The sequence below is a fragment of the Drosophila takahashii genome, chromosome 2L, assembly GCF_030179915.1.
Source record: "Drosophila takahashii strain IR98-3 E-12201 chromosome 2L, DtakHiC1v2, whole genome shotgun sequence".
Taxonomy (NCBI): domain Eukaryota; kingdom Metazoa; phylum Arthropoda; class Insecta; order Diptera; family Drosophilidae; genus Drosophila; species Drosophila takahashii.
Genome location: NC_091678.1, coordinates 29,905,217 through 30,365,607, shown reverse-complemented (window position 1 = coordinate 30,365,607; position 460,391 = coordinate 29,905,217). Strand labels below are relative to the sequence as shown.

Here is a 460,391-nt window from a genome sequence, read left to right as displayed (position 1 = left end):
ATATAAATTTTAATAAAAACAATAAAGAACGGTACAGTCGGGTGCCCCGACTATCAGAGTATTGTTACTCAGCTAAAGGGAGTGCGAGGGGGATGGAGTTAGAACACTTTGATCGGGCATATCTTCTTAACGAATGGTCCGATTTGAAAAATTTCGATAGGTATAAATATACACAACAAAAATGCATTTATACTTCTCCGAAATCTTTAAAGGTGTGGGCGTAAGACACATTTTAAAATCATTAGTGGGTATTATAGGGGGCGTGCGCTCGCTTGAAATAAACTTGCGCTGCATAGGAAGCCAAAGAATATCTGCAAGTAATCCCAACCTTCTAGCTTTTGTATTTTCCGAGATCCTAGCGTTCATACGGAGGGACAGACGGACATACAGACAGACCGCCATACAGACAGGCGGACATGGCTAGATCGGCTTGGCTAGTCGGAAACGCTTCCGTCTAGCTGTTACATACTTTTGCACGAATACAATATCAGGGGTTCAAAACTGTGAGCTGAGAAGCACTTATTTTTATGCTTTACTGTTACTGTGAGATTAACAGACTTTTTACAGGAAAGCAAGCATAGGCAAAAATATGAAATGTCAAAATACATTTATACATTTTAAGCCCAGTATAGAAAATGGTACACACCATCTGAATAGCCTTTTGTTCTTAAGAATTCGCGGTTATTCAAGATTTTTTTTTGTATAGCTTCTATAAATTGTGTGGATCATACTTATCATAACTGAATATATCAACAGGCACTGACACTTTTTATATCCTTGCAGAGAGTATTATAATTTCAGTCAGATGTTTGCAACGCAGTAAAGGGGACGTTTCCGACCACATAAAGTATATATATTCTTGATCAGCACCAATAGCCGAGTCCATATAGCCATGTCCGGCTGTCCTTCTGTCCGTCTGTCCGTTTCTATGCGAACTTGTCTGTCAGTTCTAAAGCTATCGCCAAGAAACTTTCCCAAAAGTCTTATTTCTACTGCGGGTAGTACATATGTCGGAATGAGCCGGATCGGACCACTTTATCATATGGCTCTCATAGGAATATTCGAACATTATACTTTTTGTTATGAAGTAGGCATTTTGACTTCTGACATTTTCAAACCCAAATCTAAAAAAATTGCCAATATACATCTGATATACCTAAACGGGAGCCGTTGATACAAACTTCGGCCTGCCGAAATTAACTTCCTTTCTTGTTTAAAATAAAAATTACGGTCCCTGAATAAATTTATAAATTTTAAACATGAAAAATGTTCATTTACATTTATATATCAAGACCGATTTATTGCTTTTAAATCTAAAATGCTGCTATAACATTGCTTCCGACGAAATTTTAACAGTCAATTTTGGCTATCGTTAATTTTGCTTCGGCTTTGCTTTCCACTTCCAAAATCTTTCGTAGCAGTAGCACAGTAAAAGCAAAACATAGGAAGCATTTACAGCATTTTCAAACCCTGTACAATATACCCTTTTACTCTACGAGTAAAATTTATTTTTGTCATAAAAAAATGTTTTTCTTTAAAAGGCGTGAGCATGCCCATTTAAAAAAAAAAAAAAAAAAATGTAGATTCAATTGAAAAAAAAACTTTTAAAGGTTGTTTCGTTTTTGGACAAAAAAGTGGTTATTCAGCCTACAGTGGGGTCTACATTTAAATTTTAATGTAGGACAGTAAACGCGAAAAAGTCGATTAAAAATAATAATAACCATAGATTATGATGAGACTGCAACAAACTGCATTTTCAGGGGATATCTTAGCAGCATTACATATCAGATTACTATATATCCACGTATTAGGTGGAATTTAATTTCTTTTGATCAAGACAAATTGCGTATCGCCAAACTGAAAGACCTCGGTCCCCTCTACAGCCCCCATCCCGTACGCAGTCCGCTTCCTGTCTCCTGCAAAACGTTGTGATTTAACTGTTCTATCTGATGCAGTAGCTTAAGGGTTCTATTGTCAAGATTGTCGTCCCCCAGCCGAAGCTGCCGTTGCTGTCCCTGTTCTTCATCAGCGTCCCATTCAAGCGACTCCGGGGTAGATATGTGGGACCAAGAAATATGCGCGGATGAGCAGCATGAGTTCCGCGGGAGTGAGCCCTCGTGGCGGTGGCAGCTGAACCTTGCTTGCCGAGCCGCAAGTCGTCCTTAAATTTTAGCCATCGCGGTAGATACTGGCAGTTGATCTAGCGACGCGCAGAGTGGCTTTTGCGGCGTAGGGCGCAACTGATACTGTCTCAGCTGCGGTACTCATGCTCCCACTCAAGATCCAAAGAATAACTAGTGGGCGAGCTAGCCAAGGGCTGGTAAGTTCCAAGTCCCACCTCTGTCTTCATGCTCGACGTATCGTGGACGTTAATCAACTTGCAGGCGTCAAGGTTTTGCATCTAAGTGTCGGCCATGGGTATGCAAGGATTCAGTCGGTATCCAACGTTACTAAAGGACATATTAAGGGGCTGCATCCGATTAAACCGTAATATACGATAGATAAATCCATTCCGCTGACTGCGATGTCTGCTTCTGCTGGTACTCGTTATAGGTTCTGCGTCCGGACCTTGTCTCACATTCTTTTGGGCTCTACATACGGTTCTGCGGAGTCGCCTGCAACGAGTGCAATTACGCAGAATCTCAGAAAAAAAATTGTATTTTGAAATCAAATTGCTTTATAATTTATATCAATAAATGGGATGTTCCAACAATAATTTTAAAATAACACAGGCCGACAAAATGTGACATGGGTCGATGTCCAGGCCTGCCATCATTTTATTTCGATAAATTAGGCTTTTCTAAGCATAAGTTGCCACTACGCCTATAGTCCATCAGCTCTGGTATTTGCGGTATCTTTAATTTAAGAAAATCACAAATTTTCTTCGTATTTTGGGATATATCTTCAAGAGTGGTCAACCAATTTCGATAATCTTTTCGGAATTAAATAGTTACATGTCTCTTTTATACGGTCGTTTTGGAAAATTCAATCTAACTCAACCACAAGAGGAGGTGGGCGCATTCAAAATTCAAAAGTCACAGCAAAGTTTAAAAATCTTCATTTGTGAACAGCGTTTAAAAATTAAATAAAAATATTTTCTTCTACGATGCATTTTTGATCCAAAGACACCTTATGTCCTTAATTTTTAGGACACTCATCAGGTTTTTGTGAATTGTTTTGGAATTTTTAAAATTGATTTTCTTACTTCCTTCACAGTGACGATTCACAAACAGTGCCCAAACCTGTCACTATTTTACGTAACGCATAACTATTTTTGAGCACAAGTGACCCTTGCTTTAAAAATATTTATACATGGGCGTAAGTTAAAAGCTGGAGGGGGATTACACTTCAGGCATTTCAGCCCCCAAAGATTAGTAGGCTACGCTCATGTGCTTATATTCAAAGCAAAACTACTTAGATCGTTTAGAAATATGTTATTTAAAATTGTGACAGGTTTGGGCACTGTTTGTGAATCGTCACTGTGAAGGAAGTAAGAAAAACAATTTTAAAAATTCCAAAACAATTCACAAATACCTGATGAGTGTCCTAAACAGTAAGGACACAAGGTGTCTTTGGATCAAAAATGCATTGTTGAAGAAAATATTTTTATTTAATTTTTAAACGCTGTTCACAAATGAAGATTTTTAAACTTTGCTGTGACTTTAAAATTTTGAATGCGCCCACCTCCTCTTGTGGTTGAGTTAAATTGAATTTTCCAAAACGACCGTATAAAAGAGACATGTAACTATTTAATTCCGAAAAGATTATCGAAATTGGTTGACCACTCTTGAAGATATATCCCAAAAGACGAAGAAAATTTTCTTAAATTAAAGATACCGCAAATACCAGAGCTGATGGACTATAGGCGTAGTGGCAACTTATGCTTAGAAAAGCCTAATTTATCGAAATAAAATGGTGGCAGGCCTGGACATCGACCCATGTCACATTTTGTCGGCCTGTGTAATTTATTCAATATAAAAGTATTCTTTAAAACCAAGAGAGAATACTATAGCCGAGTTCCTCGGCTATCAAATGCCCGTTACTAAACTAAATGAATGGAGCCAACTACACTCATAGAAATTTGTAGTTAAAATATACCCTTTAGTCGTAGAGTAAAAGGGTATATTGTATTCGTGCAAAAGTATGTAACAGGGAGAAGGAAGCGTTTCCGACCCTTTAAAGTATATATATTCTTGATCTGGGTCACTAGCCGAGTCGATATAGCCATATCCGTCTGTCCGTCCGTCTGTCCGTCCGTCTGTCCGTCCGTCTGTCCGTCCGTACACTCAAAAATTATTTTTTCCTCAACAAAAAAAAAATTGTTCTGTGCTTTAAAAAAATATTCTATAAAGAGAAAAAATTTTCTAATCTTCAGAAAAAATTCTCTATTGAACGAGTTTTTATACCCTTTCCAGTCAGAAGTTTGCAACGCAGTGAAGGAGACGTTTCCGACCCCATAAAGTATATATATTCTTGATCAGCATCACTAGACGAGTCGATCTAGCCATGTCCGTCCGGCTGTCCGTCTGTCCGTCCGTCTGTCCGTCCGTTTCTACGCAAACTAGTCTCTCAGTTTTCAAGCTATCGGGATAAAACTTTCCCAAAAGTCTTCTTTCTATTGCAGGTAGTATATAAGTCGGAACGAGCCGGATCGGACAACTATATCATATAGCTCTCATAGGAACAATCGGGAAAAGAAATGTAAAAAAATTATATCTTGGGTGTTTTTGAACCTATAACATCCTACTTTTTATCTAATTCTGAATTTCGAATAACATTTTTTTAAAATCGGACGACTATATCATATAGCTGCCATAGGAACGATCGGAAAATTAATGGGAATATAATAGGAAAAAAATTATTGCTTCGTTGGTTTTTATTGAATTCTCTTCTACTCTAGGATATAACTCTTTTCAAATATTTTCGAATTTCGATTTTGATTTTATCAAAATCAACAAACTTTTAAAAACACAGGGCGGCAACACTACTTCTATTTTGACCGCAGCAATATGTTTTAAAGTTTTTTGACTATGTTTTCTGGAATTTATTTCTGTCTTAAAAAAATCCTAAAATTATTCTAAGTATGGGGCTTGAAAGATAAAGAGTGTATCTTTTAAAAAACGTTAACATCGAATCAATCCATGAATCCGTTTGCCTCTGAGAGCTCCGGAAAGTTGGACAATTTCTGCATTTTTCGAACTATGAGGTCCTTTTGCTAAGAATCCTTGCGTCGGGGAACTTTTTGGAAAACGCAGTTTAACTTGGGAATTCGTAACGAATACAAAAATATAGCATCCATCGAGGTAAATTTAAAAAGCACTAAAAATGCTGCACAGTGTAATCGAAACTCAGTTCAAGGGCGTGCGAGGGAGATAGATATAGAAATTTTGATTGCGTATAACTTTTTAATGAATGGTACGATTTGAAAAAGTCTTCTACATTTCGATAGGTATATTTATACACAAAAAAATTCAATTATACTTCTCGGAAATGTTTAAAGATGTGGGCGCAGGACACATTTTAAAATCGATAGTGGGCGATTGTGGACGTTAGAGGGGGCGTGGCGATCGGCTGAAATAACCTTGCCCAAGAATATGTGTGAAAAATCTCAACCTTCTAGCTTTTGTAGTTTCCGAGATCTCAGCGTTCATCCGGAAGGACAGACGGGCGGCCAGACGGACAGACGGATGGCTAGATCGACTCGGCTAGTGACCCTGATCAAGAAAATATATACTTTATATGGTCAGAAACGCTTCCTTCCAGATGTTACATATTTTTGGAAAGCAAAAATCAACGCCGCACACTGGGGTGAGCGAAACAAAAAGTGACGATTAATTTAAAAAACAAATTTTGGATTTGCTTATTGAGGGTCATATGTGGCGAAAATAGATAAAATTCTGTGTATTTGCAGTGAAAGAATTATGGTCCTAGGTCTAACAGAAACCTAACAATGCGTACCCAAAGTTGAAACATTGTTTTTTCGTTTTTAACAAGAAAAAAAGTTAGCTTCGGCCAGCCGAAGCTTATATACCCTTGCAGATCGTTCCTATTAACTTACAAATCGCAAAAATTTTAAATTTCGTATTATTTTAATATTATTTTTTTTATCCTTCCCTATTGCAGCTATATAATATAGTCGTCCGATTTTTGTTAAATTTAATTCAAAAGTATAAGAGAATACAATAAAAACCAACGGAGCTATAGTTTCTTTCCAATTAAATTCCCATTAATTTTTCGATCGTTCCTATGGCAGCTATATGATATAGTCGTACGATTTTGATAAAATGAAAATTGAAATTCGGAAATATTTAAAAAGAGTCATGTTCTAAAGTAGAAGAGAATACAATAAAAACCAAAAAAGCTAAAATTTATTTCTGTGTAACTTTTCCATTAATTTTCCGATCGTTCCTATGGCAGCTATATGATATAGTCGTCCGATTTTTAAAATATTTTATTCGAAATTCTGAAATATTTAAAAAATAATATTTGCAAGAGTAGAAGGTTTTATTTCAAAAAACACCGAAGCTAGAATTTTTTTAACGTTTCCTTCCTATGGGAGCTATAAGATATAGTTATCCGATCCGGTTGGTTCCGACATATATACTACCTGCAATAGAAAGAAGACTTTTGGGAAAGTTTCATCACGATAGCTTCAAAACTGAGAGACTAGTTTGCGTAGAAACGGACGGACAGACGGACAGACGGACAGACGGACGGACAGACGGACATGGCTAGATCGATTCGTCTAGTGATGCTGATCAAGAATATATATACTTTATGGGGTCGGAAACGTCTCCGTCACTGCGTTGCAAACTTCTGACTGAAATCATAATACCCTCTGCAAGGGTATAAAAATACGAAAAATTTATATAACATGTTCAAATTTTTTGTCGGCTGATTGGATCGTCACTATCGGTTTTACCCCAGTGTGCGCCGGGACAGGATGTTAATGAAATCGACGATAACAATTTGTACCTGAATTCAGTACCTGAACATGTATGTGATAATAATTTTAGATTTGTTAGTGTTAATCAGTATGAATTTTTCGTGAATAATCTTATAATTAAATCAGACGCAATCGGACTTAGCGAAATAAATACTAGATTAATTAAAATAATACTTCCTAAATTATAACATACATAACTCACATTCAGCATCCTTAACCAAGTCCCCAATATTTTCAAATTGGCTAACCTGATGTGACGTCACGCGTCCCCATATGTTTGTATGTATGTTCTGCTGGCGCATGTATGTATGTACATATGTATGTCCTGCTGTCGCAATTTAAGTGTGACCGCGCAAGGGGAAAATGAAAATACCACAGCCAAAAAAAATCGATTATATCGCAAATCTTAAGTAAACGTTAAATTTTAAAATATCGGTAGACCTTACAGAAATCCCATTAAGCTAAATTTTACAGTCGAAATTTTCCTTAAAATTGCTTTTGTTTTTTAAAATGCAAAAGCCCGATAAGCAAATTATTTATTAGTTTTCAAATGTTGAGTTATCGACAAACTTTGGATTTGTATAAAACAAAAACAAACAATGATTTGCTCTGCTATGTACACTAGGGCGGTCCAAAAAATGAAATTCTTTTCTCACCCTTAACATGGTATATTAAAGTATGCAAAAAATGTATGTGAAAACAAAACAATTTTTTTTCCGAATTTAGACCTTGCGAAACGTCTTTAAAGTTTGCTTTAAAATTACTCATACGACATGTATAACAGTTCGAATTTGGTCGAAAAAAATCGGTCTCCCATTTCTTGTCTTGTCAAATTATGAATTTCGTTGGAATACTTGGTCAAAAAAGAAGAGCAAAACATCAACTGAATTGTTGATATCTATGCCACCTTGATCAGAAAAACTTTTTAATCGAAGGCAACAGTGCGTATGGGTGATAAACTTTGAAACCAATTCGCACACCCTAAAACACGATTTTTTTAAAAATTGTCTTTTAATATACCCTGAATACCACAATGCGCACCGTATAAGCGGGAGAGAGTAGGACCTTAAAATTTTCCATACAAATGTGGACCGCCCTAATGTACACACACACGCACAACATAAATATATCCAAAAAATGCGTATTTTACACACACAGCCATTAGATAAATATGTATATGCGTGTGTACGTTTGTGTGTGTGCATTGCAGCTGACTAAGGAATTGAGATTCGATCAAATTCAAATTCAAGATATACTGATATCCCTTTGCTAAAAGAATATTTAATTTACATTTCCACAACATACTTACATAAGACATTTTGTAACCGATTTTTGTGAACTAAAATTCAAATCGCATTGATAATATTAAAAGAACATTAAATATTCAAACCAATTGATTCTCTTGCTCTTTATTACACGTGCCTCATATTGTTTAAACAAATTCAAATGTTTAAACAATTTGATTCATGGCTTCCCCGCCCACCTGCCTTCTTTATTATTAATATAATTCTAATCAAGGTGAAAAATTAATGTGAAAACAAAAATACTGAAACAAACTATCAATTGGAATTGCCTTTCATGATGTCTTTTCTTAAATTAGTCGAATATATAAAGCAAAACATTGCTTCGCATAAATATTGGTTTCCCTTATAAGAGTTGTCAACAGTGGATGTCTTCTAGAAACCCCCATATTAGCTACAGTGGCTCCATCGCATAATTGGACACCTACTTTCATAAAATAAACATGCAAAAAAAATGAATAAAATGGGTTAAATTTGTCGTTTTTTTTGCTTGACATATTTTCAACGAAAACGCTTAGTTTTCCAACAAAAACAACAAAAAATCCAATTTTTAAGGTTCAACGAATAATCGGACACTCGCTGAATACGGTTATTTTTTATGGAACTTGCTGCAAACTTAAGGTTTTTGGCATTGAGACTACTTTGTAGTAGAGATTAAAAGAAGAAACCATCACTACACTGCAAAAAAAAGTTTAAATGGCTCCAAGGAAAGCCATTTTCTGTGAAACTTCGTCAGTTGATTGGAAAACTCTATTTCGAACTGAAAACTGTTCGGAAATTCACTGGATTGGTCGGAGAAGTCAAGTCTATTGTCCTGGACATTATAATGAGTTTCCGGGATACATTTTAAGATGACAATAGAGGCGGGAAAGGCCAATTCAAGATGTTAATGACGGCATAATTCCAAAGTACCTTAAGATTTTAAAGGATAAAAAATATTTAAAAAATTATTTTTTAATGTTTCTTTCGTTGGTCTGAAAGTGCATTAAACAACCGACAAAATGATGTATCGTTTTAGGTAAGTTGTGAACCGATTTTTATAAACGATACCTCATTTTGTTGGTTGTTTAATACACTTTCAGACCAACGAAAGAAAACTTTAAAAATAATTTTTTAAATATTTTTTATCCTTTAAAATCTTAAGGTACTTTGGAATTATGCCGTCATTAACATCTTGAATTCGCCTTTCCCGACTCTATTGTCATCTTAAAATGTATCCCGGAACCTTATTATAATGTCCAGGACAATAGACTTGACTTCTCCGACCAATCCAGTGAATTTCCGAACAGTTTTCAGTTCGAAATTGAGTTTTTCAAGCAACTGACGAAGTTTCACAGAAAATGGCTTTCCTTGGAGCCATTTAAACTTTTTTTTTAATCTCTACTACAAAGTAGTCTCAATGCCAAAAACCCCAAGTTTGCAGCAAGTTCCATAAAAAATAACCGTATTCAGCGAGTGTCCGATTATTCGTTGAACCTTAAAAATCGGATTTTTTGTTGTTTTTGTTGGAAAACTAAGTGTTTTTGTTGAAAATATGTAATTTTTGTTTATGTTTTTGGAAGATATTGGCATTATGTATAAGTAAAAGCAAGAAAAACGACGAATTTAACCCATTTTATAAATTTTATTTGCATGTTATTTTTATGAAAGTAGGTGTCCGAATATGCGATGGAGCCACTGTAAATCGCAAAGTGTATTTGGTTTTTATTTACCTTTTTGTTACCTAAACAAAAATATTTCCTCTAACTTCATAAATCTTAACCAAAATAATCATATTGGTTTTTGGAGAGTATCTTTTAGAGAAAGAGGTATGTTTAAGCAATGTTTTGGTGTATTTTTTTAAGAAAACAAGCTTATTTTCAAGACGTACACGCTTATCGATTTGAAATTTAATTACATGCTCAATCCAGTATGACATTATATATTTAAACAATATGTTTTGGACAAAGTACTAATGTTGTGAAGAAAATTAGTGTAAGGATTTGTGTCGAAAAATTAATTTGTTTCTGTTCTGTGCAGCTGATAACTAACGCAAGCAATAAGAATTTTAGAAATTTTTTCGCAAGTTTTTTTATATATTTTAAGTAGCCTGCATAGGACAATATACTGTTGTTTTTGCGGAAAATAAGAAAAAAGTTATGATAAAATCTTTTCTCGGCTATAGGCTAAAAATAAGGAATTTGTAAATTTAAAATAAGTAGCAAATATAAAGGTATGCATAATTTTCAGTTTTAATTTCCGCAGGCGAAGCTGCGGGCTACAGACCCTGCTAGTATGAAATAAGTCCCCAATTTAAAAAACGAAATAACTCCCCAATCCCAAAAAGTCGGCAATACAAAAAAAAATGAAATAAGGCCCCAAAATATTTGCGGATGCAATAAGGGCACTTGTAATGCTCTAAGTTACTTCTGCTTATAGTTTTAGATGACATTCAGAGCAAGTTTTTAAATGTTTGCATGGAAAAAATAAAATATTTGGAACCAAGTCCAAACAAACCACACATTTACGATCGTCAGTTGTTGGTATCGGATTATTAGCAACTTTCTCCTCATCTGAATTTTCGTCTGCCGAATCGTCATCTACATCATCAAAAATTTTCTCTTTTTCCATTATGTTGGCACAAATGTCATAATCCTTATACACCATCCGAGAAAGAAAGGAAGCTGCATTTAGCTTTCCTTCCTCCAATAGCAATGTTGCTTCCTTAATCTTTTTATCTTTATTAATATTCTCCTTTCGTCTTTTATGTGTCTAAGAACCTCCACTCTCAGTTAGTTGTATAAATTGGCGACTTTTAAAGAATACCCAATAAAGTATATATATTCTTGATCAGGGTCACTAGCCAAGTCGATCTAGCCATGTCCGTCTGTCCGTCTGTCTGTCTGTCTGTCTGTCTGTCTGTCTGTCTGTCTGTCCGTATGTACGCTGAGATCTCGGAAACTACAAAAGCTAGAAGGTTGAGATTTTCCACACATATTCTTGGGCTTCCTACGCAGCGCAAGTTTATTTCAGCCGAGCGCCACTCCCCCTCTAACGCCCACAACCGCCCACTAACGATTTTAAAATGTGTCCTGCGCCCACATCTTTAAACATTTCCGAGAAGTATAATTGAATTTTTTTGTGTATAAATATACCTATCGAAATGTAGAAGACTTTTTCAAATCGTACCATTCATTAAAAAGTTATACGCAATCAAAATTTATATATCTATCTCCCTCGCACTCCCTTTAACTGAGGTTCGAATATTAGATAGTCGGGACACCAACCCGAGTACAGCGTTCGCACTCCCTTTAGCTGAGTGACGGGTATTAGATAGTCGGGACACCAACCCGACTATAGCGTTCTCTCTTGTTAACACTGCAATTACAACATCCGCATTTCCTGACTGTTGGAAAATCGCAAAAATTGTCCCAATTATGAAAGCTAACAAGGATTATAGAGCTATATCAATTCTACCGTTCTTATCGAAAGCCTTTGAAAACATTATGTCAGCCCAAATAAAGGCCCATATAGGTGACAATGCTTTACTTAACAACAACCAATCGGGATTCAGAATAAAACGTAGCTGCACCTCAGCAATCCTAAAAATATCGGACAATATACGTAAACATGCTGACAAATCCAATGTGACGCTTTACTTCTTGGCTATAGTAAAGCTTTTGACTCTGTCAATCATGAAGTTTTGTGTTCAAAATTGAAAACTCAGTTCAATTTTTCAACAACTTTGGTCAAACTTATGACCTCGTACCTAAAAAATCGTCGGCAGTCTGTAGTAATATCAAATGTGTCGTCTTCTCTTGCAGTCCTTAAACGTGGTGTGCCTCAGGCTCAGTTCTTGGACCTTTACTGTTTACTCTGAATGTCAATGACCTTCACCCCTTCCTCAAACGTAAGTATTTAATAATAATAATAGTGAAAATAAGCTATATAATAAATAAATACTTCGAATTTGTATGTTTGTGAAAAAAAGTGACGCCACTCTAAATGCATCTATGTATGTATACATATAATACACTTTAACTATTTTTAGGCGCTGGAGTGTCTTCATGGACAAAGAGAGATCAATGAGGCGATTCCGCCAATTGGTTTACGTATTGTGTTCCGGGAGAAGCTGTTCGCAAAACTCGAAAGTATGTATATATATAAATAATATACAATTTGTATTATTTATTGTTATTTAAACAATATATAAATCTTGCAGTTTGTGGGACGTAAGCAGGAAAAAATTCAAGAATTTTTCTTCTTGAAACCAAGAATACGTTCTTCTTGGTAAGAGAGAAATTATTAAACCCGAGAACGATTTACTCTTGGAACCAAGAACGCCTATTCTTGAAACTAAGAACGCCTATGCTTGAATCCAAGAATTTTTCTTCTTGAATCCAAGAAGACTCATACTGAAATCAAGAATACTTATTTTCAAAAAAGTAGTCTCAAATCAAGAACACTCGTTCTTGATTTTAGTAAAACCGTTCTTGGCTCACTTTTGAGCACGGAAATACTGAAATCAAGAACGTTGAGAACGGTTTTTTTCTCGGTGTATAAGCAATAATATATGTATTTATTTTTATATTTTCAAGAAAATGTTTCTTAATTTTAATTTAATTTTTTTGCCGTAAAGTAAAGAAAAATTGGTAATGATTTTTTATATAGCGAAACCGTATAAAACTTTACATTTTGTTTTTTTTTTGCCATACTGTAATCATTTGGTAATTACTAAATGTATGGACAGCCCCAAGTTTGATGATTTGGCTTCAATGTATTTTTAGGAAAAGTGTCCCTAAAAGGAAAATAATATGCAATTAAAGACGCTCTAAATTGCACCATTTTACAAAGAACAAATACAAACACAAACAAAAAACAATAATCACTAAAAATTTATTTAGGATAAATCTTAAATGTTTCCCCATATGAGATGTTAGCTTAGTAAGAGAGTGCGCCGTACACATAATATTTTAATAATTTTTATCTAATTAAAAAGTTTAAAAATGATTTTATGTGTCGCTTAGACACATGTACTTAACAGTGTCTGATGGTGTGACTGGTAAGGTGTCTGCCCCTGAAGCGAGAGGACCCCGGTTCGAATCCCACTGGTGCAAATGAGTAGGAAGTTTTTTTCAGTTGTAAAATTCATTTACTAATAACAATAAAAAATAAAAACAATAATAAAATTAAAAAATAAACGTAAAAAAAAAAATAAAACATGTCTTGTACTGGACTCGAGCCCGGTTCAAAATAACCGGGAGCTGGCATAGTTTCCTCTGGGCTACGCCCTTATTAAATTTTCGAGTGGCTAACTGCTTTTGTAAGTTTAGATCAGCGGTCGGCAGCGTCCTATTAAGTGAGCATAGGGTTCTGTTCTGCCCAGCCGCTGCTCGCTAACGTATACTGTAGAACAGCGGTCTGCACACACACTCTGATGATCTGCCCAGTGCAATTTACTCACACAAATATTAAGCAAAATGTCAACGTATGTGTGTGCCGACCGCTGGTTTAGATGGATATCTAAATGCTTAAATTTTTGGGTAATATGGTCTTTTTTAAGACCATCATGGCCTTAAAACAAGTCAGTGTGTTAAGTCCAACAATAGACTTAAATCAAGTCTAAGACCTAAGGAATCCAAAATTAGTCTATATAACCTTAGTTTAAGTCCATTTTTTAAGTTTTAAGTCCATATTTTTTTCTGGGTGTAATCCCATCACTTTTTTATGCGATAGAAATTTTTTCAATTGCGAGGCAGCCAGCCATCAAAAAATAAAAGTTGCAAATAATAACACTGGTCGACAAAAAAAAGCCCAAGAATAAAAGCTACCAAACCTGAAAGGATTTTAGCTGTAGAGAACTACCTCATACTTGGAAACTTTCCAACACGTCGAAGTTTTGAGAAATCCGTGGTGAAAGTTCAAAAATTTTCGATTTTTAGGCACTTTTTGCGGCTTAATAGCAAGAAAACCCTCCGTAGCCCTACAATGGATTTTACTGAAGTACTTTTTGTCATGTGTACGGGTCTCAGTTCAACAAGGAAAATATCAGGCTACTATAGATGAAAAAAAGTGACAAAAAGTACTTCTGTAAAATCCATTATAGCTAAAGCAATAGAGGTCGTCCAGCTTTGTGATTGGATACTCTTGAAGTTAAAGGTTCAAGGTACCAGTTCCTCTAAATTGTGGCACTGGGCTACGAAAGGTTTTCTTACTATTAAGCCGCAAAAAGTGCCTAAAAATCGAAAATTTGGAACTTTGACCACGGATTTCTAAAAACTTCAACGTGTTGGAAAGTTTCCAAGTATGATGTAGTAATCTACAGCTATAATTCTTTCAGGTTTTGTAGCGTTTATTCTTGGGCCAAGAAACAGTCTTGATTTTGTCGACCTGTGTAATATAGCAAGATTTTTATTCAATCTACATCGATTTGGCCATGTGACAAGCTTTGCATATAGAATATTTGAACTTAATTTGACCGATTGGATGAAACTAAGAGTTTTAATATATCTGCACAAAATAATTTACACGAGGGAACCAACTTATCTCTTTGAAGCATTGAGATTCACTTCCTCAAGAAGAGCAAATAACCTTATTCAAATAGGACACAGATCTTTACTTTCTGAAAGGCAGTTTTTTGTACACGCAATAAGGCTATGGAACCAGCTCCCAAACCCTTGAAAAATATTAGTAGCGCCACGCAGTTTAAGTCAAAACTCACATTACACCTACAAGATACTAGCACAATATAAAAGAAAATAAAAAACAACAAAGCGACCCTTTTCTTTAACCCATGCGCGGATCCACGGGGGGTGATATGGGTGATATATCACCCCCCCCACTCGGGTGAAAAATGAAAGAAATTTTGGTATTCAAAAAGTATGCAAAAAAAAAATTGTTCTGATATCACCCCCCACAAAAAAAACCTGGATCCGCCACTGATTTAACCATTAATGTTTAAGTGTAATTTTAAGAATTTCATTTAAACCTCCAAAGAACTATGTCAAATCTGTATTTATGAGTAAATTGTCCTACGTGACTATCGCACAAATTATAAGTTATCAACTTGTAGCGTTAGGAAAGCATTTTTAAAAATAAATTGAAATCGAAATTATCCGAAAATGTGCTTTATTCAAGAACATAATTCAAAAAACACGACAAAACAAGAACGTTTTATCCTAAACCCAAGTATAATTTATTCTAAAAATTCTATTCTAATGTGATCACTAAAAGTACTTAATTTCAGAAAATTAGGTTTTAATATTCTGTAAATAGGAATGAATTATTCTCATCAGTAGTATTAAAATTGAAAAATAAATAGCATTTTGACAAGTACAATTTGTGCTTAAGCCAATGTTAAAATGTACTAATAATGTACTTAACGAGAACCAATATTGATTAAAATAAAATAGAATTGGCGCTAGACTAAAAAAGACAATATTAGTTCACAAAAATGTTATAATGTAGGTACATATGTTTATAAAACACAAGTAGTTCAATATTATTAAAAATTAAGAATTAGATCCTCAAAACAAGCAAATTTGGATAAATCGGAGAAAAATTTTGAAATTAATAATTGTTATTAAATACTGTAAAAAACGTGCCAAAATACGATTCGATTTTAAAAATATTTAAATTTATAGCTAAGAATTACATTCTCAAAACAAGCCGATTTTAGGTTTAAATCGGGGAGAGAATGGGACATTACGGAAAGACGCTTTGATTTTTAAAATATTTACATAAAATCACAAGGAGATAACTCACTGTGGACGGTAGTCCACGTAGTGACGAAGTGCACCAGGACAGTGTGCAAAGGCGACTACTATTATATAACCGCAGAATACAAATACCAAGACTTAATCAATTTCATTGGTTTGGGGGAGAGGGCGTTGAAAGTGTAAAAGCAGGGACCGTAAATAATCATTAGTTGAGATTTTTATTTTAAAAAGACTACTGTGATATTTTGTTTTAAACGTCAAAAATAACGTTCTTTTTACTCTTGTCCACAAAGTATATTCATTTCAACAAATCTGGAAAGCAAATTAACTGTTATTTTTTCATGTCTATACAGTGCATTAAAACCAGTTAAGTTGTTAATTAAAACTTGTAAAAACCTCAGTAGGCCTTTTTAAATTAAAATCTCAAATAATGATTACACAGGCCGACAAAATGTGACATGGGTCGGTGCCCAGGCCTGCCACCATTTTATTTCGATAAATGAGGCTTTATGCATAAGTTGCCACTACACCTATAGTCCATCAGCTCTGGTATTTGCGGAATCTTTAAGATAAGAAAATCACAAATTTTCTTCGTCTTTTGGGATATATCTTCAAGAGTGGTCAACCAATTTTGGTAATCTTTTCGGAAATAAATAGTTACATGTCTCTTTTCTACGGTCGTTTTGGAAAATTCAATCTAACTCAACCACACGAGGAGGTGTGCGCATTCAAAATTTTAAAGTCTCAGCAAAGTTTAAAAATCTTCATTTGTGAACAGCGTTTAAAAATTAAATAAAAATATTCTCTTCAACAATGCATTTTTGATGCAAAGACACCTTATGTCCTTAATTTCTAGGACACTCATCAGGCTTTTGTGAATTGTATTGGAATTTTTAAAATTGTTTTTCTTACTTCCTTCACAGTGACGATTCACAAACAGTGCCCTAACCTGTCACAATTTTACGTAACTCATAACTATTTTTGAGCACAAGTTACCCTTGCTTTAAACAGGGGGATTACAGTTTAGGCATTTCAGACTCCAAAGATTAGTAGGCTACGCTCATGTGCTTATACTCAAAGCAAAACTACTTAGATCGTTTAGAATTATGATATTTAAAATTATGACAGGTTTGGGCACTGTTTGTGAATCGTCACTGTGAAGGAAGTAAGAAAAACAATTTTAAAAATTCCAAAACAATTCACAAATACCTGATGAGTGTCCTAAACAGTAAGGACACAAGGTGTCTTTGGATCAAAAATGCATTGTTGAAGAAAATATTTTTATTTAATTTTTAAACGCTGTTCACAAATGAAGATTTTTAAACTTTGCTGTGACTTTAAAATTTGGAATGCGCCCACCTCCTCTTGTGGTTGAGTTAGATTGAATTTTCCAAAACGACCGTATAAAAGAGACATGTAACTATTTAATTCCGAAAAGATTATCGAAATTGGTTGACCACTCTTGAAGATATATCCCAAAAGACGAAGAAAATTTGTGATTTTCTTAATTTATAGATACCGCAAATACCAGAGCTGATGGACTATAGGTGTAGTGGCAACTTATGCTTAGAAAAGCCTCATTTATCGAAATAAAATGGTGGCAGGCCTGGACACCGACCCATGTCACATTTTGTCGGCCTGTGTTATTTACGGTCCCTGTGTAAAAGTTAAAATGTAGAAAATTGAAGCTGTTGGGGCCGGTAGGGATAAATGTCCCTTTCTATTAGCCGACTTGTATTCTTACTTATAATAGGCGTCGAATGATATGGTCTTTAAAAGCGTATTCTATTGCAGCGTACCGAATGAGATTATTTTATAAAGTATATTTATTTAGTCGAGTATACAAGCATTCGTGCGATCGTCACTCCTTCTAACCTTGTTAAGAGGTGTTTTTGTTTTATATTATTTAAAACTAAGAATTAAATTCTCAAAACAAGTACACGTTGTACTTAAGTTAAGTATGCAAATAAAAGTACTTATGTACGTTTTTTGGTCATCGCCGCATAAGAACGAGCGTGGCCGAACTGTTAGGACGTCCGACTGTGGTGCGTGAAGTTGCGGTACCGTATCTTAGGAGCGGTATGTGATTTTAACAAAAATGTTTCGTAAGTATAAAACACATTTTTATCTACAAATCTTTATACATTTATCAGTAATTTAGTTTAAGATTATAAAAAAAAATGTATTGTTAACTAATAAAACAACACAATGATTTATACTATTAGTTTAAGAATATTTCATACTTTATTTGAGCATAACTTATACCTCATTTACAAGTAAATCGGAATAAATTTGTACAAATAATAATATTATAGCCCTCCACTCCAAAGCAATTTTCATTAAATTTTTAAAATTGTCAAATGTTTTTTTTATAATTTTTACATTGTTTCAGTAGAATTTATACTTAATTTAAGTATAATTAATTCTGGGTTCAAGAACATTTCATACTTAATAACGCCCGAAAACGTTCTTAAATTAGGAATGCCGGTTTAAGAATAAATCGTTCTTGAAATTAAAAAAAAGGCCCATTTCGTACCGGTTCTTGTTTTAAGAAATATTTTTTTTCTTGTTTAGAAGTTGCCATTCTTAAAAAACTATTTCTTGGTTTAAGAAATTAATATTCTTGTTTTCAGAAATTTAATATCTTGAAACAAGAAAGAAGCCACCTTTAAACAAGATTCGCTTTTCTCGTTTCAAGAAATATTTTTTCTTGTTTTAATGGTTGCTTTCTAAAAATCCATTTTTTGCTTTAAGAAATTTAATTTCTTGTTTTAATGGTGCCTTTCAAAACAACCATTTCTTGAAACAAAGGTGAGGTCGCCTTTGGCAAAAATTCAAGAAAGAATTTTCTAGATTTTAAGGAAATTCTTCGATTTTTTTTATGAGTGTACCCTCTGCAAGGGTATAAAAATTGGATCGTTGTTTGGTGGTAACCAGCGGAAGTTGCATAGCATTTAGGCCGTTAACCCTTCCGAATAACAGTGAGCGGAGGTCGATTGTGCTAGTGGAACGCCCAAAGCCAACCAGCCAATTCGTATTGATTCACCAGCTAGCAAACTGCTAAGAGGTATTGCGCGCAACCAATGTCAATAAAATTAAGTTTTTTTAACTAGTCTTGCTCACCAAAGCCATCTGTTGGTCACCCAGGACGTGGAGGAAGACGACGGCGAGGACTTCAAGTGGGTGGCGCAGTAAGCCATTGAAGTGCTGGCAGATTGAGCGTGTGCGGAGTGAGCTGTAGCACAGCTGCCAAGACATGAACCCATGCACTATGGTCCAAAAGTCGATTTTTTTGGCATAAACTCTAAAAATTGAGTCACAGACTTAAAACTTTACACATTCTGTTTTTTTACAAAGAATAGTATGCAAACAAATTTTTGAGTCTGTGCGACCACGCCCTCTTTTGCCTCCCATACAAGCAAATTCATAATACTACACTGTGTTATTAAATTTAACCTTTTTTTAAATACCTCGATGAAATCTTAAAAGTCCTATTTGCTTTAAATAATCGGCGCTCTAAATGTGCTCTCGAAAAAATTTTCACACCCAAGGATTCTAAAAAAAAGGACACTAAAGTTGGAAAAATTCTGTTTTTGGCAAACTTTGAACCTATTTTGCAGACGAACGGATTCTTCGTATGTAATGTAACTCAAAACATTTAAAAAGTGCAACTCTGTATCTTTCAAACCCCACACTCACAATAATTTTTGTAATTTTTTTAACGGAATTATAAGCAAAGGAAGACATTTCCTTTTCTTTCTCTTACGAATGCTTAACAAGGAAGGATTCAAAATAACTACTTTTTTAAATTTATTTTTGATGTTTTATCATCTTTTAAGTGGTAATTGATAATTTTTACAGAAATGCAATCCGAAAAAATTAAATTTTCGATTGTTGCTGCGCCAAATATCCTAGAGATCGCTACGAAGAAACTTTAAGGTCCCTGAATAGTGTGGAATTGCGTGAAAAGGGGGACGAACGGGGAAAAGGTGTTAATTAGCGCTGAAAAACGACATGTATATGTACAAACTGGCGTACTTAGTTTTTGTGGGCAGACGTCGGGTCGTTAGTTTTATCTCACTAAATACAGGGAACAAATATTAATTTTCTATAAAAATACACATAAATTGGAAATTAAACACAGGTCGAACACTAAGATTACACATTAATGTACTATACACACTAAATATTACATACCTTGATCTTTCATTTCCATAATTTACTTAATTTAGTCGGGACAAAGAAGTTTTATTTTTTTGCACAAACGTAAAGAAAATATTATGGCGCCAATTTCTTAGTCCTAAGCAGCTGATCGATTGTGTACTTTTGAAAGCTCATAAAAAGCGTTAGTGTAGCTTTTAAAGTTTTTTTTTTAAGTTTGTATATGTATGATCTATTAACTTTAAGAATTTAAAATAAAAAATACAAAACATTAACATAAAAATTTCGACTTTATGCCAAAAAATCGGCCGCTCGGACCATAGTGCCATGGAAAGAACACTTTGTGGTTTCGGTGTGTCTGCACTTCACGGCATTTCACCTTACATTATCGCCTTCATGGAGCCTTGCTCTTTCCGCTCGTATTTATGCCCTGCTGGTCAGGGCTCGTGCTCTGCTTTCCCCGGAGTTTTCCAATTAGTGTTTAGACTCTGGAGCCCTTGCCAGCGCAACTACACTCACTCACTGGCACTGCCCGTAACTGTTTTGCATGTTGCCGTGTGTCTACGTCAGTAACTGACGACCCCGCTAAGAACGCTTGGGAAGCCTAGTGACGGTGCTTTTTTTGACCAGCTGGGTGGGTGAGAAATGGGGCACCGACTTTTGAAAATCAAATCAGAAAAAGCTATGCGCGTTAGCTTTCACTTTTTGCACTTCTGTTAAAGTCGAAAAAACGGGTAATTTGATTTGAGCTTGGAAAGCGCATAAAAGCTTTTTGGGACCTGTAAGCTACTGCTTTTGAAATCCAGGACTTAATTATGCCGTAAACTTTATCAGGGGTAATAAGGGGAAATGTTAGTGGATAAAAAACATGTTTCAGAACGGTGGAGAAAAGAGAAATTGACTTTAACAGTTAAAAGAGAGTAAATGTATGTTTGGATTTTTAAATTGAAATGTGTTTTTAACACCTAAACAATTTTAGCTTGCAAAAACGTTTTTATTTTTTATTGGATTACGCCTACAAAAAAAAACAAATTGGAAAATATCCGACTTATTTAATACTCAAATACAAAACAAAGCTTTAATATGTTATAAATTTGGTACGCTCCACTTCATTGAATTTATAAAGCACCACTATATTTTCTCGTTTTTGTCATACGTACATTTAGGCTTCATACTGACGAAATGCATTTCTGTGACCCTAAACTTGTCCCACATTTTCCTCTCACAAGATAAACATAAAGTGTAGCTTGCCGCATTAGTTGAAGAACGAGAAGTACATTAAAAGGGTAGTATCGTTGTTTTTGGGGCTGGCAAATGCTGTTATCCCTCAGCAAGAGCATTAAGCATCTGTTAGCTTACATAAATCACGGCCAACCGCAACATTTGTTTATGTTTTTAACATGCCGCAGCCGAAACGACTTTCACGACGGCATGCTGATGCCAGTCACAAATCGGCTGTCTTTCTGTTCGGAGGATGTTCGGTCTGCGGTATCGCATCCGCATCCTAATTCGCAACCGCTTAAAGTGTCGTGCTTGGTTTTGAGATCTCGTGTGTTCTTCTCTGTCAAATAGTGAATAATAATATTTTCCCTTAGTGGGGAATTCTTGTTTTTCATAAATTAATAAATAATTTTGTGAGTCGTTATTATCCATGCACGTGCACTACCCACCGGCGTTGCTAGTTCTGCGAAGGCGTCTGTGTGTCTGCCGCGTGGTCCCTTAATTTAGTTATGTTGCTAAAATGGAGAAGGGCAGGAAAAAACATGAAACATGTTGTTATGTTGTCCCTTGCTCTATTTGTAAATTGATTTGCTGATTCCTGCCGACAACTGAGGCTCCATCCATTGGTGAGTTATTAGTTTAAGGAAAGAGACATCAGATAAAGAACAAGGCAAATATAGGGGAGTGATCTGTAAGTTGGTAACATCCGACTTTCTCAAAACTTTTCCACTACAAAGAATTTTTCTATTTTTTTGTAGTCTCTTTCAGTGACAAAACTTTTAGGATAAACATTATAAGCTGTGACAGTCAAGTATCATTTTTCACCAAAAAAGTTGTGGTCCACTTTTTTCAAAATTCTATAAAAAAACAAGAGAGAACGCTATAGTCGGGTTCCCCGACTATCAGATACCCGTTACTCAGCTAAAGGGAGTGCGAAGGAGATGGAGATAAAAACTTTGATCCGCCGTAACTTTTTAACGAATGGTCCGATTTAAAAAATTTCTTCTACATTTCGATAGGTATTAATAAACACAATAAAACTGCATTTTTACTTTTCCGAAATATTGAAATTTTTAAAATCGTATTTAAGCGATTGTGGGCGTTAGAGGGGGCGTGGCATCCCTTTGAAACAAACTTGCGCCTACGCAGCGCTTCTAGAATCTGCATGCAGAATGTCAGTCCTCAAGCTTTTATAGTTTCCGAGATCTCAGCGTTCATACGGACGGACAGACAGACAGACAGACAGACAGACAGACAGACAGACAGACAGACAGACAGACAGACAGACAGACAGACAGACAGACAGACAGACAGACAGACAGACAGACAGACAGACAGACAGACAGACAGACAGACAGGCAGACAGACAGACAGACAGACAGACAGACAGACAGACAGACAGACAGACAGACAGACAGACAGACAGACAGACAGACAGACAGACAGACAGACAGATAGACAGACAGACAGACAGACGGACAGACAGACAGACAGACGGACAGACGGTTAGACGGACAGACGGACATGGCTATATCGACTCAGCTAGTGACCCTGAACCAAATATTTTTGGTAAAATGCTTAAAACATAAAAAATAAGTTTACTTTGGACAGCCGAAGTTTATACCCTTGCAAGTAAAATAAATACCGGATCGGACCACCATAAGCTCATTCCACGTGAAACGTGAAAGGCCAATTTGGGTCAAATCTCAGAATCAATCGAAATTTTTTTTGATAGAGGATTGAAATATAAGGATAGGTTTTTTTTTTTACTCCTACCGTTTATTTAAAAAAAATCTGTTTGTTTTGATTTTTCACATTGTAAAAACAATATTTTAAGTAGGCATACCTGCAAGGGTAAGCTTCGGCTGGCCGAAGTTAACTTCCTTTCTTGTTTTTTTTTTTAAACAAAGTTGTTCTGCTAAGTTGATATGAGCCCACACTAAAGTTTAAAATTTCCGAAATCTTTTTTATATTCAGTTGCTCTTGTTTTAACAATTTTTTTAAAACGTAGTTGTTCTGCTAACATATGTAGAACGCGGACGGTAGCAGAGCTCTGCTAAAGTCGACGTCAAATGTGTAAAATTCCCGCGAATTCTGCTTCTGTGAGAAACAACATCCATTACACAGGTCAACAAAATTGACTTTATTAAAAGGTTCAGGCCTATTGGCATTAAAATATGTTAATACAGACGTATATACGCATATCTGCATACTTAGTTTTCGCGTTTAACGGGTGATTGCACAAGTAACCGCGGTTTGAAAAAAATAGCAACATTTAATGTTTTGATTTAAGATATCTTCGAGGGTCTGTGCTCAATTGTATTAAAACCTATTCCAAAAAATGGCATAGATGCCCTTCTATATAATTGCATTTAACGTTCCATCATAATTTGAGTCAATCAAAGCCTATAAGCCATTGAAGTAATTTGTTCACCTCTATTCCCAACCAACTTGATGCGGTGAACAGGCATAAAAAAATACAAGGAAAAATATGTGCCCTAAAATATTTTACATGCATCTAGAGGCGTCTTTCACCGATTTTTTAAGACAAATAAGACCATTGTACGTCGAAGGATAGAATTTACAGAATTTTTTCCGTAAGAACGTTAAAAGTAACAAGTATTTTTAAATCCCCATTTTACAAAAATATCTGACACATTCATAAAAATTTGCCTTTTAATTTGGTTAGCAGTAGGCGCCGAACATCGAAAAATTGTATTTTCAAGGGGTTAGTATGCCTGTAAAAACCCCCCCCCCCCCCCACAATTTTAAGGCTACGCCACTGTTTTCTTTAAAAAACCTACTGTGTGAAGTCACGACCAATTCGTGTACCTGTGTAATTTACGGATAAATAAGGGCAAATTCCCATTAAAAAAGATTTTGGAAATTTTGCACTTCGGTGTGGGTGTTCTGCTAAGTTAATATCAACTTAGCAAAACAACTATGTTTTTGTTTTTTTTAATGTTAAAACAAGAGCAACTACATTTTTTCTTTCACAAATAATTTACGGATAAATAACGGCAAATAGCAGAACAAATGTTAAAAAAAATGAAAATGTTAAAACAAGAGCAACTAAATGTTTTCTTTCACGAATGATTTACGGCAAATTAACGGAAAATTCCCATTAAAAAAGATTTTGGAAATTTTGAACTTAGCTCAACTGAGTACCGAGGTGGGATAAAGTCCCCGGCTAAAGGCTTTAGCTACCTATTTGCCTCTCCCTTACTTCTATGCTTAGCTAGCAGTTTTCGACGTATTGAGTACTAGGCTTTAAGAAATAAAGTAGAAACTGTCTGAACCTAACTTAAAAAGAATATTAAAAAAACTATGGGTGTGGCACTCTTTCTAAGGAAAAAATCAATTTTTCATATTTTCTTAGTAGGTTTTTTTTTTAAGTAGGGTTAAAACTCTGATTTCCCATTGGATTTCAACGTTTTAACCCTACTTGAAATTTAACAAACGGATGAGAAAACGGCCCTTATAGGGTCTTCCCACAGAGCTCCATCCACTATCTACCATCCGTTGAACGGATGGTCCGTAAGGTTTTGTCGTTCCGAAAATTTCCCAGTTAGTCCGCCATCCAATTTTGACGTACTTTGACGGGCTCTTTTATGCGATAGTTTGGCGATGTTTTCTGGGTGCAACTCTGAATTCTTCCTCTTGACTGTGAAAATTGGAACGATGACTGCGAGAACAAATCAAATCGATGGCGGGAAAAAATTAAATAATGCTTCAGCTCATTGTTTTTTGGGTTTTTTTTCTTTAATTATTTGTGGTTTTTTATGGGCGGAAAAGCGTTCGCAAGCAGGTTGCTATGTGTGGGCCAAAATGTAAGCTGTTGTGCGTACGAAAACATCAATGTTTGCAGCAAAGTGTCAAAATATGTTCTGCACTTAGTAAATATAACTAATATTAATTAAAAGTGTACTTTGTACTCCTATAAAGTTCCAAAGTTGCTATAACTTACCAAAAACAGCATAAATTTGGTTTTGTTTACCAATTTTTTATATTAATATTGGCTAGGCAGAGGCGTAGTAAAAGCGGAGTGTGGGGTACGGGAGGTTAGGCTCCCCCCTAGTCAGCAATATGTATGCAAATTAATAAGTCGCTTAGCGAATTTAAGAAAAAAATATATTTTTTTTTTCACTTATCTTATTCACTAGTTTATACCATTTCTATTAGTACCGAACTTATTTAATAATAATACTCTATTGACCGATCAATTCGGATGCAAAAACGGACTGCCCGATCAAGGCCCGATTATCTGATAAGCAAACCTCGGTTTAGGAGAGTCTAGGAACTTGTCAAGAATTGAATAAGAGATGGACTCAAGAGGGTCGGAATAAATTGGGTGATGCAATTATTGGTTTGATTGTGGAAATCGATTAAACAGATTACTCTGGAAATTTTGGGCCTCGCTGGGAGCTGACCGGATGATAATGTTTACATTTGGGAGACCAGGCTTAGTTTACAGTAGAAGGCCTGCGGCGCAAATGTTTATATCAGAAGAACCGCGGCGCAAGCGCAATTGTTTACAGTAAAAGGACCGCGACGCATTTGGAACTTAATAATGAATTCTTATTGGAGTGGGGAAGATAAATAAGAGCTCTGGTTTTCGTGGGAAAGCTTAGTAAGAAGTTCCCAGCTAGAAGTTGTTTACAAACTGGGTAAGGAGCCTGGGATCTTGGGTTGGATAACTTGCATACTCGTTGTATGTTATAAACGTTCAGATAGGTTTTTAAACTATTTTCTTAATCTATTTATTGTATTATCACTAAAGATTATAAAATGAAAGACCGATTTTTAGGGGGATACGACCACAGCCTAAACCATAAGAGCTAGAGCAGCCAAATTTTTTCACAGTATTCCATTGGGGGCGTAGGCGCCCACTAAGGTCCGACATGTCCCCCCAGTGGCCCCAAACAGCTCCAATATCCATATTTAGAGCAAAAAATCATTAGATTTACTTAAGCTTAGCTTCTAAAGTGGTTGGAATTTCGAAATTTTGATTTTGCAGAATTTTAGGTCTTGAAAGGGCCTAATTAGAAATCTAAAAGAAATTTCGATATCCATAATATCCATAATTTGGGGGCTACATTTAAAATTAACTTTTCGATTTAAAAAATCTAAACCGCTGCTCCGATCGAGATTATTTTTTGGTAAATGGTTATTCTATGGCCCAAGTGCTTAAGCTTAGTTTTTTAAATTTTTAACATTTTTTTTAAAGTATTTTTAACGAATTTATTTTGATTTCCTAAGTTATTGCGTTGCATTTTGTGGGGGCCCGCCGAGAGAGCGAAACCCAGAGAGCGGATGGCAAGAGAGCGACGGCCGAGAGAGCAACAGCCAAGAAATGGGGTGGGGTAGTGCTGCAAGGAAAGGGGAGGGGAAAGAGGCAATTTAAGTTAAATTTGTTTTGGATTTTAAAAACTTAAACTCCGATCAAAATGATTTTCGATCAATAGTCAGTCCTGTGGATCAAATGCTTCGGTTTTATTTTTCATTTTGTAGCAGAAGTAAGAACCTTTTTTAATTTCCACCATGGAAGAAAATAGAAAGTTACTACAAATTCTGTAAGCAAAGCCAAAATGTTTCCAAGTTAAATATTAATCTTAAGATTCGAACTTTTGACCAAATACGTATGTATATTTGGATATGTTTTGATTTGTACAATACATGTACAATACAATACATACACACAATGTGTGTTTATGTTTCTACTTGAAAGTCGATAATTTGCTCAAGTACAAATAAAATTATTCATTTCCTTTCAGCTAATGCAAAATTCGACGAGTTTAATTTTAATAATTACACTGTGCAGCATTTTTAGTGCTTTTAAAATTTACCTCGATGGATGCTATATTTTTGGATTCGTTACGAATTCCCAAGTTAAACTGAGTTTTCCAAAAAGTTCCCCGACGCAAGGATTCTTAGCAAAAGGACCTCAAAGTTCGAAAAATGCTGAAATTGGCCAACTTTGCGGAGCTCTCAGAGGCAAATGGATGCATGGTTTGATTCGATGTTAAAGTTTTTTAAAAGATACACCCTTTATCTTTTAAACCCCACACTTAAAAAATTTTTAAGATTTTTTTTAAGGCAGAAACAAATTCTAGAAAACATAGTCAAAAAACATAAAAGTATACAGCTGCGGTCAAAATGGTAGTAGTGTTGCCGCCCTGTGTATTTAAAAGTTTGTTGTTGTAATTGATCTTTTCCTGGTAATATTGTATTGATTATAATTTTACTATTAGACTAATTGGATAAGAAAAAATTACAACATGAAATTTTTAAAAACACAAGGCGGCAATACTGCTACTATTTTGACCGCAGCTGTATGTTTTTCAGTTGTTTTTTGGAATTTATTTCTGCCTTAAAAAAAATCCTAAAATTATTTTATGTATGGGGTTTGAAAGATAAAGGGTGTATCTTTTAAAAAACTTTAACTTCGAACCAAGCCATGCATCCATTTGCCTCTGAGAGCTCCGCAAAGTTGGTCAATTTCAGCATTTTTCGAACTTTGAGGTCCTTTTGCTAAGAATCCTTGCGTCGGGGAACTCTTTGGAAAACGCAGTTTAACTTGGGAATTCGTAACGAATCCAAAAATATAGCATTCATCAAGGTTAATTTTTGATGCTGCATAGTGTTATCAATCAAATGTGGAATCGGAAAATAATAAGTTAGTTCGTATACATATTTGTGCGCAAATTAAAATTGCATTGATAACATTGTAACTGATAAAAAAATATACAAGTTCATTACTTTTACTTGGATCACATTCATTTATTATATCTTCTAAAAATGTTGTTTACACAGAGGTTTTAAAGTAATCTACTCAAAACTAATTTTAAGCGAACGAAGTCGCGCCGGGTACAGCTAGTTAATTACTAAAATAATTAGGAGCCGCGTACGAGGTACAAATTAGAACAAAAAGGCAACCCGAAAGTGCCCCAAAATTCGATTTTTTTTTAGTTCTTTCTTTTGCCATTTCTCTGTTATTAATGTTTAAAATTTGCTCTATAATTTGTATGCCCAGGCCTTATGGTGGTGAAAACAGTAGACAATTCTTCACGATATGCTTAGGATCATTATCCTGTTGGTGGATCGAGATGGTTCCCAGGCATTATTTGTCCACAGATGCCTTTAAATTACGTTCAAATATGGTCCTATACTGAGAACGAACCATAATACCCTGGTTGATGACCAAATTTCCTACTCCCGAGGCTTCCACTTTATATTTTATATAAATATTTTTTATACACCTTAATTTTAACCTGAATCTGAGAGAACTTTAGAGATTTCTCGGAAGATCTCGGAAGAGGCGGGTTTCGCCGATTTCATATTTCACTGAAAATTTATGTGATAAATAAACTTTCAAATGTAAAAAAATAGAGGTGCTGTTTTGTGCTTTTTTTGAAAAAAGTTAATAACAGTAACATAACCTCAAAAAATATAAATTTTCCAGAAACGGTTTAATTAGTATGTTTGCATTTCTTGGGCATATTTTAAGAAAGTAAAATACAACATACACTTTTAGTAAACTTTTGGCAGCAGAGTTGGAATCTTTTGTTTCTTAACCTCTATTGTTTGTAGTTATGGAGATATTTTTACATTTGTAGGCCAAAAAGGTGCACTTACTTTACTAAAACAATTGGATAAAATAGAAAAAGACCTTTAAGGCTAACAATCAGCCCAAATCGTAAGAATTGTTATTCGATTTTCAATGAAATTGTTCGATAAAAAAGATATGGCGCTGCAGTGTATCGATAAACACACAGCTTGTTTGCGTTATCTTCTTCTTTACAATTTCGTGTACATCTTGTAATTATACATTTGTTTCGATTGATTCACAAGTAAAAGTTATGTTATTTGTGTCAGTTGTGTAAATATCGATCTTAATATTAATCGAAAATGGTTGGACAACATAAGAAATGTTTTTATTTAATATTTAAGATTTATTAACAATTACCTAAAATAATATTATAAACCAAATTTACTACAAACGCATTGAGACACACGAAATTAACAGAACAAAATAGTTTTCGTCTATTTTACTAAAATTAAAAATTAATTTTAAATACTGCAAAAAATATTTTTTTAGTAAATCCGGTTTTTTGTTTATAAGTGATTTAAACTTGTTTAAACAACATTTTTTTGGGAATCGTATCATGCTTGGTTGATTTGATTCGCACTTTTGGCCGCTGTTACCCCACTGTGCGATGCCCGCGGTGTTTTTTGCTGACGGTACATGTCTCCATTCGATATCTGCGCTGTGCTGCTGCAGCTCGGACACTCTGTTTGCTACAAATTCATCCATTGAAGAACTATTTTTGAGTCCGTCCAGAAGAAAATCTTTTTGACATATGGAGAGAGCTTCTTCTGGAATTTTTCGAAATGTTGCATTTAGCAGGACAGCTGCACATAATTGTAGCTTTTGTAGGGAAACAACGGTAATAGGAGCTACTTTGGATTTTTCGATAAGTATACTTATCTTAAACTTATAAGTTTGTGTGAACTGTATTTCCTATTTTTACTCGAATGTATATACAGCAGTTATAAGCGCGCTCGGATGCGTCCGCGAATCCATAAACTTTGCACGGCTCTGACGGAGACGTGCGCATTTGTATAAAAATTTTTAAGGTCCTACTCTCACCCTACTGTCATAATACCATGTGCATTTAAGGTATACCAAAAGAAAATTTTTAAAAAATCGTATTTTAGGGTCTACGAATTGGTTTCAAAGTTTATTACCCATACGCACTGTTGCCTTCGGTCAAAAAGTTTTTCTAATCAAAATGGCATAGATATCAACAATTCAGTTGATGTTTTGCTCCCCTGTTTTACCAACTATTCCAAAGAAATTTATAATTTGACAAGACAAGAAATGGGAGAACGATTTTTTTGGACCAAATTCGAACTGTTATACATGTCGTATGGGTAATTTTTAAGACGTTAAAACTTTGAAGACGTTTCTAAATCTCGAAAAAAAAATGTTTTCTTTATACATACATTTTTTGCTTTTTTTTTTCAATTTTTTGACCGCGCTAGTGTGCATGTATCGATGAAATTTCGGTTTGGGTGTATTTTTCAAATCGTTTCTTAAATAGTAGTAGTAGAGTAGCTCGTCCCATCTAAGTTTGAGAATGTGTAGGTCTTGCAACAGGATTTTACATCGTATGCTTACGGAAGTGAGTATTCCTAGCGCGTCAAAGAGACTTGCGGTAGACAAAACAATTCGCTTACTAAACGTGTTGTCAGACGATAAGTTGTATCGGTATACGCAGTAGTCCTTTTGAGGCTGCCACGACAATCCAAGGGCCTTGGTGACTTCTTCTTTTCAAACTTAATTGCGACTTTCGTTGCTGATAAGCCTTCGATGATGTGCGAGTTGCTGTTGAATGTTGACATGCTCAAGTTTTCCTTCCTCAATATTTGTACGACTTGTCTTTTCTTTTCCAGTAATTCTTCTACCGTATCTGCACCTGTTCAGAGGTCGTCCACGTAAAGATCGTTGCACAAAACTGAAGCTCCTGCAGGAAATTCTGACTTTGATACGCTTGCTAAATATTGTAAACTTCGGATGGCTAAAAACGGAGCTGATGATAGGACGTTTGTCACGGTGTTTAATGGGTAGACTTTTATAGGATCTGTTGGGTTTTCCCTCCAAAGGATCAGCTAAAATAATCGGTCACGGGGATCACTCATGAATTGGCGATACATTTTAGTGATATCACCGGTGAGAACGAACCGGTGTAGCCTAAAAGCTAAAAATGTGGTGATAAGATCCTGCTGAATTGTCGGCCGCAGAGTAAAAGATCGTTTAGTGATTTGTCCGATTTTTATTTAGCTCATCCATCGAAGACAACGCGGAGTTTGGTCGATAGGCTTTGAGGTCTATGTACGCAATGATGCGGAATAAAAAAGTGTCGTGCACGTTGGAGTCAAATGAATGAAAAGGGGACATGTGCCCCAAATCCTCATACTCTTTCATAAAGCTTACGAAGCCTTCCTTTAATTCAGGATAGCGGTTAAGTCTTCGCTCAAACATTGAGAAACGACTTTGATCCATGTTAAATTAATTGCCTACGCCTGCACTTGAGATGCTGAACGGAAAGCACACTTGAATCCGTCCGTCGGATAAAATGCATACGTTTTTTGTGAAATGGTCTTCACACTCTTTCTCTTCATCCGTAAATGTAGGAGGAGAGGTACAATACTCTTCGATTTTGCAAAAACGATCTAAAATTGTGTTAGTGTCAGCATGATTTTCGTGAAGTGTGCAATGAAAGGCTTTAAACACTGTTGGAGCTGATGTGATGTTCCCTCCTACTACCCATCAATGCCAAACCCAAGAAAAACTCTTCGGTGCTAATAAGCATTTGAACCTTGGTCAACTCGAAAAAGTGTGGGTCGGCTGAATTCCAATGGTGCTGTTGATGCGTTCATATTGAATTTATTACAGCAAGTTAATTCAAATTCAGAAAAGCGTGATTTAAGTGTATCTGAAATTCCGCAAACTTCTTGAGATACCTTGAATTTTTCCAAATTTTAAAGCTTGGCTGTTTATTCAGTGATCAGATTGTCTTCTGAACAGGAGTCAAGCATGACTCATATCGTGCGATGGACTTGATCGCTGGATTGTGTTGAAACTCCAGGGGAAAAGTCGTGAAGCAGTGAATGATAAGCGGATCGACAAATCTTATAGAGCGATTTTGGCTGACACTGCCTTTTGTTGTGTTTACGATGCAAGCAGCTTAAATAAAGTCCCCGTTTTCTGACCCAATCTCTTCGCAGGTCCAAAAGAAGAACGATAAACGCTTGTCAATTTTCTCGACTCGTGCGAATCTGCTAGTTCCTTCCCTTTGGAACCGCTCTCCAAGAATTGGCACCTATGAGTTACCAGTTTGCAGCAGTTATTCCATGATGGCAGAGCCTCAAAAGTCTGTTTTTCATTGTAATACAGTTTGGTATTAGAATCGACTTTGGAGAGAAGAATGTGAACGAAAATTGCGTTGACCCTAACGATAGTAGAGAACCTCTTATAGCTGCTAATGAATATAAGTCTTTAAAGCTGTGATACATCTGCTAGTCCAAAACAAGAGAGTACGCTACAGTCGGGTTGGTGTCCCGACTATCTAATACCCGTCACTCAGCTAAAGGGATATACTATACTTATCGGAAATCTTTAAAGGTGTGGGCGCCAGACACATTTTAAAATCGTAAGTGGGCGATTGTGGGCGTTAGATGGGGCGTGGCGCTCTCAACCGTCTAGCTTTTGTAGTTTCCGAGATCTCAGCGTTCATACAGACGGACAGACGGACATGGCTAGATCGACTCGGCTAGGGACCCTGATCAAGAATATAGAAATTTTATGGGGTCGGAAACGCTTCCTTCTAGCTGTTACATAATTTTGCACGGATATAAAAATGAATACATCATTGTCATATCGTGGCTTCAACTGGTCTAGTGCTTGAGTAGTTTTATTTAATTTTAATTTATTTATTTAATATCCCAGCGCTACAATTGCACACTTATAATTATCGCGCTAGTCACATTGAGTCAGTGCTGCCATCCCTCAGCTTAAAAAACAGGCCGATCAGCCGAAAAAAACCGGGAAAAAAGGACAACAAAAATTAAAAAGGACAAAAAAGAGGACAAAAGTTCCTTCTTCAATATTTTTGTGTTTTTGTTAACCGGTTGTTACGTAGGCGTATTAGTGCCCTGTCCTGAGGACATGGGCCGAGGGAGATGAGTCCGATAGGATGGGGTGGGTTCTTGGTAAGCATCTCACCTCTCCCGCATAACCAGAAAGAATTATTAAAAGTGCCTGGGAAAAATAATATAGATCGTCTGTTTCGTCTGTCATCTGTCTTAGCTGCCCGTAAGTTCCCGAGTAGCTAACTCGAGCACTTAATCGAAATACGATTACCTTTCACAAATCGTTTGCCGTTGGATCAGTGTTCGGTTTGTGCGCTGCTTATATTTGAACATGCAAATATAAGTGCGCATACCTCCCGCTGAAAAACAAATTTTTATTTAATAGAAAAACGGAATACAGAGTTTACAATATTATCGAAATATTACCTATACATATGATTAACATGGATAATAAAAGTAGTTAAAATTAATTGAAAGGTAATAGAGTAAATTAAAAAAATAGTGCTTAATAATATAAAATGTATGCTAATAATTAGAACTCATTAATTGTAGTTAGCTTACTCAGTTAAATTTAATTTTTTTTTTTAACATGCACCAGTGCCCAAACCTGTCACAATTTTAAATCACATATTTCTAAACGATCTAAGTAGTTTTGCTTTGAATATAAGCATATGAGCGTAGCCTACTAATCTTTGGGGGCTGAAATGCCTGAAGTGTTATCCCCCTCCAGCTTTTAACTTACGCCCATGTATAAATATTTTTAAAGCAAGGGTCACTTGTGCTCAAAAATAGTTATGAGTTACGTAAAATAGTGACAGGTTTGGGCACTGTTTGTGAATCGTCACTGTGAAGGAAGTAAGAAAAACAATTTTAAAAATTCCAAAACAATTCACAAAAACCTGATGAGTGTCCTAAACAGTAAGGACACAAGGTGTCTTTGGATCAAAAATGCATTGTTGAAGAAAATATTTTTATTTAATTTTTAAACGCTGTTCACAAATGAAGATTTTTAAACTTTGCTGTGACTTTAAAATTTTGAATGCGCCCACCTCCTCTTGTGGTTGAGTTAAATTGAATTTTCCAAAACGACCGTATAAAACAGACATGTAACTATTTAATTCCGAAAAGATTTCCAAAATTGGTTGACCACTCTTGAAGATATATCCCAAAAGACGAAGAAAATTTGTGATTTTCTTAAATTAAAGATACCGCAAATACCAGAGCTGATGGACTATAGGCGTAGTGGCAACTTATGCTTAGAAAAGCCTAATTTATCGAAATAAAATGGTGGCAGGCCTGGACACCGACCCATGTCACATTTTGTCGGTCTGTGTTATATAAATGCTTAATATTATTACAAATATAGGTTAATTAGAGGTACTTAATATTTTTAGTATAATTTAAAAGTATAAGTAGGGGAGTGTAGGGTAAGGTGACGAACGATTCGTTTTTTGAATGTAACTTTTGTAAAAATCAATATTTTTCAAAAGTGTAAACGCAGAAAGTTGCTTACATCTACTGAGCATATCCCCGTAAAATTCGGATTCGAAATTCCAATGCAGCCAAGTCCCACAGCGTTTCTTTTCTTTTCTTTTCTCTTCTTTTTTTGCACTTTCAAAAGTTGTAGGGTAATGTGACGAACGATTTGTTCTTTAATGTAACTTCTCCAAAAATCAATATTTTTTAAAAGTGTAAAAGCAGAAAGTTACCTTCATTTACTGAGCATATTTCTGAAAAATTTGTATTCTAAATTTCAACGTAGCCAAATCCCACAGCGTTTGGTGTAAATCATCCTTTTCACAAACAAAAAAAAAAAATTTTTTATATATAATTTACGGAAAAGTTATTTTCGATACGGAAAAGAAAGAAGTGACCTCACTATTAAAAACAACAATAAAACTGCAGCAGTAAATGTTATCTGGTATTATTAAATTTTTTTTACAAATAATCAACGATAACAATTAAAATTCTTGAATAAAAAAAGTTCGTCACAATACCCTACAAAAAGTTCGTCACGATACCCTACAAGGTAGACTTGGAGGAAAAACGGTGTCACTCTCAAACGGCGCAAAAGAAAAAAACGCGAGGTACCAAAAACTGTTGATAAAGATCTCATGTATACGTGCATATATTTGCCTGATTTTATTTTCCACTCATCTTTGCTCTGGCACTGCTGAAACACAAGTGCGCACCACATTTTTAGCGAAAATTACCTCACGAACAAATAACGGGACTTCTTATTAATATTACTGTAAATACATTGTCGACACGATAAGGGGAGACGACTACATTTATTTGGAATTTTTGTCGTGACGTTATATATGAGATTCGACGAGTTCGTCACATTACCCTACTCGTCAAATTACCCTACACTCCCCTATTTAAAAGTACTTAATAATAAAATTTAAAAATGATATTATATCCCGTAGTACGGTTTTTACTACTTATTAAGATAATATTCTTTAAAATAGTAAATATCTGATAGTTAGTGCAATGGTTAAGTAAAATCTAGATTGTATAAATCCATATATTTTTGTTCGAATTCATTAGCAGATATTGGAAGTAAAAATTTCATTAGCACACACTCAAAAATTATTTTTTCTTAAATATAGAAAAAAAAAGTTTTTCTGTGCTGTAAAAAAATATTCTATAAAGAGGAAAAATTTTCTAATCTTCAAAAAAATTTTAAGTTGAACGAGTTTTTTTAGAAAAATTTTTTTGATATCCAGTATAAACAATTTTTTTTCTAAATTATAAGGTTTATTTTTCTAATCTTCCTTTCTTTTTTTGAGGGTTAAAATCGCCATTGATTTTAGAAAAAAAAAAGACTGAACTTTTCTAAAACTAAAAAAAATTGCCATTAAAATAATAAATATTTCTACATAATAGAAATATTGTTTTTCTAATAACAGAAAAAATGTTTAAAGATTGTTCTAACATTTAGAAAAAAATGTGTGATATTAAGAAATATTTTTCTAGAAAATAAAAAATTTAACCGTAGTTGATCGTTTTCCCTTCCTATACACTTTTTAGAAATTTTTTTTTTAGCCTAAGAAAACGTCGCTATTAATTGAAGAAAATTTCCGGGATTGGTAGCCTAGGGGTCTAACGCGTGCGTGCATGCATATGTTATTCAAGCTTGCGGCTGCAAGAGTGAGTTCAAACCCACGTCGAGACGAAAAACTCATGGTGTCTTTTTGTTTTTTTTTTTACATTAATAGTTACATATTAATAAAAAAAAATGTATTGCATTTTTTTTAGCTCATGAATAATTATATTTTGATAAATATGATGTTTAAGTTTTTCAAACTTGAAACATTCAATTACTGTTACTATTGAACCATAATAAATATATAAATATTAATATTAATCAATAAATATTTAAGAGCAAAATTAAATGATCAACTAAAAGGAATAACCAGAAGAAAGCCAGATCAATTTGAGTAAAAATAGGAGAACAAAATGTGAATAGACTTTGTACAGCGCCTCACGTGATGCTTCCGTGGCGTAGCTAGTATAGTGCTTGACTGCAAACTGTGAGGCGAGCGGTTAGCGGTTCGATTCCCGCGCGCGGCGACCAAGATGTTTTTCTCAAATTAGTAAGTTATTGGGTTTTTATATTTATAACTTGTAATTTGTATACTCATTTCAGTTATTATTACAGTTCCAATTTGAAACCACACAAAACCAATTAAAGGAAATTCAAATAAGGTGACAAACAAGAACGAAAAAAAAAACAACACAAAGGCCGTGGCGTCACTGAAACAACCGGGTATAATTCCGAAGCCCGAAAATAGATTTTTGTATTTTCTGAATTTAAAAAATTTTTTTTATTTCTTAAAAAATATTTGTCTATATTTAAAAAAAACCGTATTTCTATTTTTTAGAAAACCTTTTTTTCTAAATTCTAAGAAATAATTTTTTACTTTCTAGCAAAATATTTCTAAATTGCAGTCTATTTTTTTTTGATTTTTAGAAAAATCGTCTTTGATTTTAAAAACCTACTTTCTTTAATATAGACAAAATCGCCAGTAAAGCAAATTCATAGGCGATTTTCTAAAACCAAGGGCGATTTCAGTCGATTTTTTTTTGAAATCTGAATCCTTCTCATAGTTTTAGCAATAACTTTCGTAGTTAACATTATGTATTCTTTATATGCACAAATATATATAAATAAGAAATAATATATAGAGAGTGGAACTTGGGTTCCGTAAAACTCACCTTACTCCTTACTGTTGTATGGGCTGTAACCTTAAAGAATTGTTAAATATATATTTGCGCACGTCTACACTCTTTTGGGGTACCAATATGTGGTTATACTTCACTTATTACACTAAGTTATACATATGGTTGAGATCAAGTTCGCACAACAAAAATAGTAATATATAATTTCGCCGATCGAGCGTTTTTCGTGGCACACGACTGTCGCGGGTACGGGTCTTCACCCCACTCCGATTTCGTTGTGTCAATGGGATTATACTTTGGCGCCGTTGGCGGTTTACCGTTTCATGCAATTACCTTCTCGGCACACTTATACTGTAAACGGATGATTGTGTTGTACTTTTCGCAATGCTTGGATGTTCATGGCGATTCGGATTAAATGGAGCACAGCTATAAAAAGGAGAATATAGAACACATCCGCGATTTGTTGATTGTGGTCTATTATTTGTATTTGGCAATTATGTCCTTGGAGTTCTTTCCTCCCATGGTTTTGTTAATGTTATGGTATAATTGTTTCGTTTTTGATTTCACCTTATTGCTGCGAAATGGTATTTAAGCCCAGAGCGCGTTCGATATCACTATTGTTCACTGGGTATTTCTTCCTCAAATTACTTATGCATTCATAGCCACATTAAGGAGCAAAAGGACAGCAATAATGATCAGGACGTTTATAGTTTATCAATCTGTTCTGTGTGATCAACTACTTGAACATTGTTGACAACGTTAGCTGAGTCGTTGTCGGCCTTAAAGGACTTTCCTCCCATATTGCATATGTTTAGCCAGGACCAACTATATATTGTTTTGCAACGCCGGTGCATCCACCTGCAAAGTGTCCAATTTCCGTATGTCAGCGGTATTTAAATCAGGCCACGCAATTGCATCCACCTGTTCACCATAGGTGTCATCTTCTTGTTTCTGCATTCGGCGCGTGCCGACGGCCACGTGGAACTTTTCTGCATGCTAAGCGTCTTCCACGGCAATTATGTAACTTAGCAGGTGGGGTTAGATATTCTTACGTAATTGACAACAGTGGTTGACACGTGACCTTATTGTTTTTGCACCTGCTGTCTGCATGATCAATTACATAATTGATTGTTGTCTTCATCGGATGAGGCTGTCACAAGGTTATTATTAATTGGTTTTTAAAGTCCGTGTTAATCGGCATTTGTTTATGGCTCAACCGATCGTTTTTAAACTTATCGGCGATAAGTAATCGCACATTTTTGTGTATAAAAAACCGGGCCCCTAAAATGAGACTTTTTTTTTATTTTTTAACATTAAAAAATGTTATTTTAAAGAAAATTAAATTTTTGTTTAGCAAAAAACTTAAAATTTAAGGTTTAAATTAATTACATTTAATCAGTTTTAAAGGGGAGATACCTATAAAAATGTAATTATTGTAAGTTTTACGTGATTTTTTTAACAAATAAGGAATTTTGTAACTTGGCATATTGATTATATTGTTCTTATAAATTTTAAACGATTTTTATTTTGTTTTTATCCTTAAAAATGGCAGCCGTGGGACTTTTTTTGTCAGGCTACATTAAAAAAGTAGGCCAGCTGCGGATAGTTATAATGTAGAAACTGTCTAAGCCTAACTTACATAGAGTACCTCAAAAACAATGTTTGTGGCACTATTTCAAAGTCTAAAATCTATTTTTTTCATAATTTTGTTTTTGGCTAACAAAAAATACTTACGGTACAAATTTCTACATTAAGTAGGTAGGGTAGATAGTGGGCAATTTTATTACAAACATTTCTGTTAAAGCAGCTGACGAAAACGTGGTTTCGAGAAAAAGGTATTGAAAGTAATAAAATATATATACTGCATAAGAACGGTGGGTGCCGTCATCCTGGTATAAGTTCCAAAATAGGTCAAATTTCTTCGTAAAACTTTCACGACACATTTTTACTTTTCTATATGTATCTCCCCCATTAAAAATATCGAAAATGTTTTTGATTTTTTGCTGATAAAAACCCAATACTTTTTTAAATACACAATCCGCAGCTGACGAAAACGTGGTTTCGAGAAAAAGGTATTGAAAGTAATAAAATATATATACTGCATAAGAACGGTGGGTGCCGTCATCCTGGTATAAGTTCCAAAACAGGTCAAATTTCTTCGTGAAACTTTCACGACACATTTTTACTTTTCTATATGTATCTCCCCCATTAAAAATATCGAAAATGTTTTTGATTTTTTGCTGATAAAAACCCAACCAAAACCAAAGCGCTTTAATTTAAAAGTATTTTTATACCCGTTACTCGTAGAGTAAAAGGGTATATTAGATTCGTGCAAAAGTATGTAACAGGTATAAGGAAGCGTTTCCGACCCAATAAACTATATATATTCTTGATCAGGATCACTAGCCGAGTCGATCTAGCCATGTCCGTCTGTCTGTCTGTCTGTCCGTATGAACGCTGAGATCTCGGAAACTATAAAAGCTAGAAGATTGACATTTTCCACGCAGATTCTAGGAGTTCCTACGCAGCGCAAGTTTGTTTCAAAAGGGTGCCACGCCACCTCTAACGCCCACAATCGCTTATACACGATTTTAAAAATTTCAATATTTCGGAAAAGTAAACATGCAGTTTTATTGTGTTTATGAATACCTATCGAAATGTAGAAGAAATTTTTTAAATCGGGCCATTCGTTAAAAAGTTACGACGGATCAAAGTTTTTATCTCCATCTCCTTTGCACTCCCTTTAGCTGAGTAACGGGTATCTGATAGTCGGGGCATCCGACTATAGCGTTCTCTCTTGTTATACCCTTGCAGAGGGTATTATGATTTCAGTCAGAAGTTTGCAACGCAGTGAAGGAGACGTTTCCGACCCCATAAAGTATATATATTCTTGATTAGCATCACTAGACGAGTCGATCTAGACATGTCCGTCTGTCCGTCCGCCTGTCCGTCTGTTCGTCTGTTCGTCTGTCCGTCTGACCGTCTGTCCGTCTGTTTGTTTCTACGCAACCTAGTCTCTCAGTTCTTGAGCTATTGGGATGAAACTTTCTATTGCAGGTAGTATATATGTCGGAACCGACCGGATCGGACAACTATATCTTATAGCTCCCATAGAAAGGAAACGTTAAAAAAATTCTAGCTGTGTTTTCTCAAATATTATCTTCTACTCTTGGGAATATTATTTTTTATATGTTTCTGAATTTCGAATTAAATATTTAAAAAATCGGATCACTATATTATATAGCTGCAATAGGAACGGTCGAAAAATTAAATGTAAATTAATAGGAAAAAAATGATATCTTTGTTGATTTTTATTACATTCTCTTCTACTCTGGGATATGATTATTTTTAAATATTTCCGAATTTCGATTTTAATTTTAAAAAGATTGAACTACTATATCATATAGCTCCCATAGAAACGATTGAAAAATTAATGTGAAATAATAGGAATTTTAACATTTTTGCGATTTGTAAATTAATAGAATGATCTGGAAGGGTATATAAGCTTCGGCTTGCCGAAGCTAGCTTCCTTTCTTGTTTTTTTTTGTCCTTGTAGCGTTGGGAAAAAAATAAAACCAAATTCAATTAAAACCAACGACTAGCAAAACTAACATTAAAATCCTTGTTTTTTAATTATAATTTTTTTTTTAATACTTACATAGTTATACCAGTTACTCGTAGAGTAAAAGGGTATATTGTATTGGTGCAAAAGTATGTAACAGGTAGAAGGAAGCGGTTCCGACCCAATAAAGTATATATATTCTTGTTCAGGATCACTAGCCGAGTCGATCTAGCCATGTCCGTCTGTCCGTCTGTCTGTCCGTCTGTCTGTCCGTCTGTCTGTCCGTCTGTCTGTCCGTCTGTCTGTCCGTCTGTCCGTATGAACGCTGAGATCTCGGAAACTACAAAAGCTAGAAGGTTGATATTTTCCACACAAATTCTTACGCAGCGCAATTTTAATTTAGCCGAGTGCCACGCCCACTATAACGCCCACAATCACCCACTAGCGATTTTAAAATTTGTCTGGCGCCCACACCTTTAAAGATTTCCGAGAAGTATAAATGCAATTTTGTTTTGTAGTTTATACCTATCAAAATGTAGAAGACATTTTTCGAATCGGATCATTAATTAAAAAGTTATGCGCAATCAAAAACAGGTTATATATCCATCTCCCTCGCACTCCCTTTAGCCGAGTAACGGGTCATAGATAGTCGGGACACGAACCCGACTATAGCGTTCTTTCTTGCTTAAAATCTTAATTTGTCTTAATTTTTAAGAAATTACAAAATTGTTAAAAAACATTTTTTTTTTTAAGAAGAGGTTTTAAGAGGAAATAATGCAAAAGAAAGTCAATCGAATTACTACAACCGGGGATAAAGATTTTCATTGAGAGGGTACTTTTTCAAAATTCACGTTACTTGGCAAACTAAATGCTAATTTTTTTGACCAAATCGTGATACACGTGTTAACTTATTTTCCGAATAGAACACGTAAAAAATTTCGCGCAAATCAAAATTGTAAAAAAATAGTTTTGGCCAAATCTGTTCGATTTGTAAAAGAGCCGCCCATATAGGTATTGACAACTGTAGGAGAGAGGTCTTTTGTTTTTTATCTCCCATTTCGACCATCGCTTATGAAGCTTCACGCATTATGTACCAATCGGAAGGTTTGTATTTTAACTAGAGCCGTGCATGAATGGATTTAATGAATTATTTTGAATTTTTTGTTTTATATGAATGAATTAATTCGAATTTTGAGTTTGAAAGAATTGAAGAATTGAATCAAACGACAATTTCTTGTGAAGAAGAAAGGCCCAACATTTTGTGATTAAATCTGCCTGAATTTTAGTTACTACACTCAAAAAAAAACATCCCGAAATCGCCATTAAATCAAGAAATTCGCCATGAATTTCAGTCGATAGCGATTTACCGTATTTTTTAGAAAGGAATTTTCTAAAATTTTGAAAAAATATCTGAAAAGCAGAAATGCTTTTCTAAAGTCAAGAAAAATTGCCATAGAATTAAAAAAATTTTCTAAAATCCAGAAAGTACTTTTCTTGAACCCAGAATTTTTTTTTTAATAAAAAATGCCTTTTTTTATTTTTAAAAATTTTTATTTATTTAAATAAAATGCATACATATTTATTTTACTATTTTATTTCCTAAACAAGAAGGAGAAAAGAAAATAAAAAAGATGAAACGAAACTTATTAATTTTTCCTAAACAAAAAAGGGAAAAGAAAACAAAATAGAAAAAAAAAACATTTTAAATATTTCCTAAAAACAAGAGAAAAGAAAACAAAAAAGATAAAAATAACATTATAAATATTTCCTAAACAAAAAAGAGGAAAAAAAACAAATTAGATAAAAATATAATTATTAATATTGATATTAAGCATTTAATATATTATTATTACAATTTACTTTCTTACTGACAAATTATCAACAATACCTGAAATTTAAATTATTGCTGCAATCAAAAATAAAAATTAATATTAGAGAAGGATGTTATTTGCGGCCTGCAATATTATTAATAGCCAAATCTATTATGCCCTTTAAATATGCCCTTATGGTGATTTTCTAATTCTACTTTTCTGTTTTCAGGAAAATTTTTTTTAATTCAGAAAAATTTAAACAAATTTACCGTATTTTATATGAAATATAAATATATGAGGAAGGCCTGAAGTACATTTTTTCTTAATTTAATGCGAAATCGCCATTATTTCGGAGAGCAAACTAGAGAAAAACACCATTGATTTAAGAAAAAAAATTATTTTCCTAAATTTAAGAAAAGTTTTTCATAAAATTCTGTTTCTATGGTCTTTTTTCCTAGATTCAAGAAAACAGTTTCTAAAATTCAGAAAATTTTATAAAATTAAGAAAATTTTCATTTTGTTGCGATTTACTAAAATTTAGGAAAAAAAAATGTTACAGTGTAGTGACGAACATCCATCTCCCTCGCACTCCCTTTAGCTGAGGGTGGGGTATCTGATAGTCGGGGCACCCGACTACAGCGTTCTCATGTGCTTTACATTTGTTAACAGTTAAATTACTAATGCTTTAAACCTCTTACCAATTTAATTTAATCACTTTATTTTTTAAAAAAGTAAAAAAAAAACATTTAAAATTAAGAAAGGAAGTTAGCTTCGGCCAGCCGAAGTTTATATACCCTTGCAGGTATGCCTACTTAAAATGTTGTTTTTACATTGTCAAAAATCAAAACGCCTACTTTCTACTAAGTAACAATGATGGACTCGGCTATTTATGCTGATTAAGAATATATATATTCTTTATGTGGTCGGAAACGTCTCCCCCCTGCAAGGGTATAAAAAAATTTGTTTGTAGACAAGTTTTGAGAAAATATATATATACTTTGTAGTATGTATGTACATAAGAATTACTGTCCAAATCAGCGCTATGCGAAATTCGTGCACCCGTAACCAATTTAGTTATTAATGATGGCATTCATATATTTCAGAGGCAGATACCATAACAACAATTACAAAGGTGCGCGCAGCGTTTTAGAAAGCTAGAAAAAGCTAAATTCAACGATTACAATGTATAATTTATAAAAACCACTAAATAACTATTATGTAATGTTACAAAATGTTTGGGTGGGATAGTTAATCACCTTATTCCAATAAAAAACCAAGGAACGGGTAAACACAGTAATATCTATCCACCAGCAAAATGATAAACCATATCAAAGCAATATCTTCTATTCTGTATGTGGGTCTGTTGGCCACAACTGTGTCTTTAAGCACCGATACTGGAAGTGATGGAAACGCTGGCACAGTCGGCGGCTCAACCCTTAACAATGGTGAGTTAAAAGAAATAATATTTTATAATTTAATATTTAAATTTAATCATTATCAATATCAAACAATAACACCTCTTGAACAGGTAAAATACTAGTGACAACGCATTTTTAACACTTCAGCTGATACACTAGTCGGCATAATTATTTTGACAGATTTGAATGTTAACTGTAGTCACATTTTGAAATTTTAATATAAACTTTTGGCACCTATAGAAAGAGCACTTCAATTCCGTTTAAATTACACAAAAAATACAAGGAAAAATATTTTGAAATTTTTATTTTTGCAGTTATTATTAATTTTTATTGGGGAAAAACTTTGCATAAAAACATTTTTGTTTTAAGCCCCAGGAAAAAAGTTGAAAATTTGACCCTCACAATAAATTTTCTAATTTTCTAACTTTTCAAAGGGTGCTTAAAGGGTTAAGAACATTGTTGTGTCATTTAAACGGAATTGAAGTGCTCTTTCTATAGGTGCCAAAATGTTTCTATTATAAGTTCAAAATATAAGAAGATTTAACTTTAAAATTTGTCAAAATAATTATGCCGACTAGTGTATGTGTGTTAGGAGCCCTGCATGAATCATTCAATTTTTGTTTTATCATAGTATGCCATGAAATTTCTGATTTGTTTAATTCAATTCTATGTGAACTAAATTGAATGTTGTTCTAATATATTTCGAATTGAATGAATCGAATGAATTATTTTATGAATTTTTTGAATTTTCCAGATTTTTTTTGTGTTTTCTTTTGAGAACAAAAAGTGGAAAATTTTTAACAAATCAATGTTAACTGCATAGTAAATAAAATTCAGGCAGATTTAATCACAAAATTATGGCCCTTTCTTCATCAAAATAAATTGTCGTTTGAATTATTTCGGAATTTATGCCATTCATTCATTTAATTCTATTAAACTCAAAATTGAAATTCATTGAATTTTATTAAACTTAAAATTCTAATTAATTCATTCATATAAAATAAAAAATTCAAAATAATTCATTGAATCCATTCATGCAGGGCTCTAATGTGTGTTGTGACAAAAAATCATTACACATTCGACTAAAAAACTTTTTTTTTAATTACACCAGTTTACAAAAAAAAATCGATGAAATATACCATGAATGAAACCTTTGTTTTTCGGTAAAGTACGTCTTCCTGATTAAGAAAATGGCACTTAAAATTGTTTTATGGATAAAATTTTTTTTAAAGTGTAAAAAAAGTTTTTGACCCTTTTTTAATTTCTAACTTGAGTTGTGGTTAACCGATTTCAACCATAATTCACTCATTTTACAGGTAATAGAATACCCTCCAACTTTCTTATACATTGCATTGAGTTCAATTCATTAGTTTGGAAGCTACATTTCGTCAAAGTTGAAAAAGTTAGAAAAAATGCAAAAATGCTGGCATAAATGGCTTCGTTAAAAATACACGCCTAATTTCGGCTTTTAGGCGTGTATTTTTAACGAAGCCATTTTTTCTAACTTTTTCAACTTTGACGAAATGTAGCTTCCAAACTAATGAATTGAACTCAATGCAATGTATAAGAAAGTTGGAGGGCATTCTATTACCTGTAAAATGAGTGAATTATGGTTGAAATCGGTTAACCACAACTCAAGTTAGAAATTAAAAGAAGGTCAAAAACGTTTTTTACACTTTAAAAAAATTTTATCCATAAAAAAAATTTTAAGTGCCATTTTCTTAATCAGGAAGACGTACTTTACCGAAAAACAAAGGTTTCATTCATGGTATATTTCATCGATTTTTTTTTGTAAACTGGTGTTATCTTATTCGGCCAGCTTCAGCCAAATAGGTAAGCTTCTCGGCTACCCAGACACTTTCTATTGCGAATAAGAATTTTAACTTTGTTAATACCTTTTTACCGACAAAAACGAACTTGTTCCCCAATAAATCCATGGCGCATACTTTTCTGCGCATTCTTACTAACGGAAAGTACTATTTGCTCTTCGTCAGATTCATTTCAGATTCTTTATAAATCGCAAACGCGAGTTTTCCCAGGATCAATTTTGGAAAAATTCCAAAATATCCAATTCTTAGCAATTCTGTTTAGTCAACACAATTAGCATTTTAAATACCTTTGAATACCATACAGCACGTGTCAGTCGTTTAGAAACGGTGACCGTGGAAAATATATCTTGTTTTATTTTTTTTCCGCCAAACTAGCAGGTTATTTAAAAAGTGGTAGAACCAATGTGTTCCATGCCTTTTACAGAGAGTGTTTGAAAACGTAAAATAAAATTCTTTGTTTTCATGGCAATCCTTGATAATTTAGATCAGAAAAACTTGATCGCAATTGCCTAAGAATTGACATATAACTCTTATTCTCCAATTTTTATTATAAAAGTTGACAAATAACTCTTATTTGTCGATTTTTATAATAAAAATTGAAAATAAAGATTGAATTGAAATAACTCTTGAACTGGTATTGGTTTAAAATTTATATGTATGTAATCTACGATTGAATACCTTTCTTTTGATATGCCATATGTCTCTAGAATATTTTTTATAATTTTATAAAACTAATGTTGTTTATTTAACAGGAGTGTTCCAAACTGAAAGAAGAGGATAATTCGAATCCGACTTAATCTCAAAATTCATCTGAAAGTGGTTTTTTAAGCGACTTTTTAAATCCATTTGATGTAGCAAGCAATGAAGAATCCGACAGCGAGCTTGATCCTCAGCTTAAATTGACGATTACGGAAACAAACAATCACCTTACCTTTAAGCCGAATTAAAATCGGACACAATGGAGTATTGGGAAGGAAAGAAGTTTACCTATCCACACTTACACCGACTGGCGAAAATTGTACATTGCGTTCCTGCTACTCAGGTCTCCGTAGAACGCTCTTTTTCGGCCCTGAAATTAGTGCTGTCGGATTTAAGATGCAAGCTCTCGTCGGAATCAATCAAATAACTATTGTTTCTGAAATTAAACAAATAGATCTCGGATTATATGTGATTTGGAATGCAATTAACTTAACCCGTTTTTGTAATTATATGTCATCTGTTATGCACCCTTGCTTAACTTTTATTATACCCTTGTAGAGGGTATTATAATTTCAGTCAGATGTTTGCAACGCAGTGAAGGAGACGTTTCCGACCACATAAAGTATATATATTCTTGATCAGCACCAATAGCCGAGACTATTTAGCCATGTCCGTCTGTCCGTTTCTATACGAACTAGTCTCTCAGTTTAAAAGCTATCGCCATGAAACTTTCCCGAAAGTATCCTTTCTATTGCAGGTAGTACATATGTCGGAGCGAGCCGGATCGGACCACTATATCTTAAGGCTCCCATAGGAATATTCAAACAAATATAAGAAAATTAATTGTTACTTTGTAGGAAGTAGGCGTTTTGATTTTTGACAACTTAAAAACAAAACAAGAGGGAACGTTATAGTCGGATGCCCCGACTATCAGATACCCGTTACTCAGGTAAAGGGAGTGCGAGGGAGATGGAGATAGAGATAGAAAACGTTGATCACGCATAACTTTTTAACGAATGGTCCGATTTGAAAAATTTCTTCTACATTTCGATAGGTATTGATAAACACAATAAAACTGCATTTTTACTTTTCCAAAATATTAAAATTTTTAAAATCGTATATAAGCGATGGTGGGCGTTAGAGGGGGCGTGGCACCATTTTGAAACAAACTTGCGCTGCGTAGGAATTCCTAGAATCTGCATGCAAAATGCCAATCTTCTAGCTTCTATAGTTTCCGAGATCTCAGCGTTCATACGGACAGACGGACAGACAGACAGACAGACAGACGGACAGACGGACAGACGGACATGGCTAGATCGACTCGGCTAGTGATCCTGATCAAGAATATATATACTTTATGGGGTCGGAAACGCTTCCTTCTACCTGTTACATACTTTTGCACGAATACAATATACCCTTTTACTCTACGAGTAACGGGTATAATTATCCCTCGAACCGAACTGAGTGAGCATTAAACTATAGGTGTTTGCTTTATCTGCAAGGCTATATAAGCTTCGGCAGGCCGAAGCTAGCTTCCTTTCTTGTTTTTCTTATCCCATTTGGTACATTATAAAAAATATTCTAGAGACATATGGCATATCAACAGAAAGGTATTCAATCGTAGATTACATACATATAAATTTTAAACCAATGCACGCCTCAGTTCAAGAGGTATTTCAATTCAATCTTTAATTTCAATTTTTATTATAAAAATCAACAAATAAGAGTTATCTGTCAACTTTTATAATAAAAATTGGAGAATAAGAGTTATATGTCAATTTTTTTTAATAGGTTAACTCTTGTTTACGATCCCTGCTAAAAATGTTAAAAAATTGTTACTTTTGAATGACTAGTCCGACGGGGAAGATATCAATTTATGTACTTTCTATCAAATCAAATATTTAAGCTTGTTTATAAATTTAGTGGAATGTAGGAGAATTTTTTGATATAATAATTTTATAATAACAATATTGTAATAACATTTATATCAATATATATACTTTTACTTTAACCTTTACTAAATTAAAAAACAATTTTTGTAGGAATTTATTTAAAGAATGCGCAGTTAGAAATCGAAAAAGTTTTCGGGCCTTTAACACTTAAATTATTAGAACAACTTTTTATTTGATGGTAAACTTTTTACTACCAAAAAAATATTTAATGTGTTTTGCATAAAATGTTCATCATTCCGATTGGTACCTAATGCATGAAGCTTAGTAAGCGATAGTCAAAATGGGAGATAAAAAACAAAAGACCTTTCTCCTACAATTGTCAATACCTATATGGGCGGCTCTTTTACAAACCGAACAGATTTGGCCAAAACTATTTTTTTACATTTTTGATTTGCGCGAAATTTTTTACGTGTTCTATTCGGAAAATAAGTTAACACGTGTATCACGATTTGGTCAAAAAAAATTAGAATTTAGTTTGCCAAGCAACGTGAATTTTGAAAAAGTACCCTCTCATTGAAAATCTTTATCCCCGGTTGTAGTAATTCGATTGACCTCATGTCTTTTGCATTATTTTCTCTTAAAACCTCTTCTTTAAAAAAAAAATATTTTTAAACGATTTTGTAATTTCTTAAAAATAAAGACAAATTAATTTTAAGCAAGAAAGAACGCTATAGTCGGGTTGGTGTCCCTACTATCTAAGACCCGTCACTCGGCTAAAGGGAGTGCGAGGGAGATAGATATATAACCTTTTTTTGATTGCGCATAACTTTTTAATTAATGATCCGATTCGAAAAATGTCTTCTACATTTTGATAGGTATAAACCTAAACAACAAAATTGCATTTATACTTCTCGGAAATCTTTAAAGGTGTGGGCGCCAGACAAATTTTAAAATCGCTAGTGGGTGATTGTAGGCGTTATAAGGGGCGTGGCACTCGGCTAAATTAAACTTGCGCTGCGTAAGAAGCCCAAGAATATGTGTGGAAAATCTCAACCTTCTACCTTTTGTAGTTTCCGAGATCTCAGCGTTCATACGGACAGACGGACAGACAGACGGACAGACAGACGGACAGACAGACGGACAGGCAGACGGACAGACAGACGGACAGACAGACGGACAGACAGACGGACAGCCGGACAGCCGGACAGACAGACGGCCAGACAGACGGACAGACAGACGGACAGACAGACGGACAGACAGACAGACGTACAGACAGACGGACAGACGGACAGACAGACGGACAGACGGACATGGCTATATCGACTCGGCTAGTGATCCTGAACAAGAATATTTATACTTTATAGGGTCGGAAACGCTTCCTTCTACCTGTTACATACTTTTGCACGAATACAATATACCCTTTTACTCTACAAGTAACGGGTAGAACTATGTAAGAATAAAAAAAAAAATAATTAAAAAACAAGGTTTTTAATGTTAGTTTTGCTACTCGTTGGTTTTAATTGAATTTGGTTTTATTTTTTTCCCAACGCTACAAGAACAAAAAAAACAAGAGAGAACGCTATAGTCGGGTGCCCCGACTATCAGATACCCGTTACTCAGCTAAAGAAAGTGCGAAGGAGATGGGGATTTAAAAAATTTCTTCTACATTTCGATAGGTATTGATAAACACAATAAAACTTGCGCTGCGTAGGAACTCCTAGAATCTGCATGGAAAATGTCAATCTTCTAGCTTTTATAGTTTCCGAGATCTCAGCGTTCATACGGACAGACAGACAGACAGACAGACGGACATGGCTAGATCGACTCAGCTAGTGATCCTGATCAAGAATATATATAGTTTATTGGGTCGGAAATGCTTCCTTCTATCTGTTACATACTTTTGCACGAATACAATATACCCTTGCGCTTTGGTTTTGGTTGGGTTTTTATCATCAAAAAATAAGAAACATTTTCGATTTCTTCTTTTAAGGGGTGAGAAACATTTAGAAAAAGTAAAAATTCAATTTTTTTTAATACTTAAATTGGTAGAATAACTCTTTAAAAATGTGTCATGAAAGTTTCACGAAGAAATTGGACCTATTTTGGAACTTATACCAGGATGACGGCACCCACCGTTCTTATGCAGTATATATATTTTATTAGTTTCAATACCATTTTCTCGAAACCACGTTTTCGTCAGCTCTATTCTGAACTGAAACGGGGGAATACTCTAGTTTACGGTCCCCACCACCATGGTGGTGCACCATAAGAATTTATGGTGTGTTTCAAAACTATACGACACCAAAATACTTTTTTATTGAAAATTTGTAGAGTTGTTGTTTTTATAAAAAGTAAAACATTTAAGTGCAGATCGAAAGAACAATGTATGATATGTACGAAAAAAAATACCAGCGTGCACGAAACAGACCTACAAAATTTTTTTATGAACTGCCCTTTTGGAACAAAACTTTTTTATTCCAAAAATATTTGATTTTAGGCGATACTTTCTGTCGAAATGCAAACAATTGTTGTTCAAAACCTTAATAAACCTTAAACCAAATTTCACGATTGGAACATTTAAAACGCGATACTTACACACAAAAAAATTTGCTCGGTAAAATTGACCAACAAAGATAGTTACGTAACTATTAAAATAGTTACGTGTATTTTGTTTTTGCTTTGGGTTTGTGTCTTTGCTAATTGTGTGTATTTTGTTGTTGTAGAATGACTATTTACTTAAAAGAATTGACAATTTTGCTGGTTGGGGCCTGTTTGACAATTATTACAGTTGATTTTACCAAGTTTTTTATTGTGTGTACATCAAGTAATTTAAAAAAAAGAAAACTAAAAATTCGTAAACGTAAAAATTAATAAAATTAAAAACCATTATTGAATTTTGTAAACAAAAGAAAAACTGAAATTTTGGCGCAGACAATCAAAATGTAAAAAAAAAGCGCGATTACGTCTATGGCTGAGATGTATGAAATATTCGTAATGGGCTTGTGTGACGGCCAAGACCACAAAATAGGTGAACGGAAATGATCCTCGTTGGACCGCAATTTCTTCAGATTTGCCTTAAAAAATTATATATTGATCCTTCATGGTCAAATAAATTTTTAAGAAATCGCTGTTTACCGAGGATATTTAGTTCGCGGCTGTAGGGTCTCGCCCCCTACAACAATTACACAGGCCGACAAAATGTGACATGGGTCGGTGTCCAGGCCTGCCACCATTTTATTTCGATAAATTAGGCTTTTCTAAGCATAAGTTGCCACTACGCCTATAGTCCATCAGCTCTGGTATTTGCGGTATCTTTAATTTAAGAAAATCACAAATTTTCTTCGTCTTTTGGGATATATCTTCAAGAGTGGTCAACCAATTTTGGTAATCTTTTCGGAATTAAATAGTTACATGTCTCTTTTATACGGTCGTTTTGGAAAATTCAATCTAACTCAACCACAAGAGGAAGTGGGCGCATTCAAAATTTAAAAGTCACAGCAAAGTTTAAAAATCTTCATTTGTGAACAGCGTTTAAAAATTAAATAAAAATATTTTCTTCTACGATGCATTTTTGATCCAAAGACACCTTATGTCCTTAATTTTTAGGACACTCATCAGGTTTTTGTGAATTGTTTTGGAATTTTTAAAATTGGAATTTTTAAAATAAATTTGGAATTTAAAAATAAAAAAAAAAACAATTAAAGTATAATGATACACTTAATTTATCTCAGAAGCAACTTGTATGACTGAATATTGTTTTTGAAATTAATTTCTTATTATTGAGAATGTAATGAAATAAATAAATTAATTTATATTCTTAAATATAGTTTTTTTTAATCTTAAAAGAAGATCACTTCTTCATTTACCATACTCTTAAATTCAGAATATTTAGTCTTAATTCTATACCATTGATATATTAAATTAATAAAATATGTTCTTAGGTGTTCTTTGGTCTACAATAAGTGTTCTTCATTTAATAACATTCTGTCTTAATATTTGAGCAATCGGTCTTGACCCATTCCTATGAAAAAAGGTTCTTTATTTAAAAATATTTCTCTTAATTTTAGACTGTTTTTTTTCTCAGTGTAAGCTTGGGCCTGGGCCAACAATGAAATTAAGTATGCCTCACGTTTCACACTGGTATGTCGCCGGCTAGAATCCCAAACATCCAGCTTTCCGACCACAAAAGCTTAGCCAACTATAAATCTATCATGTTTACAAAGACTTGACGAGCTTGAGGGAAGCCCCACTCTGATTTTCCCTACACTTGAGCAACATTTAGGTGGAAGTTGAGTGAGGCTGCTAGCAGAAAAACGTTTCTTGAATTATGGCTTTGTTTATCACAAGTTTCAAAAGGAAGAAAACAAAACTTCTGCTTCCGAAAAAGGGTTTAAAGTTTTCGCCAATGCAGAGAAAACAAAATGCAGAGGAAAACTCCCACAAGCACTGCATCACGAGATGACTCGGTCGTTATCTGACCCGATGGGGAAGTGATATACAATTTTGTGACAATTAGTGCTTTATTTTACCTATAGGTAAGGTACAAGGTATTTTCAAAAATTAATTACCTAATTTCTTAACTCTTGTAATTACAATAAGGAACTATCGTTCTTTAAAAAATAACTAAAATTCTTAAACTTTCGAACTACAGTGTGGAATTTGTGGAATCACGCTCACTTAATGCTCGTCAAAACCATAGGGGTCACAGCATGCGCGGATTCACGGGGGTGATATGGGTGATATCACCCCTTACAACAAAATCCTGGGTCACAGAAATAATAAAAAATAAACCGCCAATCTACATACGGCAGCCCTGAACGGCTGCTTGCGGCTGACGCCGCACACGATCCAAGTAAATCCTTTGGCAATGTGGACATTGTCGAGGACTTGGCGGTCGGCCGTGGTTCTCTTGTAATTGAATTTCAAAGTTCCCGGGTTTGCTATAAAAAACAAGGGTGCTTTTCTCATATTTTCAATCAAAGTAATTACTTTTTAATGAGTTCCTATAAAATTAATATATTGTTTAAATGAGTTCCTATAAAATTATTTAATTGTTTAAATAACTTTCTATAAAAAATGTAGAGTTTTTTTAATTTAAATAGTTTTAATGAACACCATTGAGGTAAAGTTCCAGGTTTTTTCTTTAATAACCTTTTATGGACTAGAAATCTCTCTGCTAAAGTATTCCCGAATAGGAAGTATTTGAAAGTAGTGCATTTAAAAAGGAAAGTATAAGAAAGACTGCGCGATTTTTTCTTAAAAAAAACAAATTCAATCTTTATGTTTGGTTTTGGGTGGAAAAGACTAAAAGAAAGGTTAATATATATAATCCTCCTTGGACCGCGATTTTTTCTCATGATCATAATTAAAATACACGGGTCGTCATCCATGGTTATGAGAGTTCTTAAGAAATCGCTGTCCATCGAGGATCATTTTTACGCGGTTGTGAGGACTAGTTCCCTATAATACCAATTACTCAGATGTTTGCAATTTTAAATTAGTCCTATTTTGACAAAAAAGGAAAAGGGTACATATATACATATATGATTTTTATAGCAAACGTTAGAAAAGCATACTTGTTTTTTATAGCAAGCCCGGGAACTTTGAAATTCAATTACAAGAGAACCATAGCCGACCGCCAAGTTCTTTTTGCACGTAAATTCTTAAGAAATCGCGGTCCATCGAGAATAATTTTTTCGCGAATTTCGGGGGGAGTCCGCTAATATACAGTATTACCAAAAAAACATATGAGATTTTTATTTTTATAATTTCAAGAAAAATTCTTTCTTGAATTTTCTTTATCTAGAAAGGTTTCCTATATTCAAAGGCAAATTTTCTAATAACAAGAAATGTTTTTTTCTATTTTCAAAGGTAGGCCGATTCAATGTCGAAATTTCTAAAATTTAGAAATTAATTTTTATGAGTGTTCGTTTAACATAAAGGAGAACTCATAAAACATATCTTCCAAGCTAGATCCGAGACTTTACCTCTAAGTGGCAGGCCATACAGCAGCAACCTATCACTGGAATGCAGCTTATGCAACATGCGAGAAATCGAGGATGTACAGCACTTCATTGCAGTCTGCTCTATTCTGAGAGAGATTCGTTTTACATGTTTTACGAAAACCACCCTTTGCGAATCGGATCTCCACAGTCTTCTAAATGGGGAAAACTGAGAGAATCTGGCATTCTTCATTAAAAAAGCCAGTTGTTACAGAAAAAAAATTATTTTAATAAAATTTTAGAATCTAACTTAACTAAATTAACTGACTGACGGCATACAAGCCATGGTTTATTTGTTTGGTAATACTCTAGTTCACGGAATGGAATTTCCAAGTTACGTGTTTTGCTATAAATATAAAGTAGCCTTTTCTGTGATTTTGAGTGCTTTGCTATAAGAAACATAAGGGCTTTACATCCATTGTCAAAATAATCTGCGCTCAGAAAAATTCGACCAAAATGTGAAATTGTTTTGGGGGCCAGACGCGGTTGTTGACTGACAGGAGCCAACATAGTAGTCCATGGACCAACGACCTATAAAAAAGTGATTGCAGACAAATGTAATGTACCAACTTTAAGACCTTTAGCTAAAAAAACTGATAATAAAATGAGCTCTCGTTACTTATCCGAGTTATCTACCGATAACGTAGTACGTAACCACCCGTAAGCCCAATTGCCTAAATTAGGACGGAAAGTGATCCAAAAGGGGAACGTCAAAAATTAGCTTTTGCCGGATGTTAAGGTTCCCAGCGTTTGAATTTTGAACAACTCAGTCTTTCTGTTTCGAGAACTCTAAGTGAAAGGTTGGCTTATAAAACTGAGTCCCACTTAAATTCTGGCTACACCACGTGGATTACCAAATCCTCTTAAATCCTGGCCATCAGTGATCATCCGACTCGTGTTTACCCAAATCACTATTAAGCAATCAATTAGTTCAACGTCTAAAACCGAAACAGAAAGAAACCAGCACTTAAATTCAAGACACGACAAACTGGACGTAAGTTAAATCAAATAGGATCCAGACAAATCGAAATTAACCCTCCCCAATTGTGTAGGAACCCATCGTACGCAATCAGAATATCACGCCATGATAACCTATACAGCACCCGGCGGCGCGTGGGGTTTAGTCGGCTAGGCTAGTGGGCGTCACCAAAAGAAAATCATCACCTGGAAAAGAAAGAGATCCGTTCCATTTGGGACAGGCAAAGGGACCCCGAAGGCTTCTCGACGACTTCCCCAACGGAATCTCAAGCCAAATGAAAACAACCATAAAAACTCCTAAACAAAATTATTAAAATCACCTAAATTTACGTAACCCAAAGTGCAATTGATCGTGTTACGTGTATTTGCAATACCAACGCAGCCAAGTCGGTACAAGCGTTGCCTAACTCTCTTCTTTCGCCTGTAACTGTCTGCACGAGAATCAACCGTAATCTTGGGTATCGACGGCTGTTGCGACGAAATAATTAAAATTTGTCTCTCCAAGGAATTTCAACAAGTATACCCCTGGAACCATGGAGCGCTTCATCGGAATTTTCAGAGGGTAAGAGTTTGCATGCTTTTTTTAATTTTGATTGTTTCGGACAAGCCGCCGATTGAAAGAATTTACCCCAAAAGCGAACGAGTGAGCGAAAACTCTCCTAACACGAATAACCTGCTACTCTCCAGAAAAAAACTGAACCTCGGGTCTGGGCTACTTGCATAACACTAAATCCCGCCGAGATAAAAATGTTAGACAGTTTGTTGTGATCGGCTTATTCGTCTTGGGAGAATTTTGGCTGCCCTCAGCGGAGTTCGTTTCTTTAATTGCGTTTAAATAAGGTTTGACTTGCATAAGTAAACCAGAGAAAAAAAAAAATAAAAATATAAACAGACAAATACGGTGAATGAAAACGCAGAAATAAAAAGGGAATATAATGAAGTAAAACAGTTTAAAACCTACACAGAAACAAATCAATTGCACTTAACAGTCATAAAACCTATGTATAGAATTAAAATTTAGACGACAAGTTATGGGGAGCAGTACAAGTTAAGAAATTCATTCCCCAATAATCCCCGAAATTGTAAAATAGACCAAGACCGAAAAAAATCATGAAGTTAATTATCTGAAGTGTATATCAATGTATATCAATTATACGAAACAAATTTTGTGACTCTGAATTATAAATTCCAATATGCAAGGCTAAGTCCCTTTAAGATTTCCGAGGACATGGGGCTCTGAAATAAAGAAATAATTAACTAATAAATTTGGGGTTCTTATTTAATATTCAACAGAAAGAACCAAGGTTGGGAGGGTATAGAAGGGTCGGACGAACAACATCTTAGTCCCATCCGCTTCTTTTTATCTGTTCAACTTATGTGCATACTACCAGTTTAGTTTATCCGCCATTCATTGTTTTGATTATTAATTTGAGGTTTCAGTGCGGACTTTCGATTAGTTAGTTTCAGTAGGGATCTTTAAATATTTCGACGTAATCGCGATCTACAACAACCGCAACAACCCACCCAATTCCTCCCGCTGAAGCTAGGGTATTCAAAAGGTCCCAATCGCGTGTTAGTTGTGGATTCATGTGCCAGTAGGGTATCTCTAGTAAGAGAGACAGAAAAGACTTTTCCTACAAGGCGTGCGTTACAAGATTTTGGCGCCCAAGAACGTGGGGCATGGCTATGATAATACAGCAATGTAAATTTGCTATACCATAGTTGAGGTACCAATGAAGTTGAGGATTACATTGTATATAAATAAAATGTATGGGGTTTCTTGGAATTCGAACTAAATTGCACATGCGAAAAGTATCGACCGGAAATACGCATACTTTATTAAAAGAAAGGAATGACCGATAAAAACAGCAGGGTTGTAGAATATCATTAGGATAATTTTACAACAAAAGGTCAAGTACAATTAAAGATTCAATAAATAGCTCAATTCTTTTCGATGATATTCATGAGTTTAATGTAGGGTAGATGGACACTTAATTCTTTAATTTTGGAAATCGAGTATTTGAGCATTTGAATATTTCGACCAAATTGGAATAGGTTTAGACAACTATCTTGAAAATTTAGTCACAGGATATCATTATTTGGATGCCACCAATACCACCATAGGGAGTTTTGTATACATGTTCTACTGGAAAACAGAGGTAAATTCACATGAGTTTCCCTGTCCGAGATCGGATGGTATAGAATATTCATTTTGGTTGAGTGGACATCTTTAGTGCAATAGCCCAGAATAACAGAAATAAAACCAGAGTTGAATAGATTTAGTTAATATTTATTTCGGAGCTTCCGAAATTTGTCCAAGGAAATATTTAGAAAGAAAATAAATAATCAAAAAAAAAAAATATATATAATCATGCCAGTGGAGCATACACCAGATGAATTTAGAAATCCACCACCAGCATCACAAGATGTCTGCATAGTTTGTGGAGAGCGTATGGAAGATACGCAACCGTGTGCAATAACCAAATGCCAACACATATTCCATAAATCCTGTTTAGAAAAACGTGTTTCGGAGACCAAAGAATGTCCCAGTTGTATGGCTTTAGTAAGCCTCAAAGATGTAAAATACATTGTTGGAAATCATTCTCCTAAACCAAAAGATAACCAAAAAGCACAGCAAAGTAAGAAATTACCGGCAGGTACTCGGCCATGCACTCGCTCTTTAACGAAGGAATTAGAACTTGTAGGTAGAGAGGAGGAAGGCGCTGTATTACCGTTACTAGACGATGACGAAGAAAGATTAAGACAACAACGGGAAAGTACTCCGGCAGGTCATGTCGATCGCCAACGGCAACGACGAGGGCCTCGAGGAGGACTTGCCAGAAGGCCACCCGGAAGACCGCGTACTCGAGCTAGGCAACCCGAAAATTGTGTGGATAATATGGAGTCCATAGTCAGAGAAACCGTATCACAGGTTTTAGCATCGTTAAATAGTTCAAACACAGGAACAAGCCATGAGCGATCCGCAGCCTCAGGTCAAATCAGTCAGAGAAGTTCGAGAAATCATGGTAGGGAGGCCATTAGTTCGCATAAAATCGCAGACATTCTTCAAAAATGGGGGGTACGCTTTGATGGATCCTCGGAAGGATTGTCTGTGGAAGAGTTTTTGTACCGTTTAAACATATTAACTCGAGAAAACTTGGATAGTGATTTTGAACTGCTAAACAAGAACATTCATCAGTTGCTAATTGGGAAAGCCAGTAGTTGGTATTGGAGGTTTCACAAACGAGTTCAAACTTTTACATGGTCTGAATTTTGTGAAGCATTGCGAGAGCAATATAGGGAAAGTCGATCCACAACTGAATTACGGGAGCATATAAGAGCCCGTAAACAAAAGCCCGGGGAATCTTTCGATTCATTCTATGAAGCCGTTTGCAAACTTATAGATAAATTGTCCGTAACCTTTGGCGAAGATGAACTGGTCGAAATGATTCAGGGAAACTTGCTCACTGAGATGAAAGACAGATTATTGTTTGAAAAGGTTTCGTCGATCTCCGAATTGCGTCGATTAGTGCAGAAACGTGAGAACTTTCTTAAGGATCTTGGTAAACCGCGACTGGTACCCCAAAAAGGTAAAGACTCAGGTAACTTTCGTGTTTACGCACTAGACGAAGAGCCCGATGAGGAAATAGAGAATAGTGAGTCGGATCTTTCGATCGCCGCAGTTAATCACACAGGGACAGCGAAAATTACATGCTGGAATTGTGAGATGCCTGGACACGTGTGGGAAGACTGTTTGGCCGAAAAGCGAGTATTTTGCTATGGTTGCGGAGCACCACAAATACATAGACCCAATTGTGCAAATTGTAAGCGCAAGTCGGAAAACCGCCTGGCGGGGACATTCAATCAAAATCGAGTGTCCCACAAATAAGAAGTATTCTAGATAACATAAATAATCCCATTATAAATGGAAGTCAACCATTTATAGTTAAAAGTCAGCAAAATAACGTGAAGTTTATACCGTACCATGAAAGATTGAAGAACTATAATGAAGTTAGAGAACGCATTTTTTCTGGATTAAATACCCAGAGTCATCGCAATACCGTACGAATGCGTCAATATTTTGAAGAGCGAAAGGCTAAAAACCGTTTAGTCCTCTCAACAATATTTGAAAGTAATATAGATAATCGTAGTTATGCTAAGGTTTCATTTATGAATTATTCTGAGTTAGGCTTGCTCGATACAGGGGCAAATGTAAGTTGTATTGGGTCAACATTGGCGAAAGAATCTTTTACGAACCTGTCGAATTATAAGCCAATAAGGTCGCATGTACGTACCGCTGATGCGAAATTGCATCCTGTGTCTGGAATACTGAAGGTACTCATGCGCTATAAGGACAAAGAAAAAGAGCTTGATTTGTACGTGATTCCTTCCATTTCTCAGAGGTTGATATTGGGTATCGATTTTTGGAGAATATTCTCTCTAGCTCCCGAAATTTTGGGATCCATAAATTGCTTAGACACCGAAACGGAAGAATTGAGAGATCAGTATCCATTATCCGAATTCCAGCGTAGACAACTTGAAACCGTCAAGGAAATGTTTCCAAATTTCGAACGTCAAGGGCTTGGCCGTACTGATTGGATAAAGCATGATATAGACATAGGAACAGCAAAAGCGGTGAAGCAAAGATATTACCCCGTTAGCCCGGCAGTCGAGAAACTTCTCTATACCGAAATTGATCGTATGCTTAGCTTGGGGGTAATAGAGCCGTCACAAAGTGCGTGGAGTTCACCTGTTCGATTAGTTGTCAAGCCAAATAAGGTAAGGCTCTGTTTAGATGCTAGAAAATTAAATGAAGCAACCAGGAAAGATGCCTACCCTTTGCAAAGCATCATGGGAATTTTTGCTCGACTTCCGAAGGCAAACATTATTTCAAAGCTAGACCTAAAAGATGCCTATTGGCAGATCGGATTGTCCGAAGAAGCAAAGCCGCTAACAGCATTTACAGTCCCTGGTAGAGCTCTCTTCCAATTCACAGTCATGCCTTTCGGGTTATGTAATGCCCCGTCAACTATGTGTCGACTGATGGATACATTAATTCCCCCTGACTTAAGATACTGTGTATTTGGCTATTTAGATGATCTGTGTATTGTATCAGAAGACTTTTCATCTCACTTAGCAGTACTAGTGCGTATAGCGGATCAATTCAAGAAGGCTAATCTCACTCTTAACATAGCAAAGAGTCACTTTTGTGTAACGAAGGTCAGCTACTTGGGTTATGTAATAGGAAGTGGAGGGATAACAACCGACCCTAGTAAAGTCTTTTGCATAGTAAATTGGCCAACCCCGAAGAATCTTAAACAAGTTCGTGGTTTCCTTGGTGTTTGTGGGTGGTATCGCCGATTTATTAAAAATTATTCAGACATTACGTTCCCAATTACCGAGGTGTTGTCCTGTAAGAAAACATTTAAGTGGACCGAGGCCGCCCAATCAGCAATGAATACTTTAAAGAATCTTTTAACCTCAGCTCCGGTTCTGCAGAATCCCGACTTCGATAGAAAATTCTATTTACATTGCGACGCAAGCGATTTTGGCATTGGCGCGGTACTCGTGCAATTATCGGAAGAGGGAGAAGAGATGCCAATTGCTTTTATGTCCCGGAAATTGTCGAAGTCCCAAAGGAATTATAGCGTGACCGAACGCGAATGTCTGGCGGTCATATTAGCTATAGAGAAATTTCGCTGCTATTTAGAAATGAAACCGTTCGAAGTAGTTACGGATCATAGTAGCTTACAGTGGCTAATGAGACAACAAGAGGTAACAGGGAGATTGGCTCGTTGGGTTTTCCGCTTACAGTCCTTTTCATTCTCAGTTACACATAGAAAGGGAAAGGATCACATTGTACCCGACGCGTTGTCCAGAATTAGCACAGATGAGATTGCTAGCTATGAGTTGATTACCCCAGAAATTGACTTAGAGTCCACTTCGTTTCTTGATCCCGACTATTTACAACTGAAGGAGAGAATAAAAGAAAATACAGAACAATTCCCAGATTTGCAGGTTGTAGATCGATTTGTTTATATTCGCACCGAACATGTTTCAGGAAATGAGGAACTGGATTCAGCTAAATGGAAATTATGGATACCAGAACCGTTACGTGCTCCTGCAATTCGTCAAGCTCATGATAGCATTGTCAATGCTCATGGTGGGATGCAAAAGACAATAGAAAGACTGCGAAGGAATTTTTATTGGCCAGGACTATCTAAAGAGGTGCGAGAGTACATACGCAATTGTGATGTTTGTAAGGAAACAAAAGCTCCCAATATGACTTTGCGCCCTCCGATGGGTCAGCAGAGCATATCAGTTAGACCTTTTCAAAAACTTTACATAGATATTTTAGGTCCTTATCCAAGGAGTAAGAAGGGTAACATTGGATTGTTAATAGTATTAGATCATTTCTCCCGATATCATTGGTTGTGTCCATTAAGAAAATTCACAACAAGTCTGATCAATGAATTTTTAAGCCAGCGAATATTTCCAGAATTTGGAATTCCTGAGGTAATTGTGAGCGATAACGGTGTGCAATTCAAAGCAAATGAATTTGAAGCTTTGTTAAGTAAACTAGGAATTCGACATGTATTTACTGCTTTGTATTCTCCGCAAAGTAATGCGGCAGAGCGGGTAAATCGTTCCTTACTGTCGGCTATACGATCCTATATCAGCAAGGACCAAACCGAATGGGATTTACATTTACCGAGCATTTCGTCTGCTTTAAGGTCAGCCTTACATCAGTCAATAGGGTGCTCACCTTATAAGGCCTTATTCGGGATGAATATGATCAATCACGGTGACGACTATAAACTATTAAAGGAAATGTCTCTATTGGAAGAGTCACCTAGGTTAGAGCGCGAGGATCACCTTCAGTTATTAAGACAAGAAATAAAGAAAGCCAGTCTGAAGGCATATGAAAAAAAACGTAAAGCAGTATAACTTGCGTTCGAAACCAGTATCATACCGAGTAGGACAAGAAGTCTTTAAAAGGAATTTTTATTTAAGTAAATTTAGCAACAATTTCAATAAAAAGTTAGCTCCTCAGTTCTCCAAGTGTAGAGTCAAACAAAAGCGAGGAAATTCCTTCTACTTACTGGAAACTCTACAGGGGAAGGAAATCGGAATATTTCATGCGAAAGACATTCGTATTTAATTCCAGCTAATCATTCCTCGCAAGGTTCGTCAGATTATCTGGTGGGTGTAATGTACCAACTTTAAGACCTTTAGCTAAAAAAACTGATAATAAAATGAGCTCTCGTTACTTATCCGAGTTATCTACCGATAACGTAGTACGTAACCACCCGTAAGCCCAATTGCCTAAATTAGGACGGAAAGTGATCCAAAAGGGGAACGTCAAAAATTAGCTTTTGCCGGATGTTAAGGTTCCCAGCGTTTGAATTTTGAACAACTCAGTCTTTCTGTTTCGAGAACTCTAAGTGAAAGGTTGGCTTATAAAACTGAGTCCCACTTAAATTCTGGCTACACCACGTGGATTACCAAATCCTCTTAAATCCTGGCCATCAGTGATCATCCGACTCGTGTTTACCCAAATCACTATTAAGCAATCAATTAGTTCAACGTCTAAAACCGAAACAGAAAGAAACCAGCACTTAAATTCAAGACACGACAAACTGGACGTAAGTTAAATCAAATAGGATCCAGACAAATCGAAATTAACCCTCCCCAATTGTGTAGGAACCCATCGTACGCAATCAGAATATCACGCCATGATAACCTATACAGCACCCGGCGGCGCGTGGGGTTTAGTCGGCTAGGCTAGTGGGCGTCACCAAAAGAAAATCATCACCTGGAAAAGAAAGAGATCCGTTCCATTTGGGACAGGCAAAGGGACCCCGAAGGCTTCTCGACGACTTCCCCAACGGAATCTCAAGCCAAATGAAAACAACCATAAAAACTCCTAAACAAAATTATTAAAATCACCTAAATTTACGTAACCCAAAGTGCAATTGATCGTGTTACGTGTATTTGCAATACCAACGCAGCCAAGTCGGTACAAGCGTTGCCTAACTCTCTTCTTTCGCCTGTAACTGTCTGCACGAGAATCAACCGTAATCTTGGGTATCGACGGCTGTTGCGACGAAATAATTAAAATTTGTCTCTCCAAGGAATTTCAACAAGTATACCCCTGGAACCATGGAGCGCTTCATCGGAATTTTCAGAGGGTAAGAGTTTGCATGCTTTTTTTAATTTTGATTGTTTCGGACAAGCCGCCGATTGAAAGAATTTACCCCAAAAGCGAACGAGTGAGCGAAAACTCTCCTAACACGAATAACCTGCTACTCTCCAGAAAAAAACTGAACCTCGGGTCTGGGCTACTTGCATAACACTAAATCCCGCCGAGATAAAAATGTTAGACAGTTTGTTGTGATCGGCTTATTCGTCTTGGGAGAATTTTGGCTGCCCTCAGCGGAGTTCGTTTCTTTAATTGCGTTTAAATAAGGTTTGACTTGCATAAGTAAACCAGAGAAAAAAAAAAATAAAAATATAAACAGACAAATACGGTGAATGAAAACGCAGAAATAAAAAGGGAATATAATGAAGTAAAACAGTTTAAAACCTACACAGAAACAAATCAATTGCACTTAACAGTCATAAAACCTATGTATAGAATTAAAATTTAGACGACAAGTTATGGGGAGCAGTACAAGTTAAGAAATTCATTCCCCAATAATCCCCGAAATTGTAAAATAGACCAAGACCGAAAAAAATCATGAAGTTAATTATCTGAAGTGTATATCAATGTATATCAATTATACGAAACAAATTTTGTGACTCTGAATTATAAATTCCAATATGCAAGGCTAAGTCCCTTTAAGATTTCCGAGGACATGGGGCTCTGAAATAAAGAAATAATTAACTAATAAATTTGGGGTTCTTATTTAATATTCAACAGAAAGAACCAAGGTTGGGAGGGTATAGAAGGGTCGGACGAACAACATCTTAGTCCCATCCGCTTCTTTTTATCTGTTCAACTTATGTGCATACTACCAGTTTAGTTTATCCGCCATTCATTGTTTTGATTATTAATTTGAGGTTTCAGTGCGGACTTTCGATTAGTTAGTTTCAGTAGGGATCTTTAAATATTTCGACGTAATCGCGATCTACAACAACCGCAACAACCCACCCAATTCCTCCCGCTGAAGCTAGGGTATTCAAAAGGTCCCAATCGCGTGTTAGTTGTGGATTCATGTGCCAGTAGGGTATCTCTAGTAAGAGAGACAGAAAAGACTTTTCCTACAAGGCGTGCGTTACACAAATTTGATCCAACTCTGTAAAGCATTAAATATTACACAATCTGTTTTTTTTATTTAATCATGAACATTACTCCGCGCACCTCCATATTCTATCGGGAATCAAACAATTAAACCAATTACCTTAAACGTCTGCATCTGCTGGATCCTAAATAAATAAATATTTATGAGATTATATTTGATGTAAGTTAAAAAAAAGAAAACTAAAAATTCGTAAAGGTAAATTTATTTTCCTTATACTGAAAAGCATTATGGCATTTTTTAAGCATTAAACAAAAGAAAAAGAAAAATAAAAAAATTGCGCCGCAGGCCAGCAAAATGTAAAAAAAATCGCTCGATTTTTTTTATTTCAGTTTTTTCTTTTGTTTACTGCTTACATTGCGTTCAAAATTATAAATAACGTCAATGGCTGAGATTTTTGAAATATTCGTAAATGTGTAAAACAATTACACATTTTGGTTGAACTTTTCAGAAGGGCTATTATTTTGACAACTTATAAAACTCCAATATGTTTTTTATAGCAAGTCGTAGAAAATCCAACTGTATTTTTATAGCAAAACATGCAACTTTGAAATTCGATTAAAAGTGAACCATGGCAGTCCGCGCCTATATTTCTTCTTGTAAATTCTTAAAAATTCGCGGTCCGTCGAGGATAATTTTTAAATCTTTAAAGGTGTGGGCGCCAGACACATTTTAAAATCGTTAGTGGTCGATTGTGGGCGTTAGAGGAGGGGGGACTGAAATAAACTTGCGCTGAGTAGAAAGCCCAAGAATATGTGTGGGAGATCTCAACCTTCTAGCTGTTGTAGTTTCCGAGAGCTGAGCGTTCATACAGACAGACAGACGGACATGCCTAGATGGACTCGGCTATTGGTACTGATCAAGAATATATATACTTTATGTGGTTGGAAACGTCTCCTTCACTGCGTAGCAAACATCTGACTGAAATTATAATAATCTCTGCAAGGGTATAATTACTAAAAAGTGCCCAAATTTACTTAAAATTTCAGGAAACATGACCAGTTGTGCCTTTTTAATCTTATAAAATTGTCTCGCTTTGGTTAATTGACACGTCTCTTAATCATGGTATTAATGGCATCCTTCATCATGGACCCAAGTTAAAAGATTGTTTTTTGCTGTTGCTCATTTGAAGGTCGCGAGATGAAATTTTTTCTCGGAAAGTGTGCCAAAACGCCTGCCATGCACAGGAGTAGCCTTGTCAAGACCTTCCGCCACCTAGCCTACGAATTTAATTAAATTAACAGCACAAATTGTCAAACGCAGCCAGAACAGTAGCAAGCAATGAAATCCGAAGTTGGGAAAAACAAACCTTATTAAAAACGTGTCAGAAACATTTTTATAAATATTTCAGTTGAAACTTTTTTCCGACGCGGCTTGTCAAAGTGCCAAAACCAAAGTGTCAAACTGTTTACGGACAGACTACAAAATCAATAAGGTGCTGAAGCTTGTTTTGTGCAGTCGGGCTAGAGGTTCCATAGCCAATAGACCTTCCAAAAGATGCAACAAGTGAACAAAAGAGTAAAAAAACTTTACAACCCCAAATATTAACTACACTCAAAATAAATTTTACCCTAAATTTTAGAAAATCGCCCTAAAAATTTCTTTTTTCTAAATACAAGAAAGTTATTTCTAAATCTAAAGAAATTTTTCTTAAGTCAAGAAAGTTTTTCTCAAATCTAGGAAGTTTTTCTTAAATGTAGAAAATGGTTACCATGAACTAAAATCACCCTAAAATCTAGAAAAAATTACCTTAAAATTAGAAATTATTTTCTAAAAAATAGAAAGGCAAACGAAAATAATAAAATATTTTGGCAACACCTTTTCTAAAAATTAGAGCCCTCACCCTAAAATGAAACCAACCCTAAATAATAGAAACATTTTCTAAAAAGTAGAAATGTTTTCTAAAAAATAGAAATATTTGTTTTCCATGCTCTGGCACACCAAAATGTTTAATGCCAGAACTTGTCAGCTGCCGGCCGGCTGTACTCGTGGCTCAAACGGTTAAAGCACTTGGTTAGCAATCGAATCGACGCGGCACAGTGGTTGATTTCATAGGCCAAAAATAAAAAAACAAAAATCTGAAATTGGGGATTTTTTTTCTTAAAAATATTTCTTAACAGAGCAATAAATCGAACGGTAATTTCATTTTTGGTCTCTCTAATTCGTACGCGCTACGAATAGCGAGAGAAGTGAGGCAAAAAAAAACGTGCACTTTACAGCGAACGCAGCTTAAAAATTAGCTTCCACTAAAAAATTAATTTCTAATACTAAATCGAGTCCAATCGTCGGCATTTAAAATGAATATTGAAAATAAAGGTATATACTATAAAACTGAGTAATTTTTATGTCATTATGTTATGTGTTATTGTTTTAAAATTAGTGTTTTATCAGTGACCTGTCGAGTGGTGTATTTTTGTGTATACATAGATTTCAGATAAAGAAAAAGTTGTGAATCCCGTCTTACCCTTTAATGAAATAAATTTATAAATAATAGTGAATGTTTTCTTAGCCTATTTCATAAATTTGAGCTGCAACTTTTTGCAACTTTATGACTTATACGCTCTTTTGTGTTCGTGCATATTTTGTGTTTTGTTGTGTTCGTCATATTCGTTTGTGCTTTGAAATCTCAATTGGTCCATAGAGATGCAGAAAATATCGATATTAAATCGAAAAACATCGCTATTGCTCAATTGTGAATTTTTTAATTGATTTCTTTAAATTTCTTTAAACTGTTTTTTTTAATATATAGGCAATTCATATCAGTGCACACTATCACGCTTAAATATTTTTGAAATGTGGTGCTCAGTAACAGGTTCAGTTGCTGAAAAAGCTAAAAAAGTATATGACGACCTAAAACATAGATTTCAATCTGATGGTTACGAAATTATTGAAAATGTTTCTAAGAAACTACTTGACTACTTATTCAAAAAATTTGCTGAAATGTGGAATAAATGCCATAGAATACAAGCAAAGGTTATTCAACTAAATTCTGACTGGTTAGCACAATTTGAATCTTTATCTTTAAGTCGATACAGTAAATCATCTGATCGAGGACGTCCAAAATTAAGTCTAGCAGAGTGCTCAGAAAGAACGAAGCGACGACGGATAGCACAATTAGCAGAGCTCGATGCGTCCGCTGCGGATGACATACGTTGGGCTTGCAGGCAAGCGTAGTCTTCTATTGTTCCAGCAAAGGAATGCGAAGTAGTAGCTCTTATAACTGAAGCAAATTTAACAAAACATCAATATGAACTTATCAAATGCTTCGTTAACAGTAAAATTGATGCACACTTTTTTCCCTGCTATAATAATATTTTAAAGGAAAAACAGAAAAGCTATCCTGAGCCAATTAGCGTTACAGAATCTGACATTGAAGTTTCTTTACAAAGTTTATTGGACCACACTGCGTCGCGCATTTTAATGTTACAAAGCGATGTAACAGATAAACTCGATGAGGGTTATAGTAACCTTACATTAATAGGGAAATGGGGCTTCGATGGCAGCTCTGGACATAGCCAATACAAGCAAAAATTTGAAAATAATAATTTGGACGACAATTGCTTATTTGTCACGTCATATGTTCCGCTTCAATTAATAGTAAAATCTGAAAATGATAAGGAACAGAAAATTGTTTGGAAAAACCCACGTCCATCGTCGACTCGTTATTGCCGCCCGATTCGAATTCAATTTCGAAAGGAATCAGTAGATTTAATTAAAAATAAAGAACTATATTTTAAAAACAAAATTAAACAATTGACTCCCACGGAATTTAAAACCGTCACCAACAGGATATTTCAAATCGATCATTTTCTTCAACTCACTATGGTGGATGGAAAAGTTTGCAATGCCTTAAGTAAAACACCATCTTCAAAGTGCTACATATGTCAAGCGAAACCTACGGAAATGAACGACATTAAGAAATGCCTACAAAAAGAAGCCAGAACCGATCGATACGAATTTGGATTGTCTCCATTACATGCATATATTCGTTTTTTTGAATATTTTCTTCACGTTTCCTATAAACTCGAAATTAGGCAGTGGCAAGTAAGAGGTGAAGAAAATAGAAAGCTATTTCAGAAAAGGAAACAAAATATTCAATCCGAATTTCGAGATAAGTTGGGTCTTATTGTCTATAAGCCAAAATCAGGTGGTAGTGGAAATTCGAATGATGGCAACACTGCCAGAAAATTTTTCAACAATTCCCACTTATCTGCAGAAATAACTGGCATTGAACAACATTTGATAGAAAATTGTGCAACATTACTGCAAGCCTTGTCCTCCGGATATAAAATTAACTTGGAAAAATTTCGAAAATTAGCTCTAGATACAGCAAAAGAACTGACCTCAAAATATTCCTGGTATTATTTGCCTTCCTCAGTTCATAAAATATTAATACATGCTCCAGATGTTATTCAATCTGCATTAGTTTCAATTGGAGAGCTGTCAGAAGAAGCTGCGGAGTCAAGGAACAAGGACGTTAAGATGTATCGACTCAATCACACACGTAAAACCTCACGTCTTGCCACTAATAAAGACCTTATAAATCGGTTGTTATTAACTTCAGATCCTTTCATAACTGGGCAACGTAACTTACCCAACAAGTGTAAAACGATTCTCTCGAAACGTGTTTTTGATTTGTTAGAATAAAAATATATATTGAATATATATTTAGAAAAATATAGTTTTTTGCATTGTTTTATTTAATTTAAATACAAAGAGCTACTATATATTGGAACCTGTTTTTATTTTATTTTGTATAGATACAATAAAATATATATTGAGATTTTCTTACCCTAAAAGTATGCAATGGAATTTAAGTCTTAAAATGTTGTTTTTTAATATTTTCGGGCTTTAACTTATGGTTTTTTATTATTATTTTTTTATTTTATTTATCTTATCGGGTCTATAAAGCAATATACAAATTTTCAGCTCAATAATCCAACTGGAAGTATTTTTGGCCGCCTCTGCCATACTAGATCAACCACTGCGCGCGGGTTCGAGTCCCAGAACAAAATTTTTAACCTTTTTTTTTATTCTTTTTTTATGTTATTTTATTTATTTTTATTTATTTTATTTTCTTTTTATTTATTTTTTACTTTTTTTAATTTCTTTTTTTATTGATGGCAAGCGGTAAACTGAAAATAATTAGGTTTATATTCAGCTACAGACTCTATACAGACTCTATAGAGTCCTGCATGAGTACACTTGAAATGACAAACAAGTCAATTTTTTAAAAATAGAGAGTGATACAATTACTAAGCAAATTATTTCGGTGATTTTAAATTAGTCGGGCTGGTGTCCCGACTATCTAATACCCGTCACTCGGCTAAAGGGAGTACGAAGGAGATGGATATATAACATTTTTTTGATTGCGTATAACTTTTTATTGAATGGCCCGATTTGAAAAATGTCTTCCAAAATTATTTATACTTCTCGGAAATCTTTAAAGGTGTGGGCGCCAGACACATTTAAAAATTCTTAGTGGGCGATTGTGGACGTTAGAGGGGGCGTGGCGCTCGGCTGAAATAAACTTGCGCTGCGTAGGAAACCCAAGAATATGTGTGGGAAATCTCAACCTTCTAGCTTTTGTAGTTTTTGAGATCTCAGCGTTCATCCGGACGGACAGACAGACATGGCTATATCGACTCGGCTAGTGACTCTGATCAAGAATGTATATACAGAATAGGGTCGGAAACGCTTTACACGAATACAATATACCCTTTTACTCTACTAGTAACGGGTATAACAAGAGAGAACGCTATAGTTGGGTGCCCCGACCATTAGATACCCGTTACTCAGTTAAAGGGAGTGCGAGAGAGATGGATATATGCACTCGTCAAAGCTACTAGCGCCAGCTAGTGACCGTTTCATTTTTTGCTCATAAATTTTTATGGGTTGTCCGATTTTAAAAATTTATTTGATTGGTATTAATAAACACAACAAAACACTTTACACTTTTATAAAATCTGTAAAGATGTCAGTGCCAGGCTTCTTTACTTTCAAGCTTTTGTAGTTTTTTCATGTATTTTTATACCCTGGCAGAGGGTATTATAATTTTGGACAGAAGTTTGTAACGCAGTGAAGGAGACGTTTCCGACCGTATTCTTGATCAGGATCAATAGGGGAGTCGACATAGTCATGTCCGTCTGTCCGTCGGTCCGTCTGTTTCAATACTATTTGCAAGCTCAGTTAAAACTTTCACAGTCGTCCTAAAACATGTGTACGCAGATCAAGTTTGAAAGCCGACCTGATCGGACGTCTATATCCTATAGCTCCCATAGGAACAATCAGATATAGCTTTCAAAAAATGAAGATATTTCGCTCAGTGTAAGAGCTTTTGACATGAATCTTTCTAAATCGTATTCTTTTACGCATACCTTGATCAGGGTAAAAGCGCGTGCCGATCGGACGACTATATCTTAGGGGCTGTCCATATATTACGTAATCACCTAGGGGGGGGAGGGGGTCATTGAAATGATTATGTTTGATTACATGGGGAGGGGGGGGGGCTTGTACAATGATTACGTAATCATTTTATATTAATTTTTTTATTTAAAGAATTTATTTAAAAACTTTTTTCCTTTAAATTTATCTACAAACCAGGGACCAAAAATAAGTGTTATTGTAAATTTTTCATACAAAAAAATCACGCATTGTAGTTTACAAATCCGTAATGATTTTTATTTTTTGATTTTTATAATAAAACTCAAAAAATAACTGTTATTTTTTGATTTTTATGAATAACAGTTATTCCCTTGACATTTTTGAAAAAATGAAATAATTAAAAAAAACATGATTCCCGTGTTTTATATAACTTACTAAAAATTTGTTAAAAAAGGCAACCGTGCATATTTTATACCTATATTTTTTTTAAATTTATTTTACCCACAAAATCGCCATAAATCAAGTTTGAGTTTTATTTTTGATCACGACGAATAACTGTTATTTGCCAACTTTTATTATAAAACTCAAAAAATAACAGTTATTCCTTGAGTTTTACTTTACAAATCAGAAAATAACTGTTAAAGTGTGATTTTTAAAATAAAACTTATAACAGTTACGGTCCCTGCTACAAACTTAAATAGGAAAGCAGAGAAAAAATTTTTGTAGTGGCTGGGCGGCGAAAAAAAGAATGTTTAGTGGTTCAATCACACGAAGGACGCGAAGACCTGGAATGGCTTGACGAAGAGTATGTTGGGGATAATATCAGCGTAGACGAACCGAATGTGTCATACCAAACTTCATTTATAAACAATATTAAAGATTGGGTTGCATCTCCGTTTGAATCCACAGATTAAAACAAAAAAAAATTTATTCTGGGGATTACGTAATCATTGGGGGGGGGGGGGTTTGTTTATTGAATGATTACGTTTGATCACCAGGGGGGGGAGGGGGTCAAAAATCACCAAAAACTTGATTACGTAATATATGGACAGCCCCTTATGGCTCCCATAGGAACAATAGGGTGAACAATTTTAAATTTTTATTTTTTTCAATTATAGCATATTTTGTTGTTTATTAATTTAATTTGCTATTCTAGTCAAGTTTTCATTCGTAAAATCTGCAAGGGTATTAAAACTTGGGTAATTATTTAAAAAAAGGGCATTTTCTACAGTTTCCTAGTTTTCACGTTTTTTTATGTAGATCTGGCACCAGGTATTATGTTGCCAAAAATAACATATATCCAATCCTTGTTTAATTGAGCAAAAAACTTAATAAAAAGGCCCAAAAAGACTAATTTTGATCTTAAAAGATCAGCCTCCGCTGTAGCCAGCTTGCTCAGCTCATCATACATACAATGGCGGACAAAAGTCTACATACAACCCCCTTTTTGGCAGTTTTCACACCTCCTTTATCTTTTACAGAAAAAGTAATGATGCCATCTTGTTTTAAATGTTATTATTACTCAAAAAACAAAATTTCATTCTTATACAACAAAAACTTTAAAAGTTTTAAACAAAACAGCTAAAAATGGCACTGACAAAAGTCTTCATACGATTTTTTACCAGGGAACAAAAATAACTGTTATTGTAAATTTTTCATACAAAAAAATCACGCACTTAGAAGGGTCCTAAAAATTTTTTAAATACACCACAATATAACTTTCTTGTTTTTCTTTATTTTCAAATTTATTATTTTGTATTTTTTGTTCATTTTCTTTCTTATTATTATTTTTTATTATTTTGCGTTTTATCTTATTCTTTCATTTATTGTTATACAAATTTTTTTTCTGTGAATCCAATATTCAAGTGAAAGATGGTGGATGGAAAGCCAATTTTTTTTTAATGTGTAAAATAACAGCTGAAATAAATAAAGTTCAGCTTAACCAAAAGCAATGAACTAGCAATAACAACAACAATAGCCCCAGAGATGTGAACAAGTGAAAATAAAACCAAACAAAACCAATGCAATCACAATCAATGCAAACACAATAAATATGATATATATATATAACACTGAATAAAGGTGCAAAGAAATTTACACACAAAAAAAAACTGGGTAAAATCAACTGTAATAATTGTCAAACAGGGCCCAACCAGCAATTTAACGGTTATACTCTGATTTTTATTTTAACAAGAAAGGAAGCTAGCTTTGGCCTGCCGAAGCTTATATACCCTTGCAGATAATTCCTATTAATTTACAAATCGCAAAAATGTTAATTTTCCTTTTATTTCTCATTAATTTTGCGTTCGTTTCAATGGCAGCTATATGATATAGTAGTTCGATTTTGATAAAATTAAAATCGAAATTCGAAAATATTTGAAAAGAGTTATATCATAGAGTAGAAGAGAATTCAATAAAAACCAACGAAGCAATAATTTATTTCCTATTATATTCCCATTAATTTTCCGATCGTTCCTATGGCAGCTATATGATATAGTCGCCCGATTTTGAAAAAATTTTATTCGAAATTCAGAATTAGATAAAAAATGACATTTCCAAAAGTAGGATGTTATAGGTTCAAAAACACCCAAGATAACATTTTTTTACATTTTTTTTCCCGATTGTTCCTATGAGAGCTATATGATATAGTTGTCCGATCCGGCTGGATCCGACTTATATACTACCTGCAATAGAAAGAAGACTTTTGGGAAAGTTTTATCCCGATAGCTTGAAAACTGAGAGACTAGTTTGCGTAGAAACGGACGGACAGACGGACATGGCTAGATCGACTCGTCTAGTGATGCTGATCAAGAATATATATACTTTATGGGGTCGGAAACGTCTCCTTCACTGCGTTGCAAACTTCTGACTGAAATCATAATACCCTAGCAAAGGTTATAAAAATCAAAACATAACAGTTATTCTTAATTTTTATTAAATAAATCAAATGTTACTTTGATTTTTATTAGAGCCCTGCATGGGTATACAAAATGGGTTATTTGGGTACCCAAACGAAATTTCAGGTCAAGTAGGTCAGGCTTTCTTTTAAAAATGTACCTACCCAACCCGACCCCAAAATTTTCGGGTCGTTTGGGTTTGGGTAAAATTTTACCCATTTACCCAAATACCCAAACCCAAACGACCCAAGTCAAATGGGTTTCAAGTAGATCAGTTCAGGTTTAAGGTTACCCAAAGAAAAAAAATTGATTTTTAAATAAGACGATGATGACAATTTTCACAGCTCATCGACCCGTCGCGAATTCTAAAGGTTAAGATTTGTTTCCACTTCTTTTGCCCATGCGAATTCTTTGATCTTCAAATATTACAGATGTATGATCCACAGAAACATATTCTTTTGCTCTAAAGAATTCGCGGTTTTAGAAAAATAAATATGGAATATACATATGGGTTTCTTAGTTAAGTTATGTATGATCCAAACAAATAAATCCTCTTGTTCCTAAGAATTCGCGGTTTTTGAAAAATCGATATAGAATATACCATTAGATTTCTTAGTTAAGTTATGTATAATCCACACAAATATATCCTCTTAATCCTAAGAATTCGCGGTTTTTGAAAAAATCGATTAATTTAAGAACTTCCATAGATTTTATATTAATTCTTCCAACCCGCGAATTCTTAAGAACAGGAGGATCTTCAGATTGGTTGGACCGTGTTCTTCTATGCTAAGGCACTAATGCTTATACTTGGCTCTATAATTATTAATTCTTCACAAACCGCGAATTCTTAGGAACAAGAGGATTTATTTGTGTGGATCATACATAACTTACCTAAGAAACCTAATAATATGTTCTATATTGATTTTTCAAAAACCGCGAATTCTTTAGAGCAAGAGAATTTGTTTTTGTGGATCATACATCTGTAATATTTGAAGACCAAAAGAATTCGCATGGGCGGAGAATGTGGAAACAAATGTCGATATATCGTATCCTTTAATTTTAAATATTATACACAGAGAACCATCTTGACCTTAAGAATTCGCGACGGGTCGATGAACTGTGAAAATTGTGATCATCGCCTTATTTAAAAATCAATTTTTTTTCTTTGGGTAACCTTAAACCTGAACTGTTCTACTTGAAACCCATTTGACTTGGGTCGTTTGGGTTTGGGTCGTTTGGGTTTGGGTAAAAATTGACTCACTTACCCAAATACCCAAACCCAAACGACCCAAGTCAAATGGGTTTCAAGTAGGTCGGTTGGGTTTAAGGTTTGACAAACAAGTCAGGTTACTTGTGCATGGCTCTAATTTTTATTTAAAAGTCAAGGCATAACAGTTATTCTGTGATTTTTATTTTGGCATAACAGTTATTCAATGATTTTTATCAGGGACCGTAAATAATCATTACTTGAGATTTTTATTTTAAAAAGCCTACTGAGGTTTTTACATATTTTAATCAACAATTTAACTGGTTTTTATGCACTTTACAGACATAAACAAATAACAGTTAATTTGCTTTTCATATTGGTTGAAATGCATATACTTTGTGGACAAAAGTAAAAAGAACGTTATTTTTGACGTTTGAAACAAAATATCACAGTAGTCTTTTTAAAATAAAAATCTCAAATAATGATTATTTATGGTCCCTGATTTTTATTTTAAAAATCAAAAATAAAAATCAAAACCAAATATCTTTTAAACCACGGAGAGTACAAAAAAACGGAAAACGCACTTTTATTTTTCGGATTAATACCTTTCTTATGATATATCACACGTCCATTAGGATTCTAAAATTAATATTATTTATAGCCATATATTATATATATGGAAACTTTTCTTGCAGATAATATTAAAGTCAAAAATCCATTAAATGATATTAAATATTATTAAAAAACATAGTGAGTTCTTCAATACAAACTGGAACAACATTTAACAAAGTAGCACTACTTTTGGATATCCTTAGTTAGTCCAAATAATCTAAAGACGCTTTTCCTCTTCTTCTTAAAAATTGAAGAACTGATTTAAGTATCCAAGCAAGTATAAGTACACCCAGAAAAAAATCCGTTCGAAACGTTAGAAAATCAAGCCCAAACGGGGTCAAAAAGTGCGTAAGCCCGTTTGTTGTCAGTTCATGAACGCTTTTTTTCGTTCTTTTTTTTCTGGGTGTATAAGTATACATTTAAATCTGTATTAAAAACCATTCCAAAAATAAATTAAAAATTTTTGGGCTCTCAAGAAAAAAATAGCACAAATCGACATTAAAAACAAGAGAGAACGCTATAGTCGGGTGCCCCGACTATCAGATACCCGTTACTCAGCTAAAGGGAGTGCGAAGGAGATGGAGAAAAACTTTGATCCGCCGTAACTTTTTAACGAATGGTCCGATTTAAAAAATTTCTTCTACATTTCGATAGGTATTGATAAACACAAAAAAACTGCATTTTTACTTTTCCAAAATATTGAAATTTTTAAAATCGTATACAAGCGATTGTGGGCGTTAGAGGGGGCGTGGCACCCTTTTGAAACAAACTTGCGCTGCGTAGGAACTCCTATAATCTGCATGCAAAATGTCAATCTTCTAGCTTTTATAGTTTCCGAGATCTCAGCGTTCATACAGACAGACAGACGGACAGACAGACGGACAGACGGACATGGCTAGATCGACTCGGCTAGTGATCCTGATCAAGAATATATATACTTTATGGGGTCGGAAACGCTTCCTTCTAGCTGTTACATACTTTTGCACGAATCTAATATACCCTTTTACTCTACGAGTAACGGGTATAATTAAACACTAGTGAGTGCCAGTGTGTTTAAATGCTAAAAATGTGTTATTTATAACCAACTGTAACCTAGAGTTCGCAAAAATCCTTCTATTTATGTTAACAGGTCGACCAATACACTAATATAAACTTTTAAATATTTTAATATTTATTTATTATTAATTAAAACCTATAACAATTTTGAGTAATTATAAATGAAGTATAAGATGTTTTTTAGGTGAACAATTTATTTTATTATTTAGATTCAAAAAAAGCATATTCTTGATGGATTTTTTGTTTATTATTATTATTGGGTTTTTTTATTTTTCAAGTAATTTACAGGTAATAATCAAAACTAACGGATTAATATTTGTGGACGGATAAGAACCCGAAGGCATGGTTTCTTATCCGCTTAAATATGATTTAAATGCAATAATACTTTAATAAAAAAAAATTTGAAACTGAAAATAGCTACGTGTTTCAAATTTGGTCCGATATTTTGTATGGAAGCTATAGGACATAGTCGGGGATATGTCCAATTTTTGTTGCTATAATTAAAATATTTTTATAGAATTTTGGGAAAAATTTCGTAACGATATAACAACTAGAAGTATTTTTGGCCGCGGCTCCCATACAAGCGAAACCACTGTGCACTGTGATATGTCGGAGCGAGCCGGATCGGACCACTATATCTTAAGGCTCCCATAGGAATATTCAAACAAATATAAGAAAATTCATTGTAACTTTGTAGGAAGTAGGTGTTTTGATTCTTGACTACTTATGTAGTTTCTTGTTTTTTTGTTGTTTTAAACATTTTCATAGACGGAACACGGAACTGCAATTAAATAAAATAATACAACACCATTTCCTACAAGCTAATGTGCTTACATGCCGCAATGCTTTTGTAACTATTAGGGTGTTCAATTGCGTTGCAAACTTTGTAAAGTGTAAAAGTATATATCAATTCCAACAACAATTTCTATACAAAATAGTTTTAAAGGCCTACATTTGAAAATTTTGTTGTATAGAAATTGTTTTTGGAACTGCCTTACACTTTTACACTTTACAACGTTTGCAACGCAATTGAACACCCTATATATATATTTCAATAAATGTGTTGAAAGAATAAACATGAAAAATGAGCACAAACAAGAAAGGAAGCTACCTTCGGCCAGCCGAAGCTTATATACCCTTGCAGATAAAAGAATGCTCAATGAATTTTCTTATATTTGTCTGAATATTCCTATGGGAGCCTTAAGATATAGTGGTCCGATCCGGCTCGCTCCGACATATGTACTACCTGCAATTGAAAGAAGACTTTCGGGAAAGTTTTTTCGCGATAGCTTTAAAACTGAGAGACTAGTTCGCATAGAAACGGACAGACGGACAGACAGACAGACGGACAGACGGACATGGCTTGATAGACTCGGCTATTGGTGCTGATCAAGAATATATATACTTTATGTGGTCGGAAACGTCTCCTTCACTGCGTTGCAAACATCTGACTGAAATTATAATACCCTCTACAAGGGTATAAAAACATATTTTCCTGTTAACCATTTTGCAATTGTGAAAGGGTCTTCTAGGTATCTTCTACAAGTGTCTTCTGAGTAACTTCCAGAAGTGACTTCGGCAACACTTCTACAAGTGACTTTCACGATATCGCATTCGGATCGCCGAAGTCACCCCCGTCGGGAAGAAATGTTCCACTACGGCGGCACTTCTAGAAGTGTCGCCTAAGTCACTTCTGGAAGTGACTTCCGCGATATCGCATTCGAATCGCCGAAGTCACCCCCGTCGGAAAGAACTGTTCCACTACGGAGGCACTTCTAGAAGGGTCGCCGAAGTCACTTCTGGAATCTAGGTCTTGTCAAGCAAAAAACTGCTCAGCCCGTGCACCTCCGAAGCTCCAGCTAATAATTTTACTCATGTTGAAGAGTTAGACAGTAATGATCTTAGAGCTCTTTTAGATACACAGAATGGGCTTTTAAAAAAAGTAATCCGCATGTTCCCTTCCTTCACTGAAAAAGGACTAGATAAAACCCATCTTCTATCCCATAAAATCGATGTTGGCAATGCCACACTGAGTCGAGTCTCGAGTCTCTGAAAGACGCATACTGACAAATACGATTGTGCCCTGTGCCCGCGACAAGACGGCCTTTACCGTGTGTATGATTTCGACTAAGCAGAAATTCGTTCGTTGCTGATAGCTACTTTGACCTAAATAAATAGGTAGCTGATATCTTGGTCTGCGCACATCTGCATGTGATAAAGGGGCATAAACCATATGTATCCAGCCGACGGACGTGTCTTCACACCATCTGTCATAACCCTTGAGAAATTTTAACCCGACCATTTGGTAAATGGAATATGCGCTTGGAGTATTCGTAGATATATTCGGAGCATTCAACAATGTCAAGACGGATGCTATAATGGATCGCCTAGAAGCAACCAACACGCACCCCGCAATAGGCCTCTGGATAAGAAACCTGCTTAGCTGCAGGCGGGTACATTCAGAGTGGGGCACCGCTTCCATGGTAAAGGGGGCACACAGAGGCACACCACAAGGTGGGGTCCTCTCGCCCCTCCTAGGGAATTTGGTGGTCGACGATCTAATCATGAGATTCGAGAGGAGAGCCCCAAAAATAACAGCCTATACGGACGACATAGGCATAATTATTACGGAAGTTTGTCCATCGACCCTCAGCTCTATAATGGAATCAACACTCAGGGAGATATGTGAGTGGGCGGAACAGGTGCACTCATAGAAATTTTCCGGTAAAATCGCCCTAAAAACAAGGAAAATCGCCCTAAAACGGGGGTCAATGGCGACTAGGCAACAAAATTAGGGCAAATTGCCCTAAAAATACGGGTGAATTTGTCATACATTTAGGGCGATTTTTCTACTTTCAAAGGTAATTGCCCTAAAAATAAGAAATGAGACCCTTAAACTAAAGGCAGTTTCCTTTAAATCCAGGGCGATTTTTTTGGACTTATAGGCTAATTGCCCTGGAAATCGGAAAAAATACCTTTAAACTAAAGGCAGTTTTTTATAAATCCAGGGTGTTTTTCTGGATTTTAAGGCGAATTGCCGTAGAAATAAGGAAAAATATCCTAAAACTAAAGGCAGATTTTCATAAATCTAGGGCATTTTCTCTGGATTTATAGGCGAATTGCCCTAAAGCATGCAAAATGCTCCCCAAAATTTCACGGCCATTTTTCATAAAGAAAAATACAATTTCAATATTTTTTGTTTTTATATTTTTGTTTGTTCTTATTTACATTAACTACAAATATATTTACACAATTTATAGTTATACAAATTTACATATTCTCCCTTTCTTATTGCTAAATTGATTATATCGGGTTTAAAAATAATAAATAATAAATAAGTTTAAAAGAAACGGCTTCCCGAGTCCGCAATGGTGTGCTTCGCGTTCTTGCTCCCGGCGTCCTTTTTTGTTCTTGCTGTCGGCACCAACACTCAATGAATTGCAAGCCAAATTAGAGTTGATTGTATCTCTATAAAATGAAAACAGTCTAATTATTATATGATAATAGAAAAAAAGAGAAGCACCTACCTTCAGAGTGGCTTTCCAAAGATTTAAGCAGGTTTATTTCCTGTTGCTTCCTTACTCCTTTTAATAAGTCCGAAAAGTGGTTTGCGAGAGCTGGATCTGAAAAACGTTCTCAATCTAAAAAAAAAAGGAAAAATTGTTAGAAATTAATATAAAAATGCACAACCCACACACAATTTTCATTTAGCCGGCGATTGCGTTTGCTGCTACTCCTAGAAAAAAAAGAAGCAGCAAACGCCAATTTCGAGCACTGGCGAAATGTCGCAATAAAAATTTGGGGGTTGTTTTGGTATATGCACTTGTGAATGCGGTTGGTCCGGTGCATACCCTGTAGTTCTCAAGGGGGCCGGTGGCACTTTCGGGGTAGAAAAGGGATCGACCACCCAGTGGTCCCTTAAGGGTCAATAGGTGGCGTGTGTATTTTTTACAAGAGCAAAAGAGTTATCGGAGAGTGAACACTTCTATGTGAACACTTCTATATGAGTTAAAAAAATTGTAAAATGAAATTGAAACTTAATAATGAGATAAAATAAAATAATAAATGATAGAATTTTATTTCTTTTTATATTATTTATATTTAATAATGAGCAATTTAGCTGCAGCAATATTTTTAACAATAGCGGTAGTTCAGTAGCAAAACGTTTTCTTTCCTTCCATAACAAGCGGATTTTATTGGTGCTTAGATATATAAAATAAATATATAAGTACCTAATTTTATATACATAGAACTAAACAAAAATAATATTAGCGAATGTTTTTATTGCCACCATATCGGTAGTCGCAATATTAATCGTAACGGATTGCCATAACTACCCAACCCCGCTACCATCACTAACCCAACGTTTGCGCCAAATTTTGTAAACATTGTATTTAATTTGTCTTATTGTACATTTAAAGTGTTATATTTTGTTGTGATCTGAGGTGTCGTCAACAGGTGAGTAACACCACGAGTTGTGCAAGTGAAATACCTAATAATGTGTGATATTTAGCCATGAACAGCAACAGGCACATTCGTCGATTTGTTAAAGAGGAGAAGGAGAAATAGTGGTGCAAAGGACTCCTACGTAAGTCTTTTTTCTTTGATATAAATATTTTAGTGAAATTTTCTTCCTTTTTAGATTAAAGCCATGAGATCGTTGTTGCTGCCAGAAGGGGGTTTAAAAAACTTGCGGAGGGTTCTCACGGATGAGTTGTGGGATTTAATGTTAAAGGCCTTTCTGGAAAAAAAAGCCGTAAACTCCTTTACACATTTCTATGGTGCACTTCACGGTAGGTTATTTTTATAACTGTATTTTTTATAATACACTTAGTTTCTTGATTCAATTTCAATCTATTTACTTAGAATGCCATCTGTCTTTAATCCTATTTCTTTCTGTCTTTTTCTGCTTTTCACTTTTAAAACATGGTTTGATGTAAACAGGCTTGTATAACAAAATCTAAAAATATATATTTAAACCCATGCAGAGGGAATTATAATTTAGTCCAGAAGTTTGTTACGCAGTAAAGGAGACCTTTTCAAACCTATAAAGTAAATCCATTTAACCATGTCCGTCTGTCTGTCGGTTCAAGTTTCAAAAGCGTGAAATAAGTCTACATTTAACTGTTGGTTATTCTTATTTTATATTTATACTTTTCTAGTCACAATTTTATTCCTGAAAGCTGCAAGGGTATTAAAACTTTGGCTTGCCGAAGTTAGTTTCTGTTCTCATTTTATTTTAAAACACTAAAATCTTATTTCTTTTTAGATATTGTTTCAGAATCTGGTAATGCAGAAATATTGATTCCCAAGGCAATTCAATTGCAAAAGAAACGATTTTTTAAAAATAAATCCAAATCAAATAATAACAACAATGAGGAACTCAACAAAAACGTGTCAGCAGAGGAATTTGTTCAATAAATATAAATTAAAAAAATAGAAAAATTGTCTACTTATAATACAATAAATTAATTTAACAAAAAGTATTTTTTCTTGGGAAGTTTCATAGCATTCAGCTTTTTTGGTATTGAAAACACCAACCCCATTTCATACCCCTTTTCGCCACAAAAGGGACCGATAGGTGGTCCCATTTAATATCCCTTTTCGCCACAAAAGGGACCGATAGGTGGTCCGATAGATGGTCCGATAGGTGGCCCCTTTTGTGGCGAAAAGGGGTATAATATGGGACCACTTGCACAACTCGTGGTGTTACTCACCTGTTGACGACACCTCAGATCACAACAAAATATAGAGTCAAAATCTGCCAAGTGGGCCACCCCTGTTCCGAAGGTCCGATTTTCATCGAACTTTTTTACTTTTCCGGTTCACAACGAAAATATAAGAACTTCATTTGAACGGTTTTGCGAAATTTTGAGTTTTACCGGAGTTATAGGGGTCAAAACATGGCATTTTTGACACTTTTTCGAAAAAGTTGCTCTCAGTCATTTTTTCATAACTTCCGAACGGTTAGAGATATCTTTATGATGTTTTCACTAATCGCTCAAGAATTATTATGGCTTTCCATAAAAAAATGTAAAAAAAAATTAAAAATTTTTTTTCTTAAAAATAAATCAACATTTTTTTTTAGTTTTTATTTTTTTCAGTGTTCTTCACCAGCTATAGAGTTTAAAACCATTTGAAAATGAAGTTTGATTCATTACGAAAAAGATCAAAAAAAAAAAAGAGTGGCCCGGCCAAAGGTTTTTCGCAATATCGATTTGAAGAAGGGCGCACAGCGGTTTCCCATACAAAAACGGCTTGCTCGTGAAAACTGGCTGGTCAACACATGCCGTAGCGAGCGTAGCGTCAGCTGTCAATGGGGGACTTTTTGCCGTTTTGTATGGGAAACCGCTGTGCGCCCTTCTTCAAATCGATATTGCGAAAAACCTTTGGCCGGGCCACTCTTTTTTTTTTTGATCTTTTTCGTAATGAATCAAACTTCATTTTCAAATGGTTTTAAACTCTATAGCTGGTGAAGAACACTGAAAAAAATAAAAACTAAAAAAAAATGTTGATTTATTTTTAAGAAAAAAAATTTTTAATTTTTTTTTACATTTTTTTATGGAAAGCCATAATAATTCTTGAGCGATTAGTGAAAACATCATAAAGATATCTCTAACCGTTCGGAAGTTATGAAAAAATGACTGAGAGCAACTTTTTCGAAAAAGTGTCAAAAATGCCATGTTTTGACCCCTATAACTCCGGTAAAACTCAAAATTTCGCAAAACCGTTCAAATGAAGTTCTTATATTTTCGTTGTGAACCGGAAAAGTAAAAAAGTTCGATGAAAATCGGACCTTCGGAACAGGGGTGGCCCACTTGGCAGATTTTGACTCATAACACTTTAAATGTACAATAAGACAAATTAAATACAATGTTTACAAAATTTGGCGCAAACGTTGGGTTAGTGATGGTTGCGGGGTTGGGTAGTTATGGCAATCCGTTACGATTAATATTGCGACTACCGATATCGTATAATCGATGGCAATAAAAACATTCGCTAATATTATTTTTGTTTAGTTCTATGTATATAAAATTAGGTACTTATATATTTATTTTATATATCTAAGCACCAATAAAATCCGCTTGTTATGGAAGGAAAGAAAACGTTTTACTACTGAACCACCGCTATTGTTAAAAATATTGCTGAAGCTAAATTGCTCATTATTAAATATAAATAATATAAAAAGAAATAAAATTCTATCATTTATTATTTTATTTTATCTCATTATTAAGTTTTTATTTTATTATTTTAACTTTTTTTAAATTTGTTTTTTATATAAGCAAAATAAAGTTGTATTCGTTATTAAAATCATTATAAACTTGTCAAAAATTTCATTTTACAATTTTTTTAACTCATATAGAAGTGTTCACATAGAAGTGTTCACTCTCCGATAACTCTTTTGCTCTTGTAAAAAATACACACGCCACCTATTGACCCTTAAGGGACCACTGGGTGGTCGATCCCTTTTCTACCCCGAAAGTGCCACCGGCCCCCTTGAGAACTACAGGGTAACTCAAGCATTATTTACATATACACATACATATATGTATACTCTTATTAATGATCTTACTTTGTTCTGCCACACTTCCAAAACTTCCGCTTCTGGACCGACTAGTTGAACAGGAATTTCTCGTCGTAGCTGCTTCCAGTCAATTTTTTTAAAGTTTCAGCTGCATTTTCCTTTGTTACAGATATGTAAATTCAATTAGTTATTAATATCCAAATTGCACAATTATATATGTATGTATGTACTCACCAGAAAACAGAGAAAGAATCGCCTCCCAAGTCCTTTAATAGCGTTTACATTTTTCACTTTTTTACAAACAAAAGGTTTCACAAACACGTCTTTCGCTGCCAAGCGCCCGAAAAATTATGACAAAGTCTAGACAATGCAACTCTTTCTACCCCCACCCTTGCCACTGCAATGGATGAAAAGTAGCAAAGAAGAAGAAAAAGGGTGGACTTCTCTAAAGTCAAATGCGCTCAGCATCAAAATTCATAGAAAAAGGTCCGCCCTAATATACACACACATTCACTTGTTTTGACTTGTCAACCACACACACATACACACATGTATTACATATGTATCCATTAATTGCGTCTTAAAATTTCGTTTGACTCTTCCTTGTTTTTAGGGCAATTTCAGAACATTTTTTTTGCTATTTTGTTATACGTTTTAGGGCGATTTCGCCCTAAAAAGAAGGAATTACTTTTGGAGTCGACTCATAAAAATTCGCCATAAAAAACAGGGCAAATTTGCCTTTTTGAAAAAACTAACCCTAAAAAATATTTTCCATGGCGATTTTTCGTATATTTAGGGCTAATAAGCGTATAATAAGAAAATGTTTCATAGTTTTAGGGCGACCTCGGTTTTAGGGCGACTTTTCTAGTATTTAGGTAAAAATTTCTATGAGTGTGGGACTCAGTATCAATGAGGACAAAACGGACCTCATTCTCGTTACAAAGAGATACAAGGTACCAAAAAGGACCCCCCGAAAATCATCGTAACCAGGCTGATCCCAAAAACACAGGTCAAGTACCTAGGCACAGTACTGTACTGCAAGCTGGCATGGAGACCCAATGTAGTGGAAATGGTGAAAAAGGCCACCATTGCGCTATATTCATCCAAGAAGATGCTTAGCAGCACATGGGGCTTGTCACCCTGCTGTAGATCCAGATCCGAGATGTAGATCTTGGTGGTGCGTCCGACTCTGCTGTATGGAGCCTTAGTGTGGTGGCAAGCCACTGAAAAGACGACGTACACCGAGCTTATGGAGAGAATTCAGCGGCAGGCATTGGTCTGCATAACGGGGGCGCTGAAGTCAACCCCAACTAAAGCTCTATCTCGGAGTCGACCCCATAGACATCCACGCACAACTGACTGCAGGAAAGGCAGCACAACGTTTAGTTGCATCAGGTAACATGACGGCGCAAAGCTTCGGGCTTAGTTCAATCGGCCGAAGCATGATCAACAAAACGGACCATATGACCCCCAGAACGTGCCCGGAGGTTAAAACAACCTCGTTCATGGGCATAGATGACTGGAAAACGGGGCGGGACCAGACTCAACACCTCAATATATACACGGACGGCTCCAAGATGGAAGGAGGAGTAGGAGCGGGCTTATACTGTACGGACCCTGAAATAAGGCTGTCCTTTAAGCTACCCAACGACTGCAGCATATTCCAGGCGGAAGTCTTCGCCATAAGGAAAGCTGCTGAAGTGGCTCAAAATATAAACCGACCCCACGATTTGGTCAACTTGTTTGTGGACAGCCAAGCGGCGATAAGATCCATGCAGTCGTCAACAGTCAGTTCCAAAGTCAGGGAGGCATTAGACAACCTTAGCATGACAAAGTCAGTGCGGATCTATTGGGTTCCCAGTCACCAGTGCATCGATGGCAACGAGACAGCTGACGCACAGTGGGGCGAAAAAGCCAAAAGTCTGCCTTAAATCAGCGGAGCCCTATAGCGAATATCTTTTGATGGGGCATTCTTAAAGGCAATTAAAGATGTAAAAAAAACATCATAAGGTACATTTTTTTGTAAAATTTTTGTGTTGTAAAAAATTTTTAAGAAAAAAAATTGTTTTTTTAAGAAAAAAAAATTGTTTTTTTTAAGAAAAAAAAATTGTTTTTTTAAGAAAAAAAAATTTTTTTTTTAAGAAAAAAAAATATAAATTAATTAGTTATAGGCTTCTAAGTTTCCCAAAATTTTTTTTTTTAATTTAACTTGATTTTTGAAAAAAAAAATTATTCAAATCGGTTAACTATAACTTATAGCTGCCATATAAACGCTTATTAAAAAGGGGAATGTCTCGGTTCTATTTCAATATTGGTTCATATAAATTGGGATTAAGGCATTATTTATCATTTTAGCTCTATGCTTACCTTTTTTTTTAATTGGTCAATGATATCTTATAGATGTCATAGAATCAATCAAGGAAATATATCTTATTTTCAAAAAAAACTGGTAGAAACCGGTATTTATTTCATATCTGTACTTTCAGTAAAATAACATAATTTAAAATTTTAAACCCAAATTTGTTTATTAATTTATCATTATCTTCATTAATACCTTCACATAAGTAAAATATCTTTATGATGTTAGGGCGCGCGGATAACCAGGGCTGACGATATTTCAAATTATGAACATTTCTTGCTAACTTAAACTGCGGTTTTCTCAGAAGAGGCACAAAAGGGCAGGCTAATTTTTTCAGAAAATGTAGTTAAATATCTAAACTTAAAAAAAAAAACAAGAGAGAACGCTATAGTCGGGTTGTTGTCCCGACTATCTAATACCCGTCACTCAGCTAAAGGGAGTGCGAACGCTGTGTCGGGTTGGTGTCCCGACTAATAATCGTTACTCAGCTAAAGGGAGTGCAAGGGAGATATATATATAATTTTTGATTGCGTATAACTTTTTAATGAATGGTCCGATTTGAAAAATGTCTTCTACATTTCGATAGGTATAAATATACACAACAAAATTGCATTTATACTTCTCGGAAATCTTTAAAGATGTGGGCGCAGGACCCATTTTAAAATCGTTAGTGGGCGATTGTGGGCGTTAGAGGGGGCGTGGCGCTCGGCTAAAATAAACTTGCGCTGCGTAGGAAGCCAAAGAATATGTGTGGGAAATCTCAACCTTCTAGCTTTTGTAGTTTCTGAGATCTCAGCGTTCATACAGACGGACAGACGGACAGACGGACAGACGGACAGACGGACAGACGGACAGACGGACAGACGGACAGACGGACATGGCTAGATCGACTCGGCTAGTGACCCTGATCAAGAATATATATACTTTATGGGGTCGGAAACGCTTCCTTCTAGCTGTTACATACTTTTGCACGAATCTAGTATACCCTTTTACTCTACGAGTAACGGGTATAAAAATTAAACAAGGATCTAGGGTGTAACACTACTTTACGTCCAGAAATAACCAAAAAATCCCAATTTTTTTGGACCCCTTTTGAAAAATTAAAAAAAATAGTAATTATGTATCTAAAATTTTTATTGTTTTTTTTTAATATTTTAAGAATTGAATGCTCCTAAAATTTTAATCGTTACATATACAACTTAGGCCCTTGGGCGCTTTCAGAAAAATTTCAAAGATGTGGAAAAATACCTTTTTTTCTTATTGGCTAAAATTATGTTTCGAAAAATCCACTTTATAAATCTGTAGTGGGAGAACCATTCATCACTCTTTCCTTTTGATTTGTATAGAGAATTCAATTGTTTTTAAAGTTGCATTTCAACATTTTGGAAAATCTTTAAAAAAAAAAAAACATTTTGGCAGGCTTTTTGTTCTAGGCGCCCCACAGTGTGACGTTCTTGCAAAGGAGGGCGTTGAGCTGGCGAACGACAGAACGGAGAACGTGCCTGTTTCCTTCCGAACGCTCCAAAGCGCCCTGGAGACACAGGCGGACACGCGAGCAAAAAGCAGGTGGAGGAATACCAAGACCTGCCGAATCTCAAGAACTATGTGCAAAGAACTATGGCTCTCTCAAGAGCAAGAAGAAGATACCTCGGTGCCCCAGTACTGGCATCACTAGGAGACGCCTCCAGCAGGGAACCAGGAGAACTACTTGCCTTCGCAAAAACACCTCGATCCTTATGGACATAAAAACCTCTTAACTTATCTCAAGGTTCATGCGCATCAATCGGACAACTAAGGACCATATTGGCCTATGCGTGGCCCCGTGAGGTCCGTCCGGGTTAACCTAACCTAACCTATTTGGTAGATGTAATTGCTTATTTAGGTTATTTTCTTGTAAACTGATAATAAACCATGTTGTCCATTTGTATATAAACTAGACCTAAGTAAATATCCTTGTAACCCCAAATCATGTATATAATCCCGGATTAATGCCCAATAAAAGTAGTACGAAAAGAAATCTTGACGTATTCACTTCTCCGCAGCCCAATTTGTTCTGTACTTATTGCGGCGACTTTTGCCACTGGTTCTGTACTTGTGGTCGCAAAAAAATCCTTTTCAGCAAACTCGATTTCGGTAGAAATCATACATTTGGTGACCCCCGACTTGGAGCCGCAACAATTGTTCAAATTGGGACTCCAATTTGAACCAGCATCATCGATCATAGTTTGATCAACCAAAGGTAATTTTGTTAAAAATTTGAACCGCATTTATCGGTCAAATATAATATTCATTTGATCCGACTTCACGACGCACAGTGGGGCGAAAAAGCCAAAAGTCTGCCTTAAATCAGCGGAGCCCTATATCAAATATCTTTTGATGGGGCATTGTTGAAGGCAATTAAATATGTAAAAAAACATCATAATGTGAATTTTTTTAGTAAAATTTTTTTGTTGTAGAAAATTTTTAAGAAAAAATAAATTGTTTTTTTAAGAAAAAAAATATAAATAAATTACTTATAGGGTTTTAAGTTTCCCAATATTTTTTTTTAATTTAACTTGATTTTTGAAAAAAAAAATTATTCCATATAAACGCTTATTACTAAGGGGAATGTCTCGGTTCTATTTCAATATTGGTTCATATAAATTGGGATTAAGTCATTATTTATCATTTTAGCTCTATGCTTACATTTTTTTTAATTGGTCAATGATATCTTATAGATGTCATAGAATCAATCAAGGAAATATAGCATATTTTCAAAAAAAAACTGGTAGAAACCGGAATTTACTTCATATATGTATTTTTAGTAAAATAACATAATTTAAAATTTTAAACCCAAATTTGTTTATTAATTTATCATTATCTTCATCAATACCTTCACATAAGTAAAATATCTTCATGATGTTAGGGCGCGCGAATGAACCAGGGCTGACGATATTTCAAATTATGAACATTTCTTGCTAACTTAAACTGCGGTTTTCTCAGAAGAGGCACAAAAGGGCAGGCTAATTTTTTCAGAATATGTAGTTAAATATCTAAACTTTTTTTTAAAAAAAGAATTAAACGGGGATCTAGGGTGTAACACTACTTTACGTCCAAGGATATCCAAAAAATCCCTTTTTTTTTGGACCACTTTTAAAAAATTAAAAAAAAATAGTAATTATGTATCTAAAATTTTTGTTTTTTTTTTAATATTTTAAGAATTGGTTGCTCTTAAAATTTCAATCGTTACATATACAACTTAGGCCCTTGGGCGCTTTCAGAAAAATTTCAAAGATGTGTAAAAATACCTTTTTTTCTTATTGGCTAAAATTATATTTCGAAAAATCCACTTTATAAATCTGTAGTGGGAGAACCATTCAACACAGATCACTCTTTCCTTTTGATGTGTATAGAGAATTCAATTGTTTTTAAAGTTGCATTGCAACATTTTGGAAAATCTTAAAAAAAAAAAAACCATTTTGGCAGGCTTTTTGTTCTAGGCGCCCCACTGTGCGACGTCAATAACAGTCTTCAACTGTCAACAAGGCGACCAATAGACGGTAAATTCAACTACTTCAGGAGTGCGATCAACTTGGCGATCAAACACTGAAAGAATTTACGTTGAAACAAGAAAGAAAGCTAGCTTCGGCCAGCTTATATACCCTTGCAGACCATTCCTATTAACTTACAAATCGCAAAAATTTTTAATTTCGAATTATTTTAATATTATTTTCTTTATCCTGCCTATTGCAGCTATATAATATAGTCGTCCGATTTTTGTTAAATTTAATTCAAAACTCTGAAATATTAAAAAAAAATCATATCCTAGAGTATAAGAGAATACAATCAAATAAAAACACCTCTTAACGAGGTAAAAAACTAGTGACGACCGCACCTTCAACATACAAAAGTTCTGATATCAACATTTGTGACGAAAAATTATTACACTTGTCATTAAATAGACTTTCTAATATTTTCTCATCCGGCCCGCCCTAGCAAACTATTCCAGCCTTTTTCCCTTTACAGGCATTTTCTATTGCAGCGTGCCGAATGAGAAAATATTAGAAAGTCTATTTAATGACAAGTGTAATAATTTTTCGTCACAAATGTTGATATCAGAACTTTTGTATGTTGAAGGTGCGGTCGTCACTAGTTTTTTACCTCGTTAAGAGGTGTTTTTATTTGATATCAGAAGTTTTTGTTTGTTTACATTTGCTCTCATAGGAGCTAATATATACATTTAAATTTAAATTCATCAATCAAAATACCTTTTAATCGAGGTATAGCACATGTCTGTACCTTTAGTAGTGTAGAACTTACAAACTAACGAAATTTAGCTATTTTTAGCTTTTTCCCGCTAAAGTAGCGGCTTTTTCCAAAAGTCGTAGAACAAAAGACTCCTATATGGAACTCTTAAGTGCAAATTTACTGATTCCATGACCCTAAAATACAGTTCGTATACCCTCACACAAAATTCAATACTCAGGGAGCGTTAATTGTTCGAGCTGGCAACAGTGGCTATTTTCGTATAAAAATAACTTTTAAACGTGACTTTTTACAGTAATGTGTTATATACCAAAATTTAAGGAATCTCAAGGGCTATACAGTTTAAGGTTTTAAACAAAATCGTTAGAGCCGTTTTTGAGAAAAATAAAAAAAAGCTAAAAAAAAAGTTTTAAAAAATTGTCTTTTGTTCATATTTTTTTAACTATTACATTTACGCAAATTGCATATAGAAGGCATTTATAGCATTTAAGAAAACCTTTCAAACGAGATGCAGCACAAGTCTGTAGCTTTAGTAGTATAGAAGTTACGGCTTTCCGATTTTTAGCTATTTATAGCTGTTTTCCCGCTAAACTAGCGAGTTTTTCCAAAAGTGGTAGAACAAAAGTTTTTTATATCGATGTGATGAACGTCATATAAAATTTTCAAAACTTAAAAAACATGTTTTGGACAAACTGACAAACTGACAAACTGACAAACAGAATTAAATTTTCATTTTGGGAAGACGAAGAAAATCTTATTTTGGCTATAACTTTTGAACGGAGCGTCGGATTTTGACAAACGACCCCTCATTCGACGGGTATTTTCAAAAGGAATACAAGTAAAATATTGCGAGGGGGCAATTATCCCCACCGGCCCCAACAGCTCCAAATTTCGAAATTTTCACTTTTTCACTTTCACCGCTCTCTCTCCCAAGCCAATTGATTTTCTTAGAGTCTTGGTATGCAATCCTGTTAGTTTTTACAATACCTTTCGATAGGTGTATCATTCATTATGATCGGACCATCACAGTAGATTTTCATTTCTTCGTGTATATATAGTAGTCGCCTTCGCACACTCTCCTGGTGCGCTTCGTCACTACATGGACTGCCGTCCATAGTGATAAAAACCAACGGAGCTATAATTTGTTTCCAATTAATTTACCATTAATTTTTCGATCGTTCCTATGGCAGCTATATGATATAGTCGTCCGATTTTGATAAAATTAAAATTGATATTCGGAAATATTTAAAAAGAGTCATGTCCTAAAGTAAAAGAGAATACAATAAAAACCAAAAAAGCTAAAATTTATTTCTTATTACTTTCCCATTAATTTTTTTATGATATAGTCGTCCGATTTTTTAAATATTTTATTCGAAATTCGGAAATATTTAAAAAAAATAATATTTGCAAGAGTAGAAGGTTTTATTTCAAAAAACACCGAAGCTAGAATTTTTTTAACGTTTCCTTCCTATGGGAGCTATAAGATATAGCTGTCCGATCCGGTTGGTTCCGACTTTTATACTACCAGCAATAGAAAGAAAGTTTCATCGCGATAGCTTTAAAACTGAGAGACGTATCACTAATTTGTAACGAAGCGTTGGTCTAAGGAGTTTGATGACCCGTACACAACCAAGCTTTTATATGTATCTCTTGTTCGCCCATCGTTAGAGTATTGTTAATGTATATGGTCACCGTAGACGTTAACTTGCCAAAATATGTTAGAGTCCGTTCAAAAGCAGTTTTTGTTATTTGCTCTAAGAGGTTTTACCTGGGACGCTGGCCGTCGGTTGCCATCCTATAATGCCAGATTGCGTTTACTAGACATGCCCACCCTGATCAACCGTAGGATTTGTCACGGTGTTATGTTTATACACAAGTTAATAAATGGTGATGTCGACTCCTCCTTTCTCCTTAGTTCCCTAAACTGGAATGTGCCATGCAGGACAATTCGCCGGTATCGGCCTTTGTCTCTGCCATTTTGCAGGACAAATTTTGCCCTTAATGACCCTTGTGTTCTTTGTGAAAAATATAATGATCTCAGTTACGTCTTGTTGTATGGAGTCTCTTCAGTGTCTAATTATAATAAGTTATTGTTATTGTCCTCAAATATGTAATTCAACGTGCCTACCACTCGATGTGAGCAGGGGCATATCGCTAAAAAATTCCCCTTATGTGGTTGGGCGTTCTAGTTCTTAAATACAAAATATTATAAATGTTTTACAAGCAGTCCATTGCTTAATAAAATACAATACAATACAATACAATACAATACTAGTTTGCGTAGAAACGCACAGACAGACGGACGGACAGACGGACATGGCTAGATCGACTCGTCTAGTGATGCTGATCAAGAATATATACTTTATGGGGTCGGAAACGTCTCCTTCACTGCGTTGCAAACTTCTGACTGAAACCATAATACCCTCTGCAAGAATATAAAATGGTTATGGTCCGATCATAATGAATGATACACCTATCGAAAGGTATTGCAAAAACTAACAGGATTGCATACCAAGACTTTAAGAAAATCAATTGGCTTGGGAGAGAGAGCGGTGAAAGTGAAAAAGTGAAAATTTCGAAATTTGGAGCTGTTGGGGCCGGTGGGGATAAATGCTCCTATTGAAAATACCCGTCGAATGAGGGGTCATATGATAAATTCCGACGCTCCGTTCAAAAGTTATAGCCAAAATAAGATTTTCTTCTTCTTCCCAAAATGAAAATTTAATTCTGTTTGTCAGTTTGTCCACTTTTCCAAAATATGTTTTTTATATATGATGGACGTTGATGCACTACGAGAAGTACAAACAAGTGGCCCAACGACACCAAGCACGTGCTTGTTACGCGCGGGGCCCTTTTGTAAATTTGGGCAAAAATGCGAGTTCGCGAGGAAGAATACATAAAACCCATAAAGACGGGACCAATAATGAAAAAAAAAACATGCAGTTAGGAGTGAAGCAAATGAGTTAAAATGTTAGTTTTTAATACCGGGATTGAAGTTGATGTGCAAATTAAATGATAAAGAACATTATAGTTATTACATAGAACGCGAAAGGGCTCGTGCAGACCAAAATTTGATGTACATCGAGGTAAATTAAGAGGATGATAATTACGTGTTAGTCTAAAGGGAACATTAAAAGTTAGGCGGCTAACAAGCTCTACAGAATCAATATCACCTCTTATAAGATTATGCATAAAAATGGTACCAAGCATTTTTCTACGATTTGCAAGTGTCGGTAAATTAAGCAATAATAATCTACTCTGGTAGGAAGGTAGCCCTACGTTTTGATCCCAGTTCAAACTACGAAGGGCAAAAAGGAGAAATTTTTTTTGTACCGACTCTATACGGTCAATGTGGACTTGGTATTGTGGGCTCCAAACCGAAGAACAATATTCCAATATAGGACGGACAAGGGAGGTAAATAATAATTTGGTTATATAAGGGTCATCAAATTCTTTTGACCAACGCTTTATAAACCCAAGAACACTCATAGCTTTATTGACTGTCGACATTATGTGGCAGTCAAATTTAAGCTTCGGGTCCAGAAGAACGCCTAAATCATTTACTGAATATATACGGTCAAGTGGCAAATTCTGAAGCGAATAACTTATAAAGGTAGGGGTGACCCTATAAAAGGTCATTACGTTGCATTTTAGGCAGTTCAAATTTAAGAGGTTATACTCACACCATACTTGAAATTGATCAATGTCTGATTGTAAGCCAAAACCAGACTCTATATTATTATATGTCAAACAAAGCTTAACATCATCCGCATACATTAGTACACGAGAATGTGTTACAATAGAGGGAAGATCGTTAATAAACAAAGTAAACAGCAAAGGGCCCAAATGACTACCCTGAGGTACTCCAGATGTCACATGGATCGTTTTTGAAACAGCGTTCTTAAATATAACCCTCTGAGTCCTCCCATTCAAATAGCTTGAAATCCAAGTTAATAGATTACATGGAAACCCAAGCAAATCTAATTTGAATAAAAGAAGAGAGTGGTTAACAGAGTCAAAGGCTTTACTGAAATCTGTATATACAACGTCAGTCTGCATTTTATTGTTAAATCCATTTATTACAATTGATGACAATTCAAGTAGGTTGGTGGTAGTCGATCTTCGCTTAACAAAACCGTGCTGACACGGTGATATTAGCGAGGAACATAAATGTTGCAAATGAGAAGTGATAATACGTTCAAAGGCTTTTGGAATAGCCGACAATTTAGAAATACCTCTATAATTCTGGGCTTCCGCCTTCGCACCCTTTTTGTGAAGTGGAATAATAAAAGAATCCTTCCAGATAGTTGGAAAAACTGATGATGAAATAGACAATTGAAAAAGTTTAAGAATAGGTTTGCAGATGGTTGATGCACAAAACTTAAGCACACACCCAGGAAGTCCATCAGGACCGGGAGAATAAGTTGGCGTTGTTGATGTTAAATCTCTTAAGAGAGAACTTTCAGTAATTATAGGGGAAAAAATACAATTTGCCCTATTTAAGGAATTACGGTAATTTGATTCTGACCATGAAGAAGAGCTATAAGTAGTTTGGAAAAAGTCAGAGAATAAATCAGCAATTTCAGAGTCAGTCGATGCCTCCATTGAGTTAAATCGAACCGATGAAGGCAAAGCTGATGACTTACGCTTTGCGTTGACAAAGTTATAAAATTGCTTCGGATCATTTGTAAATTCAAATTTACAACGATTTAAATACATGGAATAGCAATGACTGTTAAGAACATTAAAATCAGATCGAGCCACCACATATTTCGAAAAATCAGATGGCTTACCCGATTTTTTATACTTTTTATAAGTGTTTGTTTTAAGATTTTTTAGTCTTTGAAGCGCATTTGTAAACCAGGGGGGCCTGTTCGGCTTGGGAGGAAGCCTATCAGGAACGCATTCATTAAAAAAAGTGTTTAGAACGCTATAGAAAAGTTCCGTTGCACTTTCGATGTCCACACAGTTATAAAGATCTGTCCAATCGTATTGCGAAATCATTAAATTAAGTTTATTATAGTCACATTTCCGAAAACATCTCATTTTAGTTGGAGAAACTAAAGGAGAGAGGGTATCAAGGTAGGGGAGGCAAATTGTCAATTCCATAGTTGGATGGTATCGGTCTTCTGGTACCACAAGAGCGTCAATTCTAGATACTGTGACTTCAGACGGCTCTGAAACAAACACAAGATCTAATTGTCTATTTAATGAATTTCGTATAAAGCTAACCTGCTGTAACGATAATTCTAAAAGGCCATCCACAAAATCATGGGTGGATAAAGGTAAAGCGACAAGTGAGTCAGAAGGGGGGGACCAAGATATATCAGGGAGATTAAAGTCACCCAAAACAATGAAAAGGTCTCTATTGGAAAAAAAGGGTAAAATTGATTTAATAGCAGATAGATGTTGCTCATAAATTATTAGGTCAGAGCCAGGCGGAATATACGAACATGTAATAAAAATAGACAAGGTTTGCAGGGAAACTTTCACACAAACAAATTCAATGTCATTAGAGGCATAAGAGTGAATTCTCTCAGAACTTATGGTGGAGGTGACGGCAATTAAAACGCCGCCCCCCCTACGGGAAAGGCGATCGGTTCTGTAGGTATTAAAATTGGTAGACAGAACTTCAGAGTCTGTTATCTCTGGTTTCAGCCAAGTTTCAGTAAAAGCTAAGATATCGTCCGTAAATGCCGAGGAGTCAGCATAAAGCTTTGGTAGCTTCATGTTAAGTCCTCTAACATTTTGGTAAGCCAATAATAAACTTTTCAGTTTTTTGGCACCGTGGAAGGCCTATTATTTGTTCTCGGTTTATTAGGAACAAATTCTTTTATAACCAGATCATCATTAAGCCAGAAGCTTTCAGAAAGCAGTTCTTTAAACACATCAGGCGGAGCAAAAATTTTGAAAGACGATATCCTACGGGCGTATGAAAATCTAAATTGTTCAACCGCAATATCCTCGGATGGGAATTTTTCACGAATGAATTCCAAAACATCCTCAGATGTGGTATCAGGCGTAAATCTTGAAACAAATAGTTGCTTCCTATGTGGAACAACTGAGAGTTTCTTACGCCCCCCAGCAGCAGTCTGAACCTCACTCAGCTGAGCGCCAGAAGCGGCACCTTCTGTACGTCTGGGTACAACTGAGAGATTTTTACGCCCCCCAGCAGCAGCCTGAACCTCATTCGGCCGAGCGACAGAAACGGTTCTTAAAGTTCTTTAAGTTCTGAAAATTTGATATGACGTTTATCACATCGATATAAAAAACTTTTGTTCTACCACTTTTGGAAAAACCCGCTAATTTAGCGGGAAAACAGCTATAAATAGCTAAAATTGGGAAAGCCGTAACTTCTATACTACTAAAGCTACAGACTTGTGCTGCATCTCGTTTGAAAGGTATTTTTAAATGAGAAAATATTAGAAAGTCTATTTAATGACGAGTGTAATCATTTTTCGTCACAAATGTTGATATCAGAACTTTTGTATGTTGAAGGTGCGATCGTCACTAGTATTTTACCTCGTTAAGAGGTGTTTTTATTTGATCCAATTTACATATATATATATATATATATATATCCATCGGTGTGAGTAAAGGCACATCATTACAAAATACCTCTAAAGCGGATTATATAAAAAAAGTAAAAATGGCACTAAACAGCATTCATCAGTTATCGATAGGAGAGCAAATTTAGAATGTCATTCGGAATTATAAAAAGGATTCCGTCGACAGGAAGACTAAGCCAGCCTACTACAGAGAACGTTTATAAACGTTAGAATCCCTGTGGGATAAATTCAACTCCGGAGATAACACCAGTTTACAAAAAAAAATTGATGAAATATACCATGAATGAAACCTTTGTTTTACGGTAAGGTACGTCTTTCTTATTAAGAAAATGGCACTTAAAATTTTTTGTATGGATACAAAATTTTTTAAAGTGTAAAAAACGTTTTTGACACTTTCTTAATTTCTAACTTGAGCTATGGATAACCGATTTCAACCAAAAATGACTCATTTTACAGGTAATAGAATGCCCTCCAACTTTCTTATACACTGCATTGAGTTCCATTCATTGTTGGAGGGCACTATGTTACCTGTAAAATAAGTCATTTTTGGTTGAAATCGGTTAAAAACGTTTTTACACTTTAAAAAAAATTTTATCCATACAAAAAATTTTAAGTGCCATTTTCTTAATCAGGAAGACGTACCTTACCGGAAAACAAAGGTTTCATTCATGGTATATTTCATCGATTTTTTTTTGTAAACTGGTGTAATCAAATAAATATTTTCCTCAAAGGAGTCACGTTAGAGCACGATTATTTTAACAATGAATTCTTTAAGAAAATTAAGCAACTGGTTGAGGACTATAAGACAGAATTCAACAATCAGTTGTCTCTCTTGGACGCGGATGCTACATCCATCGCATCCACAGCAGAGGATATCGAAATAGAATCGATGTTCAGAGAACAAAGGGTGTTGCAATAGAAAGAAGACTTTCGGGAAAGTTTCATCGCGATAGCTTTAAAACTGAGAGACTAGTTCGCATAGAAACGGACAGACGGACAGACGGACATGGCTAGATAGACTCGGCTATTGGTGCTGATCAAGAATATATATACTTTATGTGGTCGGAAACGTCTCCTTCACTGCGTTGCAAACATCTGACTGAAATTATAATACCCTCTACAAGGGTGTAATGACCGAAGAAACGAAACAGAATTTCTCGACCGTCATAACACAATGCTGGAATGAAATAAAAGATATTCATGTCCAAATTTATAAAAAATTTAAGGACCCGAAGGAACTTGGATATGACAAGAGCAGATATATGACAGCAGAAGATGCAATCATAAAAATACAAACAGAAATGTATGTAAAAAGGGAGACAACAAATAGTTCTCCAACAAATGATGTTCAAAATGCATTATATTTCCCAAAGGTAGCCATACCCAAATTTGATGGGAATTATTTAAAATGGAAACAGTTTCTTGATATTTTCTAAAAAATGATTCATGAATCAACGTTACTCACTATACAAAAAATGTGGTACTTGAAGACTAACGTTAATGGAGAGGCCGAGCGCCTAATTCGCCATTTATCACTAACTGAGGTAAATTATTTAACTGCATGGAAAACACTTGAAGAACGCTTTAACAATAAAAAAGTATTAAGTAATACTTTAATTCAAAATTTATTGAATCATTCAATAATTACAAATGATTCGAAGACAATTAAATTATTGCATGATAATGTAAAGGAAACATTATCTGCTCTCAATAACATAGGGATAGAGACAGACAAATGGGATCCACTTCTACTCTGTCTTCTAACGAAAAAGCTTAATTAAATGTCTAAGCCAAAATCACCCGTCAAAGACATGCACAAAGAGAGATTGCTTTAAATCAGGTTGGTGTTGGTTTTTTTTTGGTTTTGCCTCACATAGTCGCTGATCAACCAACGTATACAATTTCGACTGATAATTGGAAAATACCAAAAAATATAATGTTGGCCGACCCTGAATTTGGAAAGCCTGGAAAAATTGATATGCTTCTTGGAGCCGAGCATTACTACAATACAATGCAAGCCGAGTGCATGAGTTTAAAGAATGGACTGTCCAAGCTACAGAATATCAAACTTGGATGGATTGTAGCCGGGAAAATTTCGGAGAGAGCACCTACATCATCAGTATGTGCTGTACTTACGGAAGGAGAAAAATTGATGGGCAACTCGCTAAATTCTGGGAATTGGATAATTTTCAACCAGAGTCAAAATGCTATTCACCAATGGAGAAACAGTGTGAAGATCACTTCCTTCAGAACGTTCAGAAGGGTCAGGACCCGAGACTTATTGTTAAGTTACCCTTTTTGGAGCATACTTCAGCGCTGGGGGAGAGTCGTGACATTGCCACGAGACGGTTTCTATCGTTGGAGAAACGACTGCAAAAAGATCAGGAAATAACAAAAGGATACATAGAGCTCATGAAGGAGTATGAAGCTCTTGGGCACATGAAGGAGGTCCCCCATATACATCTTCCGAATCCCATTACTTTATACCGCATCATTGCGTTCTCAAACCCGACAGTCAGACAACCAAATTAAAAGTTGTATTTGACGCATCAGCAGTGACATCTTCCGGGAAATCATTGAACGATTTAATGCACAAAGGTCCTACAGTGCAAAACAGTTTAATGTCAATACTGCTTTGATTTAAAATGCATAACTATGTATTCACTGCTGACATTGAAAAATGTACAGGCAGATTTGGATAAATCCAAATGATCGAAAATATTAAATCAAATAAAAACACCTCTTAACGAGGTAAAAAACTAGTGACGACCGCACCTTCAACATACAAAAGTTCTGATATCAACATTTGTGACGAAAAATTATTACACTTGTCATTAAATAGACTTTCTAATATTTTCTCATCCGGCCCGCCCTAGCAAACTATTCCAGCCTTTTTCCCTTTACAGGCATTTTCTATTGCAGCGTGCCGAATGAGAAAATATTAGAAAGTCTATTTAATGACAAGTGTAATAATTTTTCGTCACAAATGTTGATATCAGAACTTTTGTATGTTGAAGGTGCGGTCGTCACTAGTTTTTTACCTCGTTAAGAGGTGTTTTTATTTGATATCAGAAGTTTTTGTTTGTTTACATTTGCTCTCATAGGAGCTAATATATACATTTAAATTTAAATTCATCAATCAAAATACCTTTTAATCGAGGTATAGCACATGTCTGTACCTTTAGTAGTGTAGAACTTACAAACTAACGAAATTTAGCTATTTTTAGCTTTTTCCCGCTAAAGTAGCGGCTTTTTCCAAAAGTCGTAGAACAAAAGACTCCTATATGGAACTCTTAAGTGCAAATTTACTGATTCCATGACCCTAAAATACAGTTCGTATACCCTCACACAAAATTCAATACTCAGGGAGCGTTAATTGTTCGAGCTGGCAACAGTGGCTATTTTCGTATAAAAATAACTTTTAAACGTGACTTTTTACAGTAATGTGTTATATACCAAAATTTAAGGAATCTCAAGGGCTATACAGTTTAAGGTTTTAAACAAAATCGTTAGAGCCGTTTTTGAGAAAAATAAAAAAAAGCTAAAAAAAAAGTTTTAAAAAATTGTCGTTTGTTCATATTTTTTTAACTATTACATTTACGCAAATTGCATATAGAAGGCATTTATAGCATTTAAGAAAACCTTTCAAACGAGATGCAGCACAAGTCTGTAGCTTTAGTAGTATAGAAGTTACGGCTTTCCGATTTTTAGCTATTTATAGCTGTTTTCCCGCTAAACTAGCGAGTTTTTCCAAAAGTGGTAGAACAAAAGTTTTTTATATCGATGTGATGAACGTCATATAAAATTTTCAAAACTTAAAAAACATGTTTTGGACAAACTGACAAACTGACAAACTGACAAACTGACAAACTGACAAACTGACAAACTGACAAACAGAATTAAATTTTCATTTTGGGAAGACGAAGAAAATCTTATTTTGGCTATAACTTTTGAACGGAGCGTCGGATTTTGACAAACGACCCCTCATTCGACGGGTATTTTCAAAAGGAATACAAGTAAAATATTGCGAGGGGGCAATTATCCCCACCGGCCCCAACAGCTCCAAATTTCGAAATTTTCACTTTTTCACTTTCACCGCTCTCTCTCCCAAGCCAATTGATTTTCTTAGAGTCTTGGTATGCAATCCTGTTAGTTTTTACAATACCTTTCGATAGGTGTATCATTCATTATGATCGGACCATCACAGTAGATTTTCATTTCTTCGTGTATATATAGTAGTCGCCTTCGCACACTCTCCTGGTGCGCTTCGTCACTACATGGACTGCCGTCCATAGTGATGATCGTCTGGAGAAATGATCCGTCAGAAAGGCTTAAGTTAGGTTAGGTTAGAAACGGCTGCCAGACTAACGTCTGACACACTTAGACCTCTGTGGGTCCATTGTGATACCGTGTGATCTCTTTCCCTTATTTGGGGTCCCCTGTCTATTTTTTAATTTTCCTCTCGTCCTAGAAAATTTGGATACTTAGCATGTCTTCCACCCGGAAGATTTAACGAAAGAGTTTATACTTTTAAGGTTGATCTTCGATATTTCGGTTAGATCGCTAATGAAGGGGTTTCCTAGATGTTTCAGCCTTAGTCTGCATAGGGCTGGGCAGAAACATAGGAGGTGCTCCACCGTTTCTTCCTCTTCCTCGTCTCTGCAGCTTCTGCAGAAGTCATTGTACGGGGCTTTTAGCCTGCCGGCGTGTGTGCCGACTAGCCAGTGGCCTGTAAGGACTCGAACTAGCATACCGCACTCTGTGCGACTAAATTTGAGCAATTTCGATGTTTTTTTACTGTTTATCCCAGGCCAGGTCTGGTGGGTGATACGACACTGCGGTGCATTTTGCCACCTAGTGTTGGCTAGTTTGATGAAGTGGTTTTTGATATTTAGCTTGCAAGTTGCCATGGGCATACCGACACTCTCCTTTTCTGGAAGGAGAGGCATGATGGTGCCTTGCCTGGCTAACTCGTCCGCTATGCAGTTGCCTACAATGTCCCGGTGACCCGGGACCCATATTAGGCTTATAGTAGACTGACTAGCTATCTCGTGGAGAGATATGCGACAGTCTGCTATTGTTCGGGAGTTGGTGCTTGTCGAATAGATTGATTTAATAGCCGCCTGACTATCACTATATATGTTTATGTGTCTGTCTTGGGTGTTTATGTCCCTTAAACAGATGAGTGCTTCTTTTATAGCATGCACTTCCGCTTGGAAGACGCTGCAGTGGTCAGGGAGTCTGAAAGACTGCCTGATCTCTAGTTCTTCGGAGTATATGCCTCCGCCGACGTGTCCGTCTAGTTTGGAGCCGTCTGTATATAAGCAGATAGCGTCTATTGTGCCCGGTCGGCCCCGATCCCATTCTTCCCTACCTGGGATCAGAGCCTCGAAGGGTGTGTGACTATATTCACGGGTTTTACATAGATCCGTTCTTGACGGTATCGATTTGTCATGCTGAAGAATTTTAGCGTGACCATAGAGCTGGGCTTTCCATTGCCCTGTATCCCTCAGTCGAATAGCTGCCGATTTGGCCCTTTCCATGCCTGCTAAGTCCAGGCTCTGGAGGTTCAAGATCGCATTCAGCGCTTCGTTCTAACCTAACCTAAGGCTTAAGTTTTATCGGTTGAAAACCGTCACTTATTGCACAAAGTCTGTACCATATCTGGCGACGAAATGCTTGGAGTATTTAGCAAGCAAGGAAATGCAGAAATATCCTATAGGATCGTCTGCTCTTAAAAATGATTTTTATGTCGACGATTGTATCACCGGAGCTGATACAATACCAGAGGCACTTCAAATTCAAAAGGAACTTAATCACATACTTTTAAGTTCCGGATCAGAGAGCTGCAACGAGTCAATCATTTTCGGGTACACCCGATCATTTACTTGTATCCGTTTTGATTAATCGCTTCGGGTGAGCGAAATGAAATGAGCGGTGAGCGAATGCGATCGTGCCATGAATGATCGTTTGTGATCGTTCAAGTGTGTGATCTGATCGTGTGTGAGCGTTCGGCTTGAAGATTTTACCCGTTTGTCGGTATCATTTAATAATATTTTTAAATATTATATTAATAATATTTAAAAATATTATTATCGGTATGACCGTGCAGTTCGTGTTATTGCTTAATATTTTGCACAACATATTTTTATATTTGCACAAAAGGACAACAAGTAATAGATTTTGAAAGCGTTTTAGAACTAATATCAAATGGATCCTACACGTTGTCAGGCCAACGGAAAGGAAAAAGTTCCGTATGGAATAAATATTTCTCAATAAACATATAATACATTGAAGTGCACTCTCCCCCTATTTTATTTCGTCGTCACAAGAAATCATATTAATCCGTTCACAATCGATTCATGTACAACTGACTCGAGGTCGCAATCATCGGGAACGATTGAGCGCTTCGGAATGATCATTTTGTTCACCTACACCCGAAGTTCAAAATCACATCATTGATCGTTACGAAGCGTGTCGGGTAGTTGATCAGATCGTACTTTGGCTTTCGGGTTTGTTCGTGATTATTCGTTGCCGAGTGAGTTTTCCGGATTAAACGAAAATGATCGCGCGATGATCGATCGTACTCGATCATACTCGTTGCAGCTCTCTGTTCCGGATTTAAATTAAGAAAATGGTGCGGACTGCAGCATTAAAACCTTGGGAATCACTTGGAATCCTTGGATTGACATTGGAAAAACACAAACTGTGACCACAGACAAAATAACAAGACGGGATGTGGTTTCAGAAATATTCAAAATATTTGATCCTCTCGGACTATTTTCTCCAGTAGTCATAAAAGCCAAAATATTCATACAAGGCTTAATGACTTTCGTAGAGGGAAATCTACAGACTTGAAATCAACATTTACCAAAAAAAAAAAAGGCAAAACATAATCTGCAAAAGCGGGATTTAAACTTACGACCCAGAGATTATGAGTCGGATACTCTAACCATCCTAAGTCTACAAAAATAGTTGACCTACAATTTAGAATTGTATTTAAAAAAAAAAAACAAAATACATCAAGGAAAGAAATAGTTGTGTTACGATATTAATTGTGGTGTCACTATTCAATAACCCAAAAAATAAAACAAAAAAATACACGCAAATAAATAAAATAGTTTTGCTACAATATTAATTGAGTCGTTTCTTTTAAATGAAAACAACAAAAAACATGAAAATTTCGTAAATAGGTTTTCTACTATTTTAATTTTTAAATACTATTCAACGACCCAAAAAATAAAACAACAAAATACGTGAAAAATTCAGAAAAAAGTAAACTACAATTTGCAAAAGTGTAAAATTTGTAAGTTTTGCCAGACAAATATTGTGAATGATCTTTTTTCAAAAATCTTTGCAAGATATTGACGTACAAGAAAAAGCTAACTTTTGTTTTTATATTGCTTGATGATTTTTGAGAAAAAAACAAGAGAGAACGTTATAGTCGGGTGCCCCGACTATCAGATACCCGTTACTCAGGTAAAGGGAGTGCGAGGGAGATGGAGATAGAGATAGAAAACGTTGATCACGCATAACTTTTTAACGAATGGTCCGATTTGAAAAATTTCTTCTACTTTTCGATAGGTATTGATAAACACAATAAAACTGCATTTTTACTTTTCCACAATATTAAAATTTTTAAAATCGTATATTGTGGGCGTTAGAGGGGGCGTGGCACCATTTTGAAACAAACTTGCGCTCCGTAGGAGCACCTAAAATCTGCATGCAAAATGCCAATCCTCTAGCTTTTATAGTTTCTGAGATCTCAGCGTTCATACAGACAGACAGACGGACAGACGGACATGGCTAGATCGACTCGGCTAGTGATCCTGATCAAGAATATATATACTTTATGGGGTCGGAAACGCTTCCATCTCCCTGTTACATACTTTTGCACGAATACAATATACCCTTTTACTCTACGAGTAACGGGTATAATAAATGCAAGGGAGGCTTTGCCTAAAGCCTAAAAAAAATCGATGAAATATACCATGAAGGAAATCTTTGTTTTGGGGTAAGGTACTTCTTCCTGATTAAGAAAATGACACTTACATTTTTTTATGGATCCAATTTTAAAGTGTAAAAAACGTTTTTGACACTTTTTTAGTTTCTAACTCGAGTTGTGGTTAACCGATTTCAACCATCAACCTGCTTACAACAACAAAAAAAGGTTTTTTACACTTAAAAAAATTGGTTCAATAAAAAAAATGTAAAGTCATTTTCTTAATCAGGAAGACGTACCTTACCGCAAAACAAAGTTTTCCTTCATGGTATATTTCATCGATTTTTTTTGTAAACTTGAGTAATTGGTCGTACCTTAATTATTTTTCCGGAAATGTGCTCTCAATACATTACGGCATTTCTAAAAAATAGTCTCCTTTGTCAATCATTGTCTATGTCTTTGGAATTCGACGCCAAAGTTGAAAATCCCAAAAGCTTCGAGATTTCTCTGATGGAAAAACAATTTTGAGAATAAAATTTTAAATATAATTAATTTTAATTATTCAGTGAATCTATTGTTCATTGTATGTTTTAATCAGGGACCGAAAATAATCCTTATTGAAAAATAAAAATCACCAAGAAGGAATTGAATGTGCTATATACCAAAACATTTGTTTTTTCCTCCATGTTCTAAAAATTAAATTAATTACACTATGCAGCATCAAAAATTAACCTCGATAAATGCTATATTTTTGGATTCGTTACGAATTCCCAAGTTAAACTGCGTTTTCCAAAGAGTTCCCCGACGCAAGGATTCTTAGCAAAAGGACCTCAAAGTTCGAAAAATGCTGAAATTGGCCAACTTTGCGGAGCTCTCAGAGGCAAATGGATGCATGGCTTGGTTTGAAGTTAAAGTTTTAAAAAAGATACACCCTTTATCTTTCAAACCCCATACATAAAATAATTTTAGGATTTTTTTTAAGGCAGAAATAAATTTCAAAAAACATAGTCAAAAAACTGAAAAACATACAGCTGCGGTCAAAATAGTAGTAGTGTCGCCGCCTTGTGTATTTTAAAAGTTTGATGTTGTAATTTTTTCTTATCCAATTAGTCTAATAGGAAAATTATAGTCAATACAATATTACCAGGAAAAGATCAATTACAACAACAAACTTTTAAATACACAGGGCGGCAACACTACTACCATTTTGACCGCAGCTGTATACTTTTATGTTTTTTGACTATGTTTTCTAGAACTTGTTTCTGCCTTAAAAAAATCTTAAAAATTTTGTAAGTATGGGGTTTAAAAGATAAAGAGTGTATCTTTTATAAAACTTTAGCATCTAACCAAACCATGAATCCGTTTGGCTCTGAGAGCTTTAGAAAGTTGGCCAATTTCTGAATTTTTCGAACTTTGAGGTCCTTTTGCTAAGAATCCTTGCGTCGGGGAACTTTTTGGAAAACGCAGTTTAACTTGGGAATTCGTAACGAATCCAAAAATATAGCATCCATCGAGGTAAATTTAAAAAGCACTAAAAATGCTGCACAGTGTTATTTTTATGATAAAAATCAAAAGTAATCGTTATTCGAGAGTTTTATTTTTTGAAATCTCAAATAATCGTTACATGAGATTTTTATTTTTTCAAATCCCAAATAATCGATACAAAAAATTTTTATTTTTCCCAATCTCAAATTACACTAGTTTACAGCAAAAAAAGATAAACATTGAGACCAATTTTTTTTATTAGTTTTAAGTTGCTAGTCACGCTGAACAAATTAAAAAAAATTTACAATGAACCGTTCTGAAGATATTTCCAAGAATCGAGATTTTCGGCACTTCTTTTATAAAACCTAACAGATCTCATAAACCATTAGACCAATAAACTTGTAACTTACACTACTTAAAAGGCAATAGATGAACCTTTCCGAAAAGCTATTACTCGTTTTGATGGGGTCGCAATTAATGGAGGTACAACCTGTAAAAGTTCAAAAAATGTTTCATTTCTGGCGTTTTTTTGTTATAGCTAGTTTATATTTACTTAAAAAAAATACAAATAAAAATGTAAACATTATTATTATCTTTCAGATCTAAATCCTCTTTTGTTGTTAACAAGTTAAGGCCATATATTTGCAAATGGAGTGCAAATTCTATGATATATGCATTTATTAGTGAAACAACCCATTTTTGAAAAATGCCATTCAAGCCAGGTAGCCTGTTTTTGTTAGTTTGGTTTTTGACATATAAAAAATCTAAATCTAAAAATCAATATTTTTTAAAAGTGTAAACGCAGAAAGTTGCTAACATCTACTGAGCATATCCCTGAAATTCGAAATTCCAATGCAGCTAAATCCCACAGTGTTTGGCGTGAACCTTTCTTTTTTTGCATTTTCAAAAGTTGTAGGGTAATGTGACGAACGATTTGTTCTTTAATGTAACTTCTCCAAAAATCAATATTTTTTAAAAGTGTAAAAGCAGAAAGTTACTTACATTTACTGGTCATATTTCTGAAAAATTTGGATTCAAAATTTCAACGTAGCCAAATCCCACAGCGTTTGGTGTAAATCATCCTTTTCACAAACAAAACAATACATTTTTTTATATATAATTTACGGAAGTTATTTTCGATACGAAAAAGGAGGAAGTAATAAGATAATACCCAAACTTACAAAAAAAAAAGGTCAATGTGCAATTTTTTTAAAATTAAATTAAACTGACGTCACTATTAAAAACAACAATAAAACTGCAGCAGTAAATATTATCTGGTATTATTATATTTTTATTACAAATAATCAACGATAACAAATTAAATTCTTGAATAAAAAAAATTCGTCACAATACCCTACAAAAAGTTCGTCACGATACCCTACAAGGTAGACTTGGAGCAAAAACGGTGTCACTCTCAAACGGCGCAAAAGAAAAAAACGCGAAGTACCAAAAACTGTTGATAAAGATCTCATGTATACGTGCATATATTTGCGTGATTTTATTATACCCGTTACTCGTAGAGTAAAAGGGTATACTAGATTCGTGCAAAAGTATGTAACAGCTAGAAGGAAGCGTTTCCGACCCCATAAAGTATATATATTCTTGATCAGGATCACTAGCCGAGTCGATCTAGCCATGTCCGTCTGTCCGTCTGTCCGTCTGTCTGTCTGTCCGTCTGTCCGTATGAACGCTGAGATCTCGGAAACTATAGAAGCTAGAAGATTGGCATTTTGCATGCAGATTCTAGGAATTCCTACGCAGCGCAAGTTTGTTTCAAAATGGTGCCACGCCCCCTCTAACGCCCACCATCGCTTATATACGATTTTAAAAATTTTAATATTTTGGAAAAGTAAAAATGCAGTTTTATTGTGTTTATCAATACCTATCGAAATGTAGAAGAAATTTTTCAAATCGGACCATTCGTTAAAAAGTTATGCGTGATCAACGTTTTCTATCTCTATCTCCATCTCCCTCGCACTCCCTTTACCTGAGTAACGGGTATCTGATAGTCGGGGCACCCGACTATAACGTTCCCTCTTGTTTTTCACTCATCTTTGCTCTGGCACTGCTGAAACACAAGTAAATTGAATAGGTATGCTAGTTTGCGCACTACATTTTTAGCGAAAATTACCTCACGAACAAATTACGGGACTTCTTATTAATATTACTGTAAATAAATTGTCGACACGATAAGGGGAGACGACTACATTTATTTGGAATTTTTTTCGTGACGTCATATATGAGATTCGACGAGTTCGTCACATTACCCTACTCGTCAAATTACCCTACACTCCCCTATTATTTAACTTATAATGATTACGGTCCCTGATTTAAAGTACTTAAGGGGTTATATACCTTTTTTGAGCGAAAAAATTGAGGGAACTTTGGATTTTTTTTTGGTGTGTAGCAATTATTTTATGACAGTGAAGTTATTATTTATTGATAGTACATGTTTTTATCGAAACAACAAACCTTTGTTCTTGAAAAAATATGAAAAATTTACGAAGTTATGGCAATTCTTTCGGAACCCTTTTTTTTTATAGCGGCTTGCGGTGACCACGATGGAAGTCCAGCAGGTCAACTTATATCAAAAAACCAAAAATTTTTAGTTAGTATAGTATTATATCCAGTTCGTGAACGATTATTTTTAAGAATATTTGCTTTTTTCTGCATACAGTAACAATTTTTCCAAAAAGTTGATTTTTCGAGTTCTAAAAATTTGATTAAAAAATTCTGATCTGCGAAATTAAAATTGGGGCATAAAAACTGAATCGTTCACGAACTCGGCACAATCATTACGAATAATTTAAAAAAAAAATGAAGAAGATCGATCGAATAATTCTTGCGCAATCGTGGTCACAGCGAAAGCACTTTTGGAAAAACACGACTTTGAGATAATCGCATTCAAAGTTTTACGTTGACGTTGCAACTATTGAAGTCGAGCGCGTCAAAACGCTGTTTTCCTATCGAATTATTATTCGGATCTGTATGAAAATTTGGGAAGATGTTCTCTAGGGGATATACTGTAGGATTCAGCAAAAAAAAAAATTTCGTTTTTTTGAAAAAAAAAAAGGTATATAACCCCTTAAAGTATAAAGTATACTTCTTAATGTACAATAAATACTCCTATTTGGTTTATATGTCAAAAACAAAACTAACAAAAGCAGGCTACCTGGCTTGAATAGCATTTTTCAGAAATGGGTTGTTTCACTAAAAAATGCATATATGCATATATATATATATATCCTAGAATTTGCACTCCATTTGCAAATATATGGCCTTAACTTGTTAACAACAAAAGGGCCTTTAAATGTGAAAGCTCATAATAATGTATACATTTCTATTTTTTTTAAGTAAATGAAAACTAGCTATAACAAAAAACGTGTAGTTACAAGTTTATTGGTCTAATGGTTTTTAAGATCTGTTAAATTTTATAAAAGAAGTGCCGAAAATCTGGATTTTTGCGAATATCTTCAGAACGGTTCTTTGGAATTTTTTTTTAATTTGTTCAGCGTGATCACTGATCAGCAACTCAAAACTTATCAAAAACAAGAAAGGAAGCTAGCTTCGGCCAGCCGAAGCTTATATACCCTTGCAGATAACTCCTATTAATTTACAAATCGCAAAAATGTTAATTTTCCTATTATTTCTCATTAATTTTGAGTTCGTTTCAATGGCAGCTATATGATATAGTAGTTCGATTTTGATAAAATTAAAATCGAAATTCGAAAATATTTGAAAAGAGTTATATCCTAGAGTAGAAGAGAATACAATAAAAACCAAGGAAGCAATAATTTATTTCCTATTATATTCCCATTAATTTTCCGCTCGTTCCTATCGTAGCTATATGATATAGTCGTCCGATTTTGAAAAAATTTTATTCGAAATTCAGAATTAGATAAAAAATTACATTTCCAAAAGTAGGATGTTATAGGTTCAGAAACACCCAAGATATATTTTTTTACATTTTTTTGTTCCTATGATTGTTTCTATGAGAGCTATATGATATAGTTGTCCGATCCGGCTCGTTCCGACTTATATACTACCTGCAATAGAAAGAAGACTTTTGGGAAAGTTTTATCCCGATAGATTAAAAACTGAGAGACTAGTTTGCGTAGAAACGGACGGACAGACGGACAGACGGACGTGGCTAGATCGACTCGTCTAGTGATGCTGATCAAGAATATATATACTTTATGGGGTCGGAAACGTCTCCTTCACTGCGTTGCAAACTTCTGACTGAAATCATAATACCCTCTGCAAGGGTATAAAAATTGGTCTCTGCGTTTATCTCGAATACAAATTTAAAGTTGGAAACGATTATAATCGTTATTTGGGATTTTTATTCATAAAACTCAAAAATAAAACTCTATTTGCTCGCGGATTGGACCATTTAATCAAACACTTTTCTTATAATCTAAAAAATCGTAAGTAAATGATGAAGCGACTGGAGTGAGAGTAGCTGTTATATGAAAACACGTAGGCACGGCCATGATCCTGTGAAGAATTCGCGGTTTTTTATTTCATTTCATTAAACGCCTTTAGTAATGCACTTATACAAGTACAATTGGCAAAACCGTCATCCTCTACTCCTAAATGTTGTCAAATTTTGAATAAATCAAGGCAACCTCTATAACTAAGAAATTTAATACATTAACTGAACATACACTCAAAAAATTATTTTTTCTTAAATATAGAAAACAAAATTTTTTCTGTGCTTTAAAAAAATATTCTATAAAAAGGAAAAATTTTCTAATCTTCAGAAAAATTTTCTAATCTTCAAAAAAATTCTGAATTGAACGAGTTTTTTTAGAATTTTTTTTCTGAAATACAGAAAAATCAATATTTTTTCTTAATTATAAGGTTTATTTTTCTAATCTTCCTTTCTTTTTTTGAGGGTTAAAATCGCCATTGATTTTAGAAAAAAAAAGACTAAACTTTTCTAAAACTAAAAAAAAAAAGCCATTAAAATTATAAATATTTCTACATAATAGAAATATTGTTTTTCTAAAAACAGAAAAAATGTTTGAAGATTTTTCTAACATATAGAAAAATATGTGTGATATTAAGAAATATTTTTCTAGAAAATAAAAAATTTAACCGTATTTGATCAAATTCCCTTTTTATACACTTTTTAGAAAAAATTTTTTTAGCCTAAGAAAAAATCGCTATTAATCAAAGAAAATTTCCGGGATTGGTAGCCTAGGGGTCTAACGCGTGCGTGCATGCATATGTTATTCAAGTTATTCAATACTAATAGTTACATATTAATAAAAAAAATGTATTGCATTTTTTTAGCTTATGATTTTGATTATTATTTCGATAAAAATGTTGTTAAAGTTTTTCAAACTTGAAACATTCAATTACTGTTACTATTGAACCATAATAAATATTAATATTAATCAATAAATATTTAAGAGCAAAATTAAATGAACAACTAAAAGGAATAACCAGAAGAGAGCCAGATCCATTTGAGTAAAAATAGGAGAACAAAATGTGAATAGACTTTGTACAGCGCGTCACGTGATGCTTCCGTGGCGCAGCTAGTAGAGTGCTTGACTGCAAACTGTGAGGCGAGCGGTTAGCGGTTCGATTCCCGCGTGCGGCGGGTTTTTATATTTATAACTTGTAATTTGTACACTCATTTCAGTTATTATTACAGTTCCAATTTGAAACCACCCATGTGCTCAATTAAAGGAAATTCAAATAAGGTGACAAGCAAGAACGAAAAAAAAACAACACAAAGGCCGTGGCGTCCACAGAAACAACCGGGTATAATTTCGAAGCCCGAAAATAAATTTTTGTATTTTCTGAATTTAAGAAATTTTGGATAAACTTCCGTTTAGCTCCTACCCCCAATTTTTTTCAAACTTTCCATATTGACGTGTTTTTGGGTCCTGATTACGGGAAAAATAGCCAAAGTTGGCGCAAATAACGGGATCTTGAAAAATAACGGTAAAAATCGTAAAATTTTCGGTTTTTTGCAGTTTTTTCGGAAAATAAAAGAAAAATCAAAAAATGTTTTAGACAAAAACAGAAGATATTTATAAAACGGATCTTTTAAGTATTAATCATTTTCTTCGTAAACATAAAGGTTTTCGTTGTATAATTTCTATTTTATTTTGTTTTCTAAATGTTATATTTAACTACGAGAACAGAAATGCTCTTCCAAAAAAATGTAATGCCATTCTCGTGCTTAGGTAGTATCATCGCTAACACATCGAGAGACATCGATATAAATTTTGACACACCGATACAACATGAAGCTTTCGTGCGATATATCGGGCAAAATGACGCAAGTGTGCTCCAACGGTTTTTTATTTTCAAACATTGTGAAAAAATATTCTTATTTAGCGTTTTTATTATTATTATTATTTATTAGTTTTACAGAAAAAATGTACAAAACATAAAATACTCATTTATTTAATAGCTTTCATTTCTCCTAGCTAGCTTTTTGATTAAGTTATTATATTCGAAGATATTTAAGAAAAACAGTTTTTACCGATATTTTCCATGATCCCGTTATTTGCGCCAACTTTGACTATTTTTCCAATAATCAGGACCCCAAGTAACGTGGATTTTGAAAGTTTGAACGAAATCGGGGGTTGGAGCTAAACGGAAGTTCACCCGAAATTTTTTTTGTTACTTAAAAAATATTTGTCTACATTTTAAAAAAAACAGTATTTATATTTTTTAGAAAACCTTTATTTCTAAATTCTAAGAAATATTTTTTTACTTTCTAGCAAAAATTTTCTATATTGCAGTCTATTTTTTTTTGATTTTTAGAAAAAAACGTCGTTGATTTTAAAAACCTACTTTCTTTAATATAGACAAAATCGCCAGTAAAGCAAATTCATAGGCGATTTTCTAAAACCAAGGGCGATTTCAGTCGATTTTTTTTTTTGGGTGTACATAGCGAAATATACATGTTTACTGGCATTCTATAGGGTGCCTTGACTTAAAAAAATATGGAAGTAAAACCCAAAAAATTGACTTAAACTAGGGTAATATGGACAAATTTTGGACTTAAGAAATCTCAGACTGGTTTTAAGTCCATTGTTGGACTTAACACACTGACTTGTTTTAAGGCCATGATGGTCTTAAAAAACCCTGCAGGAAACGGAATCAGTTTTGGACCAGTAAAATACTAGATGAGACAGGAAGGTTAACCAGTTCAAGTTATGTACATTCCCTTGTAACGAACTGGTCCATTTTTCATATGCTTGTCATCGGAAACAACTAGTTCATTTGTTGCCAGTTTTGCACTAGTTGGTGTTAACCAATTTACTGTTACAGCTGTTGAACCACACTAAAAACAAATTATTTTCACGAAAAAGCTAAAAATGTAACTATAAACCACCAACTTATTGGATTTCAAAACTTTTTTTTTCGATAGAGGATTGAAATAAAGGGTGCTTTCTTTTAGAGGTATAGAACTTTAAGTTGGCATCACTGTTCAAGATGGCGACCGATTTAACAGCTATCAAGTGATTTATTCTAAGTTTGGTTTAACAATTCATCATGAATAGACTCACGCCTGAACAAAGCTTGCAAATAGTGCTTTCTGTGGGGCTATGTAAAGTCATTGGTCTATGCGGATAAGCCACAAACGCTTGACCATTTGAAAGACAACATTCGCCGTGTTATTGCCGATATACGGCCGCAAATGTTGGGAAAAGTCATCGAAAATAGGACGTCCAGATTGGACTACATCCGAACCAGCCGTGGCGGTCATATGCCAGAAGTCATATATAAAATGTAATGCCACAAGATTATCTTTCGAATAAAAAACAAGAGAGAACGCTATAGTCGGGTGCCCCGACTATCAGAAACCCGTTACTCAGCTAAAGGGAGTGCGAAGGAGACTAACTTTTTACCGAATGGTCCGATTTAAAAAATTTCTTCTACATTTCGATTGGTATTGATAAACACAATAAAACTGAATTTTTACTTTTCCGAAATATTGAAATTTTTAAAATCGTGTATAAGCGATTGTGGGCGTTAGAGGGGCACGGCACCCTTTTGAAACCAACTTGCGCTGCGTAGGAACTCCATGAGTCTGCATGCAAAATGTCAATCTTCTAGCTTTTATAGTTTCCGAGATATCAGCGTTCATACGGACGGACAGACAGACGGACAGACGGACATGGCTATATCGACTCGCCTAGTGACCCTGATCAAGAATATATATACTTTATACACTCAGAAAAAAAAAATTCCTAGATTTAAGGAAACATGGACTACATTGCCTAAAATGGAGATTTAAGGCCATTGTGGACTTAAAAATAGTAAAAATTGCCATAAATGTTCAATTTTAGGCCATAGATTTTAAGGAATTAAAATCGTGAAATATAGTCCACTACCTAAAAAATAGCACATGCCCATAAACAACACAAAAAAACTTTTTTTTTAACAAAAAATAAAAACAAATAATTTTTTATTATTCGGAAGGAAATTACGATCTTGGTACTTATCAAAATTTTACCCATATATGAGTATATTTAAAAAAAATAGTCTATAAGCAATAATATATGTATTTGTTTTTATATTTTCAAGAAAATGATTAATTAATTTTATTGTGTTGATTTTTTATATAGCGAAAATGTATAAAACTATACATTTAGTTTTTTTTTGCCATACAGTAATCATTTGCTAATTACTTAATGTATGGACAGCCACAAGTTTGATGATTTGGCTTCAATGTATTTTTAGGAAAAGTAGACGCTCTAAATCCTTCGTTCAAGGACTAGCTATTGTTATAATAAATAAGTGGTCAATTTTGTGTCGATCGGATTAATAGTTTTATAGTAATCGTGTCCGCCGCAAAGGTAATTTCGAAAAAACAAGATTCTGAGATAATCGCGTTTAAAGTTTCAAGTTTGTAACGGCCGATGTGCAGGTAGTGGTAGTGCGCTATAAATAGCTACAACTTCGGTTCTAATGCTCCGATCGTTCTGAATTTTTGTAAGAGTATTCTCAACAGTATATATCAGTATATTTTCATCTATCACAACTGTATATAAAAAATAGTCATAAATATGTTAGCTATGCTGTTAAATTAACAATGTTTATCTTATCCATATGAGATGTTAGCTTAGTAAGAGAGTGCGGCGTACACATAATATTTTAATAATTTTTATCTAATAAAAAATTTTAAAAATGACTTTATGTGTCTCTTAGACACATGTACTTAACAGTGTCTGATGGTGTGACTGGTAAGGTGTCTGCCCCTGAAGCGAGAGGACCCCGGTTCGAATCCCACTGGTGCAAATGAGTTGAAAGTTTTTTTCAGTTGTAAAATTCATTTACTAATAACAATAAAAAATAAATACAACAATAAAATTAAAAAATAAATGTAAAAAAAAAATAAAACATGTCTTGTACTGGACTCGAACCCGGTTCAAAATAACCGGGAACTGGCATAGTTTCCTCTGGGCTACGCCCTTATTAAATTTTCGAGTGGCTAACTGCTTTTGTAAGTTTAGATGAATATCTAAATGCTTAAATTTTTGGGTAATATGGACTTTTTTTAAGACCATCATGGCCTTAAAACAAGTCAGTGTGTTAGGACTTAAAACAAGTCTAAGATTCCTTAGGTCCAAAATTAGTCCATATTACCTTAGTTTAAGTCAATTTTTTGGGTTTTAAGTCCATATTTTTTTCTGGGTGTAGGGTCGGAAATGCTTCCTTCTAGCTGTTCCATACTTTTGCACGAATACAATATACCCCTTTACTCTACGAGTAACGTCAATCGAATAATCCATCGTTGTTTTATTGCAACTTAAAGTTCTACATCTCTAAAAAAAACACATGTTATAAGGATCGGTTTTTTTTTTGTTTTTTTTTAACACTCACCGTTTATTTTTCAGTTACGCAGCACTTGAGACTCGCTTGAGTTATTTTAATATTTGGTAAGCAACTTTGTGGCACAGAAAGGGAAAGCAATATATAATAATATTAGAGATTATATTGGTCTTTGACCAAATATATATATATAATAATAGGGGAGTGTAGGGTAAAAGGTGACGAACGATTCGATTTTTGAATGTAATTTTTCCAAAAATCAATATTTTTCGAAAGTGTAAAAGCAAAAAGTTGCTTACATCCACTGAGCATATTTCTGTGAAAGTACGATTAGAAATTCCAACGCAGCTAGTTCCTACAGCGTTTGGCGTGAACCATTCTTTTTTTGCACTTTTAAAAATTGTAGGGTAATGCGTCGAACGATTTGTTTTTTAATGTAACTTTACCAAAAATCAATATTTTTATACCCGTTACTCGTAGAGTAAAAGGGTATATTGTATTCGTGCAAAAGTATGTAACAGGGAGAAGGAAGCGTTTCCGACCCCATAAAGTATGAACGCTGGGATCTCGGAAACTATAAAAGCTAGAAGATTGGCATTTTGCATGCAGATTTTAGGAGTTCCTACGCAGCGCAAGTTTGTTTCAAAATGGTGCCACGCCTTCTCTAACGCCCACAATCGCTTATATCCGATTTTAAAAATTTTAATATTTTTAAAAAGTAAAAATGCAGTTTTATTGTGTTTATCAATACCTATCGAAATGTAGAAGAAATTTTTCAAATCGGACCATTCGTTAAAAAGTTATGCGTGATCAAAGTTTTCTATCTCTATCTCCATCTCCCTCGCACTCCCTTTACCTGAGTAACGGGTATCTGATAGTCGTGGCACCCGACTATAACGTTCTCTCTTGTTTAAAAGTGTAAAAACAGAAAGTTGCTTACATCTACTGAGCATATTTTTGTAAAAGTACGATTCGAAAATCCATCGGAGTTAAATCCCACTGCTTTTGGCGTGAGCCATCCCATCCAACTGACGGCACAACTAAAATCAATACAAAACTACAATAAAACTGCAGCATTTAATGTTATCAGGTAATATTAGAGTTTTTTACACAAAATCAACAATAACAATTAAAATTTGTGAATAAAAAATATTTGTCACCATAAAATAAAAAGGTTCGTCACGATACCCTACAAGGTACACTTGGAGCAAAAACGGCGTCACTCTCAAACGGCGAGAACAAAAAAAACACCAAGTACCAAAAACTGATGATTAAGATCTCATTTGTACGAGCTTATATTTATCTGATTTTATTTTTCACTCATCTTCGCTCTGGCACTGCTGAAACACAAATAAATTGAATAGGTTTGCTAGTTTGTGCACCACCTTTTTAGAAAAAAATTACCACACGAACAAATTACGGGACTTCTTAATAATATTAAAAAACCATTACCAATTTTTCATTACTTTACGGCAAAAAACCTTAAAATTAAGAAAAAATGTTCTTGAAAATATAAAACAATAAAAGTATTTTTGTCTATAGACTAATTATACCCGTTACTCGTAGAGCAAAAGGGTATATTGTATTAACAGGGAGAAGGAAGCGTTTCCGACCCCATAAAGTATATATATTCTTGATCAGGGTCACTAGCCGAGTCGATCTAGCCATGTCCGTCTGTCTGTCTTTATGATCGCTGAGATCTCGGAAACTACAAAAGTTAGAAGGCTGAGATTTCCCACACATATTCTTGGGCTTCCTACGCAGCCGACCGCTATGCCCCCTCTAACCACCACTAACGATTTTAAAATGTGACTGGCGCCCACACCTTTAAAGATTTCCGAAAAATATAAATGTAATTTTATTGTGTACATTTATACCTATCGAAATGTAGAAGACATTTTTAAAATCGAACCATTCATTAATAGGTTATGCGCAATCAAAAAAAGTTTATATATCCATCTCCCTCGCACTCCCTTTAGCTGAGTGACGGGTATTAGATAGTCAGAACACCAACCCGACTATAGCGTTCTCTCTCGTTTTTTTTCGATATACCCATTTATGGGTCTTTTGATAAGTACCAAGATAGCAGTTTCCCTCGGAATATAAAATATTATTTGTTGTTAGTTTTTTTTATTTTTTGTTAAAAAAAAGTTTATTTAGTATTCTTTATGTGTTATTATGGGCATGTGTTATTTTTTAGGTAGTGGACTATTTTTCACACTATTGATTTCTGAAAATTTATGGCCTTACATTTAACATTTATGGCCATTTTTACTATTCTTAAGTCCACAATGGCCCTAAATCACCATTTTAGGCAATGTAGTCCAGTTTCCTTAAATCTAGGAATTTTTATACCCTTGTAGAGGGTATTATAATTTCAGTCAGAAGTTTGCAACGCGGTGAAGGAGACGTTTCCGACCACATAAAGTATATATATTCTTGATCAGCACCAATAGCCGAGTCTATCTAGCCATGTCCGTGTGTCCGTTTCTATGCGAACTAGTCTCTTCTATTGCAGAAAGTCTTCTTTCTATTGCAGGTAGTACATATGTATGTCGGAGCGAGCCGGATCGGACCACTATATCTTAAGGCTTTCATAGGAATATTCAAACAAATATAAGAAAATGTATTGTAACTTTGTAGGAAGTAGGCGTTTTGATTCTTGACTGCTTAAAAACAAAATTTAAATAGAAACGCTGAAACTGGAATTCCTGGAACTGCACCGAGTGAGCATTACTTTATCTGCAAGGGTATATAAGCTTCGGCTGGACGAAGGTAGCTTCCTTTCTTGTTTTTTCTGAGTGTAATAAAATCAAAAAAACGGTTTTACTAGAATAAGAAATACAATTTTATTTTCTTTAATTGGCTTTGCCAATTGTACTTGTTGATATACCCAACATTGGAGAGGTATCAAAAACTCAAAAAGCTTAAGAAAAAACAGCAAATTCTTCAAAAGATTATGTCTTTGTCAATTGTACTCGTGGATGTTCCCAATATTGGATAAGTATCCTGAAATTAAAAAGCTAAAAAAAACCACGAATTCTTTAGAGGATAATGGTTTTGCCAATTGTACTTGTATAAGTGCATTACTAAAGGCGTTTAATGAAATGAAATAAAAAACCGCGAATTCTTCAGAGGATCTTGGCCGTGCTTAAGTGTACTCATATAACAGCTACTGTCACTTCAGTCGCTTCATCATTTACTTATGACTTTTTAGAATATAAGCATTTGTTCCAAATATTGATGTTGGAGCTGTTTAGGACCATTGGAGGGACACGTCGGATTTTAGTGGGAGGGAATGCCCTCAATGGAATACTGTTCAAAAATTTGGCTGCTCCAGCTCTTACGCTTTGGACTGTAGTCGTATCCCCTTTGGAAATCGTTTTGCATATGTAGAAAAAAACTCGAAGTCAGCTACTGCATGCGAAGACAAGTACGCTGAGCTTGCGTATTTTTATCCGTTTACAAAAATAAAACTGTTAAATATAATAACATTTTGAAAAATTCCTACTGAGGTGTAAAGAGGCTTTTAAGGCATAACATTATTATGTTTCCTTAAAAATTCTTTTTCTGATTGGAACACTTAAAAAATTTCTAAATGCCAAATACCCCATGGTGCAATGGACAAAGTGGAATAGGACAAAATTGGGGACTTGGAGAAGCAGGCTAAATTTCAAGAAAAGAACTTGCAGTTTTTGGCGGGTATGCCTTAAGATAATAAATACTTTATTTTAAAAGCATTTTTACAAAAAGAAAAAAAATAATTCAAAAAATCGAATTTTGGGGTCGCTTATCGTTCCAATTTATTGTAAACAGGCTTCTCGGAATTATTTCCGAATTTATTTTTTTAAAGCCATTTTGGGTTTTTGTTCCTATTTCTATTTTTTTAAGTTTGGATTATATTGATATTGATAAACGGTGCAATTCAAGAATCAAGCTCCAAGTTTTAAATTATTTGTAGATGAGTAGGATTCTGCTTGGTATGCGGGTTCAGCTTTATGCGTAGTTTGTGCTACTTTTGAGGGTTTTTGTGCCATGTAACTGGGAGTACGCCCGGTTGCCGCTTAAAGGACTCGACTTGACTCGACGCCAAGGTCATTTATCAAAGCAAAAGTTGTTGCACAGTTGGCAGGGTTTATATACACAGGAACCCAACCTGAAAAAGAGATCCCCTTACTCGCTCGCGGGTCAATTATCGCGCTTTGCATATCACGAACAGTTGTCGTCCATCATCCATCCTTCTGTCCTCGTTCAGTGTCCCATCCTTTACTGTGCCCAACATACACAACGGTGGCTGGAGCAGTGAGAATAAACAAGATTCAAACCAAATTAGTAGCTTAAAGTTGGTCCATTAATTTGGCCTTGTGTCTATTTGCTGCCCTGTTTGTCTGCTTTTTTCTGTGGGCATAGCCCGCGGTTAGCCCTCGCAATAAAAACATTTTAGCATTAATTAGCATTACGCGGCGTGACGAGCATCTTCAAGTTTGCAAGGTAATTCGCAGTAATCATAGGCCGTTATGCTCCGGAGTATGGTTCTTTCAAGTGTCTGATGCCAATTAAATTATGTCATCCAGCAAAGAATTGTGGCAATGTGGACTCAGTTTCCTTTACTGGTGGCAAGTAACACCTACACATATGCACTTAAAAAATAACCGGTATAGACTTCCAAATCTTAAGTTCATTAATGACACTCATGCATTAGTTTTCCGGTTTCCCGTCCTGAACATCCTTATCACGCAACCTTATCTACACAAAAAAAATCGCTCAAAATCGCCAGCAGAAATACATTTTTAAAATCAAGAAAAATTACCTTAAAATGAAAAATGTTCCGAAAATCCAGAAAGTACTTTTCTGAAACATAGACATTTTTTTCTTAAAACGAGAAAGTACTTTTTTTGTTTTTAGAAAAATGTCTTTATTCAAATAAAATGCAAATATATTTATTTTACTATTTTATTTCCTAAACAAAAAATTGAAAGGAAAATTAAAAAGATAAGAATAAAATTATTCAAAATTCTTTAAAAAAAATGAAAAGAAAACAACAAAGAAGAAAATAAGATTATAAATATTTCCTAATCAAAAATGAGAAAAGAAAATAAAAAAAAGGTAAAAATAACAATATAAATATTTCCTAAACAGAAAAGTGAAAATAATACAAAAAAAGATAAAAATAAAATTATTTATATGGGCGGTTCTTTTACAAACCGAACACCTTTTCTTGAGTCACATTTTTGATTTGCCTGAAACTTTTTTTACTACTATAGTAAACACGTGTATCAGGATTTGGCCGAAAAATAATTTTGTTTTTAGAATTTTTTCAGTTTGCCAAAAAACGTGAATTTTGAAAAGGTACCCTCTCATTGATAATCTGAATTTCCGGTTGTAGTAATCCGATTAACTTCGTGTCTTTTGCAATAATTCCTCTAAAACCCCTTCTTTAAAAAAATGAGTTTTTAATTTCTTAAAAATAAAAACAAATTAAGATTTTAAAAAATGTTTTTAACGGGATCCCCACAAAAAATTTTTTTTTTAAATTTAACATATGAGATATATCGTTAGTTTCAATCGGTTTTTGTCAAAAAGGTGGAGCCATGTTTAGTTTTTAAAATATCGAATTTGTTTTAACAAGGTCTCGGCTGTTTTCTATGAAAAAACGTCGCAGCATGTAGGTCTGCTCTCTCACTCTTAGGCTCGATGACACATTCAATTTTTAGCGTCAATTTATTGTGACAAATTTTTAAAAGGGTATATTGTATTCGTGCAAAAGTGTGTAACAGCTAGAAGGAAGCGTTTCCGACCCCATAAAGTACATATTTATTCTTGATCAGGATCACTAGCCGAGTCGATCTAGCCATGTCCGTCTGTCTGTCTCTCTACGCAGCGCAAGTTTATTTCAGCCGAGCGCCACGCCCCCTCTAGCGCCCACAATCGCCCAAATCTTTAAAGATTTCCGAGAAGTATAAATAAAATTTTGTTGTGTATATTTATCAGGGAACGTAACTGTTATAAGTTTTATTTTAAAAATCACACTTTAACAGTTATTTTCTTATTTGTAAAGTAAAACTCAAAAAATAACTGTTATTTTTTGAGTTTTATAATAAAAGTTGACAAATAACAGTTATTCGTCGTGATCAAAAATAAAACTCAAACTTGATTTATGGCGATTTTGTGGGTAAACTAAATTTTAAAAAAATATAGGTATAAAATATGCGCGGTTGCCTTTTTTAACAAATTTTTAGTAAGGTTTAAAAAGCACGGGTATCATGTTTTTTTTAATTATTTCATTTTTTCAAAAATGTCAAAGGAATAACTGTTATTCATAAAAATCAAAAAAAACAGTTATTTTTTTTTTTAAGTTTTATTATAAAAATCAAAAAATAAAAATCATTACGGATTTGTAAACTACAATGGCTAATAAAAATTGTGGTGTATTTAAAAAATTTTTAGGACCCTTCTAAGTGCTTGATTTTTTTGTATGAAAAATTTACAATAACAGTTATTTTCGTTCCCTGATATTTATACCTATCGAAATGTAGAAGACATTTTTGAAATCGGACCATTCATTAAAAAGTTATACGCAAGAAAAATTGTTTATATATCTATCTCCCTCGCACTCCCTTTAGCTGAGTTACGATTATTAGATAGTCGGGACACCAACCCGAGTACAGCGTTCTCTCTTGTTTTTTTTTAAATTTTTAAAAAAATTTATTTAATAAAAAATTATAAGGGATTACTACAAACGGATATTCAGATTTTTAATGAGAGGGTACTTTTTCAAAATTCATGTTTTTTGGCAAACTAAAAAAATTCAAAAAAAAATTTTTTTTTTTTTTTGGCCAAATCTTGATACACGTGTTTACTAATTTTCAGAATAGTACACTTAAAAACAATTTTAGGCAAATCAAAAATGTGACTTTTTTTTTGGCCAAATCCGTTTGGTTTGTAAAAGAACCGCCCATATTTATATTAAGTAGGGGAGTGTAGAGTAAGGTGACAAACGATTCGTTTTTTGAATGTACACACAAAAAAATTTGCTTGGTAAAATTTACCAACAAAGATAGTTACGTAACTATTAAAATACTTACGTGTATTTTGTTTTTGGTTTGGGTTTGTGTCTTTGCTAATTGTGTGTATTTTGTTGTTGTGGAATGACTATTTACTTAGTAGAATTGACTATTTTGCTGTTTGGGGCCTGTTTGACAATTATTACAATGGATTTTTTTTTGTGTGTAACTTTTCTAAAAATCAATGTTTTTATTTTTTTTTGTGTGTAACTTTTCTAAAAATCAATATTTTTAAAAGTGTAAAAGCACAAAGTTGCTCACATATACTGAGCATATTTCTGTAAAATTTGGATTCGAAATTCCAACGAAGCTGATCCTACAGAGTTTGGCGTGAACCATACTTTGGTTGCACTTTCAAAAGTTGTAGGGTAATGTGACGAACGATTTGTTTTTTAATGTAACTTTCCCAAAAATCAATATTTTTATACCCGTTACTCGTAGAGTAAAAGGGTATTTTGTATTCGTGCAAAAGTATGTAACAGCTAGAAGGAAGCATTTCCGACCCTATAAAGTATATATATATATAGCCGAGTCGATATAGCCATGTCCGTCTGTCCTTCTGTCTGTCCGTCCGTATGAACGCTGAGATCTTGAAAACTATAAAAGCTAGAAGATTGACATTTTGCATGCAGACTTTAGGAGTTCCTACGCAGCAAAAGTTTGTTTCAAAAGGGTGCCACGCCCCCTCTAACGCCCACAATCGCTTATACACGATTTTAAAAATTTCAATATTTCGGAAAAGTAAAAATGCAGTTTTATTGTGTTTATCAATACCTATTGAAATAAATCGGACCATTCGTTAAAAAGTTACGGCGGATCAAAGTTTTTATCTCCATCTCTGAGTAACTGGTATCTGATAGTCGGGGCTGTAAAAGCTGAACGTTGTTTACATCTACTGGGCATATTTTTGTAAAAGTACGATTCGAAAATCCATCGGAGTTAAATCCCACAGCTTTTGGCGTGAGCCATCCTTTCCAACTGACGGCCCAACTAAAAACAATACAAAACTGCAGCATTTAATGTTAATTGGTTATATTATAGTTTTTTACACAAAACCAACGATAGCAATTAAAATTCTTGAATAAAATAAATTTGTCACCATACAATATAAAATGTTCGCCACAATACCCTACAAGGTACACTTGGAGCAAAAACGGTGTTACTCGCAAACGGCGCAAAATGAAAAAACGCCAACTACCAAAAACTGTTGATAAAGATCTCATTTATACGTGTATATATTTATTTGATTTTATTTTCAACACATCTTCACTCTGGCACTGCTGAAACACAAATAAATTAAATAGGTTTGCTAATTGCCGCACCACCTTTTTAGAAAAAAAAAACCCACGAAGAAATTACGGGACTTCTTATTAATATTACTGTGCATACATTGTCGACACGATAAGGGAACACGACTACGTTTATTTGGAATTTTTGTCGTGGCGTCATATGTGAGATTCGACATTACCCTACTCGTCACATTACCCTACACTCCTACACTAATATAATATTATTAATATTTACTTATTGCCGAAGCATCAAAAATACCTGAAATTTAAATTATTCCTGCAAACAAAATAAAAATTAATAATAGAAAAGGATGGTATTTGTGGCCTGCAATATTATTAATGCACTATGGGGAAGAAGTCAGTTTTTTTGGCATAAACTCTAGTTTTAAAGATAGAGCCTTAAAAATTCTAATATATACTCCTTATGCACAATAGAATATTAAACATATTTATTAAGAAAACAATTAAAAGATAGGATTAGGTAGTTATTGAATAAAAATTGTTATTATCCTCCACCTTAAGCCTCTAAAGAAAAAGCCAAAAAGTTAAAAATTTGGTGGTGTTTTTTTTTTAAAGGGGCAAAAAGCAATATTAACACTTGTTTCTGTATCATTTTGTTAATACACTTCTATAACAACCTTGCGGCGATCTGTGTAGATTTTTAACTAAAGCTTAACAGAACACAAACACTTTTGTTAGTTTTCGGCTAAACAGACATACACAAGACATTAAATAACTGGACAATGCAAACAGTTACAACACAATTCGATTTGAGAAGTATTTAAGCATACCTTGACGTAAATTTTCAATATTTTTTTATTTTAAAAAGTTTAACTATTTTAGTATTAAAAAAAATATTTGTTTCTTAAATTAGTAGGGGAGTGTAGGGTAAGGTGACGAACGATTCGTTTTTTGAATGTAACTTTTCTAAAAATCAATATTTTTCAAAAGTGTAAACGCAGAAAGTTGCTTACATCTACTGAGCATATCCCTGAAAATTCCAATGCAGCTAAATCCCACAGCGTTTGGCGTGAACCCTTCTTTTTTTGCACTTTCAAAAGTTGTAGGGTAATGTGACGAACGATTTGTTCTTTAATGTAACTTCTCCAAAAATCAATATTTTTTAAAAGTGTAAAAGCAGAAAGTTACCTACATTTACTGAGCATATTTCTAAAAAAAATTTGGATTCGAAATTTCAACGTAGCAAAATCCCACAGCGTTTGGTGTAAACCAGCGGTCGGCACACTCATACAATTACATTTTGTTTTATATTTGTGTGAGTAAATTGTACGGGGCGGCTTAACAGTGTGTGTGCGCAGACCGCTGTTCTACAGTATACGTGGAGGTAGCGCTCGAGCAGAACAATTTCCTATGCTCACTTAATAGGACGCTGCCGACCGCTGGTGTAAACCATCCTTTTTACAAACAAAACAAGAAAAAAAGTTAGCTTCGGCCAGCCGAAGCTTATATACCCTTGCAGATCGTTCCTATTAACTTACAAATCGCAAAAATTTTAAATTTCGTATTATTTTAATATTATTTTTTTTATCCTTCCCTATTGCAGCTATATAATATAGTCGTCCGATTTTTGTTAAATTTAATTCAAAAGTATAAGAGAATACAATAAAAACCAACGGAGCTATAATTTCTTTCCAATTAATTTCCCATTAATTTTTCGATCGTTCCTATGGCAGCTATATGATATAGTCGTCCGATTTTGATAAAATGAAAATTGAAATTCGGAAATATTTAAAAAGAGTCATGTTCTAAAGTAGAAGAGAATACAATAAAAACCAAAAAAGCTAAAATTTATTTCTGTGTAACTTTTCCATTAATTTTCCGATCGTTCCTATGGCAGCTATATGATATAGTCGTCCGATTTTTAAAATATTTTATTCGAAATTCTGAAATATTTAAAAAATAATATTTGCAAGAGTAGAAGGTTTTATTTCAAAAAACACCGAAGCTAGAATTTTTTTAACGTTTCCTTCCTATGGGAGCTATAAGATATAGTTATCCGATCCGGTTGGTTCCGACATATATACTACCTGCAATAGAAAGAAGACTTTTGGGAAAGTTTCATCACGATAGCTTCAAAACTGAGAGACTAGTTTGCGTAGAAACGGACGGACAGACGGACAGACGGACAGACGGACGGACAGACGGACATGGCTAGATCGATTCGTCTAGTGATGCTGATCAAGAATATATATACTTTATGGGGTCGGAAACGTATCCGTCACTGCGTTGCAAACTTCTGACTGAAATCATAATACCCTCTGCAAGGGTATAAAAATACATTTTTTTATATATTATTTACAGAAAGGTTATTTTCGATACGGAAAAGAAAGAAGTAATAAGATAATACCCAAACTTACAAAAAAAAAAAAATGGTCAAAGTGCAAATTTTTTAAAAATTAAATTAAACTGACGTCACTATTAAAACAACAATAAAACTGCAGCAGTAAATGTTATCTGGTATTATTATATTTTTTTTACAAGTAATCAACGATAACAGTTAAAATTCTTGAATAAAAAAAGTTCGTCACAATACCCTACAAAAAGTTCGTCACGATACCCTACAAGGTAGACTTGGAGCAAAAACGGTGTCACTCTCAAACGGCGCAAAAGAAAAAAAGCGAGGTACCAAAAACTGTTGATAAAGATCTCATGTATACGTGCATATATTTGCCTGATTTTATTTTCCACTCATCTTTGCTCTGGCACTGCTGAAACACAAGTGCGCACCACATTTTTAGCGAAAATTACCTCACGAACAAATAACGGGACTTTTTATTAATATTACTGTAAATACATTGTCGACACGATAAGGGGAGACGACTACAGACGACTAAGTCATATATGAGATTCGACGAGTTCGTCACATTACCCTACTCGTCAAATTACCCTACACTCCCCTAACTTTAATTTTTTTCGTTTATGCCAAAAAACGGACTTTTTCCTTATGGTGTAATGCAAGAACATAGTTATCAAAGGTTTGGACCATGTGCTAAATATAATATATGTATATATAAATATAAATGTGTTCAAATTGTGCGTGCTTATCACTATGGACGGCAGTCCATGCAGTGACGAAGCGCACCAGGAGAGTGTGCGAAGCCGCAGAATTGAAAATCTGCTGTGATGGTCCGATCATAATGAGTGATACACCAATTGAAAGGTATCGCAAAACTTAACAGGATTGCATACCAAGACTTTAAGAAAATCAATTGGCTTGGGATAGAGAGTGGAGAAAGTAAAAAAGTGAAAGTTTCAAATTTTGGAGCTGTTGGGGCCGGTGGGAATAAATGCCCCCACGCAATGTTTTAGTTGTTATACCCTTGTAGAGGGTATTATAATTTTAGTCAGATGTTTGCAACGCAGTGCCCGACCACATAAACTATATATATTCTTGATCAGCACCAATAGCCGAGTCCATCTAGCCATGTCCGTCTGTCCGTCTGTCCGTTTCTATGCGAACTAGTCTCTCAGTTTTAAAGCTATCGCGATGAAACTTTCCCGAAAGTCTTCTTTCTATTGCAGGTAGTACATATGTCGGAGCGAGCCGGATCGGACCACTATATCTTAAGGCTCCCATAGGAATATTCAAACAAATATAAGAAAATTCACTGTAACTTTGTAGGAAGTAGGCGTTTTGATTCTTGACTACTTAAAAACAAAATTTAAATAAATAGAAACGCTGAATCTGGAATCCCTGGAACTGCACCGAGTAAGCATTCTTTAATCTACAAGGGTATATAAGCTTCGGCTGGCCGAAGGTAGCTTCCCTTCTTGTTTTTCTATTTTATTTTCCGTTCAAAAGTTATAACCAAAAGAATATTTTCTTCTTCCTCCCAAATTGAGAATTTAATTCTGTTTGTCAGTTTGTGAGTTTGTGCGCTTGTCAGTCTGTTCCAAAACGTTGTTAATCAGTTCGATATAAGAAACTTTAGTTCTACCACTTTTGGAAAAACACGCTAGTTTAGCGTGAAAACAGCTATAAATGCTAAATTTCGTGAGCCCATAGCAAAAGCGAAATACTTAAGGTACAGACCTCGTGTTAAAAGTATTTTGAAGTACAATAAACGCCTTCTTACCACTATTTATGTATATGCAATAGTTAAAAACTTATGTCCGATTGACTTTGTGTCTTGTGCATTAATTCCCCTAAAACATCTTCTTAAAAAAAAAAGAATTTTAAGAAAAAATAAGTCTAAATTTTCTAAAAAATAAAAACAAATCAGGATTTAAAACATTTTTTTTTACCATTTTCCCCACTTAAAAAAATGGATTTTTGTAATTAAGCATATGCGACATATTGTTAGTTTAAATCGGTTTTTTATAAAAAGGTGGAGCCATTTTTAGTTTTTAAAATATCGAATTTTTTTAACAAGGCCTCGGCTTTTTATACCCGTTACTCGTAGAGTAAAAGGGTATATTAGATTCGTGCAAAAGCATGTAACAGGTAGAAGGAAGCGTTTCCGACCCTATAAACTATATATATTCTTGATCAGGATCACTAGCCGAGTCGATCTAGCCATGTCCGTCTGTCCGTCTGTCTGTCCGTCTGTCTGTCTGTCCGTCTGTCTGTCTGTATGAACGCTGAGATCTCGGAGACTGGTCCATTTTTCATATGCTTGTCATCGGAAACAACTAGTTCATTTGTTGCCAGTTTTGCACTAGTTGGTGTTAACCAATTTACTGTTACAGCTGTTGAACCACACTAAAAACAAATTATTTTCACGAAAAAGCTAAAAATGTAACTATAAACCACCAACTTATTGGATTTCAAAACTTTTTTTTTCGATAGAGGATTGAAATAAAGGGTGCTTTCTTTTAGAGGTATAGAACTTTAAGTTGGCATCACTGTTCAAGATGGCGACCGATTTAACAGCTATCAAGTGATTTATTCTAAGTTTGGTTTAACAATTCATCATGAATAGACTCACGCCTGAACAAAGCTTGCAAATAGTGCTTTCTGTGGGGCTATGTAAAGTCATTGGTCTATGCGGATAAGCCACAAACGCTTGACCATTTGAAAGACAACATTCGCCGTGTTATTGCCGATATACGGCCGCAAATGTTGGGAAAAGTCATCGAAAATAGGACGTCCAGATTGGACTACATCCGAACCAGCCGTGGCGGTCATATGCCAGAAGTCATATATAAAATGTAATGCCACAAGATTATCTTTCGAATAAAAAACAAGAGAGAACGCTATAGTCGGGTGCCCCGACTATCAGAAACCCGTTACTCAGCTAAAGGGAGTGCGAAGGAGACTAACTTTTTACCGAATGGTCCGATTTAAAAAATTTCTTCTACATTTCGATTGGTATTGATAAACACAATAAAACTGAATTTTTACTTTTCCGAAATATTGAAATTTTTAAAATCGTGTATAAGCGATTGTGGGCGTTAGAGGGGCACGGCACCCTTTTGAAACCAACTTGCGCTGCGTAGGAACTCCATGAGTCTGCATGCAAAATGTCAATCTTCTAGCTTTTATAGTTTCCGAGATATCAGCGTTCATACGGACGGACAGACAGACGGACAGACGGACATGGCTATATCGACTCGCCTAGTGACCCTGATCAAGAATATATATACTTTATACACTCAGAAAAAAAAAATTCCTAGATTTAAGGAAACATGGACTACATTGCCTAAAATGGAGATTTAAGGCCATTGTGGACTTAAAAATAGTAAAAATTGCCATAAATGTTCAATTTTAGGCCATAGATTTTAAGGAATTAAAATCGTGAAATATAGTCCACTACCTAAAAAATAGCACATGCCCATAAACAACACAAAAAAACTTTTTTTTTAACAAAAAATAAAAACAAATAATTTTTTATTATTCGGAAGGAAATTACGATCTTGGTACTTATCAAAATTTTACCCATATATGAGTATATTTAAAAAAAATAGTCTATAAGCAATAATATATGTATTTGTTTTTATATTTTCAAGAAAATGATTAATTAATTTTATTGTGTTGATTTTTTATATAGCGAAAATGTATAAAACTATACATTTAGTTTTTTTTTGCCATACAGTAATCATTTGCTAATTACTTAATGTATGGACAGCCACAAGTTTGATGATTTGGCTTCAATGTATTTTTAGGAAAAGTAGACGCTCTAAATCCTTCGTTCAAGGACTAGCTATTGTTATAATAAATAAGTGGTCAATTTTGTGTCGATCGGATTAATAGTTTTATAGTAATCGTGTCCGCCGCAAAGGTAATTTCGAAAAAACAAGATTCTGAGATAATCGCGTTTAAAGTTTCAAGTTTGTAACGGCCGATGTGCAGGTAGTGGTAGTGCGCTATAAATAGCTACAACTTCGGTTCTAATGCTCCGATCGTTCTGAATTTTTGTAAGAGTATTCTCAACAGTATATATCAGTATATTTTCATCTATCACAACTGTATATAAAAAATAGTCATAAATATGTTAGCTATGCTGTTAAATTAACAATGTTTATCTTATCCATATGAGATGTTAGCTTAGTAAGAGAGTGCGGCGTACACATAATATTTTAATAATTTTTATCTAATAAAAAATTTTAAAAATGACTTTATGTGTCTCTTAGACACATGTACTTAACAGTGTCTGATGGTGTGACTGGTAAGGTGTCTGCCCCTGAAGCGAGAGGACCCCGGTTCGAATCCCACTGGTGCAAATGAGTTGAAAGTTTTTTTCAGTTGTAAAATTCATTTACTAATAACAATAAAAAATAAATACAACAATAAAATTAAAAAATAAATGTAAAAAAAAAATAAAACATGTCTTGTACTGGACTCGAACCCGGTTCAAAATAACCGGGAACTGGCATAGTTTCCTCTGGGCTACGCCCTTATTAAATTTTCGAGTGGCTAACTGCTTTTGTAAGTTTAGATGAATATCTAAATGCTTAAATTTTTGGGTAATATGGACTTTTTTTAAGACCATCATGGCCTTAAAACAAGTCAGTGTGTTAGGACTTAAAACAAGTCTAAGATTCCTTAGGTCCAAAATTAGTCCATATTACCTTAGTTTAAGTCAATTTTTTGGGTTTTAAGTCCATATTTTTTTCTGGGTGTAGGGTCGGAAATGCTTCCTTCTAGCTGTTCCATACTTTTGCACGAATACAATATACCCCTTTACTCTACGAGTAACGTCAATCGAATAATCCATCGTTGTTTTATTGCAACTTAAAGTTCTACATCTCTAAAAAAAACACATGTTATAAGGATCGGTTTTTTTTTTGTTTTTTTTTAACACTCACCGTTTATTTTTCAGTTACGCAGCACTTGAGACTCGCTTGAGTTATTTTAATATTTGGTATGCAACTTTGTGGCACAGAAAGGGAAAGCAATATATAATAATATTAGAGATTATATTGGTCTTTGACCAAATATATATATATAATAATAGGGGAGTGTAGGGTAAAAGGTGACGAACGATTCGATTTTTGAATGTAATTTTTCCAAAAATCAATATTTTTCGAAAGTGTAAAAGCAAAAAGTTGCTTACATCCACTGAGCATATTTCTGTGAAAGTACGATTAGAAATTCCAACGCAGCTAGTTCCTACAGCGTTTGGCGTGAACCATTCTTTTTTTGCACTTTTAAAAATTGTAGGGTAATGCGTCGAACGATTTGTTTTTTAATGTAACTTTACCAAAAATCAATATTTTTATACCCGTTACTCGTAGAGTAAAAGGGTATATTGTATTCGTGCAAAAGTATGTAACAGGGAGAAGGAAGCGTTTCCGACCCCATAAAGTATGAACGCTGGGATCTCGGAAACTATAAAAGCTAGAAGATTGGCATTTTGCATGCAGATTTTAGGAGTTCCTACGCAGCGCAAGTTTGTTTCAAAATGGTGCCACGCCTTCTCTAACGCCCACAATCGCTTATATCCGATTTTAAAAATTTTAATATTTTTAAAAAGTAAAAATGCAGTTTTATTGTGTTTATCAATACCTATCGAAATGTAGAAGAAATTTTTCAAATCGGACCATTCGTTAAAAAGTTATGCGTGATCAAAGTTTTCTATCTCTATCTCCATCTCCCTCGCACTCCCTTTACCTGAGTAACGGGTATCTGATAGTCGTGGCACCCGACTATAACGTTCTCTCTTGTTTAAAAGTGTAAAAACAGAAAGTTGCTTACATCTACTGAGCATATTTTTGTAAAAGTACGATTCGAAAATCCATCGGAGTTAAATCCCACTGCTTTTGGCGTGAGCCATCCCATCCAACTGACGGCACAACTAAAATCAATACAAAACTACAATAAAACTGCAGCATTTAATGTTATCAGGTAATATTAGAGTTTTTTACACAAAATCAACAATAACAATTAAAATTTGTGAATAAAAAATATTTGTCACCATAAAATAAAAAGGTTCGTCACGATACCCTACAAGGTACACTTGGAGCAAAAACGGCGTCACTCTCAAACGGCGAGAACAAAAAAAACACCAAGTACCAAAAACTGATGATTAAGATCTCATTTGTACGAGCTTATATTTATCTGATTTTATTTTTCACTCATCTTCGCTCTGGCACTGCTGAAACACAAATAAATTGAATAGGTTTGCTAGTTTGTGCACCACCTTTTTAGAAAAAAATTACCACACGAACAAATTACGGGACTTCTTAATAATATTAAAAAACCATTACCAATTTTTCATTACTTTACGGCAAAAAACCTTAAAATTAAGAAAAAATGTTCTTGAAAATATAAAACAATAAAAGTATTTTTGTCTATAGACTAATTATACCCGTTACTCGTAGAGCAAAAGGGTATATTGTATTAACAGGGAGAAGGAAGCGTTTCCGACCCCATAAAGTATATATATTCTTGATCAGGGTCACTAGCCGAGTCGATCTAGCCATGTCCGTCTGTCTGTCTTTATGATCGCTGAGATCTCGGAAACTACAAAAGTTAGAAGGCTGAGATTTCCCACACATATTCTTGGGCTTCCTACGCAGCCGACCGCTATGCCCCCTCTAACCACCACTAACGATTTTAAAATGTGACTGGCGCCCACACCTTTAAAGATTTCCGAAAAATATAAATGTAATTTTATTGTGTACATTTATACCTATCGAAATGTAGAAGACATTTTTAAAATCGAACCATTCATTAATAGGTTATGCGCAATCAAAAAAAGTTTATATATCCATCTCCCTCGCACTCCCTTTAGCTCAGTGACGGGTATTAGATAGTCGGGACACCAACCCGACTATAGCGTTCTCTCTTGTTTTTTTCTGGGTGTAGCCTACTAATCTTTGGGGGCTGAAATGCTTGAAGTGTAATCCCCTTCAGCTTTTAGCTTACGCCCATGTATAAATATTTTTAAAGCAAGGGTCACTTGTGCTTAAAAATAGTTATGAGTTACGTAAAATAGTGACAGGTTTGGGCACTGTTTGTGAATTGTCACTGTGAAGGAAGTAAGAAAAACAATTTTAAAAAATTCCAAAACAATACACAAAAACCTGATGAGTGTCCTAAAAATTAGGGACGTAAGGTGTCTTTGGATAAAAAATGCATTGTAGAAGAAAATATTTTTATTTAATTTTTAAACGCTGTTCACAAATGAAGATTTTTAAACTTTGCTGTGACTTTTAAATTTTGAATGCGCCCACCTCCTCTTGTGGTTGAGTTAGATTGAATTTTCCAAAACGACCGTATAAAAGAGACATGTAACTATTTAATTCCGAAAAGATTACCAAAATTGGTTGACCACTCTTGAAGATATATCCCAAAAGACAAAGAAAATTTGTGATTTTCTTAAATTAAAGATACCGCAAATACCAGAGCTGATGGACTATAGGGGTATATGCTTAGAAAAGCCTCATTTATCGAAATAAAATGGTGGCAGGCCTGGACACCGACCCATGTCACATTTTGTCGGCCTGTGTTATAAGTTTTAAGTTTTAAGTGTTTTGACAATTTCTGAATGACAAAAAGTAAAAAGTCATTTTTTTATCTAATAAAAAATTACAATTATTTAATAAAACAATATTTAAAAATTTTTTTATTTTTTGGTATTATGTAATTTAGTGTTCATTTTTAAATATTTTTTTTTTTATTTTTTAAAAAAATGTATTTAAAAAAAATTAAAAATTTTATACATTTTTTTTAATTTGTATTTTATCTAACGAATTTAAATAATTATTTATTAATATTTCATTATATAATAGCCCTTCATTATAAATTATAAATTTATATTGTTAATATTGTGTTTTTTTTTATATTATAACTTATTGTAATTTTTGAACAGATTAAAAAATGACTTTTTAATTTTTTTTTTGTTACTTAATAGGAATGATCTGCAAGGGCATTTAAGCTTCGGCTGGCCGCTAGCTTCCTTTCCTGTTCGTTTTATGCTAATTATAATAAGGGTATTCAATTGCGTTGCAAAAGTGTAAAATTTGTAAGTATGCCAGACAAAAATTGTTGACGGCATTTTTTCAAAAATCAATGCAAGATATTGACGTACAAAAAAAAGTTAAAGCCTAGTACTCAGTACGACGAAAACTGCTAGCTAAGCATAGGACTAAACGAGAGGCAAATAGGTAGCTAAAGCCTTTAGCCGGGGACTTTATCCCACCTCGGTACTCAGTTGAGCTAAGTTCAAAATTTCCAAAATCTTTTTTAATGGGAATTTGCCGTTAATTAGCCGTAAATCATTCGTGAAAGAAAACATTTAGTTGCTATTGTTTTAACATTTTCATTTTTTTTTAAATTTGTTCTGCTATTTGCCGTTATTTATCCGTAAATTATTTGTAAACTTAACTTAACTTTTGAATATTAAATGGCCAAAACATCAAAAAAACTTGTAAAATTATTTAACAAATCACAGAATCTGTTGATTTACGACCTAGATTTTCAAAATATGTAAAAAAAAGCTTCATATGAGTAAATTGAGTGGTGTGAATGGTCCCAAAATGCATTCTTTATAACTCTAAGTGAAGTAGAGCCGAAGAAAATTAACCGAAAAGTTAACAAAATTAACATATACGGTATCCAAAATAGCTAGTCTTGATCAGAACAGAATGGGCTAACAATGTTATGTGGAAACCATTCGCGTCCTAAAGCGAGATCACACACTTATAGACCAATCAAGTTGAAATATGCTACGTCTTACATTTAAGACTATTCTAAGCTTATTAAAATAGGCTATAAAGCACGTCATTCGTCCCATTTTCATTTGGAATCATATTTTTTATTCATTAGAGTGCTCACTGACTAATTATACTTACTATTAATCGCATTTTATGTTATTTTAACGGAGTTCTGATTCTTACCACACCCACCTAAGGCTAAGCATAGTGTCAGTACTATATATAACGTTAATTAAAGAATAAAATTTGTAACGAACACACTCAATGAGCGTTGTCCACCCTAACACCTCTGTCTACGTTTCGACCGGCCTACTCAGGGAGCTGGGTGTGGGTTTGTGTTAAGATAGAACAAGAGTGTCACAGAACTAACAGTAGTAGACAGAGAAACGATAACGATAAGAACTTAAACCCAACGGCTAAGATTCTGACGAGAAAGTGTACCTATCGAAGATGGAGGCCCAGATGGTAATGGCCGCCTTCTATACCCACCCTACCTGTAAAGCCTCATCAGACTCTACCCTTAAACAACCGCTGCGCTACATTCTCTTAGGGGCCCACAAAAGATAACAATTTAATTCATATTAAACTTCATCTTTAATACTCCAAATGCGATAATACGGTTCATTCTTAATACTAATAATGCTAACACTAAGTCCTTAAGACTAAAACGTTGCTTACGTTAAGCGACTCTCTATACGGTCGTGATTGTATTTACGATTATCAAAAAGAAAAATGAAAGGAATTATTTACTTTACGTTAAATCGTGGCTGATTACATTATGTTATCGATATACGATATTCTTATTCAAACAAAAGGCACTAAGGCAGATCAAGTTAAGTTATTCTGATGCAAACGATTCTTATTTGATGTCCAATGTACGGTATATATTATATGATAGTAGTTAAGTAAATATATATATCAAATGTGTGGGCTTAGACAAGAATGAATATATAGTTAAATGTTTTGACGGCTTTGCCGCACTTACGAACTCTCCAACGAAGTCAGCAGGCCTGATGACGATCGATGTGTGCTGTAGAACTTTGAAGTGTTTATGTAATGGTTATATATGTCAATCTATATCATAAGCACACACGAAATAATGTTGGCTAAATAGGAATCGTAAAGTAAATTAGAATCGTATCTTAAATGTGTTGGGAAAGAAGCAAACTAAACTACTTTTACTTAATGCGATACAAAGAACAAGTTGGCAGCACCGGCCAACGTGAACTGGAACCAGAATTGGAACTGAAATTCCAATTGGGATGAGACTTCGTGTTTGCGCGTGCATGCGCGGATTTGACGAATCGGCGCCGGTGGGATTCGTCCGAATTTCGTCCGACTGGATCGGACCTGTCGATTTTGGTGAGGTAGAAACGGAGTTCCTTGATGCCGCTTGCGGTTGGACGCTGACAAACTAGGTCCGGTATTACGAACAGTACGGTAGTCCAGGCGTGGAAAGGAGAAAAGATCCACTTCACGCGGTGTGCGCCTTTACAGAAATCCTTTATGTAGATTCAGGCGTGTCGATGATGAAATACGACCCAGGCGTGGGCTCTGATGAAATGTTAAATCCAGGCGTAGAGCTGATGCAAATCCTGGGCGTCGCTCTCGCGTGGCACGGATGCAAAAAAAAATGTTACCGCTGTAGCGGCTCCAGCTCCTTGCTGTGCGCAGAGGGAGGGCTCGCAAAGTTTTGCAATTCTTGGAAATCGCACGTGGTCGGTGGTTTCTGTGTTCTGGGAAACTTCAGTCAGAAAACGACAACATTTCGGAGAAATTAACTCACCAACAAGAATAGGAACAGTAATAGGAGAAAATATGCACAGAATAGCAGGGAATTCACTCGCGGATGATTGGATGCGATCGAATTAAGTAATTTTTACGGAGCGAACGAACTGGTCACGAGAGACGCTGATACAAAAGAGGCGGAAATCATGGCTTCTAGTGTGAACGTCGTATGAGTGAAATCCCAAAATCCTTAAGTATGGTATTTTCGGGTGATTAGTGTGAGGATCGGATCCTCGCTAATAGCAAGGTCGCATTTCGGGTGAATAACTTAGCTGCTGTCTTCGCTAATACTTAGGCAAAAATATACTGACTCTCACAACCACAGTTTTGATATTTAGTCCCTGTGACTAACAATAAAAGCTGAAAAAGGAGTCAGGAGGGATTACCAAATGTCCTTGGCATGGAATTTACCAAGCTCTTTGCCATTCATGTCTTCCAGGACATATATTGATTGCCCAAGTTTCTCCTTAACTCGCGCTTTTGTTCCGACTGGGGCTAGTTTTGCGTTGAAATTGTTGGCTGCGTTGCTCAACGCAAAGTTCCGTTTTGTCACTTCTTGACCTACTTCAAACGATCGGGGTCTAGTACGTAGGTTATATGTACGCTGGTTCGTCTCATAAGCTTTGGTTAGATGTTTGTGGATGCTAGAGCGAATTCTCTGACACTCATCAGTCCTTGGGAGGTCGACATCTCCTTCGGCGAGTAGGCCTAACTTGCGCAACAACTTGTAGTCTTGGCCGTGTGAAATCATATGTTGGCCAAATACAACCTGGTAAGGTGATGGACTGATGGATGAAGTTACGAAGTGAGCAATTGATGCTGCTGAGGAAAATATCCCATTCGCGCTGGTCCGAGCGGATGTAAGCTCTCAAGGCCGCGTTGATTGAGCGGTTGACTCTCTCCGCTGCGTTGGACTGCGGAGCATAGGCACCAGTAAACATGTGCCGAACGCCATATTTCGAAAGGAAGTCGGAGAAGTCACGGCTTTTAAACTGAGTGCCGTTGTCACTCACGACTGTTTCAGGCACACCAAAGCAGGGGAAAATTTCCTCGCGAAGTATATTGACTATCACTTTTGTGGTGAACTTTTTCACTGGCTTTAGAAAAGTGAATTTGGAAAAGTGATCCAGGATAATCAATATGCCAATGTTGCCAGATTTGGAACGCGGAAACGGTCCAATAAAGTCCAGATAGAGACGTTGGAATATCCTTTCGCTGTGTACTTGTACGCCCATAGGTGGTTTCAAGGAACGTGTAGGATACTTTGTGGTCTGACACGTTTCGCAGTTGCGTATATAGTCCCTCACGTTAACTACCATGTTTGGCCAGTAAAAACGACGGCGAATGCGCTCAAGGCATTTAGCCATTCCACAATGAGCAGATGTTGGTTGGTCATGGGCAGCCCTGATGACGCTCTGGCGCAATGACTCGGGTACAAACAATTTCCAACAATCGTCTGGTACAGTGTCGATCGAATTGGGAAATGCAGCACGGTAATAGATGAAATCATCGACTACTTGAAAGTCAGGCAGTCCTGCGGATGAGAATTTTTGCCGGAGTGTCGAATATTCTTCCGATTGGAAAGCATCCGATGCGAGATCTATTTCAGGATGAACTTCCAGTGTTATCGCAGCCACTTCATCATCATCCTCAAACGAACGGGAAAGAGCATCCGCCACGACATTTTCAGTTCCTTTACGATGCTCGATTTCAAAGCAGAAACCCTGCAGTTTGATAGCCCATCTGGCCAGTCTACCGCTTAGATCGGATTGGTTCATAAGCCAACGCAAACTGGAGTGGTCAGTGACTACTTTGAAGGAATGTCCATCGATATACATCCTGAACTTTTTAATCGCCAAGACTACAGCCATGCATTCGAGCTCAGTAACCGTATAGTTGCGTTGGGCTTTGTTGAGCTTCTTGGACATGAACGCTATTGGTCGTTCGCAACCAGACTCGTCACATTGGGCTAGCACTGCACCAACACCATGTAGTGAGGCATCGCATTGCAAAATGAATGGTTTCTCGTAGTTCGGATGGACGAGACAGGGAGCAGAGCATAGCTTGGCCTTGATGTTCTCGAAGGCCTCTTGAGCGAGTTCATTCCATTGATAGGCCTTGCCACGTAGCAACTCTGTGAGGTGGAATATGACCGAGGAATAGTTTGAGATGAAGCGCTGGTACCAACCAGTCATACCAAGAAATCTTCTCAGCTGTTTCTGAGTTTTGGGAACCGGGAATTCGCTGACAGCGCTGATTTTGTTTGGATTCACTTTAAGTGTTCCTTCGCCCACCAGATAACCCAAGTAATCGACCTGTTTCAAACAGAACTGACTCTTCTGGACATTTATTGTTAATCCTGCTTTCCTCAGTTGTGTGGCTACCTCAGAAAGATGTAGGAGATGGTCTTCGAAACTGTTGGACAACACCAAAAGATCATCAAGGTAGACTAGGACATGCGATTTTAGCTGATACGGAATTACGAAGTCCATTAAACGGCACATGGTTTGTGGAGCGTTGGTTAAACCGAACGGCATCCTTTTGAATTGGTAGAGCGGACGATTCGGTACTGTAAACGCTGTCTTTGCACGGGATTCTTGATCTAGGCAGATTTGCCAAAATGCATCCTTAAGATCTATTTTGGAAATGCAATACACTGGCGGGAGACGACTAAGCAGACCATCCATTATAGGAATCGGATAAGCATCCTTAACGGTAACTGCATTGAGTTTCCTTGCGTCGAGACAAAACCGTACCTTGCCAGGTTTGACGTGCAAGGTGACTGGAGAAGACCAGGGTGATGATGGTGCTTCTTCTATGACGTCCATTTCAATCATGCGATCGATTTCGACACACAAAAGCTTTTCCTTAGCTGGTGATAAAGGATAAAACCTTTGCTTTATTGGTTTTGCGGTAGACGTGTCTATATTGTGCTCTATCAATCTGGTCAAACCTAAGCCCTCATTCTCGAATGATGGAAAGAAGTCGATCACCTTTTGCAACTTGGTTTTCTGTGCTTTGGACAAACAGATGTGAGAGGAGTCGTCCTCGGGTTGGCAAACGATTTCATTGACTGAAAACGAATGTTGAATGGTAAGGCCAAAGGTTTCCCAGAAATCCATACCGCATATCACGCTTTGTTGTATGGAAGGTACTATTAGGAACTCGAAGTCTGAAACTATATTCTTGTACGTCAAGGGGATCGAGATTGTGCCAGCCACGGATTGTATTTGACCGTCTGCGGTACGCACTACACTTTTGAGTTTGTTATAGGCCTTGTCGGATATTATTTGTTGGGCAAGCTGTCCACCGATGACGCTTTTGTTTAATATTGTAAAAGGCCGAATGTCATTCTTTTTATGAATGATAGATGAAATAATGCACCTGTTAAAAGCTCTTTTGCGCATCCAGAATTTGCGAATACGCATGGCAGAACGACGTTTGCAAGTGACAATGGAATTGACTTTAAAAAGTTGAAGCCTTCGTTTTAAATACTCTTGCAAACGAATGTGATATGGCTTGAAGATTGGAGTGGTTGTTACATCAGGTTTGGAAATAGACATATCAGGTAAATTGTCCTTTGCCGCAGCATCCGTAGTATTTTGCTTATCCGAGGCTAACGGCGGACATCCACTTTCTGGAACTTGCGAATGTCCTGCTTGGAGTTTTCCGATACCGGATTACATTTTTCGCAACTGGTCTTATATACGTCGAGTGTGCCACAACCGTAACAGAAAATACGATGAGGTTTAAGGCAATCGTGGTACCTGTGACCTTTTTCGTCACAGTTCCAGCATACGAATTTGTCTGCAGATCTAAGTGCGCAGACCTCGTCCTCGACATTGGCTTCTTCTTCAGACAGATCTTCCGAATCGTATTCATGAAGAATTGTGTTGACAAACCGTTTAGTTGGATTCGGGCGTTGAACTGGCTTTGAACGAGTGCTACGATAAAATTCTTCGTGGCGGTGACACGCCTTACGTAAAGTTTCCAAAGAAGGGGTGTCAACATGCAATAGCTCACGTTTCAGGTCTAGCTTCAGATTGTGACGGACTTCGCTGGTTAGCTCGTTATCATGCATGGGCTCGCGAAGAGAATTGGCTATGATGAGCATTGCGTCGAGGAATTCATCAAAACTTTCGTTTGACCCCTGTTTACGACGACGCATAACGCTTTTAATCTCGCGGTCTGATCTCTGATCCGAGTATCTTTCCTTTAAACGCCTACACAATATACGCCAACTCATCTCATCTACCGACCTATGTACACGCCAGTAAAAAGATAAAGCAGGACCTGCAAACAACAAATTTGCAAACCGCGATAGCAAATCGAAATTTCCGTTTAGGCTTTGTGTAGTAAGACAGTTTACACGGTATATAAAATCCTCAACTGCAATGTCGTTAGCTGACCCACTAAACTTGATTCGCCAATTTGAAATCACGCTTGAAATTCTGTCAGGACGATCCAATGAAAGATCGCTTCGCACGTCTAGACAGTTCCTGACTCGCTGAATGTTTTGACCCTGACTGTTCTGAAAATCGACTTGTCCTGAATTGTTGCGGAATTCTTGCTGTTGTTGAGTTGTACTGTTGTCAACAAATGTGGACCTATTCGATTGGCTAAACATCGTAGTCATTTTGTGCATAATGGTATCTGTTATGGCTACTACCAATGTTCGTATTTTATCCGCGATACTTTGCAGATCCATGTCTTCGGCCGTATTTGAAATATTGGCTTGTCTATTCTCTTGCTGGAGGTTGGGGTTTGGATTCTGCGTTATGGTCGCATTGTTCTGGTTATGCACGTTGCGAGACATAGATCTGGTCACCATACGATTTTCCATAACGGGATTGGGATTAGGTCCTGTCTGGGACTGAGAACATGGTTGAGAGCAAGTCGGACAAGTGTTGTTGTCCTGCAACCAGTTTTGTAGACAAGCCTTGAGAAAACAATGTTTGCAAGGGGTTTCAATCAAATCCAAATCAAAAACCACTCCATTACAAAGGGTGCACGTCACTGAACTATCATCCCCTAGAGAAACTAGGTTCTCGTTGCTGTGCCTAACCGACATCTTTAACCGATTAGCTAAACGAAACCACTTACTAACTTAAAGAAGAAAACCTTGGAGCGAATGATTCACAGGGATTCAAAATATAGACTGAATAAAGCTAACTATTAAATGTAAATATCAAAAGCGAAAAGGTTCGATAGAAATATACGGTAATCATTTAACAATGACAAAACGAGAGAAATCTTTGAGAAATGCGATAATATCATAAAAATATGAGGGGCTTATCCTGAGGAGTAATGCAGCAGCAGGTTGATTTTTGTTCGATAGGTACGAATTATAAACTGTAAGTGTTGGCGGAATTAATTATAACAAAATGATGTTTTGAAGCCTTTTCCAAATAAAAGAGGATCTAGCCAAATCTATCCAGCTAGAGCAAGTCTCGATTTTATTTTTAAAAGGAGGTATTGTTTGAAAACTGAAAACCTGGTATAGAACCGACTTTAAATCAGAGCTATAAATCCTAAGTATCAAATAATCAAATTGGAATGTTATTAACTATAATGTTCGACTATGACCGAACTGATAGAAAAACATATTACAAAAGTATAACATTTTTGCTGGTATGGCTCCGAATCTGTCCAGAGACCATCAAATCCAAGTCAAAAATGAAATACCGACTGAAACTACAATTTTACAAAAATGGATGGATTGGACTATTTTCGGGAAGCTCGGCTGTCAAACGACAGATGCCTAATCAGGCATCGGGCTGGCCCCACGTTGGGCGCCATTTAATTCTGTAACGAACACACTCAATGAGCGTTGTCCACCCTAACACCTCTGTCTACGTTTCGACCGGCCTACTCAGGGAGCTGGGTGTGGGTTTGTGTTAAGATAGAACAAGAGTGTCACAGAACTAACAGTAGTAGACAGAGAAACGATAACGATAAGAACTTAAACCCAACGGCTAAGATTCGGACGAAAAAGTGTACCTATCGAAGATGGAGGCCCAGATGGTAATGGCCGCCTTCTATACCCACCCTACCTGTAAAGCCTCATCAGACTCTACCCTTAAACAACCGCTGCGCTACATTCTCTTAGGGGCCCTCAAAAGATAACAATTTAATTCATATTAAACTTCATCTTTAATACTCCAAATGCGATAATACGGTTCATTCTTAATACTAATAATGCTAACACTAAGTCCTTAAGACTAAAACGTTGCTTACGTTAAGCGACTCTCTATACGGTCGTGATTGTATTTACGATTGTCAAAAAGAAAAATGAAAGGAATTATTTACTTTACGTTAAATCGTGGCTGATTACATTATGTTATCGATATACGATATTCTTATTCAAACAAAAGGCACTAAGGCAGATCAAGTTAAGTTATTCTGATGCAAACGATTCTTATTTGATGTCCAATGTACGGTATATATTATATGATAGTAGTTAAGTAAATATATATATCAAATGTGTGGGCTTAGACAAGAATGAATATATAGTTAAATGTTTTGACGGCTATGCCGTACTTACGAACTCTCCAACGAAGTCAGCAGGCCTGATGACGATCGATGTGTGCTGTAGAACTTTGAAGTGTTTATGTAATGGTTATATATGTCAATCTATATCATAAGCACACACGAAATAATGTTGGCTAAATAGGAATCGTAAAGTAAATTAGAATCGTATCTTAAATGTGTTGGGAAAGAAGCAAACTAAACTACTTTTACTTAATGCGATACAAAGAACAAGTTGGCAGCACCGGCCAACGTGAACTGGAACCAGAATTGGAACTGAAATTCCAATTGGGATGAGACTTCGTGTTTGCGCGTGCATGCGCGGATTTGACGAATCGGCGCCGGTGGGATTCGTCCGAATTTCGTCCGACTGGATCGGACCTGTCGATTTTGGTGAGGTAGAAACGGCGTTCCTTGATGCCGCTTGCGGTTGGACGCTGACAAACTAGGTCCGGTATTACGAACAGTACGGTAGTCCAGGCGTGGAAAGGAGAAAAGATCCACTTCACGCGGTGTGCGCCTTTACAGAAATCCTTTATGTAGATTCAGGCGTGTCGATGATGAAATACGACCCAGGCGTGGGCTCTGATGAAATGTTAAATCCAGGCGTAGAGCTGATGCAAATCCTGGGCGTCGCTCTCGCGTGGCACGGATGCAAAAAAAAATGTTACCGCTGTAGCGGCTCCAGCTCCTTGCTGTGCGCAGAGGGAGGGCTCGCAAAGTTTTGCAATTCTTGGAAATCGCACGTGGTCGGTGGTTTCTGTGTTCTGGGAAACTTCAGTCAGAAAACGACAACATTTCGGAGAAATTAACTCACCAACAAGAATAGGAACAGTAATAGGAGAAAATATGCACAGAATAGCAGGGAATTCACTCGCGGATGATTGGATGCGATCGAATTAAGTAATTTTTACGGAGCGAACGAACTGGTCACGAGAGACGCTGATACAAAAGAGGCGGAAATCATGGCTTCTAGTGTGAACGTCGTATGAGTGAAATCCCAAAATCCTTAAGTATGGTATTTTCGGGTGATTAGTGTGAGGATCGGATCCTCGCTAATAGCAAGGTCGCATTTCGGGTGAATAACTTAGCTGCTGTCTTCGCTAATACTTAGGCAAAAATATACTGACTCTCACAAATTGTTGACTTTCAAGAATAACCTGATTCTTATTTTATTTTTAAGGATTTTTTTTCAATAAAATACAATTTTAAGCACGTTAATTACGTAGTATACTAAATTATCCAAAGATATTAGCTTTTTCTTGTGATAATATGTTTTGAAGATATTACCAAACATAACAAAAGCCCCACTACATTTTTCATAAAAGTTTTAACATATATTTTAAGGATTTTGTTGCGTGCACGAAATAAGCTGCGACTTCTAAAAAGCAACTTTTATTGAAATTTGTTCGATTTAAGTATTACCTAACAGATTAAAAAAATAATAAAATGGTTTAATGTAAATTAGTATAACACTGAATAAAGCTGCAAAGAAATTTATTTGATATCTATTTTACTTTATGAGTAATACGACTTATAAGTTTTATTTTAGCTCTGCACACAAAAAAAAACTTGGTAAAATCAACTGTAATAATTGTCAAACAGGCCCCAACCAGCAAAATTGTCAATTCTACTAAGTAAATAATCATTCTACAACAACAAAATACACACAATTAGCAAAGACACAAACCCAAAGCAAAAACAAAATACACGTAACTATTTTAATAGTTACGTAACTATCTTTGTTGGTCAATTTTACCAAGCAAATTTTTTTGTGTGTACACGAAATAAGCTGCGAGCCACTGTAGCTAAAGCCTTTAGCCGGGGACTTTTTTCACCGCGGTACTCAGTTGAGCTAAGGAAATAGTAAGGAAATACCAAAATAATAGATTTAGCGGATGAATAAAAGGGTATATTGTATTCGTGCAAAAGTATGTAACAGCTAGAAGGAAGCATTTCCGACCCTATAAAGTATATATATTCTTGATCAGGGTCACTAGCCGAGTCGATATAGCCATGTCCGTCTGTCCGTCTGTCTGTCTGTTCGTCCGTATGAACGCTGAGATCTCGGAAACTATAAAAGCTAGAAGATTGACATTTTGCATGCAGATTCTAGGAGTTGCAGCGCAAGTTTGTTTCAAAAGGGTGCCACGCCCCCTCTAACGCCCACAATCGCTTATACACGATTTTAAAAATTTCAATATTTTGGAAATGTAAAAATGCAGTTTTATTGTGTTTATCAATACCTATCGAAATGTAGAATTTTTTAAATCGGACCATTCGTTAAAAAGTTGCGGCGGATCAACGTTCTTACCTCCATCTCCTTCGCACTCCCTTTAGCAGAGTAACGGGTATCTGATGGTCGGGGCACCCGATAGCGTTCTCTCTTTTTTTTTAATATGATCGATTCAAACATGAATTTTGGGCCCATGGTGAGATTTAAGGATTTTATATATCTGCACCGCTCTCACTCACTGTTTTGTTTTTTGTACGTGGACTCTCACTACTATTGCTGTTGCTTCGCACTTGTTGGATGCGGTGAGAAATCGACGTTCGCTTCGAACTTGTCCTTGAATTGGCTCTCAGCAGAGTTTGGGTAGAGATTCGGGCAGAGCAAATGGTGCCTCTATATCAGCGCACTATGGGGTAAAAGTCCCCTTTTACTGGCATTTAGGCATTTTTTAAAAGTGTTCAAATTGGAAAAAAAGTAATGGGAACGTATTAACAAAACATCAAACTGTTATGCCTTATACTTAAAATGTTAATTTTTAACAGTGTTATGTTAAAATAACAGCTGCAAAGTCAGCTGTTGTTTATGAAAGCGCACGTGCCAAGTTTGCACAGTTTTTGTGGTGAACTTTGATATCTTCTTATTCGCGTACAAAACAACAAATAAACAATCTAACTTTTGAAAATGGATTTCCCAGGTTTGGACTATATGTTAAATGTAACTAATTGTTCAAATTGTGCGTGTTTATACTAATATTTGTTAATTTTATAACTGCATCTTTAGCTGGATTCTGAAAAATATTTTCAACTTTGGAAAGGATTTTGGAAAAGAAGTTTAGATTAGTTTAAAGTGCGTCCAAGTGTATGTTGTAGTGTTGTCAATTCTGAATCCATAGGTGTTAGTCTTATTCTGCACTTTTCCGCACTATTGGTGCAAATCTAATTTTTCTCAGGTAACCTCACATTTGCCAACGTCGATTTGTTCGCTGTATGGAATAGCGAGAAGGGCCGGCGTGAGCAAGAGAAGGCTGTACATTGTTTTTTCGAAAGCCACTCAAACAACAATGTGGATAAAGAAACATTAAAAGTAAAAAGCTTGCAATTCTGCAAAACCTTGCATTACAAATGGCAAAAGTGTAATAGAAATTACAAGTTTTTCGAAAAAAAACATTCAAATTGGTTAAGCGATGTAACAATTTTGCCATTAAAAAAACCTTTTGGACGGCCACTAATTCCATTTGCGTCGAAAGGTGATAGGGCTCAAAGACTGGAAGCAGCTGAACTAGCAAACACGCAGAGCAATGAAGTCCTCTTGTTAGTTCAAGCAGCAAGCGCAGCCGCCTGGAGACAGGGACTACGTGATCTTGCTGCAGTTCTCAGAATACTTGCAAGTACCCCGGAGAAAGCCAAGGAAGTCAGGGAAAGCCTAACAAAGCCCAGTGAGCAACCCATACGTGCGTCCAAAGATGAAGCGCTGGCGTTAATATTGGATCAAGGCTATACCAAGGAGCAGTATTGTGCTTTCCGGGATGATGTAAGAAAAAGAAAAGTCGATATTTACCCCTTATACAAAGAAGTAGCAGAGCAAAAGAAAAAATGTAGACCGGTGAACATTGATGTTTCGGAGACTGTAGCTAAAGTCTCTCTGCAAGACCTTTTAGTCCATACGTCTTTTCGAATTGTGGCACTACAGGAGGATGTAATTCAAAATGTTTTAGCCAATCAACACACTGATTTTCTATCTGCTGAGCTCATCGTAAGCTATGGATTCGATGGAAGTACTGGGCAGGGGAATTATAACCAGGCTTACGCAGATAAAAAATCATGTGATACAGATTCTTGTCTTTTTGCCACTACTATTATGCCTCTTCGACTGATTGACGCATCCGGAAATGTGCTATGGAATAATCGCACCCCACAGTCAATAAGGTTCTGTCGTCCACTTAAATTGGAGCTTCTTAAAGAAACTAAAGATCTAATTTTTCAATTTTTTGAGGGCGAAAGGGGCGTGGCAAAAAACCTAGAATTCTAAAATCTTAGCACATATTGGAAGCAAAATTTAATAAATGCAGTTCTAAAGATGCCTGTAATATAAAAAAAAATTTTTTGTGGGGAGGGGGGGGGAGGCGGTTTTGACACGCCCACTTCTTAGGATAGTTTCCTTAGGTCTATAGTAACATATTACAAAAAACCGCAGTCAAAAATCTCTTTTGGTTCACTTGTAATATTAAATGCCAGTAAAAGGGGACTTTTACCCCATAGTGCAGCGGTCGGCACACACATACGTTGACATTTTGTTTTATATTTGTGTAAGTAATTTGCACTGAGCAGCTACGTTATACATGTGCGAGCAGCGCGCCGGCCGAACAAAACCCTATGCTCACTTAATAGGGCGCTGCCGACCGCTGCTCTATATACATACATATGTACATACATATGTAGTTTCTTACTCTATGCTTAAGCTTCCTGCTTTGATACCAAAAATGTTGTATTTTCGGATCTGACTGCCCGAACATTATAATTTTTGGGGTTAGTATTTCTTAATTTATATACTACAAGATAAAGGAATACAAAAAAACAATAGTCCCAAACATAGTTTATGTCATCAATTTACATTTTGTTTTGGTTTTTTAATTGCAGTCATCAGCGAAGATCCCGAGTTTACAGATGTCATCGAGAATATTACAGTGCCCGCAGGGCGTAACGTAAAATTAGCTTGTTCGGTCAAGAACCTTGGCTCTTATAAGGTAAGTAAAAGGAAATGTTAACGACGCAAGTTAAACGTAGATAAATTCATATAGGTCTAATTCGAAATTAATCGAGAACCAATAATATTCAATGGTTTGGGTCACTGTGGTTTGCTTGTCACTGTGAAGAAAGTAAGAAAAACAATTTTAAAAATTACAAATTACAATTGAATTCCGAAAAGAATACGAAAATTGGTTGACCACTCTTGAAGATATATTCAAAAAGACGAAGAAAATTTGTGATTTTTTTTAAATTAAAGATACCGCAAATACCAGAGCTGATGGTCTATTGGCCTCATTTATCGAAATAAAATGGTGGCAGGCCTGGACACCGACCCATGTCACATTTTGTCGGCCTGTGTTATTGATCTATTTTTGTAACCAAAAAATCAAGCACTTAGGATCGACTTACGCAAAAGAGGAAAACTCCATAGTGATCCTCTTTGGTTAATCTATCCATTTTTACCATGATTTTTATTTTTGTGATTAAAAAATAATCATTATATTTGAGTTTAAAAATAAAAATCAAAAATAATCATTATTTCTGATCGGAAAAATAAAACTCAAAACTAATGATTAGGGGAGAAGGAGCTCAAATAACACTGTGCAGAATTTTTAGTGCTTTTTAAATTTACCTCGATGGATGCTATATTTTTGGAATCGTTACGAATTTTCAAGTTAAACAGCGTTTTCCAAAAAGTTCCCCGACGCAAGGATTCTTAGCAAAGGGACCTCAGAGTTCGAAAAATGCAGAAATTGGCCAACTTTCCGGAGCTCTCAGACGCAAATGGATGCATGGTTTGATTCGGTGTTAAAGTTTTTTAAAAGATACACCCTTTATCTTTTAAACCCCATACTTAATTTTTAAGATTTTTTTTAAGGCAGAAACAAATTCTAGAAAACATAGTCAAAAAACATAAAAGTATACAGCTGCGGTCAAAATGCTAGTAGTGTTGCCGCCCTGTGTATTTGAAAGTTTGTTGTTGTAATTGATCTTTTCCTGGTAATATTGTATGATTATAATTTTACTATTAGACTAATTGGATAAGAAAAAATTACAACATGAAACTTTTAAAAACACAAGGCGGCAACACTGCTACTATTTTGACCGCAGCTGTATGTTTTTCAGTTGTTTTTTGGAATTTATTTCTGCCTTAAAAAAAATCCTAAAATTATTTTATGTATGGGGTTTGAAAGATAAAGGGTGTATCTTTTAAAAAACTTTAACTTCGAACCAAGCCATGCATCCATTTGCCTCTGAGAGCTCCGCAAAGTTGGTCAATTTCAGCATTTTTCGAACTTTGAGGTCCTTTTGCTAAGAATCCTTGCGTCGGGGAACTCTTTGGAAAACGCAGTTTAACTTGGGAATTCGTAACGAATCCAAAAATATAGCATTCATCGAGGTTAATTTTTGATGCTGCATAGTGTTATTAATCAAATGTGGAATCGGAAAATAATAAGTTAGTTCGTATACATATTTGTGCGCAAATTAAAATTGCATTGATAACATTGTAACTGATAAAAAAAATATACAAGTTCACCACTTTTACTTGGATCACATTCATCTCTAAAGATTATGAAATGAAAGACCGATATTTAGGGGGATACGACCACAGCCAAAACCATAAGAGCTAGAGCAGCCAAATTTTTTCACAGTATTCTATTGGGGGCGTAGGCGCCCACTAAGGTCCGACATGTCCCCCCAGTGGCCCCAAACAGCTCCAATATCCATATTTAGAGCAAAAAATCATTAGTTTTACTTAAGCTTAGCTTCTAAAGTGGTTGGAATTTCGAAATTTTGATTTTGCAGAATTTTAGGTCTTGAAAGGGCCTAATTAGAAATCTAAAAGAAATTTCGATATCCATAATATCCATAATTTGGGGGCTACATCACTATGGACGGCAGTCCATGTAGTGACGAAGCGCACCAGGAGAGTGTGCGAAGGCGACTACTATATATACACGAAGAAATGAAAATCTGCTGTGATAGTCAGATCGTAATGAGTAATACACCAATCGAAAGGTATTGCAAAAACTTAAAGGATTGCATACCAAGACTTAAAGAAAACCAATTGGATTGGGAGAGAGAGCGGTGACAGTGAAAAAGTGCAAATTTCGAAATTTGGAGCTGTTGGGGCCGGTGGTGATAAAATCCAACGCTCCGTTCAAAAGTTATAGCCAAAATAAGATTTTCTTCTTCTTCCCAAAATGAAAATTTAATTCTGTTTGTCAGTTTGTCCAAAATATGTTTTTTAAGTTCTGAAAATTTGATATGACGTTCATCACATCGATATAAAAAACTTTTGTTCTACCACTTTTGGAAAAACCCGCTAGTTTAGCGGGAAAACAGCTATAAATAGCTAAAATTCGGAAAGCCGTTACTTCTATACTACTAAAGCTACAGGCTTGTGCTGCATCTCGTTTGAAAGGTATTCTTAAATGCTATAAACGCCTTCTATATGCAATTTGTGTAAATGTAATAGGTTAAAAGATATGAACAAAAGACAATTTTTAAAAACTTTTTTTTTTTAGCTTTTTTTTATTTTTCTCAAAAACGGCTCTAACGATTTTCTTGAAAACTTTAAACTGTATAGCCCTTGAGATTCCTTAAATTTTGGTATATATCAAAACAACTTACGCAGCCAAAGCATTGAATTTAGTATGTGCGTATCCAAACTGTATTTAAGGGTCATGGAATCATTTCAATTGTTTTAAGGAGTTCCAAATAGGAAACTTTTGTTTTACGTCTTTTGGAAAAACCCACTGCTTTAGAGGGAAAAAAGCTAAATTTTGTTAGTTCGTAAGTTGTACACTACTGAAGCTACAGACATGTGCTATACCTCGTTTAAAAGGTATTTTGAAATACTTAAAGGCCTTTTTAACTTAATTTGTTTAAATACAATGGCTTACAAATTATGATTGACCAATTTAAATTTAAATGTATATTTAGCTCCTATGAGAGCAAATGTAAACAATTATTACACTCGTCATTAAAAAGACTTTCTAATATTTTTTCATTCGGCACGCTGCAATAGAAAATGCCTGTGAAGGGAAAAAGGCTGGAATAGTTTGCTAGGGCGGGCCGAATGAGAAAATATTAGAAAGTCTATTTAATGACGAGTGTAATAATTTTTCGTCACAAATGTTGATATCAGAACTTTTGTATGTTGAAGGTGCGATCGTCACTAGTTTTTTACCTCGTTAAGAGGTGTTTTTATTTGATTTAAAATTAACTTTTCGATTTAAAAAATCTAAACCGCTGCTCCGATCGAGATGATTTTTTAGTAAATGGTTATTCTATGGCCAAATGCTTAAGTTTAATTTTTTAAGTTTTTAACATTTTTTTAAAGTATTTTTACCGAATTTATTTAGATTTCCTAAGTTATTGCGTTGCATTTCGTGGGAGCCCGCCGAGAGAGCGAAACCCAGAGAGCGGATGGCAAGAGAGCGACGGCCGAGAGAGGAGCAGCCAAGAAAACTGTCGTGGGGGAGGGGTAGTGCTGTGGGGAAGGGGGAGGGCAAAAGGACAATTTTAGTTAAAATTTGTTTTGAATTTTAAAAACTTTAACTGCTGTTCCGATCAATATGACTTTCGATCAATAGTCAGTCCTGTGGATAAAATGCTTAGGTTTTATTTTAAAGAAAATATTTTTCATTTTGTAGCAGAAGTAAGAGCCTTATTTAATTTCCACCATGGAAGAAGATACAAAATTACTACAAATTCTGTAAACAAAGCCAAAATGTTTCCAAGTTAAATATCTTAAGATTCGAACTTTAGCCCAAAAACGTATGTATATTTGGATATGTTTTGATTTGTACAATACATGTAATATTCAATACATACACACAATGTGTGTTTATGTTTCTACTTGAAAGTCGATAATTTGCTCAAGTACAAATAAAATTATTCATTTCCTTTCAGCTAATGCAAAATTTGACGAGTTTAATTTTAATAATTACACTGTGCAGCATTTTTAGTGCTTTTAAAATTTACCTCGATGGATGCTATATTTTTGGATTCGTTACGAATTCCCAAGTTAAACTGAGTTTTCCAAAAAGTTCCCCGACGCAAGGATTCTGAGCAAAAGGTCCTCAAAGTTCGAAAAATGCTGAAATTGGCCAACTTTGCGGAGCTCTCAGAGGCAAATGGATGCATGGTTTGATTCGATGTTAAAGTTTTTTAAAAGATACACCCTTTATCTTTTAAACCCCATACTTAAAAAATTTTTAAGATTTTTTTTAAGGCAGAAACAAATTCTAGAAAACATAGTCAAAAAACATAAAAGTATACAGCTGCGGTCAAAATAGTAGTAGTGTGGTCGCCCAATGTTTTTAAAAGTTTGTTGTTGTAATTTATCTTCTCCTGGTAATATTTTATTGATTAAATTTGTACTATTAGACTAATTGGATAAGAAAAGTTAGAACAATTGAAGAAAAATATAAAAATTGAAATTTAATCATTACCGAGATTTTTTTTATTTTAAGGGGCTGTCCATATATTACGTAATCACCTAGGGGGGGGAGGGGGTCATTGAAATGATTATGTTTGATTACATGGGGAGGGGCGGGGGGGGGGGGGGGTCTTGTACAATGATTACGTAATCATTTTATATTAATTTTTTTATTTAAAGAATTTATTTAAAAACTTTTTTCCTTGAAATTTATCTACAAACCAGGGACCAAAAATAAGTGTTATTGTAAATTTTTCATACAAAAAAATCACGCATTGTAGTTTACAAATCCGTAATGATTTTTATTTTTTGATTTTTATAATAAAACTCAAAAAATAACTGTTATTTTTTGATTTTTATGAATAACAGTTATTCCCTTGACATTTTTGAAAAAATGAAATAATTAAAAAAAACATGATTCCCGTGTTTTATATAACTTACTAAAAATTTGTTAAAAAAGGCAACCGTGCATATTTTATACCTATATTTTTTTTAAATTTATTTTACCCACAAAATCGCCATAAATCAAGTTTGAGTTTTATTTTTGATCACGACGAATAACTGTTATTTGCCAACTTTTATTATAAAACTCAAAAAATAACAGTTATTCCTTGAGTTTTACTTTACAAATCAGAAAATAACTGTTAAAGTGTGATTTTTAAAATAAAACTTATAACAGTTACGGTCCCTGCTACAAACTTAAATAGGAAAGCAGAGAAAAAATTTTTGTAGTGGCTGGGCGGCGAAAAAAAGAATGTTTAGTGGTTCAATCACACGAAGGACGCGAAGACCTGGAATGGCTTGACGAAGAGTATGTTGGGGATAATATCAGCGTAGACGAACCGAATGTGTCATACCAAACTTCATTTATAAACAATATTAAAGATTGGGTTGCATCTCCGTTTGAATCCACAGATTAAAACAAAAAAAAATTTATTCTGGGGATTACGTAATCATTGGGGGGGGGGGGTTGTTTTTTGAATGATTACGTTTGATCACCAGGGGGGGGAGGGGGTCAAAAATCACCAAAAACTTGATTACGTAATATATGGACAGCCCCTTACTTATAATGATAAAAACATTTTGAAAAGGCGTATAGCAGCTTTTTTCCTCCCCAAAATGTTTCCTTGCTGCTGCTTTAAAGAAGAAGAAGCATATTGCTTCGACAGTCGGCAGCTCTCGTATTTTGCTTTTGCTTCGACAGCGACTGCCGACTTTTTCAGAAGCAGCAGAAGCAAAAGCAACTTCCAGAAATTTTTGCTAGCTGCTCCTTCTACTGTTGCTACCGACTGAAAGCCGCAGCACAGCAGCAGCTAAAAATCAGAAAGCAACGACTTGCTACTGCTTCGACAGTCGGCAGTTCTCAGATTTTGATTTTGCTTCGACTGCGACTGCCGACTTTTTCAGAAGCAGCAGCAAAAGCGAAAGCAGGCTAAATGAAAATTCAGACAGTTTTTTAAACACTGATCTAAATATGCAACAGATTCGACTACCGTTCATACCAATGCACTATGGGGCATTTGACCAGTTTTTTTGGCATAAATGTATATTTTACAAGTATTAACATTTTTGAAACATTATTGGAAACGTATTAAGAATAGATCAAAATGAAATGTTACATACCGCAAATGTTAAGTTAACAGTCCAATGTTAAAATAACAGCTGTTAAAGTCAGGCGCAGCAAGCGAACACAACGTGTTCATACACACAAAAAAAAAACTATGTAAAATTAACATAGAAAAATTCTATTTCACTATTTTCTGAATTTTTTATGTATTTTGTTGTTTTACTTTTTGGGTCATTGAATAGTAATAGTAGATAACCTTTTTACGAAATTTTCATGTATTTTGTTGTTTTATTCATTCGGCAAGTTAATAGTAACGTCTCAATTAATATAGTAGCAAAACTATTTTATTTGTTTGCGTGTATTTTGTTGTTTTATTTTTTGGGGCATTAAATAGTAACACCACAATTCATATCGTAACACAATTATTTTTTTCCTTCATATATTTTGTTGTTTTAAAAATACGATTTTAAACTGTATGTCAACTATTTTTCTGGACTTAGGGTGGTTAGAGTATCCGACTCATAACCTCTGGGTCGTGAGTTCAAATCCCGCTTTTGCAGATAATGTTTTTTTTTTTTTTTTTGCTAAATGTTGATTTTAAGTCTATAGATTTTCCTCTACAAAAATCATTCTTCTGTGGCCTAGTGGTAAGAGTGCTCGTCTCCGATGGTTGCGGCGCGGTTCGATTACCAGCGGAGGCAATAAACCTGATTTGCAAGTTTAAGTATCTGTGAAATGTAAGTGTATATAAATAACTTCCATATAAATTAATATAACAAACTAAATGAAGAATAAAAAAAAATTAAAAACATAAATTAAAAAAAACAACAATTTTTTTCGGGCTAAATACTATTTTGTAGGTCATCTACTATTTTATAGGTAATCTACTATTTTTTGGGGCATTTTTTTTTATGGGTTGGCGCAGTTTTTACTATTAAATAGTTTTTTTTGTGTTTACTTTGCTTGATTTTGCAGGGCATATATAAATTAATATCTCTTCAACGAAAAGACGTAGAACCATAAAATTTGAAATGGATATTCATTAAAACTGTCTTTACTTTATGTTAATACTACTGTGATGCTTATTTGTAGCAATACCTCATATACCAAGTAGTCTCTCTTAAAGGTTTGGAAAAAGAAAGTTCAACTTTGAATAGAGATTAGAAAAAATGTTGAAATTTGTTGAGCCTGTGGGTTGAATCATTCTAAAGGGGGGTCAATTCTCGATTCGGGACATCCAGTCTTAATGTGCACTTTTTGCGACTTTAAGAGAAATTAAATTTTTACGGCACTGCCAAAAATGGTAAAATTAACACTTTATTTGTCTTCTTCTTGTTTTGTAAGATGGAGTGCTAAATTAATTTAATGCAAAAGTATTTGCCATGACATTATATTTGATTTGAAAACATTCCGCGACTTATTTTCATGGAAAATATTTTTTTATACGGCATATCCAGTATTTCGCATACAAAAATGCCGAATTTTACAGGAAAAAGTCAATATCTCTTCAAAGAAAAAAGTTTCAAAAAAATTTTTGTGTTTGTCATTATTAGAAACATTAAAAAAAAAAAAAATTTTTCATTCGGCCCGCCCTAGCATACTATTTTAGCCTTTTTACCTTCATAGGCATTTTCTATTGCAGCGTGCCGAATAAGAACATCTTAGAAAGTGTATTTAATGACGAGTGTAATAATTTTTCGTCACAAATGTTGATATCAGAACTTTTGTATGTTGAAGGTGCGATCGTCACTAGTTTTTTACCTCGTTAAGAGGTGTTTTTATTTGATATCAGAAGTTTTTGTTTGTTTATATTTGCTCTCATAGGAGCTAGTATATACATTTAAATTTAAATTGGTCAATCATAATTTGTAAACCATTGTATTTAAACAAATTAAGTTAAAAAGGCGTTTAAGTATTTCAAAATACCTTTTAAACGAGGTATAGCACATGTCTGTACCTTTAGTAGTGTAGAACCTACAAACTAACGAAATTTAGCTATTTTTAGCTTTTTCCCGCTAAAGTAGCGGCCTTTTTCCAAAAGTCGTAGAACAAAAGATTCCTATATGAAACTCTTAAGTGCAAATTTACTGATTCCATGACCCTTAAATACAGTTCGGATACCCTCCCACAAAATTCAATACTCAGGGAGCGTTAGTTGTTCTGAGCTGGCAAAAGTGGCTATTTTCGTTTCTGAATAACTTTTAAACGCGATTTTTTACATAAACATGATATATACGAAAATTTAAGGAATCTCAAGGGCTATACAGTTTAAAGTTGTAAGGAAAATCGTTAGAGCCGTTTTTGAGAAAATTAAAAAAAAGCTAAAAAAAAAAGTTTAAACAAATTTTCTTTTGTTCATATCTTTTTAACTATTACATTTACACAAATTGCATATAGAAGGCGTTTATAGCATTATAGCATTTAAATACCTTTCAAACGAGATGCAGCACAAGTCTGTAGCTTTAGTAGTATAGAAGTTACGGCTTTCCGAATTTTAGCTATTTATAGCTGTTTTCCCGCTAAACTAGCTAGTTTTTCCAAAAGTGGTAGAACAAAAGTTTTTTATATCGATGTGATGAACGTCATATCAAATTTTCAGAATTAAAAAAACATATTTTGGACAAGTGGACAAACTGACAGAATTAAATTTTCATTTTGGGAAGAAGAAGAAAATCTTATTTTGGCTATAACTTTTGAACGGAGCGAGGGGGCATTTATCCCCACCGGCCCCAACAGCTCCAAAATTCGAAATTTTCACTATTTCACTTTCACCTCTCTCTCTCCCAAACCAATTGATTTTCTTGAGGTCTTGGTATGCAATCCTTTAAGTTTTTGCAATACCTTTCGATTGGTGTATTACTCATTACGATCGGACTATCACAGCAGATTTTCAATTTTGCGGCTATATAATAGTAGTCGCCTTCGCACACTCTCCTGGTGCGCTTCGTCACTACATGGACTGCCGTCCATAGTGATATGATGATTAAAGAGATTATATATTTAAAGATTTGTGGGAGTCAGAAAAAATAATTACAATTTATAATACCGTACAATCGTTGCGATCTGAAAACCGGACGACTCTGGGTCCACTCAAAACAAAAGCGGTAGTATTTCCTCTTAAATTCTATCTAAGAAAATTTTTTGAGCTTCCTAATGTTTATGACGACTATAAGCCACTTAAATTAGTTAGCAAAACAAACTACTTATAAAAATTTCATAAATGGACATCGATGGCAATCCAAATTTCAAAATAGATCGTCCAATGAGTTTCGCATGCCAATATTTCTATATTTTGACGACTTTGAAACCAACAACCCATTATGTTTACATACAAGCTCTTTGCTGGCTGCATATGTGTCTTTGCCTTCATCTCCACTAGGCTATAGAGAAATATTTTGTGCTGCCTTATTTCAGTCAACCACTGTTAAAACTTTTGGAAATGATAGATGTTTTTACAGTTTGATAGAAACCCTGAATGACTTGTCTCAGAATGGTATCAAACTCAAAACTGACCAAGGAATTAGAATTATTTATTTTACTGTGGGTCTCGTTATCGGAGATAATCTTGCTTTAAATTGCATTCTTGGATATAGCAGATCTTTTTCCAATACATACTTCTGAAAACTTGCAGAATGTCAAAGGAAGAAACTTATACTTCACCGTCAGAAAATGTAGAAGTGATTCGAAGTGAATATGATTACGTAGGAGACTGCAACAGCCAATCTTTTGGCCTAAGAGAAAATTCAATTTTTAATAGGCTCACTGACTTCTCCGTGATTGAAAACTATTCTTCCGACATTCTTCACGATGTATTTGAAGGAGTTTTAAAATACCACGTTTGCCACATTGTCACTTTGTAATTTCACTTTGGAATTTTTAAATATAAGAAAGCAAAATTTGAATTACGGTGAAACGGAAATTGACAATCAATCTCCACCTCTAAAGTCGTCACACTTGCAAAAGAATAGCATAAAGATGTCTGCGCGTGAAATGCTTTGTTTTATATTTCACTTTCCTTTTATGGTTGCAGACAAGATTTCTTCAGAAGATGCAGTTTGGAAATTTGTTATTAACTTATTAGAGCTCCTTTATTATCTTTTACAATTCGATTGCACTGATGATGATATTAAAAAAACAGAAGAACTGATAATATGTCATAGTACCAAATATACGAAACTTTTTAATGATACATTAAAGCCAAAACACCACTTCTTAAGTCATTACGGTAGAATTATAAAAAAATCTGGACCGCTTCGATATCTCTGGACATTCCAGTTCGAGTAAAAGCACCGTAATTTAAAATCTTAATTTAAAAATATCAATAATAGAAAAAATGCGTGTATTTCTTTAGCTTATAAAATTAACTTTAACTTTGCTGACAAGATTCTTAATTATAGAAAGCCAAATATTACTTACATTAAAACATCGTGTAAATTTGAAAATTCAGTTCACTACCAACAATTTCAAGAAGCCTATCCTGAATCAGATTTTTCATCGGAAAAATGCTTTACTTATGCCATTTCTTCACTGATGTACATACTGTAGTATTTTTTCGGTATTAAAAAAATGCAATTTCCTGTCCGCACGGGACAGCATTTAGCATTCAGCATTTATTATTTCGAAAACAGATATGCTTTGCTTTTAAATTCAAAATATTCAATGCTAACAAAAATGATCTTTTTTTTGTCATATGTTTTCTGTTGAAAATTCAGAAACAGCTAGAGAAAAAGCACAGGCACGGGATCATTTTATTGTTGATTTTGCAATCCTTCGGTGGTCTTATCGATATGGTGGTTTGTTGCCTCTCACTTCCTGTGACAAACCTGAGCGGCAAAAGGTTGGTCATGTTTTGTCATTGTTTTTTTCTGCAGAGAAATCATCTATAGTGGGCCTTGATTATTTTGAAAATTTTGCGATGACCGTTTTGTCGATAGTCAAAAAATACTCAGATATTTGGTATTTTAGGCACGAGAATATCGAAATATAGTAGCATTTATTGTCGAAGGCTATTTTCTCCCACCTCTAGAACCACTTGAAAATATATGGGATAAATGTAAAATACCAAAAAATGTCAAAATGCTACATTCAGCTCTGGTGAGGAAAGGGCATTATTGTAAGAACTTTAGTTTTCGTTATAAACAAAAATATGTTATATTTGAAAATATTAATAATTATTATGTTATAAAAGATGTTACATTACTTGAAGAAGAAACACACTTATTTGTTCAGGAGCTACTTACACAATTTATTCCAAATTATTATTGGTACGAGGTCATCGGAAATGGAACACATAAAATATTTAATCTTAAGAAAATAACTAACCCTCCTATTAATATACATGCTCTTAAAGATAAAAACTATGTTAGGCCAAACTATTTTAATTAGTTATAACTGAAAATTAATTATATTGAAATAAATAAAAGACAATAACACAAAATCTGTATTTATTTTTACAATAAGGTAGTTATTACCTTAGTTTTTAGGTGACATTCGTCCTAAAAATTAGGCTGTGGTCAAAATGAGAGCCTCAAATTAAAGGTCAATGCTGGGGTTGTTTATAGGCAGCCCATAACATAAAGTCAAGGCCACGAATTACTCCAATTTTAGGCCGTTAAATGCCTAAAGTTTTGGCTTGGGAGTTTTCTTAAATTTTTAGGCAGCCAATTACCTCAAATCTAGGTTAAAAATTACCCCATTTTGGCCATTAACGGCTAAAAATTTTAGGTCATGGAATCCTAAATTTAAGGCCATTTAAGGACTTAGCTCCAGTTTAAGGCCAATTTTACCTAAATTCTAGGCCATTTTTTGACATTTTAAGTATTTTAGATTCGTGCAAAAGTATGTAACAGCTAGAAGGAGGCGTTTCCGACCCCATAAAGTATATATATTCTTGATCAAGGGCACTAGCCGAGTCGATCTAGCCATGTCCGTCTGTCCATCTGTCCGTCTGTATCAACGCTGAGATCTCAGAAACTCCAAAAGCTAGAAGGTTGAGATTTCCCACACATATTCTTTGGCTTCCTACGCAGCGCAAGTTTACTTTAGCCGAGCGCCACGCCCCCTCTAACGCCCACAATCGCCCACTAACGATTTTAAAATGGGTCCTGCGCCCACATCTTTAAAGATTTCCGAGAACTATAAATGCAATTTTGTTGTGTATATTTATACCTATCGAAATGTAGAAGACAATTTTCAAATCGGACCATTCATTAAATAGTTATACGCAATCAAAATTTATATATGTATCTCCCTCGCACTCCCTTTAGCTGAGTTACGATTATTAGTCGGGACACCAACCCGAGTACAGCGTTCGCACTCCCTTTAGCTGAGTGACGGGTATTAGATAGTCGGGACACCAACCCGACTATAGCGTTCTCTCTTGTTTTTTTTTTCTGGGGGTGTGATCTTTGAGATAAGTATGATTTCATAAAACTAGCTGCTGAGGTTAAAAACATATAAAGACGACTTAGTTTAGTTAAAAATATTTCGTGGTTTACCGTGTCAAAAGCCTTACTGAAATCTAAAAGCGTCAATAAAGTAATATTGTTACTTTTCATTTGTAATCTAATATCTTCAGTGATTTTTATAACAGCTGTTGTGCAACTTCTGTTCTTCCGGAAACCGGACCCTTTTTCAGAAAGGATATTGTGTGCATCCATAAAACTCACGACTTGGTTAGCAACTAACCTCTCAAGAACTTTTGACAAAAAAGCAGGATAGCAATAGGTTGATATTCTGTAGCTGATTTGGGAATTGGTATTATTTTTGCTATTTTCCAAGATGTGGGAAACGTAGAAGTGGTGATGGAGCAGTTTAAAATGTGCGTTATTACTGGAAAAATTTTGGGATTTTTTTTTTAGCATTTTCTTCTTTTTATTTTTATTTTCTTTTTATTTATATTTAACTTTAAATATTTTATTTTTAAGCCGACAGTCAAATTTTTTAGGTGAAAAACGCAATTTTGACTTTGGACTTTCAAAAAAAATTGTCAAAAATAAAAAATTATAAAAAGGGCTTCCCAGGGGTCGGGTTTTTTTAATTCTTAAGCGAAATGTAAAAACAAAATGGAACTCCGATCATTTTTAGCTTAGGTACAGTGAACACCGCAAAACGCCTTTTTTTAATAGTGTTCCAGAAAACGCTTTGCCACCCATATATTAACCGATAGTATCGGCTATACAAATTAGTGGATGTTACTTAAATTACACTTAATAATATACAAAAGGTTTGAATTAAATCCATCCAACCAGTTTTTATAGAAAAAATAGCAAAGTTAGTCGATTTTTTGGTGCCAAAGACCCTAACCCCCCCTTAAATCTTGAATTTAAGAAAATTTTTTATGGTTTTTAGAAAATTAAGATTAATATTTCTACTTTCTAGTCAAAATTTTCTAAATAGCCTTTTTGTTTGCTTCTCAGAAAAGAAGGCAGTTGATTTTAAAAACCTACTTTTCTAAAAATAGGCAGCGCAAGTGTGTTTCAGCCGAGGGCCACGCCTCTAACGCACACAAACGCCTTAAACGATTTTAAAATGTGTAGGTGAGTAACGGGTATCTAATAGTCGGGGTACCCCACCATAGCGTTCTCTCTTGGTGTATACAATAATACTTAGATTCCATTCCACTATGGGGCATTTGACCTGTTTGTTTGCCTAAAGCAAATGAGTATTTAAAGCAACTTGTAGACACCGACAGAAATTAGCGTTTTAAATAATTAGACACACGATGTTCTCCTTTGCGCAGTTTTATTTCAAGTGCCGTATGAGCCAATTCGCCGTGGGGCGAAAAAGCTAACAGCGATCAGGGTTGCTTCGAGTGCAACTTAACATAGTAGGTTTTCAGGGTTGGTTAACATGATAATAAATTCAAAAGAAAGCCGTTACATGTCGAGCCGTTGGGGGTGTTTTAATTAGCGATTTCAGCAGGCTGTGCCCCGCCTCACAGCTATCTGTGGCGCAACATATATCAGCTGTACAAAATTCAGAATACTATAAAAATACGATAAGCATATGAAATGACTATACATCGCCCGCGTTGAAGAGCTCCAGATCTTCAATCCAATGGTAATGGGGCTAGATAGTGAATTGCTCGCTTGTAGGTTCCGCATTTGGTCTTGACAATTGCCACTCGCACCTTGCCGTCGGTCCCAGCGACCACTTCTGTGACGACGCCGAGTAACCACATCTGGGGTGGCAAATTATCCTCTTTGATAACGACGACGCTTCCAGTCTTGATGTTTGCTAGATCCTTTGTCCATTTGGCCCTTTGTTGCAAGCTTGTGAGGTAATCGCGAGACCAATCTCGCCAGAAACGTTGCTTGATTGCTGATACGAGTTGCCACCGCTTCAGGCAACTCAGATTATCCTTCATCTATGGAGGCAACTGTACTGGTGGCAATGTAGCGAGGGTGGTGCCAACGAGAAAGTGTGCAGGAGTGATAGCTTCCCCATCGTTAGGGCTGTTGCTATCTGCGACCAATGGACGTGAGTTTAGCACCGCTTCGACCTCGACGAGCACAGTCTGGACTTCGTCTTCCTTGAACAGAGCGTTTCCGACTGCTTTGATGAAGAGATGTTTGGCGGACTTCACAGCCGCTTCCCACAAGCCCCCAAAATGGGGCGCTCGAGGGGGTATGAAGACGAAATCGAAGTGGTGAGATCCGCCGAGAGGACTGTGCGTTTCCTTGTTATCTGCGAGATTGGCTTTGATCTCCTGAAGCATTCTTGCCGAACCCACGAAATTTGTTGCGTTGTCGCAGTACAATTTTTCGAGAGGTCCGCGGCGACCAATGAATCTGCTGAGACAAAGTTGAAAGGAGTTAGACGTAAGATCCTTTATGAGTTCCATATGAATCGCTTTTGTCGAGAAGCAGATAAAAACTGACACGTACATTTTGAGTGGGGTTTTGCCGCGGATTCCTAATTGGGCCGAAAAGATCTACTCCGCTAACTCTGAATGACCGATTGCTTAGAATGCGATCAGCCGGTAGATTGCCCATTATTTGAGAATACAACCTAGGCTTGTATCGAAAGCAGTGAGTGCATTGCCGTACAACAGCACTGCATTCTCGACGGGCGTTGATCAGCCAGATACTTTGGCGAAGCAAGCCGACGAGTGCGCGTGGCCCAACGTGGCAATTGGTGCGATGAAGATGCTGGATGTACAACCTTACGAAATAATTTCCCTTCGGCATTAATAAAGGAAATTTGGCATTATGTTCTAATGGAGCGTGCAACAAGCGGCCACCAACTCGCATTAATTGTAACGTACAATTACCAACTGTTTCTGTGCTAATGAATGGGTTAAGCTTTTGAAAGGAATTTTGTACGTATTGGTTCTTAGACAACTTTTCAAATTCGATTGCAAATGATTTACGTTGAACAGACTGAACGATCGTTAAAAACGAGAACGCTAATTCGGAAGCTGAGAGCGTAGTGCTAGTCCACAGAATCCAATTTCGGCCTCTTGTAAAGCGAGAAATATAGGCGACGATTCGTATTGTTTTTAGATACGAGGAGAAATTTTCAACGACGCGAAGAATTGGATTCGACTCAACCGTTGAGGTGGTGTGTGATGCAGCATTAGCTCGAATTTCAACCTGGGCGTCTGGTAAAGCCTTCGCCAAATGTTCATTGATTGGCCAAGTACTGGGCTCAAGCACTCCATCAAACCAGAAGGACGCGTCTAGCTCCTTGCTATCTGCAGGATTGCAACTAGTTGGCACATGTCTCCAAGTTGCAGTTGGGGCGAGTTCATGAATGGCTGAGACCCTGTTGGCTACGAAGGTTTTGAGGGTTGAGAGACTTGTGCGTAACCCAAAAAGAACTACTTCGGAATCTGACCACATTACTACTTTGTCTACACTAAAATTGATAAATTTCTGGACTTCACTCCAAAGTTTAGCAAGTAGATGGGCTGCGCAAAGTTCTAACCTCGGTATGCATAGGCGATTTATTGGCGAGACTTTCGACTTTGCTGTCAATAAAGTGGTTTTGATGCCCTCTGTAGTCACAGCACGGACGTAGATACAGCAACCATATGCATCTTCTGATGCGTCCGCGAATCCGTGTATTTGATAGCTGCCTGTTTGACTTGTGCCGACGTATCTGGGAATCTGAATGGACCCTATCTCTTGAAAGGAGGAAGCGACTGCATTCCAACGCTTATACATCTCTGGCGGAATTTCTTCAACCCAATCTATCTTCAGCGACCAAAGTTTCTGAATTAAGATTTTGGCAAGCGTGACGAGAGGACCAATCAATCCTAATGGTTCGAATAGGCGAGATGCGAATGAAAGGATCGAACGTTTTGTTGGTGGGGCGTTTCCATCCAGTTCGAGAGTATTACATTTAAACACATCCTGCGTTGGACTCCAAGTAAGCCCTAAAGTCTTAGTGTCTCCAGTGTCGCCACGAGGAATTTTTGCTTCTTGCAACGGACTTTCGCTAAGGTCGCAGTTCGCTGCCCATTTGGCCAGCACAAAGCCAGCAGATTCGAGGATCTGTGAAATTTCCTGTTTGATTGATTTAAGATCGTCCAGGGAATCTGCTCCTGATAGGAGATAGTCGACATAAAAGTCGTCGACTATTGCCTGCGATCCTTTCGGATGCGATTTGGCAAATATTTTGCTTAACTGGTTTAAGCAACGTAGTGCGAGAAACGGAGCGCTAGCGGTGCCATATGTAACTGTGTTAAGTCGATACAGTTGTAATGGCTCTTCTCGGCTGCGCCGCCAGACAATCATTTGAAAATCTCGATGATTCTCCTCTACTAACACTTGTCGGTACATCTTGGTGATGTCGGCGGTCATGGCAAATGGCCGTAAGCGAAATCTCAGCAAGGTTGCATACACGCAAGGCTGGATTGTTGGACCCACCATAAGGAGGTCGTTTAGTGATAGTTGTGAGGTTGTTTTTAAAGAAGCATCGAACGCTACCCTAAGCTTTGTAGACGAGATTTGAGGTCTGAGTATGCACTGGTAGGGGATAAAGTAATGAGGTTTGCTGGGAATGACATTGTCTTGCATGAAATCTGTATACATCTCAAGCATTGTAGGGTTGGCATACATGCGTCGCTCGAGCGCTAAGAATCGTCTGCGGGCTGTTTCGTACTAGTGCCCTAAGCTATTGGGGCTCGATTTGAAGGGAAGGCTTACTATGAATCGGCCAGAAGAATGTTGACGTATTGTATCTGCGAACGCTTTTTCGCACGCCGCCTGCTCGGGTGTGTACAACTGGGATTTTGTAAGTTCTGGTACTAGCTCAATTTCCCAAAATCTCTTTAGAAGGGAGTCAACTGCCGGAGTCTCGTCAACCGTCCCTAACATGCAGCACGCTGATGATGCTAAGGGTCGCGGAACCGTCCAACTTCCAGAAGCTACCCAACCGAATACTGTGTTCTGAAGATTGGGACCGGAGTCGCTTTGTCGAATCTTTCCTGTTGTCAGCAAATCAAAAAACACGTCTGCCCCTATTAGAAGGTCGATGCGCTTCGGGGTGTTAAAAATGGGATCAGCAAGGCGAATGTCTTCGGGAATCCAATCAGTGGGTGCTGTGGAATGCACAGGATGATACGATGAAATGGCTTTTAACACAATAAATTCAACCACGACCTCAAAGGAATTGACACGAGAGCAAATGGTAGTTTGAACTGCATGGCGAGCTGTGAAATGTGAATTGCCGATGCCTGATAATGTCGTGTTGTGTTGATACCTCTTCAATTGAAGACCCTTTGCCAGTTCTTCGGTTATGAATTTAACCTGTGAGCCCAAATCTAAGAGAACCCTTGCCGTCTGTTTTTGACCTGATTGACTCTTTACGTCAACCAGAGCTGTGGCTAACAAAACCTGATTGACACCATTTTGATGACTATGGCTCAATGATGCGTTAAGTGATTGCTGAGTTAGTTGAGTATCGATGATCTGTGCAGTTGCTTCCACATTGCCAGTTTGACTTGGCGGCACCACATTGTACCTGTGTAGCAGTGTGTGGTGAGGCTTTGAGCAGACTCGGCAAAATGAGGATTTGCATTGAGGGACGCCATGTCCTTTACGTAAACAATTTATGCAAAGCGGACAACTTTTGGCAAATTTTAAACGCGATTCCACGGATGCGATTGCGAAGGACGGACAAGATTGAATGTAATGTTCCTTTGCTTTACAGAAGTAGCATTTTGTGTTCGCAGCTTCGGTAGACTGTGAAACAGTTAGGGAAGTTTTACTAACCTTTCGGCTGATGCCGTCGCGATTGGGCTTAGTTTGCTTTACCCTCCCGGAGGTCGATTCATCAGCTGCAAGATGCTGATACCGCTTGTTAAGTGCGTCAGCGCATTCCTGCCACAAGGGAATAGATTGATAGTCTATTTGTTCTTCCCACCTAGAACGCGTTTTTGGGTCTACTTTGGTCATTACTATGTGGATAATCATAGCGTTTGCTATAGTTTTGTCGTCACCAAGAGATAGTAGAGACTCATAGATGGCCGTGACTGTGTCGATGAGCGATCTTAACGAGGTGGCAGACGGCGAAGAAATTGTGGGAATACTGAACAGCCGCGCTACGCTATCGAAGAAGATTAAGCAAGGATTGTCATAGACTCGACTTAGACTCTCTAGTGCCTTTGGGTAATTATCGTCCGTTATTTGATATGCCTTGACAGTACCTAGAGCTTCCTTTTCTAAGCACGACAGCAGGTGATTGAACTTTTCTACGTTTGTTAATTGGGGATCTGCATCAACTAAGCTTGTAAAGAGTCCTATAAAGTTTTTGAAATCCGCATAATTACCATCGAACTTCGGCAACTTCATGTGCGGGAGATACCGACTGTGCGACATGGACGTATTTAGTCCCAAGTTGTAAGGCGATCTCTCGTGTGCCCTATCTGCATCTAACCTACTGCAAAGTGACTTAAGAAACGACCTCGCTGAAATGCATAATTCTTCCAGGTCCGCACGACTTGCTATGTCCAAGCTGATTTCCTCGATTTCCCGCTGAAGGGTGAATGCCGTTTTAATGTAGTCATTGAGAATGTCTAATCGACATTCCATCTCGCACGGCTCGAAGGCACGCGTCTGCGTGCGAGCTGCCTTGTTGATCCGTTCAATATTTCGCCTAACACGGTCCAGTTGCTCAAGCAGATCATTTGTATCGGAATGATCTACTTCGACGGAAGAAGTTTTGCCTATACGCTTTTTGCCCATATTTTAAAAAAGAAAGATGTTGGCAGTTGTACGTACAAGCACTGCGAAGGGATGAGAGAATGAATGGTAATTTTATTTACACTAATGCACTGCTACTTCCGACGTATGTATACGTATGTACATTAGGGCGGTCCACATTTGTATGGAAAATTTTAAGGTCCTACTCTCACCCGCTTATACGGTGCGCATTGTGGTATTCAAGGTATACCAAAAGTCAATTTAAAAAAAAAATCGTGTTTAGGGTCTGCGAATTGGTTTCAAAGTTTATCACCCATACGCACTGTTGCCTTCGATCAAAAAGTTTTTCTGATCAAGGTGGCATAGATATCAACAATTCAGTACATGTTTTGCTCTCCTTTTTTTTGACCAATTATTCCAACGAAATTCATAATTTGACAAGACAAGAAATGGGGGAGCGATTTTTTTCGACCAAATTCGAACTGTTATACATATCGTATGAGTAATTTTAAAGAAAACTTTGAAGACGTTTCGCAAGGTCTAAATCTCAAAAAAAAATTGTTTTGTTTTCACATACATTTTTTGCATACTTTAATATACCATGTTAAGGGGTGAGAAAAGAATTTCATTTTTTGACCGCCCTAATGTACATATATAGACCCAAATAAAAACGAAATCAATTAAGCTTGATGCACTCAGCAATGGAAGTAAAGAGCAGCAATGAAATTTCGGCCCAAAAGAGATACATTAGGAACACGCGGTTCCCAACGAAAATGAGAAAGCCAAGTAATGCAAATTGTAGTACAGCTTATCTGCGAAGATGTAGCTGGTGTCGTTGTATTAGTGTGGCTTCACGTATGTAGGTGTCTGTGTGCGCTTGCAGCGCAGCTAACCTTTGCCGGCGAATATCGCGACAAAGCAACGAATGTAAAACGGCGAAATTTCCTTTTATGTATTGGTGTAGAGACCACGTGCTACAGATGCCACTTTTATGTCCACGAATAGAAATATTTCTTTGCGAAAATGCTGCTTATTAGCAGATGGTTACATACTTTATTTGGTGATACTTAAGCAATTCCAACGGCGAAATGATGACTTCCAACGTGCGCTTACGTGTGTGTGTGTGTGTGAGTGAAGCCGGCGAATCCAACGAGAGTTTGTGCCCAAACGGCAGCAATGTATAATGCGGCTTCCACTTAAGTAAAGTTGCGGCCATGGTGGAACTATACAAGGTGGTCTCGTCAACTCTGCTGAGGACGTTAAATTTGTTTACCTCTCTGTCTCTCTTAAGCGATAGAATGAGAAAGCTAGATAGAGACTGGCACAAATAACGTCCTCAAAAGAGGGCAGCTCTCGCGAGGAGATCACCTTGTATAGTTCCACCATGGTTGCGGCTTTACAGCCGGCTGAGATCCAACGATGACTTGGAGTCGGCAGGAGCGATGATTCCAACACACACACGCGGTGGCACTTGAAGAGTTGACGAATTGAGTGAGAGTGCGCAGTCCACGCAGATTTTTGCGGGCTGCGGCGATCGAACAATTGTCTACAAAAAACGCTTAAATTCTTGCCAATGTCCACACGGGGGCGCCATAATGTTTTTTTGGCATTAAATTATAATTCCAAAACAAAGCAACTTTTTTGAGTTTGGTTTTTTGTAATATGTTTATAATAATTAAATACATCTTTTTGAACAAAAATTTAACACTGTAATAAATTTATTTAAAAAAAAAAAATGTTTTTTCTTAAACTTACAAACAATTTTTTTCTTTTATGGTTTCTAATAATGAAGAAACATATTAAAACAAACAAAAAAACATTTTTTGAAAACTTTCTTCTTTGAAGAGATATTGACTTTTTCCTGTAAAATCCGATATTTTTGTATGCCAAATACTGGATATGCCGTATAAAAAAATATTTTCCATGAAAATTAGACGCGGAATGTTTTCAAATCAAATATAATGTTATGGCGAAGACTTTTGCATTAAATTTATTTAACATTTCATCTTACAAAAGAAGAAGAAGTCAAATAAAGTGTTAATTTTACCATTTTTGGCAGTGCCGTAAAAATTGAAAATCTCTTAAAGTCGCAAAAAGTGCACATTAAGACTGGATGTCCCGAATCTAGAATTGACCCCCCCTTAAAAAGAATCAACCCACAGGCTCAACAAATTTCAACATTTTTTCTAATCTCTATTCAAAGTTGAACTTTCTTTTTTCAAACCTATTAAGAGACACTACTTGGTATATGAAGCCATTGCTACAAATACACTCGCGAAATACGCATCACAGTAGTATTAACACAAAGTAAGCACAGTTTAAATGAATATCCATTTCAAGTTTTATGGTTCTACGTCTTGTCGTTGAAGATATATTAATTTATATATGCACTGCAAAATCAAGCAAAGTATGAACACTTTGTGTTCGCTAGCTGCGCCTGACTTTAACAGCTGTTATTTTAACATTGGACTGTTAACTTAACTTTTGCTGTATGTAACATTTCATTTTGATCTATTCTTAATACGTTTCCAATAATGTTTCATAAATTTGAATACTTGTAAAAAACACATTTATGCCAAAAAACAGGTCGAATGCCCCAAAGTGCATTCTACTTAGAGCAAATGATTCGAAAAACAAGAGAGAACGCTATAGTCGGGTGCCCCGACTTTTAGATACAAGTTACTCAGCTAAAGGGACTGCGAAGGAGATGGAGATAAACATTTTGATCCGAAGTAACTTTTTAACGAATGGTCTGATTTAAAAAATTTCTTCTTTCATTTCTTCGTATTGATAAACACAATAAAACTGCATTTTTACTTTTACGAAATATTGAAATTTGTATAATCATATATTAGCGATTGTGGGCGTTAGAGGGGGCGTGGCACCCTTTTAAAACAAACTTGCGCTGCGTAGGAACTCCTAGAATCTGCATGCAGAATGTCAATCCTCTAACTTTTATAGTTTCCGAGATCTCAGCGTTCATACGGACAGACAGACGGACATGGCTATATCGACTCGGCTAGTGACCCTGATCAAGAATATATATACTTTATAGGGTCGGAAAAGCTTCCTTCTAGCTGTTACATACTTTTGCACGAATAGAATATACCCTTTACTCGTAGAGTATTCGGATTCACGTGTATCTGGGCGCACGTTTGCCTTGCAGACATTGAAAAATTAACCGATATCAGTAAAAGTTGGCCCGTCGCAGTCCTCCTTGCTGGCGTCCTTCGCGGGATGTTAGTAGTGCAGCATTTCGGGATACTGCCTACGCACCCTCACCATTACCCATAAATTCCCTGACACTTCTTTGGAATTTATCATTAAAATGGCATCGTCCTTCTTTGTCCCCATAGTTTAGTATGTCTCTGACAATGCGGTGGATGCTTATATTTGCATAAATTGCTTGTTGTTTTCAACACACGTTAAGGAAACCCCGGAAAGAGCTACTTAACTTAGAAAAGCCGGGAGGGGAAATGTTTAGTCTATACCAGCGGTCGGCACACACATACGTTGACATTTTGTTTTATATTTGTGTGAGTAATTTGCACTGGGCAGCTCATCGATGTGTGTGTGCAGGCCGCTGTTCTACGTTATACGTGTGCGAGCAGCGCGCCGGCAGAACAAAACCCTATGCTCACTTAATAGGGCGCTGCCGACCGCTGGTCTATGTATATGTATAAATATACCTCGGCATCCAAAAATCAACTAACTATTGTGGCCCTTGTACTATTTATAAGATGGACGTTGATGCACTACGAGCAGTACAAACAAGTGGCCCAACGATTAATTAGGGCAAATATGCGAGTTCGCGAGGAAAATTCCTGAAACAAATAGAGACGGGACACATAAAAATTATTATACAACTAAGATTGAAGCAAATGAGATAACATTTTAGTTTTTAATACAGGGATAGATGTTGAAGTGTAAATTAAATGATAACGATTGTTATAATTTTTACAAAGAACGCGAAAGGGCTTATGCTGAGTAAAACTTGATGTACATCGAGGCAAATAAAGAGGGTAAAATTTTCGTGTTAGTCTAACGGGAACATTAAAAGTTAAACGGTTAACCAGTTCTACAGAATCAATATCACCTCTTATAAGATTATGCATAAAAATAGTACCAAGCATTATTCTACGGTTTTCAAGTGTAGGTAAATTAAGCAATAGTAATCTACTCTGGTAGGAAGGTAGCCTTACGTTTTGATCCCAGTTCAAACTACGAAGGGCAAAAAGAAGAAATTTTTTTTGCACCGACTCAATACGGTCGATGTGCACTTGATATTGTGGACTCCAAACTGAAGAACAATATTCCAAAATAGGACGGACAAGGGAGGTAAATAATAATCTGGTTGTATAAGGGTCATCAAATTCTTTTGACCAACGCTTTATAAACCCAAGAACACTCATTGCTTTATTGACAGTGGCCATTATGTGGCAGTCAAATTTAAGTTTTGGGTCGAGAAGAACACCTAAATCGTTAATAGAATATATACGGTCGAGTGGAGTATTTTGAAGAGAATAACCAATAAACGTAGGAGTACCCCTATAAAAAGTCATAACGTTGCATTTAAGGTAGTTCAATTTTAAAAGGTTGTACTCACACCATCCCTGAAAACAATCAATATCCGACTGTAAGTTGAAACCTGACCCTATATCTTTATATGTTAAGCAAATCTTAACATCATCAGCGTACTTTAGTACACGAGAATGTGCTACGATAGAGGGAAGATCGTTAATATCATTTTAGAAACAGCGTTCTGAGTCCTCCCATTCAAATAACTTGAAATCCAAGTTAAAAGATTACATGGGAACCCAAGCTGATCTCACTTGAATAAAAGGAGAGAGTGGTTAACAGGGTCAAGGGTCTTACTAAAATCTGTATATATTACGCCAGTCTGCATTTTATTCTTAAATCCATTTATTACATTGGTCGATCTTCGCTTAACAAAGCCATGTTGACTCGGTATTATTAGCGAGGTACATAAATGTTGCAAATGATAAGTAATAATACGTTCAAATGCTTTAGGAATTGCCGACAATTTAGAAATACCTCTATAATTCTGGGCATCCACCTTCGCACCCTTTTTGTGGAGTGGAATAATAAAAGAGTCCTTCCAGATAGTTGGAAAAAGTGGAGAAGGTGCACTCGCGAGGTGATGACATACAACATCTGGAGTTCGAAATTGCAGATATGCGAAGTATGGAGAAGCAAGTGGGTGAGCTGTCCGCAAAAGTATCTGCTCAGGAAAATGCTGATGTCCAGTGCGAAGTTAGATTGCACGGTGTGGCCTACAAAGAGGGCGAATCACTAAAAACTCTTTTTAACACACTCTCCTTAAGGGACAAAATAACGATGTTGCGACATGCCGCCGAATACAGGCGTACTCACAAGAAAACGCTAGTTCTGGGGCTGTTGGGTTTTGATTCAGATGCGGCCATTTATTTAGGGCCGGTTTCTCGAGTGCCGGCTAACATTTCTCGAACAGATAAAATCCCTGCTAAGTCATTTTGGCTTTCTCGAGCACCAATGTGAGAGCTAACTTTGACAGGGACTCCCTGTCCCGTTAAGCGTTTTCGACTCGATAGAATGACAGCTGATTTCCCAAAGCCAACTATGAAGAAGAAACGAAATCACAGCTGACTTTTCCTTTGAATTATACCCAAACAGCTGATGAAATAATCGAAGCGCGCCATTTTTTGCCCTTTACAGCACAATTCTGTGCGTTAACAGCACTCTGTAATTGTTTCTCGTTCAGATAAATTAAAGCAGTCGAGAAAGCGGATTTGCTTTTACAAACAGTTTATCTGGTCTTTAAGTTTTTCGAACAGATAGCTATCAGGGACTTTGACAGGGACTCGAGAAACCGGCCCTTAAACGAACAATTAACGAAGGAAAACTACAACATTTTTGAAAAAACCATTGACAATGAAAAAACTAAAGCTCCTATCAGCGGTTTTCTCTCGTCGTGGCTTTGTTCACGTTAGAGTGGATGGGAGAGAAGATGTTATGTGCCTAGAGACCATGCATAAGCTTTATCGAATTGTCTTTAGAACAGCTGTCTGCGTCTAGTTCGTTTCGCACATAAAATTAGCCTAAAATTATGCTTAGATTTTTTTTGTCTTTTTATTTTTTATAGTAATTATTATTTTATATTTAGAAAATTAATTGTGTGTGTAGTTTACATTGAATTGCGTGTATTTTTATGTATTAAGTATGGATAGTCTTTCTTATTTGTAAACTCGAATATTGATGTTATCTGTGTATCCGAAACGTGGTTTGTCTCAGGTGTTAGTGATATGTCAATTATGTGTGAAAGTTTTAATCTTTTAATAATGGTCGAGGTGGAGGAGTTGCAATTTATATAAACAAGAAACTAAATGCTAAAACGGTATGTGTCCAACCAGAGACAAGTGCGATTGAATATATATTCCTAAATATCTTAAACAAAAGAGATAACACATCAATTTTAATTGGCTGTATCTACAGACCACACAAAACAACTGAATACTCTGAGCTGATTGACTTGTTATCTACCCTCTCTACGTTATTCTTGCTGGCGATTTCAACAGTAACATTTTAATTGAAAAGCATTTGCCAAACGGAATATGGAATTACTTGGCTTATTTCCTGCAACACCCTACTTAATGTATTCTATGTTAGTGACCGTACAAAAATTCAGAATTATGACCAAATATCGTTGCCTGCCGTTTCCAAACATGATCTGATCTTTTTCACGTACAACATTAAGCTTGACCAGCATGACTATTACATAGAGTATAGGGACTTCATCAACATAGACTGCACTTCACTTAGTGCTGATTTAGACTCTTGCGACTGGTCCTCCATATATTGCACTGCTGAGGCTAACACTCAGCTAGAAACGGAAAGTTAAAATCCTGTACGCCAGAACGGTTCCTTTGAAGCGCAAAATGTGTAAGCACAGCGCCAAATCGTGGTTTAGTTCTAATATAAAAAAAAACTATTACAATACAGATACAGATACAGATACAATACTAATACAAGACAGATACCTTTTATAACGAATTCAAAACAAACAGGAAATTGGTAAATGAAATCATTGCTGAGGCGAAACGAAATCACTTTATACCTAAGTTCTGACATTCAAAAAACAATAAAAATACATGGTCAATTTTAAGTGAATTGGGGATCGGCAATATTAAACCAACATTAAGCTGTGATACTGATCTTGATGATCTAAATCATAACTTCTTGCAATTGTCTGTACTTGAAACAACTTATAACACCTACCTGACACCCTCTGAGCCTTGTGATAGAAATAGCTGTGATATTATTTTTAGTTTTAATTGTGTCAGTTCAATGCGATGTCCTTAACTCAATCCTAAGCATTAAATCTAATGCAACGGGTTTAGATGATTTAAATCCGAAATTTTTTAAATTTATCTTTCCCAAAATTCTTCCAGTAATAACGCACATTTTAAACTGCTCCACTTCTACTGTTTGCGCACTTTGCGCTTTTATAATGAACTTTGTTGAATAGTGTAAGGTGGGAGCGGGAGCGCAATAAAGCTTTAATCGCGCTCGCGAATTCGCCCCGTCTCTCGCCCCTTTCGTTAAGTTAGGCTTAAGCGTTTATATATTGAAATTAAAGAGTTAGTTGTCATATGAATCTCATTGCGCAAACTCCCTTTCGTCGTCGCTAAAATAAAATATCAAATTTCCCTGCAATCACAAGTTTTCGCGTTGTAATACAAAATAGTATTAAATTTTTCATGGTGACCCCGACGTGATCCGGGCCCGTCTGGAGGAGCAGGGGGGCGGTATCGCAACATTCGCATCAAGAAGAGGATGCGAGTTTGTGTTCATACCGCCCAGAGCACCTCACTTCGGCGGACTTTGGGAGGCAGGTGTGAAGTCTGCAAAGCACCTGTTCCTTCGGACGGTCGGCGAAGACATCCTGACCGCGGAGGAGCTCGGAACTCTCCTCACCAGCGTGGAGGCCGTGCTCAACTCCAGGCCCCTCGGAGCGATCAGCACAGATCCCAACGACGGCGAAGCATTAAGCCCAGGCCATCTCCTGATCGGCGGGCCCCTACTAGCTCCACCCTCAGCAGCGCTCCCGGACCAAGTCAGCCCAACCTGCTTGCGACGATGGCGCAGTGTCTCGTCTCTCAGGCACAGGTTTTGGCAGCGATGGTCCCGGGAGTACGTCTCGAGCCTCCAGGCGAAAAACAAGTGGCACCAGGAGGTTCCAAACGTCGCCGTGGGAGCTCTCGTCGTCGTCGCCGAGGACAATCTTCCGCCGCAGCAGTGGATGATCGGTCGGATAGTGGCGGTGCACGTCGGCGCTGACGGCAAGGTCCGAGTGGCGGACGTGAAAACGAAGGATACGACGTATCGGCGAGCGGTCCATAGGCTGGCGGTGCTGCCTGTGGCGTGCTGAAGACGGTGGTCCTTCAGAGGGGGCGGTGTTTGCGCACTTTGCGCTTTTATAATGAACTTTGTTGAATAGTGTAAGGCGGGAGCGGGAGCGCAATAAAGCTTTAATCGCGCTCGCGAATTCGCCCCGTCTCTCGCCCCTTTCGTTAAGTTAGGCTTAAGCGTTTATATATTGAAATTAAAGAGTTAGTTGTCATATGAATCTCATTGCGCAAACTCCCTTTCGTCGTCGCTAAAATAAAATATCAAATTTCCCTGCAATCACAAGTTTTCGCGTTGTAATACAAAATAGTATTAAATTTTTCATCTACGTTTCCCACATCCTGGAAAATAGCAAAAATAATACCAATCCCCAAATCAGCTACAGAGTATCGACCTATCCTGCCTTTTTTGTCAAAAGTTCTTGAGAGGTTATTTGCTAACCAAATCGTGAGTTTTATGGATGCACACAATGTCTTTTCAGAAAAACAGTCCGGTTTCCGGAAGAACAGAAGTTGCACAACAGCTGTTATAAAAATCACTGAAGATATTAGATTACAAATGGATAGTAGCAAGCTAAAATTCAGCGCTTAAAAAACAGAACAAATAACCTAATTTGTCAAGTCGTAAAACACTCCTATGCCGAGAAACACTTTTTTATCTGTGCTGTATGTTCTTGGAATAAACTACCACATCCAATAAAAACCATTAAATCTGCCACGCAATTCAAAGCAAAATTATACACACATTTTTCAAACTAGTAATTAATTAAAAAAAAACTTTAGTCTTTAAGAAATCAATGTTTGTAATGTCATCATTTATTAATGTTCATGAATCTGACAAATTGTGACTAGCGCTTTAATTTATAAGTATTTTTTTGTACATGTAGCGTTAGGAATAAATAAAACCAAAATTAAATTAAATAAATTTATGCGAATTTGTGCGAAAAACTGATGATGAAATAGACAAATAAAAGAGTTTAAGAATAGGTTTGCAAATGGTTTATGTACAAAACTTAAGCACACACCCATGAAGTCCATCAGGACCTGGAGAAAAGGTTGGCGTTGTTATTGTTAAATCTCTTAAGAGAGAACTTTCGGTAATTATAGGGGAAAAATACAATTTTCCCCATTTAAGGGATTAGGGTAGTTTGATTTTGACCATGAAGAGGAGCTATAAGTAGTTTGGAAAAAGTCGGCAAATAAATCAGCAATTTCATAATCTGTCGATGCCTCCATTGAGTTAAAACGAACCAATAAAGGCAAAGCTGATGACTTACGCTTGGCATTAACAAAGTTATAAAACTGCTTCGGATCATTTGTAAATTCAAATTTATAATGATTTAAATACATAGAATAGCAATGACTGTTACGAACTTAAAAATTTGAACGAGCCACCACATATTTCGAAAAATCAGATGGCTTACCCGATTTTTTAAACTTTTTATAAGTGTTGGATTTAAGATTTTTAAGTCTTTGAAGCGCATTGTTAAACCAAGGTGGCCTGATTAGCTTTGCAGGAAGCCTGTCAGGAACGCGTTCGTCAAGAAAAGTGTTTAAAACGCTATAGAAAAGTTCAATTGCACTTTCAATATCCATGGAATTGTACATATAAGTCCAATTATACTACGAAATCATGTAGTTTAGTTTCTTATAGTCACATTTACGAAAGCATCTCGTTTTAATTTGAGGAACTAAAGGAGAAAGGGTATTAATACAGGGGAGGCCAATTGTCAATTCATTTGCAATATTCTTCTCGGAAATCTTTAAAGGTGTGTGCGCCAGACACATTTTAAAACCGTTAGTGGGCGATTGTGGGCGTTAGAGGGGCGTGGTGCTCGACTGAAATAAACTTACGCTGCGTAGGAAGCCCAAAAATATGTGTGGAAAATCTCAGCCTTCTAGCTTTTGCAGTTTCCGAGATCTCAGCGTTCATCCAGACAGACAGACGGACAGACGGGCATGGCTAGATCGAGTCGGCTAGTGACCCCGATCAAGAATATATATACTTTATGGGGTCGGAAACGCTTCCTTCTGCTCTACGAGTAACGGGTATAATAAAAGAATCGAAAGAAAGCATGTAAGAGAGCATGTTTTAAAGTATTGTGGGGATAAAACAACATGTATAATAACAACGAGCTCGTGTGTATATAATGGGGAGCTGAAAAAAATAAACAAGGTATATATATATACTTTATGCGGTCGGAAAAGTTTCCTTTTAGAGCTCAGAGAAGCTGGGTTGGGTAAAATGAAATTTTTGAAATTTGAATACGGGAATCGGTTGTCCATCATGTGTCCACTTGTGTCCACCCCTCAGTTTTTTTTGTCCACGTCCAGTTTCAAAAATATAGAATTTCAAAAATTTTCAAAATCAAAAATTTTAATTTTTTAAAATTTTTTTTGGTGGACAGATATGTCCTTGATGTGTCCACCTTTCAGAATTTTGAAAAAGTCAAAACTTTGGAGGATATACCTCTTTTCAGTTTTTATTAAGAAAAAAATGACATTTTTGAACATCTTTAAAAAATAGTCAATTAGATTGCACACCTCTTAAAGTAATTAATCCACGAGCAGTCAATTATTGGACACCTTTTCTCATCTTAAGATTAAAGTAGTTTGATTCGACATGGGTTATGCAAACAGGTAAATTCAACATCCAAATTTCTGAATGGAGAATTTTAGCAGGTAGTTAGTTAACTATTGGAAATATTTTTAAAACTGAATGGCTAGTCTTTTTTTTGGGGTTTGCGATGTCGTTCCTGTGAGAAATGGTTAAGATTTTTTAGGATACTTTTTAGGGGTTTTACGTAACAGGTATATACCGCAACCTGCTTCAATTTTAAACCTGAAACACTTGTCTCGATTTGGAAATCGCTTTCCTCCTCGAATCTCATAAAAGGTATAAAAAGGGCACCGAGAAAGCACCATTAGTCTATTTTTGTGTGAAAAGTGAAAAGAAAAGTTGTGCGCGATATTTGAAAACGATTGCAGTATACCAGAACTATTGTGAATCGTGAATTAAAGCGAAGTGGCATTGTTCGAAATTCTGCGTTTTGTGTTTGTGCATCCTTGTTAATTTTGTTAAGAGTCTTTTTTAAGACTTGCAAAATTTTCAAGTTGGATTAGTGATTTTATAAATTTAAAATTGTTATGATACCAAAATTTCGTGCAGTGTCATAAGTGTTGGTGCATTAGTGTGATCAGTGTTGTGAATATTCCTTCGTTTTGTTCCACAAGAAATACGAGTGAAGTGGCGTTGCGCAAAATTCTGAGATATTCCCTGTCATTCAGGGGTGTCACAGAAACCGTCGACGGTTTTGGGGACGGTTGGTTTAGAAACCAACCGACCAAAACCGTTACACAGTGGTTTCGCTTGTATGGGAGCCGCGGCCAAAAATACTTCTAGTTGTTATATCGTTACGAAATTTTTCCCAAAATTCTATAAAAATATTTTAATTATAGCAACAAAAATTGGACATATCCCCGACTATGTCCTATAGCTTCCATACAAAATATCGGACCAAATTTGAAACACGTAGCTATTTTCAGTTTCAAATTTTTTTTTATTAAAGTATTATTGCATTTAAATCATATTTAAGCGGATAAGAAACCATGCCTTCGGGTTCTTATCCGTCCACAAATATTAATCCGTTAGTTTTGATTATTACCTGTAAATTACTTGAAAAATAAAAAAACCCAATAATAATAATAAACAAAAAATCCAATAATAGCAAAAGAAAACAAAAATTACAATTTGAACCTAATAAAAACACGAAACACGAATAAAGAACACAATAAACAGCTGATTTGACCTTAAAGACAAAAATAGAGGCTGTTAGTAGATTGTTGATTATGGACACATCTGCAAGTATCTGCAGCTAGCTTTAACTTTTTTTATACCTTAAGGTATTAACAATTACACTGAATAAAAAATGAATCGGGGAATCTTGGGGGAACACAGTTAAAACTTTAAGTAAACATAAAAAGACGAATACAACAGCTGCTAAAAACATTAGAAAGTAATTTCAACACAAGTTAGCTTTTATTAATATTGAAACTTAAAAATAATACCTTTAACTTCAAAATCCATATCACAGAATATTAATTTGGACACGTAATTTAAGAAATACACGCTTTTAAATTTAGTGATGCGCGCAGTTTTGCTTTGCAACTAAGCACGTGCTCACGACTTCAGGTCTATTTTTAGAAAGTACCGAAAGTTTTCCAGAAAAATCTGGTATGCCACGAAAAAGCTTGAGCATTTTAGAGAAAATTTGCATAATCTTTGCCAATTTTGGGTTCTATCGATTTTTTGAATTTTGGCCTATGGGGGAAACCACTGTGCGTTGGTGTCACAGGAATTTGAGAGATTTTCTTTTTCGGAAAATTTACCGAAAAACGACCAGGGCTGGACGCATACACTAAATATCGAATATTCAATAATTATCGAATTTAATTTGACTTATTTGGACTATTTTCCAAAAAGTTTTAAACTTAATTTATGTTTTCCTTGCAAAATTACAAAAAGAATATATGTTTAAAGCGCATATTGTACATAATAAAAGAAAAAAATGAAAAAATTGAATTACCCGCTAGTCTACAAATTGCAGCCCTGAACAGCGGTTTGCCGCGGCTGCGTTGGTTTTTTTTCATTTCTAAGTTGGCAAGATTTTTAAAAGCGAACTAAAATGCCGTCTGCTCTAGAGTACTTGCGAAGGCATAAACTGCGAGAGGCTAGGACGCAGAGGAGATCCTTTTAAATGGTTTTACATGGACTACCATCGAGATTTAACTCATTGGCCAGGTCCTTTCACAAGAACGCGGCCGCCCTGAGTAAATCCTTTGGCAATGTCGATATTATCGCGAATGAATCGGATGAATATGGTGTCTTGCGCTGGTAACCTATGTTTACCCCTGAAAATTAGCAAAGCTTATTAGTTTAAATTAATAATAAACAAAACTGTTGTACTTTTTTACATGTATGTCTTCTTCTTCTTCACAGCCAGCGTTTTACCTGGCAAAAATAGGACATTTTTTCACGACAGTTATGCCAACTTTTTGCAAAGGTTTTTATAAATTTCTCAATAACTACAACTTCTTTTATCATAAAATTTTTACCATAAATAAGTTTTATTTTTAACTACAATACTAAGTACCTTTAAATAAATAATTCGTTAACAAAACATTTCGATAACTAACTCCGAAATTTGGACAAATTTGGTATTTTAAAGTGCTAGCTAATTGGTAACACTGCCAGGTAGACGGTTTGCCGACGGATTTTTTTTAGCTAATTTTTTCAAGAGGTTTTATAAAAAGCATATTTTTAAATATAACCCGAAGTAGGTATAAAAATCGTAGTATGCAGGTAGTTCATAAAATTCACTACAGTTGTCTTAAATAAAGTTATATTTTTGGGAAACGTTTGTAAGTTGGGTAATTTTATCAAAATGTCCGGCAAAATACGGGGGATTTAGAAACCGTCAAAAATGACGTCTGTGACACCGAGATTTACAATTCGGGGGAAATTCGGTTGGAATGGTTTTCTGTGACACCCCCGATTGTGTTTTTTGTTTTCCGAATTCTTTGAATTAAGTTTACAGTCTTTTTAAAGAATTGCGATATTCAAATTTGTTCTTTAAATTTTCCACATTTATTTGATTTTATTCTATACATTGCGCTTGCTTGTGATATTTGTTTACATTCGTTTTAAAACTTGAGAATTTTTTAAATTTAAAATCATTTTTTCTTTAGAATATTGAGTTTAGATTAAACAAGAAAGGAAGCTAGCTTCGGCCAGCCGAAGCTTATATACCCTTGCAGATCATTCCTATTAATTAACAAATCGCAAAAATGTTAATTTTCTAATATTTCTCATTAATTTTCTGATCGTTCCTATGGCAGCTATATGATATAGTCGTCCGATTTTGATCAAATTGAAATTCGGAAATATTTAAAAAGAGTCATATCCTAGAGTAGAAGATAATACAATAAAAATCAAAGAAGCTAGAATTTATTTCCTATTACTTTTCCATTAATTTTCCGATCGTTCCTATGGCAGCTATATGATATAGTAGTCCGATTTTTTAAATAATTAATTCGAAATTCAGAAATATTTAAAAAATAATATCCCCAAAAGTAGAAGGTAATATTTCAAAAAACACCGAAGCTAGAATTTTTTAAAGTTTTTTTTTTCCAATCCTTCCTATGGGAGCTATAAGATATAGTTGTCCGATCCGGTCGGCTCCGACATATATACTACCTGCAATAGAAAGAAGACTTTTGCGAAAGTTTCGTCCCGATAGCTCAAAAACTGAGAGACTAGTTTGCGTAGAAACAGACAGACGGACAGACGGACAGACGGACATGGCTAGATCGACTCGTCTTGTGATGCTGATCAAGAATATATATACTTTATGGGGTCGGAAACGTCTCCTTCACTGCGTTGCAAACTTCTGACTGAAATCATAATACCCTCTGCAAGGGTATAAAAATTGCAAATTTTTTTTAGTCTCTTTGAAAATTCTGAAAGGTGGACACAAGTGGACACATAGAGGACATATCTGTCCACCAAAAAAATGTTTTGAAAAATTCGAGTTTAATTTTTTCGAAATTTAGTGAAAATTTAAAAGTGGTAAATCTTCCAAAGTTTTGACTTTTTCAAAATTATGAAAGGTGGACAGAAGTGGACACATAGAGGACATATCTGTGCACCAAAAAAATTTTGAAAAATTCTAGTTTAATTTTTTCGAAATTTATTGAAAACTTTAAAGTGGTATATCTTCCAAAGTTTTGACTTTTTCAAAATTCTGAAAGGTGGACACATCAAGGACATATCTGTCCACCAAATAAAATTTTGAAAAATTCAAATTTTAATTTTTTTAAATTTATTGAAAACTTAAAAGTGGTATATCTTTTTCAAAATTCTAAAAGGTGGACACAAGTGGACACATCAAGAACACCACCAAAAAAAATTTTGAAAAATTAAAATTTGTGATTTGAAACTGGACGTGGACAAAAAACACTAAGGGGTGGACACAAGTGGATACATGATGGACAAACGATTCCCGTACTCAAATTTCATTTTACCCAACCCAGCTTCGCTGAGCTTCCTTCTAGCTGTTACATACTTTTGCACGAATACAATATACACTCATAAAAAAGAATAGACAGAATTTCTTAAAATCTAGAATATTCTTTCTTGAGTTTTTGCCAAGGGCGACCTCACCTTTGTTTCAAGAAATGGAAATGGAAGAATTTTTGAAAGGCACCATTAAAACAAGAACAAATATTTCTTGGATCAAGAAAAGCAATTCTTGTTTTAAAAGGGGATTCCTCCTTGTGAACATTTCCTTTCAAGAAATTTTATTTCTTGATTTAAAAAGTTTTACAAACCCTGAAAGTAAAATGTAACTTAGTTTTTTTGTCTATTATTTTTTATTACATTTCAATCATTTAACAGTTAACATTTTTAGATAATACACTTTTGATTTAAGTAAACATTGGTATTTAGCATATGAGTTATTATTGGTTGTGTATTTAATTCACATAATTTAATATTGTATAACCCAAGGTCTGTTGAACTTCATATGACATAAGGTGATTTCAAAACTCAGTATGTAGTTGCAGGCATCAAATACAATTTTCTTCGCCTTCCCTCATCTGGGAAAAATAGAATTATTTTGATATCAAATATTTGTTTTAATATAAACAAATAATGTAATGTTAATAATAGCCAAAATACAATCACGTTGGTCAAAAAACAGAGGGAGGAGCAAGACAGGTAGAACACGAGGATGGAAGGTTTGAAAATCGAATTTCAGAGAGAGAGATCCGGGAGTGACACGCACAGGGCAGATCATGGTGGAACCATGGTAGAACCAAAGAGTATACATACATAGAGAGGACATCCCATATAAAAAAGTATGTCGTATGGCGGGTTCTAGCGGTGGAACCCGCAGTTTAACGGTAGAACCCGGACTGCTCGATTCTACTTGGAATCTAGTCGGCCGCGGCACTGCTTGCCATTTGGCCTAATGGATAAGACATCTGACTAACAATCTAAGCGGTACGGGGATCGAATCCCGCTGTAGAATTTGGATTTCTTGCGAGGGCAAAATTTTTTTTTTTTGGGGCCGTTTTCTCGTCCGCCTGTTAAATTTAAAGTAGGGTTCAAACTCCGATTTCCCATTCGATTTCAAGGTTTTAACCTACTTTAATTTTAACAAACGGCAAGTTGATTGCTGCAAATTGCTGCAAACTAATTTGCTGCAAATTTTTTGAATCGTGTATACCTAGCTTAAGAGTATTTATTATTTTTTTTGTGTTTTTGTATTGTTTTTTAGGAGCATTTTTAATTTTGTTTTGTTTTTTTTTTCTATTTTGTAATTACTATTGATCAGGGACCGAAAATAACCGTTATTGTAAATTTTTCTTACAAAAAAAATCACGCACTTAGAGGGGTCAAAAAATTTGTTTAAATACACCACTATTTTTATTAGCCATTGTTGTTTACAAATCCGTTATTTTTATGAATAACAGTTATTCCCTTGACATTTTTGAAAAAATGAAATACTTAAAAAAAACATGCTGACCATGTTTTATATAACTTACTAAAAATTTATTAAAAAAGGCAACCGCGCATATTTTATAACTATTTATTATACCCGTTACTCGTAGAGTAAAAGGGTATATTGTATTCGTGCAAAAGTATGTAACAGCTAGAAGAAAGCGTTTCCGACCCCATAAAGTATATATATTCTTGATCAGGGTCACTAGCCGAGTGGATATAGCCATGTCCGTCTGTCCGTCTGTCTGTCTGTATGAACGCTGAGATCTCGGAAACTACAAAAGCTAGAAGGTTGAGATTTCCCACACATATTATTGGGCTTCCTACGCAGCGCAAGTTTATTTCAGATGAGTGCCATGCCCCCTCTAACGCCCACAATCGCCCACTAACGATTTTAAAATGTGTCTGGCGCACACACCTTTAAAGATTTTCGAGAAGTATAAATGCAATTTTGTTGTGTATATTTATACTTATCGAAATGTAAAAGACATTTTTCAAATCGGACCATTAATTAAAAAGTTATACGCAATCAAAAAAATATATATCCATCTCCCTCGCACTCCCTTTAGCCGAGTGACGGGTATGAGATAGTCGGGACACGAACCCGACTATAGCGTTCTCTCTTGTTTTTAAAATTTATTTTGCCCACAAAATCGCCAAAAATCAAGTTTGAGTTTTTTTTTTTTGATCACTACGAATAACTGTTATTTGTCAACTTTTATTATAAAACTCAAAAAATAACAGTTATTCTTTGAGTTTTACTTTACAAATCAGAAAATAACTGTTAAAGCGTGATTTTTAAAATAAAACTTATAACAGTTATAAAACTTATAATAGTATTGATCATCAAAGGGTAACACTATTAGTAAATAGATAGATCTTAAAAAAATATTAAATATATTACATATATTTTAGAAATTAGCTTTTGTAGCTTTTTTGTAGCTTTAAAGCTTAATTAACTAAAATAATAAAATAAAATAAATATATTTCGATACAAAAAAAAACCATATTAGAAAACGTCTGCCCTTTGCGGGGATCGAACACGCATCAACATCGCTGATCAACGCTTTAGCCAGCACGACCGTAGACCGAGTTTGATGTTGTGGCCAGAAAACCCTTTTCGACTTTTAAAAGTTGTTGGCCCTCGATTATCAAAATGACAAAAATGAAATTTGGTCCAAAATGTGTTGCCACGTTCTCGCACACATACACACAAAGCCCACTTACACTTATGCATTGTGTATTCAATAAACGAAACCTAAAAATAGAACAAGCTCATTCCCCTTTTCCCCTTGCCGACAACAGTGTGAACAGAATTATCAGAGTTATGCGCCCTCTGTATAATGTATACTCTTTGGTAGAACCAAAGATATTATAAACACTAAGATGTGTAATGAGGAGCAAGAAAATGTACGGAGGCAGCGTCATTTTTGTCAAATGCGACTCACACGTATTCAGTCTATTTTTAGAATGCCGTTTCTTGACTTCTCTCTCTCTCGCTCACTTGCTCTCTCGCTCTCAAAACTCCGCGCTGCAGAAAAGTCAAAATTCAATTTTTGTCTCATTTGTTGATTCTTGAATTATGTTGCCGAAAAGGAATCGTCCTAAAAGGCACATTGCGCACAACATTTCAAAAAGGGCTGTGGCGCATTGCGTTAGTTGGTGGCCTGCGAATAATGCGGTTGAGGTTCGAGTCCACTCTGAGGCGAAGTGGTTTCATTTTTGTCTTCATTTTTTTTTTATTTATTTTACTTTGTTTTTTGTTTTTTTAATTTTTTGGTTTGTTTTTTAATTTTTTTGTAGTTTTTTTTTTGTTTTGAATTTTTTTTTGTAGTTTTTTTGTAGTTTTTTGTTTGTTTTGAATTTTTTTTGTAGTTTTTTGTTTGTTTTTAAGTTTTTTTGTAGTTTTTTGTTTGTTTTTAAGTTTTTTTGTAGTTTTTTGTTTGTTTTTAAGTTTTTTTTTTAATTTTTTGGTTTGTTTTTTAATTTTTTTTGTAGTTGTTTTGTTTGTTTTTGTTTTTATTTATGGCTAAGAGTATTGAGCTTGTTGGTACTTTTACATTTATCTGGGGAGTCTACCCACGTGCAATGTTTGTACAACAAAACTTTAATCAATTTATCTAACATGTTAATTTTATGTGAAAAGCACTCATCATGTTCATCGAACCACGCTTTCTCGAGTACATAAATATATAAATATAAATTGTTTAATATTTTCTTGTTTTTTATTGTTATTGAAAATATTTTCAAAAACCTTGATATGTATTTTACACACATTGAAAAATATATCTGAAGGAGCAATTAACTTTCCAAAGTCCGAATCGTTGGAAAAAATTTTTTCTGTAATAAATATTTCGGAAGGCGCAGTCAACATTTCTTCCTTTTTTAAAATAATTAATTTACATTTTTTGCAGTTTGATCCCTTAGCAATATATCCTACAAAATAACGGCTTGAAGTCAATTCAATGGGTATATTGGTGCAAAGAAAATCATCTGCGGAGCTATCGAAGTAATCATAATTTTTCTTCACGATTTCCGAATATGAAACAGAGCTTTTGTCATTGAAAGCTCGATAGGAAGCATTATATCGGAATCATATATTCAATATATTCAATGAACAATGTTAAAAAAAAAAAATACTTAAAAAAAAAAGGTTGCGCTCAGTCGGAGTTGAACTCGATCCGACACGATCCGCAGTCGAGCGACTACACCCCTAGCCCACAGTGCCTTGTTACGAGACGTCAGACAGATGCGTGATTGAGCCTATTTCGCAGCAGAGCAAACGAAATTGCACACTAACACAACCAAAGAATCTAACACGGACAACGCACACTAGGAAATTATAAATCCACTTCCTGAATCCACACCAAAAATGTTGCCGTACATTCAGTTGTATGGGCGTTACACCTCTTAGTGTTTATATTCTCTTTGGTAGATGGTCAGAAATAAGACGAGTTAAGTTGCGTGTTGTGGACTGTATTAAATTTCATTCTTGCCAGTTGCAAAGCCTATTCGATACTGAATTCAATTTCGCAAAACGACGCCGAATTAGCGGCGTTGCCAGAAACTAAAGAGATTTTTTTGTATGTATACATGTTTTCTTGTACATAGGTTAAAGTATATAGAATAGAATAGAGGTGGCATTATGCGCCTATATATAGCGATTATTAAAAGATGCAAGCGTTCACGAACATCCCGGCCCGCCCTGAAACACCGTTTCTGAATGGGGCAATACAGCAACCTTCGTGATTGGTCTGGTCATCTCTCCTGCCTGGGTCTTCAGTTTGACTGCTCGAACGAGGTCGTCATTTCCTGGATATGTTTCCATAACCCGTGTTATGTGCCAGGATGCCGGTGGTGAATTGGACTCTTTTACGAGCACAACGTTACCGGTGGAGATGTTGGGTGTTGAGGTAGTCCATTTTGGACGTTGCTGCAGAGTAGTCAGATACTGCTGATGCCATTTATTCCAGAATCCTTGAAGCATAGACTGGATGCTTTGCCAATATCCTAATCGGCCCACTGGGATGTGGCTCAAATCGGGATCTGGCACTGTGGTTAAAGGTCGCCCGATTAAGAAGTGAGCGGGTGATAGGTAGTTGGTTTCCGTATCCGGTGTGTGGCACAAGAGGCGTGAATTTATTACTGCGCTTATTTGAGCAAGAAGCGTGCGCATCTGTTCAAAGGTGAGCGTTGAGTTTCCGGTGATTTTGCGCAGTGTAGCTTGACACAACGAACTGCCGACTCCCATTTCCCTCCCCAGTGAGGGGCTCTCGGGGGAATAAGTACCCATTGGATACCATCATCCGCTAGTGTGCTTGAAACGGTGTCCTTGTGTGTTTGTGAAGAAAGCAATTCTTGCATCTCGTCGAGGGATCGCTTAGCTCCAATAAAGTTTGTGCCATTGTCACTGTAGATCTTACTGCACTTCCCACGTAAGGATATGAAGCGCCGCAAGGCAGCCAAGAAAGTTTCCGTGGTCAGGTCTGTTGCAAGTTTCAGGTGGATGGCCGAGGTGACCATGCACACAAATAGGCATATGTAACCCTAGCTGATACGTGGCTTCCGAACCTTTGCATCCTTCAGAAGGATTGGACCTGCATAGTCGCAACCAGTGTGTATAAATGGAAGCGCTTGAGTAATGCGTACGCTGGGTAAATTAGCCATTTGTTGCTGAGATGTGTGGGAGCGTTGACGAAAGCAAGCTAAACAGTCGTGTGTTATCTTCCGAATTAGATTCCGTGCTCCAAATATCCAGAATTTTTGCCGAACAATAACAAAAAGTGAAAAAGTATAAGCTTTGAGATGCGATGTGTTTTTGGTAGCAAAACTGGGTGTTTTGCATCCCTTGACAACTGCGAGTGGTGCAGTCGTCCGCCTACCCTTAGCAAATCGTTTTTGTCGATTATGGGTGCCAGTTTGACCAGCTGTGATTGGTTCTTGAGGGGTTTTTTACCGAGGAGCAATTGGTAATCGTCTTGGAAACACCCTTGTGCGTGCTTTATGCAAAGAATCCTTGCCGCCTTGATCTCGTCAAATAAGAGCGCTCTGGATATCTTTTCGCGAGATGGACTTCGAGTACGTTGAATAAACCGCATCACGTAGCCGACAATGTGTACGAGCTTAATCCAAGAAGAGACTCGGTCGATTAGTTCATCAAGTATATGAATCTGGGTTGCTTCTGTCAAATTAGCCAAACAGTTGGATTTGACTTCTCCTTGAATGCGTTTGTCTGTAAGAGATAAACCGAACCGTGAATCGTTTAACTTTACCAGGTACTGATCCTTGTCCCGTAGCCATTGAGGCCCATTCCACCACAAATGGAAGTCGATGAGATCAGCAGCCATCAGTCCCTTGGACGCACAGTCAGCTGGGTTTGTTTTGGAATCTACGTGCCGCCAAGCACTCCTTGGAATGCTGTCATGGATTTCCGAGGTTCTGTTTCCAACAAATGTCTTGAGTTGGGCTGGCGCATACGATAGCCAGGAGAGCACTATTGAAGAGTCGGACCAGCCAAAAACGGTTATGTTCTTGTGGCGTAATCCAGATGTGATCGAGCGAATCAGTTGGCTGAGGAGAAGGGCTGCGCAAAGTTCCAGACGTGGCAAGGATTGTTGTTTTAGTGGAGCCACCCTTGTTTTCGCAGCCACAATGGACACCGAGATGGATCCGTCGTCATTTGTAACTCTGCTGTACACCACAGCAGCATACGCCTTGGTTGAAGCATCCGAAAATCCGTGGAGCTCGATGTTGTCCGGGTCGTTGGGAACAAATCGTGGTAGTCGGAATTTTTGAAGAGTGTCCAGATCTGCTCTCCACTTCAGCCAGTTGTCCGCCAGTTTAGTTGGGAGTGGGTCATCCCAATCCAAATTCAAGAGCCAGAGCTTTTGGAAAAGGATTTTGAATTGAATGACAATGGGTGCCAAGAGTCCGAGAGGATCAAATATCCTCGAGACGTCGGACAAGACTTGTCTCTTTGTGCAATCAGGATTTGCAGCTAGACCGACATTGTACGTTAGAATGTCTTTTCCAGGATGCCAGTACAGTCCGAGAACCTTTACTAATGACGTTTGTGCAGATTGTGTGTCGCCATCGTTCGTCTGTATGCATGGTGTATTTGATACCCATTTTCCGAGTTCAAGGTTGGCGCGTTACATCAGCTGAACTAGCTCGTTTCGGTTTCGAAGTAGCTCATCCTCACTGTTTGACCCAGTAAGAACGTCATCGAAATAAAAATCCTCCAGCAGGATTTTCGACGCATTTGGGTATTCCTCTTTATGATCGATAGCAAGTTGTTCCAGCACCCGCACCGCCAGGAATGGCGCGCACGAAGTTCCGTAGGTTACCGTGCACAATTGGAAATGCTTGATGGGATCGGATGGATCTTCTCTCCAAACGATTTACTGGAAGTTTCTGTGCTTTTCGTTGACCCATATCTGGCGGAACATTTTTACGATGTCCGCTGAGATTGCAAAATTTGTACATTCGAAAACGAAGGCACACAGCGAATAGATCGCGCTGGATACTGGGCCCTGTAAACAGGGTGTCATTTAAAGCCTTACCATTGGCGTCGCGAAATGATCCATCGAAAACTACTCGTAGCTTCCGACCCAGCACTGGGTGGTGGGGTAGATAGAACTGATTTCCAGTAGCGTTTTGCTCAGGTGGCACCTCCCGCATGTGCCCCAGATTTGTGTACTCCCTCATAAAGTGTACGTACTGTGTACGCAGCTGCTCGTTCTGTTGCAGCCGCCGCTCAACCGATTTAAAGCGTTTGAGCGCTCCTTGTAGAGTTCCTCCGAATTCGGGGTTTTCAGTGTTGAATGGAAGTTCCACGATATACTTCCCGTTTTCATCGCGACTGTGAGTGGCGAGAAAGTGCTTCTCCACTTGATCATCTTCCGGTTCCAATTTTGCGCTGCTTTGAACGTTTTCTAGTTCCAAAAACTTCTGAAGCGTGGCGCCTATGTCCACTGTTGTAGTCAGTGCAATAGCGTTGCTTGGACTCGATGTGATGAGTGACGTTATTACCCATCCGAACACCGAAGAAATGGCGATAAGATTACCCTTGTTGTCGTCCATCTTTCGTCCTGTAAACACTGACCACACGTGTTCGCTGCCCAATAGAATGTCAACAGGTGAGTTTGTGTTGAATTTAGTATCCGCCAACTGCAGATCCTTGAAAACCTTGAGCGCCGATGCATCGATGTTTTGCCTTTCCAGCGAAGAAGTGATCCTGCCAAGCACGTGCGCGTAGACAACCAACTGATCCTCGGAGATACGAGACTTGATATGCAAGGTGCTGCATCCCCTGGTCGTGTCTGCTTTCACCGAAGAGATTCCCGTAACCAAGATGCGTGATGCCGACCGTGTCAATCCGAGAGCTTGGATGCAACGCTCGGATACGTAGGAAAGCTCTGAGCCCGTGTCCAATAAGAGACGGCATGTTACGTGGTCATCTTTTGCGTTTTGAACATAAACCATGGCAGTTGGTAATATGCTTCGCTTAACTTCCGATTCCTGTGCAGATTTTGCAGTGCCCTGTGCACATACAACTGATTGAGTGCCCTCTCCTTGAGCGAAATGACTGAGAGTCACCGATGTGTTGTTGGACGCGCTTGTGTTTCGCTCGTCCTCCCCTGGTATCTGGGCAAGATTCCCAATAGCCACTGCCTTCGACCGCAACCATCGATTGTGTGACCCTTTTTGGTTTTTCTGCATGTGTTGTTGTTTTGCCACCAGTAGCAAGCTCCCTTTTACTCAGCTCCAGTTCCTCGCAACGAGAATCCAGAAACTTAAAGAATTCTTCGAGAGTTGGGGAATCCGTGTCCATGCTGCGCTCAATCCACCTGCGCCGCGTGTCAGCGTCAAGTTTCTCCAGGGCCAGATAGATGATCCAGCAATCGCGTCCCATCTGGTTGACCGCATCCAATCCGCGAATAATTTCGTTTGCTCCGTCTGACACCTTCCGTAGAATTGATGCATCTACCTTTATAGTTGTTGGTAGGCTCATAAACTGCTCCAAAAATGAGTTTACAATGTGCCGTGGACGATTGTACCTCTCCTTAAGACGTTCCCAAGCTGTGTTGTAAGCAGTCTCCGTAATGGCCAAGTGCCGTACCAAGTTGGCAGCCTCATCAACAAGAAGTGTTTTCAAGTGATGGAACTTCTGTGTGTTGGACAAATGCTGCTTGTTATGAATTGTGTTTTCATAGATGTCTTGAATGGAGGGCCACTCTGTATAGTTGCCAGAGAACCGCTTGATTTGAATTTTTGGCAATTCGCTCTGATTAGAATTCGCCGCGAATACCGAACTTAAATTCGCCAAAGTGACATCACCACCAACTTGAACCGGCGTGCTCGAGCTAGCCTGATTTGCAGCCAGTCGCTCAAATAGTTGTTGGTTTTGTTGCAGCAAATTGACAATTGCGTCGTTGTTGGAGTGCAGACCGTTGCTGCCATTCGTAATGCCTGTAGATGTACTCGGTTGTAGAGCATCACTTCTGTCCTTGAGAATTGCGATCGCCCTTAGGTACTTTTCTTCGTAAATCGCATTATCGATCTCCGGATCGACGTAACCTTCCACTTCCTCGTGGACAGCAGTGGCATCGCCGAACTCGTTGAACTCCTTCCAAACATCGTGGAGAAGTTGTATGCGCGTGGTGATCTCTGTCTGTGTTGCAGATTCCGCTTGCTCTGCCCATGAGAGACAACGTGTGATGTTAGCCTTGAGCCTGGAACGGCTCTTCATAAATGCTTTTAATTGTTCCATAGCAAACAATTATCCTGAGAATCAAAGCACTAACTGTCCAAGAATCCGTGAACGAAGGACCAACAATATGGTCAGAAATAAGACGAGTTAAGTTGCGTGTGTGTGAACTGTATTAAATTTTATTCTTGCCAGTTGCGAAGCCTATTCGATACTGAATTCAATTTCGCAAAACGACGCCGAATTAGCGGCGTTGCCAGAAACTAAAGAGATTTTTTTGTATGTATACATGTTTTCTTGTACATAGGTTAAAGTATATAGAATAGAATAGAGATGGCTTTATGCGCCTATATATAGAGATTATTAAAAGCTGCAAGCGTTCACGAACAGTAGAACTATACAAGGTGATCTCGTCGCGAGAGCTGCCCTCTTTTGAGGACGTTATTTGTGGCAGTCTCTATATAGCTTTCTCATTCTATCGCTTAAGAGAGACAGAGAGGTAAACATATTTAACGTCCTCAGCAGAGCTGACGAGACCACCATGGGTGGAACTATACAAGGTGATCTCGTCGCGAGAGCTGCATACTTTTGAGGACGTTATTTGTGCTAGTCTCTATCTAGCTTTCTCATTCTATCGCTTAAGAGAGACAGAGAGGTAAACATATTTAACTCATTTAAACAATATATTAATTTTATAGGAACTCATTAAAACTTAATTACTTTAATTGAAAATATGAGAAAAGCACCCTTGTTTTTTATAGCAAACCCGGGAACTTTGAAATTCAATTACAAGAGAACCATGGCCGACCGCCAAATTTTTTTTGCACGTAAATTCTTAAGAAATCGCGGTCCATCGAGGATAATTTTTTCGCGAGTTTCGGGGGTGAGCCCGTAAATGTATAGTATTACAGTAGTAGTATTATAGTAGTAGTAGTATTCGCGGTCTCATTTTGGTTAAGATTTCGTGTATGTCGGGTTCAAAGACGGTTAAACATAAAAAAAAATTCTCTTGTTCCAAAGAATTCGCGTTCTCATATTGTCGAAGAGTTAATCTATGGTCTTAAGTAGATAGGACTAACAATTGTGAAATCTTGGGTATATTGGTTCCTCTTGTTTCCTCTTGAATTTTTAATCCAGTGTAGGCTGCTAGCTTTAAGTCTGAGGTGCGCGCTCGCACATGGTGCAAATACATATATACACATAAATATGGGCACTTCCATCAAAAAGTCCACCAAGCCAAACAATTTGAAACTTGAAAAAAAACAAGAAAGGATGTTAACTTCGTCCAGCCGAAGTTTATATACCCTTGCCTACTTTCTACAATGTTCTTTACATTATTTTTTTCATTATTCCTATGTGAGCCATAAGATATGGTGGTCCGATCCGGCTCGTTCCGACATATGTACTACCTGCAATAGAAAGAAGACTTTTGGGAAAGTTTCATCGCGATAGCTTTAAAACTGAGAGACTAGTTCGCATAGAAACGGACAGACAGACGGGCATGGCTAGATCAACTCGTCTAGTGATGCTGATCAAGAATATATATACTTTATGGGGTCGGAAACGTCAACTTCACTGCGTTGCAAACTTCTGACTGAAATCATAATACCCTCTGCAAGGGTATAAAAACGGCAAACAATTTTTGAGTAAAACAACATTCTAAAAAAAATCGCATTCAAATATTCCATCAGAATTCGCTTATTTCTGGTGTTGAATGAACTTCCCCGAAATCCACTTCTACTTTTGTCCCGAGCGAATACGGCATTTTTTTTAGCGATACCTTAAAAACTACAAGTGGTACAAAATCAAGATTTTTACAAAAAATAGAGCTTGGGAAGAGTGAAAAGAAAAGCCTATAATTAAAATGAAAATCCATTGTTTAACATTTTTTTTCAACTTTTAAGGTGTGCAAATGTCCCGAGCGACATTTTGGAAGTGCCCATATATATTTGGAACTCCCCAGCGGGAAAGTGAGAAGTTGGTTTTTGTGTTCTTGAAATCCTGTTCCTTTTTGCAGGCGGCGGTGGGGGGATAGATAATTTCTGAGCGTGGGTTTAATTATAATATTTTTAACAAAAAAATCAGAAACTTATAATATTCTAAAATCGTATGATTTACACCAAAACCAAACCACTTGTTCTCACATTTATCAAATAAAAACACTTTTTAACGAAGTAAAAAACTAGTGACGATCGCACCTTCAACATACAAAAGTTCTGATATCAACATTTGTGACGAAAAATTATTACACTCGTCATTAAATAGACTTTATAATATTACGCTGAAATAGAAAATGCCTGTGAAGGGAAAATGGCTGGAATAGTTTGCTAGGGCGGGCCGAATGATTCAATTTTAGAAAGTGTATTTAATGACGACTGTGATAACTTTTTTTACTATATCCAAAAATTACTACATTTAAGTAAATTTTTTACCTCTATTCACAACCAAGTTGATGCGGTGAACAGGAATAAAAAACAAGAGAGAACGCTATAGTCGGGAAATGGAGATATTAGCAAATGTTCAGATTTGAAAAATTTCTTCTTTATTTCGATAGGTATAAACAAACACGACAAAATTGCATTTATACTTCTCGAAAATCTTTAAAAATTTGATCTCCAGACACATTTTCAAATCGTTTGTGGGCGATTGTGGGCGTGGCGACCGGCTTAAATAAACTTGCGCTGCGTAGGAAGCCCAAGAATATGTGTGAGAAATCTCAACATTCTAGCTTTTGTAATTTCCGAGATCTCAGCGTTCATACGGACAGACAGACAGACGGACAGACAGACTCGGCTAGTGACCCTGATCAAGAATACTTTATTATTTTTCTTTTGCAAATGCGGAGAGTCATACGTGGCTTAAAGCATATAGTTTCTTGGATAATATGGCTTAGAGTTGCTCATGTTAATTTTGCTCCGCCGAAACGATTCATAAGATAAACACTTTTTCAAGCGTTACACCAAGTCGGTCGTGTTTTTCATTCGCTCCTAAACTCTTTTCGATTTCACTAATAAAATCTATCCGTTTATCAAAATATCTACAAAGAAACAAGACAGTTCCATATTATCGTCGTTTTGATAACATTTCAAACATAGACTGTGATTTAAAAACGTATTTAAATACGAATTAATATCAACATAAACCAAAACAAAAACAAAGCTTTGCATTGCTCCGCGTTTCTGCCGCTTGGGTTCTGTTGTTGTTTACACTCTCCGTTGCTCTCCAAATCGTGCTTCTCTAATCTTTCGAACGCGTATTACTCTCTGAGCGGTCATTACCTCTCTAACGGTACTTCCTTCGCTGTCTGCTTTGTGCGTGCTGCTGAAACTCACCGGTTGCCCGGATAATCAACGGCTCTCCTGCCTAATATTTCTTGCAGTCCCTTTCATCGCTCTTTAATCCGAGCTCGCCTACTTGGTCTATAAGTTCCCTTAATCTTTTTGAATCTCTTAACTACCAATATGAGTGTACCGTGCACTGCCAAAAAATGCGAATACAATGGCACCATTGTTGGTGATTCCTATTTACTATGTTGGCTGTGCGACAATTGTGCACATATTAAATGCGCTGGTGCCGGCGCTAATGGTCGCATCGCTGATCTACTTTCCAAAAGAATAGGATTTCTTTGGACCTGCAGCGGTTGCCTTGATACGGCGTATTGTATGCGCACCTTCATGAGACAAACGCGGGATAACTTCAGAGATGTCCATAAACTTGTTACCGCCTTAACTGATAAGTTTTCTAAAGTTGAATCGCAATTCCGTGAGTACAAAATTGTGGGCGAATCTCCAAAAAGGAAAATCGCTAACAACAACAGCCTTGAGGTGCCGGCAGAGGGGTTCCCATCGATGCTGACCCCAACCGGACATGATCTAGTTTCTCCAACTGCACTAGCCATCCCCGCCCCGGTGCTAAACGTTGTGCCTCCAGCCTCTGAGCGAGTAAACCTGTCTCCGGGAACACTCCATAGAAACAGTGTATTAAATACGCCAGCATCATCCACAATTATGGCTTTGCAAATTCCACCAAATTCTATGCCGAAAGATCCAGTCAATCTAGGCAGATCCGAAGTCCATACTCAACCCTCCACTAGCTCTAATAGTACTCAAAATCCGTCCAAGCCTCATCCGAACGTCCAGGATGCACGTCCCATACGTGGTACTCGTAGACCCCTCGCTGCCGTGTCCTTAAAGGCAGCCGAAACTAAGAAGGCTATCTTTGTCTCTCGGCTTCGTCCTGATACCACCGAAGATGAAGTTAGGGGACATCTATGTGATATGTTCCAGGTCTCTTCCGACAATTTCATAATTTCCAAGTTTAATTTTAATTATAAGCGAAAAGTTGCTTCTTTTAAAATTATTCTTCCGGAATCTTTCTTACTTCGAGCATTAGGACCTGGATTGTGGCCAGTTGACACCGTAGTTCATGAGTTTGCTCGTAAGGAACTATCCTCTAATAAAAATTCTTCGGTTCCAAAAAACTAGATTTCATTTTGCACTATCAAAATGTTCGTGGCCTTCTCAGCAAGCTAACTAGTTTGCATGCAAACAGTGCTGCTTTTGACTCGAGCATTATTGCCTTCACAGAAACTTGGCTTAATTCTACCGTATCCGATAGTGAAATAATGTCCAATAAATATTTCATTTATAGGCGTGACCGCCCCTCTCGTCGAGGTGGTGGTGTCCTAATTGCCGTAAAATCCGACTTATCGTCCCAAGCGTTGTCCATTGCTGACACGGCCGATATTGAGTTTATTGCTGTAAAAATATGCCTGCAAAGCTCCAACCTCTTTGTAACTTGCTCGTATATTCCTCCATGTTCCCAAGCTTCTACATATTTGCAGCACCTCGCCGCTATTAGGAACATTTCTTCATCCGCTGATGCTTCAGATCACCTTATTATTTTGGGTGACTTCAATATTCCTCAACTATCCTGGCTGCCATATGATGATCTTGCTGCACTAGTTCCCAGCGATCAGAATGATTTCCTAGATGGACTTATCGCCTTATCCCTTGGCCAAGTAAATTCCATACCCAATCAGAATGGGAGATTCCTAGACCTTATATTTGTATCTGACTTTTGCGATACCACTATAACGCGCTGTACTCCGCTGTCCAGTCCTGAAGACCCCTATCATCCGACACTACAAATTAACATTAATAGTGTGGTTCAGTTCCCAAATACTTCTGAAAAAGCGATTCGGACTCGATGCTTCCGGAAAGTCGATTACTCGCTACTGTCGGTTTCCTTGACCCAAGTGGACTGGTCTATACTCCAAAATCTTTTACTTGAAAATTCAGTATTAAGCTTTTACAATATTATGTATTCCTTATTTGATAAACTTGTTCCTTCCATTATTCAAAAAACCTCTACCAGCCCACCGTGGTCATCGAAACACCTGGCTCACCTAAAAAATTTAAAGACGAAACTGTATAAGAAGTTCGCGAAAACAGGGCTCCAATCTGATTTTTGCAAATACAGTGTAGCCAAATCCAATTATTTCCTGCATAATTCCAAATGCTATAATAGCTACCTGTTACGCTGCAAATATGAATTCCGCAGTAATCCCAAGCTATTTTACTCTTTTGTTAACTCAAAGCGTAAGTCCAAAATGTTTCCACCTTCTCTTCATTTGAACAACATATCAGCGTCAAATGACCAGGGAATCAGTAACCTGTTCGCGGACTTTTTCCAGTCCACATATTCGCCTTATTCAAATCTCCCAAATTCCGATTTTAGCTATTCCTATCAGCTAGCGCACACGGACTCCATATATTGTCCTGTAATTGATGAACGTGATGTCAGTCGCAGCCTATCCTCGATAAAGCTGTCTTGTTCTCCAGGTCCCGATATGGTGCCCAGCTCCGTACTAAAATATTGCGCAGATCCACTTTCTGTTCCATTAACCATGATTTTCCAAAAATCTATCCATCTCTGCACCTTTCCGGATGTTTGGAAGAAGTCCTTTATTATTCCATTTCATAAGAAGGGCAGCAAGTCTGATATTATGAACTATCGTGGGATAGCCAAACTAAGTGCTATTCCTAAGCTATTTGAAAAACTCATATGCGATCAGTTGCAGCATCAGTGTCGCTCCTTATTATCTCCGAATCAACATGGTTTCACAAAATGTCGTTCAACTACAACTAACCTGCTGGAATTTACGACCTACATTAATAAAGGCTTCCTATCCTCCAATCAAACTGATGTAATTTTCACTGATTTTAGCAAAGCGTTTGATTCAGTGTGCCATGTGCTTCTTATCCACAAGCTGCGCCTTCTTGGTTTCCCACTAACTCTTCTGATGTGGATTCAGTCATACCTTACAGGCCGTTCCCAAAAGGTACAATTTAATAATGTACTTTCAAAAATTGTATCTGTAAGCTCCGGAGTACCTCAAGGTAGCCATCTTGGTCCTTTGCTATTTGGTCTATTTATTAATGATCTTCCTCAAATTATCGTGGCCTCCAAAGTTCTTATGTATGCGGATGATGTCAAGTTGTGTATGCATATGACATCGCCTGGTTCCCACATGCAGCTCCAGCTTGACTTAAATAACCTTCAATCCTGGTGCCAAGTCAATAAGCTACTGCTTAATCCAGATAAATGTAAATCCATGACATTTTTTCGTTCCAATCCAGCTGTGCGTACATACTCCATTGGCCAATCAGCGCTAGAACGCATTGAAACCGTCCTAGATCTTGGAGTCCTATTTGACCATAAGATATGCTTCAATCGCCATGTCAGCAGTATCTCCAATAAAGCTAAGGCCTTATTAGTTTTCATCAAACGCTGGTCCAAGGAATTTGATGATCCGTATATCACAAAGCTCCTGTATGTTTCCTTAGTTCGTCCAACGCTGGAATACTGCTCATGCGTATGGTCTCCACAGTATGAGCACTATCAAGACATGATTGAGTCCGTTCAGAAGCAGTTTCTCCTATTTGCCTTACGTGGTTTGAACTGGGACTCTGGAAGCCGACTACCTTCCTACAAAGACAGGCTGCGACTTTTGAATCTGCCAACTTTAAAGCATCGTCGAATATGTACTGGCGTGATCTTCCTTCACAAGCTCCTTACTGGCGGTGTGGACTCACTTCACCTGATAACGTCCATAAATTGGAACGTTCCTTCTAGACCAACTCGTCGATTTCGGCCATTAGCACTGGAAATTGCCAGGTCAAACTACTCCCGTTTTGACCCATTCCGAGTTTTATGCGACAACTATAATGAATTGTACCACTTATTATCCTATGAGTGTTCCTACGATGTAAATTCAACCAGAGTCACTGCGTTCCTGTCTTCCGCAAATAATCAATCATATTGAAAATTTCTTGTATATTTTTTAAGTCCAATGAGCTGTTCATAGCTTTATATTAAATAAATAAATAAATAACTTTTTTCCCGTCCGTACAAATGTTCCAAATTCAAGGCAACTCAGATATTTTGCATAAAGAAAACAGTATTTTTTCTTGCAAATGCGGAGCCTCAAACGTGATTTCCAAAGAATAGTTTCTTTGGCATTATTGCTTATGCGGTTATTCCACCGCATTGTTCGTCTCATTCATTGGAGCATTTTTTTCTCATCCGATGCATGTAGCATGGTCTTACTCTCAGCAAACAAATCAACTGGCGCCAATTTTAAAATATTAATTCTTTTATTAATTCGCTGTTGGAATGGCGATATGTATTGCAGCAACTCCTACAGGCAGTTTTCCAATGGATTTTGTGGTTTTTCTTCCATTTATAAATTGTTATTGGCACACCGCTTCTGCACAAACACAGCCAAAGATCAAATTTTTTATTCTTTGGGCCGCGGCTAAAGGCGTTCATCGGAATTCATCCGCTAAATCTGGTATTTTTTTGGTATTTCCTTTCAATTTCCTTAGCTCAACTGAGTACCGCTGTGAACAAAGTCCCCGGCTAAAGGCTTTAGCTACCTATTTGCCTCTCGCTTACTCCTATGCTTAGCTAGCAGTTTTCGTCGTACTGAGTACTAGGCTTAGGGCCGGTTTCTCGAGTCCCTCTCAAAGTCCCTGATACCTATCTGTCCGAAAAACTTAAATACCAGATATACTGTTCGTAAAAGCAAATCGGTTTTCTCGATTGTTTTAATTTATCTGAACGAGAAACAATTACAGAGTGCTGTTAACGCACAGAATTGTGCTGTGAAGCGCAAAAAATGGCGTGCTTCGATTATTTCATCAGCTGTTTGGGTATATTTCAAGGGAAAAGTCAGCTGTGATTTCGTTTCTTCTTCTTAGTTGGCTTTGGGAAATCAGCTGTCATTCTATCGATCCGAAAACGCTTAACAGGGACTCCGAGTCCCTGTCAAAGTTAGCTCTCACATTTATGCTCGAGAAAGCCAAAATGCCTTAGCAGGGACTTTATCTGTTCGAGAAATGTTAGCCGGCACTCGAGAAACCGGCCCTTAAAGTAATAAGATTTTTCGACTTGTGAAACTCTTAGCCAAACTGAGTACTAGGCTAGAAAGCCGAAAACTTCTTGGCTATTGCTCTCGGCCTTCGCTCTCTTGCCATCCGCTCTCTGGGTTTCGCTCTCTCAGCAGGCTCCCACAAAATGCAACGCAATAACTTAGAAAATCTAAATAAATTCGTTAAAAATACTTAAAAACAAGAAAGAAAGCTAGCTTCGGCCAGCCGAAGATTATATACCCTTGCAGATCGTTCCTATTAACTTACAAATCGCAAAAATTTTAAATGTCGTATTATTTTAATATTATGTTTTCTATCCTTCCCTATTGCAGCTATATAAAATAGTCGTCAAATCCTGATACACGTGTTTACTTATTTTCCGAATAATACGTGTAAAAAAAGTTTCAGGGAAATAAAAAATGTGAAATTTTTTTTTGGCCAAATCTGTGAAATTGGATCAATAATAAAAATTGATTTGATGCTTTTTGGTTGAATTGTCAAACCTTTTACGACTAATTAGGTGCTATATACAAATTAGAAAAATACAATTATTATTTCAGCGGCATAATTACTTCGTTCCGTACTAAAAATAACGCTCACATTTCAAAATTAAAACATTAATGCGTCTATAAACTTATATAAAATGACCTTTCTAGAGACTACTGCCCGATATGATAAAATTAAAAACAATTACATATGTATGTACTTTGTACAGCCCAAAACATTTAAAAAAACGTGTTAGAAATGACTGATTTTATGGCAATACACACTTTATGTTACAGTTTTTAACCTTAATTATTTGACCAGTATAAGTTATTGGAATTAAAAATTTTAAATTTAACGTTTAAATTCTAAGTGACTTATCCAAACAAATCCCAAAACAAGAAAGGAAGCTACCTTCGGCCAGCCGAAGCTTATATACCCTTGCAGATAAAAGAATGCTCACTCGGTGCAGTTCCAGGGATTCCAGATTCAGCGTTCCTATTTATTTAAATTTTGTTTTTAAGCAGTCAAGAATTAAAACGTCTACTTCCTACAAAGTTACAATGAATTTTCTTATATTTGTTTGAATATTCCTATAAGAGCCTTAAGATATAGTGGTCCGATCCGGCTCGCTCCGACATATGTACTACCTGCAATAGAAAGAAGACTTTCAGGAAAGTTTCATCGCGATAGCTTTAAAACTGAGAGACTAGTTCGCATAGAAACGGACAGACGGACAGACAGACAGACGGACAGACGGACATGGCTAGATAGACTCGGCTATTGGTGCTGATCAAGAATATATATACTTTATGTGGTCGGAAACGTCTCCTTCACTGCGTTGCAAACATCTGACTGAAATTATAATACCCTCTACAAGGGTATAAAAAGCATATATATTGGTCCCTTTCTAGGCCTCTAATGAATGCTTTAATGAATGAGCCGAACAATGTAGTGGAATAACCGCATTAGAATTGTCCATAGAAAACGTCACCCCCTATAACTTGATGACCTTAAAATCGACCCACCCTAATGCACTTGCCCTGTGAAGATGCGACTGTTGCGTTTCGATGCACTTATCAAAATCTTGTTCGTATCAACAGGGTTTAATAATTATAACATTTGGCTTTCCAGGTCGCGTGGATGCATTTCGAGCAGTCGGCCATACTTACCGTTCATAACCATGTTATAACGCGTAATCCGAGGATTAGTGTCACCCATGATAAGCACGACAAACATCGCACCTGGTTCCTGCATATCAACAATGTCCAGGAAGAGGATAGAGGCCGATACATGTGCCAGATTAATACGGTTACCGCCAAGACCCAATACGGATTTGTCAAAGTTGTTGGTAAGTCTTCGATTGATAATAAAAAGCCTGTATGGTCCTACCATTAATAAACCAAAAATAACTCTTTGGGCCGTTTTTTCGTTCGTACTTTAATTTGCCTGCCGGGACATCGGAGCGATAAACAAAGAATTGTTTACTTGTCCTTATGTTACTCCAGGTAGCTAAAAATTTTGTCGGAGTACTTCATCCACCTTTTCAAATCTGTGCGGGTGGATTTGTGCGGACATTTGCAAGCGTTGCCAAAAAATAGTTTTGCGACTTGAATCTAAAGCAAAGAAAGTTACTGCATTCATTTTGTTTAACTAATTCTATAGAATCCCATTATTACAGGGAAACGACATTACAGCCATCGGTTAAGCCTCTAATAGCACTTAGATTCTAAGCAAGCGGCAGTTTTCTTACAACTTTAGGCCAGTCGAGTTGCTAAGGAAGTTTCTTTTGCTATAGCGTCCTTATCAAAATTTAGCGCCTTGATAAATTAGTCAAATTCTACCTTGCAGGACGGACAAGAACAACGCCCTTAACGAGGTAAAGGGTCGTGACGATCGAACAATCAGTATACAGAAGTTCTGATATCACATTTTGTTACGAAAAGTGCTGGATCATTCGACTAAATAAAACCATACAATTTTTTCTGCTGTTTTTTCGAAAATATGAGGTACTTGTCGGGAAAAACAGCAGAAAAAAATTGTACGGTTTTATGGTTTAGACAAAAAAAATTTATAAAAAGTATCTTTTGTATTATAATTATTTTTTTTCGTAGACAAATGGTTTTCGAAAAATCGTAAAAATGGCGTCAGAAATTTTCAATCAGTCGATAACTTTACCCTCTACTCAACTTCAAATCCCACCTGAAAAGCTTTCAAAAGGTTGAAAAGGCAGCCTGCCAGGGGATCACCGGGTCGCGAGAAATGCTCTTTGGTTTGACGCACTGCAAATCTTTAGTCCGAACGCTACTGGTCACGGATAAATACTCCAAGCCATGGGGTGTCGATTCATATCAGGAGAATGCGACTACAACCCCCAGAATTTATCTGTGGTAGAAAATACGGGATCTCGATTCCTTCAATCGCATTATTCACAGATGGATCGAAGACGGAAGAAGGCACAGGAGCACGAGAGACTCCTAGACTGGTGTAGCGTCTTTCAGGTAGAGATTTATGCTATCTGGCAGCCTGCAAAGCTGATCTAGAGTTGGGAACCTCCTCCCACCTCAGCGGCCACCCTTGTGAACAAACAGGCAGCAATCAAAGCTCTACAATAGAAAATGCCTGTGAAGGGAAAAAGGCTGGAATAGTCTGCTAGGGCGGGCCGAATGAGAAAATATTAGAAAGTCTATTTAATGACGAGTGTAATAATTTTTCGTCACAAATGTTGATATCAGAACTTTTGTATGTTGAAGGTGCGATCGTCACTAGTTTTTTACCTCGTTAAGAGGTGTTTTTATTTGATAAATTATAAGTATTAGGAATAAATTAATCAGACTGAGTCAAAAAGTAGCAGACGACTATGTCAGATGGATTAAGACTGGCATATCGCGATCAGCGAAAAGGGGGGAAGTCAGCAGCGACATTATGCAAACAATTCAAGATGGTGTAATACGCGCGAGTTGACAAAAGGACAGTAAGCAGGACATATACGTACGGACGGTTAGTAAATCTACATACACATACATTGCATCTTGTTATAGATAAATATTAATATATATATACCTACATTATAAATAGAAATAGTTTAGAAGGGGGAAAAAGATTCTTTAAATTAAAATTAAATTTAAAATTAAATTATAACTGATTGTTTCTTTTCTGAGAGTTCCAAAAAATCCTGTGGCATCTGACGACCGGAGGCGATAGTTAAAGTCCTCTGTAGCGATCAGATGAAAGTTCAGGATGACCTCGACTGTCGACAATGGGGTAGTGAGTGGCATCTTGGACGACACAGGATGAGTCCGGCTGGAGGAATCTGGCATTTCTTAACTACAAATCGTCAATCAAAATTGATGATTTTGGTAGTTGACGAAGCCAGGCAGCAATGTTTTGTTTTTAATTCTCGCAAAAACATATTTGGCAACAATGAATCACACACACGTCACTTACAATCCGGGGAACCTATTTCCTCCATCACACAATGAATTTGATTGGAAATCCGTCGAATTATTTGAAGTATTACTAGCTTTTACCTTACGTTCTCTATATCCGGAATAACTCGATTTTGGGGTATACATTTTTTGTCTATTTCTGTTGAATATGGCGGATGGAAAGAATTCAGAGGCGGACCAGGCAGAGAAAGGAGCTGAAGGATTGATACCAGGGACAGAAGGGAGCCGATTGAGTTTACAACAGAGGGGATTCGTTCCAAGGAGTCTGAATCTGGACCCATCAGCCACTCCGCTTGGGACTTTTTCACATGTTCAGCTAGATCCTATCCAGGAGCAGTACAGCATGGAGAAGGCCGAAGCACACCGATCCCAAAGTCGCAGAGAATTCCAGGGTATGATCCAGGCCTCCCAGGAACAGATAAGGGTGGATATGACACACCTCATGGATGTCCGGATCGAACAATGCATGCGGGCCGGATTCGCGGACTTGATGAAGAAGTTAGACCTTAAGGATGCAGCTTCAACGACGTCGTCAAACGGTTCAGGCGCTCCGCTGGGGTACTCCAAAGGAAACCTGGGTTTGGAGAGACAGAGGGTCGACGAAGTCAACAGGAATGGTCAGGACTATACAGCGAGAAACTCTTGGCAGAATTTTGGGCAAAACGTCGCGCAGAATTTTACGCTTTTGTCCCATATGCGTCCACAAGGAAGGCCAAACTGCGCGAGAAACCTCGGATTCGCGCCAGCACAGGGTTCCAACAACAATCCGGGACTTGGACAATGCAACCAGGCCAGATCACAAGGCGCTGATCCAGGAGTTCCGTTTAGGTATGGTCAGTGCTGGGGTATCCAGCCCGAATTACAAGATGGACGATCCGCAAACTTTCATCGTCAATATGCGCCGATGTACAAATGGGGCTTTAGTTTCTCTGGCAATCGGGTGGGCATGAGTGTCGAAGATTTCCTTTTTAGGGTCGAGCATTTGCAGCAGCGATATGCAATGCCGTGGCCGGAGCTAATGAGGGATTTCCATCGACTGTTAACGGAGGATGCGTCGGAATGGTACTGGTTGTTGATCCGTACTAGACCGCCAAAGTCGTGGGTGGAGTTGCGACAGGCCATGGAGCGTCGCTTTAGCGACAAACGGAGCGACTATGACCGTATCCAGGACATTGCCGAGCGGAAGCAGAGACCCGGAGAGTTACTCGACGACTATTTTGCGGCGATAAGACGATTGGTAGCCAGAGTGTACAACACGGTAGACCAGGACTGGATAATTCGGACTATAAAAAGGAACCTAGCGGAGCCAGTCAAGCAATGGGTATATCCGGTTCGAGTCTTTACGCTGGAGCACTTGCTGGAAGAATGCAAGGAAGCGGAAAGGGCATTTAGTCCAGAATATGGAAGGCGGTACGACCGAGTCTCTACGGTACCTCGACCAAGACAAGAAAATAGGATTGGAGGAGTCGACGAGATTCGAGACTTGCCGTTGGACCAAAGGAACCAGGACTCTGTGGAACATCAAGATTATCCCATTGAAGCCGTCTATACGGGAGCGGTCAAGAAAGCATTGATATGTTGGAACTGTCAAAAGCCGGGTCACCTCTTCAAACAGTGCGGCGTCCCGAAAGTGAGTCAATTCTGCTACAAGTGTGGATTGGCAGACACACTAACTCCGCAATGTCCCAATTGTAAACAGGGAAACGCTTTTCGGAACGCAGGGTCAGCGGGCAATCAGCGTTCCATGAGGGAGTCCGCGGAGATAGAGAAACGCCTACCCAACTGAGAATAGCAAAAAGGATTCCGGAAACGAACGATTCAGTCCAGGAAAATCCAAGGAACACGGTTTATATGTCCCTGCAGGAGAGAGTACGGCGATATAAAGAATTACGGGATCGTTTGTTTGGTGAGAATCAGCTGGCTGGGATGAGGGTCATCACGATGAGGGTCAAGAAGGCCAGGGAGCGGTTCAAAAGACGTAAACAAGACAGGCGGAAACTACAACAAACAGTGACGGCAATCGGATCGCAGGATAACGGCAATAAAGATCCCCGTCCATATGCGGTAGTCCAAGTGGCGGGATGCGCGGTGAGAGGATTGCTGGACTCGGGAGCGTCACTGAGTGTACTGGGAAAAGGATGTAGAGAGTTGGTCAGTAAGCTAAAAATCTCATGGAGACCATTCCACGCAAAAGTGAGAACAGCAAGCGGATCTACACAGAATGTTCTGGGAAGAATCACGGTGCCCATCACGTTCAAGAATACCACAGTGAACATGGAACTATTCCTGTGTCCTACATTGGATCAAGAACTATATCTGGGAGTGGACTTTTGGAAAAGCTTCGACATAGCACCGGAAGTTTTTGGAATCGAAGAGATATTGTCCGGTTCAGAAGTTAAGAAGCCGCCGGAAAAGGCTGAGCCAGAACCGCATGTTCTGAATGCAGAGCAACAACAGCAACTGGATGAGGTCAGGAAATCATTTTTGTCGTTTGAGGAGAATGGACTGGGGCGAACTGGAAAAATGAAGCACGCCATAAAGCTGGTGCCAGGCGCTACGCCCGTCAAGGATCGCCACTATCCGGTTTCTCCAGCAGTCCAACAGCTAATATATGAGGAAATCGATGAGATGCTTCGCTTAGGGGTCATAGAAGAGAGCGACAGTCCGTGGAGTAATACAATTACACTAGTAAGGAAGCCAGGAAAGAATCGCCTATGTTTGGATGCTAGGAAACTCAATCAGAGGACCGTCAAGGATGCATATCCGCAGCAGAACATAGAGGGAATTTTGAGCAGGATAAACACGACCAAATTTATATCTAGCGTCGACCTCAAGCATGCTTTCTGGCAAATCGAAATGGAAGAAAGCAGCCGGAGATATACAGCCTTTACCGTGCCAGGACGCCCTCTGTATCACTTTGTCGTGATGCCTTTTGGTCTCACCAATGCCGCTCAGCGCCTTTGTCGGCTGATGGACAAGCTAATACCTCAAAAGCTAAGGGAAAAGGTGTTCCTGTATCTGGATGACTTGTTAATAGTGTCTCCAACGTTTGATGAGCACTTGGTCACTTTGAGAGAAGTTTCCCAGTGCCTGAAAGAAGCGGGTTTGACCATAGGACTCAAGAAGTCGCACTTCTGCTTCAAGGAGCTGCGGTATTTGGGTTTCGTTATTGGCGGAGGGGTTCTGAAAACTGATCCTGGCAAGGTAGAGGCTATCAAAAACATGCCCATTCCCAGAAGTGCAAAAGAGGTAAGAAGATTCCTAGGAACAGCCGGTTGGTATCGGAGGTTCGTACAAAACTTTGCAGAAATGGCAGCCCCGCTGACAGATACACTTAAAAAGGGAAAAAAGTTTGAGATGACCAAAGAGGCCAAGGAAGCTATGAGGCAGCTACAGGAAGCGCTTATGACTGCACCTGTTTTGCGACATCCGCACTTTGGAAGAAGATTTTTCGTCCAATGCGATGCATCAGATCATGAAGTAGGAGCTGTTCTCTTTCAAGAAGAGGATGAGGAAGGCGAACGCCCAATAGCTTTTTTTTCCCAGAAGCTCAATTCTTGCCAGCGGAACTATAGCGTGACGGAGAAGGAGATGGTCGCTGAAGTTGCAGGCGTTTGATTTTGAAATCATCCAACGGAAAGGCTCGGACAATGTGGTAGCGGATACGCCGTCGAGAACGGTTGAGGAAATTGAGCAGGATGACGAGTGGCTACTGGGATTTGAGACTACTGAGTTCAAATCGGAGGACTACGTGGAGTTACGAAAAGACATGGAGTCCAACAAGGAGCAATTGCCGGATATAAAAGTGGTGGATGGTTTCATATTTAAACGGAATCAGGCGTGTGGCAGTCCCGAGCTCGAAGAGCATAGCTGGAAGCTATGGGTGCCGAGCTCATTGACTCCGATGATGATCGAGCAAGCACATTCGCCCCATACAAAAGCTCACGGAGGGATAGCGAAAACTTTAAATTTCCTGAGGCAGCGATTTTATTGGCCCGGAATGGTGGCTCAAGTCCGCAGGTTTGTGAGGGATTGTAAGGTATGCGCGGAGACGAAATCCACTAATAAGGAACCACGACCTGGCATTGGAGAGGAAACGGTTACGTATCGCCCGTTCCAGAAAATTTATATAGATTTTCTGGGAAAATATCCCAGGTCAAAGGGTGGGCACGCCTATATCTTTGTAGTAGTGGATCATTTCTCGAAGTTTGTGTTTTTGAAAGCAATGAAGGAGGCCACGACTGCTGCGGTAATTAAATTCCTGACTAAGGAAGTTTTCAACACATTTGGATTCCCTGAGGTAATCCATTCAGATAATGGCAAGCAATTCGTGGCGAAGAAGTTTGTGGAAATGACCCAGAGCTACCAAATCAGACACACGAGAACAGCGATTTATTCTCCTTCGTCAAACGCTGCGGAAAGAGTGAATCAGTCCGTGCTTAACGCTATTCGAGCATACTTGGAGGAGGATCATCGCGACTGGGATTTGTTCCTGCCGGAGATCGAAGCAGCTCTGAGAAGCGCGATCCATCAGGCTACAGGCGTTTCACCGTATTTCGCACTGTTTGGACAGCACATGTATACAAGTGGGGCCGATTATCAACTGGCAAGGAAGCTGCAGTCTTTGGAGGACAGTGAGATAAGGAACCTACGTCAGGAAGATAGATTTGCATTGCTGAGAGACACGATCCGTGAAAACTTGCATAAAGCACACGAGTCTAGCGCACGATACTTTAACCGGAGGACGCGAGAGGTAAGGTTCAAGCCAGGACAAGAGGTCTTCCGAAGAAACTTTGTTTTGAGCGATTTTAGCAAGAATTTCAACGCAAAATTTGCTCGGAAGTTTCAGAAGTGTAGGATCCGTAGACCGATCGGAAACAATATGTACGAGGTTGAGGACATGAATGGAAAGTCGGGAGGAGTGCTACATGCAAAGGACCTAAAGCAGTGACAAAGGAGACCAAAGCGACCAAGAACGGCACACGAAAGGATAGGAAGGAGATTTTAGCCATCGATGAAATCTGAAAGAGAAGATAAATATAAATCTGAAACCATTAGTGTGCATTGTTCTGCAGCTCACGCAGGATTCCTGAAGAACATATGTATGAAACAAGTAAAAATTTTCCTCCATGGCAAGCGGCCAAACGGATGTGCGTCAATCTCAGTCAGGTTCGTGGGCAGTTTCCCTCGTTGGGCGCTTCTTTAGGCATCCAGTACGGCCCTGTGTGGACATCCATCAGCATCTGGTTTAGTCATTACTTGCTTTTAGGCCAGTTTTTCACTGCCAATTCAATGTTTACGAGTTTAATTCTTGTCAGTGTGGTTGTTGTGGCCACCTTTAGAAATCGATAAGTTACCCAGCAATCGGTTAGGTCCTGCCAACTTATTTTTAGCGGCAAGCAGTGCCGGTAGACCTGCCAACCTGGCCATGGGGCGTAGAATGATGGTCACCCGGGTCAACGACCCGGAATTTTTTGAATTCGAAACAACGGAGTTCTGACTCCATGGCTGGGCGAAGAGAAAGAGAGCGAAAGATAAAAAAACTTGAAAGTCGATGAAGGGCGTTTTGGCTGCTGCGCTGCACAGTTTTTTTTTGAAGTTTAAATAAGTTTGTTTCTACGTAATTTTAAATCTTCTTGCAACGACATCGTCGGTCGCGCAGTAGCAGCAGCGCGCCAGTGGTTTAAATAAATTTAATTAATTTTGTGACACTAAGGATCCGGAAAGTAGCTGGGAAGCGGGAACGAGAAACCCCTTGAGGTGAGTGGTCGACGTCCAGGAGTGAGGCCGTGCTTATTGGCTTTTCCTTCTAGGCTCGACCAGACCCAGTGAAATCTTGAAGAGATTAGCCAGGTCACGACGGCTGACCTGGCTCAGATTTTTTTATTGGGAGTCCATAAATCCAGACGGAAGTCCCACGAGGAGTGACCATAACCTGGCGCTCAGTTTTTGCGAGACGGTTGCATAAGCCGGTCTTGGTAGTTTGTCATCGTGGAAGACCGACACGCCTCCCAAGTGGCGGCACCGGGAGCCAGTAGGCTTCAGTAATTTTTTTTTATAATTTTTAAGGATTTTTACAAGTTTTTATTTTGAGTTTTTTCTTATTTATTTATTTGTGTATTTATTTATTTATTTATTTATTCCATAATTTTTTTTGCCTTTATTTATTTATTTATTCAAATATTTACCTACTCATATATTTATATTATTTTTAAATTTGTTTCAAAAATTATCTTCAAGTGTATGTTAGTGCAGTTTTGTGTGAGTGTAATTTGTGTCTATATATATATATATATATCCATTGCTGGTGTCCCCCGCACCCCCCCCTTGAGAGCTCTTACGGGTAGGTCCAATTGCGAATTTAAGAAAACGTTCTGAAGGTTAAATGGGACTTATAATTATCTAAAAGGAAAACGATTACAGCATGCAAAATTAGGCTATACAGGTACCTGAAGGGATGTAATTATATACAAATTATTGTGTTAATAAATTGAGTTAAATATGGAGTAGTACATTTTTATGTGGGGGAAATGTAAACCGGGTAATGTGTAAGTGAATTGGGTGTGTGAATTGGTTAGGGGCAGCTGCAAAAGAATAATATGTTGCAAGCAGGCTGCAAGGTCGGGAGGGTAATTCACGGTCTCCAATACACCGGGAGACCAAATCCGTTGAAGCCAAACAAATATGTTGCGAGCGGTTTTGTTTTGTTTTGTTTTTGAATTTGAATTTGAATGTAGACGTGCAGTTCACTGTGTTGTATATCGTTGATTTTCTGTTAGAGGGTCAGCGTTATGTTTATTGTTATGTGTGCGGTGGGCAGGGTTCGGGGACTCACGGCCCAGACTTGAGCTAGTCGGCGAAAAGCCCGAAAACCACACAGGTCCTTAAACAGGATCATAACAAAGTCGCAAAACTTTATGAAGTGAAACTTCTTAAGGCGCGTTATGCATTTTCGGGGACGGAGTAAAACCAATTCCCTATCACCGTTGACAAACGTTCTCTTTGTACTCTTCTTTCCTCTCTTCGCTCTGAGCGCGCTCTGCGCTCCAGGGGGAAAGTGAGAAGTTGGTTTTTGTGTTCTTGAAATCCTGTTCCTTTTTGTAGGCGGCGGTGTGGGGTTAGATAATTTCTGAGCGTTAAATGGGGGTGGGCTTCTGAGAAGCATCAATATCAGGCCACTTATGCGCTGTGTGATTTCTGTGGCACTACGATTATAATATTTTTTAACAAAAAAATCACCAGCTTATAATATTAAAAAATATTCAAAAAATATTAATAATTGTTAATCAAATAAATTAAACTATATAACTATTATCATAATGTCTATAATCATAATATTAATTTATTTTACTCAAAATATTTACAAATGATAAGAATGAATGTGGGATTCAACAAAATTATAGAGAAAAGCCACGGTAAGACGATTCAAATATTTGATCACATTTATCAAGGATTGCCATTAACTTACATAGAAAACTATTAGTTTTTTTACATTTTTATACGTTTTCTGTGAAATAAAATAATTTGGTCGTCAGATCGTGGCCTAAGCCATTTTTAAGTGTTGTTAAAATATAAAAATTCGTTTTGGGTGGCATTGAATAACTCGAAAAATGCCTAATATACATATAATATACGTAACCTTTAATGATTACGGTCCCTGAAAAATGTTGATCAAACGAAAGATTTATTCGCGTGTGACCTTAACTTACAACGAAATTATGACCAAATGTTATCTGCCCTTGGCATGTTGGATTTATAAAATATATGATGCAGGGTCACATAAATTTAAAATTTGTTGAAAAAAGTGAAAATAGTTAATTTTAATCTAAAAAACAATAGGTGAGTGATAAAATAAATTTTGTCTTTTAATAATCTTTATTTCAGCGTTACAGCGGTAAGTACCACAGATATTTTCGCCCTTAATAAATATAAGCCTCCAGATGCTATCTTCAACACAAATTCTGCATTTCAGTGTCACTTGAAATGTTTTTAGTCTTCACCAGTTGTAAGTGGTGTTCTGTGTTCATTAAATGGTTGTATGAATAGTATTTCGTGGTTTAACTTAATCAACATATTACGTTTATTTCAGCCAGGCGGATTGAGACTTCTTGGGACCAGAATTGTTGCGCCTGTGTTTGTCATATTTTATTTTTTCTTCTCATAGTTTTTGATATAGATACACGACATAAAACAGCTGATCAGAGGGAAAATGATCGGCCATGGCAAACCAGGCATAATTTCTGGAGAGATCCTTAATAGTAATTACTCTTATTATTATTCCTGGTCTTACATTCATATCTAATTATTTTTGATATTTTCAGAAGACAGACAAGACATGGATACCTAAGAACTGCATTCGGCCAAGCAAAAACCGGGAATGCTTCAGGCATTAAATATTTTTAATTCCAATGCTTCGATTGTCAATATTATTTATAAATACACAAACAAATATTACAAAAAACAAGAAAGGAAGCTAGCTTCGGCGAGCTAATTTTCCGATTGTTCCTATGGCAGCTATATGATATAGTAGTTCGATATTGATAAAATTAAAATCGAAATTCGAAAACATTTAAATCAAGAAAGGAAGCTACCTTCGGCCCGCCGAAGCTTATATACCCTTGCAGATAAAGTAATGCTCACTCGGTGCAGTTCCAGGGATTCTAGATTCAGCGTTTCTTTTTTTTGAATTTTGTTTTAAGTAGTCAAGAATTAAAACGCCTACTTCCTACAAAGTTACAGTGAATTTTCTCATATTTGTTTGAATATTCCTATGGGAGCCTTAAGATATAGTGGTCCGATCCGGCTCGACATATGTACTACCTGCAATAGAAAGACGACTTTCGGGAAAGTTTCATCGCGATAGCTTTAAAACTGAGAGACTAGTTCGCATAGAAACGGACAGACGGACAGACGGACAGATGGACAGACGGACATGGCTAGATAGACAAATCTATTGGTTTTTTTTTTTTTTTTTTTTTTTAAAACGGTATTTTATTTATCGAATCTTCTCTCTTAGAGACTAACGACAAGTTTGCAAATCTTAATCTAGTTTATATATTTTAATTAATTACAAATTAATAATTTTTTTTGTTTTTTTTGGAATAACGGCCCTAACTATTGCTGCTGGGTGGGGAGGTCTCTTCGCCGGAGTCGTGTATAGCTTGTGGTCCAGATTAGAGACCGCGCAAGGTCATTAGGATGGGCCTGGAGCTTGAGATTATACTTTGTTTTCGCTTTGTCGAGTTCGTCTTTAACTAAGCCTATGTTTAGATCTTTATGAATATTTTCATTCCGTATATACCACGGCGCTCCTGTTATAGTTCTCAGTATCTTTGATTGAGCTCTCTGGATTATTTCTAAGTTGCTGGCACACGCGTTTCCCCATAGCTCGGACCCATATGTCCAAATTGGTTTTAGGACTGCATTATATAAGAGTATTTTGTATTCTAATTTTAATGGCGAGCGGGCGTTAATAAGCCAATGTAGATTGCTGGCTTTAAATTTTAAATGATTTCTCTTAGCTTCGATATGTTTACGCCAAGTGAGTCGTCTATCCAGGTGGACTCCTAGATATGTTACTTCAGTTGTTTGTGGCATAATAATGTTGTTCAGGGATAGTGAAGGGCAGGTTTGCCTGTTTAGGCTAAAAGTAACATGTTTACATTTTTGTTCGTTAACGTTTATGCGCCAGTCTGCTAGCCATTGTTCTAGAAGCACGAGGTGATCTGCTAGGTGTTGCGTTGCTCTAAGAGGACATTTAGACCGACTTAGGATGGCAGTATCATCGGCGAAGGTTGAGGTTGTTGTAAGAGTGGATGTCGGGAGGTCTGCAGTATAAATAATATACAATGTCGGCCCAAGCACACTTCCTTGGGGTACTCCAGCTTTTATTGGATGATAATCAGAGATGAAATCTTTGCATCGCACTGCGAAGCTTCTTTTTTGTAGGTAGGACTCCAAAATTGTATGCGTGCTTTGTGGAAGTATTAATCTGATTTTATGAATTAAGCCGTCCAGCCACACGCGGTCGAAGGCCTGTGCGACATCCAGAAAGACAGCGGAGCAATATTCTCGCCTTTCAAATGCATTTCGTATCTCGGAGGTTATCCGGTTCACTTGTTTAATAGTTCCGTGTTTTTCACGAAATCCGAATTGGTGCATTGGTATTGCATTGTGGGCTTGTAAGTATTGCTTGATACGACTGAGGAGGAGCTTTTCAAATATCTTTGATAGGCACGGCAGAAGGCTGATTGGCCTATATGACGATGGCTGGGACTTGTCCTTTCCGGCTTTATGGATCATTATGATGACAGACTTCCTCCATTGTTGAGGATAATATCCCAAATTCATCATGCTGTTAAATGTTATGGTTAGAAGATGTATTGCACAGTTTGGCAGTTCTACAATCATTTTTGGGGTGATGAGATCGTGACCCGGCGCTTTCTTTTTGTCTTGGGACTGTATGATTCTTGTAACTTCTTCTGGATGGTATATAATTTGCGGGCTAGCTTCAGGATTGGAGATTAATGGCAGCACAAAGCTATTCGTTGCTGGAAGTGGTTTGAAGACATTTTCTAAGTGGTGGGCAAATGTATTCGCCCTCTCTTCGTTGCTGCGGGCCCAAGTTCCTGTTTGCGTATGTAGGGGTGATTCACTTTCTATTGGTCGACATATGCCTGACTTAGCTTTCCACAGTGGATATCTTTTGCTATTTGGTGAGAGTTGCTTCATGAAAGATAGTTCATCTCTATTTTTCTCAGCTTCTAGTTCTTTGCGGAGCATGCAGTTGGCTATTTTTAGGCGCTCCTTGGAGGCTGGGGATCTATGGGATTGCCACTCTCGACGAAGCCTTCTCTTAGTGTATAGCAGTTCTTCGATGTGCCTAGAAGCACGTCTGCTGTTAAATGGTTTATTAGATGTTATAGGTTGCGTGGAATGTTGTGCAGCCAGTGTAATAACACTCACTAACTCTTCAACTGAATTGTCGAGGTCTTCTTCACAGGAAATGTTTGGGCGGTCATTAATATGAGTACTTACATACTTTCTGTATTTGAGCCAGTCTGTTTTACCAGTAGTTAGAGAATGTAACCGTTCTGTAACCTGAGGGTGGTCGTAGAGGTGAAGCAAGATGGGCGAATGATCTGATGATAGATCTGATAAGTGCTCCACACGCACATGAGCCTGCGGCACTCTTCTTGTGATAGCAAAATCAATCAGGTCAGGTTTCTTATTTGGATCTGTTGGCCAATATGTAGGCTTACCCGGAGAAATAAAGTCAAGCTTGTTTCGCGGAGTTATAATCGCGTTGTAGAGTTGTTTTCCCTTGGGGTTGATGAGTCGAGATCCCCAGTGGGTGTGCTTTGCATTGTAGTCACCAGCTGCTATAAAGCGGTCACCCAATACATCGAAGAAGTTTAGGAATTCTGCTTCGGTAATAGCGAAGCGCGGTGGGCAGTATATAGAGGCTAGGTTTAGGTAGCCGCTTTGGGTTTCGAGGTGTACTGCTGTTGCTTGAATATAAGTCGTAGCGAATGATGGCATCTCGTAATGCCTAATGCGATTCTTTATCAGAATTCCAGTACCTCCATGAGCCTTCCCATCAGGATGATTTGTCGAATAAAATGTATAGCCAGTAAGATGAAAATAGTTTTTATTTGTTAAGTGAGTCTCTGATATGAGCATGGCGTCAATGTCATATTGATCAAGGAACTGCATAAGCTCGTATTTGTGCTGCGAAATGCCATTCGCATTCCAGAAAGATATTTTAAAAGTAATCATCTAAGATTTTTGTTTGACTAAAAGCTCCAGGAGGAGATTTTGAGCGCGCACAAGCTCCTGCAGAGTTTGCTGCATTGCTCCCATTGTTTTTGTTATAGTTGCCAGCATTAATTCTATACCACTTGGTAATTGGGATGTGTTTACGCAGATACTTTCCGAAGTATGGTTCGATGCCTGTTGCTCCAACAATCCTGGAGTGGTTTGTTTAAATGTAGGTGTTGGAACTGAAGCGTAAGACCCGTTGTTGTAGCTCCTGTTGTAACTCCCGGTGTCGTTGTTGATGGTATGTATGGAAGATTTTGGCGGATGGCTGGGTTTCTAGCTGCAGTTATTTTTTGGGTTAGGCGGTTTTTCATCTCCTTATAAATACGGCAACCTCTGTAGTTGGCCGTGTGGTTTTCCCCACAGTTGCTACATTTTTTGGCAGATTGGTTCTCCTTATTTAGAGGGCAGTCCATAGTTAAATGTGCATCCCCGCAGACAACGCAGACTGCGCGAAGTTTGCAGTATGTTCTCGTATGATCATATTCTTGACAGTTCGTACATTGGATGGGTCCATTCCGTTTATGGGGTTCCTCAACCGTGATTCTGCGGTGCAATAGATATTGAAGCTTGTAGATTGGGTGAACTTCATTTTTATTTAAAGGCATATTTTCCGGTGTCAGTTCTATCTTAAACATTGGCTGGGGAATTTTGTTTCTGTTTATTATGTTTATAGCCGTTTTGGCATTAAAACCCTTTTCTTTAAGCCCATCTATTATTTCAATGGTTGGAACTGTTGATTCAATTCCTTTGATAACTACTTGTAGGCCTTTGCTACTTTTGAGTTGATAGGTATAGTAATTGGTTTTTCCCTCATCTAGGTATTTGGCCACTGATCGATAATCTTGTTCATCGTTTGCCTGAATTTTGGTTTCATTTATGTTACCTCTTTTTATAGAAGTGACATAGAACTTGTTAGCTCCAATTAGGTCAGTTATTTTTTTGACTAGCTCAGCACAATTTCCTTGACGAACATATATGGGTGGTGGCCTTGGTTTCTTAACAGTGGTTGTTTGAGTGGCAGCATTATCTTCGTCTGTGTCACTAAGAATCGAAAATCTATTATTGGTCAGCGTATTTTTCGGGACAGTGGTAGTATTTGATTTTAATACTTTTGGTGCATTGGTTTTTTTAGAAGATTGCGGGCTTAATTTTCTTTTTATTTGCACATAGCGATCGATTCCAGTTTGTATTAACGTTCCGTTAGCATTTTTAGTAGGTTTTTGTTGGGGGAAGGGGAGCTTGCCGGTCAGAACTGACGATGCCGGGCGCTGAGTGACTGCAGTAGATGTAGTTGTTGTTGTGTTGGTTGTTGTTGTTAGTGTCGAAGTCACAGTGGTAAATACGGGCATTGTGCTGGTAGTTGAGGTAATATTGCTTGTAAGGTCGTAGGGGTCGGGGGACGGGCATTGGTCACTCCACGGCTCATTGGCTTGCACATAATAATGCAGGGGAGAGCGAGCGCGCTCTCGCTGTGTTCTCTTGCAATGTTGCAGTTTTCTTTGGTACTATTGACTCATCAGCTCGTATGCAAAAGTAAGCGTTGTTTCTGATTGACGAAAGTCGACGTTCGTCTTGTTGTTGTTGCCGAGCTGTGCTCATTTTACTTAGGTTTCAGAGCTTACACTCTGACACGTTGGCTTTTAATTTATACTTTATAGATTATATTAGTAATTTATCACACTAATCTAAAATTTTCATGGGCAGCACGAGCACTTGTACCCATGCCTACCCAGAGCGTCTTTTCGCGAATTAAATTCGGTTATTTTCACTATATTTTGTAATCATTCGGCGGAGCGATACAAAAATACGTCTGATGTCGTTGACAGCACGGTCGGCTATTGGTGCTGATCAAGAATATATATACTTTATGTGGTCGGAAACGTTACTGCGTTGCAAACATCTGACTGAAATTATAATACAAGGGTATAAAAAGTCATATCCCAGAGTAGAAGAGAGTATGATAAAAACCAACGAAGCAATAATTTATTTCCTATTATATTCCCATTAATACTCCGGTCGTTCCAATGGCAGCCATATGATATAGTCGTCCGATTTGAAAAAAATTTATTCGAAATTCAGAATTAGATAAAAAATGGCATTTCCAAAGTAGGAGGTTATAGGTTCAAAAACACCAAAGATATAATTTTTTTAAAATTTTGTTTGCCGATTATTCCTATGGGAGCTATATGATATCAAATAAAAACACCTCTAAACGAGGTAAAAAACTCGTGACGATCGCACCTTCAACGTACAAAAGTTCTGATATCAACTTTTGTGACGAAAAATGATTTTAGATGCGACTAAATAAGTACGCTACCTAAAATTTACTCGTTCGGCCCGCTTTAGCAAATATTTAATATCTACACGAAAGTTTTTTGTTGTAGCGTGCCGAATGAATAAATTTTAGGTAGCGTACTTATTTAGTCGCATCTAAAATCATTTTTCGTCACAAAAGTTGATATCAGAACTTTTGTACGTTGAAGGTGCGATCGTCACGAGTTTTTTAACTCGTTTGGAGGTGTTTTTATTTGATATCAGAAGTTTTTGTTTGTTTACTTTTGCTCTCATGGGTGCTTATATAAACATTTAAATTTAAATTTTTCAATCATAATTTTTAAACTATTGTATTTTAACGAATTAAGTTAAAAAGGCGTTGAAGGATTTCAAAATACCTTTTAAACGAGGTATAGCACATGTCTGTACCTTTAGTAGTGTAGAACTTGCAAACTAACGAAATTTAGCTATTTTTAGCTTTTTCCCGCTAAAATAGCGGCTTTTTCCAAAAGTCGTAGAACAAAAGATTCCTATATGGAACTCTTAAGTGCAAATTTACTGATTCCATGACCCTAAAATACAGTTCGGATACCCTCACACAAAATTCAACTCAGGGAGCGTTAGTTGTTCGAGCTGTCAAAAGTGGCTATTTTCGTATAAAAATTACTTTTAAACGTGACTTTTTACATAAACATGATATATACCAAAATTTAAGGAATCTCAAGGGCTATACAGTTTAAAGTTGTAAGGAAAATCGTTAGAGCCGTTTTTGAGAAAATTAAAAAAAAGCAAAAAAAAAAGTTTAAACAAATTTTCTTTTGTTCATATCTTTTTAACTATTACATTTACACAAATTGTATATAGAAGGCATTTATAGCATTTCCTTTCAAACGAGATGCAACACAAGTCTGTAGCTTTAGTAGTATAGAAGTTACGGCTTTCCGAATTTTAGCTATTTATAGCTGTTTTCCCACTAAACTAGCGGGTTTTTCCAAAAGTGGTAGAACAAAAGTTTTTTATATGGATGTGATGAACGTCATATCAAATTTTCAGAACTTAAAAAACATATTTTGGACAAGTGGACAAACTGACAAACAATATTAAATTTCCATTTTGGGAAGAAGAAGAAAGTCTTATTTTGGCTATAACTTTTGAACGGAGCGTCGGAATTTATCATATCGACGGATATTTTCAATAGGAGCATTTATCCCCACCGGCCCCAACAGCTCCAAATTTCAAAATTTGCACTTTTCATTTTCACCGCTCTCTCTCCCAATCCAATTGGTTTTCTTAAAGTTTTGGTATGCAATCCTTTAAGTTTTTGCAATACCTTTCGATTGGTGTATTACTCATTACGATCGGACTATCACAGCAGATTTTCAATTTTGCGGCTATATAATAGTAGTCGCCTTCGCACACTCTCCTGGTGCGCTTCGTCACTACATGGACTGCCGTCCATAGTGATAAAACCTATGCCAACAAATTGCTTAGATGCCCTTCTACATTATTGCATTTAAGGTTCCATCATAATTTGAGTCAATCAAAGCCTATGAGCCATTGAAGTAATTTGTTCACCTCTATTAACAACCAACTTGATGCGGTGAACAGGCTTAAAAAAAATACAAGGAAAAATGTGTGCCCTAAAATATTTGACAGTTATTTAGAGGCGTCTTTTCCCGAATTTTTGAAATAAATCCCACTATTGTACTTCGAAGAATGGAATTTATAGAATTTTTTCCGTAAGAATGGGAAAAGTAACAAGTATGTTAAAGTCACTCTTACGTAACGAGTTTGTCGTGATTTCACACAGTAGGTTTTTTAAAGATAACAGTGGCGTAGCCTTAAAATTGTGGGGGGGATTTTTTTAGGCATATTAATCCCTTAAAAATATAATTTGTCTATGGTCGGCGCCTACTGCTAACCAAATTGAAAGGCACATTTTTACGAATGTGTCAGATATTTATGTAAAATGGGATTCAAAAATAGTTGTTACTTTTCACGTTCTTACGGAAAAAATTCTATAAATTCCATCCTTCGACGTACAATGGTCTTATTTGTCTTGAAAATTCGGTGAAAGACGTCCCTAGATGCCTGTAAAATATTTTAGGGCATATATTTTTCCTTGTATTTTTTTAGGCGTAGTAACCGCATCAAGTTGGTTGGGAATAGAGGTGAACAAATTACTTCAATGGCTCATAGGCTTTGATTGACTCAAATTATGATGGAACCTTAAATGCAATAATGTAGAAGGGCATCTAAGCAATTTTTTGGCATAGGTTTTATTACAACTGAGCACAGACCCTCGAAGATATCTTAAATCAAAAAAATTAAATGTTGCTATTTTTTTCAAACCGCGATTGCCCAAATACCACCCGTTAAACGCAAAAACTAATTATGCAGATATGCTTATATACGTCTATATCAACATATTTTAATGCCAATAGGCCTGCACCTTTTAATAAAGTCCATTTTGTTGACCCGTGTAATTGTTAAAAAGGCAACATATTAAATCGAGTTGATCTTAAGATATGGGCGATTCTCTGCTGTCGCACGCGACGTTCGTACGCTTTGCAGGTGAAAAAAACCATCTTCCAGGACTTCTTTTCTTTTGGCTATAGGCTTAAATTAAAGGTCTTGATTGGCACTAAAATATGTGATAGGGCTGACTTTGGGACATTTTTCGTTCTTAAGATATATAAAAACAAGACAGAACGCTATAGTCGGGTTGGTGTCCCGACTATCTAATACCCGTCACGCAGCTAAAGGGAATGCGAACAGTGTTTTAGGGTTGGTGTCCCGACTATCTAATAACACAGGTCAACAAAATGGACTTTATTAAAAGGTGCAGGCCTATTGGCATTAAAACATGTTAATATAGACGTATATAAGCATATCTGCATACTTAGTTTTCGCGTTTAACGGGTGGTATTTGAGCAATCGCGGTTTGAAAAAAATAGCAACATTTAATTTTTTGATTTAAGATATCTTCGAGGGTCTGTGCTCAGTTGTAATAATACCTATGCCAAAAAATTGCTTAGATGCCCTTCTACATTATTGCACTTAAGGTTCCATCATAATTTGAGTCAATCACAGCCTATGAGCCATTGAAGTAATTTGTTCACCTCTATTCCCAACCAACTTGATGCGGTGAACACGCTTAAAAAAATACAAGGAAAAATATATGCCCTAAAATATTTTACAGGCATCTAGAGGCGTCTTTCACCGAATTTTTAAGACAAATAAGACCATTGTACGTCGAAGGATGGAATTTATAGAATTTTTTCAATAAGAACTTAAAAAGTAACAACTATTTTTAAATCCCATTTTACATAAATATCTGACACATTCGTAAAAATGTGCCTTTCAATTTGGTTAGCAGTAGGCGCCGAACATAGACAAATTATATTTTTAAGGGGTTAATATGCCTTAAAAAAATCCCCACCACAATTTTAAGGCGACGCCACTGTTATCTTTAAAAAGCCTACTGTATAAATCACGACACACTCGTTACGTAAGAGTGACTCTAAAATACTTGTTACTTTTCCCATTCTTACGGAAAAAATTCTATAAATTCCATTTTTCGAAGTACAATAGTGGGATTTATCTCAAAAATTCGGTGAAAGACGCCTCTAGATGCCTGTAAAATATTTTAGGGCATATATTTTTCCTTGTATTTTTTTAAGCCTGTTCACCGCATCAAGTTGGTTGTAAATAGAGGTGAACAAATTACTTCAATGGCTCTTAGGCTTTTATTAACTCAAATAATGATGGAACCTTAAATGCAATTATGTAGAAGGGCATCTAAGCAATTTTTTGGCATAGGTTTTATTACAACTGAGCACAGACCCTCGAAGATATCTTAAATGAAAATATAAAATGTTGCTACTTTTTTCAAACCGCGATTGCACAAATACCACCCGTTAAACTCGAAAACTAAGTATGCAGATATGCTTATATCCGTCTATATTAACACAATTTAATGCCCATAGGGCTGCACCAAAAACACTGTTGGCCTGTGTAATCGTAACTCAGCTAAAGGGAATGCGAGGGAGATAGATATATAAACAATTTTGATTGTGTATAACTTTTTAATGAATAGTCCGATTTGAAAATTGTCTTCTAGATTTCGATAGGTATAAATATACACAACAAAATTGCATTTATACTTCTCGGATATCTTCAAAGATGTAGGCGCAGGACACATTTTAAAATTGTTAGTGGGCAATTGTGGGCGTAAGAGGGGGCGTGGCGCTCGGCTGAAATAAACTAGCGCTGCGTAAGAAGCCCAAGAATATGTGTGAGAAATCTCAACCTTCTAGCTTATGTAGTTTCCAAGATCCCAGCGTTCATACACACGGACAGACAGACAGACGGACAGACAGACGGACAGACAGACGGACATGGCTAGATCGACTCGGCTAGTGACCCTGATCAAGAATATATATACTTTATGGGGTCGGAAACGCTTCCTTCTAGCTGTTACATACTTTTGCACGAATACAATATACGCTTCTACTCTACGAGTAACGCGTATAAAGACCAAGACTTTCGCACGCGACACCAATAGAAGTGACTTAAGGGGTTATATACCTTTTTGAGTGAAAAAATTGAGGGAACTTTGGATTTTTTTTCAGGTGTGTAGCAATTATTTTATGAAACTGAAGTTATTATTTATTGATAGTACATGTTTTTATCGAAACAACAAGCCTTTGATCTTGAAAATATATGAATAATTTACAAAGTTATGGCAATTCTCTCGGAACCCTTTTTTTTTATAGCGGCTTGCGGTGACCACGATTGCACAAGAACTATTTGATCGATCTTCTTCATTTTTATACCCTTGCAGAGGGTATTATGATTTCAGTCAGAAGTTTGCAACGCAGTGAAGGAGACGTTTCCGACCCCATAAAGTATATATATTCTTGATCAGCATCACAAGACGAGTCGATCTAGCCATGTCCGTCTGTCCGTCCGTCTGTCCGTCTGTCCGTCTGTCCGTCTGTCCGTCCGTCTGTCTGTTTCTACGCAAACTAGTCTCTCAGTTTTTGAGCTATCGGGACGAAACTTTCGCAAAAGTCTTCTTTCTATTGCAGGTAGTATATATGTCGGAGCCGACCGGATCGGACAACTATATCATATAGCTCCCATAGGAAGGATCGAAAAAAAAAAATTTTAAAAAAATTCTAGCTTCGGTGTTTTTTGAAATATTACCTTCTGCTTTTTAAATATTTCTGAATTTCGAATTAATTATTTAAAAAATCGGACTACTATATCATATAGCTGCCATAGGAACGATCGGAAAATTAATGGAAAAGTAATAGGAAATAAATTCTAGCTTCTTTGGTTTTTATTGTATTATCTTCTACTCTAGGATATGACTCTTTTTAAATATTTCCGAATTTCAATTTTAATTTGATCAAAATCGGACGACTATATCATATAGCTGCCATAGGAACGATCGGAAAATTAATGAGAAATATTAGAAAATTGAACATTTTTGCGATTTGTTAATTAATAGGAATGATCTGCAAGGGTATATAAGCTTCGACTGGCCGAAGCTAGCTTCCTTTCTTGTTTTTTTTAAATTACTCGTAATGATTGTGCCGAGTTCGTGAACGATTCAGTTTTAATGCGTCAATTTTAATTTCGCAGAAAAAAATTTGTTAATAAAATTTTTAGTACTCGAAAAATCAACTTTTTGGAAAAATTGTTACTGTATGCAGAAAAAAGCTAATATTCTTGAAAATAATCGTTCACGAACTCGGCACAATCATTACGAATAATTTAAAAAAAAAATGAAGAAGATCGATCAAATAGTTCTTGTGCAATCGTGGTCACCGCAAGCCGCTATAAAAAAAAGGGTTCCGAGAGAATTGCCATAACTTTGTAAATTATTCATATATTTTCAAGATCAAAGGCTTGTTGTTTCGATAAAAACATGTACTATCAATAAATAATAACTTCAGTTTCATAAAATAATTGCTACACACCTGAAAAAAAATCCAAAGTTCCCTCAATTTTTTTCGCTCAAAAAGGTATATAACCCCTTAAAGTAACGAAACATGAAGGAATATTTTAATGCAGTTAATTTCACAGTGTTCCTTTTTCTTTCTTCTTTAAACTGTATTTCGTTTGCTTACAAAATATTAAGTGGTTATTTCTTTATTTGCTTCGTGACTGTCACATGCTACATGTCGCACGCAACAGTTTTTTCCGTCATTTTCTTAGATTTTTTTCTGTAACCTTAACGTAAAAAAAAAACGTTTAGGAGGCACTTTAAAAAATACCAAAAAATGTTTTTTTTTTGTCCATATAACAGGTATTGTCCTGGAAAATTATCCAAGGATATTAAAATTACTTAGCTTAGTTGAGGATCCATCTAACTAGATTCAAATATCAGTGCAAAATCATATCGAAATATGTTTTTTTTTCAAGTTATACGCTTTTTGGCTTGGTTGACATCCCTAGAGAATTGCCTATATTGCGGTTGCATAAAAATACACAGAAATCCGTCATCCAAATTAAAGCAAAATTAAAAGATTTTTTCTGCTCCGGTCGAGCTTACGATTCCTTGAGCCCTTTGTTTTCGAACGAGTCGAGTAGCTCATTGTAAGAATTTAGGAGCTGAGCTATTCGATATGAAATTTTTGTGAGCTGATTTACTCGAGCTGTTTTTGAAAATGGGAGAAAAAGGGCTCTACGAGTATACTCGTGCAGGGCTCTAATATAAACTTTGATCGAGCATAACATTTTAACGAATGATCTGATAGGTATAAATATACACAACAAAATTGCATATACAGGGGTGGTCAAAAGTATTTTCACAAATGTAAATGTTAACTGTACTTATATTTTGAACTAATAATATAAACTTTTGGCACCTATAGAAAGAGCACTTCAATTCCGTTTAAATGACACAAAAATGTTCTTAACCCATTAAGACCCCTTTGAAAAGTGAGCAAATTTTGCGAAAGTCAAATTTTCGACTTTTTTCCTGGGGCTTAAAACAAAAATGTTTTGATGCAAAGTTGTTCCCCAATCAAAATTAATAATAACTGCAAAAAAAAAAATTTCAAAATATTTTTCCTTGTATTTTTTATGATTTTTTGAATGGAAACCTCTCAGTAAAATTTTGTATGAAAAGGAAGAAAAAGCGGCAAAAATAGCTATTTTCAAAAATCATAAAAAATACAAGGAAAAATATTTTGAAATTTTTGGGGAACAACTTTGCATCAAAACATTTTTGTTTTAAGCCCCAGGGAAAAAGTTAAAAATTTTATTTTCAAAAAAAATTGTCTAGTTTGCTCACTTTTCAAAGGGTGCTTAATGGGTTAAGAAAATTTTTGTGTCATTTAAACGGAATTGAAGTGCTCTTTCCATAGGTGCCAAAATGTTTATATTATAAGTTCAAAATATGAGTACAGTTAACATTCAAATTTGAGAAAATACTTTTGTCTAGGGTTGTATACTTCTCGGACGCCAGACACATTTTAAAAGCGTTTGTGGGCGTTAGAAGGGGCGTGGGCTCGGCTGAAATAAACTTGCGCTGCGTAGGAATACGGACAGACAGTCAGACAGACAGACAAAAATTGGTGCTGTAGGGGAGAAGGAGGCACTAATAGGAGGAAACGTTTGGTTAGCAGCTATAAATAAAGAGCCATTGGAATGAGACTAGTATCATCGGAAAGGCTGTTCTTTTGGCTACAACTTTTTCCTGGGGTAATAAAAGTACGAAACTTACTTGTTAACGGTAGGGGGATTCCCTAAACTGTTGAATTGCTGAATTGTTGAAAATTCAACAAAAAATTTCAGCAATTAAGGGAACGACCCAAAATGGTTCCTGTTGAATTTTCAAACAGCTGTTATTTGTTGAAAAGTTTCACGGAACTTAAAGCATGTAAAATTTGATTTATTATTGCTAGTTACTGTCTAAAGGTGTTACCAAGGTAAAAAGAACCACAAATATGCTTTCTAAGTTGATTTTAAAATAAATAATGCGTACTGGTGATACTAAAATGTTACAGAGTTGCCACGACTTTTGAAAAAAGGTGACAACTCTGGCTTTTCAGCAATTCAACAACATTTTCAACAGCCCCGAGGCTGTTGAATTGCTGAAATTTCTGAAAGTTGACTTTGTATGGAACAGCTGATTAACAGCTGACCAAAATTCAACAATTCAGCAATTCAACAGTTTAGGGAATCCCCCTTGTATAGTAGAGAATCAAAACCATCGATGTAACTTTCAATATTTTATAAACAGCGATGCATCGATGTAGTTTTTCAACCATCGATGCATCACTAAGAGAAAGAGACGCTAAGCAGCCGTAAGTAAACTTGATAAATGAGCACTTGTTTCCAATATTTTAAGTTTTGCTACAGTTTCTTTCATTTGAAACCCCTTAGGGCGGTTGTGGATGAAGTGTAGTTTTTAAAGAAATGGACTGAAGTTTTTTTTTATTTTATTTCCTTTATTTTCGTTTTGTTTTTCATGGATCTCCATTTTTCGTTAAATAAATACAAGTTAGTATTAAGGTTCAGCAAAACAATAATTTTATTAGCAATTGGATCAATTTACGGGAAATTTAAAAAAAAATTAAACAAATTTTCGATGGTGTAAGCGATATATCGTAGTTTTTAACCATCGATTGTGAAAACATCGATGTACCCACCATCGATGGTTTTGCATCTCTACGGTATAGGGTAAAATAGATAATTTTCATAAAATTTTATGGGACTCTTCTATTCTAAAATGGAGTACATTTGTGCTTTTTTTTCTATCCTTTTTTTACTATTCAAAATGCGGTTATAGCTGTTTGAACCGGAGGTCCATATTTTAGTGGGTTTATTATTTTTCTTGTCAATTTTTTTTGCCGCCCCTAACCGCTACTTAGGCGAGTTTGCTCAGTTTGACTGCAATCTGGCTCATAAAACTTTCGCTTACAAATTCGACCATGAGCGCAACCAATATTGCGACTATGACCGATAGTTCTACCAACCTGAAGTCATAAGAAATAAATTAAAGACCATGTGTTATCATATAGTACCATCAACCATTTTCACCCTAAAAAGAATTTTTGAAGATTGGACTAATACCACGAAGATTGAAGACCAACAACATATTAAGTAAGAGAAACGCGTTGGGCATGAAATTTGCCTTAAAAAAATCTCGCGAGCGACCAATGCACATTGGGATGAAATCCTTTTTTTTTTTGGCATAAAGTCCAAAATTATTTTGTGAAATTTGCCAAAATTTTTTTTAAATGCGTTAAAAAAATGTTCAACTGTCATAAAACTATTTTTAAAAAGGTTTGTATAATATGGTTTGTATAATATTGCTTAGAGGACTTAAATTGGAAATGCTCTTGTTTCGTGGTGTATTTAATTGTTTTATCGAACCATGCTTTATGTAGAAGTTAACCTATAAATATTTGTGTTGCGTGGAGCAACTAGCAATAAAATGGAGTTAATATGTTTTGCGCATACTTGCGCCATTTCGTAATATTTAAATAGATTCGGAACAACTCTACATTAAAAGGGGCGAACTGCTGTAAGTCAGTTCCCTTACCAAAAGATGTAATTCTGCTTTTGGAGCTACCCCTTGTTAAAGAAGTCAAGAAAATTTTTTTTTCTATTTTCTAAGGTACACCGATTTAATGGCGAGATTTCTAAAGTTTAGAAATTAATTTTTATGAGTTTAATTTCTTCAACTGATGGTAAACATTTAAAACATTCAGTAAACACGGCGGGCAATTTAAACGAGCCGTTCGGCCACATACTATTGCACTATTGGCCCCCTTCTCACCTATTCTTGTTAATAATTAATTAATTTTATACCCTCTTCCCATAGCGTCCATCTGTGTAAAACGGTTGGAATTTTTGACAAATGTGAAATTCGTGTTCCCATAGAGTTTCCATCCACATCCAATAACAGCTGACTTAAAGAGCAGTTGCTCAGCTCAATATTAACGAAAGGGGACTTCAACTTAAAAACTTAAAAAGCATATCTGAACTTTTATAACATATCCTATAACGAGAATGCATATATATTGCTGACTGGGGGAGAACCTAACCTCCCGTACCTTCTCTCCGCTTTTACTACGCCACTGTCTAGCCAATATTAATATGACAAATTTGTAAGCAAAAACAAATGTGTGCTGTCTTGGTAATTTATAGCAACTTTGGAACTTTATAGGAGTATGTAGTTCACTATTAATTAATATTAGTTATTATTTACGAAGCGCAGAACATATTCTGAAATTTGGTTGCAAACATACAGTGGCAAGCAGCTTATTTCGTGCAGAGCCAAAATAAAACTTATAAGTCGTATTACTCATAAAGTAAAATAGATATCAAATAAATTTCTTTGCAGCTTTATTCAGTGTTATACTAATTTACATTAAACCATTTTAATATTTTTTTTATTCTATTAGGTAATACTTAAATCGAACAAATTTCAATAAAAGTAGCTTTTTACAAGTCGCAGCTTATTTCGTGCACGCAACAAAATCCTTAAAATATATGTTAAAACTTTTATGAAAAATGTTGTGTGGCTTTTGTTATGTTTGGTAATATCTTCAAAACATATTATCACCAGAAAAAGAGAATATCTTTGGATAATTTAGTATATTACGTAATTAACGTGCTTTAAATTGTATTTTATTGAAAAAAAATCCTTAAAAATAAAATAAGAATCAGGTTATTCTTGACAGTCAACAATTTTATTCTTTAATTTAAATTATATAATTGGGAAACTAAATTTATCACGAAAGATGCATATCCCAGGAACGCAAAAACCGACTATTTACTGTGGTTCGGTGCCCTGGTAAAACTTAAAACTAATTTTTTGGCCTAGTTTTATAAATTTTTTGATAATTTTTTTTATTTAATGTGGAATGTTTAAATCATTCATTATTAAGAGAAAAAAAATTCTTCCACCCTCAGTAACCTCAGAACATGCCCAACCTATATCAGTGCTGACACTTTGCTTAGCCTTAGTTTTTAGGTGGGTGTGGTAAGAATCAGAATTCCGTTGAAAGCACATAAAATGCGTTTAATAGTAACTATAATTAGTCAGTGAGCACTCTAATGAATAAAAAAATGATTCCAAATGAAAATGGGACGAATGACGTGCTTTATAGCCTATTTAAATATGCTTAGATTTTTCTTAAATGTGATAAGTAGCATATTTCAACTTGATTGGTCAATAAGTGTAAGATCTCGCTTTAGGACGGGAATGGTTTCTACTTCCCTTAGAGTTCTAAAGAATGCATTTTGGGACCATTCACACCACTTAATTTACTCATATGAAGCTTTGGATTACATATTTTGAAAATCTAGGTCGTAAATCAAAAGATTCTGTGATTTGTTAAATAATTTAACAAGTTTTTTTGATGTTTTGGCCATTTAATTTTCAAAAGTTGAGTAATTTTTAAAATTTCTGTAGATGTTTTCGTACGCGGAACAGCTTACATTTTGGCCCACTCATAGCAACCTGTTTGTAAAAGCCTTTCCGCTCATAAAAAACTGCAAATAGTTAAACAATAGCCAAAAAGCTACAGCTTAAGCATTTTTTTTAATTTTTTCCCGTCATCGATTTAATATGTTCTCGCAGTCATCGTTCCATTTTCCACAGTCAAGAGGAAGAATTCAGACTTGCACCGAGCAAACATCGCCTAACCATCGCATAAAAGAGCCCGTCAAAGTCCGTCAAAATTGGCAAACCCTTACGGACCATCTGTCCAACGGATGGTGGATGGATCTCTGTGGGATTATAACTTTTATGGATAAATGGATTTTTATTATAAAAGTTTTAAATAAGTATTATTTTAAATTTTTATTTCAAAACTTTCATAACAGTTATTTATGATTTCTATTTTAAAAATCTTTCATAACAGTTACCTATGACTTTTAAAAATAAAAGTCTAGCAAAGACTTTTATGTAGGGGAGAGGTCTGTAGGTTGGTACACCTTTTGTTTTTAATCTGCCATTTCGACATTCACTTCTGAAACTTTACGCATTTGGTACTGATCGAAAGGTTAGTCTATTAGCTTTAAAAAAACCAACAGAAAAATTTTTTTGTTCCTTAGGGAAAACTATAAAATAATTTAGTGCGACTCAAATTATTTCCCATCTATTTTTTAAGATCTTAGACCAAATAACAATTAAAATCAAAAGGCTCATTGAACATTCACTTTTCCCCTAATATCAAAGAAATGTACTAGGCAGAAAGCGACCTCTGTTGGCCTAAGGCCTTTTTGTATGAAAAAACGGGTGTCTCAACTTACACGCTCAAAGTGTCTCAACTTACACAAAATGGGATGTTTCGGGAAAAAATTAATAACGTTTTTTCTGACTGTCACATTAAGCTGATTCTTTTTTAAATTTGTTAACAGTTAAATTACTAATGTTTTAAATCTCATACCAAGTTATTTTATGCACGTTATTAATTTTTAATGGAATTTTGAAAAAAGATGACAAAAACTTTTTTGGTGAAAAATGGTGCACGACTCTCACAGCTTAAATCTGGCTAGAGCCTGGCTTATAATGTTTTCCCCAAAAGTTTTGTCACTAAAAAGGACTACAAAAAAAAAAAAACAAGAGTGAACGCTATAGGCGGGTTGTTGTCCCGACTATCTAATACCCGTCACTCGGCTAAAGGTAATGCGAGGGAGATGGAAATATACAATTTTTTTGATTGCGTATAACTTTTTATTGAATGGTCCGATTTGAAAAATGTCTTCATTTCGATAGGTATAATTATACACAACAAAATTGCATTTATACTTCTCGAAAATCTTTAAAGGTGTGGGCTCCAGTCACATATTAAAATTGTTAGTGGGCGATTGTGGGCGTTAGAGGGGGCATGGCGCTCGGCTCAAATAAACTTGCGCTGCGTTGGAAGCCCAAGAATATGTGTGGAAAATCTCAACCTTTTAGCTTTTGTAGTTTCCGAGATCTCAGCGTTCATACGGACGGACAGACGGACAGACGGACATGGCTATATTTACTTGGCTAGTGACCCTGATCAAGAGTATATATACTTTATAGATTTGGAAACGCTTCCTTCTCCCTTTACATACTTTTGCCCGAATACAATATACCCTTTTACTTACTTTACTTTTACGAGTAACGGGTATAATAAAAACAATTTTTTTAGTAGAAAAGTTTTGTTAAAATTGAGTGTCTCAACTTTTTTGAGAATCAAAGTCTGTCAAAAAAATAATAGTCTTTTAAAAGCCAAATAAAAGTCTTTTGAAAATATCAGAAAAACCACACATATTTTAGATACCAATTTTTTATAGAAACATTAGGAGTACTTAACGTTTATATACCTAACACAGGCCGACAAAATGTGACATGGGTCGGTGTCCAGGCCTGCCACCATTTTATTTCGATAAATTTGGCTTTTCTAAGCATAAGTTGCCACTACGCCTATAGTCCATCAGCTCTGGTATTTGCGGTATCTTTAGTTTAAGAAAATCACAAATTTTCTTCGTCTTTTGGGATATATCTTCAAGAGCGGTCAACCAATTTTGGTAATCTTTTCGGAATTAAATGGTTACACATCTCTTTTATACGGTCGTTTTGGAATCAATCTAACTCAACCACAAGAGGAGGTAAGCGCATTCAAAATTTTAAAGTCACAGCAAAGTTTAAAAATCTTCATTTGTGAACAGCGTTTAAAAATTAAATAAAAATATTTTCTTCTACAATTCATTTTTGATCCAAAGACACCGTATGTCCTCAATTTTTAGAACACTCATCAAAATTTTGTGAATTGTTTTGGAATTTTTAAAATTGTTTTTCTTCCTTCCTTCACAGGGACGATTCACAAACAGTGCCCAAACCTGTCACAATTTTAAATAACATATTTCTAAACGATCTAAGTAGTTTTGCTTTGAATGTAAGCACATGAGCGTAGCCTACTAATCTTTGGGGGCTGAAATGACTGAAGTGTAATCCCCCTCCAGCTTTTTACTTACGCCCATGTATAAATATTTTTAAAGCAAGGGTCACTTGTGCTCAAAAATAGTTATTCGTTACGTAAAATAGTAACAGGTTTGGGCACTGTTTGTGAGTCGTCACTGTGAAGGAAGTAAGAAAAACAATTTTAAAAATTCCAAAACAATTCACAAAATTTTGATGAGTGTTCTAAAAATTGAAGTCATAAGGTGTCTTTGGATCAAAAATGCATTGTAGAAGAAAATATTTTTATTTAATTTTTAAACGCTGTTCACAAATGAAGATTTTTAAACTTTGCTGTGACTTTGAAATTTTGAATGCGCCCACCTTCTCTTGTGGTTCAGTTAGATTTAATTTTCCAAAACGACCGTATAAAAGAGACATGTAACTATTTATTTCCGAAAATATTACCAAAATTGGTTGACCACTCTTGAAGATATATCCCAAAAGACGAAGAAAATTTGTGATTTTCTTAAATTAAAGATACCGCGAATACCAGAGCTGATGGACTATAGGCGTAGTGTCAACTTATGCTTAGAAAAGCCAAATTTATCGAAATAAAATGGTTGCAGGCCTGGACATCGACCCATGTCACATTTTGTCGGCCTGTGTAATCCTTTTTTTTCATTAACCCTGATGGGAGACGCAGAAAATGCTAATACATGGAGTAAAAGAAATTATTTTGTCAATACTACTCACTAACAGTGATGTACGAAATCGAAATTACTTCGTACACGTCAGAAATAAAGTACACGACTTAATGTACATATCAAAATAAAATACATGTATTTTTCTCGAGTTTTTTATTTTATTTTATAATACACAAGGAATAGTATACTGTGCGTATCAATCATTTTCAAGTATTATACATTTGTAATACAAAATTTGTATAGTATTTTGTGTGTTATTTTCCTACTAGATATATCCAATGGTTTCGGATTGTAGTTATCAATTTCAATTTATCCGTTTTGGAGCATTTAATCTTCTGGTTCTTTCTCAATATCGTCAACCTCGATCGTGTTAAGAAATGTACTGAGGAGTGAGCTACTACTGTCATTGTGATTGGTATTTTCGTCCAAAGCATTATGGTTCGAAGTAAGTTTTTTCTAAAATAATTTCTAAAATCAATTTGAGAAAATCATATTCACTTCCTCAATCAGGCCATAAATTTTACGAATTATTCGTTTCAAATGATTCCTAGCTTTACCATAATATTGCCAGGGTCTACATTTAACAGTCGGCGAAGTCAAGGATCCAACTATAACGAAGCCAAAGATACATCGTTATACCCATTACTCGTGGATTAAAAGGGCATATTGTATTCGTGCAAAAGTATGTAACAGCTAGAAGGAAGCATTTCCGACCCCATAAAGTATATATATTCTTGATCAGGGTCACTTGCCGATCCGATCTAGCCATATCCGTCTGTCTGTCTGTCTGTCTGTCTGTTCGTCCGTATGAACGCTCAGATCTCGGAATCTACAAAAGCTAGAAGGTTGAGATTTTAACACATATTCTTGGGCCTCCTACAAAGCGCAAGTATATTTCAGCCGAGCGCCACGCCCCCTCTAACGCTAACAACCGCCCACTAACCATTTTAAAATGTGTCCTGCGCCCACATCTTTAAAAAGTTCTGAGAAGTATAAATGCTTTTTTTTTGTGTATATTTATACCTAACAAAATGTAGCAGACATTTTTCAAATCGGACCATTCATTAAAAAGTTATACGCATCAAAATTGTTTATATATCTATCTCCCTCGCACTCCCTTTAGCTAAGTTACGATTATTAGATAGTCGGGACACCAACCCGAGTACAGCGTTCGCACTCCCTTTAGGTGAGTGACGGGTATAAGATTGTCGGAATACCAACCGGACTATAGCGTTCTCCATTGTTTTGCTTTGAATATAAGCACATTGGAGGCCGAAATGCCTGAGTTTTAACCCCCCTCCCTTTTGCGTTTAAAAATAATTAGGGGAGAGTGGGGCAATTTCGTCACTGGGGCAATTATGTCACCTGCAATATCTCGGAATCCATAAGTCGTAAAAATATATAATTTTTTTGTTTTATTAAATGTGTTTTAATAGTTCAAAAGCTACATTTAGTTCTCGACGATTTTTTTTCTGTATGCCACAATTGAAAAGGGATAAGATACATTTTTTTTTTATATGGGCACTTCCAAAAAAAAGTCCACCAAGCCAAAAACCTTAAAACTTGAAAAAAACATATTTCCACATGATTTTGCCCCGATATTAGTTTCTAATTAGTTGGATACTGAGCTTAACTACAAATTTGGAGTATAGTTTGATTATTTTTATGACAAACTCCACCAATTTACGCAAAAATCAGTTTTTGGCTATTTTTTTGTTATTTTTTGGACCTGTCTTCTGTTGTTAATTTATCCTATAGGAATGCTAATATGTGACATTTTTCTGTACTGAATGCTTCATTCACATGCTAAACTATTAAGTTAAAAGCAAAACATCCAGCAATTGAGAGATAGAGGTAAAGAAATTCGCTTTACAAAACCGTCGGAAAAAATGTCCCGAGCGACATGTCCCGAGCGAATGTGGTAAACTATTAAGTTAAAAGCAAAACATCCAGCAATTGAGAGATAGAGGTAAAGAAATTCGCTTTACAAAACCGTCGGAAAAAATGTCCCGAGCGACATGTCCCGAGCGAATGTGGTTGAGACTGCATAAAAAAAAAACGGCAAGGAATTTTTGAGTAAAACCAAAAGCATTTCACAGCGACATGTTTGAACAACATTCTAAAAAAAATCGCAGTAAAATATTCCATCAGAATTCGCTAATTTCTGGTGTTGTATGAACTTCCCCGAAATCCACTTCTATTTTTGTCCCGAGCGAATACGGCAGTTTTTTACCGATATCTTAAAAACTAAAAGCGGTACAAAATCAAGATTTTTACCAAAAAATAGAGCTTGGAAAGAGTGAAAAGAAAAGCCCATAATTAAAATTAAAATCCATTGTTTTACAATTTTTTTTCAACTTTAAATGTGTGCAAATGTCCCGAGCGACATTTTGGAAGTCCCCATATAATACACAGTGCTATAATGTGCATTTCTGCGTTAGTGATTTTTAACTTCGCGCCTAATTTCGGAAGAAAAATAATTATTTCTAAAAAAGTACTGTGTGGGGAAATTTTTTACCTCTCCTATGTGGCGAGATAGCCACAGTATATTGGTTTTACTTTTTAATTTTTTATAAATCACCAAGGCAATTAATAAAAAGCTTTTAAAGCTTGGTGCTAACCGCATTCAACAATAAAAATAGAAATATATATCATATTGTCTCAAGATGGACAAAAAATAGCTTTGAAAAAATGCTGACGAAATTGCCCCACTCTCCCCTACATGTTACTAAAAAAATTTTTTAAAGTAATTTTTTCAGCTACCAAACAAAAAATGTAATAAAAAAATTTTTTAATTTTTAAATAATTTTTAACATTAAAACCGCAGATAACCTTAAAATTGTTGTCAATATTTTCCGGGTTTTCTTCATTTTAAGCAGAGTAATTTAAAGACGTTTTGAGGGATTGCAAGTCCTTAAATAGCGATTTTGTACTTGTACAACTTAAAAACAGAATGGTGACTTTTAACTACCTAAAAGCGTTGCTGGGAACTAGTTGGGCAGCCAAATTTGTAAATTTTTAGTAAAATATATGATAAAACATAAACACTGCACTTTTCCTTAGGATTGTAACGGGGATAGGCCTAAATTATCGCGTTATTTGCGAACGTTTGTTTTATTTTTTCTATTATTTTCGGGGCACCCGACATAGCGTTCTCTCTCTCAATTTTCTTCAATTGTTCACTTGCTCACTTGCACACTTGTTCTGCCCTTAACTTTCTTATTGACTCTAAGAAAACAGCTGATTAACTGAAAAATGCAAAATGCATCCAAAGAGATAAAAAAAACACTTTTTGAGCCAAAAACAGCAGGAGAGCAAATGAGGAAGTGAGCAAAAATAACCAAGTGAACTGTTTAGTGAGCCACTCTTTTTTGTTCACTCACTCATGACCAACCCAACCCAACCACTACTGCCGAGCGCTGATAGAAAGAATTTTGTCGCCGAAAGTAACAGAAATTTTTCCCTAAGCTAATTTTGAATGATAGTTAAATTGTCTCATTTTACAAGCGCTGTTTAGCGTTTACAATATCTGTTTGATTTTTCCTTACATGAACGTGGAAAAGTTTTTAATAAAGTCCATTTTATACTTCATTCAAAGCACTTTTAATGCCCACTTTTTTCCTTCAGTTCCGCCCAATATAGATGATGCTCTGACCTCTAGTGACATCATCGTGCGAGAGGGTGATAACGTGACGCTGCGCTGCAAGGCGAAAGGCAGTCCAGAGCCAACCATTAAGTGGAAACGAGATGACGGGAACAAAATAGTTATTAACAAGACGCTCGAAGGTGAGACTATCTCTATTTCAGCTTTTAGACTGTTACTTAAATAAGCGCCTTTCTTGAAATTTGTGCAGTGCCCGACTTGGAAGCGGACTTCCTAGAACTGGAACGGATTTCGCGCCTGCATATGGGCGCCTATCTGTGTATAGCCTCAAACGGAGTTCCGCCAAGCGTGTCGAAGAGGATAAAAGTCAGCGTGGACTGTAAGTTGATGAATAACCTGGTTGAGTTAAGCCACAGTCAAACTACTTTCTTGTGGGTATTCTTCTAGTCTCACCTATGGTCTGGATACCGCATCAGCTAGTGGGCATACCAATGGGATTCAATATCACCCTTGAGTGCTTTATCGAGGCAAACCCGACTTCACTGAATTATTGGACTCGAGAAAACGATCAAATGATCACTGAGTCACCAAAGTACAAGTAAGTGCAGAGTAGACTTGAAAGTCAGAAGCTATTTCTTATTCTACATCTCAATTGAAGATGTTTTGGGTTATCTCTTGCGAAAGCTATCAGCGCTCCCCCTGTTAGAGTAATACACACATATCAGTCGGTACATGTAATCAGGGCTCTTTATTCAGTTTTTCGACCGCAATGATGTGGATTGCCTGCCTGTTGTTTGTTCCCATTTTTGCGGATTGTACAGCTAAAAAATCCAATACCAACACACGGCTGCTAAACAACATCGTCAGCTATATGACTGAAGATGCCAGTGCGTGCGACAATTTTTACCAACATGCGTGCGGCAAATACGCGGAGCGCCATACCGACGACCCCTTCACCGAGATCACACAGATGTTAGACTACAAGGTGAACAGGAACCTCGTCCAACTGATGGTTGAACTACACCAGCGCTCCCAGGCGCCAGACTTCAACGTGTCGAGTGTGGAGGCCAAAGTCCTGCGCGTCTACCTCACCTGCCGCGACGCTTCACAAAGCACGCGCAGTGCAGAGCACTACCTGAGACTGGCTCCTCCGGATGAGGTTCTAACTTGGCCTCAGTTCACACCCCATGGGACACCGTGGCCCAAAAATCAGTTTAAGTGGATAAAGACCCTGGGATATCTCCACCGATACGGATTCACCAATGTTTTAGTGAACGTTATTGTGACACCGAATGTTCAGAATAGCAGTGAATTCCTATTGGACATCAGTAAGCCCAGTTTCGATGGAGAGGGGCAACACCTGAACAGTTTCGTTGATACACTCGGAACTCTTCGTGCAATGAGTGTGCCTTCGAATAGTGTACTACCTCTCGCGCAGAAGATTAGAAGGTTGGAATATGCTGTACGGGTATTAACCGAATCAGACGACGATGATGAAAGCCAGTTTATAAGTGTGTGCCAGTGGGAGCGCAGAACCGGATACGACTGGCAGATGTTCGTCGAGTTAATAGTTGGCCATCAAATTTCTCCTAACTTCCGATTACAGGTGCAGAATTTGCCCTACTTTATCGCTTTGAGACGACTTATGAACTCGTCAGACGCCCAGACGGTGGTTAACTATATCATGACCCGGTTTGTGCGATACCTCCTGGATGACTCAATGGACAGCAAAGAGCCTATCGAGTGCATAAAGGATGTCCGCCGTAGCATGAATCTCGCTTCAAACCTAATCTACAAGGACCGCTTCTTGGACCCCAGTACACTGCAGCAGTACACCCAGGAAATTATGGATGTCTTTGAGCAATTGCGTCGACAGTTCCTGCTACAAATCGATCAAAACCGACTAGGACTGACCAGTAAGCAGAACAGAGTGGTCGCCACAAAGGCTCAGAAAATCGTCCTCAACATTGGCAACATGCCTAAGGGCCTAGATCATCGTACCTTCGTTAGCAGACACTATGAGGACCTGGTGTTTCCGTCGGTAGACTTTGACTATAGTCGGGAACATCTCAAGCTTCTGGAGTTTCGAAACCGAAAGACTGTAGCACAGCTCCATCATCCGGCTTCCAACCCCGATGAATACTTCTACTTACCAGATCCGAATACGGCTATGAGCTCCAGCCCGTACTACTTAATGCGCCAAAATATTATTATCGTGCCACACGGGACTCTGCAGGAACCTTTTTTTGTCCCGGACAGTCACAGCGTGTTTAAGTACAGCCTGCTCGGATTCGTTCTCGCTCATGAGCTGATTCATTCCGTTGATACCACCGGTCTTTTATTCGACAGTCACGGAAACATTCACGACATTGGAACACAAATATTAAGCTTACCGCTCTTCGAGGCAGGTTTTCAGTGCATGAACCGTAACAAGACGCAGTTCATTGACGAGCGTATTGCGGATATTGCCGGTCTAAATCTCGCCTATTTGACCTACTTTCAGAACGCCAAAGACGAGAACCATACAGACTTAAACAACATTCCACCGCAAAGACTCTTTTTTCTCAACTTGGCGCAGTTTTTCTGCGGAGACGGCGACGAATCTAACTTCGTTGATCACGACAATGACCAAATGCGTTTGCAGCAAATGCTGAACAGTTTCGTTCCGTTTCACAGGGCATTTGGCTGCCAAAGGAGTTTTGAGCCTGAAAAATGCCAGCTGTGGTAAGCAGAGCCTTACTTGAGGGTCCGGTGCCACATACCTGAATATTTTCAATTTATATTTTATCTGTTATAAATAGACTTTAATGGGAGAAAAAATAAAAGAAAACATAGACCTAAAACGTAAAAATACACAGCTGCGGACTTTAAAAAAGGTCTGGCGGCTAAAACTTTACAAATTTTGTAAAAGTACGGTACGGTACCAATACCATCCCAATAAATACAAAAAATTATTATTTTATTCTTGCGGAGGGTATTTTAATTTCAGTCAGATGTTTGCAACGCAGTGAAGAAGACGTTTTCGACTACATAAAATATATATATTCTTCTTCAGGATCACTAGCCGACTCCATCTGGCTTTGTTCGTCTGTCCGTTTCTATACAAACTAGGCAATACTTCGCAGGACTCGCAATGCCGAACGCATAGCCTCGACCCGCGCAATTAATTTTAAGCTACCCAGCGGGAAAGTGAGAAGTTGGTTTTTAGTGTTCTTGAAATCCTGTTCCTTTTTGCAGGCGGCGGTGTGGTCTTGCTCTCACATTTATCTTTAATTTTTAGTATTTTTAAAATACGTAGAAAAAATATTAATAATTTTTAATCAAATAAATTAAACTAAATAACTATAATCAAAATGTCTATAATAATATTTATTGATGATATTATTTTATTTTACTCAAAATGTTTACAAATATTTATTTATATTTATTTAACAAAATTAAATCAAGTATACAATACTAAATCTAATGAATTTTATGAGTACTAGAAAACGGGGCCTTCGACTCGAAACATGTGTTATATGATTAATTTAGCTTGTTTGACAATTTTGTTAATGTTTAATATATTCTCTTGGGGGGGGAGGTTTTTAAAAGGTCTGATACTCGCTGTGTGCCAAATATTGCAAATCTAATGTTCTGTAATCTGCTGCAGGTGTCCAGGAGATGATCCTCGGTAAGATCATTACCGCACAGTTGGCATCCCAGCGGGCATGTGAGAAGTTGGTTTTTGTGTTCTTGAAATCCTGTTCCTTTTTGCAGGCGGCGGTGTGGGGTTAGATAATTTCTGAGCGTTAAATGGGGGTGGGTTTCTGAGAAGCATCAATATCAGGACACTTATGCGCTGTGTGATTTCTGTGGCACCACGATTATAATATTTTTTAACAAAAAAATCACCAACTTATAAAATTTAAAAAATTCTATGATTTGCACCAAAACCAAGAGACTTGTTCTCACATTTATTTTTAATTTTTAGTAATTTTAAAATTCGTAGAAAAAATATTAATAACACTATGCAGCATCAAAAATTTACCTCGATGGATACTATATTTTTGGATTTGTTACGAATTCCAAAGTTAAACTGCGTTTTCCAAAAAGTTCCCCGACGCAAGGATTCTTAGCAAAAGGACCTCAAAGTTCGAAAAATTCCGAAATTGGCCAACTTTCCAAAGCTCTCAGAGGCAAACGGATTCATGGTTTGGTTAGATGCTAAAGTTTTATAAAAGATACACTCTTTATCTTTCAAACCCCATACTTAGAATAATTATAGGATTTTTATTAAGGGAGAAACAAGTTTTAGAAAACATAGTCAAAAAACATAAAAGTATACAGCTGCGGTCAAAATAGTAGTAGTGTTGCCGTCATGTGTTTTTAAAAGTTTTTTGTTGTCACTTTTCTTATCCAATTAGTCTAATAGTACAATTATAATCAATACAATATCACCAGAAGAAGATGAATTACAACAACAAACTTTTAAAAACACAGGGCGGCAACACTACTACTATTTTGACCGCAGCTGTATGTTTTTAAGTTTTTTGACTATGTTTTCTGAAATCTATTTCTGCCTTAAAAAAAATTCTAAAAATATTCTAAGTATGGGGTTTGAAAGATAAAGAAGGTATCTTTTAAAAAACTTTAGCATCGAATCAATCCATGAATCCGTTTGCCTCTGAGAGCTCCGGAAAGTTGGCCAATTTCTGCATTTTTCGAACTTTGAGGTCCTTTTGCTAAGAATCCTTGCGTCGGGGAACTTTTTTGAAAACGCAGTTTATCCTGGGAATTCGTAACGAATCCAAAAATATAGCATCCATCGGGGTAAATTTAAAAAGCACTAAAAATGCTGCACAGTGTAATTGTTAATCAAAAAAATTAAACTATATAACTATTATCATAATGTCTATAATGATAATATTAATTTATTTTACTCAAAATATTTACAAATGATAAGAATGAATGTGGGATTCAACAAAATTATAGAGAAAAGCCACGGTAAGACTATTCAAATATTTGATCACATTTATCAAGGAATTACATTAAATTACAAAGAGAACTATTGTTGTTTTTTACATTTTTAAACATTTTCTGTGAAATAAAATAATTTGATCGTCAGATCGTGGCCTAAGCCATTTTTAAGTGTTGTTAAAATATAAAAATTCGTGTTGGTGGTATTGATAACACGAAAAATGCCTAATATACCTATAATATACGTAACCTTTAATGATTACGGTCCCTGAAAAGTATTGTTTAAACGAAATGTTTATTCGGCGCCAAAGTGTGACCCAACTTTACAACGAAATTTACCCCACATTTATCTGCATTTTGTATGGTATTATCAAGAATATAATGCAGGGTCACATCATTTTTAAATTTGTTGGAAAAAGTGAAAAAAAGTGAAAACAGTTAATTTTAATCTAAAAAACAATAAGAAGGTGAGTGATAAAATGAATTTTGTCTTTTTATAACCTTTATTTCAGCGTTACAAAGGTTAGTATCACAGATATTTTCGCCATTAATAAATATACGCCTCCGGATGCTATCTTCAACACAAATTCTGCATTTCAGTGACACTTGAAATGTTTTTAATCTTTACCAGTGGTAAATGGTGTGAGGTGTTCATTAAATGGTTGTATAAATAGTAATTCAGTACTAACTTAGTTGTTTAACTTAATCAAAATATTCATTTATTTCAGCCAGGACGACTGAGACTTCTTGGTCTAAACAGAGGGTAAATGATCGGTCATGGCAAACCAGGCATAATTTCTGGAGAGATCCTTTAATTTTGTGCGGAGACCTAATAATTATTATTATTCCTGGTCTTACATTCATATCTAAATTATTTTTAATATTTTCAGAAGACAGACAAGAAATGGATATCTAAGAACTGCATTCGGCCCAGCAAAACCCGGGAATGCTTCAGGCATTACAAATTTTTAGTTAAAATGCTTCGATTGTAAATATTATTAATATTATTAATATTATTAATACACAAACAAATATTACAAAAAACATGATTTTTATTGTGGAAAATCAGATACTGCAAAGCAGTGCAAAACCAAAACTGCGAGGGTCTGGAAAAACCAAAACTGGGAGAGTGTAGAAAAGCAGATATTGCAAGTGGAGGAAAACCATAACTGGGTACGTGTGGAAAATCTATAATGCGGGAAGTCGAAAAACCAGTGGATTTTGTCCTGCATTCTTCTGCCAGAGATCCAGATAGAAACCTCATTTCCCCCTTACTTTTTGTGTCACCCCCGTGTATTTTGAAACCAGAGATGGAAGAAATGTAAGGGGTGAATGAGGTTTAGTCCCTTCCGCTTCTATGGAGAAACATCTTGAAAATTTGTTATTTTCCAGAGGAATTTTCCCGGTGGGTTGTTACAAGCTGGGTTTATTGTTTGATATCTGTGCACAAAGAGTGCCCATTCGGAGATTTTCTTTTCTTCTAGGCGTAGCCTTATTTGGTTTTGTATGTCCTTGGCATTAAAAGGGGTAAAAAGAAAGGAAGGTGCATGTCTTATTTCTTGGACGGCCTTGTCGTACCCAAAGTACCCAAAGTGTGGTGATTTTTGTTGGATGTGAACTTAGAATGTGCCGTATTTCCTGTATTGTAGGATCCTTGTGTTTTACGTTGCGTAGGGCGGATATAGATGAGAAGCTGTCTGTGCAGATACAAATTGTCCAGTGTTCTTAGAGGCGAAAGCATGCTTTTAATATAGCAAAAGCTTCGACAGTGAAAATGGACTTGTAGGGCGGAAGCCTTCCTCCTGCAATCATTTTTTGGTTGCAGTCAACCACAGCAAAGGTGGTCGAGTCGGTGACTCTAGAACCATCGGTGAAAATCCAGGTTTTGTGCCCCATATCTGATTGTACACTCAAAAATCGTTTTTGGAATTCTTGAGGACAAGTTTCTTGTTTAGCACCGTTGTAGATTTCAGTGTTTATGTTACTTTTTGGAGCCCCAATATGCTGGCGATTTAAAAGACTTCCTGGGCTTGGGTAGGGGTAGGTCAAGCTGTTCGATGTAGCTGGCGCAACGTCTCAGTGTGGATATACATTTGTAATTCCGTTTTTGCTTGAAAATGGTAGGGGGTTTGATGAGGTGTATAGCTTTGGGATGAGCATCATCGTAGTTTGTTTGAATACTCGGTAGACCGGACTCTGCCAATGTGCATGGTATTGGAGAGGTGGAAAATGCATGAATGGCGCGGCGCACTGCCCAGTGATAGGGCACTGGAATTCTTTTTAGGTGCGATTTGGCACACCAACCGAAGATTGGCAGGCCATAGTCTATTTTCGAGAGCATTAGAGCGCGCGTAATGTTTAAAAGAGTCTTAGTGTGTATACATGTGTATTTGGATGATAGGAATTTAATAATATTAAATCTAGTTTTAAGTTGTTGTCTAAGAATATTACAGTGTTGATGGAAAAGAAGTTTCGAGTCGAAGGTTATACCCAACATTTTTAAAAAGTTGACATTTTTTATTTTGTGGTTGTTAAAGTCTAAGTCGGAAAGGTTACTTCGGTGTTTGCGGCAAATATGTAGTAGCTGGCATTTATCAATATCAAGAGAGGTTGCTCCCCACAAGCTAATTTCGTACAGTATTTCCAAAAATTTTGCTTTAACAGTGTTGATATTTTGTGTATTTGTGAAAATGATTGCGTCGGCTGCATATACTGATATATGGATCTTTTTATGTCGCGATAAAATGCTGTTGATTTCTTCAAAAGCTATCATAAATAAGACTACAGAAAGTGGAGAGCCCTGAGCAATTCCGTTGTGCAAGATGTGGGAGTTCGAGGTGACATTGTTTATTCGAACCCTGAAAGAGCGATTGGTTATGAAGGCCTTGACAATGTTGTAAAGCCTTGGACCTATGCCCCACCGCTCGAATCTACAAAGTACGGTATGAATCCCCACGCGATCGAAGGCTCTTTCAAATTCAGTCGCCAGGATAGACGTAATTTTTGGTCGAAAGAGCGTTCGACGCGAAGTGTTGAAGACGCAGCAAAGCGTCCATAGTGCTATGTTTTCTTTTAAAAGCAACTTGATTTTGTGAGATGAGATTGTGGTGGTTAATAAACCATTATTTCTTCAAGTGTTTTACCTAGACACGACAAAAGGGAAATAGGACGGTAGCTGTTAATATCAGAAGGTGGTTTGTTAGGCTTTGTAATAGGGATAATGGTGGCTGAGCTCCATGTATGTGGGTATGTTCCGGATTGTAGCGTTACATTAAAGATTTCCAAAAGTTTGGCTTTCAGAATGAGTGGTAAGTTTTTGAGCATAGGGTAGAACACCCTATCGGCCCCAGGACTTTTAGCGTTATATTTTTTTGTTTTTATAAGGTTTGTGTCAGAAAAATTTCTTTTATAATACGAGAATAAAAGTTGCTTCCGGTCCCTGAGCTGTTGGAGCTCAGAGTTCCACCATGGCACTTTTGCTTTATGGATCACTGGTTTTGTTTGGGGAATGCTGCAGTTCGGAGCTGCTCAAATGGCTTTGGTCATTTGATTTGCTGATTTAGGCAACCGGCTGTCCAGTTAAAAGCTGATTTTCGCAGTTTTCATTGAAGCGTTTCCAGTTAGTAGGTCAGTCTTGAATTTGGGTAGCGGGAGAGTATTATCGGGGTGGGTTGGTGCAGAAATGTGAAATGTTATCGGGAAATGATCACTGTCATGGAGGTTTTCTTCAACTTAATAGTCCTTAACGACGGCTCTCCCACACACCTTTCAACCCAAAACACCTTCACTCACATAGATGTCTCCTTGATATCTCCTGAGATAGCTCATAGATGTAGCTGGTCTGTATCAGCTCGTTCGTTTTTTTTTTCTCTTGTGTTTGTGTGCGGGGAGCCCCATTAAGGACTCCACTCGTTTAGGTCACCGAGAAGTAAAAATGTCCCACTAAGGTTTTCCAGGGTATTTGATACGTCCGAGGATGTAAAGCTTTGATTGGGGGGATAGGCGTTTATAATGTTTATGGTTTGGTCAATACTAAGCTGCAGTACTGAGCATAGAATGTTGGAGTTTATATTTTGGTTAGTGAGGGGAATGTTTCGTTTAATAAGGACACCGATCCCTTGCTTGGCTACGGTGTTTTGCGGGAAGTTGTGGAAATAACTAGTATATCCTTCAGGGAAAATGAAATTAGTGAAATTGTATGGTAGTTAGTGAAAGGATAGATGGGTTTCCTGCAAAAATATTATATCGGGTGAATGGTCTTTTATAGAAGTGTAGTTCATTGTACACTCAAAAAAAACAGCCCGAAATCGTCATTAAATCAAGAAATTCGCCATGCATTTCAATCGATGGCGATTTACTGTATTTTTTAGAAAGAAATTTTGTAAAATTTAGAAAAAAATTTCTGAAAAGCAGAAATACTTTTCTAAAATCAAGACAGATTGCCATAAAACTGAAAAATTTTTCTAAAATCCAGAAAGTACTTTTCTTGAATATGGAATTTTTTTTCTTAAAATAAGAAAGGACTTTTTGTATTTTCAGAAAATTTTCTTTATTTAAATAAAATGCATACATATTTTAATTCCTAAACAAGAAAGAGAAAAAAAGTAAAAAAAAATGAAAAGAACATTATTAATTTTTCATACACAAAAAAGGAAAAAAAAAACAAAAAAGAAAACAAATAACATTATAAATATTTCCTACAAAAAGAGAAAACAAAAAGATAAAAATGACATTACACATATTTCCTAAACAAAAAAGATAAAAATTAAGATAAAAATATAATAATTAATATTTATATTAAGTATTTAACATATTATTATTACAATTTAGTTACTTACTGCCAAATTAACAACAATACTTCCCATTTAAATTATTCCTGCAATCGAAAATAAATCGCGGCATGCATATTATTAATAGCCAAATCTATTAAAATAGTATGCCCTTTGCTTACCATAAATTTTCACCCACTTACCAATTTATATTTGCATTTCCAAGAAAATTCTCGATCATATACGCAAACATACATAAACATATACATACATACGCCAAAAGCTGTCGTCGCAGCACGCCGCGGTCTAACCGCATGTCTTCTTCTTTTTCGTTTCGAAGAAAGAATGAGAAGCATAAAAGAAATAAAAAAGTTTTTCTTAATTCTATGGTGATTTTTTAATTTTACTTTTCTGTTTTCAAGAAAATTTTTTTTAATTTAGACAAATTTTTAAAATAAAAAAAAATGTACCGCGTTTATATGGCGATTTTCTAGATTCTAGAAAGGCCTGAAGAAAATTTTTTCTTAATTTAATGGCTAAATCGCCATTAATTAAAAAAAAAATTTGGAGAGCAAACTAGGAAAAAACACCATAGATTTAAGAAAAAAAACATTTTTCTAAATTTAAGAAAAATTGTTCATAAAATTCTGTTTCTATGGTCTTTTTTCCTAGATTCAAGAAAACAGTTTCTAAAATTTAGACAATGTTCTAAAATTAAGAAAAAGGTTTATTTTGTGGCGATTTTTTAAAATTTAGGAAAACAATTTTTTGAGTTTAGGGCTGTTTGCGGAGTTAGAAGAGAAAGATTCGTTTGATTTTGATCTGGAGGTCCGTTTGGAGTTATGGTCGTCTTGTTCGGTTTGTTCTTTGAGTTTTTGTACTTCTGATCTGAGAGCGCGATGTTTTACTAAGTTTTTTTAAAGTATACTTTCGTTGTTTGAGTTAGAGAATTCAGTTTTGGAAGAGTTATAAAGAGTGGTTGGTAATTTCTCTTTGGGAATCAAAGAGTTTGCATGCGTAGATGATAAGAGAGATTTTAGAGCTTTTGTTGAACAGGTGGGTGATTCGGTATTGGTGGTCCCATGGTGAAACTAAACAAGGTGGACTCGTCAGCTCTGCTGAGGACGTTAAATATGTTTACCTCTCTGTCTCTCTTAAGCGATAGAATGAGATAGCTACACAGAGAAAATTCTGACGTTCTCATCTGAGTTGAAAATGTTCTTAAAAATAGAAAGGCCTTTTTCAAGTTCAAAATGTTCTAAATGTGCTTGAATTAAGTTGAATTGGTTCTTAAAATCTAGTTGAGCTTAAAATGTTCTTGAAATAAGAACGAATCGTTATTATTTTAGCACATGGTTCTTAAATCAAATCGATTTGGTTCTCAAAAACCACAATATCTGAAAATGTTCTTAGTTTGAGAACGAAAAAGACTAAAGAAAGAACAAAAATTAGGTTGCATTTCAACTTAAAATGATTAAAAACTCTATTCTCTAATTTTTTGGATTTCCTAGAACGCGTTAGGATGTTTTCGTTTGACACCTAGAACGCACTAGACCATTTTACTTTGCTCCAATACGACTTCACCATTAGATTTGCCCTTTTCGTCTTATATATAATTCCCAACTGGTTCTAGCCCTTCATGAACCAAGCCCAATTCAAATTCTAAGATGTAAGACTTTTTTCCTGGCTTAAGTCTTTATAGGGTTGTCAAATATTTTTAAAATATCGTATCGCTGATATATTTTCCTTAAGAAAAATATCATTATGATATTTAATATATCGCCAAAAAAACATCGATATATCCGATATTTTCGTTATTTTTTTTTTCAGTTAAAGTTTAATTTTTAAGCCGCTAACAGGGAAACAAGACTTTTGCCCTAAAATTAAAGTAAAAGCACTAGAAAAGTATAAACAATGTAATACATTTTTAAACATTTATTTTATTGGTTCCATAAGTCTTTGCATTTAAGAATACTCTTTCGGTTATGTGGCGGTCGGTCATGCGGCTGCGTGTGTCGCAGACAACGCACTTAATAGCCGAAGCTAACCGCTCTGACGACACTGAACTAACCGGAGTAACATCGAACAGGCATGTTGTCCTTGGCAATCTTATGATTGCCACCAAAGCGTCCGTAATCTTCTTGGAGTTATGACCCTTGTCTAAAAATAAGAACAAGAATGTTCATTATTATAACAAGCTGCATTTGAAATTAATAATATTAATATTTACCATTGTAAGACTCTGACATTGAAAAAATGTCCTTTATTGTCGGCTGGTCTGTAGATTGCTTGGTCTCGCGTTGGTCATCATCGTCTTTTCCTTTATTCTTCAAAGAACATGTGCAAATATATATGTATGTATGTATGTATGTATATGCAAACATACGCAGTTGAAAAGACCGCGTTTCTTGCTAAATTTGCTAAAATGTTACTCACCTTGCCTATACATTTCAAGTACACATCAAAGTGTTTGTTTTTCAAGTGGGATAACATATTTGATGTATTCCCACTTGTCTTAATTGTTTTCGAACAAAGTTTGAACTCTGTTTGTTTGTTTTTAGTGATTTCACCGAAATAACTTTTAACACGCGTCATTTTGTTGTACACAGTTGAGAGACAGATGAGAGATTGGGATGAGAGAAAGATATGCAAATATAAAATAATATCGTAAAATAAAATATCGATATTGGGATATTTGGCTAAAAAAATATCATGATATAAATATATTTTTTTTTGGCAGAAAATATCGATATATCGATATTTTTATATATTTTTGACATCCCTAAGTCTTTATTAAACTTTCACACTAGCTGGAAGTCAAGTGCAACCCGCACCTTTATAAGGTGTAGTTGGACAGCTACCTTTTTAATATTACTTATAAATTACTCTTATCCTTAGCTAAAATCAAACTCAAAATGCTATAGAATTGAGAGAAAAAAGTGCTGAAAATAGAACAAATGAACTTATTTTTGTATCCATTTGATTTAAAAATGTTCTTGAATTAAGAACAAAATAAGCTTAAAAATAGAACGAAGTGAACTTAATGTCGGATTTTTAGCTAACACCATTTCGTTCTGATATTGAGAACATTCAACTCGAAATGAGAACATTTGTGCTTACCCGGTTTTTGAACGAATGTTCTTGATTTGAGTGCAATGTTTTTGGTTTTTTTTCTCTGTGTAGCTACAGACTGGCACAAATAACGTCCTCAAAAGAGGGCAGCTCTCGCGACGAGATCACCTTGTATAGTTTCACCATGGGTGGTCCCGTGGGACTCGGGAATTTTGTCGCCAGCGGCTGTTGCGTTCGGGTTGGTGACGATCGAGTAGGTCAGCGTGGAGTTGTTGCTTTGTTGTTGTTTTAATGTTGTTGATAATGCGAGCTTCTCGGAAGCTGCATTTTGTTGTCGCTTTTATCTGTAGGAGATTTTTTTGTGATTGGTATTGCGGGCAGGAGGGTGAGGAAGCGTGGTGATCGCCGCAATTTGCGCAGAAAATGCGAGTGCAAGGGACGGGAAGGTGGGGAGCGAGATTGCTTGATACACAGGCGGCTGGGTTACCGAATTTTTTTCATGTGCTAATAACTGACATGACTTACAACTCATAGGGTTTGGAATATATTCCGTAACTCTATTTTTTTGGAAGAGGTCAAAAGTCAAAAGAATTTTGCATTTTGGGAGTGCCGGCGATCATTTTTGTGAATTTATAAATGATATGTTTTTTTTCTGAGTTCTTGGATGATCTATCCATAACAATATAATTATAGACCAAAAATGCGGTTAGTAGCAAATTCCACCCAGAACGGATTGACATAAAAATCAAGAATGATCACATTAATTACTAAAATAATTTGGAGCCGCGTAAGAGGTACTTTTTAGAACAGAAAACAACCTTAAAGAGCCCCAAAATTCTATTTGTTTTTTCTTTAATTCTTTATTTTGCCATTTCTATGTTATAAATGTTGTTAAAAAGGTTTAAAAATTTAATGTTCATAATCTTATGTTATACCCGCAAATTAACTGACTTTAAATTTTTTTGATATTCAGCATCCTTAACCAAGTCCCCAATATTTTCAAATTTGGCTAACCTAATGTGACGTGGCGCATGTATGTATGTCCTGCTGTCGCACTTTAAGTGTGACCGCGCAACGGGAAAATTTTCATTTAAAATGAAAATACCACAGTCATAACATGTTTAAAATGCGCGGTTAAAAAATCGATTATATCGCAAATCTTTTCTTTGCGCCGTAAACGTTAAATTTTAAAAATATCGGTAGACTTACAGAAATCCCATTAAGCTGAATTTTACAGTCGAAATATTCCTTAAAATTGTTTTTATTATACCCGTTACTCGTAGAGTAAAGTATATGTACTCTTGATCAGGGTCACTAGCCGAGGGTCACTATAGCCATGTCCGTCTGTCCGTCCGTCTGTCCGTCTGTCCGTCCGTATGAACGCTGAGATCTCGGAAACTAAAAAGCTAGAAGGTTGAGATTTCCCACACATATTCTTTGGCTTCCTACGCAGCGCAAGTTTTTTTTAGCCAAGCGCCACGCCCCCTCTAACGCCCACAATCGCCCACTAACGTTTTTAAAATGGGTCCTGCGCCCACATCTTTAAAGATTTCCGAGAAGTATAAATGCACTTTTGTTGTGTATATTTATACCTATCGAAATGAAGAAGACATTTTTCAAATCGGACCATTCAATAAAAAGTTATACGCAATCAAAAAAATTGTATATATCCATCTACCTCGCACTCCCTTTAGCCGTGCGACGGGTATTAGATAGTCGGGACAACAACCCGACTATAGCGTTCTCTCTTGTTTTTATAATGCAAAAAACTGATCAGCGAACTATTTATTAGTTTTCAAACATTGAGATAAAATAAAATACCTATATAAAAAACACAAAATTAGTTTTTCATAACCACAATCCCTATATATGTGCGTGTATGTGCATCGCAGCTGACTAAGAAAGTTAGATTCGCTTAAATTCAAATTAATGATAATACTGATTAGAGGCCTGCATGAATGTATTTATTTCAAAACTTACAGTACTGTACAGCTGTACACGGTACTCACATTTAGTGTACTCATACAATATTGTAGAGAGTACCCACTCTACCGATAGTAACTGAGTACACTATTTTAGAGTTGCAACACTTTTTTAATACTATGTGTACGCTTCTCAATCTGAACAATACTATGAGTGTCGCCTCAATTACTATTGTACAGTACTGTACTCTGAGTAAAAAAAAAAGTGCAAATTTGTATTGCAATAGCCCATCAGAAGACGAAGACTCCATAACTCAATCTAATCCACAAATCGATCCTGTTTTTGAAGACTACACTCAACCAATCCAAAGCAATAGCCTTCATAATACAATTAATGATGAAATCGAAACATATAAACACGTTAAAATCTCGTACAGTGACGACTTTAATGTCCTGCAATGGTGATTTAATAATAAGAAAACATTTCCATTATTATACAAACTAGGCCTACAAATCTTAGCGGTCCCAGCAAGTAGCGCTCCGTCGGAGAGGGCGTTTTCAATTGCAAAAAATCCAACTTCCGCAAAGCGTTCCAGAATTGCTTCGACTGAAGACATGGTCAACAAAATAATGTATTTAAACCAGGGACCGTAAATAATCATTATTTGAGATTTTTATCCCTGATTTAAACTCCAACATAGACAGCATTAATGAAAATGTTTTAAATAGCGATTAATAAATTCGTCAATATTTTATGACTAACGACACTTTGTCTCTTTCATTAGGTTTTAAGTGATTCTGCTAGTGGATAGATTACAATATTACAAAGAAATAAGCAAGCTTTAACATTTTATAAATTCAGTAGGCCTTGTAATTTTGGGTAAAGTTCATTCACTGTACAATGAGTTATTGTACACCAAAAACACTGTATTCACAATATACTGTACTGTGTCTGGAAAAGTGAGTACAGTATTTGGCAATACAGTCACAAGTACTGCATTCACTCATATTTAAAGTAATGAATACAGAAAAACTTATACAAGTTTTAAGAATGAGTGATTCATTTGTCAGTTTGAATGCATTCATGCAGACCTCTAATACTGATATCCTTTTGCATACAAAAAATTGCATTTACATTTCTACAACAGATCGAAGACATTTTTTGATAGATTTTTGTGTTTTAAAATGCAAAAAGCATTGAAAGTTTTAAAAAACAAGAATGAACGCTATAGTCGGGTTGGTGTCCCGACTAATAATCGTAACTCAGCTAAAGGGAGTGCGAGGGAGATAGATATATAAACAATTTTGATTGTGTATAACTTTTTAATGAATGGTCCGATTTGAAAAATGTCTTTTACATTTCGATAGGTATAAATATACACAACAAAAGTGCATTTATACTTCTCGGAAATCTTTAAAGATGTGGGCGCAGGACCCATTTTAAAATCGTTAGTGTTCGATTGTGGGCGTTAGAGGGGGCGTGGCGCTCGGCTAAAAAAAACTTGCGCTGCGTAGGAAGCCAAAGAATATGTGTGGGAAATCTCAAACTTCTAGCTTTTGTAGTTTCTGAGATCTCAGCGTTCATACGGACGGACAGACGGACATGGCTAGATCGACTCGGCTAGTGCCCTTCATCAAGAATATATATACGTTATGGGGTCGGAAACGCTTCCTTCTAGCTGTTACATTCTTTTGCACGAATACAATATACCCTTTTACTCTACGAGTAAAAAAAAACTAAATATTTTAATCAATTGATTCTCTTACCCTTTCTTACACGTGCCTCATATTGTTTAAACAAATGGAAATGTTTAAACAATTTGATTCCCGGCATCCCCTTCCACCTGCCATCCTTATCTTCTATTATTAATATAATTCTAATCAAGGTGAAAAATGAATAGAAACAAAAATAATGAAGCAAAATATCAATATTAAAATGCAGTAATATGGAATTGCTTTTCTTATTGCTGTTTTTTAAATTAGTTAAATACATATAGCAAAACATTGCTTCGCATAAATATTGGTTTCCCTTATAAGAGTTGTCTACTGAGAAGTAATCAATTGATTCTCTTACCCTTTCTTACACGTGCCTCATATTGTTTAAACAAATGGAAATGTTTAAACAATTTGATTCCCGGCATCCCCTTCCACCTGCCTTCCTTATCTTCTATTATTAATATAATTCTAATCAAGGTGAAAAATGAATAGAAACAAAAATAATGAAGCAAAATATCAATATTAAAATGCAGTAATTGGAATTGCTTTTCTTATTGCTGTTTTTTAAATTAGTTAAATACATATAGCAAAACATTGCTTCGCATAAATATTGGTTTCCCTTATAAGAGTTGTCTACTGAGAAGTAATAAATTGATTCTCTTACCCTTTCTTACACGTGCCTCATATTGTTTAAACAAATGGAAATGTTTAAACAATTTGATTCCCGGCATCCCCTTCCACCTGCCTTCCTTATCTTCTATTATTAATATAATTCTAATCAAGGTGAAAAATGAATAGAAACAAAAATAATGAAGCAAAATATCAATATTAAAATGCAGTAATATGGAATTGCTTTTCTTATTGCTGTTTTTTAAATTAGTTAAATACATATAGCAAAACATTGCTTCGCATAAATATTGGTTTCCCTTATGAGTCAAAATCTGCCAAGTGGGCCACCCCTGTTCCGAAGGTCCGATTTTCATCGAACTTTTTTACTTTTCCGGTTCACAACGAAAATATAAGAACTTCATTTGAACGGTTTTGCGAAATGTTGAGTTTTACCGGAGTTAGTCTATAAGCGGAGAAAAGATTTTACAATAACTTTTTTTCTTAATTTCCGTAAAAAATAAAAAGAAAGAAATTTTTAATTATAAAATAAAAAACAAATATAAATTTATGCTTAGTTTTCAATTTTAATTTCCGCAGGCGAAGCTGCGGGCGACCGACCCTGCTAGTATTGAATATAATTGTACTATTAGACTAATTGGATAATAAAAGTTACAACAACAAACTTTTGAAAGCACATGGCGGCAACACTACTACTATTTTGATCGCAGCTGTATACTTGTATGTTTTTTTGACGCCTAAAAACTAAAATTAGTTTCAGAAGTTTGCAACGCAGTGAAGGAGACGTTTCCGACCCAATAAAGCATAGATATTCTTGATCAGCATCACTAGACGAGTCGATCTAGCCATGTCCGTCTGTCCGTCTGTCTGTCCGTTTCTACGCAAACTAGTCTCTCAGTTTTGAAGCTATCGGCTTGAAACTTTCCCAAAAGTCTTCTTTCTATTGCAGGTAGTATATAATAGAGGTCTGCATGAATGCATTCAAATCGCCCTATGAATCATTCATGTTCCTTATGAATGAGTGCGAATGAGTGAAACTTCAATAGAATTTGAGTGAATTTGAATGAACACCTTAGACTCAGTCTCACATCATTCAAGCTATATCGCCCGAATGGGAATAAAACAAAATGACAGTTTTGACTGAGTTCATTCGAGTTAATTCTAAAATAAAAAATATCAAAGGACAGGGCTTGTAATGCATCTAAATATAACAAAATCATAAATTGATAATATTAAAGTAAAAAAAATTCAAAAAAAACATTTTTTTTAATTGTTAAAGATTTAGTTATATTGGCGTGTAAAAACATAATTTTGTTAATGCTGACCGCGTTAGTGGCAATTAAACAACGTTTTTCTGTTATTAAGTTTCGTGCTTCTGAAAACACTCTTTTGGATGCAGCACTACTACCTGGTATACACAAAATTTTGCAGCTTGTTTTGTACAAAAGAGGAAAAATATGCTTTTGGGAGTTCCACCATTCAAGGCAATTGAACTCTGGCGAGTAAATCACGTTTGTGTTTGAATAGCTTCTGATTTCACTCTCCACTTGATCTGCATTTCCAGCAATATCTGGAAAATCAATATATTCCACAAATTCGTCATCAATAGGAGAGATTGTATCTTCACATTCTTTTGAAATGTTACCAGAAATGTAAGTTGTCATTATGTCTTTGCAGTCGTTAATTATTGAGTCTTTATCTGTAGTAGAAAATTGTAGTAGTTTGTTGGTTGGTGGAAAAAGAAAAAGTGCTAGATTATGATATTTACTTAAATTTGGAATTACTGTTTCTAAAAGTTGGTTGTTCAAAGCGGATTTAAAAAGTTCAATAATTTTGCTATCATTTATGTCAGGAAGGCATGTTCTTTGTAGTTTTTTTATGTTTGGTACTAACTAAGTGCAAAGTTGGTCGTTTGCTGGCCTCTAGTTTTTTTGATACGCCCTCAAACACTTCCAAAAGGCTGGAAATTGCACTCAAATTGTTTACATTCAAGTTGTCGATTCTGTGAACTTCTTTTTTCTCCTTCAAGTGTTTTGAAATTCCAACCCAATTAACCTCTACCGATCTTACTAAGTAGAATACAGTGTTCCACCTAGTTGGACAGTAACTTTTTATGGAGAGTCCAAAAGAGGCGTTTGATCCAGACTTCTTGAAATATCTAACCAGCTTGCTACAGCTTGATACTATAGATGTCATTTCCGGTAAGATTTTGATTGCCTTCTCTATACTCTTATTAATCAAGTGGTTCACGCAATGAACTTTTTGATTGTCGCGACATGCTGCAATCATGTTGGACCCACGATCTGAGATAATAACTGGACTGTCATGGTCGAGGTTGCATTCGAATTGTTCCAATATGTTCTTAATTTCCGCTCGAATATTTTTGCCTTTTTTTTAAGTTAAATTATTAAAAAAAAAACGAATGCTTTATTTAAGCGTTTGCATACCTGTGCAGGAATCTCCTTTCATGGATTTCATTGCCATAAGGCGATCTACTAGAAGTCCTTCCTTTATATAGTTCACCGTGCAAGATAAGTATGAGCATTTTAAGAAGTTGTCGGTCCAAATGTCGCAAGTCAACGAATAACCGAAACATTTGTATTTCAAAATTTCCTTCTTGATTGGGCCAACATGCAATTGAAACATCTTGGAAATGTTTCGCGATATTGTTGTAGGATGAGGCAACAGCTTGTTAACATCTACGTTGGCACCAAACGTGGCACCGACTTCTATAAGAAATTTAGCGAAGTCCTTCAACCCAGAGTCCTGAACAATTTTAAAGGAGCGGCAGTTCTCTATAGTCCATTTCGTCATTAGCGCAGTAGCCTTCTGTTTGGTTTCTTGGCTTACATCGACTTGGGAAACGTTAGCTGTGGTCTGTGATACTCGTGTGTAACACTTGTGTTTTACTAAGTTGGATATGCTTGCTCCAAACTTAAAAACACTTTTGCAAATGTTGCAGGCGACAACGCCATGGACTTCTTCTTTTTTTCCGTTTATAATATTTGAAAACAAGTCCCACACCTTGCTTCTTCCTCTCTTCTTACTCAAGGTATACACTCCATCGAGAAGTTTCTGCTTTGTTTCTGAAAGCTCTTCAGTGGGTAAGACCTAACAGACCACATTATTTTAAAACTCTGATAAAATTAATAATAGAAAGAAACAAATAAACTTACAGGATTGTTCATTTTTGCTATTAATAACTCGAATAACTAGAATGATTCGAATGTTATTGACATGCCTACCTTGTCGTTTTATATTAAGCAATATTTCAGTATAATTCATCTGAATTGAATGTCGAAAATTGTCAAACTCAGTATCATTCAAATTCACTCGCTTTTATTTGACTGTGGGATGTCACTCAATTTATTCATGATAATTCGAATTAATTCAAATATATTCAACTTTCGAATGTATTTAAGCAGACCTCTAGTATATAAGTCGGAACCGAACGGATCGGACAACTATATTTTATAGCTTCCATAGGAAGGATCGAAAAACAAGAAAGGAAGCTAGCTTCGGCAAGCCGGAGCTTATATACCCTTGCAGATCATTCTATTAATTTACAAATCGCAAAAATGTTAAATTTCTTATTATTTCACATTAATTATACCCGTTACTCGTAGAGTAAAAGGGTATACTAGATTCGTGCAAAAGTATGTAACAGGCAGAAGGAAGCGTTTCCGACCCTATAAACTATATATATTCTTGATCAGGATCACTAGCCGAGTCGATCTAGCCATGTCCGTCTGTCCGTCTGTCCGTCTGTCTGTCTGTCCGTCTGTCCGTATGAACGCTGAGATCTCGGAAACTATAAAAGCTAGAAGATTGACACTTTGCATGCAGATTCTAGGAGTTCCTACGCAGCGCAAGTTTGTTTCAAAAGAGTGCCACGCCCCCTCTAACGCCCACAATCCCTTATATACGATTTTAAAAATTTCAATATTTCGGAAAAGTAAAAATGCAGTTTTATGGTGTTTATCAATACCTATCGAAATGTAGAAGAAATTTTTCAAATCGGTCCATTCGTTAAAAAGTTATGCGTGATCAACGTTTTCTATCTCTATCTCCATCTCCCTCGCACTCCCTTTACCTGAGTAACGGGTATCTGATAGTCGGGGCACCCGACTATAACGTTCTCTCTTGTTTTTCGATCGTTTCTATCACAGCTATATGATATAGTAGTTCGATCTTTTAAAAATTAAAATCGAAATTCGGAAATATTTCTAAATAGTCATATCCCAGAGTAGAAGGGAATGTAATAAAACCAACAAAGATATAATTTTTTTCCCATTAATTTCCATTTAATTTTTCGACCGTTCCTATGGCAGCTATATGATATAGTGATCCGATTTAAATAACAAAAAAACCGAAATTCAGAAATATATAAAAAAATATATTCCCAAGAGTAGAAGGTAAAATTTCAAAACACCGGAGCTAGAATTTTTTTACGTTTTTTTTTTTGATCCTTCCTATGGGAGCTATAAGATATAGTTGGCCGATCCGGTTGGTTCCGACTTATATACTACCTGCAATAGAAAAAAGACTTTTGGGAAAGTTTTATCCCGATAGCCCAAAAACTGAGAGACTAGTTTGCGTAGAAAAAGACAGACGGGCAGACGGACGGACAGACGGACATGGCTAGATCGACTCGTCTTGTGATGCTGATCAAGAATATATATACTTTATAGGGTCGGAAAAGTCTCCTTCACTGCGTTGCAAACTTCTGACTGAAATCATAATACCCTCTGCAAGGGTATAAAAAAGGTTAAAAAATGCTAGCTTCGGTGTTTTTTGAAATATTACCTTCTACTCTCGGAGATGTTATTTTTTTAATATTCTGAATTTCGAATTTAATATTTAAAAAATAGCTTCCATTGCACTATTGGTAAAAATCCCAATTTTGGTGCATATCTATTTTCATAATTTATTTTTATGAATGGACCATACTAATCGATTCTTGACATCTTCATTTGAAGAAAAACCGCCTGCATTTATACTTCTCGGAAATCTTTAAAGATTTGGGCGCAGGACCTATTTTAAAATCGTTAGTGGGCGATTGTGGGCGTTAGAGGGGGCGTGGCGCTCGGCTAAAATAAACTTGCGCTGCGTAGGAAGCCAAAGAATATGTGTGGGAAATCTCAACCTTCTAGCTTTTGTAGTTTCTGAGATCTCAGCGTTCATACAGACAGACAGACGGACAGACGGACAGACGGACATGGCTAGATCGACTCGGCTAGTGCCCCTGATCAAGAATATATATACTTTATGGGGTCGGAAACGCTTCCTTCTAGCTGTTACATACTTTTGCACGAATCTAATATACTCTTTTACTCTACGAGTAACGGGTATAATTAGCTTACTTTTTTGCTTTTATGTGTCTTGCTGTCCAACTGTGAACTGTCTTATATGTGTATCTTTATAGATTCGAACTAGCGATTGAGTTTGTGTTTGTGGAGTATAACTTCTTAATGGCACAGAGTTGCAAAGAAGTAAAACAAAGGAATTAACCACAAAAGTGTCCTTGTTGCCATAGAATTAACAATTTTTGCTCCTTTTTGGTAAATGTGCGTTTATCTTGCCACATATGCGTTCACCATGTATAGGACTAATTACTTTTGGTTCCCTATGAAGCCACATCATAATTGAAAACAAGAGAGAACGCTATAGTCGGGTGCCCCGACTATCAGATACCCGTTACTCAGCTAAAGGGAGTGCGAAAGAGATGGAGAAAAACTTTGATCCGGCGTAACTTTTTAACGAATGGTCCGATTTAAAAAATTTCTTCTACATTTCGATAGGTATTGATAAACACAATAAAACTGCATTTTTACTTTTCCAAAATATTGAAATTTTTAAAATCGTATACAAGCGATTGTGGGCGTTAGAGGGGGCGTGGCACCCTTTTGAAACAAACTTGTGCTGCATAGGAACTCCTAGAATCTGCATGCAAAATGTCAATCTTCTAGCTTTTATAGTTTCCGAGATCTCAGCGTTCATACAGACAGACAGACGGACAGACGGACATGGCTAGATCGACTCGGCTAGTGATCCCGATCAAGAATATATATAGTTTATAGGGTCGGAAACGCTTCCTTCTACCTGTTACATACTTTTGCACGAATCTAATATACCCTTTTACTCTACGAGTAACGGGTATAAATACATTGCTCCTTTTGACTCCTTAGCAGAAAGTGCATCAGAAGCTAGACACAAACTTTGTTTGTGGTTAAGTTAGATTACATTTTCAAAAAGGATCATATAGAAGAGACGTGTAATTATTTAATTTCGAAAAGAGTAACAAAATTGGTTGACCACTCTTGAAGATATATCCCAAAGAAAAATGAAGATTTTCTTAAATTAAAGATACCGGAAATACCAGAGCTGATGGAGTATAGGCGTAGTGGCAAATTATGCTTAGAAAATACTCATTTATCAAAATAAAATGGTGGCAAGCCTGTTGGTAAAATTGAACAACAAAGATAGTTACGTAACTATTAAAATAGTTACGTGTATTTTGTTTTTGCTTTGGGTTTGTGTCTTTGCCAATTGTGTGTATTTTGTTGTTGTGACTATTTACTATGACTATTTACTTAGAAGAATTGACAATTTTGCTGGTTGGGGCCTGTTTGACAATTATTACAGTTGATTTTACCAAGTTTTTTTTTTGTGTGTAACAAACAAATTTTCAATATAATATCTTTTAAACCTGAGTGTTTGCACCAAAAACGGGTTTTTTGCCCACAGTGCATAGGAACGATCGGAAAACTAAAAGAAGAGTAATAGGAAATAAATTCTAGCTTCTTTGGTTTTTATTATATTTTCTCTAGGATATGACTCTTTTTAAATATTTCCGAATTCGAATTTTAATTTGATCAAAATCAGACGACTATATCATAAAGCTGCCATAGCATAGTAGTCGCCGCCATAGGCCAAAAATCAAAAAATTGATTTTGAGATATTCCAGCGAAAACCAGTTTTACGACCAGCTGATTGTCCAAACTTTTACTACACAATAGTTTTTTTTTGGAATTAATAACGGGATTTTCCAACAATGGAATGAAAAGAGCGATGACGTGCTTACTTACTTGCTATTAGTCAACAGTGCAGTGCAATGCAGTGAATTAAAAAAATTGTAATAAAATATAAAGCACGGTTTAACCGAATTCGAATATAATAGATATTGTTCATAACGGTATTTACTTTGTTTTTACAGATACATGTATAAATAACTTGCGCTGTGTTTTCTGTAAAGAAGTGGTAAAACGTGCGTCTTATTTAGTTCGTAAATGTTCTGCACACAACAAAATTTGCTTGGTAAAATTGACCAACAAAGATAGTTACGTAACTATTAAAATAGTTACGTGTATTTTGTTTTGCTTTGGGTTTGTGTCTTTGCTAATTGTGTGTATTTTGTTGTTGTGAAATGACAATTTACTTAGTAGAATTGACAATTTTGCTGGTTGGGGCCTGTTTGACAATTATTACAGTTGATTTTACCAAGTTTTTTTCTTGTGTGTGCATTACAATGATAAGGTAATGTTTTAAGTGCTTTTTCCCCGCGTTTCCCCAAATGATGTTTATATCCTGTTATTAATTAATATTTCAAGATTATAAAAATGTTTTGTCCAGCTGCCGAAAGGTGCCGATGCACTTGTGCCATTAAAAAATGCAACCTAACCTCATTTATTGTAGCAGGTCTATCTAGGAGGAAGCACGTTTTGTCTGTGTTTGTTGTTTTTGTAGCTTGTTTTTGCTGTTTCTCTTGTTGCTTTTTGTTATGTGTTTTTTGATTAGAAAGCTTTATAAAGGAGCCGCTTAATCAAAAACTATCGATATTTAATAATTCGACTGCAAGTACAGATTTATTTAACAGATTGATTTTAAGTTCTGATCCATTTATTAATGGACAAAAAAACGTAGTTATAAACTCTTTAAGAGTCAACTATTTCGTTACTTGATCAAACAATTTAAAAATGATATTAAATCGTATCATTGTTCGTTTTGTTTTTTATACCCTTGCAGAGGGTATTATGATTTCAGTCAGAAGTTTGCAACGCAGTGAAGGAGACGTTTCCGACCCAATAAAGTATATATATTCTTGATCAGCATCACTAGACGAGTCGATCTAGCCATGTCCGTCTGTCCGTCCGCCTGTCCGTCCGCCTGTCCGTCCGCCTGTCCGTCCGCCTGTCCGTCCGTCTGTCCGTCCGTTTCTACGCAAACTAGTCTCTCAGTTTTCAAGCTATCGGGATAAAACTTTCCCAAAAGTCTTCTTTCTATTGCAGGTAGTATATAAGTCGGAACGAGCCGGATCGGACAACTATATCATATAGCTCTCAGAGGAACAACCGGAGAAAAAAATGTAAAAAAATTATATCTTGGGTGTTTTTGCACCTATAACATCCTACTTTTGGAAATGCCATTTTTTATCTAATTCTGAATTTCGAAAAAAATGTTTTCAAAATCGGACGACTATATCATATAGCTGCCATAGGAACGATCGGAAAATTAATGGGAATATAATAGGAAATAAATTATTGCTTCGTTGGTTTTTATTGTATTCTCTTCTACTCTAGGATATAACTCTTTTCAAATATTTTCGAATTTTGATTTTAATTTTATCAAAATCGAACTACTATATCATATAGCTGCCATTAAAACGAACGCAAAATTAATGAGAAATAATAGGAAAATTAATATTTTTGCGATTTGTAAATTAATAGGAATTATCTGCAAGGGTATATAAGTTTCGGCTGGCCGAAGCTAGCTTCCTTTCTTGTTTATAATTTTTTTGGTGTGGGTGGAGTTCAGTAATTACTCCCACATTGTTATATTGTAGTTCTAAGTTTGTAAATAACGTACGGAAACAAACCAGCTTGTTAATATTACAAAAATTGAATTTTTAATTGCCCTCTCATGTAAACGCAACCACTGAAAAAATCGTTCCTATGGAAGCTATAGGATATAGTGGTACAATCTGGCCAATTTTTGTAACATATATTTATAATATTTACCTAGATTTTTTTAAAAAATTTCATAGCGATTGCACATCTAGAAGTATTTATGGCCGCAGCTCCATACAAGCCCGACCACAGCGCATAGGAACGATCGAAAAATTAATGGCAAATTAATTGGAAACAAATTATAGCTCCGTTGGTTTTTATTATATTTTCTTCTTCTCTAGGATATGATTTTTTTTTAATATTTCGGAATTTCGAAATGAATTTAACTAAAATCGGACAACTATATTATATAGCTGTCATAGGAAAGAATAGAAAAATTAATGTCAAAACAATACGAAATTTAACATTTTTGCGATTTGTAAGTTTATAGGAATCATCTGCAAGGGTATATAAGCTTCGGTTTGCCGAAGCTAGCTTCCTTTCTTGTTTTCTTTGTCAAAGTACCTTTCGCTGCAGGTGTCCCTTTTATTTTTCATATGACTGTAAATAAATGCAATAGAATAGGAAAAACGCATTACAAAAAGACGTGTTTTTATTTTATTTACCCTACTGGGGCTATTAAGTTTTAAAATTATTTTTTGCAACCCCTATTAAGGCATTCCCTTTAATATTGCAACCCCTATAAAGGAATACCCTTTAATATTGCAAAGGGTACATTGAATATATTGCGAGTTACAGTTCGGCAACTTTGAAAATGTAAAACTGTTTAACCAATTACGGCATCTATTATGGTTTTTCCCATGAGACAGCCTATGCATTCGGCTGTTTTATTTGCACAAAAAAGGAGCATATAAGGGAAATTATATTATGTTGGGGGGAAATCCGACAATGTTAACGAATTCACTTCCGAGTGAAAACTGGAATAGTCCGGAATATCTTAAAATCAAAGTCGCAATGTTTCTTCTTACTTCACGAAGGTTTTTTTCTTATATTAAGCGCAACATTTACAATGAAAAGTCCTTTAATAAAAAAGTTTTTTCATAAAATATACAAGTTTTAAAACGAATGAAACGAAGTTACCGAAATGCGCACAGCGGGACTTTAATATTTAGATAAAAGCTGGGTAACTATGGCATGGAAAGCAATTGCTATACTTACATCGCTATGCTATGACTACATTTTTAACGAAAAATAATCACTGTCTTTACCGTATTTGCTTAATTACGTTTACCTTAAATTTTTTAATACTTCAACTCTATTGTGGCTTATCGTGATATACTCGGTAATGTGAGATTTAATATATTAATTATTTGATATTGCAAGAAAGACCAAGAAGGACCATTACCACAAGCGGCATCGCTGACTGGCCTTCATCTTGGCCTTTTTATCGCAGCCAAATTCAATAGAAAATTCCTCAAAGTTGGCCAGCGTCTGCATCACACGCAATTCAGTGGCGGCGTGCTTCAAATGAGCCTCCGACTTTGACCGATGGCCGAGTACAGGTGTTCGACTACAGAAGAACTGGGCGAAGCTTAAAAAGAATATTTGCCGCTGGGTAAATTGAGGCATTAGCGGATCGCGGAGGTCTTTGTCAGCGCCCACATCAAAGAAGGTCTCATACGAAATTTGGAAAGCCACGAAATCGGCTAGTTTCTCGTCAGTCCAGTTTGAACCGGTGGCCATATGTTGCTGCAGGCAGTCGAGACCCTTTCGGAAATGCTTGCTCGCCCCGATTTCCTCCACTGGACCCATTATGTTTCCCAGGGCATCATAGTCCATTCCCGACATGTCAAAGCCATGGGCCAGTTCATGAGACAACGCGAATCCCAATACGGCATGCTTCTGCAGGGCGCTGATGTTTGTATGCCACACGGGCAACTGGAGCAGACCGTGGGGCACCAGTACCAGGTTGCGGGGCCTAACATACAGGGGCGACGAGTTACTGGCCTCCCAGCTTTCCGCCAAGTAGCTGACGTTGCTGTCCGTGGAGTTTGTGGAGTTCATGAAGAGCAGATTGTGATTCGCCTCTACTCGTTGGCGTAGTAGAACTAGCTGATTTTCGTAGAAGGAATGGCCATTCAGGTCAACATGGAGCAGGTATTGCCCCAAGTTGTCCGCTACCTCCGGCTGGAAAAAGCCTATCTGCAGATGCGCTGCGCGCAGCTTCTGCAGCAGGATGTGCAAAAGGGGAGGCGATAGTCTGAGACGGTTTTCAGCCAGGATTTGACCAAAGCGCGCCTTAAGGCGCTGAAACAGAGAGCGCACGTTGGACTCGGAGTCAGGATCGGAAAACTGCTGACCAACTATCCAACTACTGGCCAGAGGCATAGCCCTTCTGAGGCTGGCCACGCACTCACTCCGCGAGATATCTGCGGGACCCTGTTGCTTGAGAAAGGCCAACCACTTAAGCATAATATAGCTGCACACTGTGTCCGGATCTTCGGCAGCCAACAGGTCGGTAAGGGCCCTCAGGTAAGGAATGTTCTCGATAATTAGTGTGGAGAGCAGATCCAACTCGGAATCGATCCGCACTTGGCGCATAAAAGACAACCATCGGAGCTGAGGCAGATACGTGTCTAGATAGCCCAGTTGCATTTCTCGAGGCCCGAGCTCGTCGTCTTCCAGCTCCTGCAGGCGGTGCACTTTTCTTTCAAAATCGTGTACCAGGCGGGCCAAGGCGTTTGCCGTGCGTTTTGTTTGCCCGATGTCCAGGAGCAGCTCGATGATGGCGCCCTCACCCATGGGCAGCGTTTCCTGGCGACTCGGTTTGTTTACGTAGATGCAGTAGATGCGCGAGTCGTCCCATCGCGGCAAGACATCCTCCCTCAGCAGCACCCCGTTTAGTCCGTGCAAACGCAGTCGTCCCAAAGTCGTTATCCAATCGAACTTTTCTGGACGCCATCCTCGACCCACAGAAGGCCATTGGGTGCAGTTACTTGGCGGCATTATCTGCAGATACTTTTTTAAGTTATACGGCCTAAGGCGTTTGCAAGAACGGTAGTAGAGGCGCATCTGCTCCAAAATCGTGGACTCCAAATCGGAGGAACTCTCGTTTTTGCGCCTCAGCACGAGTTCCAGTTTCCGGTTCACGGAGTGGTCGATCAGTTCTAAGGTGTCGCTCGGCAGCAGCTGCCCTTGGTACGAAGCTCTGTTCTTGACCCATTCGCTTTCGCGCAGAGAGTGCTGCTCCTGCTGCTGGATCTGCCAGTTGCCGCAGGCATACTGATAGAAATTCTCGCAGGGACGCGTCTTTGGGTCCATGTAGCTCTGCAGTTGTTCTGCCATCATTTTCTGGATGCTTTGGGGGGAGTTGGTCAGGCGACAGGCAGTGGGCGTGGTTCGCCATGCCAGTGAAAAAATAAGCCAGGCCACTAAGCTTAGCTTGAGCATGATCTTTTCGACTGTGACAAATTGTAACTGGACAGACTACGATTCGCACGAATCAGATCGCCCGGAGAATGTGGACTAGAGCTGGCCATAGCATGTCAGTCATCATCGTGGAAGGAGCAATGAATTACTGGCATTTGTACGCACGAACTATTTTTTTTACCTATTCACTTTTATAACCTTGGTCAGTTTCTTGTCCCTTTTGGTTAACTTAAATAAAACAAAATAACAATAGTACGCTAAGAAAACACATTTGATATTTTTTTGACTATTAACAAATAACATCAAATTGTGAAATATTGTTACAAATTTTTTAGAGTACCCAAAAATATTTAATTGTTTAAAATTCTGGAAGTCCAAAGCAGATTGACATTTTTAGGTAAAGTTCGGACTGACAGTACATGGATCCACTGTACTCTGCTCCCCAAGTCGCACTTTTAGACATAAGTGTTCGCTTATCAGTTTCACCTTGGCCTTGATTCCCGATCCGCTTGATTTGCTTGTTGCGGCTGACCCACAACGAGCACAATTGCTGTCATTGAACTTGCCTCATGCTGATGCCTCGGACTCTCTACTTTCAGAACCGAAACGATTCCAGGCCACCCGACGTACAAAGCTTCCATGCGACTGACGATTACTAATGTTCAGAGCAGCGATTACGGCAACTACAAGTGCGTTGCCAAAAATCCTCGCGGAGACATGGACGGAAACATAAAGCTCTACAGTAAGTGTCTGATTAAACGCTAAACAAATATTAAACAAGAAAGAAAGCTAGCTACGGCCGGAGCTTATATACCCTCGCAGATCATTCCTATTAACTTACAAATCGCAAAAAATGTTAAATTTTGTATTGTTTTGACATTAATTTTTCTGTCCTTCCTTTTTTGTTAAATTTCGAAAAAAAACATATCCTAGAGTAGAAGAAAATACAATAAAAATCAACGGAGATAGAATTTGTTTCCAATTAATTTTTCGATCCTTCCTATGGCAGCTATATGATATAGTCGTCCGATTTTGATCAAATTAAAATTGAAATTCGGAAATATTTAAAAAGACTCATATCCTAGAGAAGAAGAAAATACAATAAAAGCCAAAGAAGCTAGAATTTATTTCCTATTACTTTTCCATTAATTTTCCGATCGTTCCTATGGCAGCTATATGATATAGTCGTCCGATTTTTTAAATATTTTATTCAAAATTCAGAAATATTTAAAAAATAACATCCCCAAGAGGTGAAGGTAATATTTCGGAAAACAGCGAAGCTAGAATTTTTAGATTTTTTTTCCGATTCTTCCTATAGGAGCTATAAGATATAGTTTTCCGATCCGGTCGCTTCCGACTTATATACTACCTGCAATAGAAAGAACCCTCTGCAAGGGTATAATGACACCGGCTAGTGGCTCTTTGACACCAAAAAGGGTAAAATTAATATTTTCAAAAGTATTAAAGTCACACTAGAATAGGGTCAACTTGATGAAATTCGGATCAGAGACTTTTTATACTCTTGCAGAGGGTATTATGATTTTAGTCAGAAGTTTGAAACGCAGTGAAAGACGTTTCCGACCACATAAAGTATATATATTCTTGATCAGCATCACTAGCCGAGTAAATATAGCCATGTCCGTCTGTCCGTCCGTCTGTCCGTCCGTATGAACGCTGAGATCTCGGAAACTACAAAAGCTAGAAAGTTGGGAGTACCCAACTTGCTTCCTACGCACGTTTATTTCAGCCGAGCGTGACGCCCCTATAACGCCCACAATCGCCCACTAACGATTTTAAAATGTGTCTGGCGCCCACACCTTTAAAGATTTCCGAGAAGTATAAATGCAATTTTGTTGTGTATACTTATACCTATACATTTTTCAAATCGGATTATTCATTAAAAAGTTATGCGCAATCAAAATTTTATATATCCATCTCCCTCGCACTCCCTTTAGCTCAGTGACGGGTATTAGATAGTCGGGACACCCACCCGACTATAGCGTTCTCTCTTGTTCACTTTAAATTCAAGCTAGTAGGAAATATACACCTTACTAACAGGGACCGTAAAAAATAATTTTTTTTTTGAGTAAGAAATTCCTTTCTATTCTCAACTTCGATCTGTGGTGAAAATATCTAAGGGTTAGCATCCTTTTTCTTGATCCTTTCGATTTCTTGTTCTGCAGTCGAGAAAAGCAACTGTTCCTAATGTTCGAACAGATACGCCGAACCAATTTAGTGGCTGTGCTTCAGACAAAATTTTAATTATAATTTTCAGCAGTCATTACTTGGACGGAAAACACCAACTAAATTAAACGTTCTGCGGATCGGTTTACCAATAAATCACATTGACAACGTAACGCCGTCCCTTAAATGGAAGAATGTCAGCATTAAACTGACAATAGATCCACATAGTGATCCGGTAAGACAGCCTATGAGACGTATTCCTGTCGCGTTGGCAGGGAAAGTCAATGAAAAGTTGGAGGAAGCTCGCAAGCTGGATATCATTGAACCAGCAAATGGATACAGTCCTTGGATATCACCGATAGTCATTGCGTTCAAGGAAAACGGCGACATTCGTCTGTGCTTGGATAGGCGGCAGGCCGACCGGCCTATTCGTAGAGAAAATTACCCGTTGCCCACTTTCGAATCCTTTATGACGGAATTAAAAAGTGTCAAATTGTTTTCCCAACTGGACCTAAAAGATGGATACCATCAACTAGAGCTAGAGGAATCAAGTAGGAAGATTACAACTCATGTGACAATGTAATGAATTATAACGACGATATAATAGTGTTTGGAAGTAACGAGAAAGAGCACGATGAAGCTGTCAGGAAGGTGCGCGATGTTCTTAGAGAATCCAAAGTATTTGGAAGACGAACAAAATTAAGTTCCTGGGTCATATCTTAACAGACGAAGGAAGTGAAGTAGATCCTGAGAAAATAATAGCTACTGGTTTGTTCCGTGCTCTCAGAAACAAAGAAGAGACGCATAGTTTCCTGGGTTTGGTCACCTACGTTGAAAAGTTCATTCCTGACCTTGCGGATCTAACTGAACCGTTACGTGAGTTGTTAAAGAAGGATCAAAGATCCGTTTGGGGACCAACTGAAGAGCACGGGTTTCAAAAGCTAAAATCGTCGTTAACTAAGATTCTGAGATTAATAGCTGACGCAAGCACCGTTTCTTTGGAGGCAGTATTGATGCAATTGAAAAATGATGTCGAACCAAATATAATCGCTTTTGCCAGTCGAGTCTTGACCGATATAGAGAAACGGGCAGTGAAGAGATATTATTTTTACTAAATGGGACTCAAGTTTGAACTTGTGACTGATCATAAGCCACTAGAAGCGATTTTTAAGCCTACGTCACAACCTCCAGCTCGTATCGAGAGATGGCTTTTACGGCTTTAGACGTATCAGTTTAAAGTAATATATATATCGGGCAAGGAAAATATCGCTGATTGTCTATCCCCATTGTGCGAGAGAGCATCTTTCACATCTTACAATCTTAAGGCCGAGCACCTCATACTTCGAAGTATTGAGAACAATGCCCTAACACTGATAGCTATATCTGAAAATTGCTGAAAAGAGGGCTCAGGACCAGGAAATTGTTGACGCGAATATGTGCCTTGAACAGGCTTCTTGGCATTCCGTTATATCTAATTAACTATACCCATTCCGACATGAGCTGTCAACGATTGGTACAATTTCTAGGACCACTTCCGAATAATAAATATATATTAGTTTTAATAGATTACTACTCGAGGTAAATGGAGTTTAAGTTTATGCGCCCAATCACATCACAATCGCTAACTGAAGCCAGACGAGAAACATTAGTTACCTTAAAAAGGATCCCAAAACAAACGAGCTACCTGTCGACACCAAAAAGGTGTCTTTTCCCGATCCTGACGTGGACCAAGTCTCAGATCCCGCATCGCCCAAGCAGCTAACCCCTGGAAGGATGGATGAACATAACCCGGACGGATTGAAGCTAAAGCTCGTGAGGAAGGAAGGGATGTGGGAACCAGCATCACTATGCTAATCTAAGACGCGAATTAATTATTAATATAATATAATTATTATATATTATAATTATTATTATTAATAATATAATATAATTATTCTTATCGACACGATAAGAAGAGACGACTACATTTATTTGTAATTTTTGTCGTGGCGTCATACGTAAGATTCGACGAGTTCGTCACATTACCCTACACTCAAAAATTATTTTTCTTAAATATAGAAAAAACAAGAGAGAACGCTATAGTCGGGTTCGTGTCCCGACTATCTAATACCCGTCACTCGGCTAAAGGGAGTGCGAGGGAGATGGATTTATAACATTTTTTTGATTGCGTATAACTTTTTAATGAATGGTCCGATTTGAAAAATGTCTTCTACATTTGGATAGGTATAAATATGCACAACAAAATTGCATTTATTCTAATTAATTAATTAATCTTTAAAGGTGTGGGCGCCGGACACATTTTAAAATCGTTAGTGGGCGACTGTGCGCGCTAGAGGGGGCATGGCACTCGGCTGAAATAAACTTGCGCTGCGTAGGAAGCCCAAGAATATGTGTGGAAAATCTCAACCTACTAGCTTTTGTAGTTTCCGAGATCTCAGCGTTCATACAGACAGACAGACGGACATGGCTAGATCGACTCGGCTAACGCTTCCTTCTAGCTGTTACATACTTTTGCACGAATCTAATATACCCTTTTACTTTACAAGTAACGGGTATAACAAGAGGGAACGCTATAATCGAGTGCCTCGACTATTAGATACCCGTTACTCAGCTAAACAACTTAATATAAATATGCCTTCTTGTATGTTTTTCGCCGCTCGAATTAGCTCCCGATTTTTATGTTAAAATCGGTACCCAGGGAACAACACGGGAGGCCGTTGATTTGGAAACCAAAATAAAATTTGGGGACCTACGAGTCGACTTGAGTCGCCAAACTTTATTTAAGTTTGGAATCTCCATGTTCCCCAAAATTTTGTTTATCCGGAAAGCATACTTATGTACTTACTACTAATACTTATTTGATTTAAATTTATTAAAAAAACTGTGAATGCAACTATTTAATTTTTTTGGGTTTTTTGTTTAATTTAAATATATAGGGGAGTGTAGGGTAAGGTGACGAACGATTCGTTTTTTGAATATAACTTTTGTAAAAATCAATATTTTTCAAAAGTGTAAACGCAGAAAGTTGCTTACATCTACTGAGCATATCCCTGTAAAATTCGAAATTCGAAATTCCAATGCAGCTAAATCCCACAGCGTTTGGCGTGAACCCTACTTTTTTTGCACTTTCAAAAGTTGTAGGGTAATGTGACGAACGATTTGTTCTTTAATGTAACTTCTCCAAAAATCAATATTTTTTAAAAGTGTAAAAGCAGAAAGTTGCTTACATTTACTGAGCATATTTCTAAAAAAATTTGGCTTCGAAATTTCAACGTAGCCAAATCCCACAGCGTTTGGTGTAAACCATCCTTTTTACAAACAAAAAAATACATTTTTTTATATATTATTTACGGAAAGGTTATTTTCGATACGGAAAAGAAAAAAGTAATAAGATAATACCCAAACTTACCAAAAAAAAATGGTCAAAGTGCAAATTTTTTTTAAAATTAAATTAAACTGACGTCACTATTAAAAGCAACAATAAATCTGCAGCAGTAAATGTTATCTGGTACTATTATATTTTTTTACAAATAATCAACAACAACAGTTAAAATTCTTGAATAAAAAAAGTTCGTCACAATACCCTACAAAAAGTTCGTCACGATACCCTACAAGGTAGACTTGGAGCAAAATCGGTGTCACTCTCAAACGGCGCAAAAGAAAAAAGCGCGAGGTACCAAAAACTGTTGATAAAGATCTCATGTATACGTGCATATATTTGCCTGATTTTATTTTCCAATCATCTTTGCTCTGGCACTGCTAAAACACAAGTAAATTGAATGGGTTTGCTAGTTTGCGCACCACATTTTTAGCGAAAATTACCTCACGAACAAATTACGGGACTTCTTATTAATATTACTGTAAATACATTGTCGACACGATAAGGGGAGACGACTACATTTATTTGGAATTTTTGTCGTGACGTCATATATGAGATTCGACGAGTTCGTCACATTACCCTACTCGTCAAATTACCCTACACTCCCCTACATACTATAAAAAAATTGTGCATGCAACTATTTCATTTTTTTGGGTTTTTTTGTTTAATTTAAATATATAAATACTATAAATATAATATATGGGCACTTCCATATTGTCGCTCGGGACGTTTGCACACCTTTAAAGTTGAAAAAAATTGGAAAAAAATGGTTTTTAATTTTAATAATGGGCTTTTCTTTTCACTCTTCCCAAGTTCTATTTGTGTAAAAATCTTGATTTTGTACCATTTTTAGTTTTTAAGATATTGTTAAAAAACTGACGTATTCGCTGGGACAAAAATAGAAGGGGATTTCGGGGAAGTTCATTCAACAACAGAATTTAGCGAATTCTGATGAAATATTTGAATGTGATTTTTTTAGAATGTTGTTCAAACATGTCGCTATGAAATAGTTTTGGTTTCAAACACATTCGCTCGGGACATGTCGCTCGGGACATTTTTTCCGACTGTTTTGTAAAGTGGATTTCTTTACCTCTGTTCCTCAATTGCCGGATGTTTTGCTTTTAGCTTAATAGTTTAACATGTAAATGAAGCATTCAGTACAAAAAAATGTCACATATTAGCATTCCTAATGGATAAATTAACAACTGAAGACAGGTCCAAAAAATAACAAAAAAATAGCCAAAAACTGATTTTTGTGTATATTGGTGGCGTTTGTCATAAAAATATGTCAAACTATACTCCGAATTTTTAGTTAAGCTCAGAATCAAACTATTTAGAAAATAACATCGGGGTAAAATCATGTGGAAATCTGTTTTATTCAAGTTCCAAGGTTTTTGGCTTGGTGGACCTTTTGGTGGAAGTGCCCATATACAATTTTCCCTTCCTATTTAGCCTCCCTAACGCTAACTAATATACCACTGTGGTAGCTATATGTAGTCTCAAATGTGCGCACAGTGGCCCTATTATCGAAAATATTTGAAAACGCTCAATCAATATGCGTATTGCAATTGGTTGTCTGCTAAAAAATCGAAAACTCTCCTACAGCAGGCAGAGATGGAGTGAAGGCATAAATTGAAATCTCCTAACACCAAACTATTACTATTTAAAAATGTGTGCTGCTGAAATAAATCCTTAAACTCTGTTTCAAACTTTAACAACGGTTAGGTCAGACTTTTATCCCTAAAGACCGGTACCTAAGGATGGCAAACTCGAACACTGGAGAGGCTGAATTTGAGGAATTAGCCAGAAAGCGACCACTTGAACAAAGACTAACATTCTCAAAGAGTTCGTTTCGAACGAATACGACAATGCCTCTTTTTGGTCGAGCTCCGCTAGCTACTGACTGGCAATCTAGTCGCACTGCTGTGGCGAAGCCAGGAATGTCGTTTGCTTCATTTGAGTATGTGGAAGCCTCAACGAAGCACAGAATAGAAGACTTAAGCATTAGCTGATCGAAACATACATCGCTAATGAGGCAGTGCAAGCTTTCCATATTATGGAAAAGACATGAAGGTTCGGACTATTGAGTAAACAATCGAAATGTGTACTCAGTAACTTAGCGGAACGCAGTTCTCGAAGGTCTTCCTCGGAAGCCGATCTCTGAGCGGATCTTGGGGGACGAAATTTCCAATAACAAAGAGACCTGCTGCTCTTGTGGCTCTGCTACAGGCTACGTACAGCGCAGCTCTCGGCATGCTAGGTCAAGTGTTAACCACCACTTTGCTGTACGTAGCGCCTTGACTTTTGTGAATAGTTATTATTATATTATATTATATTATTATTATTCGGTCAATGGTTGTGGCCTGGTCAGAATTAATCTGAAAGCTTAATTCTAAAAACTGTATCCAAAAAATATTCGGAGAGTTGGACGAATTGAAACCTATCCCCCTAAGGACACCAGTGGCGCCGTTTACGAGAAGCAATTCTACCTGTTCATCTCTCCATGGAGAATATAGCATAACTAATGCTCTAAAATAGTTGGGCCTATCAGAATTAATATTAAAGGGGCTATACTTAATGATACTCGGCTGGTTTCTTTTCCTAATAAATCCACTACCATCGCGAAGTTTGAAATGCTCCTAAGAACTCATTTTCTTCTTCAGACTCATTATTACTATTTTTCCCTTGTCGAGCTCTACCGCAGGTTTTAGAATACTCATAATTTGCAGCAAAATCGGCTAAACACAGGCCGTCATGGGAATCTGGTCTTTGTTCGTATCTGTCCAGCAAACCTTTCTGAAAGATGAAGATGAAGATAAACTTGTGACCGAGATACTGTAGCTTTTGACGAATGCTTGAATTGCCTCTTCGAATGTCATTAGCTGCTTCGCGCATTAACTTCGAAATACCCCTTTGGGACTTGTTAATGTAATTAATTATGTAGCTACAGCACGCAAAAGGCTCCAAAATTAACTGGATATCCATATTTGCCCTTTGCATTGAAAGAATGTGTTTATTATAAGCGTTAACTTGAATTTCTGCAAATGTTCTCTTCAGAAAAATCTGTGTTTTTTTCAAAGTAGACCTAATAGCATATATATAGTCCTCGTAACTGAGGCTAACCTCAGTGTTAGAAGAAAATTTTCGAATATGCTAAGATGGCTAATCAAATCCTCGGATTGATCGCGAAGTAAAAGACTGCGAATTTTCTGATAGTTTTCGTGATGAAGAGACAAATTGGGAGTTTCTTCGGGAAGTGGCTTCAATATTTCCGTGCAGGGCATTGGGGGGTATGGAATACCGAAACGACAAACGGGTTGTCCGCGCACCTTTTTAAGACACGAATGCCCGTGCTTATGCTTTTGGTATTCAATGTACGGAGCCAAATCTGTGTTGGTAACATCCACAGTTACAAACTGATCAATGAAGGCTATTACAGTAGGAATAGATTCCTCACAGTTGAAGTCCACTTCCGGGGCGTCTTTCAGCCAAAACATGCCGTGAATGTGAGGGGAACCTCTCTGTTGAAACTCAACTTAAGTAACAAAGTTACCTCCAAAGAAATAAATGCTTGGGAACGCCAATTCTTCGAAATCGACATCGAGAATCACGTCGAGAGGCTTTTGGCTCACCAGGAGCCATTGTGATTCTCGGAATTCCTACATTGTGTGCCTGGTTATTCTCAAGCAGAGTTTCCTGTCCTCCAGGATTTAGCTCTTCGGCTTCTTCATTCTCATCGGAATTTCCCGCCTCCAAGTTTACATCCTCCTGCTGGATGGCTAGTTGTCCCTCTACAAAAGCTAAGTCCGCTTGAGAAGCTACGAAATGAACAGTTTCGGATGTGAAATCAGAGATCCACTGCTCGTTAACTGACTCATTGTGCTTTCTGTAAAGCTATTTACTAACTAAGTACCTGATGGCGTCAGCAATTTTGGAAGGCCTAATGGTCTCTGCCATGAAATCATGTCCGTACTCCATTCTTCGCTTGAGGTGGAGCTGTACAACCTCTGCCTCGTGGAAAGCTCGTGGAAGGGACGTCACGATGTTGCTAACCGGAATGGGGGCATTTACAACAGCTCCTTTGATTGCACTCTGACGCTCATGCCCTATCGACTTAATTATCATAAATGGCAGGCGAGGTGAAATCAGTCGCTCCTCCAAGGAGTAAGCCCCCTCAGGGAATGAGGAATTTCTGGGAAGTCTAGGCCGTTGGAAATGGCACCTTTGGGCTTTCTTCCGGCTTTTATATTGACGTGGCAAGTTCCACCGAACTTAAAGGATTCCCCAGTGAAAACAAGTTGGCTTGCATTCTGGTAAATCTCTTCCTTAAACTCGCAATTCTCTTTCAAAAAGGCTCTAGAAAGCTTACGCATTTGCTTGGGGAACCACAATCCCTTGCAGCAAAAGCAAATCTGATCGGTGCCAAGCTTTACTAATTCATTGAATTTGGCTATGTGAGCATCCAATCCAATAGATAAATCAAGTCGAATCTCCTGATTTCGGTTTGCATTCAGAAGGTTTTCTGCATCCCTATTGCCACTGAGGCTTCTATACTGACTAACTCTCTGACTAATATTTCTAATGGCATCGATAGTTGCTTGTCGAGCAGCTATAAGAGCACTTCGTCGAGCCAGTGTATTTCTCGCCTGCTACGATCCCTAAGACTTCTAGCCCTAGCTCTCCTATTCCTATCCTGCGCTCTTAGCAATAAGCGATCCTGAGTTGATCTTGCCTGCGCTCGTTTCAGGGTATTTGCTTCTGGCTCACCCGCACGATACGTAGCATCCAACCGCCTGAGAGAACGCCGCCGAGTATCGGCTGCCTGTTCACCCGGAATTCAGGATCCAAACGCCTTTCCGAACGGTCAGCAGTATTTCGGACCTGCTCTGCACTCAAAATAAAATTAACCCTAATGTCAAGAAAATCGCCCTACCTTTGTCTTCAAGACAAGCTCGCCCTAAATTTTAGGGTAAAATTTTTCTATATTTTTGATTTTTTTTCGAGGTGCGTTTTCTAAAATTTAGGGTAATTTTACTAAATTTAAGGGTAAAATTTTCTTATAAGTAGGAAATTTTCCTAAAAAATAGAAATAAAAAAACACGTTCAATCAATTTATTTTTTTATATACGTTTATATTATGTACTCCTCCCTATGTACGTATGCAGGCGTTGTGTGTCTTGCATATTGTGAATGTTAAAGGTTATGTATTTATTATTATGTATTTGCGCTAGGATTTCTTATGTAACCAAAGCCAAATGTGGTTGTAAATGTGCACTACGGGACTGCGGGGGAATTTGGGAATGTATAAATTATGATTAGTTAATATTTTATCTTCATGAAAAAAACTTACATTTTTACTTGTCCGTCGTGAGAATCGAACCCGGGTCTCCCGCGCGAGGAGCGAATGGCCTACATACTGGGCCATTGTAGCACTTAAACTTGCTGAGCATTTTATGTAAAGGGTGAAGTGGACAACACATTTGAATACTAATTGCATAATTTTGACCATTCGCGTTTTACTTATTTACATACGTATATACATATGTAGGGGAGTGTAGGGTAATTTGACGAGTAGGGTAATGTGACGAACTCGTCGAATCTCATATATGACGTCACGACAAAAATTCCAAGTAAATGTAGTCGTCTCCCCTTATCGTGTCGACAATGTATTTACAGTAATATTAATAAGAAGTCCCGTAATTTGTTCGTGAGGTAATTTTCGCTAAAAATGTGGTGCGCAAACTAGCCAACCCATTCAATTTACTTGTGTTTCAGCAGTGCCAGAGCAAAGATGAGTGGAAAATAAAATCAGGCAAATATATGCACGTATACATGAGATCTTTATCAACAGTTTTTAATACCTCGGGTTTTTTTCTTTTGCGCCGTTTGAGAGTGACACCGTTTTTGCTCCAAGTCTACCTTGTAGGGTATCGTGACGAACTTTTTGTAGGGTATTGTTACGAACTTTTTTGATTCAAGAATTTTAACTGTTATAGTTGATTATTTGTAAAAAAATACAATTTTACCAGATAACATTTACTCCTGCAGTTTTATATTGTTGTTTTTAATAGTGAAGTCAGTTTAATTTAATTTTAAAAAAATTTTCACTTTGATCATTTTTTTTTTGTAAGTTTGGGTATTATCTTATTACTTCTATCTTTTCCGTATCGAAAATAACCTTTCCGTAAATAATATATAAAAAAATGTATTTTTTTGTTTGTAAAAAGGATGGTTTACACCAAACGCTGTGGGATTTGGCTACGTTGAAATTTCGAATCCAAATTTTTTTTAAATATGCTCAGTAAATGTAAGTAACTTTCTGCTATTACACTTTTAAAAAATATTGATTTTTGGAGAAGTTACATTAAAGAACAAATCGTTCGTCACATTACCCTACAATTTTTGAAAGTGCAAAAAAAGAAGGGTTCACGCCAAACGCTGTGGGACTTAGCTGCATTGGAATTTCGAATTTTACAGGGATATGCTCAGTAGATGTAAGCAACTTTCTGCGTTTACACTTTTGAAAAATATTGATTTTTAGAAAAGTTACATTCAAAAAACCAATCGTTCGTCACCTTACCCTACACTCCCCTATATATTTATGCTAACGCAATTTATATTATGTGTAGTATATAGTAAATAGCTGAGTATAAACCTAATTAATTTCAGTTTAACGCTTGGCATCAATAAAAAAAGAAATAAAAAAAAGGTAAAAAAATAAATTTAAAAAAAAATAAAATAACATAAAAAAAAAGAATACAAAAACAAGAAAGGAAGCTACCTTCGGCCAGCCGAAGCTTATATACCCTTGTAGATAAAAGAATGCTCACTCGGTGCAGTTCCAGGGATTCCAGATTCAGCGTTTCTATTTATTTACATTTTGTTTTTAAGTAGCCAAGAATCAAAACGCCTACTTCCTACAAAGTTACAATGAATTTTCTTATATTTGTTTGAATATTCCTATGGGAGCCTTAAGATATAGTGGTCCGATCCGGCTCTCTCCGACATATGTACTACCTGCAATAGAAAGAAGAGTTCCGGGAAAGTTTCATCGCGATAGCTTTAACGGACAGACGGACAGACGGACAGACGGACAGACGGACAGACGGACAGACGGACAGACGGACAGACGGACAGACGGACAGACGGACAGACGGACAGACAGACAGACAGACAGACAGACAGACAGACAGACAGACAGACAGACAGACAGACAGACAGACAGACAGACAGACAGACAGACAGACAGACAGACAGACAGACAGACAGACAGACAGACAGACAGACAGACAGACAGACAGACAGACAGACAGACAGACAGACAGACAGACAGACAGACAGACAGACAGACAGACAGACAGACAGACAGACAGACAGACAGACAGACAGACAGACAGACAGACAGACAGACAGACAGACAGACAGACAGACAGACAGACAGACAGACAGACAGACAGACAGACAGACAGACAGACAGACAGACAGACAGACAGACAGACAGACAGACAGACAGACAGACAGACAGACAGACAGACAGACAGACAGACAGACAGACAGACAGACAGACAGACAGACAGACAGACAGACAGACAGACAGACAGACAGACAGACAGACAGACAGACAGACAGACAGACAGACAGACAGACAGACAGACAGACAGACAGACAGACAGACAGACAGACAGACAGACAGACAGACAGACAGACAGACAGACAGACAGACAGACAGACAGACAGACAGACAGACAGACAGACAGACAGACAGACAGACAGACAGACAGACAGACAGACAGACAGACAGACAGACAGACAGACAGACAGACAGACAGACAGACAGACAGACAGACAGACAGACAGACAGACAGACAGACAGACAGACAGACAGACAGACAGACAGACAGACAGACAGACAGACAGACAGACAGACAGACAGACAGACAGACAGACAGACAGACAGACAGACAGACAGACAGACAGACAGACAGACAGACAGACAGACAGACAGACAGACAGACAGACAGACAGACAGACAGACAGACAGACAGACAGACAGACAGACAGACAGACAGACAGACAGACAGACAGACAGACAGACAGACAGACAGACAGACAGACAGACAGACAGACAGACAGACAGACAGACAGACAGACAGACAGACAGACAGACAGACAGACAGACAGACAGACAGACAGACAGACAGACAGACAGACAGACAGACAGACAGACAGACAGACAGACAGACAGACAGACAGACAGACAGACAGACAGACAGACAGACAGACAGACAGACAGACAGACAGACAGACAGACAGACAGACAGACAGACAGACAGACAGACAGACAGACAGACAGACAGACAGACAGACAGACAGACAGACAGACAGACAGACAGACAGACAGACAGACAGACAGACAGACAGACAGACAGACAGACAGACAGACAGACAGACAGACAGACAGACAGGCAGACAGACAGACAGACAGGCAGGCAGACAGACAGACAGACAGACAGACAGACAGACAGACAGACAGACAGACAGACAGACAGACAGACAGACAGACAGACAGACAGACTATTTAGGGTTAGGGCACTAATTTTTAGAAAATGTGTTGCCAAAATATTTTATTATTTTCGTTTGCCTTTCTATTTTTCAGAAAATAATTTCTAATTTTAAGGGCATTTTTTCTAGATTTAATGGTGATTTTAGTTCATGGTAAGCATTTTCTACATTTAAGAAAAACTTCCTAGATTTGAGAAAAACTTTCTTGACTTAAGAAAAATTTCCTTAGATTTAGAAATAACTTTCTTGTATTTAGAAAAATAAATTTTTAGGGCGATTTTCTAAAATTTAGGGTAAAATTTATTTTGAGTGTGTAGTTCGGACTTGCCTAATTTGTCGCCTTATAGCGCGATGCCGAGTATCGGCTGCCTGCTGACTCGCACGAAAAACGGGATTTAAGCGCTTTAGCCGATGGTCTGCCGTGTTACCAACTTGCTCGGTAACTCGAACTTGCCTATCTTGTCGCCTTATAGCCCGACGCCGAGTATCAGCAGCTTGTTCACCCGCACGAGAGTCAGGATCCAAGCATCTTAACCAATGCACTATGGGAAAAAAGTCAATTTTTTTGGCATAAAATCAACTTATTTTACAAATTATTTTTAAAAATTAAATATATTTTGTGAATTTACATACCCTAATTGGCCAAGAACAGTTATCTAACATTTTTTACTAACAACACTATAGAGTTGATAAGCGAACAAAGTCAGCTGTTCGATTGACTTTGTTGTGTGCGTAAATTAGTGAAAAATCTTTGCAAACATTCAGTGCTTATTTTGTGGAGCAACAAAAAGGTTAATTATTTCTGATCATGTCAAATCGTAGCAAAGGTATTTATAAATGTATATTAGATTACATGTTTTGATTATTATGGCTTGTTGTCCAACTGTGAACTGTTTTAAATGTGCATCTTTTTAGCTCAAAACTAACAAGTTTGTTTGTGTTCCGTGGTGTACAACTTATAAATGGCACAAATTTGCAAAAAGGTAAAAACGCAAAGTTATTACCAAATGTATCCTTAATATCGCAAAACTAATCATTTTTGCAACTTTTTGCACGTTTCTTAAAAAAATGACTTAAATCCAGCAACTTATAAACATAAAAAAAAAATTTTTTTAATAAAAAAACAATCTAAGTGGCTTTCATTAATCTTAAAAATTGAATTCATGGAAAGGGACAAGTCTAGTGAAAATCCTGGCTGCAAAGGACTCAAATATAAAGAAGCTGGACCCCCGTTAAAGCTAAAATTGGCATCTGCTCTTAGATAATATTTCACTTTTCTTGTACATGTCACCAATTTTTTTTTTTGACAAATTTTAAAAATTAACGTAAACCGAAATTATTTTATTGTCTTACTAATACAAATACTAAAAAATTTTTTAAAATCCCTGCCAATTAATTTAAATATGCGGCGTGGGCGGTGGATGAAAACAATGGTCCGATTCAAAAAGCAACAAAAACCGAAATTACAGCTTTATCTTAATAGTATATATACAAAATTTCTAAATTGTATCTCTAAAACTAGAGTTTATGCCAAAAAAATAGACTTTTTTCCCATAGTGCAATGGTCAGCGGTATTAACAACCTGCTCTGTAGCTCTTTCATCGGTGTTTCTTCGCCTAATAAAGCGACTTCGAGTGACGGCAGCTTGCTCTCAGGCACGAAGAACGGAATTCGAGCGAATTTCCCTACGTCTTGCAGTATCTGAGACCTGCTCTACCGCACGAGTGTGCGGATTCAAGCGTCTTGACCTACGTGACGCTCTGTCTACGCCCTGCTCTACATTCCTGGCTACTGCATTTTCCCTTCTCCTACGGTGAGATTCAGAATTTTCTACCCTCTCCATCTCTGCATACTTTGGATTTTCCCTATTAGCCCTATTTCTCAACAATTGGTTCCTAGCCCGCTGAGATGCAGTCTATTTAAACAAGGTATTTTTGAAAATCTTAAATTTACATATATGACTAGTACGATTATATACGCTGATTACGTATATTGATAACAATACAAGAATAAGCTTTTAAAAAAAGTAAATTCTTATACTCATATAATATAAATCTTATAATTATATATAGTTAATATAAATTAATAGAATTGTAAGTGTAAGTCTTAAAAAAGACTTAGACTTATAGTACTACTACTAAGATCTCTTTCTAGAAGAGGCTTTCTAGAACTTTCAATTCTGCCTAGCACATCTTCCGTCTCTCTCTAGCGCAGGTAAATGCACTTGTGAAAAACGTATACGAGCAAAAAGAGACAAAATGCGCGCCCCATTTCAAATAATTTAAAATTTGCATTAACATAATGTGAATTAGAGTGACCACAGAAAAAAGGCAGATTTTTTCCAATGCCATTTCCTAGATGGCGCTAGTGTATATTGTATTGCGCCATCTACCGCCAGATATTGGTACTACTGGTCATGAAAGGCGGAAATGTAGGCGCTGGCCAGGTTTAAGCGTTTATTAGGTTTGTGGGCGTTTGAGTGGGCGTGGCAATTTTTTACTTGGCCAATCGATAGGTATTGACGAAGCGAATACTATTTTCATAATAGCCTCAAAACTGTGGGCGTTAGAGGGGGCTTGTGGGCGTTAGAGGGGGCGTGGCACCTTTTTGAAACAAACTTGCGCTGCGTAGGAGCTCCTAGAATCCGCATGCAAAATGCCAATCTTCTAGCTTTTATAGTTTCCGAGATCTCAGCGTTCATACGGACAGACAGACAGACAGACAGACAGACGGACAGACGGACATGGCTAGATCGACTCGGCTAGTGATCCTGATCAAGAATATATATACTTTATGGGGTCGGAAACGCTTCCTTCTAGCTGTTACATACTTTTGCACGAATCTAGTATACCATTTTACTCTCCGAGTAACGGGTATAAAAAGGCTGAATTCTTTTATTTATATAAGGGTAAAGGGGAAGAGCGTTTGAAAATGAATTACGTTAATGATTTTCAAAAGTTAAATATATGAACAACAAGAGAGAACGCTATAGTCGGGTTGTTGTCCCGACTATCTAATTCTCGTCACTCGGCTTAAGGGAGTGCGAGGGAGATGGATATATACCTTTTTTTTGATTGCGTATAACTTTTTATTGCATGGTCCGATTTGAAAAATGTCTTCTACATTTCGATAGGTATAAGTATACACAACAAAATTGCATTTATACTTCTCGGAAATCTTTAAAGGTGAGGGCGCCAGACACATTTTAAAATTGTTAGTGGGCGATTGTGGGCGTTAGAGGGGACGTGATATATATAATAAATATATATAGATATTCGTGCAAAAGTATGTAACAGCTAGAAGGAAGCATTTCCGACCATATAAAGTATATATATTCTTGATCAGGGTCACTAGCCTTGTCGATATAGCCATGTCCGTCTGTCTGTCCGTATGAACGCTGAGATCTCGGAAACTATAAAAGCTAGAAGATTGACATTTTGCATGCAGATTCTAGGAGTTTCTACGCAGCGCACAGTGGTGTAAATTACTGATTTAGCAGCGAGTTATTCAAATTTCAGCTTAATTATTGGCGCCAAAAATGTTTTTAATCGATAACTAATATATCCGATAGGCCAAAAAAACTTTTCATTTCGCTTTCCTCTCGATATTCGCACAGCTGTAAAGCTTCAAACACAACATAAGTGTTTCATCAGCTGCCACTAACCGCTCTTCCGCCAATTTTGATCACTCTCTAAAATTTGCAAATAATTCGATTTTATTCATTGCAATTCAACTTTTTCCTATTAATATGGAAAAAGGTATGTAATTAACTACAAAATAAGTGTTTGTGACCTGTGATTGTGTTCGTCCCAAAATTGTATGAGGTGGAGAGCACGTAAGAGATATAATGTTTACTAACAAACTAAACTTTCGTAGACCAGAACTTTTAAGGATCGACTGGGATCGATATCAATGTTTTTTATAAAAATTAGTCAATATTTTGCGCTGTGGAAATGTCCAACATGAGCTGCATATTTCCGCATATTTCCTTTAAATATTTTTTTTAGCCTCATTGCCAGTGTCCAAGCGCGTGCTATTTTCAGTATCGCTGATAGAAAATGAGGCTTCCAAAAAAAAAAATTGTTTTCCACATACGTCTACAACAATATTATGGGTAGATTTATATATATAATATTGACTGCAGAAAATAAAAAATTTTACTAAAAAATTAAATATTAAAAACAAAAATAAAAATTAAAAAAATTCTGCAAAAATTTGTTGTATATTAATTTTGATTTGTGGTTCGAATCCCTACCATAAAAAAAAAAATCTTTAAAAATCAGGGATATCAAGTGGGTTTCGTGTCCAGTGTTGGGCAACGTCGAAATTGGAGTCGATTGGAGCGAATTCAAATTCAAACGGGACGAATGTCGGTCAAAGGGACATTGACCCAGAATGTAGGGAGAAGGAGCCCGTAATCGGCATGGGGTTGACGGAAGACAAGTGGCCGACACGAGATCAGTCCAGATTCAGTGTCGGCGGCGCGCAGTCGCACGGGTTGTCCATCAGATCTCCTCAAGCAGTCGCGGTACGAGGTTGGCCATCAGTGCCTACAGTTTTGTAATCTAAAATAAAAAAACGCAGTGCTTAATTAAAAAGGAGTGATCCGCGATTTAAAATATTTTTTTTTCGACGGTCGACGACGCGCAAAAGGACGGTCTCCGAAGCCGGACTGGCTAAGACCCTGCGGTGAGTCCGTTCCATAGTAGTGGGGGAAGAAGATAGGCAATCAGGAATCCCGATATTTTATATTTTTATGTCGTGGCGTCCCTTAGTTTAATAATTTATTTATTTATTTCATTATTTATTTATCTATCGTAAAATTTGGGAGGGAATTTTCATCATTAACATAACTTATTATTGCACATACTTATTAGTGCACATATTTTACCACGTATTTATCACACCATATTTATATATTTATTTATTTACTTAGTCACTTATCTAATTATTATCACAATTATTTAAATTATCCTATTTATTGCTCATGTGGGCCATTCACTTCTAGTTTTTTTTCACTGATATTTTTTTTGTTTGCATTATTTTCACCTATTGCTCCTTTTGAGCGAGTCTTGGGGTTTTTAATTACCCAGTTCACAAAGCAAAGAAAGCCAAAACACAACCGCAATTGTACTGCGGGATCCTTGTCAATCCCCGGGGGAAGCCAATCCAGTGTTCGCGTCGAGTAGATTGCTAGTTATTGAAGTCTGGGATCCACCAAGAGAGCTCTTTTAGGTAGGGACCGAGAAAGCAGACATCCAATTAATTCGTACCAATCCCTGATTGGGACTATAGCAGCCGGCGGGTGGTGGTTAATGGGTTTCCTTAAGGGGGGAAATACAATTAAAAGGCCTAAAATGAGGCCTATCTTTGGGAGTGGATTGCAAGTAGGGAATTAAATGAATCTTAGCGATTCTTTTTGCATGTTATTAGGAAAATATTGGGCAATGAAAATCAGTCAAGTTTTCTAAAAAAATATTGTAATTAAGCCCATTTATGATCAATAATGTGGAGTCGTGTTTTGAGGGATGAACTTTGCGCCGTGCAGTCTCCAGGCCCAGGATCACGTCTAAAACAAAAAACAGCAACTGGGCATTAATCTTAGAGGTACAGCGCACAACATGAATTATTTCATACGTAAAAAAATGGTTTTTCCATGAAAAAATGTGAAGTTGGAAAATTTTTTTTCAAAAAACACACTTTGTTTCGACTTTGTTCGTTAAAAAAAAACATGTTATAACAAACAAATATAAAAAATCCTTTTATTCATGTTGTGGAAAATTTTATTTCAAACATAAAGCAAAAAACCGCATTCGATTAAAATGAAATCTCTGACCTGTACATTGCACGGCGACTTTGAAAACACGACTTTTTAGTAGAAGCGTTTAAAGTTTACCTTTGCGCATTTCAGCTATTTGACACGCACTCACTAAATTGCGTATTACTTTGAAAATAAGTACCGGACGGCTTTATGCTTTTAAAGGCTTATTCCCAGACATATTTCTAAATATGTACATTAAAACAAAAAAAAAAATTTTTCGAAAAAAATTAATTTTTTATTGTATTTCCCCCCTTATAGTCTAGTCACACTGTGTGGGGTAACCTATCGAGTGAGCCAATAACCCGATTACTCCAAAAAAGTGTTTCCACTTGGTTAACTCCAAATATCGAGTAATGACATATAGTGTTTGTTGTTTGTGTTGTTTATTTGACTAGGGAGGGACCTTCACCGATAGGAAATAAATACAAAATATACCGAAATATATAAAAAAATACTCCGAAATACCAAAGACCCTAAAAGTACCCCACTTTACCCCACATCTAGTTGCCTATACACAGCCTATGTAAAAAAAAACAGGGTTATGTCAATAACCCCATAACTCCATAACTCCACCCCAGTGTAAATAGACTATTAAAGGAAGCTGATCAGATGCTGTGAAATAGAATTAAGTAAATAAATTGTCATAATAATATGAATATGGAGTAATTTATCTTATAGAGGGGGAGGGAACATGTAGACTGTCCTAAAATTTCCTGCGGTGACCGGTCTAAGGGGCAGTCGGGAAGATCCATGGCTGCTACGGTTGGGTGGGGGCGCTGAGACTTTGGATTTACTGTCCAAAAGCCCGAGATATGTCCGAAGGCGTCCTGTGACCTGGAATGGAATAAATGGGGGGGTTAGTTTCGTGATAGATATATGTTTTGTGATCTTGTAGGTGTTCCTCAATGTTTTGGCCAGTTGCAAGACCATATGGTTGTTGCTGCGTGTAGTGTTGCAAAGTGCAAACATCCGTTTGTATATTGTTGCGTGTGTGTGGGCAGGGTTGGAGTACCTACACCCCAAGTGCTCTGAGCTAGCCGGCGCTGCCCACTTCGGGGACACACGTAGTCCTATTTTGGGACATAACAACTCTCTTTAGCTGAGAAGATAGTCGGGGCACCCGACTATAGCGTTCTCTCTTGTTTTTTAATATTTTTCTTGTTGTTTTTGCTTTACAAAAAATACTTCAACCTACAAATTTCTACACACAAAAAAAAACTTGGTAAAATCAACTGTAATAATTGTCAAACAGGCCCCAACCAGCAAAATTGTCAATTCTTCTAAGTAAATAGTCATTTCACAACAACAAAATACACACAATTGGCAAAGACACAAACCCAAAGCAAAAACAAAATACACGTAACTATTTTAATAGTTACGTAACTATCTTTGTTGGTCAATTTTACCAAGCAAATTTGTTTGTGTGTACATAAAGTAGGTTCAGACAGTGGGCAATTTCATTACAAACATTTCTGTAAAAACTGCATGATGATCGAAACGTTATTTTTTGAGATAGACGATCCGCAGCTGAGGAAAACATGGTTTCGAGAAAAACGCATTGAAAGTAATGAAATATATCTACTGCACAAGGAAGATGGGTGCCGTCATCCTGGTATAAGTTCCAAAATAGTTCCAATTTCTTCGTGAAACTTTCATGACACATTCTTAAAGAGTTATATTACCGATTTAAATAATAAAGAAAAATTTAATTTTTTTTGCGTTCTATATGGGCACTTCCAAAATGTCGCTCGGGACATTTGCACACCTTTAAAGTTGAAAAAAAATTGTAAAACAATGGTTTTTAATTTTAATTATAGGCTTTTCTTTTCACTCTTCGCAAGCTCTATTTTTGGTAAAAATCTTGATTTTTTACCACTTTTAGTTTTTAAGATATCGGTAAAAAACTGCCGTATTTGCTTGGGACAAAAATAGAAGTGGATTTCGGGGAAGTTCATACAACACCAGAAATTAGCGAATTCTGATGGAATATTTGAATGCGATTTTTTTTAGAATGTTGTTCAAACATGTCGCTGTGAAATGCTTTTCGTTTCACTCAAAAATTCTTTGCCGTTTTTTTTTTATGCAGTTTCAACCACATTCGCTCGGGACATGTCGCTCGGGACATTTTTTCCGACTGTTTTGTAAAGCGGATTTCTTTACCTCTATCTCTCAATTGCTGGATGTTTTGCTTTTAACTTAATAGTTTAGCATGTGAATGAAGCATTCAGTACAGAAAAATGTCACATATTTGCATTCCTATAGGATAAATTAACAACAGAAGACAGGTCCAAAAAATAACAAAAAAAATAGCCAAAAACTGATTTTTGCGTATATTGGTGGGGTTTGTCATAAAAATAATCAAACTATACTCCAAATTTGTAGCTAAGCTCAGTATTCAACTAATTAGAAACTAATATCGGGGCAAAATCATGTGGAAATATGTTTTATTCAAGTTTCAAGGTTTTTGGCTTGGTGGACTTTTTTTTGGAATTGCCCATATGTATCTCCCTTCCTAAGAATAGGTCTTGAAAAAGACTTAACAAAATCTACAGTGGCTCACAGCTTATTTCGTGCAGAGGTAAACTTAAAATTCAAACTCGTATAGCTAACAAACTATACGATAATTAACCAAAATTTAAATGCAGTTATGTTAGGTAGTATTCTGGCCCTTATTAACCCATTTCTTTATTTTTAGATTCCATAGAATAACACTTAAAATTAAAAAAAACTAAAATCATTGACTCTTTTAATATCACAGCTTATTTCGTGCAAAACTTTAAAATTATTATTATTTGTAAATTATGGCTAAAAATGTGTTTTTTTTATTTCTACATTAAAGCGCCTATTATTAACAATTTTTTTCTGAATTTTAATTATGTCAAATACACTAAAAAAAAAAGTTCTTCTTCCCAAAAATATAAAATAATCAGTTAAAATGTTTAAATGTATATTTTCGTATTAAAAATGTCGAAAAATGTATCCCAAATTTGCAGAATTTATTGAGCAAGGACCCAGTTCTCAACTATCCATGATCGAACGCTTCTTAGGAAGGAATTAAGTGGTACCAATAGGCCCAAAATGCATCCTGTACAATAGTATCTGAACCGGCACACACTTAAAAATATTAAAAATGTATAGTAAATTTAACAGTACGGACTTCAAAGTTGGCTGTAATTGTTCGCAACGAAATGGTCTAATAACACTGGTCGACAAAAAAAAGCCCAAGAATAAAAGCTACCAAACCTGAAAGGATTTTAGCTGTAGATTACTACCTCATACTTGGAAACTTTCCATCACGTCGAAGTTTTGAGAAATCCGTGGTCAAAGTTCCAAATTTTCGATTTTTAGGCACTTTTTGCTACTTAATAGTAAGAAAACCCAGAGCCACAATTTAGCGGAAAAGGTACTTTGAACCTTTAACTTCAAGATTGTCCAATCACAAAGTTGGGCGACCTCTACTTTTTTAGCTACAATGGATTTTACCAGGGAACGTAACTGTTATAAGTTTTATTTTAAAAATCACACATTAACAGTTATTTTCTGATTTGTAAAGTAAAACTCAAAGAATAACTGTTATTTTTTGAGTTTTATAATAAAAGTTGACAAATAACAGTTATTCGTCGTGATCAAAAATAAAACTCAAACTTGATTTATGGCGATTTTGTGGGTAAACAAAATTTTAAAAAAATATAGGTATAAAATATGCGCGGTTGCCTTTTTTAACAAATTTTTAGTAAGTTATAGAAAGCACGGGTATCATGTTTTTTTTAAATATTTCATTTTTTCAGAAATGTCAAGGGAATAACTGTTATCATAGCTCGCAAATAACTGTTGACCGATCCGTCCGGTCCCCAAATAACTGTTTTTCTCTGAGACTTTGAGCAAACAATCAGAGAGCAACCGATTGAATTGTTCGTACTGAAATTTTGCTCGCACTCAGCCGACGAGCAGTTTTTTCGGCTTTCTTTTGCTCGGCTCGCTTACAGACCGATTGCTCCTGAACGACGTTTCAAAAAGTCTTTTGTGCATGTGTTAACGTTAACGTGCTTGGGCGATATTGCTCTCCCTTTCACTCGCACGTACTTTCAAAGGGAATACATTGTATAGTTGTATTAGTGAAAAGACTTTTTGCGATGACTTTTTCAGTCAATCGGTCTTTTAATACACTTGCCAGAAAAAGTATGCGTACAAATATTTTCCGCAACTTTAGAGCTTAAAAAAACGTCTTAAAAAAATTCGTAAAAATGTCATTTTAATTTTAACATTTAGTACACATATTAAGCTTTAATTTGACGTAACTTATTAATTTCTAGCACCTTTACTTTTCCTAATATAAATAAAAATGTACAAATTGGCCGGATTTCGCATCAGAAAAAGTATGCGTACAAATGCATATGGTATTAGAAAAAGCCATATTTTGGGCAAAGTACGTCGAGTTTAGTACGGAGTTTGATACCCTTTATGTTTTATAACTTCAGTCTACATATTCGTCATCGATTGGACCAATGTCCTTGCATCCATCGCCGTTATTTGATTCCATTCCTCGACATTGAGTTTTTTCAGGATATCCTTGGATGCAAGGGTGTGAAGGCGAGTCCTGCCCTCCAGGACATCACAAAAATGCTTTACGGGATTGATATATACTATTTTGATGGCGAATGTAGCTGTTTTACACATAAAAGCTTTGTTTTGTGGGCGCAATGTTTAGGTTCGTTGTCCTCTTGGTACCAAAAGTCCTTTTCGAGTCCCACTTTCAGGACGCTTTAATTTCTTGTCTTAAAGTGCATAAAACAACCAACAAAATGAGGTATCGTTTATTAAAATCGGTCAACAACTTAACGAGAAATGGCTAGCCATATAACCAAACAAACAACTGCTTTGGCGTAATGCACGAATTTCATACGAATTTCAAAAAAACTAACCTTCTATCTAAATAAGAAAGTTTTTATACCCATTTCTCGTTAAGTTGTTGACCGATTTTAATAAACGATACCTCATTTTGTTGGTTGTTTTATGCACTTTAAGACAAGAAATTAAAGCGTCCTGAAAGTGGGACTCGAAAAGGACTTTTGGTACCAAGAGGACAACGAACCTAAACATTGCGCCCACAAAACAAAGCTTTTATGTGTAAAACAGCTACATTCGCCATCAAAATAGTATATATCAATCCCGTAAAGCATTTTTGTGATGTCCTGGAGGGCAGGACTCGCCTTCACACCCTTGCATCCAAGGATATCCTGAAAAAACTCAATGTCGAGGAATGGAATCAAATAACGGCGATGGATGCAAGGACATTGGTCCAATCGATGACGAATATGTAGACTGAAGTTATAAAACATAAAGGGTATCAAACTCCGTACTAAACTCGACGTACTTTGCCCAAAATATGGCTTTTTCTAATACCATATGCATTTGTACGCATACTTTTTCTGATGCGAAATCCGGCCAATTTGTACATTTTTATTTATATTAGGAAAAGTAAAGGTGCTAGAAATTAATAAGTTACGTCAAATTAAAGCTTAATATGTGTACTAAATGTTAAAATTAAAATGACATTTTTACGAATTTTTTTAAAGACGTTTTTTAAGCTCTAAAGTTGCGGAAAATATTTGTACGCATACTTTTTCTGGCAAGTGTAAGTCTCCCTGTGCGAGCGACATTCGTATCTCTCATTGAACGAGGTTCGTAACAGAGCGTCTCACGAACAGCTCAACGTAAAAGGCTCAACCGAAAACCAAAACGAAAAGAAACGAAGTGTGCTGCGCAGAGAGAGAACGAGGGGCATGCTATTTTTCGGTTGTTCTCGGGAGTAGAGCGTAAGGAAAAAAACGGTTAACAGTTATTTGCATGCTTTGACTGTTATTCATAAAAATCAAAAAATAACAGTTATTTTTTGAGTTTTATTATAAAAATCAAAAAATAAAAATCATTACGGATTTGTAAACTACAATGGCTAATAAAAATTGTGGTGTATTTAAAAAAATTTTAGGACCCTTCTAAGTGCGTGATTTTTTTGTATGAAAAATTTACAATAACAGTTATTTTCGTTCCCTGGATTTTACTGAAGTACTTTTTGTCACTTTTTTTCATCTATAGTAGCCTGATATTTTCCTTGTTGAACTGAGACCCGTACACATACAATACATTAAAAATATCAGGCTACTATAGATGAAAAAAAGTGACAGAAAGTACTTTTGTAAAATCCATTGTAGCTAAAGATATAGAGGTCGCCCAGCTTTGTGATTGGACACTCTTGAAGTTAAAGGTTCAAGGTACCACTTCCGCTAAATTGTGGCTCTGGGCTACGAAAGGTTTTCTTACTATTAAGCCGCAAAAAGTGCCAAAAAATCGAAAATTTGGATCTTTGACCACGGATTTCTAAAAACTTCGACGTGATGGAAAGTTTCCAAGTATGAGGTAGTAATCTACAGCTAAAATTCTTTCAGGTTTTGTAGCGTTTCTTCTTGGGCCGAGAAAAAGTCTTGATTTTGTCGACCTGTGTAATGTTTAGAACAAAATTTCCCCCTTTTACAGCGAGATCACAACATTATTGGCCAATCAAGCCGAAATAAAGTATTTATTACCTACGAGTACATGCTCAGCAAATGAAAAATAGCCGGGAAGCTCGATACTCGTCAAATTTTCATCTGGAATGATTTTATATTTGCTTTTAAGCCCTCACTGACTAAATATTGGTTTACTTGTATGCACCATGTATGATCCTGACGGAGTTCCGAGGACCTCACAAACGCTCAAAATCTACGCTTAAGCAAAGTGTCGGGTTGTGATAGGGTTTGGGCATGTCAGATGTCTTTAGGGACTTCAAATTAAGTTTTTTTTTTTAAAATAGCTTTTGGAAACATGTACCTTTGACATCAGCCAACTTTGAAGCCCGTACTGTTAAATTTACTATACATTTTTAATAATTTTAAGTCTGTTTCGGTTCAGATACTATTGTACAGGATGCATTTTGAGCCTATTGGTACCATTTAATTCCTTTGAAAGAAGCGTTTGATCATGGATAGTTGAGAACTGGGTCCTTGCTTAATAAATTCTGCAAATTTAGGATAAATTTTTCGACATTTTTAATACGAAAATATAAATTTAAAAATTTTAATTGATTATTTTATTTTTTTCGCAAGTAACTTTTTTTTTAGTGTATTTGACATAATTAAAATTCAGAAAAAAAAATTGTTAATAATAGGCGCTTCAATGTAGAAATAAAAAAAAACACATTTTTAGCCATAATTTACAAATAATGGATAAACTTCCGTTTAGCTCCTAAGTCCAATTTTGTTCAAACTTTCCATATTGACGTGTTTTTGCCTGCGGCGCTTTCCTCGCCCGTAACTTACTAATTTCTTTAAAAGCTTATCCAGCTTCCATTTAGGTCACCTGTTCCTTTTTTCGCGGGACATGAACACGATACATCGTATAAAAAGTAAAAATAGGTCCATCGCTAGATTAGAAGGTAAAATGCTGTTATCGGCTAATCGAAAACTATCTGACGCCATTTTTATGTCGGGATTTTGCAGTATTTTTAAATGTTCACCACCTAATTAAAATACTTATTTTACATTTTCTTCGATAACCTTTATGTTTACGATTTGTACCGTTATTTTTCAAGATCCCGTTATTTGCGCCAACTTTGACTATTTTTCTAGTAATCAGGACCCCAAAACACGTCAATATGGAAAGTTTGAACAAAATTGGGCGTAGGAGCTAAACGGAAGTTTATCCGAAAAAAGGACAAAAAGTTTATGTTGAATTGTTGAATTTTGGTCAGCTGTTAATCAGCTGTTCCATACAAAGTCAACTTTCAGAAATTTCAGCAATTCAACAGCCTCAGGGCTGATGAAAATTTTGTTGAATTGCTGAAAAGCCAGAGTTGTCACCTTTTTTTAAAAGTCGTGGCAACTCTGTAACATTTTAGTATCACCAGTACGCATTATTTATTTTAAAATCAACTTAGAAAGCATATTTGTGGTTCTTTTTACCTTGGTAACACTTTTAGATAGTAACTAGAAATAATAAATCAAATTTTACATGCTTTAAGTTCCGTGAAACTTTTCAACAAATAACAGCTGTTTGAAAATTCAACAGGAACCATTTTGGGTCGTTCCCTTAATTGCTGAAATTTTTTTCATTCAGCAATTTAACAGTTTAGGGAATCCCCCTATCAATTAGAATTCGGCGATCTCTTAAGGCTGCCAGCTTTTTTTTAACCAGCGCTGTCTTAGCGCAGCCAGCTTTTGTCCTCCACCAGCAGCACTGTTTATGTTTATGTTTTTGAGTACGATAAATAGACTAGATCAGTGGTGGCCAGCACACTATGGGGAATTTGACCACTTTTTTTGGCCAATATTAATAACTCCCTCAATTTTAAAGATATCAAAGTAAAACTTTAGCAATCGTTATTATTAATCACAACGCATATTCTGCATGAATATCTTTCGGATCAGACAACTATATCATATAGCTGCCATAGGAATGATCAGATCAACTTTGCTATTTTTAGAGATAAATGCATAAAACTTGATAAGTACCGTTTTAATACAATATTAAAACCACATAAAAATTTTTGTTAAAATCTGAAGAATATTTCTTTTAGTTTCATAGAACCGAAAATTCTCTGAGTTTACATGCAATTTCTTTCATTTTTTGATACAGTTATAGCTTTATTTTTCTTTTTACAACCTCTTAAGTCCGTTTTTATTGTCAAATGGTAGCGATAATTGTTTTTGCATTACTTTAGAAGACATTTCAAATGTATGTCTATTGATATCTTTCTTCCACAGTGCAAACAAAGGGGCATTTGAAAAATTTGAGGTTATGATCTAAAAAACTAAATTTCTCCAAGAATCGAAAAAAGTGGATTTTCTGACTACATTCATTTTAAAGAGAATTCCTTAATCTTTAATTCCCAAAGGTTTGATGGATGGACTCCGCTGGACTCGCTTTGTATCTCTATTTAAAAATTGGTTTTCTTTAAAAATATTCATGTTAGACCGGTCACAAAAACAATCGATTACAAGAAAACCACGATTAATTTAGATTGTTTAATCACACAAATACTTAGTGTACACTACCATCCCTTGAATTAATTCAAAAAACTCCACTTAAATTGCTTTAAGACTCTTATTTTTAGCAATTAAATAGTCTCAGCATTGCGTCAAATTTCTGAGGCGTGAAAATGCAACATACAGCAGCTGATCTAACAGCTGTAAGTTAGCAGAGGCGGCCTCTATTGAAATTCCTGAAACGTAACATTGAAGATTGGTCTTCTGTTAAAGTATTCTAGAAAACACAATTTTAGTTTAACGACTTTAAAAAAATGGGTTTTGGCCAAAAAAAGTGGTCAAATTCCCCATAGTGCAGCAGAAGCAGCACACATACAATAAAAGAATGCATTGCTTTTGTGTGAGTGCGAGCATGCACGAATGTGCCTGTGTGCGTGACGTTTTTCAGCTTGACAGTGTACATGTGCGCCGAAAGGCTGCAGCGCGCTGGCAGAGCAGCGGCAGAGAAATTGCCTATCCCGTGAGCCCTGCGCGCTGCCTCTGCTGGCCACCACTGGACTAGATATATTAAACATACATACTTATGTTGGCTAAACACATACATTCTTAAAGAGTATTGTGTATATTAAGGTCTAAATGTTTAAGCAACAACAGTAATGGGTATAGCGAATAGCTTTCTTTGTAAGGAGGTTTCTTTGCCGGGCAATTGCAACTGTGTACATTAGGGCGGTCCACATTTGTATGGAAATTTTTAAGGTCCTACTCTCACCCGCTTATACGGTGCGCATTGTGGTATTCAAGGTATACCAAAAGACAATTTTTAAAAAAATCGTGTTTTAAGGTCTGCGAATTGGTTTCAAAGTTTATCACCCATACGCTGTGTTGCCTTCGATCAAAAAGTTTTTCTGATCAAGGTGGCATAGATATCAAAAATTCAGTTGATGTTTTGCTCTCCTTTTTTTTAACAATTGTTCCAAAGAAATTCATAATTTGACAAGACAAAACATGGGAGAGCGATTTTTTTCGACCAAATTCGAACTGTTATACATGTCGTATCAGTAATTTTAAAGCAAACTTTGAAGACGTTTCGCAAAGTCTAAATCTCGAAAAAAAATTTTTTGTTTTCACATACATTTTTTGCATACTTTAATATTATAATAAGGGGTGAGAAAAGAATTTCATTTTTTGGACCGCCCTAGTGTACATACATGTGTACATACATGTGTATGTATACGCTTACATACATACATACATACATACATACATACATACACACATACATACGTCACTGCTTGACTCTGACCTCCAATTTGGCTAACATTCAAACAAATACTTTGATTTGCATAGTTTTTGGCATATGAAACGTTCCATGTCAACCCGGCCACCCCACTTTTTTCTTTTTATACCGTTACTCGTAGAGTAAAGGGTATATATATATATATATATATTTTATGGGGTCGGAAACGCTTCCTTCTAGCTGTTACATACTTTTGCACGAATACAATATACCCTTTTACTCTACGATTAACGGGTCTGTCTGTCTGGCGCCCACACCTTTAAAGATTTCTGAGAAGTATAAATGCAATTTTGTTGTCCATATTTATACCTATCGAAAAGTAGAAGACATTTTTTAAATCGGACCGTTCATTAAAAAGTTATACGCAATCAAAAAAATGGTCTATATCCATCTCCCTCGCACTCCCTTTAGCTGAGTGACGGGTATTAGATAGTCGGGACACGAACCCGACTATAGCGTTCTCTATATAAGGGTATATAAGCTTCGGCTGGCCGAAGGTAGCTTCCTTTCTTGTTTTTTCTAAAATCTATGGCGATTTTAGAAAAAACAAGAAAGGAAGCTACCTTCGGCCAGCCGAAGCTTATATACCCTTGTAGATAAAAGAATACTCACTCGGTGCAGTTCCAGGGATTCCAGATTCAGCGTTTCGATTTATTTCAATTTTGTTTTTAAGTAGTCAAGAATCAAAACGCCTACTTCCTACAAAGTTACAATGAATTTTCTTATATTTGTTTGGGAGCCTTAAGATATAGTGGTCCGATCCGGCTGGCTCCGACATATGTACTACCTGCAATAGAAAGAAGACCTTCGGGAAAGTTTCATCGCGATAGCTTTAAAACTGAGAGACTAGTTCGCATAGAAATGGACAGACGGATAAGAATATATATAGGGGAGAGTGGGGGAATTTCGTCAGCATTTTTTCAAAGCTATTTTTTGTCCATCTTGAGACACGTTATCATATTTCTATTATTATTGTTGAATGCGGTTAGCACCAAGCTTTAAAATGTGACATTCCCATATTTTTTTTATTAGCTTGGTGATTTATAAAAAAACTAGCTATACCCGGAGCGACTTCGTTCGCTCAAAAATAGTTTGCAGTTAGGAAATTAGGTTGTCAGGACTTTCTTATATCTTATTTGCGCGTTTGCTGAAAACCTTTGCGTAAACAACCTTTCTAGAAGATTCTTCAAGAGAGAGAATCCGAAGTAGTGAATTTTTATACCTTCTACCAGTTACAATGTTATCAATGCAATTTTAATTTTATTTGTATTTAAGCACATTATGTACTTTCAAGTAGAAGCATAAACACACATTGTGTGTATGTATTGCATTGTACAAATCAAAACATTTCCAAATATGCATATGTACATACGTATTTGGTCAAAAGTTCGAATCTTAAGATTAATATTTAACTTGGAAACATTTTGGCTTTGCTTACAGAATTTGTAGTAACTTTCTATTTTCTTCCATGGTGGAAATTAAAAAAGGTTCTTACTTCTGCTACAAAATGAAAAATAAAACCGAAGCATTTGATCCACAGGACTGACTATTGATCGAAAATCATTTTGATCGGAGTTTAAGTTTTTAAAATCCAAAACAAATTTAACTTAAATTGCCTCTTTCCCCTCCCCTTTCCTTGCAGCACTACCCCACCCCATTTCTTGGCTGTTGCTCTCTCGGCCGTCGCTCTCTTGCCATCCGCTCTCTGGGTTTCGCTCTCTCGGCGGGCCCCCACAAAATGCAACAACCAATGGAATACTGTGAAAAAATTTTGCTGCTCTGGCTCTTATGGTTTAGGCTGTGGTCGTATCCCCCTAAAAATCGGTCTTTCATTTTATAATCTTTAGAGATAAAATGTAAAACCAATATACTGGGGCAATCTCACCACACAGGGGGGTAAAATCACCACACAACTGGGGAAATTTCGTGAAAAATGTAGGGAGTTTAACGCCTGAAAATATGCTACACTGATCAAGCGTACCATTTTTGTTGACGTCCTATATTTGTTGCTGCTGCTGGTAGTCTGTTCGTTAGCCAGCTCGTCAAATATAAAAATATGTATTTAAAATAGGTGCGAATTTACCCTTAGCGTAGGGTGGCGAAATTTCCCCAGACCGTACTTTTTTAGAAATAATTATTTTTCTTGCGAAATTAGGCGCGAAGTTAAAAATCACTGACGCAGAAATGCACATTATAGCACTGTGTATTATATAAAAAATCGTGTATATTATTCCTTTTGAATTGTGGCATACAGAAAAAATTTCGTCGAGAACTAAATGTAGCTTTTGAACTATTAAAACACATTTAATATTATAGCTTAATTATCTTGGCCTTCTGTGCAAAACAAATGCATTGGTTGTGTCTGGCCGTCTTGAAGGACTAAAACAAAAAAATTATGTATTTTTACGACTTATGGATTCCGAGATATTGCAGGTGACGAAATTGCCCCTGTGACGAAATTCCCCCACTCTCCCCTACTTTATGTGGTCGGAAACGTCTCCTTCACTGCGTTGCAAACATCTGACTGAAATTATAATACCCTCTACAAGGGTATAAAAAGACTAAACTTTTCTAAAAGAAAAAAAAAAATTATTAAAATTATAAATATTTCTACATAATAGAAGTAATGTTTTTTAAAAAAGAGAAAAAATTTTGGAAGATTGGAGATGATTTTAAGAAATATTTTTCTACTTTTTCAATTTCCCTTCTTATACACATTTTAGAAAAAATTTTTTAAACGACCCGCGACGCGTGCGCGCATGAATATGTAATTCAATCCTATAACCGCAAGTGTGAGTTCAATTCCACGTCGAAACGAAAAACTTATGATGTCTTTTTGTTTTTTTAATTAATATTTACATATTAATAAAAAAAAATGTTTTGCATTTTTTTAACTCATGAATAGTTATATTTTTATAAAAATTATGTTTAAGTTTTTTAAACTTGAAACATTCAATTACTGTTACTATTGAACCATAATAAATACATAAATATTAATATTAATCAATAAATATTTACGAGCAAAATTAAATTAACAATTAAGGGGAATAACTAGAAGAGAGCCAGATCAATTTGACAAAATAGAAAAACAAAACATGAGAATAGACTTTGTACAGCGCCTTACGTGATGCTTCCGTGGCGCAGCTAGTAGAGTGTTTGACTACAAACTGTGAGGCGAGCGGGTTCGATTACCGCGTACGGCGACCAAGGTGTTTTTCTCTAAATAGTAAGTTATTGGGTTTTTATATTTTTACCCGTTACTCGTAGAGTAATTGTTTATATATCTATCTCCCTTGCACTCCCTTTAGCTGAGTTACGATTATTAGATAGTCGGGACACCAACCCGAGTACAGCGTTCGTACTTTTTGATTTCATTATCTACACTCAAAAAAAAACGGCGTGCTAAATTCAAATTTTTTATTCTTGATTTTAATTTATTCCGATATCAAAAATTTCAATCCCGGTTGAATAAATAAGGCTTAATTTTGTATTTTTGGGATTACTTTAAGCCCGAGAAATTTATGTTAAAAAGATTGTATTAATACTTTTTTATCCGAATATGGAATAAAAATTTGTACTTTAAGTCTGAAAAGATAAATTTCATCCTAAAAAGATTAAATTATGACTTTTTTATTCGAACGGGATTAAATTCCGGGCTGTCATATAAAATTCGATCCGACTTGTTGGTTAAAAAAGATTTTTGTAAGATCCCAACAGAAATTCAAAACTGTTCACAAACCTGTTTTTTTTTATAAACCAAATGATTTACAAAACACTACTACCACGTTTAATGTTTTTAGTCTAAAGTAGTAACGTTGTTTTTTTTCCAACAGATGGCACTGCATCGTACAGTAATAAAAACTAACTAATAAGGTAGCGCCATCTAAATGTGAAAATGTGTAAATATTGGAAAACCTTAGCCAAAACTTTAATTTTCGATAATTAAAGACCCCCAACTCATACCAATACTAATCGAACCAAACTGGTAACTTCCCGTGAAGACTGCTTTGACTTATACGCCAATAATTCAAAACGTTTAATAAATCAGTGCTATTTGAATTCAGTGTGTCCGAGAGTCAGTTCACTGTGTGGAAAGTGATCCTTAAGGGATAAATTGCGCCTGACTCTTGTGAAAAAATAATGGAATGAAAAATGATTGACCAACAAATTTGTTTTAAGAACAACTCACCACCCCACATCCAAATCGTGGATCCGCCACTGCTGCTTACCATTCTCAGCCCAACTCAAATCGAGTAACAATGGAAAGAGGAGTGAAAAAGTGACCCTTGCTGGCGCGAGAAAAGATTATTTCTTCAGCTGACAACAATATTCAAGTATCAAGACCGTATGGAGGAGATTATACACCCAAAAAAAAATCGACTGAAATCGCCCTTGGTTTTAGGAAATCGCCTTTGAATTTGCTTTACTGGCGATTTTGTCTATATTAAAGAAAGTAGGTTTTTAAAATCAACGACGTTTTTTTTTCTAAAAATCAAAAAAAAATAGACTGCAATTTAGAAATTTTTTGCTAGAAAGTAAAAAAATATTTCTTAGAATTTAGAAATAAAGGTTTTCTATCACATTCGCCATACTTGAAAAAAAAGTTTTTCTGTGCTTTAAAAAAATATTCTATAAAGAGGAAAAATTTTCTAATCTTCAGAAAAATTTTCTAATCTACAAAAAAATTCTGAATTGAACGAGTTTTTTTTAGCAAATTTTTCCTGAAATACAGAAAAATCAATTTTTATACCCTTGCAGAGGGTATTATGATTTCAGTCAGAAGTTTGCAACGCAGTGAAGGAGACGTTTCCGACCCCATAAAGTATATATATTCTTGATCAGCATCACTAGACGAGTCGATCTAGCCATGTCCGTCTGTCCGTCTGTCCGTCTGTCCGTCTGACCGTCTGTCCGTCTGTCCGTCTGTCCGTCTGTCTGTTTCTACGCAAACTAGTCTCTCAGTTTTTGAGCTATCGGGATGAAACTTTCCCAAAAGTCTTCTTTCTATTGCAGGTAGTATATATGTCGGAACCGACCGGATCGGACAACTATATCTTATAGCTCCCATAGGAAGGATCGGAAAAGAAATCGTTAAAAAAATTCTAGCTTCGGTGTTTTTTGAAATATTACCTTCTACTTTTGGGGATGTTATTTTTTAAATATTTATGAATTTCGAATTAAATATTTAAAAAATCGGACGAATATATCATATAGCTGCCATAGGAACAATCGGAAAATTAATGGAAAAGTAATAGGAAATAAATTCTAGCTTCTTTGGTTTTTATTGTATTATCTTCTACTCTAGGATATGACTCTTTTTAAATATTTCCGAATTTCAATTTTAATTTGATCAAAATCGGACGACTATATCATATAGCTGCCTCAGGAACGATCGGAAAATTAATGAGATTAATGAAATTAATTGAACATTTTTGCGATTTGTTAATTAATAGGAATCATCTGCAAGGGTATTTAAGCTTCGGCTGGCCGAAGCTAGCTTCCTTTCTTGTTTTTTCTAAATTATAAGGTTTATTTTTCTAGTCTTCCTTTCTTTTTTTGAGGGTTCAAATCGCAATTGATTTTAGAAAAAAAAGACTGAACTTTTCTAAAACTAAAAAAAAATTGCCATTAAAATTATAAATATTTCTACATAATAAAAATATTGTTTTTCTAAAAACAGAAAAAATGTTTGAAGATTTTTCTAACATTAAGAAAAAAATGTGTGATATTAAGAAATATTTTTCTAGAAAATAAAAAATTTAACCGTATTTGATAAATTTCCCTTCTTATAGACTTTTAGAAAAATTTTTCTTAGCCTAAGAAAAAATCGCTATTAATCGAAGAAAATTTCCGGGATTGGTAGCCTAGGGGTCTAACGCGTGCGTGCATGCATATGTTATTCAAGCTTGCGGCTGCAAGAGTGAGTTCAAACCCACGTCGAGACGAAAAACTCATGGTGTCTTTTTGTTTTTTTTTAACACTAATGGTTACATATTAATAAAAAAAATGTATTGCATTTTTTTTTAGCTCATGAATAATTATATTTTGATAAAAATGATGTTAAAGTTTTTCAAATTTGAAACATTCAATTACTGTTACTATTGAACCATAATAAATATATAAATATTATTATTAATCAATAAATATTTACGAGCAAAATTAAATTAACAATTAAGGGGAATAACTAGAAGAGAGCCAGATCAATTTGACAAAATAGAAAAACAAAACATGAGAATAGACTTTGTACAGCGCCTTACGTGATGCTTCCGTGGCGCAGCTAGTAGAGTGCTTGACTACAAACTGTGAGGCGAGCGGGTTCGATTACCGCGTACGGCGACCAAGGTGTTTTTCTCTAAATAGTAAGTTATTGGGTTTTTATATTTTTACCCGTTACTCGTAGAGTAATTGTTTATATATCTATCTCCCTTGCACTCCCTTTAGCTGAGTTACGATTATTAGATAGTCGGGACACCAACCCGAGTACAGCGTTCGTACTTTTTGATTTCATTATCTACACTCAAAAAAAAACGGCGTGCTAAATTCAAATTTTTTATTCTTGATTTTAATTTATTCCGAGATCAAAAATTTCAATCCCGGTTGAATAAAAAAGGCTTAATTTTGTATTTTTGGGATTACTTTAAGCCCGAGAAATTTATGTTATCCTAAAAAAAAATGTATTAATACTTTTTTATCCGAATATGGAATAAAAATTTGTACTTTAAGTCTGAAAAGATAAATTTCATCCTAAAACAAGAAAGGAAGCTAGCTTCGGCCAGCCGAAGCTTATATACCCTTGCAGATCATTCCTTTTAATTAACAAATCGCAAAAATGTTCAATTTTCTAATATTTCTCATTAATTTTCCGATCGTTCCTATGGCAGCTATAGGATATAGTCGTCCGATTTTGATTAAATTAAAATTGAAATTCGGAAATATTTAAAAAGAGTCATATCCTAGAGTAGAAGATAATACAATAAAATCCAAAGAAGCTAGAATTTATTTCCTATTACTTTTCCATTAATTTTCAATACTTTATGGGGTCGTAAACGTCTCCTTCACTGCGTTGCAAACTTCTGACTGAAATCATAATACCCTCTGCAAGGGTATAAAGATTAAATTATGACTTTTTTATTCGAACGGGATTAAATTCCGGGCTGTCATATAAAATTCGATCCGACTTGTTGGTTAAAAAAGATTTTTGTAAGATCCCAACAAAAATTCAAAACTGTTCACAAACCTGTTTTTATACCCTTGCAGAGGGTATTATGATTTCAGTCAGAAGTTTGCAACGCAGTGAAGGAGACGTTTACGACCCCATAAAGTATTGATCAGCATCACAAGACGAGTCGATCTAGCCATGTCCGTCTGTCCGTCTGTCCGTCCGTCTGTCCGTCTGTCCGTCTGTCCGTCTGTCTGTTTCTACGCAAACTAGTCTCTCAGTTTTTGAGCTATCGGGATGAAACTTTCCCAAAAGTCTTCTTTCTATTGCAGGTAGTATATATGTCGGAGCCGACCGGATCGGACAACTATATCTTATGGCTCCCATAGGAACAATCGGAAAAAAAAAAACTTTAAAAAATTCTAGCTTCGGTGTTTTTTGAAATATTACCTTCTACTTTTGGGGATGTTATTTTTTAAATATATCTGAATTTCGAATTAATTAGTTAAAAAATCGGACTACTATATCATATAGCTGCCATAGGAACGATCGGAAAATTAATGGAAAAGTAATAGGAAATAAATTTTAGCTTCTTTGGATTTTATTGTATTATCTTCTACTCTAGGATATGACTCTTTTTAAATATTTCCGAATTTCAATTTTAATTTAATCAAAATCGGACGACTATATCATATAGCTGCCATAGGAACGATCGGAAAATTAATGGAAAAGTAATAGGAAATAAATTCTAGCTTCTTTGGTTTTTATTGTATTATCCCCTACTCTAGGATATGACTCTTTTTAAATATTTTCGAATTTCAATTTTAATTTGATCAAAATCGGACGACTATATCATATAGCTGCCATAGGAACGATCGGAAAATTAATGAGAAATATTTGAAAATTGAACATTTTTGCGATTTGTAAATTAATAGGAATGATCTGCAAGGGTATATAAGCTTCGGCTGGCCGAAGCTAGCTTCCTTTCTTGTTTTTTATAAACCAAATGATTTACAAAACACTACTACCACGTTTAATGTTTTTAGTCTAAAGTAGTAACGTTGTTTTTTTTCCAACAGATGGCACTGCATCGTACAGTAATAAAAACTAACTAATAAGGTAGCGCCATCTAAATGTGAAAATGTGTAAATATTGGAAAACCTTAGCCAAAACTTTAATTTTCGATAATTAAAGACCCCCAACTCATACCAATACTAATCGAACCAAACTGGTAACTTCCCGTGAAGACTGCTTTGACTTATACGCCAATAATTCAAAACGTTTAATAAATCAGTGCTATTTGAATTCAGTGTGTCCGAGAGTCAGTTCACTGTGTGGAAAGTGATCCTTAAGGGATAAATTGCGCCTGACTCTTGTGAAAAAATAATGGAATGAAAAATGATTGACCAACAAATTTGTTTTAAGAACAACTCACCACCCCACATCCAAATCGTGGATCCGCCACTGCTGCTTACCATTCTCAGCCCAACTCAAATCGAGTAACAATGGAAAGAGGAGTGAAAAAGTGACCCTTGCTGGCGCGGAGAAAAGATTATTTCTTCAGCTGACAACAATATTCAAGTATCAAGACCGTATGGAGGAGATTATACACCCAAAAAAAAATCGACTGAAATCGCCCTTGGTTTTAGGAAATCGCCTTTGAATTTGCTTTACTGGCGATTTTGTCTATATTAAAGAAAGTAGGTTTTTAAAATCAACGACGTTTTTTTTTCTAAAAATCAAAAAAAAATAGACTGCAATTTAGAAATTTTTTGCTAGAAAGTAAAAAAATATTTCTTAGAATTTAGAAATAAAGGTTTTCTATCACATTCGCCATACTTGAAAAAAAAGTTTTTCTGTGCTTTAAAAAAATATTCTATAAAGAGGAAAAATTTTCTAATCTTCAGAAAAATTTTCTAATCTACAAAAAAATTCTGAATTGAACGAGTTTTTTTTAGCAAATTTTTCCTGAAATACAGAAAAATCAATTTTTTTTTCTAAATTATAAGGTTTATTTTTCTAGTCTTCCTTTCTTTTTTTGAGGGTTCAAATCGCAATTGATTTTAGAAAAAAAAGACTGAACTTTTCTAAAACTAAAAAAAAATTGCCATTAAAATTATAAATATTTCTACATAATAAAAATATTGTTTTTCTAAACACAGAAAAAATGTTTGAAGATTTTTCTAACATTAAGAAAAAAATGTGTGATATTAAGAAATATTTTTCTAGAAAATAAAAAATTTAACCGTATTTGATAAATTTCTCTTCTTATAGACTTTTAGAAAAATTTTTCTTAGCCTAAGAAAAAATCGCTATTAATCGAAGAAAATTTCCGGGATTCCTAGGGGTCTAACGCGTGCGTGCATGCATATGTTATTCAAGCTTGCGGCTGCAAGAGTGAGTTCAAACCCACGTCGAGACGAAAAACTCATGGTGTCTTTTTGTTTTTTTTTAACACTAATGGTTACATATTAATAAAAAAAATGTATTGCATTTTTTTTTAGCTCATGAATAATTATATTTTGATAAAAATGATGTTAAAGTTTTTCAAATTTGAAACATTCAATTACTGTTACTATTGAACCATAATAAATATATAAATATTATTATTAATCAATAAATATTTAAAAGCAAAATTAAATGAACAACTAAAAGGAATAACTAGAAGAGAGCCAGATCAATTTGAGTAAAAAGAGGAGAACAAAATGTGAATAGACTTTGTACAGCGTCTCACGTGATGCTTCCGTGGCGCAGCTAGTAGAGTGCGTGACTGCAAACTGTGAGGCAAGCGGTTAGCGGTTCGATTCCCGCGTGCGGCGACTTAGATGTTTTCTCAAAATAGTAAGCTATTGGGTTTTTATATTTGTAATTTGTAATTTGTACACTCGTTTCAGTTATTATTTCAGTTCCAATTTGAAACCACCCAAGTGCTCAATTAAAAGGAAGTTCAAATAAGGTGACAAACAAGAACGAAAAAAAAAACAACAATAAAGGCCGTGGCGTCACAGATTGTTTAATCGGGTATAATTCCGAAGCCCGAAAATAGATTTTTGTATTTTCTGAATTTAAGAAATTTTTTATTGTTATATAAAAAATATTTTTCTATATTTAAAAAAAACCGTATTTCTATTCTTTAGAAAACCTTTATTTCTAAATTATATTTCTAAATATCTAAGAAAAATTTCTAAATTGCAGTCAATTTATTTTTTGATTTTTAGAAAAAACTTCTTTGATTTTAAAAACCTACTTTCTTTAATATGGACAAAATCGCCAGTAAAGCAAATTCATAGGCGATTTTCTAAAACCAAGGGCGATTTCCATCGTTTTTTTTTTTGTTGGGTGTACTTAATTTATATATGTACACACGACTTTTATTTGGGTGTCACAACAATGGCTTCTTGTCATGCAGAAGTGGGTGTCATCCTACCAATTAAAGGTAACAATGACGGCATCAATAGTAGAAGGGGGAGCGCCAACAATGAGAACAACGAACCTGGGACAATTTTATTGAGTGTTCGGAGGATATACAGTAGCCGAGTGGCGACGTCAACAAGAAACGGCATTGGATTACTTTCGTGATTCGCTGCCAAGGCAGGGCTACAAGTCAAGCCCAATAAATTTTCCCAACAAATTGGCTTCAATAATGGCAAAAACCAGCAGAGAAAAAATGGGAGGTGAAATCCCCAAACCAATTGAAAAAAAATTGAAAACTGAAAAAGATTTTACTGAAGTTACGATTTCTAATAAGTTATGAAAATTCGGTTGGGTGAAAGGCGATTTATAAGGTTACTTGTGATTTATTATTTTTCTATGGATTGCATGCGATTGAGCAAAAATTTTTTTTTCTTCTATCGTTCCTTCTGAATTAATAAATTGGAATAGTCACAGAAATCTTGCTTAATTTGACAGGAACTTGGACTCCCTGTTAAGCTTTCTCGATAAAATGACAGCGATTTTCCAAGGCCAACTAAGAGGAAGACTCGACTGGTTTTTGTACTCTCGGGACATGATTAATTACAACGATATTCAGAAACTGGCAATTTTATGCAACCTAACGATTTGACCGATTCTTTTCGACGTGTGGTTTTTATACCCGTTACTCGTAGAGTAAAAGGGTATATTAGATTCGTGCAAAAGTATGTAACAGCAAGAAGGAAGCGTTTCCGACCCCGTAAAGTATATATATTCTTGATCAGGGCCACTAGCCGATAGTCTGGATCAACCATCTCTTCCTTGCATGTAAATCCCTATGACCAGTACTATAAATATTTAATTTTGCATACATATCTTGTTCTTTATAGTGTCGAATCCGCCAACAACACAAGCTCCGCCCACAACCACAACGCTGCGGCGCACAACAACGACTGCAGCTGAAAACACGCTAGATGCCTACTCGAACACCCCTTTGAATGGTAGCGTCGGCGAAGGACCAACAAATACGGGAAGTAGGCCTGGCAAATGTAAGTACTACCCAAGTGCACCCGCAATTTGCCAACCAATTGACGGTACTTCCGCCTTTTGCTCATCTATTTTAGTGAGCATCAAATATCTATCGAATCTAAATGAGATTGATAAGTCAAAGCAGAAGTTGACGGGCAGTAGCCCCAAGGGATTTGACTGGTCAAAGGGCAAGACTAACGGGAGCCATGGCTATATCAAAGCAACAAACTCACCTCTAACCTGCTGGCTTCTCACGCTCCTTTCGCTGCTGGCAACACACTTTTGCGGTTAATCGTCATATATATACATATTAATAAAGTGCCATTAAAAACATTCGATATTAAAAGTGTACGATGTCAAAAATAAAAAATGGACGCGAAAGCATACAATTTTTTCCCCAATATTCGTTATTTTCTGAGAAAAAAAATTTTTTCTACAACCGACTAATATTTGGTTTATTTTTATGCCATTAAATATTTTTATTAGGCACCTATTACTTTGCCGTCTGCTGAAAAATATGTTTAGTTTAGATCGAGTAAGGTTTAGATCGAATAAGGTTTTTTCAGCAGAGCCAGGCACCAGCTCCAAAAAAAATAAACTCCCATAAACAAAATATTATTTTCTAATGATGCCAAATTGTTAAAAATAGAGCACTCACTTAAAAGCAAAATGTAAATAAACGCGTATATGTATTAATAAAAATCAAATGAAGTTGTAAATTATGTACTGGTTATAGGTCTTAGAAATAAACGTTCGTTTGTATGAAAGTAGACATCAACCAATTTATGTATAAACTAGACATTTAAATTAAAAATGAAGGCTTAAATAATCTCGTAAAGCAGGCACAAACATTGCATTAATCAAAAACCTTAATATTTTCGTTAGCTATTGAGTTCACGTTTAAAAACATTATAATTACGTAAGTTCTAAACTACACATACAGAAATATATTTAAATACACGCACACATAACATAATATGCCTTAGTTTGTGTTTTTTTGAGAGTAAAAGTGATAATATACCTATATTTTAAACTGGCTCCCTTAGTGGAACAAACAGGCACTGCAAAAAAAAACTAATAAAATATCAACATATGTATTATGAATTGCTTCATACATCTAATGCATTTTTTATTGAGGTATTTTTATTCTATTCTATTTTATTCTACACTTTAAAAACAAACAAGAAAGGAAGCTAGCTTTGGCCAGCCGAAGCTTATATACCCTTATATACCCATTTTTCCGATTGTTCCTATGGCAGCCTATATGAGATAATAGTTCGATTTTGATAAAATATTGAAAATATTGAAAAAAAAGAAAGGAAGTTAACTTCGGCCAGCCGAAGTTTATATACCCTTGCAGGTATGCCTACCTAAAATGTTGTTTTTACATTGTCAAAAATCAAAAAGCCTACTTTTTATAAAGTTTTTTCTATTATTTTGTTTATTATTCCTATGGCAGCCATAAGATATAGTGGTCCGATCCGGCGCGTTCTGACATATGTACTACATGCAATAGAAAGAAGACTTTTGGGAAAGTTTCATCGCGATAGCTTTAAAACTGAGGTACTAGTTCGCATAGAAACGGACAGACGGACAGACATGGCTAGATGGACTCGGCTATTGATGCTGATCAAGAATATATATACTTTATGTGGTCGGAAACGTCTCCTTCACTGCGTTGCAAACATCTGACTGAAATTATAATACCCTCTCCAAGGGTATAAAAAATCCCAGAGTAAAAGAAAATGCAATAAAAACCCAATAATTTTCCAAAAGTTCCTATTGCAGCTATATGATTTTTTAAAAATTTAATTCGAAATTCAAAATTAGGTAAGAAATGGCATTTCCAACAGTAGGAGGTTATATGTTCAAAAACACCCAAGACATAAGTTTTTTTTCCCGGTTATTCCTGTGGGAGCTATATGATATAGTTGTCCGATCCGGCTCGTTCCGACTTATATACTACCTGCAAAAGAAAGAAGACTTTGGGAAAATGTTATCCCGATAGCTTTAAACCTGAGAGACTAGTTTGCGTAGAGACAGATATAAGGACAGGCGGACAGACGGACATTGCTAGATCGACTCGTCTAGTGATGCTGATCAAGATTATATACTTTATAGGGTCGGAAACGTCTCCTTCACTGCGTTGCAAACTTCTGACTAAAATCATACTACCCTCTGCAAGGGTATACAAAAAATCAGTTCGTTATTTAAATCAGCATTCGGCAGCATTCGGAGCCCACCGGGAACCCACCGGGAAAGTGAGAAGGTGCCCTTCAGTTCCAGAAATCAGTTTTCACTCGTGAATCACCGGGTGAATCACCCTTGACAGGTCATTTGGCACTCGCGCCGCACTCGTGATTTTCCATAGAGGCTTTTGTTCGAAAGTTCCTACCCCGTACCATAGTGATAGCTTCAATGACATTTTTTCGAAGTCACTCGTGATATCACCAGTGCCTTATACGAATTGGTCATATGAGACGTCACCACCCTGTCACGCATGATTTCACGAGTGACTTTTTCCAAAATGTCATCAGCAATTTTATTACAAAAAAAAAATACAAATTATTGTATTTTCTATTCATTTATTTAATTTTATTTATTTCATTGTATTCATTTACATTTCTTATCGGGTCTTCGGATTGGTGGGTCAACGCTCCTGAAAAAATTTAAAAAATAAGTATTACCATTTGTATTTAATATTCAAATAATTGCTTACTGACCATTAAGCACCGCATATAGCCCTTTGCGTGCTTTTAAAGATTTTTTGCCGCTGCTTCAGTCCAGATTGTAGTCGATAACCAGACTATCTGAAATAATCAGCTTCAGGCATTTCGATAAATTATTATTTTGGTCACTTTCTGGATCTGTAAATATACATATATATATATATTTATTTTTGTTTTGTTTCTAATTGTTACAAAGCATTTCAGCTTGCCACTTTCGGCTAATGCACACAGAACTTTCTAGGTTTTTTTTGCAAAACACAAATCACTTTCAAAATTGGTGCAAGTTAAAGTTAAGTCTATCACAATATCTTACATTTAAGGTAGCACTTACCTGACTTTAATTTATGTATATGGGCACTTCCACCAAAAGGTCCACCAAGCCAAAAAACTTGAAACTTGAAAAAAACATATTTCCACATGATTTTGCCGCCATATTAGTTTCTAATTAGTTGCATCCTGAGCTAAACGTAAAATGTGGAGTATAGTTGGATTATTTTTATGAAAAACCCCAATAATATACACAAAAGTTAGTTTTTGGCTATTTTTTTGTTATTTTTTGGACCTGTCTTCTGTTGTTAATTTATCCTATAGGAATTCTAATATGTGACATTTTTCTGTACTGAATGCTTCATTCACATGCTAAACTATTAAGTTAAAAGCAAAACATCCAGCAATTGGGAGATAGAGGTAAAGAAATCCGCTTTACAAAACAGTCGGAAAAAATGTCCCGAGCGACATGTCCCGAGCGAATGTGGTTGAAACTGGATAAAAAAAAACGGCAAAGAATTTTTGAGTAAAACCAAAAGCATTTCACAGCGACATGTTTGAACAACATTCTAAAAAAATCGCATTCAAATATTCCATCAGAATTCGCCAATTTCTGGTGTTGTATGAACTTCCCCGAAATCCACTTCTATTTTTGTCCCGAGCGAATACGGCAGTTTTTTACCGATATCTTAAAAACTAAAAGAGCTTGGGAAGAGTGAAAAGAAAAGTCCATAATTAAAATTAAAATCCATTGTTTTACAATTTTTTTTCAACTTTAAAGGTGTGCAAATGTCCCGAGCGACATTTTGGAAGTGCCCATACATATATCACTAGTCACAAAATATTTTATTAACCGCGCAAAACACTCCTTCTCTCAGAAAACCTTGAAAATAATGCGATGTACCCAGTCTTCTTCTTACTCCTTTACCCAATTTCTTTTGTTTCATCTTCGCTGTTGGTGCGTGCCAATGCTCCTACACCCTTTCTTAAGCGGTATATATCCGACTAAATAATTTGTATTTGTTTAGTAAAAGCGCCATTTCTTAAAACTGTTAGTGTTATAATATTTAAATAAATATTAATGGACCATTTTTTTTAACTAAAAAATGAACTTATAACATCAAGTTAAATAAAAAATTGAATTAGGTAAATGTATTTGTAATGTCGGGGGGCGGGCTTTTCCAATTGGGGGTGCTTGTGGTGATACCGATCCCGAGAAGTCAATTTAAGACGGCCGAAATGTTTTCGTTTCACTTTATAATAATACTCCACGATTTATTGACTTCACTTGCGTACGGTTCGTTTACACTGGTAAATTAGAACTAACTTAAAACTACAGAGTGGAAGCTCCCAGAGCCGCTTGGAGAGCGGAGTGGAGACACTTAACAGTGCGAGAGAGCGAGATGCGAGCGATCTGGAAGAACTGCTGTCTCGACTGTCAAGGCTCCAGGGGCGCTTGAAGGGAAAATTGGCCGGGGCTGGGGGCGCCGCTTTGGCGCGAACAGTATTGTTTAGGTAAATTCAAATTTTATGAATAAACAATTTAAATTTATAACAGGAAATTAATTTGTTTATTTTGAAATATAATAATGCTCACAAAATGTAAGGGCATACACATGTCGCTGCGTCACGAAAGTTATTCCAGCCAAAATTATTCGTTTGGCCTAATGAATTTGTCATGTGTCACCACTCCAGAACTGAAGGTTCTTTGTGTGTTGAAAATCCTGTTTCTTTTAGCAGAAAGTGTTGGAAATCCTGTATCTTTCAGCAGGTGACGGTGTAAATTGTAAATTTTAATTGTAAAAATGTTAATTGTAAAAATGTAAATTCCTTTGGAAAACCACATAGCAACCTCTTTTTCCCCTTACTTTTTGTGTCACCCCCGTGTATTTTGAAACCAGAGACGGAATGAGCTGGGTATTTATTACGTCATCACATTTTCAGTGTTCAATTTGGAATACAAAATAAAACAAAATTTCCAGGCAGCTAATCAATTGGTTGGCCCACAAGAGAGAACACTATAGTCGAATATTGCGACTATCAGAACCCTAAGCTCACTTAATAGGACGCTGCCGACCGCTGATTTGAATCAAAGAACAGAGTTCGATTTTCTGGTACAATTGAAATTTGTAATTTTAACATGTGAGAACGCTATAGTCGAGTACTTCGACTATCAGTTACCCTTCCCTACTCAGCTATTCGCTACTTAGCTAAAGGGAGTGCGAGATAGAAATAAAAACAATTGCTCATAATGAGCTGGGTATTTATTACGTCATCACATTTTCAGTGTTCAATTTGGAATACAAAATAAAACCAAATTTTCAGGCAGCTAATCAATTGGTTGGCCCACAAGAGAGAACACTATAGTCGAATATTGCGACTATCAGATACCCGTTACTCAGCTAAAGGGAGTGCGATGCAGTCGTCAAAACTACTGGCGCCATCCAGCGGCCGTTTTAGTTTATGATCATAACTTTTTATTGGATTGTGCGATTTTACAAAATTTTAAGGCTACGCCAGTGTTATCTTTAAAAAACCTACTTTGTGAAATCACGACAAACTCGTTACGTAAGAGTGACTTAAAAGGGCATCTAAGCCATTTTTTGGCATAGGTTGAGCACAGACCCTCGAAGATATCTTAAATCAAAACATTAAATGTTGCTATTTTTTTCAAGCCGCGATTGCACAAATACCACCCGTTAAACGCGAAAACTAAGTATGCAGATATGCTTATATACGTCTATATTAACATATTTTAATGCCAATAGGCCTGCACCTTTTAATAAAGTCCATTTTGTTGACCTGTGTAATTAACCGCAGCTGTATGTTTTTAGGTTTTTCGACTCTGTTTTCTAGTATTTATTATACCCGTTACTCGTAGAGTAAAAGGGTATATTGTATTCGTGCAAAAGTATATAACAGCTAGAAGGAAGCGTTTCCGATAAAATAAAGTATATATATTCTTGATCAGGGTCGATATAGCCATGTCCGTCTGTCTGTCCGTATGAACGCTGAGATTTTGGAAACTATAAAAGCTAGAAGATTGACATTTTGCATGAAGGTTCTAGGAGTTCCTACGCAGCGCAAGTTTGTTTCAAAAGGGTTCCTACGCAGCGCAAGTTTGTTTCAAATCGCTTATACACGATTTAAAAAATTTTAATATTTCGGAAAAGTAAAAATGCAGTTTTATTGTGTTCATGAATACCTATCGAAATGTAGAAGAAATTTGTTAAATCGGACCATTCGTTAAAAAGTTACGGCGGATCAAAGTTTTTATCTCCATCTCCTTCGCACTTTCTTTAGCTGAGTAACGGGTATCTGATAGTCTCTCTTGTTTCTCTTTTAAAAAAATCATAAAATTATTTTAAGAATGGGGTTTAAAAGATAAAGAGTGTATCTTTAAGAAAACTTTAACATCAAAACAAACCATGAATCCGTTTGCCTCTAAAACCTCCGGAAAGTGAACCAATTTCAGCATTTTTCGAACTTGTGCTAAGAATCCTTGCGTCGGGGAATTTTTAGGAAAACGCAGGTTAACCTGGGAATTCGTAACGAATTAAAAAAAACAGCATCCCTCGAGGTAAATTTAAATTTAATTATATAATAATTTCAGTTATTGTTTCAGTTAAAATTTGAAACTAAAAGTGTGTTTATGTACGAACATAGTGACGTCATCCATGTGTTTAAATAAAGGAGAGAATAATAAGAGAAAATAAGTTGAGAAACGAGCCCAAAGTTGAGGAAGCCCAAAGAATCTGCATGAAAGATGCCAATCCTCTAGCTTTTATAGTTTCCGAGATCTCAGCGTTCATCCTGACGGACAGACAGACGGATAGAGAGACTGACCGACATGGCTAGATCGACTCGGCTAGTGATCCTGATCATGAATATATGGGCACTTCCATATTGTCGCTCGGGACATTTGCACCTCTTGAAAGTAGAAAAAAAATTTTAAAAAAAGGGATTTTAATTTTTTTTAATAGGCAGTTCTCTTCACTCTTTCCAAAAAACTGCCTTTTTCGCTCGTGACAAAAACAGAAGTGGATTTTGGGAAAGTTCATTCAAAGCCAGATCTCAGCGAACTCTGATAAAATACACCCATACAAAATCGACTAAAATCGCCCTTGGTTTTAGAAAATCGCTTATGAATTTGCTTTACTGGCGATTTTGTCTATATTAAAGAATGTAGGTTTTTAAAATCAAAGGCGTTTTTTCTAAAAATCAAAAAAAAAAATAGACCGCAATTTAAAAATTTTTTGCTAGAAAGTAAAAAAATATTTCTTAGAATTTAGAAAGAAAAGGTTTTCTAAAAAATAGAAATACGATTTTTTTTAAATATAGACAAATATCACAGGTACACAGCCAAAAATTTCCACGAACCATTTCTAGTTTTCCATGATAATTGTGTGCTCCTGAGTAAAAGTCCCATACAAACTTATGTCCCATCACCTACAGGTTCCGCGGTATAGCTAAGAATACAAAAAACCGATGTTTGCCCACATTTTGAATTACGTGGCCTATATAATTGGACTAACCTTTATTATTTTCGGTAGGATTTAATCTCAATACATCACGGCATTCCTAAAAAATAGTCCGCATTGTGAACCATTGCCCATGTCTTTGGAATTCGACGCCAAAGTTGAAAATCCCAAAATTGTAGAGATTTTTCTGATGTAAAAAAAATTCTGAGGATTAAACCTTGAATGGAAGTAATTTTAACTATTCATTGTATCTATTGTCCATTGTATGCTTTAATTTCGGTTTAAAGCGTTTTCATGAGGACATTTTATTGGATTTCTTATACTAATAAAACCGATTTTTTTATTTCATTATCTACTCCTTAATGTTGTCAAATTTTAAAAAAGTCAAGGCATCCTACAGAATGGGAGTAAACATTTACATTTTTCTATGTATGTTCAGTGAACGTACTTTAGTTTCTTAGTTCTAGAGGTTGCCATGACTTATTCAAAATTTGACAACATTTAGGAGTAGATAATGAAATAAAAAAATCGGTTTTATTAGTATAATAAATCCAATAAAATGTCCTCATGAAAACGCTTTAAACCGAAATTAAAGCATACAATGGACAATAGATACAATGAATAGTTAAAATTACTTCCATTCAAGATTTAATCCTCAGAATTGTTTTTACATCAAAAAAATCTCTACAATTTTGGGATTTTTAACTTTGGCGTCGAATTCCAAAGACATGGGCAATGGTTCACAATGGGGACTATTTTTTAGGAATGCCGTGATGTATTGAGAGTAGGTCCTACCGAAAATAATAAAGGTTAGTCCAATTATATAGGCCACGTAATTCAAAATGTCGACCAACATCGGTTTTTTGTATTCTTAGCTATACCGCGGAACCTGTAGGTGATGGAAAATAATTTTGTATGGGACTTTTACTCAGGAGCACAAAATATCATGGAAAACTTGAAATGGTTCGTGGAAATTTCACAAAGTTTAATTTTGTGTTCCTGTGTATTTTTTAATAAACAAAAAAAAATTTCTTAAATTCAGAAAATACAAAACTGTATTTTATGGCTTCGGAATTAACCCGGTTGTTTCTGTGACGCCACGGCCTTTGTGTTGTTTTTTTTTTCGTTCTTGTTTGAATTTCCTTATTTGAATTTCCTTTAATTGAGCACATGGGTGGTTTCAAATTGGAACTGAAATAATAACTGAAACGAGTGTACAAATTACAAATATAAAAACCCAATAACTTACTATTTTGAGAAAACATCTAAGTCGCCGCACGCGGGAATCGAACCGCTAACCGCTTGCCTCACAGTTTGCAGTCAAGCACTCTACTAGCTACGCCACGGAAGCATCACGTGAGGCGCTGTACAAAGTCTATTCACATTTTGTTCTCCTATTTTTACTCAAATTGATCTGGGTCTCTTCTGGTTATTCCTTTTAGTTGTTAATTTAATGTTGCTCTTAAATATTTATTGATTATTATTAATCTCTAAAGATTATAAAATGAAAGACCGATTTTTAGGGGGATACGACCACAGCCTAAACCATAAGAGCTAGAGCAGCCAAATTTTTTCACAGTATTCCATTGGGGGCGTAGGCGCCCACTAAGGTCCGACATGTCCCCCCAGTGGCCCCAAACAGCTCCAATATCCATATTTAGAGCAAAAAATCATTAGATTTACTTAAGCTTAGCTTCTAAAGTGGTTGGAATTTCGAAATTTTGATGTTGCAGAATTTTAGGTCTTGAAAGGGCCTAATTAGAAATCTAAAAGAAATTTCGATATCCCCCATAATTTGGGGGCTACATTTAAAATTAACTTTTCGATTTAAAAAATCTAAACCGCTGCTCCGATCGAGATGATTTTTTGGTAAATGGTTATTCTATGGCCCAAATGCTTAAGTTTAATTTTCTAAGTTTTTAACATTTTTTTAAAGTTTTTTTAACGAATTTATTTAGATTTCCTAAGTTATTGCGTTGCATTTTGTGGGAGCCCGCCGAGAGAGCGAAACACAGAGAGCGGATGCCAAGAGAGCGACGGCCGAGAGAGCAGCAGCCAAGAAAACTGATGAGGGGGAGGGGTAGTGCTGCAGGGAAGGGGGAGGGGAAAAGGGCAATTTAAGTTAAAATTTGTTCCGATCAATATGATTTTCGATCAATAGTCAGTCCTGTAGATCAAATGCCTAGGTTTTATTTTTCAAAAAATATTTTTCATTTTGTAGCAGAAGTAAGAGCCTTATTTAATTTCCACCATGGAAGAAGATAAAAAATTACTACAAAATCTGTAAAAAAAGCCAAAATGTTTCCAAGTTAATTATTAATCTTAAGATTCTAACTTTTCATCAAATACGTATGTACATATGCATATTAAGAAATGTTTTGATTTGTACAATGCAATACATACACACAATGTGTGCTTATGTTTCTACTTGAAAGTACATAATGTGCTTAAATACAATTAAAATTATTCATTTCCTTTCAGCCAATGCAAAATTGGAAGAGTTTAAAATTAATAATTATCAATCAAATGTGGAATCGGAAAATAATAAGTTACTTCGCTACTTTTGTATGGGATGTCAATCTTTTCGTGTGTGTACAAATGTTTTCGTTTCATTCAAAACAATAAATTTAAAAATAACAAGTTCCAATTTACAAGCAAGTGTACATTTGTGCGCAAATTAAAATTGCATTGATAACATTGTAACTGATAAAAAGTATACAAGTTCACGACTTTTACTTAGATCGCATTCATTTATTATATAGCTCTACAAGTAGCCTTCGGATTCTCTCTCTGGAAGAATCTTCTAGAAAGGTTGTTTACGCAAAGGTTTTCAACAAACGCGCAAATAAGATATAAGAAAGTCCTGACAACCTAATTTCCTAACTGCAAATTAATTTTGAGCGAACAAAGTCGCTCCGGGTATAGCTAGTATTTATATATTTATTATGGTTCAATAGTAAGATTAATTGAATGTTTCAAATTTGAAAAACTTAAACATCATTTTTATCAAAATATAATTATTCATGAGCTAACAAAAATGCAATACATTTTTTTTTATTAATATGTAAATATTAGTTAGTTAGTGATTTTAATCGACCTATGTTTACTATTGAGTGCGTTAGCGAAAACGATATTAGTGTTAAAAAAAAAACAGAAAGACACCATGTGTTTTTCGTGAACATATGCATGCACGCCACGCGTTAGACCCCTAGGCTACCAATCCCGGAAATTTTCTTCGATTAATAGCGATTTTTTCTTAGGCTAAAAAAAAATTTTCTAAAAAGTGTAGGTATAAGAAGGGAAATTGATCAAATACGGTTAAATTTTTTATTTTCTAGAAAAATATTTCTTAACTAGCAGGGTGCCCGCAGCTTCGCTTGCGGATAACCCAAATATCTGAAGCTACTTTTCATATGAAATAGTTTGCAGTAGAATTATATAATTTTGCATTTTAGAAGTTAGTTTAAATTTATTTGTAGATTTGGATGAAACTTTAATTAACCCTCATTTCCACACCACCCGGAGGTAGAGGATACGGCGCGTTTTTTTTAACGTGGTTTCCCCTAAATAGGCCTAGTCCACAATATAAGTTCAAATATTTTTATACCCTTGCAGAGGGTATTATGATTTCAGTCAGAAGTTTGCAACGCAGTGAAGGAGACGTTTCCGACCCCATAAAGTATATATATTCTTGATCAGCATCACTAGACGAGTCGATCTAGCCATGTCCGTCTGTCCGTCTGTCCGTCTGTCCGTCTGACCGTCTGTCCGTCTGTCCGTCTGTCCGTCTGTCCGTCTGTCCGTCTGTCCGTCTGTCTGTTTCTACGCAAACTAGTCTCTCAGTTTTTGAGCTATCGGGATGAAACTTTCCCAAAAGTCTTCTTTCTATTGCAGGTAGTATATATGTCGGAACCGACCGGATCGGACAACTATATCTTATAGCTCCCATAGGAAGGATCGGAAAAGAAATCGTTAAAAAAATTCTAGCTTCGGTGTTTTTTGAAATATTACCTTCTACTTTTGGGGATGTTATTTTTTAAATATTTCTGAATTTCGAATTAAATATTTAAAAAATCGGACGAATATATCATATAGCTGCCATAGGAACAATCGGAAAATTAATGGAAAAGTAATAGGAAATAAATTCTAGCTTCTTTGGTTTTTATTGTATTATCTTCTACTCTAGGATATGACTCTTTTTAAATATTTCCGAATTTCAATTTTAATTTGATCAAAATCGGACGACTATATCATATAGCTGCCTCAGGAACGATCGGAAAATTAATGAGATTAATGAAATTAATTGAACATTTTTGCGATTTGTTAATTAATAGGAATGATCTGCAAGGGTATTTAAGCTTCGGCTGGCCGAAGCTAGCTTCCTTTCTTGTTAAAAGTTATTTTAAAACCTCTCTGTAAACAACATTTTTTGTTTGGCCATCAGGAGATAGGATGATTAAGCTCTTTACTGAGCTAACTTTTGAACAGGCCACATAAAATTGTCCATGGGAAAAACAATCGTCAATAAGATCTAATCCAGCTACTTTTAAAGTCTGCCCTTGTGTCTTATTTATTGTAATGGCAAAACAGACCTTTACAGGAAACTGTAGACGTTTAAACTCAAATGGTAAGTTGGATGACGTTAGAGGAATTCTTGGTATGAATACTGTCTCTCCTTTGGCACAGCCGGTAAAAATAACGGCTTCAATAACAAATTTGTGAAGAGCTTTAACTTGCAATCTCGTTCCATTGCATAACTTTGGGGGACTTAAGTTTCTTAGCTACATTATTAATGTACCAATTTTTAGCGTAAGAACGTGCAAAGGCAATCCTGCTGGATTCTGCATGTTAAGAAATTCAGTAGGATAATGCACAGCATCTTCTACCTCAGTAACAGTGTCAACTGATTTGTATGTAACTTCCTCACCGTTAAATTATTTTGAAAGATGATTATTTATTGAAGCAGCTCTGTCATTTCATGAAGCTATTATTGCACTTTCTGATAGCCAGTCCAATGACTTGTGAACAATATTTGAAATATCTGGAAAATTTTTTGATGCAAGTTCTTCCAAAGTGTTAACAACTGTACCTAAACTTGATGAAATTAATATTTTTCCATCAACAGTTGGATAATCTCCATCTCCTATTTTAGGTAAAGTTTGGGCAAAAACACCGGCCGTTCTATCACCTAGTAAAATAAATATAAATATAGTTATACCAACTTTAATTATTTTTTGTAATGGTATTTCGAAGAAAAAAATGACAATCATAAAGCAGAGTCAGGGGGTGGAAAAGAGATGGAGATATATAGTTGCAAGCGTGTGCAACATCGGCTACTTTTAAATCGGGTCCTAAAAAAGTAAAAAGTTAAAAATTGAAGCCGTCATATTTTTTAAACTTTTATTATGTTTTTAACTATTTTTTAGCGAAAACACGGTATCGATTGGTTTAACGGTTTAGCGTACAGGATTTAATTTTATAATTGAATGAGTTTGGGGCACTTTGGTGAGGGATTGGTCACCAATAACTATAAACTAAAGTCTACAGAAATTATAACCATATTAAAGCACATTTTATATTTTTAAGGAAGCGCTGGGAAATGCATGGCAGAGGGAGAGGGAGGGAGACGGAATCATTTGTTGACAATTTGTATGAAAATGCAGAGAGAGATAGCAATATGCAGGCAGCATTATGGAGACACTTGAATTCGATAAAAGGTCGACTTTTTGCTTAGTTTCTCTGTTTAAAAGATAGCTAGAGCTTTGGTGAAACCATCAAATGAATCGTTAAAACCTAAGGAAAAACTTTACCGAAGGAATTTTTGATACTCAATTTAGAAGTGCAATTTTTCGACGTTTAAAGATGTTTTTGGCAAAATTGTAATTTTGGAACGGAAAAAAGCCTCAAATCTAAGCGGTCAAATTTTTTAAACATGTATAATGTTTTAAAGTATTTTTGGGCGAAAACACGGATTCGATTGGTTAAACGGTTTAGCCTCCAGAATTTTTGAAAGGAAAATTTACGTTTTTTCCAATTGGAAGCGATTGGGGCCACTTGGGGAGCCCCAATAAATCTAAGCAAATCAGTTTAAAGTTATAAGAATGTAATAAAAGTGCATTTTAATATTGTTAATCAATGGATTTGGCTGTGCGTTGATTCCTAGTTTTCTTAGTGATAGCTTTATATATAGAGATGAGTTTGGGGCTGTAACGAACTGTTTTCTACTGTTTGATCGCTACGTAAACGCCGCGACTAGCTCAGAGATATTGTGTGTTCGTCCCACCAAATTTGTATTGCGTGACTGCCCGTGACCCAAGAAAATGCAGAGATATCCGATTGGGACAAATCGGAAAACTTTATTTAGTTTTTCTTTTAGCTGGAATTGGTTTCTTCGTCAGCTGGCTGTGGCGGCTTGTCGGGTCGGCGACGTGCCTTCCTCGGCTCAAGATTCCCTTCGTACGATTCTCTGCGGCGCTCCTCGACGGCGTCGCTGCTCTCGTATCTCTTCGTGCTACTGGTGGACTCCTGCGGCGTCGTTCTCCAACGGCGGCTCTCCAGTTCCACCCGGCTTGTAGGACTCAAAAGTCTGCACAACCTTCCTTTCGGGTCCGACCAGAATGATCCTGGGACCACCTGTGTCGTCGTATTCCCTGAGGTCGGTCTGGCTCTAGCCTGAGAAACAAAGGGCCCGACAGGTCAAATCCTAGGATTCAGCCTTATCTTCAGTCCACCGTAACCCCGACGCCTGGCACAAACTCTTGATCCGCGCTTACCCTGCCGGTAGCTCGTCCTTCTCTAGCTCGTCCTTCTCTCGACTCTGCTCCTGTCCAGCACTCGTCTCCACTTCAATCTCTGCGTCCTGCAGATCTCACCGTTGCAGTCTCAGCCTTGGCCTAGCGTCTTGACTCTGGTATCTTGATCTGGGCGTTGAGCACTCGGTTACTCGGTACTCTCACGGTCACGCACTCGATTGAATCCTCGCACTTGAATCTTGATATTGGGTTGTCTCACTTGTACTTTCGCTCGCGTATCTTGGTTGTCTGTCCCGAGCTGCGCCTGCGCCCTCCTTTATATAGGCTACGGCGCGGTCCCGTTATTTCCCTTTTTGCACACGGCTCGCTAGGGTCCAAGGTCCAAGATGTCCCGTTAGTTCCCTTTGCACACGGCACGCATCGGGTCCAAGGTCCAAGATGTCCCGTTAGTTCACGGTGCATCCTCCTTGTGCTGGTCCGAAGTCCACGGATTCACCATTCGACCTCATTGCCCTCTGGCGGCGTGGGTCCAAGGTCCAACGCGGCACCGTTATTTCACGGTCTCTCCGCTTTAGCCAGGTCCAAGGTCCAGAATTTACCGGTGGACCTGGATGCCCTCGGATTCTGCCGCATTCTCGCTGCCTTCGCTGTTGCTAGGGGCTCTCCTGCCTCGAGATTTGTGGGGAGTTTTACGACTCCTCACATCTCCCCCTTTCTTCGGAAATTTGTTGAAGAAGGTGCTTTCTCCTCTCGGCGCATTCCGTCGACGTATCTCAGCTTCCTCGCTGTTGTCCTCGTCCTCCGTTGCTCCTGGTTCCCTACTCCTTGTGTTGGCCATCAGTCCGGACGCAGCGGTGCAATCTCAGCCTTTTCCTGTAGGCATCTCGACGACCGCGTCTAACCCTCGCTGATGCCTTTCTCCTGCCGTTGGCCACCGGTCGGATCGCAGCGATGCCAGTCTCAGCCGTGTCCTATAGGCATCTTGACCCCCGCGTATAGATCCTCCCGCGCCGTCCTTGCTCCTGCTCCTTGTTCCTTGACGATTCTCTCTCCTCAGTTGCTGATCCTCGCCTCCGCTCGGAATTTTGAATTTCCGCGCCACTCCTCGTAGAAATACGCCGCTTCTATTTCCGCAATCTGGCAACTCCGCTCCTACTCATAATCGCGTTCATCGATCGTGATGGGCGGCGTTGCCACTACCATGTCTCCAATTCCAGTTTTCTATGTTTAGCGTTGCCATTTTTCGTTCCAGTCGCAGTGTGACCAATAGTGTGGCCATTGTGAAAAATCTAGTATTTTCCATATCGTGTTCCCTATCGATCGCACTATCGATCGACCGCCGCTATCGCAGCGCCCCCATCCCGATTTTTCATTACCGCGTGGCTGTTTTGAAAAGGTAAGTGTTTTGTGTTATTTTCCTCCGTTTTCCAGCCATCTGACCATTTTCTCTTCTTGCAGCTCCATGTTGATGTATTTATGAATGCCCCTGGATGCTCCGGGGTGCGGATCCTGGCCCCCGCGCGCCCCGGAAGACGACTTGCGACTGCAAGTGCCCCGGTGTCCCGCGCCTGCGGCAGCCTCGCGCCGTTTTTGCCGGCCCGCGCGCCCCTCGGTCCGCTCCTGGCATGGCTGCCGTAGAGGTCGTTAACCTCTTTTTGTTGTTGTGTTGCAGTCGGTGCTACTGCTTGTGTTGTTGTTGCTGTGGTTGTTGTTGGCGCTGGCTGCGCCTGCGCGTGTGTTGCCGCGCGTACCCTCCCCTGTCCCAGAACATATTTTTCTATTGTTCTAGCCCCGATCTGGGGCACCTTTATTGGGCGCGGTAAACAGCGGCCTCGCCGGCCACGGATACCTTTATCCGGTACCGCGTACCCTCCGCGACGACCAACTTGGCCCATCGCTTCTGCCGCGCTCTCCCCCGCTGCCGTCTCGCCTCAGCCGCGACCTCCGGTGGCCATTCTTCCTCCGCGATCGGCGTCCACGGCTCGCCTCTCGCGCTATGCTGCCGCTGCAACTCCGGCCTCTCCGGCGGGGCACGAGCCTCGGGGCACGAGGCCTGCCGCGCGATCTTCGGCGTCGCTGCCCGTGGACTGGGCCACTCCCACGCCGTCTTCTCCAACGGCGTCTCTCCTCTTATCCTCTTCCTGCACTCCTGTGCCGGCCATCGCCACGTCACGACCGCCTCATGCCACGTCCCGCCGTCTGCCTCGACCACCCGTCGCTCCTCCGCGATCCGCACTGCCTCCTGCTGCTCCTGTAGCGGTAGTGAGGGCGGTGTCGCCGGTGGTGGCGGCGGTGGTGGCGGTGTTGTTGGCGGTGTTGGCGGCTGCGGGGGAGGTGTCGTCGGTGGTGGTGGCGGCGGTGGTGGTGGCGGCGTCGCCGGCGGTGGCGGCGGTGGCGGCGGTGTTGTTGGCGGTGTTGTTGGCGGTTGTGGCGGCGGTGGTGGTGGTGGCGGCGTCGCCGGCGGTGGCGGCGGTGGCGGCGGTGTTGTTGGCGGTGTTGCCGGCTCCTCGGGCGCTGGCGGCGGTGGTGGTTGCGGCTCCCACAGGCGGGCCTCCTCCTCCTCGGCCGTCTTGAGCAGCCTTTGGAACGCGATCTCGGCGACCTCCTGTCGCCTCATCTGCCCACATATCCGGGCGTGCGTGATCCGGCGCGCCAGGAACATTTGCCGCCAGTCCCTTCCGCGATTCGTCGGCGGCGCCATCCCGAGCGGGATATAGCTCTTTCCCTGCTGTGCCATGTGGAGGCGGTGGGACTTGAGCTCCACCCGCTCCTCTCGTCGCAGGTGATCCTCCTCGTCCGAGGACACCTCCGGGGTGACCGAGTCCAGGCCTCCCCAGGTCTCGTCGTCGTCATCCGACGAGAGCGACATCACGGAACCAGCGTCGTCCGGCATCCGTGCCTCCTCGTCCGCGTCGTCCTCCAATTCCACGTCCGGAATTTCGCCGCGGTCCTCCTCCTCCGACGGCGACGGAGAGCGCGACGCCAGGGGTGACGCGAACAGCTGGAGGTAGGATTCGGGATCCTGCCTCCATATCGCTGCGGGCTGTTCCCCGGCGCCGGCCTCACGTGCCTCGGACTCGCTGCTCCTCGTTACGTTGGACATGTTGCTGCTGCTGCTTAAGATTTTCGAGTAGGCAGATCCGCTCTACTCTACTCTCCGCGTAACCTATGTTCTACCGCCGCGCTCCTGTTCCGTTATTTCGCAGGGCTTGTACCGGTAACGGGACTTGACCTCCGCGTACGCCTCCTACGGAATTTGCATCGGTGTGCGTCAGCCGGTAACGGTAGTTGCGGTTTTGACCCTCCTCTGACCCGCTCTCGCGCTCCTGTGTGTGTGTGATCGTGTAACCGTGTGTGTTCCATGTGTTGTGCCCGTTTCGATACACCGTATCGTCCTCTCTCCTTTTCCCGCTAACGAAAAGCACAGTGCTCCCTCGATGTCGTGGTCGTCCCACTTTGCTCACTCCCGGGCTTTAGGTCGCTAATGTGTGCTGTTTTTTTCTTGCCGCTTTCCTCGTGCCGTAACTTGCAGATCACCGGCGAGGTGAACTTTGTGATTTTAAACGGCCCATCGAATTTTGGGGCCAATTTCGCCGCGAAGCCCTCTACTGCCTTGGACAGGTGGTGCTCCTTGACCCAGACCTTGTCCCCAACCTTCGGCTTCCATGGTCGCCTTCGGAGATTGTAGTGACGCGCCTGATCCTGCGCCGCCCTTTCCATGTTTCTCCTGACCAACTCGAAGATCTCCTTTAATTTTTGTGCGTTTTCCGTGGGCGTTTGTGTTTCCTTTCCTGTTCCGGTTGTCTGCTCGTCATACAGCGCGTTTGGGAGTCTTGGCTCTCTACCCTGCGTGATAAACGCTGGTGAATAGCCCGTTGTTTCCGCCACACTTGTGTTCACGGCCAACTGTAATTCTGGCCATTTTTCATCCCACGTCCTCTGATCGGCTCCGGTGAATTGCGCAATCATTGTTTTCACGGTCCTGTTGGTTCTCTCCGTCGGGTTTTCTTGTGGCGTGTACGGTGCTGTAAACTGGTGTCGGACACCCAGTTCCTCCATGAATTTTTTGAACGCTCTGCTTGTGAACTGCACGCCGTTGAAATTATCCGTTCTCTGATGGCCTTTTGAAGGGTTTCCGTGGTTGCCCTTCGCATGGGCACGATTTCGGTCCACTTTGAGAATCGATCCACCACATTCCATTTTCGCTCCTATTGTAGTGAGGAAATTCCATCCTAGCACCAGGGCGTCTATGATTCCAGGAAGGATCAGCAACTGTATTACCACAGTTCTCGTGCCGAGTCCTATTCCTATTTCCAGCTGTGAGGTGATGCTCCCGCACCGTCCGTCTGCCATCCGTACTTGCCTCCTCGTGGGCCTGACCTGTCCTGCCGCCTGCAGCCTGTCCGCCAGCTCCTCGCTTATAAAACTAGCCGTGGCGCCGGTGTCCACCGTGGCCTTCAGCCTCTTCCCGGCTATGAGCACTGTGGCGGACAGTTGCATTTCTTCCGCCTTCAGGTCGCCCATTAAATCTGAGGGGCAGTGCCTCGCGAACCCTAGTTGCCCCTCGGCGGCTGGGATCGCTGGGCATTTCCCGATCTCGGGCAGCAATTATTTGTCACTCTGCCTATTTTTCCGCAGTTCCAGCAGAACAGCACCGGGCGGTTTCGGCACTCTGTTGCCCAGTGCTCTTGGCTTCCGCAACGTCGGCATGCTGTTGCCGGGTTTGTGACGTATCCTCTCCTTCCCTCTGTCCTCTGGTCCTGTGGACCTCGCCTCCAGGGAGCATCTGTGCCGTCTTGGCACCTTCTGCAGACTGCTCCTTGCTCCCTTCGAGTGGCTGTTGGGTGCGCGAACTCTCTTCGTGCTGTTCCCGGGTGTTCGAATTCCCGTCGTGCAGCTACAGGGTGTTGGAAATCCCTTCGCGCGGCAACGGGGTGCTCAAACTCTCTTCTTGCGGGTACGGGGTGTATCCTGGTCTGTGGGGTGTTGGCCTCCTCGAACTCCCTCCTTTGCTGGTCCAACTCCTCGAAGTCGTCTGCCAGTGCCATCAGAGCGTCCAGGTCCTTGCACTCGTACGGGCGAATGAATATCCTCAGCGCCGGTGTGCTGTTCTCTATTATCTTATGCAGGACCTCTTCTCGGGACATATCCAGGGGCCGCATCAAGGTCTGCATGTCTACCATGTAGTCTTTAAAAGACTCATTGAAGACTTGTTTCCTCTGCCTGACCTGATCGGCTAGCTTCACCATGAAGCCCCTGGGCAGGAAGAATTCCTTGAAGCTCTGGGAGAAGTCTGCCCAAGTCACCCAGAATCTGTTGTTGGCGATAAACCATTTGAGGGCTCTTCCCTGCAGGAGTTCCGGCATCGCTCTGGGGATTAGATCGGCGTTGAGCCCGTACGTCACCGCTGACCACTCTACTTGTTCTAGGAACTCCAGGGGTTTATCGTGGCCGTCGTACCTGAAGGTCCACTCTCGTACCTGCTTCGCCACCTTGGCGTAGTCCGGCACTTCTGTCTTGGCCCTGTCCTTCCTTTGATCGGAGTCCTCCTGCCTTTCCCGATTGTTCTCCCTTTGAGTGGAGTTTCGTCGCTCCTGGTTGCCGGCGTCCCTGAGGCTTTGGATGTCCAAACTGCTCACCAATCCCTCTGCGCTTGTGATTTTCATCTCGGGAGTCTTCTTTCCGTATTCCCTTTCCAACGCTTCGAGGATGGCAACTGTCTCCGGTTCTTTGGTTGTGCGGTCTATGAACTCCGACAGTGCTTTTCTCATGTCATCCACGAGACCCTCTAGCCTGATTCCAAGGGCTGCTGCGATGGCGGGAAAGTCATCCCTTTTGAGGGCATACAGCCACGACTTGCCCATCTTCTATCTGTTTTCTTGATCGGGACAATCACGCTTGGGCGCCAGATGTAACGAACTGTTTTCTACTGTTTGATCGCTACGTAAACGCCGCGACTAGCTCAGAGATATTGTGTGTTCGTCCCACCAAATTTGTATTGCGTGACTGCCCGTGACCCAAGAAAATGCAGAGATATCCGATTGGGACAAATCGGAAAACTTTATTTAGTTTTTCTTTTCGCTGGAATTGGTTTCTTCGTCAGCTGGCTGTGGCGGCTTGTCGGGTCGGCGACGTGCCTTCCTCGGCTCAAGATTCCCTTCGTACGATTCTCTGCGGCGCTCCTCGACGGCGTCGCTGCTCTCGTATCTCTTCGTGCTACTGGTGGACTCCTGCGGCGTCGTTCTCCAACGGCGGCTCTCCAGTTCCACCCGGCTTGTAGGACTCAAAAGTCTGCACAACCTTCCTTTCGGGTCCGACCAGAATGATCCTGGGACCACCTGTGTCGTCGTATTCCCTGAGGTCGGTCTGGCTCTAGCCTGAGAAACAAAGGGCCCGACAGGTCAAATCCTAGGATTCAGCCTTATCGTCAGTCCACCGTAACCCCGACGCCTGGCACAAACTCTTGATCCGCGCTTACCCTGCCGGTAGCTCGTCCTTCTCTAGCTCGTCCTTCTCTCGACTCTGCTCCTGTCCAGCACTCGTCTCCACTTCAATCTCTGCGTCCTGCAGATCTCACCGTTGCAGTCTCAGCCTTGGCCTAGCGTCTTGACTCTGGTATCTTGATCTGGGCGTTGAGCACTCGGTTACTCGGTACTCTCACGGTCACGCACTCGATTGAATCCTCGCACTTGAATCTTGATATTGGGTTGTCTCACTTGTACTTTCGCTCGCGTATCTTGGTTGTCTGTCCCGAGCTGCGCCTGCGCCCTCCTTTATATAGGCTACGGCGCGGTCCCGTTATTTCCCTTTTTGCACACGGCTCGCTAGGGTCCAAGGTCCAAGATGTCCCGTTAGTTCCCTTTGCACACGGCACGCATCGGGTCCAAGGTCCAAGATGTCCCGTTAGTTCACGGTGCATCCTCCTTGTGCTGGTCCGAAGTCCACGGATTCACCGTTCGACCTCATTGCCCTCTGGCGGCGTGGGTCCAAGGTCCAACGCGGCACCGTTATTTCACGGTCTCTCCGCTTTAGCCGGGTCCAAGGTCCAGAATTTACCGGTGGACCTGGATGCCCTCGGATTCTGCCGCATTCTCGCTGCCTTCGCTGTTGCTAGGGGCTCTCCTGCCTCGAGATTTGTGGGGAGTTTTACGACTCCTCACAGGGCACTTTGGTGAGGGATTGGTCACCAATAACTATAAACTAAAGTCTACAGAAATTATAACCATATTAAAGCACATTTTATATTTTTAAGGAAGCGCTGGGATTTCGAAGAAAAAAATGACAATCATAAAGCAGAGTCAGGGGGTGGAAAAGAGATGGAGATATATAGTTGCAAGCGTATGCTGGATAGGACGGCTCCTTTTTAATCGGGTATTAAAAATAGTAAAAAGTTTAAAATTAAAGTCGTCATATTTTTTAAACCTTTATTATGCTTTTAAGTATTTTTTAGCGAAAACACGATATCGGTTGGTTTAACGGTTTAGCGTACAGGATTTAATTTTCTAATTGAATGAGATTGGGGCACTTTGGTGGGGGGTGGGTCACCAATAACTATAAACTAAAGTCTACAGAAATTAAAACCGTATTAAAGCTAAGTTTATATTTTTAATGAAGCGCAGGGAAATGCATGGCAGAGGGAGAGGGAGGGAGACGGAATCATTTGTTGACAATTTGTATGAAAATGCAGAGAGAGATAGCAATATGCAGGCAGCATTATGGAGACACTTGAATTCGATAAAAGGTCGACTTTTTGCTTAGTTTCTCTGTTTAAAAGATAGCTAGAGCTTTGGTGAAACCATCAAATGAATCGTTAAAACTTAAGGAAAAACTTTACCGAAGGAATTTTTGATACTCAATTTAGAAGTGCAATTTTTCGACGTTTAAAGATATTTTTGGCAAAATTGTAATTTTGGAACGGGTCTTAAAAATAGTAAAAAGCCTCAAATCTAAGCGGTCAAATTTTTTAAACATGTATAATGTTTTAAAGTATTTTTGGGCGAAAACACGGATTCGATTGGTTAAACGGTTTAGCGTCCAGAATTTTTGAAAGGGAAATTTACGTTTTTTCCAATTGAAAGCGATTGGGGCCACTTGGGGAGCCCCAATAAATCTTAGCAAATCAGTTTAAAGTTATAAGAATGTAATAAAAGTGCATTTTAATATTGTTAATCAATGGATTTGGCTGTGCGTTGATTCCTAGTTTTCTTAGTGATAGCTTTATATATAGAGATTAAAGCACATTTTATATTTTTAAGGAAGCGCTGGGAAATGCATGGCAGAGGGAGAGGGAGGGAGACGGAATCATTTGTTGACAATTTGTATGAAAATGCAGAGAGAGATAGCAATATGCAGGCAGCATTATGGAGACACTTGAATTCGATAAAAGGTCGACTTTTTGCTTAGTTTCTCTGTTTAAAAGATAGCTAGAGCTTTGGTGAAACCATCAAATGAATCGTTAAAACCTAAGGAAAAACTTTACCGAAGGAATTTTTGATACTCAATTTAGAAGTGCAATTTTTCGACGTTTAAAGATGTTTTTGGCAAAATTGTAATTTTGGAACGGGTCTTAAAAATAGTAAAAAGCCTCAAATCTAAGCGGTCAAATTTTTTAAACATGTATAATGTTTTAAAGTATTTTTGGGCGAAAACACGGATTCGATTGGTTAAACGGTTTAGCGTCCAGAATTTTTGAAAGGAAAATTTACGTTTTTTTCCAATTGGAAGCGATTGGGGCCACTTGGGGAGCCCCAATAAATCTTAGCAAATCAGTTTAAAGTTATAAGAATGTAATAAAAGTGCATTTTAATATTGTTAATCAATGGATTTGGCTGTGCGTTGATTCCTAGTTTTCTTAGTGATAGCTTTATATATAGAGATATCACACATTTTTTTCTAAATGTTAGAAAAATCTTCAAATATTTTTTCTGTTTTTCGAAAAACAATATTTATTTATATTTATATTTATAATTTGAATGGAATTTTTTTTATTTTTAGAAAAGTTCAGTCTTTTTTTTTCTAAAATCAATGGCGATTTTAACCCTCAAATAAAGTAAGGAAGCTTCGAAAAATAAACCTTATAATTCAGAAAAAAAAATTGATTTTTCTGTATTTGAGAAAAAAATTTCTCGCTTAATAGATAATTTTTTTGAAGATTAGAACATTTTTCCTCTTTGTAGAATATTTTTTTAAAGCACAGAAAAATTTTTTTTCTATATTTAAGAAAAAATAATTTTTTTTAGTGTAGCTTTACCCGGAGCGACTTCGTTCGCTTTAAATTAGTTTGGAGTATGGTTGTCAGGACTTTCTTATTTCTGTTTTGCGCGTAAAAGATCCTTCAAGAGAGAGAATCGGAAGGCTACTGGCAGAAGGATCTAAATAAAAGTAGTGAATTTGTATACTTTCTATTAGTTAGCAAAAAACCCGTTTTAAGTGCAAAAACTCAAGTTTAAAAGATATTATATTGAACTTTTTTTTGTGCATTACTTGAAATTAAACAAAATTTTTAATTTTGTTTTTTTTTCAATTTGTTCCCCGCACAGTGGTTAACAATTTTTTTTTTATTAAGTAATTGTGTAAAATTACACATGCCAACAGGCTTGCCACCATTTTATTTTGATGAATAAGGCTTTTCTAAGCATAATTTGCCACTACGCAAATTCTCCATCAGCTCTGGTATTTCTGGATTCTTTAATTTAAGAAAATCTTTATTTTTTACGTCCTTTGAGATATATCTTCAAAAGTGGTCAACCAATTTTGTTACTCTATTCGGAATTAAATAGTTACACGTCTTTTCTATTTGATCCTTTTTGAAAATGTAATCTAGCTTAACCACAAGAGAAGGTGGGCGCATTCAAAATTTGAAAGTCACGGCAAAATTTAAAAATCTTAATTTGTGAACAGCGTTTAAAAACTAAACAATTTTCTTCTACAATGCTTTTTTGACCCAAAGATACCTTATGTCCTTAATTTTTAAGCCCCTCATCAAGTTTTTGTGAACTGTTTTGGATTTTTTAAAATTAATTTTCTTAATTAAAACTGCGCCTGGCTACAAACAAAGTTTGTGTCTAGCTCTTTCTGCCTAGTCCTATACATGGTGAACACATATGTGGCTAGATAAACGCAAGTTTACCAAAAAGGAGCAGAAATTAGCAAAAATGGTTAGTTCTATGGCAACAAGGACACTTTTGTGGTTAATTCCTCGTTATTACTTCTTTTGCAACTCTGTGCCATTAAGGGCCGTTTTCTCATCCGTACTGCAAAGTGAAATTTAGCTAATGGAAGGATAAATTTATCCCGGTGGCAGATCGGTTTTCGTTTTCTCGTCCGTCATTTAAAACTCCAAATAAAAGGCGCACTAATTTGAGACTAGGTGGCAGCCCCACAACAGAAGAGTTAACTAATTGTCAAAAATTAATCGAAAAACAGTCATACTAACATATATAAGGGGGATTCCCTAAACGGTTGAATTGCTGAATTGTTGAAAATTCAACAAAAAATTTCAGCAATTAAGGGAACGACCCAAAATGGTTCCTGTTGAATTTTCAAACAGCTGTTATTTGTTGAAAATTTCACGGAACTTAAAGCATGTAAAGCTTGATTTATTATTGCTAGTTACTGTCTAAAAGTGTTACCAAGGTAAAAAGAACCACAAATATGCTTTCTAAGTTGATTTTAAAATAAATAATGCGTACTGGTGATACTAAATTGTTACAGTGTTGCCACGACTTTTAAAAAAAGGTGACAACTCTGGCTTTTCAGCAATTCAATAAAATTTTCAGCAGCCCCGAGGCTGATGAATTGCTGAAATTTCTGAAAGTTGACTTTGTATGGAACAGCTGATTAACAGCTGACCAAAATTCAACAATTCAGCAATTCAACAGTTTAGGGAATCCCCCTATAAACAAATTTCAAACTAATAAAAAACAATGGAACAACATGATCACTGATCAGTAATCAGTGATCACTGATGGATCAGTAATCAGTAATCAATAATCACTGATGGATCAGTAATCAGTAATCAAGTTTGTTCTGCTGAACGCTCATGATACATTTCGACGACGTAAAAGTAAAATATATAACAAATATTGCGCGCGCAATTTGAAATATATATATTTTTCCCGCCCCCGCAACTGCAGCACTGCTCACAGCTATCGTGAATACATAAAAATCAAAAATGGCTGAACAATTATAAAGAATTCCACCGATTGTGGTTTTTATAAATTATTTTGTTAATAAGTTTCGATATTTTGACTATCGATACATGCCAGAAGTCATGAATCATGTATCAAGAAAAGGTAGCGTACTTTTTTTACGCTACCTGATCACTGATCACTGATGCAAAATTCTTGCATCATGATCAGTGATCATGTGCGTTTAGCAGAACTATCGTAATAATTTCATCAGAGATCAGTGATCATGTTGTTCTGCTGAACGCAGCCAATGTCGGCAGAAAGTTTCGCGGTAAAAATTATACCGATGAACAGGAGACAATTCTTGTAGAACCGGTGCCTTCGGTATCGCCTCCGGGAGATTGAATTCTTACATGCGTGCAATCTATGACTCCAATGACTTTCGGAAACTTGGCTATTGAAGATCTTCAATACGCAGGTACTTCATAAATTGTTTTAAAAAAGACGTTATAGCAAAAGAAACTTCCTTAACAATCGCCAACAGTTATAAGAAAACTGCCACTTGCGTAGAATCTAAGAGTTATTAGAAAATTAACAAAATTAAAATGGTCGTTTCCCTGCAATAATGGTTTTTGACTATATGGAATTAGTAAAATCAAATGAATGCACATACTTCATTACTTTAGATTCAATTCGCAAAACAATTTTTTGCAAAACAAATAGCACCGCTTTTTCGCAAGCGGACACTTTGTTATGATCCTGTTTAAGGACCTGTGTGGTTTTCGGGCTTTTCGCCGCCTAGCTAAAGTCTGGGCCGTGAGTCCCCGAACCCTGCCCACCACACACATAACAATAACATTAATTTGTATGTTGTGGGTTTTCGTTTGGTATATGTATAGCCTAATTCTGCATGTTGTAATTGTTTCCTTTTTTTAACAAAATTATTGGTCGCTTTTATTGTTTATAAATATCTTCGATCTAACCTACCCGTAAGAGCTCTCAAGGGGGGATGCGGAGGACACTAGCAATGGATAGATTTAATTACACAAAACTGCACTAACACACACTTAAAGAAATTTTCGAAATAATTTTTAAATAATATATATATATCTGGATTTGTTTAAATAAATAAAGGCCGAAAATTTGGAATAAATAAATAAATAAGGCCGAAATATGGAATAAATAAATAAATACACAAATAAATAATTAAAAAATTAACATAAAAAAAATATAAAAATAAAATTTAAAAAATTATAAAAAAAATTACTGAAGCCTATTGGCTTCCGGTGCCGCCACTTGGAAGGCGTGTCGGTCTTCCACGGCGAAAACTACCAAGACCGGCTTATGCAACCGTCTCACAAAACTTGAGTGCCAGGTTAGGGTCACTCCTCGTGGGACTTCCGACTGGATATGGACTCCCAATAAAATCTGAGCCAGGTCAGCCGTCCTGTCCTGGCTAATCTCTTCCAGAGTTCACTGGGTCTGGTCGAGCCTAGAAGGAAAAGCCAATAAGCACGGCTTCACTCCTGGACGTCGACCACTCACCTCAAGAGGTTACTCGTTCCTGCTTCCCAGCTACTTCCCGGATCCTTATTGTCACCAAAACCGCAACCGTCTATGTCGTTGCAAGGAGATTTAAAATTCGTTAGCTCGTTTACACTTAACTTCTCTAAAACTTCATAAAAACTTTGCAACGCAGCAGCCAAAATGACCTTCTTCGACTTTCAACTTTTTTGATCTGTCGCTCTTTTTCTCTTCGCCCAGCCATGGAGTCAGAAATCCGTTGTTTCAAAATTCGAATATTCCGGGTCGTTGACCCGGGTGACCATCATACCATGCCACATGGCTAAGTTGGCAGGTCTACCGACACTGCTTGCGGGTTTGTTAAAAACCAGTTGGCAGGACCTAACCTATTAATGGATAATCTATCGATTACCTAAAAGTGACCACAACAACCACACTGACAAGAATTAAACTCGTTACCACTGAATTGGCAGTGAAACACTGGCCTAAAAGCAAATAAAGACTAAACCAGATGCTGATGGATATCCACACAAGGCCTTATTGGATGCCTCAAGAAGCGCCCAACGAGGGAAACCGCCCACGAACCTGTCTGGGATAGACGCTCATCCGTTTTGACGCTTGTCCTGGAGGAAGATTTTTAATTGTTTACATACATATGTTCTTCCGAAACTCTGCGTGAGCTGCAGAACAATGCATCCTAATGGTTTCCGATTCATATTTATCTTCTCTTCCAGATTTTCATCGATGGTTGACATTTCCTTCCTATCCTTTCGTGTTCTGGTCTTGTTCGCCTTGGTTTTCTTTGTCACTGCTTTAGGTCCTTTGCATGTAGCACTCCTTCCAACTTTCCATTCATGTCCTCAACCTCGTACATATTGTTTCCGATCGGTCTGCGGATCCTACACTTCAGAAACTTCCGAGCAAATTTTGCGTTGAAATTCTTGCTAAAATTGCTCAAAACAAAGTTTTTTCGGAAGACCTCTTGTCCTGGCTTGAACTTTACCTCTCGCGTCCTCCTGTTGAAGTATCGTGCGCTAGACTCGTGTGCTTTATGCAAGTTTTCGCGGATCGTGTCTCTCAGCAATGCAAATCTATCTTCTTAACGTAGGTTCCTTATCTCACTGTCCTCCAAAGACTGCAGCTTCCTTGCCAGTTGATAATCGGCCCCACTTGTATACATGTGCTGTCCAAACAGTGCGAAATACGGTGAAACCCCTGTAGACTGATGGATCGCGCTTCTCAGAGCTGTTTCGATCTCCGGCAGGAACAAATCCCAGTCGCGTTGATCCTCCTCCAAGTATGCTCGAATCGCGTTAAGCACGGACTGATTCACTCTTTCAGCAGCGTTTGACGAAGGAGAATAAATCGCTGTTCTCGTGTGTCTGATTTGGTAGCTCTGGGTCATTTCCACAAACTTCTTCGCCACGAATTGCTTGCCATTATCTGAATGGATTACCTCAGGGACTCCAAATGTGTTGAAAACTTCCTTAGTCAGGAATTTAATTACCGCAGCAGTCGTGGTCTCCTTCATTGCCTTCAAAAACACAAACTTCGAGTAATGATCCACTACTACAAAGATATAGGCGTGCCCACCCTTCGACCTGGTCGTGGTCCCATATTAGTGGATTTCGTCTCCGCGCATACTTTACAATCCCTCACAAACTTGCGAACTTGAGCCACCATTCCGGGCCAATAAAATCGCTGTCTCAAGAAATTAAAAGTTTTCGCTATCCCTCCGTGAGCTTTTGTATGAGGCGAATGTGCTTGCTCGATCATCATCGGACTCAATGAGCTCGGCACCCATAGTTTCCAGCTATGCTCTTCGAGCTCGGGACTACCACACGCCTGATTCCGTTTGAATATGAAACCATCCACCACTTTTATATCCGGCAATTGCTCCTTGTTGGACTCTATGTCTTTTCGTAACTCCACGTAGTCCTCCGATTCGAACTCAGTAGTCTCAAATCCCAGTAGCCACTCGTCATCCTGCTCAATTTCTCCAACCGTTCGCGACAGCGTATCCGCTACCACATTGTCCGTGCCTTTCCGATGGATGATTTCAAAATCAAACGCTTGCAACTTAAGCGACCATCTTGCCAGCCTGCCACTAAGGTCCTTAAGTGACATCAGCCATTTCAGACTTGAGTGGTCAGTAATCACCGTGAACGGCATCATTTCGATGTAGAGTCTGAACCGTTTTATCGCTAACACCGCTGCATAGCACTCCTTCTCCGTCACGCTATAGTTCCGCTGGCAAGAATTGAGCTTCTGGGAAAAGAAAGCTATTGGGCGTTCGCCTTCCTCATCCTCTTCTTGAAAGAGAACAGCTTCTAGTCCATAATCAGAAGCATCGCATTGGACGAAAAATCTCCTGCCGAAGTCCGGGTGTCGCAAAACAGGTGCAGTCATGAGCGCTTCCTCCAACCGCCTTATAGCTTCCTTGGCCTCCTTGGTGATCTCAAACTTTTTTCCCTTTTTAAGCGTGTCTGTCAGCGGGGCTGCCATTTCTGCAAAGTTTTTGACGAACCTCCGATACCAAGCGGCTGTTCCTAGGAATCGTCTAACCTCTTTGGCACTTCTGGGAATGGGCACGTTTTTAATAGCCTCTACCTTGCCAGGATCAGTTTTCAGAACCCCTCCACCAATGACAAAACCCAAATACCGCAGCTCCTTGAAGCAGAAGTGCGACTTCTTGAGCCCTATGGTCAAACTCGCTTCCTTCAGGCACTGAGAAACTTCCCTCAGAGTGTCCAAGTGCTCTTCAAGAGTTGGAGACACTATCAACAGGTCGTCCAGGTACAGGAACACCTTTTCCCTTAGTTTTTGCCGTATCACCTTGTCCATCAGCCGACAAAGGCGCTGAGCGGCATTGGTGAGACCAAAAGGCATCACGACAAAGTGATACAGAGGGCGTCCTGGCACAGTGAAGGCTTTATATATCCGGCTGCTTTCTTTCATTTCGATTTGCCAGAAAGCATGCTTGAGGTCGACGCTAGATATAAATTTGGTCGTGTTTATCCTGCTTAAAATTTCCTCTATGTTCTGCTGCGGATATGCGTCCTTGACGGTCCTTCTATGACCCCTAAGCGGAGCATCTCATCGATTTCCTCATATATCAGCTGTTGGACTGCTGGAGAAACCGGATAGTGGCGATCCTTGACGGGCGTAGCGCCTGGCACCAGCCCAATGGCGTGCTTAATTTTCCCAGTTCACCCCAGTCCATTCTTCTCAAACGACAGAAATGATTTCTTGATCTCATCCAGTTGCTGTTGTTGCTCTGCATTCAGATCATGCGGTTCTGGCGGCTTTTCAACTTCTGAACCGGACACGATCTCTTCGATTCTAAAAACTTCCGGTGCTACGTCGAAGCTTTTCCAAAAGTCCACTCCCAGATATAGTTCTTGCTCCAATGTAGGACACAGGATAAGTTCCATGTTCACTGTGGTATTCTTGAACGTGATGGGCACCGTGATTCTTCCCAGAATATTCTGTGTAGATCCGCTTGCTGTTCTCACTTTTGCGTGGAATGGTCTCCATGAGATTTTCAGCTTACTGACCAACTCTCTACATCCTTTTCCCAGTACACTCAGTGACGCTCCCGAGTCCAGTAATCCTTTCACCGCGCATCCCGCCACTTGGACTACCGCATATGGACGGGGATCTTTATTGCCGTTCCCCTGCGATCCGATTGCCGTCACTGTTTGTTGTAGTTTCCGCCTGTCTTGTTTACGTCCTTTAAACCGCTCCCTGGCCTTCTTGACCCTCATCGTGATGACCCTCATCCCAGCCAGCTGATTCTCACCAAACAAACGATCCCGTACATCTTTATATCGCCGTACTCTCTCCTGTAGGGACATATAAACTAGAGCCCTGCACAAGTAACCTGACTTGTTTGTCAAACCTTAAACCCAACCGACCTACTTGAAACCCATTTGACTTGGGTCGTTTGGGTTTGGTCAAGATGTCCTGGAGTCCAGTAATCCTTTCACCGCGCATCCCGCCACTTGGACTACCGCATATGGACGGGGATCTTTATTGCCGTTCCCCTGCGATCCGATTGCCGTCACTGTTTGTTGTAGTTTCCGCCTGTCTTGTTTACGTCCTTTAAACCGCTCCCTGGCCTTCTTGACCCTCATCGTGATGACCCTCATCCCAGCCAGCTGATTCTCACCAAACAAACGATCCCGTACATCTTTATATCGCCGTACTCTCTCCTGTAGGGACATATAAACTAGAGCCCTGCACAAGTAACCTGACTTGTTTGTCAAACCTTAAACCCAACCGACCTACTTGAAACCCATTTGACTTGGGTCGTTTGGGTTTGGTCAAGATGTCCTGGATGCGGTCATTGTCGCTCCGTTTGTCGCTGAAGCGACGCTCCATGGCCTGTCGCAACTCCACCCACGACTTTGGCGGTCTAGTACGGATCAACAACCAGTACCATTCCGACGCATCCTCCGTTAACAGTCGATGGAAATCCCTCATTAGCTCCGGCCACGGCATTGCATATCGCTGCTGCAAATGCTCGACCCTAAAAAGGAAATCTTCGACACTCATGCCCACCCGATTGCCAGAGAAACTAAAGCCCCATTTGTACATCGGCGCATATTGACGATGAAAGTTTGCGGATCGTCCATCTTGTAATTCGGGCTGGATACCCCAGCACTGACCATACCTAAACGGAACTCCTGGATCAGCGCCTTGTGATCTGGCCTGGTTGCATTGTCCAAGTCCCGAATTGTTGTTGGAACCCTGTGCTGGCGCGAATCCGAGGTTTCTCGCGCAGTTTGGCCTTCCTTGTGGACGCATATGGGACAAAAGCGTAGAATTCTGCGCGACGTTTTGCCCAAAATTCTGCCAAGAGTTTCTCGCTGTATAGTCCTGACCATTCCTGTTGACTTCGTCGACCCTCTGTCCCTGATTCTGCCTTGATTGTACCTGGCCTGCCTCTACTCGTTCACCACCTGGTGGCCCGTTCTTCCTGTTGCTCTCCAAACCCAGGTTTCCTTTGGAGTACCCCAGCGGAGCGCCTGAACCGTTTGACGACGTCGTTGAAGCTGCATCCTTAAGGTCTAACTTCTTCATCAAGTCCGCGAATCCGGCCCGCATGCATTGATCGATCCGGACATCCATGAGGTGTGTCATATCCACCCTTATCTGTTCCTGGGAGGCCTGGATCATACCCTGGAATTCTCTGCGACTTTGGGATCGGTGTGCTTCGGCCTTCTCCATGCTGTACTGCTCCTGGATAGGATCTAGCTGTGAAAAGGTCCCAAGCGGAGTGGCTGATGGGTCCAGATTCAGACTCCTTGGAACGACTCCCCTTTGTTGTAAACTCAATCGGCTCCCTTCTGTCCCTGGTATCAATCCTACAGCTCCTTGCTCTGCCTGGTCCGCCTCTAAACTCTTTCTATCCGCCATATTCAACAGAAATAGACAAAAACATATACCCCAAAATCGAATTATTCCGGATATAGAGAACGCAAATTAACGCTATTAAAAATTCAAATAATTCGACGGATTTCCAATCAAATTTAATGTGTAATGGGGGAAATAAGTTCCCCGGATTGTAAGTGACGTGTGTGTGATTAGATATTCATTGTTACCATATATGTATGTGCGAGAATTAATAACAAACCTTGCTGCCTGGCTTCCTCAACTACTAAAATCATCAATTTTGATTGACGATTTGTAGTTAAGAAATGCCAGAAAACATATAACATAAAACTAATTAATTTCTTTTCCTCCAGCCGGACTCATCCTGTGTCGTCCAAGATGCCACTCACTACAACATTGTCGACAGTCGAGGTCATCCTGAACTTCCATCTGATCGCTACAAAGCACTTAAACTAATTCGCCTCCGGTCGTCAGATGCCACAGGGTTTTTTGGACTCTCAGAAAAGCAAAAATCAGTAAGAATTTTACTTTAATTTTCATTTATTCAAAGTATTGTTTTCCCCCTTTTATCTAATTATATTTACAATGTATATATATTAATATCTATCTATAACAAGATGCAATGTATGTGTATGTAGATTTACTAACCGTCCGTACGTATGTGTTCTGCTTACTGTCATTTTGTCAGCCCGCGAGTATTCCAAAATCTTAAATTGTTTGCATAATGTCGATGCTGACTTTCCCCCTTTTCGCTAATTGCGATATGCCGGTCTTAATCCATCTGACATAGTCGTCGGCTACTTCTTGTCTCAGTCTGATTAATTTATTCTTTATACTTATAATTTATCTTCTATATCTATACTTTATTATGGCTATATCACAGACTTATATCACATATAGTTTATGGTTCCTTATATCACAGTTCGCAAGTCAACTCTTTTATCAATTTGAGTTGGCGTCGCCCTTGTGTTTTAAAAACATATACTTTAAATGATATAGGCTTGTCCGCCACTTAAACATTTTTGATTTTTAGGGCCATCTATTAGAGAACAATCTCTCGAGCAACTGCTCCCCTCTAAATTAGACCCACTAACCAGAAATATCCTTTTCTCCTTGTGGAGATTAATGTGTTGCTATTCAAATTGGGCGCCATACTGTTATGATCCTGTTTAAGGACCTGAGTGGTTTTCGGGCTTTTCGCCGCTTAGCTAAAGTCTGGGCCGTGAGTCCCCGAACCCTGCCCACCACACACATAACAATAAATATAACGCTGACCCTCTAACAGAAAATCAACGTTACACAACACAGTAAACTGCACGTTTACATTCAAATTAAAATTCAAAAACAGAACAAAACCTCTCGCAATACATATATTTGGCTTCAACGGATTTGGTCTCCCGGTGTACTGGAGACCGTGCATTGCCCTCCCGACCTTGCAGCCTGCTTGCAACATATTATCCTTTTGCAGCTGCCCCTAACTAACTCATACACACAATTCACTTAAACATTACCCGGTTCACATTTCCCCCCACATAAAAATTCACTATTCCATACTCGTCTTAATTTATTGAACATTAATTTGTATGTTGTGGGTTTTCGTTTTGTATTTGTATAGCCTAATTCTGCATGTTGTAATTATTATTATTATTGTTTATAAATATCTTCTATCTAACCTACCCGTAAGAGCTCTCAAGGGGGGATGCGGGGGACACTAGCAATTGATAGATTTAATTACACAAAACTGCACTAACACACACTTAAAGAAATTTTCGAAATAAATTTGAAATAATATATATATATCTGGATTGGTTTGAATAAATAAATAAATAAATAAAGGCCGAAAATATGGAATAAATAAATAAATAAGGCCGAAATATGGAATAAATAAATAAATACACAAATAAATAATTAAAAAATTAACATAAAAAAATTATAAAAATCCTTAAAATTAAAAAAAAATTACTGAAGCCTATTGGCTCCCGGTGCCACCACTTGGGAGGCGTGTCGGTCTTCCACGGCGAAAACTACCAAGACCGGCTTATGCAACCGTCTCACAAAACTTGAGTGCCAGGTTAGGGTCACTCCTCGTGGGACTTCCGACTGGATATGGACTCCCAATAAAATCTGAGCCAGGTCAGCCGTCCTGTCCTGGCTAATCTCTTCCAGAGTTCACTGGGTCTGGTCGAGCCTAGAAGGAAAAGCCAATAAGCACGGCCTCACTCCTGGACGTCGACCACTCACCTCAAGGGGTTACTCGTTTCTGATTCCCAGCTACTTCCCGGATCCTTATTGTCACCAAAACCGCAACCGACGATGTCGTTGAAGGAGATTTAAAATTCGTTAGCTCGCTTACACTTAACTTCTCTAAAACTTAAAAAAAACTTTGCAACGCAGCAGCCAAAATGACCTTCTTCGACTTTCAACTTTTTTGATCTGTCGCTCTTTTTCTCTTCGCCCAGCCATGGAGTCAGAAATCCGTTGTTTCAAAAGTCAAATATTCCGGGTCGTTGACCCGGGTGACCATCATACCATGCCACATGGCTAAGTTGGCAGGTCTAACGACACTGCTTGCGGGTTTATTAAAAATCTATCGATTACCTAAAAGTGGCCACAGCAACTTTTAACAAATTCTTCATCACTGTAATGTTGGAAGTAATTTCTTTCGTCTTGATATCTGCGCCGATAGGTTCGCACTGCAGACAAATCGCTCGTGAATTCATTTTAAAATAAATTGGATGACTTTAGCTATTTAGATTTATATTTAACTGTAAATAGAATCACCTGTTTTCGAATGAAGAGTGGAACCAGATTGACAACGCTCAAATGTCTGGCAACACTTGCGCACAATCCAACCGCACAAATTTTGCACGGTGGATGAAGTACCGAGACAAAATTTGTCGCTACCTGCGCTAACATAAGGACGAGAAAACCATTTTTTGTTTATCGCTCCGTTGTCCCGGCAGGCAAATTAAAGTACGGACGAGAAGTTATACTCCACGAACACAAACACAATCGCTAGCTCAAATCTATAAAGATACACATATAAGACAGTTCACAGTTGGACAACAAGACACATAAAAGCAAACGTTTAAGCTAATTTACGTTAGCAAATACCTTGGCAAGGAAATTCAATTTTCAGATTTATGAAAGTCTTTTTTCACACCACACAATTAACAAGCAAAGTAAGCCAATTTTTCTCTGAATTTTTTGACACTGCTATGTCTCTCTATCAGGCAACTTTGTTGCAGTGGCAAAACTAAAAAATAGACACCCTGAATCTGGAATCCCTGGAACTGCACCGAGTGAGCATTAAACTATAGGTATTTACTTTATCTTGATGAGCTCCCTTTTCGCGCAAGGAAAATTTCACACATCTACGCATCCTGTCCGGAGGCTCTGCATGCTCCACCTAACCAATGAATTAGTAAAATATATATTTTTTATAATAATAATATTAGAATATTAGACAAGAATGATAAAAACTTGTTTCAAGCCGATACACTATTTAATACACTATACACCATTTTTTTAAAGGCGTTAAACTAAAAATGTGTTTTCTAGAATTCTTTAACAGAAGACCAATCTTCAATGTTACGTTTCAGGAATTTCAATAGAGGCCGCCTCTGCTAACTTACAGCTGTTAGATCAGCTGCTGTATGTTGCATTTTCACGCCTCAGAAATTTGACGCAATGCTGAGACTATTTAATTGCTGAAAATAAGAGTCTTAAAGCAATTTGAGTAGAGTTTTTTTGAATTAATTCAAAGGATGGTAGTGTGCACTAAGTATTTGTGTGATTAATTGTGTGATATAAATTAATCGTGGTTTTCTTGTAATCGATTATTTTGTGACCGGTCTAACACGAGTATTTTTAAAGAAAACCAAATTTTAAAAAGAGATACAAAGCGAGTCCAGCGGAGTCCATCCATCAAACCTTTGGGAATTAAAGAGTAAGGAATTCTCTTTAAAATGAATGTCAGAAAATACACTTTTTACGATTCTTGGAGAAATTTAGTTTTTTATATCATAACCTCGAATTTTGCAAATGCCCATTTGCTTGCACTGTGGAAGAAAGATATCAATAGACATACATTTGAAATGTCTTCTAAAGTAAGGCAAAAAAACTTACCGCTACCATTTGAGAACAAAAACGGACTTAAGAGGTTGTAAAAAGAAAAAAAGCAATAACTGTATCAAAAAATAAAAGAAATGGCATGTAAGCTTTGAGAATTTTCGGTTCTATGAAACTAAAAGAAATATTCTTCCATTTTTAACAAAATTTTATATGTGGTTTTAATACTGTATTAAAACGGTACTTGGTCAGAAATAAGGCGAGTTGAGTTGCGTGTGTGTGGACTGTATTAATTTTTATTCTTGCCAGTTGCGAAGCCTATTCGATACTGAATTCAATTTCGCAAAACGACGCCGAATTAGCGGCGTTGCCAGAAACTAAAGAGATTTTTTTGTATGTGTACATGTTTTCTTGTACATAAGTTAAAGTATATAGAATAGAATAGAGATGGCATTATGCGCCTATATATTAGAGATGATTAAAGCTGCACGCGTTCACGAACATCCCGGCCCGCCCTGAAACACCGTTTCTGAATGGGACAATACAGCTACTTTCGTGATCGGTCTGGTCATCTCTCCTGTCTGGGTCTTCAGTTTGACTGCTCGAACGAGGTCGTCCTTTCCTGGATAGGTTTCCATAACCCGTGCGATGTGCCAGGATGCCGGTGGTAAATTGGACTCTTTTACGAGCACAACGTTACCGGTGGAGATGTTGGGTGTTGAGGTAGTCCATTTTGGACGTTGCTGCAGAGTAGTCAGATACTCCTGATGCCATTTCTTCCAGAATCCTTGAAGCATAGACTGGATGCTTTGCCAATATCCTAATCGGCCCACTGGGATGTGGCTCAAATCGGGATCTGGCACTGTGGTTAAAGGTCGCCCGATTAAGAAGTAAGCGGGTGATAGGTAGTTGGTTTCCGTATCCGGTGTGTGGCACAAGGGGCGTGAATTTATCACTGCGCTTATTTGAGCAAGAAGCGTGCGCATCTGTTCAAGGGTGAGCGTTGAGTTTCCGGTGATTCTGCGCAGATGTAGCTTGACACAACGAACTGCCGACTCCCATTTCCCTCCCCAGTGAGGGGCTCTTGGGGGAATAAGTACCCATTGGATACCATCATCCGCTAGTGTGCTTGAAACGGTGTCCTTGTGTGTTTGTGAAGAAAGCAATTCTTGCATCTCGTCGAGGGATCGCTTAGCTCCAATAAAGTTTGTGCCATTGTCACTGTAGATCTTACTGCACTTGCCACGTAAGGATATGAAGCGCCGCAAGGCAGCCAAGAAAGTCAGGTCAGGTCTGTTGCAAGTGGTGGATGGCCGAGGTGACCATGCACACAAATAGGCATATGTAACCCTTGCTGATACGTGGCTTCCGAACCTTTGCATCCTTCAGAAGGATTGGACCTGCATAGTCGCAACCAGTGTGTATAAATGGAAGCGCTTGAGTAATGCGTACGCTGGGTAAATTAGCCATTTGTTGCTGAGATGTGTGGGAGCGTTGACGAAAGCAAACTAAACAGTCGTGTGTTATCTTTCGAATTAGATTCCGTGCTCCAAATATCCAGAATTTTTGCCGAACAATAACAAAAAGTGAGGAAACTCCAGGGTGGAGGTTCACTCGGTGCTCGTGTTCTAGTATTAGCTTTGAGATGCGATGTGCTTTCGGTAGCAAAACTGGGTGTTTTGCATCCCTTGACAACTGCGAGTGGTGCAGTCGTCCGCCTACCCTTAGCAAATCGTTTTCATTATGGGTGCCAGTTTGACCAGCTGTGATCGGTTCTTGAGGGGTTTTTACCGAGGAGCAATTGGTAATCGTCTTGGAAACACCCTTGTGCGTGCTTTATGCAAAGAATCCTTCCCGCCTTGATCTCGTCAAATAAGAGCGCTCTGGATATCTTTTCGCGAGATGGACTTCGAGTACGTTGAATAAACCGCATCACGTAGCCGACAATGCGTACGAGCTTAATCCAAGAAGAGACTCGGTCGATTAGTTCATCAAGTATATGAATCTGTGTTGCTTCTGTCAAAGTAGCCAAACAGTTGGATTTGACTTCTCCTTGAATGCGTTTGTCTGTAAGAGATAAACCGAACCGTGAATCGTTTAACTTTACCAGGTACTGATCATTGTCCCGTAGCCATTGAGGCCCATTCCACCACAAATGGAAGTCGATGAGATCAGCAGCCATCAGTCCCCTGGACGCACAGTCAGCTGGGTTTGTTTTGGAATCTACGTGCCGCCAAGCACTCCTTGGAATGCTGTCAAGGATTTCCGAGGTTCTGTTTCCAACAAATGTCTTGAGTTGGGCTGGCGCATACGATAGCCAGGAGAGCACTATTGAAGAGTCGGACCAGCCAAAAACGGTTATGTTCTTGTGGCGTAATCCAGATGTGATCGAGCGAATCAGTTGGCTGAGGAGAAGGGCTGCGCAAAGTTCCAGACGTGGCAAGGATGGTTGTTTTAGTGGAGCCACCCTTGTTTTCGCAGCCACAATGGACACCGAGATGGATTCGTCGTCATTTGTAACTCTGCTGTACACCACAGCAGCATACGCCTTGGTTGAAGCATCCGAAAATCCGTGGAGCTCGATGTTGTCCGGGTCGTTGGGAACTAATCGTGGCAGTCGGAATTTTTGAAGAGTGTCCAGATCTGCTCTCCACTTCAGCCAGTTGTCCGCCAGTTTAGTTGGGAGTGGGTCATCCCAATCCAAATTCAAGAGCCAGAGCTTTTGGAAAAGGATTTTGAATTGAATGACAATGGGTGCCAAGAGTCCGAGAGGATCAAATATCCTCGAGACGTCGGACAAGACTTGTCTCTTTGAGCAATCAGGATTTGCAGCTAGACCGACATTGTACGTTAGAATGTCTTTTTCAGGATGCCAGTACAGTCCGAGAACCTTTACTAATGACGTTTGTGCAGATTGTGTGTCGCCATCGTTCGTCTGTATGCATGGTGTATTCGATACCCATTTTCCGAGTTCAAGGTTGGCGCGAGACATCAGCTGAACCAGCTCGTTTCGGTTTCGAAGTAGCTCATCCTCGCTGTTTGACCCAGTAAGAACGTCATCGACATAAAAATCCTCCAGCAGGATTTTCGACGCATTTGGGTATTCCTCTTGATGATCGATAGCAAGTTGTTCCAGCACTCGCACCGCCAGGAATGGTGCGGTAGGTTACCGTGCACAATTGGAAATGCTTGATGGGATCGGATGGATCTTCTCTCCAAACGATTTTCTGGAAGTTTCTGTGTTTTTCGTTGACCCATATCTGGCGGAACATTTTTACGATGTCCGCTGAGAATGCAAATTTGTACATTGGAAAACGAAGGCACACAGAGAATAGATCGCGCTGGATACTGGGCCCTGTAAACAGGGTGTCATTTAAAGCCTTACCATTGGCGTCGCGAAATGATCCATCGAAAACTACCTGTAGCTTCCGACCTAGCACTGGGTGGTGTGGTAGATAAAACTGATTTCCAGTAGAGTTTTCCTCAGGTGGCACCTCTCGCATGTGCCCCAGATTTGTGTACTTCCTCATAAAATGTACGTACTGTGTACGTAGCTGCTCGTTCTGTTGCAGTCGCCGCTCAACCGATTTAAAGCGTTTGAGCGCTCCTTGTAGAGTTTCTCCGAATTCGGGGTTTTCAGTGTTAAATGGAAGTTCCACGATATACTTCCCGTTTTCATCGCGACTGTGAGTGGCGAGAAAGTGCTTCTCCACTTGATCATCCTCCGGTTCCAATTTTGCGCTGCTTTGAACGTTTTCTAGTTCCCAAACTTCTGAAGCGTGGCGCCTATGTCCACTGTTGTAGTCAGTGCAATAGCGTTGCTTGGACTCGATGAAGTTATTACCCATCCGAACACCCAAGAAATGGCGATGAGATTACCCTTGTTATCGTACATCTTTCGTCCAGTAAACACTGACCATACGTGTTCGCTGCCCAATAGAATATCAACAGGTGAGTTTGTGTTGAATTTAGTATCCGCCAACTGCAGATCCTTGAAAACCTTGAGCGCCGATGCATCGATGTTTTGCCTTTCCAGCGAAGAAGTGATCCTGCCTAACACGTGGGCGTAGACAACCAACTGATCCCCGGAGATACGAGACTTGATGTGCAAGGTGCTGCATCCCCTGGTCGTGTCTGCTTTCACCGAAGAGATTCCCGTAACCAAGATGCGTGATGCCGACCGTGTCAATCCGAGAGCTTGGATGCAACGCTCGGATACGTAGGAAAGCTCTGAGCCCGTGTCCAATAAGAGACGGCATGTTACGTGGTCACCTTTTGCGTTTTGAACATAAACCATGGCAGTTGGTAATATGCTTCGCTTAACTTCCGATTCCTGTGCAGATTTTGCAGTGCCCTGTGCACATACAACTGATTGAGTGCCCTCTCCTTGGGCGAAATGACTGAGAGTCACAGATGTGTTGTTGGACGCGCTTGTGTTTCGCTCGTCCTCCCTTGGTATCTGGGCAAGATTCCCAATAGCCTGTGGATTCGCTTGGACATGAAGAAGGGAGTGATGATTTCCCTTGCATTGCCTACATTTGTATGTCGACTTGCACTTGCTGACCCCATGACCAGGTCGCAAGCAGTTGTAGCACAGTGATTTCTCCTTCACGAAGGATCGCCTCTGCATCCCGGACATATCCAAGAACTGCTGACAGCTGTACAGAGTAGGTTCTGTAGAATTACATTTGGTGCAGCCACTGCTTTCAACCGCAACCATCGATTGTGTGACCCTTTTTGGTTTTTCTGCATGTGTTGTTGTTTTGCCACCAGTAGCAAGCTCCCTTTTACTCAGCTCCAGTTCCTCGCAACGAGAATCCAGAAACTTGAAGAATTCCTCGAGAGTTGGGGAATCCGTGTCCATGCTGCGCTCAATCCACCTGCGCCGCGTGTCAGCGTCAAGTTTCTCCAGGGCCAGATAGATGATCCAGCAATAGCGTCCCATCTGGTTGGCCGCATCCAATCCGCGAATAATTTCGTTTGCTCCGTCTGACGCCTTCCGTAGAATTGATGCATCTACCTTTGTAGTTGTTGGTAGGCTCATAAACTGTTCCAAAAATGAGTTTACAATGTGCCGTGGACGATTGTACCTCTCCTTAAGACGTTCCCAAGCAGTGTTGTAAGCAGTCTCCGTAATGGCCAAGTGCCGTACCAAGTTGGCAGTCTCATCAACAAGAAGTGTTTTCAAGTGGTGGAACTTCTGTGTGTTGGACAAATGCAGCTTGTTATGAATTGTGTTTTCATAGATGTCTTGAAAGGAGGGCCACTCTGTGTAGTTGGCAGAGAACCGCTTGATTTGAATTTTTCGCAATTCGCTCTGATTAGAATTCGCCGCGAATACCGAACCTAAATTCGGCGTGCTCGAGCTAGCCTGATTTGCAGCCAGTCGCTCAAATAGTTGTTGGTTTTGTTGCAGCAAATTGACAATTGCGTCGTTGTTGGAATGCAGACCGTTGCTGCCATTCGTAATGCCTGTAGATGTACTCGGTTGTAGAGCATCACTTCTGTCCTTGAGAATTGCGATCGCCCTTAGGTACTTTTCTTCGTAAATCGCATTATCGATCTCCGGATCGACGTAACCTTCCACTTCCTCGTGGACAGCAATGGCATCGCCGAACTCGTTGAACTCCTTCCAAACATCGTGGAGAAGTTGTATGCGCGTGGTGATCTCTGTCTGTGTTGCAGATTCCGCTTGCTCTGCCCATGAGAGACAACGTGTGATGTTAGCCTTGAGCCTGGAACGGCTCTTCATAAATGCTTTTAATTGTTCCATAGCAAAAAATTATCCTGAGAATCAAACCACTTCACTAACTGTCCAAGAATCCGTGAACGAAGGACCAACAATATGGTCAGAAATAAGGCGAGTTGAGTTGCGTGTGCGTGGACTGTATTAATTTTTATTCTTGCCAGTTGCGAAGCCTATTCGATACTGAATTCAATTTCGCAAATCGACGCAGAATTAGCGGCGTTGCCAGAAACTAAAGAGATTTTTTTGTATGTATACATGTTTTCTTGTACATAAGTTAAAGTATATATAATAGAATAGAGATGGCATTATGCGCCTATATATTAGAGATGATTAAAGCTGCAAGCGTTCACGAACAGTACTTATCAAGTTTTATGCATTTATCTCTAAAAATAGCAAAGTTTATCTGATCATTCCTATGGCAGCTATATGATATAGTTGTCAGACCCAAAAGATATTCATGCAGAATATGCGATTGCTAAAGTTTTATTTTGATATCTTTAAAATTGAGCTGGTTATTAATATTGGCCAAAAAAAGTGGTCAAATTCCCCATAGTGAGATAACTTTAAAACTGAGAGACTAGTTTGCGTAGAAACGGACAGACAAACGGACGGACAGACGGACGGACAGGCGGACATGACTAGATCGACTCGATACAATATACCCCTTTACTCTACGTGTAACGGTATAACTACAACAAAACTACAGCATTTAATGTTATCTGATAATATTATAGTTTTCTACACAAAATCAACGATAACAATTTAAATTCTTGAATAAAATAAATTTGTCACCATACAATATAAAATGCTCGTCACAATACCCTACAAGGTACGCTTGGAGCAAAAACGGTGTCACCCTCAAAGGGCGCAAAATAAAAAAACGCCAAGTACCAAAAACTGTTTATAAAGATCTCATTTATACGTGTATATCTTTATTTGATTTTATTTTCAACACATCTTCATAGGTTTGCTGATTTGCGCACCACCTTTTTAGAAAAAAAAAACCTCACGAAAAAATTACAGGACTTTTTATTAATATTAACGATGAGAAAGCATGAATTCCATGAGGAAAAAGTCGAGGCCTTGCTAAAACAAATTCGATAATTTAAAAACTAAAAGTGGCTTCAACTTTTTACAAAAACCGATTGTAACTAACAAAATGGCGCAAGTATTAAAATAAAAAAAAATATTTTTTTTTGTGGGGGCAATGGTTAAACATTATTTTTATACCCGTTACTCGTAGAGTAAAAGGGTATACTAGATTCGTGCAAAAGTATGTAACAGCTAGAAGGAAGCGTTTCCGACCCCATAAAGTATATATATTCTTGATCAGGGTCACTAGCCGAGTCGATCTAGCCATGTCCGTCTGTCCGTCTGTCCGTCTGTCCGTCTGTCCGTCTGTCTGTCTGTATGAACGCTGAGATCTCAGAAACTACAAAAGCTAGAAGGTTGAGATTTCCCACACATATTCTTTGGCTTCCTACGCAGCGCAAGTTTATTTTAGCCGAGCGCCACGCCCCCTCTAACGCCCACAATCGCCCACTAACGATTTTAAAATGGGTCCTGCGCCCACATCTTTAAAGATTTCCGAGAAGTATAAATGCAATTTTGTTGTGTATATTTATACCTATCGAAATGTAGAAGACATTTTTCAAATCGGACCATTCATTAAAAAGTTATACGCTTTATAAATTGTCAACATATATCTATCTCCCTCGCACTCCCTTTAGCTGAGTTACGATTATTAGTCGGGACACCAACCCGACACAGCGTTACCACTCCCTTTAGCTGAGTGACGGGTATTAGATAGTCGGGACACGAACCCGACTATAGCGTTCTCTCTTGTTAAATCTTAATTTGATTTTATTTTTAAGAAATTAAAAACTTTTTTTTAGAAATTTTATTTTGAAAGAAGAGGTTTTAGAGGAATTAATGCAAAAGACATGAAGTCAATCGGATTCATATGACCGGAGATACAGATTTTAAAAACTTAAAAAAATTCTAACTAAAAAAAAATTTTTTTTCGATATTACGTATAATAAAAGTTTCAGGCAAATCAAAAATGTGACCCAATAAAAGGTATTCGGTTTGTAAAAGAACCGCCCATATATAAAATTTTCTTGATTGCGCATACATTTTTATGAATGTTCCGATTTGAAAAATGTCTTTTACATTAGAACCAAAATGCATTTATACTTCTCTGAAATCTTTAAAGGTGTTTGCGCCAACTTGCACTGCATAGGAAGCCCAAGAATATGAGTGGAAAATCTCAACCTTCTAGCTTTTGTAGTTTCCGAAATCTCAGCGTTCATACGGACAGACAAACGGACAGACGGACATGGCTTTATCGACTCGGCTAGTGATCCTGATCAAGAATATATATACTTTATAGGGTCGGAAACGCTACTCTACGAGTAACGGGTATAAATACTGAAATCAACATCGATAAGCACGGTCTTTTTCAGTGTGAGGATTACAGCGATGGCTCCATCCGTCAATTGGGTGTCAATTGTGAGTCTTCAATGTATCTACCAACTCACTTTAAAGAGGGAATTAAAAAATCGTACACTTTTCTTTTAAGAATGTATTCTTCAAAATATTTTTAACATTATATGTTAATGTCTAGAAACTAATTGGTAATGAAAGCTTACAATAGAGTCAAATTTTTATATAAAAGCAGCATCGCTCAGACCTCCACGGCCCTACGGTCCAACAGTGTGTCCAGTATCTTGTCCATGTGCTCGCTGCAATTGGCCAGGCACACATCCGCATACTCACTGAGAAAATACATGAAACTCTCGAGTTGCTCCATCGAGCAGCCGCGGAAGCCATCATCTCGTCCAATGTTATCTATTACCCGGATAACGGATCGCAGCTTGTGGATATACTGTGGTGTATTGCGGCAGTGCTCCAATGAGGCGTCCGCCAGATTTGACGGCTTAGAGTAGCATCGGATGCGCTGTTCCACGCTGCGAAGTTTGTTTTGCTGTTCCTTTAACGTCTGCATCATCTGCGGCATAGACATGACGGGAGCTGCGGCACATGAAGGAGTCTTCGCGAAGAGTTCGTCCAAGGGAACTGGTTCGTAGTCCAGGGAGAACATGTCGGGTGAAAAGGACAGCCTTCCGCTATTGTTGCCGAAACTGTCGGTTTCAAACTCCGTCTGATCCAAGTCACTAGTCTTGATCGCCTGGTTGGCTATGTTGCTATTGTTGGGCCAGGAGTACTTGCTGCGCCCCTCTAAGCCATTGCTGGCGCCCGTCTGCAGACCCACCAGCATGCTGTAGCTGCTCTCGATCGAATACTTCTGGGTTGTGGGCCAGAACTCGGGACCGCTACTAAATTCGATGTGGTCCACGCCAAAACGTAACTCCGACTGCTCCCCGTTAAGAAAATCAAATAGCCGCTCAATCTTCTCGCCGGAAATATGCTTGCCGCTGAAGGGCACAGCAAGGTCTCCGCTGGCGAACCAATAGTGGGAGCAGCCCTTAACACTAGGCGGTCGCTCTGGTAGCGACTGTCGACTGGATTCCGAGCTTGCACCTCCGCGAGTGAACTTGTGACCGTCGATTCCGAAGGCCAGATCACGAGTCTCCCAACTTTTCTGAGTGAATATCTCGTACAGCAGACGAAGGCGCTCTGGGCTGTTCCTGAAGATTTCCAAAGAGACAGTAAAGTCCCCTGATGTGACCCAAAACATTGACTGTGGGTTGCTGGCTGGAATCTCATCCTGGGAGTTGTCAATCTCAACCGTCGGGGCGTTGGCAAAGAACTCACGCTCACTGCCAGCTGTGGAAGGCGAGGTGCATGTGGCATCAAGGTCGAGAGGGTGGTCTTCCCGAATCACCTGCATGGCCAGAGAACTGCGTCGAGGCCGCTCCTGGGCGAGTATGGGGCTAAACAGTTGCTGTTGCGCAGGGCTGCAAGGGTGACGAATTTTTACGGGTGTAGAAAACCCGGAGGGCTTCGACTCTGCGGTACCTTCCGATGATCGGCGCAGGGGACTACTATCCATGGGATCATTAGAGCACGTCTCAAAGCCTTGATCTACGAAACTGTCCCGCATTGTTTGGCCGAGGGACTGCCTTGGTGTCTGAGAAGGTGACTGATCGCTGTCTGCATTTGGAGAGGGAGAAGACATAACGGTCAGAGTGTACGCTGCATTGATTTTTCGCGGCGAGTTTACGTGTCGCATTAAGGACTTGTCCAATTCAATAAAACTTTGCTCGGGCAGTGGGAAGCCACAAATCGCTCCCGTTTTTTTCTTGGCTGGTGCTGAAATCGGCGGCTTATAATCCGAATCGGAGTCCGTTGAGGTGATTGCGGTGGCCTCGACTATGGAATTTTCTTTCTTCCACGTCAGAGTTCGGCGCATCTTCTTTTTACGCGGTGGGCGCTGAGGCTTTGCAAAATCAAAACCACCTGATTGCACTTCTTCCTTGGGCGTCTCGGGCTGAGATTCGTCGCTGGTAATCTGTGAAAGAAAATTAGGTATAATGACAATGTATTCTTTCATCCGCCTATTAGAGACAGCACTTACCTTGGGCAGAGTAGACAACCCGGATTCGCTTTCTTCACCTTCGGATTGCTTGCAGCTAGAGGCACTGGAAGGAGTCTGACTCAGACTCAGACGGGGAGCAGGCACTGGAGGAGCCTGGCGCTTGATGCGCCTCGGAGTGACTGGGATGACCTGATCCTGAACCATGTTCACCTCGTCTTGCTCGATGTAAGCTGCCTCCTTTGCCTCATTCTCCAGCTCTAGTTTGGCTATAGCCTCCTCCAAGAGGCGCTCGACAGCGGACTTTTGGCTTACATCTTTCAACGTGACGGTACTCGGCTCTAGAATCGGCTGCTCCTCCTCGCTGGCTATCTCGATGGTCTGCTGGCCGTTAGATACACTAGTTATGTCGAACTGCACGCCATTTTCTGTGCTTAGCCAGCTGTAGAACAGGGTTTCAAGCGGTTCGTTTTGAAAAAACATTTGGTTGTCGTATCCGTTGCGCTCCTGTTGAGTGCGACGAATCTTCTTGGGCGGCGCATATGCCTCAGTTGGCAGGACTCTGCGTATCGCGGAAAGGTTTCGTTTTTGGGATCGCTCGCGGCTGTTGTCCCCGATCTGGCGGTCAAGGCAACTACGGGTCAATGTCTGCGAATCCCTGCGCTCCGTACTGGGTCCAGGCTTCAGAATCACGGTCAGTGTGCTCACATGGAGCTGAGTTCCACATGTCTCAATTTTTCTCTCAGTTGTCTTAGAAGGAGAAGCACCACCTGGTCGAGGTGGTGATCCCGGCAGCAGGATACACTTTGCTTCCAACTCCTGAGCCAAATACTTGACGCTGGCTTGTTGCTCCGCCACCACCTCGCCGCGGGCCACCTGCTTATTTACTTGTGCCTTGATTTCCGCAGCGTGTGCAGTGAACTTGGGATGCTTGGTTGCCATGTCTCCAATAAACTTGTTAAACAAAAGTGCTTTGTCCTTGACGCTCAGTTCGCGGAATACTTCCTCGGCCACCAAGCAAGGGCCTTGGACTTGGGAGTCCGACACTAAGTGGTGCTGCGGCTTGGCCTCTGGCGAGAGCTCATTTTGCAGCTGAACGTAATGCGGCTCCACGCCTCGCATTACCTGGCTAATTTTTGAGTTGAACAGTTGGGCCATTTCCTTCACTTTCATAGGCAGCGAAGCCGCCGACTTTCTTTGTTTATGGTGCCCAAACTGTGGGGTATCAATCTCCGACTGTTCGTACTTCTGCTTGAGTTCACTGATTTTCAGGTGCCCACTACTCACGTTTGGTTTAGGCGGGGTGACCGTGTCCGGCTGGAGGGCCAACTTAGCAATGACGCTGGCCACCTTGCCTTTGGGGGCGGCCGCCTTAGCGGCCCCCAGTATTTTGGTGGGCGTCACAGGTACATCTTCGTCGAAGTACTTCATCAGATTCTCGATACTGGACAAGTCCAGATCAGTAACCTGAACTCGACGCGGTGTGGAGTACGAATTTTGGTGCTCCAGGGCAGTGAGAAAGCGATCGTCATCTAGCGAGGAAATCTCAAACAGCTCCTCTCGGGTCATTGTAGCTCGGAGCAATCCGCAGGCATTTCTGGCATCTCCGATCCTGCTGCAGCGACGTCGCTCGTCAATCTCCGCGTTTAGCTGCAGGAGCTCGCTGAGATCCTCACTTTTCATGGCTGCGGTGTTTACTACCATCTCGTTGTGCTTGGACACGTTGTTTGGCGTAGAATTGCTCAGAACCATTTTATAATACCTCTTTGGCTGGTTGTTGACGTTATACGTTTCAGTTTGTAACTGTGGCTTTGAGGCGCACTGGTGATGGTTTATATAGCAGGATCAGGTAAAATATAGACCATGAGCAAATTTTTATGACAGGCTTATATTTTTCCTAATCCACCTAACACCAATCAGGTAGGCTTAGCGGACACAGCTGTCAATTTTATGGTTTTCCCTTATTTTAACCGTTGTTAAATTGTTTTTGCGAACCTTTCAGTAATTAACATATCCAGGGGACCTGTGAAAAGAAAACCAGGTAGGTCCCTTTAAGAACTTACAACAAAATTGCGGGATAATGACTCGGAAAATCTGAAGTTACACTGCAAAAGGTTTTAGGCAAATAACAGCTGGCGGAGAGACTTTAAAATTTTAATTTTTATTGCAGTAGTAGGCCGAGCTCATTTCCAATATCACACCACAGCAATCGTACTTTGCTCGAATATGGAAGTGCTAAAATGAAAGCTGCAGCCACAATATTGAATACTGACATTTCATAAAATGTAGGACTATGGGGACTAACTCGTCTTATCTTACAGTTTGCCAACTAAATAACTTTCGCACTGACAGTAAAGTGCGAAATGTGGTAACCAATAAAACTTTCGTTTTGTAACAGCGAAAAAATTATTGCTGTTTTCGTATTATTTTGACATTACTTTACGATCTTTGTAGAAGACAATAAATTAAAAATAAAGGAACCAATAATTTAGTTTTTATTCATTTTCCATTAATTTCCCGATCTTTCCTATTCTAAATTCAGAGAATTTAATAAATCATATTCCAAAGAGTAGAAGGTAATACAAAAAACAGATGCATAATTTTGTTCCCCTCATTTTTCGATCGTTCCTATCGCAACTATTAAATAATATTGCCTGATTTTTCTTAAATTAATTTCGAAATTCAGAAGTATTAAAGAAATTAAACTCTCCGATCGTTCATATCCAAAAGCTTACTTTATATTGCAGGTAATCGAAAAATAATGAAAATAAATATTAATAAAATTATTAAACCAGCCGGATCAAAATGTTTGGAAAAATAATGAAAATATATTATAATAAAATTATTGCTTCGTTGTTTCTGACATATTACACAGGCCGACAGTGTTTTTGGTGCAGACCTATGAGCATTAAATTGTGTTAATATAGACGGATTTAAGCATATCTGCATACTTAGTTCTCGCGTTTAACGGGTGGTATTTGTGCAATCGCGGTTTGAAAAAAATAGCAACATTAATTGTTTGGATTTAAGATATCCTCGAGGGTCTGTGCTTAGTTGTAATAAAACCTATGCCAAAAAATTGCTTAGATGCCCTTCTACATAATTGCATTTAAGGTTCCATCATAATTTGAATCAGTCAAAGCCTATGAGCCATTGAAGCAATTTGTTCACCTCTATTCACAACCAACTTGATGCGGTGAACAGTCTTAAAAAAATACAAGGAAAAATATGTGCCGTAAAATATTTGACAGGCATCTAGAGGCGACTTTTCCCGAACCCCGTTAAACGCGAAAACGAAGTATGCAGATATGCTTATATACGTCTATATTAACATATTTTAATGCCCATAGGCCTGCACCTTTTAATAAAGTCAATTTTGTTGACCTGTGTTATCTTTTACTTTCTGGGATATTATTTTTAAAATATTTTTAAATTTAATTTTGAAAAAAATCTGACGACTTTATAATACAACTGTCACCCAAACGATCGGAAAATTAAGAGGAACAAATGAACAAATGAGAAACTAAGTGGAAAAGAAATCTCAATTTAACATTTCGTTAAACTTCTGATATCAATTTTGAATTTCATTATAGCCGGACATTTCATTATTATAAATACAACATTTTTAATTTAATAGGAATAATCTGCAAGGATATATAAAGTTCGTCTGGCCAAAGCTAGCTTTCATTCTGTATTCTTCTAGTTTGATATGTAGAATTTAACAATTTTCTGAGAGCTGATTAAAACTCTTCGCCATCCGACTTTGTTAAAAAAAAAACCAACAAACAAAAGCAATACAGGACAGTAAAATGGTATTGTCCCAACACATAATAAAAACTTACTTGCATGTGTATTTATTTCTAGAAATTCTATAGGGATTGTGATCTGCTTTCTGTAGAGTTCGGGAGTACAGTAACGGTAACTCAGAACATAAAACACATAAATTAAATGTTTTCAATAATCAACTCAAGACCCAAAACGTAACACTTAGAAAATAAAATGTAAATACATGTTCGTATGTACATATGTGGAATAGAGCAGCTGATAATAAAAACAATTACAACGAAACGCCGATCAGCTGTTGACATCAACACTAAGGCTTAGTTAGGGTATTCAATTGCATTGCAATTGCTTGAAGTTCCAACAACAATATTCATATAAAATAGTTTTCTAGGCTTACAACACCCCAGCCAGTGTATACAAATATGTTGTACTTGTGTATAAATAACACAGCTCAAGAAAATTGACTTTATTAAAAGGTGCACGCCCATGGGCATTTTAAAAGTCAATAAAACTCACACTAAATGTACTTCAAAATTTTAGAAACTATTTATTTATGTTAATTTAATCAATTTAGTTGGTTATCGTTTCCCGTCCATTTTTAATTAACTTAGATTAAATAGCAATTAAAATCAAAAGGCTCTTTGAACGATCACATTTCCCTCTGTCGGGCTGAGGCCTTTTTGAAAACGGGTGTCTCAACTTACACGCTCAAAGAGTCCCAACTTACACAAAATGTATAACTTTATTTCTGACTGTCAAAATAGTCTGATATGTTTAATATTTGTTAAGCATTTAATTTCCCATGTTTTAAGCATTTTACCAAATATATTTAAGCCTGTTATTTATTTTTTATGCAATTTTAAAAAAAGTGGCTAAAAACTTTTTTGGTAAAAACACTGTGCAACATTTTTAGGGTTATAAAATGTAACTGCAATTCTGATTTCATGGGCGGAAAGAACTCATCGAAATAAGCTAAAACCCATTTGGGTTTCTCTGGCTTAGCTCGCGTTTACCTATTATAGCGAGTTAAAGTTTTACATACAAAATTTATTTGTAACGGCCATATCTTGTGAACCGATTAAAATTTCACTATCAAGTCTTCAGTGATTATGTAGCTATGAACCCAAGGAACTAAATGGACAAATGACTCTTGCGAAGACGTACACAAGCACAAGGTGCTAAGTGCGCAAGAGTCATTTGTCAATTTAGTTCCTTGGGTTCATAGCTACATAGTCTCTGAAGACTTGATAGTGAAATTTTAATCGGTTCACAAGATATGGCCGTTACAAATAAATTTTGTATGTAAAACTTTAACTCGCTATAAAAGGTAAACGCGAGCTAAGCCAGAGAAACCCGAATGGGTTTTAGCTTATTTCGATGAGTTCTTTCCGCCCATGAAATCAGAATTGCGGTTACATTTTTCATGTTGCACTGTGAAATGGTACACGAGTGTCACAGCTTAAATCTGGCTTAAGCCCGGCTTCTATTGTTTTACCCAAAAGCAAAGCATGCTTTTTCCTAATGCTCTACTCCCAAGAACAACCGAAAAAAAACATGCCCTTCGTTCTTTCTCGAAGTTAGCTTCCTTTCTTGTTTTCCTTTTATTTTTGGGTTATTTTCTCAAATATTTTCTTTAATCCCAAATTTAAGAAAATCGATATTTTAGTTAAATATACCCGTTACTCGTAAAGTTAAAGTGTGTATTGTATTTCTGAAAAAGTATGTAGCAGCTAGAAGGAAGCATTTCCGGCCCTATATAGTATATATATTCTTGATCAGGGTCACTAGTCGTGTCGATCTAGCCATGTCCGTCTGTCTGTTCGTCTGTCTGTCCGTCCGTATGAACCCTGAGATCTTGGAAACTACAAAAGCTAGAAAGTTGGGATTACCCACACATATTCTTTGGCTTCCTACGCAGCGCAAGTTTGTTTCAGCCGTGCGCCACTCCCCTTTTTTTAAAGGTATCTGGCGCCCACGCCTTTTTAGATTTTAAAAAAGTAAAAGTGCAGTTTTATTGTGTTTATCAACACCTATCAAATTATAGAAGACTAGAATGGGACTATTCGTTAAAAAGTTATGCGCGATCCAAGTTTTATATTTTTATCTCCCTCGCACTCCCTTAATCTGAGTAACTGATAGTCGGGGCACCTCTCTCTTTTTTTTTTTTTTGAATACAAGAAACTTATTTCTAAAGTCAAGGAAATATTACTTAACCCAAGAAAATGTTTTCTTAAATCAAGAAAGCTTTACTTAAATATAGGAAAGGAAGCGTTTCCGACTCTGCTGCTCATTAGCCACCTATCGAAATATAGAAGAAATTTTTAAATTCGGAAATACTGACATACCAACAAAAATTTCTTTAAAAAAATGTTGATTTATTTTTTGTGATATAGGGGTCAAACTCTACCTGGAACTACCATCATCCTTTTTGATGTATTTTCAAAAAACCATTTTGTAAGCTAGTGAATTATTCAAATATAAATATGTATATATATATTTCAACATTTTTTTAATAAATGATTAATTGCTTAAGGCATGTATCGTTGGTTTAAATATCGATACTTATTAACATAATTATTTTTAACATTCACAAAAGCTAATCGTTGGACAATTGATTATGCCTTTTCGATGTGTACCACGATTGTTGTGAACTATGAGCAATGCTTTTATTCTAAAGCGTCTGTGAAAACCACGGACCGTAAATAATCATTATTTGAGATTTTTATTTTAAAAAGATTACTGTGAAATTTTGTTTTAAACGTCAAAAATAACGTTCTTTTTACTCTTGTCCACAAAGTATATGCATTTCAAGAAATCTGGAAAGCAAATTAACTGTTATTTGGTCATGTCTATAAAGTGCATGAAAACCAGTTAAATTGTTGTAAATCTCAAATAATGATTATTTACGGTCGTTGGTAAAAACCCTCTGTAAACCCATAAAAAATGGGACATTTATTTGAATTTAGGGGAAATGTGAGTCGTACTTTAAAAAGGTGTTTAGGTGTTCTATTGGGAAAAGCTTTATTGATTTGTCAAAATGTGTCAACTTTTAGACTTTTTCCCAAACTTGTTTGACACTTGAAAAAATAGTTGCTTGTGTTGTTATTTTCAAGCTAAGGGCTGGTATTCAACGTAACAAAAAGGCGTCCATAACAAAAAATTTCATATTAGAATAACGTCATAATTTTGTTTCATACGATAGGGCATTGCTGTTTATCGCAGAACCGTTTAAAGCCCAGGCGGCAGTAAGTAGTTTTTCGTATTATTTTGACATTACCTTACGATCTTTATAGAAGACAATATAATAAAGATAAACGAACCGATAATTTAGTTTTTATTCATTTTCCATTAATTTCCCGATCTTTTCCATTCTAAATTCAAAGAATTTAATAAATCATATTCCAAAGAGTAGAAGGTAATACAAACAAGAAAGGAAGCTAGCTTCGGCCAGCCGAAGCTTATATACCCTTGCAGATCATTCCTATTAATTAACAAATCGCAAAAATGTTCAATTTTCTTATATTTCTCATTAATTTTCCGATCGTTCCTATGGCAGCTATATGATATAGTCGTCCGATTTTGATCAAATTAAAATAGAAATTCGGAAACATTTAAAAAGAGTCATATCCTAGAGTAGAAGATAATACAATAAAAACCAAAGAAGCTAGAATTTATTTCCTATTACTTTTCCATTAATTTTCCGATCGTTCCTATGGCAGCTATATGATATAGTAGTCCGATTTTGATAAAATTTAAATTGATATTCGGAAATATTTAAAAAGAGTCATGTCCTAAAGTAGAAGAGAATACAATAAAAACCAAAAAAGCTAAAATTTATTTCTTATTACTTTCCCATTAATTTTTTTATGATATAGTCGTCCGATGTTTTAAATATTTTTTTTGAAATTCGGAAATATTTAAAAAAAATAATATTTCCAAGAGTAGAAGGTTTTATTTCAAAAAACACCGAAGCTAGAATTTTTTTAACGTTTCCTTCCTATGGGAGCTATAAGATATAGCTGTCCGATCCGGTTGGTTCCGACTTATATACTACCAGCAATAGAAAGAAGACTTTTGGGAAAGTTTCAAGCCGATAGCCTTAAAACTGAGAGACTAGTTTGCGTAGAAACAGACAGACGGACAGACGGACGGACAGACGGACAGACGGACAGACGGACATGGCTAGATCGACTCGTCTTGTGATGCTGATCAAGAATATATATACTTTATAGGGTCGGAAACGTCTCCTTCACTGCGTTGCAAACTTCTGACTGAAATCATAATACCCTCTGCAAGGGTATAAAAACAGATGCTTAATTTTGTTCCCCTCATTTTTCGATCGTTCCTATCGCAGCTATTAAATAATATTGCCTGATTTTTCTTAAATTAATTTCGAAATTCAGAAGTATTAAAGAATTTAAACTCTCCGATCGTTCATATCCAAAAGCCTACTTTATATTGCAGGTAATCGAAAAATAATGAAAATAAATATTAATAAAATTATTAAACCAGCCGGATCAAAATGTTTGGAAAAATAATGAAAATATATTATAACAAAATTATTGCTTCGTTGTTTCTGACATATTATCTTTTACTTTTAGGGATATTATTTTTTAAATATTTTTAAATTTAATTTTGAAAAAAATCTGACGACTTTATAATACAACTGTCACCCAAACGATCGGAAAATTAAGAGAAAAATTAGACAAACAAAATTTACATGAAAGTATTTTTTTATGAGGAAAAACCGTAAAAAAATGAGAAACTAAGTGGAAAAAATATCTCAATTTAACATTTCGTTAAACTTCTGATATCAATTTTTAATTTCATTATAGCCGAACATTTCATTATTATAAATACAACATTTTTAATTTAATAGGAATAATCTGCAAGGATATATAAAGTTCGTCTGGCCAAAGCTAGCTTTCATTCTGTATTCTTCTAGTTTGATATGTAGAATTTAACAATTTTCTGAGAGCTGATTAAAACTCTTCGCCATCCGACTTTGTTAAAAAAAAACCAACAAACAAAAGCAATACAGGACAGTAAAATGGTATTGTCCCAACACATAATAAAAACTTACTTGCATATGTATTTATTTCTAGAAATTCTATAGGGATTGTGATCTGCTTTCTGTAGGGTTCGGAAGTACAGTAACGGTAACTCAGAACATAAAACACATAAATTAAATGTTTTCAATAATCAACTCAAGACCCAAAACGTAACATTTAGAAAATAAAATGTAAATACATGTTCGTATGTACATAAGTGGAATAGAGCAGCTGAGAATAAAAACAATTACAACGAAACGCCGATCAGCTGTTGACATCAACACTAAGGCTTAGTTAGGGTATTCAATTGCATTGCAATTGCTTGAAGTTCCAACAACAATATTCATATAAAATAGTTTTCTAGGCTTACAACACCCCAGCCAGTGTGGACAAGAAAATTGACTTTATTAAAAGGTGCACGCCTATGGGCATTTTAAAAGTCAATAAAACTCACACTAAATGTACTTCAAAATTTTAGAAACTATTTATTTATGTTAATTTAATCAATTTAGTTCGTTTTCGTTTCCCGTCCATTTTTAATTAACTTAGACCAAATAGAAATTAAAACCAAAAGGCTCTTTGAACGATCACATTTCCCTCTGTCGGGCTGAGGCCTTTTTGAAAACGGGTGTCTCAACTTACACGCTCAACTTACACAAAATGTATAACTTTTTTTCTGACTGTCAAAATAGTCTGATATGTTTAATATTTGTTAAGCATTTAATTTCCCATGTTTTAAGCATTTTACTAAATATTTTTAAGCCTGTTATTAATTTTTTATGCAATTTTAAAAAAAGTGGCTAAAAACTTTTTTGGTAAAAAATGGTACACGAGTGTCACAGCTTAAATCTGGCTTAAGCCAAGCCTGCCTTCTATTGTTTTATCCAAAAGCAAAGCATGCAAATAATTGTTGACCGTTTTATTCCTAATGCTCTACTCCCGGGAACAACCGAAAAATAGCATGCCCTTCGTTCTTTCTCGAAGTTAGCTTCCTTTCTTGTTTTCCTTTTATTTTTGGGTTATTTTCTCAAATATTTTCTTTAATCCCAAATTTAAGAAAATCGATATTTTAGTTAAATATACCCGTTACTCGTAAAGTTAACGTGTATATTGTATTCCTGAAAAAGTATGTAGCAGCTAGAAGGAAGCATTTCCGGCCCTATATAGTATATATATTCTTGATCAGGGTCACTAGTCGTGTCGATCTAGCCATGTCCGTCTGTCTGTTCGTCTGTCTGTCCGTCCGTATGAACCCTGAGATCTTGGAAACTACAAAAGCTAGAAAGTTGGGATTACCCACACATATTCTTTGGCTTCCTACGCAGCGCAAGTTTGTTTCAGCCGTGCGCCACGCCCCTTTTTTTAAAGGTATCTGGCGCCCACGCCTTTTTAGATTTTAAAAAAGTAAAAGTGCAGTTTTATTGTGTTTATCAACACCTATCGAATTATAGAAGACTAGAATGGGACTATTCGTTAAAAAGTTATGCGCGATCCAAGTTTTATATTTTTATCTCCCTCGCACTCCCTTAATCTGAGTAACTGATAGTCGGGGCACCTCTCTTTTTTTTGCAATACCTTTCGATTGGTGTATTACTCATTACGATCGGACTATCACAGCAGATTTTCAATTTTGCGGCTGTATAATAGTAGTCGCCTTCGCACACTCTCCTGGTGCGGTTCGTCACTACATGGACTAACGTCCATAGTGATACTGACATACCAACAAAAATTTCTTTAAAAAAGTGTATCCATAAAAAAATGTTTTATTTTTTGTGATATAGGGGTCAAACTCTACCTGGAACTACCATCATCCTTTTTGATGTATTTTCAAAAAACCATTTTGTAAGCTAGTGAATTATTCAAATATAAATATATATATATATATTTCAACATTTTTTTAATAAATGATTAATTGCTTAAGGCATGTATCGTTGGTTTAAATATCGATACTTATTAACATAATTATTTTTAACATTCACAAAAGCTAATCGTTGGACAATTGATTATGCCTTTTCGATGTGTACCACGATTGTTGTGAACTATGAGCAATGCTTTTATTCTAAAGCGTCTGTGAAAACCACGGACCGTAAATAATCATTATTTGAGATTTTTATTTTAAAAAGATTACTGTGAAATTTTGTTTTAAACGTCAAAAATAACGTTATTTTTACTCTTGTCCACAAAGTATATGCATTTCAAGAAATCTGGAAAGCAAATTAACTGTTATTTGTTCATGTCTATAAAGTGCATGAAAACCAGTTAAATTGTTGTTAAACTTGTAAAAGCCTCAGTAGGCCTTTTAAAATAAAAATCTCAAATAATGATTATTTACGGTCGTTGGTAAAAACCCTCTGTAAACCCATAAAAAATGGGACATTTATTTGAATTTAGGGGAAATGTGAGTCGTACTTTAAAAAGGTGTTTAGGTGTTCTATTGGGAAAAGCTTTATTGATTTGTCAAAATGTGTCAACTTTTAGACTTTTTCCCAAACTTGTTTGACACTTGAAAAAATAGTTGCTTGTGTTGTTATTTTCAAGCTAAGGGCTGGTATTCAACGTAACAAAAAGGCGTCCATAACAAAAAATTTCATATTAGAATAACGTCATAATTTTGTTTCATACGATAGGGCATTGCTGTTTATCGCAGAACCGTTTAAAGCCCAGGCGGCGGTAAGTAGTTTTTCGTATTATTTTGACATTACCTTACGATCTTTATAGAAGACAATATAATAATAATAAACGAACCGATAATTTAGTTTTTATTCATTTTCCATTAATTTCCCGATCTTTTCCATTCTAAATTCGAAGAATTTAATAAATCATATTCCAAAGAGTAGAAGGTAATACAAACAAGAAAGGAAGCTAGCTTCGGCCAGCCGAAGCTTATATACCCTTGCAGATCATTCCTATTAATTAACAAATCGCAAAAATGTTCAATTTTCTAATATTTCTCGTTAATTTTCCGATCGTTCCTATGGCAGCTATATGATATAGTCGTCCGATTTTGATCAAATTAAAATAGAAATTCGGAAACATTTAAAAAGAGTCATATCCTAGAGTAGAAGATAATACAATAAAAACCAAAGAAGCTAGAATTTATTTCCTATTACTTTTCCATTAATTTTCCGATCGTTCCTATGGCAGCTATATGATATAGTAGTCCGATTTTGATAAAATTAAAATTGATATTCGGAAATATTTAAAAAGAGTCATGTCCTAAAGTAGAAGAGAATACAATAAAAACCAAAAAAGCTAAAATTTATTTCTTATTACTTTCCCATTAATTTTTTTATGATATAGTCGTCCGATGTTTTAAATATTTTTTTTGAAATTCGGAAATATTTAAAAAAAATAATATTTCCAAGAGTAGAAGGTTTTATTTCAAACAAGAAGGGAAGCTAGCTTCGGCCAGCCGAAGCTTATATACCCTTGCAGATCATTCCTATTAATTAACAAATCGCAAAAATGTTCAATTTTCTAATATTTCTCATTAATTTTCCGATCGTTCCTATGGCAGCTATATGATGATATAGTCGTCCGATTTTGATCAAATTAAAATTGAAATTCGAAAATATTTAAAAAGAGTCATATCCTAGAGTAGAAGATAATACAATAAAATCCAAAGAAGATAGAATTTATTTCCTATTACTTTTCCATTAATTTTCCGATCGTTCCTATGGCAGCTATATGATATAGTCGTCCGATTTTGATTAAATTAAAATTGAAATTCGGAAACATTTAAAAAGAGTCATATCCTAGAGTAGAAGATAATACAATAAAATCCAAAGAAGCTAGAATTTATTTCCTATTATTTTTCCATTAATTTTCCGATCGTTCCTATGGCAGCTATATGATATAGTAGTCCGATTTTTTAAATAATTAATTCGAAATTCAGATATATTTAAAAAATAACATCCCCAAAAGTAGAAATTAATATTTCAAAAAATACCGAAGCTAGAATTTTTTAAAGTTTTTTTTTTCCGATTGTTCCTATGGGAGCTATAAGATATAGTTGTCCGATCCGGTCGGCTCCGACATATATACTACCTGCAATAGAAAGAAGACTTTTGGGAAAGTTTCATCCCGATAGCTCAAAAACTGAGAGACTAGTTTGCGTAGAAACAGACAGACGGACGGACAGACGGACAGACGGTCAGACGGACAGACGGACATGGCTAGATCGACTCGTCTTGTGATGCTGATCAAGAATATATATACTTTATGGGGTCGGAAACGTCTCCTTCACTGCGTTGCAAACTTCTGACTGAAATCATAATACCCTCTGCAAGGGTATAAAAACACCGAAGCTAGAATTTTTTTAACGTTTCCTTCCTATGGGAGCTATAAGATATAGCTGTCCGATCCGGTTGGTTCCGACTTATATACTACCAGCAATAGAAAGAAGACTTTTGGGAAAGTTTCAAGCCGATAGCCTTAAAACTGAGAGACTAGTTTGCGTAGAAACAGACAGACGGACAGACGGACGGACAGACGGACATGGCTAGATCGACTCGTCTTGTGATGCTGATCAAGAATATATATACTTTATAGGGTCGGAAACGTCTCCTTCACTGCGTTGCAAACTTCTGACTGAAATCATAATACCCTCTGCAAGGGTATAAAAACAGATGCTTAATTTTGTTTCATTATAGCCGGACATTTCATTATTATAAATACAACATTTTTAATTTAATAGGAATAATCTGCAAGGATATATAAAGTTCGTCTGGCCAAAGCTAGCTTTCATTCTGTATTCTTCTAGTTTGATATGTAGAATTTAACAATTTTCTGAGAGCTGATTAAAACTCTTCGCCATCCGACTTTGTTAAAAAAAAAACCAACAAACAAAAGCAATACAGGACAGTAAAATGGTATTGTCCCAACACATAATAAAAACTTACTTGCATGTGTATTTATTTCTAGAAATTCTATAGGGATTGTGATCTGCTTTCTGTAGGGTTCGGGAGTACAGTAACGGTAACTCAGAACATAAAACACATAAATTAAATGTTTTCAATAATCAACTCAAGACCCAAAACGTAACATTTAGAAAATAAAATGTAAATACATGTTCGTATGTACATATGTGGAATAGAGCAGCTGAGAATAAAAACAATTACAACGAAACGCCGATCAGCGATTGACATCAACACTAAGGCTTAGTTAGGGTTATTCAATTGCATTGCAATTGCTTGAAGTTCCAACAACAATATTCATATAAAATAGTTTTCTAGGCTTACAACACCCCAGCCAGTGTATACAAATATGTTGTACTTGTGTATAAATAACACAGGACAAGAAAATTGACTTTATTAAAAGGTGCACGCCTATGGGCATTTTAAAAGTCAATAAAACTCACACTAAATGTACTTCAAAATTTTAGAAACTATTTATTTATGTTAATTTAATCAATTTAGTTCGTTTTCGTTTCCCGTCCATTTTTAATTAACTTAGACCAAATAGCAGTTAAATCCAAAAGGCTCTTTGAACGATCACATTTCCCTCTGTCGGGCTGAGGCCTTTTTGAAAACGGGTGTCTCAACTTACACGCTTAAAGTGTCCCAACTTACACAAAATGTATAACTTTTTTTCTGACTGTCAAAATAGTCTGATATGTTTAATATTTGTTAAGCATTTAATTTCCCATGTTTTAAGCATTTTACAAAATATATTTAAGCCTGTTATTAATTTTTTATGCAATTTTAAAAAAAGTGTCTAAAAACTTTTTTGGTAAAAAATGGTACACGAGTGTCACAGCTTAAATCTGGCTTAAGGCTGCCTTCTATTGTTTTATCCAAAAGCAAAGCATGCAAATAATTGTTGACCGTTTTATTCCTAATGCTCTACTCCCGGGAACAACCGAAAAATAGCATGCCCTTCGTTCTTTCTCGAAGTTAGCTTCCTTTCTTGTTTTCCTTTTATTTTTGGGTTATTTTCTCAAATATTTTCTTTAATCCCAAATTTAAGAAAATCGATATTTTAGTTAAATATACCCGTTACTCGTAAAGTTAAAGTGTGTATTGTATTTCTGAAAAAGTATGTAGCAGCTAGAAGGAAGCATTTCCGGCCCTATATAGTATATATATTCTTGATCAGGGTCACTAGTCGTGTCGATCTAGCCATGTCCGTCTGTCTGTTCGTCTGTCTGTCCGTCCGTATGAACCCTGAGATCTTGGAAACTACAAAAGCTAGAAAGTTGGGATTACCCACACATATTCTTTGGCTTCCTACGCAGCGCAAGTTTGTTTCAGCCGTGCGCCACTCCCCTTTTTTTAAAGGTATCTGGCGCCCACGCCTTTTTAGATTTTAAAAAAGTAAAAGTGCAGTTTTATTGTGTTTATCAACACCTATCGAATTATAGAAGACTAGAATGGGACTATTCGTTAAAAAGTTATGCGCGATCCAAGTTTTATATTTTTATCTCCCTCGCACTCCCTTAATCTGAGTAACTGATAGTCGGGGCACCTCTCTCTTTTTTTTTTTTTTGAATACAAGAAACTTATTTCTAAAGTCAAGGAAATATTACTTAACCCAAGAAAATGTTTTCTTAAATCAAGAAAGCTTTACTTAAATATAGGAAAGGAAGCGTTTCCGACTCTGCTGCTCATTAGCCACCTATCGAAATATAGAAGAAATTTTTAAATTCGGAAATACTGACATACCAACAAAAATTTCTTTAAAAAAATGTTGATTTATTTTTTGTGATATAGGGGTCAAACTCTACCTGGAACTACCATCATCCTTTTTGATGTATTTTCAAAAAACCATTTTGTAAGCTAGTGAATTATTCAAATATAAATATGTATATATATATTTCAACATTTTTTTAATAAATGATTAATTGCTTAAGGCATGTATCGTTGGTTTAAATATCGATACTTATTAACATAATTATTTTTAACATTCACAAAAGCTAATCGTTGGACAATTGATTATGCCTTTTCGATGTGTACCACGATTGTTGTAAACTATGAGCAATGCTTTTATTCTAAAGCGTCTGTGAAAACCACGGACCGTAAATAATCATTATTTGAGATTTTTATTTTAAAAAGATTACTGTGAAATTTTGTTTTAAACGTCAAAAATAACGTTCTTTTTACTCTTGTCCACAAAGTATATGCATTTCAAGAAATCTGGAAAGCGAATTAACTGTTATTTGTTCATGTCTATAAAGTGCATAAAAACCAGTTAAATTTAAAACTTGTAAAAACCTTAGTAGGCCTTTTAAAATAAAAATCTCAAATAATGATTATTTACGGTCGTTGGTAAAAACCCCTGTAAACCCATACAAAATGGGACATTTATTTGAATTTAGGGGAAATGTGAGTCGGATGCTACAACTGAAAAGGGATAAGATACAGTTTTTTTAAATAATACACAATGCTATAATGTGCATTTCTGCGTCAGTGATTTTTAACTTCGCGCCTAATTTCGGAAGAAAAATAATTATTTCTAAAAAAGTACTGTGTGGGGAAATTTCGCCACCCTATGCTAAGGGTAAATTCGCACCTATTTTAAATACATATTTATTTATTTGACGAGCTGGCTAACGAACAGACTACCAGCAGCAGCAACAAATATAGGACGTCAACAAAAATGGTACGCTTGATTAGTGTAGCATACTTATAGGCGTAAAGTTCCCTACATTTTTCAGGTGACGAAATTGCCCAAGTTGTGGCGATTTTACCCCCCTATGTGGCGAGATTGCCCCAGTATATTGGTTTTACTTTTTAATTTTTTATAAATTACCAAGATAATTAAAAAGCTTTTAAAGCTTGGTGCTAACCGCATTCAACAATGAAAATAGAAATATGATAACTTGTCTCAAAATGGACAAAAAAAAGCTTTGAAAAAATGCTGACGAAATTGCCCCATTCTCCCCTATTCAACGTAACAAAAAGGCGTCCAAAACAAAAAATGTCATATTAGAATAACGTCATAATTTTGTTTCATACGATAGGGCATTGCTGTTTATTGCAGAACCGTTTAAAGCCCACACACAAAAAAATGTGCTTGGTAAAATTGACCAACAAAGATAGTTACGTAACTATTAAAATAGTTAATGTATTTTGTTTTTGCTTTGGGTTTGTGCCTTCGCTAATTGTGTGAATTTTGTTGTTGTGAAATGACTATTTACTTAGTAGAATTGACAATTTTGCTGGTTGGGGCCTGTTTGACAATTATTAAAGTTGATTTTACCAAGTTTTTTTTTGTGTGCAGGCGGCGGTAAGTAAGGCAAATTGGAAATACAGATATCTGTTCATCAGAGGCCTTCGATTTGATGGTGAGCGCTCTTTGACACGCGGCTCACGCGCATTTTTTCCGGATATCTGTTAATGGCTTGTTAATGGATGCCTATGATTGCCAAGTAAACTCAACCCGATTTGACCCGCGAGTTCTAGCAACATGAGGAGTATGATTAATTTTACAATGACCTTCGACCAGTGTTAACAAACGCTGTGTGTGACCACTGAACGGAAACCGGATTGTAGATTCTGGATTTAAGCTATGTTTATCCTTCTTGGATGGCCTTTGGCTGCTGTGATAAAATAATAATTAGATAATAATTAAAGCCACGCCGGGCCAGCGTAAACAGGGATGAGTGTAAAAAGTAGACCCAAAAATTTTACGTCATTCATTTATGTCAACTATGTATATGTTACAAACGATTTGTTTTGCTGTTCAAGATATGATTACACTGCTTTATTACCGTCTAAACGCCTTACAGAGTTCCAGTCCTTCACGTTGCACACGTAATTAAAAATTAACTCAGTCCATATCAGAAAATAGCCCACCAGATGCGAGCCGCATACGCAATTGCTAAGCATAGAAATTTATTCACAATACTTGGTTGCTTCTAATTAAAGCTATAGACCAACTAACACCACGCACCACTAGGGTCCCTACCAGAAGAGGCACTGGTACGTGGAGGTCATACCAGTCCCGCCGGGGCACTCGAAGACCTCGGCGAACTGCGGGACCTGGCTGAGGGAGTAGTTCAGGCGCTGGCTGCCTGAGTCGTGATATTGGTCGCCCTCGTCGCCGCAGAAGAAGAGTGCGAATTGCAGGAAGTAGAGCCGGCCGGCGTCCGAATTATTCAGCCAGTCACCCCCAAACGTCTGCAGGGCTAGTCGGGAACCACTGACGTCTGAGGTGCGTTCGTTTAGCATTACCGCGCTGCTGTTTAAGCAGCCGACTGCTTTGTTGTAGAGCTCAAACTGTCCAAGCTGGTCGCTGAAGTTTTTTAGGTTGCCCTGCCCATCGTAGTCCACCAGGTCCGTGTCAAAGGCGTGCATCATCTCGTGACCCAGGGTGTTTCCGAGATCACCATAAAGAAGTGCCGGCCAGAAGGCAGCGTGGAAAAAGGGTCGTTTTACATACGAGTACGGAACAAAAATTATGTTTCCCAGGCAATAGAAGTATGGTGTGGCATCGATGTTGTCAGGAAACTCGGGCGTATGCATATTGAAGCTGTACCAGATTTCGCGCTCCTTCTGATCGGTGCTCCCCTCCAGATCGGCGACAAGCGTATAGTAGAACAAGAGACTATTCAGGTGATTCTCGTAGAAGTCGCGGCCCACGCTCCACCGTCGATCGCTGTTCCAGTAGAACAGCTCAGAAACGTTGGGCGGCAGGTTGCCTACGTTGATGCGCATTTGGCGCACCTTTGTCTTCAGTGAATTCACCAGATCCTGGCTCAGATTAAATGCATTGTATTGGACCCTCAGTTCCAGCTGATCCTGCAACTGTTTAAAGACACTGTGAATAACTAGTTCGTCATCCCTTCGCCGCCGGGCATAAAAACTCCTTTCGTAAACGTAGTTCATCGGTAGGTAAAGAGACCTGCGCATATGGCGAATGCAGCTCCCACCCCTTGACCTCTTGCCGGACTCAGACCTCCAAGCAGCCAGTGGGTTGTGCGGCAGGTCCATTAGGTGGCTGAGAAACCTCGCCAGGCTATACTGGTTAAGCAACAGAGTATTCGCTTTGTTGAGGAACCCCACAAGTCCATTGATGGCGGCCAAGTCGTCCACCTGGATGATATGGTCCGCGTCCACTGATCTTCCCAGCTGCTTTCTTAATGCCTCATCCCAGTCAAGACCTGTCACCTGCGACCGAATCTGGTCCAGGCTGTAATTCCGGAAAGTATCGTCCGCCGAATCTGACTTTGCCAATCTCACCAAATTTTGTTCAAGATTTCTGAACTCTTTCTGCAACTGACCTAGAGGTGGCCAAGAGGAGCTATCCTGGCTTAGTGCACGGTATATGTCTAAAGTAAGACTTAAGTTAAGGTGACGGTTGTGGGGCAGCAGAAATATCATGTGGTGGCTTGCGTTGTGCCACCGCACCTCCACTTGCAAGAAGTGCCCGTGGTATCCGTACCGCCCCAGATCCGCCAGCACATTCATCCAGTGAGAAGAGTTGAGGGACGACAGCAGGTCGGGACCCAAAAGCTCTATATACCGCCTAAGATTGGGCTTTTCCAAGGCAGTACAGTTTTGATAATGAGTAAGCACCTTGTCATATAACGGGTATCCGTGCTCCGGGGCACTTAAATTCCTAAGAAGGTAGCTGAATAAGTCCTCATACTCGCGATTAATTTGCGTTTCACTTATTTTCGTCGCAGTAGTATGTTCTCCATGATTTTCCTTCCATTTACCGCAGGCATAGGAGTAGAAGTCATCACAAGGATTCTTTTCGCTGTCCACGTAGTTCATTATCGTATCGATGTGCTGCTCATTGATCGTAGAATTGCATTTGCTAAGGTACGGACTTCTTTGGTCTGGAGTATTTGTTTTGACCGGAACACTTGAGCTGTAGGTTGCAGAACACAACAGAAAAATAGCAGTCCACAAATTTGGAACCATGGTGCTTCAAAATTACTCTCAGTCAATATAAACACTTTACGGTGGAATTTTTCGTACGTTTTTAAAGTTTCATAAGCTGCATAAATATTGCGGTGCTATAAAAAGCAGTTTTCTCTGCTGCTTAGGTATGAACATTTTAAAAGGAAAAATAGCTGTCTATCAATGCTTCAGAACGTTTGTAGCGCGTTTGCCGCTTGCTAAAATAAAACTAAAATCCCGTTTTACGCAGTTTCGATTCAATGTACATACATATTCGCATTTTTTCTCTCAGATTGTCGCTATACCAAATATTACGCACACTGTTTTATTTTTAAGTGTTCTTTTAACGACTGTCTCTGTAATTGTTCGATTCTTTCAGCTCAGCTCTTTCTTTCTGGGCTAGCTTATCAGCGCTTTAAGTACAGTGGTCGGAATAATTATTTTGACAGATTTTTAAGTTAAATCTACTCATATTTTGAACTTATAATAGAAACATTTTAGCACCTATAGAAAGAGCACTTCAATTCCGTTTAAATGACACAACAATGTTCTAAACCCATAAAGCACTCTTTGAACATTTAGAAAATTAGACAATTTATTGTGAAGGTCAAATTTTAAACTTTTTTCCTGGGGCTTAAAACAAAAATGTTTTGCTGTAAAGCTTTTCCGCAATCAAAATTATTAATAACTGTAACACAAATTTTCAAAATATTTTTCCTTGTATTTTTTATGATTTTTTGAAAATAGCTACATATGACATTTTAGCCGCTTTTTACTCCTTTTCATACAAAATTTTACTGAGATTGTTCCATTAAAAAAATCATAAAAAATACAAGGAAAATATTTTGAAAATTTTTTTTTCAGTTTTTATAAATTTTGATAGGGGAAAAACATTGCATCAAAACATTTTTGTTTTAAGCCCCAGGAAAAAAGTTGAAAATTTGACTTTCACAAAATGTTCTAGCTTTTTAAAGGGTGCTTAATGGGTTGAGAACATTTTTATGTCATTTAAACGGAATTGAAGTGCTCTTTCTATAAATGCCAAAAGCTTATACTAAAAGTTCAAAATGTGATTACAGTTAGCATTCAAATCTGTCAAAATAATTATGCCGACCAGTGTACGTATTTTCTATTCGTTTTTCGGATAGAGAGCTTATCTGTAACGCGTACAACAAAACCCGAGAACATAAAAATTTCTGGCGAACTGCATCAACTTTATGCATCAAAATTATGTTGAAAATTAATTTTTTTGACAAAAGGAACAGATGTTTTGATTTAGAAACGTAGTTTATTTTGCGTTTGAAAGAAAAGCGAGAACAAAAGCTATCTCAGACAAAATTTGAATACATACATATGTGACCTTCCACCAACTTTTTTCTTTTTTATAGAGTGGACAGTACATTAGGGTGGTTTTTTTTTTATGAAAAATTCTAAGGTCCTACTCTCACCCCCTTATACTTTGCGCATTGGTGCATTTAAGACATACCAAAAAGAAAAAATTAAAAAAAATGCGATTTAGTGCTTGCGCATTGACCTTTAAGTTTATCACTCATACGTACTGTTGCCCTTGATCAAATATTTTAATTTCATATAGATGGCGTAGACTTGTCATTACTTATTGAGTCTAAACATAAAGGTGACCTTGTCACCTTTACAAACGGCTAAAGAAAAATAAAATCGCTATGGTTATATAAGTTCCAACATTTAAGGGAGTCGCACCACAGAATCAAACAAATTTTTTTTTTATTTATTGCCCCCAAACTATATGCAGAATATGTGGATAAAAAGCTATTTAGATATTTTTAAAAGAAGTAACATGGGGTGACTCTCTTAGGAGTATATCGTAGCCAAAAAAAACCCTTGCTAGGGTTTTATAACAAGTTTAGAACCCAAGTCGAAACCTAAATTTTTACGTTAGTTTGTTTTCGTAGTCTAACACAAATTCAGGTGAATTACGTGGACTATTATTCAAAAAAATTGTCTACATCTACATTTATTGAATCCTACATATTTAATAAATAATAAAAGACAATCAAAGCAATATAGTTATACCGAAAATTCATAGATTTATTTATTTTGTCCCTGCATTATAGGGTATAGGGTATTGTAATTTTAGTCAAAAGTTTGCAACGCAATGAAGGAATGATTTCCGACCATATAAAGTATATATATTCTTGATCAGCATCACTAGGAGAGTCGATCAAGCCATGTCCGTCGGTCTTTTCTTGTTAAGCCGTGTTATTCGTCAAAGGACGTACTCGAATTTCCTTGGTCTCCCATACGCTAACCAGCATTTTTGCAACAAGCAGAGCACTTTTAGATAAGGCTTGCTTCAGAAGAACTGTCCTGTAGAGCAAAAAGGACAGTACGGTCCTCTTTGACGGCAAAGTTTCTTCTTCATCAAAATTGAAATTCAGCCAAAAAAAGGTGCTCTCCATTTTGTTAACGATTATGAACGAAATCAAATATTTGACAAGTGTAGATATGGGAAAAGATTTGCCTTCCCAAAATTCATACTGGCTTACGTGCCGTATGAGTAATCTTTTTGGAAACTTTGAGACCATTGCGCAAGCCCTTAGACTTAATTTAAAATTTTTTTGATTTTAGTTTAAGTTATTTTGCGCAAATATCTTGTGTTTAAAAGGGTGAGATAAAAATTCCTTATAAAAAACCGCCCTACAGTACATACATATGTATGTATATGCCCAAAAAAAAATTGTACAAAAAAAATATAAACAAGAGTGAACGCTCTAGTCAGGTTGGTGTCCCGACTATCTAATACCCGTCACTCAGCTAATCGGAGTGCGAGGGAGATGGATATATAACATTGTTTTGATTGCGCACAACTTTTTAATGAATAGTCCTATTTGAAAAATGTCTTCTACATTTCGTTAGGTATAAATGTACACAACAAAATTGAATTTATACTTCTCGAAAATCTTTAAAGGTGTGGGCGCCAGACCCCTTTTAAAATCGTTTGTGGGCGATTGTGGGCATTAGAGGGGGCGTGGCCCTCGGCTTAAATAGCTTTTGTAGTTTCCGAGATCTCAGCGTTCATACAGACTGACAGACAGACGGACAGACGTACATGTCTAGATCGACTCGGCTAGTGACCCTGATCAAGAATATAAATACTTTATAGGGTCGGAAATGCTTCCTTCGAGCTGTTACATGCTTTTGCTATACGAGTAACGGGTATAAAAATAGCAAAAAACGCAAAAAAAAAATTCTTTGGAAATGGATTTAGGGTTATTTTAAGTATTGTAAATCAAATAAAAACTCCTCTTAACGTTTTGGGACAGACTGACAAGCGCACAAACTGATAAACAGAATTAAATTTTCATTTTGGGAAGAAGAAGAAAATCTCCTTTTGGCTATAACTTTTGAACAGAGCGTCGAATTTTATCAGTTGACCCCTCATTCGACGGGTATCCCATTCGGAAGTGGAACGCATCCAGAATGGGTGATGGATAGTATCCGAAGCACCGATGCATGCATGCCCGATCGATGAACTTCTCACTTTCTTTTTACAGCAAAGCGGGACAAAATGGGTGCTATCCTATTCAGCGCTCCTGGAGCGCTCCCTTTTCAACTTCGGAAAACGTTCGGGATTGGTTTCCATTTTTTCCCTCCAAAAGATGCGATCCAGAACACATTATTTGGAGTGCTTCTGGATGCGACTTTCACGAGTGAAAAAATTAGTTCTAGTCGATTAAAAAATAAGTTATTTTTAGTTTCATTATTCATTCTTTAATTTTCTTCAATCTTTTCAAACAAATTAAAATTAAATAATACTAAATTAAAATGATACTAAACTAAACCTACTTCTTTCCCATCATCCTCAAAATCGTTGTCCAAATCGTTGTCCTTGTCCGGTCCTTTATTGGTCGTCGCCTTTCTTCGGTTACTATCTTTAGGTCCACTTAGGTCCACCTTAACAGAAACGAAAACAAACAAAGAACACAGGAAACCAAGAAATAAAACAAATCGGCACTTTTCCACAAAAACTAAAATTACCCTGCAGGAAATATGCGAACTAGTCTGAAAAACAACTAGTTATACAACTAATATAAAGCAACCAGAATTTGTCTGAATGCATTTAGACTACAAAACTTCTAGAAAATGTGTGCTAGTCGAAAAAATGAATAGGGGAGAGTGGGGTAATTTCGTCACAGGGGCAATTTCGTCACCTGCAATATCTCGGAATCCATAAGTCTTAAAAATATATATATTTTTTTTGTTTTAGTCCCTCAAGACGGCATGACACTAGATAATGAAGCTATAATATTAAATGTATTTTAACAGTTCAAAAGCTACATTTAGTTCTCGACGAAATTTTTTCTGTATGCCACAATTCAAAAGGAATAAGATACACGATTTTTTATATAATACACAGTGCTATAATGTGCATTTCTGCGTTAGTGATTTTTAACTTCGCGCCTAATTTCGGAAGAAAAATAGTTATTTCTAAAAAAGTACTGTCTGGGGAAATTTCGCCACCCTATGCATAGGGTAAATTCGCGCCTATTGTGAATACCAGGGCTGTGAACCCATATTATTTTTGCATGGGTTCGGTTCGGGGTTCAAACCTAATCGACAGATAATGTTCCGGTTTGCGAACCGGTTCAATGATGAGCCGGAGCAGGGTTCAGGTTCAACCCAGGGTTCACAAAAATAAATTTTTTTTTTATGAAATAATAAATTTCTTTGAAATATGTACCATAACATTAGGACTTATAAGTAAAGTTACAAGATTTATGATTTATTAATTTTATTAATTTAGTAATTTTAATGTGGTCATACTGCGAAAAGTTTTGGAAGATGATAGTTATATATTATTAGATTGTTTGAGTTAGATGCAGTCATTGCAAAGACAAAATTTTTGCGCATTTTTATTTCCCTTAGTAAATAAACTTTACGTTAATATAATCAGAAAACCCCCCACAATATTGAAAAAAAACACGAACACACAAAATAAATTTTTCGTGAACCGAACCAAATATCAAAAAAAAAGTTCCGGTTCGGTTCCGGTTCAATTATAAAAAAATTTTGCGCTCCGGTTTACGGTTCGGTTCGTTTTCTAAAAAAAGTGAACCACTCCGGTTCTGAGTGGTTCAGCTCCGGAATGATTCACAGCCCTGGTGAATACATATTTTTTTATTTGACGAGCTGGCTAACGACTACCGGCTAACAGACTACCGGCAGCAGCAACAAATATAGGACGTCAACAAAAATGGTACGCTTGATTAGTGTAGCATACTTATAGGCGTAAAGTTCCCTACATTTTTCAGGTGACGAAATTGCCCAAGTTGTGGCGATTTTAACCCCCTATGTGGCGAGATTGCCCCAGTATATTGGTTTTACTTTTTAATTTTGTATACCCTTGCAGAGGGTATTATGATTTCAGTCAGAAGTTTGCAACGCAGTGAAGGAGACGTTTCCGACCCCATAAAGTATATATATTCTTGATCAGCATCACAAGACGAGTCGATCTAGCCATGTCCGTCTGTCCGTCTGTCCGTCTGTCCGTCCGTCTGTCCGTCTGTCTGTTTCTACGCAAACTAGTCTCTCAGTTTTTGAGCTATCGGGACGAAACTTTCGCAAAAGTCTTCTTTCTATTGCAGGTAGTATATATGTCGGAGCCGACCGGATCGGACAACTATATCTTATAGCTCCCATAGGAAGGATCGGAAAAAAACAACTTTAAAAAATTCTAGCTTCGGTGTTTTTTGAAATATTACCTTCTACTTTTGGGGATGTTATTTTTTAAATATTTCTGAATTTCGAATTAATTATTTAAAAAATTGGACTACAAAATCATATAGCTGCCATAGGAACGATCGGAAAATTAATGGAAAAGTAATAGGAAATAAATTCTAGTTTCTTTGATTTTTTTTGTATTATCTTCTACTCTAGGATATGACTCTTTTTAAATATTTCCGAATTTCAATTTTAATTTGATCAAAATTGGACGACTATATCATATAGCTGCCATAGGAACGATCGGAAAATTAATGAGAAATGTTAGAAAATTGAACATTTTTGCGATTTGTTAATTAATAGGAATGATCTGCAAGGGTATATAAGCTTCGGCTGGCCGAAGCTAGCTTCCTTTCTTGTTATAAATCACCAAGGTAGTAAAAAAAATAGGGGAATGTCATATTTTAAAGCTTGGTGCTAACCGCACTCAACAATAAAAATAGAAATATGATAACGTGTCTCAAGATGGACAAAAAATAGCTTTGAAAAATGCTGACGAAATTACCCCACTCTCCCCTAATACAAAACTAGTGAAAAAGCAACTTGTCTCGGACTGGTACCTTTCTGACAAAAAAAAACCGTACAAATATTTAATTTGTAGAACAACTACATATTAAAGTCCAACTGGAATTTAACTAGTTGCAATTAAAACAATATGATCCAAAAATATAGCCTAGGGTGTAAATGTCTTGGGAAGTTTAACACCAAACCATTCAAACTGAATGGGTTCTCGGTTCGATCCCCAGCATTTGTAAATTATTTTTTTGATTTTTGTTTGTTTTGTGATGGTTTAATATATGTGAAAAATCACTGTTTTTGCATTATTTCACAATAAAATTCATAAACCTTGTTAGGGCTTTACAAAATGTGATGTGTGAGGGCGACTTGTCTCAAAAAAGTAAGTTTTTTGTAATACCATTTATTTATAATTTGCCGTATTTAATTACACAATAACAATCATATTTCCTTAATTATAATTAAACATCCAAAGTTTAGCTTTCAAATACGAGTAAAATCCAATGATTTAATGGTTGATAGACCAGTTTTTTAGATTTTTCGAGAACATATTTTTTTTAGTGTAGTTTAACAGCTGTAACCATAAATTGGTTAACAGTCACTAGTGAAAAAAAGTAGCAAATGGACTAGTTGTTTCCGATGACAAGCATACGAAAAATGGACAAGTTCGTTACAAGGAAATGGACATAAGTTGAACTAGTTAACTTTCCTGACCCAACTAGTATTTTACCGGTCCAAAACTGATTCCGTTTCATGCAGGGTAAATTTAATACTTACAGTTTTTGATGTTGTTGTTCTTTCGTTGTCAAAAATCCGTCCATGAGGCCATGCAAAAAATAAAAACAATAATTAGTTGGTATAATGTGCAAAATTCTTATTCGGCACACTGCAGGTACAATGAACCCCAAGCATAGTCGGAAACCCTTTTTTCTATCATAAAACTGCTTCATTTAAACATTAAAATGTTATTTATTAATAACATAAAAAATAATTTAAGCTTTCCACTGACAGCTCTAAATATTTTAACAAAAACAAAAAACCTCCATACTTAAAACACAACACATAATTAATTTTATTAGATTTTTTACATGTATGTTTTATATATGGAGGCTATTAATAGATAACACTAACACTTTTATGGGTGTCCGATTATGCGTGGGGTTCACTGTATGTACAAACACTGTGCATAGGTAAAAACCTTAAACAACGCGATGCAGTGGCCGAATATGAATTATTTTAGATTGGTTAAAAAAATAAATACACTTTTATTTGGTTATGGTTATTTTACCTCGTTAAGAGGTATTATTTTTCATTTCCACTTATCACCACACTATACTTACTTGGCACAAAAAAGCACAAAGGTTTGTTTTTCAAGAAACCGAAAAATCAATTACACTTAACTGGTCAAATTCCAAAAAGCAAGTGACAAGGAATGCATAAGAAACGAAAAAACCGCCCGTTCTCTTTTGTTCTTCTCATTTGTTTTTTTCAAAAGTACCGTTTCAAAGATTATTATTTAATCTTTTCCATTTCAATGGATGCATTCCGATGGATGCTATAATTGCACCGATTGAAAAACGAACGATCGGCAAGCGTTCGTAAGAGAAGCTACGATCGAACCGTTCAATCGTACCTTTTCTTATGTCGCAGCCGAACCCTTGCCGTTTTATACCCGTTACTCGTAGAGTAAAAGGGTATATTGTATTCGTGCAAAAGTATGTAACAGCTAGAAGGAAGCATTTCCGATCCTAAAAAGTATATATATTCTTGATCAGGGTCACTAGCCGAGTCGATATAGCCATGTCCGTCTGTCTGTCTGTCTGTATGAACGCTGAGATCTCGGAAACTACAAAAGCTAGAAAGTTTGGATTATCCACACATATTCTTGGGCTTCCTACGCAGCGCAAGTGTGTTTCAGCCGAGTGCCACGCCCTCTCTAAAGCCCACAATCGCCATAAACGACTTTTAAAGGTGTCTGGCGCTCACACCTTTAAAGATTTATATCTCAGTCTTCCTTGCACTCACTTTAGCTGAGTAACGGGTATGTGATAGTCGGGGCACCCAATTATAGCGTTCTCTCTTGTTTTTAATTATATTTCAAACATTTAGCACTTAACATTTAAACATTTTGAAATAAAACATTTTTGTTATACCCGTTACTCGTAGAGTAAAAGGGTATAAGGGAATATTGTATTCGCGCAAAAGTATGTAACAGCTAGAAGGAAACATTTCCGACCCTATAAAGTATCAAACAAAAACACCTCTTAACGAGGTAAAAAACTAGTGACGATCGCACCTTCAACATACAAAAGTTCTGATATCAACATTTGTGACGAAAAATTATTACATTCGTCATTACATACACTTTCTAAAATTTTGAAACCCGTACTGTTAAATTTACTATACATTTTTAATATTTTTATACCCGTTACTCGTAGAGTAAAAGGGTATATTAGATTCGTGCAAAAGTATGTAACAGCTAGAAGGAAGCGTTTCCGACCCCATAAAGTATATATATTCTTGATCAGGGGCACTAGCCGAGTCGATCTAGCCATGTCCGTCTGTCCGTCTGTATGAACGCTGAGATCTCAGAAACTACAAAAGCTAGAAGGTTGAGATTTCCCACACATATTCTTTGGCTTCCTACGCAGCGCAAGTTTATTTTAGCCGAACGCCACGCCCCCTCTAACGCCCACAATCGCCCACTAACGATTTTAAAACGGGTCCTGCGCCCACATCCTTAAAGATTTCCGAGAAGTATAAATGCAATTTTGTTGTGTATATTTATACCTATCGAAATGTAGAAGACATTTTTCAAATCGGACCATTCATTAAAAAGTTATACGCAATCAAAATTTATATATCTATCTCCCTCGCACTATCCAGTACAGCGTTCGCACTCCCTTTAGCTGAGTGAAGGGTATTAGATAGTCGGGACACCAACCCGACTATAGCGTTCTCTCTTGTTAAGTCTGTTCCGGTTCAGATACATAATTAAAATTCCAAAAAAAAATTGTTAATAATAGGCGCTTCAATGTAGAAATAAAAAAAAACACATTTTTAGCCATAATTTACAAATAATAATAATTTTAAAGTTTTGCACGAAAAAATCTCAGAATCAATCGAAACTTTTTTTTCGATAGAGGATTAAAATATAGGGATGGGTTTTAGTTTTTTTTTTTAATCTCTTACCGTTTGTTTTCAATAAATATTTTTGTAAATTAGCTCAAATTTTTTCAGTTATGCATCACTTGAGACTCGTTTGAGTTATTTTAATATTTGGTATGCAACTTTGTGGAATATCTTCTATTAATGCTTTTTTTTGCCATTTTAAAAGTGATTAATTTCTGAATGACTGACTGAAAGTGCCAGGTCGAAACTAAATTTTTCCGCTGGTATGGTAATGTGGTATATAGCTTATTTCACGTGAAACGTGACAGGTCAATTCGAGTCAAATCTCAGAATCAATCGAAACTTTTTTTTTCGCTAAAGGATTAAAATATAGGGATGGGTTTTTGTTTTTTGCGTTTGATGATTTTCGGCCAGAAATCATTTCTGGGCTATGAAACTAATTGTGTGTCAAAAGAACTTCTATGATTGAACAGAATGTTTGTTAAAATTGCATTTAAGTCTATGGGCGGTTCTTTAACAAACCAAACGGATTTGGGCAAAAAAAATTTCACTTTTTTGATTTGCCTGAAACTTTTTTACGTGTACTATTCGGAAAATAAGTAAGCATGTGTATCAGGACTTGGCCGAAAAAAAAATTTTTTTTTAGAATTTTTGTATTTCCGTTTGTAGTAATCCGATTGACATCGTGTCTTTTGCATTATTTCCTCTAAAACCTCTTCTAAAAAAATTATTTTTCAATCAGTTTTTAGTATTTTTAAAAATAAAAACAAATTAAGATTTAAAAATTGTTAGTTTTTAAAATATCGAATTTTTTTAACAAGGCCTCGGGCTGTTGCGCAGCAAGTATGGCTACTCTCTCACTCCTATCGGAACCTCATGGAATTTATGTTTTCTTATCGTTTAGTAGTCCTTTAACAATTTTTAATGATTAAAAGTTAAGTTTTAAGTGTTTTGACAATTTCTGAATGAAAAAAAGGCAAAAAGTCATTATTTAATCTATTAAAAAAGTAAAAGTGCCGCCATATTAGTTTAGTTTAGTTTAGTTTATAAACTAAAAATTTGGAGTACAGTTTGATTTTTTTTATGACAAACCCCAATAATATACACAAAATTTAGTTTTTGGCTATTTTTTTATAATTTTTTGGACCTGTCTTCTGTTGTTAACTTATCCTATAGGAATGCTAATGTGTGACATTTTTCTGTTCTGAATGATTCATTTACATGTTAAACTATTAAGTTAAAAGTAAAACACCCAGCAATTTAGGGATAGAGGTAAAGAAATCCACTTTACAAAGTGCGACATGTCCCAAGCGAATGTGTTTGAAACTGCATAAAAAAAAACGGCAAACAATTTTTGAGTAAAACCAAACCCATTTCACAGCGACATGTTTGAGCAACATTCTAAAAAAAATCGCATTCAAATATTCTATCAGAATTCGCTAATTTAGTTTTTAGTTAATTAATTGTTAATTTTCCTAGACTGCATTTCAAATTTGTTAGCAGTTCCAAACATTGAGAATGCCAATGCAGCCAAACTTCTAAACGTCGTCGATACGATATCCGCAATTAGACCTCACTTGGATCAGCAGCAAACGTAATGGATGCTATCATAATTCATGTGATGCTCATGCGGTTATTCCACTTCATTGTTCGGCTCATTCATTAGAGCATTTATTAAAGGCTTAGAAAGAGACAAATATATATGCATTTTTTTTGTTTGGATAAGATGGCATGGTCACTTAGAATTTAAACGTTAAATTTAAAATTGTTTATTCAAATAATTTTAACTGGTCAAATCATTAAGATTAAAAGCTGTAAAATTAATAGTGTGTGTTGCCATAAAATCTGACATTTTAAACACGTTTTTAAAATGTTTTGGGCTGTAAAAAGTACATGTGTAATTGTTTTATGTTTCATCATATCGGGCAATAATTTTTAGAAAGGCCATTTTATACAAATTTCTATACGCAATAATGTCTTAATTTTGAAGTGTGAGCGTTATTTTTAGTACGCAACGGAGTTATTATGCCGCTGAAATAATAATTGTATCACTATGAGCGGCAGTCCATGTAGTGACGAAGCGCACCAGGAGAGTGTGCGAAGGCGACTACTATATATACACGAAGAAATGAAAATCTACTGTGATGGTCCGATTATAATAAATGATACACCTATCGAAAGGTATTGCGAAAACTAACAGGATTGCATACCAAGACTTTAAGAAAATCAATTGGCTTGGGAGAGAGAGCGGTGAAAGTGAAAAAGTGAATATTTCGAAATTTGGAGCTGTTGGGGCCGGTGGGGATAATTGCCCCCTCTCAATGTTTTAGTTGTATTCCTTTTGAAAATACCCGTCGAATGAGGGGTCATTTGTCAAAATCCGACGCTCCGTTCAAAAGTTATAGCCAAAATAAGATTTTCTTCGTCTTCCCAAAATGAAAATTTGATTCTGTTTGTCAGTTTGTCAGTTTGTCCAAAACATGTTTTTTTAAGTTTTGAAAATTTGATATGACGTTCATCAGATCGATATAAAAAACTTTTGTTCTACCACTTTTGGAAAAACTCGCTAGTTTAGCGGGAAAACAGCTATAAGTAGCTAAAATTCGGAAACTAATACTAACTTCTATACTACTAAAGCTACAGACTTGTGTTATATCTCGTTTGAAAGGTATTTTTAAATGCTATAAACGCTTTCTATATGCAATTTGTGTAAATGTAATAGTTAAAAAAATATGAACAGAAGACAATTTTTTAAAATTTTTTTTTTAGCTTTTTTTTATTTTTCTCAAAAACGGCTCTAACGATTTTCTTTAAAACTTAAAACTGTATAGCCCTAGAGATTCCTTAAATTTTGGTATACAACACATTACTGTAAAAAGTCACGTTTAAAAGTTATTTTTATACGAAAATAGCCACTTTTGTAAGCTCGAACTACTAACGCTCCCTGAGTATTGAATTTTGTGTGAGGGTATCCGAACTGTATTTTAGGGTCATGGAATCAGTAAATTTGCACTTAAGAGTTCCATATAGGAATCTTTTGTTCTACGACTTTTGGAAAAAGCCGCTACTTTAGCGGGAAAAAGCTAAAAATAGCTACATTTCGTTAGTTTGTAAGTTCTACACTACTAAAGGTACAGACATGTGCTATACCTCGTTTAAAAGGTATTTTGAAATACTTCAACGCCTTTTTAACTGAATTCGTTAAAATACAATAGTTTAAAAATTATGATTTATGACCAATTTAAATTTAAATGTTTATATTAGCACCTATGAGAGCAAAAGTAAACAAACAAAAACTTCTGATATCAAATAAAAACACCTCTTAACGAGGTAAAAAACTAGTGACGATCGCACCTTCAACATACAAAAGTTCTGATATCAACATTTGTGAGGAAAAATTATTACACTCGTCATTAAATAGACTTTCTAATATTTTCTCATTCGGCACGCTGCAATAGAAATTGCCTGTGAAGGGAAAAAGGCTGGAATAGTTTGCTAGGGCGGGCCGAATGAGAAAATATTAGAAAGTCTATTTAATGACGAGTGTAATAATTTTTCGTCACAAATGTTGATATCAGAACTTTTGTATGTTGAAGGTGCGATCGTCACTAGTTTTTTACCTCGTTAAGAGGTGTTTTTATTTGATTGGTTTATATTTGTTTATAGCACCTAATTAGTCTCAAACGGTTAAAAAATTTAACCAAAAAGCATCAAATTAATTATTATTTTTGATCTCATTTCACAGTAGCTCTAATGAATGAGCAAAATTGCACTTTTTAGATTCAGTTTTGCTCATTGCTCATCGGTCGAGGGAGTACCGTATTAAGGCATTTTAAAATACCAAAAAAAAAAAACCAAAAGTGTTCATCCGTTTTTACAATTTTGGTCATTGATTGCTCATTGCAGCTGATATATATTTGTCTTGCTCGCACCTACGTAAAATCGTATAGGCTGAGAAAAATTGCTCTAATGAATGAGCCGAACAATGTAGTGGAATAACCGCATCAGCAAACTGAATCCAGAAACAAAAATGCAGTATCAAGAAAAGCAGACTTACGACCAATTACCATCCTGGGACGATTGCTGCGTATTTCTAACTCGCCGGTGTCAATATCCTGAAGCACGCGAAATGGATAACCCCGTAGGTGAAACCGACATACCCAGGCTATCATCATCGAAGCAAACACGCAAATCGAAGGTGTTTATGACCGTTAACGCAACCTGCGTTTATTGCAAGGGTTCATCTCACTACATCTCTAGTTGCACAGCTTTCAACAATTGCCACCCAAACAAATGACCCCTCATTCGATGGGTATTTTCAAAAGGAATACAACTAAAACATTGAGAGGGGGCAATTATCCCCACCGGCCCCAACAGCCCCAAATTTCGAAATATTCACTTTTTCACTTTCACCGCTCTCTCTCCCAAGCCAATTGATTTTCTTAAAGTCTTGGTATGCAATCCTGTTAGTTATCGCAATACCTTTCGATAGGTGTATCATTTATTATAATCGGACCATCACAGTAGGTTTTCATTTCTTCGTGTATATATAGTAGTCGCCTTCGCACACTCTCCTGGTGCGCTTCGTCACCCCACCGGGAAAATTCCTCTGGAAAATAACATATTTTCAAGAGGTTTCTCCATAGAAGCGGAAGGGACTAAACCTCATTCACCCCTTACATTTCTTCCATCTCTGGTTTCAAAATACACGGGGGTGACACAAAAAGTAAGGGGGAAATGATGTTTCTATCTGGATCTCTGGCAGAAGAATGCAGGACAAAATCCACTGGTTTTTCGACTTCCCGCATTATAGATTTTCCACACGTACCCAGTTATGGTTTTCCTCCACTTGCAATATCTGCTTTTCTACACCCTCCCAGTTTTGGTTTTTCCAGACCCTCGCAGTTTTGGTTTTGCACTGCTTTGCAGTATCTGATTTTCCACAATAAAAATCATGTTTTTTGTAATATTTGTTTGTGTATTTATTAATAATATATACAATCGAAGCATTGGAACTACAAATTTTTAATGCCTGAAGCATTCCCGGGTTTTGCTTGGCCGAATGCAGTACTTAGATATCCATTTCTTGTCTGTCTTCTGAAAAAATCAAACATAATTTAGATATGAATGTAAGACCAGGAATAATAATAAGAGTAATTACCATTATTAGGTCTCCGCACAAAATTAAAGGATCTCTCCAGAAATTATGCCAGGTTTGCCATGGCCGATCATTTACCCTCTGTTCAGTTGTTTTATGTCGGGTATCTATATCAAAAACTATGAGAAGAAAAAATAAAATATGACAAACGCAGGCGCAACACTTCTGGTCCCAAGAAGTCTCAGTCGGCCTGGCTGAAATAAATGTAATATTTTGATTAAGTTAAACAACTAAGTTAGTACTGAAGTACTATTTATACAATCATTTAATGAACACCTCACACCATTTACCACTGGTAAAGATTAAAAACATTTCAAGTGTCACTGAAATGCAGAATTTGTGTTGAAGATAGCATCCGGAGGCGTATAATTATTAATGGCGAAAATATCTGTGATACTAACCTTTGTAACGCTGAAATAAAGGTTATAAAAAGACAAAATTCATTTTATCACTCACCTTTTTATTGTTTTTTAGATTAAAATTAACTATTTTCACTTTTTTTCACTTTTTCCAACAAATTTAAAAATGATGTGACCCTGCATTATATTCTTGATAATACCATACAAAATGCAGATAAATGTGGTATAAATTTTGTTGTAAAGTTGGGTCACACTTTGGCGCCGAATAAACATTTCGTTTAAACAATACTTTTCAGGGACCGTAATCATTAAAGGTTACGTATATTATAGGTATATTAGGCATTTTTCGTGTTATCAATACCACCAACACGAATTTTTATATTTTAACAACACTTAAAAATGGCTTAGGCCACGATCTGACGATCAAATTATTTTATTTCACAGAAAATGTTTAAAAATGTTAAAAACAACAATAGTTTTCATTGTAATTTAATGTTTTTTTTTTTTTTTAGTGTAACTTATATAAATTTACATTGATCAGCCAACTTAATGGCTATAAAACGTATAGTACAAATAGGAACAAATAACTTGAATACATAAGAGGATGGCGAGTAACAAATCTTATAACTTATAATAGAAAACTAAAACAACAATACAAAAAACGCATTACTGCTTCAGGACACGTGAGACATGACGTCCTCTTGTCCAGAGATTGCCGGGGTGCCTTCGCTTTAGCCGTCTCCTGTTCAATGGGTTGGCCAAGGAAGCTGCTAGGTGGTTGGGGTGTCCTGTGAGGCGGTCGTTATACCGACTGGAGTGCCGGTTTATCTGGTCCCTGACAGAGGGCATGTGGAGATCGTTAGCCAGGTCGACGTTTCTGACGTACCACGGCGCATTTGTAATTGTTCGCAGCGCTTTATTTTGAATTCTTTGGACCTTCATGACGTTAGAGTCAGAAGCCATGCCCCAAAGTTGGATGCAGTACGTCATTGAGGGCACCACAATTGTTCTTAATAGCAACACTTTGTTGGCAAGGCTGAGCTTGCTTGTTGATTTCAGCATCCAGTTTAGCTTCCTTAGCTTAGCGCGACATGTAGCTGCAATTTTTGTAGTGTGCTGTTTCCAGGTGAGCCGTTTGTCCAAGATCAGACCCAGGTACTGCGCCTGGGGAGATTGCGGGATGGTGGTGCTATGGAGCTCGACCGTTGAAAGGATCTGTCCTCTCAGAGTAAAGTTGCAGTGTTGAGACTTTCTGCCATTAATTGCAATATTCCACCTGTTTGTCCACTTGCCGTAGGAGTCAAGAAATTCCTGGGTTATTCTTGATGCTTCAATACGGCAGGTGGAATTTACAAGGAAGGCAGTGTCGTCAGCGTAGGTGGCAAGAAGAGTGTCCGGTGCATTGATAGACGGCAGATCAGAGGTGAACAGGGTGTATAAAACGGGGCCCAGGACGCTTCCCTGAGGAACGCCAGCACGAGAAAATCTTAAGATTGACCTTTCCCCTCTTACCTCGACCATGAGCTTCGATCGAGCAAGTAGGATTTGAGGTAATTTAATGTAACTTTGATAAATGTGATCAAATATTTTAATCGTCTTACCGTGGCTTCCCACATTTATTCTTATTATTATTTGAAAAATGTTGAGTAAAATAAATTAATATTATCATTATAGACATTATGATAATAGTTATGTAGTGTAATTTTTTTGATTAACAATTATTAATATTTTTTCTACCAATTTTAAAATTACTAAAAATTAAAACTAAATGTGAGAACAAGTCTTTTGGTTTTGGTGTAAATCATAGGATTTTTGAATATTATAAGTTGGTGATTTTTTGTTAATATATATGTTTTTTGTTATTATAATCGTGGTGCCACAGAAATCACACAGCGCATAAGTGGCCTGATATTGATGCTACTCAGAAACCCACCCTCATTTAACGCTCAGAAATTATCTATCCCTACACCGCCGCCTGCAAAAAGGAACAGGATTTCAAGAACACAAAAACCAACTTCTCACATTCCCGCTGGGACTACATGGACTGCCGCCCATAGTGATATTTACAATCGAAGCCTGAAGCATTCCCGGGTTTTGCTTGGCCGAATGCAGTTCTTAGGTATCCATGTCTTGTCTGTCTTCTGAAAATATCAAAAATATGAATGTAAGACCAGGAATAATAACACTAGTTTACAAAATAAAATCGACCTCACCCTAATCGAAGGCAACCTTAATTTTCCGGTAAAGTACATCTCCCTGATTAAGAAATGGGCACTTATAATTTTTTGTATGGTGTCAATTTTTTTTTAAGTGTAAAAAACGTTTTTGGCCCTTTTTTATTTTTTATCTCGAGTTCTGGTAAACCGACTGAGGTAATCGATGACTCATTTAACAGGTAATATACTGCTCTTTAACTTTCTTATACACAGCACAGTTTCAGTCATTAGTTTAGAAGCCACACCTCGTCAAAGTCTAAAAAAGCAGGTAAAATTCAAGTTTGGAAGGCATAAATCGGGTCATAAAAAATACACGCCTAAAAACCGAAATTAGTTTTATAGTTTATTCTTAAAGATTGATCTTTAACGAAGAAATTGAGCCATTGATCACGACAATCCGTCGGTAAATAGATTTTTGACAGATTTTTAATCGTATGTACCTAGGCTCAGCATTTTGGAGCAGAGGCCGTTAAACGAGATTTTAAATTTTTAGTGTTGGGCAACGTCAGAATTTTGTGCAAGTAGTTATGCATATAACGTCAGTTTCTGTTCTATTAGTGCTGTGCAAGCTGAAAAGTATGCGACTGCAGTTACGAGGAAAACATTTAATGATTTGGCAAAAAGCTTGACATGGATTATAAAAGACTGTTTAATTGTTTAAATGATCCTAATGATTTTTGTTTTGTATGCGGTAAATACGTTAAGAAGAAACGTTCAGAAATTCCAGTTTTTAATAATAAAATGCGAGAATGGTACAAAGAATGATTTTCTCGGAATTTCTCAAAATTCAATTCCAAGTGGACACCAAATGTTGTGTGTGTTTTGTGTCGTGTAAATTTATATAAATGGTCTAAAACCCGAAGGTACGCTATTATAAATTTGCACATTCGGCCGCCAATAAAATACAATTTTCTTATATGTAGATCTGCTTTTTGGTTCAAAACGCCAATGATTTGGAGAGAGCCCCAGAATCACTCAGTTGATTGCTACTTCTGCTTAAGCAAGTTATGTGGGGTGGGGCGTTCGGCCACCTGGAATTACGCGGAAGTTCAGTCAGTTACCTTTCCTAACGCTTCTAAGTTTTCTGAAAATTTGACCTGTGTTGCTACGGATGAAAGTTCAGAGGAAACATGCGTTTCAAATGATTCCGAAACGTTGCCGGAATTGGAAAAGCTCACACAAGAGACTCTGAACGATTTAATTAGAGATCTTGAGCTAACTAAAGAAAAGTCTGAATTGCTGGCTTCTCGAATGAAGCAGCATGGCTTTTTAAGCCAGAATGTTAATTCGTCAATTTACAGAAGTCGCCACGAAAAATTTTCGAAGTACTTTTCAAAACAGGACAGTATTTGTTTTTGTAATGATATTGACGCTTTGTTTAAAGAGCTCAATGTAAACCACATACCAATGGAGTGGAGGTTGTTTATTGACGGCAGCAAGGAGAGCTTAAAGGTTGTCTTATTGCATAACGGTAATGAGAAACCATCTCTACCTATCGCCCACGCAGTAAACACGAAAGAGTCATATGAGATCATGGAAGCTCTGCTGAAATTAATCAAATATAACGAATTTCAGTGGAAGATATGTGCGGACCTAAAGGTTGTTGGAATGCTCTGTGGGTTGCAAGGAGGCTATACCAAAAACGGTTGTTTCCTGTGTCTTTGGGACAGCCGAGCAGACTCACAGCACTACATAAAAAAAAAGTGGGAAGCTAGAAAACGCGCTGTGATTGGCGAAAACAATATTAAATATAAACCATTAGTTAATAAGGAAAATATAATTCTCCCATATAAAATTGGGCCTAGTCAAAAACTTTATAAAAGCGCTTAACAAAGAAAGCCCCGCCTTTAATTATTTAATTGGCCTTTTCCCAGCTCTGTCCTACGCTTAAATTAAAGAGGGCGTTTTTGCAGGTCCTGAAATTAAGAAACTATTAAAGGACAATAAATTCACAACGCTTTTATCTTCCAAAGAAGCGGCAGCGTGGAAATCCTTTAGGCTAGTGGTTGAAAACTTTCTCGGAAACAACAAAGCGGGAAATTACAAAACTATTGTAAAAAACCTACTTAAAAACTATAAGGCTATGGGTAAGCTATCATAAGCTCTTAAAAGTAATGCTTATTATGTCTACGTTTCTTTTGGCAGGAGTGCATATGTCTCTTAAGATTCATTTTCTTGACTCCCACTTGGACTTCTTTCCGGAGAATTTGGGTGCTGTTAGTGATGAGCATGGGGAGCGGTTCCATCAGCAAATGAAGGACATAGAGCGCCGATACCATGGCTTTTGGGATACCGCTATGATGGGTGATTACATATGGTTTCTTATTCGAGAATCGGACAATAGCTTCTACAAGAAGCAAATAAGAAGCCAAAACTATTTTTAAGGTTTAGTTTTATACTGCGTTAAATTAAAAAAACTTGTTCTTTCCCTACTATAACATCCATAAAAGTTAATCTATCCTGAAACAAATAATTTATTTTCTGTAAATAAAGAAACCGTAACCGCAAAACAAAGAAATAATGAAATCGCATACTTTTCAGCTTGCACAGCACTAATAGAACAGAAACTGACGTTATATGCATAACTACTTGCACAAAATTCTGACGTTGCCCAACACTAAAAATTTAAAATCTCGTTTAACGGCCTCTGCTCCAAAATGCTGAGCCTAGGTACATACGATTAAAAATCTGTCAAAAATCTATTTACCGACGGATTGTCGTGATCAATGGCTCAATTTCTTCGTTAAAGATCAATCTTTAAGAATAAACTATAAAACTAATTTCGGTTTTTAGGCGTGTATTTTTTATGACCCGATTTATGCCTTCCAAACTTGAATTTTACCTGCTTTTTTAGACTTTGACGAGGTGTGGCTTCTAAACTAATGACTGAAACTCAATGCTGTGTATAAGAAAGTTAAAGAGCAGTATATTACCTGTTAAATGAGTCATCGATTACCTCAGTCGGTTTACCAGAACTCGAGATAAAAAATAAAAAAGGGCCAAAAACGTTTTTTACACTTAAAAAAAAATTGACACCGTACAAAAAATTATAAGTGCCCATTTCTTAATCAGGGAGATGTACTTTACCGGAAAATTAAGGTTGCCTTCGATTAGGGTGAGGTCGATTTTATTTTGTAAACTAGTGTTATTATTCCTGGTCTTACATTCATATTTTTGATATTTTCAGAAGACAGACAAGACATGGATACCTAAGAACTGCATTCGGCCAAGCAAAACCCGGGAATGCTTCAGGCTTCGATTGTAAATATCACTATGGGCGGCAGTCCATGTAGTCCCAGCGGGAATGTGAGAAGTTGGTTTTTGTGTTCTTGAAATCCTGTTCCTTTTTGCAGGCGGCGGTGTAGGGATAGATAATTTCTGAGCGTTAAATGAGGGTGGGTTTCTGAGTAGCATCAATATCAGGCCACTTATGCGCTGTGTGATTTCTGTGGCACCACGATTATAATAACAAAAAACATATATATTAACAAAAAATCACCAACTTATAATATTCAAAAATCCTATGATTTACACCAAAACCAAAAGACTTGTTCTCACATTTAGTTTTAATTTTTAGTAATTTTAAAATTCGTAGAAAAAATATTAATAATTGTTAATCAAAAAAATTACACTACATAACTATTATCATAATGTCTATAATGATAATATTAATTTATTTTACTCAACATTTTTCAAATAATAATAAGAATAAATGTGGGAAGCCACGGTAAGACGATTAAAATATTTGATCACATTTATCAAAGTTACATTAAATTACCTCAAATCCTACTTGCTCGATCGAAGCTCATGGTCGAGGTAAGAGGGGAAAGGTCAATCTTAAGATTTTCTCGTGCTGGCGTTCCTCAGGGAAGCGTCCTGGGCCCCGTTTTATACACCCTGTTCACCTCTGATCTGCCGTCTATCAATGCACCGGACACTCTTCTTGCCACCTACGCTGACGACACTGCCTTCCTTGTAAATTCCACCTGCCGTATTGAAGCATCAAGAATAACCCAGGAATTTCTTGACTCCTACGGCAAGTGGACAAACAGGTGGAATATTGCAATTAATGGCAGAAAGTCTCAACACTGCAACTTTACTCTGAGAGGACAGATCCTTTCAACGGTCGAGCTCCATAGCACCACCATCCCGCAATCTCCCCAGGCGCAGTACCTGGGTCTGATCTTGGACAAACGGCTCACCTGGAAACAGCACACTACAAAAATTGCAGCTACATGTCGCGCTAAGCTAAGGAAGCTAAACTGGATGCTGAAATCAACAAGCAAGCTCAGCCTTGCCAACAAAGTGTTGCTATTAAGAACAATTGTGGTGCCCTCAATGACGTACTGCATCCAACTTTGGGGCATGGCTTCTGACTCTAACGTCATGAAGGTCCAAAGAATTCAAAATAAAGCGCTGCGAACAATTACAAATGCGCCGTGGTACGTCAGAAACGTCGACCTGGCTAACGATCTCCACATGCCCTCTGTCAGGGACCAGATAAACCGGCACTCCAGTCGGTATAACGACCGCCTCACAGGACACCCCAACCACCTAGCAGCTTCCTTGGCCAACCCATTGAACAGGAGACGGCTAAAGCGAAGGCACCCCGGCAATCTCTGGACAAGAGGACGTCATGTCTCACGTGTCCTGAAGCAGTAATGCGTTTTTTGTATTGTTGTTTTAGTTTTCTATTATAAGTTATAAGATTTGTTACTCGCCATCCTCTTATGTATTCAAGGTGTTTGTTCCTATTTTTACTATACGTTTTATAGCCATTAAGTTGGCTGATCAATGTAAATTTATATAAGTTACACTAAAAAAAAATAAAAAAAAAAAACATTAAATTACAATGAAAACTATTGTTGTTTTTAACATTTTTAAACATTTTCTGTGAAATAAAATAATTTGATCGTCAGATCGTGGCCTAAGCCATTTTTAAGTGTTGTTAAAATATAAAAATTCGTGTTGGTGGTATTGATAACACGAAAAATGCCTAATATACCTATAATATACGTAACCTTTAATGATTACGGTCCCTGAAAAGTATTGTTTAAACGAAATGTTTATTCGGCGCCAAAGTGTGACCCAACTTTACAACAAAATTTATACCACATTTATCTGCATTTTGTATGGTATTTTGTTGGAAAAAGTGAAAAAAAAGTGAAAATAGTTAATTTTAATCTAAAAAACAATAAAAAGGTGAGTGATAAAATGAATTTTGTCTTTTTATAACCTTTATTTCAGCGTTACAAAGGTTAGTATCACAGATATTTTCGCCATTAATAAATATACGCCTCCGGATGCTATCTTCAACACAAATTCTGCATTTCAGTGACACTTGAAATGTTTTTCATTTTTACCAGTGGTAAATGTTGTGAGGTGTTCATTAAATGGTTGTATAAATAGTACTTCAGTACTAACTAAGTTGTTTAACTTAATCAAAATATTATATTTATTTCAGCCAGGCCGACTGAGACTTCTTGGGACCAGAAGTGTTGCGCCTGCGTTTGTCATATTTTATTTTTTCTTCTCATAGTTTTTGATATAGATACCCGACATAAAACAACTGAACAGAGGGTAAATAATCGGCCATGGCAAACCAGGCATAATTTCTGGAGAGATCCTTTAATTTTGTGCGGAGACCTAATAATGGTAATTACTCTTATTATTATTCCTGGTCTTACATTCATATCTAAATTATGTTTGATTTTTTCAGAAGACAGACAAGAAATGGATATCTAAGTACTGCATTCGGCCAAGCAAAACCCGGGAATGCTTCAGGCATTAAAAATTTCTAGTTCCAATGCTTCGATTGTAAATATTATTAATAAATACACAAACAAATATTACAAAAAACATGATTTTTATTGTGGAAAATCAGATACTGCAAAGCAGTGCAAAAGCAAAACTGCGAGGGTCTGGAAAAACCAAAACTGGGAGGGTGTAGAAAAACAGATATTGCAAGTGGAGGAAAACCATAACTGGGTACGTGTGGAAAATCTATAATGCGGGAAGTCGAAAAACCAGTGGATTTTGTCCTGCATTCTTCTGCCAGAGATCCAGATAGAAACCTCATTTCCCCCTTACTTTTTGTGTCACCCCCGTGTATTTTGAAACCAGAGATGGAAGAAATGTAAGGGGTGAATGAGGTTTAGTCCCTTCCGCTTCTATGGAGAAACCTCTTGAAAATATGTTATTTTCCAGAGGAATTTTCCCGGTGGGCTAACACGGACAACGCACACTAAGAAATTATAAATCCTCTTTCTGAATCCACACCAAAAATTTTGCCGTACATTCAGTTGTATGGGCAATACACCTCTTAGTGTTTTTATTCTCTTTGCTTGTGCCTTCTTTAGTCAACGCGTTTTAAGAAGAATGCGTGGTCGAGTTGGTTAAGGTAAGACGTCTGTCTGCAGTGCGAGTGGTCGTGGGTTCAAACCGAGGTCGAAGTAAGAGCTTTCCTAACTATCACTTATCATTAATCATTACTAAAAGTTTTTTCTGAATATAAATTACGTTAAAAACATGTTAAACCTGTAAAAATAAGTTAAATAAATAATGTTGTTAAGTAAAACATTTTAAGTACAAAAGTACTAAAATTAAGAATTTTTCATTCTTAAACAATCTTAAACAATTCTTAAAACAATCTTTTGTCGTACTTATTTCAAGAACGTTCGTTCTCATATTCTTACTTTCGGTCATGAATAAGTCTTACTTGATTTTAAATATTCGTTCTTCGATCAAGAAATTTCGTGCTTACCTAACTTTCGATATCGTTCGTACTTGATTTGACATCGAAAAACCCGAATTTTTCCCTGAGTGTAGGAAGCCAAACTCGGCTAGTGATCCTGATCAAGAATATATATACTTTATGGTGTCGGAAACGCTTCCTTCTTCTTGTTACATACTTTTGCACGAATACAATATACCCTTTTACTCTACGAGTAACGGGTATAAACATTATAAACATTAAAAGTTGTTCACAAATACCACCCATTAAAATCGAAAACTAGGTATGCAGATATGCTTGCACCAAAAACACTGTCGAGCAGTGTCATATTTAATGAATAAATCCATTAGCATCGGTAACTATTTCATAAAATGAATTACTCACCATAAAGCATGTGACATTTATGTTATGAAATTCCTTGTTTTAAATCAATATATTAATCAACATGTTTTAAATTTGTTTATACAAGCTAACGCTAAAGACACGTATGGTGGATCAGGGGTGAGTGAATGAGTGTCAAAGAGAAATTCAAGCGAAAATTATTTATATTAAAAATTGTACTTTTTCGGCACATATACACAAAACCTACAACAACAAGAGAAATGGTTGGCCAAAGCGTAATAAAGCAAAATATGCAATTTAATTTATTAACAAGCGCGGAAAATGAAAATTAATCTCTCCATTCCATGGTAGGTCAAAGAGAGTCGATAAGAATGCCTGTCGTTAACGGTTCAATGGCACTTCCGCAGCTCCATCGGCACAAACATTTCCAACGCCCCTAGAAGCAAGGTGGCCGCTTGGCTGCTTGGCTGCATTGCCGCTAAAGATAAAAGACGGTTCGCAAAAGCGTTTCGATAAGTTTCAAGCTTCCTTTTTTAAGCACGCTTTTCAGAGCCGCTGTTGGTACGTGTGTAAACGTAAATCTTTATAGGTACCCTGTAGTTCCGTTCATTGCCTTTTGGCTGTGAATCACTGCCAAAAAGTCATCACCAAGCGCTTAATCAGTAGTGATTTTGTATGAAGAATGGTAATGATTTTCACATCTCCTATGCATTCATCACTTTATAAAACTGTCAAAAAATCATATCCATTTCATGATATAACCATAAGTGCTATTAATGAAAAATATATTTGTCAGCTAAGTAAGTAAGTAAGACGACAACTTTTTTAAATCACTGAAGGAAATTAATTTATATTGACAGAAAAAGAGACTAAAATTCCCATAGAATTTCGAAATTTTCCAATTTTTTTTTAAACTTTGTTTAAAAATGTAGAAATTCGCCCCTGAAAAGCAAGATTTTTATACCCTTGCAGATGATTTCCGACCTCATTATGTATCCCTTCAGCTCCAGATTTTTATACCCGTTACTCGTAGAGTAAAAGGGTATATTGTATTCGTGCAAAAGTATGTAACAGCTAGAAGGAAGCATTTCCGACCCTATAAAGCCACTAGCCGAGTCGATATAGCCATGTCCGTCTGTCCGTGTGTCCGTCTGTCCGTCTGTCTGTCCGTCCGTATGAACGCTGAGATCTCGGAAACTATAAAAGCTAGAAGATTGACATTTTGCATCCAGATTCTAGGAGTTCCTACTCAGCGCAAGTTTGATTCAAAAGGGTGCCACGCTCCCTCTAACGCCTCTTATCAATACCTATCGAAATGTAAAAGAAATTTTTTAAATCGGACCATTCGTTAAAAAGTTACGGCAGATCAAATTTATCTCCATCTCCTTCGCACTCCCTTTAGCTGAGTAACGGGTATCTGATAGTCGGGGCACCCGACTATAGCGTTCTCTCTTCTTTTTTGTTTGGTATAAGCCGAAGTAGGCACATTCTTTATTAACACACCTCACAAGAAAGGGTTCTTGACTTCACGTTTGTCGATGATATAGCAAAAAAAAAAAACAATCCCGAAATCTGCGGTTAGGTGAGCCATAGTATGGCATAGCACACTGGTCGGAATGACCAATTTTTTTGCATAAATTCCAAAAACGTTTATAGAGATCATTAGAAAGATATATACAAACTTTCAGTTTGATCTGGCCACGCCTACATTTGCCGCCCATATTTTGCGAAGCGCAGTGTTAACTAAATTAGAAAAAGAAAGGTAATTATACCCGTTACTCGTAGAGTAAAAGGGTATATTAGATTCGTGCAAAAGTATGTAACAGCTAGAAGGAAGCGTTTCCGACCCCATAAAGTATATATATTCTTGATCAGGGGCACTAGCCGAGTCGATCTAGCCATGTCCGTCTGTCCTTCTGTCCGTCTGTATGAACGCTGAGATCTCAGAAACTACAAAAGCTTGAAGGTTGAGATTTTCCACACATATTCTTTGGCTTCCTACGCAGCGCAAGTTTATTTTAGCCGAGCGCCACGCCCCCTCTAACGCCCACAATCGCCCACTAACGATTTTAAAATGGGTCCTGCGCCCACATCTTTAAAGATTTCCGAGAAGTATAAATGCAATTTTGTTGTGTATATTTATACCTATCGAAATGTAGAAGACATTTTTCAAATCGGACCATGCATTAAAAAGTTATACGCAATCAAAATATCTACATATATCTATCTCCCTCGCACTCCCTTTAGCTGAGTTACGATTATTAGTCGGGACACCAACCCGCGTTCGCACTTCCTTTAGCTGAGTGACGGGTATTAGATAGTCGGGACACCAACCCGACTATAGCGTTCTCTCTTGTTTTTTTTCTTTTTGTTTTTATACCCTTGCAGAGGGTATTATGATTTCAGTCAGAAGTTTGCAACGCAGTGAAGGAGACGTTTCCGACCCTATAAAGTATATATGATCAGCATCACAAGACGAGTCGATCTAGCCATGTCCGTCTGTCCGTCTGTCCGTCCGTCTGTCCGTCTGTCTGTTTCTACGCAAACTAGTCTCTCAGTTTTAAGGCTATCGGCTTGAAACTTTCCCAAAAGTCTTCTTTCTATTGCTGGTAGTATATAAGTCGGAACCAACCGGATCGGACAGCTATATCTTATAGCTCCCATAGGAAGGAAACGTTAAAAAATTCTAGCTTCGGTGTTTTTTGAAATAAAACCTTCTACTCTTGGAAATATTATTTTTTTTAAATATTTCCGAATTTCAAAAAAAATATTTCAAACATCGGACGACTATATCATAAAAAAATTAATGGGAAAGTAATAAGAAATAAATTTTAGCTTTTTTGGTTTTTATTGTATTCTCTTCTACTTTAGGACATGACTCTTTTTAAATATTTCCGAATATCAATTTTAATTTTATCAAAATCGGACTACTATATCATATAGCTGCCATAGGAACGATCGGAAAATTAATGGAAAAGTAATAGGAAATAAATTCTAGCTTCTTTGGTTTTTATTGTATTATCTTCTACTCTAGGATATGACTCTTTTTAAATGTTTCCGAATTTCTATTTTAATTTGATCAAAATCGGACGACTATATCATATAGCTGCCATAGGAACGATCGGAAAATTAATGAGAAATATAAGAAAATTGAACATTTTTGCGATTTGTTAATTAATAGGAATGATCTGCAAGGCTATATAAGCTTCGGCTGGCTAGCTTCCTTTCTTGTTTGTAATAGAAAACAATTATATTTTAGTAAATTAAACAACAATATTTACATTTTTAATTTTCCACTGATAAATATAGCTTCTTTACTCAGGTTATTGCGATACCAAATGTCGAGCAGCGTGCTAGGACTGAACTTAACCTTGTCTTTAGCTGGAGGAGAAAGATAGAACGGGCAGGAATGGGCACTGGTCGACAAAAAAAAAGCCCAAGAATAAAAGCTACCAAACCTAAAAGGATTTTAGCTGTAGATTACTACCTCATACTTGGAAACTTTCCATCACGTCGATGCTTTAAGAAATCCGTGGTCAAAGTTCCAAATTTTAGATTTTTAGGCACTTTTTGCGACTCAATAGTAAGAAAACCCTTCGTAGCCCAGAGCCACAATTTAGCGGAAAAGGTACTCGGAACCTTTAACTTCAAGATTGTCCAATCACAAAGTTGGGCGACCTCTACTTCTTTAGCTACAATGGATTTTACAGAAATACTTTTTGTCACTTTTTTTCATCTATAGTAGCCTGATATTTTTAATGTATTGTATGTGTATGCGTCTCAGTTCAACAAAGACAAGAAAGAAAGCTAGCTTCGGCCAGCCGAAGCTTATATACCCTTGCAGAACGTTCCTATTAACTTACAAATCGTAAAAATTTTAAGTTTCGTATTATTTTAATATTATTTTTTCTATCCTTCCCTATTGCAGCTATATAATATAGTCGTCCGATTTTTGTTAGATTTAATTCAAAACTCTGAAATATTAAAAAAAATCATATTCTAGAGTATAAGAGAATACAATAAAAACCAACGGAGCTATAATTTGTTTCCAATTAATTTCCCATTAATTTTTCGATCGCTCCTATGGCAGCTATATGATATAGTCGTCCGATTTTGATAAAATGAAAATTGAAATTCGGAAATATTTAAAAAGAGTCATGTTCTAAAGTAGAAGAGAATACAATAAAAACCAAAAAAGCTAAAATTTATTTCTGTGTAACTTTCCCATTAATTTTCCGATCGTTCCTATGGCAGCTATATGATATAGTCGTCCGATTTTTAAAATATTTTATTCGAAATTCTGAAATATTTAAAAAATAATATTTCCAAGAGTAGAAGGTTTTATTTCAAAAAACACCGAAGCTAGAATTTTTTTAACGATTCCTTCCTATGGGAGCTATAAGATATAGTTATCCGATCCGGTTGGTTCCGACTTATATACTACCTGCAATAGAAAGAAGACTTTTGGGAAAGTTTCATCGCGATAACTTCAAAACTGAGAGACTAGTTTGCGTAGAAACGGACGGACAGACGGACAGACGGACGGACAGACGGACATGGCTAGATCGACTCGTCTAGTGATGCTGATCAAGAATATATATACTTTATGGGGTCGGAAACGTCTACTTCACTGCGTTGCAAACTTCTGACTGAAATCATAATACCCTCTGCAAGGGTATAAAAATATCAGGCTACTATAGATGAAAAAAAGTGACAAAAAGTACTTCTGTAAAATCCATTGTAGCTAAAGAAATAGAGGTCGCCCAGCTTTGTGTTTGGACACTTTTGAAGTTAAAGATTCAAGGTACCACTTCCGCTAAATGGTGGCTCTGGGCTACAAAAGGTTTTCTTACTATTAAGCCGCAAAAAGTGCCTAAAAATCGAAAATTTGGAACTTTGACCACGGATTTCTAAAAACTTCGACGTGATGGAAAGTTTCCAAGTATGAGGTAGTAATCTACAGCTAAAATTCTTTCAGGTTTTGTAGCGTTTATTACTGGGCCAAGAAAAAGTCTTGATTTTGTCGACCTGTGTAATATACAAACCTAGTCAAAAGTATTTTCACAAATTTGAATGTTAACTGTACTCATATTTTGAACTTATAATATAAACATTTTGGCACCTATGGAAAGAGCACTTCAATTCCGTTTAAATGACACAAAAATGTTCTTAACCCATTAAGCACCCAAGTTTATTTTAGCCGAGCGCCACGCCCCCTCTAACGCCCACAATCGCCCACTAACGATTTTAAAATGGGTCCTGCGCCCACATCTTTAAAGATTTCCGAGAAGTATAAATGCAATTTTGTTGTGTATATTTATACCTATCGAAATGTAGAAGACATTTTTCAAATCGGACCATGCATTAAAAAGTTATACGCAATCAAAATATCTACATATATCTATCTCCCTCGCACTCCCTTTAGCTGAGTTACGATTATTAGTCGGGACACCAACCCGCGTTCGCACTTCCTTTAGCTGAGTGACGGGTATTAGATAGTCGGGACACCAACCCGACTATAGCGTTCTCTCTTGTTTTTTTTCTTTTTGTTTTTATACCCTTGCAGAGGGTATTATGATTTCAGTCAGAAGTTTGCAACGCAGTGAAGGAGACGTTTCCGACCCTATAAAGTATATATGATCAGCATCACAAGACGAGTCGATCTAGCCATGTCCGTCTGTCCGTCTGTCCGTCCGTCTGTCCGTCTGTCTGTTTCTACGCAAACTAGTCTCTCAGTTTTAAGGCTATCGGCTTGAAACTTTCCCAAAAGTCTTCTTTCTATTGCTGGTAGTATATAAGTCGGAACCAACCGGATCGGACAGCTATATCTTATAGCTCCCATAGGAAGGAAACGTTAAAAAATTCTAGCTTCGGTGTTTTTTGAAATAAAACCTTCTACTCTTGGAAATATTATTTTTTTTAAATATTTCCGAATTTCAAAAAAAATATTTCAAACATCGGACGACTATATCATAAAAAAATTAATGGGAAAGTAATAAGAAATAAATTTTAGCTTTTTTGGTTTTTATTGTATTCTCTTCTACTTTAGGACATGACTCTTTTTAAATATTTCCGAATATCAATTTTAATTTTATCAAAATCGGACTACTATATCATATAGCTGCCATAGGAACGATCGGAAAATTAATGGAAAAGTAATAGGAAATAAATTCTAGCTTCTTTGGTTTTTATTGTATTATCTTCTACTCTAGGATATGACTCTTTTTAAATGTTTCCGAATTTCTATTTTAATTTGATCAAAATCGGACGACTATATCATATAGCTGCCATAGGAACGATCGGAAAATTAATGAGAAATATAAGAAAATTGAACATTTTTGCGATTTGTTAATTAATAGGAATGATCTGCAAGGCTATATAAGCTTCGGCTGGCTAGCTTCCTTTCTTGTTTGTAATAGAAAACAATTATATTTTAGTAAATTAAACAACAATATTTACATTTTTAATTTTCCACTGATAAATATAGCTTCTTTACTCAGGTTATTGCGATACCAAATGTCGAGCAGCGTGCTAGGACTGAACTTAACCTTGTCTTTAGCTGGAGGAGAAAGATAGAACGGGCAGGAATGGGCACTGGTCGACAAAAAAAAAGCCCAAGAATAAAAGCTACCAAACCTAAAAGGATTTTAGCTGTAGATTACTACCTCATACTTGGAAACTTTCCATCACGTCGATGCTTTAAGAAATCCGTGGTCAAAGTTCCAAATTTTAGATTTTTAGGCACTTTTTGCGACTCAATAGTAAGAAAACCCTTCGTAGCCCAGAGCCACAATTTAGCGGAAAAGGTACTCGGAACCTTTAACTTCAAGATTGTCCAATCACAAAGTTGGGCGACCTCTACTTCTTTAGCTACAATGGATTTTACAGAAATACTTTTTGTCACTTTTTTTCATCTATAGTAGCCTGATATTTTTAATGTATTGTATGTGTATGCGTCTCAGTTCAACAAAGACAAGAAAGAAAGCTAGCTTCGGCCAGCCGAAGCTTATATACCCTTGCAGAACGTTCCTATTAACTTACAAATCGTAAAAATTTTAAGTTTCGTATTATTTTAATATTATTTTTTCTATCCTTCCCTATTGCAGCTATATAATATAGTCGTCCGATTTTTGTTAGATTTAATTCAAAACTCTGAAATATTAAAAAAAATCATATTCTAGAGTATAAGAGAATACAATAAAAACCAACGGAGCTATAATTTGTTTCCAATTAATTTCCCATTAATTTTTCGATCGCTCCTATGGCAGCTATATGATATAGTCGTCCGATTTTGATAAAATGAAAATTGAAATTCGGAAATATTTAAAAAGAGTCATGTTCTAAAGTAGAAGAGAATACAATAAAAACCAAAAAAGCTAAAATTTATTTCTGTGTAACTTTCCCATTAATTTTCCGATCGTTCCTATGGCAGCTATATGATATAGTCGTCCGATTTTTAAAATATTTTATTCGAAATTCTGAAATATTTAAAAAATAATATTTCCAAGAGTAGAAGGTTTTATTTCAAAAAACACCGAAGCTAGAATTTTTTTAACGATTCCTTCCTATGGGAGCTATAAGATATAGTTATCCGATCCGGTTGGTTCCGACTTATATACTACCTGCAATAGAAAGAAGACTTTTGGGAAAGTTTCATCGCGATAACTTCAAAACTGAGAGACTAGTTTGCGTAGAAACGGACGGACAGACGGACAGACGGACGGACAGACGGACATGGCTAGATCGACTCGTCTAGTGATGCTGATCAAGAATATATATACTTTATGGGGTCGGAAACGTCTACTTCACTGCGTTGCAAACTTCTGACTGAAATCATAATACCCTCTGCAAGGGTATAAAAATATCAGGCTACTATAGATGAAAAAAAGTGACAAAAAGTACTTCTGTAAAATCCATTGTAGCTAAAGAAATAGAGGTCGCCCAGCTTTGTGTTTGGACACTTTTGAAGTTAAAGATTCAAGGTACCACTTCCGCTAAATGGTGGCTCTGGGCTACAAAAGGTTTTCTTACTATTAAGCCGCAAAAAGTGCCTAAAAATCGAAAATTTGGAACTTTGACCACGGATTTCTAAAAACTTCGACGTGATGGAAAGTTTCCAAGTATGAGGTAGTAATCTACAGCTAAAATTCTTTCAGGTTTTGTAGCGTTTATTACTGGGCCAAGAAAAAGTCTTGATTTTGTCGACCTGTGTAATATACAAACCTAGTCAAAAGTATTTTCACAAATTTGAATGTTAACTGTACTCATATTTTGAACTTATAATATAAACATTTTGGCACCTATGGAAAGAGCACTTCAATTCCGTTTAAATGACACAAAAATTTTCTTAACCCATTAAGCACCCTTTGAAAAGGGAGCAAATTAGACAATTTTTTTTTTAAGTCAAATTTTTAACTTTTTTCCTGGGGCCTAAAACAAAAATGTTTTGATGCAAAGTTCTTCCCCAATCAAAATTAATAATAACTGCAAAAAAAAAATTTCAAAATATTTTTCCTTGTATTTTTTATGATTTTTTGAAAATAGCTTTTTTAGCCGCTTTTTCTTCATTTTCATACAAAATTTTACTGAGATGTCTCCATTCAAAAAATCATAAAAAATACAAGGAAAAATTTTTTGAAAATTTTTTTTTGCAGTTATTATTAATTTTGATTGGGGAACAACTTTGCATCAAAACATTTTTGTTTTTTTGACTTTCGCTAAATTTTCTCACTTTTCAAAGGGGTCTTAATGGGTTAAGAACATTTTTTTGTCATTTAAACGGAATTGATGTGCTTTTTCCATAGGTGCCAAAAGTTTATATTATAAGTTCAAAATATAAGTACAGTTAACATTAACATTTGTGAAAATACTTTTGACCACTCCTGTATATATTAAACGAGGACGGAAGCTAACTTCGGCAAGCCGAAGTTTTAATACCCTTGCAGATTTTACGAATTAAAACTTGACTAGACTAGCAACATGAATTAATAAACAACAAAATATTTTATAATTGAAAAAATAAAATTTTAAAAATTTTTCACCCTATTGTTCCTATGGGAGCTATAGGATATAGACGCCCGATCGGCACGCGCGTTTACCCTAATGAAGGTACGCACAAAAAAATACGATTTGGAAAGTTTCATGGGAATAGCTAATATTTTGCGCGAAATATCCTGAAAAACGTCAAATTTTGACCGATTTCACCCTATTGCTCCTATGGGAGCTATAAGATATAGACGTCCGATCGGCACGCGCTTTTACCCTGATCAAGGTACGCACAAAAAAATACGATTTAGAAAGATTCATGCCAATAGCTCTTACACTGAGCGAAATATCTTCATTTTTGTGAAAGCTATATCCGATTGTTCCTATGGGAGCTATAGGATATAGACGTCCGATCGGGTCGGCTTTCAAACTTGATCTGCGTACACATGTTTTAGGACGACTGTGAAAGTTTCAAGGCGCTAGCTTTTAAACTGAGCTCGCAAACGGTATTGAAACAGACATACAGACGGACAGACGGACAGACGGACAGACGGACAGACGGACATGGCTATATCGACTCCCCTATTGATCCTGATCAAGAATATATATACTTTATGGGGTCGGAAACGTCTCCTTCACTGCGTTACAAACTTCTGACCAAAATTATAATACCCTCTGCAAGGGTATAAAAATAATTTTGCAGACTTACTTTTTAATGGCGAGTCGTACCAGATTAGTTATACTCCACAAAACACGGACACTTTGGTTAAAAATATACTACTTTAAGACAATACAAAAACAATTAACAATATAAACAGATAACACATATATTCAAATAATTGATTTAACATATAATCTACATACCTTGCAAATATAGCAAAAAACGAGGACGGAAGCTAACTTCGGCAAGCCGAAGTTTTAATACCCTTGCAGATTTTACGAATTAAAACTTGACTAGACTAGCAACATGAATTAATAAACAACAAAATATTTTATAATTGAAAAAATAAAATTTTAAAATTTTTCACCCTATTGTTCCTATGGGAGCTATAGGATATAGACGCCCGATCGGCACGCGCGTTTACCCTAATGAAGGTACGCACAAAAAAATACGATTTGGAAAGTTTCATGGGAATAGCTAATATTTTGCGCGAAATATCCTGAAAAACGTCAAATTTTGACCGATTTCACCCTATTGTTCCTATGGGAGCTATAAGATATAGACGTCCGATCGGCACGCGCTTTTACCCTGATCAAGGTACGCACAAAAAAATACGATTTAGAAAGATTCATGCCAATAGCTCTTACACTGAGCGAAATATCTTCATTTTTGTGAAAGCTATATCCGATTGTTCCTATGGGAGCTATAGGATATAGACGTCCGATCGGGTCGGCTTTCAAACTTGATCTGCGTACACATGTTTTAGGACGACTGTGAAAGTTTCAAGGCGCTAGCTTTTAAACTGAGCTTGCAAACGGTATTGAAACAGACATACAGACGGACAGACGGACAGACGGTCAGACGGACAGACGGACAGACGGACAGACGGACAGACGGACAGACGGACAGACGGACAGACGGACATGGCTATATCGACTCCCCTATTGATCCTGATCAAGAATATATATACTTTATGGGGTCGGAAACGTCTCCTTCACTGCGTTACAAACTTCTGACCAAAATTATAATACCCTCTGCAAGGGTATAAAAAAAACAATCCCGAAATCTGCGGTTAGGTGAGCCATAGTATGGCATAGCACACTGGTCGGAATGACCAATTTTTTTGCATAAATTCCAAAAACGTTTATAGAGATCATTAGAAAGATATATACAAACTTTCAGTTTGATCTGGCCACGCCTACATTTGCCGCCCATATTTTGCGAAGCGCAGTGTTAACTAAATTAGAAAAAGAAAGGTAATTATACCCGTTACTCGTAGAGTAAAAGGGTATATTAGATTCGTGCAAAAGTATGTAACAGCTAGAAGGAAGCGTTTCCGACCCCATAAAGTATATATATTCTTGATCAGGGGCACTAGCCGAGTCGATCTAGCCATGTCCGTCTGTCCTTCTGTCCGTCTGTATGAACGCTGAGATCTCAGAAACTACAAAAGCTTGAACGTTGAGATTTTCCACACATATTCTTTGGCTTCCTACGCAGCGCAAGTTTATTTTAGCCGAGCGCCACGCCCCCTCTAACGCCCACAATCGCCCACTAACGATTTTAAAATGGGTCCTGCGCCCACATCTTTAAAGATTTCCGAGAAGTATAAATGCAATTTTGTTGTGTATATTTATACCTATCGAAATGTAGAAGACATTTTTCAAATCGGACCATGCATTAAAAAGTTATACGCAATCAAAATATCTACATATATCTATCTCCCTCGCACTCCCTTTAGCTGAGTTACGATTATTAGTCGGGACACCAACCCGCGTTCGCACTTCCTTTAGCTGAGTGACGGGTATTAGATAGTCGGGACACCAACCCGACTATAGCGTTCTCTCTTGTTTTTTTTCTTTTTGTTTTTATACCCTTGCAGAGGGTATTATGATTTCAGTCAGAAGTTTGCAACGCAGTGAAGGAGACGTTTCCGACCCTATAAAGTATATATATTCTTGATCAGCATCACAAGACGAGTCGATCTAGCCATGTCCGTCTGTCCGTCTGTCTGTCCGTCTGTCCGTCTGTCTGTTTCTACGCAAAATAGTCTCTCAGTTTTAAGGCTATCGGCTTGAAACTTTCCCAAAAGTCTTCTTTCTATTGCTGGTAGTATATAAGTCGGAACCAACCGGATCGGACAGCTATATCTTATAGCTCCCATAGGAAGGAAACGTTAAAAAATTCTAGCTTCGGTGTTTTTTGAAATAAAACCTTCTACTCTTGGAAATATTATTTTTTTTAAATATTTCCGAATTTCAAAAAAAATATTTCAAACATCGGACGACTATATCATAAAAAAACAAGAGAGAACGCTATAGTCGAGTGCCTCGACTATTCGATACCCGTTACTCAGCTAAACAACTTAATATGTTTTTCGCCGCTCGATTTTTACCCAGGGATCTCTTTCTAGAAGAGGCTTTCTAGAACTTTCAATTCTGCCTAGCACATCTTCCGTCTCTCTCTAGCGCAGGTGAATGCACTTGTGAAAAACGTATACGAGCAAAAAGAGACAAAATGCGCGCCCCATTTCAAATAATTTAAAATTTGCATTAACATAATGTGAATTAGAGTGACCACAGAAAAAAGGCAGATTTTTTCCAATGCCATTTCCTAGATGGCGCTAGTGTATATTGTATTGCGCCATCTACCGCCAGATATTGGTACTACTGGTCATGAAAGGCGGAAATGTAGGCGCTGGCCAGGTTTAAGCGTTTATTGGATTTGTGGGCGTTAGAGTGGGCGTGGCAATTTTTTACTTGGCCAATCGATAGGTATTGACGAAGTGAGTACATATCAGTTACTATTTTCATAATAGCTTCAAAACTGTGGGCGTTAGAGGGGGCTTGTGGGCGTTAGAGGGGGCGTGGCACCTTTTTGAAACAAACTTGCGCTGCGTAGGAGCTCCTAGAATCTGCATGCAAAATGCCAATCTTCTAGCTTTTATAGTTTCCGAGATCTCAGCGTTCATACGGACAGACAGACAGACAGACAGACGGACAGACAGACGGACAGACGGACATGGCTAGATCGACTCGGCTAGTGATCCTGATCAAGAATATATATAGTTTATAGGGTCGGAAACGCTTCCTTCTACCTGTTACATACTTTTGCACGAATCTAATATACCCTTTTACTCTACGAGTAACGGGTATAAAAAGTGGGAGGGCATTCTATTACCTGTAAAATGAGTATTTTATGGTTAAAATCGGTTAACCACAACTCGAGTTAGAAATTTAAGAAATGTCAAAAACGTTTTTTAAACTTAAAAAAAATTAAATTGGATCCATAAAAAAAATGTTAAGTGCCATTTTCTTAATTAGGAAGACGTACCTTTCCGGAAAACAAAGGTTTCCTTCATGGTATATTTCATTGATTTTTTTTCTAAACTGGTGTAACTGAACGAATTCTGAAACAAGTTTGAATGCCAATTAACTGAACCGATTTAAAAGGGCATCGAGTGCACAGTGATGAGTAATTTTAGAACCAATTCTCTCCAGCAGCCGTTGAAGTCGACGCATGCAGGAAAAATAGTTTATCCGACCTGTTCCAGTTTTCACTCGGAAGTGAATTTGATTTCATGCTGGCGGAAATCAAATGCTCGGCGGAATGTTTCCGTGTGAATTTTTCGGAAGTTAACAGAGTAACAACAGAGGGAAATCCGATTTCGTGCAGTTCTTTCGGAAGTGAGTCTTGGAACAGGTCTGGGAAATTCAATACCGAGTGAATCTTTCGGAAGTGAAAACTAGAACAGGGCCGGTTCGCATTTTTCCATATTTTCCATATTGTATCGGGAATTAAAGAATTAGACTAACTACTTCAACGTCTGCATCTGCTGGATCGTAAATAAATAAATATTTATGAGAATATATTTGATGTAAGTAAAAAAAATAAAAATTCGTTAAGGTAAAAATTTTAAAATTTTAAAAAAGTCGCGGTAATAGTCTAGAAGAGGGGACTGTGCCCCAAAAACCGCGAAAAAAATACCCTCGATGCACCGCGATTTCTTAGGAATTTACGTGAAGAAGATTATCGGCGGAAATGCATGTAATTGTAATTGCATTTCAAAGTTGCGTGTTTTGCTATAAAAACAACGTAGCATTTTCTAGGATTTTTAGGTGTTTTGTGACATTTTACTATAAAAAACATATGGGCTTTTTGTTTGTTGTCAAAATAAAAAAATTCGACAAAAATGTTAAATTGTTTTCATAGCAGGCCAGACCCCACAACAGCGAATTAAATATCCTCGGTGGGCAGTGATACCTTAAGAACTGGAGTGACCATGGATGACCAAGACATACATATCCTTTAGGTGAATCTGAAGAAATCGCGGTCCAAGGAGGATTATCTATTGTAACCTTTTTCACGGTCTTAGCCGTTATAAAACCTTTAATTTTTATATTTTTAAACAAAATCGTAGAAAAGGCTACACCAATAATGCACGCGTTTCATAGTACTAAAGAAAATGTGGCTCTGCGAAATAAGTACCCAAGAAATAAGTCTCCAAAAAATAAATGAAATAAGTCTCCCAAAATTTGTATGGGGACAGCAACAACGATTTTAGATGTCATTTTGGGGAGGTATTTCATTTTTTGGGGGAAAAAAAATTGGGGACTTATTTCATATGCAATAAGTTCCCAAAAGTAGATATGAAATAAGTCCCCAAACCCAATTTTTTGGGACTTATTTCATTTTTCTTGTTTGACAGAAAATAGGTCTAAGTGTGCCAGGCAACGCCTGACAGCTATCACATCATAACCTAGCCTTGGTTTACTAGTAAGTCGCTCAGTTCGCTTATTTACATTGCGCGACGTGTACGTGAACTATGGAGTGCGAGAGAATTATAGGTCTACGCCGAACTGGCCATTTGTTTTATGTTAGAGAGCAAAAAATTTTGTATATGAAAAAATCGAGTTATAATAATATAACAAAACTAGAATGCCGAAAAAAAACTTGCCGTGCTCGGTTAAATCTTTTGGAAAACGGTACCTGCGAACTGCCTACAAAATTTATTGAACATAGCCATGAAAACGAGGAAGAGGCGTAATTAAAAATAATGGCTCTAAATGATATGAAACAACAATGTTCTAACGTAAATGGATGTGCATAAAGTTAGCAATGCAACTTTTGAAAAGGCAAATTTTTTTCTATCGACAATTTGCCGTTATTTATCCGTAAATTATTCGTGAAAGAAAAAAATTTGCCGCTCAATTATTTTTAAAATTATGAGATGTTCTGCTAAGTTGATATCAACTTAGCAGAACACCCCCACTAAAGTTCAAAATTTCCAAAATCTTTTTTAATGGGAATTTGCCGTTATTTATCCGTAAATGATTCGCGAAAGAAAAAATTTTGTTGCTCTTGTTTTAACATTTTTTTTTAAAAAAACATAGTTGTTCTGCTAAGTTGATATCAACTTAGCAGAACATCTCATAATTTTAAAAATAATTGAGCGGCAAATTTTTTTCTTTCACGAATAATTTACGGATAAATAACGGCAAATTGTCGATAGAAAAAAATTTGCCTTTTCAAAAGTTGCATTGCTAACTTTATGCACATCGTAAATGGCGTTCTAGGAGCAGAAAATAGTGCCATCGGTTGCATTCGATCAGCGTATCGTAATATCTGCGAAAGATAATTATTGATATTGTGCTTATGCAACTTTATAAAATATTAATTATTTTGTAGGTTCCCAGAAGAAAAACATTGAGTTTGGCAAAATTCGACGTGGCTTACAATATATCGCCAGCCAAACCTTCATTACTTCACCTCAACTTCCAGTGCAAGTTCATTCAATTTTGAGCATGTGTGGACTTCTTTTGGTCTAACCAAGGATACGTCAAATCCACTGCCATTCTTTACCGCTTGTATATTCGAGGAGGAAAAACAAGCTTTTTGCATATTTTCCTCTTTAAAAATAATAAGTGGAATAAAAGAAAACATACATACCTCCACAGAATAGAAGATTCCTAGTGGATGGAACTTTTAAAATAGTTCCAAAAGGGTGCCTTAAACAGCTACTTGTTATTTATATTCAATATTTTGAGGAGGTAAATAACTGCATTCTTTCCAAACAAATAGAATATTAATGAATTCATAAATATATAATATTTAACGTAATACCTGTTACTCGTAGAGTAAAAGGGTATATTAGATTCGTGCAAAAGTATGTAACAGGTAGAAGGAAGCGTTTCCGACCCTATAAACTATATATATTCTTGATCAGGATCACTAGCCGAGTCGATCTAGCCATGTCCGTCTGTCTGTCCGTCTGTATGAACGCTGAGATCTCGGAAACTACAAAAGCTAGAAGATAGACCTTTTGCATGCAGATTCTAGGAGCTCCTACGCAGCGCAAGTTTGTTTCAAAAGGGTGCCTTAAACAGCTACTTGTTATTTATATTCAATATTTTGAGGAGGTAAATAACTCTAACGCCCACAATCGCTAATATACGATTTTAAAAATTTCAATATTTCGGAAAAGTAAAAATGCAGTTTTATGGTGTTTATCAATACCTATCGAAATGTAGAAGAAATTTTTTAAGTCGGACCATTCGTTAAAAAGTTACGGCGGATCAAAGCTTTTATCTCCATCTCCTTCGCAATTCCTTTAGCTGAGTAACGGGTATCTGATAGTCGGGGCACCCGACTATAGCGTTCTCTCTTGTTTTTTTTTTAAATCGCGCGAAATGTGTATCCCACAGCTAGCACTGTTGGTTGCTGGTATGTAAATTGCCGTTTTTATTTTCGATTACATTTTTTTCAAAATTCAAAACTAGCTTGTTCGGATTTTCACAAAATATTGGCTTTACCATTGCTACCTCAGTATTTATTTGAAAGCGCTTTTCACGAAATCAAGATTCGAATTTTTATGTTTGATGTTATCAACTATTTTCGCAATTTTTTAACTTATTTCGACAAGCACTGAATTAAGAAGGTAACACCTCTTAACGTAAAATATTAAAAATATTAACTTATTTTTGAAATTGTAATTAGGTGGGCTGCAATAACTTTTCAGTGTATACAATGGTGTTTTAGGGCGTATTGAAAAAGATAAAAAGATTAAAATTAAAACGTGTCTAATAACACCAGTTTACAAAAAAAAATCGACGAAATATACCATGAATGAAACCTTTGTTTTCCGGTAAGCTACGTCTTCCTGATTATGAAAATGGCACTTAAAATTTTTTTTATGGATAAAATTTGTTTTTAAGTGTAAAAAACGTTTTTGACCTTTTGTTAATTTCTAACTTGAGTTGTGGTTAACCGATTTCAACCATAAATGACTCATTTTACAGGTAATATAATGCTTCTTATACACTGCATTGCGTTCCATTCGTTAGTTTAGAAGCTACATTTCGTCAAAGTTGAAAAAGTTAAAAAAAATGCAAAAATGCTGGCATAAATGGCTTCGTTAAAAATACACGCCTAAAAAATTATTTTTATAGCTTCTACTGGTAGAATGTGCTTTGACAAAAAAAAACAAGCTATTGATCATTACAATCCACCAGGAAAATAATTTGATATGCATTTTTGAAGCTTGCGACAACGGTGTTTTTTTGGCCGTTTACAGCTGTTAACTGACACAACAGGGCTCTAACAGGGCTGTAATACCCGTTTTTCCCAAGGTAAAAAATCGATATAAAATCGAACTATTGATTGATTTTTTTGTTGATGGTCTTGTTAGTTGACTGAAAGATGTATCTTTAAGTATAAGTCATAAAACTAATTTCGGTTTTTAGGCGTGTATTTTTAACGATGCCATTTATGCCAGCATTTTTGCATTTTTTCTCACTTTTACAACTTTGACGAAGTGTAGCTTTTAAACTAATGAATGGAACTCATAAGAACTGTAAAAGAAAGTTGGAGGGCATTCTATTACCTGTAAAATGAGTCATTTATGGTTGAAATCGGTTAACCACAACTCAAGTTAGAAATTAAAAAAGGGTCAAAAACGTTTTTTACGCTTAAAAAAAAATTTATCCATAAAAAAAACTTTAAGAGCCATTTTCTTAATTAGGAAAACGAACCTTACCAGAAAACAAAGGTTTCATTCATGGTATATTTCATCGATTTTTTTTTGTAAACTGGTGTAATTTAATAAATTCACGGAAGTAAACGGAAGCCTTTCTCTACATATATGAAAAATGTGTTTTTTGGTCGACTGTAAGTCGGTTGGTTATAACGTTAAAACTCGAAATAAATACGTTGAAAAATCATAATGGGTACAAACATAAAGATTACATCCTACCGAAATCCAAATTCATGGAAAATTGTATTTATGGTGGTTTTTTAAAGTTCGGATTTTTCAACTTTTTTAGGTCGACGGAGTCCAAATTTAAGTTTTATCATAGGCGGCAACATGTAAACAAAAATGAGTGGTGACGGCAACGGGGTCAAAAAATGGCTAAATTTAAAAACTTTTGAATTGAAAATGTCTTTAAAAATATAGAATTGCTTGCGTTATGACTTCGAGTATTTTTTATATGTAACATTCATTTGTATAATTCATTCCTATAAAGAGGTAACCTTAACTTAAAAAATTAAATTCACTTTTATAATTTTCTAGCTTTATTTAACTATTTTTGACCCGCCTGCCATCACATGCCATGGTTACGTGTCCGCCGCCTATGCCTATCGGAAATTTAACATTTTTGAGATTTGTAAATTAATAGGAATTATCTGCAAGGGTATATAAGCTTCGCCTGGGCGAAGCTAGCTTCCTTTCTTGTTTCTTCCAAATTTGAAGCTGGTGTTAAAGCGTCAGCTGCAGCAGATCGCAGACGCTCTCTGTATGCTTTTCATATTTTTTTCAGCTTAATTAATGTCACCGAAATAATTTCGGCTTAAAAATCGTATTCTCACACAAGCAAGTTTATATTTTTTTTTGACTTTCCATAGAGACATTTGTATGAGATGTCCTACCCCGTACCATAGTGACAGCTCAAATGACAATTTCTTCGAAGTCACCGGTGATATCACCAGTGCCTTATACGAATTTGTCATATGAGACGTCACCACCCTGTGACATGTCACTCATGATTTCACGAGTGTGTTTTTCCAAAATGTAATCAGCAATTTCATTAAAAAACAAGAAAGGATGCTAGCTTCGGCAAGCCGAAGCTTATTTACCCTTGCAGATCATTATATTAATTTACAATTCGCAAAAATGTTAAATTTCCTATTATTTCACATTAATTTTTCGATCGTTTGTATGGCCGCTATATGATATAATAGTTTGATCTTGTTAAAATTAAAATCAAAATTTGAAAATATTTAAAAATAGTCATATCGCAGAGTAGAAGAGAATGTAATAAAAATCAACAAAGATATAATTTTTTTGCTAATAATATCCATTTAATTTTTCCACCGTTCCACAGTGGGGCGAAAAAGCCAAAAGTCTGCCTTAAATCAGCGGAGCCCTATATCAAATATCTTTTGATGGGGCATTGTTGAAGGCAATTAAATATGTAAAAAAACATCATAATGTGAATTTTTTTGGTAAAATTTTTTTGTTGTAGAAAATTTTTAAGAAAAAATAACTTGTTTTTTTAAGAAAAAAAATATAAATAAATTACTTATAGGGTTTTAAGTTTCCCAATATTTTTTTTTAATTTAACTTGATTTTTGAAAAAAAAAATTATTCAAATCGGCCAACTATATCTGATAGCTGCCATATAAACGCTTATTACTAAGGGGAATGTCTCGGTTCTATTTCAATATTGGTTCATATAAATTGGGATTAAGTCATTATTTATCATTTTAGCTCTATGCTTACATTTTTTTTAATTGGTCAATGATATCTTATAGATGTCATAGAATCAATCAAGGAAATATAGCATATTTTCAAAAAAAAACTGGTAGAAACCGGAATTTACTTCATATATGTATTTTTAGTAAAATAACATAATTTAAAATTTTAAACCCAAATTTGTTTATTAATTTATCATTATCTTCATCAATACCTTCACATAAGTAAAATATCTTCATGATGTTAGGGCGCGCGAATGAACCAGGGCTGACGATATTTCAAATTATGAACATTTCTTGCTAACTTAAACTGCGGTTTTCTCAGAAGAGGCACAAAAGGGCAGGCTAATTTTTTCAGAATATGTAGTTAAATATCTAAACTTTTTTTTAAAAAAAGAATTAAACGGGGATCTAGGGTGTAACACTACTTTACGTCCAAGGATATCCAAAAAATCCCTTTTTTTTTGGACCACTTTTAAAAAATTAAAAAAAAATAGTAATTATGTATCTAAAATTTTTGTTTTTTTTTTAATATTTTAAGAATTGGTTGCTCTTAAAATTTCAATCGTTACATATACAACTTAGGCCCTTGGGCGCTTTCAGAAAAATTTCAAAGATGTGTAAAAATACCTTTTTTTCTTATTGGCTAAAATTATATTTCGAAAAATCCACTTTATAAATCTGTAGTGGGAGAACCATTCAACACAGATCACTCTTTCCTTTTGATGTGTATAGAGAATTCAATTGTTTTTAAAGTTGCATTGCAACATTTTGGAAAATCTTAAAAAAAAAAAACCATTTTGGCAGGCTTTTTGTTCTAGGCGCCCCACTGTGCGTTCCTATTAGAGCTTGAAAATTATCGATAAATGATAGTATCGATATTTTCGATACTTTATCATTATCGTATCGATAATATCGATGTTTTCAAGGAAAGCAAAGACAAATTAAAAATAATTTTATAATTCTGTTAATACCACGTATTATTATTATATACATGCATAATACACTTACATTATTATTAATATTATTATTAGAAAAAATCGCGGGTAATTTATTTAATTTTAATTTCCGGTTTTCATTATTAAAATGCACTTCCAGACTAAAGGATCGTCCTCTTAAGAACTCGTGGTTTATTTATGTTTGATCATTGAGTTGAGTTGCGTCACATGTCTAGAAAGACACCAATTCTTAGTCAAAGACATTCACGGCTTCTTAAGAATTTTTTTTAAAATATATTATGAGGAAATACTTATGTAAAATAATAGAACAAACCTTTGTTCCATACCATTTTTTGGTACTAAAGAAGAACAAATTCCTCCTCTTCTGAAGAATTCCCGGTTGCTTTTTTTTTTTTGATCCTTTGCCAAAATTGCTCAAACGGTTTTTGTTTTGTTTGTTGTTGGTATTAAAAGAACGAGAGTTCCTCCTTTCCCCAAGAAATCGCGGTTCTTTCATTTCCGATTTTATGCCACAACCTATGGTTATTTTCCCCTACTTTAATTGATACTATACTATAAAGAAGTACAAATTCCTCCTCTTCTGAAGAATTCGCGGTTGTTTTTTTTTGGATCCTTGAGTCCAAATCGCTCAAACGATCTTCGAAAAGCGACCAATTCTTATCAAAGGCTATGAATTCGCGGTTTCTTGAGATTTTTTAATAGCGGACAGAAGGTCGGTAGCTGCAACCAAGACTTTGTTTTTGGTACTAAAAAAACCAAAGGTCCTCCTCTTCCCAAGAACTCGCGGTTCTTTTATTTTCCATTTTTTGCCATAACCTATGCCCTTTTCGCCTACTTTTAAGTATTTCATAATATCTATGGTACCAAAGAAGAATAAAAAACCAAGAACTCGCGGTTCTTGCATGGTAATTTGTCCCTACTTAAAAGTTATTAAAAGTATTAAAAGTTATTTTGGTCCTCAGAATTAAAGAGTGAAATCTGTTCGTTTCTCTCTAATAAAACGTCAGAAAACATCGATATTATAGATAAATATCGATGTTTGAAAAATATCAGAAGTATCGATAATATCGATACTGATATCGATAATTTTCAAGCTCTAGTTCCTATGGCAGCTATATGATAAAGTGATCCGATTTTTTTAATATTTAATTCGAAATTCAGAAATATATAAAAAATAATATTCCCAAGAGTAGAAGGTAATATTTGAGAAAACACCGAAGTAAGATTTTTTTCAAGGTTTTTTTTATCCTATCCTTCTTATTAGAGCTATAAGATATAGTTGTCCGATCCGGTCGGTTACGACATATATACTACCTGCAATAGAAAGAAGACTTTTGGGAAAGTTTCATTAAGATAGCTCAAAAACTGAGAGACTAGTTTGCGTAGAAACAGACAAACAGACGGACCGACGGACAGACAGACGGACATAGCTAGATCGACTCGTCTAGTGATGCTGATCAAGAATATATATACTTTATGGGGTCGGAAACGTCTCCTTCACTGCGTTGCGAACTTCTGACTGAAATCATAATACCCTCTGCAAGGGTATAACAAGAGAGAACGCTATAGTCGGGTTGGTGTCCCGACTATTTAATACCCGTCACTCAGCTAAAGGGAGTGCGAACGCTGTAATCGGGTTGGTGTCCCGACTATAATCGTAGCTCAGCTAAAGGGAGTGCGAGGGAGATAGATATATATAGATCTTTTGATTGCGTATAAGTTTTTAATGAATGGTCCGATTTGAAAAATGTCTTCTACATTTCGATAGGTATAAATATACACAACAAAATTGCATTTATACTTCTCGGAAATCTTTAAAGATGTGGGCGCAGGACACATTTTAAAATCGTTAGTGGGCGATTGTGGGCGTTAGAGGGGGCGTGGCGCTCTTCTGAAATAAACTAGGAGGCCCAAGAATATGTGTGGAAAATCTTAACCTTCCAGCTTTTGTAGTTTCCGAGATCTCAGCGTTCATACGGACAGACAGACGGACAGACGGACATGGCTAGATCGACTCGGCTAGTGACCGTGATCAAGAATATATTTACTTTATGGAGTCGGAAACGCTTCCTTCTAGCTGTTACATACTTTTGCACGAATACAATATACCCTTTTACTCTACGAGTAACGGGTATAAAAAAATTACAGACTTTATATTTTCAATCCATTTATTTAATTTTATTTTATTTTATTTCTTATTTATTTATTAACTGTGTTATTTAAGTTATTAAAATTATAATTATTTCTTTACTTTTGTTTTACTTTTTTATTTTTAATATTAAGCAAGGCCTTGTCAGGGTCTTCGGAATGGTGGGTCAACGCTCCTGAAAAAAAAAGTGTTTGTACCATTTGTATTTGATATTCAAATAATTGCTTACTGACCATTAAGCACCGCATATATGTAGCCCTTTGCGTGCTTTTAAAGACTTTTTCCCGCTGCTTCCGTTCAGATTGTAGTCGATGACCAGACTATCTGAGATAATCAGCTTCAGGCATTTCTATAAATTATTATTTTATTTTATTAAGGTAGCACTTACCTGACTTTAATTAATTAATTAATTATGTATAAGAAAAGTAAATTTAAAAAAAAAAAAAAAAATTTGCCAGAGCAAAGATGAGTGGAAAATAAAATCAGGCAAATATATGCACGTATACATGAGATCTTTATCAACAATTTTTGGTACTTAGAGAGAACGCTATAGTCGCGTTCGTGTCCCGACTATCTAATACCCGTCACTCAGCTAATGGGAGTGCGAACGCTGTACTCGGGTTGGTGTCCCGACTAATAATCGTAACTCAGCTAAAGGGAGTGCGAGGGAGATATATATAGAAATTTTGATTGCGTATAACTTTTAAATGCATGGTCCGATTTGAAAAATGTCTTCTACATTTCGATAGTTATAAATATGCACAACAAAATTGCATTTATACTTCTCGGAAATCTTAAAAGGTGTGGGCGCCAGACACATTTTAAAATCGTTAGTGGGCCATTGTGGGCGTTAGAGGGGGCGTGGCACTCGGCTAAAATAAACTTGCGCTGCGTAGGAAGCCCAAAAATATGCGTGAAAAATCTCAACCTTCTAGCTTTTGTAGTTTCCGAGATCTCAGCGTTCATACAGACGGACAGACGGACAGACGGACATGGCTAGATCGACTCAGCTAGTGATCCTGATCAAGAATATATATATTGTTTATAGGGTCGGAAACGCTTCCTTCTACCTGTTACATAGGTTAGGTTAGGTTAGGTGAGCATGGTTGGGGATTATAAACTAATCCCCTCACTTTGGCCGCCATGGGCCCCTTGTGATACCATATGATCTCAGAAAAGATCCTTTTCCCTAGCTCATGGGTTATTGGGTTTCTCGAACCAGTTGGTTCTTTTCAGAAAACAAAGGAGTTTGGGTATGCTGGTGCCTTGTATGGCTGCAAGGTTTGGAAGCGTGTAGCTTCCTAGTGTTTGAAAACGTTTGATGTTGTGTGCTGGGCAGAAGCACAGGAGGTGTTCAATGTTCTCCTCTTCTTCTATCTGTTTACAGCCTGCGCGCGTGTGTCCCTAAAAGACAGTGGCCCGTGAGGGCATTAATTAAGGTGGAAATGTCTGCCCTGTTACATTGTAAGAGGGTTTTGGATGTTTTCGGATTATAGTTACCCCAGGTAAGCCTGGAGGTGTGGCATGTTGAGATCGTATTCCAACGGTTGTTGGAGAGGGTGTACAATCTTTGCTTGAGGAGAAGCTTGCAGGTAGCTATGGGCATGCCCACCGTGTCCTTATCGCGAAGGATGTCGGTGGTTGTCCCTTGTCTTGCTAGTTCGTCCGCTATGCAGTTGCCTTCAATGTTACGGGGTCCAGGCACCCAAATGAGGCTGATTCTGAGATGAGTGGCCATCTCGTTCAGAGATTTGCGGCATTCAGAAATAGTAAGTGAGTTAGTTGAGTAGGAGTCGAGGGCCCTGAGTAGAGCTTGAAAATTATCGATATCAGTATCGATATTATCGATACTTCTGATATTTTTCAAACATCGATATTTATCTATAATATCGATGTTTTCTGACGTTTTATTAGAGAGAAACGAACAGATTTCACTCTTTAATTCTGAGGACCAAAATAACTTTTAATACTTTTAATAACTTTTAAGTAGGGACAAATTACCATGCAAGAACCGCGAGTTCTTGGTTTTTTATTCTTCTTTGGTACCATAGATATTATGAAATACTTAAAAGTAGGCGAAAAGGGCATAGGTTATGGCAAAAAATGGAAAATAAAAGAACCGCGAGTTCTTGGGAAGAGGAGGACCTTTGGTTTTTTTAGTACCAAAAACAAAGTCTTGGTTGCAGCTACCGACCTTCTGTCCGCTATTAAAAAATCTCAAGAAACCGCGAATTCATAGCCTTTGATAAGAATTGGTCGCTTTTCGAAGATCGTTTGAGCGATTTGGACTCAAGGATCCAAAAAAAAACAACCGCGAATTCTTCAGAAGAGGAGGAATTTGTACTTCTTTATAGTATAGTATCAATTAAAGTAGGGGAAAATAACCATAGGTTGTGGCATAAAATCGGAAATGAAAGAACCGCGATTTCTTGGGGAAAGGAGGAACTCTCGTTCTTTTAATACCAACAACAAACAAAACAAAAACCGTTTGAGCAATTTTGGCAAAGGATCAAAAAAAAAAAAGCAACCGGGAATTCTTCAGAAGAGGAGGAATTTGTTCTTCTTTAGTACCAAAAAATGGTATGGAACAAAGGTTTGTTCTATTATTTTACATAAGTATTTCCTCATAATATATTTTAAAAAAAATTCTTAAGAAGCCGTGAATGTCTTTGACTAAGAATTGGTGTCTTTCTAGACATGTGACGCAACTCAACTCAATGATCAAACATAAATAAACCACGAGTTCTTAAGAGGACGATCCTTTAGTCTGGAAGTGCATTTTAATAATGAAAACCGGAAATTAAAATTAAATAAATTACCCGCGATTTTTTCTAATAATAATATTAATAATAATGTAAGTGTATTATGCATGTATATAATAATAATACGTGGTATTAACAGAATTATAAAATTATTTTTAATTTGTCTTTGCTTTCCTTGAAAACATCGATATTATCGATACGATAATGATAAAGTATCGAAAATATCGATACTATCATTTATCGATAAGTTTCAAGCTCTAGCCCTGAGGGCTGCTTGACTGTCCGAAAAGATGAAGATGTCTGTGTTGCAGTGTTTTGTTGTATCCAGGTAAGACATGGCTTCCTGGATTGCCATCACTTCCGCTTTGAAGACACTACAGTGATCTGGTAGTCGAAAGGAGACTTTTATGTCTAGTTCAGGCGAGAAAACTCCCCCTCCTGTTTGCAAGTTAAGCTTGGAGCCATCCGTGTATATATTGACGGCGTTCTCGATCTGGTGAGGGAGGTGGTCCCATTCTGAGCGGGTGGGTATGAGAACCTTATAAGTTTTTTCGAAGTTGACTGTGGGTGGGACGTAGTCTGTTCTGTGTGGTATATAACGCTGGTTTGTAAGTATACGGGAGTGACCTGATGAACCTGTTGACGCTTCGCGGAGCCTCAGCGCCGTTGCTGATGCCCAGCTTGTGGCAAGCAGGTCTAGAGGTTCTAGGTCAAGAATTGTATTCAATGCTTCAGTGGCGGTTGTGCGAAGCGCCCCACTTATGCAGAGTTCTGCGCTTCTTTGGATCTTGTGCAGATTCTTGAGGTTGCAATTCTTTTCTAGGGAGTGCCACCAGACGATGATTCCATAGAGGAGAATGGGTCTGACTATTGCAGTGTATAACCAGTGAACTATTACGGGAGAGAAGCCCCACTTTCTCCCTATAGCTTTTTTACAAGCAAAGAGTGCTATGGCCGCTTTGCGTGTGCGGTCCGCGATGTTCTCTGCCCAGAGGAGTTTCTTGTCTAGGATGACGCCTAAATACTTTGCTTGGTTGCTAAGAGTAAGGCGAGTTTGGAGTAGTTTTGGGAGAGTTAGACTTGGTATCTTATACTTCCTTGTAAATAGAACTAATTCTGTCTTTTCTGGGTTGACACCCAGTCCGCAGCGCGCTGTCCACCTTGAGAGTGAGGATAGGGCTGTCTCCATCAGGTTGCATAGCGTTTGAGGAAATTTTCCTTGCATTAGGATCCGCATAGGCCACCACTTTTGTTCCCGCTTCCTCTAGAAGTGATAGAAGTTTATTAACAACTATAACCCATAGCAGAGGGGAAAGTACACCGCCTTGCGGTGTTCCTCTACTAACGTTCCTAGTCGATTGTGCTGATCCCATAGTGGAGTACACTACCCTACTGGTGAGTATGGTGTGAATGAGTCCCACTATAGGACGCTCAATGCCTAGTTCCGTCATAGCGCCAGTGATAGCCGTTGGGGTGACATTGTTGAAAGCGCCTTCTATGTCTAGGAAGGCTGCCAGGGAGTATTCCTTGTTATGGAACCCTCTCTCTATATAAGATACTAGGGAGTGAAGGGCAGTATCTGTTGATCTGCCTTTACGGTACGCATGTTGTGCATTTGAGAGTAAACTAGGGTTGGTAGTTAGTCTGATGTGTGTGTCAATTAGCCTTTCCAGGGTCTTTAACAAGAAGGAGGAGAGGCTTATTGGACGGAAGTCCTTTGGAGAGGTGTGAGAGGGCTTGCCGGCCTTTGGTATAAATATTACTTTAATGTCCAGCCATCTGGATGGTATGTGATTCAGTGCCAGACAGCCGTGGAATATGACCGTCAGCCATGGAAGTGTAGTATCTATTGTCCGTTGAAGTTGTGCAGGGAAAAAGCCGTCAGGGCCAGGTGATTTGAAGGGCTTAAAGGAGTTAATCGCCCATTTGATGCGTTCAGGGTTTGAAATGTTGTCTATGCTCTGCTCGTCGAGGCTCTCCACTAAATGGAGGTCCTCTACTGCTTGCGTGTTATTAGGGAAGTGGGTGTCTAGCAGGAGTTCTAAAGTTTCCTGGCTGTTTCCCGTCCAGGTGTCTTCATTGGTTTTTAGGTATCCAACGGTTACTGGAGATTTTGCTAAGATTCTTCTGAGCCTGGACGCTTCCGCTGTAGATTCTATGCTACTGCAGAAGTTGGCCCATTCTCTTCGCTTTGATGCTCTAATTTCCTTTTTGTAATGGCTTAGCTTCGTATGGTACGTGTTCCAGGAAGCCTCGCTGTTGCTATATTTAGCTCTGTTAAAATGACTTCTGCAGTCGCTTTTAAGGGCCGCTAGGGTAGTGTTCCACCAAGGCGGTTTGTGTTTTGTTTTGACTGTTCTGCTTGGGCAGGCCTTTTTAATGGCCTCACCACAGAAGTCAGTGAAAGTATTGACTAGGTTTTCTAGTTTATGACTGTCGAGTACGCGAGTCGGTGGAGTATTTAGGTTTCTATCGAGGAGTTTTTTGTAGTACCCCCAGTTAGTGCGTCTTAGATTTCTTATGCTCTCGGGGGGAGGGCATTCTAGAGATATTGTAAATTCTACATATCGGTGGTCGGAGAAGGAGTGTTCGGCTCCCACTTTCCACTCTTCAAGATGGTTGAGTAGGGTGTCGGATATCAGGGTAATGTCTAAAACTTCCCTCCTATTTCTAGTGATGAAAGTAGGGTCATTACCTTTGTTGCAGATGAATAAGTTGGATTGAAGGAGATAGTCATAAAGTAACTCACCCCTTTCGTTCGTATTTGTACTTCCCCATTGTGTGTGGTGTGTGTTGGCGTCTCCACCCAGGATGAGTTCCTTAGATGAGTATGTTTGTATGAGTTGTTGTGTTATGATGTTTGGTAGTGGCCCCTCTTGGTCATGAGCCAGGTAAAACGATGATATGGTGTGATGAGTGTGTGAGTTTAGTTCCAGCCTGACCGTGGTAAGGTCGCCTTCGCTAAACTGTGGGATTAGAAATGTATTAAAGTGTGTCTTAGTGAGAATGCAGGTCCTAGGTTTACCCTTACCCTTAATGTGAAAAAGCTTGTATGTGGGGGTTGATAAGCCACAGATGTTGTCACCAACAATCCATGGCTCTTGGATGAGGACTATGTCTATTTTGCCCGTTGCCAGGCGGGTGAGGAGGGCAGCAGATGCTGCCTTGCTGTGGTGCAGATTAATCTGTAGATACTGCACCATTTTGCGGGTTGGGCTCGGGCTGGGTACCCTCCACTTCCTCCACAATGTCCTGAAGCACACTGCGGGTGCTCAACTGCTTCAGAGTCTCCTGTGTGGAGTGTCTCCTCGTGCTCCATCTCGTCGTCGCTCGGGGGTTCGTAGGACGCACATGCAGCCAGATTGTCTGCCGCTAGTTTGTCCGTGTCGTATATGCGGAGTTGCACCTTGTCGAAACCGTAGTTGACTCGGTCCTGTGATGCTGCCAGGGGTTCCAGGCATGCCTGGTTGAGGAGAATCACCACGTTCATGGTGACGCGTTCAGTCTTCTCAACCTTCACTACCTTCCAACCTTCTGTTGGGAGCTTGGGGTTGAAACTTGTCAAGAGGCTAAGAATAGCCTCTGGCTCAGAGGGTTCAGACGGCATCCATCGCCCTTGGTCTGGACGGGATATCCGCTGCCTCGCAGACGGCTAGCTTGGCCCCGGGGTAGACCTTGCCAACTTTGGTAATGGCAGCCTTGTAGAGCGCTGCCGATCTCTCGTCCTCACAGGCGATCAACTTTAGGTTGCCCTGGTACCACCCTGCATCTGTGCAGTCAGGTGGTGGTCCTGGGTTTTCGTCCAGCACTTTCAAGGCCACCGTCGCAAGTGCCCGCCTAACCTGACCCCACTGGTTCCTTGGGATCCTGCCGCCTTCATCGTTCTGGTCGATGACGCCGATGATCTTCCGATCCTTCACCACTTCGGCAAAGGATCTAGACCACGTGCCGCGGCTGGTTGTCTTGACCTTCTTGCTCGCTGGTTGAGCCACTTCGATCGACCTCTCCCGCTTGTTGCTGTCGCTTGGTGCCTTTGCGGGGTCGAAGTCTGGAATTACTGCCTTTGCCCAGGCTATGTCCTCCTGGATCTTTTGGTAGTCCTCCTTGGAAGTCTGATCCTCTCTTATGGGGTTGGTGGCCAGACGTTTTAAGATGCGGTGTGCCTTCTTTCGTTCCAGTGGTCCTGCCTGATTTGGTGGTGTCCGCTTGAACTCTTTAGCCCTGGTACTTACCACAAGGTCAGCCCTTGCACCTCCCTCCGGTTGGTTTGGCTGGTTAGCCGCCCCAGCGTTGGTGGGGGTTTTGGTCTGGCCCCCCCTTCGTGGGGGCTACCTGGCTGCGTGGTCCGCTGGCCTTGGCTGGTGTCGATGTTGTATGAGTAGGGGCTTTCGGTACGGCACCCTTGCTCACTTGGTCGTCATTGGTGGTGACTTCCGACTTTTTAAGAGTGTCGGACTCTGCGTTTGATTTTTTGTATGTATTTAAATTCTCCATGTTAGTTCCCACGAGCTGCGGAGAAAGGACAGGTCCACCCGGGCAGAGATCCGCTGTACCCGGGTAAGGCTGATTAGAACAGGCGGTCGCCACTTGCCTGAGCCCACCGTTAGAGACTGAGTTATTTGTTGACTCGGGCTCCCAGCCAGATTGACTCTCGGCACGGTTCGAGTGACACCTTAGTCCAGCCCGGGGTGAGATGAGTGTTGGGGGAATAGGGAAGAGGTAGGCTTATGTGTGGGGAGTGGGTTTGTGTGAGCTATTTGTCGGAGGCGGCAGCACAAGCGCGACGTCGGCACTGCTACGTCGCAGATACCCGCTGACTGTCCGGGGCTACTTATTTGCGATTCATGTTGGGGCCTAGCGGTGGCTGGGCCGTGCCAACATCCACGCTTATTCGTAGCTGCCCTGGATAAAAACCAGGGCGTTCGCTATCCGCAACCTGCGACCCGTTCGGTTGCCTTCAGCTCGGCGCCCTCCAAGCCATCCCACTAGCTCATTGGCCGAATACCTGTTACATACTTTTGCACGAATCTAATATACCCTTTTACTCTACGAGTAACGGGTATAAAAATGTATTGTTTTGTTTGTGAAAATTTACACCAAACGCTGTGGGATTTGGCTACGTTGAAATTTTGAATCCAAATTTTTCAGAAATATGACCAGTAAGTGTAAGTAACTTTCTGCTTTTACACTTTTAAAAAATATTGATTTTTGGAGAAGTTACATTAAAGAACATATCGTTCGTCACATTACCCTACAACTTTTGAAAGTGCAAAAAAAGAAAGGTTCACGCCAAACACTGTGGAATTTGTCTGCATTGGAATTTCGAATTTTACAGGGATATGCTCAGTAGATGTAAGCAACTTTCTGCGTTTACACTTTTAAAAAATATTGAATTTTAGAAAAGTTACATTAAAAAAACAAATCGTTCGTCACCTTACCCTACACTCCCCTACATAATACAAAAAAAAAATTTATAATTATTGTTTATCAAATGGACGGTTGAATAAATAATTGTAAGTTTTTAATAGATTAAAAAATCACTTTTTACTTTTTGTCATTCAGAAATTGTCAAAACACTTAAAAGTTAACTTTTAATCATTAAAAATTGTTAAAGGACTAGTAAACGATGAGAATTCCATATGGATCCATTAAGAGTGAGAGAGTAGACCTACATGCTGCGGCGTTTTTTCATAGAAAAAAGCCGAGGCCTTGTTAAAACAAATTCGTTATTTTAAAAACTAAACATAGCTCCACCTTTTTGACAAAAACCGATTAAAACTAAAATTATAACGCATATGTTAAATTAAAAAAAAAAATTGTTTGTGGGGAACCAGTTAAATTTTTTTTTTAAATCTTAATTTGTTTTTATTTTTAAGAAATTAAAAACTCTTTTTTTTAATTTTTTTTTTTAAATAAGAGGTTTTAGAGGAATAAATGCAACATACACGAAGTGAATCGGATTACCCCAACCTGAGATTCAGATTTTCAATGAGAGGGTACTTTTTCAAAATTCAGGCAAATCAAAAATGTGACCCAAGAAAAGATGTTCGGTTTGTAAAAGAACCGCCCATATATCACACTAAAATATTTAATTAACCACGCAAAACACTCCTTCTCTCAGAAAACCTTTGAAAATAATGCGATGCACTGCGATCGTCTTCTTACCCCTTTACCCGATGCTCCCATACCCTTTCAATGGATATATATTTATATAAATAATAAATAATTTTTATTTGTTTCGTAGAAACGCAATTACTTAAAACTGTTACTGTTATAATATTAAAAAAAATATTAATGGACCATTTTTTTTTAACTAAACTAAAAAATTAACTTATAAAATCAAGTTAAATAAAAAATTTAATTAGGTAAATGTATTGTTTAAGTATGAATTGTTTATTATTTATAAAAAATGTAAGTTTACAACAGGAAATTAATTTGTTTATTTCGAAATACAATAGTGCTCCCAAAATGTAAGGGCATACACATGTTAAGCGCAAAAGAGAATGACGGATCGGCCGAAATTTGTCTCTGCTACCGCCGAGTGCAGGAAGATTATAAGACAGAAAAAGAGAGGGCAATATATGAAAATCGGTTTTCCTTTCGTTCACGATAGCCCACCGGGAAAATTCCTCTGGAAAATAACATATTTTCATGAGGTTTCCATACAAGCGGAAGGACAAAACCTCATTCACCCCTTACATTTCTTCCATCTCTGGTTTCAAAATACACGGGGGTGACACAAAAAGTAAGGGGGAAATGAGGTTTCTATCTGGATCTCTGGCAGAAGAATGCAGGACAAAATCCACTGGTTTTTCGACTTCCCCCATTATAGACTTTCCACACGTACCCAGTTATGGTTTTCCTCCACTTGCAATATCTGCTTTTCTACACCCTCCCAGTTTTGGTTTTTCCAGACCCTCGCAGCTTTGGTTTTGCACTGCTTTGCAGTATCTGATTTTCCACAATAAAAATCATTTTTATACCCTTGTAGAGGGTATTATCATTATAAAGTCAGATGTTTGCAACGCAGTGAAGGAGACGTTTCCGACCACATAAAGTATATATATTCTTGATCAGCACCAATAGCCGAGTCTATCTAGCCATGTCCGTCTGTCCGTCTGTCTGTCTGTCCGTCTGTCCGTTTCTATGCGAACTAGTCTCTCAGTTTTAAAGCTATCGCGATGAAACTTTCCCGAAAAACTTATTTCTATTGCAGGTAGTACATATGTCGGAGCGAGCCGGATCGGCTATATCTTAAGGCTCCCATAGGAATATTCAAACAAATATAAGAAAATTCATTGTAACTTTGTGGGAAGTAGGCGTTTTGATTCTTGACTACTTAAAAACAACATTTAAATAAATAGAAACGCTGAATCTGGAATCCCTGGAACTGCACCGAGTGAGCATTCTTTTATCTGCAAGGGTATATATGATAAGCTTCTGCTGGCCGAAGGTAGCTTCCTTTCTTGTTTTTTGTAATATTTGTTTGTGTATTTATTAATAATATTTACAATCGAAGCATTGGAACTAAACATTTTTAATGCCTGAAGCATTCCCGGGTTTTGCTTGGCCGAATGCAGTTCTTAGGTATCCATTTCTTGTCTGTCTTCTGAAAATATCAAAAATAATTAAGATATGAATGTAAGACTAGGAATAATAATAAGAGTAATTACCATTATTAGGTCTCCGCACAAAATGAAAGGATCTCTCCAAAAATTATGCATGGTTTGCCATGGCCGATCATTTATCCTCTGTTCAGTTGTATGTCGGGTATCTATTTCAAAAACTATGAAAAGAAAAAATAAAATATGACAAACGCAGGCGCAACACTTCTGGTCCCAAGAAGTCTCAGTCGGCCTGGCTGAAATAAATGTAATATTTTGATTAAGTTAAACAACTAAGGGAAAAACTTCCGTTTAGCTCCTACCCCCAATTTTTTTCAAACTTTCCATATTGACGTGTTTTTGGGTCCTGATTACGGGAAAAATAGCCAAAGTTGGCGCAAATAACGGGATCTTGAAAAATAACGGTAAAAATCGTAAAATTTTCGGTTATTATCAGTTTTTTCGAAAAATAAAAGAAAAATTAAAAAATGTTTTAGACAAAAACAGAAGATATTTATAAAACGGATCTTTTTCATCATTTTCTTCGTAAACATAAAGGTTTTCGAGGAAAAACTAAAAGTATTTTAAATTGGGTGTGAACATTTTAAAATACTGCAATATCCCGCCATAAAATGGCGACAGATAGTTTTCGATTAGTCGATAACAGCTTTTTACCTTATACTCTAGTGATGGACCTATTTTGCCTTTTTATACGATGTATCGTGTTCATGCTCCTCGAAAAAAGAAAAATGGAACGGATGACCTGAATGAAAGCTGGATAAGCTTTTAAAGAAATTAGTAAGGTACGGGCGAGGAAAGCGCCGCAGGCAAAAATTTTTTTAAACAAAAATCGCGGCTTTATAAATGATTTATATGTATTTTTGGTTAATACATTTTATTTCCGTTGTATAATTTGTATTTTATTTTGTTTTCTAAATGTTATATTTAACTACGAGAACTGAAATGCTCTTCTTAAAAAATGTAATGCCATTCTCGTGCTTAGGTAGTATCATCGCTAATACATCGAGAGACATCGATATAAATTTTGACACACCGATACAACATGAAGCTTTCGTGCGATATATCCTCGGCTGTCCCAAAGACAGAGGAAACAGCAGTTTTTGGTATAACCTCCTTGCATCCCACAGAGCATGCCAACAACCTTTAGGTCCGCACAGATCTTTCACTGAAATTCGTTATATTTGATTAATTTCAGCAGTGCTACCATTGTCTCATATGACTCCTTCGTGTTTACTGCGTGGGCGATAGGTAGAGATGGTTTCTCATTACCGTTATGCAATAAGACAACCTTTAAACTCTCCTTGCTGCCGTCAATAAACAACCTCCACTCCATTGGTATGTGGTTTACATTAAGCTCTTTAAACAAAGCGTCAATATTATTACAAAAGCAAATACTGTCCTGTTTTGTACAGTACTTGAAAAATTTTTCGTGGCGACTTCTGTAAATTGACGATTTAACATTCAGATGTAAAAAGCCATGCTGCTTCATTCGAGAAGCCAGCAATTCCGACTTTTCTTTAGTTAGCTCAAGATCTCTAATTAAATCGTTAAGTTTTTCTTGTGTGAGCTTTTCCAGTTCTGGCAACGTTTCGGTATCATTTGAATCACATGTTTCCTCTGAACTTTCATCCGTATCAACACAGGTAACATTTTCAGAAAACTTAGAAGCGTTAGGAAAGGTCACTGATTGAACTTCCGCGTAGTTCCAGATAGCCGAACGTCCAACCCCACATGGCTTGCTTAAGCAGAAATAGCAATCATCTGAGTGATTCTGGGGCTCTCTCCAAATCATTGGTGTTTGGGACCAAAAAGCAGATCTATAAAACAAATTGTATTTTATTGTTGCCGGATGCATATTAAGAATAGCGTACCTTCGGGTTTTAGACCATTTATATAAATTTACACGACACGAAAGACACACAATATTTGGTGTCCAATTGGTATCGAACATCGAGATATTCCGAGAAAAACATTCTTTGTACGATTGTCGCATTTTGTTATGAAAAACTTGAATTTCTGAACGTTTTTTCTTTACGTATTTACCACAGACAAAACAAAAATCATTAAGATCATTTAAACAATTAAACTTTCTTTTATCTTCTATGTCAAGCTTTTTGCCAAATCTTAAAATATTTTCCTCGTGACTGCAATCGCATACTTTTTAGCTTGCACAGCACTAATAGCACTTAAACTGACGTTATGCATAACTACTTGCACCAAATTCGGACGTTGCCCAACACTAAACATTTAAAATATCGTTTAACGGTCGCTGCCAAATGGTGAACTTAGGTACATGCGATTGAAAATCTGTCAAAAATCGATTTACCGACGGATTATCGTGATCAATGGCTCAATTTCTCCGTGAAAGTCCAATATTCAAGAATAAACTATAAAACTAATTTCGGTTTTTAGGCGTGTATTTTTAATGATCGGATTTATGCCTGCCCAAATTGAATTTTTCGCCATTTTGTAGGCTTTGACGAGGAATAGCTTCTAAACTAATTATTGGAGCTCAATGCTCAATGCTCAATGCGTGTATAAGAAAGTTAAAGGGCATTATATTACCTGTAAAATGAGTCGTCGATGACCTCAATCGGTTCACCAGAACTCAAGATAGAAAATAAAAAAGGCCCAAAAACTTTTTTTACATTTAAAAAAAAATTGACACAACAACAAAAATTTTAAGTGCCCATTTCTTAATCAGGGAGATGTACTTTAACAGAAAACCAAGGTTTTCTTCGAGTAGGAAGCGGTCGATTTTTTTTTGTAAACTGGTATTATCATCCGATTCCACATTTGATTGATAACACTATGCAGCATCAAAAATTTACCTCGATGGATGCTATATTTTTGGATTCGTTACGAATTCCCAAGTTAAACTGCGTTTTTCAAAAAGTTCCCCGACGCTAGGATTCTTAGCAAAAGGACCTCAAAGTTCGAAAAATGCTGAAATTGGCCAACTTTCCGGAGCTCTCAGAGGCAAACGGATTCATGGTTTGATTCAATGCTAAAATTCTTAATAAGATACTATCTTTATCTTTCAAGCCCCATACTTAGAATAATTTTAGAATTTTTATTAAGATCCAAACTATTACCAAACGGATAACTGCTTGGTCGAAAAGCACGATTTCCATACAAATTTCAACAAAAACGAAGCTTTCAGCTTAATAAGAATGTTTTCGAACCTATCTTTTAGGTAAGTTGTGAACCGATTTTTATAAACGATACATCATTTTGTCGGTTGTTTAATGCACTTTCAGATCAACAAAAGAAACATTAAACAATAATTTTTTAAATATTTTTTATCCTTTAAAATCTTAAGGTACTTTGGAATTACGCCGTCATTAACAATTTGAATTGGCCTTCCCCGCCTCTATTGTCAAATTTAAATGTATCCCGGAACCTCATAATAATGTCCTGGACAATGGACTTGACTTCTCCGACCAATACAGTGCATTTCCGGACAGTTTTCAGTTCGAAATTGAGTTTTCCAATCAACTGAAGATGTTTCACAGAAAATGGCTTTCCTTGGAGCCATTTCAACTTTTTTTTATCAGTTTAGTGATTGTATATTTTTTATTTCCGTTGTATAATTTGTATTTTATTTTGTTTTCTAAATGTTATATTTAACTACGAGAACTGAAATGCTCTTCTTAAAAAATGTAATGCCATTCTCGTGCTTAGGTAGTATCATCGCTAATACATCGAGAGACATCGATATAAATTTTGACACACCGATACAACATGAAGCTTTCGTGCGATATATCCTCGGCTGTCCCAAAGACAGAGGAAACAGCAGTTTTTGGTATAACCTCCTTGCATCCCACAGAGCATGCCAACAACCTTTAGGTCCGCACAGATCTTTCACTGAAATTCGTTATATTTGATTAATTTCAGCAGTGCTACCATTGTCTCATATGACTCCTTCGTGTTTACTGCGTGGGCGATAGGTAGAGATGGTTTCTCATTACCGTTATGCAATAAGACAACCTTTAAACTCTCCTTGCTGCCGTCAATAAACAACCTCCACTCCATTGGTATGTGGTTTACATTAAGCTCTTTAAACAAAGCGTCAATATTATTACAAAAGCAAATACTGTCCTGTTTTGTACAGTACTTGAAAAATTTTTCGTGGCGACTTCTGTAAATTGACGATTTAACATTCAGATGTAAAAAGCCATGCTGCTTCATTCGAGAAGCCAGCAATTCCGACTTTTCTTTAGTTAGCTCAAGATCTCTAATTAAATCGTTAAGTTTTTCTTGTGTGAGCTTTTCCAGTTCTGGCAACGTTTCGGTATCATTTGAATCACATGTTTCCTCTGAACTTTCATCCGTATCAACACAGGTAACATTTTCAGAAAACTTAGAAGCGTTAGGAAAGGTCACTGATTGAACTTCCGCGTAGTTCCAGATAGCCGAACGTCCAACCCCACATGGCTTGCTTAAGCAGAAATAGCAATCATCTGAGTGATTCTGGGGCTCTCTCCAAATCATTGGTGTTTGGGACCAAAAAGCAGATCTATAAAACAAATTGTATTTTATTGTTGCCGGATGCATATTAAGAATAGCGTACCTTCGGGTTTTAGACCATTTATATAAATTTACACGACACGAAAGACACACAATATTTGGTGTCCAATTGGTATCGAACATCGAGATATTCCGAGAAAAACATTCTTTGTACGATTGTCGCATTTTGTTATGAAAAACTTGAATTTCTGAACGTTTTTTCTTTACGTATTTACCACAGACAAAACAAAAATCATTAAGATCATTTAAACAATTAAACTTTCTTTTATCTTCTATGTCAAGCTTTTTGCCAAATCTTAAAATATTTTCCTCGTGACTGCAATCGCATACTTTTTAGCTTGCACAGCACTAATAGCACTTAAACTGACGTTATGCATAACTACTTGCACCAAATTCGGACGTTGCCCAACACTAAACATTTAAAATATCGTTTAACGGTCGCTGCCAAATGGTGAACTTAGGTACATGCGATTGAAAATCTGTCAAAAATCGATTTACCGACGGATTATCGTGATCAATGGCTCAATTTCTCCGTGAAAGTCCAATATTCAAGAATAAACTATAAAACTAATTTCGGTTTTTAGGCGTGTATTTTTAATGATCGGATTTATGCCTGCCCAAATTGAATTTTTCGCAATTTTGTAGGCTTTGACGAGGAATAGCTTCTAAACTAATTATTGGAGCTCAATGCTCAATGCTCAATGCGTGTATAAGAAAGTTAAAGGGCATTATATTACCTGTAAAATGAGTCGTCGATGACCTCAATCGGTTCACCAGAACTCAAGATAGAAAATAAAAAAGGCCCAAAAACTTTTTTTACATTTAAAAAAAAATTGACACAACAACAAAAATTTTAAGTGCCCATTTCTTAATCAGGGAGATGTACTTTAACAGAAAACCAAGGTTTTCTTCGAGTAGGAAGCGGTCGATTTTTTTTTGTAAACTGGTATTATCATCCGATTCCACATTTGATTGATAACACTATGCAGCATCAAAAATTTACCTCGATGGATGCTATATTTTTGGATTCGTTACGAATTCCCAAGTTAAACTGCGTTTTTCAAAAAGTTCCCCGACGCTAGGATTCTTAGCAAAAGGACCTCAAAGTTCGAAAAATGCTGAAATTGGCCAACTTTCCGGAGCTCTCAGAGGCAAACGGATTCATGGTTTGATTCAATGCTAAAATTCTTAATAAGATACTATCTTTATCTTTCAAGCCCCATACTTAGAATAATTTTAGAATTTTTATTAAGATCCAAACTATTACCAAACGGATAACTGCTTGGTCGAAAAGCACGATTTCCATACAAATTTCAACAAAAACGAAGCTTTCAGCTTAATAAGAATGTTTTCGAACCTATCTTTTAGGTAAGTTGTGAACCGATTTTTATAAACGATACATCATTTTGTCGGTTGTTTAATGCACTTTCAGATCAACAAAAGAAACATTAAACAATAATTTTTTAAATATTTTTTATCCTTTAAAATCTTAAGGTACTTTGGAATTACGCCGTCATTAACAATTTGAATTGGCCTTCCCCGCCTCTATTGTCAAATTTAAATGTATCCCGGAACCTCATAATAATGTCCTGGACAATGGACTTGACTTCTCCGACCAATACAGTGCATTTCCGGACAGTTTTCAGTTCGAAATTGAGTTTTCCAATCAACTGAAGATGTTTCACAGAAAATGGCTTTCCTTGGAGCCATTTCAACTTTTTTTTATCAGTTTAGTGATGGTTTCTTCTCTTAATTTTTACTGAAAAGTAATCTCAATGCCAAAAACCCCAAGTTTGCAGCAAGTTCCATAAAAAATAACCATAACCATAACCATAACCATAAATTACCATAACATGTCCGATTATTCGTTTAACCTTAAAAATCGGATTTTTTGTTGTTTTTGTTGGAAAACTAAGTGTTTTCGTGGAAAATATGTAATTTTTGTTTATGTTTTTGGAAGATATTAGCATTATGTATAAGTAAAAGCAAAAAAAACGACGAATTTAACCCATTTTATTCATTTTTTTTGCATGTTTATTTTATGAAAGTAGGTGTCCGATTATGCGATGGAGCCACTGTAAGTAAAAGTAGTGAATTCTTGCGCGGATATGGGTGATATATCACCCCCAACTCGGGTGAAAAATGAAAAGAATTTTGGTATTCAAAAAGTATGCAACAAAAAATTTGTTCTGATATCACCCCCCACAACAAATTCCTAGATCCGCCACAGAGTGAATCTTTATATGTACTTTCTATCAGTTACAATATTATCAATGCAATTTTAATTTGCGCACAAATGTAAACATGTTTGGATTTGTTGTTTTTAAATTTGTTGTTTTCAATGAAACGAAAACTTTTGTATACACAAAAGTAGCGAAGTAACTTATAATTTTCCGATTCCACATTTGATTGATAATTATTAATATTAAACTCGTCAAATTTTGCATTGGCTGAAAGGAAATGAATAATTTTATTTGTATTTAAGCACATTATCGACTTTCAAGTAGAAACATAAACACCCATTGTGTGTATGTATTGTATTGTACGTGTATTGTACTAATCAAAACATATCCAAATATACATACGTTTTTGGGCTAAAGTTCGAATCTTAAGATATTTAACTTGGAAACATTTTGGCTTTGTTTACAGAATTTGTAGTAATTTTTTATCTTCTTCCATGGTGGAGATTAAATAAGGCTCTTACTTCTGCTACAAAATAAAAAATAAAACCTAAGGATTTAATCTACAGGACTGACTATTGATCGAAAATCATATTGATCGGAACAGCAGTTAAAGTTTTTAAAATTCAAAAAAAATTTTAACCTAAATTGACCTTTTCCCCTCCCCTTCCGCACAGCACTACCCCTCCCCTTCGACAGTTTTCTTGGCTGCTGCTCTCTCGGGAGTCGCTCTCTTGCTATCCGCTCTCTGGGTTTCGCTCTCTCGGCGGGCTCCCACAAAATGCAACGCAATAAATCTAAATAAATTCATTAAAAATACTTACAAAAATGTTAAAAACTTAAAAAATTAAATTTAAGCATTTGGGCCATAGAATAACCATTTACCGAAAAATCATCTCGATCGGAGCAGCGGTTTAGATTTTTTAAATCGAAAAGTTAGTTTTAAATGTAGCCCTCAAATCATGGGGGATATCGAAATTTCTTTTAGATTTATAAAAGACCTAAAATTCTACAAAATCAAAATTTCGAAATTCCAACCATTTTAGAAGTTAAGCTTAAGTACATCTAATGATTTTTTGCTCTAAATATGGATATTGGAGCTGTTTGGGGCCACTGGGGTAGTGTTGGGTTGCTCATGAGTGAGGCTAACTTCGGCAAGCCGAAGTTTTAATACCCTTGCAGATTTTACGAATGAAAACTTGACTAGAATAGCAACATGAATTAATAAACAACAAAATATTTTATACTTGAAAAAAATAAAATGTAAAAATTTTTCACCCTATTGTTCCTATGGGAGCTATAGGATATAGACGCCCGATCGGCACGCGCTTTTACCATAATGAAGGTATGCACAAAAAAATACGATTTGGAAAATTTCATGTCAATAGCTTATATTCTGCGCGAAATATCCTGAAAAACGTTAAATTTTTACCGATTTCACCCTATTGTTCCTATGGGAGCTATAAGATATAGAGATAGATATAGATATAGATATATGATCAAGGTATGCGTAAAATAATAAGATTTAGAAAGATTCTTGTCAATAGCTCTTACACTGAGCAAAATATCTTCATTTTGTGAAAGCTATATCCGATTGTTCCTATGGGAGCTATAGGATATAGACGTCCGATCGGGTCGGCTTTCATACTTGATCTGCGTACACATGTTTTAGGACTACTGTGAAAGTTTTATTTCCGTTGTATAATTTGTATTTTATTTTGCTTTCTAAATGTTATATTTAACTACGAGAACTGAAATGCTCTTCTTAAAAAATGTAATGCCATTCTCGTGCTTAGGTAGTATCATCGCTAATACATCGAGAGACATCGATATAAATTTTGACACACCGATACAACATGAAGCTTTCGTGCGATATATCCTCGGCTGTCCCAAAGACAGAGGAAACAGCAGTTTTTGGTATAACCTCCTTGCATCCCACAGAGCATGCCAACAACCTTTAGGTCCGCACAGATCTTTCACTAAAATTCGTCATATTTGATTAATTTCAGCAGTGCTACCATTGTCTCATATGACTCCTTCGTGTTTACTGCGTGGGCGATAGGTAGAGATGGTTTCTCATTACCGTTATGCAATAAGACAACCTTTAAACTCTCCTTGCTGCCGTCAATAAACAACCTCCACTCCATTGGTATGTGGTTTACATTAAGCTCTTTAAACAAAGCGTCAATATTATTACAAAAGCAAATACTGTCCTGTTTTGTACAGTACTTGGAAAATTTTTCGTGGCGACTTCTGTAAATTGACGATTTAACATTCAGATGTAAAAAGCCATGCTGCTTCATTCGAGAAGCCAGCAATTCCGACTTTTCTTTAGTTAGCTCAAGATCTCTAATTAAATCGTTAAGTTTTTCTTGTGTGAGCTTTTCCAGTTCTGGCAACGTTTCGGTATCATTTGAATCACATGTTTCCTCTGAACTTTCATCCGTATCAACACAGGTAACATTTTCAGAAAACTTAGAAGCGTTAGGAAAGGTCACTGATTGAACTTCCGCGTAGTTCCAGATAGCCGAACGTCCAACCCCACATGGCTTGCTTAAGCAGAAATAGCAATCATCTGAGTGATTCTGGGGCTCTCTCCAAATCATTGGTGTTTGGGACCAAAAAGCAGATCTATAAAACAAAAATTTTATTGTTGCCGGATGCATATTAAGAATAGCGTACCTTCGGGTTTTAGACCATTTATATAAATTTACACGACACGAAAGACACACAATATTTGGTGTCCAATTGGTATCGAACATCGAGATATTCCGAGAAAAACATTCTTTGTACGATTGTCGCATTTTGTTATGAAAAACTTGAATTTCTGAACGTTTTTTCTTTACGTATTTACCACAGACAAAACAAAAATCATTAAGATCATTTAAACAATTAAACTTTCTTTTATCTTCTATGTCAATCTTTTTGCCAAATCTTAAAATATTTTCCTCGTGACTGCAATCGCATACTTTTTAGCTTGCACAGCACTAATAGCACTTAAACTGACGTTATGCATAACTACTTGCACCAAATTCGGACGTTGCCCAACACTAAACATTTAAAATATCGTTTAACGGTCGCTGCCAAATGGTGAACTTAGGTACATGCGATTGAAAATCTGTCAAAAATCGATTTACCGACGGATTATCGTGATCAATGGCTCAATTTCTCCGTGAAAGTCCAATATTCAAGAATAAACTATAAAACTAATTTCGGTTTTTAGGCGTGTATTTTTAATGATCGGATTTATACCTGCCCAAATTGAATTTTTCGCAATTTTGTAGGCTTTGACGAGGAATAGCTTCTAAACTAATTATTGGAGCTCAATGCTCAATGCTCAATGCGTGTATAAGAAAGTTAAAGGGCATTATATTACCTGTAAAATGAGTCGTCGATGACCTCAATCGGTTCACCAGAACTCAAGATAGAAAATAAAAAAGGCCCAAAAACTTTTTTTACATTTAAAAAAAAATTGACACAACAACAAAAATTTTAAGTGCCCATTTCTTAATCAGGGAGATGTACTTTAACAGAAAACCAAGGTTTTCTTCGAGTAGGAAGCGGTCGATTTTTTTTTGTAAACTGGTATTATCATCCGATTCCACATTTGATTGATAACACTATGCAGCATCAAAAATTTACCTCGATGGATGCTATATTTTTGGATTCGTTACGAATTCCCAAGTTAAACTGCGTTTTTCAAAAAGTTCCCCGACGCTAGGATTCTTAGCAAAAGGACCTCAAAGTTCGAAAAATGCTGAAATTGGCCAACTTTCCGGAGCTCTCAGAGGCAAACGGATTCATGGTTTGATTCAATGCTAAAATTCTTAATAAGATACTATCTTTATCTTTCAAGCCCCATACTTAGAATAATTTTAGAATTTTTATTAAGATCCAAACTATTACCAAACGGATAACTGCTTGGTCGAAAAGCACGATTTCCATACAAATTTCAACAAAAACGAAGCTTTCAGCTTAATAAGAATGTTTTCGAACCTATCTTTTAGGTAAGTTGTGAACCGATTTTTATAAACGATACATCATTTTGTCGGTTGTTTAATGCACTTTCAGATCAACAAAAGAAACATTAAACAATAATTTTTTAAATATTTTTTATCCTTTACAATCTTAAGGTACTTTGGAATTACGCCGTCATTAACAATTTGAATTGGCCTTCCCCGCCTCTATTGTCAAATTTAAATGTATCCCGGAACCTCATAATAATGTCCTGGACAATGGACTTGACTTCTCCGACCAATACAGTGCATTTCCGGACAGTTTTCAGTTCGAAATTGAGTTTTCCAATCAACTGAAGATGTTTCACAGAAAATGGCTTTCCTTGGAGCCATTTCAACTTTTTTTTATCAGTTTAGTGATGGTTTCTTCTCTTAATTTTTACTGAAAAGTAATCTCAATGCCAAAAACCCCAAGTTTGCAGCAAGTTCCATAAAAAATAACCATAACCATAACCATAACCATAAATTACCATAACATGTCCGATTATTCGTTTAACCTTAAAAATCGGATTTTTTGTTGTTTTTGTTGGAAAACTAAGTGTTTTCGTGGAAAATATGTAATTTTTGTTTATGTTTTTGGAAGATATTAGCATTATGTATAATTTATTCATTTTTTTTGCATGTTTATTTTATGAAAGTAGGTGTCCGATTATGCGATGGAGCCACTGTAAGTAAAAGTAGTGAATTCTTGCGCGGATATGGGTGATATATCACCCCCAACTCGGGTGAAAAATGAAAAGAATTTTGGTATTCAAAAAGTATGCAACAAAAAATTTGTTCTGATATCACCCCCCACAACAAATTCCTAGATCCGCCACAGAGTGAATCTTTATATGTACTTTCTATCAGTTACAATATTATCAATGCAATTTTAATTTGCGCACAAATGTAAACATGTTTGGATTTGTTGTTTTTAAATTTGTTGTTTTCAATGAAACGAAAACTTTTGTATACACAAAAGTAGCGAAGTAACTTATAATTTTCCGATTCCACATTTGATTGATAATTATTAATATTAAACTCGTCAAATTTTGCATTGGCTGAAAGGAAATGAATAATTTTATTTGTATTTAAGCACATTATCGACTTTCAAGTAGAAACATAAACACCCATTGTGTGTATGTATTGTATTGTACGTGTATTGTACTAATCAAAACATATCCAAATATACATACGTTTTTGGGCTAAAGTTCGAATCTTAAGATATTTAACTTGGAAACATTTTGGCTTTGTTTACAGAATTTGTAGTAATTTTTTATCTTCTTCCATGGTGGAGATTAAATAAGGCTCTTACTTCTGCTACAAAATAAAAAATAAAACCTAAGGATTTAATCTACAGGACTGACTATTGATCGAAAATCATATTGATCGGAACAGCAGTTAAAGTTTTTAAAATTCAAAAAAAATTTTAACCTAAATTGACCTTTTCCCCTCCCCTTCCGCACAGCACTACCCCTCCCCTTCGACAGTTTTCTTGGCTGCTGCTCTCTCGGGAGTCGCTCTCTTGCTATCCGCTCTCTGGGTTTCGCTCTCTCGGCGGGCTCCCACAAAATGCAACGCAATAAATCTAAATAAATTCATTAAAAATACTTACAAAAATGTTAAAAACTTAAAAAATTAAATTTAAGCATTTGGGCCATAGAATAACCATTTACCGAAAAATCATCTCGATCGGAGCAGCGGTTTAGATTTTTTAAATCGAAAAGTTAGTTTTAAATGTAGCCCCCAAATCATGGGGGATATCGAAATTTCTTTTAGATTTATAAAAGACCTAAAATTCTACAAAATCAAAATTTCGAAATTCCAACCATTTTAGAAGTTAAGCTTAAGTACATCTAATGATTTTTTGCTCTAAATATGGATATTGGAGCTGTTTGGGGCCACTGGGGTAGTGTTGGGTTGCTCATGAGTGAGGCTAACTTCGGCAAGCCGAAGTTTTAATACCCTTGCAGATTTTACGAATGAAAACTTGACTAGAATAGCAACATGAATTAATAAACAACAAAATATTTTATACTTGAAAAAAATAAAATGTAAAAATTTTTCACCCTATTGTTCCTATGGGAGCTATAGGATATAGACGCCCGATCGGCACGCGCTTTTACCATAATGAAGGTATGCACAAAAAAATACGATTTGGAAAATTTCATGTCAATAGCTTATATTCTGCGCGAAATATCCTGAAAAACGTTAAATTTTTACCGATTTCACCCTATTGTTCCTATGGGAGCTATAAGATATAGAGATAGATATAGATATAGATATATGATCAAGGTATGCGTAAAATAATAAGATTTAGAAAGATTCTTGTCAATAGCTCTTACACTGAGCAAAATATCTTCATTTTGTGAAAGCTATATCCGATTGTTCCTATGCAGGGAACGAAAATAACTGTTATTGTAAATTTTTCATACAAAAAAATCACGCACTTAGAAAGGTCCTAAAAATTTTTTAAATACACCACAATTTTTATTAGCCACTGAAGTTTACAAATCCGTAATGATTTTTATTTTTTGATTTTTATAATAAAACTCAAAAAATAACTGTTATTTTTTGATTTTTATGAATAACAGTTATTCCCTTGACATTTTTGAAAAAATGAAATAATTAAAAAAAACATAATACCCGTGCTTTTTATAACTTACTAAAAATTTGTTAAAAAAGGCAACCGCGCATATTTTATACCTATATTTTTTTAAAATTTTGTTTACCCACAAAATCGCCATAAATCAAGTTTGAGTTTTATTTTGATCACGACGAATAACTGTTATTTGTCAACTTTTATTATAAAACTCAAAAAATAACAGTTATTCTTTGAGTTTTACTTTACAAATCAGAAAATAACTGTTAAAGTGTGATTTTTAAAATAAAACTTATAACAGTTACGTTCCCTGTTCCTATGGGAGCTATAGGATATAGACGTCCGATCGGGTCGGCTTTCATACTTGATCTGCGTACACATGTTTTAGGACTACTGTGAAAGTTTCAAGGCGCTATCTTTTAAACTGAGCTCGCAAACGGTATTGAAACAGACATACAGACGGACATGGCTATATCAACTCCCCTATTGATCCTGATCAAGAATATATATACTTTATGGGGTCGGAAACGTCTCCTTCACTGCGTTACAAGCTTCTGACCAAAATTATAATATACTAGCAGGGTCGGTAGCCCGCAGCTTCGCCTGCGGAAATTAAAATTGAAAACTAAGCATACCTTTATTATGGTTTTGTCAATAAATGGATATAATACAATTAAGTATTAAGCAGACGACCTTCCAGTGAATAAATAATAACGCAGATTTAAACTGTATGAACCGCACGCTCTCGATGCCAGAATAGAAGTGAAGGAGAATATCGAGAGAGCAAAAGAACGTCAAAAAATAAGAAGAAGAAGCGGACATGAATGTATGCGTGTACATCAATGTAACTTTTGTACATTTGAACATTCAAATTCCAACACGCCACCTCAAAAGTTACATTGATTATCGCTTCAATTCTTGACATGAGATTGTGCTTTAGTTTTAATTTGTTTCTTCATTTCATTTTTCGTTTTCAATTCTGGGGATACATTAGATCCAGCATTTGCTGCAAGAGTTGGGGAAACCCAGTAAAACCCAACTAGATCCATTCAAAAAAAAATAACAAGAATATGAATTCAATTCAATTACTTAAGACTCAGTAAATAAGGAAATTCAAATTAATCACAAAAGACTTCATGAGATCCATTTCATATTTGGCTTCTAAAGGTGATGAATGTTCAGCAATAGTTTTACGGCTCGTAGTTGGTTTATTCAGACAGTCCCAGCTGGCTTCTCAGGGAAATAAACCGTGCAGATGGTAATGGCTTCGTCAATATGTCGGCTAGTTGCAGATCTGTGGGAATATACTTTACACAAATTAGTTTCTTTTCAATTTGCTCTCTTGTAAAGTGATACTTAATATCTATGTGCTTTGTTCTTTTATGGCAAGTAGGATTGTTTGCAATACTTATACAACCTTGGTTGTCTTCAAAAATATCTATAGGACCACTTAATTCTAGATTAATCTCATTTATTAGTGATTTTAGCCAAAGAGCTTCTCTTACTCCTTCAAACAAGGCCATGTATTCTGCTTCAGTAGATGAAGCAGCAACTGACTTTTGTTTCATGGTACTCCAAGAAACCAAACAACTTTCAAACATTTTAAAAAGATACCCAGTGGTACTTCTTCTGTCAGTTTCATTTCCAGCCCAATCGGAATCTACATATCCTGTAAGAATATTATTAAAATTAGCTACTTTCTTGAATCTAAGCTTGATATTAACAGTTCCCTTCAGATATCTAAGAACTCTTTTAAGGCATTGCCATAGTTCCTTATTGTTGTTGTTTGTATATCTGCTTAGAATACTTATTGAAGTACTTAAGTCGGGCCGTGTACATAACATAATGTACATCACGCAGCCAATTAAATTTCTACACGGTGCATCATATAATTCTTCTGATTGCAGAGCTAAATAGTCTAACTTGCTTGGAAGGGGAGTATTAACTGAATTACAATCTTCCATATTAAATTTTCTCAATACATTTTTAATATATGCTGATTGACTAAGACAAATCTCTCCATCAGTTCTATCAATTTTTATGCCAATAAAGTGTCTAATCTCGCATAAATCGGTCATTTGAAACTTGTCATGAAGGTAAGATTTAAAATTGGACATTGTATCAGATTTGTTTGTAGCAATTACTACATCATCCACATATAACAAGATATATATATTTCTCGAAATATCTCCCTTATCCAAAATATAAATACATCGATCAACTCCTAAGTTTACAAATCCAACATCCTTCAACACACTTTCAAAAACTTCGAACCAACATCTAGCAGCTTGCTTAAGACCATATATAGCTTTATTAAGTTTACATACTTTATTCTCATGAGTGTGATTTAGGCCTTTTGGAACGCTCATGTAGATTTCATCCTTTAGTGTTCCGTTTAAAAATGCAGTTTTTACGTCCATATGATGAACCATTAAATCGTATTGATTTGAAAGTGCCAACAAAAATCTAAAACTGGAAATTCGTGCAACTGGTGCAAATGTCTCATCGTAATCAGTCATATATTCTTGAGTGAAGCCCCGCGCTACAAGTCTTGCTTTATACCTCACTAAGTTCCCAAATTCATCTTGTTTTGTACTAAATACCCATCTGCAATCAACTATGTTTTTATTTTCTGGCTTATTCACTAAGGACCACGTATTATTTTGAAAATGAGAATTTAGTTCATCTTGTATAGCTTTCTCCCAGAAAGATCTATCCTCACGAAACTTAATCTCATCAAAGGTATTAGGAATATCATTTAAGCATATTTGAGTATTCATGAGACATCTTTCTAAAAATCGATATGATAATTTGGGTTTACTTTTAATTCTTTCACTGCGTCTGATTTCACCATCATTTTTATTTTCTTTTAATTTATCACCAGTTTCAACAACTGGATCGGCATTCTCTAGACATGTGGAATTTTCATTGAGCTGTTCACTTAACTCAGAATCAACAGATTCCTCATTTTCCACCAAAGGAAAATCCAACTCTTCATTTTCTCTACTTAAAGATTCAATATTTTGTTCAACAATATTACTTTGAACCTCAGAATCTTCTCCATGTAAAACTCTTGATTTTAACATGTTTATTTCATCCACCACAACATCTCTTGCTATCATAAATTTCCTCGATTCCTCATTCCACAATTTATAACCATTTGGTTCATATCCAACAAGTATAGCTTTTATTGACTTTTCGTCAAACTTTCTTTTTCGAACTTTATTTAAAGCATATACCGTCGAACCAAATATCTTAAGATATTTCAACAGTGGCTTTTTGTTATGCCACATCTCAAATGGTGTTTTATTTATATTTTGCAATGCTTTACTTGGGGTTCTGTTAATTAAATAGGTTGCTGTTAAAACAGCCTCACCCCAAAAATGCTTATTTAGTTTAGCACAACTGATCATAGATCGAGCCTTTTCGGTGATTGTTCGAATCATCCGTTCTGATACACCATTCAATTGTGGAGTATGAGGAACCGTTAAATGATAGCTGATGCCTTTTTCAACACAGAAATCACGCATTTCGTTTGAAAGATATTCCCTTCCATTATCGATATATAAATTAACAATTTTTAAATTGAAGTGAGCCTCGCTCTTTGCTACAAAGTCTTTGAAAACGAAAAACACATCCGACTTATAAGTAATTAAATAGGTCACACAGTAATGTGTATACTGGTCAATAAAAACTACATAGTAGTTCTTATTATCAATGGTAGAGGGTGTTATTGGACCACAGACATCGGAATGGACAACAAATAATGGCCGTGTAATATTTTCTTTATTCTTAAATTTTTGAAACTTTAATCTAGATTGCTTGCCATTTATACAAGCCTCGCATAATTCATGGTTTAAATCAATATTTTTTAAAATATTAGTATCTTCAAAAAAACTACTTCGTTTTATTTCTAAAAATTTTCCTACACTTATGTGGCCTAATCTTTCATGCCATAATCGATACTCAGCACTATTAGAAATTTTAGAAGTAAATATTTTACTGTTCAATTGAAATTTGATAATTGGTACATTGTACTCACATATTCCGTTAAAGGCCAGTTTACCATTTTTAGATACTTTTACACCTCCAGGGTTAAATTCGATGGTCATGCCTGCATCCTGCATCTTCTTTACCGATAGTAAGTTGTGTGGAATATCCTTACAATACAAAACGTTTTGCAAGGTGATTTGGTTTCCGCAGCTGTTAAGATTGACCACTCCTTTGGCTGTAGCGTAGATAAACTCTCCGCGTTTGGCAATCTCGATGGCCACATTTGATTGCAAACGCTCGTATTCGGAGAACAGTGCTGTGTCATTTATAAGATGGTCCGATGCACCTGAGTCTAAGATAAACTCAGCCTCGCTTGCCATTGAACTGGAAGTTGCATTTCTCAACATGAAGGCAAAACTACGCTCTGGTTGGCTTGTTGCTGCTGTTGCCATCTGAGCCTGCCCATCTTTCCTTTTGTTTTCACTAAAGTTCTGATTCAGTTGCCTTTTCAAAAGGAAACAATCTTTCTTTAAATGACCTGGCTTGCCGCAATGAAAACATTTTGGCTTCGGTTTGAAACTTGGCTTAGACGGATTCTTCTTGAACTTCTGCATTGCGTTACTTTTAAATTTTGTATCTTTGAACTCTCTTTTACCTACTGCTTGCAAGACTTTAACACTCGTGTCCTTACTAATATTCCTAAGCTTAATCTCTTGGTCAAGAAGTCGCGTTTTTACAAAAGCTAGAGTCAAGTTACTTTCTGATAGAGTCTCTATTGCGGTTATAACTCCATCATAACTGGGTGGAAGAGTTAGGAGTAAATGGGAAATTTTATCCATGTCATCTAACTTTGCTCCTGACGCGATAAGTTCAGTAATGAGGTCATCGAAGAAATTAAAATGATTGAGGAGTGAAGTGTCACCTTTTAATTTCATGGCTAAAAGCTTCTTTCGCAGAGATAGTTGCGATGCCAAGCTTCTCCTTTCGTAAATTGCATCTAAATTTGCAAAAATTTGCTTAGCAGTGCTTTCACTGTTAGCGTAAGATAAGAAAGCATCACTTAAATATTCAATTATTAAGCTTTTTGCATTGCGTTCTGCCTTTTTTATCTCATCGGTCACTTCTGCATGAGTTTCATCTATAACACTCAAAATATCGTGCTCCTCTAACAGCGCTCTCACTCTAAACTTCCATATTGAATATTTTTCTCCATCAAACGGTTTGATATTCCTTTTTCCTTTATCCATTGTATGGTTCTCTATAAAGAAAAATACCGCAACAACTACCTGGCAACTCTTCTTAGCAACACCTAACAGCAACCTCCAACAGCAATAACTCCGCAACAACAACTTTTCAAAGTAATATTTAGCAACAGCGGCCAGCAACTTTCAACAGCATTAACGTCGCTCAACACTGTCCTGCAACAATGTCTTTCAGCAGCAGCACTGTCTGGCAACACTGTCCCGCCGCAACGTGGAGATTTGCGGCAAATTTGTCGAAGCGTTTGTGTGTGTGTATGTGTTCTCGGCGAATTCGTAGAAGTTCTAGAAAGATCACGGCGAATTGGTGATATGTATGTAGCTTCTTCCTGGAAATATAAAATTGTTTTGCAGCGAATTTTTCGCAGCGTTATATATATAAAACCAATTTAACTCTCTATAGTTTAGGAATCGCTCCTTGTTGTTCATGGACCACCGCATGTATGTAGATACGCATATTCGTATGCACACACACACATATAACTTTTTCACTTTTATGCACTTTCACATTGTAACGTTAAAAACACCATTATTTATTCACTGCAATTGTGTCTGGGCCCATAACCTATGGTTTTGTCAATAAATGGATATAATACAATTAAGTATTAAGCAGACGACCTTCCAGTGAATAAATAATAACGCAGATTTAAACTGTATGAACCGCACGCTCTCGATGCCAGAATAGAAGTGAAGGAGAATATCGAGAGAGCAAAAGAACGTCAAAAAATAAGAAGAAGAAGCGGACATGAATGTATGCGTGTACATCAATGTAACTTTTGTACATTTGAACATTCAAATTCCAACATTTATATTTGGTTTTTATTTTATATTTAAAAAATTCCTTTTTTAGCCGAAAAAAGATTTTATCATAACTTTTTGCCTTAATTTCCGTAAAAACAACAGTATATTGTCCTAAGCAAACTACTTAAGAAATAAAAAAAAACATGCAAAAAAAAAAATAACAAAATTCTTATTGCATGCGTAAGTTATCAGCTGCACAGAACACAAAAAAGAAAATCACTTTCCGACACAAATTCTTACATTAATTTTCTTCATAACATTAGTACTTTGTCCAAAACATATTGTTTAAATATAGAATTTCATACTGGTTTGAGCATTTAATTAAATTCCAAATCGATTAGCGTGCAAATATAAAAAATAAACTTGTTTTCTTAAAAAAAAAAGTAGAACAAAAAATTGCTAAAAGATAGATACCTCTCGAAAAGATAGCTCTCGAACAACCAATAAGATAATTTTGGTTAAGATTTATAAAATTAGAGGGTATATTATTTATAGGTAACGAAAAGGTAAAGAACAAGAGAGAACGCTATAGACGGGTTGGTGTCTCAGCTAAAGGGAGTGCGAAGGAGATAGAGATAAAAACTTTGATCCGCCGTAACTTCTTAACGAATGGTCCGATTTAAAAAGTTTCTTCTACATTTCGATAGGTATTGATAAACACAACTACGAGTAACGGGTATAATAAAACTGCATTTTTACTTTTCCGAAATATTGACATTTTTAAAATCGTATATAAGCAATACCCTTTTACTCTTCGAGTAACGGGTATAAAAACCAAATACTCTTGGCGAGTTAGTTAACGGGGGCTTTTGAAAGGTATCCACAGTAGACAACTCTTATAAGGGATACCAATATTTATGCAAAGCAATGTTTTGCTTTATGTATTTGACTAATTTAAAAAACAGCATTAAGAAAAGCAATTCCATATTACTGCATTTTACAATTGATCTTTTGCTTCAGTATTTTTGTTTCCATTAATTTTTCACCTTAATTAAAATTATATTTATAATAGAAGATAAAGAAGGCAGGTGGAAGAGGATGCCGTGAATCAAATTGTTTAAACATTTCCATTTGTTTAAACAATATGAGGCACGTGTAAGAAAAGGTAAGAGAATCAATTGATTTGAATATGGGCACCAGTGCTGCCATTTTGTCCTCTTTCCGGACAGATCTGTCCTTTTTTTTAACGGCTTTATCCGGAAAAAATTTCAAACATCCCCTATCCGGAAATCTATCCTTTTTTCAAAAAAAAGGTTTTGAGTGTTATTTTTGCTAGTCGAAAGTGTATAAACCTGTTTTTATTTGCTAAAATGCCTTTTTAACCATCATCCTTACAGTTCGGCACTTAAAAATTAATTCATTTTACAAATTATTAAAGAGACGTAAAGCAGTCGATGGATTTTCTTTATAGTACGATTTTTTCTGTAGCAAAAAAAAGAGGAAAGCACTTTTAAAATTTCTTAATTTTTACTCTCTGCTTTGTTGTCAGAAAAAAAATTCAGATTTGAACGACTCTTTTTCGGGTTTGACGCAGATATTTAATTTTGTTGTATTACGAATATAGTTACTTGAAATGCATTAATTATTATAATAATTTTAGATTATTACGTATACGCACAAAAATTTACCATGGTAAAATGATCAAACAAAGAAGGTTGTGAGTCGGGCGCAGTAGATCATTACATAATTAAATTTTATTTAAAATCCATTTATATTAAGTAAATATATTACCCATTGGTAAAAACAGAAAAATGTAGGCACATTTACTTTTGTCCTTTTTTTTTGTCCTTTTCTTAAATTTTTTGTCCTTTTTTTCCCTGTTTTTTGTGGCTTATCTGTCCTGTTTTTCAAGCTGAGTGATGGCAGCACTGATGGGCACTTCCATATTGTCGCTCGGGACATTTACACAACTTTAAAGTTGAAAAAAAATTGGGAAAAAATGGATTTTAATTTTAATAATGGGCTTTTCTTTTCACTCTTTCCAAGCTCTATTTTGTGTACAAATCTTGATTTTTTACCACTTTTAGTTTTTCAGATATCGTTAAAAAACTGCCGTATTCGCTCGGGACAAAAATAGAAGTGGATTTCGTGGAAGTTCAGTCAACAACAGAATTTAGCGAATTCTGATGGAATATTTGAATTTGATTTTTTTTAGAATGTTGTCCAAACATGTCGCTATGAAATGGTTTTGGTCTTACTCAAAAATTGTTTGCCGTTTTTATTTTATGCAGTTTCAACCACATTCGCTCGGGACATGTCGCTCGGGACATTTTTTCTTAGCGTTTTGTAAAGTGTATTTCTTTACCTCTATCCCTTAATTACTGGCTGTTTTGCATTTAACTTAATAGTTTAACATGTAAATGAAGCATTCAGTACAGAATAATGTCACATATTACCATTCCTAAAGGATAAATTAACAACTGAAGACAGGTCCAAAAAATAACAAAAAAATAGCCAAAAACTAATTTTTGCGTATATTACACCAGTTTACAAAAAAAATCGATGAAATATACCATGAATGAAACCTTTGTTTTCTGGTAAGGTACGTCTACCTGATTAAGAAAATGGCACTTTAAATTTTTTATGGATACATTTTTTTTAACTTGAGTTGCAATTTTTTGTATGCAAAAGGATACCAGTATTATCATTCATTTGAGTTTAAGCGAATCTAGCTTCCTCAGTCAGCTGCAATGCACACACACGCACATATCTAGGGATTGTGTTTATAAAAAACTCATTTGTGGCTTTTATGTATTTCGTCCATGTGTGTGTGCAACGGAGCGAAATAATGTTTTTTACAAATCAACAATTTGTCAATATCTCAACGGTTGAAAACTAATAAATAGTTTACTGATCAGTTTTTTGCATCATAAAAATAAAAGCAATTTTAAGGAAAGTTTAAACTGTAAAATTCATCCTTATGGGATTTCTATAAGGTACCGATAACGTTTACTTAAGAAAAAGGCGCAAAAGAAAAGATTTGCGATATAATCGATTTTTGGCATTTGCATTTTAAATGTGTTGACTGTGGTATTTACATTTTCCCCTTGCGCGGTCACACTTAAAGTGCGATGCAGGACATATATAACCACATACATGCGCCAGCAGAACATACATGCAAACATATGGGGAAGCCGTGACGTCACATCAGGTTAGCCAAACTTGAAAATATTGGGGACTTGGTTAAGGATGCTGAATCTCTAAAAAATTTAAATGCAGTTATTTGCGGGTATGCCATAAGATTATGAACATCACATTTTTAAACCATTTTAACAACATTTATAACAGAAAAATGGCAAAAGAAATAATTAAAAAAAAACAAATCGAATTTTGGGGCACTTTGGGGTTGTTTTTTGTTCTACAAAGTACCCCTTACGGGGCTGCTTATTATTTTAGTAATTACTGTGATTTTTTTTAGATTTTTATGTCAATCCGTTCTGGGTGGAATTTGCTACTGACCGATTTTTAGGGGTAGACTTATATTATAGTTTAGATAATATAATTAAAAATATATAAAATGATTTTTTTTGCGGTCAAATCCTGACACACGTGTTTACTTATTTTCATTTGTTTTTGGCCAAATCTGTTTGGTTTGTAAAAGAACGGCCCATATGGGTCCGATCCGGCTCGTTTCGACACATATACTACCTGCAATACAAAACGATTTTTGGGAAAATTTAAAACTGAGAGACTACACTCAGAAAAAAATCGCCCTGAATTTTAGAAAATCACCATACTTTTTAAGCCAAAGGCAGCTAACCCTGACTTTTAGAAAAAAAATTCTTAAATTCCAAAGTTGAATAAAAAGAAGAAAATAAAAATCGGCGAATCGGGAATTATGTCCGGTTACTCCCCTCTGACGGTGTTTGTTGGTTCCCGTTTCGCAACTTATGTTTCTAAACACATGGATGATGTCAGTGTACGCACAACTCAGAAAAAAAATCGCCCTTAATTTTAGAAAATCGCCAGTGATAAAAAAATGATAAAAATGTAAAAGTCAAAAATAAATAGCAGTCCGAGACTTTTACTTTTTTGAAAAAAGTCCCTGGGAGACTTTTATTTGTAAGCACTTAAATAAAAGTCTTTTTGAAATATTTCGCTTAATAATCCAAGAAAAAAAATAAAACCAATTAGTTCAGAGTTAGTTTATTTGTTTGTATTTAATTTCAAAATTGAAAGTTTTTCCAGTGTATCTGAAGACAAATTTGATCTTAAATTGGTCAATATAAGTTTCAAAGCTGAAAATGCCCGTTCTACACTGACTTGTGTGGCAGGAACACCATTAATAACCTTTTCCAAACCATATAAATTTGATATATCTGCTTCTTCTCTTCCCAGTAGTCCATTATATTTTTAGCAGTGTCGATATGTTTTGGGTTATATGTAACTATTTCGTTAATAGAATTACGAATATGGTTGTCCTCTTCTTCATCAGAATTTTCCGCTATATTTGATGAATTAAAAGAATTTAGGTAGGATGCTAACAAATTATTTTCTACCGAAGTTTCGGTATCTATGGTTGTAGTAGTATTGCGTATACTAAAATCAGCTGACTGGAAATAATTCATTAGTTTAAGATTTTATATTATTTGAAAATTATTCTTACGTTAGTAGAGCAATTATATATTTGTCGAGATAGTAACTTTAAATGCCTCCTGGCTATTGACAACATATGGGGTTTTTGGTTTAAAACTCTGCGTACCCGAGGGTCCAAATATATAGCTGATAATATAATTTCATTGTCCAATAATTGGCGCTCTCTCTTTTCGAGGCATTCTGCCAACTCGTTGCTTTCAACAGACTTCATCGATGGTATTTCCAGTTTCATTTCAAGCCATAACAGATAAAAATCAGCATAGTATAGTTGTTCTTGCTGCAGCTTTTGTGTAGCTAAGTAAATAGGCTTCAAAACTTTTACAAGGGAGGTGATCGCTTCCCAATTCTTCAAAGAACTCAGAGCAATATGGTTTGAAGCCTTGCAAGAGTTCTAACATAGAATATGTTGAGTTCCAACGAGTTGGAACATCCAAAATTGGATGGGGTAAGTCATGTCTGGAAATAATGTATCTAACAAGTTTGTTATAAATAATTATCTATCGAATGTGTAAAAAAAGAAAATCTTTACCTGTTAGAAGGACACCGCAGATGTTTTGCCAGTTCACGTGCACTAGAAATGATGACTTTGTAATTCGAAATTTTAAGAAAATCGTGGACCGACAGTTGCATTGTGTGGGCGGCACATTTAATGGAAGTTATGTTATTAACCTTTAATTCAGATACCAATTCGTCGTAATCTGAATCATTTTCATTTGAAAGTCCGGTAATATTATCGTCGTTTATAATTATACCCGTTACTCGTAGAGTAAAAGGGTATATTAGATTCGTGCAAAAGTATGTAACAGGTAGAAGGAAGCGTGTCCTATCAGGATCAGGATCTTGATCAGGATCACTAGCCGAGTCGATCTAGCCATGTCCGTCTGTCCGTCTGTCTGTCCGTCTGTCTGTCCGTCTGTCTGTCTGTATGAACGCTTAGATTTCGGAAACTATAAAAGCTAGAAGACATTTTGCATGCAGATTCTAGGAGTTCCTACGCAGCGCAAGTTTGTTTCAAAAGGGTGCCACGCCCCCTCTAACGCCCACAATCGCTTATATACGATTTTAAAAATTTCAATATTTCGGAAAAATAAAAATGCTGTTTTATTGTGTTTATCAATACCTATCGAAATGTAGACGAAATTTTGTAAATCGGACCATTCGTTAAAAAGTTACGGCGGATCAAAGTTTTTATCTCCATCTCCTTCGCAACGGAAGGAGCTGAGTAACGGGTATCTGATAGTCGGGGCACCCGACTATAGCGTTCTCTCTTGTTTTAACTGCTTTTATCATATTTCGACCGTTGTCTGTTGTTACGCAGTAAACTTGTTGCTTGGAAATACCGTCACGTTTCAGAACATCTTCGATTTCTGCAAAGAGATTAATAGCAGTATGCTTCCTTTTTAGCTCAATCATTCCAATCGTGAAAATGTTAATTTTTTTTTAACGTAAAATTGCACATTAACGCTTAATACACTGCGATTGAGACGAGTTGCAGTATCAAATTTAAGCGATATTATTGGCGTTTTAGCGAAATACTGATGTCTTCGACCATTTTCCCGAATTGCTCATTAACGACATTTAGCACGTTTCTTGATGATATATGAGTCACATTCAAATTGTTAAAAATCTGTTCCGAGAAAAACTTAAACGGCTTTGAATCGAAAAAGGCAAACGGTACTTTTTGGTGGGTCACTAATTGAACGCATGCGTCTTTAACATCACTTTCGAAGAATTCCACCTTAAACTTTTATTTTTTTTGGTGGTAGGATGCTTTTTGATTCTAATGACTTGGTATGATTAATATGAAATTCAAATGTATTTCTTACCATCTATATTTTCCCAAACTATTTTGTGCTTCGACTTTAAGTAATAACCATATTGGTCAAGTGATTCCCGTTCAATTCAATTTTACACATACTGCACTGTACCGCATTCGGAAGAGCTACGAAAAACTGTCGCACTATTAAATTGGGATTTCGACCCATATTGAATTTTTCCGTTTTTTGTACACCTTATAGTAAAGCAAGAATGCGACTGGCTTTTTATATTGTATGTTAAATATAAATCACAAAAATAAAACTCACTGACTGCTTCATAGTTTAAAAAACTTTCGAATATATCAGTCAGGACTTTTATAATAAAAGTCTTTCGATAACTGTTAATTTCTGACAAGTAAAATAGAAGTCTTTGAATAACTGTTATTTGTTGTGGGATATATAAAAGTCCCACGATAAAAGTTTATTGCATGAATCAACAGATTGCATGAAAATAAACAATTCTGCGTTTTTAGAAAAATTCTACCTATTTTTCTTCATATTTTATTTTAAATAAAATAACTGTTATTTTCGGTCCCTGGTACAAACAAGTGGCCCTTACGACACCAAGCAAAGCTTGTTTCGCGCGGAGCCCTAAACCGTAAGCGGAATCGCGGACATGGAAAAACTACGATCTAACAATAGACAGTTTAAAATACATGCTCACAAAGAATTTACAAATTATTTAAAGACAGAAAATACATAAGTTTAGTATAATTAGTAGCATTAGGGGTATCAAACAGTAAGACGTGGCACAGTGAATTATAGTCGTCACACAGAACACGAAAAGGATCATGCAGGGCATAATTAGATCTACATATTGGCAGGGACAACGGACGAAAACGGTGAACTGTTCTACAGGGTACATTCCAGTTAAGTGAACTAAGAAGGAAAGGGGGGTCGACATCACCATTAATAAGTTCGTGTAAGAACATAACTCCATGACACTTTCTACGAGGGTAGAGAGTTGGTAAGTCGAGCAGGCGCAACCTCGCAAGATAAGAGGGCAATCGACTACCTGTGCCCCAGTTTAAGCCCCTCAGAGCAAATAGAAGGAATTGTTTTTAGACAGACTCTAACTAATTTTGGTAACAGCTAATTTGAGGAGACCATATACAAGAGCAATATTCCATAGACGGACGAACAAGAGAAACATACAAAAGCTTTGTTGTGTAAGGATCATCGAACTCCCTTGACCAACGTTTCATAAATGCCAGAAGACTTCTGGCTTTATTAGATATAGACTTTAAAACTAAGTTTATGATCAAATAAAACGCCAAGATCCTGAACTGATAAAATTCGTTCAAGGGCGTTATTTCCAATAGAATAAGAAAACAGAGATGGATTACAACGATAAAAGGTCAGTTACATTTAGAATAGTTTAAATTTAACATGTTAATCATGCACCACGTATACAAACAGTCAAGATCTAATTGAAGGTCATTACATAGTAGGTAAACACATGGACAAACATAGCTTGACATCATCTGCATACATTAA

General features: G+C 36.7%; 7 protein-coding genes and 6 long non-coding RNA genes across 20 annotated transcripts; 3 read left to right on the top strand and 10 right to left on the bottom strand.

Annotated features, from left to right (window-relative positions):
- Positions 1–1,749: 1,749 nt before the first annotated feature.
- On the bottom strand, positions 1,750–160,000 carry LOC108054720 (uncharacterized). The gene is given in 4 exon segments (XM_070219389.1): positions 1,750–2,260; positions 2,263–2,615; positions 46,788–46,921; positions 159,945–160,000. Coding segments are annotated over 3 exon segments (759 nt in total). The 5' UTR covers positions 46,811–46,921; positions 159,945–160,000; the 3' UTR covers positions 1,750–1,877.
- DIP-epsilon (Dpr-interacting protein epsilon) lies at positions 17,741–310,789 on the top strand. Of its 7 annotated transcripts, XM_070219385.1 has the most exons (11): positions 17,771–18,049; positions 43,643–43,823; positions 43,874–43,984; positions 149,404–149,510; positions 203,909–204,125; positions 238,561–238,719; positions 238,788–238,916; positions 238,985–239,135; positions 268,474–268,616; positions 309,598–309,756; positions 309,832–310,788. In XM_070219385.1, exons 5-11 carry the CDS (start codon positions 203,918–203,920, stop codon positions 310,026–310,028), a joined length of 1,146 nt encoding a protein of 381 aa, XP_070075486.1. In that variant the 5' UTR covers positions 17,771–18,049; positions 43,643–43,823; positions 43,874–43,984; positions 149,404–149,510; positions 203,909–203,917; the 3' UTR covers positions 310,029–310,788. The 7 variants fall into 7 exon arrangements, 6 of the variants coding, with proteins under 6 accessions (XP_070075484.1, XP_070075486.1, XP_070075485.1 ...); XM_070219383.1 differs by having other exon boundaries at positions 17,769–18,049; positions 43,643–43,984; XM_070219384.1 differs by lacking the exon at positions 17,771–18,049 and adding an exon at positions 21,582–21,952 and having other exon boundaries at positions 43,643–43,984.
- On the top strand, positions 81,138–82,298 carry LOC138914827 (uncharacterized). Its single transcript, XR_011420641.1, has 4 exons — positions 81,138–81,273; positions 81,329–81,403; positions 81,458–81,608; positions 82,085–82,298. It is a non-coding gene; the product is annotated as an uncharacterized lncRNA (long non-coding RNA).
- LOC123002791 (uncharacterized) lies at positions 250,204–250,877 on the bottom strand. Its single transcript, XR_011417660.1, has 3 exons — positions 250,699–250,877; positions 250,493–250,589; positions 250,204–250,422 (listed from the first exon to the last, which is right to left on the bottom strand). It is a non-coding gene; the product is annotated as an uncharacterized lncRNA (long non-coding RNA).
- Positions 265,582–267,896, bottom strand: Nepl5 (Neprilysin-like 5). The gene has a single exon (XM_017138426.3). It carries the CDS (start codon positions 267,893–267,895, stop codon positions 265,847–265,849), a length of 2,049 nt encoding a protein of 682 aa, XP_016993915.1. The 5' UTR covers position 267,896; the 3' UTR covers positions 265,582–265,846.
- A 1,548-nt stretch (positions 310,790–312,337) lies between the features above and the next one.
- On the bottom strand, positions 312,338–312,926 carry LOC108066761 (uncharacterized). The gene is made up of 3 exons (XR_011417599.1): positions 312,797–312,926; positions 312,460–312,603; positions 312,338–312,395 (listed from the first exon to the last, which is right to left on the bottom strand). It is a non-coding gene; the product is annotated as an uncharacterized lncRNA (long non-coding RNA).
- A 33,654-nt stretch (positions 312,927–346,580) lies between these two features.
- Positions 346,581–349,765, bottom strand: LOC138914866 (uncharacterized). Its single transcript, XM_070219563.1, has 4 exons — positions 349,630–349,765; positions 349,257–349,441; positions 348,174–349,192; positions 346,581–347,379 (listed from the first exon to the last, which is right to left on the bottom strand). Exons 1-4 carry the CDS (start codon positions 349,763–349,765, stop codon positions 346,581–346,583), a joined length of 2,139 nt encoding a protein of 712 aa, XP_070075664.1.
- A 78-nt stretch (positions 349,766–349,843) lies between these two features.
- Positions 349,844–351,838, bottom strand: LOC123002920 (uncharacterized). The gene has a single exon (XM_044393663.1). It carries the CDS (start codon positions 351,836–351,838, stop codon positions 349,844–349,846), a length of 1,995 nt encoding a protein of 664 aa, XP_044249598.1.
- Positions 351,839–354,404: 2,566 nt separating this feature from the next.
- slam (slow as molasses) lies at positions 354,405–365,348 on the bottom strand. 2 transcript variants are annotated; one of them, XM_070219382.1, is made up of 3 exons: positions 365,200–365,348; positions 356,376–358,356; positions 354,405–356,309 (listed from the first exon to the last, which is right to left on the bottom strand). In XM_070219382.1, exons 2-3 carry the CDS (start codon positions 358,083–358,085, stop codon positions 354,522–354,524), a joined length of 3,498 nt encoding a protein of 1,165 aa, XP_070075483.1. In that variant the 5' UTR covers positions 358,086–358,356; positions 365,200–365,348; the 3' UTR covers positions 354,405–354,521. The 2 variants fall into 2 exon arrangements, with proteins under 2 accessions (XP_070075483.1, XP_016993308.2); XM_017137819.3 differs by lacking the exon at positions 365,200–365,348 and adding an exon at positions 360,176–360,387.
- An 8,476-nt stretch (positions 365,349–373,824) lies between these two features.
- On the bottom strand, positions 373,825–376,334 carry Nepl4 (Neprilysin-like 4). The gene has a single exon (XM_017137820.3). It carries the CDS (start codon positions 376,033–376,035, stop codon positions 374,071–374,073), a length of 1,965 nt encoding a protein of 654 aa, XP_016993309.1. The 5' UTR covers positions 376,036–376,334; the 3' UTR covers positions 373,825–374,070.
- A 14,076-nt stretch (positions 376,335–390,410) lies between these two features.
- On the bottom strand, positions 390,411–391,332 carry LOC138912006 (uncharacterized). Its single transcript, XR_011417641.1, has 3 exons — positions 391,037–391,332; positions 390,584–390,774; positions 390,411–390,519 (listed from the first exon to the last, which is right to left on the bottom strand). It is a non-coding gene; the product is annotated as an uncharacterized lncRNA (long non-coding RNA).
- A 6,969-nt stretch (positions 391,333–398,301) lies between these two features.
- Positions 398,302–399,009, top strand: LOC138912740 (uncharacterized). Its single transcript, XR_011418301.1, has 3 exons — positions 398,302–398,357; positions 398,620–398,810; positions 398,875–399,009. It is a non-coding gene; the product is annotated as an uncharacterized lncRNA (long non-coding RNA).
- Positions 399,010–456,674: 57,665 nt separating this feature from the next.
- Positions 456,675–458,111, bottom strand: LOC138912004 (uncharacterized). The gene is made up of 3 exons (XR_011417636.1): positions 457,607–458,111; positions 457,088–457,548; positions 456,675–457,034 (listed from the first exon to the last, which is right to left on the bottom strand). It is a non-coding gene; the product is annotated as an uncharacterized lncRNA (long non-coding RNA).
- Between the last annotated feature and the right edge of the window lie 2,280 nt (positions 458,112–460,391).

Bases quoted from the DNA above. Each gene is read 5' to 3' on its own strand.
- DIP-epsilon (XM_070219383.1), top strand. From the start codon at position 43,855: ATGATAAACCATATCAAAGCAATATCTTCTATTCTGTATGTGGGTCTG. The intron at 43,985-149,403 runs GTGAGTTAAAAG...TTTTAATTGCAG, and splicing joins CGGCTCAACCCTTAACAATG to TCATCAGCGAAGATCCCGAG. The intron at 238,917-238,984 runs GTAAGTTGATGA...GTATTCTTCTAG, and splicing joins GATAAAAGTCAGCGTGGACT to TCTCACCTATGGTCTGGATA.
- Nepl5 (XM_017138426.3), bottom strand. From the start codon at position 267,895: ATGCTCAAGCTAAGCTTAGTGGCCTGGCTTATTTTTTCACTGGCATGG.
- LOC138914866 (XM_070219563.1), bottom strand. From the start codon at position 349,765: ATGAAAACGGGAAGTATATCGTGGAACTTCCATTTAACACTGAAAACC. The intron at 349,193-349,256 runs GTAACCTACCGC...GATCATCAAGAG, and splicing joins AGCATTTCCAATTGTGCACG to GAATACCCAAATGCGTCGAA. The intron at 347,380-348,173 runs GTTCGGTTTATC...CACTTGCAACAG, and splicing joins GTAAAGTTAAACGATTCACG to ACCTGACCTGACTTTCTTGG.
- LOC123002920 (XM_044393663.1), bottom strand. From the start codon at position 351,838: ATGAAGAGCCGTTCCAGGCTCAAGGCTAACATCACACGTTGTCTCTCA.
- slam (XM_070219382.1), bottom strand. From the start codon at position 358,085: ATGGTTCTGAGCAATTCTACGCCAAACAACGTGTCCAAGCACAACGAG. The intron at 356,310-356,375 runs GTAAGTGCTGTC...TTTCTTTCACAG, and splicing joins GGTTGTCTACTCTGCCCAAG to ATTACCAGCGACGAATCTCA.
- Nepl4 (XM_017137820.3), bottom strand. From the start codon at position 376,035: ATGGTTCCAAATTTGTGGACTGCTATTTTTCTGTTGTGTTCTGCAACC.